Below are 478,285 nucleotides of genomic sequence, written 5' to 3' on the forward strand. Positions count from 1 at the left end.
TGAAGCCAACCTACAGAAACATTTATTTCTGGGTTCCATGGAAGACTTAAATAAAAATCTTTGGGAGCAGGCTCTAGAACCAGCATTTTAAATATATATATCAGATGATTCCAATCAACTCCAAAGTTTAAGAACCTCTACTCTACAATTTGAAAGCAAGGAAACAGCTAAAAGGAAACCATTATAAAATTGATGTCAAAAATAGAATTGATATCAAAAATAAAACACTGAAATTGTTTCCTACATATTTATATTTACTGAGACTGTACAAGGAATTTTAGACTGTTTATTTCCTCTTTCATATGTATATTAAATATATTGAAATTTAAAAATCAGTGTTAGGGATGTCAAGGATATGAATGTCTATTAATTTAAAAGCTTTCCAAAGTTGCTAATAAGTATATAATAGTAAAAAGTATTAAATTCATAATTTGTACAATCATTATTTTCTCATTTGAATCTTCAGTCTCACAAAGCTTTCTGAGTAGCAAGTTATTCTTTCACCATTGGATATGTTTAATAAGCACCACTTTGTTAAGAATTCCAACATGTACTTTTGTTATGGTTTCCATTGAGCCAACTCCTATGGGTGTTGAAGTTTGAAAATACAATTTATTCATGCAAATAAGCTAAACCTTTTGGGTTGAGGGTTCCCATTTATTCATAAGTGAACATTTCTATGATGTCTCATTTTAGTAAGAGAATTTTCTCATACTTTTTTTTTTTAGTGGAAACAAAGCACACCTTGTTTGCCAACTTTATATGCTTAAGTGGGAGTTGAGGACAAAGAATTGTCTTCTGAGCCATGAAAAGAGACAGCTTATGGTTACGTCTGCCATTGGATGAGAGCAGAAAGCAACAGTAGAACCAGTAGGAGAAGGACAGAGAGTGTTTGAGCAATGAAATTAATTCTTTGTTCCTACACCATAGATTCCACTGAGACAAGGGTCTAAAAGAAAAAAAAAGTCAAACATTAGGTGAGCTTTCAGTTCTCTCAAAATCTTTCAGGTATACTTAGTTTACAAATGTGTCCAAAATGATTGGATAATTTGTTTCCCAAAATCATAAGAATCCTTTTATAAATAAAATAATTCTTGGTTTTCAGCTAGATTTTAAGTTTATTTATTTATTTATTTTGAGAGAGAGCTGGGAGAGAATCCCAAGCAGGTGCCACACTATCCGTGCCAAGCCCAATGCAGGGCTCAAACCCACCAACCATGAGATCATGACCTGAGCTGAAGTCAAGAGTTGGATGCTTAACCCACTGAGCCACCTAGCACCCTGGTTTTCAGGTAGTTTTAAAGATCACATTTACAACTTAAGCAGACACTAACATCAATAAGATTGTGTTTCAAAACCTTAATTTGTGAGTTAAATATTTGGGACTCTAACAGCATTTTCACACAAAAACAATGCAATAATGTTGTTAGATGTTCAGATTTAATTTTTTTTTTGAACACCACAAAATTATAGTCAAATCATGATTTGTAAAAATAGAGCTTTGAAGTGAAAAACAGTAGGAAACAAAACAATACGCTATGATTCCAAAACATTAAACCAATTCAATAACATAGTTTTGAAAATCTTGTTTACTTTGAGTAACAGCTCCAAAGGAAAGCAGATTTGACTGTTGAAAGAGAAGGTAGGGTTTTTTCTAAAACACAGAAAAAATGGTGACGACATGAGCCTCATTCTCCTGAAACAGGGAAAAAGGTGATGGAGGGAAGAAATGCTGGGTAGAGCTAGAGCATGAGAGGCAAAATGGTCTCAAGTATGGGTCCCTAAGCAGCTATTGAATAGAAAGGATAGTCATTCATGGTTATGTTTGTAACTCAGGGGAACAGGTGTATTCAATTATTTTAAATGAATACAGACATATACATTCATTTAGAAAACAGATGAACAGAGGCAGTGTTTAAGCAAAGACAAAGCATGAATCCTCAATTCAGAGGGCTGGAAGAAATGGTGGGAAGAGAGAACTGGTGACGCTCACAGCCTTCTACCAATGGCTTTTCCTCTGAATTAATCTACTACTCAAGGCTTTACTGAACTCCGCTTTCTAAGGAGCTCTACCCTCTGTGTCTTTCAAAAAGTTCAGCACCAAGTGGACCCAATTTATTGTTGTACTGCATTTATTTCTTTAATTCACCAAATATTTATTGTATGCTCACTGTGTATTAGCTACCTTTAGCCTAGATATTAGACTATAAAGAATATTTTGTTCTAGTTGAATTTTAGTACTTTATATTTTACTATTTGTCTTTATTTTTTTATTCACTAAATTTGAATGGTTTGAGAGAATAGGCAGCTACTGTACCTGGGGATGGAGGACCAGGAGTATGAATAATCCAGGGAAGAAGGCCCAAATGAGGGTGTATTTGTCTGTATTCTTTGTATGTCAAGGACATCTCAGCGGCCCCCAATGTAGAATCCCCTTTACTTCCATTTAACCAAAAGAACAACTGTTGGAGGTGGAAAGCAGAATATTTTCTCACGGCTAAAATTCTCCATTTAAAGAAAAAATAATTTCAAAATTATTTGATCTAAACCTCACTACTAGGCTAATTTGCAGTATAAGAAGAAAAAATTAGAAAGCCATCCTGGAAAAAAGGCCTATAATTCTTCATCCATTCAAATTTTCAGAAACTGTCTAAAAGAAAAGTTTCCAGAACCTCTACTATTATTACTATTTACATTGAAGCATAAGAGAATTCATCATGTAGGTTCCTCAAATCTCTCTTCACTCTGAATATTCCACTGGGGGAGGCGGGGCAAGGAAATAGTTTCTTTTCCGTTGAAGAACGTTTATTAAAGGGGTTTTTAAATGTAAAGTAGCCTCCCCTTTCCATCCCATTCTCAAGAAACAAGAACAAAGGATAAGAGGGAGCATTGACAACATTCAAAGGCCAGTCTTAGGACTGCCTATGCCTGTGTTGAGTTATCTCAATCTCTATTTTACATCTTTCAAAAACTGTTATGAAAACCTGAGCTGAATAAGATGCCAATGATATCACTACCCAACCCTGTGTGTATTTCCCAAGTGCTTTTCTCCCCCTTTCCCTCTTGAAGTGATACTTCAAAACTGCTTGACCAGTGCTATAACATAATCTATTATCTTCATATATAAACTTGTTTGATGGTCTCTACACTTTTCAATTAATATGTCTTTGTCTTCTACTCTCCCTTGGCCCAAAAAACCTTGTCTACCATAGAGCCCGAGTTCATCCACTTATTTATCCAACAGTGATTGATTTTTTTTAAGCATTTCTTATGCCAATCACTTTTCTAAGCCCTAGGTCCAGGTTTCTGTTCTCATGGTGATTCCACATTAGTGAAGAGGCAGACCCTTATCAAAGAATAAATACACAAATATTCAGACCCACTAAAATATTGGTTATCCTGTAACTCAAATAATATTTTTCTGTACATTTTTTCCTCCAAGTTTTTTTCCAATGATCCTACTCTTTATTTTAATCTTACTGATTCTTACTGTTTTCAACTGTGCACTAAAAAAAAAAAAAATCTGATCCATTTATTTTAACTCTTTTAAGGCTTTACATTTCCTTAAATGGAAAGGACAAGGGAATGCCTAAATTTACATATTAGATCAAGCTGTATTGCCTGAGAAATCTAATCCAGATAGCTGGGCCCAAATAGTGACAGGATGGCTACAGTGTGGCCCCTATGGAATCAAATACCCTACAACTCAAATTCACAAAAAAACATCTTTTCTGATTCTGAGATTTTTCTTAATTATATTTTCTAGTGACTGAGTGTCCTATTCTGGGACACATCAGAATAAATCTTTTTGCTCCATTGTTCTTCCTGGCAAAGTGACTTTGGTATGGATTAAGTTAGACTAGCCACTTTTGAATTCAATAAGGATTATATGCATATAAAAACAACAATAGACTCCAGAGAATTCACTGTGGTAATAGAAAAGAAAATGATTTAATCAAAGATACTGGATCTAAAGCAGAAAATAGATAAGAAAATACATGGTAACTTTAAGAATGTATATATTTTTAATATAAGAAATTAAACCAATATCCTGAAAATATTTTAGAAATTGGATATTAGTTAATAATTTCCCTTAAATTAATTATCACTTAAAAATAAACTAATAACATTGGGGCACCTGGGTGGCACAGTTGGTTCAGTGCCTGACTCTTGATTTCTGATCAGGTTATGATCTGTGATCCATGGGATCAATCCCCATGTCGGGCTCTGCACTGACAGTGTGGAGCCTGCTTGGGATTTTCTCTCTGTCCCTCCTCCATTTGTACACACACCCTGTCTCTCAAAAAAAAATTAACATTAAAAAAATAAGTAACATTTAAAAACAACATAGAGAGCCACTTTAATAATACAAATTATTTTTACATTTGCTTATGCTGATACTTATTTCTACCTAATAAAATATTTCATGGAGAAGTTAAATACTTTGTATTGTAATTTAATAAAAGTAAAATTTTTGTGGCATTCATTGCTTTATTTAGTGTTGATTCATTTTTATTTGAATATATTTTTCCCAATTGTTAGGCATTTAAAGAATCATTTTGCCCTACATTTAACCACTTATGTGCAGCTAAGCATATTTTGAACATATACCCAGAAGAATACTATCTAGTTCACATGAACATGGGACAGAACTTGATATAATCCTATAGAGAAACAGAACCAAAGTAAGAAATGTCTAAAATAGATGGAAGAATATTTTCAAAAACCCAGTAAGAATGTGAAACAACACAGGGATATGTTGAGGGCTAGAAAATTATTTCAGATGCTATAGTAATGAACTCTGGAAAGCTGTCCATTTCCCAACACTGTAAAATTCACACATAACTACCTGAAGCATTGTCTAATTTTACTACATGCATCTAGATTAATCACTGATCACAATTTGTATCAACAATTCTGGTGAACTGAGATGAAACACTCACCACTCCTATTCATATATACATAACTTATTGTAAATATTTCTAAACATATAGATCAGCACAAATAAAAATTTAAAAATCCTCAAGAGTCAAAAAAGGGAAACTCAAAAGCAGAATACAAAGCAGAAATACTAAGAGCCGATGTCATGACTGAACAGGGAGAGGTGGGTGCCTTATCAAGACTTTAATGATTAAAGATCTGGAACTGAAAATCTCACATACATTCAAGACGCAAGAAGAGTGTCCTACTCTTTGATGAAGCAGCAAGAAAACTGCACCCACTGATCCAGGGAAGTGAGTAGAGTTTGTCTGCCTAGGAATCTAGATGACGGGGGGGGGGGGGGGGGGGGGGGGGGGGGGGGGGGAGTAGCTCAACTGTGACAAATCAAAACACCCGGCTGTGGCATATACCAGTATGGGATTTAAATTTATATTATTCACAGTGCAGGAGTCCCTCAAAATTGTACATAAACTAATGGAAACCAACAATTTTGTATAGAAACATATCTGAGCCAGATATGTTAAAAATTAACATATTAACATATTAATATTTACATATTATATTACATTAACATATAATTAACATATTAACATAGCCCTTAATTTAAAAAAAACAAAAACAAAAAAAAACCCTAGGGCACCTGGGTGGCTCAGTCAATTAAGCGGTCAACTTTGGCTCAGGTCTCACAGTTCATGAGTTTGAGCCCCGCATCCAGCTCTGTGCTGACAGCTCAGAGCCTGGAGTCTGCTTTGGAGTCTGTGTCTCCCTCTCTCTATGCCCCTCCCCCTTTCACACTCTGTGTCTCCCTCTTTCTCTCTCAAAAATAAACAGACATTAAAAACAAATTTAAAAAAACTCTGAAAATGATTTACAATTAAACAAATAATGATAAGCCCCCCCCCCCATGAGAACTGTTTAACCTAACAAAGAATAAGCAGGCACCACAAGCTAGAATCCTAAAATTTTGGAAAATGATTGTGAAGAAAAAAAGGAAGAAATAGAAACCAACAGGAGGACTTTATAAAAATAAATTAGCAAATTTGAAAAAGAACTAAAAAAGAAAAATATAGCTTTCAAATTTAAAAACTTAACAAAAACTTTTAGGAAGAAAAGAGAAATGGCCTTAGAGAATATTAATGGCTATAAATTATATGTGAAGAAATTTTCATGAATGAGCACAGAGTGTTAAGGTATGGAAAGGTTAAGAGACATGAAGGAATAAAATGAAGAAGTACACCACTGTTCTACTAGGAATTATAGATGGTTAACTGTAAGATAATAGCCGAGAATTTTCTGTATTTGAGGAAAGATATGAATACCATATAAAGAATCATCCCCAGCCACAAACCAGATAAATTCATACACAGATATTGTAACAAAGCTACAGAATACCAAAAATAATACAAAACCTTAAAAATCAATAAGAACAGACAGCATATAAAAAAGCAACGAAAATCAAAAACAATGAAAAAATAATTTCAAGTGTTGAAGGAAAATAACTAGCAAACTCAAATTCCATACTTACATAAACTATTATTTCAAGAGTAAAATAAATGCATTCCCAGGAAATGGCTTAAGGTCAGCACTCATAAAATATTTTGAGTAACAAAGTACATATTCCCTGCATTTTGGTGAAACCCTGGCTGTACATGTTTTAGCTATGATAACTCGTTTATTCTAGAAGTCACTAAACCAGAAGACATCATCAATGGAATATTGTTAAAGACCAAATTCATTGCTAGCATATCCTTATATATCAAAGGCTTGAAAATTTAATGGCACCAGAGAGGTGCCCTTTTGACAGCGAGTTAAATGGCCTGAAATGTAGAAACTGGGCACCGTCCTGATCATTTACCCTTTTTTGTTTTGTGAGCAACAGCATTGCCATTTCTCTTAACACCAACTTCACATGTGAAATCTGTATGTTCTCCTAGGTTTATCCTTCTAGTTCTTGAACTGTCATTAGATGCAGCCTGGTACATTCCAAAATATACATCCAGGGGCACCTGGGTGGCTCAGTCGGTTGGGACTCGACTCTTGTCATAATCTCACGGTTCATGAGATCGAGACGCGCATCGGGCTCTGTGCTGACAGCAAGGAGACTGCTTGGGATTCTCTCTTTCCCTCACTCTCTGCCCCTCCCCCACTCACACTCTCAAAATAAATAAACATTTTTTTAAATGCACAGCCATTTAGATATATACATATGTAAATGCCAAATTTGTTCAAATATTCCAGAATAATGTGAAAATTTTGTAAATTAGTGGCTAGACTTTATGCCATCTCTGTGCCCAGCACACTTAATAAATACAGGAAACCTGAGATAGAAGTAGTAGAAAAGATTGTTGGGATAATTGAAGTAAGTTCTTACCAAACTACTTATGATCATTTACAACATCTCCATATTGAAACAAGTGATTCCGTGAAGAAGACAGAAGAACATGGAATAGTAAGTAGTTTAGCAAGACTGTGCCTTTACCCAGCACAAAAACTTACGAGCTCCTAGAAAAAGAGCAACTATCAAGACAAATGTGCATAAATAATTTTTCTACCTCTTAAATTAGATAGAAATTTACAAATCAATTGTAGTCCTTTATATACCTGTGATGTTTTCTTATGTCCTGGACAGATGTGTCAAGATAATTAAAAATTCAGAGCTTCCGAGCAAGACAGTGATATATGACTATTATATTATTTCTGTTCTATTTAATTCTTGAAGCTAATATTAAGATGAGCATAAATTAGGAAACAATAAAGGAATGAAGTTAGTAGAAAAAAACACTAAACATATTCATGAAAGAAAGACACTGTATAATAGTGAATTAAAATTCTTTATCAAATATGTAGAAAATTAGATGAAGTTTTAAGTTCACAATACCTTATTGGTAGGCAATAATGAAATGCTGTTAAAAATGAGCATTATTCTAAGATATCCAAGTGGAAACATAACAAGAATAATCCTGGGCATGATCACTGTATTGGAGACCTGAGTTCAAATTTAAGTCCATAATTGAAGAAGAATATCAAAAGTAAAAATATAGAAGGAGCAACAAAATTAGTCATTTAAAGTTTGTGAAATAACCTTGTAAATAAAGAATAAACAAATTTCAAGATGTTAAAATAAGAAATAAAAGCATCGATTAAGAATTTAAAGTAAATATATGCCATTCCAAGAAACATTGTACACTGAGGTTCAAAAGAAGAGAAACATGTTTAAATTATAGAAAAGAGTAGTGGATGAGATGATGTAATGTTCTGTGGAAGAGAATGTTAAAATCTGCTCTTGAATTTTTTTAAAAAGACAGACATTTATCTTTTATGAAACTTTTAATACAATTCTGGCCGACATTGGAAAGACACATTTTTTAGTATTTCCCTAACTCTCACATATTTACAGATAAATATTGAAGCTGCATTTGGAAAGCTTATTGTAATAAATCTGAAGGTTTTCTGAAATATGGGCACAACATGACACTTTTTGCAGTGATAAGTTATTTTATGATTTTGTTATTATGCTCCAAATGGGCAATGGAAAACATGAAAAAAAATTATTTAGGAAAATAATATCTTCCCCAAATGGCTCCCTGTCAAAGTGGTGGCTGAGTATAGAGACTGACTAGATTAATCCTTCTGGTTTACTAGTTGTTTTGATGTTACATAGAAGGAGAAATGATGACTCTATCTTGGTATCCAAGAAAGCACTCATCCAGGGATGGAGTGATCTGTTCACATTCCTCACATCTCCTTCATATTAATAGGCACATTCTAGGTAGAGGACTTGATAATGTATTCTTTATATTGCTTTAGAACTTTTAATTCTAAATATATTGGAGATTTTTAATCTACTGCTATTTAACTTTTGAGTATAAATGTAAGGATACTTGGTTTTATAGGTTAGTTTTATAATTTGGTTGCTTGAATACTTTTTTAAACTGATTTATGGTCAGCACACTTCAAGTTTATTTGGATGCCGAATTTCTCCTTACAGATTCTATCAAAATCAACAAAGGAAAGCATTTCAAAAAGTATTCATCCAAAAACAATTGTATGTAGTCAGGAAATTTTACACTAATCTAGTTTTCTTTCCCAACGTCCTTGTGTTTTTCTTTACAAAAGCACTTTGGAGAGTAAGAGAAATTAAAAGAAAACAAAAAGGAGGGAAATTTCTATACAGTTTGAAAAATTATATGCAATTTTGCCTGATTTTCATGTAGCCCAGTGTCCAATACTTTTCTGGTTCTCTCTGCTTCCATTATGGTATGGACAGAAGTCGCAGTGTTTTCCCACCTGTTTCTTCTATACAGATAAAAGCATTCATACAAATATCTAACAGGTTGTGTTTTACTACTGAAAGAAATGTCTCTGGGGAGTAGGGAAGATGATTTATGTGCATGTACCTGACCTTATAAAAAATAATCTTTGTGTTCATCATAAAGATGAATTTATATTGCTATCAAATATTTGCTCCAGTTTCCTTTTGTATATCTCCAATATACCATTTACTTTATACATCTTTGATACATTAGAACACTTGGGAGTTTAGGGAAATCTATTGTGCTCCCCTCCCAATTTTTTTTTTAGTTGATAGTTTTTCTTCTTTTTTTAATGAAACATAAAAAACTGTTTGCAGAGTTTTAGCTAAAACACTGTAGTGACTGAAAATTCCCTTTCCTTTTATTTATTATGTAGAAAGTAAATGTTAAATATATTTATTATGTATCTATAAGGTAGAGTAAAAGTTATTGGGTTTCTTATACTGAAAGTTTTTCTTAATTTTTATTTAAATTCTAGTAAGTTAACACACAGTGCAATATTGGTTTCAGGAGTAGAATTCAGTGATTCATCACTTACATACAGCACCCAGTGCTCATCACAAGTGCTCTCCTCAGTACCCCTCACCCATCTATCCCATCCCCTACCCACTTCCCTCCATCAATCCTCAGTTTGTTTTCTAAGACTCTCTTTAGTTTGTTTCCCTTCCCACTTCCCTGCCCCCAGCATATGTTCATCTGTTTTGTTTCTTAAATTCCACATGAGTGAAATCATATGGTATTTGTCTTTCTCTGACTTATTTCACTTAGCACCACACACTCCAGCTCCATCCACATGGTTGCAAATGGCAAGGTTTCATTCTTTTTGATGGCTGGGTAATATATATATATACACACACACATACCTACATACACACACACACACACACACACACACACACACAAACACACACCATATCGTCTTTATCCATTCATCAGTTAATGAACATTTGGGCTCCCTCCATAGTTTGGCTATTATTGATAATGCTGCTGTAAACATCCGGGTGCATGTGCCTCTCCAAATCTGTATTTTTGTATCCTTTGGTGAAACTTCTTGTTTATATATAATGAAATTCAGATTTCTCCTAACAGGGGAAAAATAACTCTTCTACATTAAGCTTTTCCATTCATGTCCTAAAACCACATTTGTTACCTTGTAGAAATTAATTATACATTTATTTGATACGGATGCTGAAATTTAGTTTATAAATTTTATTTGATTTTCTTTTTGTCTTTGTCTAATAAGATCCTGGACTGTGGTGAGTGGCTTTCCATATACACATGAAGGATTAAATACACATCCTTCTTTTTTCCCAGAACGCCATCCATATTGTCAGTCTCTGAATACAGGTGGAAAATTGCCTTAATAGGGCTGGTATTTCTTATTAGAAAGTAGCCACAATGCAGAATAGAGAAACACTGAAGTTTTATGAAGCATGACCATGAAATAACAAAACTGCTGTCTTAAAGAAAGCTCATGTATTGGAATTTATATCCAAATGAGTGTTTTCCTTCACTGCAGTCATCTTAGATTTTAGAAATGCTTCCACTGTTGAAAATATTCTGGAACTATTTTTTAGAGCCAGTTATGCTCAAGGAAGCATTTCTCAACAAACACTGGGAAGGCATTGTGTTAATTATCATCAGTGCACATGTGGAGGCAGCCTTTCTGAGCTGTTTTCTTTCAATGAGTTTCTGACCTCAAGTATATTTTTATTCTAAATAGTCCTGTTTTTTCCCTAGACAAAAAAACATATATGTCATATAGGAGAAGGGTTCTGAGGCTGATGGGCCCATGAGGTCATATGTTGGGTAAAGAAAGTATTAAACTCTTTCCAGATATTAAAAACAAAAACACAGGAAACAGAAAGTTTCAGCCTGGATCCTTGAGTATGGGCTCATTGTTTTACTCCTTGTTATATCGTTTAGTTAGATACTTATTCCAGACAGGTGTATAAGGTCCCTACTAGAACCCTAAGGGTATATAAAACCTGCCCTGATGCCTCTTTTTATTGGGCTATAAAATTTACTGGAGCCTTTAGTACTCTGCATACCTAGTTGATATTCAGTTTCCATAGGGATGTATAAAATGGACCCTAAGAAGCCAGCCTATACCAGGCCCAGATGGGTTCACTAATGAACTTTGCCAGATACTTGAGGAAGAAATTGTACCAATCTTCTACAATTTCTTCTAGAAGATAGAAGTAGAGGGAATACTTCCTCATTCTATGAGACCACCAGTATTCAAATAACAAAACTAGACACACACAAGAAAGCTTTGGCAGAGATGCAAAAATCCTCAACAAGAGCCAGCCTGTAAACGATCCTGCCAGATGAAAACAGTAATGGAGCTTGGAGGGATGTTCTGCCTCCTATTAGAAACTGTTCATTTATTCAACCAACATTAACTGTTCAGAGCACTATTCGACATGGCCATGAGATCAAACTTGTTACCATCCTCATTCAGTCACTTATTAATTCAGTCATCCCACAAATACTTTTCAATGTATCAAGCAGTATACTTGGGATTGGGAAATATAGCAGGGAGCAAAATAGGCCCAATTACTGCCTTCATAGAACGTACATTCTTTTGGGGACACAGAAAATAAACAAGATCTACATGTAAAACGTAGACTTGTATACAGTAAAGATATACATGTAAAATGTGAAACATGTTAATGATATGCACAGAGGAGATGAGAATTTAACATGTATAGGAGGGTGGTATTTACACAGGTTGTTCAGAACCTCTTTGAGAAGGTGACTTCATGTAAATTCCTAACGGATGTGAAGGAAGGAATCTTGACGTTGTCTCCTGCAAAAGAGAAGCTGGATAGACACGACACAGTAACTAGTGAAGGATGAGAGAAGGGATGTGCTTAGAGATGAAGGTGAGGATCTGGGTGGTCACCAAATCATGCAGGGCCTTGTGGGAAGTGGTAAGGAACTTGGATCTTCTACCTTAGCTGATGGGAAGCCTCTAGAGGGTCTTCAACAGGAGAATGCCATAAAATGACAATTTAAAAAGCCCTTTCTAGGGGCACCTGGGTGGCTCAGTCAGTTGAGCGTCCTACTTAAGCTCAGGTCATGATCTCATGGTTCATGAATTTGAACCCCCATCGGGGTCTGGGTTGACAGATTGGAGACTGGAGCCTGCTTCAGATTCTGTGTCTCCCTCTCTCCCTGCCCCTCCCCACTCAACATGCTCTCTCCCTCACAAAAATAAATAAACATAAAAAAACTTTTTAAAAGTTCAATAAATAAATAAATAAATAAATAAATAAATAAATAAATAGGTCATTCTAGGGGCTCCTGGGTGGCTCAATCAGTTAAGCATCTGACTTCGGCTCAGGTCATAATCTCATGGCTCAGGAGTTCAGTCTCTGCATTGTGGTAAGCTTGAGCCCCACTTCAGATGAAGTTGAAGCTCCACTTGGAACCCGCACTCTCTCCACCTCTCTCTCTGCCCCTCGCTCACTCATGCTCTCTCTTTCAAAAATCAATCAATAAGTAAGTAGTTCATCTTAGTTTCAGTGCAGAAGGTCTATTTAGGTGCCAAGAGTACAGGCAAAGAGCAGCAGGAAGTTACTGCAGTATTCCAGGCAAACAAACTACCAGAGGTTAGTAGCTTTAATTAGGCTTGTGGGAGGATAATGGTGAGAAGTAAAAAGATTTGAGACCTAGTTTGTAAGTTGAAGCTGTTGATGGATTAGTTATGGGGAACAAGAGAGAAAAAAATAAATCAAGAATTAGCCTACATTTTTCTTTGAACAACTTGGTGAAGCCATTTATTGTGAGGGGAAAGACTCAAACAGGAACAGGTAAGGGAGGAGAAAACACATCTTATTCTTTACACAGAAGTTTTGACATTCGCATGGGACTTCCAAGAGACGTCAAATAGGCAGTGAGATACAGGAGGCAGGGGCAAAGGGGAAAAGGCTGGGGAAAAGCCTTTCCCAGAGGAAAAGGCTGGGACGAAGACACCAAGATGAGATTTGTATTAAGTAAACTCAATCGCAAATTAAAACCAACTTACTAAAAGTTGCTTAACTATGAGTGGCATTTATTATGTCACCTTATGTCAACTTATTAATTCTAGCTTTAGAGAGTACCAGGGTTGATTCTGCAGATAATTGCTAAAACACCTGGGTCAGCCTCTATGAGAGTCTCTTAGCATATGCCCCAGGTTGGCAGTTCTGGTGCAGCGATCCAAGTATCATGTCCCCACACAGCAACACAGAGAGCACAGTAGCTGAAAGAAGAAGTGTGGTGGAAAAGGACTTTTTGAAAAACATAGCTCTCTATTGTAATTGGAGAGCAAATCTTTCCTAGAAAATTACCAACAGACTTCCCTCAATGTCCTCCTGTCCAGAGCAATATCAAATGCCCATCCCTAAACCATTCCTTGCAAAAGGAAACTTGATAGGACAAGTATGAGTCATTTCCTCTGGCTGAGGTTCCAACATTAATGACAAAGCTAGACTGTATTGGGAAGCTAATCATCCATGTCTGCTGCATGAGGCACTGGCTTGTAGATGGTACTCAAAATCAGGACAGGATGGTGACACCAAAAAATATATCCACTGTTCAAAGTATCTTTACCTTCTCTCTGTAATATAACAAAATCATACATTCACCTAGAGTATCACCTACCAATTAATTGCTTTTAAAAGTGAAGGAAAATCAAAACCAAGAACTTAAGCTGGCAGTTATGAGGATTATTTCTTATCATAGATGAGAATAACACACATACACACAGACATACACACACTCACAGCATGATTCCCAGTTACTTCCAGTTTTTATAGTAGGGGGGAAAAGGTCTAGGTATTATGATTTTAGGTATATTTATTGCAGACTTAAATTCAGCAGATCTAATAGCCATTTTATCTTCATTAACCATGATTTTCTCATCTTTGAAATACCTCACAGCTTTTGCCCTCACTGTTCATGCAGGAAATTTTTTTTCTTTTTGATTCACATTTTTGACTTCAAAATATAGAATGAGTTAATGTACATGACTATGTCTTCCTGGCCGTGGTAATTGGTCTAAGGATGGGCACTAAATACAAGCAAGTTAATTATGAAACTCCTTCATATGAGTATAATGATTTCATGTGCACATACATTTTTATACTTGTAGGCTATTAACCTAGGCTTTCCTCTGTCTCTTAATTTAAAAATGGAATGCGAACAATGGCCTGCAATTTGTCCTATGTTTTTACAATGTTAAAATTAATCATTTGCCTATCAGCCAAGATAGAAATAAAAACTTTCTTGTGAAAAATGTACATATATTTCTGGGCTTATGGGTTCTAAATGTTATAAATTGGAACATGGACAGGAAAATTAGATAATATCACAAGGATTACGTCTACTGGCTCCTTAGTTTGCCTGTCTACAAGACACAGTTTTCTTGTTTACTAACTCCAATACTCTTTTTTAAAAGCTCACAACCATCATTTGACCTATCGAGTGACCCAGCTGGGGAAGGCGCTAGATGAAGTTATTTGAAATGCATTTGCTAAGTGACAGGAGCTAAATTAGACATTAGAATTTTTCATGAATAAAATGTGATCAATGTGTTTGAGTGTTTCACAGCCTAGCTGGAGACTGCATACAGTGTGTTAAGTACAATAAACAGAGGAACAGGACGTGTCTAGGATAAATGAGACCCAGAGAAAGAAAGATCTCTGAGGAAGAAGAGTTCAGATGTAAACATATTTGATGCAAGGACTGTGCTGGAAAGTTAATGAAATAAGGGAAAAAAAAAGGGGGGGGAGGGAGGAGGATTAATCATCCAAAAATGGGGAATAGACAGACCTATTGAAGTATCAGAAATGGGACAATCAGAACTATTAGAAGGAAAGTTTGGGAAATTCATAGGAGAATAAGCTGAATTCCAGAAAATCAGTTTTCGGGTTTGTGCACATTCGGTAGAGGGGTCACTGGATACTATTTGAACATGAGCTTATGTATGTGAATGTGTTGTGGCCTATGAATTTTGCCATTCACCTGCTGCCTCTGTGGAGGGTTAATAGGTATTACCTGTTCATTCGTTTACTGAGACCCTCCCGTATGCCAAGCACTATGGCAGGAACAAATCAAAGATGGAGGCCTTTGTCCTCAAATGGTCATAATCTCTGACACAGAGATAATAGGCAATGTGATAAAATATATTTGCCACAATGTTCCTATTATCGCAGTTTTTTTCTGATTTTAAAAACGAATCCAACTAACCCGTGGGCATTTAAATCACGACTCTCTAGTTGATACTGTCCTTCCATTTGTTCTGTTTGTTCTATTATAGAAAAAAAAAAACATTATTAGTTGATACCCACATGTGTTTTTAAGTACAAACTCTTATCTGGGTCTTCCATATCACACTGTATTGTGAGAAGTCCGAAATTCAGGTTCCTTCTTAAATTTAATTATCTGGTCCTTTCCTACAACAGTCTGTCTCCTATTGACATGTCACATTTCATTTTGTTCACATATCTTTGGTGGGTGTCTCCTTGATATTGATAACAGTGGCTGATGTAAGAGCTTATCTACTTTTGATTCTGAAAATGTAATAAAGGGGGGAAATACAAAGTAACAGCCAGATGTGCTAGTTATTCAAGCATGCCTCCGACTTCTGTGTCCACGTTGGGAGAATATGGTGTATATGCTGCAACACAGTCTCACTGCTGTCAAAGACAGACACTAGTGGCAAGGGATAGCACTTCTCTGACAAGTAATTCCTTTGAAGGAAAAAAATTACTGAAACAAAACAAGCTAAAAATGGTCTTATGTAAATCCTTTCTTTACTTTCAAGGTATCTTAATTTCATGAACGTGATCTCTCATACTATCTTCTTTTTTTACTTCAGAATAATGATGCTTTTATTTTTACTCAATAATCTATGAGTAGATATGTGAGAATTAGGAGAGATTTTACTTTTTGCTCTGTTTTAATTTTAACTGTATTTGGTCCATTTGAGATCTCAAATAATTACCAAAATTAAATAATTTGAGGGAAAATATAATTTTGAAAGGTGTCCTAGGAAGTTACATAATCCTTGCCTGACTCTGGGCAGACTTGTAATTTGTAAAGGCTTTCTAAAAGACGAATCTCACAACATCTTATAGAAACTTCCTTATATCTAACTCAAATCCTTTATACTCTATATTAACCATATGTGTTCTTTTTTCTTAGAAAGTTTGTATTAAAGAGGTGCCTGGGCGGCACAGTCAGTTAAGCATTTGACTCTTGACTTTGGCTCAGGTCACGATCTTGTGGTTCGTGAGTTCAAGCCCCACATCGGAATCTGTGCTGACAGCACAGAGCCTGCTTAGGTTCTCTCTCTCCCTCTCTCTCTACCCCTCACCTGCATGTGTGCTCTCTCTAAATGCATAAATAAACACTTAAAAAAAAGAAAATTTGTAGTAGAATATCATGTCTCTTTGGCCTATAGCCAATGCCAAAAGCATTACAATTAATGTAGACATTTAAAAATTGTGGATTCCTAGCTAATTAATTCTGTTTCCTTTGGATTTCACAGATGAAAATAAACTTAGATTTATAATTAAAATAAGAGAGGAATAAATCCTTTGGAATCATTTTAAGTAAGATTTTTCATCCTTTATCTAAAATCATATATCAGACATTTTCATGCAAGAAAATTCTAGAGAAATAATTTTGATTCCCAAATGTTATTAGAAAAACTCAGACATTCAGTTTTGCCTTTTCTGTGAACTCTTTCCTAGGTTAACAAGTTTTCTTGATCTCATCATTTTGGGGGCTGTTTATAAAATTAACAATTCCATGTAAGCACTGAATTTATTTATAGATTTTATAAAATCATGCTGAATTGTTTAATGGGTAAATATGTTTGTGCCAAGTTGATGTGGTTGTGTGTGGATTACTCTTTGAGAAAAAAAAGCTGATTTTTTTGTAGTGAGGGTTATTACATGAAGAGCCATTATTTCTTGAAACATTTATTTTGGGGCCTCGCATGTAGACTGCGGGCCATGGGCAAGTTGAGAGCCAGGCTTCTCACCAAGGTCACTGTCCTGCTCATACTATTTCCTTTTCTCAACTCAGTATCATCCTGGGAGGAAGATTAATTTATAGAAGAAAGAAAGGGGTAGCTCTTTCTTTACCTATGCCCGAAGAGCCACAAACAGCACCTGTCACATGGAAATCATTGTGAAGGGTTGGAATATTTAAGGGTTTTAGAGGTGGTTATACATGGACTTGAATCTTTTTTTTTTTTAATTTTTTTAATGTTTATTTATTTTTGAGACAATGCGAGAGACAGAGTGCAAGCAGCGGAGGGGCAGATAGAGGGAGACACAGAATCTGAAGCGGGCTCCAGGCTCTGAGCTGTCAGCACAGAGCCTGATGCGGGCTGAAACTCATGAACCGTAAGATCATGACCTGAGCCAAAGTCGGATGCCCAACTGACTGAGCCTCTCAGGCACCCCTGCATGGACTTGAATCTTAATTCTACCACCTAACTGTGTGTGGTTAGGCAAGGTGACTGATCTCTCCATCATACTGTCTTTTATATGCAATAATTTATTTTTTAAAGTTTATTTATTTATTTTGAGAGAGAGCATGAGTGGTGGCAGGGAGGTGGGCAGAGAGAGAAAGGGAGAGGGAGAATCCTAAGCAGGCTTCTCGCTGTCAGCAGAGAGCCCAATGCAGGGCTCAATCTTATGAACCATGAGATCATGACCTGAGCTGAAACCATTATTTAAAATAATGCTTGTTAAACAGTAGGTGGTGACATATTCATGGGTCCTGGAATCATGGGTCCTGGTTACAAACCCAGTGCTTTAAATGGAATATAAATAGAAAATACGTTACATCAAATCAGTGAAAGTTAATACTGCTTTAAGAAACATTTTACTTACATATCTGCAGTGAGTGGTGGTATAAATCTGTTTCTTACTGGTGAAGGAACTGGGCCATCCGTTACAATGCAAAAGGAAAACCTAAAAACTTATTCAAAATACAGAGCATAGACCAGCTATTCAGGAATACTGGAAAGAAGCAGTGCAGTGATATCTCCAATGTCTGTGACTGCCTTGGGTCTCCTAGGGAGTCTTGTCATTGCATTAAGTAAAGTAGCTGAGCTGTAGATGTCTATGTGCAAGGGATATATAGCAACTCACTATGTTCATCTATCTAGTTGGACACTTGGGGAAGAAAGCAAATAGATTAGTGCATCCTTATTTAATTCAGGAACTGTTTTTAGGTGCCTTTCCTCAAAATTCACCATGCTAATATTACTGCAGAGAAAATTATCTGTTTCCTCTATATACTGTGATCTTTGTTCTTTGACATTTTTTTTGGTGAGCAACAAGATGGCTACTCTATGCTAATAAAATCCTCATGCATCAACCCCAACTCATCCATTTCGATAGCTATATATCTAATGACTTAGAGCCTGCCTTAGATTTCTCTATTTCCCATAACAGCATATGAAACTGTCGGACCTAAATTATCCTAGACCCCAATCTGTGAAAGGACACATAATCATAGGAAAAAATATATTCCTTATCAGAACAAGCAGCTGTGCTCAAATATTGACTGAGCTGCATAATCACTTGGGCAGAGTATATCTTGCAAGGAAGCACAGTAATATTCAAATGCTTGTGTTTTTATTTTCTGTGGGTTTGGTATTTTCCCTTCAGAGTAATCATTTTCCACATTCTTGGTGAAATCGGGTTGATGCATCCAGTCTGCCATCCTTGAATATTTTAAGCCTTTGACATTAGGCCCTGTAATGCTAATTTGCATATTGCTTGCTGATGTGAGTGCCCAGTCAGAAATTCAGCTATTCCACTGGGACCCCATTTTTGTTTTTCTAGAAGCAGTTGCGCACCCATAACATTGAGCTTCTGGAAAGAAAAACTTTCAAACTAAATGGACTGTGCTCATTTATGATGATAAACTAATTCTTTAAAAAGCAAACACAAGAAAAAAGCACATTTGTTGAACCATATAAAATTGCTATTTGACTCATTTTGACCTGTAAAAATGGCAATTTCAAATAGCTCAATCTGGTACTCCTTTTTTTTCAATCTGATACTGCTCTTGGAGAAGACAATATCCTGTGTCCTTTTAAATATACAATTCTTTTTAAATATCCAGACTTTCTGAGTTCTGCCAGGTTAGATAGTCTGATGCTTTTCTTTATTCTTGTATTTAGCAAAGATTTTCCTAAATTCCTACTATATTCAGAGCACCAGGCATGTGGCAAAGACAAAAGATAAAGCCAACAGACTCTTAAGAATCATATAGTATGTTTTTCTGATAGTAGGCTGGTGGCAAAACAAAGGAAGTTAAGTGGGTTTTTTTCACCCATAAAGTGACACAAAACTTGATAATCCATCAAAATGTGTGGATTTTCTTAAATATTGCCTCAGTTTAGTATTACTGTCATCAAATGGCTTCCTATATTGCCCCTATATTTATTTCCTCCTGAGTAGATTTACTCTACGATCTACCTGCCAGTGTAATGTAGTCTTTCGCAGGTATTGTTCCCCAATCTTTACTATTAATGATCTTTTCTAAGAATCCAACCACCTAAAGAAGTCTCCTTCTGTCCTGAAGCATTAACAAAGCACCAAAGCAAGTGTTTAATGTTTAATTGCACCAGCTATGATCAATAAAATATTACAGTTGTTCACATGCTATTGTTCCTTTGTTTTTTGAGGAGAGACTAATGAGTGGATGGCTGTGTAGTTTGCCCCTTTCTAAGATATTCATTGAATGTTCTATCTGTTGTTATTTCTAGTCTTCCACATTTACTTTCAAAGTTGCATCCTTTTGTGTGTTTGGTTTTGAGTGGAGGGAATCCTTTGTTCTGTGTTACCATTTTTGAAACTGTCACTTCCACCCATCAATATACAATGTTGTAGGGCTTTTTTGTTCTACGGAGAACCCTCATCTTGTCTTCGGATTGGCCATCCCCTCTGTGACTGCTACACCGAGGAACCCCAGACGGTAGACTGAGTTCATCAGGCAGCACAGCTAAGCCAGGGATTCTCAACCCTTGGCTGCACACTGGAATCACCTGTGGGGTTTAAAAAATACTGACCCCCAGGTTCTGCCCCTGAGATTCTAATTAAATTGGTCCAAACTGAGGCGAGGAAGGCATCAATATTTTTTAAATCTCCCAGAGGAAGTCTAATGCACAGTGAAGTCTGAGAACCACTGACTGAAGCTGTAAAAAGAATTCCCAGGCATAGCTGTGTCTTTGGTCTCATTGAAGCTTGGCCCAAATTCTGGAATAGGTGAAAAAGCTAAGGTCTGTATCCACTTTTAGTAACGCATTTTGGTGATGAGCTGGCTACTGTTTATAAAGATTTTGCCATCAAATTCATCAAAGTGGAGTTTAGATCTCAAGAAAGGTGAGAAACAATACTCATAATAGCACTCAAGTCACTCTTTGGTATCCACTGCAAGATTATTCTACTCACATGACGATTTGGGCAGCTTTCTCCCGAGAGTAATTAACATCTGTGTAAAGATGTAATCACCTGGAGCAGCTACGTAAGCCAGAGCAATCTCAAGAGCTTTCGTTTCTGGAGGCAAAGAAATTGTATTACAGCAGCATTTTGCCAGCATATCTTAGAACATCAGTGTAATCAGTATTAGAATGAAGCATTGTAAGACTGAGTAACAGAGAGAGATTAATTTCTATTAAATATCTATTAAATATCTACATCTTTTGGTTCTCCAAAGTAGGTTAGGCTGGGAAAGAATAATGGAGGATTTTACCCGATCTCCTTTGCCTCTGTGCACAATTCCTCCAGTGGCTGCTGAGGCTCACCAGAAGAGAAAAAAGAGAGTAGGAAATAGCTCCAAACATGTAACTAATCCCTACATTAATTGCTGTTTGAATGAACTGTTTTGTTATTTTGATTCAGTTTTAATTTACACTGACAATGACATCTTTTCCTTCTGAAAGAGAGATTTACTGTGTAACATTATACACTTTTAAGGTCAAAAAATTGTCTGAAGTTTCTAAATGGAATTTACTATTGCCCATATGTCACTTTCATAATAATCCAGGTCTATCCCCATCCACTATTGTTACGGGAAGGTCTACATAATTTTACCTCTTTCTTTCCACATTCATATCATTTTAATAGAACTGAAAGATCTTTGCCAGATTTTGCTGTAACTTTTATGTTTTAGTGCTTCAGTGAATTAATTAAACTATAAAAATAAGCATTCATAGTAATTTTTAATGAATATAACATTTCTGTTCCATATCAAAGCCCAGCTGCTCTCAAGAAAACCCCTTGATCATTTCTGCAATTATGATTCTGGATTAGGAAAATGTTACTAAACACTAATTTTTGCGTCAGGCAAGGGTTGGCTCCCAGATTTTATAAGAGAATCTCTCAGAGATAATTTTTCTCTTTGTCTACAAGATATACTATATCGATACCAATTTAAGACGAATTGAGCATGAAATGGGAACTCTGCTAGGTTTCTGAAAGTCTGGGGTTTTATTGAACTTTGCTAATGCTGTGGGGAAGAGTTTAAACTTCCCTTGATGGTTACTTTTGATGCTATTAGTAAAGGGTGTTCTTAAAGGTCCTGAAAATTCAGAAAGACTGCAAAGGCACGGTTATCTGGTCAAGAGATACGTTTCTAAATACTACATCAAACAGCATATGTAAAAATGACCCCAAAGCACAGTATGATCTGAGGATTCTATAGAGTCCTACATCATATGCAACAATCCCATCTACCTGCTTTACTCCATCCACCCATGTCCAGTGAGGCAAAATACAGAAAAGGAGTCAACTAAATCAGAAATATAAAAAACAAAGATAAACTCATACAAGTGGCCTTGGAATAACAATGCTTAAAAGAAACTGAGAGAAACAAGGATTGGATTACTCACAAAATAGATATAGGCCTGGTCACAATATTAAGTACAAACGGCAAGTCCTATAAACCATTTGAGCTTGCATAAATCTCAGTGATTTTATCAGAAAGACACTGGGGTATACACACAATCCAAGGAAGCATTAAACGTTCACACCCCAAAGAGAGTAGGACACAATGCAACTGCAAAGATTTCTGTAGCAGGAATATGCTCTACAGGCTTCTAGAAGTCTCCTACAGGCCCAAGAGCTTAATTCCTTATATATCTCAATACAAATTCCAAATTGGCAGGAAAGTAATTTGATTTTCCTACTTGAGGTGAAGGGCCATTCCCATATTAATTACCACAGCAAGGAAAGCTGTTCGTGGAACAAAAACATGGCCCTTGGGAGTCATTCCTACAGACGGTGTGGGAAGTTCTCAACCAGAAACATCCACACAGATAACTCAGTAGGATTCTGTTATGACTGTTTTCAGAGAGCCTGAAAATAAAAAGGAGAGATAATCAAAATACAGGAACATTTATGTATTATGTTATTCTCAAAGTCTCAAGCCTTTCTATTTTGCCTAAATTACCTCATAGTCTTGACTGCTAAATATTATGTAATTGAACACTGAGAGAAGGTGGTAGCCTTGAAAAAAACAAAAACAAAAACCGGACCATGAACAATATTGAGAACGGACATCTGTTCCTTTTCTCTTGAGTGTCTGAGAGACCAAGAGAGGAGTGGGGCACTGAGATAAACCTCTTCTTTCACAGAGGCTGACTTGAACCCTACTGTCTCTTTCCACTTTTTTCTCCCTCTTTCTCTTTCCCTGTTTTGGAAAGAGAGATGGAGAAGAGAGTGGAATTGGGGTGAGTGGATGGGTGGGAACAAAGAAAAAGAGAAAGACAGTGAGGACAGAAGAGAGAATGAGGAAGAAGAAACACATAGTGAAGAGAGTCTTCCAGAGAACACTGTGTTCAAAACATGTATTTCCTCATTCAGTAACCTAATGGAAAGTTAGGGGGAGCAAGTGCCTCAAGGGGCAGTTTTAGACAATTGAGGCTGGCCCTTACTGTCACACCTCTGTCCCATTCCCAGTACCCCTACTGCCCAAAGTGACTTTACAAGAGCTCAAAACCTTCAGTCTACATTTAGTAAGAAAGGATCTAGTTGATTTAAATTTAAAACAACTTACAAATGGACTTATATCAAAGCTTTGATCAAAAATGTTGAGGGGCGCCTGGGTGGTCAGTGGGTTAAGCATCCAACTCTTGGTTTTGGCTCAGGTCATGATCTCATGGCTCTCACTGCCATTTTCTTGCTTTGTGATCTATGCTGATTTGTTTAATCTCTCTGAACTCCATGTCCTTCTCTGCAAAACTGGAGCAATAACATGAATTTTCTCATGTTACATAAATACAAATCAGCTCTTGGACAGAAAGCATTTAGCACATTGCCTGCCACATTGCCTGCTCAGAAACATGAAGTATAGCAACTTGTCATGCAGAGGTATATGCAAAATCCAATCAAATTTTGTACATACCTTGAATTTTAGCATTGCTAGAAATTTTTACTCTGTTACACTCATTACTTATCAAGGGATGGATAGAGTGAAGAGAGGGGGTTTTTAAAAAGGTCCTATTTTTGGCTATTAACATTGAAGTTCCACAGCTGGCAATACTCGGTGACTACACGGCAGAACATGGGGTATTATTGTTCTCCATTCTATCAACTAATCAATACATAAGCTATAAAATATTCAAAGAGGAAGGTCTGAGCCACCAAGTATTTTTGGAAATTCATACCTGCTGTTTTTCTTCCAACATCAGCATGATTCAAAAGCATTAGCATGCTCTTGGCTGTGATTGCCTGTGTTTTGGAACCTTCATTTGTAACACCTCCCTAGAAGGGCAGCAAGTAATTTGGAGGCAACACAATGGTGTGGTTGCTAAAGGCAGAGTCTTTTATGTATGTATAGCTTCACTTCCTGGGAATTATTTTGTTAAGTTTATTTATTTATTTTGAAAGACAGAGTTAGTATGAGCAGGGGAGGGGAGACAGAGAGGGAGAGAGAGAGAATTCCAAGCAGCCTCTGCGCTGTCAGCACAGAGCCTGACACGGGGTTTGATCCCACAAACCATGAGATCATGACCTGAGCCTCAATCTAGAGTGGGCACTTAACCAACTGAGCCACCCAGGAGCCCCTCTAGGAATTATTTTTAAAAAGTCTAGGTCTTTGACATGTTTTGGGGTTTTGGCTAAAAATGGGAGATTAATGGGGATGATCAAAAGCAGAATGACCATGGTATACCCCATTGGTGACAACCGTTCCAGTGACAAGTATAGCTCTTTTATGTATTGCCATTCTTCTTCTCATCACTCCAGCCTGGCAAAAATAGTTTAGACCAAATTAGTGTTTGTTGGACACATGTGTTTGACAGCAACTGGATTTAAGAAAATCCAATACTGAAACTTTGAAATTGTGCATTACAGAGATGAAAGGTGTATGTTGTCCAGGGTCCAGTGCAACACTTTGTCCACTATATTAGAGATTTTTCAGCAATCGTTCACTGTCAGTAGTTAATGTTTTCAATATGTTAGTGAGAAGGGGGGATGGGATCATCAGAGAAATGTAGAATCCGGTTAACATTCCTACAAAGGATTCATTAACTTCAACAAGATGTGATTTGAGAGAAAAGGTTCTAATCACCACACATTTTAAATAAGCACTTACACTACACAGGTGCCGGGGTTTTGATTATACAACTGGGTATTTCATACTGAGAAATGCTGATCTATTTTAAAAGTTGTCCTTGAGGTTAGTAGAAGCATACAAAATGATGACTGGAATGTAAAATAAATACAAGCATTACTGATATTAGATCAGATTATATTAAATTGGATTGGGGTATGCTAAAATATAGGGCAGGGTATATTTCAAAAGCAATTCAAAACTAATTCACCATTACTAAACTGGGATTCAGATGCAAGCAAAGTGGAAAGTTGAGTGCTTTTTTTTCTTTTTCAGGTAAGCAGTGGGAAGATTAAAAATTGTAAACTTACTCCATGGAAACAAAATCTCTCTCTTGCTTTTGAACATAAATGATATTTTAAAAAATCACTTTTTTGAACTGCCTTAACCACTTCTTCATTTTGAGTATATAAAACTCTCTTTCCTTAAAGGAAAAGCATACTTTGTCCATACATTTGAAGCTATCAAGGCTAAAGCTGAATTGCCTAATAATTCCTTAGTTACAAAACTCATCTGGGGTCAAAAGAGTCTAATCAGCATTTTATTTTTAAAACATTTTATCATCATCTTTTCATGAAACCAATATTGTTGTTGGCCTAAGTGATTTACCCTTTATATCAACATCAGTTGGTCAAAGGCCCATATACGTTCCAAGAAATGCTAGTTTAAATTCCCAAATATATCTTTACTTGAAAATAGTCAATAAATAGAAAATCACCTTAAATTGTCAACAGAAATTATTTCAAATAAATTAACTGAACAGTATCTTTCAAAGAATTCCAAAAAGTCAGACCTCTGGTGTAGTTACTCATGGGATCCTTTTTCTATAGGCAAAGTACCACCATCGTCTACACCTTAATTCATGTACTGTCCTGGTGAAAAATCACAGCAAGTTTAAGAGGCTCTAGGATAAACACTTCCCATTTAACCTTTGTAATAGCTAAAAGCTGTCAGTATGATACTCAGTTCTTCTATTTCACATGTTATATAATAGACTAAAATGGTGACATTTTAGTGATCCTTTACACATTCTAACGTTCATTTCAGTAAAAAAAAAATCCTCACTAATAAAGCCATTGGTAGGGTGACAGTAGAACATTCTGGAAATTCATCATTCACTCATGATTTAGAAGACATCTACTGCAGATCCTGATTAATTACATTAAAATAAATGGGATGTTTTAAGTGCATATTTTAACTCTAAGCCATTTTATAAATAAGAAGACAGAAAAATACGTTACTTCAAGAGGGAATGTGACTAGGATGGAGAAGAGTCAAAATGTTAGTCTGCTTCCCCTACGAGGCATTCGCTTGGTTGGAAAGAGTCTGTGCTATTAGTGACTATAGAGAGGCTGCAAGGAGTGAGCACAGCACCATTATCTGACTAATTGCCTTGTGAAGTGCTTTTAGAAAAGCTGGAACTGAGAGGCACTCCATAGTACCAATTTATGGTCTATTCTTAGTGCCAGTGATGCCCAAGAGAGCAGCACATTGTTAAGTCTGTTTTGCAGATGATAATATTTTTGACAAAGTGATTCAGATTTTAAAATACTCTTACTGAAAGGTGCCAAGTGATCATCTGCTTTTCATGAACACTCACGTGATGGACTTTCACCTTCACCTCAACTTTCTTCATCCAAATCAACTTTTGTTTTTGTTTTTGTTTTTGGCACTTCAGACTTAAAAGATGAACAGAGGGGCACCTGGGTGGCTCAGTCAAGCCTCCTATTCGGCTCGGGTCATGATCTCATGGTTTGTGGGTTCAAGCCCCACGTCGTAAGAGCCTGGATCTTGTTTCAGATTCTGTGTCTCCCTCTCTCTCTGTCTCTTTCCCACTCCCACTCCCTCTCTGTCTCTCAAAATGAATAAACGTTAAAAAAATAAAGTATTAAAATGAAATAAAATGTTAACAGAGTACACAGATTGATTTTAGGAGTTGGATTAACTGAGAGATTTTGCTTAGGTTAATTTCAAGTTTTATAATCTTATTTTAAGAGTGATCTCCAATCATCTTCATGGTAAAATAACTAAAGTATTTAAGGAAAAACTTGTACAGTGCATAGATGTGTTTGCATTTTTTTAAATTTTTAACGTTTATTTATTTATGAGAGAGAGGGAGAGAGGGAGGGAGAGAGGGAGGGAGAGAGGGAGAGAGAGAGAGCGCGCACAAGCACGCGTGGGAGGGGCAGATAGAGAGGGGGACAGAGGATCCCAAGCAGGCTCCCCACTGATAGCAGAGAGACCTATGAGGGGCTGGAACTCAGGAACCCTGAGATCATGACCTGAGCCGAAGTTGGACACTTAACCGACTAAGTTACACAGGTGTCCCTTGCAGAGTTTTTTAATGGACAGAAATATACCTTTTGTTTCTCCTTATAATCTTCAAAAAGATTAAAACAATTGTACAGTAAGTTTTACTATAATCTTTTGCTGATCAAGAAGAATGGCAGAATGGCACGGATAAAGTACACTTCTGGGAGGATGAAGCGCCTCAGTGTGGTATACCCCCCTCCCTGTCAGAAAAAGTCACCATGGCATGTGCTTACTGCTCATTTTTACCGTTTTCCTTTCTGAACTACTTATGTGCTTTTAGCTAAAACTTCTCTGGCAGGAGGAATAGCAATGCTATTTGTGACTGCAAGATGAAACATTCCTCCTTTGGCTTTTACTATCATTATCGTGTTTTTTATTATGAGTGAAATCTTGCTTAGGATGATGTTGTCACTTCATGTTGTCATTTCAGAGTTTTGCATTTCTTTTTTCAAATGAATGGTATTTGGCTTTTGAAGCTCAGGTTTGGTATCCAGGTAGCAAGTGAGATGTCCTGAACTCCTGCCCTGAGCACATTTCATTTATATTCCATGTCTATTCAAACTGTGAATTTAGTTTAGCATGACTAAACACATTACATTTGCTTAATGACTGTCTATTCTTTAAATCTCAAATTCATTGAGTCACTCTTTGGGGATCCTTCTATTGTTGTTAAAGTAGGCAAGAAGGGTAAAGTGAGGCAAAATGAGAAAAAAAAAATAGCCACCCCAAAATGATTGAACTCTTTCTTTGTTTGGAAAATGATTTCATGAAACCTAAAGTATGGGGCTTTAGAAATATATATATCAGTAATATGAAGATCAGTATGTAACTTTATTTTAAAATGAGTATCAGGATATTAAATTTCTGCTGCACCTTTTACCTCCCAAGGAGTGTCTTAAAAACTATAGACAGAGCACAGAAATCACTTTACCCACCACTGAAGTGGAACCCAGCGGTTGTTTATCTGAACACAATACTGCAAAATCATTTAAGAAAGGAACTGAATGAGAGGACAGCCTCCAAAAGAAACCGCAGGGGGGATTTAAGAAAAGCAGACTACAATCTCTCAGCCTGGAATCTGGCCAGGAAATTCAAGCCAAACACTCCACTCCATGGCAATTTTTCCCTTAAAAATTCTAGTGCCTTTGACTCCATGACTGGTGTCCTGACATTTTAGTGTTTCTATCACATGACGTCTCCTGAGATCTAGTTCCTTAATAATTACTGGTCCAGAACTGACCCTGAAAGAACAATTCCAATCGATGACTTTTAAATTTTCACTCTTCTAATGCACCTGGGTTCCGGCCTTCATGTGACCTTGCCAAATGCCACCAGTCCCAGGCAGTGTTAAAAATACTACAATGGCTATGTTATTTAAAACCCAAGATGGCAAAGTTGCAGGTTATAAGATTTTTCTAACTTCATGTAAATAATAAAAGTCATGCTCAAGACATCATTGCAAAATTTGAAAGATTTTGAGAGATTCAGGGAAGTATAAAACATGCTGGTAAAATAGATCTAATATGTGTCATTGAGGGGTTGTTGCATCCTTGTTTCTGATTACAAGAAAGTTCTATTTTAATTTACATTATGTTATAGATCTTCCCAAACTCCTAAATGATAGTGATAGTTCTACAGGTCAATTTATTTTAAAAATATGTATGTGTATTTCATTTTCCCCTGTGGAGAAACATTAGTTTTCATAATTTCTATGACCTACTCATATTTTAAGTTTTGGTGATGTAGCTTAACTTCTCCATTTGTAAGTGTGTTGGGCAATCCCTTTTCATTTTTTGTAATGCTATAGAAACTCTTCTATAAAGAAGAATGTAGGCTTTGAAGTCAGATTAGGAAGTCAGAGTAGAGGTATTTTTTTTTTTTATCTGCAGGATGTGAATCATCACTCCCTCTAAAAGAATTACTTTCTTTTGTTCCAATTTTAAATTAACAATTGCCAGCATCTTGAAAAGCATCAACTGTGTGTAAAAACTGCCATGAACAGAAACCATAATAAAAGAATTAACCTTCATCTTTAGGGTAATGATGCCACCAAGAATTCAATTTTCTATCCTTTCATTTATCTCTTTTTTTTTTTTTTACCTAATATTCTAATCAAGAAAGGGCAATCACGTGTATTTTATACATATGCCAAATGATAATGAAGAAAACATACTTACATCCACTGAATTTTTGTTTGATTTACAGTTGTTAGTGGCGAAAGTTACTAGTTATCTAAATTTCTTAAAGTAATATATTTGAACATTTAAAAGTAAGCTTTTATTGAAAATAAATTAGATTATAAATGTGGTGACAACTGTAATTTGTCTTAAAAAATTATAGCATGTAATTAACTCAGTTAATTCTTACTGACTTTTCCTTTGTGTTTAATCAATTCCATGATTTGGATAGAAAGCACTTAGAACATTATTGGAAAATATTGAGCTCTATACAAATTTTGTCATTTTATTGTAGGATTGTTTTCATTGGTTAGCATAACCAATTGTATTTCAGAAAACTTCCAGTTATATCTTATGTTTAAGCTGTTTTGTTTTGTTGATATGGGGCTAAAGATTTAGAAAGTTATGTTGCTCTTGGTTTGGGGTTTTTCAATAGTATAGTAGCAATTGTTAATACCTACAGGGTGAAAATGAACATAATCTAGATAGAGACATGGGAATTTTTTGAGTATCTAATATGTCCCCATCTCCTGTAAGTACCTTGTCTTATTTAATTTTACAACATTATGAGGAAAACATTATTTCCATATTTAGATTAAAACAATTGAGCAGAAAAGCATTGAGTAACTTACTCTAAGCCACACAGGTATAAAGTGATAGACTCTAGAACTCTTTCCCCTCAACAACGACACTGGTTTGGCAGGTAACACGCTCATATAATGTCAGACTTTCAAAGGAGAACTTACACAAAAACATGAAGCTTAACTCTGCATGTATAATACTTCCATGAAAAGAAAGGTGCCCTGGAACATAACTTGAAAACCCTGAGAGGCGGCATCTCACAAAGAGTCTGGTATCCTTGCAGTGAGTAGCTCTCTGCATCCTCCAGATAATAAGCCTCCTATAGAACTATGCTAATTTTGTTCACTCCCATAATACAAGATGAGGTTAGCAGAACACCCTGTGTCAAAGGTCACAGCCAACATCATGTGTTAGAAGCCAACTGTAGACTTTAGGAAGGGAGCATGAGTCAACTCACAGTATATCTGAACCCATTTAATAATCTTTTAATATGACAATATTCAGATTATGAAATTAATTAAACAAGTATTTATTAATAAGAAAAAATACCCCAAAGAAATAAAAAACATCGACTGTAAAATCACACAAACTGAGATTACCATCTTAGTTTCCCTTTTACTAGCCCTGGATGTAAGACAAATCATTTCAACCCAATGATCTGCAGTTTCTTTATAGAAAAAATAAGGCTCATAATAGTGTCTCCCTCATTGGGCTGTTGTACAATACATATTGAATCCAATAATATATGTAAAGTACAGGGTATTTGACACATGGGAAGCACTTCAGAAATGATGATTATTTTGTTCCTATACTAGCATCATTAATATATACCAGATAGCATATAAGATCCTTAAGAGCAAATAGACATGTGCCCTACACTGACAGAGAAGTAATGGACTAAAAAGATGCATAGTTAAATAAGCACTGACCATGCAGTTTATAATTACTATGCTGAAAGAGGATTAAAATCTTCAAGAGTTCCAAATGTTTTTACTTAGTTTAAAAAAATATTCCAAATTGAGGGGGTGCCTGGATGACTCAGTTAAGTGTCCGACTCTTGGTTTCATCTGTGGTCATGATCTCACGGTTCGTGGGTTAAAGGGCTCAGATCCCACATCTGCAAGGTCAGTGCAGAGCCTCCTTAGGATTCTCCCTCTCTCTGCCCCGCCTCCGAAAGGAAGGAAGGAAGGAAGGAAGGAAGGAAGGAAGAAAAAAGAAAGAAAGAGAGAAAGAAAGAAAGAAAGAAAGAAAGAAAGAAAGAAAGAAAGAAAGTTTTTTTTAAAAAATCCCAAATTGAGAACTAGTCTCACTAACAGTGTATACTTCATGAGGCTCTCAATCCATTCTCACATCCTAAAATTGTCCTTATCACCATGGAAATACCTTAGCACTCATGGTACCTACAGGAGTACTGCCATTTGGAGGGTGTTCAGTTTGCCTACTTTTTCTTCTCTCTAATTGGTTTGCTTTGATGGGTGATGGCGTATGCCTTTGGGGATGCCAAAAGATACATCTTAGTTTCTAACAAAAAGATGTGACTGAGTGAAAACAAAACAAAAAAACTGAAACCAAACAAATAAAAAACCAGAAGGGTTTTTTACTCAAGGTCCTCTTCTAGGGAAAACCAGAATTTTGAAATTGTCTGGAAACACTGATTTCCATGTCAGCTTGGAGAAGAAGTGATGGTATCTATTACTTTCAGATTTTCTATCTCAGGCAGGTCTACTTGTGACCATGTATGAAGATCACTTATATAAGGCATGAGAGTTAAAGTATCAGGTTCTGTATCATCAAGAGAATACTTGGTTAGGTCTGGCCAGTGCAGTAATTTGCCAACAGCTGGCCAAAGTTGCCAAGGCCAAAGGGTGGCTATTATGCACGGAGTGATTTCCATAATAAATTGTAATTGGAGTGTATTATGAGGCAAACAGGAAAGGCAGAAGTGGCAATGACCATGAATGAGCTCCAGGCAACAGATGCTCTTTTTGGAAAACTAGTCATGTTACTAAGAATGATGACATTGCAGGCTAGGATGTTTGGCTTTTCTGGTCTTTTGGCAGTCAGCAGGGATGAATATTTAGTGCCATCTTCTGAAAGTCCCTGAAATGACATCTGCCCAACCTGTCTTAGTTGCATTTTTTCCTTTGTTTTGTTATTTCTCTAAAATGTGCTTCGTAGGATCATCGGATATTCACAAAGAGATATTCTCAGAAAGCTTAAGAGATTTACTTCCTAAGTTTGATCCTAGTGCAGGATAAGAGGAGGATCCTTCAACAAAGTTCCCATTTTCTCCATGATGAGCCACGTGAAAGCATATAGCAAAACACGTTACCATCGTGATTAATGCCTCTGAATCACAGTTTAGTTTCAAATGCTTAAGATATTTTGCAGTACTTATTGACTTCAGTTACTATGCAGCTCCTGCTATTTTGTTGCTTTTTACATTTTTAAAGCCTCTGGGAGAAATTCAAAAAACCAAAAAGATTTGCATCCATACAGTATACTCTTAAGGTGCTCCTTCCCATTAACATTTCAGTTTGTGGAGTTTCAAATGTGTTCAGTCTGAAATTATTCACAGTTACCTTGTTGGCCATTTTTCAGCAAAAGGGCTGCTGCTGTTGACAGTCGTGGCAGCCAGCCAGGAGAAACTGGGCAGAGAGGAGATGCAAATTTCCCCTCAAAATTAGGTGAGGGGAAATTATGTGACTAAGTATAGCCGCTATTTAAATCCAACAGTAATTCAAGGCCCATCTCAAGTCCCTCCTCCTCCAAATGCTTCTTTAATTACTTCAGGCCATGATGACCTCCCTGTCCTCTGGATTTCTACAGCTCACAATTTACTCAGGTAGTTATGAAATTAAAATTAAGATGTGCTTTATAAGTTTATGTGTAAGTTAGTCATTTGACACATGAAACTATTGGGGGGCATGTTTTATGCGATTGTTGTATTTTTTTTTAAACCATCTTTATTGGGGCACATGGATTCCTCAGTCAGTTAAGCTTTCGACTTCAGCTCAGGTCATGATCTCCTTGTCCGTGAGTTTGAGCCCCACATCGGACTCTGCACGCTGGGTGCTTGGGATTCATTCCCTATCTCTCTCTGACCTTCCCCCACCTGCATGCTCACGTGTGTTCTCTCTCTCTCTCTTGCTCTCTCTCTCATAAATAAATAAATAAATAAATAAATAAATCTTAAAAAAAAAAACAGCTTTATTAACCCTAACAGGAAATTAATGGCATGGATCAGTCCCCAGAGCCACTAACCACCTTTTAGCTGTGACAGTACTGAGAGAATTTGAAGTCATAAGAAACTCTGTCCCAACATCTAGAGTTATCTTTCTCTTAAGTTAACAGATAATCTGAACTCAGAAGGTAGTGCAAGTTTAAGTTGATAATAGAGGGGAGAAACTAGATAATATTTATGCTTCTTTTTGTTATTGTATGTCAACTTTCTTCTCCTAGGAGGTGTCACAAAAAGGCTTGAGGAGCAGAAGGTGAATAGAAGATTTAAGGGTTCCGTTCTTGTTAGAAAAGTAATGAAAGATTTTCCATGCAAAAGCTCAACAAAGACAGAAAATAATTCTGGGAGTAGATGGCTTCAGAGATAGGGACTATATCTGGATGACAGGTCTAAGTAGTGACCACCTTCATTCATTCAGGATTCAACTAACAAATGCTTACTAGACATCAGGCACTGGTTTTAGCAGGTACTTGGCGATACTGCAATAAATTTGTCAACCAGGATCCCTGCCTTCAGGGAATTTACACAATACAATAAATAAACAAACAAACAAACTATAAGCAAACAGAGAATTTATAGTTCCAAAAAATAAATAAACCCACACATATGTAAAGAGTTATTACTGTAGTGAGGAAAAAAAAAAACCCACAAAGATATATGAGGAATAATGAGTAGTGAGTTGAGAATAGAAGGGCTGTTTATATAGGATGGTCAGAGGAAGTCTCTGAGTTGAGACTTAAAGAGTAACAACCATCCTGAAATAACTGGAGAGAGAGGGTTCCAAGCAGATGGCTCAGGCTATGCAAGGGTGCTGAGATGGAACTGACCTTGATTTGTTCTAGCAGACAGTATGAGGAGTTTAGTGCACAGAGAAGGAGACTGCAAAATAATAGGGGCAAAACATGTGCGATCCTAGAAACCATGAGAAGTGGTTAAATTTAATTCCAACCACGATGGGGAATCACTGAAATGTTTTAAGCAGAGAGACAATCTGACCAAATTTATATTTGACAAGAAAATGCAGGCTATGGGTAGAATACTGAACGTAGGTAGAAAAGAGTAAAGATAGTAAAGCATGTTATCGAAGGAAAAGATGAAGGTGTTTCGGACAACGATAGTGGCAATGGGAATGGTAAGAGGTGGTCGAATCTGGACCATTTTGTGGAGGTGTGACAGGTAAGTTTTCATAATATAGACATTAAGGGAAGGAAAAAAGTCACAGATGATTCCCAGGATCCCGGGCTCAGAACTAGGTTGGATGGATGCATTAGGTACTCCAAACGATTCCTGTGTCATCCTCTACTATTCACTCTGTTTCTCGTTCATTTTCTTCCCTAACAAATGCCCTCATGGACAAGTGCCCTAACGTCTTCTGTGCCCATTGTGTCTATCCCAAAAGGGTTTAATAAAAACTCCATTAATTTCTCTGCTACTTGAACAAGAAAGCATTCAAGAACAGTCCTCTTAAATAGGAAAAACATTGTAAAATTTGTAGTAACTTTTCGCTTTGCTCTCCCTATATTCATGCTTCCAAGGTTACTTTGAACATTATTACTCCATTTAAATTATTATTAAGTTTCTTTACTTATTTTAGGAGGGTGGGGAACAGCAGAGAGAGAGAGAGAGAGAGAGAGAGAGAGAGAGAATCCCAAGCAGGGTCTGCATTCCCAGTGTGGAGCTTGACTTGGGGCTCGAACTCACAAACCAGGAGATCATGACCTGAGCTGAAATCAGGAGTCAGATGCTTAACTGACTGAACCACCCAGGTGCTCCGAGAACATTATTACTCCATTTAGAAGCCTTGCGTCAAATTTTAAATCTGAGTTGTTCACTTTCATTAAATGTTTAACTTTCAAGACGATACCTCTTTTTGTTGCTTGTAACAATTTCTGTGGTAGCTGTTGTGAAATATAAGATGGTATTTTAAAGGCTTTATGGATTTTTAGGACTTTCCATGAGAAAACAAAACTCTATTCAACATTTGTGTATCATGTATTCCTGTATCAATATTTTAAACGCTAGTGGCTTTATCTTTACCATTTAGATAAAGATCCCTCTGATTTTCTTCTGTTTGTTTCGGGCTTCCAATTACTTATGCAAGGCCAGTCACTCTCTGGATTGTCGAAAACAGGAGGCAACCCTACTTTCAGTTTTCTCCTGACACCCAGAATACGTCTGCACATTTCATTATTGATGAGCACTAGCAAAGGCAACAAAGCAAATCATAGCTATTAATACGAAATTCATGCTTTACGTTCTTACTTGTTTCCTGGCATCATAACAAACACGTGTTTTATTTCACTTATTGAATGTACATATGTTATGAAGTAAGTAGCATAATTATCCCTGTTTTACTGATAAAGACTGAGACTTAGAAAGATTAATGGCTGTGTCTAAGATCACCTGCTGTCAATCAAAACTAAAATAAATACAAACGTAGAACTCAAACTCTTAACTGTATGGTACACTGCTTACTGACATAAGAGAGGGGGGAGCCTGGGTGCCTCAGTCAGTTAAACATCTGACTCTTGATTCCAGCTCAGGTCATGACCTCACATTTCTTGAGTTTGAGCCCCACATCGGACTCTGTGCTGGCAATGTGGAGCATTCTTGGGATTCATTCACTCATTCATTCATTCATTCATTCTCAATCTCTCTCTCTCTCTCAAAAATTAAATAAATAAATAAATAAATAATAAAATTTAGGAAAAGTGAATCCAGTTGTTATTTTGGTTATTTTATAATTTGTGAACTATAAATATATGTTCTGAAATTTTGAAATTCCACATACTTTTTTTAATGTTTTTTTTTTTTTTTAATGATTATTTTTGAGAGAGAGCAAGCAAAGGAGGGGCAGAGAGAGAGGGAGACACAGAACCTGAAGCAGGCTCCAGATTCTGAGCTGTTAGCACAGAGTCCGATGCAGGGCTTGAACTTGTGAATCATGAAATCTTGACCTGAAATTAAGTCGGACACTTAATGGACTGAGCCACCCAAGGGCCCTGAAATTCTGTGTGCTTTAACCTGTATCTCTTCTTTGTTTTTCTATCCATATCAATTCTATTTCATTAACTCCTTTTTCTACCTTTCTTTCATTTTCATATTTTCTTCCTAAACCAGATTTGGTGCCTTACTCCATAGCTACTTAAGCCTCAGCTCAGAAAAGGCATTCTCTATATATTTCATGACACTTCCCTCATTGTCACAATTATGCTCTCTTGGATTCACAATACTAAGCTCTGATAATATTCATGTTTTCTTAACTTGCTTTCCAGTGTCACTGAATGGAATACTGTGAGCTCCGTGGACTTTAAGGTCTGGTACCAGAGGTGTTACGGGTTTCTTTTTATTGCTAGATGAATACTACGGCATTCCTATTACCGTAGGTTAACGTTTTTTTATCCTGTTCTTTCAATATTTTTCTAGTACAATAGAAAAAGAGGTTGGAAAAATCAATAGAATTAGAATTGAAAAGAGACCGTGACAAGATGAAAATTGGACAGAAACAAATTGAATGGTTTTTTTTTCTTTTCAGTCTAAGTTCAAGATTAGACTAGATGTCTCTTGCTTCTCTCAGAAAATAAAAGGTGAGGAGTATCTCACGTGTATCCATATCACGTCCTGTCTTCACTGTGGCTGCCCTTCCACAGACTCCTCCATTTCATTCTGAACACGTTCTCCTCCCAAAATCGTGTCTCGTCATGTGTTCTTAACAGGGACCAAGTGGTCCATAATAACTTTTCCCAATGCTTTCTCTCATCAAGCTCATACTTTTTGCTGTTCCTCTCGACTTGAAACCATATTTGAACCCCCCACTTATCAAAGCCCACTGAACTATAGTCTTTATTCAATCTGGATTCTTACCAACTTCAGTGTCTCTTATAATGCCTCCAAGACACCCAGATCCTGACTTTTCTAGTCTTACCTATACTTTCTGTATTCCTATACTTTAGGCTAATAGAGTCCTGTTCTGCTGCCGGCTTTTATATTAATCTTGTGGATACTCCCCCTGCCCCGCCAGGATCCCATTCTAACCACTTTATCTTTTTATCTATATTTTAATTATTTATTTCAGTCTCTGAAGACCATTTTCTTCTAAAGTTAGATCTTCTAAATCTACTTTTTATTGAATACCCATCTAATTCCTGAGCCATCTTGCTCCTATGAGGATGTGTTCATTTTTCAAGCCTATTCAACTTTCCTTTAAGGGAAAGATGAAGGCATTTGGACAAGGATTATGGCTGCAAATATAGTGAGAGGTGGCCAGATTTGGGCCATTATGCCAATCACTGTTGAGAAGTTCTACCAGAATTTGATGGGGCTATTTCTTAGTAGTAGCCTAAAAAGTTACTTTAGGGTCTAATATAAACCTTAAATGAAATAATATCTTTTCACTAGAGGTTAAAAGAGATCACAGTCTTCAAGTAATCAAAACATTTAATATTTCCTGCATATTTTTTCATTCAGTAAGTATTTATTAAGTGCCTCTTAAGTGCCAGGTACTCCACGAGATATTACCAATTCTACTGAGCACAAAACAGACAGTTTCCCAGAGTTTACAGAAGAAAAATAATCTGTTTTATTATAAAGAAGTGTGATGAGTGATTTGGGAAATTACACAGAGGTATTGAATCTGCAGAGAAGCATTCCATTTAGTCAAGAGGCAATGACATTTTATCTGGGATTCAAAGAATGGTAAGATTTAACCCTATCCTAATGCTGAGGAGAGAAAGTTGAGGAGGACAGTACCCCTGACCTTGAAGAACTTATCATACAGCAGTATATATGATTTCTGAGAGATCTTACTAGAAACAGTTCGAATAAACTAAGAAAAACTTTTAGACCAATGGCTCTTAACTTTGCACTTAAAGTTCACCTAAGCTTCATTTAAGCAACAACAAAAATCTATGCCTAGTCACCCCAAATCTCTTGAATTAAAATTTCTGGGTATGGATCCTGGGAATTTCCATTTTATAAACTTTCCAGTACTTGTATAATAATGCTTGGGAATCATTGCCTAAGACTGAAACACAGGTTTTCCTGAAAATCCTCCATGTACCTAAGAGCCTGGAGGGTCAAGAGCTAAGAGGCCCAGACTCTTCATTTTTAAAAATCAGTCCAGGGGCGCCTGGGTGGCGCAGTCGGTTAAGCGTCCGACTTCAGCCAGGTCACGATCTCGCGGTCCGTGAGTTCGAGCCCCGCGTCAGGCTCTGGGCTGATGGCTCGGAGCCTGGAGCCTGTTTCCGATTCTGTGTCTCCCTCTCTCTCTGCCCCTCCCCCGTTCATGCTCTGTCTCTCTCTGTCCCAAAAATAAATAAAAAACGTTGAAAAAAAAAAATTAAAAATCAGTCCAGTTGATTCTGGTTCAAGAGTAGGCAGACTACACATGGACAAACAGCTCTAAAGTTTTACAACAGCTCATGTTAGCAAAATGACTATAGACTAGATACCGATTTAAGTTTTAGAAGTTTGGATCTAATCTACTGGATGGTGTCTTACTTTCTGGCCGTATCTAGTTCAAGCCATCTCCCACTCAAGCCTAACTGACCACTTAATACTTGATATACAAATGGCAAGCCACATCTCTTTTTTAATAAAAATACAAGTGTATGCAGAATTGTCAATATGTAAGGAAGGCAATTGGGCTTTCCCAATTCTCTTATTCGTTTTTGTAACACTTCTGAGATCTATGGGGTCGTCACCATTCTATAGCTCTTGCTTTCAAAAAGAGCTGAGAAAAAAAAATTATACTAACTCCTGACAGCTTTCTATAGACACACATTCAATCCTTCTGAGAAAAGCACAGCGTACTTTGTAGCTGCTTCCCATACCTCTTCCCAGACTATCCTTGCCCTGCAGCCACAATGTGATTTTCCTCCTGTGGTTTCTCCTCTCTATGATGAAGTCATTTTTTAAATGAGGCTCGCCATGCTCTATAGGATGTGTGCCAACCCTCCTTCAACTGCGTATCTCATCTTTCTTTGTTTTATTAAATATGCCACACACCTCCATGTAATAGGGCCCTTTCTTCCCACAGTCTCCTCTACCTGGAGATAGCCACGTCTGCTTACTTTCATGTCAGCCCAACTCAATACTCGTCCTTCACTTGTCAGCTCAGGAGTCACTTACTTAGAGAAGACAGTCAAGCTTAGTTTTTGTTTAACATTATTTTTATTCATTATTTATTTTCTTTATTTTATATCTACTTATTTTTAACACTATTTCTATCTCATGGAGTGTTTCCCAAAGTGTTATTACATACTCTTTCATGAGGTTATTTGCTTAATGTCTCCATAACTAGACTGATAGTAGAAACTGGGTGTTTTATCTTTTTATTCACCATATGGACTACACATAGTAGGTGTTTAATAAACATTTGTTGAAGAAGTAAATGAAGAGTTTACAATATTCTAAGACAGTCAGATTTGTGATTTCAGTTCACTATACTGGGCCACCATATATTTCATATTTGGCATGTGCTGGACCCAGTAATAAGCACCAGGAATGCCGAGATGAATTCACTGTTTGTGAGCTATACCACAATATGCACTTTCGGTTTTAGCCAACTTTTTTTTTGCCACTGAATGCTGCTGTATCACCGGTTTGTAAACGTGATAGCCCTCTCTCATTAAGTCATCTCGCCTGCTTATCTGCAATCAATTTAGACACATTCCATTATATTCCTTCTGTGTTTCCCATATAACATCTAGTTCATTCCCAAGGGGCCTGAATAAGGCATCCAATCAAACCCACTTCTAGAAAACAAACCAAAACTTCAGATTAATTCTTGATTTAGTATGTGAAAAAGCACTTCCTTCTAGGTAGTAAGGGCTAAGTAGCCTATAGGAGGCTAAGTAGCCTGTATCTTTTTCTCTTTATGTAAAAATAAGATTTGGGGCACCTGGGTAGCTCAGTTGGTTAAGCGTCCAACTTTGGCTCAGCTCATGATCTCACGGTTCGTGAGTTCAAGCCCTGCATCGAGCTCTGCGCTGACAGCTCTGTGCTGAAGCAGAGAGCCTGCTTCAGGTTCTGTGTCTCCCTCTTTCTTCCCTTCCTCTGCTCATGTTCTGTCTCTCTCTAGAAGAAATAAACATTATTTTTTTAAAAAATAATTAAAAAATAAGATTTTATCATATCAATTTTGTTTAAAAATAAATCTAGTATATTTTTGACAATTTCTAGGGAAAAAAGCAATTCAAATAGTTTCATCAAAAACAACTCTCATAATAAATACATTTTTTCTTAAGTCTAACCTAAAATCTACATTCAAATGTGATTACAATTCTTTTCAAATACTTGATACCATTTAGAATAGTGTTTAGAGTTCTTCTTCCCTTTAACCATTCTATATCATGCCTATATCTGGTGTAAATACTTCTTCTCTCCGAAAACTTTTTCCAAAATCTTCATATGAAATTTAAGCTAAAAAAAATTAAACATAAAGCTGTACTCTAAGCTTATTCTTCATAGAGCCAACTCCATTTTAAATGTTTATAATATTGTCCCTTCATTTTGAATAAGTAACCAACATTTTATTTGCTTTTCCTCTTTTTCATTTAACTATGTACATCAACTCACAACACATATTGTCTCTTTGGGAGTTTCTCTATCTGATTAATATAGTTTCTACCTCTATCACTTACTACCTTGCTAATGATTCAGAATATTTAAATTAAAATGATAAAACTGTATGTATTACAGAGACTTAGGCAACATAGATTATATTATTCTAGTTTTATACAGTCAGCAGACCTGTATCTAATGGACCAAAATAAATCTATTTAAATAAATTCAAAGTACGTAGTTTTCAGAAATACTCAGTTCTATATGAAGGCAGTTTGTTCAGAGGCTTAGATCAGTGATATAGTTATATTCTTATCCACCATGTTTATTCTTTATATCAATAACCAAATAGTCAAAATTATAAAACTGTGTGTATTACAGAGACTTAGGCAATATAGATTATATTAATATCATTCTAGTTTCATACAGCCAGCAGACCTATATCTAATGGACCAAAATAAATACCATAGCATCTATTTAAATAAATTCAAACTACATAGTTAATATCATGTTCATACTTACTGAATATATAATATTAGTGTTTATTTCTGCCAAAGTGAGGCTGGCCAGGATTAGCTATACTTTACAAATGAAAAGAGGTAAGGAGAAGTTAAATGACTTTGCCAAGGTCACATAGTGAGTTCACACCAGATCTAAGATGAAAACAAAGTGCAGTGAGCCATGATGCCTCCCTTCCCAGGAAATCATTTATCAAGCAGCTATCCCAAATCAAGATTAATTGGGTCAGATGATACCTCTTCTTTCACCAAAGCACATTCAACTAATATAGCTGAGATTTGTTATTTGTGTGTTACCATTCTAAACAGAGTGTGTAATGAAAACAAAAACCCCACAAAGTTAAAGACAGAAGTTGTTTTCCTCTAATTAGATCAAAAATTTTATATCCTTTCACTATGACATCTCTGTGAGGTAGGGCATTATAATGAATTTTCTGATACATTTTGTCCAGATAAAAGCTTAAAAGAATGGGCTCATGGCTCTTCAATGCTCTAATCTCATACTTGTTGTTTCTAGAATTAAAGCTGCCTCGAGTGTTTCCATAAGCATTATGTTTTCCGTTGGAGTCAAATTGTTCCTATTTAAACAGCTGTCCTCAGTTCTATTGCTGTCATATTGGTTGTAATTATATTTCAACTGCAAACCATTGTTGCATTTTTTATTTATAACTTGGCAAAGGAGAGCAACTTAAACTACATAGAGGTCAGTTTTTCAGAACTGAGAACAATTAAATTATTTGCTAAGTGCACTGGTGTCAGAAATATTATCCCATGGTATATTTATAATTTTAAAGGGGAAAAACTCAATTACAAAATCTATGATCACTAAGTGGGGAGCAGTGCTTTCTACAACTTAATTTGAAATGGATTTGTAAACTGAGTAAAAGTTGATTTTAATGATGTCATGGAGGAGGCAGTGATTATGTTAAGTTCCTCTATATGTTTAGGATTTAAGTATCTGCATTTGGTGTATTCACTTGGTAACAACTTAATAAATAACTCCCGATTAGTCATAATTTGATAGAATTATTAACTTTTATTAAAAGGAGGGCAGTATGTTGGATAGAAGCCACCACAGATCCAAATTTTACCACCCACTAGCTAAAATCACTTTGGACATTTGAAGAGACAAAAAACTGATCTCCCCAATTATCTACTCCCAGATATGGACAAAGAGCTTATTGTGTTCCTGTTAATTCTCTTACTTCCATAACCCACTTTTGAAGATACCTGCTGTGAGGATTTGTTGACTTGTTTAAAATCCCTGATGGGAATAGGGGAAGAGGATGATTCTGTAATATTTCACAAGACCTCCAAAAGTGATGTTAAAGAAGACAACCTCAGGACAGCTAACTGAAACCTGGGAACTACTCTATTTTATCAAATGCAGATATTCACATTTAAGGAAAGTACGATTTCAGATCAGGAGAAAAGAATATTAGAAATAATAGTATGCACATTTCACGCTTCTTTGTATTAGTCACTTGTTTTGTGCCAGGCACTATGCTACATGTTAAGAATACAGAAATAACTAAGCATAGCTCTATCCTCAAAGATCTCACAATCTAATAAAATAATCAGGCATGTAAGCAAATAATCACAATGGAGTAGTCTCTGAGGCATGTAAATAAACCAGCAAATATCCAATAGGGTAGTTTGAAAAACTAGTAAAAGTCTCACTGGAAAGATAATGGTTTAATTGTTTTGCAAAGTGTGTGTGTGTGTGTGTGTGTGTGTGTGTGTGTGTGTGTATTAACCACAGAACTGATAGATGGGGAGGTGTGACACAACATTGGGAAATATAAAAGAGCATGACACTGTGAGTAGGAGACTTCAACATGGTCAGAACACATTCAGTTTATAGCCAATGTCAGAAGAAGAGGTCAAAAATGTAAAGAGAGATTAGGTTGATAAAGACCCTACACACTCTGCTAAGGAATTTCAGGAAGCAGCTGTTGAAAATTTTTAACCAGAAAATTGACATGACTAGACTGTACTTTGATAAAATAACTCTGTCAACATGGTAATAAATGGATAGAAGGAGACACATTTGAAATTGGCAACTCGTGGCAGGGAGTCTATAGGAAGCCATGGCGATGGTCCAGGAAGAAGGGGAAGAGGTCAGTGGGGATGGTTAAAAAGGAATCTATTTGAAAGAAAATTGCTAGTGCTTATTAGAAGGGTAATGTAGCATGGATGGCTATGGATAATGGAGGAGGAGAAGACCAGGTTTATTCTATTAGTAGGAGGACCTCTTGGTTTTAGACAAAAGATACGGTTTTCAAAGTTTTTATAGCCATTAAATCCTTTATTTCAAGTGTTACAGATTTTGAGTGAAAGCCAAGTGCTGGAGAGGAAAAAAGTGCTGGAAACGGGTGTCATTTGGTTGGATAGGGCCGATGTAAATCCTATGAAGACCTAGAGAAAAACACCTGCCATTTGAAGGTCGGGGAGTCTAGAACTTTCCTGGAAGAAGATGCTCCTTATAGCTTTCATTATTTAGCTTCAATAAGCAAGACACAAGCCTGAGTTCTTTAATAGTTAAAACATTTCTTAAGAATAATTTAGAAACGATGCATGTTAATCCCAGTTCCACGAATTAGTAGGATTATGACCTTGTGAGAATCCCTTCCACTCTCTGAGGCTCAGTTTTATTATCCTTAAGACGGGAGAGTACCTCCTCATAGAATTGTTTTGGAGATGAAATGAAACCACAAAGGTAAGGTGCTTTATGTCCCTCTCAGCATATAATAAGCACTTTGTAAATGGTTACTATTTGCAAATTTTTATTGAAATGAGGATATGTATCAGTTAAATTGAGTTGCCATACCCCAAATTTATATTCCTTTGTATCTTGTTCACTTCTTTATTCATTCAGCAAGTAGTTTTTGAGCCCCTGTCCTTTATCAAACTGTATCTGGAGATACAGATTGCTGCCTACGGTCTAACTGTTGAATGGGGAGAGAAATGCAGTCAAAATAAAGGCAGCACAGCATGATCTCATGGTTCATAAATATACAGGCATAATATTTCGTTAATGTGAATTCTGTTAATATCCTTCGTAAAATAATTTAATTTGAGGGTGATTATTGAATACTATTGCAGAAATTTGAGTCCCAATTGAGTTGGCCAAAAGATAACCAGTTTGAATTACCATCAGCAATCCCAGATTTATACTGCAAAAGTCACAGAGGATATAAGTTACATAAATCAATGTATACAGTGATGATTAATATCATAATTATGCTATATGCAAACATAATTCAGGTGTCTACCTAACACACAATTTGCACCTGTATAGATGTAATGGTCAACAGTAGCCATCATGAGAGCTTTTTATCAATGATTCATCTGTCCTGTTGGTACTCTGTTCGCTGCTTTTAACTTTGTTAGGCAAAATGCCATTTGGGATTTTGTTTTGTTTTTAATTTTTGTTTTCTAGAAGTGAGGAAAGAACCTACAGCAATTTTTCCTATTAAAATCCGTCATGCCAGAGAAAGAGAAAATTGTTGGCTAGAGAAACCAGAAGCAAAATTTGCAAGTGAAATCAAACAAAACACTAACCAATTGTTATATGTATTAAAATGCTTTCATTTTCATAACCCATTCAAGAAGTAGGGGTTTCCTGTGATGCAAAGATACATTTATTTTTCTTTCAACATCGCTACAAATTGCTTTTGGGTAATATACTGCACCATAGGCTACTCACCCAGAGAGTTGATGCAAAACCTCATTCTGAGAAACAAAAGCAGTGTCAATTTATATGGCAAGAGAATGAATACTACATTCCAAGTTGATACAGGATCTGACACTTCAAATCTAAAATAAATTATTTGGAAGGCCCACTATCTTTTTTCCCCCTGACCTTGGTATTAACAGCATTTGTGACCTTGTATGCAAATGAAGTAAAACACCAAGGATGTTTTTCATCAGTATGAATTAGCAGTTTTTTAATGTATGTTTCTGTGATCATCCGTTTATTTCCCAAAGTGTAATTTCTATCTCCCTAAATCAATTTAACCAGCAGCATGTTGTGAATGTGACTCATTTCATCTGAGCCTGTGGTTAGCATTATGTTGCTGCGAAGAGACCACCTGACAGATCTTTCAGCCTAGAAGTTGTCCATTTCAATTAACAGGACACTCAGGACATTTCCCTGTCAGGACAATAAAAGTGCTCATTTGCCTCCTCTCTTGAAAGAGAAGAAAATATCGTGCACTGTTAATAGGAAGTCAACCTCCCTTTTTCTGTTTTCAGAACACAAAGTCTTAGCAGGAAGTGAATATAAATAAAGGAAAACAATTCAGTATGCTGGAACGTAGAGAAGCGTGATTTCTTTTTTCTCCACATTACAGCGTGTGCGCTAGGCATTCCTTTCCTAACTCTGTCACTCCTGTAGAAAAATAGATGGACAAAACCATGAATTTATATTGCTGATCTTGCCATAGCAATGGATCTGGGTTTTCTGTGCTTTGAAAAGGAAACACTTCGAAGAAAATGCATCATTCTAATGTTTAAATATTGTTTGCTACATGAATACTTTGTGTTTTTTTTAAGTTTATTTATTTATTTTGAAAGACAGTGTGTGTGTGTGAGGGGCAGAGATGGAGAGAGACAGAGAGAGAGAGAGAGAGAGAGAGACAGGGAGAGGGAGAGGGAGAGGGAGAGGGAGAGGGAGAGGGAGAGGGAGAGGGAGAGGGAGAGAATCCTAAGCAGGCTCCACACTCAGAACAGACCCTGATGCAGAGGTTCAATTTCACAGACCTTGAGATCATGACCTGGGCCAAAATCAAGAGTCAGATGTTTAACTGACTGAGCCACCCGGGCACCGTTATATGAATCCTTTGAAGAAACTTGTGGTGTTTAATTCTTAGGCCAGTGCTGAGCAAGGCTACTTAATGGGTGGTGAAAGTAAAAACGTACTGTGATGACAACTCTAAATAGCTTCATGAAGAATTGGTGCAGCTTTTCAATAATATTTTAATGAGATTAGAAATTCTGACATCATCTCAGACTTAGTCAGCATCGGTGCATGCTGGACATTTAATATAATTGCACATGTAGACCACAGCTTTTCTATTCTGGCTCAATTTCTCTATGGTCTAATCTTGATATATCTCTTTTTGTTAATAGTTTTTGTAAGCTTACCTCAAAAAGAAAACAAACTGAAGCAAAGCTTCTTTCAACTCGAAAAACATCCCTGCAAATGTATGCAGGCACTCTTTAGATAGACCGTTTTCTCTGGTTAAGCTTCAAAACCCATCTCTGCAGCAGGCTGCACATTTAGCTGGGAGACAACTGAGTTATAAAATTGGTCTTGGGCTACTGAGAAACAAAAATGCAGCTCCAGAGTGGAGATTCTATGATGAGGTGTAAAATAGGAACTTTTTCTTCTTATGGCGAGCTTCTCTAAATAACTGGCTGGCTGATTTTCCCTTAAATGGAGAACGGTCACTATCCAGATACTTCTCACTTGTCCTCCATGCAGTGGCCCTCAATGAAAACTGTGTATATGTATGTAGTGATGAGACGAGCCTAACATATGGCAAACACTTCCCTTCTGTAAAAATTCCGAGGATTATTTTAGAGATTTGGGAACTGAAAGAACGAGTACCTAGCCTTCCAAAAAATCATTTTAAAGACGAAAACTGCTGTTCCAAGAGGTGGATTTTCTCCAAATCAGAAAGTCAGCTAGTGATGGAAGCACAGCAGGCCATCACCTGACCCCTGGAAAGCATTTAACCTTTCGGTGTGCCGTGTAACTTGACAACAAGAATCAGGGACCGAGAACATATTGTATAGTGCCCAAACCTAGGATTCTTAAGGAAATAATTTAACATAACTCATGTTTTTATTCTATGTTTCAAAGAGCTGAATTTTGTCTAAGTAGCACAGTTATTCATTTCACATTTTTATTCTGCTGCCAAAATAAGTGCATTTCTTATATTTCAATGTCCCTTTTACTTTTTCAAAACATCTTCAGCTCATTTTCCTTTGTCACTGTTGCAGTCCTGTAAGGTAGCTATTCTTATTTCTGTTTTGTTCTTTGTTTTGTTTATTCTCCCCCACTGAGGACATGGAAAACAAGGGACACAATCTTACCAAGTTCAAAAACCAATTAACACTAACAGTATAATCATGAGAGCCAATGGATTTGCGGAAGGAAGAAAAGAGGAAACTTACTTTTACCAAATATGAGTGATTTGTGCTAAACTATTGAGAGGAACTTTACATGTTATTTCATTTGGTTCTCAGTAAAGTAGCATTATCTTGATTTCTTGAGTCTCTTACAGGGTTCAATTCAACGGAGGCCTTAAAACCATCTGGAAGCAAACTGGGATTCAAACTCAGGATTGTCAGTCCTAAACAAATGCTTGATTTTGTAAATTAGTTGTTCTCAAAGTGTGGTCTGAGGAACTTGCAGGCCCAATGACCATTTCAAGAGGTCTGTGAGATCAAAACTAGTTTCCTAGTAACTTCTTAATTAAATCTCATCACATCATCTGACAGTTTCACAAGGGAATTTTCCACAGGTTACAGGATATAACACAACAAACTGACTAAAGATGCAGACATGAGAGTCCAGCCATCTTGTATTAATTAGATATTTAAAAAGATATACAAATGTGTAAAACAGTGACCCTCTTCTTACTATTTTGTTTTGGAATATAGGGGTTTTTTTTAATAACATGTTATAGATTTATTGTTCATTGCTGTTGTTTTAATCAATTAATAATATTCCACATTTATTATTTTCAGTTTCTAATAGGTGATGTATCTGTAGTGGAACTTAGCATAGGAACAAGTTGGAATCCTCAATAATTTTTAAGAGTGTAAAGGAGGTGTAACACCAAAACATTTGAGAACCACTATGCCAGATGAAGCTTCTTCACAGAGTAGAGTTGGAAGCTACAATATACAGCAAAACAGCCCAGGACCTATCTTTCTAAAGATAGAAAATCTATGTGGGCATCAATCTTAGTACTGGAAATGACTTTTAGATAAACCTTGCTGCCATGTCGTTTTTAAATTTGACTTATCCTAGAAAGAAGTCCATAATTAGTTCTTTTCTTGGAGGTCATGAGTGATGAATTATCACTATAACCAGGAAATTAAATCTAATTTTTGACTTAGGTTCAGCAAAGGTCTCAAAGGCCAAGAAGGAAATGATAGGTGATAGAACCTGTACATTCCAGAGTGAGAGACTGCAATCTACATAGAACTTTTAAAGGCAGTTTTTAAAGTTGGTTTGACAACCTCTCTCCTACCTGGATGATGTAAAAGGGTAAAAGAGAAGCAAGGTTCTTGGAAACAGAAGAATTTCTTTAAACATACTTAAAATATTTATTTATTTATTTATTTATTTATTTATTTATTTATTGAGAGGGGGAGAGAGAGAGAGAGAGAGAGTGCACGAGCTGGGGAGGGGTGGAAAGAGAGGGAGGGAGAGAATCCCAAGCAGGCTCTGCACTGTAGCACAGAGCCCAATGTGGGGCTCAATCCATGAACCATGAGATCATGACCTGAGCAGAAATCAAGAGCTGGATGCTCAATGGACTGGTCCGCCACGATGCCCCTGAACATACTTCTCAGTATGCTTGGAGTCTTTATAGGGGAGGATAAAGAAATCTTCCCTCTCACACGAAAACCAGAGAATGGCACCTTAGGGAGGCCATCTGGAGATCCACATCTGTGACATATGGAGCCTCTGGGGCCCCACAGCTGATGCCTGACCTATAGCAGGAAAAGCCAAAAAGCAGGATATTGTGATGGGCTCAGCCCTCAAATGGAGGAGCTTGAAAAGGAGACTTCATGAAAGCAGTCTGGACTAACAGAAGTTGACAGGACCAAGTATGGTGAGCACGTCCTCTGGGACCAGATATTAATGCAGCAGCTTTCAGTAGTTGTTGTTAGTAACTTCTAAAAATTTTTATGACTGTATATTTTATAATTCATAACAATTAATTATCACTTATATTTTCATTCCTACAGAAAAGTAACAATAGTGTGAAAAACTTCCATATGCTCTGCCAAAATTCTGCAACAGTTTAATTTACTTTTAATGTTTATTTATTTTTGAGAGAGAGCTAGCAAGCAAGTATGAATGGGGGAGGGGCAGAGAGAGAGGAAGACAGAATCCAAAGCAGGCTCCAGGCTCTGAGCTGTCAGCACAGAGCCTGATGTGGAGCTCGAACTCACAGACTGCAAGATCATGACCTGAGCCAAGGTCAGATGCTTAACCAACTGAGCTACCCAGGTGCCCCAATTCTGCAATAGTTTATATTAAGTTGTGCCATTTGATTTATTATTCCCTTTCTCTTTCTCTGTTCCTATCAGTCTCTCTCCATGCTCATGCATACACAGAGGTTTGGGTTTATTTTGTTGTTGTTGTTGTTGTTGTTTTAAAGTTTATTTACTTTGATTGAGAGAGCACGAGCAGGGGAGGGGCAGAGAGAAGGAGAGAGCGAATCCCAAGCAGGCTCTGCGCTGTCAGAGGCTCCAGCTCACGAATGGTAGGTAAGATCATGACCTGAACCAAAACCAAGAGTCAGATGCTTAACAAACTTAGCCACCCAGGTGCCCGAGGTATTTTTGTTTTTTGTTTTTTAACCATTTGCCTATAGGTTGGAGACATCAGGCCTCTTTACTCCTAAATATTTCAGTGTGTATTTCCTAAGGATAGATATATTTTCTTATATGATCTTATACGACAACAGTATTAGTTATCAGGAAATTTCTTATTGATGCTAGAGTATTACCTAATCTATAGCTACAGTTGTTTCAAATTCCCCCAAGAAGATTACCTGGGAGGGCATCCTGACCGCACATAGGGTAAGGACTGATGATTTCCCAGAGACTGAGACAGGAAGGATGAAGGACAAACGGATGAAAATTCACAGGTCTCCAACCCAGTCTTGAGTGATTAGCAAGGACACTAGGAAGTTGGGGATGGGAACAGAAAGGACTTAACTCACCGAAGAACAATTCAAAGGCTCATTTTCTGGGTAAGGGGCTTCAAAGAGGTAACTGACTAGTAAATAGCAAGGCAAAATCAAGGATGGATGGGAGAGCACTTGCCCCAGGCTCCCCCATCCTTCTGTCTGATGTCAGAATCCACTGCAGAACGAGGGTTATTCCTTTCAGCAAGGAGAGACAATTCATACTCAGTAGCCAAGATTAGGTGTTGTATTATCATACAAAACCAGAATTTTGCTTGACGGTTTGTTAATGTAACCTGTACTGTCTCTACCATTCTAGAGCTCTGGAGGCATTTATTCATTTAATGATCATATATTTTTAAAGTTTGTTTGTTCAGAGAGAGAGAGAGAGAGAGAGAGAGAGAGAGAGAGAGAGGATGCACAGGGAAGGGGAAGAGTGAGAGGAAGAGAGAAAATCCCAAGCAGGCTCCACGCTGTCAGCACAGAGCCCAATGCAGGGTCTAACTCATGAACCATGAGATCATGACCTGAGCCAAAACCAAGAGTCGGACACTTAACCAACTGAGCCACCCAGGCGCCACTAATAATTAATGTTAGCTACATGTCTACATTGTAAAGTCTGCACAAGGAATAAATTCCTCAGCGTTGTCTTCAATATTCATTCCTTTAGTTATTTATTCATTCATGTATTCATTCAACAAATATTTATTGAGAAATGTAATGCACCATACTTTCTAGGTGCTAAGAAAACAATATTTGACTAAAACAGGAAAGATCCCTGCTTTCCTGCAAGTTATTTTCTGGGGTACATTCTGTTGTTCTTGTTGATCTTGACAATCATCTCTGCAAAGAGATGTTACAGTGATGTGTTGTTCTGTCGCATGCTATAGTTTTTATGCTGTAGTGATTAAGGAAGGATTTGGATCAGAGAATGAAGCTAACAGAATTTAGTCCAGCTTTGTTCCTTTGTAATGATGTATTGTCTTCTTGAAGTCCTGCTTGTTAGCTACATATTTTCTTTAGTAATAGCTCCAAGATAATAGGTACTTAATCCTGCATTTATTGTGACCTCTTTACAGTCAGTTGCAAGGCAGAATAAACTTATTTCTAATGCACTTATAAACTGTTTCCTTAGCCATATAGAACTCATATTCAAAAGCTAAAGCACACATGTGTATACACTAATTTTTGTGAACACCAAGTATGAGTGTTGATTTTTCTATCCAAGTTTCTATGCGTGGTTTTACCATTTAGACGGTACTGATTTGTCTGGAAGTATTTTGACATGATACATGTATTAGACACTCCGGTCTCAATTCAGGATAATTTTCCTTTGGAGGCCAAAAAAAAAGTGATCTGAGACATCATTACTTTTACTTCAATGAGAATCATGAGTCTAATCATCATGATTCCATTTTCTCTGAGTTGACTTTAAAAACTCGTAAACTCAAAGCCAAAATATAATGATATTTGCTTGTTAAATGTTATAGAAGCACCAGGAAGCCTGGAAATGAAGTTGAAATTCTACTGAAACTTAGAGTTTCTAATAGCCATTTTAAAAATCATTACAAACTAAGTTTAATAGCTTGCTTTTGGAATGTCATTTGGTTCACAAATCTAGAGAGAAGAATCAGAGAGGTACACTCTGTGGCAGACTTCTGGCTATTATTTTACATTATAGAATAAAAATGTAATTTTATTTCTCAGTCATAAATATATATATACACACATTATGCACATATACAAAACACACTTATAACATGGATAAGTTCATGTGTTTGTGCGCATATATGTACTAAATGCATATGTTCTGTGTTTTAGTCTGCAGCGTATGCATATGCACGTCTGCATGATAGCTTTGAAGTGGCAAAAAGTGATTTAAAAAAACTGAACCTAGAGGTGTTTGGTTTTTTTTTAATACTATATACTACCCGTATAAGTGACTTTTTGAGAAGGTTGGTCATGTTAATGCACACATACACTGTTGGAAATCTTATTTTGATTTTGCTAAAGAGAAGTCGCTTATGTCTATATACGAGGGTGCGGCTGCTTCAAAATGAGTCCTCCTTCTCAGTGTAGATATAAAATATCTGAAATATTTAAAAAGCCCCTTGAGGGGCACCTGGGTAAAAGTCGGTAAAGCATCCTCCTTGATTCTGGCTCAGGTTATGATCTCACAGTTGTGAGACTGAGCCCCACACCAGGCTCTGTGCTGAGCACGGAGCCTGCTTGAGATTCTCTCTTTCCCGCTGTCTCTACCCCTCCCCTGCTCAATCAATCTCTCTCTCTTTCTCTCTCTCTCAAATAAAACTTTAATAAAGAAGCCTTGAAATATAAATGCATTTGGCATAATATTAAAGAATTATATATTAAAGCTTGATTTGTTCACTTTATTCATCGTTTATTTTAGTTTCTTATGATTTTTGAGAAAATATTTTTTTAATTTTTTAATGTTTACTCATTTTTGAGAGACAGAGAGAGAAAGAGAGAGAGAGAGAGACTGAATCCAAAGCGGGTTCCAGGCTCTGAGCTGTCAGCACAGAGCCTGATGCAGGTGTGAACCCACAAACCATGAGATCATGACCTGAGCTGAAAGTTGGATGCCTAACCGACTGAGCCACCCAGGTGCCCCAAGAAAATACTACTTATAAAGTGTTTAGAATCATTTCCTTTTCTAACAGATTAACTGTAAGCAATTTATGCTTCTGTTTTAAGAAAGAAGGAAGTTATTAACCCATTGAGAATACGTAGTCTATCTGTTGTGTAAACATATTCTAAGTACACAGAGTTATTATCTTTTCCTGATCAAGGGAATTAGTGTACTGATTATAGAAATGAGGAAGTGAAGACTCAAAGAAGTAATTGCATTTTGTGGATGTGTAATGCATTTGTCTATTGATCACCAGACAAAATTGCCCATTCTCACCCATGTTTTAACCTGATAAGAAAAAAAAAAGACATATTATATAACACACTTGGAATAACTTGATTTGCCTGTTTGTTTTTAGCTATTAGACTGTATTTAAAACTCTTTGAAAATCCACACAGCATTAGATATTGATGTATTCTTTTAATAGATTTTAACATACACCTTGAAATTATTCACACAGCAATCTAACCTTAATATTTGGAAGATGCTTTGCTGTATTAAAGAAACTTATGTCTTTGCTACTCTGCTCTACTCTAAACATAAACAATCTTTCCCTGCTTCAGGCCATTGTGCTCTGAAGTTCTTACCTGCATCCTTACACAGCTGATTTTCTCACTTTACTCTGGTCTCTGCTCAAATCTCCTTTCAGAGCTGACTTTCTTGACCATTCTACCTAAAATAGCATCTTCTGTCTGCTTCTTGCCTAATTCTTTCAAGACTTACCTGTCTATATTTTTCCTTATAGCCACTGTTACAACCTGGAGTTATACTGAATCACTTTCTCATTGATTACATGAGAATAAGGAAATTGTGTGCTATATTCACCTCTCTGAACAGTGCCTATCATATCACAGGTTCTCAAAGAATAAAAAAATGTGTGTGTGTGTGTGTGTGTGTGTGTGTGTGTGTGTGTGTGTGTATCAAACCCCTGTTGAATGAATGTAGAAGGAAAGTTGAAAACCAAGAGATTTAGGTAAAAACCACACACATTTGAAGCCAATTTATGATTAAATAACATCACACCCAAAATGTCTGAAAGAATGGATTCTTTTTTTGTCAGAAGTAGTAAACACAATATGCTATAGATAATTTTAACTTGGAATGATAGAAATGAGTTATTTAAAAACATTAATAAGCTTTATTAAGATATCTTCTATTGCAACAGTTAAAGGTTTACCATCACACTAATTGTTTTGAATTTGCTTTAAATAAATAGAAACCAGTTTAACCATGAATTTGCATCAACCACTGGCCAAGTGTTAATGGTTATTCGCCTGCCTATGGGTAGATATATCTCCTAATACATTCCTGAGCATTTGAGCTTACCCATTTCTTAGTGTAGGCATAGTATGAATTGATAAAAGATTTCATTAGGATAAAGGATCAAAAGAGCTATATTGAATATCACCAAATCTCTAAGATGAGATAACTGTTTACTTATTCAAGCAATATTGTAGAAATACATGGTCACTTTTATCATCTCAAAGATATCTCCATAAAAACACGTGTTAGAAAACGTCAGAAAAATCGTGCACTGTTTGTTGACAAGCCATTTAAAATTTCCTTTCTGTAGAGCTGTCTTCTGCTAGCCTTGTCAGAACTTATCAGATGTTTCTTTATTCCAATAGAAAAACATACTGTTTTTTAAAAAAATTTAATATTTATTTATTTTTTGAGAGAGAGGGACATACTGTGAGCAGGGAAGGGGCAGAAGGAGAGGGAGACACAAAACCCCAAGCAAGTTCCACGCTCTGTGCTGTCAGCACAGAGCCAGACACAGGGCTTGAACCCACAAACCATGAAATCATGATCTGAGCCAAAGTCGGATGCTTAACCCACTGAGCCACCCAGGCGCCCTGAGAAAAACATACTTTTAAACATTATCTTCTCATATTCTTCTTCTGAAATTTTAAGTGTAAATGTGGCAATATAATGCATGTTCCTGGCCAGCTTAATGCTTTAGAGGTTCCAAATCCAAAAACATGAAGATAGATGACCCTGGATAGAGCTAAAATGCTATTCAGGTTTTTTTTTCCCCATAAAGAAAATTAGAGCATACATGTTCATTGCAGAGACTATAAGCATTATGGGAGTATACCCCATGTGTAGCCTGTGATCCTGTGTCCACAGCATGTTAGCACTACATCTGTCACACGGTACCCATTCAATATATCTTTGTTAGATCAAAAACAAAAAAAAAAAGTTGAGTTTGTATCAGTGACCTCCCTGCTCCCCTAAAAAGACGTATAACACACTGTTCACCATTTAGGTATGAATGATAAATGGCTAATTATACAGCCTTATTTTTGGTCTAAAATTTGCCGGTTTTTTTGAACATGGTATTGCAAAACAATGAAGTATATCAGCATGATAATTATGTAATTGGATGAAGATTTTATGCTTTTCCTCATGTAAAAACTACATTCTAACACTGACCTTCTGTCAAGAGCAACAGGGTAGATGAAATGGAATGAGAAACGGAAAATATATGTAGGGGTTCCTTCCATTCAGCAGGGAATAATAGCAGTTATAGATTTTCTAAAAGCGTTATTGCAAAGTCTTTTAAGTTAACAATAGTCACAAATATTTCTTCTTCCTCTATTCAGTGGTTGGGTCATTACTCTCTTATTCAGGAAGCTGTACAAGGGATACTTGGCTTTTCAAGTTCTGCATGGTAGTAGGAGTACTTTCTCATTCCTAGGTAATTTCCACTAATGCAGGTATCAATTACGCTTTCAAACTTTTCAATATTTCACCCATGTGTGTTATGGGTAGTGTAGATTGTTTTTGTTTTCCAGCCTTTGTTAATGCATTTGCAGATTGCACTGAAAGAGCCTGAGAAAATTACTCCGTACATCAGCATCAACAGTGCAAATTGTTTTTTAATCTATATACTGTACTATTGCACAGTAAACCAGTAAAGAAAAAAAAGTTAAGTGACTAACATTGGTTCTGGAAAGTTGTAGGGCAGGAGTAAATACACTTTTGAACACTTCTCAAAACTAAATACCAGAAAAGATAAATACAATAGAATATGAAACCAAACATACACTCCTCTTCCAACCATCCAGATTCAGAAACATTTGTGACTTCTGACTTGGTGATTAATTTAGCATCACTTGTGAAATTAGTGAAATTAAAATATTTTCCATGCATGTAATGTTATTCTCTAGCTAACGATCCTCAAATGAAGTTTTATTTATATAGATGTGTTAAGTGTGAACATAGGAGGTTACATGGTAATTGCAAGTTAATTGATTATAGCAGTAATAAATGTTCCTTTAAAACATTGTATGGTAACATTTTGCAAGTAAAGATAATTTTATAGCCAACTACGTTACCAAGATAATGTTCTTCTTTTTACACAACCATGTATATAGAACTGTTACCTTAACTGAATGTTACAATATTTTCTAACCACAGCACAGTATCAATTCCAATACATTTAAGTGCCATGGTGTTTAGTTTATATATCTGACTTGCTTCACTGTCTCTTCTTCATTTTCTTTTTCTCTCTTGGGTGCAGATTATCAATGCCATGTAGAATAAACTACAGGAAATTCTGCGACTTTAAATCAGACAACGTCTTTCTCTTCAGTGTCTTTCTTTCTTAACAGTGCAATTCACTGTTAACACTTTCATGAAAGAAACAAAAATGTTATACTTCATATACTTCTTAACACACCCTTTAAAATTTGCCATACAATATTGTGTACTATTTTAATTTAAAAAGTTTATCGCACAAATTTAAATAAAATATGACTTAAAAGAATACTACCAAATTCCTTTGATATATCGATCATCTCAGAAAATCAATTGATCTCTTCAGAAACCTGCATTTGCTCCTTGTCGCCTTCGTAATCTCATCCTCAGGTTATCTACAGTATGTCCCAGTCTACTTTCCCAGCCTCATTTCTCTCTCCTTCCATACTTAACCTTATTCTCCTGTCATACTAACTTAGTGTCAAGAATCCAAACATGCCCAGTGCTTTTTTCCCTTGCACAAATTTGTTCCTCCGTGACTGGTACCTCCAACTGAGATACTTCTTTATATCAAAACTCAGGCAAAGAATGGTCATCCTACAAATACCACACGCTATTAGGGCTTTGGCTATTGCACTGGGTTTTAGTTTGTATACATAGAGAACTCATCAGCTTTTCTCATTCAAGAGTTACGAGTGGATTCAACTATCCCTTCTCCACCATATCTTCTGGACTAAAAATTACTGAGAACAGAAATCCCTTGCAGTTTCTCATTTTTGTGTGTGGAACAGAGTTTGGCAAGTACTTTTCTCAAAGTATTCCACCAGGAAAATAGATTGATTATATATTATGAAGGAACGGCATCAATTGCTTTGGTGAGGCTTTCACAAATAAAAGAAACAAGAATTTAGTTGTTTAAACAGCTTTATGTTTAAATTACGTGAAGTAATGTGATACTATCAACTCTATATTGTCTTAGAAGTACCTACACTTTATTTAAATAATGACTAGATTTAGACGAGGCAGGTTGAATTTTCCTCTGGTGCATGTTGTCTCCAGTGGTGTTGCCTCAATTATTACCTCCAATGCACACTTACCTCCACAACTGACTGACTTTCTTTCTTTCTTTCTTTCTTTCTTTCTTTCTCTCGCTCTCTCTTCCTTTCTCTCTCTCTCTCTTTCTTTCTCCGTCTCTTTCTTCCTCTCTTCTTCCCTCCCTTTCTTCTTCCCTCCCTCCCTTCATTTCTCTTTCTTTATTCTATTTATCTACCCATCCATCCATCAATCAAATATATGGAACATATATATATATATATATATATATATATATATATATATATATATATGTATATATTCATTCTGAAAGTCTACATGGTGTGTGCATGTACATGTATATATTCTGTGTGTATATTTATGGGTGTGTATGTATACATATTCTGTATGTATATTTATGTACCCATAAACGCACCCACCAGAAAGAATAAAACATGCATAGTTAGGTACAGAATAAACACCTAAAATTTAAGATTTACCTAAAATCCACCAAAACCAGCTTCCTCAATAAAATTGAGATTCAAATAATCATCAAATAGTATCATTTGTGATGAAATTAACTATTAATGACACAATTGTTTCATTCTTCCCATATTAAAGTGTATTTTAACAAGTCTATAAGAACAATTTCCTTAGTTAAAATGGTATGTAAATGTTATTATGTACCTCTTGCAAATACTATTGATCAATTTTAAATCAGGTAAAATTTGAGATTTTAGATTATGCCTGATGCATTGATTGGGTCTTCCATGTTAACTTATTTTCATGGCATTTGCTTCTTTTTAATAAAGGAACATGAAGACCATGACATAGAAACAAACTCTGAGGGCAGTTTTCATGTGAATGTCAAGGTCCAGGATATCTATGAACCAATGTGTACTGTTGTATATATTTGTACACTCTATATTTACCAGCTAGAAATACAGAGATAAAGATGTCTTGAGAACAAGTTTAACATAAGAAAATTAAGAAAATTCAGGAGAATTTTTAATTTTGGGTTTGAATATCCCCAATTCACCAAGTCAAATGGGTTTTAACTTCCTGTTAAGGTGACAGTCCTTATTAGTAACCTATCATGTAACTTCCATACTAAACACATCACACAATTAACTCTGCCTTTTTTTTTCATAGAACCTATAAGAAAAGTAAATGGGTGCCTAATGGGAAAGAGGCTTAGGTTTGAGGGGTAGCAATTATCTACCTGGGAGAGAGAAACAGTGGTGGTATAGAATAAGATATAATATTATGTAGTCAGACATTTCTGACATGGGAAATGTCTAGAATGTTTGCCCATACATGGCAGAATGTCTTCTGTACCTCTTTTCCTTTCCATGAGGATCACGAATCTAATTATGTAAGCTTCATGTAAGCCTTTATGAAAATAGATCTGAATAAAAGATGTCATAGGAGATTATTTAAAATGTTTGTGCCTTATATAATAGCCAGACCCTGCCAAAATCAAGTACACAGAAAAACCAAAAAGCATACCTGGCATTAAGTGTGGCCGCCAAGTAAGTGCACCTCCACGATTCAACTGTACCACCAAATTGGCAAAGAGGACTTTTAGTGCAAGAATGCTGTGTAGACAAAGGAGACTGACTTGGGTTCTTCAAGAGTTCAGTTCAACAAACATTTGCTTCGAACCCCATATATGCCAGGAGATGTACTAAGTACTATGAACTGAAGGTTGGAAAGCTTCCAGTGACGTGGAGTTAACAACAACAAAACAGACTTTAAATCCATGTACAGTGCTGAGGTAGAGTTATGAACTGGGGTTTGACAGACAGGGACCCTTCTTCTACTTCTTTTTATCCCACACGCCTCCTAAAACAGTACTATAGAAACTCAACAGCAATTGTTGAGATTTGCTGGATTGTAGAGATGAAACCGTGGCTTCACTTGGGGCTGCCTCCAGGGTATTGACAATAAGACTGTGATTTGTAGTCAACTAGAAAAAGGTCTGCTTCCCACCAACCTCTGACAACCAAATTTACCATTCTCAATATAATTAGCATTCAAATGATTTCATTATATTGATATTTTAGTTCATGTCAGGATTATTAGCAAAATGAGAAATCCACATGTGGTAGATGGCACTACGTAGACTACATTAAAGTCTGTTAAAGTGAATTATGACATGATTATTTTCTGATTCTCTCTGTATCAAGGATATGAAAGTGATTATAATAAAATCAGTTTCTTTTCAAAAATGACACTTCTTTAAACTATAACTAAAGAGGTGATTACAACGCTAGGGGACTCTATGGCAGAAACACAACGATAGCACTGAGGAACACAGTAAAAGTTCACTTGCTGCTGTACGTAATTCCAGATGAATTTTAGTTTCAAATTGAAGGTGGGGCTTTTCAATTAAGTTTCCTATCAGGGAGCCCAAAACTGACCGTTACAATCCCTGCCTGGAGTCCTCCAAAGAAATTTGCCTATTCTAAGGAATTACTTCTAAGAAATTAATCTTGATCATATTCTTTTTGACAGTGAAAATTAGTTGCTATTCATGTTAGACAAGTGAAGGATCAAAGAGTAGAAGCTGAGAAAACAACTCACCCATGTTTTTGCCTCACTTTTTCGGCTGTTATCCTATCCATTATTATCATTTCATGGATGACATGAGAGTCTTTTTCAAACCCAGGTAAAACAGTATCAGTTTTTTTTAAATAAAATTTTATTGAACTGTCACCCAAATATCTAATGCTAGTTGTTTTCTCTAATGAAAACTTTAGTATGATTTAACTACACATTCCTCCTATAATTTGATGGCTATTCTTTTTTTTCTCAAATACATGTTTTCTTAAATCATCTTTTGAATTCTCTGAATAAATCATTAATTTAGGATTTTATAAGATTGTATCATGGTCATCTTAAGAAACGATAATTTTATCAGGGTTAAGTGGTTGGTTCTTACTTATGGCAAGGATCTTTTTTATATCCACCCCCTTTGGTCTTTTCTAGTTATCAATTTGTTTTTAATCTAGAATCTAATGGAGTCTAGAGTCTATTGTTCTGGACTATCACTTCATATATTCTCTTTCAGAATAGAAATGCCATTCCATTCTTTGAACTTCTTACCATTTACAGCTCCTTCACATCTAAGAACTAACTTAAAATGTTTTTTTTATTCAAAGTTTATTGTTGCCATTATTTTTTAACTTCTAGAGTTTTTGGAATTCGGGGGTTGTTCATTTAATGAGTTGAGAGTTTAGCTGTTTGAGCTATCATTGACTTTGGGGTTTCAAATCAGCACAACACATCTTTTAGCCGTCTCCCTGGTATTTTGCTCTTAACTTGAACATTCAAGTTTTGTAGGCTCTAATTAAGAAAAGACATATCTCTAGACTTCCATGGCCACACAGTTTTATTTCCTGCCTAATGTAATTTTAGGTCAATTATGCAGATGTTTAGAATTAAAAATTGTAAGACAAAGGTTTTATGCTTCTTATAAACATATCCTGAAGGTAATCTTACGATAGTAAATCTTCATATGTAGATGAAATTATTATGTTGATTTGAGAATCTTTTGTTTAATGTAGGAATTAGGATATTCAGGTAAAAGTTCTAGAAGTAGTAATTTTAAAAAGGTTACATGTGGAAAATTTTTTGAAAAAGCTTCTATTTTTAAGGCTTCTTATTTCTCTGAGACTAGGTATATTCAATTACTTTTAGAAACAGAATATACCGGGGCGCCTGGGTGGCGCAGTCGGTTAAGCGTCCGACTTCAGCCAGGTCACGATCTCGCGGTCCGTGAGTTCGAGCCCCGCGTCAGGCTCTGGGCTGATGGCTCGGAGCCTGGAGCCTGTTTCCGATTCTGTGTCTCCCTCTCTCTCTGCCCCTCCCCCGTTCATGCTCTGTCTCTCTCTGTCCCAAAAATAAATAAAAAACGTTGAAAAAAAAAAATTAAAAAAAAAAAAAAAGAAACAGAATATACCTCAATAAATTGGCTAATCTAATCTTTTCCTTGGGGTAAGTATGGTGTTATCCCATTTTACAGATGAAGTAATTAAGATCATTTATTTGAATTGCTTCAGAGGCTATACATCTAATAAGTAGTAAAGAAATAGCTGGAAAATAGATTTTCTACGTTCTCAAAGTCCATTCTAACACTACAGGGGCTTTGTTGCTAGGAAAAAACAGGATTCAGGTACAAACAAGGCTGAATCTAGTTAGACTTTGGGTCCACCACTTACTAACTGCAAAAAAGTTGTGAACCAAGTTCTTTCATATGTAAATAGTTTTAACAACTACTTCACCACATCCTTAGAAATCTGAAAGTAATAAAGTATACAATCTGCTAAATGCAGCTTACTAAACAGCGTTTGTTTGTTTGTTTATTTATTTTAAATCACACTGCTTCTCCAGAAATAGGCATGTAGCCTCCTACAGTGAATCTCTGAAGAGGGCAGTTTTTCTGTGAATGTCAAGGACCAGGATATTTATGAACCGGTGTATACTGTTGTTTCTATTTGTACACTTTATATTTACCAGCTCGAAAGACAGAGATAAAGATGATGTCTTGAGAACAAGTTTAACCTAAGAAATTGCTTGTTTCCTTTTTTATCTCTATGCTTGTTCCCCACGTGGATATTAGGTAAAGAGAGGAGACCAGAGACCCCTTCTTAGCTGTGGTTTTTCATGGCTGGCCCTGGACTTCCAGCTTGGTCCTGTCCCATGGTGTTGAACTAAACCCAGAACACAGTACAGCACTAAAGTTGAAACAATTAGCATAGAACTGTAATAATTTCATGTCATATCCCAACATCTTTGCTGGGTTTGAATTTGCAGCAAGCCAAGGCTTAAATAAATCAAATGTTCTCCTTCAACCTTAAATGTGTATATAGAATTGCTACTACACTCTCCCCACCCAACCTCAAAAACTGGGTAAGGTGAGTCAATTTATTTTCATTTCCTGTCACTTTACCAACACCCTCCGTTTCATGAGCAAATGTGAAGTTTTTATAGCTACCTTGGAGTCTTTTGTAAAGATAGTTGACTTCTGCTTTTTGTGAAACCAGCAAAAACGTAGCTTTTAATCTAAGTATCCAGTCTCCAATTGTTGCAATATTAGAATTTGTACAGAAATCTCTGAAAATAATCTAGTTCTGGGGCACCTGCGTGGCTCAGTCCGTTAAGCCTCTGACTTTGGCCTAGGTCATGGTCTCATCGTTCCAGAGTTTGAGCCCTCTGTCGGGCTTTGTGCTGACAGCTCAGAGCCTCCAGCCTATTTCAGACACGGTGTCTCCCTCTCTCTCTCTGCCCCTCCCCCACTTGCACTCTCTGTCTCTCTCTCAACAACAAATAAACATTAAAAATAGTTAGTTCTCTTATATTCTCTCTTGGGCCTTCCTCCTCTTTTCTACCCCATCCTTCCCACAGAGACACTACTTCTGCCATCACTGACACCCCAGCTTTTTCGTAGCAGTATACAATCAGTGGTCTTGATTTCAGTATAGATTGTAAGAAATATTCTGCTCTGGTCTGACAAAGCTCAGAAAGCGGCCCCTGCTCCCCTCTGCTGTGGATCAGACTCAAATGCCAAGCTTATTTCAGGTCATAGTTTCCCATCCCATTAAGGCTATTTGACTAGACCCTTCTTTTTAAAGAATAGTATGCCTTTTATCTCCATGATAGGTCTTTAGATCCTCTTACGGAAAATGCCTAGAGGAATAGGCTGATGAGAAGAAAGGAAGGTAGGAGACTCACAGAAGTCCAAGACCACCAACCATGCTTGATGGCCAAGAAGTCATTTTTGGCAGCCACCAATCAGCATCCCAGTTCCTTTTTTAACTTCAAAGTGTATTGTGCCCATCTCCATCCACTGGCAAATGTTTATTGAGCATCTAACTCATCTTAAGGGCCACTGTATTCCAGGGAAACACAAAAGCAAAGTATGCGGCATCAATTCAAAATCAGCATAGATGAAACCGGGGAAAATAATGAGATCACATATAAGTAAAAGCTAACGTATGTCTTCTAGAATGTAAATGCTCAACAAGCTTACAGAAAAGAAAACACATGAGGAAGCCAGTGTTAATTACCAAAGGCTTCATGGAGGTATAAGCAATTGTGCCTTTTGGGTCTTGTATGAAATAGCTGTTCATGGAATTACATATAGATCCTAAGAGTTACTTCAGCTTTCCTTTGTCTAAAATGGGCAGTCCCAATTCCATGACCTGTAGTAAGAGAACATTTATATAAACTCCTGCCATTTATAGCTTCTTCTGAATGTTCTCCATTTCTGTTTATTTGAGGACTCTAAAGGTGCAAGCAGGGGTGTGTATAGTCACTCTGGTAATAATAAAAAGAACAGATAAAGATCTCTACATCTGCATGCCTGTATCAATAGTACACATAAATGTCACTTCTTACATCAAAACCATAAATCACTTTCTGAATTCTCTCTTATTAACATCTCTTTCAATGGGATTTATTTTCCATTACTTGAGCCAATGCATTGCTCTTTGATTCATCTTTTCTACTTTTCCCCATTTCTCTTCATTTAAAACTCATATAAGGCTAGTCTCTTCTACGAAAATGTTCACAGTTGCCCATTTTGATAAACAGAACCACATCCAGAAATATTTAGATCTGGAAGGCACCTTGGTGAATCACCTTTTTCCACAGTCTCATTTCACAGCTGATAAAATTAGATTAAGTGAGTTGTCTAAGGTCACACATTAGATAGAGACAGAAGAAGACTTGGATTATGTGACACTAAATTTTACTTTTGTCAATATACAATTATCCATTCGGCAAACATTTATTCATGTGGCAGGCACTACTGTAGGGATTGGAAGCCAATAGGGGCACCCACAAGCATAATTCTGCTCCTGTATACTCGTAATTCTGCAGGTTTCACCTCCCTTAGGTGTGCTCTGACTTTCTGCTCGATCTTTTATTGTAGTAGTTTTATTTCTTCATGCTTTGATAGTGTCCTTATCTTCACTCGTTCCCAATTAACTTCCCCAAGCTTCTCATTTAATTAATTCCCATCCTCCTTTTCAAGATACAAACTGGCTCTCCTGACTTAGTGCCATTCTGCTTCATTATCAGCCCCCCATTCTAAAATAATTATTTTGAATATAATGGAAATGTTAAACATGGCTGAACCCAATATGTCATGATTGTAACTGACTGCCGCAAGTGCTTTAGTGGGTTCTGACTTGTCTAATAAAGTGTCACAACAGAAAAATGTGTAGAGCCTTTATCCCTTTTCCAATCTTTGTTGGTAAACATTTGCTTCTATCATAATGAGGACAGGTTTGTAAAATTAAGCCTCCTAAATGGCTGTCAATGGTTAGACACAAAAAAAGGAAAAATAGACACATTCCTTTGTCCTCAATACGAAGCAAAATATTTCATTCTCCCTTTCCTTTCAAGAAAAATCCATATTCTGTGTTACTGCCTTCCCACTATTCCAGCAGCACCATAGGTACTGATAGTGGCCGCATTTATTTAAAGAAAACAATTTTTTTGTTTATTGATGGATTACTTTTCTTTTATTGCCTAATACTCTCCATTTTCCAGATAAATGTCCTTTTCTTTTATTGTTATATACAGAATGAAACAATCTTGTGCTTAATGGACAAAATAACATAGCCACAGTTCAGTGAAATATTTTGTAAGGGTACTGAAAAAACGGCACTTTATTTTTATTTTTTTTAATAGTTTTATAATCTCTTTTTTTTGGTAATGATTATTTTGTTCTTTCATAAAAAAAAACTCTCATAAAAAGTTGCAAGGATAGTTTAAGTTCCCATATGACTTTTACCTAGATTAACCAATTGTTTAATTTTGTTCTGTATCATTCTCTCTCTCTCTCTCTCTCTCTCTCTCTCTCTGTGTGTGTGTGTGTGTGTGTGTGTGTGTATATATATATATATATATATATATATATATATATATATGATATTATATATTGTATTGTATTTGTGTGTTTATATACACCATCCATATCTTTTTCCTAACCATTCAGAATAAGTTGAAGACATGATATGTCTTATTCCAAGTGTTTTAGTGCATATTTCAGTATAATTCTGAAGAGAACATTTTCTTACACAGAACAGTTATCAAACACAGGCAATATACCAATGATGTAAGAACAGTGTCTAATTCATAGTACATATTCAAATTTCATCTAGTGTCACAGTAATGTTCTTAATAGCTAATTGTTTTTGTCCTATATAGGTCCAGGATCTAACCCAAAATTATGTGATACATCTATGTGTCATGCAATGCTTTATTTTTGTGTTTAAAATTTTACACTCAATCACTAATGACCTGGATAGTGTTTCTTTTTAAAGTAATCTCTGTTTGGTGACTGCTGTCCCAAGAATAAGAGTTTAAGCCAAAAGATGTGTAACAAAATCCCTTAGGATTAGTGATATCTGTGTTTAGGAAATGATACATCAACTTTGTAACTGTGTTCTAACCACAAGTTTTGGCATTTCAATAGGAAGGAGTCCAAGGAAAAGAACTCTGAGTTTATCTATAATTTGTAGTTTTGAGATTTAAAACAGGGAATAGAGATTTTGATGCCATCTCAGTCTACCTGGGGTGAAGGGGATGTTTACAAATGACCATGTTGCAAAGATTCATGATGTACACTTTAAAAAAAATTTAATGTTTATTTATTTTTGAGACAGATAGAACGCGAGCAGGGGTGGGGCAAAGAGAGAGGGAGACACAGAATTTGAAGCAGGCTCTGGGCTCTGATCTGTCAGCATAAAGCCCAAGGAGGGACTCAAACCCACGAACAGTGAGATCATGACCTGAGCGGAAGTCAGACTGAGCCACCCAGGCACCCCTTTAGTGCTCACTTTAAATCCAACCCTAAATAAATATTTATTTCAGTGATATGTTTCCATTAAACATATTAAAAGCTCCATTAAAATCAATATTTTCATCAAAATGAAATATTTGAGATATTTTAAACAAAGTTTGGATACTAACGTTAGTCATTTGTCATTCTTGAAACTGAGTCCTTCTTTAAAAAAAATTCAGCTATGCATTTTTAAATATTCAGCATTAAAATGAATACAAATAGTTCCCTCCTTCCACAAAACAACAAGTCAAGGATTTGTAATATTCATGCCTAAAGCATAGAGTGTTTTGCTTAATTCTATAAATAGAATCATGGTTAGCGCTGCAAGGTTCAGCAGTTTAATTTCTAGCTATTATCAAGCAAAAGTAATCCCTAAATTTCAGATAATTTCTTTTCTCTCCATGTCAGGTCTGCTTCTAAAACTGGATTAAAAATCATGAAAGAGTCATCAGATTTATTGACTGTGAATCCTCATACTGTTTTGTGAAAAATAGGTAAATCTCCCTAAAAAGATTCACATTTTTTTAAGTATCATATAAACACATAAAAGTACCAAGTCTCAATACCAGGAGGCTTTCTGAGTCAGACCTACTGATACCAATGACATTACTGAAAAGCCAGACAGTTGGCAGAAAGTGCAAAATCATCCTGTGCTATTTTCACATTTTTCCTCTAAAATAAAGAAAGATGTTTATACACGCAAGAGAAATTAGCTACGAGAAAAATACTGTGCACATCCATATTCACTGCATAGATTAAAAGTAAAATAGTTGTTTGTCCCCTACAGTAGAAAAGGCTTGCCCATTCATCCTTGTGATAGATCTGCATGTAAAACCAAAATGAAATCAAATCCCTGCAGATGGCTCGTAAGTCACAAAAACTGTTTAATCCTTTAACTGCATCCCTTTGGGAAGCCGGCCCCTGGGTAAGTCTCAATGTGTAATAAATATAATGTCAAATATTCTCTTAGATTTTTAGTAGAAAGCCTTCATTGACTCCAGCAGGGCCACCCACCCCCACAGCCCCCCGCTGCCACCTGTATTTCTTGTAAAGAGGTCTGTGTTACTCTGGTGCCTTAATATGTACACCCACAGAGTTTGGTTGTAGTTTTTGCTTTAATAAGAAAAGTGTCAGTAACCGAAACTATACATAGAAATCTTATCTAAAATTGATTGCGGCTCAAAGTCGTATTTTAAGAGTCAGCCAGGCAAATCTAAGCACATTTTTACAATGCTCTTTCTAATGGCTCTTACTAGAAAACAGTTGCATTTCAAGCAGGAATAAAATGAAAACAGACCTTGGAGGCTTAACCATTGAACAGATGCAGTAAATGCAGCTTTAGAAATACAGCTGTCACTTCAGATCTTTTATGCTGAGTACCTATATGAGCCAATTGCCAGAGCTGCTGGCATTATTACATTTCTGCAGTTCTGTTCAAAACAGACTCTGTAAGAACTTATAAAAACAGAGAAACATGCCTATTATGAACCTATTTTTAAATATTTCATTCTTTCTTGGTTTTCATTCTACTTAAATTTTTGAAGACTAAAACTGATCAGAACTTCTATAAAAAGGTACTTGTCTCTAGCACTGTGAAATCTTTCATTTGTGAGTTGCTAACGTCAAATCAAATCAGAAATTCTTGACATCTTTATTACATTAAAGCAATTCCTGATATTGACTCTTGGGAAGGATTTCATTTTCTTACTCTCTAAACTAGAAGTTGTACTTTTTTTTTTTTTTTTTTTTTTTTTTTTTTTTTAACACAGCGATGTGAGATTATTTTTCTCTTTACCCCTGTTGGGGGATATATATACATTTTTGTCAAATCTTTTTGAACAACACGGTTTGAACTGCATGGGTCCACTCAAATCTGTGATGTATTTTTTCCTCTTTATGATTTCCTTAACATTTTCTTTTCTCTAGCTTACTTTATTATATAACAAAAAAACATAATAAACAAAATATACATTAACTGGCTTTATGTTATCAGGAAGGGTTCTGGACAACAGGAGGCTGTTAGTAGTCAAATTTGGGGAGAGTCAAAAGTGACCTAAGGGTTTTTGATTACAAGGAGCGTCAGTGCCCCTAACCCCCACACTGTTTAAGAGTCAACTATGATGTCAATACTAAATATAGCACCATGTATTTAATTGACTAATAACTGTATGATTCTAAATAAATAATGTAATATTCTCTAACAATGTCTACCTAGATGAGTATTGTTTCATTTTCAAAGTAGAAAAGCTATACTGCAAGAAGCATCATCACAAAAATCAGTGTATCAATTACTAATAGAATCTTGATCTCTAGTTCTTCAAACCAACTTTAAAATCCCTAACAATCTCTGTCTTCTAATCTATATACTAAATGTACATATACGTGATGTTATATTGTATTTGGATATATATCTCTCAAGATTTTTTAGTAGAAATATTACATAATAAAATTAATCAGTCACATTAATGACAATCTGAAATGATTCTGAACTATGCAGTCAGCTAACCAGTGGGCATGTTGTTTTCCTTTATAGAAAAAAAGAATCTGAAAGAAAGAAGAAAATACCCCAGAATTCCTCGCAGAACAGTAAGTGCTTTCATGATATCATAACATGACTAGAGCCTCTATAAAATTCTACAAATTTCTTTTATAGAAATATTCGCCTTTCTATTTGGTAAGATAAGAGATTAATATAGCAAGCGAGTTTTAGAAGGAACCTTCTAAAACTCAATCCCAATTTACTGGAGGAAGCTGAAAATCAGTTATCCTATAATCCTCTTAAATAAGAGGCCAAGGTAATCCTTATGATACATCTATATGGCAGAACGTGTTTATGTTGATTCCATCCTGTCTTTTGACTAGCACTGTATCATTTTAATTCTAAAGAAGAAAAAAATTAAGTAAAATTTAAGCATCGTGCCTCACATTCTCTGTATGTGCTAGAAAAATATATTCATTTTGAACAAAATTTTAAGAAGAATCAAGATGTTTGTTTTGTTGTCTTTAAATTAGAATTATCAAAAAATAAAAAAAGGGCAACCATCCGTAGGCTTTAAATCTAAAGGCTTCTCATTAGTACATTTCTAATATTCTCACAACTTAACTATGACTTACATTTCCTTATACAGCTATTAACTGAGAGTAATAATTGTTTTCCTAAATATGTTCCTAAGTATGCTTTTTGTGGAGCAAAATTAAATTTTTATACCATTCTTTATGGTAGAATTTGTAACATTTTACCGATTTCCTAGATGCAAGCAATTACAAATTTTAAATATGTGAATATCAAAAATAATAAAGATGGAAAAGCAAAGTCCACATTGGTGAACCATGTTATCTCCCTTTTAATGCCATGGTTGTTTTCAAATGAGTTTGCAAACTCACTTCTAGGTTGAATTTTTAAATGACAGAATCATACATATTAGTTTTATATTCTTTATACAAGAAGCAGTTAATATTTATACCCCTCACAATTTCTTGGTCATCTTATAATTTCACTGTCAAGAGCCATCAACGGCTATTTTTTTGACCTATCTTTAAGTGATTGGGTCTATTATTCAGGTGTTACTTATAGAAGTTGTTTCGTTTGGATTGTACTTTTCATAACTATATTAAAATCGGATTTAGTATGGCATCCTTTGGAAAGAATTGATGTAAGTATTTAGGTCTTCTGCTCATTTGGGGCAATCCTAGAGAAAATGATATGCATGTTTCTGAGAAAGAAAACATGCAATTTCTTGGTGTGTTTGTGCTTTGTGGGAGTTTTCCTTTTAGCTTTTATGGTCTTTTATTTAACAACTACATACTAAATGACTCCTAAAACACTGTAAGGAAAAATTACTAACTCAAGCCCAAATTTAAAAATAGAGTTTATGCCTTAATGATTTTACAAATATTTTTGAAGAGAAATACTCTGAATTAAAACAATATTGTCAAAACACTAGAGGTGTCTTAATATAGGTCTTTTTCCAAAGAGTTCATGAATTAGGGATGTCAGTACATAAAATAAAGCATGATAGAAAGTGAAGACATTGGATAATGCAGTATTTTTCTTGTCTTTAATCTATAGAATATGTGTCTGTGTTGCAAGTCCGTGAATAATAAATGAGTTTTTACAATTTGTATTTAAATCAAGCCTTATAAATTAGCATAGGAAAGGCTTACAAACCTATAGTTTTGCCTCAAAGCTCATTGCTTAAGAACAATTTGGTAATTGATTAGAATATTACTAAAGATCTTTAGAGCACATTACACTTATATTTCACAGAAAAAATATGCTTAAAGATAAGAAAAATAAGAAAAGGACCTTTGGAAATTGTATCTTAAAATAATAACTTTTCACTATTACTGAACAAATGTTCGGTGGTACTTTCAAAAACTCTAAGGGTTGGTTCTCTGCAGACAGAATATACTGGATAGTGATGATGATGATGATGATGATAATAATAATAATAATAATAATAACAACAACAACAACAAAGAGGATACATTTAAAAAAAGCACTCAGATGCTCAGGCATTCTTCTTGGAAACTATTCACATTATCATAGATCTACTAAACCTCTTTAAATACTACTGGGAGTTGATGTTCTCACTCAAAGCATGATTATTATTAACAATCTCTCTTTGCTGGTACACCAAATAGAACAAGAGGTTTTCAGAAGACAAGTCTTAAGAGAAAATAGATTTTAACTAGAAAAGTGTTTCGTGATTCACTAGTAAATAAATATTATTTGCAAATGCCCCTACAACTTTCAATTAGTCAAACCATTCTCTATTTGAAATAACAAGTCCTTATAATCAAAGAGTATTGGGCTATGTGTGTGTATGTGTTTGCATGTAACAGCACGGAGTTAAGAGAAATTTCTCTCTAGTCCAGTATATTCATTTTACAGGCATTACCTTCTCTGCTATCCTCGTTTATAGAGGGCCAGAGAAGTCAATTCATTTATCTAAGCTCTCATATCTAGTGACAGAATCAAGAAAAATTCTGGCTTAATTAACCACCATTTTTTTTCCTGACAAATTAGCTGAAAGTACTTGTATAAAAACTGAGGGTCTTAGATTGGCTCAAGAAACCTGTTCTCAAAACTTAATTTTTTTCAACCAAAATGCTAATCAAATTCTATATTGTCTCTGTCTGACTAAAACTGTATTTTGATAAGCTCGTTAGAATGTTAATAGAAGAGAGAATTATACACAGAATTAGAGTCTGAGTTTGAGTCTTGGCTTCACCCATCTCCCTGTCTCTTAGTAAGGAGTACTGGAGCACAGAGGGAGATCGCTCAGCTAAAAAACAAAAACAAAAACAAAAAAACTACCAGATGATAATAATATATAACAATAATACACACATACAATCTATCATCAGCAATAGTTAAGCAATTACCTCAGTGATTCGTTGTTATCCTATCTAAATAATGGGGGGGAAATTGCCCAATCTACTTCCCAAGATTCCCTGAGATCACATTAGATATATGAGTATAGTGATGTTTAATTATAAATTTTAGTTATGTTATTATGGAAAACCTTAGATTACTATAAAAAGACTTCCTTTTGTATGAAGTTTTCCTTTACTGCTTTGGGAGTCCAATATATCATTTTACAAACGGTGTGTTGATGATGAAACCTAAGTCGTTGATTACTGTCTGCCCTAGACAATAATGGTCCTCCAGAAAAAATTTCCCTTTTCCTTGAATTTATAATCTAATCAGATGATGATGACATTTTACTTAGTTATCAAAAGAACACTTCCTATGTTATCACAGTTTTGTAGATTCATGAAAATGAAAAATGAAGGCTTTATAATGTCAGTCTAGTTAGTAAGCAGCAGAGTTAGCATTTGAACTCAGGTCTGTCTAACTCCCCCTTTCCCTAAACACATCACAAAGTGAAGTGACGGCAAAGCATATTGCATTTTCCTATATGAATGATGGCACAGTGAGAAGAGATGGAAGCAGAGAATAGATCTTTTTCAAATGTCATTGGTCTGCATAAAATACTGGGTGCACCGATGGTATCACTTTTCCTTATCACTTATCAATAAACATTAAATTGAATCATGTGCATTGATTCTTCAGATGCCAAAATTAAACCATGGTAGGAGAATTTAATTATTAAAGACAACTATCTTTAGATAGGAAGAGTAGAAGTAAAGTTGAAATGGATAATAGCCATAAGTATAAAAGGTCACCTACAGGCACAGAACTATGTTGATTTTGTTTGTAGAGTATTCCCACAAAATAGATGTTCCCAATTTGTGCTTCCTAGATATCTTATGCTTACTACATTATCTGGACCTATCTCCTTTAAAATCTTTGGTACTACTTTGGAAATTCATTCCCTTCTTTCTTCTTTCTTCTTTATTTAATAGTTGCCATTGAGTACCTACTGCATACATTTTCCCAAGTGTTGGTGTTATAGGAGTAAACAAAGCATAGCCTCTGTCATCAAGTAGCTTACATTTAGTATAATTACAAATACTGCAATGTTCACTACATGGAGAGAATAATAGTACTTTGACTTACAGTAATAGACTATCTTTTTAAGATATTCATCTGACTAACCATAATTAGAATCAGTATGTTTTTATTTAATAAATGATTGACAGTTTTTCACTCTCTCTGGGACATTGGGTAAGATAGGTTTCCTGCAGTCATTATTACCCATGATAAAAAGGTAAAACATATTTAATGACTTAGTTATATCCTAGGATACTAAAGAATGAGAACTCACCCTCTGTATTTGAATTCCAGCTTCACTACTTATTAGCTTTGGGACATAGGGCTATTTAGTAGCTAGACCTCTAGATGTTTTAATTCCTTCAATGACTGAGATAGTTAATTGAGTTAAAGATATGCAGTGACTTTGGTTATATAACAGTATTTTGTTGACAGTGGGCACTATATAAAGCTAGCTGTTATAATTACTGATAAAGTCTGTCCAGTAATTCTAGAAACAATCTTTAATTTGGATATTCGCATTGATATTTGCCTTTATTTTCTCCTGAAAACTGCGTCATCTTTCATGACTCTGAAATATAACTTATGAAAGATACAGTAGAAATGCTTTAAAATCAACAATATGTAAAGCCTTAAGTTAACAAAAGGTTAAAATGAATGATTCAGCTATTTAAATAATTTATGCTAATTTTGATCTGTTCTAACATTCTGATTTATTCACTTATTTGTCTGCACCAGGTCATTATTTTAGACTGCATTATTTATTTTTGTAATTAAGAATCTTGGCAGTGGATGAAAGAGCTATGTTCAAGTTCTCTTTCTGCCACATACTGGCTATATGACCTCAAGAAGACAATTTAACTTCTTCCTCAATGTCCTCATCTATAAAAATGAAGATAATGAATTATATTTTGTAGGTTTGAGAATTCCATACATCTTATGTGTTTATTACAGAAGTTAGTACAATAATATAAACAAATAGTAATTTGTTGTTATGTTTGCTATTAAAGATATCTACTTTGCAATATTAAAGAGACACTCTCTTAAAATTATAAAAAAAAAAAAAAAAAATAGGGGCCCCCTGGGTGGCTCAGTCGGTTAAGCGTCCAGCTCTTGGTTTTGACTCAGGTCACAATCTGGTGGTTTTGTGATTTTGAGCCCCGCATCTGCTGCCAGTGGGGAGCCTGCTTGGGATTCTCTCTCTTCCTCTCTCTCTCTCTACCCCTCCCTGACTTGTGCTGTCTCTGTCTCCCTCAAAATAAATAAACCTAAGAAAAATAAAATTTTTAAAAATACACAAGTCTGCAAAGAATAAAGAAAATGTGAAGGAAGAAAGAAGAGATGTGGAGGATGGTTTGAATACAGGATAAAATTTGGTTTTAATACAGTAGGATGTGGACATGCTCTAGGAGGGGTCCACCATGAGCCCTCTCCTTGAAGACCTCTTACTCTGTAAAGCAGATACTGAAACCACACAAGGTCAAGAACATGACTCCCCTTCAGGGAGGTCAAAAGACTTGAAACATTTCGACAGTCTTCATGGCCCTATTATAAGGAAAGCTGAATCGGTACACATTATGAGGTGAACGTTACCAAAAAAGGCTTTCTACCCTACCATGAAATTACTTCCTTTGGAGTACCAAATGGGGTTATTTTCTCCACAGAAAATAAACCTCACCAAACTGTAGGCTGAACAGGCTTCCAAAAATAAAATACATCCAACATATGTTATTACATAAACCATTTTAAAGTTAAGGATAGTTTTATGCCATTGCATGGCAAAATGATACACCCTCCTTCCAAAAAATTACATAAAAACATTCGTGTGATATTGGAAATCAAAATCACAAAATTTTTTTACCAAGAAAATCTCAGAAAACACAATTTCACATTCCGCTGGTTTCCCTATGATAAAGAATTGTTTATGAATTTTCTCTTCAGTTTTGTACATCAATTATTTTCTGTTAATTTTACATGTACCATTGTACTTGGCTTTGTTGTTTGAGTCATTCTTTTGCAAATGCCATAAAAATCTCTTTATAATACTGACACTGAGCACCAGTACTAATACCACTCCCTCTTAATGTCGAATCTTGTTCTGCCTCTAAAGATAAGTATATCCCAATCTTAGTAATCATCATTTCTATATCAGCAAAATGCGATTAGCGGTAAATATCTTCTCATTTTTCTCCTCTTTAAAATGTAATCCTGGGGCGCCTGGGTGGCTCAGTCGGCTAAGCGTCCGACTTCAGCTCAGGTCACAATCTCACAGTTCGTGGGTTCGAGCCCCGCGTCGGGCTCTGTGCTGATAGCTCAGAGCCTGGAGCCTGTTTCAGATTCTGTGTCTCCCTCTCTCTCTGACCCTCCCCCGTTCATGCTCTCTCTCTGTCTCAAAAATAAATAAACGTTAAAAAAAATTTTTTTAAATGTAATCCTTACATAAAGAGCAATTTTCTTTCCCAAAATACAAAAAATCTGGTTCAGCATATGTTCCATTGTATATCTGAGCAATTTATCTCATGTTATTATGGTTAATATAATTGCTTAACCCTGCTATTGTTTTTATCTTCCACTTCCAAAAGAATCCTGGCAAAGTCTATGTTAATGAATTGGCATGAAATGTTTCGTGAGGAAATAATGTCTCTAAGCAAATGCTCAACACGCATGACCCCCAACGTGATAATATCTGGATTTTCAGTAGTCTGAAGTGTCTTGCAAGAAATAATTCTTAGCAGCAGTTTTGCAAGTTGGTCAGAGTTTTCTGCTTATCCATTTTATGTTTGCATCTAGCATACACACAATATGCCATAACATCTCCTGGGAAGTTATTTCTTTTTAATTAGGAATGTAATGTTTGAAGTGTGAAAGATTTAGCCTTGGCTTTTCCTACTCTTTTGGACTTTAAAATATTTTTTTTCTATTTTTAAAGGAGATTTTCTTCATGCCCTCGATTTATGTCTTGGAGCATTTATCTATGTGGTAATACTAATAATAATGTTGTATTATAGAGTACACGCCTTTTCATTTATCTGAATTAGGCCTCAACATAATTCCAGAAAAAAATGAGTTTGCCTCATTGTGTAATTATTAATGTATCCATTATTCTCAATGAGGCTAAGATTTGGACAGTTATCAATATGGGTTACAAAGGTAGAGCAAAGTTTGTCACTGAGTCAGTGGAAATAATGGAGAAAACAGGTGGTCCCCAACCTACCAAAGAGTTACGTAACAAAATGCATTTTAAGCTGTTTTCCTTTCCATTTCATGAGATGGATATTTACCTAAAGTGGTTGCACAAACCCATGAAAATCCGCAGTCTACATTGAACCACAGTATTTGCAGGCTTGGGGATGGGAACTAGACAAGTGTGAGGAAGACAGGGGCACCATGTTTCTCCATTTTTGCTGATACTCAATTGATCCCGCCTAAAATGTGGACAATGAGTTAAAACTGGATTTCCACACTGACTTCTCTCTTTCTCACCTTGGCTTGTTACCTGATGTGCGTCTGCTCCTGATAGGATATTCTCTAGCTGCCTTTTCTTTAAAGTGGCGTTGGTTTCCAACGTCCCGGCCCCACTTTTCTCTTGATCAAAATGTGTCAGTGTGACTGGTATGAGGAAACCTCTCAGAAGAAAGGAAGCGAATCAAAGTATTTACACCAGCCATGCATTCTCCCTGCTCCCTCCACACCCTACCCACACAATTGTGAAACCAAACAAACAAGTGACAAAGGATCTTAGGCAGTGTGAGATCCTGAAGCGAATTTAAATCATATGGATGGAGAGAGTTGGGGACAGACACCGCAGGCTCCGGATGCAGCACCCCTGCGCTGCTCTTGAGGTGTTATGTTTCCTTCCAGGCCTCTACACAGGAGTCCAGAATTCCTTTATTTTAATACCTTCAAATTCTCCCAGGGGGTTTTTGCGGTTTGTGATTAAAGCTCCCTCAATGAAGTATAGTAAGCTAGAAATTGTGCTCTATTTCTCACGTTATGCAATGTACACAATTAAGTATCATTCACCTACCTTGTAATTTTTAAAATTTGTTTTAAATACCCCAAATATAAAAGCATCAATTCATGTAGTAAATATTTAAGTATCCCTTCCACATGAAGGAAATTCCTTTGTTTGTACCAGTAGTCAGTTCTGGCTGCTGTAATGAACTATATCGTAGGCTGGGTGGCTTATAAACAACAGAAATGGACTTCTCACAGCTCTGGAGGCTGGAAGTCTGAGATCGGGGTATCATTGTGGTTGTGTGCTGGTAGAAGCCCTCTTCCATGTTGCAGACTTCACCTCATATCCTCACGTGGTGGAAAGAAGGCGAGATATCTCTCGGGGTCCCTTTCATAAGGGCACTAATTCCACCCATGAGGGCTCCACTCTCATGACCTAATCACCTCCCAGAGACCCTCCACCTCCTCATACCATCACAAGGGTGTTAGGATTTCAGTGTGTGAGTTGGGTGGGGCGGGGGAGGGGATGCAAGCATTCAATCCATTACAACCATCTATTCCATTCGTCCTATTGGACAGCTCAGATCAAGGAAATCATCCACAATGTTTAACAGTCAATTTCTATTATAATTATGGTTGAAAATATATGGTTTCAATGATCCCCCCACTAGTGTTGATCAGACAAATGCTGTCCTCTTTCTGGGCTGGCATCAACAATTACGGAGATGGCATGGTGAGGCCAGGCCAGCCTATTTGCACCTTATTTTCCCAGACAGCTGGTTAGGTAGCCCCAACCAGCCCCTATCTCTGTCCTAAGATTACCACACAGCAGTGGCCACTATTGCCTGAACACTTACTTTCTCCGAGTGCTTTTTATGTAATTTCTCTGAGAAGTTTATATTCATAGTTCATAAATTGCAGAGATTCTGAGAGGCAAACTGACTTCCTTAACGTCACACAGCTTATAATTTTTGAGCCTGATGCAGACTCGGGTCTACACAAGGCTGAAACCTCTACTCTTAGACACACAAATTTCTTAGACTTATACCAGAATGATGTTTCAAGAGTTTCTCTTTGCATGAGAAGGAGAACTCCCGCAGTATGGTAGGCAAATCTCTTTATCCCAGACCCTGGCACAGAGTAGGTGCTCAATGCTAGTTGAACCAAAGTGATGACCTTCTTAACCCAGATCTATCATAGAGCTGGCTTTATCGAAAGTTCTCTTTTCTCTTACTTTTCCTCACTTAAAGCTAGATTTATCTACATCCTGAAAAACTCCATTACAATAAGCTTTTATTTTCAAGGGCTGTATCTTTAGCCTTATACAAATATATTATTTATTTTTCACTTTTTGTGAGAAAATACACATAGAATTTATTGTTTTAACCATTTATAAGTGTACAGTTCAGTGGCATTAAGTACATTCACACTGTTGTACAATCATTACGAACATCCACCCCCAGAACTTCTACATATTTCCAAACTGAAATTCCATACCCATTAAATAATAACCCCCCATTCCCTCTCTCCACAGCCCCTGGAAACCACCACTATCTTACTTTCTGTCTCTATGCATTTGACTGTTCTAGATACCTCATATAAGTGGGGTCATGGAGTATTTATCCTTCTGGGTCTGACTTATTTCACTCAGCATAATGTCTGTAAGGTTTCCCCATGTGTTAGCATCTGTCGGAATTGCCATCTTTTTAAGGCTCAATAATTCCTTTGTGGTATATACTGCATTCTGTTTATCCATTTACCTATAATTTATTGTATGATATAGTTGTCTTAAGTGGAATTTTTTTATGTGAATTCCCTAACTAAAGATGCAAAATACAGGAATGTAATGTTTGTGGCTTCTAGGACATCTCTTTTTTTATATCATAGACTCTAAAATTAATCACAGAAAACTAGCTCAGTATAGGCAATCAGCAAAAGACACAAATGAGTTTAAGGTAATTTAGGGTGTCTGAGTCATAAATATGCCACGTTTTAACTGCTCAGACTAGAATTAGCCTGTCTTCATTGGATTATCTGATGTTTTTATACACCAGCAGTTCTTAGAAGATTTATAAAGCTAGGGGTATCTTTATATTGACTTTTCTCTAAAAATAAATGAATAATAGGGAGGGGGTTATTGATTCAAAACAGAAATGCAAATTTATAACCTTCGACTTTTGTAATACTACCATTTAACTTCTCATCTGCCTTATGAAATATTATGGCCCAACACTTACTGGATAAATCAGTAAGCTCTTTCATATTTTCTTTTTTTTTTTTTTAATTTTTTTTAACGTTTATTTTTGAGACAGAGAGAGACAGGGCATGAACAGGGGAGGAGCAGAGAGAGAGGGAGACACAGAATCTGAAACAGGCTCCAGGCTCTGAGCTGTCAGCACAGAGCCCAATGCGGGGCTAGAACTCACGGCCCGTGAGATCATGACCTGAGCTGAAGTCGGACGCTTCACCGACCAAGCCACCCAGGCGCCCCGAGCTCTTTCATATTTTCAATAAGCATTCCTTAGATGCTTACTAATAATTCTAAAGCTAGCATTTACTGCATGTGAGATACACACAATACACATGTATTTATCCGTGTCTGTCTTCTCTCAGAAAAGCTTTATCACCATCCTACAGATAAGGAATCTGAGGATCAGAAAGATTAAATGACTTTCCCAGTTAATAAGTATCAGAGTTGGATTTTGAGATCAGAACTTCTTGGAGCAGGACTCTTGCTCTCTGACACCTCACACTACCCCCTGTATACCATGCATGGAGCTATATGTAGGGCAAAACACTGTCTCCACGACAAAGTAATTTCCATTACAGTAGAATGGATGGACATTCTAAATTAAATACAATAGTATGAAGATAAGAAATACTTGGAAGCCAGCAGGTAGACATGGCTGTTAAGTGTTAAGTGTTAAGACACTGCCTGAATAACTTAAAAAGGAAAGTGGATTCCATACGGACCTTATATGACTTACTTCCATGCTGGTTTTCTGCTTTCGTTGTTAAGGAATTAGTTAAGCACATGGTATATGGTAATGTAAGGGAGGAGGCTGTAATGAGATCATGAAGGTCAAAGTAAAGGGCTTGAAGTTTATCTGTAGCCCACGGAAAATCATTGTTTTAATGGTTTTCTTGCTGTTTTTTGCTGTTTAATCGCTCATTCTGTAGAAGCCTTGGTAATAGAATAATAGTAGCAATAAAAAAAGGTAAGTTTAAGAAAAATAATCCTTTTCTTAGCCTCTGTTAGTTGTTTTTTTTTTTTTTTAGCATTATAGAAACGAGTAAAGAAGTAAGTGTACGACCTTGCCTCTTATCCAGAACCATCACATCTCTTAGGTGATCCTCAAGAGTACGATCTATAACATTTTGTTGTTATTTTCTGACCTGTTGGGTGAGGCACTAAAACCTGCTTCCCAGGTCTATGTTGCTTCAAATTACTGTAGTGAGGAAATTTCACAGTGCTGTCATGCTTTTGGTTAATACAGTTTTGTGTTTTGCTTGGGAAAGACTATTCTGATAGTGTCCTATTGATTCAGATGTTTTCTGACAGTAGCTGCCTACCAGGTTTGCCTTCATTGACTTTTCAATGTTCTGTTACAAATAACTTGCATGTACAATTTGATACTGAAGGACAAAGAAGGTTCCCCACTGTGCATGAAGTCGGAGCAGCCCTGAGCGTGGGGTGGTGAGTGTTTATTATTCTAAAAATCACCCACTTGTCCAGGCTGCTGCCATAAAAGAGCTGTGTTTTCTCTGTTACTCTTTTTTCTTCTCCTCTTTGTTTCATTTTCCCAGACATTCCAGTGCACCTCTTATTCTTGAAAGGCTTAAACTTCATTCTTATAAATCCTCCATACTCACTGAAACTTCAAATATAAAATCACAGGTGTTTTCTTATTTTTTTGCACACCTGGAATCCAAAATAGCTTGAATTCAAAGTACTTGTTTTATTATAAATTTTAAAAGATACCGTTTGGGGCACTTGGGTGGCTCAGTCAGTTGAGCATCCAACTCTTGATTTTGGCTCCGGTCACAATCTCAGGATTGTTGGAATTGAGTGCCATGTGGGGCTCCATGCTGAGCATGGAGACTACTTGGGATTCTCTCCCTCTCCCCCTCTCCCCACTGGTGCTCTCTCTCTCTAAAAGATAAAAATATATAAATATTAAAAAATAAAAGATCTGTTTTGACTTTCCTAAAATTGCAAATGGTTAGAAATAGTAACGTTATAATAATAAAATAACTATAGTGTATTAAATCCCTACCTTCCTCAAGCTCTGTGCAGGTTTTACATGTCACCTATAATTCTGCCAACTCTACAAGGTACATGTCATTACTTCATTTTACAGATGCAGAAACTAAGACTCTGAGAGATTAGGTCACTTGCCCAAGACAATAATAATTCCATCTTTCTGATCATGCTTGACTTCTGGTTATCTAAAATGAGAGCATTATTGTTTGGGTTTGCAGAGCACTTCACAGTTTGTATAGCAGTTTTATATATGGCGCCGCTTCAACCTCACAAAAGTGGTATGGATACTTTGCAATTCATCTTACTTCTTGGGAGACCATTTATAGGCTCTAGATTCAGAAATGGATTATGGATTTTTTGTGTGTAAAACAGTTCCCTTTATTAAGGTGGCTAGAGAACTTGCCTGTTGATGCCCTTGAAGAATTTTTGAGATTATGCTTACCCAGGCAATACTTGCCTGAAGAAGAAGACATAGTAATGTTTTTGAAACCAAACTTCTATGCCCCAGAAAACTGAGTAGGAAATATATACATAGCTATTTCCTGCTGTCTGTTAGGATGCCATCTCATGGTGACTTTGTCCTTAAAGAAAGTCTGTACAGTCTGTTTCCATATCTCCATATAAACCAGAGCACCCTAGTAATTCAATATACCTGAATAAACATGGAGGGGGAGAGGCAAGTACAAAGAGACACAGAGAGAATATCTTACAGTATTACACAAAAAGTAGGTAACACGAAAATGGGCAGTCAGTATATTTCTGTCTAATATGTAGTAGTTCCAAAACCCAATGACATCAGAGTCTCTGAAGGAATGTGGGATGGGAAATAACAACTGGACAATGGGAACAACAAACAAAAAGGTTGGAAGATTAAACAGAGGAAAACCGAAAACAGATTAAGCAACACGTATACTACCCTCCAGCCCCATGGAAACACAAAACCGCCCTACTCACCATTCCAGAAAGTACAATGTTCTTTCAAACACCAGAAGTTTAGCTCAAGAGTTTGGCCCTAGTTTTTCTGACCTTACGTCTTCCTAAGCTGAGTTAGTTTCTCCCTGTCTTTTATATTCCCAGAGCATCTAGGACGTGGCTCTAGTGCAGCATCCATCTGATCTGCTAGTTTTGAGCAAAATCAGCCATCCTTATGGGAGCCTAGTCCTCTCCTCGATCCCACCATCCCAGAAAGCAATACAGCACTTTGAGCATAATGCTTAGCACACAGTACATGATTCTAGTCAGTCATTCAACAGTACCAGACCCTATGCCAGTACTGAGGGCTAGACTCAAAGAATGTTTGAAGCAAAGAAGAAAGGAATGAAGAAGGTAGGGGGGAGAGAAATGAAAGACTTAGGACAGGAAGAAAGGAAAGAAGGAAAGAAGGAAAGCAGGCCAAAGATAGAAGGAAAAAATGTAATGATTTACTCTCTCACATAGTATTTCATATAAACTTTTCTTTCAGTGAGGAAATCTATTTGAAAAAATAAATATTTCAGAGTGTTTCAGAACTCACAGTGGAAATGAGGGGATTGAGTTTTATATAAGACTAGAAGTTAAATCTTAGATAGTTTTTTCTCCACTAATTTGGAAGCTTATTTTTCTTATTACCAAAAGATTTCCATTTTCATACATGAAAAGACAAGATCTTTGTTCACTCCTTAGCTAACAAATTTTAGAAACAGACTTTTTAATATGTCTTTATAATGGAACAAAGAAGTCAGAAGGCAAGAGAATTTATCTCCCAATCTGCAAATTACTGCATTGAAATACTTCTAAATATGCAAAACCTACCGTGTGTGTGTGTGTGTGTGTGTGTGTGTGTGTGTGTGTGTGTGTTTTCTTTTTGGTCTCTGTGAGACTGATAATGCTAATTTACATCAGTGCCCCTAATACGAACTAATGATTCCCCATGTAAATACCACTTACTATCAATTCCACTGCTAATGTACTCTGAAGTTGTAGTTTCTTCCTTTTTATCCCCCAGCCCTTCCCTCATCAATCCTAAGAAAACCCCTGATTTTTCTATTGCTTCTAGAACTTTGAGGGGTTACATGCTTCCATTCTACTGCTTTTCAAACATTCTAATTAGAAATTCAGGGGTAGAGTGTGATCAGAGGAGGATTTTTGCTCTGCTTAATGACAGAAACTTGATGCCAATTGCCATAATTGTGGGCAGATAATGTATTAAATAAGGCTGATATTTTACCTTTCTTCCTATCTTGCTGCTACTTAAACACATATCCCAGTAACAATAATTAGCAGTCACTAAAGGCAAGAAGATAAACAGAAAAATAAATCTTGAGAAAAAGAATCAAGAATGATTTTTGAATATTTATTATAACACCTTAAAATTCGTTAAAATCCTTTCCCAGTATCTGAATCAGATCTGACACATGCCCCGCTATCTGTTAAAGTCTACAGGACAGTCACTCATGCAACGACAATGGAACATTTTAGTCTGTGTATTTACACACATAGAAGATGCTCTGTGAATTGGTTTGAATTTTCCTTCCTTTCAGTACCTTATGGTTTAATTGCTAATGAGCAGAAAATTGAAAAAGATGGAAAAAGGGAAGAGGGAAAGTTAGCGCTCTAGATAAAGGGTTGAAGAAATTATAAAAGAACAAAGTAATTATTCATGAGATAGAAAAGGAGATATTTCCCAAAAATGAATTACATTATGGATTGGAAGGAGCAGACCACACACATACACAACCACGTGCCTGCACGTATGATCCACACACAACAAACGGACCACATCATGCACGCACAAAGATGCGCACATGTGCAGACTCTAGCACACACACACCCTTCACACAAAAGCGCTTGTACATATGCTCACAAACACACACGGATACAGCAAAGTTATGCTCCCATTTAATTAGTTAGGCACACAGCATTTTATGAGAAGCATGGTATCCCCAAAGGATAGTAGTATATCTCGTGATAGCTTCCCTTGCTCCCAGCACCCCAGAGGAGGCTCATAACTGCCTCCTCTAATGACATGCAGTGAGACTTGTAAAGCTCATCTCTTTTTGCAGCACTGCATTTTTATATACCAGTGTACAGAATCATTCCAGAAAATCTTGAATTTATAATCTACGTGCTTCGGCTTAACAGTAAGTGTCGCATCTTTTGGTTCTCAAACCAAACTCAGTGATATCTAGGCCATGTCATCATCTAGAGAGAGCAGACAGTCAATGCCCAGGAGCCAAGAGCAATCCTGCATTTCTTTGCATTAAATGTTGTGGGTTCTACTTAGTCGAATACTGACTTCATACAATGGAAATAATAACTCTTAGCCAATAAAACCACATCTGGGATGTAAAAGACACTCAAAAATAGTAATGGAGAAGAGTGAGGCATATTGTAACCTCTTTGTTACAACTGATGATTTCCAGCTCATCTTGGTTTGGTTGGTTTACCTGACAAATCCACTGGCTTAGACTCTAAATAAGCAAATTGCATTTTCCAATTTGGTTATCTTCTAGTGTTCTCACATTAAAAAGGGCTACTGAGTCCACATTAATAGGTCTTTGAAATCTGAATAAAACCTTAAAACTTTCAAACATAGATCAGAAGTACACATTGCCTAAGTTCATTTATATATTTCCTTGATGTAGTCAATAGCATATGCTTTTTGATCATATATCCATACGCAAGAGAAAACTTTCTGCCATGAAAACCCACTTTGGTTGTTAAGATTCACCCCAGTTTATAAAAATAAACATTTCATTAAAGAACAGATTTTAAAATATTTGAGATGTTAAGAGCATAATGTTATATATTACAGATGTTGGTTAAAAGTAGTTTTATGTTAGGGGTGCCTGGGTGGCTCGGTCGGTTGAGCGTCTGACTTTGGCTCAGGTCATGATCTTGCAGTCTGTGAGTTCGAGCCCCGCGTCGGACTCTGTGCTGACAGCTTGGAACCTGGAGCCTGCTTGGGATTCTGTGTCTCCCTCTCTCTCTGCCCTTCCCCTGCTCATTTTCTGTCTCTCTCTCTTTCAAAAAGAAATAAAAATTTTTTAAAACAGTAGTTTATGTTATTTAAAATCCTATAGCTCATGCCTATCCTTTTTGTTCAGAGGTCCCCTCTACAAATATACTGTCCTTGCATGTATTGAATTCTTAAAGTTGACTTTAAATGCTGCTTCCTATATTAAGCAGAAAAATAGAGTCCTAGAACTCTGGGATTGGAATTCAGAGATATGTACTTCATTGCCATCTAGATATTAAAAATACTAGGAAATTACATTGATATAAAGCTATTTTTAACAGTAGGTTCTAGGTGGTTTTTTTCCAGGGTCAATTAAGCTTTAAGCTGGTTTGCCTGGAGTACTGAAGAGAACAATTTCTTATAAAGCTAAGATCATATAAAAACCATAGCTTTCCAAACAGTTTTATATGAACTTTGAAGCAAATACATAACAATATATGAACACAAGCAAGGCCACAGATGATTCTCTCTAGCAGTTAGTTTGGAAAGAGATCTCATAGATTTGTGGGGGGTTCCAGGTTAAAAAAAAATCCGTACCAACTTTACTTCATGTTCAGTGGTGGAAAAAGGCAGGATATCAGGATGTGGGCATCGGGTCCCAGACTTGAAACATTCACTTAAGCTTCCCCAATTTTTTATCTTAGTGTGCACCCACCCTAGGATCAAACTGCCCTTGGCCTCAAAAGGAGACTCAGAGAACATATCTGTTCAAGACTACACCCGCCAAGCAGGAACTGCTGTAGACTATGTTATGTACCTCCACATTTCAGGGTTGAGTGTAATCATTTGGCAGTATCCACTCAATACTTTTATTTACACAAGTGCACCCCCATGCAGCAAACCTAAAAGTGGAAGGCAGGAAGTACAGATCATGCGTAGAACTCCCGCCATGCTTTGGACTTCACTCTTATTCATGTGAGTTGTAGTCGTAAAAAGCCGGGCCAGAAATGACCTTTGATTATTTTATGAAACCCAAACATACTTGTCAAACCCAACCATGCAAAACGGCACAAATTAAGTCAACTTTCACTCTGGTTTCGTGCCAAATGGAATGAAGCCTCTGGTGGGCTGGACAGCTCTATTTCCTGCTTTCAATTTCGGAGAGTCCAATTAGTAAATCAAACTTTCAAAAGCTGTCTAAAATAATTAATTAGGTCATAATTACTCAGAAGCATATTTTATAGTGTACTCTAATCTAGTATCTGGTCTAAATGCTTGAAAAGGGTATCAATTTCATTATTAAAGAATTAATTATAATTGGGCCTAATCCTTCGGTGATAGAGGTTGAAAAAAAAATACTCTAGGGATAAACTGTTCACATATGTGAAGTAGATAAATTCTTCCAGAGCTCGAGAGCTAGTTGTGCTCTGGAATTATTTGCTGCTTATAATATTATTCCTTTTTTAAAACCTTGTAGACATTACTCAACAAATAAATGCCTCATAGGAAAAAAGGGCCCTCAGTCTAAATGTGTTTATCATGTTTGGACAACTGATTTTCCTCCTACTGTATCCCAAACATTTTCAGTAATCAGTACATTGATACCATAAAAGATGAAGAAAATGCATATGCTGTCAGCCACTATACTAAGTAGTTTTCCCACTTTATCTTATTTAGTCTAATAATAATTATGTGAAGAATGTATCATTTCTACAGATTGAGGAGCAGAGGTTCAGGGAGACTGAATGATTTTTGCAGAGTTAGTAAGGGCAGGATCTAGGAATTGAATTCAGGCCTATTTCATTCTAAACTTCACCCAATTTCTACTATTTCAGTGTTCGTCCCTGGTAGCATGTGTTTCTGAGGGTTCATGAGTACCAAGACACCATTTTAAAAAATGTTCTTATTTCATTTCAGTAATAGTGTGAAAATGTATGTATCTTACCATTTATGAATACAAAACAGCTACTTGGAAGTGATTATTTTAAAATGGAAGATATTTTGGGGCGCCTGGATGGCTCAGTTGCTTAAGTGTCCAACTTCAGCTCAGGTCATGATATCACGGCTTGTGGTTCCAGCCCCACCACTTGAAACACCATTTGAAACCAGAGCCTGCTTCACGTTCTGTGTCTCCCTCTCTCTCTGCCCCTCCCCTGCTCAAGCTCTGTCTCTCTGTCTCTGTCTCTGTCTCTCTCTCAAAAATAAACATTAATTTTTTTTTTTTTTTTTTTTTTTTTTTATTTATTTTTGGGACAGAGAGAGACAGAGCATGAATGGGGGAGGGGCAGAGAGAGAGGGAGACACAGAATCGGAAACAGGCTCCAGGCTCCGAGCCATCAGCCCAGAGCCTGACGCGGGGCTCGAACTCACAGACCGCGAGATCGTGACCTGGCTGAAGTCGGACGCTTAACCGACTGCGCCACCCAGGCGCCCCAACATTAATTTTTTTTTAATGGAAGACATTTTAAGAGAATACAACTTCAGTTGTTAAGTCATGATTTCTCAAACTGCCACTGCCCCCAACTCTACTGGAGAAATCATCAAAGATTTTTCTTTTTTGAAAGACACCTCATAGGCCTCATGCTTATGAAACTGTGTTCTGCATGGCCACAGACTATTCCTTGTGGATTCTTGAGTATTTTTAATTAATTCTTCAAATACCAGGTTGTATTTGTTTATTTCGATAGCATTAATGATGTTTATGACCTATATGTTACAACATCAACAGATGTACAGAAACATCTAGTCATGAATTCAAGTTTGGTTTGTATCAATGTACATTATGGGAAATGTTATATGACCAACCAACCATTAGAAGCCAACATAAGCATCTGAAACAAGAGCAGTTATTAAGTTAAATGATTCTTAGGGAAGTAATTATTGCTGTTTTATGGATTTAATATTACTATTACTTAATTTTAACCTGATTGCTAAGTTCTCTTTTATATATTATTTGCTCCTGGTTTACATACATTTTAATGAGTTCCATGAAGCCTGCTGTGATAATATCTTTGTCGCTTTAATATGCTAGTACAGTATGCTTTTGTTTGACAAATAGCTTTTTTCAACTGACATTTTAATGCCACATTCACAAGAAATCAAGCAGAAATGCTAAATACTATTTGTTTTGTCAGTGAGGTAGGGTTCTAAAGAGATTTCCATCAGAAAAGCTATATGAAAGAGATAATATACAAAAGATGGGAGAATATAGGTAATTATCTCACATCCTAATATTTACACAAGATAATATAACTTATTACTGATTGCAAATAGAAAAAATCTTCCTTGAAGACAACATACGTCATCCTTTAGAGACTAATTCTCAACTTTATTAAGATTCAACAATAGAAATCCTCTATGCAAATTTTCCTAAAATTTCTCATTGGTAGTGACAGCTTTTGGTGTGTATTGTGTTCCTAAGTTTTACTATTTTTAACGTAAAGGGTCTTAAGTTACATGAAGGACTAATTTCTCCCAGTCATCTTTTTCATGAGCTATGAAGGAAAACGCCAGGGTCGGGGCGGGGCGGGGGTGGGGGTGGGGGGAATGTTACTATGGTTTTAAGTTCCTAATCATTTATTTTTAATGTTTCTTCTAGGAATAGCAAATTAAAAAAAAAAAAAAAACTTCAGCTTATCAAAAATAGTAATAACACCTGAGATCAGTATAGCTTACCTGTACCTATCCATGCCAGAAATAAGGTAATATGAGTTTTTTCTATACCTTCCTGTCCATTTACGCCAAAGAGGATTGTAAAGCCAAAGGCATAGAGTCCAATAAATCAAAGACAGCTGATACTATAGTTTCATGGGTAAATTGTTGTAGTTGATTAATGTGTTTCTCAGAAGAAAGAGAACAGGGGTGGTTGGGGCTCACCTATAAAAGGCAATGAGTAACAGGAAACCAAGATCACAGGTAATATACCAGCTAAGGACTTCACAGCAGTTTAAAGCACAACATCTAAAAAATAATCTTAGGTCCATAAGTAGGCAAAATAATCAAAAGCATCTTTCAAGCACTGTTTCTTTTATTTTATTAGGCTTCACAAATTATATTATATACATAACTAAAGCCATAATGCTGACTTATACTTATTTATTTATTTATTTTAAATGTTTATTTTTGAGACAGAGGGAGACAGAGCGCGAGTGGGGGAGGGGCAGAGAGAGAGGGAGACACAGAATCTGAAACAGGCTCCAGGCCCTGCGCTGTCAGCACAGAGCCCAATGCGGGGCTCGAACCCACGAACCGTGAGATCATGACCTGGGCCGAAGTCGGACGCTTAACCGACTGAGCCACCCAGGCGCCCCAGACTTATACTTATTTAAAATGTATTCTTAAAAAATTAAGAAACTTCTCATTTTTCCACATATTCTTTTTATATATTTATACACCTTCCTATTTTTCCATGATTGTGTTTGAGTGTTGAGACTGATTTTTTTTCCTTTTTAATATTTTATTTATGGAACTATAACATTAATTTTAGTAGTAATTGAAAACTAACATCAAAGTATAAAAAAATTTAAAAATTCCTGTCATAAAGAATGATAGCCACTAAATACTACTTGTATGTAATTTGGCAGAAAAATGTACGAGTACGTCTGGAAATGAATACCTGATAAGTACAAACTCCAGATCAAGTAAGATGTCCAAATACTTTTCTGGACCTCCAATCTCCTGGCAAACTTAAGCATTGCGTAACTCTTCATGTTTTAGTTGGGTAAAAAGTGCTTGGGTAAAGGAAATTTTTGCTTCCATCTCTTTCCAAAAATATATATGCTCCTATTTTGAGATGCAAAATGGAAAAACATTGAATAGAATTAACTTAAGATCTCATTGTCCAACAGCTTCAATAAATAATAAGATAAATCCAAAGAGATGCTGAAATATATAACCTTGAACATAATGCTTTGCAAGGTTGTAAGAATTTTCCAAATGCCTTCCATTTTCATCCTCTTAAATTTTTCAAAAGCTACTTAAGATGTCAGAGATAAATAACCATGCTTCCATTATAAGGATTGGCTCTCTTTTCAAAACTGTTTGTTACCAATTCCTGCCATTTTATATAATGGACCTACCAACACACAGAATGAGTGACATACAAACTGACCAAGACAGACTTAGGGACCTCAAGTGGACATCCAGAGGCAAGAAGAGCAATTCATCTAGCTCTAGGATTTTTTGCCTTCAGGATGCTTTATGGGCCCCAAGAAGTTCTAAAGACACCCCTGAGAGATAATTGGCAGCTATTGACAATTTATGGGAAAGAAATGGATGGCTAACTAATGTGCCCAAGGCTAAAGAAAGTCAGATGACGGTTTTCTGCTCAAGTTTTCAGTGAAATTGATTATTGGCATTGCACTTTCTCTTTTAGGAAGGTGCCATCATTTGTTTCTGCAAATCTCTACTCGTGCTATACTTGTACTTGAGATTACACTTCTATTTTAAAATTCCTATTCCGTCACTAACAGCTTTTTGAACGTTTTTCTCCCTTTTTTCCCCCCAAGCGTGATTTTTATTCCAAAAAGTTAAACTAGAAAGTTGTATTAAAAACTGCTTGGTCATATTTAAATAAGGCAAAACTTGACATAAATAACAATTCCAAGTGGTAGAAAATTTTTCAAGCTCTATGTATATAAGAATAGCTAACTGAGAAAAAGGTTTCCTCCAAAGCACAGTCTGAAAGTGAGAAGAAAGCTTTGACTTTCAAAAGTGAGGATGCGTAGATAAAAGAGAACAAAGTAGCTTGAAACCCTGACCCTCCCTTTTTGAAGAAACTACTTCTGAACTCTAACTAGAAAAACAACATCAAAATACAGGGAATTCAGTCTATATTCGACTTCACGTTGGTGTTCTGAAACAATAGACTGTTCTTTAGAGCATCACTGCTAAAGCATGAGAAACCTTTGTGAATCAATACCAGTTTATTCTAACAATAATTTATTGATGAATTCACATTTTATTTACTATCCTCTAGGCCAGACACCATTATGAGCAATGAAGCTACAATAATAAATGATATGGACCTTGCCCTTAAGAAGTTCAGTCTAAGAGAGATGAAGAGGAGAAAGGAAAAAAGGGGGGAAAGCTAATAAATTTGTGCTGTGAGAGTACAGAGAAAGAAGTAAAGACTTTTATAGACACTACACATTTTAGATTGGAAAACTAGACCCTGAAGAATGAATGTCTGTTAAATACCTACTATATTTCTTTCCTGGGATGCCATGACAAATTATCACAAACTAGAATGGCTTCAAACAACTCTGTTCTCTCACAGATCTGGAGGCTAGAAATTCAAAATCGACCTGTTGAGTCATCCTCCCTGTGAACCCTCTGAGGGAAGGACCCTACCTTGCCTCTTCAGCTTCTCCAAGCCCCAGGCATTCCTTGCTTTGTGGCCACGTAACTTAAATCTTGGTCTCTGCCTGCACTTGGCTTCTTTCCCTCTATGTCTCCTTTCCTCTTCTATTAAGGATACCAGTCCTATTGGGATTACAGTCCACTCTACTCCAAAGTAGTCTCCCTTTGATTTAATTACATCTGTGAAGACCCTATTCCCAAATAAGGTTACATTCACAGGACTCAAGGGTTATGACCACAACATATCTTTTACCAGGAGACAGTTCGACACACAACACTATCAGCTAGGTGCTCACTAAAACACCAGATTCCTGCCCTCCTTTCATTTAAAAAATAATAATGGTTTAATTTAAAAACCAGCCGGGCGCCTGGGTTGCTCAGTCCGTTAAGCGTCCGACTTTAGCTCAGGTCATGATCTCACAGTCTGTGAGTTCGAGCACAGCGTTGGGCTCTGTGCTGACAGCTCAGAGACTGGAGCCTGCTTCAGATTCTGTGTCTCCCTCTCTCTCTGCCCCTCCCCCACTCTCACTCTGTCTCAAAAATAAATAAAAATATTAATTTTTTTTTTAATCAGACAATAAGGGGCACCTGGGTGGCTAAGTCAGTTAAGCAAACGACTTTGGCTCAGGTCATGATCTCACAGTTCCTGGGTTTGAGCCCCGCATTGGTCTGAGTGCCGACAGCTCAGAGCCTGGAGCCTGCTTCAGATTCTGTGTCTCCCTCTCTCTTCGCCCCTCCCTCGCTTGCACTCTCTCTCTCAAAAATAAATAAACATTAAAAAATTTTTAATAAAAATAATAAAGATAAAAATCAGACAATAAAATAATTCATGATGTTTTTTGCAGTTCACGGTTCTCTATATGGGCTTTTATAAATAAGTTCTCTGAATTTCATCATTATCTGTAGCATTTATTATTCTGTCTTTAAACATGAAAAGGATTATCTTCTCTGAACAAAGAAAATGATAGATTTAATCAGCAATTAAAGATGGGAATAAAAAAGAGCAATGGCCCTATAAAACACACTAATCATGGATATTGTGAAATCACTTTTCTGGTAATTTATTTAAATAGGTAAACTAATGAAATGGGATGATGAAACCTTGCCCACAGCTGAAGAAGGATATTAAATGATCTGGAATAATTTAAATGGCAATAATTTAAATGTAATAAAATTTGAAATTTTTAAAAAATAATAGGACACATAAGCAAGAATGTTTACTTAAGATTGACAAATTTTATCTGTAATACATGTATAATGTATTATGTTTAAAATGCATGGGGTGCCTGGGTGGCTCAGTAGGTTGGGCATCTGACTTTGGCTCAGGTCATGTTCTCACGGTTCGTGGCCCAAGCCCTGCATTGGGCTCTGAGCTGTCAGCTCAGAGCCCGGAGCCTGCTTCTGATTCTGTGTCTCCCTCTCTCTGACCCTCCCCCACTCACTCTCTGTCTCACTCTCTCTTTCCAAAATAAATAAACATTAAAAAAATTTTAATAAATAAAATAAATAATAAAATGAATGTACAGGCGCGCCTGGGCAGCTCAGTCTGTTAAGGATCTGACTTCGGCTCAGGTCATGATCTCGTGGCTCGTGAGTTCAAGCCCTGCATGGGGTTCATTGCTGAGAGCCCAGAGCTTGGAGCCTGCTTCGGGTTCTGTGTCTTCCTCTCTCCTCTGCTCACACTCTGTCTCTCTCTCTCAAAAATAAATAAATATTAATTTTTTTTATTTAAGAAAATTTTAAAATGCATGTACCTCCTGAAAATATACTGTTTTAGAATAGTTGAGTTTCCTATAGCTTCTAAGAATGCATACATGGTACCTAAAAATATTTTCAACTTTTTGCTTTAGTTGAATGTTATAAACTTATTGTATTCAGCAAATTCTAAACTACACAGTACAGAGCCATCTTCATGACATCAAGAAGCATATTATTACCGTAAGTGCTATATCTATATAAATATGGACCTTAAGTGATTTTACCAAGACCAGAATTGTGAGACAGGGTAGATATTTCAAGAAAATGGAGTGATTAATGCATTCATTCAACCAATATATATGGAAAGCCTGCTGTTAGGCCAAGCCCTGGCCAAGGCACTGGGAACACAGCAGTGAATAGTTCCAAATTCCTGCCCTCAAGGAGCTCAAATTTGGGGGTGGGGTGGGAGAGGGGCCACAAGATAAAATACATGATGACCTGTAAAATGTGCATTCCAGGTAAATATTTTTAGTATGAATTGGTGCAATAGCATACTTGGGATATTTATACTGTGAATAAGCTTTCAGTATAAGTAATGACAAGTAGTAAGATTTTAGTTGGCATATGTCTGATGCAATATTTAGGACACACTTATACTACAGAGTTTTTGGTTGTTGTTCATCCAAAATTCAAACTTAACTGGGTGTCTTGTATTTTTATTTCCTAAATGTAATGTGATAAGGATGGAGGCAGGGGGCAGAAGACAAACACACACTGAAGGAGTATGCCATTGGTGTTACGTGCTCTGCAGGAAAATGAAGTCCGGCTGGCAGAAGTGGGGGCACTACAACAGTAGCGGGTCACCAAGAGACATGCCAGGGAAGACGTCTCCAGGCAGGAGGCATCTGAGCGGAGACCTGAAGGAAGTGAAGGTGTGATCCGTGCCACCTACTGGGGGAAGGGCTTTCCTGGCTAAGGAAACAGCTAGTAAGAATTCCTAAAGCAGGAATATTGCACGGTTCCCAGGGAACCAAGAGAGTCCAGCGTGCTAAAATAGAGGGAGCAGAGGAAAGGCAAAATTGTATTGCCCTTCCAGAATTTGTCATGAGCCAGCATTAATTCTTTGACATTCCTCAAAATATAACCTTTATCTGTATGCCTGTCCATCTCTCTCTGCACCTTCTCGTCTTTCTGTTTCTGTCTTTATCTCTGCTGCCCTACAAATGCACGTGTGTGTGTATGTATCTTAGAGACTAAACACAAAGCATTCTCTGCTGCAAGAAAAAATAATTAGCAACTTAATCTGGGCCTTATTTACACTACATTGTCAATTTTGATCATTTTCTTATTTAACTAAAATGTTCTGTTTTCATTACAGTCATTACCTTCCATCTATAAATTATAATGTGTTCACATTCCATAAGTATGTTTGAGTTCCGCACATTTTGCCTTTGCAGCACAGACCAGACACAGGGAGTATTTTTATTTAATGAAACCTCTAATCAAACCCTGTGGATTCACTACCAATTGGTTAACCTTCAAAATAACCCCACATATCAGGACTCTAATGCCCAAATTTGTTGATCTCATTCTTTGTTTTCACCATCAGCTTCCATTTGACATTCTGTCACACGGTCTACTCCCCAGCTTTTGCCCCTGCAGTCCTTCTCTCCACGCAGCGGGGCTCGATGTGGCCCCAGCATGTGGATGCAGTCCTGCTCCCAGTTTTAAAAATGAGGAATTTAAATAGCTCTAGATCCAGGGGATGCTTGCACAGTGCTCAGGTTCCGTCTCCGTCCTTGTGACTAAATCTCCAGTTCGATATCTTCCCACAACCACAGCCCCTAGAAACCTGGATCCCTACCCCTCTCTTGTAATTGACTCTTTTTAAAACCCATTTATTCTCTGGTCTCTGGCCTGGTCACAGACCAGAGATCATTTTATTGGCTGATAAAAATTTCTGAATAAAATGTTCATGTATTAGTAATCATTCTTCATCTCCGTGTTTTGCTCACTCATGAGCTGGGGCATCCCAAGATCAACTTCTCAGACTCCTATTGATGAGATTTCATGTAGATTTGTGTCCTGCTATTGTCATGCTTCCTGATAGAAGTCATGGTTTGCCTGACAGACGAACTTTCTCTGAGCATGGGCATATGGATCAGCTCTTAGTGTGCACAACAGTCAACCGTGAATGTGATCCCAGATCCTGTCATCCCATCTGCCCTCATTGGATTTCGCAGGGCCAGGACACTTGGGCATTAGCTAAGCTCCACCCTTTCTCCCCGTAATGGGACTGGCTGGTATTTCCTCTTACTTCTTTTTTTTGAAAGAGTGAGAATAAAACCAAAATTACCACATACTTCACTCTGTATTCTCAAGTCAAAAATATCATAAAAGCATCCTACATCTCAAAGAGTTTTAATTAGAGGCACCATGCACCTATTGTTGCATACTTCCAAAACCAGCCATTAGAAAAGCCCTCTATTTGCAGCAACTTAACTAAAACATTTCTAAACTCTTTATTTTCAGGTACTCTTGCAGAAGAGATAACATGAGTTCCTCCCTCTCAATTCACTCAACCCCTGGCTTCCTAGGCAAAATCATCAAGGCTTCTGATTTGAGAGCAAATTCCTCTTTTTAGTCTGTGGACCCACTCTCCACCTTTGTTATACCTCTTTTGAGCTTTTCCCCTTATACTCTTTAGAACGTCTCCTCCTTTTTGTTCCGATCCAAGCAGGCTTTTCTGTCTGGCTCTGGCAGACACTTAGGTCTTTCTTCCCAGCAGGTGTCTATCTCGGAAGCCTGATGCAGTTTAACCAAAGGACCCTTTTAAGTAAATAAACAGCCATTTTTGACTAATTGTTCTTTTTGCTGTTGGGGAAGTGCTTCTGATGCTGTCATATTTACATTCTAGATAAAAAAAAAAAATTCTACTATTAGTTATGTGAACCTAACTCCAAGTCTCAGTGCTCTCATTTGCAAAAGGAGGATCTTGGCTATTTGATCTCCAAGGTCACCTATACCTCTGCAGTCTATGATGCGACTATTCATCACGTCTGGCAATTCCTCTCCTCTTTATAAAACTCAAGTCTATGGAATCAGACAAAGAGCATGAAAATGATGGCAGGCGTGATTTTGCTCTGTCCAGATATCTATCATCATAGTCATATACTCATTTTCTAAAAAACCTGAAGAGGAGGAAACTATGCAAATTAAATATAAATATATATTAAATACTTGTAAATTGTAAATTTTATCAGCTTTAAGAATAGAGAGAATATTACTAAAAGGTTCTAAAAAGAAATACAGTGACTTTTATATATTATTATCTTTAGGTGTCTGTTAATTCTTTACTACTCTATTTGGAAGAGAGTACATACATAGTTTCAAATTTTTCAAAATTTAAGTGTATCAAATGAAACAGAATTGTGATTCCTGCTCATCTGTTTTTGTTTTTCATAAAGGAGATTGCACGTGTCAGTCACTCAGTGTGAATCTGTTCGTAAGAAATGTTAAGTTTTAGGAATATTTGCATCATAAAACTCACACTCCAGGATTGGCTATAAATTAACAATGCTTAAAGAACTAATTTAAAAATGAAGATTTGGGGCACCTGGGTGGCTCAATCGGTTGAGCGTCCTACTCTTGATCTTGGGCTCAGGTCATGATCTCACAGTTTGTGAGTTCGAGCCCTGCATCAGGCTCTGTGCTGACAGGGTGGAGCCTGCTTGGGATTCTGTCTCTCCCTCTCTCTCTGCCCTCCCCCGCTTGCTCTCCCACTCAAAATAAATAAATAAACTTAAAGAGAAAAGAAAATGAAGTTTCAACCTGTTACATTATGAGGGAGATCCTAAATAATTAAAATTACTGGTTTGTAAAATGAATGGGGATGATGTCTTAATTTTCTATATAAATGTACATACTTCACCAGTAAGTTTGTCTTTATACCCTTATTGCTAGATCCACGCTGTTAATTCTTGAGTCATTCCTGAAAAAGTGTAGATGCTTTAGGCAAGCCTCAGCCCAGCAGTGCACTGGGTTTGGAATGTCTTTTCTATTATATGCCCAGCAAGTTTTAGCCCTGCCTTCATTCCTCAATTTCAGCCACTTTATTGACCTACCATGGAGCTTTTGCTTCAAACTCCTGCTGGACCTGAACTTCCTTGGATAAAGCATTGGCCCCACTTGGTTATTATCAGCCCCAATTCTAGAGAACAGTAAAGCTATTTATTCCCACAATATGGCCATGTTCCCTCCAGAAATGAGCTCCTCTGCCCAGACACATAGCATTGCCATGCAACTAATTTTGACCTTGAACTTCTCCTTGTCCTTCCACAAGTATGGCCAACTCATACCACTGGGTTCAACACCCACAGTAACCACACAGAAATTTGCCATTTTACATTGGACAACCCCATGGTTAGCTGGGTCTGCTTTCCAATTTCCAGGTTTTTTCTATATCTCTCTCTCCACTGCCTCTTATTGATGAAATGGCACTCTGACCCATTCTAACATTTCCATAGAGGAAGGGAAATTACGTAGTTGTTTGGGTCATTCATCATTGACTTGGGCATTCAATGTGAAAATATTTGTGATTATTTATGAATATCCCTCTTTTAAAATTAAATGATATTAGTGAAGTACTGAGGTGGTTGATCGTGCAGTCTTTGCAAAGACAAATATGAATTATTTAAATAAAGGCATAAACTTTGGCAAGAGCAGCATGTACTTTGTTTTCCTGTTTTTGTTTTTCCTACATTGTTAGGTGAAGGGGACTATAAAAAGCTGAATGAAAATTGAAAATAATGTAACATAAAAATAAGCATTGGGACATTCAATATTATCACATTAATCTTTCTGGCCCTTTAAGAAATAATGAGCTCGTTTTAAAAATTGTATGCTTTTTTCCCCTGGGTTAGTAATTTTTGCATCTAAATTTCAAAACATTAAAAAGTACTATCCACGTGTTTCTCTGGGTCATTTTCTGAAATATTTTTGAACAAGTTTATGTGTTGGTAGAAACAGAGGAACATTTTTAAGAACTAAATCTGAGCATGTATTCTTGGCTTTGAGAACTGTTGTTTCCCATGAAAGATTTTCTTCTAAGATCAGCAGAGCCATCAAATTAAGGCAGTCCGCTTTCTGGTACCTCCTGGCCACTGTCCACTTCAAACTTAACATCCTGGCCGTCATGTCGACCTCAGAGTCAGCAGAGCAGGGCGCTACTTCTGTTTCTTCACCTACCTCCTCTCTGTTCTCTGATCTCTCACATCTAATTCTCTCACGCCTAAATAGTAAGAACACTTGTGTCTTCTTTATTCAAGGGTCAATGTGAGGACTAAAGTAGACAATCTATGTAGATTACTTAGCTCAGTGCCTGACATATAGTAGGATCATAATAAAATTATTTAAAATAATACATAAATTATGTGTCTCTGAAGCAATTGAGGCAGACATTGATAATACAATGCTTAAATCTCTTCTAATTCTACCCATGCTTTCATTAAAAGCCTTTTAAATTTTCCACTATTTTTTTTCTAATACTGATAATTTGCCTTTTAAAGCTAGAACTCTTGGGGCACCTGGGTGGCTCAGTCAGTTAAAAATCTGACTTCGGCTCAGGTCATGATCTCACAGCTCGTGAGTTCAAGCTCAGTGTTGGGCTCTGTGCTGACAGCTCAGAGCCTGGAGCCTGCTTCAGATTCTGTGTCTCCCTCTGTCTCTTTGCTCCTCCCCCACTCGCTTGGTCTTGGTCTCTCTCTCTCTCTCTCCCTCTCTCAAAAATAAATTAAAAAACATTAAAAAAATTTAAAGCCAGAACTCTTGGCTACTTTTTGAAGTGAGAAAATATTCTGTAAGATTCTATTTTATGACAGGATCATTTCTTTCCCAGAAACATATCTATTCAGAATATATGTATTACTCCATATCCATCCTGCTTTAGATTTTCAAAAAGGACTTGAATACATTGGCCTGACCCTGAATGCTCAGGAATACTTAAACCACATGGTCTGACTTTATGAAGAGTCAATTATACTCAATGGCAACTGATGAATAAACCCAGCTATATTGGGGGGTAGAATTAAAAAGTCACGTCAATTCAAGTAAGAAGAAAGCACAAGATCCACCTAATAAATTCCTGTCTGACAGGAATTTAGACGAATTTAGACCACAACCCAGGTTCTCCAGTACATTTAGCCCTTCTGATGTTAAGAATACCCTCCAAAAGTTTAAAAATAAAGAATAAAAAAACATTCAACATGCAATGACAGTAAAATAAAATAAGACTAATATAGAAACATTGCCATAAGCTGTAAAGAACATGAAAAGGATATTACAACTGATTTCACTCTCTCCCTATAGTAGGGATTAATAGAGTAGTAATTTTTACTTTGATGTATAATCCCTATTAAAGACACAGAGTGACTTAAATGGCTCCTGTGATGTATGGAACATTAGATATATCAAAGCCCAGGCTATAAAAATCTTAGAATTTTATAAGACAATTGGTATGAATTTGGGGCATTATTTTGGGAGGAAGTAGAATAGGAAGTTTAACTTAGCTTAACTGAAATTCCCATTAATACACATTACCATCTCATTTAAATTATGATCTGTAGGTTGCTATTTGAATTAGCTACTTAGATGTTTTTATATATACACGTATCAAATGAAATGAATATAACAGAGTATGACAGTAGAAATGACATTTTCAGATATTTGAATTTCTCTGTTTTCTTTCTTAATTACAGAAATGTTCTCTATCAGTCGCAAGAACTGTGGAATACCTATGTTATATTATAAACATACAACTAAATAATATTACTTGGAAAGTCACAATAATTTCAAAGAACTATTTGCAGTTGACGTACACAACAATGAAATATACTAAAGTAATAAAAAAGACTTGGGTCTGAAGGTTGTACTGGGTGCTATTATCATTGAACAGATCCATAGACATGAAAAATGGGCCATCTGTCTTTTTTGCTGACTCAGTGAGAGTGTCTTAAAAACAAGATCAATACTTTCAGATGGCTACTGATTGTAATGGATGAAGAGAACCTTAAATTCACAGTATGGTATTTTGTATCCTTCATATTTTGAGTCATTGTTACAAAAGTAAAACCTTCACTTCTTCAAAAATAAATCTGCTCTTTCAAAGAAGTGAAGAATTTCAATGATACTCATTTTAAATTTAATGTTATATTATTGGGTCTTATAGGTAATGGCCTGAGGATTTAGTACATAGGCATTTATCCATTTATATAACATAATTATATTCAATAGAGCAAAAAAAAAAAAGGAAAATTATGCAAATTACTTCTATCTTTTTACATTGTATCAAACATCTGGATATCTTGGGACATCTGTGTGTTTGACAACCACCAACCTCAATATGATTAACTGAGCATCTCATTTTTTATCTAAATGATTTGGCACCAAGGAGAAGCAGATTTAATGATTATTAATTAACCTTCTGGTCCAAGGAGAGTTTGAAAATTTTGTATTGTAAAACATACAGAGAAGCTATTCACTACACTAAAACTGTGTTGCCTGAATCTTAATCTAAAAGCAATCACAATTAATGCTTGTGGATATACATAAAAATACATTTTCTTCTATCTTTAAGACAAACGAATCACAAAAAGATGATGGGTTTAATATTTAGGTTTTAAATCACAACTGAATATCAATATCACAAGTGATAACATCACAGTATCACAAGTGAAAATTAGATGAGAAAGATTCGCATATAAATGAGCAGTGACAATACCAGGCAATATGTAAGCTCTAAAATGCCAATATTTAAGCCCTATTATCTTGAAGGCACTAGAGTCTTACCAAGGCCACTCAAGCCTTCTGCTTGGTTGCCACAACTCCAGAGAGGCAAGCTAGCATCCACAAAGATGCTGTTTGACTAATCGAGTTGGTCACTTCCATCGTCAATACCTTGTCAAAATAGCTTAAGATGACACATAGGTCAGGCAATTTAAGAGTCTTGACAACAGACACAAAACTATAAAGTGCCAGTGGCCAAGATGTAGCTTACTAGTAAGAACGGATTGAAGGGGGCGTTCTAGATGGAGACAGAGGCGCAGAATGGTGTTGCGGCTCCGATGGTAAAGAGCTTTATACACAGGCAGTGAGGCAGCTGGGTGTGGTGGGAATGGATTATAATGAAACTGACAAAATTTGGGACTGAAAAGACTTAAAAAATAGAGAGAGGTTGGAAGAATTAGATATTATGCCAAAAACAATCGTATATGATCATGTGTCTGTGCATTTATGTGTGTGTGTGCAAACCTGTACACATAACCAATCACATTCTCCTCAACTCCCCCATTTCTTCTCCCTTTCCAGGGACATCCATATACTTACAAATATTTTAGAGCTTGTGTATAAAATCTACAAAAAAACGGGACGCCTGGGTGGCTCAGTTGGTTAAGCGACCGACTTCAGCTCAGGTCATGATCTCGCAGTTTGTGAGCCCTGCGTCGGGCTCTGTGCTGACAGCTCAGAGCCTGGAGCCTACTTCAGTTTCTATGTCTCCCCTTCTCTCTACCCCTCCCCTGCTCACGCTCTGTGTCTCTCTCTCTCAATAATAAGCGTTAAAAAAATTTTAATCTATAAAAAAAGCAAAAGTTTATTACTTCATTTGACCTATATAATACAATATGGACATTGTTATGTCTTACACATTCACTTTTTGTGAAAGTTACACATGAGACATACTCATGTGTATCTGGTCGTTGATCCTGATTTACCTCTTTATTCCATAGTTTCCTCTCCTTATCAAATTATCAGCTGCCTTCTAGAATTTATTTCTCTGATACAGCATATTCTTCATCAATTCAAGTACTTCTGCCAGCTTTCCTTGGGGACTCTAAGACCACGAATGACTGCTTTACCTTTGAAAGCAGTGTTTGTCATTATAAGCAACTTTTTTTCTTACATGATAGCTGACTAATTATGTGACTTTAAAACCTTAATTTCTCTGTATCTCAATTTTTTTTCTACAAAAGAGCAGTATATATATTGACATTAAAAACCTTCCTACCAAAACTTGTGGCCAAGATTAATAGTGTAGAGTTGGACCTCAAATGCTCATCTTTGGATTGTTGGTACAGATTCAACATAGATCCTGGGAGGAGATGTTGACTCCTCTGTAGATCCTACCTAAGAGAGGAAGTCATGTGGCCTTTTATCCACACGTGTGCTACCCACATATCTGGTTTATCAGTTTTCAACAATTCTTAAAAACCCAACTCCAGCTCAGCAGTCTGCAAGAAACAGCCTCAATCAGCATCACAGGATAGCAGCCTTCCAGGCATTGCAAGAAAATGTAATCATTCATTTGATATACATTTTTGTCCACCTACTATATTCCAGGCAGTACCTTAAGCACAGGAATATAACTACTAACAGACATGGTCCCTATATCAAGGGACTGGCAGAACAGAGAAGTCAGACCATAAATGACCAAAACCATAACACATAAATACACACCTCACAAGAAAACCATTTCTGTAGTAACAGAGAATAACTACTAGGGAATTCTAGGAAGGCAAGGAAAAAATAATCCACATATCAACACACACCTTATAATAAGTGCTCTGAAAGAAACAAATGGAGCAATAGTAAGGAATAACTAGTAGGGAATTATGAGATGACGATGGCTTGAATATATCTCTGCTACTCTTGCTGCCACTATCTCTAACTCAAGCACTGCCTACCCTTCATGTGCTGCTGGAGTCTTGGCAAGAAGAGCACATTCAAGGGATGCCTGGGTGGCTCAGTCGGTTGAGCGTCCAACTTAGGCTCAGGTCATGATCTCACAGTCTGTGAGTTCGAGCCCCGCGTCGGGCTCTGTACTGACAGCTCAGAGCCTGGAGCCTGCTTTGGATTCTGTGTCTCCCTCTCTCTGCCCCCTCCCACTCACTCTCTCTCTCAAAAATAAACATGCATAGAAGAAAGAAAGAAAGAAAGAAAGAAAGAAAGAAAGAAAGAAAGAAAGAAAGAAAGAAAAGAGAAAGAAAGCACATTCAAGAACTTGTGCTCCATGAATCAAGGAAGAAGCATATTCCAATAGGAGAGAGACCCAAAAGGAGTCTCCATTGAATGTAGCAGATTCTGGCGAAAGTCTGGCTTGTGGGGTGGATGGGCAAAGCCTGCCCACGAGAGTGGTCCTTGTTGGGTCCACCGGTCTCCCCAGTCCTTGAGCAACTTCCAGGGGAAGGAAGGATTTTTTCTTCAAGAAACAAAAAAAGCGAAAACCATAAAAGAAAACATTGTTAAAAATGATTCTAGTAAATTAAAAACTTGAATGAAGATAATTTTTTTAAAAAGTGAAAGGGCAAACCAAGATTAAAAATATGTATTTGAACAAAAAAATCAGGGAGCCTGGGCCGCTCAGTCGGTTAGGTGTCTGGCACTTGACTTTGGCTCAGGTCATGATCTCATGGTGTGTGGGTTCGAGACACACATCGGGCTCTGCACTGACAGTGTGGAGCCTGCTTGGGATTCTCTCCCTGTCTTCTTCTCTCTCTGCCCTTCCCCTGTTCGCTCACACTCTCTCTCTCAAAATAAATAAATAAACTTAAAAAAAAAATCAAACAGCCTAGAAGCAAAATGGGCAGAAAGGTAGGCATTTCTTTGAGGAAAAGAAAGTTAGAGTGCAATAATATATCCATACAGGTTAGAGCTCACTAAAAACTTCTGAAATATTGAGAGATTAACCAAAATTAATTTTACAATACCAAGGAGTTAATGAAGATGTGGAAAGGTAAGACTCACATACTTTAGTGGCTGAAGGATAAATTAGTACCACTGCAAAGGAGAAGACCTTTGAACACCTGGTAAATCTGAATATGCTCATGAGCTGGGACTCTGAAGTTTTACTGCTAGATGAATTTCCTCGTGACACTGGCCCACTTCTGTAAGGAATACATACAAGGACGCTCAGGTCTGCTCCCTCATTAAGAGTGAAACACCGCAACAACCTAATTATTCTTCAGCAGGGAAATGGATAAACTCTGTTCACACAGTAGGATAATGAGCCAAAATTAAAATAAACTATATTTACATATATCGACCTGAATAAATTACAATATCCATGGTGATTTTTCAAAAGCAAGTTGAAAAAAAAAGTATTAAATGATTTAAAGCTGTATAAATGCATTAATGTATAAAATGCATTTTTTTAAAAGTTTTATAAAACTTTAAACCTAAAAAATAACATTATATACATTGTTTTGTGGCACCTGGGTGGCTCAGTTGGTTAAAGCGTCTGATCAGCTCAGATCATGATCTTGCGATTCATGCGTTCGAGCCTCACATCGGGCTCTGTGCTGATAACTCAGAACCTGGAGTATGCTTCAGATTCTGTGTCTCCCTCTCTCTCTGCCCCTTCCCCCCCCCCACATCTATCTTAGAAATAAGCATTAAAAATTATATACATTGTTTATATAGATATCTGTATTTTTAAAAATATAAAATTATGTGTACAGATGTATACCAACTTCATGAAAGTGATTACAGCTGAGGAGAGGGGAAAGGGACATGAAAGGCTTTGGCTGCACATGTACCGTTTGATTTTGAGAGACAGAGAGCTCCTTGATGCAGACATGTTAACATGTCAGCATGTTTTTTACTGGTGGAATTGGACGCTCTTTGTAATATTTTTATATTAATGAAATCACAATTAGAGTGGGAGACTTCACAAACTGACGTATGTCATACCAAGAACAAAGAGGAGTGAGGTAGAACTGAAAGGTTGCACATTGTAGAGGTGAAGAAGAGTCAAGTGGCTTCCTGGTGTGCTTTGGGATCAGGTGTGGAATGATCTAGATGCTACCACTTAGCAGACCTGCAGCTTTGAGAGAGTTCTTTAACTTCTTCGGGTTTTTCCTCTATAAAGTGGAGATAATAATGGCATCTGCTTCACAGTATTATGGTGAAGCAAAATGTACTAAGATAGCATACATAAAACAATTGGCACTGTGCCCAGAGTAAACGTTCCATTAATGTTGGACACACAGTCCATTCATTCATCAAGATATTATTAAAATTTCCAGGCTAAAAACATAATGTCACAAAGACATTATGAGGGCAAATGGAAGGATAGGGTAATTTATTACCAAGCATGCATTAAACATCAACTGGGCTCCAGCATTTCACATCATTTACCTATAATCCTCCAAATAACCATGCAATGGCAACTCTTACCATCCTCTGTAAGGACACCCAGGCCCTAAGAGGTTCAGTGTTTGGTCTAAATCTCTAAGCATGTTAGAGTTGTGGGGTCCAGAATAAATATCCTATCTGACTCCTGAGTTTTTTTAATTTACATTGATATTCAGACTGGGCTCCCAGGGCTATGGCAGCTTTAAACTGTTTGAGAACTATTCTACACCCTTGTGCCTTTCTGAATACTAGATGTTTTCTAAGGTTCAAAGGAAAGCCGCTATGTACCTTGATAACAGTATAATACTTCAGTTATACTATAAAATATAATGCAAGTAACATGTAAGAAGAACAAAATTGCTTAGCCTTAAACATATGATGTTTTGTTGGTTTGTTTTACAATGTGTATTGTATAGGTAATTTGGAATAGGTACATAAGAATTTGGTATAGGTAAGTAAGTTGACCAGATGTTACTGTTTTCATCCGCACTGGAAACTGGCTCTCAAATGACTACTTTGTTCACTTATGATTTTAAGTAAAAGTCAAATGTGTACATTTGAGCCTAGAAAGGGGACTTTAAGCACTCTATCCAAATCCTTGGTAAGGTTTCAAGGAACGCTCTGGGACAACCCAGGAGATTACTTAGAAAAAAATTAGCAAATGAGATAAACTCTAAGAGTAAATTAATTAAGGAGAAAGTTGTGAGCCCCCAAATAAGACCACCTGGATTTGAATCCCAGGTCCTCACTTATTAGTTATCTGACATTGATAAATTACTTAACTGATGTAAAACTAGTCCCCTATAAACTACCTTATAGTGTTAACTATGAATATTAAATAAAATAATGCGTGTTAAGTACTTAGCAAAGTGCCTGGAACATAAAAAAAAAAAGAGATCAATAAAGTAATCTACAATCACCTTACCACCACCACCCTCATCATTATTGTTATTATGAAATTCATCACATGTGGGAATAAACCTAGCAGTTCCTGTCACAAGATCTGTGCCTGAGTGTGTGCATCAAACCTCCCAACGTTTTCCGACTTTTATGCCAAGACATCTTCTCTATATCAAGCAATAGAAATATAAAACGCTATTTGGTTAGATTAAAGGTAATGAGGAATGAAGTACCCCTCTCAAAACACAGTGCTGAGAAATGATTATTTTCAGCAGGTTAGAATAAATATTGAGCCGATGGTATTTTTGTTAGAATCTTTCCTTGATCCTCCATAGTTTAGTATCTGTTCTTCCGGATATTTTAGTGGTGAAAACATTCCTGGCCACAAAGAAATGTGAATTGTTCATTAAAAGAAGTGTGCTCATCACTGCCTTATAAAGATGATTCTGACAGCTTAGTTCTTTATGAACTATTTGCGAGGAGGCTTGCCCTGACTTTGGACAAGTTGGCCACTGAAGCAGAAAAATCACTGCCAGAGTTGTCAAATATCATCGGGGCAACGTGCCTTTCTGTGTGCCTCGCTGAGCAGCTTCCAATGACATCTGACGTGGGGTTTTCTCCCAAGGCCATGGCACGCGATGTGCAGCGGAATCCAAGCTGAAACACTAGCGCACGGCCGGGTTTTCTCTGTGGCCTCCAGGTACTCCACGTTCATTTATAAAATGCTTTCTTTCTACTTCAAATTAATCTTATATTCTCTCCCATCACCATCGTAATACTCTTTTGACTTTCTGTTCTGACAGGCTTGAAACAGCCTGATGGGACTGAAGTGAGGTATAAAAAATCCCAAGTTACAGTGGTCAGAAATAAATGAAAAAACCGACAACCAGGTCTGTAGAGTTATCGTCACAGCTATGTTAGCAAGCAATTCAGGCCTTTTCTTTCCTTTCTTTCTTTCTTTCTTTTTTTTTTTTTTTTTTTTGCCTCTAAAATATGTCTTTGTTTTTAATTAAGTTGTAATCTATCTCCAACACTTGTAACATTCCTGGTCATTCTCTCTCACCACAAATGCAAGTTCAGGGTCTGGTTTACGGCAAAGCTACTACTAAAACAGCAGAAGGAGAATTATCCCATTTAATCTGAATAGTACATTTATTTTTAATCCATCTAAGCAAATCAAAGGATGCTTTTTCTTCCTGCGCATACAGTTCAATGCCCAATTAGGTTCAAATATTTTCTTTAGATCGTTAGTCACATTGTGTGTTGTTGGTGACCCATCCACTTCCTAAGCATGTATGTGGAACTTCCTATGTGCCTGGCTTTTGGAACTCAGGCAAATGGGACAAAGTTCCTGTCCTCAAAGGATTCCTAGTCTGGTGGAAGAGGAGGATAAGAAAACAAAGGATGTGTAAGGTGTGTGTATCTCAGTGGCAGTAACAGGTAGTGGGCATAGAGGCAAGAGAAGAGAATAGGAGTTCAAGGAAGACTTCCTGAAGAAGATGAGGTCTGAGCTGGATAAAAGGGGTAAAACAATGACAATCACTGATAGGAAGTCAGAGTGGGATCACTTGTTAACCAAAAGGATCCAAGAAACACATAACTGAAATAGGGCAATTGAACAATTCATATGAAACTCTGTATTTAAATGGCACTTTCATATACTGTATTCACTTACTCATTCCTTCCTCCTTTTTTCTTAAATGTTTATTTATTTTACAGGGAGCATGAGCAAGAGAGGGGCAGAGAGGGAGCGAGAGAGACAATTCCAAGCAGGCTCAGTGCTGTCAGTGCAAAGTCTGATACAGGGCTCAAACCCACAAGCTGTGAGATCATGACCTGAGCCAAAGTCAAGAGTTGGGTGCTCAACCGAATGACCCACCCAGGTGCCCCTCATTCCTTCCTCCCTTTAAAAAAGCCCCTTGATATATACAAACCAGTACCTCTCGAATCTTTCAAGTCAGAGTTCATGCTCAGTGACTTGTTATTTGAATGAAAAAACTCAATGTTTATTGAGTGCACATTACTCACATGGGCCTCCATCTTTTATCTATAAAATTAGCAAAATAACCATACCTCTTTCTTAAGATTACTATGAAGAAAAAATGAGATAATAGTGTTAGGCTCAAAGTCAGTGTTAGATAAACCAGTTACTATTGCTACTAGCAATAACAGGTACTGTTTTAGCACAGATTTTGAGCAAAATGAAAGCTAGCTTTCACAACATTTATAGTGTAACTGAAGTGGAATGATAAAGGGGGGAGAGTAAAAGGAAAAAAGTTGAAAAAATTGCTGGCAGAGAGAAAGGCACAGATTACATAGTAATTCATAAGCCATGGTAAGAATTTAGAATTTTAAGCAAAAAAGGGAACATGATCTAACTTATGCTTTAAAAGATTTACTTACACACTGAATAGACTGAAGTAGGGCAAGAATGGAGAAAATGGACCAGTTAGAAGATTATTCAGATATAATAGTTGCTTTCGGCCAGAATGTGTGTGTGTCAGGGGCAAGGGTTGGTGGATACAGGGAGAAATGGTCAAAGTTTGGATATATTTTGAAAATTTACCAGGCAGAATTCTCTGATGGATTGGTTAGGTGTTATTCTAGAAAGAGAGCTTTCAGAATTTCAAGTAGGAGAAGATTAATAAGGAAGAAAATTGGTGGTAGAAATAAAAATTTCCACTATAGACATGTTAATACTACATAAGTGAATGAATATGATATGGTATTACAAAAAAATTAAGGAATTGGCTTGGGTTAGGACAGAATGGATAGAAATGAAAGGAAGAAAAATATTATTATGGTTTAAAGATCCAAAGTGAAAAGTGGAATACAATAAGGCTCATAATGGGATCTGAATGGGAAGGAGCACATGCAATAATAATGAGAATTAAAACTGGAAATAAATAACCAAGGCTTGAAATGCTGAGATGCATGTCTGAGCTACATTTACTAGCTGATTTGCAATAGTTAAGATTTTCCAAACAGGTTGATTTGAACTCAGGATGTTCGCATTTATCACATTATATTGAGTTAACTGTGTCTCTGCTTTGCTCTCCCTCTCACCTGTAAGCCCACCCTGTATTTTATTCGCCATCATTCCACCGTGGCCTAACACAATGCCTGGACATGGTCTGTATGTAGAAGTAAATTGAAAAGAAATGGCTTATGCCTAAATAGGAACTCTAATTAAAATTACAGATTCCCTGGGTCTACTCCAAATTCAAACCACTCGGGCTTGCAGAGCATTCGTGGTTACTGAGAAAGCTCCAGGTATCTGTCTTAGCACCACAAAGAATGGTAACACTCACTTCCCACAGTCTGGAAACAACTCTTAGTATCCAGTTACTACCTCATGTTGCTTCCTACCAGAGTCAAGAGCAACATTTCAGTGTTTCTTTTTCTTCCAAGTCAAAATGAACCCTGGTCTACTTGAAGAAAATACAGAGATGTAATTTTTCCTTCCCTGTACATATTCACTTATCTGTACTCTAATTCACTCAAAACTCAGAGAAAAATGCATCTGTATTGAAACATTTGTATGGCATTGATTGCTCCCCATGGGATTATCCCAACAACAACTGCACAACAACATTAAGGTGAAAATAATCTCTGTAGCTTGTCTTGCGTGGGCTAACACCCTAGTGAGATGGACAAAAAACCTAAGATGCATCTCTCTGTCTCTCTGAGACATGTCTTTTCAATAAGTGTTTATTTACTATACCTCCTGCTTGCTGTTAGTGAGTGATGTATTTCTTAAAGCTAGAAGAAATTCTGTCTTTTCCATTTGAAAACAATTTCTTTTTATTGTGGTCAAAGTATCCCATTAAAAAAGTTTTCAAGATATGAGAATAGATATTTAAAGTTGGTACAAACTGTTCAAAATCTGATAACAATGAATCAGACTAGAGGTGTAGAAGGCACCTCTTTGTTTTCTGCTGGCCCCACTTACAGCCAAGGGCACATCCTTCCAGAATCTCAACCACCGTTTTGTTTCTCACTCCTTCTCTCCTCCCTATTATTTTGTCTCCCATAATGGTTCCTCCACTTTCCTGGCTTAGCCATCAACTCAATGTTCCTTCTTAATTGGATATTTGAGGCCACCAGAGACCCCTCAGCAGTATTGGGGCTTATGAAATTCATATTTGCCAGGTGACAAGATGTTGGCCAGATGGAACAGTATACCTCCTCACAAGGATCTACCAATGTCTGGAGAGACAAGACACATAAACAAACTTAGCTAAGTATGATTCATGCTTCAATGGATGTTGCCCAGAGAAGGCATTAACTCTTTCTGAGGTGATCAAGAACATTTCACTAAAAATGTGATGTTTAGCTGAATCCTACAGGATGAGTAGAAATTTGCCAATGAAGGAAGGCATTGTAGGTGAAAAAAAGCATCATGTTAAGGGAGCAGAGGAATTCAATGATATGACCCATTTGGAGAAAAGAAGTTAGAAGTGACTGGAAAGAAGGGTACTGGAAGGTAAGCGGCTATATATTAAAGGATTTTGATCAGAGATCTGCCATCATCACACTGGAAGCAGTGTAGAAGATAAAATAATTTGGATACCAAATTCAAGTAAAAAGTCATATTTGCAATGATGTGGGGTGGAGTCAAGGGGATTAAGAGGCTGACACACAATTGAAAGACTCTTAAGAATGAAAATCCCCATCAGTTCATGACAAACCACAAGAGGGCATGATGAGGGAGGAGGAGGGGGAAGAGGTTAAGGATAATATCCAGATGTCACTCACCAAAATAGAGAATGAAAGAGTTACTGACTGGGTTTGAATTGGCGTGGAGAGGATGACCTACCTGATTTTGGAAGTGTTGAAGGATCCTGCAATATGAGTTGAGTTAGACACATGGGAGTTTTTAATGTAGGCAGAAAAATTGAAATCATAGGTGTGGATGCAATTACTCAAGGTAGAACATGTAGAGTGAGAAGGGACATGGGGTGAAGCAAAAATCACATCTGAGGCTATCCCAAGAACACAGGTTCGTTACTGCTATAGTCAAAATCCAAGAGCTCCTAATAAGCCTGTTCCCCCTAAAGTAATATAAGAGATATCAACCATACTTCTGGGAAATCTCAATTATATGTTCTCTGGTTTGCAAAATTAAAATATTTTCATCCTCTAATGACACATGACACTACCAGAATCATCCATTAGCCATTGACACCCTCTATCCATAAGGTTTAAACCTCAGAGATCTTAGAAAGCTGTTTTCAGAGAGGCCATAGAAACACATCGCTCCCCTTTCTTATGAAAACCCATAGGAGCTGATATCACTAGAATATACTATGCAGTCTTTGAAAGTCCCTTCAGAAAATCAAAACACTTATAAAATAAAGCTAAGATCTTGTCAAAGCTTTATCCAGCACTAATCAAGGAAGAAAGCAGTCCTTCTGACCTCTGAAAAATGACCTATTTGCCTTCTCCTCTAAGGAATAGTAGCAAAACTACCACAACTATCGATGTATATTTAATAATGATAAAAATTTTTAACTTTTAACAATCCTGCTTAGAGTAAAGCAGGACTTACAAAGTTACATTGCTAGTTATTTCCTAGACAAAACCCTGTCTTTCCTCACCTCCTTTAGAGTGAGACCAGAAGCATAGTCACTTTAGTGTGTGTGAATGTGTGTGTGTGTGTGTCCTTGTGTGCACACGCACACGTTTACCTGAATTCCAATAGACATCCCATGATCTTTTAAAATTTATTTGGTTTCACCAAAAAGCTTCTTCAGTTATGTTTTTACCGAACTCCTCTGGGCTGATATTTCCTCGTAGTTACCATTTAATGAGTTTCTATGCTGGGTCACACCATAGGAGCTTTGTGCTTTATATTTCATTTCTTCTTCCAATGAATGAAATGTTAAAATCCAGTTTAATACATAAATCTGAACTTATGAGAGGCTAAAATACTTGTTCTAGGTCGTACATCTACAAAGATGCACAGCCAGTGTCTGAAACTGTCTTTCTGACCTCACTTCTTCCAAACATTGTCATCTCCAAATGAACTGGGTAGATGGCGGTCCTTACTAATTCTAAGTTAAGTCTGTTAATTTCATAATTCAGCATTTAATAGCAACCTTTTTGTATTCCAGTAATAAAAAAAAAGGAACAGAAAAATTCAAAGTATTGGCCAGAAGAGCACAATAAAAATGAAATACCCAGCAATAGGGACTCAATTTATGTCCACTGGATCTGAACTTGTCTAGGTCAAACATTATTATTGATGTTATCTGATCTCAAAGGGTATGCTAGAACTTCAGGTTGTGAAGACGTGGTTTCAATTAAATATTTTTAAAATATATTCAGCAAGAAATTATTTTACGGAGAGTCTAATTTATCGCAAGTGAAAAACTTTCGAGGTTCTGGCTAGCAGGGACTCAGAATAATGTTCCTATCTTTGCACTCTTGGCCCACTGCCATCCCAGCCATGTGGTATTCTGCCGTGGCACAGGAAGAGAGAATCACATGCCAGCGGAGGCACCTGTCAGGACCTGTTGAGGGGCTCGATCTCCCTGTGAACTAACAGGGAAGCTCCCAAGACTGATCTGATTTAAGCGGAACACGCTCCCCACATCGTTGCCTTTCCACGTGTTGTTTCAGAACACGCGAACAGCACACTAAATAAATTGGTTAAAAAGCAACTTCAACTGGTTCTATGTATGACTATTGATTTTTTTTGTCCTTCAGAGCTTTTCTGTAGCCACTCAAGGACCAATAAGGAAATGATTTCAAAAAAATGTACTCAACAGTAATTTTCTACGTGTGAGCACAGGAAAGAGGGAAATAAAAGATGAATGTTCTACCTAAATGTTATCCATAGTAGCTTTATCCAATCTTGGCAATGACAAAACTCCACAGACTTTACCAAATAAAGGCAATGCCACCAGAAGGTGGATTTCTTTTTGTCTCACAGTCCATTCTGTTACTAATCCTGAAAAAAATAATAATAATTTCTCTGTGATGGCACTTAATCCCTCTTTCCAATAAAGAAATACATTAATTCAAACCATCTGATTTTTGCCACAAAAGAGAAGCTCTAGCACAATAATGAGGGTTTTTTTTTTCCAAATATTATTTACTCACTGCAATTGGTTGTTTTAAAACAAAGCAATTTGGAAGAAACATATGCTTGGGTAATGTTATCCTTTAGAGAGGAATAAAAATTACTAATTTAAGGCCATATAATTATTATGCATCTGGTTTGATACAAATGTACTCTTGAGATACAGGAGTGAAAAATTACTCAAACATCAGAAATATGGAAATCACAACTTCTTGGATAGTTAATATAGTCCTCTGTAAACACAAAGGAGGGGTTTCAAAATTTATGTAGATTGTCATTTCTAATAATGCAAAGTATTGATCAATATCTTTGATACATATCTCTTAAAAACTGAGAATTGTTTTTTATAAATGTGTCAACGTCAACAAAAAACCTTCATACACTTAATGTATCAGTTTTGCCCCGTGTGTTTAGATGCAAATGCCGTAGACACTGGTCTTTGATTAAGACAATGCCTTCCTGACTGGATTCAGTTGGAGGTGTATTTAGTTTGGCTTATTTGAGGTACCACTAAGCCTCTGTGGTCTTACTCTGTATCCTCCAAGTCAGAATCTCAGGGGGTTCATTTCCATTTAACATCTCAGTGATTCTTATGCCTGCTGAAATGTTAGAACCACAATAATTCCTACTGTGCCACAGAAATTTCCCAAGTTTTGTCAAAGTGTTAAATACTTTTCCTGGTTCTCCAACTTTGAGATAACAATATATTATCTATATGTGATAGAGATTTCATGTTAATTAATAACCAATACTTGAAGTGTATATTTAGTGTTAAGTGCTGTTTTAAGTAGTAATTCATTAATTTACTGAGTACTCCCAGTATGAGTACTGAGTATCAATTATTATGTTTGTTGCCATTCTAGAATGAGGAAAAGAGGCACAAAGAGGTTGAATGATTTGCCCAAGGTCACACAGCCAGCAAGTTGTAGAGCTAACTTTGGCCTCATGCAATGTGGCTTCCAAAGCTTCCTCTCAACTACCGGATTACACTATGTCTTAAATGTCTGTCACTGAAAACTGAACTGCTTCAAAGGTCATAAAAAAAGGGGAAAAATGCTCCCAACAAATTGCTTTTTTGTAGAAGGAAGAAGAGGAGAAGAAAAGAAAGGATATATAGCAATATAATCGGATATCCCAGTGAGTGAGTTGGCTAAAAGAGGTGATAAAAGGGCCTTTTGTAAGGTAGGACTTACTGGAAATACTGTATTTGAATAAATGCTAAATAACAAATCTGAATAAAATTAAAATAAATTTAATAGATATTGAATAAATATTTAAATGTGAATATACATTAAATATAAAATACATAAAATATAATAAACATAAATAAGTTAGAAATAAAATTAAAAGCCAGTCTTTCAAATACGTATCCAAGGAATAGAGCATTCCAGAAAGAGGAAATATGTTTCAATGTGTTCATGTTAGAACAACGTTCATCGTGAGTTCAAGAAACAAAAAGTCCAGTGGGGCTGCAACAGAGTAAACAGGCGTGATTCAACATGAACTCAAATCAGAGAGCCAAGCAGCAGCCAGATCATGGAGGATCAACAAGGAGGCCTAGCCCAGCAAGAATCCAGAATGCAGTGGTATAATGGTTGAACACACTCTGAGTTTGGAAACAAAGGGCTTGGTTTCACATTCTAGCTCTTCTGCTTCCTAATTGTTTAGCATTTGCTAAGTTATCTATGCTATCAGGCCTCAGTTTCCACATCTTTATGCAAAAGCCTACCTTGCAGTTTTTGAGTACTAATTCATATAATGCATGGGGTTAGCCAAGTGTCTGGCACTAACAAAAGTGACTATTTTAGGGCTTTTGAGAGAATGCAATTTAATCCAGTTTGACTGTTTTATATGGGAAAGAGTAATGAAAGATAAGTCTACAAATATAACTGGAACCGGAATAAATGGAACATAGAACACCAGACCATTTCATAAGCAGGAGAGAATCACTAAAAAAAAATTTTAGCAAGGAAGTGATGTATCAGTGCTAGACTCTAGACTAAAGATTGATACAGCAGTTGTTTGCAGAATATTTTGGATACTGGAGATACAGAAGTAGAAAAATCAGTTAACAAGCAATTTAATTTTTCCACAGTAGGGACCAAAGGGAGGGAATGGATTGCCAACATGACGGAGGTCAGATAGACAGGACTTTGTGACTAAGTAAATGAGAGCAGGCATCAAAGCCCGGGGCCTGAGAGAGTAACTGAAATAGAGATGGTGATCGAAGAATCCAGTTCGAGTCAGAAGAAAATGACTCACCTGCAGACATGCTGGTTTGAGATTCCAGCAGATATCCAGCCAGCAGTGGAAGTGCAGTAAACTAAAATAAGGGGAAAAGTTCTGGTTGGAAGTGAAGGTTGGAGTATCATCAACAGTCAGATGACAGTTAAAGCCCTGACTGGTGGTGGTACATTGTTGCCAAGAGAAAATGAAGATAAAAGAAGGAAGATAGGAGAAAAGGGTGTGGTCCCAACATCTGAATAGATCTGACTGACAGGACTAGAAGAATGAGAGTGGGAATAGCAGGGTAGGGAGTGGTCCATATGCTTCCAGTGCAGCCAGAAGAACATGATGAACAGACAACATATGTCCATCACAGTATGGAAATGCTACCTAAATAATGAATTTAAACACTTTCATTTGGTGGATGCCAAACAACTAAAAAATTATTGATCGTGCTTTTCACTCATAATGAAAAGGATGTAAAAATTCTTGGATCTGTGTCTTTTCTCTTGTATATATCCAATTTGTTTACAAGTCTTTGTAAGGAGGTATTTAAGTGTTCTATTTATAAAGTATAGAAAAACTCCCTGTGAAAGTTGTGAAATATCCAGACCACGAATAGCTTCCTACAAAATAGGTCCTGTTAACAGCATAAAAAACCTTTTCCTCTGACATAGTAGCTAAAGGCAGTAAAATTATTTACTCTTTAAATGACTGAAGTCCTATGGTAGCATTTAGGAGTATATATTAAAAGAGGCATTATCACAAAAGGTTGTCTTTTAACTGCTACACTTTCCTCTCTACCTTTAATCATAATAGAATCAAAGTAGAAACAAAATCAGGTAGTATGGATAAAAATGATATATATTGTTTTATTTTCTTAGCTATTCACTCTCATATCTCACTTTGTATTGTACAGACTAGAATTCCAGTTAATAGGAAAAAAGAAAAGTTTTTTTTTCCAACAAGCAGACTTACTTATATAGGTAAAATTATGAATGAGATTAAAAACAGCATGATACATATAAAATATTGAAATTTTAAGACCAAGTATATGTTAATAAACTTGCAGATGCCAATGAAACATCTAGAAAGCTATAACAGATCAAAATGAACAGAATCCTAATACAAGAAATAGTAGAGATGTTAGGTCAGTTTTTTCCAACGGGGGGAAAAAAGTGGGTTGACCTCTAATATTTCCTCTGTTTCTCTGTGATAAGGTACAATAAGGAATAATAACTAACTTGAGAAAAGGAGACAGCTTTCTCCAGTCCCATAGCAACCTAAGAATAAAAACTTCAAAAATCCATTTTTTTCTAAAATAAAAATTTTATGAGGATTTGATCATATTGTCCTGTTAATGTTGGAGAATCTGATCTCTTTAAACAGTGGGAAATCCATGTAAATCTAGAAAAGATTTTATTGTGAATTCATATATAGTACATGTATCCTTTCATCCTAAACCTAATTATTGATATCAGAAGTTTGCATCTTAGCTATATCACTGATAAAATAGATTTTTAATTTTATAAGCTTTAATACTTCATTTAGCAGTCTGATTTAACCACTGCTTTAAAAACAAAATTATCAATTTTCTAGGTGTAGCTTTAATTAAACAAGTATAGGCTTATGGGGCACCTGGGTAGCTCAGTGGTTAAACATCTGACAATCTCGGCTCAGGTCATGATCTTACAGTTTGTGAGTTCAAGCCCCATGTCAGGCTCTGCATCTGCGCTGACAGTGGGCCCTGCTTGGGATTCTGTCTGTCCCTCTCTCTGCACCTCCCCTGCTTGTATTCTCTCTGTCTCTAAATACATACATACATACACTTTAAAAAAAAATAAAATTAAAAAATAAAACAAAAAAATTTTTTAACCATGTATAAGCTTGTAAATAAAGCATAAATGGAGGTGCATAGAACAAATTGCTTATTACTGGTTACTAAGTAACAAAGGCTAATGGTTGTTGAACTCTTACCAAGTATCAGATCATGTACCTACTCACTACCTATATTACTTCCTTTACTGTTCACAATAATTTTATAATCAAGTACTGTTGTTACTTTATAGTCAATGAGTAAGTGATTTGCCTAAGGACATGCAACAATAAAGTAATGAAGTTGGACTATGTACCCATGGCTCTAACCCTACACAGTGCTCCTCACCTCTCATCCACACTGTGGGTAACTTTAATTTTATTTACTTTTTCAAAATATTCACTATACATAGTATAACAGTGAAATATGAAGAATGTTCTAAATCCAAATCATGTTGATTTAGAAAGTAAAAATTCTCATCTCACTGCAAAGAAAATCCTTATGTGTCTCCATGATCTAGAATAGTATTCCTAACAAAGTTTCAGACAGAACGCTGTGGAGCAAAAAAGGGAAATACATCAGAGGAATATATCAAAGAAAGGTATTCTTATACTACACTCACCCACCTCCGAAATCCAGGATTTCTCCTTTCTTTCTCATGCTTTATGTATCATTTCAAATACTCTTTCTTTTCCTGGAACATTCTTTCTGCCTCTACCCCTACTTCAGGGCTAAGTTTATCCTACAGGTCTCTACTCACATGTTACCTTCCCCAGGAAGCCTTCTTGTCCCCACTCTTTGTTAGGTGCCTTTCTTTTCTCTTCTTGCTAATGGCACTGGTGTCCTATCCTTCCTTTCACATCATAAGTCATCCTCCCTCCCTCTCTCCCTCTTTCACTCCCTCCCCCCACCAACCTCGCTCTCTCTCTCTCTCTCTCTCTCTCTCTCACACACACACTCTTTTTTTTTTTTTTTTTTTTTTTTTGAGAGAGAGAGAGCACATGTGAGCAGGGGAGAGAGGGAAAGGGGGAGAGAAGGAGAGGCGGGGGAAGAGAATCGTAAGCAGTCTCCATTCTCAGAGCAGAGCCGGACTTGGGACTAGATCCCACGACTGACCCTAGGATCGTGACCTGAGCCGAAATCAAGAGTCAGACCTCAAATGACTGAGACACCCAGGCACTCCCCACACACAGTATTCTAATTCTTTATTTATATGTTGCTCTCTTCTAGACTATTAGATCCTTTTAAGCAGAGACAATGAGTTTTTCATTTATCTTAATTTAGTAACAAATTGCAAAAATGAAAGACTTATTTTTATCTCCAATAACTACCATAATGCCTACCACAGACTCAACACTCAAAAAGTATTTGTTGAATGAACACATATTTTTCAAAGTACCTCATGGTTTGCAATATATTTTTTCATGTGTTACATCAGTTAATTTTTCAAGTAAGCCTCTATGGTGGGTGTAATGTTCTTATTTTCAAATAATGAGAAACCAAGACACCGAAAAGTTAGGAAACTTGGCCAAGGTCACGAATGCTGCAATAACAAAAGTGAGACCCAAACACCTATCTTTGGATTCTATGTCCAGTGTTGTTTCTTTTACCACTCAGATGAGAAAGTGGTCTCCTAGGAAAATGCAAGTGGTACATCTGGTATACCAAATTTCACACTCAAAACTTCTACTACATTGAAATGGTAGCATCCACAGAAATTTTTCAACTTTTCAAGTTAAATAGAATGAATGTTCTTTAATTCAGTAACTACTTAATGAAGAGCATATTGTATATGTATATAGTAAATAATAAACACAATCTTTGCCCTTAAGAGAACTTAAAGTTTAGTAGAAAGAATCAGAGAAACACACAAATAACTTTAACTCAGGACAAGAAAAATATGCTACGAGAGTCCGTAGTTCACGGGACAAATCTTTTTTAAATGATTAATTCCATGTGTCAAATGTGGTGCAATGTGCTAGATACATGTGGATTTTATTTTTTTATTGTCTTTGAGAGAGAGAGAGAGAGAGAGCGCGTGCATGAGCAAGAGTGGAGCAGAGGGAGAGGGAGAGAAAGACTCTCAAGCAACTCTACACCCAGCACAGAGCCCCATGCAGGGCTTGATCCCACTACCATGAGATTATGACTTGAGGTGAAATCAAGAGTCGGTTGCCCAAGTGACTGAACCACCCAAACACTTTGATATATGAGGATTTTAAAACAGGGAGTTGCAAGTTTACAAAGGCAAGAGACGTTATCCATGGGGCTGGATTAAAAACAGGCTCATGAAGCGGGATAATCTGAGAGGAAGCTTAAAGAGTTGGTTTCAAAGGACAAGGATAAGGGTGATCATTCTGGAAGACACTGAGACATTAAACAAAATGTGCAAGAAACATGGGAGCATGTTTTGGAAAGAACCAGACCAATTGGAGTGAGGAGGGGAAAAAAATGAGTAAGAATGTAATGTTAGGACCTTAAATGCCAGCCTAAGGAATTCATGAGTTGATAAGCAATGGGGAGCTATTTATTGAATTTTGAGCAGCAGATGGAATGACATTTTGGAGCTTATATTGGTAAAGATTTATCTACCAGGTGAATGGAGAATGCAGTAAGAAACTCAATTTCTCAAAGCAAAGGATGAGAAAGTATCATCATTTAATTACACCATTGTATTACAGAAAATATTTAGTTTATCTAAAATAAACACATTCTTTTAGTTTATCTTCCTAAAATAGATGGAACAATTTTAAAAGAATCCCTACTGATGAGTTTTCATACTAAACAAAATGCCTATTAGAAGGAGAGATTGCAACTCAGTACAGTTAAATTAGATTTGATACTTTTTGAAACTAAGCTCCCTTTGGTAGTTGTGGAGAACTTCTAGTACAGATTAAAAAGGAAGAAGAAGAACACGAAGCACACAGCAATTTTTCATAGTTATTACAGGTGACATCTAAACTGGCAGAGTGCAGACAAAGGAAAGGCATATAAATTAGATAAATAAAGGGGTTGCTTTAGACTCATCTACAAACGCCAACAGAAGTATATAAAGAGATAATGAACTCATCTAAGGGTAGCTGCTGCTGAATGAGTAAGCCCAAATATTTTTCAATGCCAAAATGTCAAGTCAATTTTGACTGCTGTTTTCAAAAGTAGTTATTTTTAGTGTATTTGCATTTCACATAAGTTAACTGAAATATTTTATGTATTAGGTGTCAAATTTAATCATGTCAATACTAAGCATATACTGCTAAATATAGTTTTAACAATTTACATCCCTGCATGCGTTAGGGGATCAACTTCAATGAATTAACTTGATGTTTTTATAAAATAGAAAAGGGTACTTGTTTAAGTTCTGTAACCATTGAATCTGGCACTTCTGGGCATTGACTCAACAGTTCTTCAATGATAGATATTTTATGCTAAAGAGATATGGCTTCAAAGTATGGTATTAGGTGACCAAACAACTCTCTGGGTTATAAGGTCTATTAGATGTTCTAGTAAGGAAAAATTTTATTGTGAATTAAATTTTGGAAATCTGCACATCTCTTTCATTTGGACACACATACTGCACATTAGGCAGCATAGATCAGACTTTCATATGCAAAAAATGAAATTTATTTAACTTTATCAACCCAGTGCTTTCCAAACTCAGATGACCATAAAATCTATTTTCCTTTAACATCTATTCATATTCCATACTACCTTTAGGAAATATTGCCAGAGAACGAGGAAGACAGCATTACCCACCAGGGAAATGGGAAGTTTTAATAAAAGATCTATTCACCACTAACCCCACTTCCCTCCCCCCGCAAAAAAAAAAAAAAAAAATTGTTACTAGAGTTCTGATCTGAAGGGGTGCTTCAAATTTAACACAGGGATTCCCATAGTTCTATTTAGTGCTGCCTCAAAATGGCAAATTATCTCTGATTATTTTGTCTCTCCATCTCTGCGGCCTCTGTTCAATGCTTTCTGTGTTCTGACTGTGTAACAGAGAACATAATATGTTTTGAAGATAAAAGGGTGAGCAAGCCCCGATGGTCTCACCATCACTAAACAAGCAGTGTAACTGAAGAAAGAGACAAGGAAAGAGCCTGACGGGTTTTTGCTAAGGGAGATACTTCACACTGTGGGAACACAGGTTACCAGCATTCATACTGCCTTGGTGGATTAAGGTAGTCATGTGAATAAGCTGAAATCTGAAGAATGAGTAAGCCAGAGAAAAGAAAGAGTTTTAGTCAAAGCCTTGATGTGGAAAAGCATTACTTGTAAGAAAAATGTAAATACGGTAATTCATCCAGTCTATACAGTATAGAGCCCAAAGGAAAATCTTTTCCTTATTGTTAGATTCCCTTCTCAGGAAAGTTCAGAAATACTGTCCAAACTCTGGTACCTGTAGGACAATCCAAAGGTGAGGGGAGATAGCATTGTTCCTTTAAGAAGCTCGACCCTCTGCTCCCTGATTAGGCGGTAGCTGTTATTTGGAAGTAAGGGGTAGATGCTAGAATCTCCCTCGTCCTCGGTGTTTTAAGCCCAGATCTACAGAGGGGCAACACAGCTAACCAACAACTCTGTCTACAGTGCTCTTCTTCTGGGGCTTTAGCCAACCCTGGAAAAATTCCCTCACGCAGCTTTCAACTCTAGGTCATGATTGCGATATTTAAATCAAGGCCAGAAACATTTCTTAACTCAGGCAGAATATAGCTATTTGAAGTATGTTCACAAACTTTAGATATGTTTGGATAATGCTGGCCAGGCCTGTATGGATCAGATTATTTCTTGACAAAATACTGATTTATCTTTAAGGAGGAGGTCCACTGGATTGTGAAATCAACGTGTATGTCACGCATAGGCAAAAGTAAAGAGTTACTAAAATTGGAAACATTAGCACCATTTACACAACCTCAATAACACTAAATTGGCATTCTAATAAAATGAAGGTTAAAATGTTTTAAAAATGAAAAACTGGAATATGATTTTGTGTGATGATTTTACATTTTTGAAAGGAAACATTCACAGAAAGATGTGAATCACTTATCATCCTGACCAGACCTCTCCTAGTCTTGACTCTTTAAAGTTGAAAATAGGGCAATTATTTTGTTATGCTTCATAAAATAGTAAATTATCTCCAATTACTGCAAATGCACAGTAGCAGCAAAATGCTTGTGTAGAACAACACACTCCCCATGGTCATCTTGGAATTTATTACAATATCATAAAATTATAACTCTGAAAAGAGTTTCAGAAGCATGTCTAGCTCATTTTCCTTGCGTCTGGGCAGGACTGGGTTGCAAATAATTCCAGACAAAGAGCTATCTAAAAAGAAGACCTAACAATTGTTCTTGTTGGCTACAGGGTTCAATTGCACTTACATAGAGACCAATACTTTTTCTCCCATATGGGCATATTTCCAAATGTTTCCTCATGTTCATATTCAGCTAAATTCTCAAAAAGTTACATTCTATCACCTCAACACAAGGGAATGAGCAACAGCAATAATAACGTAAATCTATCGATGACTTTGCCTCGTGAACTCCTGAAAACCCCTTTCATTTTTCTGCCTTGATATTTCTGTTTTCATCTAAAAGACAGGACTGCCTACACAAATTTTTAACCTCTAGATGAAATATCAAGGAAGTGTCTTAAGAGCAGTAATCTAGTCTCTGCACAGAAATATTTTGTTATTCCCACAGAAACCATCAAGTGAGCACAGCAGCCTCTCCTGACATTATAGAATATCAGTTAATTTTCAAAAGTTTATAATTATGAATTTTTGCTGGGAACGTGGGAGATGCCAGAGATCCTCTGTGAAGTTTTGTCACCGTCTACTGTGTTCCTTTTATTACCCAGCATGTTCTCTAGGTTCCCTTCAAGAGCCTGCCCCTTCCACAATTTAGGGCTGCTTTGAGCATTTCTAGACCCGTTCTGATACCATACATTAGTCTGCCAACCAAACATGTATTAAGTTCCTACAAAATTTCTCTCTTCCCCACATTCTGAAAATTTCAAAGGGCAGAACGGTAGACTCTAGTGGCCCGAACAGGGTAGCCTGAGACCTTTGAAGTTAAAAAGATCTGTTTGATAGCTAGCTCTCTCACTAAGTTGTTAGTTGACCTTGGAAATGTCATTTATCTTGTCTGGGTTCAGGGTCCTTGCCATTTAAATGGAAATAATAATGCCTACCTCGTGGGATAGAATAAGGGTTAAGATAATTTATGGGAAGCAAATAATAGATTGTTAAACAAATTGACCCTCAGTCCGTGTTTGCAGTCCTTGTTTCATTATTATTGATGTTCTTATTGCTAGTATTACCATGTCTACTGGGAATGCTGGAGCACAGAGACCCAAAAGGCCCAGCAGAGAAGTTTAGGATTGGTATTCGTGTTCACTGGGATAGGTGGCTGGGATTTTACGCTGGCAAGAATGTGTACAATGTGGAGTAAAAGTTGACTAGTAAGAAGACAGGGCATTTCTTTTACAGGGTGATGAGGTATTTCACAATGCATACAAAATCTCTGGTAAAGCAAAACATCTTCTTATTTATATGTCACTTTATAGATGAGAAACACAGTATTAATATAGCATGTCCAACATGATCAAAGTAGACTTCAAACCCAGGATTTCTGAGTCCAAAGTCAGTGCTTTATCCACTTGTACCAGAGTCTTTCCCCTCTTTTAGGACATCAGCCCTTTCTATATTCTTCTTCGACCAATCAACCTCTTAGTCATTGACAATTACAGCATAATTATTTGCTGTATTTTATCTCTATTAAATTTGAGCTACAAGAGGTCAAATAGAATCTCTTATTCAAGGCCTACACCTGAATCTGATTTCCACCTCTAAAAGACTGCATGCGCAAGTCTTTTCTCTTCCACTTCAGAGAGGAGCGTAGCCACGGTTTTTACTGTCCTCCCCTGAAACCCACAAGCACCTCTACCAACAGAGAAGCATCTATGTAGAGACTGGTCGATAATAGAGATTAATGAGGAAGCTGGGGTACAAACTGTAAAGCCTTTCAGATCTGGACGAAGAACAAGTTCTTGAGTTTAGGAGTTGTTTCTTGAGAGTCCTGTTACTGGAGAGAGATTAATCTATCAGCAACACACAAGACAGATTAGCAAGAGATGGAAGTTCTAGTGAAATCATTCACTAGCTAATTGAATTCCCTCTTCACTCCGTTTTGCTACGATTGAAATAATAAAAGCTCTGTTTACGTTTTTGATGCCTTGATATGCATTGAGAAATACAATGTTCTTAAGTAGGTTTTCCCTTTCGCTTTTCTCTGCTTTAATATAATACAGTCATTATCCGTGTGGGCCCACAGTGCTCTGTGTTAAATTCACCAACTGCTGTTCTGCACATTCCCTCAGCCAATTTATTTCAATTTCAGAAGGAGCAACCAACTCCACAGTGGATGACTCCTGACTGCAGTTCCACACCATCACTCCTCGGGAGTAAAGGCGTATCAAGCAAACAGCTTCCAAATGTGAGCACGAACGTGCTCTGTCCCCTGGCAGGAGCAGCAGCTCTGGGCTTGACAGACCCATTTCTGCACATGAGGTGGCTCATCTGCCTCCAGCACAGCCCATGAAAAAGCTATAGGGGCACCTGGGGGGCTCAGTCTATTAAGTGTCAGACTTCAGCCCGGTCATGATCTCGCGGTAGGTGGGTTCAAGCCTCACGTTGGGCTTTGTGCTGACAGCTCTGAGCCTGGTGCCTGCTTCAGATTCTGTGTCTCCCTCTCTCTATATACCTCCCCAACTCGCACTGTCTGTCTGTCTGTCTCTCTCTCTCTCTAATATAAATAAACATTTAAAAATTTTTTAAAAAAAGAAAGAAAAGCCATAGAAAATGTAAGGGAAAAGGAAATTGTGTGCACAGAGATTTTCAAACCAGTTGTTACCGCACGTTAACAGCTAGGTCAGATTTACAACATAGTTGGTGGTGACCAGATACCATAAATGCGTATGTTTACTTTTGGAAAATAAGAACTCTTAAGGCTTAACAGCTTGGTTTTAACAGCTTGAAACTTATAATTATCATGGTTAGGGGTTTACAGCCAAAGTGTTCAGAAATTTTCCACAAATGTCTATCATCAACTTAAAATAATTTCATTTACTAAATAAATTGGTACTGAGCTAGACACATGGGATTAAAAAAAAATCTGTAGCACAGAGCAGAAAAATGTTCCCCTTTGTCCATAGGACATCCCTGCTCTTGTCTCTTATTTTATCTATATGCTGATTCCATCAATAAGGCGACCTTTACAGAAATGACCTGGATTGTTATTTGACAAGATTCTTTATTCTTGAACAATATTATCACTTACCCCATTACCTTGCACTTAAATAGTACAATAGAATGAGCCAGGTCACTATTGAATATGTGTACTCGTGAATTACTGGTTATGCACTGCCACACTCCTGCTAAAACTATGTCTTTTAATATAGAAGTAGACATTTCTAGAAATGTATGTATAGCAATCCACTTACAAATTTGGGTTCTATATGATCATAGGGTTAAGCATTTTCCAAGTGTAATATTAAGCAATTTTTTCATTTAATGCAATTTGAATAGACAGGCCAGTTCATTCAATTCTACATACAATTTTCACAGGCTAGAACTGGCACAAAAACAAAAGGCACACTTTCTACTCTTGTTTAAAGCAGTAATCAAATTTACCATCTCTACTATGTAATAAAGCAACAACAGCACTGGTACAGAAATGAAGAAGAAAGAAAAAGGAACATTTGGTAAACATCAGAGTTGAGTCAAACACTGTCCGTGTGTTATCTCCTTTGGTTCCACAACACAAAAACAAAGTAGTTATTACCCGAGTTTCTGGGGTGTTAAGTAATTTACCAAATGTGTCCTGCTGGCTCTTTAGATGCTGTAGCTCCACAGGCTTCTGTCCTGAGCACTCTGCTTTTCGATGGTACATAATTTCCCTGGGTGCTCTGGTCTCTTTACATAATTTCAAATGCTATTATAGACTCTGATTACCCCCAGATCCATTATTTCCCGCTATAACCTTTCTTCTAAACCTCAGATCCATATACCCAGCTGCCTACTAGATAGCTCCCCTTCCTTGTCCCTAGACACTTTCTAGTCCAAATATCCACTACTGATTTCCCTGTTCTCTCTACTCTGTGCCCTAGATTCCCCAGTGGTTGCGGGTACCACCATCCAGCCAGGGTAGGAGAGGACTGGTCATTTACTTTTCTCAATTACCCCTAATATCCTTCTATAAATTTCACCCCCTTAGTGCCATCCAAGTGCAACTAAGGAATCTGTGCCTGTCCTCTCCATCTTCACTACCCTCTCCTTACTGCGTCTATCATCATGTCTTGTCTCAACTCCTAAGTTTCTCTTGCCTTCAGTTTTAACTCCATCAACTCTGTCTTCCACAACACTGCTGGGGAGATATATATACATCTATCTATATATACACATCTATCTATATCTATATATACATATCTATCTACATATAGATATATAGATATATACACATATATCTATCTATATGTAGATAGATATTGCAAATATGCCATTCCCCTTTTCAAAAACCTTAAGGGGTCTCCATCTCCAGCAGAAAACAGGCTGAACTCCCTAACAAGGCTCTCTATGACCTGGTTCATGCTTTCTTCCATGAAGCTTCATCTTTTTTCATCCTTGTCCCTCCCTTTGTTCTCCAGAAACACCAACTCCTTATATGTTTTCTCAAGTGATTTTTCTTTGGTCCCAATACCCCGTAAGCCTCGAAGCTTCTTCTTATCTACACCTTCACTTTTTCTGATTCCTCCTCACCGTTTAAGATTCAGGAAATGTCACTATCACCAGAAATCCCTCTCTGACACAGTCTTACAGAAATTAGAATGGTGAGTTTATATTTGGAACTTACTAAGTGTCTAGAGAGTTGAGTTGACATCATCGGTGTTTGAGCTTAGTGGGCAGAAATGTATACTTGCAAATGAACCTAAAAAGCCTAAGACTTGCTGAAACAAATGGAGAGGAACACTTAAAATCATTCCGGAAAATTCCCTTATTTCCTGAATTAACTTGTAAGTTTATTGTTGTTTTTTTTTTTTTCCTAAGCTAAATTACTTAAGTAGCTTTAGTCTCCCCTTGAGTAAGGGCAGAAACTAATCAGGCGTCCTCCAATGCACAGATGGGAAAAGTTATCATCTCCCTTCCTCTTCTCTTAATCCTCAGTATAACCAGATGTAGTGAAGATCCCCGCTGACTCCTAAAGCCTGCTGTGGAACAATAGAATCCAAGAGACTGGGCCAGCCAACCAAGCTGAACATTTGCATCCAAAGGCCTCCCCTGAAGCAAATGAATTCAGCTCCCAAATCCCTACCCATTCTGCTGCTTCTGGGAAATATTACCACGCAAAGAAATGGTTGGGCCTGTGTTTAGGGGACAAAAACATTTACCCAAATCAGAATGTTCTGATGTCTTATGTGGGGATGTGAATCCAGTCAATTCAGGCGAACAGAGCAATTAATTCATATACATAATTTTTTAAATACAAACTGCAAACTCTGAGAGGGAAAGCTGCTTAGTACAGCTTCGTGGTGCCCATGTTTCGTGAATTTCGACTTAGTAGAGTTTTACAGTCACAATGTATAACTTGTCCAAAATAACATGTCATCAGTAAAGCTGGACTCGCATGACATGTGCTTATGCAGTGTCTTCGAAGACACTTTCGTTCCCCGCACACCTTAGCCAAGTGAAAGAAAAGCACTGAAAAAAAGGACTCCGTATGAAAAATGAATGTTTATCAAAACATTATATGATGCTTCATGTGGTTAAATATGTGATTAAGGTTTAAGAGAACTTCCTAGAATGTTTTATTTTTACAGCTCGGAGGTGGTATAGGCATCATCTGATCCAGATTTCTTACTTTGCAGCTGAGAATCGAATGCATGTAGCAGTTCAGTGACTCACTGATGATTATGCCAGGGATGTGAGCCTTGCCTCCCAAGTCCCCTGACCTGGGAGGAAGTTCCACTGGACCTTGTAAACTTGTCCTTTTTTCAAAAAGCAACTACCTATGAATGTGAGCCAGTGTTCAGAGTAGTGAGGTATACTGTTTCAAATCTGCAGATATCATCTACATGTAGTCTTAAAATACCTTTCGTAGAATAGTGGGGCCTTAGTCCGTAATGTCACACTGTCCTTCGTGCACGGTCCAGGGCTGGGGTCTGTTCCTCTTCCCTGAAATTACCCCTAGTGTGTCTTTCCCTTCCTTTTCCTCTGGCAAACCCATTTCCCAATCCTGAGGACCCCACTGCTCACACCCACACTGCTCATTGCTCTACCTGACTCCCAGCGTGTGGGGGCGGGGTTTAGCTGCCAAGAGACATGCTTCAAACCCCCTCTTTTCCAGGCATTCCTGGAGTTGGTGTGTGAATGCTATTGGTCCGTAGAAGTGGGCAACTTCATAAGCTAATTGAAGGTGAAAGCATTTTCTCTTTGTTTGGGTTTCTCTAATGTCCTAGAATGAAATGGAGACTGCACTTTTAAGTAATATCAAATAAATCCAGAAAGAAAGTTTGACAGCTATTCGACATGGCTAGCTTCTTGCTGATTTCAGCAGCAGGGCCTCTGTAATGGCGTATTCAGTTTTATCCTTCTGCCTTCTTCCCACTCAGGACCACAGACAGTCATCCTCCACCTCCACCATCACCCACAAGCTATCCCAGTGCCCATCCCTAGCTACGTATGCCTTGGGGAAGGCATAAGGTCAGGTCAATGAGTCTGCTAGACTTGTGTATTGAGCCATCTGAGATGCTACTGGAAGGGAACTTTCCTACCAGCTGTTTTCAAAAAATAAATATCTGGAGCCCTGTCAGGTCTTGAATGTCCCACGGACAGACTTTGTATAGAGGAGAAGTCAAACCTTATATTTCCTTAATGATCAATAATCTGTCAAGGTACTGGATAATAAACAACATAGATCAGTAGATGCCTTTCAAGTCAACTACCATTTATTCCTAATACGTGACAGCCAGATTTCCCCAAAATTGAAAAGTCCTGTCCCCCTGATAAAGGGGAACTGAGAAAAGTTGCATTTAACCACACATTTTAATGAAACTGTTCCCCTCTTGTTGCCTTTCAGCACTTTTTGAAGTAGGTATCTTCTTTGTATCATGTTTCCTGGCAAGATTTCTAAGATCCTTCAAATTACACAACAGCACGTGTCCTAAGCATACCCTCTTTCTTCAAACTTATCATCACTCATATAATTAGATGTAAAAGACTGTAGAAATGATATGAAATTCCTGCAACAAAAGGTCAACAGATTTACACTCCAAATAAGTGTGTGTGAATTTTAACTGGTTATTAAAAGTTTCATATCAATTAAGCTGTTATTGAACTTGAACATATCTGATTCAGATTCCAAATGTGATATATAAAGCCAATTTTTCTGGTCACATATAAGTTCCATTTGTTTTATTGCCAGCAAATTCAGTCTGGTAAGTTTGCATGAGAGATATGGAAATAAAATATTGGAAGCATGACAATATTTAAGGTGATGCTCTGTTTCTATCAAGTCCTTAGTAAATAATAAATCCTTTGTTGTTTTCAGAAAGAAGATTCTGATCTTCCTCATATTGCCTAAGCCTCCGAGATATAACTCTATTAATCCAACTTGCTCAATTTTTTTTAAGTAAATGATGACACCTCTTAAGGTGATCATTAACATCCATCATTTTTAAAAGTAGTTTGATGGAAAATGACGAATTATGAGAGGTGAACCTGGTTTTACGAGGGAGTATTTTTCCCTTCCTTTTGGAGACAAGTTCTATAGCCGCCCACAGAAATGGGTATGTTTAATTCAGTTATGATGAAAAGAACGAACTATCTTTCAAAAGATTCAAATTCATTTGCCATCTATTCCACGTTTCTAACAGGTTCTAACACTAAGCAAGACAGAAACTTGTGGATTCCTAGGGAAAACCTGCCTGACATTCCCATCTATCTAAAAATGGGTCTTGTGTCGCCTGCCTCCGTACTGAGGGCTCATCACTGAGCCCTATTCTCTGAGCCACTCCATTGTTTCCAGAGTTACCCATCTCAAAGCCCCGGGGTGTGTGTGTGTGTGTGTGTGTGTGTGTGTGTGTGTGTGTGTGTGTGTGTAGGAAGTAACTGCTGAAAGCAAATAGCAAACGATAAATGTCCCATTAGTAAATTTGTAGAACTGATTATCAGACTCCTTGGCTGTCACTTCAGAAATCAGAACATAAGAGGATCAAAGAAGAAACAAAATAGGCAATGATGTTAAAAAATATAATAACACCTAGGGACTCCTGGGTGGTTCAGCCAGTTGGGCATCTGACTTTGGCTCAGGTCATTATCTCATGGTTCATGAGTTCAAGCCCCATGTCAGGCTCTGTGCTGACAGCTCAGAGCCTGGAGCCTGCTTTGGATTCTGTGTCTCCCTCACTTTCTGTCCTTCCCCCCACTTGCACTCTGTCTCTCTCTCTCAAAAATAAATAAACATTAAAAAAATAACACCTAATGCTTATTTCATTTGATCTTCTAGATGCTAACATCATCCCCCTTCTACAGATAAGGGAACTAAGCCTTGTAGGGATGGATTGATTTGTTCATGCCTACACTCCTAACCACAGCATACCAAGTGAACATTTTGTTCTCTTATACTTTAGAGACATATTTACTGCATAAATCCAGTTCCTGTGTGCATGTAATCTTACTATATATTTTTTCCTCTGCCTAAAATAAAATTGAAGCATTTTACAACTGACAGCAGATGTCTAAAGGTTTCATTTCCCATTTTTGGTGTTAGAACTCAAAGAGCTCAAACTCGTGATTCCTTATAAACCTGAAACAGACATACAGAACACTTTATAAAAGTTACTAAATAAAAGTACCAATTTCCATAATCAGAAAATTAACAACAACAAAAACACTGAATAGCTTTACTCTTCCCCTTAAGTGAAGAGGAGACTAATTAAGGACTCCTTTAAACACTGCTGGGAGAAATCTCTTTCTCCACCCGGTTTCTATTTTGTTGTTGCTCTTCTCATATTTTCAGCTAACATTTGTCACACACACGATGTTCCAGGCACACGACAAAAACCTGCATTTACGTACTAAATGCTTGCAACCACTCCATGAGGATTTCATGGACTAAGCCATGGTCAAGGTGTCAAATGAAACTCTTACAGACAGGAAACCAGGATTCACTCTCTAAAACTCACATTTTGACTCTACCTGAAACATAGCCAGAAGTATATACTGCGTTTCAAAATTATGTAGCCTACTTTAGGGAAAAATTCTCTAGCACCAGCCGGATGTAATGGCAATAGTCTAGATACCCGGTGTCATAATATACTCTCTGCAACATTTTCGTTGTATCATCTTGGACCCAATACCAAACCTCTCAGAACTTTTATTCCCTCACCCAAAAAGAAGATTATGATACCAAACCCAAAGATGTGAGGAAAAACTTAGACAAACTATAGATCCTAGAAATGAGAGAGCCGAATAAGAGTGTTTTCATCACCACCACCATCATCTTTATCACACGGTATATTCTCTGATTCTTTGGGGAGAAAGTGAGTAGGGAATGAATAGAAAATGAGACTGTTCCATGTGGGAGTTGTGTACATTCAATATATATGAATGAATATACAAGTATATATATATATATATATATATATATATATATATATATATATATATATATATATATATGTAAAGATAATTGAAAGAGAGGGAAAATACATTAGGTATCTTTTCTCCAACTCTATCCATGTGTGACTTTTATTTTTAACAAGGAATATATAGCATAAACATATACAACCCTGATTCTCATTATTTCTGATGAATACTAATCCATTCCATCTTTGGTGTGTGTCTTAGGGTTTAGCAGATCACTTTACCTCAGAAAATTAAATCATAAAACCTTCAAGAAAAATGAATGGGAAGTATTAAAAACTATGTAAGTGGAAAATAACATACCAGTTATTTTTTTCCTCTTCCTAATTCAGGACTCCATTCTTCCTTGACAGATATTTTAAGGCAATAACAATGTTTATAGTTCTTGGCTTATCTATACAAAATTTAAAATATGGACAACCTATCAGTCTCTCAACTGCTCTACTATCAATATCACTTTGCCAATAGGTTTGTGATGTTCCTGAAACAGGAACATGCACTCTTTATGGAAAAGGCAGTCCCTGGTTCCTTCCAGTCCCTATTCAAAATCCACCTCACCAAAGACACCTTTCCTAATTTCCCAGCAGGCAGTGAGTCCCCATCTCATTGCTCCCCATCCTGTGCACCCTACCTTTGTTTTCACCATGTGGCATCTGTCTGTTTAGGGTCCTTCTCACACCATTGGAATGTAACCTCCCCTCAGACCAGAGACTTCTTTTGCTTCACTATTCTATGGCATAGAGGAGTTTAGTGATTACTTATTAAAAGAGTTAGTAAAAACAAACAAAAAACAATTATCTTTTAGAAAAGCAAAGCCCTTATTAGGTTTCAGAGAGTGGCAAAAACTATATTATCATCAGTACCTTTAAAATATAGCTTTTATGTTTATTATGTGTGAATGTGTGTGTGTGTCTGTGTGACAGAGAGAGAGAGAGAGAGAGAGACAGAGACAGAGAAGGAGAAAGGCATTATTTAAAATGTCTTATAATATGCTGGAATTGTCACTTAAGAAACTCTAGCGCAATAGCCATTTTGGAGGATTTACATATGCAGTGTCAAATGATCTCATTTAGAGTGTCTATCTGGACACCTCAAAATGGTGTTGTTGGAAAGTATTTTTAGACCCACAATAAGATAGGGTCCCAGATGTCCTCAATTATTGAATAAGCTGGTAAAAGGGAAGTGGAGTGGAAAATACAGGAATAGGGACTTTGTGACCAAGACTATCGTTAGGGGAGGGCCCATCAATTACATGAATTCTGGGTTTATCAACCTTGTGGTTTTAGTAATGAATTCAGTAATGTACCCATCTAGGAAGTGGTCAGGGTAGAAGGTGGCCTTTGAAGGTCCTTCTGAGTCCAAACACTTCGGATTCATGATTCTTTCAGTATGTCCGACAACTCTGTCCTTCATTCCTATCACATGACTTATTTACGTATGGTTGCACATGGAAGCTTACAAATCACAGAATACTGGAGTGCAGAAGCTCCTTAGAGATGATCTACTCTAGGTAATGCTGTAACTACGCTCTGATAAATCCCAGCATTCTTCAAGAAAGACTTGGGGACTCTAGGCTGATTTCATCAGAGACAAGTAACACTGATGTGTTGCAGGAATATTAGTCTAATGAAAGAGAATCTCATGAATTGGGGTAAAGAAGAGAAGAAAGTAGAGGCAGCAAGCTAACTGTATACATATGGAGCTACTGTACTTTAGTTGAGTTTTTTGCTTTTCCTTCTGAGTTGAGGATCCTATTTTGTTTCCTTAGAAGTCACGTAGTTGAATCTTGCAGTAATTTGGAGTGTGGGTTTACTACAGTGGTTTTTGTTCCTACTAGACAATTAAAGGTTTCCTTGCACAAAAGGATTTTTCTTTTGGTCATTGTTTCTGCTTGGCATCGCTCCCCATGAGGATGGGATGACAGACCTGAACGTGGGTGGAACCAGCCAAAATGGAAAAGAGTTAGGGATGAAAGGCAGTACCAAAGAAGAAGCACAGAATTCAATGGCTACTTCATGTACAGGAAAATTTAAATGTCATTCCTGCATCTCAGTGCCTCGGGAACTAATAGCAACTTTGGTAGAAACAGGAAAGGTGAACAGGGTAGCCAGTTTTGAAAGGAAAGATTAGAAGCACAATTGAGAGAGTTGGAGGTTGAAGAGACAGCAGCTCATTTGGTATAAAGCTCAATGAACAGACCAGAATTCAGGAAAGAGGCCTCGCTCGAATTGGGGATTTGGTAGTCATCCGTGTCTGTAGATTACAGGCTTCAGATACCAGAAATTATCTGTTATTCTTGAATCTGGAAGTGCCGATCATGCTGGCAATTTTCTGCCACTCATTCCAATAAAAAGCCCATTCTGATTTCACTGGGACTCAGTAAATTGGCCCCAAATCTCATATACCACACTTTTCTTGTGGCAGGATTCTTCAAAAAAGATTTGGGGACTCCAAAATGCTTGATTAATTTAATTTTCACGTATATTTTAACTAGTTTTCCCACCATAACAAAACAGCACTCTCAAATGTATTATAAGCCAATGCGAACACATGGAAGACCAACAAATCTACCTCCACTTTAAAAGTTAAAAAAAAGTTGTATATATGTAAACTGAACAATTACATCTTCCTCTTCCTGAGCAATATGGAAGTGTGAAAAATAAATCATTTTCACCAATCAATGCAAGTAATTCAGGTTTACAAAGGCATATTTGAATTACTATAAAAGAAAAGGAGACCTGACAATTTCTCTTTGATTGTGGGATGTATAGCATCATCAAAATGACAAGATAAATGCTGAGGAACATTTTTCTGAGTTTGGAAGAATTGACTGAGTATTCAGCAGAAGCTAAATGAAATGTCAGGGTAACGATGAAGATTTTGCACTTTAGCACACTCTGATGATTGGTACCTAGCAAGATTTGATTGTGCCTTCACGAAAGTAGGCAATCGAAGCTTCAAAGACATCAGCTACACTAGAATGGTAGAATGTTCCTTTATTTTGCATTCGAGTTTTTTCAAAATATATACATTTTTAAGTTGTATGTTATTTGGGTGCTGTGTATGTCTCACTCATCATATTTCATCCCTTGAATCTACAGAGAGTTCTTCTGTTTCTTTCTAAGTATAAAATTAGTCTAAGCTTTTCTCAGATACTAATAAATAAGTAACAAGGTTTCACTGAGTATCTACCATGTGCCTACCCCAAGATTGGGCATTAGGGAAGTTAAAGAAATGACAATCTTCCAGGGAGGTAAGACTGGACATTCATAAAGTAATTATTCGACATTTCATTCTGTGATAAGGAAGAATAAGAAAGTTGGGTGGTAAAAATAGCCCTTTGGTTGACATGAGCATCTTGCTTTTGTGAGCATCTGGCTTTTGATTGAAAAAGGTACTTTTTCAAGGACATCAGCTTGATCTACACCCTGCCTTTACCTTCGGGGCTTCAAGAGACAGGAGCTGGTGGTGGCGAATGGATGCTTATTCTCCTGCAGAAGTAGAAAGGTTGAGGGATTCAGGTTTTTTGGAATGGTTGAATTTGTGAGAAAATAAGATTCTGGCAACAGTAATTAAAATAAGCTGTTAATTAAAAGCTTTTGCTATCTGAACTGGAGGAAGCAAATCAAAGTGGCAAGCTTTCACTCTAAGCCATGTCAGTTGCTCCAAAGCCCAGAACAGTAGCCTGAGACAACACGGCCTGGAAATTTCCCAAATGTCTGAAAGGAGTTGGGTTGAGTTCAAAGCCTGGAAAATAGTTCTATGTTTAGAATAATTATTTTTTATTTTATTTTTAAATTTAACATTTAGACAGAAAATCACTTAATTTTCCATTATTATAAAAATAAATATGCCATTCCAGTTAGTAGAGTAGACATTCATTCAGCTGCTATCAAGCTCTTATTAACAGCCAGACCTGCTAACTGCATTATCTTGGTTGAACTTCACACAATATTATGAGGTTGATATTTTATCTCACTTTTACACACACACACACTCACACACACATGCACACACAAAAGACACGGAGATCCATCAACTCACAAGAGGTGAGGGCTGAGATTAGAATCCAAACACGAAGATCCTAAAGTCATTTTGTCAACCACCACCCTATTTGCCAGTCTTGACCGGCAATAAACTTTGGGCATTACACATTAGTGCACTTGGGTGAGTCATTTCCTGATTGCAAACAAACCTCTATTCTCCCAAGTTCTGTGTGTGTGTGTGTGTGTTTTGTATTTACACATTACTATTACACTATTTTCCATAGCTTCTAATAACATATAATACCCTAATGATGACATTTTAATTAGTGAAGGCAGCAAGTATATCTCTGTGATTTTCATTTTTTAACATTAACCAATGCAGGTTTTGCTCAAATATTTCTTCTTGGTCAGTAACTTATTACTTTTGTTAAACCAAAAGAAAAATCTATTAAATGAAGTTACATCATGTAAAAGGTAAATCCCTTGTATTAAGGGGGGAAAATCATGTTTTTCATTAATTATAAGGCAACTGATCAATTTTAAATATGGGCTCTCTCTGCATATTAAAATTGATTTTCCTCTCCATTTTTAATTCTGCAGGTATTACTTATCTGGAAAACAAGAAAAACATCAATTATTTTCATTATTCCATGTACGCAAGGTCATTTCTGTAGGTCATGTCAAACACTTGTTCTCAAGTAGTGTCCTTTGCATCCAAAGGCAACAACAGTTAGGTGTACCGTTTATTGAATAACTGATACGTTTCAGGTATTGTACATGGAAGTTTTTTTTGTGTGTTTGGCAATTTATAGCATTAATATTCATGATCAACCCACAAAGTAGCTATCATTACCGACAATTATACAATAACAATGTGTTAAAACACTTCTCCTAAGTCATATTTATAAGTGACAAAAGCTGTTCCCAAAACCAAGCCTGTTTGACTCCTAACACTAAAAGTTTACTCTATCTCTGTCCTGTCACTAAGGTACTTCTGAAAATATTGCAAATTACACCCTCAGTGTAAAAATAAAATCTTAAGTCTATTTTTTAATTTGTACTTCATAAACATTTTAATGCATATTCTTTTATCTTGAATAAAAGTCACATTTAGCTGAAATTCTATAATTTACTTCTTTAAACATTCAATATCGTATTAACCTTTTGTGAGCACTGCTGACCTTTCCCAGCATATTGTATTTATGTATACGATCCTGCTTTTGTATTGACTATGGATATTTCTTCCTTTATCCCCTGCACAAATCTCTTTGCTGTCATGTTGTTAGCAGATATTTATTCCACTCTGCAGGCAGTAATGCATAAAAATATGATCATAGATATTCATGTCCTTTCTCAAGCCCCAACACATACTGATTTAACCATCACGTCATTCATAGATATTTATTTCACCACGACAAGAAGAGCAACATAAATAATTAATATTGATTTCCCTGATCTTGACTCTAACACATATAGCTTTCACCAGTACTGATTGATAGAGAAATACTTTACCTCTGAAGCCCTCTGACATTTAAATATTTTCCCTCCATCTCATAGCTCACTAAATATTACTGGGATACACAAAAAGAACTGCTAAAATAGCAGTAATTCAAACTAAAAGCTTGAGAAATGATGCATAACCAAAAAAATTTCCTGTAAAATTTTGAAAAGATAACACTAGAAACGTATATTCTCAGCATCAAATTTCTATTTTTAATTTCAGGGAAAGAGGTATAAACATTGCTCTTTAATAACACCTTGAATGATATTTTGCTGCGTTTCCCAAATGCAATAACACCAACAATTATTAATCCATTAGTGTTTATGACTTACTCTCAATTTATAAACACATCACTCTGACTTCCATTCACCTTCTCCTTTGACCCCAGTCCTGCAACTTTGGGCCAATTATTTAACCTTTCCAAACTATTCTATTCTCACCTCTAACATATAAAATCCATAGATTAAATGAGAATATGTGTGTGTTATAAAGCATATTTGTTAATATATGCATCAATACATACATATTATATGATATATATCAGCAAATATATATTATGGGATATGTTATATTTAGAGATATATATAAATATAGTATCTGGCATATATATAGTATATTCTCATAAATGTGAATTTCTTCCCTTCATTTTCATATGTTTACCTCAATATCACATACTATGTACTTATCTGTTAAATACATTGTATTCTGCAAGACTTCTACTCAGGGTAGGGCCAGGATAAGGCAAGTAAGGCACATGTCTCATGCACAAAATTTAAGATGGTGAAAAAAATCTGTAATCAAGTACATAATATTTTAATACAATGTTTTTATTTTTTTTAATGTTTTAAGTTTATTTTGAGAGAGAGAGAGAGAGAGAGAGAGAGAGAGAGAAATCCCAAGCAGGCTCTATACCAGCAATACTGAGCCCCATGCAGGGCTCAAATTCACAAACCATGAGATCATGACCTGAGCCGAAACCAACAGTCGGATACTGAATTGACTGAGCCACCCAGGCACTCCTAATGCAATGTTTTTAAAATCAGAATTCATCCAAAATTCCATGATGAGAAAAATACCAAAATATTAAATAAAGACAGGATTGGGGCACCTGGGTGGCTCATTTGCTTAAGCATCCAACTCTTGGTTTCGGCTCAGGTCATCATCTCACAGTTTGTGAGATGGAGCCCTGCATCAGGCTCTGGACTGACAGCACAGAGCCTGATTGGGGTTCTCTCTCTCCCTCTCTCTCTACCCCTCTTCTGCTCATGCTCTCTCTCTCTCAAAATAATAAACAAACATTTTGTTTAAAACTATGAATGAATGAAGGCAGGATCAGTATTACTGGTTTTTCCTTCACCACAGGCTCTGATATGGCTTGGCCACACATTGCTTTCACCAGAATCACCTAAACCTGTTTCATAGCTCACAGCCTCTCCACAGAAACAATACTCCACCCCTGCGTCCTTAGTCCTGGGCCTTATTCCAGGAGGTGGCTGACAGCCTCATTCTCAGTCTCAAAACCCATTTTGAGGCTGAAATGTTTAAGGCTTGAACTTGGAGATTGGAATAAAGGCTTAAGAGCTGAGCAGTTGAGAAAGCAAGAACGGAAATGTTTGGAGTCACAGAGATCTGGTGACAGGAGAGAGTTTCAGATCTAGAACTTGCCAGGCTAAAAAGGCTACAAACGATAGTCTCAATGGCCATTCTGCTTCAATTTCCTCACCCAAGAATGAATGATTTCTGACCATGACAATAAATACATATCCATGTTCCCACAATGTTTTGAGGAGGCATCAGATAAATTTCTGGTTCCTTTTAGGCCTGTAACAGGGTACTCCATAGTTAATTTTCTTTCTATTGGACTTTAAAAACAAACAAACAAACAAACAAAAAGACTTGATGATTAAGAATCCTTTAAGTACTCAGCATATACAGGTTATAGAGTTTATTTTAATAGTGCTTTTGGGAAATTATAGTGTTACATTCTATTTCTACAGTGTTTTCCTAATATTTCATGTTGCACTTGTTCCCAGTATTTAGATAGACCTCTCCCAAAACCAAATTATAGACCAGGTTACAGTGTTTGATGTTGCTTTCTTTTGACTGACTCTCTCACAAGACATCTCTCTTTGGTTTGCCGCAGGAGAAAGAACTGTATTACCAGTAGGCAACCCAGTCAGTAGAGTAACAAGACGGTTGTGCAGAATGAGTGGGTGACTGTGGGTTCTATCCCTCATTTACTAAATTATGCACAAAACCTATCTGCAGTTTGTGTTGCTATGTATGCAGCATTTCAGGTGGACCATGGGTTGGCAAGAAAAGACCATCTGAACCTACACAAAGTCCTGAATTTATTTAACAGGTGTGCCGAAATTAATAGAAATACAATGAGTGGCTCCCCACAGCAGGAACAGAGAGGCAGCATATGGCTTTCCTCTTGCCCCTGGCTTCCCTGAGGGGCACAGAGCTGCCAGAGACTCACTTCATCTGGGGAAGGCCCTGCTAGCATTAGAAAAACAGCCAAGGTCTTGCTATGCTACAGTCTTTCAGAACATGGGGCATACGGCACAGTCCAGGGGAACTTGGGCTAACAACCTATGTGCTTCCATTAAGGGAAAGCCTACAAACTGTAGACTCTACAGGTTCTTCTGCAAAGTCCCCAGGAAGCCTACATCTTCTCGTATAGAAAGCAGAGTTACGTTTCCCTTTATAACATAGCGTCCTCTAGAATTCTGGTATCTCCAAAAACCATTTTCTAACAGAACACCCTTTTAGATTTAGCATACTTTTACTAGCTGGTTTCAATATCCAGGTGGTCTGAAGATAACAGCAATTTAACTTTTCTGAAAGATACTTAGTTCTTTGCAAAGAAGTTACATGCAAAGTTAAGTTGCTATTGAATCCTATTGAATTCTTAGAGCCATTTATGAGTTTGAACTCAGGACTCCCTGACCTATAAAAGACCGTGCGCTTCATTACCAAGCATCAGAGTCACCTGGAATGCTTATCAAATGCAGAATTTCTGGATGTCTCCCCAGCTTTATTGCTAAGTCGTCATCTTTGAGGATAGGGGCCCTGAATTGTTATTTTTACCAACTCCCAGTTGACTTATGCATGCTAAAGTTTGGCCATCACCAATTTACATCCTGGTTGCATTTGCCCCCTCAGGATTTAAAATTCTGTGCTGTCTTGGAGGGAGAAGCCCATAAGTAAACATGCTGCCAGCACCACAGTCACAACTTCTCTTTGTCTCCCTCAAAAACAAAACAAAACAAAACAAAACAAAACAAAACTGCCTGGCCACTTGGCGTCAGAACGCTGTAGTCACAATGCCAACCTGAACTCAGCCTGCCTACATCAGGATGAACTGGCTGTCAAGGCCACACAGTCAAGGGAGGAAACTTCCTAAGGATTCATCTTAAAAGAAAGTAGGCCATCCTGTTCCCCTTGCCTTCTATCCTGAGTCTTGTTAAAACACAGACTATTTATATATCTGTGGAAACGAGCATGTATGCCATCTGTTTCCTTTCAGATATCAAAGTTCTATGTTTTTCATTGGGTAACAAATATTTCACCCCTCCTTATCACACTTTCTATACCTGCTTTATCTGATCAGATTCAATCTATATACTGATGACATGAATCTATTTTTATGCTTATTTTTTCCCTAATTTAGGCCCAAGGAATTTTGTCTTCTAATATTTTGTGACACTATGGAGTCCTTATTTCTTCCAAAATGCACTCCTTTGAAAATGTACACATAACATATATTTGTATCTTCACTGTTTATTTCTTACTTAAACACGAGATATTACATATGATATTAGATAAGCTAGAATGGATAATTTAACTAAAATAAGCTATTTTGTTTGCTTCCATTAATGCTATTGTGGTTATATAGGTTCACACACTTGAAAAAGATGAGGAACATATGCTAGTTTATTTATTTTGCATTTCATGGCACAAAACAACCAAAACCTATGTTCTAGTATTGTCAGTGAAAAAAAGATCATTGAGTACTTGGGATAAAGTCTGCAAATATTTAGATTAGTCATAATTATTTGGATACGGAGGGCCAGGTATTATTTAAAAACAACACATGTGAACCTAAAACTGCTCAAAAATAACGGTCTTATGTATGTAAATACATATTTAAATATATACATTGCAGAAATATTTTACTTGACATAATTAAGTTGGGTCTGGGATGTGATATTCATTGCCTCTACTGCTTTCATGACTTTTAGTAGTTTACTGATCCCGTATCTTCTGAAGAGTATCACAGGGACGTAAGAACACATCGCATTTGAATGCATAATTCATTAGGTTAAACAGCATATGTCATTGACTTGGGTTTCCTTCGTCAGGGTGCTCCCTGAAGTACATCAGGATCCAGCTTGGCTAGCAGCAGTTGGAGATACAGAATTAGCATATCGTTTCTCCAAGAATGCCCTTGAACGTGCCTGAGCAGCTGTCTTGTGTGAGGCCTGAGCAGAATTGCTGAGAGCCAGAGAGAAGACAGAGCCCGGGCGCCATGCAGTAATCCTGTGTGGCTCTAGTTTGGTATTTCGGGAAAAGGTCCTCGGGAAATGTCAGGATCACCACTGACTGACACCGAGACAGTGCAGGTCAGTGCTGCACCTGGAGACCCCGCAGCTCGCTCGTGCTGCAGCACACCTGTGCACAATTCCAGAGCGGCTCCTGTGGTGCCAGGTAAGCATCTTGCGCTCACTTCTAATAGTCAGAAGTTCCTACTGAAAAATAATTGAGAAGTTAAGGCCCTTCTCTGCTACTTGATATTTACATAATTTATCTTTTTATGAGAGGGCTTAAAAATGTGCACTTCCTAGAAGGTACGAAAGATGGAAATAAATACATGGCTGGCTGGGATAAGGAAACTAAAGCTGTGGCCAGAAAAAAGGAAAACAAATCAACCTTCATATAGACTAACCATGAGAGACTTAGCAATAAGACATTTTATTAATCTCACATGCCAGGAAACAGTCACTTACTAAGATAGATAGAATAGAGTGTTTCCATTTGGCAAAATGCTTGGAGGTGAAGAAAATTTTAATCAATCAAATGTGAACATTAGTAAAATGAGGAAAAATAAGACACTATAAGCATATCACAATTTCATAGGAACTTTCATTTGTCTTTTGAGCAGCAGTATAAAATGACTGTCACTGCTTTTAATCACTTGAGAACCAATTCTTTTCAGAGTTCCATCACTTATTGTGGGAGAGACCTGTATATGAGTCCAAGATTCAGGGTCCTGAAACAGAATACTTTATTTGATTTGCATTAGCCACAAGATGCCTGAGGAATATCACTTTTGCTTACAAAAAACAAAAGGCCTGTAGGTTACATTGCTAGGCCTCAAGTGCATTTTAAGACAGGAGGTCAAACTCAGGTTGTCCTTGGGCAATTAAGAAACTGAAATAACAGAACTTCAAACCCCAGATTGTTTTCATGTAACCCCGTGGGTTCGTGACTTTGAGAAAATCTTACATAAAAAAAAGATGGATGATTAGTGTAGAGAGTAATATATGGGGTGTTTTCTCTGATGATACTCCAAAAATGGATTCTCAAGAGCAGATCCTGTCAAGATCTTTTCATGTTGCTAGGGGAATTGTTACCATAGGAACAATGGTACTAGTAAGCATCACTTACCATAACAACACGTTACCTAAAAAGTACTTTAATTGAAACATCTTCAAAATTTTATATTGTCTTTTGCAGTATTTGTGTGTGAACAGTATAATTTAAGCCTTCTTTTAGGCAAGCATGTGTAAATTTGTCCACTGACAGATTTAAATCCTCACTTTGTTACATCGAAGTTTTGTCTTTCTTCAGCATATGATTAAAAAAAAAAAAGCTTCATTATGCTGAGCTCAACTGTCATTTTCATTGGGGACACTGAGTTGCAGCAGTGGTGAACGTTCAGCCCTGATGGACTGCCATCATCCAATGAAAAAATATTGGCACTGGTGCAGATTTAGGTCATATTTCACCCGTAACCCAGTCATTTTATCTTCAGTATTATTTTGAAAACACAAAATCAGAACAAGTAGCTACCCTCAAATTCCTTAAGACATGCTTTTTTTTTCCTGCCATTTCATTAAAAATCACAAACTCTGTTCAAATGGAAGAGAGCTCAGCCCAAGCTACTTTAGGAAATACTCCTTTACTTCCCCCTTTGAAATAATATTTAGTAAGACTACATTTACACGGGTACTCAGTTCAGGCCCATGGTTTATTGTTTAAAGAATATGCTAGCTCAGGTTATAGCTCTCTCTAAAACCAAAAGCCTGAAGTCTGAATTCAGGACTTAAAATATTAATGTATTGCCAGAAAACAAACTGGGAGAAGCATTCTCACATTGTGGTTGTGAATTTGTGCAATGTTAGTCTATTTCCTGAAATACTGTGAGTAGGGAGTTTTAGACAGGTGTTAGCGAAGATAAAGTTTTAGACAGGTGTTAGAAGCCCTTGACCACAATAGGCTTCTGCTAATGTGGCATCCATCATCACCTCTTTGACCCACATTTCCTCCCAAATTAGCTCATTTACCATAGATCAAATTACTTTTCAATTTTTATCAATAAAGTATGCTATTGCTGTGCTATGCAATATACTGTCAGAACGCCAAAGTTATAACCCCTGAATTCCAAAAGCTGAAAGCAGTGTCAATAACACAAGTTAATAAGGATTATGTAACCAACAACCTACATAACATATTGCCTTTATGATTTAGAGATTAGACACACAGGCCTCCTGAGGACACAGATCTCATTCTGACATTCCTTAGTGAGACACTTCTTTTTCCCATTGGCCAGAGGGCATGGCTTAACGATCTCCTCAGCCCACTTGGGATGAGGGAAGAGGGCTTCTGACTTTCTCTGGAAGGATACTCTCCAACAGCACCCAGATCCTAGACATCCATGGCCCAGATGGCACAATTCCCACTAACAAATGACTAAGTCAGATAGCACCAGGAACTGACCCTTTCAACCAGACTCTTGTACCTGGGTCAGTCATGACAACGGCTGACCCAGAACTGAGAACACCAGAATACCTCTTCACACCCTGGCTCATTTTGCTTTGAGAATATTGCCTCCCAAGGAATTAGCTGTGGGGTAAGCTTCCAATAAGCTTTCACTGTAAACTAGCAATGATTCTGCTTTACCTTTCCAAGATGGAAATGGCCTGTATCTACCTGTACCCCTCAAATAAAAAACTTTCCATCCCATTTAGTTGTAGCTGGAAGACACTTTCTGTATTTTTTATCATGCCAGTGTTCTCCATTATATTCAGCACTTGGTACTCTTAGCAATCCAGAGTATCAGAGTTTGACCTAACCGTGGACAATTTGCTCTTACAGCCATCATGGAAAAAGCAACAATGTTGTTATTAGCAACTCTCTAGGCCTCAGTCTCCATATATAGAAAATAAAGAGCATAACCTTACTCTATAGCATTGGAGTATTAATGAGGGTTAAACTAAATAATGCATATTAAGGTACATAGCATAGTTTCTGGAATATACTCTTGAATAGATGATAGCCTCTACCATTACATTATCTGCAGAACTGTTGAGAAGAAAATGGGCCTAATATCCCTAATTGTAAGCAGTTTTATTTGGGTTTATTTTGCAATTCATTTCTCTTCGTGACTCTCGCTCATGCGTCTTTTACTTTGAAATATAAAATTAATTCAAATGCCACATTGGTGTTTTTCAAACTTGCCCATGGGAAATGCTCATAGGAAACGCTCATAGGATAGCAAATATATTGGTTAAAAACATGACTGCTATAAGAGGCAATGAGAACATTTGTTCATAGTAATTCAAGAAGTGCAATGTGGAAGAATCATCAAGTCATAGAAATCTAAAACTGTCAAAGCTTAACAAGTTATCAATTCTGTTTGTCCACACTGTGCCCTTCAGGGTGTCATGCAGTCTTTGTTTCTTATGCCCCAAATGATGAAACTGCTTCTATTGATTCCCCTTGAAAAAGTCTCCAATCACCAATAAATACTACTGTCAAAGACCTCTCTGGACAGACCAAATTTTATAATCTTACCCATTCTGTTCTGTGATTTTTAGTTATGTCCCATAGTAGTCCCAAGCTTCGCAAGTCTGCCTTCAGACTCCCATATTCTGGATGGCAAACCTACCTTTTTTCCCCCATAATTTCCTAAAGATTTTCTCTTACTTTCCTGAGCAAAGAACCAATGCTAATTTACATCTTTTGTAACATGATTTTTGCAACCCCTACTATTTATCAGTGTATGGCTTTCTAATTCCTACTTTTCATTAGATTGCCTCAAAAGACAGTTTCACTTCATTTTGTCCTTTTCATTGTGTTGGCACCTCCTTATTTTACCTACTTTTTATAGCTCAATCTTATATCATTTTAGACCATCACAGATGCATACAAAAGAAGGACTCCGAACACAAATGTACACATACACCTCACGCTGTGTCAAAGCTCCTTTGGAGTAGAAACCATGAGATGTAAGTCTATTTGGTGACTAAAATCACATAGCTGAGAATTGTGTGCATAGTAGTTGCTTCATAAATGTTATGTTGAATTCTCTTCTCACATAGCAAGCTGAACTAAAAGCAGTAACTTTCCTGGTACTTGAAAGCAGAATAGTAAATTTTACGTATTTAGAAAGAAAATATAGACTGTTTTAGAAAAACTTAATTCAACAATCATCAGACAATTAAATGAGATTCAATTAAACTCAACTTATAGGCTGCTGTATAAAAGCTAGTCACAAAATTATAAGCAATAAAATCACCAGTGTTCCCATTGAATCCCCAGAAGTTATTTTAATCACTTCTGAAAAAAAAAGGATTTCTACAAGCCATGCCACAGAGGTTATCCTTTCATTGGTGTTTATTTCTCCATTTCAATTACCCTTTCTTTTTATTACTCTGTTTCCTACCTTCTTGTAATCATTTGTCATAATTAATGTACTTCAATGTCAAGTTCATTTTTCTTTAGCAAACCTCCCATGCCAACTTCCAGATGAGTATTTTAGACTTTTAACTATGCCTAGTTACAGATTCCCCCTATAAATTACATTGCATGGATTTCATCCTTTTTAATGCTCTGAAAAGACCTTATACTTTTTCTTCACATAGTCCATTACAAAGGTAATTATGCAATTATTTGTTTGTTTAATGTCTGAGTCTTCAGCTTTATAAATAGTAGACTCCATGAAGGTGTACTCTTTTGTTTTGTTCACTACTGTATTTTATCTTAACTCACTACCATATGTCTAGCACAGTGCCTTACATTTAATAGTTACATAGCAAATACTTATTGAACAAGTGAAGAAATGAACGAAGGGATGGATATAATTTTATTTTGATAAATTTCAACTCCCTTAAGCAAATGATGAACTTATTTATGTACATGTTTATTTTTTAGTACTCCTTGTATGGTTATGAATTACCCAGGAGTGTAAATACTAAGTTGCCTTTGGTTTGTCTATGTATAAAGGATAGCTAGTGCTATTTCCCACTAATATTGCCCTTAACAAGGAAATTGGTTAGAGACAAGCTATTGAATTTCTTGCTGACTCATTTCCCACCACTGGAACTTCATTCTCTTAATGGAGAAATGCACAGGGCAGGGAAATAGAAGCTGAAGTGAGTTAAATTGTACCTCAAAAAGAGAAAGTGGCTTGGCATGGAGAAAATAATAGTTTTTTTTTTCCATAATCATAATTAAACAACAGATCAATTAACTCAAGGATCAGGCATTTGGGTTGAACATCATTATAGCTGGTGATGTCCAGAGAATGAAACACTGATATAATTCCTTACATTTTAAATTTCTTAGGAGAGTTCTGTATTAAATAGGAAAATTCCAGTCAAAGTCACTATCTAGTAAACATGTATAGTATTTACTATGTAATTTGGTTCATGTCTTAATTTGTTTTTAATGATAATATCTACGCTGTATTTAATAAACTCTGTTCTTTTCCCAATAATTATTTCATCAATTTAGTAATTATTGATCCCACACTCTACAGATCTGAAAAATATGAAGACCTTATCTGCTCATTTCTATTCTTACCTCAAATGCTTTAGATGATAACAAATTCACATAGTATTATATAATATGCACTACATGCCTAATATGTTACCCAATTTTCTAAATCTATGTAGCTCTGACTTATTTTCATTAAAAATCTGTTTTTCTAACTTTATTTAGAATGTTAAATTTTTTAAAAACATGATTTAGTATATTTTACTTTGTTATACATACATTTTAAAGATCATAATCTCACATAACTCATCAAAAATACATGTTTATTTTTATTTTATTCATTCAGTGTTTTTAAACAAAATAATTGTGTTCATAACAAGAACCATTTAGCCATATTGAACCTAAGTTATTTAAGAATTAATAATGGCTACCAGGTACATGTGTTCACAATGTGAAAGATGCCATCACCCTTCCTAATGGTTTTTGTGTATTAAATTTACTCCTCATAGCAAAAACACAGTGAGATTGGCATCATTACTAACATATCTATTTTGCAGATCAGTGTAGAGAGGCACAAAGGTTTAAGTAACTTCCCCGCCATCACATAGCCAATGAAGCAAACAGTTGAATTCCAGAGCCCAAGCTTTAAATAATTATGCTATCTACAATGCCTCTCTTTTTACATATAGTAGTTCAGGTCCAATGGAAGAGAGGGAAAAGGAAAATGCAGAAAAAAAAACAAATAGGAAATAATCACAATGACAAAAACTACTTCAGACCTCGAAGAGCTTTTAATAATGAAAGAATTTACAGCCTAGTACATTCATCACCCTCCTAGTCCCAAACATATTCCCACAAACAGGCCACACATTTGCACACTCAGAACCAACACACTTTACACATACATCCCTATATACACTTTCAAGTACAAAGCAAGCTAAGAGGAAGTAAAGTCACCATTGTGTAGGAAACAGTTTATTACAAGGAACAGAACCAACATTTAGAGATTGTAAACTGTATACCAGGCCTTTTCCCTCCATTGTCTCATGTCATCTTCGTCACTTTATAGAAGTCACAAACAACTAAGGCTTAAGAAGTTCAGTAATTTGCTGAGGACTACAAAGATGATTCTGAAAGAGTTGGAATTTGAACCACATTGAGTCCAAGCCCTTGGCAACACCACACCACAGTGCAGAAAAGATGATGCCTTGGTTGCTGTGAAATGCTAATGTACCACAGGGACTTGTGACAGAACCCAGTAGCAGACACCAATAAACAAACGAACAAACAAACAAACTGTCTTCACCTTAGAAGTTTTGGGAAATGATAAACTTTAAGGTCTGGCCTTGTGGAGTGATGTGGTAGAGGAATAATCAGAGCCTGTTGAAACTCATCACAGAATTATTTTCTGGAAGGTTTTCGACTGACCTGGGGTTTTGAAGACATTGTGATAAATGTCTATAAGGTAAAGGTGGTAGAAAAGCTACATAGCATATATCTGCTTAAAAATACATACATCTCAAGAATGTAAATATCATTAATAAAATGAATCTCTATAATCATTACCAAAAATAACTATTTAAGCTGCCTATTACTTGTTCCCCTCCTTCATCTCGTAGCTAGTGTCATATTTATTCTCAAAAATTACCCTCTTTATTCCCCAAGTACCTGAAAACACACAGGCATTTGTCAAATATACTTTGAGTATTCCCCTATTTGTGGATTACCAGATTGCAAATTTCATGAAAATTAAAGACAAAGAAAGGAGCTGAAGTGTGTATTCTTTAACATCTACACCTGTTTTATCCTAAATTTAAACGAATTTTTCTTATATTTTTGTGAATGCTGTTTATCGTAATGCTCATTGCAAGGACTATAATACAAATTTGGACAATTTTAAGTAGGCTTTGTAAAGTTAAACCATGTTAAAATACCTTAAATTCAAGTTTGTCAACTAATAGCTTTGTTTATTAAAATATGTGGTTCAATGTCACAAACAGCTGTAATATTTAACTCAACAGTCTCATCACAATGATTAATGTCAACTGATGTAAAGAAACAGTTATACCTCATGAGTCATGAAAATCTATGAGATTAAAACTCCCAGGATTAATATTTCAAATTAAAGTTTTAGTACTTTTAAGTGAGGATGAGAGTCAAACTTAAAATATTTCAAGGATACATAAGGGAATCTTTGTTCGGCAAAGTAGCAATGAATTCCAATACTAACATATAATTGGTTTGAAATAGGAACTTTTGATGCCACATCTGGAGAGTAGAATAATATAAGCCACTACAGGTAGTAATTACTGAAGGTAATTGTAATGCAGCTCGAGTGGTAAACATTAATGGGAAAAAAAAGATTTCTAAGCAAATAAAATCTCAAGCATCAAAAAGACAAAAAGTTTGTGATAAATGGTTCATTTAGGCATGCAGTGCTGTGTGGGCAAAATTGGATTGCAATCATAGCCATTTCAAAAAAATGAAAACATTAGGAGAAAAGAAAATTGGGCAGAAATGGCATGGAAATTACAGCCTTTGATCCATTCTGAAGAACTTTTTTTTTGAAGCATCATCATGAGTGGGCAGCAAACTCTTTCTAATCTCTTGTTAAAACCTTCATGAAAGGCTGGAGACCCTGAGAGAAATAATCAATTCAGGACAGACAATGGAAATATATTTCAATGATAATCTTTTTTCCATAAAACTGTGAAAAATTAATTTTACTGTTAAATTGCTATCTGATTTTGCAATAGACACTTTTAATTTAAGGAGAAAGTCCTTCCTGAATCATCCTTGACCTGTCCAACCAGAAGATCAGTTAATAAGCACATGTTTCATGGTAATTAATAAAGAGATAACACAATTTCACATAAATAAAAAGTATTTTAATGATCCTGGTATTATATTCATGGGTCTAAGAATCAGTATCTGAATAACAATGCACACCTTAGAGCATAAGTGGGCCTCATTCTTTGAAAATAGATCTTTGGCTATTACAAATGATGCATTATAGTTTCCAAAGACATGCAGTGCTAGAGCCTTATTTGCAAAAACTTAAATTAGTTCCTACAGCTTTGAAACAATAATGATCATAGACTTGTTCAATCGCTACTAAAATGTCTATAATTTGATTCCTAGACACCAGTACTGAAATTACCCATTGGCTTTCTTTATTAAGTACTGGTAATTAGTAATTTCATAAGGGTTTTTTTGCCCTATTTTGTTAAGTCCACGTTTTTAAATTAGCTTCCCAATAATCATTTAAATTAGTTCTTACATATAAAAACATTTTAGGTTATTATCTTAGGGAGAATGTTACATCCTGATGTTAAAAAGGAGAATTATTTGTAAATAAGTATAAGAACATTACTTTACATTTCAGTAAATAGCAGCTTTAATCTTCTGAAAAGGCTGTTTAAATCAGATTTGTAATGCCTGAAGCAAAATCTTGGTTTATTTTCTTATTTTATGTGACTTGACTACATTCTGTTTTCATTAACATTTTCTATTTGACCTTTAGACTTATAGACCCATTGTAACCCAAAAAAACAAAAAAAATTATTATGAAAGAAGAATGTATCTATTTTTTTATGTCTTTGAAAGTGAGTATTGGTTTTATTGCTATTTTAAAATTATTGCTTGTAAGATAGTGGTGAGAAATTTTAAATAAAATGACTAAAATGTGTTTTCTTTTTCTGTCAAAGTTTTTTTAATTCAGCTATGGGTGAAACAGTTTCTTACTAAGACCTGTTAGTCATATATAATTTACATAAGCAAAATAACCCATTTTTATGGCTCCTAAGGCTTTCATGATAATTTTTTTCTAAATTATCTCTGAAGTAGCATAAAATAATTTTCTAAATAGACTCTCAAATCACTGCAATATGCATGTTGTTTTTAAATCTGAAAGAGATGAAAATCCTTGCCTTGGCCCTTGAAAAACCTGTAATCTAATGGAAAAGACAGACAAGTGGCAAATAAAAAATAGTATAGTGAGTGCTATAAGGGAGGTACTTACACATCATTGCTTCAGGGACCACTAAACTAGGTTATATTTCCTTATAATATACTGCTATAAGCACACTGAACTGCCCTTGTTAAAATACCTTATATCCTGTATGGCAATGACCTTTCAGATCTGTCTTCCTGTTAGACCAATAACTATATAAAGACCCATATCTTCTCTTTTGTTCACCACAGTATCTTTAGTGCCTAGTGCCATTTCTGACACATGTGTAATGTTAGATTCATATGTGCTACCCAAAGAAGATAGTTGGGTTGGAGCCACTTTGTTGAAGGGCATCGTATACCAAGCTAATAAGTCTGAACTTGATTCTGAAGACAGTCAGCCACTTATGGTTTTCAATCAGCAGTATTAGAGGTTTGGTTAGAAATTTTATAAATATCACCCTAATGGCAATAGAAGTTTGGTCTGGATAGCGACAAGACTAATGGGAAATCGACCAGGTATGGGCAATAATGCAGTCAAGAGATGATGAGCTGAGCCTAAGAGTATAAGAATAGAAAGGAACTGATAATTTGAGAGGTATTTAGGATAAAGAATCATCCTGAAAGAAAAAGGAATCGCTGATGTGTCTGGGGTTTCTGGCTGGCCTGGGAGCAGAAGTGGGGGAAAGAGAGCAGGAACACAGGGAGAGGCATAATGTTATCATTTGTACAAAAAGAATATGGAAGGTAAGTAGCTAAGAGAAGGAAGAAAATGATCTGGAGCTCAGGACAGAGGAATTTGGGGCTCATGAGTGGAGTTGAAGATTGAGGCGTATGTAGGAGACATATCCCAGGAAATGTGTAGAAGGGCTGAGAATGGAACTCTGTGTGCTCACGAAGAGAAGTGACTGAGGAAGAGAGAGCAGAAAGCTAGAAGAACAGCAGAGCATGATACCACAGAGGAAATGAGAGGGAAAAAAATCCTGGAAGGAGAAAAATGTCCACTGTGTCAGACGCTATGAAAAACTAAGTAAAATAAACTTTAGAAAATTTGCACCAGAAAAAAAAAGAAAATACTTAGCAAAGAAAATAGATTTTTGAAAATACCGAGTATGACATCTTAGATGATGTATGAGAAAAGATGTTATGGTCTAGGAAAAGGGCATGGATCCAGACTTCAATGAGTCAAGACGAGAAACCTAGGTGATGAAATAGATACATTAGGAAATCTGACCAGGAGGAGAGAGCTACACCGAGGACTCTACATGGGTTTTAAGATCAAGGAAGCTGAGTGATCTTGGTCTTGATTCTGCTTCATGGGGCGGTTTGGACAGTTTATAGAGCAGAGGGCAGGGAGGAAAAGTGAAGGAAAAGAGTTTGAAGAGAAAATAAGGAGAAGAGAAAGGAATAGTGTCCTGCAGCAGTGAAAAGGCAGAAAGGGGCAAAATGCAGACAGACATGGATGGGAAAGAAGTTAGAATTTTTATGAAATCAGAATAATTTCCTATCTTTGTAGAGCAGGAAGAAGTGGCTGAAAAATACAAAATGTCAAGGAAATTACTGCCTACTTGCCTCTATTTTTCTGAGAGAAAACAGATGAGAGTACTTGTCCATTATGTGAATAATATTATGTGAGGCATGATCTATTTTCACATAATCTCATATTGTCTAAGGATCTATCTATTATATCCATTTTGTGAGGAATGATAAAGAGGAATCTCTATTCTATGAGAGAGGAATTATCTGCAGAGGGTGAGGACACGATTTGGAAGACATTTTAGAAGTGAGCATAATAAACATTTGAAGAACAGGGTGGGAGGGGGAGCTGATGGGGGATAAGTGGACTGACTACATAGTAATTTTCGCCAAGAGCAAAAAGCTTTCCTTTTGGAGCTAAACTGTGGAAGTTAATTTACTGATGGTGGTTTATGAAAAGCAGGAAAAACATGTAAAATGAAGAAAGACACATTTAGACCTAGGAGAAAACTTAGATTTCATCCAGCCATTCTACTCCCCTCATTTATACACAAGATAACAGGAGACCCTACAGGTCAGGGCAGTTACCCAGAGCTCACTGGTGGCACCACATTCCAGCCCCTCCCTGTCACACCAGGAGTGTCACCTCTGCGGCTGCCTCTAGCCAAAGGCCTTCATCTACACCTTAGAAAACTCTACCAGAGGACACCTATTTTGCAAGATTGGCAGAGCACACAGAGCCTGGCAGCCATGTGCACAGGCTTTTAAATTGATCATTTTCTCTGAATCTCTATTGTCTATTTAGTTCTCCAGAACTGGACATGTTTGTGGCTTCAAGCACCCTAGTTATTAAGTATTTAGACACTTAATTTCACTGGTGAACTCTCATGACTTAGTTCTTAAAAGAAGACATACCTCAATACACGCTTGATGGGACTGTTTTACTCCAATAATTGTTTTGTGTTTAACAAATATAGGAATAATTTCGTGAACAGTTTATTTAAGCTTCTGGATGATAGGACATCACCTGCCTTTTTGAATACAAGATCTTAGGCCATATTTTCTCAGGAACTATTTAGCCTGAAATTGTCTGTTGAACAACTTCATTTAATTCATTTAATTTCTGGCATGAAATGGATGTCCCAAATTGAGTTACAGGTTGTGTGTTTTTGTTTTTCGTTTTTCCCCGTGATTATAAAATGCCTTTCCCCACCCCTACCCTTCCTGTAAGTACTTAGTGCACCCTATTTACTAAACGTTTTAAAGGGAGAAACAAAAAAAGAATGTTCCTGATTTTAGGTGAGTAAAATACCACATTTTATAAATAGGAAGTTCCAGTTTGCACTTCCCTTAAATCCAAAAGAAAAACTCAGGATTTTAGAAATAGTAAGGAAGCTCCAATAGATCAAAAGAGAGGAGCCTACAAAAAATTTTCACATAAGGGAGAGACAAGAATTTTGGTGGTTCAATATCATGGGATTGTTAATTATAAAAGAAAAATCTAGTTTGTTTTTTTTCTTCATGATTGAAGTAGCACTTACTTATAACTTCACCCAGCCTCATAACTCTCTTCATTTATATAAAGTTTAAGACTTGAAAGGCAAACTATTTTTGGACAATGAACCACCAACACGTGTTTCCCAAGTCTGGATCAAGGGCTCAACACAAAGCATGAATTACAGGGCAGCAAACTCACAAGGAACTCTGACTGGGGTGGGTCAGAAGAGTGTGGGGGAGGTGGAGCTAGATTCTAGCCCAGAGCCTGAGGATTAGCCAAATTACTTAACTTCCCAGGTTTCTCAGTTCTTCTCATCTGGAAAATGGAAATTATAAACTAGATAGTCCTTATGAACCCAACAATTAATAGAATGTCAATTCTCCTGGATTCAGACTTAACAATAAGCCTTTGTCTCTGGCTTGTTTCCATCCAAAATTATGGGTAGGAGAAACATCCAGTGAACAAGCAGGAAAATTCTGTTCTGTTTAATTGTAAGAAAACTGCAGCTACAACTTTTAATGGGTTATAGGCTACCCTAATGCATGTATGTTCTAGAATGGCTATGATTAAAAGCGCAATTTATGAACAATAGGGGCACATTAATTATGACTAGAAGGATAAACATAAGCAAAGAAGAGATTATATGTTTTATATACAAATTATCCTGCCATAGAGAAGGTTGATTCAAACTGTATAATATTGGTAATCCCTCTTTTACTGTAATGGTATTTTCAAATGCTTTTACCTCACTGGGTGGACTTCACAGATAAGCTCTCTGACACGAAAAATCATTCAGTTGTCATCAGTTTCCTAGGGAATTTGAAAGTTGAGAGATCTTTACTTAAAATGAGTCATTACAGTGGTGTTATTTCTCTCTCTGTGGTCTACCCATATACCCAGTTAGACAGCTGAGGTTCAGCAATGAGGTCCAGTTGAATGTTTACCAATTGAACATAAATGATGCACCGCCTATAAATTACCATGCCAATAATATTGTCTCTCTTTTACAGCATGAGAAAATGATGTTCAAAAGGATTACAGAAGTTATAAAGCCAAGCAGATTTTAATTGGCAAATCTGAGAATTGAGCCCTTGACTTTATACATCACAAGCCCAGTGAGGTCCTCACTGTATTATTATATGGTCTCTAATGACCTTCTACTAATTATTAGTATGAAGCTTGACCAAGATTTAGAAGATTGTGTTAGGTCTAACCTGATTCCTGGTTAAATGTCTATGGCCTTAGGTCAGGGTTAAAATATTCCAAGGGATATAACTAAGCCACAGAGGAACGAAGGTTTGAGAAATTGCCAAAAAAGAAAAAAAAAATCATTTATTCTGGATTATTTCAATGTTACCTTGAAATAATAGTTAACACTTCCTGAATGCATGCTATATTGTTCTAAGAACTTTACAAGAGAAATTTTACTTAATCCTCAAAATGATTTCTCCTTCTTTTAATAAATGAGAAATCTGAGAGATGGAGAAGTGAAATATCAGATCACATAGCTAGTGCGTTTTGGAGCTAGGCAAGCTAAGCCAGACTCCAGAGTCCTTGCTCTACACCACTCTAGGTATGTACGAGAGGAGAAAAGATCATAACATTTTATCTAATGAGTACCTATATAGTACGCTTTGGTAGAAACCAGGAAAAATTCTGTAGAGTGAAGCATTGAGAAAATATCGCTGTTGGAGCATGTGATGCCAAAATAGTGACCATGTAGTGACAATGGGGAGGGAATTTCAAATGCCTTAAAGAAGGGACACTAAGGCAAATACCTTCATAGCTTCACCTGGGAATTTGTGAAGACAAGTTCAAAAGGAAAAGCCTATGGATCTAAGCCCTTAGAATCAACAGGACAACCCAGGCTAAGGTTAACTTCTGTGCTACTGAAGTTACATTGTACAGTAAGAGGTACCCATTACTGAATGCATCTACCAAGAAACTTCCAAAAGAGCCAGGAAATTTCCTCTGCTCCCATGTAAAACAGCATATGGCCGTGGCACCACCATTCCACTCCTCTGAGGCAAGAAAAAGATAAATATTTGACTAAATTCAGATTAAAAACTGAAAGTAAATTCCTATCAGGTTAATGAAAAAATTAGATTGCTCTACTTGAAATATGTGACACCTTGTTAAAGGACATACTAAAGCACTATATCCATCGCCATGGAGAACCAAACAAATGTAAGAGAGATGGGAATAAAGCCAGATTGCTCATTTTCATACAAAGTATTAGTTTATCAAAAAGAAAATAGTAGAATGGGCTGCCAAGAGGGATCATATTGCCTCTGTTTCTGAATATCAGAAGTGATGCCATTCTTTATTAATTAAAAATTCAGAGGTCTAAATGTAGGAATTCACTATTTAATATAAAAATCCATATTCAGCTATAACTATTGTCTCTGAGGCATTAACAAACCAAATATGGTCAGATTTCTTTGTTGATGTTATATTCTCTTAAAATTCTTTTCTTCTCATCCAGCAGCAAATCAACTATACATATTTTTGTTTAAAATCTATGAATAGTTTAGTAGTGTCCTAGATTCACAGGGCGATGTCTCTAAATAATACAAATTGTGTTTTAAATGCACTTTATATTTGGAAAGAGCCTATCAGAGTTATGATTCCATTAATACACTCTTTTGAAAAATTAGAAACATCTAGTTTAGCTTTTAAAAAATGGGCATTAAAATGGAATAAACTTTTCTCTGGCAAAGTTTTATCGGTGACTCCATTTCGGAAGAAATAAAAACCCTTTTGAGTACCCCCCCATATGGGGTAGAACTAGTATTTTTAACTTCCATTCTATGGGAATTTGATAACAGTTACATAACTTAGGTATATGATTTGTTTGCCTTATTATCCATTGTTATATGTATGGAGATTACTAAATCATATTCTCAGTCTCTAACCAATATTTTAGATGGACCACCTATTAAAATTCATTTGAATCTAACAGTTGGTCATTATACACCTACATCAAGTATTACATGCCACATATATTACATACATGACCTCATACTAAGAACAACCTTGGACATGATGGGTACTATCATTGCTCCTTTTACAAATGACAAAGTAGAGACTCAATAGGGTCTTACAAAATGATATAGCAGAATTTGAGGCTAATTCAGATAGGTCTATCTGACTATAAAGCCCATAATCAATGCACGAGGCCATTTGGCCTCATTTTCACCAGGGAAGATCACTGAAAACTCACTTGATACACCATTTGCTCTGACGAGGTAAATACTGTGTATGTTTAATGCTTTGAGGTAGACAGCCTTCAGAGGCTATGTTTACCCCTAGCTGCATGAAAAATATAGGCTGTTTGGATTATTTAATTCATTTATTCATTTATTTAATACAAAAATAGTAAAAACTTAATACAACTTAAAGTCCTGGTTAGATGTAGTCAGTGGATTCATTCAGAAAAGGGTCCTCCTTGGCAAGCATTAGTGCCATTTGTCACAAGCAAACACTTCCAGGTCACCTTTCCCCTCACCGAGACAGGCACCAAGGGTCCAGACCTCCAGGACTGGCTCAGGCAGGAAAGAGAGACAGATGGATGGAGAGGAAGAAAAGGGAGTACTCTTGGAGAAAGGTGGAGAGAAGAGGAAGATGAAGAGTTCATATGGGATCACTGGCCCAATCGTGAGGCTCAGTCATCATTCCGTCTCTGTCATCTTTGTTCCCACTGCATTGAGGACGCTGTCCTTTCTACTGTCAGGCAAGCTTGTTCTACAAGATAAAGTGAACTGCTTCCAGTTTATTGCAAGGGAACATTTTAGCTGTGACCTTTAAAAGCACAATATTCTATAGGCATAACTATCATTCACCCTTTGCATCGATGCAGCTGGTTGGAGTTATGACCCAGGTCACGCTCCTTGGGCAATTAAAAACTGCAAAAGACAAACTGACATGAGGTGAGAAAATTGAAATAGCGACCTCAGACACCAGCTCGATCCCGCCACTATTTTAATACTGCCCGTTCGAAATAGTAGATGGCAAGAAATCCCCCACTTTCAACAAAACCCTAAACATTTTTAACTCTCTCTGTACACAGAATCCAACAAAAATAACTTATCCATTTGACCAAATATATTTGTACTTGTATTCAATGTTTTGCTGATGACATTATTCATTAAGTGCTTGCGGAATGTGAACACGTGTCAGGAGATAGACTGACAGTTGAAGACGCAAAGAAAAGCAGGATATTGTCCCCGTCAGGGAAAGATTTGCTCTTTAATTGCGGAGGCAAATAATCATAGGGCATTATACTAAAAACTGTACCTTTATTTTGCACCTAGAACTCCCCTAAATGATTTGAATATATTAACTCACCTAATTCTTTCAAAAACCTTTTAGGTAGTTGCTATTTTTGAAGAAGTGACTATTGTAGATGGACAGAAACTCAGTCTGGCAGTCTGGCTCCAGATTCCACACTTAAAGCCACTTTGCTATAAAACACAAAAAACAGAGATGACTGAGGGGATCCAGGAAAGACTTCTGAGAGACCATGTTAAAACTAAACTCTAAAAGATAGGTTGAATTTAGTCATAGAAAAGTCTTTCAAGTCAAAACATATAGCATGTCCTGAGGCATGACAGTTTGTTCAAGAAATATCAATAAAGGCTATGAAGATGGCACTTAACATGTGTGAGACAAATGAAGAAAGGCAGAGAAATTACATTAGGATCAGATGGGGAAGGGCCTTTTATGTTAATGCTGAGGAAGTTTAGATTTTTATCCCATGAACAACAGACATTAGTGATTTCCAAAACAGGTAAGGAGAGGTGAACATTAAGTTGAGGTACATCCGGGCTGGTGGATTCTGACCAAACACTGGAAAAAGAAAATGTGAAAATTAGATAGGTTTAGGGATTATGTAAACATATCATGTTCAGTATTTTGTTTCCTAAGACTTGTTCTGTCTGCTAACAAAAAAGTCACTGGGGATGGATGAGACAGAGAAAACAGAGAAGTCATAGAGGCTGGGAGAGTATTCAGAAAATCACTAGCATGTTTCATCAAATCCTAGATGCCATTCATTTTAAAGTACAAGAATTTAAGAAACAAAAATGCTTCCAATTAAACACCATCTATCATAAGATGCATTCCAATTTCACAGATGTTTCACAGTGCATCCTAGAATCTATGAAATATGGTATAATAACTCAAGCAACAGTAGATTTAATTACTGGTCTCAGTCACCCCTTTGTTTATTGTTGCACTATTTATGGTAGCTATGATATGGAAGCAACTGAAATGTCTGTCAATAGATAAAAAGATAAAGGAGATGTGGTTTATATACACACTGGAGTGTTACTCAGTTCTAAAAATAAAATCTTGTCATTTGCAATAACAAAGATGTCCACAATAACATCATGCTAAGTGTAATAAGTCAAACAGAGAAAGACAAATGATTCCACTTACATGTGGAACTTAGACAATAAAACAGAGACAGACTCCAATGCAGAAAACAAACTGGTGGTTGCCAGAAGGGAGGAGGATGGTAGGACAGGCAAAGTAGGTGAAAAGGATTGAGGGGTACAACTTCCAATTATAAAATAAATAAGTCCCAGGGATGAAAAGTATAGCACAGGAAATACAGTCAATAATATTGCAGTAACTTTGTACAGTAACAGACGGTAGCCATTTATCATGGTGTGCATTTCGTAATGTATAGAATCGTCAAATCATTATGTTATACACATGAAAATAATATATGTCAATTTTACTTCAGTTTTGAAATTATGGTATAACTCAAGCAAAAGTAGATTTCATTACTGGTCCCAATAACTGAGTAAATTAGAACACAAATTAATTGATCAAATACTTATTGAACATTGGTATATAGAAATATAATGATGTTGAGACTAAATGGCAGTAATGACTGAGGAAAAGAAATGATAATGGATGTAAGATATTTAGATCATAGAATTGTTTAGCTTTGTCATGTTACTAAATGCAGAAGGTAAGGGAGAGGGCTTTAAGCATAACCATTAAATATCTAAGATGGCAGACAAGGTAACACAGAAGCACAAAAAAGAAGATTGTGTTGGGTAATGACATCATGAGTTTGACTTGGCACATGCTGAGGTTGAAATAAAGTAGGACTAACAAGTAAGGATATCCAAAAGGTGGTTGGAATAAGTGCCCAGCCCCTGCTCAGGGAAGAGGAAAGAGCTAGAAATATGGATTGGGGAAGCATCCAGGTGACGTGGTCAATGAAACCATGGAAGCAGACGGAGCCACCTCCAAAAACAAGCCTGGCCAAGAGGTAATGTGAGCTTGAACAGGAGAAAGAATTAGGAACAAATAAAAGGAGATGCTTTCAAGACATACTCTGAAGATAAAATTTCTCAGTTTTGATATTGAGGATCCTTAAGGGTTGGGACAAAATTGGTTCCATTAAGTGACATGGGAAGCTATGAAGTACAGCAGTTTGGTTGGGGAGGAGTAAAAATTTCAATTCTCGATGTGCTGTGTTGAAAGTGCTTCCACGATATTCAAGTAAAAATGACCCAAGAGTGGTTTAAATTCATTAGTCTGTATTTCTGGAGATGGCTCAGATCTAGAGATAAAAATTCGAGAGTCATCTATTCATAGTAAAAGATGCTGCTGTGGTATAAAGAGTGCCAAGAGAAAAATATAAAAGGAGAGCAGAAATAATTCAACCACAGTCCCTTAAACTAAGTTATATTTAGGTGGAAAAAGTAGTTCTGTCTTATACTTAAATAATATTACTTAATAGGAGATTAAACAACTGATTCATTGAATCTTAAATGTGTGAGACATTTTACATCTGAAATTTGTAATACTTTTAAATAACTGCATGAGACATAATCAAATATTCATTTTACAAATGAGGAAAATCTGAGATTTGGTAACTTTCCCAGCATCACACAACTAGTAAGTGGCTGAGCGGGGATTTAAAGTCTTCGAAAGCAAGGCTCTTGCTTGAAAGCCCTGTGCTTTATAACATACTCCTGGCCTACACAAGGCCACCATCCCATAATTTCATACATTGCTCCTCTTCTTTATAGAGCCCATGAAACAAATCCAAGTGCTTACAGAGGACACACCCAAGTCATGTGTTTAGGAGACCTGAGCTGGATCTGTCCCTAGTAGTATCTGGAATTGTATGCTTTCGACACTGACACCCTTCTTTTGACTATGAAGATGCTTTCTTGACTCCTACAAAATAAAGGTTTTCTTAAAATATGGGATCCTCTATTTTCATTTTTCCCACTGTGACTGAAACATGGAAACAAAGAAATGTTTTTCTACCATAAGAAAACAGCAATAATTGTAATGGTAAGAGTGAAAGAAGCTTGAATTCAGTGCTGAGGATAATAGGGAAAATGTGAAGTCCCATCCCAAAAGGCGACCACCCCTCAAAGTCTTGCATTGCCAAATCTTCAGATTTTGTAAGGGAAGGTAGAAACTTAAAAGGAGAAGCTTTCATCTAGTATTTTAATAGAATTCCTTATTTTAAATTATTCAGCATAAAGGAAAACTGCCTGTAAGTAAAATGAATACAAAATGGTACCAATTTACTACTATACCATGCTTCCACAAGGCAACCGTTAGTACTGAAGACCTCACCCTGCCTTACAATCTCCACGTTTAATATTCCCAGTTCCTTCCAGTGTTCGTGTGGCTGGAGTTACAAAACTTTACTTTCCTTTGGAGAGAATCCATCCTGTCAGTGTTCCCTTTAAAATATGCCAAGTAGAGCTAAACCAACTTGCATCTTCTGTCTGGGACTGTTACTGGCTTCGTACTGAACAGTGTAGACTCATGCAATCTAGTGTTACATGAGCTTTTGAGGGATATTTACATCATTTCATTGTTGCCTAAAGGAGTTTTAGTCAATAAAAACCGTGGGTTTTTTCATATCATATGAGCTTCTAAGACAAACTTTACACATCTAATACTTGTGGAGTTGCAACCATTTGGTTTTAAAACTAAATGAAAGACTTTATATTTTCCTTATTAAACTTTATTTATTTGGGACCATTATTCTAAAATTTGGGTGGAGTTTCCAATCATCTACCTCTCTCCACTGTTCCAAGTATAAAAACCTGCAATTCACGCCAAGGGCTATTCTCAGACACAGTGAATATTCATGAGAAAATCTTGTCCACCAAGACGTTCGCCATTTCAAAAGATCCAAAGCAGAATTAGTCCCTAATTAGAATATTACATTATTCCTTAAGTACCCCCCACACACAATTTCCTACAAATCACCACAACTTTATTTACATTTGCCTGAATTACCCCTATACACTGAGAAATACCACACGCATTGGCACACCTGCTTACACATAGGGTAAGATTTCAGTGACCCCAGCTAATTGGCTTCTTTTGCCATTATCCAGAATTCTAGCTTGTAAATTATCTCCTATATTTGTGTTGATTAAAAAAATTCCTTGCTGGTAACTGCAAATATACACTTGATCATAAATTAAGTAACATGTTCTTCTTATTTCTCTGCTTGAAAGATGACTAATCCAGGAGTAGCAATTTCTCTGATTAGAGCCTTGTATGCCACGTGGTTTTCTTTCAGTAAACTCTGCAGGCTATAATATCAATGACAGCTCGTGCTTCCTAAGGTTTTGCTGTATACAAAAGCACTGGGCCATGCATTTTAGGTAAGTCATCCCCCACATTCCTGAGCACCAATGCTTAAAGAAGGACTTATTGTACATACTTAACAGCCAAGTACTAAGACATAAACAATTGAGTAGCCTTACACAGTCAGTAATTGTCTGTGTCTATTTGCCAGCTAATTCAGTCTGTACCAAAAACCTTGCTCTTAGCCATTGTTCTCATTCCTTGGCAGTCATCTGGACTTTCCTTTGATTTAGTCAAATAAATTACCAATTGGATGGTGACACCCACAATCACTAACAAGCCCAAATTCTGTGAAAGACCAAGGCTTATTTGGCAGGTGTGTATCAAACCTTAAAGTAGGAATGCCCTAGTAGTCTACTATTAGGTCTCTACTTATTAACTGTTTTAAGTCAAAGGGAGAACTTTTTCAAACATTTTTTTAAGTCCTTAACAATACATTAGTTTTGTGATTTCTTTCTTCACCTTCATTTCTTCAACCAGGTTGCTGGTAAAATATTGAAGGAGGGAGAAAGCTGGGCTATACCACTGGGGTGTGACTTTCTACCTTTTTTCCACCATTACACAGATTATGATGGTATATCCACCATTACTACATTCCAAATCCCCACGGCAGTCAATTCTGGAACTTCGTTTCCATATATAGCTAGAGATAGATACATAGATACACACACACACACACACACAGAGAGAGAGAGAGAGAGAGAGAGAGAGAGAGAGAAATGGAAATAAACCTGATGTTATCACAGGGACATCAAATCAGATAATAATTTTTAACATAAATAAATAAGAAATGTTGGTACTTTACCATTAGTGATGAATTACTGGTATAACAAGGGAGCGCTGTGAAGTAACTCTTAGTTTGGGAGCATTCAGGAAGAAGTTAGGGTGTCCTTTTCTCTTTTTTCTTTTTTTTTTTTTTTTTGCTTTTGTTTTGTTATGTTTTGTCCTTCTATTGTTCCACCAACTATGAATTCATCTAAATTAAACTGTCCTTTTAGTCTTCATTTTTCCATTTGTTTGCAAAAACATCACAAGAACTTGTGTATAAAATGCTTTACAACATTAAAGTACATGTATGAATATTCACAAATTGGTCACTTACATCAGGGTTAGCAGTCATAGACTAGATGAGAATCACAAAGGAACCATGTTTGTTAACCTGCTTTGGAGCACACCCAGTAAAACACAGTGTAAAGAGAAATCTTAGTAATTACATTTCTCATTGGCTTTAATCTCTGTTGAGCCCCTTCTTTTGTCTTTGGGAATTCAATGTTTAGCCATTTTTAACAATTCCAAATATTAGTTTCTCATGAGATGGGGCATGAGGTAACAGGCACTATTTGCTTTGGAAAGTACATGGATTAGATTTAAATTTTGATTTTAAATGAATCAAGAAATACTCAGTTTTGCATTTAATAAATGAAAAATGGCAAGTGCACAAAAGAAAATGGCAATATAGATGGAACACTGGTAGATACCTAAATTTATGTTGATGGAAATATACCCTTTTACTCACTGACAATTTTATAAAGTTAACAATAAATATCTACAGAAGTAAGCTTTTGGCCATTTGTTTTTTGTACCAGAGTTGGGCACACATTTTGATAAGAGGTAGGGGGTGAGGAGATATGCTGTATCTGGATCTTTGTGGAAGTACAAGAAAAACAGTAATAGTGGGGATTTTTCTTCATCATCCTCAAAATTTGGCTTAAGGACATCCCTTTGTGTTTAAAAATACTTTTCCTTAGATGAATATCATCTAAGCTAATCTAAAGGAATTTTTTTCTGGGTGATACATTTTCTGTATTTATCTTTGGAAACAATGTTTAACTTTTTTTTATGTCATTTATGGTTGAAAATGATAATTGAACACTTAGAAAAAACTGTTAATTATATAGCTTATATGGTATTTAAATAGCACATTTATTACATATTTGTAGCTTGAGAGGATTCTTCCCAAATAAAAACTTGTTTATCTTGGTGGGCTGGGCGTCATCCCAACTCAGATTTATAACAGTGTTGGAAAGGTTTTGTTCACTAAACTTACTCTAAAATTTCTAATGTTCGATATTCTTTAAGGAAAATGTGATTGATTTAATAGGATAGTTGTACTGTGAAGATTCTTCTATTAAAATATATTTCAGTGAGAATTTATCCTTTGAGCAGACAGCTAAGAAATTTATCTTGATTACAGTGGAAGATGGCAATTTAGGACAATTATTTATCCTTATAATAACTCAAGAGCTTTTATCATCAAGCACTTGCTATTTGAAGACCTGACTCCCATTCCTAAATAAGTGAATATTAATCAGCTTGTTTTTGATCCTTTTAACACAACAATCTTTGCTAGCCTATTCTATGGCTAATGAGTACATATTAAATGGAAACTGAATTATCAACCTTCTCAACTGTTTATAAAGATATATATTGAACATATACAATGGGAGGAGAACTAAAACACATTTACTTTTAAGCAATTAATAGGAACCTTTCTTTATGTACTTCAGGCTAAAGTCTAATTACTTAAGAAAAGTTCACCCACTGAATGAATCAAGTCTCCCTTACCTTTTCTCATTTTGACTGACTTCTTAAATAAAAACGTATCACTGTTTACAAGAAATCATTATTCTTTCTTTTCAAATGGAAATTCAAACCAAAAACAAAACTAAAAATTGGATATTATGCTAGATTCATCAACTTGGAGGTTTCAAGATTGATTATACAAAACATGGACCAGGACCTATAGAAAAATTTACTTTTATGGCATCAGGAACTTAAGGGCCCTAAGAGCTGCCTTTGCAAAACACCACTTTTAAAAAATTTATCTATCTATTTATTTATTTATTTATTTTGAGAGACAGGGAGAGAAGGGGGGGGAGAGAGAGAGAGACCAGACAGACAGACTGGGAGAGGGTCAGAGAGAAGGAGAGAGAGAGTATCCCAAGTAGGGTCTGCACTGTCAGCTCAGAGTCCAATGTGGGGCTCGAATCCATGAACCATGAGATCATGACTTGAGTCAAAACCAAGGGTAGGACATTCAACAGACTGAGCCACGCAGGTGCCTCGCAAAATACCATTTTGATACAACTTTTCAGAAAGCAACTTAGAATTTTTAAATATATACCAGTGGTCAGAGTCTATAAAAAATTCTACTGGCAGCTTTTAAAAAATTCAATTCTACCATAATGATTGTAATAGAATACATCCATAATAAACATGAACATGTAATACAATGCATAGAATAGAATTCAGTAACTGATTTTTTTCTTTAAATGCCCAAATAATTTAACAGTGAACTATGAAAAATAATATATAATAAAAAGATCTTTCAATGGTAAAGTGAAGGATTTAATTTTATAATTACCTCATTACCTAAAAATGTTGAATATATAATTCTCTACTTATGCTTTTTTTTTTTATTTTATTTAAATCCAGGTTAGTTAACATATAGTGTAATAACAGTTTTAGGGGTAGAACTTAGTAATTCATCACTTACATAAAACACCCAGTGCTGATCCCCAAAAGTGCCCTCCTTAGTACCCATCACCCATTTAGCCCATCCCCCTACTCACCTCCCCTCCAGCAACCCTCAGTTTGTTCTCTGTATTTGAGAGTCTCTTATGGTTTGCCTCCCTCTGTTTTTATCTTATCTTCCTTCCCTTCCCATACGTTTGCCTGTTGTTTCTTAAATTCCACATATGAGTAAAATCATATGGTACTTGTCTTTCCCTGACTGACTTATTTTGCTTAACATTCTAGTTCCATCCACATGGTTGCAAATGGCAAGATTTCATTCTTTTTGATCACCACATAGTATTCCACTGTATATATATACCACATCATCTTTATCCATTCATCAGTTGATGGATATTTGGGCTCTTTCCGTAAGTTGGCTATTGTTGATAGTACTGCCATAAACATTGGGGTGCATGTGCCCCTTTGAATCAGCATTTGTGTATCCTTCTAATAAATACCTAGTAGTACAATTACTGGATTGTAGGGTAGCTCTATTTTTAATTTTTTTGAAGAACCTCCATACTCTTTTCCAGAGTGGCTGCACCAGTTTGCATTCCCACCAACAGTGCAAAAGTGTTCCGCTTTCTCCACATTTTCACCAACATCTGTTGTTTCCTGAGTTGTTAATTTTAGCCATTCTGATAGGTGTGAGGTGTTATCTCATTGTGGTTTTGATTTGTATTTCCCTGAGAGTAAGTAATGTTGAGCATTACTGCCATCTGAACGTCTTCTTTGGAAAAGTGTCTATTCGTGCCTTCTACCCTTTTGTTCAGTGGATTATTTGTTTTTTGGGTGTTGAGTTTGATAAGTTCTTTATAGGTTTTAGATACTAGCCCTTTATCTGATATGTCATTTGCAAATATCTTCTCCCACTCTGTCGGTTGCCTTTTAGTTTTGCTGATTGTTTCCTTCACCATGCAGAAGCTTTTCATCTTGATGAGATCCCAAAAGTCCATTTTTGCTTTTGTTTCCCTTGCCTCCAAAGACATTCTAGTAACAAGTTGCTGAGGCCAAGGTCAAAGAGGTTGTTGCCTATTTTCTCCCCTAGAATTTTCATGGCTTCCAGTCTTATGTCTAGGCCTTTCATCCATTTTGAGTTTATTTTTGTGTATGGTGTAAGAAAGTGGTTCAGGTTCATTCTTCTGCATGTCGCTGTCCGGTTTTCCCAACACCATTTGCTGAAAAGACTGTCTTTTTTCCACTGGATATTCTTTCCTTCTTTTTCAAAGGTTAGTTGGCCATAACGTTTGTGGGTCCATTTCTGGGTTCTCTATTCTGTTCCATTGCTCTATGTGTCTTTTTTTGTGCCAGCACCATACTGTCTTAACGGTTACAGCTTTGTAATACAGCTTGAAGTTTGGAATTGTGCTGCCTACAGTTATGGTTTTCTTTTTCAGGATTTATTTGGCTATTTGGGGTCTTTTCTGGTTCCATACAAATTTTAGAATTGTTTGTTCCAGCTCTGTGAAGAATGCTAGTGTTATTTGGATAGGGATTGCATTGAATGTGTAGATTGCTTTGGGTAATATCAACATTTTCACAATATTTGTTTTTCCAATCCATGAACATGGAGTGTTTTCGCATTTCTTTGTGTCTTCTTCAATTTCTTTCTGAGCTTTCTATATAGTTTTCGGCATACACATCTTTTACCTCCTAGGTTAGGTTTACTCCTAGATTATTTTAAGTCTTTTGGTGCAATTGTGAATGATATTGATTCCTTGCTTTCTCTTTCTGCTGCTTCATTACTGCTGTATAGAAATGCAACTGATTTCTGTAAGTTGATTTTATAATCCATGAGTTTACTGAATTCATGGATCAGTTCTAGAGTTTTTTGGTGGAGTCTTTTGGGTTTTCCACATGGAGTATCATGTCATCTGCAAAGAGTGAAAGTTTGACTTCTTCCTTGCTGATTTGGATGCCTTTTATTTCTTTGTGCTGTCTGATTCCTGAGGCTAGGACTCCCAGTACTCTGTTGAACATCAGTGGTGAGAGGGGACATCCCTGTCATGTTCCTGACCTTAGGGAGAAAGTTCTATCATATTCTATGCAAGGAAGAACCAGCTCTATATTGATATAGTCACTACAAAGACTACATAGAAGACAAAGATGATATTCTAAAGAAGAATATTTTGGAGAGAAAAACATACAGTATTGAGTAGCCATCTAGGTCATCTCTTTAGACCAAAATTTCATTTTATTTTCTGTGATGCTCTAGTAATGCTTCAATAGCATTACAAGGAGCCCTAAATCCTGGCTCATAACATGTTCTTGTTCCAATTTTAGAAACACAATGGACATCAAAATAGGTATAAAAATACATCTCTTCCTGGGCCTTGTGAGGATCAAATGAGATAATGTACATGAAGGCACTACAGATACTGTACAAAAGTTAGCTGGATTCTAGGGGAAGGCTTTTCAAAGACCACAGTGGCACAGCAGAAAGGCACCTGGATTCAGTGTGGAAAATCTTAGATTTACTAGCTGGGTTCTCTTGAGAAAATCATTCAAATTTAATTCCTCTGAGGGCATCTTTTGGGACGAGCACTGGGTGTTGTATGGAAACCAATTTGACAATAAATTTCATATATTAAAAAAAAACAAATTTAATTCCTCTGAGTTTCACTTTTTTATATGTAAAACAAGTATAATTTCTACTACTGTTTTGTAAACCACCTCAAACACAATGAGCTCTCTAATGAAAGTGCTTTGTGAACAACGCAGCGCAACATTAATATATTGCTATTAGAGTGTTTAGTAAATATAATGGACTTGAAGGAATAGCATTTTTAACAAAATAAATACAACTGTTTGATTAAAACATCTCTTTAGAAAGGTTAGGCAATTGAAGTTAGTTCTTCATTGAGTTCTTATCAAATAATCATCTCAGTGTCTCTGTGGAGAGGGCAGAGAAATGGTGAGCAATTTCCTGGCCTTGAACACCTTATCATTTCAAGTATAAGTAAGGCATACTTTGAGTCTCTTAAAGATATAAAAGAAATCAACAAAAACCAAAAATTTATTCATGGTATGTGCCACTTTCGTTAAATCTGTCATCTAGCATTCATAATACTTAAGTATTGTGTACATTATGTACAAATTGTATGCATAATATTGTATACAAAACACTGTATTATGTCCTGACTTATGAGTGAGAGAGTGTGTGTGTTTCAGAGGGAGGAACAGAGTTGAAATGTATACTATAAAAATGTATATATATGTATGATTCCTTCTCCACCCTCAATGTGAAACTTATAAAATTTTGTAATATAAACAAGCATAAAACAAGTATCAAATGACTTTTTCAAGGATGTGTTATTGAAACTTACTGAGCCTAATACCGAGAAACTGGTCTTTATTTTTACAAAAAAATAAATATTAGAGGACTAAAATGTCAGGGACCATATATATTTAGCCATACTTCCCTAAAGTCCAATAAATGAGAATTAAAACAAGGAATTAAGAAGACATTATGCTAAGGTCTAAAACACACACACACACACACACACACACACACTGAACTCCTTAGTGTTCTAGTGATTCATTTATACATGTGAAGAGGCAGAGAGCTTAGGAGAAGCAAGGAGATCTAGGATAAAGCCTTATTTGAGTGACAGGTGTCAAATTACCTCACCGAGCCTCAGTTTTTTCATCTATAACTCATTAGGTTGTTTTAATGAATAAATGTAACAAAACTGTGTTAGGAAAACGTTTGGAACTCAAAATGTAAGCAATAGTATTAAGTCAAGAATCTTCCTTTTTAATAAACCCACCAAGTGATATTTCGATTTAGCAAAGATGGGACATCCTGCACTAAATTTCATTACTTTCTCTTTCCCACAGAAGACTGCTAGTTCTTATTGGTGAATCGTTAATATTTATGGAATAAAGACATCTTTTTCACATTTCAATTTTACTTTTAAATGTTTTCAACACAGTCACTAGGAAGACAAGGGACGGTATTTGTTACAGTTAAAAAAACGCATGATTTTCTAAACTGTCTTTAAATGAAAGCAATGTTTCAGACTAGAGCTTTATTCTCAGAAATATATGAGTTTGGGTATGTTATTTGAGGTTAACAAGGATGTGATTTTGAAGTCATAACTATTGTTTGTGAGTGTATATAAGATGAAAAGCTGATTATTTGCAGGTTTACCTAAATTAGCACATCTGGTTTCTAATATTGCTAGGCCTCAACAGTAATAAACAATCACATTTCTACACAGCTTTTTCACATGCTGTTGGGTCATTAGTCTCTTCATCTTTAAAGTTTTCAATATTCTTTTCAAGGCATCTTGAATACTTGAGCAGCAATTTTCCCTGTTTGCAGCAATCACCAGTTGAATGCTTTTGTGAATGGCAAATTAAATGGATTTTCAACAATGTCGATACTTTTAAATGAGAGTCCCAATGAAATTATGGATGAATCAAGGGACAGCAGGAAGTCGGTGATTTTTCTGCATTCGTAAATATCTTTCTAAAAAATGCCATCCTTAGAACTCTACAGCCATTAACCCATTAGTGCCAGTCTGTCCATCTGCCTCTTAGATAATTCCTATTCTTTTCTTAATGGCTCTAAAAATTCACACGCGAAAAGTTAAGTATCCAACAGTACTTATCAAATTGTATAAAGAACAGTAAGTATGCAACCAGTCACTTGAGGACTCATACAAAATATTTACATCCCTGACTTCTGGAAGGTCTAAAGTATAAATGCTATGAAAAAAATATCTTAAGGGTGCTTGAGTGGCTCAGTTAAGCATCCAACTTCGGCTCCGGTCATGATCTTAGGGTCCACGAGTTTGAGCCCTGGGCTCTGTGCTGACAGCTCAGAACCTGGAGCCTGCTTCGGATTCTGTGTCTCCCTCTCTCTGTGGCCCTACCCCACTCACGCTCTGTCTCTGTATCTCTAAATAAAGCAGCCACCTTTGGGATTCGCCATATATGCTTCTGAGAAGGAGTGTGGCATGAGGAGATAATTAATTATTTCTGAATTTAAAGAAATCTATTATTTCTGAGGCATTTTTACTGAATCATCATGCAAACCTATACCATTTTTCTTCACTTCTACAATAGAGAGAAAAAGCTTTCGGCACTGAAAAATTCAAAATGAATTTGAAAACGTGCCTCAGTAATTTCTAAATACAGATGTAGACATTTTAAATTTTGCAACATTTTCATTCACTGGAGTTTTACAATTGCTTATACAATGGTTCTAAATGCTTTGGACTAAATGTCCAAATTTCACATATTCTCAATTATTTTCAAACATAAAGTATATACATTGAGTAATCTACCTTATGGTATATTAGGACTTCATTTTTAAATGCTTTTAAAGTGATAAAACGTTTATTGAGAACAAAAGAATGAAATCATGGTGAAAAATTATGAAGACAATATCTGTGATGAGGTGAACTTTGATGTTTATTTAAAAGCAGGCCTTGGTAATTGGAAAAGTTAGATCTTTGGGGGGGGCTTTTTTGCTATTATTGTTGTTTTGGTTTTGTTTTGTTTTTTGCTTTCTTCTTAGACTTTTTTCTAGAGACTAGGATTAGTTATACATGGACAATCTACTATGAAAAATTGATAATGCTATGAATTAAATTTGATCTAAAAATATCATTCATACCATTTAGGATTTACCAATTTTCTAGTTAATTATAGTTCTTCATTCTCAATCAGTCTTGATTCTAGAACTTCCATGATGTATTCTGCACTTCTTTCCGTTATTATTTGTACAGAGTAAGACATTTTCTTTTAAGCCTAAGGCAGAAATACCTTCCCTTGAAAATAGTGTGATCATTTGTCAGCAATACAGTCTCAGATTCTAGATGCCTTTTTCACATTGGCATCATAGGTCAATGAATAGGTGTCAAGATTCTAGTACATGTAATGCAGATTACTAAGAGTTTTTGCCCTCAGAAAAAGAGTTTTACATTTAATAAGAGAAATGCTTAACAAATAAAATGAGGTATACTAAAAGGCATACAAATGCTTGGGATTTAAGGGGACTGATTAATTGCTTCTCTATCTTTTTCCTCTAATGTCCAGGACCCTATGAGAGGTAAACTGAGGAATTAAGCTACTACAGATCAAAACAGCTTTGGAAAGCATATTAATTGCATTGTGAGACTTAAATGTGTAACCTCAATGTAGCTCTTTGAGTTGAGCTTACAATTCAAATCTGCAATGCTCTCCGGAAGTGCAGAGTATAGCCCTCTGTGAATTCACTGCGTATCAAACAGCGTGCAATCTCTCTGTGGGCAAGCCCATGCATAGTAAGAACCTCAGATGCCCTAGGCCAAGCCTGCTCAATTTCTTCTCCCAAATTCATCAATCAAGGCAGGCATTCCTCTCCAGGGGAGGATGGAGGGAGGGAGCCAACAAGATGGAAGTCTCTCTCCCTTATTTTTTCCTGTAAGAAGTGCAGTGGAAATTCCCCCTTCACAAATCGGGAATATGCGAAGTGAAAGTAAGTGATCTTGTTCTAATGGAGACAACATGCATGGAGTTCAAAGGATGAAGAGTCCAGATGGCTGGATGATGGGGAAATAATTCAGAAAGGAGTTGGTGGCTGAGATAGGCTAAAAGAGGAATATAAGGGGCGCCTGGGTGGCGCAGTCGGTTAAGCGTCCGACTTCAGCCAGGTCACGATCTCGCAGTCCGTGAGTTCGAGCCCCGCGTCAGGCTCTGGGCTGATGGCTCGGAGCCTGGAGCCTGTTTCAGATTCTGTGTCTCCCTCTCTCTCTGCCCCTCCCCCGTTCATGCTCTGTCTCTCTCTGTCCCAAAAATAAATAATAAAAAAAAAAATAAAAAAAAAATAAAAAAAATAAAAGAGGAATATAAATTAGGCTAGATGAAAGAACAAGTCTCCCATGGAGAGTCTGGTAGAAAGTCCAGAAGAAAGAGCTAGAATTCCCAAGCATTAAAGAGGACCCCAGGTGACACTGAAGTGAATTTCTAATGAACTTAGAATGATTGAAGACTCTCTTTATTAATATTTAGAAGGCAAGGAATAGCCAGTCATCATGAGGTGTTTAAGATTAGCAAGCACATGTGGTGTATGTTTCAGTGGATGTGACATTCTACAGAAATAGTATATTATTAAAATAGGTGTGGTGTGGTTCAGGCTTAGCTGCTGGACAAAACAAAAACAAAAACAAAAACCTCAGTACCTGTGACACAGAGTAGAGGGGTAGAGAATGAGAAAATGAATAAATGTATACAGAAAATAAGAAAACAGAAGGCCACAGTGAAAGAAAGAATTTTGGAACGTGTAATATGGAAAATGGAGCAATGCCCAGAGATGAAACCCAAACTATAATTAGAAATTAAAATTTAACCAAAAAAAAAAAAAAAAGGACTTTCACGGAGGCTCATCAATAGACTGAAATCACTCCAGGATGCTAGCAGAATTCAGTATAAGCTGGTGGAGGAAGATGGACACCCATCCTAGAAATCGTTTGTGACGCTAATGAAGAATTAAATAACAGAAGTACAGAAAAGGCAAGTGGTCAAGTGCTCATGGTTAGTCATCTGGAAGTAGTACTGAGGAACCAGTTATATGCCCAGCTACTCTCCTGGCCTTAAAAGAAGAGGTTAGGAGACATGGGGGGGAAATCAGGCTTCAATGAATAAAAGGTAGAGTTTAGAAGAAAGATTTGAGGATTTGATACAAGGTGCGATAAAATACAGGTAGTCGGTAACATGCTATGCATGATACACTAATAAGGGAGTGGACCAGTATAAGTGACCTGGGAAAGAAGGGCAGTCTGAATAAGAAAAGGGATTTGCAAAGCATCAATAGCACAGATTAAGAAAACAATGGTTTGAGAAAGCAGCTCCAGAGACCCATGGACAGGGCAGGAGGTTGGCACCATTTAATCATTTTCAGCCCTTTGGAATGGTATTGCCAAGTCACTCTGGATGTTCAAAAATTCTATTTCTTCAACATCTTTATAATTAGGAACAGGAATTGGTGTCATCCGATTGGAGCTTGCTGCTAAAGATGTGAGAGTTTTTAGAGACAGATACATGGTCTTGCCAACACAATCTAATGTAGTCACGGTGCCATCCAGTGGTTAGTTTGATTACTTTTACAGGTACTTCCCATCACTCTTTAAGAATGTATTTTACTCTCTAGTGAATAGAGAGTAATAGAAACTTAGTGTCATCTAAGTTTCATCAAGGTTCTATGAAAAGCATTTTACTGTCTTTTCAAAAATCACATAGGAGGGATTTGATTTGCTATCCACTTCTAAACTAATGGAGTTATAGCCAGCTTGTTTTCTATATGTGTTATGCTCTGGAAAACATGATTTAGCCTGTCTTCTATCGAAATTAATGCAATAAGGAACCATGAAATAATGGGCCTTACACTGTATTCAATTTTAGTCCTAATGGAAACACAATGGAAAACAACATCTGCGACATAGGCCTGGTTGCTCGTAGGAAAGTAATGGATATTTTCTGCTGTGATTTTATTGGTGCTCTGGGTTTTATCCTTCATCATATGCTCATCAGTATAGTAATAATGTAATACATACTTTGACTTGACTTGTACATAGTCTCAGTTTTTGTAAGGTCACATGGGTAAATGTAGCTGGAAGACTTTTAATTTGGCTGTTGACAAAGTAGGATAAATCAAGATGCCATTAGAAGGAACCCTTCTCAAATTTTTTATGAAAGCACAGCTTTTAGATTTATTGCACACATCTTTAAAAAATATACTTTATAGTAAATTTCAGTAACATCACATTGGGACATTTGAACCTTTGGCAATGAAATTCTGCATTGCCACCAAAATTCATTATTTAAATCTCCATGGTAAATTAGCTTTATGAGGTGGCTACTTTAATTATTTTCCTATGAATCAAAGGCAAGAGTAGAGACAACTTCATCATCTTTATCACTGTTTATATGGGGAAGTACTAAACATTTTGCCCATGGAGAAACCTGTAAAGGCCTTTGGGTTTACCTCTTTATCAACAGGTATAAACACATCCAAACCACCCTAGAAAAATGGATGTTAACATCTAATATTGTTTCTAAACATCTAAAGGGATAGCCTCACTACAGTGGACTATGTCAAACTGATACAGTATTTCAAATCACTTCAATTTGAAAATGATTGGAGCCACTTATCATTTGATTCTTTTCACACTATTTGTCTTCAGACTTCTTCCGTTTGGTTCAGAAAACACAGAACTGATTTGGAGAAGATGGTATTGATGTAAATGATGGCACTGTCTGCAGATTTTCAAGGGTGTGGGAACAGGAGATCTAAGGCTACTTGGAGGGTGTGGCGAAACAGGTGTTGATGATCCTAACGGAAATGCCTTCCTGGTCATGAGTTACTACATTTGCTCTTAACTTGTGCAGTTAAATACCTCACACAATTTATCAGCGTTAAATGAATACTCCCTAAAAATTTTTACCTAACCTCTACCAGTCTACAATCTGCAACCAAGACAATACATTTTGGCTTCTTTTGCTCTTGCTGTTGAGTTTATAGTTTTCAAACTTTACATAGGGAAAATGTTAAACTTACAAAAACAAGTTTAAAGAATAGTGTGATGACCATGCACATACCCTTTGCTTCTACCAAATGATAACTTTTTTTTTTTATATTTGCTTTGTCTGTGTAACGATAAGCTTTTTATTTTTATTTTTATTTTTTTTTTTTTGGCTGAACCATATGGAAATAATATAGGCACTTCAGCCCTAAGTACAGTATGTATCTTAGGAATAAAAATAAGACTGCTCTTCTACATAAACACAACATCATTTTCAGGCACCCCAAAATTGAACATGGTGTAGTAATATTATCAAATATAATGTCTACGTGTAAATGTCACCTGTTGTCCAAAAACACCCTGGATAGCTCCATTGTAAAGGTACAATTCTACCTTTACAACTAATATCCTGTTCCCTTTTATACAATGGTTTTTGCATCTATGGGTTCTTGCCTGACTCACGTATTATATTAGCTATTGCAAAAAGGTGATTTTTCGACTTTTATTATTACGTTTTGAGACAGCCTTCTGCTGTGAAGATTTTACTCGTTTTATTTAAAAATATCACCCTGGGTTCATGGATTCTTTTTTTATTTAACATTTTATAACCCATTGCCATCATTTTTCTTTTTCATGCTCCCATTGTCCTAAATTTCGCCAGTGGGAGCCCCTGAAAGCCCAACTCCTGTGTCTTTTTGACATGTCCCAACAGATTTGGAGCATGTCTTTACTTTCTTACGTAATAAAGTAGGTCTGCCTTGTGCCTTCCCCATCCCAGACTTAGAAACAAGAAGTCCTGTTTTGTTGTTGTTGTTGTTGCTGTTCCTGTGGGTAATGGTACTTAGAAACCAAAATATATTTATTTTTACTGGGATATCATTCTTCTAGGCTCTTTCAGTGAACAGGGCTAGATTTTTTTTTTTTAAATAATGAATTCAAACTTTGCCTCTAAGTCAGACGCAACACCAAAGGCTTCTGCCTCACCTTTCTCCATTCCATACGCATACTTCACATCTTCCACTTTGAAAACACTGCTACCTACCATCAATATATTTACCATTTGCTCTATCACACAATACACAAAACAAAGTTTTAGGATTTCTGCACCAAGAACAGTACTAACAACAAACCTACTATGTCAAGTTCAATATTTTTAAATATTCTTTTATGTCCTTAGATTATGTACCACTGTGGGGTTTCACTTAACAATATATCCTGAAAACTCACTCCATATCAGTTTAGAGATATATGCTTTATTCATTTTTATAGGTTTACAGTACCCCATTTTATGGATATATCAGAATTTGTCCAGCTAATCTTCTATAATTTGGCATTTAGGGTTTTTTTTCAATATTATACCACAATGATTAAGTCTGTATATATATCATTTTGTATTTTTAAAGGTGTTTCTTGAGGGAAAATTTCTAGAAGTGGCATTGCAGTGGCAGAGATTACCAAAAAATGTATACTTTTATCAAATATTGCCAAATCCCCCTCCACAGATATTATGCCATCTTGGTCTTCCACCATTGTACTTCTTACAATAACCAAATGATTATTTCTCTCTGAAAATATTAACAATATTAACGGTTTTAAATAGTAAGAGTTGTTTGGAACAAATGTAAAGGTAAGAATTTCTTGTATACCCACTTCCTGATTCCAAACTCAAATTCAAATTATATAGGTGGTATGGCCCTCCTGGATGGCTCAGTCAGTTGAGCATCCAGCTCTTGAGGTCAGCTCAGATCATGATCCTGGGGTCATGGGATCCAGCTCCCACATTGGACTCTGCACTGAGCATGAAAACTTCTTGGGATTTTTGCTCTCTCTCTCTCTCTCTCCCTCTGCCCCTCTCCCCTACTCATGCTCTCTCCAATTAGTCAATTAATCAATAAATAGAATTTAAATTATAGAGATGGTAGATGCCACTGCAGAAACAAAGCCAGACTATAATATTAAACAAACCTGCTTAAGTGGTATTTTGAAGCTATAGTGGTTTATGATTGTTTTTCTCCTGGACTAATTAAAAATACAAAATAAAACAAATTCATACATTGGAAATTTAGAGTAGGAAGAAATCTCAGAGATTTACCAGTGAAGTACTGACAACATAAAGAAAACTGAATGTTTATCATTTTATTTCTTAGAATACGATGCGATTTCTTAGAATATGCTGCTCTCTCCTCAAAATACAATTTCCTCTCCATTTATTTCCCTAGGGTTCTCAACAGTCTCTATATCAACCCTAAATCTTTCTAAGTTTCTACTATTTCCATTCAAACAGGTCCTACGATCCCATAGTCTTATTTCTCAGTTCCCATTCTTAAGCCACTGAGTATGGAAGACTAACTCATGGGACTGGAGCCACTTAAGATACCCCTCATGCAACACCAATGGGCTTTTACCACCGTCCAGCATACCTCCTTCCCCAAGATCCAGTGTCTGAAAATCCCCTTCAATACCTTCTCTCCCAGCTGACGATCTTGATTTTTACTTTATGTGAACACCAAAAATATTTCACTTAGAGTTCCAGCCAATCCTATCTTCCTTTTCCTACATCTTTACTTCCACTTTTTTTTGTTTCTCTTCCTCCAAGCTGGCTACCCCCCCTTCCCGTTACTCCAAATCACCCCCCCCACACACACACACACACTCTTCCTCTGCAGTTGTGCTCCATAAATCATCTCTTTTTTAGCTTACAAATGTTTGAATTTTTTTTTCTAGTAACTTCTCTTTGTTTACACACATGCTTAGATCTCTCACATTCTAAAAACCACTTCTGGGGCACCTGGGTGACTCAGTTGGTTAAACGTCTGACTTTGACTCCGGTCATGATCTCACAGTTCATGAGTTCAAGCCCCATGTAGGGCTTTGTGCCGACAGCTCAGAACCTCGGGCTGCTTCAGATTCTGTGTCTCCCTCTCTCTCTGCCCCTCCCTCACTCACACTCTGTCTCTCTCAAAACTAAACAAACATTAAAGAAAATATTTTTAATAAAAAAATAAATAAATATAAAGACAGCTTCCTTTACCCTATTACCTTGAATTGGATTATTACTTTGTCTTATCCTTTCAACTATAAAATTCTGATAGTGACTGTATTAAAATCAAAGCCTCTGTTTACTCTCCTGTCAAGCCCTCATAATCTGGCTTCCATTTCATAAAAGTTGTTCTCTTAAAAGTTTCTAATGACCTCTAAACCAAATTCCAGTAGTCTCTTACTGGTCTCCATCCTCCTTAAGCTCACTGTGAGGATTGCCACTATTTATTGTGACCCTTTCTGTGATTTTCAGGAAATTTTGCTATCAGTTTTCCTCCCAAACATTCCTTCTCTCTCTTGACCTGTAGTATGTCCCAACTGCTAAAACTAGGTATTCCCTAAAAGTTCTTTCATAAACCCTAGTTGAGAAGTTCACCCGATGAAGAAGTTAGAGGACCTTAAATTAGAATGTGTCTCTTGGATTATGAAAATGGCATAATACACGTTGGAAAGCTCATTGCATAAAGCCTGAGAACAAACAGGTATATAGATAGGTTCAGGTTATTTGTTAACAAATAATAGCTAGATGACAGATATAGATAGGTTCAGATTATATGCCATGTAGTTCTAGGACTTTATTTCGTGGGTATTACACATCAGAATATTTATGGGTCAGTATGTCTTCAGCCAATACATATCAAAGCAACAGTTTTTAACTGACTAAAAGCAAAGATCTGAACTACAATTAAAAACATACGTATTTTAACTCTTAGCATTTCTGCTAAAAGATTTTTTAAATCTAATATCAAAGGGAACTGCACCATATTACTGCCCTTGGTGATGGCATTAATAATCGTCTATTACATACATTAGAAATCAGCCTTATTTCTCTTTTTTAAAGGCCTAACAATTGTGAATATTTAAGTATTTTCTACAAAAATAATAATGTTCAGGCTTCTATTAACATAGGTCAATTTGTAACCTGCTTTTGTAACATGTTTTTTATAGTAATCATTCAGAATAAAACCTGCTCTTTATAGTAATCATTCAAACTAAAACCTGGTCTTCATAGTAATCATTCGGAATAAAAACCAAACATATTATGGTCCTTTAGTCAAGAATTTAGGCAATATTTATCACACATCCACTGCCTGAGCTATAGCACGTATTTCCTGTGTGATAATTATATGCAAGCCACTAATCTGGGTGTTAGGGATTCAAGCCAGACAAAGTCTCAGCCCCTGTAGCATATACATTTGAATTAGACTGGCTTAGATGTTATGGTATATGTAGCCCATACCTGTCTCTTCCTGCACTGAGTGGTGCTGGACGGGTTGTGCCAGTGTTTAGTGAACACACTAAGATGGACAGCTACGATATTTGTCTTCTATAAGGAGAAACTGTTCATCTTAGTCAGTGGTGGTTCAAAACTAAGGGTGATCTTGCCTTAAGGAATTCGGGGCAATATGTGGCATTTTTGGTTGCCACAACTGGTCCATTACTCACATCTAAAATTCTGTGAAACATCCTACAATGCACGGAACAGCCTCCCAAACAAAGAGTTCTCCAGTCCACACTGGACAGTGCCAAGGCAGAGAAACCCTGCTGTAGACTAAGGAGCCCATGTGGCTTGGGTTTTCTCTTAGAAGAGGAACATGAACCACATGCTCCCACAGTCTCTCCTACCTCTGACCACAGAGATCTCCCTTCAAGCTCATTCCTCTAATCTTCTTTGTTCCGTGGGTAAACACACAATGTTCAGTTGAGATCCATCCGTACCTTCTATTTGTTTTCTGGGCTGTTCTCAAGGGTCAATCAATGCTTACTAAAGTTTTTGAGCAAGCACTAAGGTAGTAAGTTCTATGCCTGCTGGGCATAATTATAGGAAACAACTTCATTTTTTTTAATCTCATAACACGAAGCTCAGCACAATCCACAAATTACAACTCCTTTCCAGTGTGTTTGTGCCTTCAGCAGCTCACAGCAGGACAAAATCTCAGCCTCTGCCAGCCACCATTTTTTAGCCACCTTTCCTAAAATATCAGAAGCAACAAACCTCCCAGGGTGAGGCAACATTCTGCGGTTTTGCCTGCATGGATCAGTATTTTTCCCACACAGTGATTATGTTGCTATGAAATAGCCAATAATTATTTTTTATTTAAATCATGAGTACAAGGAGGAAGTTAGTCAGACTGTTACTCATTATCAATACTCTACTTCATACGGTAGGAAGCTCACAGGGGCCTTGGTTGGTAGTCCAAAATTCACTTGTATTTTTCCCTTTCATTTAAATGCTGTGTAAACTTTTCTGATTATAATTCTATTTCTATAACTATACGACAGGCTATGAACCATCACTTAACAACATTTGAGCTCCAGATGGAATTTATACCTTTACCACTGTGTAACATGAGACAACTCACTTAACTTTTCAAGGGTAGGATTTAGTAATGTATTGAGTAAATAGTCTGAGCTAGTATCTGACATGAAAATGAGGAGTCTTAAGTAAGTATTGCCAGTTTCTGGCCATGTGGCCATCGGCAAGCCTTCCCTCGCCCACCATTTAGAGATTAATTTGAGTCTTAAAGATTTTTTCCATTGCTACTGTCACCACCAAATTGTTGTCTTCAATGTGTCTTCTAGCTCTGCAGATACAACTCAGTATCACCCTAAACTGAATTGGAGAAAGGATATCCAGTATTCAGGATGTCTAAATTGACCAAAATTAAATAGGTTTTTAAACTCTATGTTTCAGCTTTTTTTCCCTAATAAAATAACTTTACTCTCTACCCAGGCACAGAAGCATAGGAATGGAAATTTATTTTGCACCCCACTGGCCCCAAACATTATCTTTTCTAACATGCACACTCTGTTTTAGATTCACTAGGAAAGATTAATAATTTAGAAACTGAATATTTCTCTTTAGACTAGTAAAGGTTGAACATTTTTTCTGAAGATTCTATCTCAGAATTTCTGTTCCTTCCTGACATAAAACTACATGGGCTCTTTCCTTACAGAGAAAGAACATCTTCACTAGCAAACAGAAATGTCACCAAGCATCAAAATATATTGAAAGCCAGGTCCCCTCTACTGTGAACTGCCATTTTGGTCAGTAACTACTGATCGTCAAGAGCACTAGTAACACTCAAGAGTGGACCTCAGACATCATTTCCTATTATTTGTGAATGACTAATTAACCGTGTTCCCAGTAAGTCAATCACCATTGCTTATGAAGAGTCATATATTTGAATGATAACTAGATACTGAGGGACTATCATAATAAAAATCAAATGCCACTTTATTTACTCTTCACCTATCCACTTGCATTTTTATCTAACCAGACTATTTTTCCAGGCAATCATGTTTTAATATGGTAAAGTCAATCGGGCATGTTTGAGGGTAGGTGCATGTTGGTATGATTCTAGTGTGATAGTTTACAAAACAACATCCCACTTTTCCAATGTCCCTTCTCTGCTAGATTTCTTTAGAGGACCCAGATAATAAATGGCCACACAACATCTTCTTAAACAAGTTTGCACTGCAGAAGGAATGATCTCATTCTTCAAGAAGCTTACATCTTTATTGGAGATAAATGACAAATGCATGTAAAAGAGAGAGAGAGAGAGAGAGAGAGAGAGAAATAAAAGAAAAAAGAAAAGAAAAGAAAAGAAAAGAAAGAAAGAAAGAAAGAAAGAAAGAAAGAAAGAAAGAAAGAATCACCTATCCAAAAAGTAAATACTACAAGCAGCTATATACCATTAGACAAAAGATGTCTAACAATAGTATATAATAAAAAACTGGTTAGAAAATATCAATGAATACATATCAGTTTTACCTAACCAAGTAAGTTATCATTTAATGATTAGATATTGCACAGCAAGTTAACTATCCATGCTTTTTTTTGAGGTATATCCTATATTTCCATTAATTTCCACTAGATAACGTGACAGATATTTTTTAAAATCTTCAAAAGTTTTGGTCGACAGAAATTTAGGTGCAACCCTTCAGCATGTCAGGAGGTGAAGTGTTTAATCTTTTGACATTTTTAGTGCTCAAAAGGGTTCGTTTTATTTTATAGTTTTTTACATATCATCTTTATTTGTTCAACAAACTCCTCTGTATCCTTTTCCCTGAAACTACAGGGCTTTTTTGAGGCTCAGGAATCCCCTCATATTCACATTTCCCAGAACTTTACTCTTTCTTTGCCTGTAATTTTCTAGAATCCCTTGGATTTTACACAAGTATAAAATACTTGTAACTGACATAGCATAAAATTCAGTCACGCTCACTTTATCAGTTGCGCACAAACTTCCTCATTACATACATGATACCCACGGTTAGTTTGCATTTTATTTTTATCTGTTGCACATAAGCCATTACTTTGTTAAAGAAAAAAAAAACATCCTGCAGAATGGTGGAGAGAGTGTAGGAGACTTTGGTTCTGAGTTCTACACAGTTTGGCACTTTCTTCCCTCAAATGTAGAACAAGAACATTGGAATTGTGTTCCTTTTCCCATAACTTATCTACTGTGACAGGGTTTTTATTCATGTGACCTTTAATTTCTTACTCTCTTCAGATCTAGAAAAGAAATGAAACTTTTAGAATTCTTTGAGAGAAAGGAAATAATTGTATTCGTGATGTCCATTTTAGTTAGTAAAAATGTCTCTGAGAGTCTGACTCCCCCAAAGATTAAATGAAATGTCCATTCAGTGGTAAAGTCGGAATTGGACCCTCAGCTCCTCACTTCCCACACCACGTACTAGCTGTGGGATACATTTCCTCCTGCCAGATTCCTCCTGAAAATGTAATTTGTCATCTTCTAAGTAGTAGACAATTAAGGCCTGAGATTCATTTTCACTGCAAATGAATAATTAGTGAATGTCAATTTCATGTTTTCTGAGTCCATGCAGAAGACAAAAAAATAGTCATGTTAAAACACTTAACAGGCCCTTTAGCTGTGATGACACATCAGTTCTTGGAGATGAGTATAAATATTAGTATTGTTTTCCTCCTTAAAAGATCATCGAATCTGGGTCTCACTTAAAAGTTTACTGAACATTTGTCTACTCTATTTATAGCTTTAGGAGTGTTTTGCTAATAGATTCAAAAAAAATACAGTCATCTCTTCTAAACATTGTGTTTGCATTTGGTTTATGCTTTTTTGTTGTTTCTTTTTTTCTCTACACCCCCTTACAGCACAAGGTGCCTCAAACCCCAAGCAGCTGCCATCTGGTTTGTTTTACATAACTCTCTAAGCCCATTCAAGTGGCACTATACCAGCAAAGAATAAAATATATATTTATATATATGTATATATTATATATAGTGGATGGAGCCCAGGAACTGCGCCCAAAATAACTTGTTAAAAGTCATTGAGCATAACAGAGGGAATCATAGGGAGGTCATAGCAGCAGCTGCTCTGGAACAGCTCCCTTTCTCGTCATGGTGCAGTAGGCATGGTTAAGAAAGCAATACTCACAGCACCTCCTCCTTCTCCTTTAGTTTTTATGCCTGTCTATCACTCGCATCTCACTAGCTGACAAGCACCTGGGATTCAATTCCTGCTGGATTTTAGAAAGTCACATTAATTTTGGTAATTTCCCTATTGTAGTAGTGAGACACCCCCCCCCCACCCAGTTTGGCGAGCAGCTTTAATATTTCATTGCATATTCATGTATTGCCTCATGTTATTTTTGGTGTCTAATGGAGACAGCAGCCGGGGCTTCATGAAAGCTTAGTAAGAGCCCTACAAATAGCTTTCTCACTGTTCTAGTAGATTGTTTTTTTTTTTCTTTTCCTAAGAGGGCGGACCAGAATTCTTTTCAACGAAGACATATTTGGTAGTGAACAAAAAAGAAACTTCCCCAGTCCACGAAGAATCTCCTTGATACGTGAGAATATGTAATTATGATTACCCCCAAGACAGCCTGCCCCTGTGCCTCTGTTCAGCTACTGGAAAGCACCAGCTAATCTTCACGTTTTGTCCCTTCCCCCTAATTCTTTTCCCTAATTCTTCTCATTTATATTATTTAAAGAATGTCATGTTTCATTAGTTCCACATTTCTTTCGGTGAGATATAGGACCCCAATGGGAAAGAAATCATCTTTTTTTTTAAATGTCCCACACATACAACACAGTTTACTCCTTCTGAATTGCAAATAATTTATTCATGGCATATTGATGTCTTGTAACTTTTATATTTACTGGGCTGTTCTTTAAAACAATTTTCTATTCCATTTCCCTTACTCATCCAGAGATTTATAAGAATGTATAGCATGCAATATAGTGAAAAGCCCAAAGTACCAGAAAATATTTTTAGAATAGAGACATTCTACAAATGACAGATTTTTTTCCATTTTAGGCCTTATGAAAAATGGATTTGAAACTTATAAAAAATGTATCTGGAACATCTGAGTGCAAGGTTTTTGATTGGATTTTAGAATTCAGATCTATGATTCAAAAGCAATTTCTTCTTCTCTGAAAGTGGCCACACCGAATTGATTTTTAAGGAGAAAGAAAGGGTATAATTTGGATTTTGAACCCTTTTCTAAGGATTCATATTGTTTTCACTTATGCTGACTTCCTTCATCCCTACTGCATCCTTATGGAGGAGGCAAGTATGTGTTAAAACAACTCTTTTACAAGAGTTGACCTTAGGCAAAGCTATAAATAAAGCTTCACTTTTCTTTGTCCTGTTTCACCTTTTTCATTCCACATTTCCTATTATAGACCCCATGTGGCTTTCTAGCGAACATTTTTTTTTTTTTTCTATCTTGAAAGGTCTTATTATCTTATAACGCCACTCAAAGAATTTCCTTTTTTTTTCCCACCACAAAAAATAAAGGAAGGAAATAATAAACCCAAATGAATTAATCAGTAATGGTAGACCTTCCAGTAAAAATCAGGTAAGTATGAGATAGATGTCCAGGAAAGAAAACTGGAAATTTTCCAAGTTTATGAAAATGCATAGAGGAGTAGGGAGAATTCTGTTTTGTCTCCTGAAAAACCAGAAGTCACTGACCCTATTTTTAAAATCTTGATCCTCAAACTCTGAATATTTTTCTTCACCCAGCTTTCTCTCTTCTGTGGTGGTTGCATCAACTTCCACTGAGTACAGCTAATGGAGAAAAAAATAAACACCTAATTGAATAAAAAAGATAAGTAGGTTGAAACTCAACCCAAAGTTTAGTCTGATTTGCCATGGCTAGCTTTCTAACTTTGGGGAGCAATTGGTCCTTTTTGAATGTTATTTTCCACCTCTAAAATTAGAAAGCTCAAGCATATTTTTTAAATGGTTCTGTAACAGGAGCACCTGGCTGGCTCAGTCAGTAGAAGGTGCAACTCTTGATCTCAGGTTGTAAATGTGAGCCCCATGTTGGATGTAGACATTACTGAAATGATTCTGCAACAGTCTTCATTTAAATTTGAACTGTACCCATCTGCTAACTGTGTGATCCTACCCAAGCTATTTATCATACTTTACTTTGTTCATCTATAAGATCATTGCAGTACCTACTTTGGAAGAAGTTATAGCAAATAAATGCTTAGTTAGCTTCTAGTGGTTTTTAGCTATTGTTTAATTCTAAGGGCTATGTTTTATTACAGATATATTAAACGGCATACTTGAAAAATGTGAACAACATAATTTTAAGTATTTGTAGAATAGCTGATGTTTATCAAGTGATTATGGGCCAAACATTAAGTCCTTCATTTGCAAATCTCATTTAAGTCCCTCAATAACATAATGTAGAAGGTATACTTATCCCTGGATTACCGATGAGAAAGCTAAAGCTTCGCTAAGCACACAGACACAAGTAAAAAAGTACTAGGAGGGGTTTTCCAAAGAGGCCACTGTACCATACTGCTTTCCATTCTAGAGTTTTCTGCCCTCGGTCTAGATGATTAATACCCAAATAAATGTTGCACTGGATCCTAATAAAGATCCACCTTTCCATCTCCTGAATCATTTTTATGATCCGTATGTGCTTTATATTCTTTACCAAACCTGCCAGTGAACTTCGAGACATTAAGTATATATTTTTTCAGCATGCACACCCAGAAAGTCAGAGTGTTTTCAAACCACAAGGTGTTACCCACCCACCTTTCCTCTGAACATCACATACGAAGGATCAAGTTTCTCAGGAAGCTCAGACTTGTTTAAATTCACCTAAAACCAGATAAAATTAATGTTGTAAGGCCCATGAGACCCCAGTAGAAGAAACTACATCAAAACGCACACACCTCTTCATTTCATGTGGGAGAAGCCAGAGTTAGCACCCCACTGTTTCCCACAGATGGTGCAAGTCATAACATGTGAAATTGATACATTTCAGCTCTCAGCCTCTCGGGGTGCAATACCAGCACACTGGGAAAAGTCTCTGTTTCCTTCTCCAGATTAATTCTCTTCTTTCCGAGAAATGACTTTCAGCTATTTTAGACAATATGCCCTTCATTTGGAAAACGATTTATATTCATTCACTCCCAGCCATCATTCAGGAACATCATGGATTGATAGATTCTAAAAGCCTAGCTTTTCATTAGTTCTGTTTGCAAGGCTAATTTTCACAGCCATTGATCATTTACTCCCAGTTGCTCCTTCTTTCCAGGACTTCGTGTCCCACAAAGATTCTTTTGATGCAGTGGTCCATTACATGTTTCTATCCACAGAGATGTGTCTATGCCCCTAATAATGACAGCAGGTACTTACCAGAGCAAACACGTTCATGTTCCTGGTGCTAATTATGCACAGAAGGTTCTACCTTTCACTTACCGATGAGAAACAGACTGAGTCTCAGAGCAGAGAAGATCAGGAGCTTAGTTGCTTATTTAACACATATATTATTGGCACCTAATTTACACTGAATATATGCAAACTCTTTGCTTTGTTTCTCAGGTGTCCTATTATTGTTTACACTTGCAGCTGTTATTATTGCTAAATTCAAATTAATCACAGGGTATCTCCACATAAGTCACTACTATCTTACCAAAAGCCAATGATAAAAATAGGGAATGACCTGATGATGGATCTGATAAAGCTACTTCTGATCTCTAGGCACACATACTACAGAGATTTTTCCCTTGTTAAACTTTACTCATCAAGCATATATGTATAAATATCTATTTTTCTGTTCATAGGCTCACACGTGAAATAGTGTTCTGAGTGGTAGATTCTAGTACATGAGGAGCCTGTGGAATAAAGAAGAGACAATTCCTAGCAGTGATGATTCCTACTAATAGAATATTTGCAATTACAATGTGACATCTGACATTTTAGTTGCTATGCAATTAACATTTTCTTCTTCTCTTCTACCTCCCGATACACATATACATGAGGATGTGTAGGTTTCATTATACCACGATGGTAAGGCAGAGATATCGGTTGAGATTTTAAGACGTTTAGAACATTTTCCAGACTCCAAAAAATGAGTGATAAGTGATTTCTTTTTTTGCTGTCAACAAATTTGTACTGGGCATTACGATGACCCAGGGACTTCACACATACATAAGATCTCCCCAATTAATCCTCACAGCAAACTGTGAGGTACTTGGTGATTTAGTATGGAAGATGGGACATATACTTGAATGACCACAAGTTAAGGGATAAAATGATGACTTCCATAAGCAAAATGATGTAATACCCTAAGTACAAAGTAATATATATGTGTGTGTGTGTGTGTATATATATATATATATATATATATATATATATACATATACACACACACACACACACCACACACACACATATGTAACAACAGCTGTATATATATAATAATAACTATACAGAAGGAAAAGTTTCATTCTACCTGAAGAAGTTAAAAAACAAATTCCTTAAAAGGCAACAACAGAGTCAGATCTGAGGGTGAAAAGGTATTTTCACTCCAAATCCTATCACTTGTTCTTTTTAGATGTGTATCACTAGCATTATTCTGATGTTAAATGAGCAAGAGAAAGGTGTAACTCTGGCAAAATAAGAAATGAAGGTGGGCATGCAAGAAAGAAAGGAAGGAATAGAAAGCCTGAAAATATATGAAGTACCTAGCAAGGACTATGCAGAAGAAGGAAGAAGAGTGTGTGTGTTCATGAAAAAGAGACTATGAAAGACAAAAAGAACCAAGATCTTTAATCCCAATGAATTAAAATAAAAGAGTGGGGAAACAGGAAAGTCACTGCTTTGCCGCTTCCTCAATACACCCACCACCTACCGCCATCAAGGCCACCTAGTTCATTGGGTGCCGGAGCAGATCTCACTAGCGTCAGAAGAGAATCTGACCACAGATCACATGTATAAAACATTCAAGGCTCAGGTGCTCATTCAAGAAATGCATAGGAGGGTGAAATCAGTGCTTCACCCGTCAATGGTCCAGAAGTTTACAATGTGAAGGCCTAGCATGTAAAGAAGAGGATGCAAACGAAGAAAAAACACCTGTATTGATGGTGACAAATATGACCTTTTCCCCATAGTCCAAGCTGAGTGATCTTACTTGAAGGTCAAGTATTTCGTGAAATCATTCTGGCTTGCTCAGGGGACCTGCCTGTTGACTGTGTCTCCACCACTCCTGGAAGGACATAGGGACTGCCCCAAACATCACCCCAGGGTCTAAGAACTGATTAATGTTGAGTGCATTTACCATCTATTCAAATATTAAGACTCATTGATCTCTGATACAGAGTTAGTGGCATTTTTCTCTCCTTCCTTCCTTTCTTATAATTTGATACCACTGTCTACGCTGTTCATAAATGCTTCTCTAGAATCAGGTGATTCCTTTCAAAACTGTGGATGTTCAAACTGGCAAATGATACCTAAACTAAGGTCAGCTCTTCTCAAGTGACCCTACATCTGGCTCCACATAACACGGGAGATTCCGAATGACTTCTTAATAGCCTGACAGAATCCCTGTAACTTTCAAACGAGCTTCAGGAAAAACACAGAGCATAACAAAGTAAGTCCAAGAAATGATTTTTTAAACATCCTTGTTATATCAAGGATTGTTCCATACCTCAGAGGCTACAACAATGCCACTACCAGACTCTCAGGAAATACACAATCTGAGAAAAGCAGGTGTAAACAATAAATACCATATGAGGCAGTAGTCACTAGGGGTACACAATACTAGGAAAATAAATTAACTAATTCTGACTGGGCTAGCTCAGAGGAGAAGGAAAGGGTTGACTTAGAACTTGAAACATTAAAAAGACAAGTCTAGAATTACGTAGAGGCAGAGTTTGCAGATGACAGTTTGCCAGAACTGGGGGAATTCGGGCTTCTATCAATATGGCGAATTACTTAATAGAGTAGAAATTTAGGGGTGTTTCATACCAAGAATTTATTTCAAATTCGCTTTATAATATTTTACCTTAAAGAATTTAAGTTACTTATTTCCATGTTTTCATTTACTATTAAGATCCATCAAAACAACATGACCAAAATATATCTTATTTTGTATAAATACATTAAAAATGGATGAAGCTAACTTTAAATATCTTTCTTATTCATTGCTTCAAATCTCAGAACATTTTTGCTTTTCGTATATATTTTGCTTTTGTTTTCTTTGTCCCTGCTTCTTAAGTATTTTTAAATCCTGGTATGCTCTGATAAATAATTGCCATAGAGCATATTAGAACTACAGAGCCTCAGATTAGTTTGAAAACTGGAATTCAAGTAAAAGTATAATTGGCTACAAAATTCACAGACTCTTACTATGGTAAAATCTAACTTCTGTTGAGCCCTGAATTTCAAGTCCCTGCTAAGCATTGAAACGTGTTTAAATTCATTTGGAATAGCAGTGTTTTATGCGGGGTGAGAAGCTGAAGCCTAAAGTATCTATAGTCTAACCCTTGAAAATAAGCCGACCATAAAATTCAGTAGGCTAATTTTTCCCATCTCAGTAAATCCAGCACAACATTCAAAGAGATCACTATTCTTAGTGTGAGATCTAGATGCAATAATCACTGAGTTAGAAGCCATGTAGTATTAAAAAATTGAGTTGTTTTTTGTGGTTTTTTTTCTCCTGAGTGGGGATGGTTGATGTTGCTTCTGTTTAATTATAAACTAATCTAGCAGTTCTCAAAGATAAACACGCATCCCAATTACCTGGAGGGCTTGTTAAACTAGACTGCAGAATTCTACCCTCGGTAGATCTGGAACGGGCCTGAGAAGTTTCATTTTCAAGTTACCCGTAATGCTGCCACTGCTACTGTTCCAAGGACCTCGTTTTGAAAATGACTCTGTGTGTACAGACACACACACACACACACACAACCATATTTTAAAGTCTTATTTATGAAGACTTTATTAAAAAAAAAAAAAGATAACTCTGCGTGTGCACATCATTCAACCAAACCACATTCCTTAATCTATCAGTATTTATGTATTTGGTGATACATGTAATCATTTTCATGCAAAACTTCTGTTTTGATGTGTAAAGCTGGCAAAACCAGTCCCCAGCTGCTGGGAATGCGTTAATGCTGAGGTCAAATTTGCCTACAGAACCCTGCCTACTTGGATTTAATGCCAGGAAGATAGATATAAAACTGGCATTTCAATAAGCTACTTTGCTAAACTTTAATAACACCACTTCTGTTAACCTCGGAGCCCTGATTAAAATACAAATAAGTGAGGAAATCCCCATTGTTAACTAAGCCCATTTTGCATATTTATTGCTATCCCTTTTAATTTGTAAGGGCATGTCAGATTGTGCAATGAAATCTGTCCTCTACTTGTTGGGTCTTTGATTTTGCCTTTTCCAAAAGGAAGAGAGTTAAGATGTAGACGCCTGATATAACCTTCCGGAGCACCTTATCTACATTTGTAGAAAATATGAAAATGTTTGAAAAAGTGTTTGCTGCCTCTTTTCCTTAACTTTCTAATCGTTTCCTACTCTTGTCTATAATCTGCTTTCAAGGTTTTTCACTTGATTTTTCACTCCACCAAAATGAAAATTACAGGTGTATTTATTTAAATATTTATTTAAAAAGAAATGCTGTATTGTCTTGTGTTAAGTACTGAGGACTCTCAAACGTTTAATTCAGTGTTATCCCTTGTATATCATATAACTCAAATAAAAAGAGATAACCCTGGAAAAGAGAATGCAATACAGATAAGCTGGGGTTGAGCAGTGTGAGAATACAGACGTTCAGAGAAACACAGAAACTATTTGACACCCAAGAAGATGACCACATAGTCATCAGGCTTTGGAACTGATTATGGGGAGGAAAAGGGATGCCCAAAGGAGGGTACGGAAAGACTGATAGGCAAGATTTTGATGTGACAGTTCAAAATGGACCAAATTTACAATTCCATCACATGATCAACCTTCTTGTGCAGTTCAACTTGGGAGGAGCTAGGGTAGAAAATATACAAATACAAAAATCAAATTTCCTACTTTTTCCTTTTATTTGATTATGGAAGGCTATAGAAGGCAAGGCTAAAACTATGTATCTCAGTTTAACTGCTTTATCTATGGATTTCTTACAGAGAAGTGCCTCCGGTGGCATGAATAATTTAGAACTGCTGGCATTGTTTATATCGGGAGGTTGTAAATCCTATTCATTCATTCATTTGACAAATATTTATTAAACAGCTTCTATGTGCCGAGTATTGGGTAAAGGAAATACAGTTGTGAACACATATGCTTTGCTCAACCTGGTGGTTAGACCACACCAATATAGAACTCATTGTGCTAACATGAGCGGACCTTAGACACAGAGGTACGTGGAACTGTGAATGGATCAAGGAGTACTAGTCCTAATTGTAATGTCTGCGTGCTCCTGCCAAACTGAACCCTAATTTAGAATTTAAATTCTATGCGGGGGGTGGGGTGGGATTGGGGGGGGGGGACCAGTTTAACCCATATTTATTTTCCTTTAGCAGCAACTACAAAGAAATGTGTCCCTTTAACCTCTGGGAAGGCTATTTTCCCTTCCAGAGGTGGGGGGCGGGGGTGGAGATTTAGATCAGAACTAATTGCTCTGTGATTACTATTTTCCCTCCCGTAGCTCCATACGGCCGGGATAACACGCATTGTACACACAACAGGAGCTAAGACAGTCAGTCAATTAGGGGAACAATTAGTTCCAGTTTCTATAATTCATTTGAGTTTGTAGATGAAATTGCCTGAAAATATTAAGAACATTAAAGATCAGTGATAAAACCTAAAGAAAGCAATTTATATTCCAGTTCTAGAGGCAGATGCTTAGTTGACACTGCTCTTCTGCAGACAGGTGACGCTAATGCAGTAATAATTATAGTTTGGCAGCAATTAATAAATAGACTGTCAAAACCAGTCAAATTGTGTTCATGGTTTTGGAAGGCTGCTGATTTTAGCTTTGACATGATGTGGCTGAAGTGTTCCTGAAAAGCTCAAAATTGTTAATTAGAGGATGCAATTCTGTAACTCCCCTTCCATGGGTCTTAGGTTGGAAATTTTTGGAAGCAAACATTCACTTGCAACCTGGTGTCTTCTTTGGGGTCTGTGTTTACTTGATAATTTATATGTAGAAGGATGTAATATGTAGGAATATTCTAAGATTTAGGAGACTGATGAACCTACAACCGAGTCAACTTGAAGAGAGAGAACTTGATGGGAGTTAGTTTTTGTTGCAATATCATAATGTAAAATTCAGGGGAGGGCTAGAAATCACAGTGGAGCAAGGGTAATAGCCTGGCTTTAAGTGAACTCAAAGTCCTACCTCATGCAGACAAATCTGCAAGTTTAAACCTAGTAAGAGACTAAGGGTTCTCTGGTCCAGGGAATAACAAAGCAGAAAGAAAGTAAGGAAAACGGTCAAGAACATTAATAATGAATTCAATTTCTTTTAAAGCAAGTGATAAGAAGAAATTTAAAGCCATAACTTTACCAAGTGTTAAGATCAGAGATTACCCTATCCTGACTTAATAATGATCAAAGCTACCTCAACCCAGAATATAAATCCCTGATCAGTTTCACACATCTGCTAGTTTGCCCAGACTTCAGCAAAGGAACAAATAAAATACTGATGTTATTTAACAGTGTGTATGCATAATATTTAAGACCCAAACACATTTTGAGAGTAATGACCTAGAATTACTCAAGTTTAATTCCTCAGAGAAAATTTCTATTTTTTAAAAGGTAGCACTGTTGGGGCGCCTGGGTGGCTCAGTCAGTTAAGTGTCCGACTCTTGGTTCGGCTCAGGTCACGATCCCATGGTTCGTGGGTTTGAGCCCCACGTTGGCCTCTGTGCTGACAGCATGGGGCCTGCTTGGGACTCTCTCTCTTCCTCTCTCTCTGCCCCTTCCCTGCTTGCTCGTGCTCTCTTCAAATAAACAAACATCAAAAAAAAAAAAAAAAAAAGTAGAACTGTTACTTTGATGAATAAATAATTTCTTGCTAAAAACTCTGATACAAATAAGACTGCTAAGAAATAACGAAGGCAAACAAACATCACTATCACCCCCCCAAAAAAACACAATACCAACAGAAAGTTTAAGTATTAAACTTCTAAACCAAAACAAGAAAAAATTCATCATATCTCACACAAGTTTTCCTAGCCTTTAAGTAAAAATCTTGTAGAAATTTGTGATAAAATTCCATTTTCTAATTTAATTCTAGGACTTAACCATGAGGAAACCAAATTAATACTCTCAGCTCCTTGTCTGTGGTGTTTAGTACTTATATCAACTTTTGCGCTCTAATTAATTTTACTAATCCTTTAGTTAATGAATAAGACGGGGGGCAGTGGGGGGAAGCATCAATTTCAAGAACAGAGGTAGAAAATTGTTAATTCAGAAGTGACCCACAGCTCCCAAAGCGTTCTTGTCAGCATTGCTTTGCGATCCTGTTAATATTTTATTTTGTTTTATTGTTCTTCATAGAGAAAAATGTTTCACAGTTAATCTCTACGGTACTTTTGTTTCTAAGCTCTCTAAAAGACATTGATCTGGCATTAGCCAAATATCTGACTATAAATTGATTTTATGCCATACACAGAAAACAAGTATTTTATTGATATAAATGGTTTCTTTATTTGTAGAATTACACTAAAAATTATTTTGAAACAGCATGATTCCTTTCTGGACAGTATTAGAATTTCATGCCTAAATCAAGTTGAACATTAGTTTTATAGGAGTTTTTTGTCTTCTGCAATAGCATAAATGTCTATGGTGAGAAGTGTCAAGGGAGTAGAGATGTAGTCAAAAGCTTTGAGAAAGAAGACGTAAATGTGAGATGACAGAATGGTCACGTGCAGAGAAATTGTTAAGGCTTTTCTCTGTTTTAGGCCTATTCATAAAGACAATACTTAAAGACTGAAGTCATTTTCTTTCAATCTGCGTGTTAAGAGCAGAACACTTGGGTCTAAATTATATATGCACGACAGTAAATGCACAGATATCATGGAGAACGGCCACTGTAAGAAAGGGGAAGTCTGCATGAAATTTTGAAACTACAAGCCTTGTACACTGACATTCTGTTATCAGCTGCCATTCTGACATCAAGTCCCAAGCATCCTGCATTGAATGTTTATTATAGTCTTTAACCAGCATGGCCAAGACAGAAGTCTCAAGGACAGGATAGATCCCCACGGTTGTTTATTGCCTCCATTCTTTTACCCTCTTCAAAGCCACGCCGTTCTTACCTCATCTAGAATGCTGTGTTCTCACTCAGAACTGTATTCAGGCTTTGATGATGGACTTCTATAAAGTGCCATCTCCATCGGCTGATTTCTACAGAGACTTTTCTTTTCTCCAACACGCTCTGCAAAACGCTGGCTTGCTTCTTTACTTGTTATCATGAATAACAGCATGATTTTGCATGCTGCCCTTTTTCAACACTGAATGCTCTATATCTGTCTTGTCTCTACCAGCTGCCTTCTCGCTCTTCCCTTGTCAGCATTTTGTGAAAGAAGAGATTCAGTAACAATGTGTGCCCAATATTGTGTAGGTTTTATATTCACTTTGGATTTGAAGCAGGCCTCCATATTTCACCACCGAAATGCTCAATCAACCCTCCAATTACCGATTCTCTCCAAAATTGAACTTAATCTATTCTAACATGGAAAACTTGGAAATGCATTCCTTTAGGTATGCTGTTATTATTTTCATCTTTGCAGCTGTAAACTTTCTAGTAAAGCTACATTTTCCCTCTTCTGTCTACTTCTAGCCTGGAAAATTCTGATTTTAAGCTGGCATTCTAAAAGTCTCTCTCATATTTCAGTTTGGCTTTTAATTTTACTCCATTTAAGAATGCTTTGCTAGCATTCCTGCCTTTTTTTTTTTTTTTTTAAACATAAAGCTTGCACACATTGTTTTCTTTTCAGGGATAGTTTTTCCCAGTGATTTTTGTCCTTGATCACAAAAGCCCCTGAGTGATTTCTATGAAAAAATATCCAGTAAACAAGCGGAATTTTATTAAGTCCTAACTCCTATTTTTATTCTATATTTCACCTTCTGTAATACAGGGTGACTTTTAGATGATTGAAATCAACACTCATATTTTATTCATGTTATCAGTACACTTTTATCTTAGGAAAAGTGTTAGTTCATCTGTAACATAATATCTAGTTATGAATTTGTAACAGTGTACCCTCACTCTGAAATGTCTCCTTAGCCAGTTGGATATTAATTGAGATTCTAGATATTGATATTAACCATCTTACGGAAAAGCAATTGTATATTAACAGCGTGGAAGAGAAAAACATTTGGCTAAATACAAATTTTCGCCTAATTCATCATAGTTTATAACCAGACTGATGAAAAAAACTTGACATTGTAGTCATCAATGATCTTGACCTGTACTACAGGGAACACTGCAAATCTTCCTGTATCTGTTGTTTTACAGTGAGGTTGAGATGATTTCTGCTTAACATTTAAAAGTCATGGTAATATGGTATCTTGAGATTGGAAGTCATTTAACACTTTCAAAGAAGTTGGGTACATTCAGCCCAAGTAGTTTAGATCACTTTTCAGTTTTCTTTTAGTATGTCATAAATATTAAATTTTGATCAATAAGTTTGGGAAAAAAGGCCTGAAGATCTTTGAATTGCCTATAGAATGACTTTATTTTGATGAAATTCTGAATATGAAATAAAAAGGCAATTTAGCTCCATATACTGCTGTCAGTAAGCCAGCATGCTGGCTCATGATGCAAATAAGCAAGTATTTACAGATCGCACTTCTCAATGCAAACTAACACACTGAACTCCTTGAACTCCTTCTCTGAAGATCTGACATGCACACTGTGCTATATTCAGCAGTCTTATTACTGAGCCAGCCACTCAGATGGAAATGTCATTAAAGCCAACTCTTGGCCAAAATGAAAGTTTACAAGTATCCACAGGTAATGAATTTTATCAAAGTCCTATTTTTCACAATGATGTTCACTTACATGTGGGATGGTGACTTGATGGTATTTTATAGGAAACCTGTTCATAAGTTCACTTTCTTAAAGCAGTATGATCTGGGTTTGTCAAGATGAAAGAAGACATGAAAAAAGTTCATCAACGTATCTCTAACTCTATCACACCTTGACTTGATGGAGAAACCAAAACAATCCATTGCTTATGAAGAGACCAAAGCAAAGGAGGAAAGCAGCAGTGAAAGAAAAGGAACCCACCAAGAACCACTTGGAGACTATGCTACTTAATGAACATAATAGGCTATCTGCCTCTCAAATACCCTTTCCAAACATTTGACTCCCTGGATTTACTTACTAGGTGCTCCCAAGCAGATCAAGGTGTAGTTGGTCACTGTCCCCTCATGCAAACTTTGATTAATCATGGGCACATGAGAAAATAGAATGTTTAATTTGAATACCATATACAAAATTAGAACCCTACCTTAACCTTTCAAATCTTCTAAATTAGATCAAACCAATCACCAAAACCAATTTTCTCCTATTTTAAATCCATTTGTTTGTATGTACCTAGCACCATAGGATGTAGGGCAATCATCTTCATTTCAATTCATACAATGTGGGGAAGATACAGCCCTATTCTAAATAGGAGAAAATATAATGAGTGTCTCTTAAACTTATTGATAACCATAAACTAGGGGGTCAAAGGTACACACAGGTAAAGGGTTTTAAGGGGTCAAGCTTGCACAGCATAGTAAAAACGCTAGCCAACAGAAAAAGTAAATTTTATTTTTGTTATTGTGGAAATCAGATTATAAAGTATTTGTATATCGTAGCTTTTGGCTGCAAGCAACAACAAGCACAACACAAAATGGATTAAACCATAAGGAAAAGGTATTATCTCCCATTGCAAGAAGTTCCAAGGCATGGTGGTGGTAGCTTTAGCTTCAGCAGCCCCACAGCATCATGAGGGTCTTGACTGCTGTCAACTTTTAGTATCATCATCTGTAAAGCACCAGCCTTCTGCGCTGGATTCTCCCATGATCATATGACTGCAAGCACTTCCAAGTACCACACACAAACACAACCACCACCAGCAGAAAAGAGATTGCTTTCTGTGTATATATAAGAGTTAGAAAAATTTCCTCAGAAATCACCCAACAGACTTCCTCTCCTATCACAATAGCCTGAACTGGATCACATGCCCTTCCTTGACTAGCCAACCACAGGCAAAAACAATGAGATTACCATGATTATATATGTATGTATATATATAGAGAGAGAGTAGGGGGGGACTAATAAAGTTCACCCATGAGTAGAGATAAGGAGCTGAAAAAAATAGGGCTTGTCTTAAATCAGAAAGACTGATTAGGTGAGCAATTGACACATGATTTTATTATTTCGTGAAATGTGTGTATTGTTCATTCAGGTTTCACGTGCCCAAGTTAATTTGTTGGCACACAACAGAAGACAGAATTTAAGAAGAAGAATAAGCCAAATCATCATATGAAGATATGTATACTTCATATCTGATATATACACATAGACATACATACATATATCTAGCATATAAACTTAGTCTTTGGGCCCCACTATAATCAGATAAGTTAAATCTCAATCATCTTCTATCTGGCGGTATCTTCTCTCTGTAGCCTCCTAGAATTATTTCTACTACAGCATGTAACACATTGGATTCTAACCATCTGTATGCATCCCCAAGCATACAGATGGTGAATGAACTACTTGAAATTTATCCAAAGCACCTAGCATCATCATGTCAGACACATTGCAGTCATCCAATATATTCATTCATTCAACATCTATCTATTCATTTATTAGTGAGGCAGAATTCCATAGACCCTGGAGCTAGCCTGTTTCATTCTAAATCCTTGCTCCAGCGCTTACTAGCTGTGGAACCTTTGGCATGTTTTCTCATCTATAATAGATAATAATATTGCCTGACTCACGGGGTTTATTTTGTGAGCATTAAATGAGCTTCTATGTTTAAAGCTCGTATAAAAATGTCTGGCTAATACTATGGGCTTATAAAGGGTTATTCTTTTTTTTTATTTATTAATACACTATTTCTAACTGTAGACTGCAGAATTTTTCATCATATTTACCACAATCTGAACTGTGGTATGGATCGATTTTAAAGCTTTGCTTCACTGTGTGACAAAACAATGACAGTTTGAGCACAGTTTGATAAAAGAGGGCTTTGAGTTGCAAGCTTAGATTTTCTCTCAAGCGCCTGCAGCTCAGAAACAGCAAGTGTTCAGAGCTGAGTTTCAGCAAAGCAATGAAAGATGGGAATTCCAAATTATCTATCTGTAGCTTCTATAGAAAACATTTTGGGAGCCAATTGGCTTGATCCAGCTAAGCTGTATCTCTTCATTCACTGCCAAAAGCATCTAGCATCTTACTATACAAAAGTTAAAGAGAGATAACTTCAATTAATATTGTATACAATGAGCATTGTTGCTGAAAACTATCTTAAATTGAGCCATGAAAGATCAATTTCCTCTGTAGGTTTTCCCATCTACCATTGTAGCAAAAAAAACTTAAGAGATTTTGACCCTTACTGTACAACTTCTAAAACATTGCAAAATACATTTGACATATTTATAATGCATTTTAAAGGCAATTTTGATAGCTTTTCTTCATTATGATTCTGACATGCTTAACAAAATCTTAGGAGGCCCCTTCCAGTCATCCAAGTTCTCAACTGAGTGGTGCTTTTTAAATAGATGGCTGCTTTTAAAACTACAACAATATTTTATTAATAGAGAAATGGGTACACAGTAAATAGATTAGAAAAACACTATTAAATTTGTGAATTCATTAAATGCTTTGAGACAATTCTGTCCTATCCCAATTTTCAAAATTTATTTCCCTACTGTAGGCGGGAAATTTTCAATTTTGTTTAAGACCCCTTGATTTTCTGTATCATTTTACAGTAATTCAGTACTTGGACTTTGAATTGGATATAATTTAGTTGTTTCCATTCTTTTCTTGTCTGTATTATAGGTCTGAAGGGGAAAATATCGCAGCAATAAATTTAATTTCCATTTGGCTCATGGATTTATTTTTATTTTAGTTAGTTCTTCTGAAATTCGTATTGCCTTCAATTGCTAAATATAATTGTGTTGATTGATCTTCCGGGAATGAGAAACTCAGTTTGTTAAAAATTTTATCAAGTTTATTGCTTTATAATACATTATTTGTAAATAATGCTAATGCTTTCTCTTTGTTCTGTAGGAAATGTATATTTTATGTATTCTAAGAAACCATTAATTACAAGATGTGTCGTTATTTTATATACTACCAAGAAAAAATGCTACAAAGTAAAGTACGCCGAAAATAGTTTCATATCCCTTGAATTTTTATTTTGTACTTATCGAAAAATCATTCAGACTTAGGTTTTATTTTGTGTCACTTTTGTGCATACAAATGAGGAAATTAAAAGCACAATAGATTGCTTAATATGTTCCTAAATTTCTAAACCTGTTCTCAAGTTAGAGTTAATGATGCCCATCTCTTTTTGTGCACCATTTACCTTTGTGCTACCAGTAGTGTTGGATAAAGCATTTCTTTAAATGCTGTTCCATTAATGCTTCCAGAATCTTCCAAGACACTTGACTCTCATTCTGCTAGTTTTAATTGTGTAAGGTTACAGTAGAAAGCTTTAAGACCACAACCACGATTCAGATTCCTTCCTCAAATGTCCTTTAAATGATTTGTTGACTGGAACATCAGTGGGGATAACAAGCAGATTGGGAGTGCACAAGCCTGGCCAATAGTGACATTAAGATGCCATAGATTATAAAGCAAATTCCCATTTCTGAGATGCAAAAATGTGAAAAAATACATTTAATTGAATGTTTTAAATACTCATCTGTCAGTTGGCCTCCACGGCATTTTTCTAGGCTTTAGATCACTCTGTATGATCGGTTCTATCACTCTCCGACATACATTTAATTATGACTGCAGGGCAGACTTAGAAACAGAACTTACCGACTCTGGCTATAAATTTAAATATTCCCCAAACTACCAAGCCTAGTGAACTACACAGTAGGTTTTACTTCTGATGATGCCTTCCTGATCACAAGGTGAAGCTACTCTGATTATTATATTAGTTTTTATAGTATACTATATGATAAACTCAGACCTGGAAACCAGGCCAAAGGAAGCAGGGTAACTGCACAAATGGCACTGAACAGCGGTCATGGTGTTTGGAAGCCTCGCTTCACCACTTATTACCTCTGTGACAATAAGCATGTTTCTTCTCTATGCCTCAGTTTTTTCCAGGTACTTCATAGCTTCAATTCCTAAAGGAGACAATCTTATGTGCCTCACTCACTTTTTCATGCCAAATAGTGTCATTGGCCTTAGGCCAGCACCTAAGTGAGCTGCCCTTGAGTCAAGTGCTCATCCCTCCATAAATCCACTGTGACTATGGCAGAAGGGGTGGCCATGAATTCTACCTAGACTCTTGCCCATCATTAGAGTCTGTGAGCAGGACAGTTTCACGGAAAAGGAGCTATGAATGGGTAAGGACTGGGGTTCATATCTTGAGTACATCTCCTACCCACCTCCCACTTCTGCGGGATCCAGGGTTAGATCTGTCTCTCCTCAGAGAAAACAAAGTTGAAAAAAGAAAAGAATGATTTTGAACAAGTTGGGCTAACTTGGAAATATACCTGAGTAGTAGTGACTTTTTTTGACATAGAACATTATTTTTCACACAATCAAAACTAGAGTGAGATGGGAGAATAATCAAATTCTTATTACAACCAGTATCCTTCCACCTTTAAGGAAGATGGACCTTGAGGAATGGCTTTTGCCTGTCCTGGGGCAACAAGAATGGAAGAAGATGAACACAAAAAAATCCAGAAAACCAAATTATACTTTAAAAGCAATAATTTACATTAAAAATATGAAAAAATAAACTTGATAAATCAAAGTTTTCCAACCTCTACTAAGAGTAGCTGGCCATTGAAAAAGTTTGATCTCTAGTTTTTAATACAAATGTTTGCTATTCTACGGTTTTCAGCGCCTCACATCTGTACCTTTCTCTGCTTATTTCCTTTGGATCCAAATTTCCTAATTCCTGGTCCTACTTGTTACTTCTTATTCATGCTTTTCCATCTGCTGCTTGGCCATCAGGGTCATGTTTCTAGTTGTGTCACTATGTCAAGAAGATGACCGTGATTTGCAATTTGCCACTATTGGTATCAAGAGATACCATAGCGGGGCATATTGGGTTTCCATAATGGTAGGAAAAGACAGCTAGGAGAAACTCAAGGGCTGCCTTGAGGTTGAGAATCGGGGTCTTATTCTCCTTTTCTCTGCCTTCACATAAAGCATAAGGTTCAGTAGATACTCCTGACATACATCAAGTGCCTGGTACATAGTAAATGAGACCTAACAATAAGTTTTTGTTCTCCCCTTTGAAGGGAAGAAACTAAGAAGAAAAGATAAGGAGAATAGGAGAGTTTTGATCAGAGGGAAGGAGAGAGAAAGAGAAATAGAGAAAGAAGGAAAACCAATAGGGCACTCAGTGGTTGCAGAGAAACAGGTTTACAAGAAGGGAGACAGAAGGCATATAGCACTTTGTACAGAGCCAGGAACTAGAGACTGTGGTGATGGTTCCTTGGGTGCACATTTATTACCAAGTCCATTAAGTTTCATACATTAAATATGTACAGCCCTTTGCAGGTCAGTCATGCTTCAATCTCAATAAACCAGTAAGTCAATAAATAAGTAGATTCCTAGGAAACGCGGCTGGTGAGCGTTCAGTATTTCCTTCCTGCTTGCGCTCTTCCAAAGACACTTTCATTATAAAAAATCTACACACCTTTTCAGTGTTCGTAGTGTGGTATTTTTAGGGTCGGGGAGAGATGCTGATTCTATACTCAAAGGTAGGCAGAGCCACTTATATTCAATGTGCAAAACTATTTATAAGAAATACTGCCTGAGAACCACACTCTAAAGCAAAGTCCTCCCTGTACCTCTTAGGAGGCTTTTGTGGCTAAATAGGTAAAATCTGGAGGCAACTAGATCTACTTTGGAAAGAAAAGAAGAAAAAGACCCAGGAGACTGTACTTTTTTATGGTTTATGAAGGTAGGTGGCCTGCTGTGTTTCCATTTGCTCCAAGGTCTGAAAACAACCTTTCATCTCTCGCCCTTTTACTGGGACTATCGCCAGAAGTCAGCTGTCATCGCCATGAGAGGGACTATATAACTTCCAGTTTCCCTCTTCCTTCCTTCAAGAGAAAGTATCTATTTAAACTAGAGAGAAGATATACCTTAAGTCTGACATTCAAACATCTGCAAACTTGTGGAAGATTTGTATAATGCTGCTAGACTTCACTTACTGCCTAAAAATCCTTGGGTGTGGAAAGAATTTAAATGAAACCTCAACATTAGTTCTCCCACCCCAAAAAAAAAAATCTTCCAGAGTGGGTGCCATAGGTCCATACGTCAGATTCCTAGGGAGCTGTTCTGGGTCTCATGTAGCTTGCTGGGGAATCCTTCCTGGGTAGGGAAACTGGGAACGCAGGTTTGGGCAAAGCGAGTTTCTGAAAAACTGAGGTGCAGTCACCACAGGCTTTAGCTGATCCTATAGGGCCCTTCAGAGATAAAATTGAGGCAGGGGCCAGGCCTCTATACCAGCATCCACTCATCAATTGGATGTGGGCTGTCCCTGGGGAAGTGGGTTTAACCTTGGGCGTGGCAGCTCCCTCCATTCAAGGGAAATCATTTAAGAGAGATCACTCAGCTCTGAGCTGTCTTTAGGCAGCACTCTCTGAAACTAAGGGCCTCATTTCTGAAAGGAAGGGAGAGATTCACATGGCATCCTCTTATGGTTCCCACCTACACCTACAGAAGGTCAAGGAAAATTCTGATGGAATAAAATTACTACATTCTGCCCTCCATCTCAAAAATGCACTCTAACATATTCCATGGTATCTGCTGGATTCTCTATGATAATTACTTCAATAGTTACTTTCATTTTGGGGCATTTCTGCCTTTGAATGCTTTTTTTTTTTTAAGTAATATTTTCAGCATCTCTTTTACCTTTTTAAATTTTTTTTAACATTTATCCATTTTTGAGAGTGAGAGAGACAGAGCATGAGCAGGGGAGGGTCAGAGAGAGAGGGAGACACAGAATCCGAAGCAGGCTCCAGGCTCTGAGCTGTTAGCACAGGGCCTGACACGGGGCTTGAACTCACGGACTGTGAGATCATCACCTGAGCTGAAGTAGGAAGCTTAAGCAACTGAGCCACCCAGACGCCCCTCTTTTACCTTTTTCTCCTATTTGCTTTTTAATTTTGCATGCGATTATTATAAAATACAATACTTAAATGGAAATAGTGCTTTCTCCAAAAATCGTTATGTTTATGCAGTATGGTAGACAATCTCACTATATAATCTGATAAACCTGTATCAATTTATAGACCTAGAGATAGGCATAATTAAAGTCCTACTAAGAAGAATATAAGGGACAAAGGGAAGTTGTCATGGGAACCAAAAATCCTGATTTTCCTCATTTTGTACCATAAAAGTATTAACCTCTATGATACCTTAATATTTTTTCTACATTGTATTTTAACCACTGGCCACTATGAATATTGTATTTGCTATATACATAGCTAAATCATCACTTCCTACAATTTAGCTTTTTACATTACATTTTAAAATAGTTTTTTTTTTTTAATCTGGCACTAGGCAGTTAAACTCTTCCTGCAAGAACCAGTTTTTCTTAAGAGCAAAATAGTGTTAAAGGTTTTTTTCCTCTGTGTAATTTAAAATAATTCAGATTTCTAATATATTGACAATGTAAACATACAGGAGAAAAAATGATTCTACCACAAATTTAACATTTTAAATTTATCTTTCCAACCTCTTTGATACTGAGTTTTTTATTTTGAAAAATTGGACATATTTCATATAATGTTTCATAATTTGCTTTTTTTCATCTAACACTTACAATGTATTTCCAGGTTTGTAAATATTTACCGTGAAGATAATTTTAACAACTTTATTTAACGGATTACCATAATTTTAAGTCTCTCTTTACATAGTTTCTGCTCTGTAATATGACAAATAAGTTACAATAAACATCTTTAAATTGTTTGTACACCCCAGATTAATTCTTTACTGTGAAATCCTAGAAAAAGAATGTGTACTTCTACAGCTCTAAATGTATTTTTCTAAATGTTTATTTTTGAGACAGAACACAAGTGGGAGAAGGGCAGAGAGAGAGAGAGAGAGAGAGAGAAAGAGACAGAACCCAAAGCAGGCTCCAAGCTGTCAGCACAGAGCACAAAACTAAGCTCGAAATCACAATCAGTGAAGTCATGACCTGAGCCAAAGTCTAATCCTTAACCAACTGAGCCACCCAGGCGCTTAACACTTTTATAGCTTTTTCTATGCTGTTAGTTTGGCCTCCATAAAGTATTTTTCTATTCTATGGGCTTTCCCAATTACTCACTTTTCTGAACCCTCACCTTCATATCTACATATACCCACATTTAGAAATGAATATATATTAGCTTATTGTTATTTTAAGTCTCAGGTTTTTGACTATTTGTGAAATTAAACGCTTATCAGGAGGATTTGTATTCCTTTCTTTGAGAACTGCTTCCTCCTGTCATTCGTACTGAACTTTCTCCTAGAGGGGAATTTATTTTTCTATCCAATATTATTTCTCTTGGCATATTTCAAGATGCCAAATTCCACTTTAACCAACTAAATGACTACACTCTAAAATTAAGTAACCCGTTTCCCATTGGCAGAAAAAGGACTTGTGTTTTCCATTTACTGGTAAACTAGTTCAAAAGAAAATCATAAATATCTTTCCAGTACCAATTTAATTGTTTAGTACTATGTAAGTGTTACTATTAGAGTAGTCTAGTGGAAGGAACCTTGAATCAGGCTAAATCTTTGTAGGACAAATCACTTAACCTCTCCACATCCCAACTGTTTATGTAAAATAAGACCAAGTTGCTCTTCAGGGTGTAATGAGAATTGAGAATATTATACGAATGACAGTATTTTGGCACCCAGTAGGTCAGTAAGTGGCATCTTTAGTTTTCAATAGCCCCATTAGTTTTATTGTATCTTCAGATGTCCTTTGTTATAGTGGTAAAGTATAAGCTTTTTATTCCCATAAATATGAATTGAAGAGTCATGTAAATGCTCTAAGTTTTTCTATTTATAAATAGCATTATCTCTCAAAATATGAAGGACTAAGAATATTAACAGTCTCTTTGTCAGTATATTAGATCCTTAATTGCCCATTATATTTTTGTATTTTATGAAAGACTTTCATTTCACAGTTAAGTAAAAGGAGCATTGTCTATAATCTTTTCTTGATTTAAAATAACTAGAAATAATACAGATAATATCATTGACAAATAACAGTGGCAAGTTTATAGCTTTTACCCTTTTTGATAAAAACACTTCTAAAGCATACCTCATATCTGAAGAGGATTGGAAATATTCATTGCTTCATTAAAAAAATATACTGAATATACTTCAAATCCAACTTCTATCAAACAAGTATTTTTTAAATAGTCTTTTAGATCATTCAACTCATATGTAGAGATGTTTTATATTCCATTATAAACTGGAGCAACATGAAAATATTCAACAACCTGAGTGGCAAAGGACCCAACCATCTGTGCACACAAAGGCTAGAAAGGAGTTTGGGGTGGCAGCTGACCAATCTAGATGACCAGCAACAATACCTCACAGAAGATGCAAAAATTGAACTGAAACCTAATTAGACAATATGCCTTAATGATGGCACTGTTGTATGTAGGCATGTGCATTTACTGCAATAATTTCTTTTAAATTCTACAGTAAACCATGATTCTTCAAATATCCTCAACTATCCTACAGAGATAAGAAATAATGCATATCATATCTGGTAATTCTCACAGCAGAGGACCAAATTTAGTTTTTGAATACATACATACTAATATTTCATACATATGTATGTGTTTGTGTATATAATTCTAGTCTTAGCTGACTCACATGAAATATAAAAGCTTTGTTATTATCAATATCAGTAGTTTCACCTAAGTTATGCAAACCAGACTCCAAATTTTAGCAGGGAGACACATCCTAAGCTAAACACAATCAGAAAATCAAGAAAACCTTCTAGAAAGTGACTTTGAGTTGGAGAAAAAACTACAGTTTTCCACCATCTGGAAAATTCTGGATTGCCAAGTATTACTAGGGAGGGTAAGAGGGGGGGACAGAAGGACCGATTGACTGATCTATTGATACAGTCCTAAACTCACTGAATAGATTACCTCACTGCATACTCAAAAACCTTCTGTCTTTGGTAGGATTATTCTCACTTTACAAATGAAGAAACTAAAGAACGGAGAAGATCTAAGCCCCTATCTGTCTAACTCTACCCTTTCATGTTATATTAGTAGCTACTAGTGGAAAATTAAAAGCTTTAAAAAAAAATAACATTGTAAAATGAAAACTGATTACCCGTGTGTATTTATTAGCCTCAGCCATCCCCTCCTTCCATGAAATCCAAAAATCTCTGGATTTTAAGATTATAATAATACATCCATACATCAGAGATTATTCTACTTACTGTTTATTTCCACTAAATACCTAAGTATGCATAATTAATTCACAAAAGATTCTAAATCTATAAAAATCCTTTATCTCTTTTCTGGTTATTTCCATTTCTTTGCAAAAGGGACTTATAGGTCCATCAACTTTCCTGCTGAGACTATGAAGTTACTTTGCCCAGACATGTTTGTATTTATCTATTTCTGCCCCAAATCCTGTTCCCTTTCTTACCAGCACTGCCTGAAATCTTAAGTCATACAGTAAAATTCATTATTAAAGCCCAGAATATGTTTAGGTTGGCGAATAGGGCTTCAATCCTGCCTCTTTAGAACGCCTTCTGCACTGCACATGTACTAAAAAAAATCCAGGTAAGATAGGTTTCAGTTTCTTTACATTTCAGAAGGCAGATAAATTAAGAGGTCAAATGTCCTATCAGAATGCATTCAGCCAAGAAATAGAACCAGAACTGAGGTCTTTTGTATTCGAGGCTAAGAGGTTTTCACTGGCTACCTTAGGGACTAATTGTTTGTTTGTTTTTTTTAATATTTTGGAGATAAACATTTAAAGTAATTGAATACATTAACTTAATAGAATAACTCAATAATCTAATCAAGATGAATCAACAGAAATGGTTTGACAGACAAGACATGTTTCATCATCATTTCCTTGATACATACAGTCAATCATGCCACATTTACAGTGGCTTCAAACATTTACCCAGCAAGACAACTGAATTATTGATCATAGTATTGTCTACAGTAAATGTCAAAAATAAATGACTGGGAGGAAAATGTACCATCAATAAATGAAATTCAAAAACTTCTCTAGGACACTCCTGATATCTTACAGTGTCCATGTTATACTAGTATTCTCTATAACCATTTTAAAAATAACTAATATTTTGAATGCATGCTATCATTTATCAACATTTTGAATATAAATATTTAATCTTTCTTTCCTTTTAGAAAATACAAAATGTTCAGAGTATAGAGCATATATGTTGTCAGCAACTGTTTCATACACAGTTCTGTAATGTACAGGTTAGAAGTTAAATCTGCACAATAAATAACTGGCAGTATAAACAACTAGTAGATTTGACAGCTCACATAGTATTGTTGGGACAGTGTTTTCAGTAAGTATGTCTGGTCTTACCTTCTAGGAAAGACTCTCCACCGTGGTTCCATAAATACTTTATGAACCAACATGAAGTAATATGCTAATGATACACTATTTACCCAGGGAGCAGGTGCACTCTCTAATGTGTTTCATCTCTGGTACACCTTTGATGTGGGATCAGTTAAGCCATTTTGAATTGTTCTTTGTTTTATTTATTTATTTATTTTGCTTCCCTCCCCTCTTAGATTCACCTGAACCTAAAATGGTGAGCGAGAGTCACCATGAGGCCCTGGCAGCCCCGCCAGTCACCACTGTTGCGACTGTCCTACCACATAATGCCACAGAGCCAGCCAGTCCTGGGGAAGGAAAGGAAGATGCCTTTTCGAAGCTGAAGGAGAAGTTTATGAATGAGTTGCATAAAATTCCACGTAAGTACTATATATGGTTGGTAGAGTAAAAATAAATGCTTAAAAAATGATCTTATGCACAGGGTGTGTGGGGGGGGGGGGTGCCAGGGGACAGAACTCCTCTTAACTTACATTTGATTTTTGTTAATTGTTGGCATGGTAGCATTCCAATAATAAAATGGAGTATTAGAAATGGAATATTCTTAAGTCTTTAAATATACTTTATACATGAAAGCCCAGTTTATAAAACATTTCTACCTTGTGTTTCATGCAGGTGGGGTCTTTTTTAAATGTCTATTTTTCTCTAGAATACTAACGTTTATGAGTTTACTGTTTATATTTTTAACTTGTATTTATGAAATTATTCCATTATAAAGATTATTCCCAAACAATGGCTAAAATGGACTTTCCAACATTGCAAGCTTGATTTCCTTTAATTTACTAATATATCAAAATCTTCTGCATGGTTTTTAAATTTTTCTTTGTTCTCATCAGGAAAACCTAAACAAAAAACAATAACCTGTAGTTAAGCTTATTTGTATGAGTGCAGCACTAAGTTCAAAACCAGTGGTGTTTAAATCTGAAACAGGTTTTTTTTTTCCTTCAGATGTGAACATTTATCATGAACTAGACATTTTTTTCAGATGCTGGGAAAACAGATTTTCCCACAAAGCTTATTCTAGTGAGGAAAAGAATAAATCCATCTAGATGCAAATATATATAGAAAGTCATGTGGTCATAAATAAGAGAAACTAAAGAAGAGTAGGTGGGATATGGAAGGGCATAGACGGTAAAACATTATTTTTTAGGATGAGCAGGGCTGGTTTCTTTTGCAAGGAACCCTGGAAGAAGTGGAGGGGGGGGAGTTATAAAATGTAGGAATTCTGGACAAAGGCCCTTAGGCAAAAATCTGCCTGAAACAGCAAGGAGCCCAGTGAGCCTTACATAGAGTGAATAAGGTGGAGGTGGGCAGACTGGGAATTCAGATTGTAGCACAGGCCGTATCATGTGAGCCTTGTCGATTATTCTATGTAACTTGGATCTCCTATGAGTGAAACAAAATGCCTCTGGAGGGTTTTGAGTAGAAGTGTCCCAGGATCTGACTCAAGTTTTTTAAAGATCATTCTAGCTACTGTGTTGGAAATGGGCTCTAGAAAGACAAGGACAGAAGATAAACAGGATGTTGCAATAATTCAGGTGAGAGATTTATCAATCCCTAAGAAAATTATTCTATAAGGACAATGAGAAACCAAGTGAAAAAAAAAACTACAAGGAATCAACTTCTTATCCATCAGTGACTAACAATTTATTGATCTGTCTACTGTTAACAAATTCAAGTTCATCCGAGAGACGCTCTCGGCATAGTTGCCAGTAATTACCATTCTCAACAGGAAGATCCATAACCTAGTGGAGGTGGAGATGGCCCAATAGATGAAGCCCTAGGATGAGAACCACAAGTTCTCTTTCCTGCTCTGCTACAAAGCTGATGGCTGATCCTGATACAACTTCAAGGTCGTAACTACAAGACACAAACCAAAATGCATGTATCATGGGGGCAAACTCTCACTTGAATATTTTACCAAAATGATTGCTTTAAGAGAGATGAGTTAGCAGAGAAAGAAATGAATAACATCAAATAAAATGCATACTCTGCCCGGTCTTGAACACCACCATCTCCTTCTTCAGAAGAGTAAACAATATGAGTGGTATGGCAATGTTATCAACTATAGGATTGAATATTCCCCATGTAGCCAAAAAACTCATTCTCTCCTCTCCTTTAGGCTTTGCCTAAATGTCATCCTCTTAGTGAAGGACTTTCTCAACCATTCTACTTAAAATGATAACCCATTCATCCCACCTCATCTTTGCCAGCAATTCCTGTCCTCACCCTTGCTTTCTCATCATAGCACAGCTTTGCAGATGGTGCTATTTATTATTTGTTTTTAAATTGCTCTGGCTCCCTCCAAAATAGCATAAGCTCTATGACAGCAAGGAATTGGGTCTGTTCTTTGTGGGGTTCGAGCGCAGGTGGTGCCTGATACACAGGAGGCACTCCGTATCTACTTGTTGAATGAATAAATGAATGAATGTCAGTTTAACTTATGTCCTGAACCACCCTAGTAGACTTTGAGGTCTTAAGATGCTGAAAAATCAAATCATCTTAAATATTTTTAATTTTTAATGCTAGGAATTATTCCAGTGCTTGACTGTGTCATTCACACTGAAAAAAGCAAGTTGTTTTCATCTTTATAGTGACACTTCCATCTTTTAGCCTTTCCTACTTAGAGCCAACCATTCTGTACTTTGTATTTCCCTCCCATTTAGCAATAAGAAAACAGGCAGCTGGAAAAAAGTTATGAAATGCTCCCTTCTTTCCTTTCTTTCCCTTGACTAACCTCATTTCTTCCCGAGCTATTGACCCACTCCCATGTCCCTTTCTTAGACACTGGGCAGGAGACCCAGGTGATCCATTGTTCCTCCATGGAGGTTTACTTTTGATCAGCAATCTAATAGAACTTCAAAGGATCTGGGTAACTCCTATGAAAATATCATGCTGCTAGATCTATACTTGATTTAATAGAAAGGAACAAGTCAACTACCTAAATCTTAAAATATTACGGTAAATTAGAGTTAGAAAAACTTATATAAGTACAGCCATGTAGTTTTATCAAAAATTCATAACTGCATATTTTACACCTTTATTTTAATCTACCACAGTTTTTACTGCCTGTGTAAAAAATTTCTAATGGGATGTATACACAGGGAGCAACACTAAGCAAAAATAAAACATATCCTGAAAATCAAATTCCTTTAGGAGCATATGTTATGTAAAGGTTATCACTTTTGACTTGGCATAATCTAGTGTGACACTAATGACAGGTAACAAATTAGAATATTAATTGATTTCAGTCTCTGAACTAAATCTTGGCTATCTGGCAGATGTGTTTTTTGCAAAATTGATAGCAAACAGCTTTAGTCTGTCACTTGAAATTCCCACTTGTGAGAAGAGAGGTGTCACAATGGCAAGGAGTTTGCATGTCATTAGTTGGGTAATCTGCACAGTCCAGCATGGAACATATTCAAACCAAATTGCCTGATGATATCATCCATAACACCATGGGGCTTAAAATTTAAAAAAAAAAAAGGAAAAGGAAATGGTACATGCTGAGCATTTTTATCTTTCAATTCATTCTGCACACTGTTATCTAAATGAAGCAGACAAGGTTTTTCAGAATGTTTCTTTATTTTGCAACTTTGATTGTAATATGACTGGGGTCATGGTTGGTTTGTAAAGCATGAACTCTGTGTCATCCAAATAGCTGTGATTAAGGTTTTGATATTCATGAGCTTCTTGAAGTAGAGTGCACCCTTCCTTGAGCACAGCAGAAAACCAAATATCCACAACCTGTCCCTTAGTGCAGAGTAAGAGTGGACGAAGGGTAATTGTGTAATTTATGCAGAAACACTACTGGATAAAACGTTGAATGGAGGGATGGAAAACACAAGCTCTGGACTCAGACTGCATGGGTTCAAATCTAAGCTCTACCACATACGCGTGCTGTGACCTGGAATGTTCATCTTTCTGGGAATCAGTTTCTTCCTGTGTAAAATGGGGATGAAAACACTATCTCCACCACAGGTTTGTTGGGTAAAGGGAGCAATGCATACAGAGCGCTTAGCAGAGTGTGTGGCACGGCGTAAACATTCTGTAAATGTTAGCTAATATTAAACCCAAGCTGTCATTTTAACAAATCTATTTCCATGTTAGAAAAGCCCACAGTTCATGTCAGGTAGAAACCCAAATTATGAAAATTCCAAAAACTTTGCAGCCAAATATGTGCACCTTGCATTCTCTAAACCCACTCCAGCGATGCCTGACCTAGGAAGATGAATTCTCTCATGGTGTTTCCTCTGCCCATTATCACCTCCAACTTTCCCTTTTTCTTTTTTAACTCCTGTAATTTCACTCACTCTTTCATTCCTTTTAGCCTATACATATGCTCAAGGTTCACATATCTGAAAGAGCCTAGCAAAATTTGGCACACAGTAAGTGCTCAAGGAATGTTCATTTTTCTTCTTTCATGCACTAAAATTTTCTTCTCCTTACCTTACCTCTCTGTCAAGTTACCATGCTGTCTTCTTCTTTCGTATCTACACCAAAATTTATTGAAAAGCCTAACCTTGATCCCGACATCTATTTCTTCACATCCCATCAATGACTCACCTCCTTCCATGCTGATTTCCATCCTGCAAGTGACGTTAAAATTGTTTTCACTTGAGTCACCAGGTACATCTTGATGCACGATTATGAAGGTTATGATCAACCTTCGTTCAGTCAGATATTTTTGTATCACTAGCACTATCAGCCATCATCATCTGTAATTCTTGATTTCCAGGTCCCTACCCTCATTTTCACGTCTTCCTTCTCCACCCACCCTTTCCATTCTTTCATTGACTGGTCCTCCTTTTTCATGGTCTTCCCTTCCCTAAAGTGGTACAGGATTGAGGATTACAATGTTAACCCAGTTCTGGGTTTTTTTTGTTTGTTTCTTTTGTTTTTTCAACATGCTCTCCCTGGGTGATCTCACTCACCTAGTCTTTCAAATAAGAGATCTCACTATTACCCTTGTCTCCCTTAATCTATTTCAGCTCCAATCCTATACCTGCAATTCATTTAAGTCCTGTTAATGCTGTTCATGAAAAACCTCTCAAAACCTGCCAGCACTCTCATGGTCCAGTGTCTTCTCTCATGTTTTTCTCTCTTCCTGGACTCCCTTTCCCCATTAACACTGACACATTCTTTTATCATCCAAGAACCAGTTCAGATGTTATCACTTGGATGAGAAATTTCCTCATTTCCTAAGGCAGAATTATGTGAGTCTTCCTCCAACCTTCCAAAGCACTTCATGAAAATCTTTATCTTGGTTATTTGGTTTTGTTTGGGGCCTGTCCTTCTCACTGAAATGTAAATTGCTCAGAGATAGGAACCATTTCTCACACAGGTTTGTATTCCCGATACCTTGAAAATATCTGACACCATGCCAAAAACTGTATAGATATTATCATATTACAAATCTTACTATATCAAACATTATGCCCAATGGTCTTTGTGTCATGCTTGGAGAGGCTGATCTAGGAAATAATAGTTTTCGAACCATTTTAAGCAAATGAAATATTATAAAAGCCTATATTTATAACATGAATTAAGCAAATCAAGCTGCTGTGGTGAGTTAAAAGTGTCTTCCTCGCTCACCCTCACATCGGCAGCAACAAAGACACCTAGATGTATGAAACACCTTTGAAAGCAGTGGCCTGGAAAAGGAGCAGTTAAAGCAATGTTATCCCTCATAGCAACAGCCAAAGACACCCGACAACCAGTAGTGATGTAGGTGGTTAAGTATGGCACAAACAAATCAGTGATGAAAAACGTAGTCCAGTAACTTTGTTTTCCCTCAAGCGACTGCAGGATGAACATAATATCATTGTCGTAGATCACGTAACTGCTTTATGTTAATGTCGTGAACGTAATGCTGATGCAAGAAGAATTTCAAGACTAAATGAAGAGAAAACCCTTAGGAACATACAGGAATCCATGGCATGTGAATAACACAATTACTGTAATGATTGTCAGTCTTTAGGGAGGACTTAATGTGGAAATATGTGCTGTGCATTCTGTAAAATCAACTTGCATTCTGCCTTGTGAAAACTCTACTAGGTGAGAAAAACTATCCTCATTTTACACATGAGAAAGCTCAGGCTTAGTAAGGTAAGTGGTTTGTCTAAGGAAGTTACACATGGTACAGATGGTCGGTACAGAACTATGTCAGGAAAAATCTTGCAATTTATGACTATGCCCTAACAGAACATCACCGACTGCAAACCATCCCCATCATTCCTCATCACAACTAAGACGTGAAACTATTAGGGTCTTTTGTGTCTGTGCAGATATATTGCTTGATATTTGTCTTTTGATAGGTTTTAATGTTTTGCTAGGTTTCAAAAGACTGAATACTTGGAACACAAATTTAATACTAATTAAGAGTTTCTCATTACATTATCTGGATTTGAAGCAGGTACTCATTCACCTTATGCTTCTGCAATTCTTTCACTGGCCCCACTTACTCAGACTGTCATGTTGATAACTCATGACTACCCAAGTACTAATCATTAGATTTTGTTTCGTTGTACCGATGAACTCTGTAGATGACTCAGCTTCAGTTCTCATCTGTTGACTCAATTCTTCCTCACACTTCAGAAAAGCACTAGCTAAAAGGTTAAATGTTATTATTCATTGTTAACTTCTAGTAAATTGAAATATCTCTAAGTAAAAAACCTTACAATAACGATGAGTGTTATTTTCAGGGCAAAGCAAGTCCTTCATTAATACTGAGGGGCTTCAACAATGCAATGGCTGAAGGAATCAATTGGGGCAAGAACACTGAGGTATAAGGGTTACAATTCATCACAGCACGATGTAGTAATCTGTGCTTATATTCAAAGGTTTTTCATTAAATTTTAGTTTATTTCATCATCTTTTTAAGTTTAATTCTGGTTCAAAATGTAGGAAATATCTGTGTGTGTGAATACAGACAGAGAAAAATATTTAAAAGCCCCCATTGCTAAAAACTTAATCCGATAGCACTGAGTCAGTTTGGTTCTCAGTAGAGTTGGCATGGCCTCCTGCAGAATATTCTGAATATTCATCGGGCCACATTTAGAGTGCTAAAAAATGGGCATACAGGAAAGCAACTGGCATTTAAAGGCCATGGGCCTACGAGCGTACAAATCTTGCAATGTGAGACAGTTTCACACAATGAAAACTATTCCCACATTCTGCACAATTTTCAAAATCTCCATAGGACACACGTATAGAAGGAAACCCTGTTTATAATTATCTAAGCCGAGAACAACTTGACATATAAACATAGCACAATGTGGTTTTGCAGGATTTTAATATAAACAGAATATTCTAGCTTTTAGTGTAACATTCACCCAGCTTCTGATCTTTTATTTTCTCCCGATTTTTCAAAATCTCCTCTCTTACTTCTCTAAATCCAAAATCCCTTTTAGCAGCTGCAAGCATGTGATTATTTCATTGCATCTTCCAGTATAGTTATACCTGAAGATCTTCATAGTGAAATAAATTCCATTATAAACTTTCATTTTTCGTTTTTACTTTCCTTATTTTCTTGATTTGTAAAAATTATATATGTAAACAATTTGTATTATTATTTATTCTTGGTGAGTAAAGGAACATTAGAAAATATTTGTTATAAACTGGGACATTGTGTATAATACTGATTTTAAAGTCTGCAGTAGGATTCCTTCAACAGCCTGTGTTCAATGTGGAAACATAACAAAGCATATGCTACTGATATTTCAGGAAAGTTGTTTAAATGTGTCCTTGAATTTCGTTTCCCTCTCGGGTGCCGATTATGCATAAAATTCCCCCAAGAAATTCATGCCTTTCAAATGAACTAGTGTTGAGGGATTTTACAAACTTCCAAAGCATAGGTAATACAAAGCGACAGTGAACACATAAAGCCACCAGGCGTATTAAGATCTCAGCTAAGTTTCTAAACCTTATTTAGCTATATTCTATTAGCATTTCAAAGACATTAAGTACATACACCTGAGGACAAGGGGAGTGGATATTTTGGACATACAATAAAAGTAACTCAGAAACTGCCTTGCTGAAATACTTTACAAATATACAAATATATTTTTAAATAGCTTTAAACGTCCACTCCTCAACTTATACCAGGTGCATGTCAAAACAGAGGAACATTTTCACGAGAGGAAGCCTGAATCCAAATGGAAATGTATAAAGAAAGCAACAGAAAGAGAGAATCTGAGAGACCCTGGCTTTCTCCTCACTCTTAACGATGATGTAGATCTTTTGTTGTGGGGCTGACAGATTTGTGCCAGTTTCTATTCAATCGGACAAAGAATTTAAAAGCAGAAACCAGAGGGGAGAACTATGATGTACTATTACGTATAGATCTTTAGCACTTGACTTTATTTTTTTGTTCTGATTCTCATGTATGAAAATACTATACTGAACGATTTAAATGTGGTATCTTCTGATCTCACATGCATCCCCAGTCTGCCTTTTAGGTGAACTTAGAGAAGTATAAACAATTTAAAAGACAGTGGCCCATTTACAGGTTTCCTCACCAAACACTTTGAATGAAACTGCTGTCCTGGTAGAATTTCAATCCATTTAAACTCTCTCCCTTTTTCTTTTCTCTTTCTAGCTGTTTGCACACATATGAGTTAAAAACAAAAGAAGGGGGGCAATGGTAAACTACAAATAACAGAAACATATTTGCCTTGGTAAATATGCCGTTTACCCAAAGTAGTGTGTGCCTGTCCATGGAAACTTAGAAAAGATCCAGGATCTCAGTGTAGTGAACCTCAACTGACTGACTTGTATTGCTCAATGCCCTGAAAGTAAATTTTATGGTAATAATTTCCTTTTCATAAGGATAAGATCGACTTCTATAAAAATCAGGAAACCATTACAGTGAATTAGAAACATTATTGTTATAATCATGTAAATATTACTCCCTAAATTCTTCAGTACAATTTAGCAGCCCTGAATGTTAACACTTTGTCCAGAATGCTATATAAATCACTCAGATTCTGGCCCAGTATTAGTTACTAACCCGAGTAGGGACAGCATTGTTTGCTATGACTAAAGGCCAAGGTGTGAGTTCTAGAGTTGGTCTGTCTGGGTAGGAAATCATGGTCCTGTCATTACTAGTGTCTGACCTTGGGCACATCATTTAATCTCTTTGTAAAATAAGAATAATAATAATAACCTCTGGGAAGGTACGAGCATAGTGGTATTAATATATAAAGTATTACATATATAAATAATATTCAAAATTCAAACTTCCAATATATATTTATATAGCACCTACTATGTATGAGGCTGTAGCACATAATTTTAAGGCCTTGTTTCTAGGCCTTGGTGGCATTATGGATTCCTAATTCTGCCAGAGGACCTCTAAATTAAAATACTTTAGCAAGACATCCATGACTTTTTATGAGACGATCTGATATGGCTTGTACACACATTCCCAGTTCACGGCCCACCCTTCACCCACACACATTTTCCTTCAGCTGCACAGAAATCCTTAGAGTTACTGAATTTATTATCCAGAGTGTTCCAAGCTTCCAGGTCTTGGTACAAATTCTCTCCTAAAATGTCTTGCTTATCTGGCTGGACTGCTTCCAGTTATCCTTCAGAACTCCACTGCATTTTAAAGGTCTTCCTGTCGCTTCCTAATCTATGAGTGAGCAATTCGCCTTTTGTAATAAGTCTTCATTTTATACGCGTTTAGAATTCTCACTTTGTATTTTACTTATCTGTGTTTTCTCTCTTAACACCAACCAGTCTACCTGAGACCAGAACACTGTCCTTTCATCTTTCTGTCTCCAACCTCAGCACGAAACTTGGTTCACAGTAGGTAGGATTATTCTCCTCTAGCTCAAAAGATCCTAGATAATCATACCATCAAGAAACAGGCTTCCACTCATAGATCCAGAAAGCAGATTGGTGGCTGCCAGTGGCAAGGAGTTGGTGGGGATGGGTAAATTGGAGGAAGCGGGCCAAAAAGTACCAACTTGCAGTTACAGGATAAGTCAGTCTCAGGGATGTGACATTCAGCACAGTGACTCCAGTCAATACCGTGTTGTATATTTGAAAGTTGCTAAGAAAGTAGATCTTAAAAGTTTTCATCACAAGGAAAAAATGTGTAACATGTGTGGGGATGGATGTTAACCAGATTTCACTGTAGTCATCATTTTGCAATACAAATACCAAGTCATTATTTTGTACACCTGCAACTAATGTTATATGTCAATTATACCTCCATGAAGGGAGGGAGGAACGATGGGAGGGAGGGAGGGAGGAACGGAGGGAGGGAGGAACAGAGGGAGGGAGGGAGGAACAGAGGGAGGGAGGGAGGGAGGGAGAGAAACAGAGAAAGGAAGAGGAGAAGGAAGGAAGGAAGGAAGGAAGGAAGGAAGGAAGGGAGGGAGGGAGGGAGGGAGGAAGGTGTCCTACTGGAAAGGAGTAATAGTAATACTCAGAGGTGAAATTTAACATTACCCAGGACTAAAGACGGGCTTACCTACAGAGCTATTTTGCTTTGCCTTCAACCACACAGCATCATACAACCATCTTTTCTCTTTCATCGTCTCCTTATTTTTCTCTTTCCTGAAACTTTCTGTAACTTTGTCATTTCCTGTTCTGTTTTCTATCCCTTTGGCCTGTGCTGAGTAAAACCATTCCCTGTTTTATTCTTTGGCCTGGTGGCAGCCCAGGCTCATTCACCACTAAGATAGAAGCAGCCACCAAACCGGTCCACAGGGTAAATGGTTCTCCCCATAGGCATTTTCATTCCAGTGGAGATCTGGGACTTACTTTCATCGTTTAGTTTTAAAAAGTAATATGCTGTATTGGAATGCCTAAGAAACAAGATGAACTCATTTCTTCTGACCATTGTTATACAACACAGCCCAGTTTCTTGTGCTTTCATTGAGAGTTCAAAGACAACTGAGCGTGTTGTGTTAACCGCAGCATTCCCAGTAATGGTTACTTCTGTAAGGCTTTTTTGGGTGAGTTTCTCTGTTTCACCCGATCAGCTACACAAAACATTGCAGTTTAGTTTTTCAGCTACTCTTGGTACCAGTAATGCCACAACTGTAGATATCATTTGAAGTGGTGCTTTACAAAGGCCTCCCAGCCATTTTCTGTCCACACCAACTGGCACTGTTCCATGTCACCTCACCTTTTTACAGCTGCTGGCAAACACCTACCTTTCTTCTCCATATTTGCTACTATGGCTCTAATGCAGTTTACCCGGCTGCCTTCCAGCAGAGATCTGTTTTTGCTATTTTGCACTAACTAGTCTTCAGCTCTAACACCAATGCCACTGATGTGAAAACCCAGGCACTTCCATAGAGTTTAAGCTTAATAATGTTTCTAAAAGTTGAACATGATTTTTCCCAGTGCTTCCATTGCAAGAAAACATGTAGACCATTCTCCAAAGTCAGTTCTTCTGCTTTTATCTTCCACTGAGGTTTGATGCAGCTTTTGCTCCTAGCTGGATTACATGGTTTGGCCTTTCACCCAGCAAGAGACAGTTGGACCTATACATAAAAGGCACCCAATACCCTTACTGATACTCTCTTCTCCCTTCGTTTCTGATACTTCACATTCTAATTATCTGCCTTTCTTTCTGAGTGTTCTCTTTCTCTTTGCCTCCTCCAAGCACTTACAAGTATGTACTTCCCAAGGATCTGCCTCTGGCATTCTTCTACCACTATGATTTCTTCATAATTTCAGAACTTCCAATCCTGTCTTTATGTAACTCATACTCAGAACTCAACCTCTACCTTTGATGCTTCTACTAATCTCCCCCTCTAATAACTTAAAGGAATTTAATTAATTTTATTAAGGAATGGTTTACACACAATAAGATGAACCCATCGTAGATGTACGGTTCTGCACACTTTGACAATATATGCAATGTAATCCTCACTCAAAAAAATTTCTCTACTCCCTTTCCAGCAATTTCTGCCCTGGTTCTAAATAGTGACTGATCTCCTACCACTATAAATTAGTTTTGACCGTTCTAGCATTTCCTAAAAACAGAACCATATACTGCATAGTCCTTTGTGTCTGGTTCTGGTTTCTTTCACTGAGCATAATATTTTTGAGATTCATCAACATTCTTGTATATATCAGCCATTCTTTTCCATTGTTCCAGTAGGATTCCATTGTAAGGATACCCACAATTTATTTACATGCTAATGGACATTTAGGCCATTTCCAGTGTGGGGCTCTTAAGAATAAATCTGCTATGAATACTCTCATGCAAGTCCTATAAGCAGGGATATATGTTTATGTTTCCTTTTCTCTTGGGGAGTACCTAAGTGTGGAATTACTGAGTAGTATAGTATTTACATTAGATTCTAAAAATTGTCAAACTTTTTCTAAAGTGGTTGTATTATTTACATCTCACCAGTGATGTATGAGAGTTCCAATTGTTCCACATCCTGGAAGTTTGTACTGTTTGGCCAATTATTGCCCCACTTGCACTACCTGGGCAAAGTTTTCTTAAAAGGACACCACAAGCATTAACTATAAAAGAAAAAGTTGATAAACCCAATTTCTTCAAGAATAAAGACTTCTGCTTTTTGAAAGTCACCATTAGTAAAAAGGCAAGTCACAAACTGGGAGAGAATATCCACAATACAGTAATAATACAATATTAAATAAAATATATTTAATGAATAAGGTGCTTCCAAAATATATTTGGAAAAAAAAAACTCTTACAAACCAATACAAAAATGAGCAAAAACTCTTAACACGCAATGTAAGAAGATACACCTGACCGATAAATTCATATAAAGATGTTCAACATTTTTAGACATTAGGGAAATGCTAATTAAAGCAACAATGAATTCCATTTTTGAAGGCTCTTTAAAAACCATACATCTATATACGGCATTTGCAATTGAAGTTAAGTACATCCAAAACTAAACTCATCTTTTCCCTCAGCAAAACATTTACATACACATATATATTCCTCTAATCTGAAACTTAAACCCCTAGCATCACCTTTAACCCTTGCCACTTTTCCCCCCATTGTCCAACTTGTTAACAAGTCCTACTACCTCATTCTCAGTCTCCTCTCTCCTTTACATTCCCACTGCTACTGCTGTATTTGGGTCCTCATCCATATTACAGTCATTAGAGCCTCCTAAGAGGTCTTCCCACAACAATTTTCCACTGTTAGCCAAACCACTGTACATACATTTTCCAGATGATTCTTCCTGAAGCCCTACTCTGAACACACAAGTCTCTTGCTCAGATACCTTTAGTAATTCTCCCTTAGCCAACTTTTGAATTCCCTCATTTGTTATCCAAGACCCTCTGTAGAATAGCCCCAACTACCTTTCCAAACTTATTTCGACTTCTCTCAACTGAACTATTCACTGTTCAACGGATAAATGCCTACATTTCCTGCCTTTATACCTTAGTCTATGGCATTCCTACATTTGAAATACCACTACTCCCATCTCTGCATATCCAAGCCTCCGTATCCTATAGGATTAAGGCTCAATTAACATGTTAGCTTTTCTATAATGCTCTTACTAAATACCCATATTATTCCTTTAATATGCTTATCTTCCACCATGTAGTAGTATTATGTTCATATCTTCCTTGCTGGACTTTAAGTTCTTAAAAGATAGCCTCATTTCTTTCCTTCTCTAGACCACACGCTACATGCCCTACAGAGAGTAGGTGTCAATAAATGTGTACAGCATGGATGAACAGCTGGTAGAGGAGTACCAAGTAGAGTAAGTTTTCATTTTCATAATCTAAGAGGAGAGATAAGATGTGCATAGAAACAGTAACAATAAAAGACGTAAGCATGCTGAAACCTCAGAGATGTGTAGGGGAGTCATCAAAAAGACTGCAAAAGTAATTAGGAATTCATTTGGAGAGGGCCATCAATATCAAATTAAGGAGCTTAGACTTTATTTAATAGTTAAAGAGGAGCCAGGAACCATTCAAGATATTTAAACACGGAAGTAACACAATTACAGTTTTGTTTCAGAAACATCAGTCTGGCGGCAGTGTGTGGGTAGGACAGATTGCAAGGGGAGGGCCTGGAAAGAGGCACAGGCAGAAAAGAGGTAATTGAAGGAGCACTGCAGTTAATGAAAGCCTCATCTGCTGTGGAAGGAAAGGCACGGATGTGACAGACTCTGCGAACATGCAGTTGCCAGGCACTGCAAGCGGATGTGAGGGTGTCAAGGCAAAAGAAAATAAGGACTAATTCTAGCGAAGCTGGGTACTGTGGCAGGGTCGTGCCCTATAGGGAATAAAAATGCCAAAGCGGGATCAGCATTGGAAATTGAGGTCTGCGAGTTGAGCACATGTAAATTTAGGTTGTGAAAGTGGGTAACTGTAATTATTAAGAAGGTATAATAGGAGGAAAAAGAGAAAGTGAATGACAAATTCTTAACATATAAAACTCATGGATGAATGAAGACACCGATGAACAAACAGATGAGCCCATAGAGTAGTGGGTCAAACGGAAGTGCAGAGTGTCATATAAGGGAAGTAAGAAGAATTTCTGAGAAACGGTAGCCAATCTGATCCGAAAGAAACTTATTAAACATACTCCTGTGAAGTCTGGGAGAAAAATGCCTCAGGCATTTAATCTGCCCTGATGATATTTTCAGTCCAGTGGAGGACAAGGAGCAGATCTCATCATCACCATCACTGCCAATAATTTGAGTAATGAGAACAGGCCCTCATCAATATATAATGGTTTGACCAATTATTACTCATAACAACCCTGTTGTTTTTTTATGAGAGTGTAAAGAATCCTTTACTAGGGCATAGTGAAGCATGTACATGTAAGCCAGGCACGAAGGAGGGAGAAATGGTATGGGAATAACAGAGAAGGAGTTAAAAGAAAGAGGTGGCCCTTCCACTAGGCCTTGAACCAGACGAGGATTTTCATAACCAAGAAAGTGACAGAAGGCCAATCCATAATGAATGAGAGGAGTTGTTCAATATGAGTTGTGAGTATCATCACAGAGTTTTATGGTTGACAGTTTGGTTGGTATAATTGGATTCTTAGATACATTGAATGATGTGATTGGAAGAAAAAGCACGTGACCTCATTTTTGAGGACACCTCATGCTTTGCTAAACTGGTCCTACCTTACTTACTCTATAAAACCTAAGGCTTTATGAAATTTAAGGAATAGGGTATGATCTGACTTTTTTTCCTTTTTTGACCATGAGAAAGAGTAATTAGAGATATAAGCATCCAGGTATGGCAAATGCTATAGATAGATCACAGAAGATTATGCCTGAGAAAAGGCCAGCACATTTAGATCTCTTTGTTGACCTTGGAAAATCTCATTTCATTAGAGAGCTAGAATCCAAAATCAGCTTGCTGGGTGTGAGGTGACAAGCTAGGAAGTGAGAAAGCAAAGTGAGAAAGTGAAAGCAGTACATGTGATCGGTTCACTCCCGAGAGAACAAACAGAATTCTAGCCCATGCACTTATCAGGATGATGAGAAATTGGATAAGTGTTGAGGCAGCGAATAGAATGAGAGAGAAGGAAACAGACTGTCTGTCGTTATCATAGGCAGAGCTAACTCTTTCCTGGCTGCTTCTTAACACCGCCACATGTCTACACCACTAGGCCTATCACTCACTAGTCCCTCACGTGTTTTGCAACAGAAGTTACTTGGGAGCCTGGAGTTGGTGATAGTCTACTAACAGCTAGAATGTTAGAAACTATAATCCACTCAAATGACTAATGCGCTTTGACTGTAAAGTACTGCTGAGGCCATACGCCAATATATTTGGATGATTTTTTCCTGCTTCCTTGATCAGAGTCTCCCTTGGACTTTCTACAGGTCTCATGCCTACGGCACTTGCCAGTTTTATTATTTTGTTCGAGCAATTTGCCTTATTCTTCCAGATTAGTCTAAATTCTTCAGGGGCAGAGATGGACATTGTCATATATATTGTTCCTAGAAAGTAGAGAGTAAATAATTACTTATTGAATTAATTTGAGACAATGTTTTACTATTATAAATACATACAAAAATGGCTTGTGGAGAGATATGTTAGTTTTCTAGTGCTGCATAAAAGGTTACAACAACACAGTACAACATAATAATGTCGACCAATACACAATAATCTCACAATTTACACGGATCAGGAATCTGGCATAGTTTAGCTGGCTCGGGGTCTCATAAGACTGTAGTCAACATGTCAATTGGAATGTAGAAGGAGGACTCAGAACCGTCTTCCAAACTCCTTCAGATTTGGGGGAGAAAGTCAGTTTCTTGTTGTAGGATTGAGACTTTCACTTCCTGGAGGTGACCTTTTCAAAGGCAATTTACAACACGGCTGTTTGTTTCATCAAAGAACATCTCTCTCCCAACTAAGGAAGGACTCATGTCCATTCTGAAGGGCTTTCACCTGATCAGGTCAGACCCACCCAGAATTATCTCCCTTTTGATTCAAAATTAACTGATTTGGAGCCTTAAATATATCCCTACACTCTTGCCATATAAAGTAACCTACCCACACTCAAGGAAAGAAGATTATAAAGGGGAGTGTATACCAGCAGTGGTAAGGGGAAGGTAGGGAGAAATCTTGGGAACCATCTTAGTGTTCTACTTACCACAGATTTGGAAAGGCAAAGAGCACAAGAATTTTTACTTAATGAGAAGCAATAGAGATTTTCTTTTCCCTAATGTCAATCTGGACTATGTACATTTATTTTTTTTTAATAAAACTAAGTGGTTTGACCTGGAAACCATCACTCTTACTGTCATTTTGTTCTTCATTTTGGTGGTATTTCATTATAACCACTAATATAGTATATTTTTGCAGCATTCACAGAAGCCAGTTATAGTGGTGAGATATTACAGCGCAGATTCTTTGGGATCTGAGCAATGTGAAAGAGTGTGAAAGCTAAAGCAGTTTGCTATTCATACCTCTCAGTCTAGCAAATCCTTCAAAGGTTCTGTTTTGGTAATGGCAATTAGTTCATTTCAACAGGTTTCAGAGTATCTATAAAAACACCATTGGATCCTGAGTTGGAGATGCTGTTCCAATTCTAAACTTCTGCTTTAAGAAATTGACGAAGAGGTAGAGTTTCTGTTTTTAGTATGAGCCCACATGTAGGAGTTAGAAGTCTATGAGCTACTGTGAGCTACTATGAGCTATACTCGATATGATTATTAGAAATTCTAAGTTTGACATATTCTTGTTTTAAAATAATTATGTGTTACATATTTAACACTCTCCTTTATAAGAAATATGCATATGAACAAAAATGTGAAGGAGATTACTTTATTCTTTAAAAAAAGGTGGGGAACAGGGGGTGGGTGGGAATTGTCCTGTATCAGTAAAGCCTTCCAAAAGACTTAAGGTTTAGATTCTTAACATACCTTACATTCCAAAAACTGTTTCAAACACACAGGAGGGGAGCCTCTTAGCCTTTCTGAAAGGGACATCTTTCTGGGGAAAAAGGAGTTTTCAAAAATATTCAGAATCTTATTATAAAAATAGAAGTTATTTTTAAAATCCTAGTAATGAAAATTTTATTTTAGCCATGAACTGCTAAGAGTGGAAACTCATTGTTTACTGGTTTTGAAACCAGTTTAATCCTAAACCATGTCAGCCAAATAATGAAGGTTTACACAGCCATCTCTATTACATGCATCACATTTCTACAAGGAGTTTGGTTTCTTCCTAGCACTGATTGTGAAAGAATGCTAAGAAAATCCTACGAGGAAAGACTATAGAAAAAAATTATTTGTTGAATGAGGAATTTTTCACACTGGCAACTTTTGAGTATGTTTTTCAAAACAAGAATTGTGTTTTTAAAAACCAGGGAAAAATAACTACATAGAAAATAAGTGGTGTTGGTAGAAAGAAAAAATAACGTATTCACATTAAGAAATTAGAAATATATTTTAAGATGTAGAAGTACATAGTAGGTGTTATGGGTTGAACTACTGAAAAAGATATGTTCAAAATCCTAATTCCAGGTACCCAGGAATGTGACTTTATTTGGAAATAAGATCTTTACAGATCTAATTAAGTTAAGATGATTTAAAGGAGTAGGGTAGCTCTCAACCATATATGACTTATGGCCTTAAGAGACACTGAGACAGACACATAGGGAGAAAGCCACATGGCAAAGAAAGCAGAGATTGGAATGATGTATCTACAAGGCAAGAAACAACAAAGACGACCCTGAACACTAGAAGCTAAAAGACAGACATAGAACAGATTAGAACAGATTCTTTCCCATAGCCTTTAGGGAGAACATGGCCCTGCCTACACCTTGATTTTGGGACTTCTAGGGAGAAAAGACTAAATGTTGTTTTAAGCCAACCAGTCTATGGTAATTTGTTTCAGCAGCCCTAGGAAGTTAATACAGTGGCCAAGTTGTATGAGAATCATCTGGGTTTTTGCGAATGAATGATAGACCACTTCCCATCTCTGTCCAAGTTCATTCCCAATCACCTCTCTTCCAGGAGAGAGTGTCACTTGACAAGAAGAAAGGTGCTAAGGGGTTAAGGAAGCCAGAGACTTCATCTACTTCATCCTCCCTCAGGCTATTTAAGTGTACTTTCAATCATGTGAGGAAGTAAGGTGTTGGCCAGATGCACTTTTGCCCAGAGGGACTCCCCCATGTGCTGAGCTTATTGGAAGCACTTTATGCACTGTAGTTTAATTGTCTTAACAGATACCACTTGCTGAATACGTTCCCAGGAATCTACAGGCACGGTGCATGATCTGACTTATTCCTTCCAACAACTCTATGAAGTAGATGCTAATACTACTCCCAGTTTACAGATGAGGAATTGACAGTTAGGGAGATTTAGTTACCAAGGCCAATCAACTATTAAGTAGCAGCAGAGGATTCAGATGGAAGCCTGAACGTCACAAATCCATCCAGACTCTAAATTCCCGCAAGATGCTTTCTCCTCCCAAAACATCCATAGTAAGACTGGGTGTTGTATTTAATTTTTAACTTGTATATGAGGGTGCTATAGACTGAATGTTAGTGTTCCCTCACAAGTCATATGCTAAAACCTAATCCCAATGGGATGGGATTTGGAGGTGGGACCTTTGGGAGGTGATTAGGTCATGAGGGTAGAGCCCTCATGAATGAGATAGTGTCCTTATAGAAGAGAATACTTGTTAGATGCTTCTGGTGTCTTTACTAAAAATATTTCAAAACAAAATCAGCGCAGCAAGAATGAATTTGAGAACCTTACTGAGGACCAAGGATGCTAAGGTTGGGAGATGCACTGCAGAAAATCTCATCTCTTTTCCCAGTTTCCAAACTCAAGGATCATAAAGCCTTAATACTGGCAAGCAGGAGGTCTCAAGCTAATGGTACCAGAGTAGCATAAGTTGTTGCTTAAAAGCAACATGATTGACCTTATTATTATTATTTTTGAGAGAGAGAGAGAGAGAAAGAGAGAGAGAGAGCACATAGTCAAGTGAGTGGGGGAGGAGTAGGCAGAGAGGGGGAGAGAGAATCCCAAGCACTGGCTGAGGGGATCAAATCTCACAACCTTGAGATCATGACCTGAGCCAAAGTCAAGTCAGAGGCTTAACTGGCTGAGCCACCCAGGTGCCCCTGCTTTTAATGAGTGACTTTAAATGAAATGTTAATTCTCAAAAGTTTACTCTCTGTGTTAAGTATTCTTATCTCAGAAATGGAAAGCAAAGTCAACAGAGCCATCAAGAGGATAGAGGAATGCCAACATTACAAATTGAGTTAGCACAGAAAAGGAAGAAGAAAGGGGAGGTGAAAAAAATGGGGGCAGGGGAGCAGTAAAATTACACTAAATAAAGCTTAAAAACCTAATATGTTTTATTACATAAAAGCATAATGCTATGTACTCTAACATAAAGTAAAATAATTAGTCATCCATTTAACCCGCTTTCAAAACAGACTCATGCTACATTTTGAAATGTGTTGGAACAATTGATCACTTAATTTAAATTACTGTCGGGGCACTTTCAAGTACTGTAGTGAAGGATTTCCCACCAATCACTATCTATGATCTCTGCTCTGCTTTCCAGGCCTAAAATTAACATGTCTTTGTGAATACTTTCATCACTACCACTGGCTCTGCCCAGGCTGCACCCTCATAATCTTCAGTTTACTAAAGTGGTTTTTTCTGTTGCTCCTCCAGAGCCTTCCACGTCATTTCCTGCAGGGCTTTTGCAGATACTTTTTTTTTCTCTCTTCATAGAGACTTTCTTTTTCCATGCACTTCTGCAGGAAACATCAATATTTTGTCATAAAACTAAAGAGATCTCTACTATATTAACCTATCATTGACCTCCCCCCACCAAGTTTTAACACATTTCAGTTTAGTACTTGGTGAGCTAGTAAAACTGGGCACCTAATTCTACTTTTGAACAGCGTTTTTTCTGAACCTTGATCTCCCTCTTTAGTTTCTTACGTGGTAAAAATGGCAAGAGCATTTTAAAAGTTGCTCCCAAACCTAATCTGATGAAGTAGGCACCAGTCTTAGCAAGTAAATGCAACTCCTGGAAATTGTCTCCGTGGAGTGGCAGCTATTATGGCTGCAAAATGCAGTATGAGCAATGAGTTTTTTCACCAAGGACTCTCAAGTTGCTATGTCTTTGTATAGAGGCCATGCTTAAAAAATATTACCTTGCTCTTTGCTTGAAAACTCAAATATAAATAAAAAACTTTTAACCTTGCTTTGACTTTTTAAGCAGAACATTTTTGTGCAGAATTTCACGAGAGGTGACGTTTATGGGAAGAAAAATATAACTGCAAAGAATTGTGGTAAAAAGAAGGGAAAAAATGGAAAATAATCTTTTGAAATCATTGTTAATTCTTACCATTATTAGGACAAGCTTTTGTGAGGAACAACTCAGCAGAAAACCTCAAACTAGTATCCAACTGCACCAAAAATGACGTTTTATATAAATTATGTAGAAGACTTCATAGAGAATAGATTCTAGAGATTGGGGGGACATATTAGAGGTCAATTTCCAAAAGATGAAGGTCCTTTTGAGGGTACTGGGTACAGTAGATATTTTAGGACATGGTAATTGTTTTGAGCATGAAAATGAGTGGTGAAATGAATGTGAAAAAATGATTAACACTCTAAATCTAGGGAAAGCTGAGAGAATGGGGAAGCAATGATAACTAGTAAGTTCAGAGTATGTATGTCATAGAGAGAAATGGAGATAAACTGTACCAGTGAGTAGAAACCAATTATCAATGGCCTTGCACACCAGGCCTCACAGGGGACCTCTGAAGTATTTTGAGCAGGGAAATAACCTGAGCAAAACTTAAGACAATTCCTCTGGGCATGTACTTCAGAATGCACTGGGAAAGAGACAGGCTAGAAGAAGGGAATCACTTAAGGAAGTGATCCAAATAATCTAGGCAAGAGGTATTAAGAGCCTAACTTGAGTAGGGGAAATAGGTATTCAAAGATGGAAACCTAAGTACAAGACATCATTCCCTTTTCCAACCTGGTACTTATTTTTGCCTCCATTCTTTTGTTCACATTGTCTGTCGTTCCCCCATCAGCTCTACATGTGTGGATTCTGTACGTCCTTCATGAGGCCATTCCAATTCTTCTATTCTTTCTCTGAGTTTCTACATTTTTTTCTACCTTTGCCTCAGAGCCAATTATCATTAATTCTATCTTGTATCATAATTATCTTTGTTCACCTCTTATTTCGGCTACTATTAGTTCCTAGGAGACTGAGATCACCTTCAAACAGCCTCCTGGCTAGAACAAGATTTCAGTATAAAGGTGACAGAGTGTTTGCTCATGTATAAAGTGATAGAACTCGCAGTGTATACTTGGTGGGTAGTCAAAGAATAAAAAGCAAGAGTTTCAAAGGTGGAGGGATATTTTTTTAACGTAAAATCTGAAATCTGATTCCACGTCTCTAAGAGGTAAGGGAAAGTGAAAATAATTGAATTTAGTGATTATTTTATCACATGTGACCTTCCAATGGACAGTTTTATAGAGAAGACATTATGACATCAGAGAGGGTGCTCCAGTGTCAAGGGCTATCAGGTATGTTTGTGTAGCTACATACCAAATGCATTCTCATTTCTTCCATTTACCAGCATATTTGGTTCACTGCTATTGAAAAGATATCTGAAGTTGCACACCAGCAACTCACGAGGTACAATTTATGAGGTAGGAATGATTTTCACATAGACTTTACAATATCGTTTTTAAACATTTTTGCATTGAACTAACATAATACTGCTGGGGTATATCAGGTATAATGCAAAGTAGCACAAACAAAATCAGTGATTCACAGCACTATGCTGTGAGGGAAACAATTTATGAGGCACTATTAAAGACAGTAAGGTTATTAATATCTCACTAGCAATTGGAAAAAAATGAAAACATATACTCCCTTCACACATGGTAAATTGTTTTGCTACCACCTACACATTGGCATTTGATCAGTCAATATTTAATGAGTGCCTGTTGTGTGCTAAACGACCTTCTAGAATACACAGCAGTGACAGTTGGGGTGGAGGTAGTTATAATACAATAGATTCTTGTAGCACATAGACATAGATACTCAAAAGCCTCACAGTTATACAAGAAAAAAAAAATTCAAAGAGTTGGAGAACATTTTCCAGAGCAGGAAATCACAAAAAGGACAGGAAACTATAGTAAAAACTATGAATTTGCACTGAAGGAGCACACAGCAGAAAAATGGTAAGGGCCATCTGGGAGGATGAAAACATTCCTCATGAAGAAATACATTTGGAATTAGGCTTTCAGAAAATGAAGGTCAGTGAAGCTCTTACTGGTTCAAAAAACTAGCAAAAGTTAGTCCAACTGGTTAAGTCAACTTTTTAAAGTTCACTGTGGTAGAACTAACCTCATTTGACCCAGTTAGTTTCACAGGTCCTTTTAATCCCACCCAGGAGGCCCCACATTGTAGCAAGTGCACTAGTCGCATAAAGATTGTTCCAAGACTAATAACATTTCTGAGAAAATACTCAAAGTTCAATCCTCCACTGGATGGGAGAGTTAACATTTTTTTATATCAAAAAAGTAGGATTAACTCTAACTGGGAGGAGACAGAGAGTACACAAGAGTAGATCACTTAAAAGAGAAGTGTGTTATAAAGAAACAAGGACCCGGAGCGCTTGGGTGGCTCAGTCAGTTAAGTGCCTGACTTCAGCTCAGGTCATGATCTCACAGTTCATGGGTTCGAGGCCCATGTTGGGCTCTGTGCTGACAGCCTAGAGCCTGGAGCCTGCTTCAGATTCTGTGTCTCCCTCTCTCTCTGTCCCTTCCCCGCTTGCACTCGGTCTCTGTCTTTCTCTTCCTCAAAAATAAATAAACATTAAAAAAAAGAGAAAGAAACAAGGGCCCAATCGAGGGGAAAGTTGGATTGGGCAGTTGATGGAGAACCTCCATTGCACCTGACATTCTTAAAAGAGGGAAAGAAAGCACTAAGAAAAATTATTTGAATAATAGTATGAAAGCCAAAGACCTCTCCTGCCTCTTTGTTTAGGTATGCAAATATGCAAAGCATGGACAAGCACTGAGTTTGTAAAAGGAAGAAGTAATACCAGTAATTATTAAACCCCAGGGTTAATGCAGGCTCAGATGATGCTGAGACAAACATCACTTAGTCAAAAGTTGAAGTCAACTGGAGACTTATGACAGATAGGAAATGAAAGTGAGCCCTGCAAAGGAGGTTGTTGATAGGATCAATTCTAACATGCAAATGATTATATTAAAAAAATCTAAGAACTCAGCAAGAATTCATGAAACCAATTCATTTTCTGTTTATGGATATATGAGATTCTTGACAGACTAAACTTATTTTATGTTTCTGTGTTTATTTTAGTTATTTTCCACCTCCCAAACATGTGACCTGGAGCTATATGACTTTTCTAGGCTTAGCTGTTGAAGAGCAACCACTATGTGACTTATTCCTGCTTTTCCTCACATGTTCCTCAAAGTCTTCCATCCCAAGAGTCCCAAGTAAATGGTGAGAAGACAAAGCCATTGAAAGGAAACAGATCCCTGGGGACATACACAATATAATGAGGGAGTTGTTGCTTAATCAGATAGTTGGAGAGAGACCAAAGGTAGTTTTTTTAGGCAAATGACCAGCACAACATTGAGCACCGATAAGTGGTGATTACCTCCAGGAAGGAGGTAGAAACTAGCATCCGATAATTTGAAGATATCTAGGCAGGTAATGTGGTAGTTAATAGCAGAAGTTCAACCACAGGGATAATCTCACCACTTTGGATAAATCAACAACAACAACAAAAAGACGAAATCTTCAGTCCTGGAAAAGACTTTTCATCCCAACAGCAGTTTAGAAGAATAAAATCCCATTGTAGAAATTGAACTAGAATGTTAAAAATTAAGATTTTGAAGCCCATACACTGGAGGTAGATCTCTAAATCACAATAAGGCTGACAGAAAGCTACAACTTCAAGCCACCAGACAAGAAACAGATTACACTCTGAACCTTCTGACAGTAATAATAATTATCATTAGTTAGTAATACCAGTAATTATTAAGTACTTTACCTGAATCTTATTTATTCCTCAAATAAACCTATATGATAGGCATTATCTTTATTTCCATAAGAAAGGCTAACTCCCTCAAATTTACACAGCTAGTATGTAGCCAGAAAAAAAACAGTTCTTAAAATGGTATCTTTTTTCACACGCTTAAGGGCCAAAGGATGATTCAGGCCAAGAGCTGAGCTTGTTGTAACAACACTCCTTCTCCAAATTCTTCCAGGACAGAAAAGGCCACTACTGAGTAGGTCTGGCTTCCAGGATAAGTTACTCCCAGTATAATAGAGTTTTTAGCTCCTGTTCTCACAAACCTTTTTTGTGAAAAATAAAACCTTCTTGTAATAAATAAAACCCCAGTATATAAATATATCCCCACATCTACTCCCATCAAGGGTTTCTCTGGAATATACACTTCAGTCGAAGCATTCTCAGATATACCAATTCCCTTGAGTCATTTAAAATATATTAAATTTGAGAGTAATTCTCATGCACAACTGTGGTGTATCTCTGCAGATGTTTTTATTGCTGCAATATAGGCAGTCCTAATAAAATAGGAGTGAAATGTTCAAGTCAGTGACTTAGGGTAATACAATTCTGGTCATTCTATTATAATAGCCCAGAGCTAGAAGAGTCTTCACACAATAAAATGATGATATATTCATCAATATTCTTTGGGTGTAATCTAACTCTCCCCTTATTTAAGTGATAAGTGAACCTCTGGGTTCTCAGAACTAACAAATACCCACCTACACCCTGGCTTCCACATATCTGTGTCCTAAAGCTCAAGTTTTATCATCAGTATTCCGTTTCTCTCTCTTTTCAACCTTTAGCTTCAATTTTTTTTAATTTTCACTTTCCTCTTAGGCAGGCATTCTTCATAAGGTAGCTTCATGGCAGCTCAAATCTAACACTCAACCAGTGTAGCAAAATCAGCATAAGTTGACTCCTTCATTCACTCAATACATGTGACTACATGTATCTACTGTGTACCAGACTTTTGCATTCATTCAACATATGTATGTTGAGTGCCTATTGTGTACCAGCACTGCTCTAAATGCAGAGAGATCATGAAGATGGGAAAATTTCTGCCCTTATATTGCCTTTTCTAGATCTAGAATTTGTTACAACAGTCACAAGTCTGAGTACTATTACAGGGGCTTAAATAATATGGCCATCTATGCATCAATCATTATGCCCTGGGGGAATGGAATGCTCTCATTCACCAGACTGAGACTCATATTCATGCTTAAAGAAGGGAAGATAAGATCAGTAATGCTCAAATCACCTTAAGAATGAGGAACCAGGTGGCTGTCGGTTGGACATGGCTCAGTCGGTTGGACATCCGACTTCAGCTCAGGTCAGGATCTCACTGCTCATGAGTTTGAGCCCCGCGTCAGGCTCTGTGCTGACAGCTCAGAGCCTGGAGCCTGTTTCAGATTCTGTGTCTCTCTCTGTGTCCCTCTCCTGCTCACACTCTCTTTCTCTCAAAAATAAATAAATGTTAAAAAAAAATTAGAAAAAAAAAAGTAAAGAAAAGAAAGAATGAGGAAGCAGTTGTTTTCTAAAAAGGAATTAGGTGCTTTTACCCAACAACAAATGTGAACCTGGGGGAAGAATTTTTAAATTAAAACTCCAAAATCCAAATTCAGGAAATATCCCCTGTAAACAAACAGAATTTGCTCAGACAGGAGTAAATTAAAATCATAGTCAAAGAAACTTCAAGAATCACCAGATCTAGATACACCCTCATTTGGTCAACGAGCACTGGTAGGAAAATGGTCTTCCAATAAAGACTGCATTGGATGTAGTTGCACTTCTATGAATAATAACTATCTGTAGTCCTTGTCTGAATATAAGGTTCATTTATGCACAGAATCTGAACATCCACCAAGTCAATAGCTCTGGGCTATGCGTATTTTCTTTCCATGGATGATGAAAGGTATGTTCAATCTTGTTTTACCCCAGGTGAGTAGAGCTCATGTTATTAGTGACTGAGGCCTCAGGCTTGACAATTTATAAAATTTACTTTGCTCCTTTTTGTCATGGAAGAAAAACCGCCCCCTCTGCTTTGGGAAAATTGATTCAAAATTTGTTGGTCTAATGACGATGCCAGCTCAGAAGGTAGTAACTGAGGTGTATTTTCTAATGAAGTTTTACCTTTGTTTTTTCCAACAGTGTTATGGTACTTGGATGTTTATTTTTTCTTAATGTGGTAGAAAGCCAAATGATAGATGATAGATATGGGTGTGTATGTATAAATATTTAAGAAGCAAAATTATTAGAGACCTTGGACATGGAAGTTAAGACTGTAGATTCTGTAACTAAATTGCTTAAGGTAACATCATGACTCGGACATTAACCTACTAAAAGGTTTTGAGCAAGAAACGTCTGAGACAATTTTTCATCAGAAAATGAGAATACTCACATAAGATTTTTGTGCATATTAAATACATTAATATATGTCAAGACTTAGAACAATGGCTGATAGGTAGGTAATATTCAATAATTTTAATCATCATCCTCATACTAAGGATGCCTTCTGCTGCATCCTTAATAGGATTCTCAACTGAAGCTGATCCAATTATCATTAGTACTGTTCACCAAGCATTTTTGATCATTCTTCTTTAGGTGCATAAGTCATAACTGTACCTCCTTACCCTCTTGTGGGTGCTACTGTGTGACCAGTTCTGGGAGGTTAGTTGTGACTAGAAATGGTATGCATCACTTCTGGGCTAGAGTATTTAATAGCTGATAAGAGACCATCCGGAACTCACTCTTCCTTCTGGAACTGAATCCAGCCCTTTTGGAGCTGTGTCTGCTCCATCAATCCAGATCTTTGAGTAACTACAACAACAGAAGCCCTGTTGACTCACAAAGACCTCCAGCATGAATGAGAAATAAGCCTTCGTTTTTAATTCTTGAGACTTTGGATTGTTTGTTACTGCTGCATAATCTAACTTATCCTGACTGATATAGGCAACTTACACAATGAAGCATTTAAGGGTCTCAGATAAAATTAAATCTTGGCATAGGCAGTTCCAGAACTAGTTTGCAGTTTAAGCCAGTAACTTTAAATAACTCTGAAGCAAGAAGCTGAGCTTCCCTTGTCCTTCACTGCATAACTGAAAGATATTTATGACAGCTCCAAACATCACATACATAACAATCCAATAAAGTAGTGGGATGGTGGGGAGAAAAGGCAAAAGGAGTCTTCTCCTTTCAGTACTATCTCTATATCTGGGAGGAAAAAAAATTCCCAATAATCTCCTATGGATTCCCCTTGTACAGTATCAGAAGTCCTGCCTTTTATGCCCAACATCAGACAAATCAGTGACAATGAGAAAAGAAATTATAAAACTGACTTAATCCAATCATCATTCATCCCATAGATCTGGAAAAAGGGCCTACTATTCTTGAGTGTACTAATGGCTGTGTGGTATCTGAACAGAAGCAGTGTTTTCTTAGTGAAAAGTGAAAAAGAATGGCTGTTTGTCTAAGCAACCAAGAGTATCTTTCACAAGAGTAATGGCCTTCTACAAGACTTCTTTTCTTCTTTAAAGTGAGATTCTCCCTGTATGTGCAACTGTTCCAGGAGAGGATTTTCAGTCTCCTGAGAAGACCCTGGAGTATACTGCTAAATCACTCTGCTTGTGCATTACAGTGGATAATGTGGATTTCTACATAGATTTGCTCAGCCATGTTATTAGACACCTAATAATTTAGTGTATACTTAAATATGTTAATAGAGAGAATGTGTTACATGAATTAATTAGCTAGATTATGATTATCCCACCTTTAAGTAGTTCTTGAATTAAAACCTATGCCTAGAATAAAAAATGAATAGTGGCTTACTTTGTTCTGAAGTGAAAGATGTAGCAAAAGAAGAGTTTACCAGGGACTGAGGATGATCTACTCTGTAACCCCCTTGTGGCTTTGAAAAATGACACAATTTGTGGTTCGAAAGCATGGCTTCCAATTAAAAGCTAAAAGCAAATGACCACCATGTCTTTCCATAACATGCAGAAGACAAGAGAAACAGCAAAACAAATACCACCTTCTGGCACACATTTCCCTTAGTACTATTTGCAATTCCAATTTTTATTAGCACAGGTGTATCTAATTGTCTCTGAATATTAGAAAACAAACCCATTCAGTATTGAAAATAGGAGCCCAAAAAGGAATCTCAGACTTTGTTGGTCTGCAGAATCCCAAAAACTCATTTGAATATATCCAGGATCTTTAAAAAATAAAAATTCTTTGTTATTGTGCTTGCTTGCTTTTAGAATGGCATTTAAGTTATCAAACCATCACCTTCTCAAACGCAATGACTTCTAAGTTGTTTGTGCTAAAATTACAAGAATTCTACTGAATATTTTGATCAAATATAGTGATAGAAATGTGTTTTTCTCATGCTATGCTTCCAGGATCTTTAAAAAAACAGGTTGAGTCAATAAATCCAAAACTTTTTTCTTTTTCTTTTTTTTTTTTTTTTTTTTTTTTTTTTTTTTACGGACAGAGCAACACTAGTATTAAGAGTATGTGGTTTTTCAAAAGTTTATTAACAGTAAGAATCCTTCCAAAAAGTTAATGCTAATTAATTACTCTGCCTGATGCCAAAGCAAAACGCTGCCAACTCAAACTTATCAATCCTTATTTCTCATTTATCCTACACTTGAATTGTATTCTGAGTAGCAATATTTGGAACACTTTGTACACAATATGAGGATATTGTATTTTTCCCTGTATATATCCATGAATCACCTTTAAATTAACTTAAGAAGTCTCAAAGCTTGTTACCATAAACTAGTACTCTCTTCAGTGGAGACCATTTTACTAACAAAAATAGCTTCCAGTAATTTGCTAGGAGAATTTCTGTGTGGCCATGGCCAAGATAAATGACCTTGAAGATTTAGAGCAATGAAGATAATTTTGTAAAATTTTATATCAACATATATTTAGCCACATGTATCAACATTGAATTTTACCTGAAACTAAAGAAAATGTATCAAAGATGACAATAACTCTTTCAACATTGTAGACAAAGGTATATTAAGTGGGATGCAGAAAAATAGCCAATCCTTATCCTTCTAAAACTGTAGATTAGCATGTTTGATAGCTGGAAGCTTGGTTTTGATGATTCACAGTCATGTATTGAGGTTAACTGACATGCTTGTCTCGTGGCTAATACTAACTAAATATATTTACCATCTTGCCAGTGGTTACTGCAATGAGGTCACATTTCTGGTGCAAAACAAACAAAACCTAGGAATCTATCATTGTCACCCCACTAGAACAATATCATTAAAGTGAACCAAAAAAGAAAGGAAAGCATCTCAGCTTTAACCTCAAATACTTTTAGAAATAGATATTTGTAGCCATATCCCTTCTCATACACTGGGTTATGGCCTTGGAAGTGAAAATCCCTTGCTGTACATAGTGGGTCAAAAAGGTAGGAAGCAAACTGACTCAAATGATTTAAGATGCATCTCAGTGATATTTGCATTTTTTCTTCTGACACTTACCATTTTAATTCCCTAAGGGCAAAACTCCTAAAAGGAGAAAAAAGACCAACTTCTTTGATGAAGCCAATTAAGCAGTTAATGTAAAAAGAGATTATTTTGTTTTGCTATAAAAATGAACAAGATATCTCATTCTCAGCAGACAAGCAACTTAAAGTACACAGTTGTTTTTTTTTTTTTTTACATATCCCTACAGATTGCACATTTAAGAACACTAAAGAATAATGATTCTGATTTATTTGGTTTCAAAATGATTGTGACGGTGTTAGAAGGCAGAGTTTCATGTTTGTTTTCTCTGATTTAACATCTTTAATTTCAAACAGTCCAAATGAAATAAGAATGCCAACGACAAGACATGGAGTGGGGGGAGGCTGCCTCAAAGTGTCACTAATTTTTTTAATGTTTGTTTATTCTATAGACCGAGACAGAGTGCCAGTGGGGGAAGGGCAGAGGAAGAGAGGGACACAGAATCTCTAGAAGGCTCCAGGCTCTGAGCTGTCAGCACAGAGCCCAATGTGGGGCTCAAACTCATGGACTATGAGATCATGACCTGAGCCTAAGTCAGATGCTTAAGGGACTGAGCTACCCAGGCACCCCCAAAGTGTCACTTTTGTAAACTGTGATGGTCCTTCCAAGGATACAGGGTATGACTGCTATACTTCATAGAATACATATAGCATGGATTTCAGGGCATGTGGGATGTCTCCGGGTAATTTGGAAGACAAATCACATATGGTACACTTACTACTCTGCTGTGATTTTGACACCAAGTCATTTTGACTCTAACCAATGAAATTCAAAGAACTGGTAGGATTTTGCTATGATGTGTACTGTAATTCTCTTATCAATAAAAAGTTAAATCTAAAAACTTCACAAGAAGACGCTTATGTAAAAAGCATAAAGAAATGAACAGGAATAAAAAACAGCTGGTTTCATGTAGAGGTTACCTCTTGGGAAGAGAGAACACAATGCAATCAGAGGTGGCCAGAGATGGCCAGAGGTGGCCTTGACAGTTACTTATAATCTTTGAGCTCTTCAGTTTAGTGGGTGGTAAATGGACATCACACTTTATTCCTTTTGCTTGACTTAAGTTTTAATAATAATCTTCAAAAGAATTAATCAAGTCCATGTGGTGAAATGTGAAAATTAATAACAAAAAAACTGAGTACAAAATTGTATGAGTTGTGAAGCCAACTCCAAACATGTGTACACAGATGGGGACAAGAGGGAAAAACATGAAGTGACTTGTTAAAGTGGTAAAATTATGAGACATTTGTGCAGAAATTAATGAGAGGTGATTTGAAGGTTTTGTGATCAAGAAAGGGAAAATATAACCTGGGGAAAATTGAAGCTTCTTTCACATGAAACTAAGGAAATTTCCATAGAAATCAATTTAAATATCCAGTATGCAGTTTACCCTTAAACAACATGGGAGTTAGGGGCACCAACACCCCGCCCAACTCCTACACAGTTGAAAACCTACCATAGCTTTTGACTTACCAGAAACATAATCACTAATGGCTTTCTGTTGGCTGGAAGCCATACTGATAACATAAACAGCCAATTAACATACTGTGTACATGCATAATATACTATATTCTTACAATCAAGTAAGTAGAAAAAATGCTAAGAAAATCATCAGGAAGAGAAAACACATTTACAGTACCATAAAAAAAATCCATATATAAGTGACCCCACACAGTTCAAACTGGTGTTGTTCATGGCTCAACTTTATAACTAGTTTGAACCTGGGCTTTCTCTTCCTCTTCTCTGTACTCACCAAATCATTTTACATTTTCCAATTAAAGAAAAACACTCCTTTGGTATGCACATCTAGACTTTATGTTTATAGTGATATAAGAAAATATAATTCCGAGCTCTAAATTTAAAATAAGGTGAAAACACATTCACAGTTTTAGACATTACAAACAATAACTGACATCATACTGAATTTCCTGTTTATTGCATATTCTGAATTTGGTACAGCCTAACATCTATAGGCTTAGAGCTTAAATTAGGCATGTAAAATAAGACAATGATGAAAGAAATTTCTCACCTCTGTCATAGCTATGCCATTAAAAAGCTCAGCTTTTTCTAAAGGGACTTGATTATGTGGAGACACCACAAGACAATGGGCAAAGACACCTCAGAAGAATTTAGAAATACCTATTTTTCCTACCAGTATTTGAAGCCAGAAAGAACCAAACTTGCTGAACCTAATTTGCAAGATTTTCCTTTGTCTTAATTTCACTGTTCCTTATTCCCCATGGCCTTGGAAAATTTCAAATACAGCACTGTTTTGATAAAACTCAGAAGAACCTCTAATTTATCTACTGTTGTTCTGTTGAATTTATTTTGATCAATTTCAGTCAAGCTCTCTTGGTTGCTTTGAAATTGAAAAGTACTCTGAATATCTTGTCATGATTGGTTAAAGTAAATAAGCAGTTAGAGAAAAAGGCTATTTCATTGAACTTCAAAGAAGACTTCAAAGACTTTGCTGTTGTTCTTTGGCCCTTGATGATAATGCAGGCAGTCATAAAATAATAGAAATATTCTGTCTGAAAAGACACTTTTATTGGTGGCATACTTCACATTCATGCACACCAAAAAACAAGATGCTTCCTCAGAGAACCATAAATACAAGTTCCATTTTGATATAGTGCCATTCTAATAAGAAATTCAGATCTATGGAATCAAAGTTATTATAGTAACCAGTATTTTCAAATCTGTCCTAATACCCACAAAGTGACATCAACTTCTTATGCTTCATGAACTCTGGGCCAGTTAAAATGAACTGTAAAATAACATTCTTTTCTGGTAATCCCATCTTTCTCAACTAAAATTCTGCCTTGTGCCTAGGATAATGCCCAGCAGTGAGGATCTTACCTTTCCCAGCTCTGAACTTTCGTGGCTGAGGTCTTGCGGCTCAATCTCATTTTGTTCTTCTGCACCTGCACTCCCCACTCAGTAATCGAATCTATTCAACAGCTGAAATTCAGAACACTTCCATTTCTATATGAGTGTTAGAATACTGTCGTAAGGAAAATTTTAATATTCTGTTCATATAGAAAAGTCTGTTTTTCCACAGACCTATGTCTCAAGCCATTCTGTTAGAGAAGGATAATTCTATTAAAATAATCTGGCCATATTATGAGACTAAAGGATGGAGACTTATCTGGAACTCATTGAAAACTGCTAAGCATGGCTCATGGGTCACCTCACTTCTGGGACCTGAGCCACCTCTGGCATTCCTCCAGTCTAACCCCAACCAGACCTGACATTGTTTTGGGGGGTTACAAAGGCCAGAGTGCTCCACATTCTCATACTACCATGCAGGTTCCTCAAACAGCATGAGTATACTTTAAAGCCAAAGACTTAAAACCCAGTAAAGACACCGTAAGTGATGGCCAGGCATGAAAAACAAAACTGCCTGCTAATCTTCATTGCCTATAAGACTTAACCATTTATGCCACATCTGCTCTTTTTAAAACTGTTTCAATATGCATTAAGTTCTCAAGAGATTTCTACCTACCTCTCTGCCTCCACTATTTTCAATCTCTTTTGCTACACTCTGTTTATTTCCTTTCACTCTTCCTTCTCAGAAAATAGAGAACATGTTCTTAAATGTCATCTAAGTCTAAGACTTAAGTATCTTCTTTATTTTATGCCAGATTAACTTCAGATTGTCTACATTCTTTCCAACTCGTAGAGGTTACATTGGGTCAATTTTCTTTTACTTTAAATTTTAGAGAGGCAAATAGAACACAATCTTTAGAGGAAACCCAGAAGGTTTCACACACTTTTATTCTTTGGGTCTAATCATTTAAAATACGTTACCAAGAAATACTTTTATCTTGCCATTTGGGACAACATGGATGGTCTTAGAGTAATGAGGCCGAGCAAACTAAGTGGGACAGAGAGACAAATAGCATATGATTTCATTTATATGTGGAATCTAAAAAAACAAATGGACAAACGAATGGACTCACAGATACAGGAAACCAATTGTTGGTTACCAGAAGACAGATAGGTTGGATGGGGAAGAGGATTAAGAGATACAAACTTCCAGGTAATAAGTCATGCAGATGTAACGTAAGCATACGGAATATTATCGATAATATTGTAACATCTTTCTATGATAACAGATGGTGACTAGACTTATCATGGGGATCATTTTGTAATATATAAAAATATTGAATCTCTCCGCTGTACACCTGGAATGAATGGGATATTGTATGTCAATTGTATTTCAATAATACTTTTAGAACAAAAAAATATTAAATTTTAGAAAAGAATTTGATATCTATTTCTTATTATCTAAAATGGGAAAAGAATTGGCCTTTTTTAACCCCATGTATGTGCCAGGTATTCAGATGTATCATCTCATGTAATTCTCACAGTTATTATTCTGGTGTTATTCCCACTTTTCATGTAGAGACATCAAGGCTCAAAGAAAGCAAAGACCCACTGAATTTTAAACTCTGGGTTGATCCCAAACCTCTCATACCTTGTAGTACACCAGGATGAATTAAACTAATACATCACATTATAATTGATTCGCTAGGATTTTACTGTTTTCAGTATTTAATTTCACATTTATTAAAGTTCACACATAAGCACTTAATTTAAAGGCTCTATGAGGTCAATGAATCCAAATCAACTGTGATCTTGAAAGGCTAATCCTTCATGTGTTGGTTTATAACAATGACAAAATAATCATGTTTCAGCCATTTGAGAAACTTATTTTCCATTACTATATATTGATTATGATTCTGATCAGTTGTATTAAAAAGACTTCTCTTTATACTTTGCTTCCCCCCCAAGGAGTCTGTTTTATAGCATATTTGGACTCTTGCCTAGAAAATTACAAAAGCACTCAAAATAAACTATTTATTCCATCTTTCTGAAGAAAAAGAAGTTTCTCCTATCTAACTCCAACCTCATGACTCTTCTCTGGTGTTTTTCCAGCCGTAGGTGTTAGCATCTGCTGTTGTAGAATCTTTGATTTTGATTGGTAGGGGCTGGGATTAGGATTAGAACCAAGACTGTTTTTTACCTTAACTATTCTATCATCCTACCACATGTCCAACTCCACAGATCACTGGTACTTTATGGAAGAATGTTTGTCTTAATTATTCATCTTAATAATTTTCACCTTCATAGTTGACATTGTACCTGAAATTCTCATTCATATAACCCTTAAATAGAGCAATTGACACCCTTCTCATAATGTAGGAACATGAAGACGTCAACTGTTTTCTCTGCCACCTTTGAGAACGGCTGCACCTAGCGTGCTTCAGCTCTTCTGCAAACGTGCTGCACCCCTCATACTGTTTGCCACCTCTCCTCCCCATTTCACTATTTAGATGGCTGCTCAGAGAGAATCAGAAAAAATGCCAAAGAACAAAATAGCTCCAAACAGCTTCCCCAGACTCCATTCTCTGTTCTTCCTCTCTTTACTCCCCCACATACCAAGTAGGCATAAAGCAGGGAACAGAGGAGGTGGAGTAAGCGGAAAAAAGAAAACCAAGGCATGAGCCAGCACCTTGTGCTTCAAGGACTGAAGTGAAGCTTGAAACACAGTATTGAAGGAGGGAGCTGAGCTAGGTTAACTTAAACACAGGGTTACTTACTGCCTCTTTTGCAATGCCCAAAGAATGCTTTCTGAAGGTTCATGCCATTTGTCTCAAATGTATGGTAGGACTTCAAAGAGCACTGACTAAAGAAATGATTTAGAGCAATCGATTGCCACTTATATGTCAATGTGCTGTCCTGAGGTCTGCTGTAAGCTTTTCAAAAGTAGATAATATTCTCCATTTCTTGGTTGTTTTTTTCTCAAGACCCTTCTTCTGATCTATTTTATGTTAAGTGCTTCTATTTTTTTTCCCTTTCTGTCCATCAATAAAGTAAACATTTTTTTTCAGAGAGAATAGTGCGACCCTCAGTCACAAAGATTACTCTCATCAGCCTAGTAAATTCTCCTTTTTTTACCCTTTCACTTAAAAGCAGTAAGATGATCTTCAAACAGAAAATTTTACATTGCTTGAAAGGCATTTGCCTGAATATGTTAAGTAATGAATCCACTATCATTTTTCAAGGAATCTTAAGAGGCCACTGGTATAGCAAGATAATTATATTTCTTACAGGCAGTATCTGGATCTAGTGATTCTCTAAGGATATAAACATAATATTTGTACAGTAACCTGGTTCTTGACTTTGATGGTTACATGAAAGTAAAGTACTTAAGAAAAACAAAACAAACAAAAAAAACCCCACAGCTATTGCTTCTTGTAAGTTTCATAGTTTTAATCTTTAAAGAAAATTATCTTACTTTTTATTAAATCATATTAAAATGTAAATGTCAGTTAATGTTACAATTCTAGTCAAAACTACCACAAGAGACCTATAGGCTCCTACCCTGTTTTCTTGAAAATTATGGGCAGAAACAGCAGAAAATTAATCAATGTATCAAATGAATATGGCATTGGAAGGATTTAAAGAGTAAAGGACGGAAATTGTGATCCTAGGTAAATTTAAATTTTTTCATTGATGGATTTGAAACAGCAATAATCAGAGCTTGGATAAATAGAAAGAATTGATGGTTGAAAGAACTGAGTTTGAGATTGCGCCATGATTTTTTTCCTAGAATCTTTGGACAGTCATATTATTTCTGGTACCTTAAATTGCCATTTATGAATAAAGATAATATTACTTAAATGAAATAATCTCAAATTCTTTTGTAAATTATTCAGTGGAAACATATTACATAAAATCAAAATTGGTTCCTAATAAAAAAAAATGATTCTAACTTTAAAATGTAAATAATTATTGAACAAAAAATACTGAATTCAAGTTAGTTTTTCCAGCCACTTAAAATATTTGGCCAATTTTGAAGAAAAAAGCAGCATCCAAGAGCATGTTCTTTTATTTTTTACTTTTTTTTTTTTTTTTTTTAACATTTATTCACTTCTGAAAGGCAGAGAAAGCGCGCGCGCGAATGGGGGAGGGGCAGAGAGAGAGAGACACACACACAGAAAAAGAAGCAGGCTCCAGTCTCCGAGCTATCAGCACAGAGCCTGACATGGGGCTCAAACTCAGGGACCAGGAGATCATGACCTGAGCCGAAGTCGGCCACTTAACCAACTGAGCCACCCAGGCGCCCCCAGCATATTCTTGTTAATGTGTAAGCCCCACAGAATTGACTGCAATCAAGCAAGACCTACCATTTTGCCAGTGGAAAGTAAAATTGTTGCCACTAATACCTTTACTGCTGTGTTAAAACATTTACCTCAAGCAGTGTAGGCTGGGCTGACTAATTATTGAAAATACAAAGCAGTGCATGTTATGTTTATCTCCATTTGGACCAATTTAATATTCTAATGCTGCTTACATTTTTTTGAATAAAAAACAATTATTTGGCCACTGTATTTTAAAGAACTATTATTTATTCTCCCCAAAAGTTTCTTTTATGTATCCATGAATAGCTTGAACACTACCAAAATACTTTGCCTTTCAGGTTTTTGACAGCAATCTTTATTTGAAACTGTTACCCTGACATTCTGCTATATCATTAGGGCAAAGCATGTTATGTTGGGAGTTATATTATACATATAAAATTGCTTGTATTTCATCTTTCATCTACATAACTTTTAGAGTTTGTTTTTTCAGTCAAGTTTTAAGCATTTTCAAATTATGAAATTTAATAGGACTTGCTGGCAAATAATAACTGGCATTTATTATTTTTTAAGTTTGTTTTTTAGAAAGGATGAGGCACAGAAACAGAGACAAAGAGAATCCCAAGTAGGCTTCATGCTGTCAGCATGGAGCCTGATGCAGGGCCCAAACTCACGAACCTTGAGATCATGATCTGAACTGAAATCAAGAGTTCAATGCCTAACCGACGAAGCCACCCAGATGCTCTGGCATTTTTTTTTTTTTTTACCTTTTATTTATTTTTTCAAATTTTTATTTCAATTCTGGTTAGTTGACATTCAGTGGAATATTGATTTCAGGAGAATTCCGTGATTCATCACTTACATATAACACCCAGTGCTCATCATAACAAGTGCCCTCCTTAATGCCCACCATCCATTTAGCCAATTCCCTGTCCACCTCCCCTCCAACAACCCTCAATTTGTCCTCTATGGAATAACTGACAGTTAAAAACCCTCCTTCAGGTTACCCACCATACTAAGTACTTTGCATGTTACAAATTTACATGTCACAAATCACTACAGAGTTTATATCGTTGTCTCATCTCTCCACTCACCTCTCATATCATAGATATTTAAACTGAGGTTCAGAAAATTTAAATAACTTGGATCAGATTTATTCAGCAATTTGAGGGGCAGAACTTGGAGTCAAGTCCGTGATCTTTCTTATTGCCCGTTGATGACATTGCCCAATATTGCCCGTTGATGACATGATTATTATCAATCATGTTTGACAAATGATTTTCACTGATTTGGTGTTAACAATCCAAAATTATTTCAGTTAGGCGCACCTGGGTGGCTCGGCCATTTAAGTGTACAACTCATGATTTTGGCTCGGGTCATGATCTAACAGTCTGTGAGATTGAGCCCCGCATCCAGCTCTGCACTGCCAGTGTGGAGCCTGCTTGGGATTGTTTCTCTCCTTCTCTCTCTGCCTCTCTCTCTCTCTCTCTCTCTCTCTCAAAATAAATAAGCTTAAAACAATTATTTCAGTTAAAAGAAACATGATAGTCCTATACAAATATGTTCACCAAACTAAACTCTTCTTAGCAATAATGTAATTCGTGAATATTTGCTCAATTTTCAGTGTGGATACAAAAGAATGCCAGGATGTATGGAAATAGCATGAAAATTGAAGACCTAAGTCTGATCCCAACTCTAATGAGAATCACATTATGGGAGCACATCTCAGATCCTCAGTGTTCTAATTTATAAAATGTAGATACTGGCACCTACCACCTTAGCTCCTCCGCAATGTGGTTTTTAGGGTCAAATGGGCTGAGGAAATGTGAAAGGGACTCATAAAGTGAAAGAACTAAATAAATGAGAAATTGTATTAGTGAATACTTCAGATGCTAGATAGAAAAAAGAAAAGCAATATAGCATTACTAACATAATTTTTAAAAGACTCTTTCTAGGAGATATACAACATAAAAATTAGGAAAAAGAACTGACAGAAAAAAAAAATGAACTTTATTGCTTTTTCCGTAATGTTCTAGAAGAAAAAATAAGGAATACCTGCACAAATTTTCTAAATGATCTGGAAAAAAATGATTTATCTCTACAGTTTTCTCAGGATTTGATCTGTGATATGGTATTTAAAAAAAAGTATACCCTTTAGTTTGAACAAGGAATCCAATAGAGCCATATCCTCACTATGTGTAATATTTGAAGAGGACTTTCTCTCCCTCTATTTCTTTCACTTATTCAAGAAGCACTTGTTTATGACCTCCCATGTACCAAACCCAACCGATACTCCATGGAAGGTCAAGGAAAGGAAGACAACAGTATTCCTCTTCAGGTAGTTCCTCCATCGTGAAGAGGCAAATTACAAAGCTATAGAAAACAAGGATCAACGTATAAAATACAAGTCATAAGGCATAAATCAATGTGGATGAGAGATAATGTTAAGGGCCCGTGTATGGTATTACTCATGTAGACATTTGGAGGAAGTCTATTAAGGAATCTTTTAAGGGAAAAAAATGACTAAGTTTGACAGGGAAAAGAGAATAAGGAAAATTACACATTCTTAGTGGAGATCTGGGAGAATTTACAAAAACAAGCAAGATTCACACATGGCCTTGAGGTCATATGTTCCCAGTGCAGTGCTTGAAGCACCAACTCTAAACAGAAGAGAGATACAATTTAAAAGGGGGAAAAAAGTCACTATATAGGAGATTGACAGGCATAGGGAAGTCCCTTCAAAAGCAAGAACAGAAAATAAATCAACAATCATAGGAATTGTAGAAAAATAAAGATAAAAATTCACATCCAAGAACCAGGAAATAAAAAAGGAAGAAATGATGCTACAAATTGCCATAGAGGCAAATACACTGAGAGAAACAGACAAAACAACCATCGGAGAGGAAAATTAATAAGTTTGGTCTGTAGCAGCAGGAATCCATTGGATAATCAAGGCAAAATGTCCTGTGGCTAGCTAGACAAGCAAGGGGCTTTGTTTGCTCTGTTGTCTACCTGTCACTCTGTATAGTAATGAAATTAATGAGCCTGACTCTTCCCTTTTATGACTGGAAAGACTCAAACATCCTGCTCTTCCTCGTTCATGCACAGCAACCACACAGTTCTCCTGTCAGTATAATCAAATTGCACCAAGTTACAGGGAATTCTAAAAACCTGTCACTTGCCCCTAAAATAATAAACAAAGTCCAGGGGAGAAAAATCTTTCCAAAACAGGAGGTAATAAGGCTAAGTGGTATTTTTCTTTGTTTCTTTTAGTGCTGGCCTGAAGTTGTACAATAACATAAGGAAGCAGGGAATAGATCTGCCGGTTTCACTGATATTCTTTTATCATAATTGGATTTAATGATAATATGAGATTGCTTGGAAAAGAAACAAGTAGAGACTCAAATATTGAATTATCCAAAAGTTACTGACAGGTACCATATTCAATTCTTGGAATAAAAATTTTTTTTTTTCCTGGGCATCTTTGTCAAAGAAAAAAACTGTTTAAAGACAATGTTAACAATGTTAACAAAGGGAGGACAGTGTTAATTCAAAGCCTCAAAATAAAACCAAATACTAATTGAGTCAGGATCCAAAAGATTTTTACTTTGGAGCCTTTTAATACAAAAGAAGAAAGCTTCCAGTACGTGAAGAAAAACCTGAGACATCTTTTTTAGTTTTGAACTTGGAAATCAGAACTCAAGAAAGACATGCTACAAATTTGATAGGATAAATGGATTTCCCTTTAAGCACGAAATTGTGTTGTCCACAGCATGATTGAAAACTGTTACAAACTTCCAAAGGCTTCCGAACTGATTAGCCCATGAATCGCCCACGCCTCTGCCAACTTACCTGGCACCCCTTCCTGTTTACCAATGCACTTCTCCCTGGAGCCTGCAGACAGCAAGCTCCTGGGCTCTCTGTGGAGCCTTATCTAAATCCTCTGGAAGTCATGCTGGGGCTTATCTCTGCCTGAAGACTCCACATCATTTTCCATATCAAATTTCAGACATTCCAATATTGTGACAATATGGATGACTTTGCCTTATCGTTGAAAGCAGACTATTATTGTAGACATTTTCTAAAATTAATTATTTGATTAATACCTGTGCAGATAAAAGGGCCTTCAGTCAACTAACTTTTGTTATCAAGACTAATCATTGCATTCAACAAGAAACATCAATAACCTTACTGAGTTATTCAGCAGGGGCTGTGAATCTGTTCCGTAGCACAGTACATACTGAAATCAGATAAAAAGAGGCTCTGGTAAACATTTATCAATGTATAGGTTGTGATTTTGTGCTTTCCAACGCAGTATCTTTTACTGAAGGTGTTGTTTGTTTTTTTTAATGTATTAACAGTTTTTAAAAGTTTGCGGGCAAAAAGAGGCACATTTCCCATTTTACTAAGTTCTAATGTTTTTAAAAATAATTCTAAACAAGTGTTCATTCGACAAGTAGAGTAAGATTGCTGTGACTACGTAACGGAATCAGAGTCAAGCAAAAGACCCCATTTAATTTGGCATTTAACATGCTGTCCAGTGTTGTTCACGAGTTGCTTCATGTATGTTAATCAAACCTGCCCAGCTGGACTGTAAACTGTTTAAGCAAATTACTTCAAACTTGTTCATTATCTCTTCAATGTCCTGAGCATGAATATGTTAAATAGACACTCAATGAATGAATGAAGGAATGAATGAGCAAGCTTCTCTCTTACATTACCACGTAAATAATCCATCTGCCTTAAAAAGCCACAGGTAGCTAACTCAATTCGATGGCTTGGATCATTTTTGCAACCTATTTACACAGACTTATCTTCCAGTTTGCTTTTTGTCAGGGGCACATATTGAAAAGCTAAACAGAACCGTGTAAGAGGAGAAAGGGCAATGTGTTAAGAAGGCTATTTAGGGGAGGCTACATGTGTTTACTACAAGGAATTGTATTTTTATTTACTATGATAGAAAAAAATCTCACGTAGACTCTTTCCTGAGCTCTCTTATTGAGAGCTTTGTTTAACAAGGAAGTCACTGGGTAAGAAGTTAGAGTAAAAGGAATCTTAAAAACCAAAGGATGAAATCCTGCCATTTGCAACAACGTGGGTGGAACTGGGGGGTATTATGCTAAGTGAAATAAGTCAGTCAGAGAAAGACCGACACCATATGTTTTCACTCATATGTGGACGTTGAGAAACTTAACTGAAGACCATTGGGGAAGGGAAAGAAAAAAAATAATTACAGAGAGGGAGGGAGGCAAACCATAAGATAGACTCTTAATACAGAGAACGAACTGAGGGTGGAAGGGAATGGGGGTTGGGGGGGGCAACAGGGAAAACTGGTGATGGGCATTGAGGAGGGCACTTGTTGGGATGAGCACTGGGTGTTGTATGTAAGTGATGAATCATGGGAATCTACTCCCGAAACCAAGAGCACACTGTATATACTGTATGTTAGCTAACTTGACAATAAATCATATAAATAAATAAATAAATAAATAAATAAATAAATAAATAAACAAACCAAAGGAAAGAGGAGAAGGAAAGATTAAGGAAGAAAAGGAGGGAGGGGGACAGATGGACAGACAAGATGGGAGGGAGTCAGGAAGCAAAGAAGGGAGGAAAAGAACCGAAGTCCCCAAAATGCTATGTCCACTGTGTAGCCAGCAAGGTTTGGGAGCTTAGCTCCAAGCTCAGTGATGCTTGGAGCTTTCACTGAACTCTAGGACCCTTTACCTTATCTTTACCTAACCTGCCACCTACAGAGCCCACCTACTCTGCTGAATTCTGTATTTAAGCCTGGAATGTCTCTTTCTAGTTTTTTTCCTAGGAGTTAGTCTTCTCCAGCTCCTAAAGAAAGAGACCTACCTTCTCTGTGTTCTCTGTTCTACCACCATCCCTAGCACAGTCTATGCACACAGTGGACTGCCAAGACAAAAAAGAAAAAGAAAAGAAAAAAAAAAGGTTAAATGACCAAATGGAGGGATAAGTTTTTTTAATTCCTTAATCTTTGTGCATTTGATCCTGATGATCTGAAAAAGGAGCTTTTAATTTGGAATCCAAAGGTCATTTAGACTGGGAACTATAATCTCCACAAAGGTACCACACACTCCCAGCTGTGTGCAAATTTAAACACACATCACGCACACGTATATGTTTTCCCATCGAGACTATATAGATTCGGTTAAATTTAAAAGAGGCATATAATTCAATGGAGACTTCGAACTCTACCCTCAAGACTGAGGAAAAAGTAGGTTTGCTTAATACCCGGCCGCGAAGAATACATCATCTTTGAGGCTGTCTCACTGTATAATGAGGAATTCTTCATTCACACCTTTGAATGGTCAGTTTGTTCTTAAGCCATATTCTGGACGACTTCGTACAGGGTTTCAAATCTTACGTTTAATGTGCTGTCTCCAGAGATGGTTAATGAATGTATTAATCCACATAGTTCCAGTGCTTTTTCTTTTTTAAGTTCTATTTGCATTCTGTAATTTAGAAAAAGCTTTAAAATCCGAGGCTTATTTCGGCTTTTTGCCGATTTTTGAAAAGTTATCCTTGTACGTTTAAAATTATTCACAAACAGGGGCACCTGGGTGGGTCAGTCGGTTAAGTGTCTAAATTGGGCCCAGGTCATGATCTCACAGTCTGCGGGTTCGAGCCCCACATCGGGCTCTGTGCTGACAGCTCAGAGCCTGGAGCCTGCTTTGGATTCTGCGTCTTCCTCTCACCCTCTCTCTCTCTCCTGCTCTCTCGCTCTCTCTCTCTCTCTCAGAAATAAAATTGTTCATAAACAGTCTAAAAGCAAAGCTTTGAAACAGATTATTTTTCTTACTGTTCAACAGTAAATTATCTTAATATTCAATCCTGCATCTTGCATCAATGTCTGATACTCTAGAAAGATGGATTGTTTGGAGTAAACCTGGAAGTTGGCAAAAAGCTTCAGTGAATGTAAGAACGAAGAAATATGTAAGTTATTCATAAGATGAATTACACAGGCATTAGTGCAGTGATGAGGCCCTCATGACAAAACAGATACGTCAAAGGTAGAACATGTCTGAAGTTCTTGCTGAATTTTTGTAGTGGCCATGGCAACGGTATTACCTGTATCATCTTGAAGCTCTCAGCTGAAATAACTAGCACTGTGGTAAACGTACAAGCTTACATTTCTCAAGGAGAAAATGCAGCTCATCTTGTGAAAGAGATACGGATTTTAGATGGTTTCTTAATATGATGAATGGGAATGGAATGAATAGATCATGCAGAGCTGCCATTGAAAGTGAAATCAAGGCAGAAATACAAAAAACAAACAAAAACAAAAACCAGTGAGGTTTGCCCTAGATGTTATCAAAAAACCCAGTGAGTAAATCCACCAGAAGGTTGCCAACCTACGAGACGGCAGTAGCTGACTAACTGGGACTGTGGGAGGAGAGAATCAGATCTAAGAACACAAGACTGAGGAGCCGACCTAAGGAAAACACATATAAGAGAGTGCTGTACCTCACTGACCATCCACTCTACTTGTACTTGAGCTCAAGAGCATGGCTTCGTGGGTTTCTTTCAAGCCACCTAACATTTACAGAGCACTAAGCTGATAGGACTGAGTTTGGCATTGTAGAGAATGCAAAACAAAACAAAACAACCATCTATTTAGAAGTGAGAGCTCAGAATCAGGAAATCTAGAGTAGGACTTCTCTTGGTCATAGAGCATTTTGTGTTAATTTTACAAAGCTTCTCTCCTTAACTGTTCATTCTTAGGACTGAGGTACATGAGTCTGATGAGCAGACTTTGGATTTGGAGGCATAAACTAGATAGCCAAGGCTACTATTCAGTAACAGTAAGATTTTTCCTCTCATAAAAGTACCCTCTGCAATACCCTTGTTCTCTGTGACAGTGTCATCTTTTATTTCACAATGTTCTATGAAAGATCAGGAAGTCTGGAGTGTCTACCTTAAAAAAAAAAAGTTGAGAGCCCCTTAAGTAAATAATTTTTACAAATTTGTTTAGTGCCAAAACCCCCTAGCGGGGAAAATGATGTTTTTCAATCTGAGAATAACATTTTTATTGTAGAAAGACTCTTTACCTAGTTGCTTTCATCAATAAATGTCCCCCTAGAGCGCTAAATTTGTACACAACAGCACATCAAGCCACGTAGCTTCTATCTGAAAACACCATATTATGCTCTAAGTACCAAGTTTGGCAAATATAAGAATTTTACTTCTTTTAAAAAAGTAAATAAGACCTAGTTTTTATCACATAGGAAATAAATAGAAAGCTTCATACTTGGGACTGTATTATAGCCCTGTAAAAAATGCCAGGCAAGTAGATGTTCAATAAATATGTGTTTGATTCAAAACTGTTTTAGGGGTGCCTGGGTGGCTCAGTCAGTTAAGTGTCCGACCTAGGCTCAGGTCATGATCTCGTGGTTTGTGAGTTTGAGCCCCGCGTCAGGCTCTGTACTGTCAGTTGAGAGCCTGGAGCCTACTTCGGATTCTGTGTCTCCCTCTCTCTCTGCCCCTCCCCCACTCATGCTCTCTCAAAAAATTAATAAACATTAAAACAAACTTTTTTTTAATACTTACTTTTTTAGACTGCTTAACTTATGCCAACTTCTCATGAAAGAATGACCTCTCTTGATAAGGGGAAATGGTTGCTTGGGTTTTTGTCTCCCCCAAAAGAAGACCTGCTAATGCAAATTTACTTCTAAGTGGTTCTAAATTATTTTTATTGTGTTTTCATTAAATACCAGGACTTCAGTTCATAAATAATCCACAAAGAGCTGAGTTTTGAGTTACTAAGAAGTGAATTTCAGGTGTAGAAAGGGGGCATATTAAAATACCTTTGATATCTTTGTATAGATTTGGATTCTTTTTTATTTTTAAATAATGTGCTTTTTTTTACTAGCCTAATACAAACCAACCAATGTATTCCACCACATAGTATTTCTTATTGGGTTGGAGGGGAAATTTTAGAAAATATACTTAGTATCTTTATTTAAAAATCTGTCAACACTGGCACTTTTGCTGAACCTTGAGATACAGAAATCACTTAAATGACTGAAGAAGAATAACAACATTTCAAGAAAGGAGGAATATACTTGAGAAAGATACAGGGGTAGAACTGAACAAAGAACAATGGGTGACTCAGTCACATGGGGGTAACATCAGGCCGCTACTTTACAAGTAGAAATAGATGTAAAAGAAGCATAAAGCATACTGAAGAAATGGCACCACTTTCCACGCAATCAGACTTGGGATAAAATTTTCCACATGGTTCCCATGTCAAGAGGTCGGCAATAATTGAAGCACTCAGAGGACCCATAGAGCTAGCTTGGGGAACTGGTTTGAGAAGACGACAGATTCATCTAGAGGAAACAGTCTAGAGGCAGTGGGAAACACAGTCCCAGCATATACAAGAGGGGACAGAATGGAATAACTGATGTAAAAGTTTAAGACATGGGAAAGAATGGGCTCAACAGTGAGTCCATGTGAAGGTGATCAAGGGGCTAAGAACTCTGAATAACAACTCCATTTAAAGACATGGGAATGGGAAAGGAAAGGGGGAAAATGTCAGACCCATGCAAGAAGGTAAGGGCAATAGAAACAAAAGCAGAAGGACATTTCAAAAAGGAATTTATGATCAAGATCTCATACCACAGACAATGTTGCTTGCGTTTGGCCACAAGAAAGCCATTGCTTATCTTGGGTACAATGTTAGTGTCATGAGAATGGTTGCAGAAGAGACAAAGGGGGTAAATCAGAAGATCACAGAAAATATAGCAATAGTCCACAGTAATATTCCAATTGTATGATCATCTGTGTGCCGCATACCACCGATCTCTTGAGGTCTGCTTTGTATCTCGAGTTTTCTATCCCTGCTATGATGAATTCCACAGATGTAAAACTACACACATTTCTTATTTTCTAGTTCTGGAGGTCAGAAGTCCAAAATAGGTTTCACCAAGCTAAAATCAAACTGTCAGAAGTGATGATTCCTTTTCTAATCCCCAACTTTGACATAGAATTAACAAATAACATTGTCTAAATTTAAAATGTACATTGGAATGACTTGATAAACATATTTTGAAATAATTACAATAGGGCTCATCAATATAGCTATTACCTCACATGATTAAGCATGTGTGGTAAGAACACAAGATTTACTCTTTCAGCAAATTTCAACTACACAATACATTATTGTTAACTGTAGTCACTGTGCTATACATGACATCCCCAAAACTTATTCATCTTCTGATTAAAAGTTTGTACCCTTTGACTTACATCTTCCCATTTATCCCAACCCCCAGTCCCTGATAACCACCATTCTACTCTCTTTCCTGGAGTTCTCCACTTTTATGTTTTGCATTTAATCATGATCATACAGGGCTTGTCTGTACAACTTCTATCACTGACTTATCTCACTCAGCATAATGCCCTGAGGAGCCATCCATGTTGCCACAAATTGCAGGATTTCTTTCTTTTTATGGCCAAAGAATACTCCAATTGTGTATGTGTGTATGTATATGTACATGTGTATGTGTGTGTGTGTGTGTGTGTGTGTATAACATACATATATATTACATTTTCTTTATCCCTTCATCCATTAATGGACCCTTAGGTTGTTGTTGTTTTTTTTAGATATATTTATTTTGAGAGAGTGAGAGAGAGCACAAGCACAAGTGGGGGAGGGGCAGAGAACAAGGAAGAGAGAGAATCCCAAGCGGGCTCCGTGATGTCAGCACAGAGCCCAATGTAGGGCTCCATCCCACAAACAGTGAGAACATGACCTGAGCCAACATCAAGAGTTGGTCTCTTAACCGACTGAGCCACCCAGGATCAGTTTCTTCATCTTGGCTATTATGAACAATAATACTACAGTGAACATAAAGGTGCATATACCACTTCAAAATAGTAATTTTTTATTTCCTTGAGATATATACCTAGAATGGGATTGCTAGATCATATGGTAGTTGTATTTTTTTTTATTTTTTTAGGAATCTCCATACTCTTTTCCATAATGGTTGTATGAATAGATTCCTTCTTAAAACTGTATGGGAGAATGCATTTCCTTGTCTTTTCCAGCTTCTAGAGGACACTCCTTGGTTCATGGTCCCTTCCTCCATCGTCAAAAGCACAGAATCTTCCACTTTCTGATTCTGAAATTCCTATCTGCCTCTTTGACTTATAAGGACTCTAGTAATGACATCAGTTCTATCTGGATGTAACCCAGAGTAATCTCCCCATCTCAAGATCCTAAATCATCTATGTGAAGTCATTTTGCCATTGTAAGGTAACATATTCACAGGTCCCAGAGAATATCATGTGGACATTTCAGAAGAACCATAATTCTTCCTATCACAAAGTCTAAGTTAAAACACCAGAAGCAGTTTAAAATTGACTTTGACTTAATTCTTATGCATCAGTTTACCTTTGGGTTAAATAATGTGCGATTAATTCATTAACTGGAAAATGAAAATCACATTTCTAATGGAAAACTTCTACACTAGTCTATTATTTTCTGCTGAAAGGTCTTTAAGTTAAATGTTAAAATTCTTGTTATGAAATTCCATTTAATGATAGTTGGGTAGCAATAATAATAAGCTAATAGCTTTCTGCCAATAGCAGTATTTTTCTGAGCCCATTTTTTGTTGAAGCTATACTTTATTATGGAAATCACACTTGGCAGCATCTTATGCTGTCATTTATTTTCACTTTTTTAATATAAAATGTTTTATTAAAAAGGTTTCAAAGCTAAAGATTTTTCCTTTGTATACATTTAAGATATGTACATTTTTTTTTACCTACTAAAGATATTTTGAACTTTTCAAACTATTGGACCTACTAATGTAAAGATATTTTGAATTTCTCAAACTATTAGATCTATATTTTTTCCTCTTTATACAGTTTTTCCTGTATACAATTAAAGGGATAATGAATAAACCTGCTATGAATATTGAGATAACATATAAAGTTGTAGCAGTTGCTAGCCCATATTTAGTTTTCAATTTTTAGCCTAATATAAAATACATTTCATGAGATTTTTTTCACTAATATTCAAACATTTCTATAAATACTACTAATGAATAATCCTATAGATGGTGTTTCTTACTAAACTTCCCAAATTCCAAATATTTGGCTGTTCTCCACAGGAGCATTTAAGGTGGTAATTCAATTCAAATAACTGAATTTAATTATAAATGGTGGTTTATATTCCAAGTATCTATTCAGTCAGGTTTTCATATGGGTACACAAAATGATACCCTTCAGGTTTTTAAATTCTATCTCAAGGTGCTGGTAACTTGTGAGACAAATCCTGTTGATTTCATATATTCAATATAGAATATTCCAAGTTAAAATTAAGCTACTCAGAAGATCCAACCTAGAGTATGGACTTTAAGAAATAAAAATCACAAAATAAGATTTTCTCAGTGGTTATAATTTACCTTCAGGTTGCAGTATGTAAGATTTCCTCCTATAATCCTATGTTCCTATTTCTTTAATTCCTTTTGATTAAATAATGCCCCCATGCTTTCACTGTCTATTTTCTTTTTGTGAAGTTGTCAAGTGATCTCTGTAATTTAAGAGACTTTTATGTAGCTCTCTGAGAGACTATCATACAAGTCCGACTAGAAGAATAATTTACGAGGCTCAAAATGAAGGGTCATTATTAATACTGTCTTGCCTGCAATGAATATGTAGACTCTTTCGTTCATGCATGGCAGGGTTTTAACTAGATCAAAAGAGGCAGAAGGTTTAATTTTTTTTTTAATTTTTTTTTTATTTTTTAATATATGAAATTTACTGTCAAATTGGTTTCCATACAACACCCAGTGCTCATCCCAAAAGGTGCCCTCCTCAATACCCATCACCCACCCTGCCCTCCCTCCCACCCCCCATTAACCCTCAGTTTGTTCTCAGTTTTTAACAGTCTCTTATGCTTTGGCTCTCTCCCACTCTAACCTCTTTTTTTTTTTTTTTTTTCCTTCCCCTCCCCCATGGGTTTCTGTTATGTTTCTCAGGATCCACATAAGAGTGAAACCATATGGTATCTGTCTTTCTCTGTATGGCTTATTTCACTTAGCATCACACTCTCCAGTTCCATCCATGTTGCTACAAAAGGCCATATTTCATTTTTTCTCATTGCCATGTAGTATTCCATTGTGTATATAAACCACAATTTCTTTATCCATTCATCAGTTGATGGACATTTAGGCTCTTTCCATAATTTGGCTATTGTTGAGAGTGCCGCTATAAACATTGGGGTACAGGTGCCCCTATGCATCAGTACTCCTGTATCCCTTGGATAAATTCCTAGCAGTGCTATTGCTGGGTCATAGGGTAGGTCTATTTTTAATTTTCTGAGGAACCTCCACACTGCTTTCCAGAGCGGCTGCACCAATTTGCATTCCCACCAACAGTGCAAGAGGGTTCCTGTTTCTCCACATCCTCTCCAGCATCTATAGTCTCCTGATTTCTTCATTTTGGCCACTCTGACTGGCGTGAGGTGGTATCTGAGTGTGGTTTTGATTTGTATTTCCCTGATAAGGAGCGACGTTGAACATCTTTTCATGTGCCTGTTGGCCATCCGGATGTCTTCTTTAGAGAAGTGTCTATTCATGTTTTCTGCCCATTTCTTCACTGGGTTATTTGTTTTTCGGGTGTGGAGTTTGATGAGCTCTTTATAGATTTTGGATACTAGCCCTTTGTCCGATGTGTCATTTGCAAATATCTTTTCCCATTCTGTTGGTTGCCTTTTAGTTTTGTTGGTTGTTTCCTTTGCTGTGCAGAAGTATCTTCATAAGGTCCCAGTAATTCACTTTTGCTTTTAATTCCCTTGCCTTTGGGGATGTGCCGAGTAAGAGATTGCTACGGCTGAGGTCAGAGAGGTCTTTTCCTGCTTTCTCCTCTAAGGTTTTGATGGTTTCCTGTCTCACATTCAGGTCCTTTATCCATTTTGAGTTTATTTTTGTGAATGGTGTGAGAAAGTGGTCTAGTTTCAACCTTCTGCATGTTGCTGTCCAGTTCTCCCAGCACCATTTGTTAAAGAGACTGTCTTTTTTCCATTGGATGTTCTTTCCTGCTTTGTCAAAGATGAGTTGGCCATACGTTTGTGGGTCTAGTTCTGGGGTTTCTATTCTATTCCATTGGTCTATGTGTCTGTTTTTATGCCAATACCATGCTGTCTTGATGATGACAGCTTTGTAGTAGAGGCTAAAGTCTGGGATTGTGAGAGGCAGAAGGTTTTAAATGAGGTGTTATGAATGATATCATTGGTTACATAAGTTTCATTTACATTTTTAAAAATATGATTGTTTAATGAGATTACAGAACATAAAACATGTCATTTGGTGTTGGCTTATACATAACTTTCAAATATTTCTTTGGCTAAAAACACAATTTCAGAAGTTGTGCTTTTATATAGGCTAACATTTATCAGCCAATCGTAAGCTAGAATAATAATATGCATGGTAAGTATTCTACATTATAAAGCTAAACACAGGAGGACAGCTAAGAGTGGGTTTTCTCAGTTTTTTGAAGAGGTTAATTTTTAAGTGCTTTTACTTTATCAAAGCATTCCTGACTTGTATTCAGCAATCACTGATACTAATGATGTTTATGTAGGTGGAAGAAAATAGTACTTCTTCTTACCATTTCAATGTCCAGTGTCTTTTCTTAATTACAACAGGCAAATCTAATTATTTCTTCTGATCAATCTCAATAATTGAATAATTCCTTTCCAGGCAAAATGAAATCTTAAACATTTCCACAAGAGTTTGTTTTTTTTAATATATGCACACAGTATACGATATGCCAAATAAGAAAATGGATTGACTTTTAGTAGATGGACAATTGTAATAGAAAAATGTTTATGTGTTTGAGTATACTTATTTATATATGCTTTATTATTTTAAAAAAAGCCTTTAAACCTGAAGCCTCTCTTCTTACCTAAAAATCACCTCTTCTTCCTCTCGATTCTCCCCGGTATAGCCACTGAACTCTACGTTTTTCAATGTGTATTTATTAGTGTGCGTATTTTATGTCCCACATATACTCTGAGTGTTCTGTGTTACCCATAATATTTAGCCCCATGCCTTAAAAATAGCCAATGAGTTCCTGCTATATGCTGGATGCCACTCTAAATTTTTTAGTATATTAACTCCCTTAATTTTCAAAGGAGATGAAATGGGTACCACTGCTATCTTCACTTTATCGTGAAGGAAACTAACTTAGAACAGTTACACCATCTAGCCAGAGTCACACAGCCTGAAAGTGGCCAAGCCCGAATCAGTGCCTGGTTTTAGAGCTGTTGAACACATACACTCTGCCCTGCCTCTGGAGACCTTGAACAGGCCAATGTCCTACTTTTAGAGTAGGTAACTTGCAGAGCACCAAGTACTTCTTCCTAACCTTTATTATCATTATGTTATTTATTTTCTCTGGTTATTTGATTGACGTCTGTCCCTCCCATTATGCCCAAAACATATTCATAGAACCTCTAGTATGTAATAGATGAGTAACAGCAGCTAATATGTATTAAGAATTTACCATGTGCCATGAAATACATCTTATTTTAATCTTCAAAAAGTCTATGATACCTACCAATTTACCTCTGCTTTAGAGGTGAGAAGACGGAGGGCAAAGGGAAGTTAGGTAACTTGCTCAAGGTCACACAGCTAATAAATGGTGGAACCAGTATTTAAACTCAAAGGCCAAACTCCAGAGCTGTGCTCTGAATGAAGGAAGGAATGGATTCATGGAACTCTAACTTGGAGGAAAGAATATTGAACCTGTGGGGAAGGGTGAATTGGAAACAATAGAAACCATCATCCTGCCAGAGGAAACACGGGTAACATAGCACAGAACAGTGTGCCTGGAGCACTCAATAGATGCAAATTAATCAGTGAATATCTTTGTAGCCCATGAGTTAAAAGACTTTGCATATGTAATGTTTATTACTAATGCTCTCTGCCTATTTTCCTCTTTCAGTGCCACCGTGGGCCTTAATTGCCATAGCCATAGTCGCCGTCCTTTTAGTCCTGACCTGCTGCTTTTGTATCTGTAAGAAATGTTTGTTCAAAAAGAAAAACAAGAAGAAGGGAAAAGAAAAGGGAGGCAAGAATGCCATTAACATGAAAGATGTGAAAGACTTAGGGAAGACCATGAAAGATCAGGTAATGTATTCTTCCACATTACTTCTTAGATGACTGCATTGACAGTTAATAAATGGTTTATTGTTTTATGCCAGATAAGCATAGATATCAACAAATTCTGGACAGATGTCACTGCTGTAGAAATGCTTTGCAATCCTTTCAGTCACCACTGAACATCCCAAAGTGCAATGAAAACATTTGGTAGGGTTTTCCAGTCTCTTAAGCATATGAACCAGAAAAGGGCATCCATGACCATCAGGGCTATCTTGACAGGTCCAGCATACTGGAATGATGCCTGAATATTTTGACTACATCTGTTCAGCCAGTCTTAATTGCATTTAGAGTTAGAGAAACAGAATAAAGGGTATCTGAATGTTCCCCCTCTTGGGCAAGGCGCCCTTCTAACATCACTGTTCATAATCTCTGTTAAGTAACTGAGACTTATGGCTACTGATCATACTTGATGAAAATTACCATTTCTACATATCCATATATCTCAATAATTAATGCTCAGGAATAGTGAATTAACCAGGTAAAGGGAGAGAACTATTAGCTAGTCCTAAAGAACAAGGTATAATTTTAAGGCAAAATTCTTGTTTCATTAAGTTAGGGACAATTAAACCATAACACAGATTATAAAATCCATCCAGCTGGGTTATCTTCCCAAGCCTTTGGATGTTCTTTACAGTGTTGTCTACATTTACTAAATTAACTGGATGATTTGGTTCAGAATAAAGTTTACTATTAATAATTAAAATTAAAGGCCTCTTCATTATTTTTTGGAATCATATTCATAGTGTTTATCTCTAAAACAAACACTTAATTCATATTAAAAATGTAAATGTAGAGCTTTTTCATAGAAATAACATTCTCAATTACCTTTGTTTTCCTTCAAATAATTGAAAAGTTCTATTTATTCCCAAATAGCAACAGATATTGACAGTTTTTAAAATTCTTTATAGTATTAATTACTATTAATTGAACTCTTATATAGGTGAATCTCATTAAGAACAATTTAGTCAAGGAGGGCATTTCTAGTACATTTGAGTTTCCTACTTAAACATACACTCAGGGCATCAACCCCACTCCCCACCTTGAGTTTTAAACACTTTTTTTCAAAGACTGTAATGTCTATTGACAATTTCGCAAAGGCTCTTTTGCACTCACTGAACTTGTGTTTGGTTTCAGAGCTATAGAATCGATGGAGCACCTGTACTCCTGCTCAGAGAGCTTTGTCCTGAGCACAAAACAACAAGATTTACATTTTTCTGAATGTTTCTAATCACAGCCACAGAAGTCCATGCACCCACATTCAACCACAGAGGTCTAATAAAGATTTTTCTCTGTAGTTCATTTGCTACATAGAAACTGAAATTTGAAAACATGTCTTGCTTTATTTCAACATTTTCTATAACAAGCAGAACTTGATAGAGATTTCTTTAAACAATGTATTGTGAGATTAGCATAGAAACAGTGTGCTATACAGACATGGACTGAATAATGTGTAGGTGAATTTCAGCTGTGTCTATGAAACAACACGAAAATACAGCCCTATCATTTTCACAACTACAAGTCAAATGTCATTTTCCCAAATCCTAGAATTAACAAAAGCACCAAATAATGTTAAATTGTAACTGTAGCATTTTTTTATCACATAAGAAATTTGTATTTTTCTTTGTGGAATTTGTTATGTATGATGTAAGATTGTAATTTATAGTATAGTAGTGGTGTTTATTACCCCTGTTATGACCTGGATAAATGACCAAGATCTCAAAATGCTAAATACAGAAAATTGATAGTGGTTCATTTTTCATGGGTCACCCATTCCTTTGGATGGAAGGGGAAGAGAAAAAAGTAAAAAAGGAATACTAGTAGGAAGTCAGTGATAGTTTATAATAATCTACTATTACAACAAAGTAGTCAAGATTTCAACCACTCAAAAAGATCTCATCCTTTCAAGGGATTACTTTGTCCATACAGGTTTTTGGAGCTCTTATTTTATGAATAACTAAGTGTACAGAATGAAATACAATTTGGACAGATAAAAAGAGACCCAGTTGTGTAACAGTAGCTTAAGGTTCTTTTTAAGACAGGCAACAGTAGTTAATAATGCGTTCTATTTTTTAGGAGGAAGGATGATGAAGCAAAATAGAATGTACAGTTTTAGGATGTATGTCAAATGTCAGTCATCCAAATTCAAAATAGTATAAACAGGAAACTTAAAGAAAAATTTAACAAAAAAAAAACTTAAGAAAATTATTCTTAAATAATTACATTTTCAGAATATTTTAAACGTAATATTTATGTGAAAATGGGAAAAACAAGTACAGTCTATGACTCTCATTTACAAACAGAACAGATGCAAGAAGCATTTTATATAGGATTTTTTAAGATACATGGGCTCCAGGGCCACCAGTAAGTTTTTTACCATTTCAATCTGTGTAGGAATGAACAGAAATTCAAATTTCCATGCTCATGGCTATCCGTCTCCATGTTAAAATTTCACAACCAACTACGAATCTTTAAATCCCGCAATGACAACAAACTAACTGGTAATAATGTGTTTATACAGAGTGAGACTTTTTTTTTTTTTTTTTTTTTTTTAATTCCTTAAAGCTTGACAACACTGAAAATGCAGAGAGGCAATACCAACTTGCAAAGTCATAGGTCTGGAATGGTCATTTCTCCATGGTTTTCACTAATGTGTGTGGATATTTTAATTTTTATTTCTTCCTTCTATGTCCTCCTTATCTGTGTTATGTCTCATGACTGTTCTGGACTGTCCCTTGCGGTAGGTTTCCTCTGCTCTTTAGAAACCCCTAGTCAACGCTCGGATACATTTAGTGGCCTGGCCGCTGGGGCTCCACGGCTCAGGGTGTACCATTCTGACACACATCAAGAGGCTGAACTAAATTGATTTCTTTTTCTTAAGATAAAGGGTTCTCATTTCAACCATTCCTAACTGATTAAATACAACAGTATTAGAAAGCTCAAGTTTTTAACTGATGGGCATGGAAAGAAAATCCAGTCCCTTGTGCTACTTTTTAAGTGTGCCTTATCAAATCCAAATCTGAACAATTTAACTTAGAATAACTTCTCTTTCTAATGATTTGTAAATTAAGCACTTTTTGAATGTCGAAGCAAGCCAGAAGCATGTACACCAAATCTTTGAAATTTTAAATAAGATCTGATATTCCTAAGATACCTTTCACTACTGTAATTTAGCAAACCATCAAAACTGCTGGGTTTACAAGCTTTTTCCTCTGCATTTTGTTGGGGGTAGGGAGTGGAGGGGTATTGCTCTTGAGATATTATAATAGCTACTGATTTAATAAATCTGAGTTTAATGTGATGGTACAGAAGATGTCCTGCTTGAGCTCAGCCCTCAGGACAAGAATAGACTTAATCATTTCGGTGATGAACAGTGACACGGAGAAATTATCAAAAATTTAGCCCTATTTCATGCAGAATAATCGCAGAGATGGTCCTGCACCTTTTATTAGGGCAAAAACCACTTAGGAAGAAGGAGATTTAATATCTCCGCTATCTCAAATTGCACTCGGCTGAAACATGATATGTAAATTGTCAGTTCTGAAAGAGACTTTTGAGAAAGTATTTTAATCCATGAGTTTTTTGATAATCATAGAGTAACGTGTAGATTTTTCAGACAGAAATATGCATTAAATAGTTTGCTATTCTTTTTAAAAACTAAAAATCTTACAAGGAGGCAATTTACCTAAGCTGTCATTTTCTAGGCACATTGATTAGAGTGTTAAAGACTTAACATGCAGCCAAGGTTTTGAAAGGGCCTCAGTTCCTCTAATTAAACTCAGTAGTCTTTTCTGGTCACTTTGCTACTATGTTCCCTTTAATGACTTTTCCCCCACCCAAGTTGAAAGATTAAGTTTTTAAGTAATTACATTAATTGTTTCCTGCCTTTGACTATCAGTAAGTACATCAACATTTTACCAGTCAGGAAAACATCTAAGTATGAACTTTCCAAATGAAATGATGTAGGGCTAACCAGATTTGTGAAAGTTTCTACCCAGACATAATAACAGTAATATTCAATTTTCTCAGCTCATTGTAGGCTCCTGAAAATTTTCCAGAAGCACAGAGTAGGGGAGGCACCTCTAACTACAGCTCAACTCTATATGATCCTCCCACCCAAATGAGTTCTACTGATATGATGCCACCACATCTCCACTTTTTTTTTTTTTTTTTTTTTTAGGATCGAATTGGAGTTAGTGAAAAGAGCCAAAATGGACAATCTTATCAATTCAGTGCCTTTTTGAAGCAGAGAGCCTCTGTATAAGTGGATGAGTTAATAGTAAAGCTTTCTCTTAACAGAGAAGAAAGATCATACAATCTGGAAGGTGGGGAGAGGTTGGGTAATGGAGCTGTAGTTTGACGACTCATGCCTTTCTGAAATCTGGGTATGCTTCTGGAATTTGAGTTCTACGAGGATTCTCCGATCTAAATCGATAACAAGAGTTAAGATTCCTTTACCTTGTCATAGATATAAAGCAATCTATCACACACACACAGCAACGAAAATGCCATAACCAAACACTAGGGAAGAATATTTACTATATATATAGTAAATATATGTGTGTGTGTGGGTGGGTGGGTGTGTATGTATATATATATATATTTATATATATATATATATACACATATATTTATATATACATATATATATATATATACACACCCACCCACAGAAAAGTTGAAACCAGTAAAATACAGAGTTTCTAGAAATTAGTAAGAGCAGAACAAAATGCTAGCAAATTTAGCGAAGGATATATACAAGTAGTCCCCAGAAGAAAAAATACAAACGGTTAAAGATTTTAAAAATTTTCAACCTCACTAGTAGTCAGGGAAATGTAATTTTATCACCTTTCAATTCTGAATAACTATGTGAAGTTTTTTAAATTATTTTTTTCTAATTCTGTAAGGCAAGAAGAATCCATATCCCTAAAAAAAAAAAAAAGTCCTAATATTTACCTCTATAACTTCTTTTTTTTCAGCACAACTATTGTGCTTAATGGGAAAATACACATTTTCAAAAGAGAGGAGCATCTGAATGTATTTTATCAAATAATGAGCTTTCTAGTATTTCAATTTACATTACACTTCAGTTTTAGGTTATCAAGAATATTCAGTTGGTCCAAACTGGGTTTTGAGAGTTCAGTACCATGATTTTTGCTCACTAATGCAAAATAAATGTTTATACTGATTTCAGTTTGACAAAATGGCAAACATAACTGCTTTCATTTTTTTTAATATAAAACAGACCCATAAATCAATTTAATTCAGCCTAGCTTTCTGTGGAGCTGTTATAAAAATGAAATGGTAAACTGAAACCAGACATGGCATAGATTTTTCTCTAAACATGCATTTGCTGGTGGCATGTTATCTCCACTGTTTCCATAAGCATTAGAAACGTACACGTGAAACATAGGAAATTAAAAGTCTTGGAGAATCACTTACTCGGCTACCTTTCTCATAGGAAAAAAGGCAAGAAAAGGCCACGCATTTCATACAAGTACTCCACTGCATGTAACGATGATGTTTTACATGATGCTTCGATCTCTTTAAACTACATGAATGTGAAACCTGGCCTGGTTAATAGCATGTTTATCATACCTCTGAAAGAAGCAGTTTTATCAAAGCCAAACATGATACCAAGTTGACATTTTCTTTGCAACGACTTTACATTTTTTGCTTGCAATATTCTGAGGGGCTTCTTCCATTGCTTCCATGTTGCTTGCTGGTTGGGGGAAAAAAATTCCGTGCACAAGTGGAATTTTAAAAGTTATCTAAGCAGCAAATGTGAATGTGTGTCAGACAAACGGATTTCCAGCATCTTTGTGCTTTTGCTTCTAACAGCTTGGAAGTATAACCGCAGGCCCAGGTGAATATGGGTTTCCATGAATTCACTTGAGCTCACATATAATCCATTCCCTACTCATAGGCTCTGAAGGATGATGATGCTGAAACCGGACTGACTGATGGGGAAGAAAAAGAAGAACCCAAAGAAGAGGAGAAATTGGGGAAACTTCAATATTCACTGGATTACGATTTCCAGAATAACCAGGTATGGGGTGGGGGGCGGGGGGAGGAAATGACTTCTAATTCCATTACATTTTCTGAAATTACCAAGTAGAAATTGAAGCAAGATACTTCCTAAAACATTTCGTTTGCTGCGAGGGGAAAATGCAATTATCAAAGCTATGGATGAAATCGAAGTACAGGCAGTCCCCTACTTGCTAATTTAACTTCTGGTAATTAGAATTCACAGTATTCAACCGATTACATCTGCTTATGGCACTTACAGCAGGCAAGCAGAATACAAATGAACTTGGGAGTAGTCAGTCTGATTCTGACAGCTCCCAGCCACAGTGTCACCTCCACTGGCCCCTCAGCCTGAGCTTGAACAATGTCTCCTAGAATGTATGGAATTTAGATCCAAACAGGGTGAGGAACTATTGAAATAAACCACCATTCAACCAAAGCTTTCAAACAAAATGTAGGGGTACCTGGGTGGCTCAGTCAGTTAAGCATCCAGCTCTCGATTCCAGCTCAGGTCATGATCTCACTCACAGTTGGGAGATCAAGCCCCACATTGGGCTCCATGCTGGGCGTGGAATCTGCTTACAATTCTCTCTCTCCCTCTACCCCACCCCCTCCTCTCTCAAAAAATAACAATAAAACAAAATGTAACTGTGTGATAAGGAATCCAAGATGAAAAACTAATTGCCTTCCATGAATTTCAAAGGCACAAATGCCTTATATAATATGATACCAGGTAAAATTCCTAGCATGCATAAGCTAACCGTTCTCGAAAAGTAGAAAGACCAGCAACTTCGTTTCTAGTGCCTGTGACTTCTGCCCAAAAATTGACAAGGAACTGTAGACAGTAATATAACAATCATGCCTGCTTCAATTTCTCAAAAAGCCACGAAGTGCCACCTAGATAAATGATAGTATTAGGTACCTTTTAGTAACCGTGTTATAGAGGTAGCTCAAAGATAAAGGTTAAAAATCCCTACATTTAAAAAAAAAAAAAAAAAAAAAAAAAACCTTCTAGGACACATGAAATTGACCATGTCTCTTTATCTTCTGAATTGTTAAATTCAAAAGCTAGATAAGAATTAGTGGAGTCAGCGGAATTAGAGATCAGGCTGTTAAGAATCTTCAGGACAGTGTCCACATCTGACAAGCAGAATTTTAACTGTCTCTGTTGTTTTGCTTCTCTCATCTTTTTAGAGGAAAAAAAAGTGATGATATAAATACATTTACTACTAACACAGCTTGTGTTATTTCCAGTTTCATGAGGAATGAATAAATAGAACAAAACCAATGCTCAATTTTGAGCACCGAAGTCCAAAGTCAGTAACACTATGAGAGCTCTACACAGTTGCAAGAATTCTAGGAATATTTATTTATTTATTTATTTATTTATTTATTTATTTATTTATTTTTAGAAATCGACAATTTAAATAATGTCTTCACTTTCCAAATTTCTAGAGAGTTCTTCATGAAGAATGTATTGATATGCTCTATCATACTAAAAACGTTTATTTGATCAGCTTCATTACAGCCATGGCTAGTCATTTCATAATACATTCTAGAAAGCTGCATTTTGGTTACAGATACAAGTTTATAGGTATGGATTTATACACATCTATAGGCATACTATAGTTAATAGTTAATTAAAATAGGGAATTTATAGTTAATTATAGTTAAAATAGGGTATTTGTGGTCATGTTTATCCCAGCTACCAAAATTTGATCATCAGGAGTTGGTTGAGAGTAAAACTTCCTATTATTTACATATTCTGGCAAAGATGAAGGTCAATACATGTTATCTTAACATGTAACATTTTTTTCCAGAAATTTAACCTTCCTTTATATGTGTATCCAGTATGTTTTAATACTTTATTCTACTTTCATATTACCCAGTAGAAATCTAGTGGTATCTCATCCTGGTTAGTCATAATTTTGAAACTTCTAAGTCAGCTTAAATTCTTTAAGTATCATTTTATAAAGTATTTTTAAGAAAATAGCATTTTTCTTACTCATATATAATGAGTGCTTTTATTGTTCCCTTTCTAGCAAACATCAAATTGTTAAAAAGGTATTTCATTCTGAGGTCTAGGAGAGTCTACCTGATGAAATATTTTTTAATTAGCATGCGTTGATTTTTTTTCCAAATGTTCTCAGCTAATCTAATTTATAAAATGAATCCTATGAGTCATGAAATATAGTGTGAGGAATTTTATATATTAAGCTATAATCAAATATACATGTTTGCTTACAAAAACTAAAACACAACTGTAAAGTACTCTAAATGAGAGGCTTTCATGGCAGAGAGAAATGTGATATTTATCTTCCAAGCAGAAGAGAGGGGGGTTGGAAGAAGTAACTCCACCCCTTGTCAACAAAATTTCCAAAACTCTTTAGAATGTAAGTCACCTAGGTTTAAAGAGTTTAGGTTATAGGACAACTGCATTCCTTCCCAAAAGAAAATTCCTTTCAAAAAGTGAGGAGAAGGGGTACCTGAGTGGCTCAGTCAGTTAAGCATCTGACTCCTGATTTTGGCTCAAGTCATGATCTCACGGTTCGTAGGATTGAGCCCGGCATCGGGCTCTGTGCTGCCAGTGCAGAGCCTGCTTGAGATTCCATTTCCCTCTTTCTCTGTCCCTCCCTGGCTCACTCGCTCTCTAAATAAATAAACTTCAAAATTTTTTTACAAAGTGAGGAGAAAACAGAATCTTGCTTATTCACATTGCTATCTAAAGGCAAATTCCAAATACCAATTGGCAAACCAAGAGACAAACCATTTGCTTTACTCATCATGTCTTTATAACCTGATGTCTATTTTAGCTGTTCTTTGACCATCTGTTTATGTTTTGCATATGTACAATCCAGCACTCTTATTGCTACTGTTGTATGATGCTGTCACAAATATATTGAGCACTAAAACGGAAACAACAATCATCCAGAGTATGGGTCCCAGTTAAAAACTGAGCCAACTAGCCAAAGTGTCCTTACCAACACAGTGGGTCAATTTTACAGAAAATGAATGTGACTTTTTTTTTTAAAGGAAGTGAATTGGCTAAAAAGTCAGACTCAAATTTTCAGGCCTGATGTGTAAAGCCATAATGTAATTGCATTTATGGACAAGGGTCTATTTTTGTTTTCCATGTGGGTCTAAACCAGTCTGTTGATACAAAATGTCTGATGACAACACCTCTAGAATCATCCGCTCACACCTTTTATTCTCTTTGCAAAAACATGAACAATGCCAGCTACACTCCCATTCATAGTAATACAAGAATTTATCACTGAAAAAAAGACATGGAGAAATCTCTGCATTTGAAAAAAAAACAGAAACTTGGTCACTTAAAACATTAAAAATCATATCTGTAATCTTGCTTTCGTTTATGTGAAGCTGAGATTATATTCTTTGACTCCATGTCCTATATTTAAACAGAATAAATCATTTTACTGTAAATTAAAATAAAAAGTAGGCAGCATACAAATAAAGGTCAAATATGATAGAAACTTGCACATCTTATTTTTATCTCAAAATGCTACTCAATTTCTAAGAAATTTCTACTGCGCTGGTCTGAAGCTTTGAGTTTAGTATAAAAATTTCCTACTTCATAATTACAGACTTGTTATTGTTTAACAATTTATTTCCATTTACAAATCATGCCCTGGAAAAAAAATAATAATGCACAAGGGCTTTTAGACTGGAAAGTTATTTGATTGCAACCCTTTTGCAAATATGAATTCCATATTTAACTGTAATCAGCAACCTTTTAAAAGCCTCTTTTGTGTTTGAAACCAGGCTTCCCAGAGTCTGCATCTGTCATAATTGGGTTTCTGAAGTCTATATGGCTTGCTTCACTTGCCTTCTGGGTTTAGATTCATAAGAGAAATAAATAAAAGTTTATTAAAAGCAAAGAGGAAGAGGGAGAGAGATCACAATATGCAATATCGTGAACAATCTTTTCTAAAATGTCCACCAATGTTTGTGTTTGCTTTATTCTGTCTCTCTTTCCAGCTGCTGGTAGGGATTATCCAGGCTGCTGAGCTGCCTGCCTTAGACATGGGAGGCACGTCTGACCCCTATGTTAAAGTGTTTCTGCTGCCCGATAAAAAGAAGAAATTTGAGACAAAAGTCCACCGAAAGACCCTTAATCCTGTCTTCAACGAGCAATTTACTTTCAAGGTACTTTTTTTCGTACTTACTAATAACTTTTCCTCTGTGGTTTTAAGAACCATCTCATCCTGACACATACATAGAAATGCACATGACCACTTATTCAGAGGTTCAAGGATGAGTCTATTCAGAATATTTAAAATTCTTATCTTCATTCCAGTGAGGATTCTGCACTGTGTTTAGATTTGGTTAAAGTAGGATTCAGCTTGGCCATCTCAGAACAGAATACAGACTGGAGTATAATGGGGATGTCAATCACAACCAAAAAAAGGAAAATCAACATCAAGTGAGCCAATAGACTTGAACATTTCCCCCTCTCTTGAATAAAGACAAAAGAACAATGAAATTGTTATTTTCCTAAGTCTCTAAGTTCCCAAAATTAAGTTACAATCACAGAATAAAGTAAGCTGTGTTCCACTGTTTAAATGATACAAATAGGTTTTACCCTCATTGCAGAATTCTGTGTGTACAGGGGCAATCTAAGCACTTAAAGACCATTCTGAACCTATCACTAACAAGAATACAAACCTATTGTTTTTCTGCATTTCTAGCATTTGCCTTTAACTCTAGGCTCTTCCCTAGCGCTCTGAATCTTGCTGAGACACCTCAGTTGACAATAATAAAGAGAGATTCTGGCCATAAAATAACTGACAGGAAAACATACCCTGCAGGCCTCAGGCATCTCTACATATACAGCTCTGTAGCTCATGTCTTAAAGTCACGCATAAAAGCACTTCTTTGGTAACTATCTTTAATATGTGAAAAAATTGTAAAATGCATTACTTAAAATAATACATTTCTGAAAAATGAAAGGTCTGTGAGTTTGCCAGCAGGTAGATTCAACATCACTCATCTATCAGCCAGCCTTAGCGATAGCATGTGCCTCATGCAAGCAAATACTATGGTGCGAAATAAAATGGATGCAACTAAGGGCAGGAGTCATTTTCTCGAGCCTTGTTTCCAGTTTTGTAAGAGAGCAATGTCTTTGTATTCACTCTGAAATTTCAGATTTTGTGACAAAAATCTCCAAAGTATTGTCAGTAATCTTATCTAAAACCTACACTTTTTCATACCCAGATAGTTCATGTAGAGTAGTAATAAAAAGATTCTGGAACTACTCAGCCTATGAGTAGCTCATCACTATGGTCAATATACCACAAAGCATAGAATGAAGATAAAACTAATAAAATATTGCAAGTGGTAATGACAATCATTCTGTTTGGCTATGTATTAATTTTCATTTAGGTCAGGAGTTACTGACCACAATTTAAGATTTCTTAAATTATTTGAAATACTATGGTGTCTGAGTTATCTGTGTATTATTTCAAAAAAATGTATTTCTAAAATTTTATTAGTAATTTCCGTGGCTTCAAAAGGTTTAATTACTGAAATTTTTAACTGCCTATAAAATTTCATCAGGTTCTATTTTATTTCAAGAATGCGGACAAAGCCAAAGTGTAATATATTTTGATACACTTAGAACTATGCTGTTGTTTCCAGAGAACTGGTTAATTTCTCCGGGAGACATTGTAGATTATGCATCTTGAAATGCCAACAGGCAAGATGATGGAAGAACCGAAGCATAATAGTTTAAAGAGAATAGGCTTTAAAACTGAGTTCAAATCCACTTCACATGAACGTGACATGCCCTGACCTAAATGCTTCTTTTCCTCCAAACTCCCACCTGAAGGAGTTACTAATCATTCAAATAATAAGTACGTAAGTGCCGACTGTACCTAACATGTATTCATTCAGCCTTCACTGCTCTGTGAAGTAGGTCTTAGTATTAACACTGTTTGATAGGCGAAATGTGTGAGGTGTATTTGCTTGCTCCAGGCCCTTCAGCCGGAAAGTGGGAAAACCCAGGCCTGGGTCTGTCTGACCCCAAGCCTAGGTTTTTTTTTTTTTTTTTTTGTTATTTCAGTAGAATCACAAAAAAATCCAGAGTGATTTCAGAAATAAGACGAAATATTTACCCCTACTCTAAAATTCATTTCTTCCTTTGAAATTCAGCTGTTTTGCAGGGTTTTTTGTTTTCTTCTAAAATGGAAAAAGCATGGTTCCTCCATTTTAGTCAAAGTATTTTAATCAGATGCTAAATAGATGACAAATAAGTGAGAAAAAAACCAAACTTTTGATAAACTAAAATTTCCTATACGTATATGGTCAAATACGCTTCCTTCTCCTTCCCTTAATATGCAAAGCTCATTGAGAAATGTTTGATGGAGCTCAGACAACCATTTGTACTGACAAAAATTGATCAAACCTTCAATACAAGTCCAAACAATTTCTTAATTAGGCATTTCTACCCAGTTACTGAAGTGTAGCTTCCTTAGAATGCACTACTTCCCCTGAATATTAAAAATGTCACCAGTAAAAATCCCAGCCCACAGCATCTGTCCCAGATATATCTGAACAGCTGGAGAACCCATCAGCTCTTGGCCTTTTGCCACCATTCATCCTAACAAGTGTCATACCTAAGAATGAACCTCAAGATCTTTATAATGCATGTCTGATATTCAGAACATCAATTTTCTAGTCAGTTCTTATCTATCTGTAAATTGTTTTAGGGAGCGAGGCAACTTGTGAATTTCATTTAAATCCTTTCTGACTCCTAGCATATCTTTTTCATAAATCACTGCTCCATTAAATTGGAGCATCCAAATGGCTTGAAAGACTTAGTGGGACTTCGGAAGCAAGTTTTCCACCCTAAGTTATACTCTTACAATATAAATGATCATAACAATAACACAATATCCTACAAGTAAAACCTACATGGTCAAGTGCAATACATCTTAGTTTATTCTTGTATTAAACAAATTCCCACCGGAAGGAGGTACTAATCATTCAAACGATACATATTTAAGTGCCTACTGTGTGCCAACACTGCGAAATCTTGAAGTGTTTATAGCATGACTAATAGTCACCAATCAATATCAATAATACTAATTATTAGTCAATCAATAATACTAATAGCTTTTAGAACTTTAGGATAAAGCAATAACTGACTATGGTAAGTCCCTCATTTCTCCCAGTTTAAGCCTCAAGCAGTGATTCAAATGAATTCATTTTTAAAAGGCACCATTACCTCCCTGTTTTGCTTATCCAACATATATATTACAATTAAACACTATAAAAAGTAACATTTTAAATTTGTGACCAGATTTTTATCCTCATCTCTTTTTATTAAGGTGCCATACTCAGAACTGGGTGGCAAAACCTTGGTGATGGCTGTATATGATTTCGACCGTTTCTCCAAGCATGACATCATTGGGGAATTTAAAGTCCCCATGAACACAGTGGATTTCGGTCACATAACTGAGGAGTGGCGTGACCTGCAAAGTGCGGAGAAGGAAGAGGTAAGGAAAACATTAGCATTTCTAATCAGACAAGCTGTGCTCGCCAGTTGCTGTTGACATAATAACCTATTGAGAGATGCTCTCTACAAAGGATAACGTGGGCCTCCAGCTGCTGACAGCTGGTAAAATAGGGTTAAGGGATTGCACAACCTCATTACAAAGTATATTGGTCTTCTGGGTCTCATTTGAAAGAAAAGAGAAAGATTCGTGCACCATGTCTATAGATAATTCCCTGGACAGACACACATACTCACTATCTGTTTCTGAAAAGCTCCCAAAATGCCAGACACGTACACATCTACTTTTTTAAAAGGACAGTGAAAAATCATCTCATTCTTTGTATTTTTCTGCAATAATTTTGCATTTTCTACATAGGTTATGTAGCTATTGAACAGAAATAAAATAGCACTTTTCCCTTGATTATTTCTGCATATCACAGACCGTTCATTGTTTCTTCTACAGATATCAGAGCATGATGGGTGGAACATCAAATATAATTCACAAAGGCTGATATTAAATCCATTTTTTAAATAAGTCACATTATTATAGTACTCTTCACATTGTTTTTTCCCCGGTTTTAATAGTACAGCACAGGACTTTTCTGTGATTTAAAAGGAAGTTCAATATCTTTAGTGCATTTAAACTACATAATAATCAATTCTATTTGATTATGCTATGCCTGCCTGGCACTGGCGTTTTTCTGTGCAAATGTCTCAACAGGCCAATATCACAAAGGCAAACAACTCTAGCTTCTCTGAATTCCTAAGGCAGGTCAATTTCTAGCTATTTTTTGGATCCTGACAATCCCTTGGGTTTATAATCACTCATGGGATTGCCAACAGCCTCCATCATTCAGGATCCCTAGGCTTCTGTAAGGCGTGATCACTTTGGGGCCACCCAGGAGATCAAAAAGAGTGGCCCAAGTCTTCAACACATTCAATCAAGCCTATCACCTTGGAATCCTCACAGCCGATGGTTTTCTCTGACCAGTGAAACTTAGTGAGGTTTTAGAACAGATTTGTTGATTGTTGTTTTGAAACTGAATCTTACTAGTGCTCTAAATTTGTCTGTAAAAAAGGAATAAAAATTATCCGAGTTAAGCTCTCCTTTCCTTTTGGAAAGAATATACATAACTTAACCAAATGCGTTAGTCAAACTTAGACTCTTGGATACTGAAACAGATTTAGCCCCACCGTGGATACTCAAAACCCATCCGAGGATAATATTGAGTTTTTACATTTTGTTATTTTTGTAAGTAGTTCTTCTTTATGAGTGAATATCAATGTTAAATCCAACATCTGTCTGAAAATAATATGATCATGTTTCTAATTTTTTAACAAAGTAATGAGCTGTTTCATTGAATTTTTATGTTTTATTAAAATGTTTTCCTTTGTAAATTCCTTGCAACTGGGGTGCAAAGTGGGACCATGACAAACATTTATTAACTGAAAGGTTTTATTAGTTGACTGGTTAATCGTTAGCTTGTTAGTTGAGTATCAAAATATGACCCACTCATGCTTCACAATGGCTACCTGCCCAGAGTGCATGGTTCATACTTCTCACCTTCATCTGGTAACTATAAAGTGGTATGGGATTCATACCTCACTGGGTTTCTGAAAAGTCTGCAAGTATTTGTGCCTGAGTTAAGAAAATGTAAGCCATCAAGCACTTTTTCCTTTCTCAAAAATTCTTTGAATGTGGGCAGAGTTTGAATGTCAACAGTAAGCTGATAGGTTTGACTCTGGAATCTAAGAGTAGATAGACTATCCAAGAAGAATCACATTTTTTTTTTTCTTCTCACCCCCTTACTTGCCCTCTCCTATCTCTGTCTTCTATTTCTTTCCTCTTCTTCCAGGTCTTCTCTCCCTATCTCAAACCTTTGTAGCCCAACTCATTCAAAAATACTATTTGAGGGGCGCCTGGGTGGCTCAGTCGGTTAAGCGTCCGACTTCACTCAGGTCACGATCTCGCGGTCTGTGAGTTCGAGCCCCGCGTCGGGCTCTGGGCTGATGGCTCAGAGCCTGGAGCCTGCTTCCAGTTCTGTGTCTCCCCCTCTCTCTGCCCCTCCCCCGTTCATCCTCTGTCTCTCTCTCTGTCTCAAAAATAAACGTTTAAAAAAAAATACTATTTGAGTATTTACCGTAAATTGCTACATTTCTGGGACTGTGTAGGTACTCAAGAAAGTAAAAAGGGTAGACACTGCTTCTGCTTTCATTGCATACAGTGCAGTCTAATTCTCCTTCTTCACACCAATCTTTGCCTGGCTTACTGTCACTGAGACTGGTTTCTGGAAAAAGTCCCGTCTTTAAGATCAAACACTCCTGGGTTTCATTTCCGACAAGTCCATTCACTAGCTCAGAGAACTTGGTCACATCACTTAAGCTCTCTAAAATTCAGGTTTTTTTCTTCTTTAGAAAGTGGTTTAACATTATCTACCCTTTGTCTTACAGACTGACTAGGATAGAGTGTAAAATACCTAATACAGAGCCTGGTATGTGATAAATGTTCAATAAGCAAGAGATCTCCCATTCTTTCTTCTTGGCCAATCTTGTTTGGGTTCTCTTTCACTTCATGCTTTTACCTCCCTCTTTGTTCTAGCCTTTTCCCTATATCCAAATCTACTTCTCTCTTCTTTTCCTCACCACCATTCTATTTACTGAATGTCCCTGGAGTTTTTAATGGGAAGTAACTCTATAACTACCTTCTTAAACTCTAGAGCCATTCCTCTTGGATACCTACTTGGGAATAGTAATTTTCAGTTTTCAGTTGAGTGGCTCTTTCCTTTTATCATGATATAAACAGCCTCATAAAACAGGTGTCTAGTTTACATCCTATCTCTGGATGACTAGAACCAGGTATAAACTGTCTCATAATAAATGAAGTAAGATCCAATTACATTTTTCATCTGAAGAATTACTTATTCTCACTGATATAGGCTCTAGTTTTTCATGCTACTGTCCATTAACTGCAGGAAATTATAGTTGTGTAAATAAATTGAAGTCTCAGATTGACTTTGCTTCTCACAATTTTAAAGATATTGTTTTTCCATTTTACATGAACAATTCCGTTCATGATTTTTATTTCCTTTTCATCTAACAGTGTAATATTTAATGTCATAAGGAATGAAAGACATAAAGGAAAGTGGAAAAAAGGAATTCAAGACATAGCTTTGGAATCTAGAAACTGAAATCATGGTCGTCTGTTCACTTGGTTGACACTTGGATTTAAATAGGTTAAATCCCACCCACTGAGATCCAACATTGTGATTTTGATCGAATGGGGTAGGGCGTTGTCACCCAAAAGTTGAACAATATAAAAGTCATAAGATGATTAAGCAATTATGTAAGTTAAAAATTATGTTATTTTAGTGATCAACTAAATGTGCAAGCAGTTTAGAAGGAAGAAAGGGAAGAAGCCTTATCTGAAAGTTACTAAGCGCATGTTGAAAACGTAAGGTGTGTGAAAGAGATAAGCTATGGCAGGAAGAGCCCTAACAAGTGCAGAGCTCCCACTGTTAGATTCTAGCCCCTGAGGAAACATCTCTGGATGACTTTCCATTCCAACTTGTTAACTTTCTCTAACACAATCATAGCCACCTCCTAACAGAGGAAGATGGAATTTGACTTTACAGGCTACTAGACTTTTGTGTTCCGTTTGTTTCTTTAAATCAGAAATGTATATCCTCTGAGTTGAGAGATGGTAACATATAAAACTTTTCCTTATTTTCCCTTTTTGATATAGGGCCTCAAAAATCAGCTTTTGGCAAAAGGTTTTCAATTACCCATTTGCAAAATGTTTCTAATATGTATAACCCCAGGCTATGTTTTCAAGATAGTCTTTTCTTTTAACTTACTTATTTTGAGGGGGGGAGAGAGGGGGGGGGAGGGGGGGGGAGGGGGGGGGAGAGGGGGGGGAGAGAGGGGGGGAGAGGGGGGGGAGAGAGGGGGGGAGGGGGGAGAGAGGGGGGAGGGGGGGAGAGAGGGGGGGAGAGAGGGGGGGAGAGAGGAAGGGAGAGAGGGGGAGAGAGAGGGGGAGAGAGAGAGGGGGAGAGAGAGGGGGGGAGAGAGAGAGGGGGAGAGAGAGGGGGAGAGAGAGGGGGAGAGAGAGGGGGAGAGAGAGGGGGAGAGAGAGGGGGAGAGAGAGGGGGAGAGAGAGGGGGAGAGAGAGGGGGAGAGAGAGGGGGAGAGAGAGGGGGAGAAAGAGGGGGAGAGAGAGGGGGAGAGAGGGAGAGACAGCGCACAAGAGGGAGAGGGGCAGAGAGAGAAAAGGAGAGAGAGAGTCCCAGGCAGGGTTCGTGCTGTCAGTGCAGAGCCCAACTCAGGGCTCCATTTCACCAGCCATGAGATCGTGACCTGAACCAAAATCAAGAGTTGGACACTTAACTGACTGAGCCACCCAGGTGCCCTGAGATTGTCTTATTTTTAATTATTCAATAAAACATTTATGCCAGCCACAAGTCAAACCTGAAACTAACCTTCACACTTTTAGAATAGTCCATTAATTTTATACATCTGCTTAATTACTTCAAATGTTAAAATCAATGGCTAGAATTCCATTTTTTTTAATTTTATGATTTTATAAATTGGCTCAGTTCTGCACCCTAGCACCAGGTACATCTTTAAATCACTTAGACCTTTTTTATTTTAGCATTTTGTTCTAATTTTTAATGTATTTTAACCCCCATGGCTTCCACTACTTTTTATCTCTAAAGACAGCATATACTATATAAGAAATATATACTACCAGAAAACAACTAAATCTTTTTTTTGACTTTTGAGTAAGTCTGTCTTATGACTTTACCAGTACTGTTTTTGTCTCCATTAGAGAATAAGTCTATCATTTCTGCTTTGTGTAGAATTTGTTAACGAGTGATTTTTAAATGAGATTCTGTAATCCAGTGCAAATGGAAAAAAAATTGATTGCTGAATTAAAGCAAGTCGGGACATAATTTAATTAGTACCCAAGCAGAAAGGAAGAGAAACTACTTTAGTGCCTTAATAGAAAATCAATTTTGCAACAAAATTTCACATTTTTAAGCCTAATTAGGAAAACATTTACTTCACAGAAAAGCATTTGGAGAATACATATTCATTCAAATGGCAAAAGTTTTTCAGCCTCCACTGGTCAATTACTTGATACGTCTTTGGAATGGGTTAAAGTCTTTACTCCTTAGGACATCTTTGATGTCCAAAGATCATAAAAGAACTGATGCTTTTTCTAAGTATACTTAGCAGTCAGATGGTAACTCGTGCCCTCCGAGAATCTCTGCGCAACAAATCAATGCCCCAAATGGAAACCCTCACAAAAGGTTAACTGGTGGTATTTTAAACACAGATGCCAATAAGAACCCTTCCTGTCGTTCACAATCTCTCACATTAGAGAAATCCAACAAAGACACTTATATCGATCCACAACATTCCAGGAAGTTCCACTTATTTCTATTTGTTTACTTGTTCATTGTCTGTCTTCCCCGGCTAGACTGTAAGCTTCAAGTGCAGCAGCAGCCATATTTATTGTTCCCCGCCATGAAACCAAGTTTAATCACAGGAGGCAAGCACACAGTAGGTGTGCAAAAATATTTTTTAAAAATATTTTTGATTGAAGAAATGGGGCAAGGTGTGTATTAAACTGTGGGGGGTTTCAAAATTCCCCCTTTAAAGTCTATGTTAATAATTGTAATTGTGTTGTTATTTTATAAATGAGGTCTTAGGCATTCTCAAAGTCTATCAACAAAACATCCTCGTATTAAATGATGAAAATCGTTTAATATCTTTTGGGGCATTTTGGTCTGTTGCTTTTAAAAAAAGGAAGTATAGATGCTTATCAAAATCACTGTTATTACTGTTTGTTAATGGACATGAAAGTGGTGATAGTTGTTTTTGTTGTTGTTAAAGCTTATTCAGTATCTCATTCTTCTCTGTAACTTCTGCTTTTCAATTTTTTATTTAAATTCTTAGTTAACATACAGTGTAATATTGTCTTCAGGAATAGAATTGGTCTTTCTCTGATTAACATTTCCCTTAGCATAATACTTTCTGGCTCTATCCGCACTGTTGCAAATGACAAGATTTTGTTCTTGTTGGTGGCTGAATAATATTCTATTATATGTATGTACATACATGTATGTACATACACTACATCTTCTTTAGCCGTTCATCAGTAGTCATTTGGGCTCTTTCCATAGTTTGGCTATTGTTGATAATGCTGCTATAAACATGGGGGTGCATGTACCCCCTTTGAATCTGTATTTTTGTATCCTTTGGGTAAATACCTAGCAGCACAATTGCTGGATCATAGGGTAGTTCCATTTTTAGTTTTTTGAGAAACCTCCTTACTGTTCTCCAGAACAGCTGCACCAGTTTGCATTCCCACCAACAGTGCAAGTGGGTTCCCCTTTCTCCACATCTTCACCAACACCTGTTGTTTCTTGTGCTGTTAATTTTAGCTATTCTGACAGGTGTAAGATGATATCACAGTTTTGATTTCTTTTTTCCTGATGAGTAATGTTAGCATCTTTTCATGTGTTTTTCTCTGTAACCTTCTCACCTGGTTTCCATGACACACAGAGAGCTTGCAGTTTAGCTTAGTCTAACTTCATCTAAAGTTAGGATTTAGTTCAAGCTATAAGGTAAGTCTCTGTTTGCAACATGGAAATTTACCCAGAAGGAGATGGAAAAGAATCAGCTTCAAGGAGAATTCCAAGAATATGAACAAGTACCTATGTTTATCATAGAGTATTTATTGCTAGTCAGGTTTATAAGTAATAGATATGATAGAGTGGTACTTAGTTGTCTTATAATACATTAAGACCATGATACAATTTAGTGCAGTTAGTATATATATGTTCATTTTATGGGACTTGGAACATAATAATTCCATTTAAACTAGTACAGAAATAGAGTTGCCTTTGATTTTTGGTATGTTTTTGGGTGTAGCTATGGTTTACTTGATTTTGAATCTTTGGTCAAAATTCCCATCACCAATTATAACTGTATTGTTATGCAGTGTAAGTATTGCCTGTTTCATGATGTGGTTTCTAAGAACATCATAGGAAAAAAGCAAACAAATAACTTGAAATATCCCTCTAGTGTGTAGGGTATAATTTGGCTGCCTTTCTAGTTAAAAAGACTTTTCATGCGCAAATGGATGAAACCAAATTCTCACTTCACTGAGTTCCTAAATGAAAATTTAATATCATTTTACTTTCATTGTAAATTCTCTAGAAAACTAAATTTAGAGTCTAAAGAATTAAATTAGGGGAGAGAGACTCTGGTTATTTTCACAATACCCTTTCATGACCTTCCATTGTCACATACTTTAACCTACTGAGTTACCCCTCTCCTTCACAGCTCTAACCACCCAGAGGCCTGTGTTCCCAACCGAAATTCACCTTCATTAACACGTACTTTAACTTCTCTTCTGAAGCGATAAACACAAATAATAAAAGCTTTCTTTTACTGAGTGTCTGCTGAGTGCCAACAAAAATAATTTTCACAACACTCCTCAGCATTGGCATTATTAGGAGTGAGAAACCTGAAGGCCAGGAAAGTCTAATTTGTCAAAGTTCATACAACGAAGGCCAGAGCTAAAATTCAAACACAGGTCTGAAACCCACACTCTATTTAACCATGCCATCTTCGTTAAACAATCTTTCCCAGTCTTTTCAGCCTCAAAATGGAGATTAAAACAATTTAAATGCAAAATCAAAAAACAAACAAACAAAAAAAAAACCCAATTGATGCAAACTAGTTTTTCTCAACTTTAGCTTATTTTTTTCAAAATCTTAACATTTGATCAGTTTGCTTTGACAACTTGCAACTGGTTAAAGTCTGCATATATATTTTCCCTCTCAAATATCATAATACATTACAAATATATGTAACATACCAAAAAAACAACTATGGCATTTTGTTTCTTCTTAATATTTAATAAATAGTCAGCATGAATTCCTACCCAAGATAGAAAGCCCTAAAATGCCAAGGTACTCATTAACACAAACAGGTTGTTATTCACTCATGAGTACTGATGAATTTAATGAAGGCAGAGGGATTTTGCTTTCCATTAAAAAAAACTTCTTCATTAAACAGAATATAAATTCCCATCCATTCATTTAAAATATACTGAATAATTGTGAAATTAGTATATAAAAGTATATCATAAAGTATATAAAACAGAAAATTAAGACTCACACTTGGAAAGTGGCAATAATAGCAACAGAAATTTACAGTGCAAAATAACAAAAGCTTCAGGAAGAACCAAGTAAGAAGTAGAAATTTCAAATGTACCAAATGTTTTATTAAAGCAAGAAGAAAAGGCATAGAGAGGGAGGCTCCACTGAAGGCTTGAAAAAAGTGAACCGTCTTTCAAGAGAATTTGAATAGACAAAGAAACAGAAGGCCTTCAAGAAATTAAAAGATCAGCAAGGGGCACCTGAATGGCTCAGTCAGTTAAGCATCCAACTCTTGATTTCGGTTCAGGTCATGAGTTCATGGTTGGTGGGACTGATCCCCATGTTGGACTCTGGGCTGACAGCACAGAGCTTGCTGCGGACCTCTCTCCCTCTCTCTCTCATGCACATGCATGCATATGCACACCCACGCTCTCTCAAAATAAATAAACTGTAAATTTTATTTTTTTTTCAACGTTTTTTATTTATTTTGGGGACAGAGAGAGACAGAGCATGAACGGGGGAGGGTCAGAGAGAGAGGGAGACACAGAATCGGAAACAGGCTCCAGGCTCCGAGCCATCAGCCCAGAGCCTGACGCGGGGCTCAAACTCACGGACCGCGAGATCGTGACCTGGCTGAAGTTGGACGCTTAACCGACTGCGCCACCCAGGCGCCCCTAAACTGTAAATTTTAAATAATTGTGAAAGAGATCAGCAAGAGCAAGTTTGCAGAGCTGAGACTGCCAATAACAAGCTTAGCTAAGAGTGGAGGGAGGGCTTAAACACATACCCTGATATTGAATAAATAAGACTGAATGAAGTATTTTAGTGACAGTTTGTCTCTTAAATATCAGACTGATGAATTGAGACCCAGGACACTAAGTGAAGCTTGTTAGAAATTGTTCTTCCCTAGGACAAGAGTTGGAATATGAAAGCCAGATCCACATCTGTGCCAAATACTCTACTAACTGCTTTTCTCACATGAGCTCATGTAATTCTTGGGGCAGTCCTATGGGATAACTCTTCATATCCCTATTTCACATGTTATAAAATATGATTGGCCCAGTTTCACCCAGAAAATAAGCAAAAAAGCCAAGATTTAGACCCAGGTCTGCCTGAATCACAAACCCATTTTCTGTCTACTCTGCCATATTGCCACTCAGCTAACTAAAGCTCCACGAGCACAGGGATACTATATCTCCTTTACCTTCTCATCTACAGGGCCTTCCACTTTGCCTAGAATCTCCAAAGTGCTTGAGTGACTATTAAATATTTTCAAGTGAATTGAACAAATTAGAATGAAATGAGAATTTTCTGTATCAAACATACATTATGAGTTTTACCACCTTCAAGGAAGTCATCTTTGAAGGTACTCCATTATCCCTGTGTACTGCTTATATGGTACACCCAAAATATTTTGAATTCTATTTCCTCTCTCCATAAGTTTCAGTGTACAATGCATTCTTTCCTCCTCAACAGTGGCTTCTTGTCTTCACAAGTTCAATTTTATTGAAATTGCCATAATCTATTTAGAGTCAAGCAGGAGTTGATGATCAAATGGAGTAAAATACTTTTACTTACTGTGCTAATTAATATAATAGGGTCTATGTTCTTGCAAGACTTATTTTTTTAATTTTTATTTTGAGACAGAGAGCAAGTCGGGTGGGACAGAGAGGTGGGTGGGGCAAAAGATCTGAAACAGGCTCTGTGCTAACAGCAGAGAGCCCAATGTGGACTTGAACCCACAACCATGAGATCATGACCTGAGCTGAAGTCCATCCAGGCACCCCTGTTCTTGTAAGATTTATATTCTGACTCTGAACAAAATGTTATCAGCATTAGCCTCATTGTATGGTCTCTCAAATGGATCACTGTGGGAAAAAAATATTGGGGGATAAAGTTCTAACACATCTAATACTAAGGAATCTAACTGTTTTAATAGAAAATGATGTAGGGGGTAGTTTTTCTCTTAACTCAAAGAATATAAGTTTTCAGCTGAATTTTGAATAAAACAGAGCAAAGTGGGTTGGAAGCACAGGTTTTTGAATATAGATTGGTAGAGCAGCAAATGAGGAGTGGGGGTTGAAATAGGAATAAACAAAACAAAAAGATGAGAAAAATGACATAGATAAGAGCAGTCTTGCCTACATCAAGTTTATTATTCAAATAGTGAAGAGAGTTTTGAGTGGGAAGCCATGTGATCAATGCAGGGGAAGGTCTTGTTCTGTTGCGTCCTCTGTCTTCCACACATTTGGATCTCTTACAATGTAATCCTTTCTGGGGAGTTCATCATATGTTTCGGAACACTTTTTTTTTTTTTATTATCTTGTTTGTGAATTCTTCAATGTTTTTACCTTCTGTCTTACTCCTACCTCACTTTGAGCAGGCCAAGTGTTTTTATTGTGAAAGCTCTAATCCATTACAATCTGTTACTCTGCAATTAGATGAAATGTCAGCAATTGAGTACTATGTGTACTACGGAATAAAGGAGAAGAATGAGAACTTGCTGAAAAACAAGAGCTTAAATAATTAAGAGATGAAAGAGAAGGAGCATGCACGTACACACACACTTGTTCCTAGAGATTTTTATGAATTTTATGAGTAAGAGTCTTTAAATTATTCTAAGTTAATTTCATTCATTCTTTGTTTTTACGAATACAATGGTGAAGAAGACAGGCCCATTCAGCTTAGTCAGTTATAATTTAGTGGTGAAACAGCCCCATTAGGGGAGATTAAAGCTCTGGTTCTGGACTCAACCTATGTGGACCCAACCATGACTCTACTTACGACTGGTATGTCCTTGGGCTTATTGCTTAACCCTTCTGTAAAATGGGATATTACCCACCTGCATGAGTTATGATACATTCTAAAGGAGATACTTCACATGAAATAGAACAATTCTTGGCACCTAATAAACTCTCAGTAAATGTTATTCTTATTATTGGGAACATGGATCAGTACCCTTATCTCCTCACCAGCAGAAAAAGCATCACTCTGACCAGTAGACCTAGATCCTTCATTCTGTAAAGAGACATGGACAGACCACAGGTTGAGAAGGCATTGTCATGCATGGTTTTGATAAAAGGGAAGAGGACTGAGCTTAAACCACATGTATGAGAGACTGTGGGGCATGAAAAGAAGTCACAAATGACAACGCAGGGTGAGGCTCACCATGAAAGAGGGGAAGGTGATACTAACACGATGTGGCCCCAGTGACTATGTACTTCTCTATGCTCTGACACCACAAAAAAGAATTCAAAGTTCAGGCGATCCTACAAGCCAAAAAATCTGACAATAATTAGTGCTTGCATGGATGTAGAGAATTGAAACCCTCCAACATTTCGAGTGACAAAGTGAAATGGGGTTGCTACTTTGGAAAACAGTTCAACGGTTTCCCAAAATGTTAAATGGATAGTTATCATATGACCTAATAATTCAACTCCTGGGTATATACTCAAGAAAAATAGAGACACATGTACACACACGAACACACACACAGATACACACGTGTGTAAATATACACACAAACTGTATGAGAATGTTCATAGCAGTATTTTTCTAAATTTCCAAAAAGTAGGAAGAACTCAAAATTCCATCAGCTCATAAATAAAACATGCTATATCCACATAACAGAGTATTATTCAGTCACATAAAAAAAGGGATACAGTACTGATACTTGCTATAGCATCGATGAACCAGAATAGGCAAATCCACAGACAGAAAGCAGATTAACAGTTGTGTAAGGCTGGAGGCGGGGGGAGGTGAGGGGGCGGAAGAATGACAGCTAATGGTTAGGAGTTCCTTTGTGGGGTGATGAAAATATTCTAAAATTAGGTAGTGGTGATGGTCACACAATTCTGCATACATTAAAGTCCACTGAATCATGCACTTTAAGAGGGTGAATTTTAGGGGCATCTGGGTGGCTCTGTTGGTTAACCAATTCTGGCTCAGGTCATGATCTTGCAGTCCATGAGTTCAAGCCCCATGTCGGGCTCTGTACTGACAGCTCAGAGCCTGGAGCCTGCTTCAGATTCTGTGTTCCCTCTCTCTCTGCCTTTCCCCTGCTTGTGCTGTCTCTTTCTCTTGCTCTCTCTCAAAAATAAACATTTAAAAAAAAAGAGGGTGAATTTTATGTTATGTGAATTGTATCTCAGGAAAGTGGTTCTTTAGAAAGAGTTAAGTACTGAAACCCTCAATATGGAAGCATGATGTTTAATGCTGATCAGGGCCTCATTTGAAACAGCACTCAGGTATGCTGGGAGTTCTTTCTTGATACCTTTGGAGAAGTTTACAGAGGTTTTCTCAAAATATTCTAGTTTCTCTTTAAACCACAGCATTTGTCTTCCAGATCGTGCTTGTCACCACATGCCTCTTGAAAGAAGGTCAATATTAAGACCCCTTTGGATAGTGAAGAACCCAGGCCTACACCTAGGCCATGTGGCTAGCCAGAGAACTCAGGCTTCAAAACACCAGTTTCACTGATTCCAAAGCCGTTTTCTACTGGTCTATGCCCCTCAGGGTAGGAAGTATTAGGCTTAATTCTCCTGACATAAAAACACTGTCTGCAATATGAAGGCTAATTCTTTTCGAGTCTGTCTTCATATCATAGCTTCTCAGATGTCCCCAGTTATTTACTTGGGGTTGTTTCCAATTTTGAATTACTATGAACAGAGCTGTCATAAAGGTACTTGTACAACTTACTATGGACACCTGTTTTCATTTCACCCAAGCACTGCTCATATGTGAGTGTATGTATCATGCTTTTTTAAACTAAAGTGGCCAGGATGCCACATTAAATCATCTATACAGGAAAGCATTACAGTATTTCCCATCTGAGATTCAGTAATATTTTCTTCTCATCCTCACGAGCCTCCTTGATGATGCTTAGCTCACTTTGATCATTGACCTCAGCATTGTATTATCTATGCTGAACCACGCAGTTGGCACCCTCATCACACACATCCCTATTCTCCAAGTGTCCCTGCTTGGCCACACAATGCTATTACGTGAAAAGATGCCTTGTTTACCCATTTTGTTGACCACATAGGTTGAGTATGAGCTCCTTGGAAGTAAGGAAAGTAGTTCATACTTTTGCAGATCGCAGGAGTTAGCCCTCCGGAGAAAGTTTGTCATGGAGCAAATAAGGACATAACTCAGATTCCAAATCCCATAAACTCTGAGCCTCATTTCTTTGTATGTGAATGTTGTTGAAAAGTGTAAAAGAAATTATTTACTTTTATGTTTGAAATTTTTTCCCAATGATTTTAATAACTGTATAGTCGTGCAACCATTAAAACAACCTAACTTTAGAGTATTTCCCCAAAAAGAAACTTCACGTCCATTTGCAGTCACTCCCATTCTCACCTCTCATCCTGAGACCACTGTTAACCTGTTCCGTCTTTATGGATTTTCCCATTCTAAACATAGCATATCAGTGTTAATCCTATAATATGTGGCCTTAAAAAGTCTAATACCAAATAAATTCCTAAAATAAATAGACACTGAGTAATGAATCACTTTGTTTTGTTGGGGGTAAGTCCATTGTTTGCAATACCATGTAGCAGTTTCAGGAGTATTTTTCCTGTCACTGCAGGGCCAGTGACAGTCACAGTATCTCAGAGATGCTCCTGTCCACCCTTTCCAGATTTCAAGTGCCTGAGGGCAAGTGGAATGGCACCCTAAGCTTTTGGAAAAGCTGATGGAAGAATTGTTTGTTGGTCTACTTCAAACCAAACAACTCCTGTCACTTGCTGTCTCCTGCCAGCTTTATCTTCTCTCTTCTCTGTTCTTTCTCTCTTCACAAGAAGAACTCAGGGAACAAATAAATAATTTAGCTTACTTTTTTATCCCACTTTTAATGTCCTTCGAGTCGCTAATAAGGTGAAATTATTTTCTCTCTGACATGGCCAGGGATGCATGTCAGAGTCTCTCTCCTGGGTTCCAGGAGCTGGCAAACTTCTAGCTTGGAAAACACAGGCAAGCCTGGAGCATTAGGGCCTGTCAAATCCAGCTGTGGGCAAACCACCTACATATACCTTTGAAACGCTTCGAGGGCAGTGTTCTTAGCAGTGATGCCTTTCATCCTACAATGAGCCTTGCTTTCAACATCCCTTCCAAAAGTAACTTCTAAATCAGTATTTCTTTTCATGTGGAGCGTCGTTTATATTCAAGAATAATTTTCCGGACTTCAGGTAGCACGAGAGGGTAGGGATGAGCATCTGGGAGTGAAGCACCAGGCCCTGCAGACAATGCTGCTAGAAGGGAAGAAATGTGTTCTGAAAATACTTCTCGCAAAGGCTTCTCCTTCTCTATGCTTCAGACACTGTGGAATGTGGCTAGAGGTTGTGTTTACCAAAAGTTAACCAACTGCTCTTTGGTTTAAGATGTTATTTTTACAGAAGCACATCAATATTCTGACACGGTACTCCCCTGAAGTTTTGTTTTCTGCTCGTGTCTTAAAGACAGAGGGAAAAAAATGTCTTTCTGGAACCAGCATGTCAGGAATAGTCTGTTCTTAATTGTATTCCAGTGTCAAAAGGCAAAAATAGAGATTAGAATTCAAAATAGGTCAAGAGTCTGGAGTTTTCTGTTTTGATTTTAGAACACATTTTTGAACAGCCTCAGTCATCAATAGGAAATCCAGACAGCCTTTGAAATACTTGCCTAATATAAAACCAACAGCAGTGTTTAACTTAGATTCCGAGGAGAGATAGATGCTTCTGTTTGAGGTCATTAACTTTCCAAGTACTCTCATATTGATATTTTGTTTATAGTGAGGCCATGTTTGAAAATGACATCAAGGCTGTGAAACCTGAGTGTCACCGTAGGTTTGCCTGATTTTAGGGGGAATAAGTTATTCACGTTTCTATTTGGTAGACTATATTGTCAAAGCTCTGTTACCTGGAAAAATCAGATAGAGTAAAACTTCTCTTTAACGGTGTTGAAATTCAAATCTATTGAGATTACGAGCCAGGCACTGTGCTAAGTATGGTAACTAATGGATGGCTGAAACTCAGACTTTTGGAGTCAGACACTCCAAAAACTCCTCCATCATGCTAGAAGGTCTCGGAGAAAGAGGTTCTAGGGCCTGTGCTAGGGATATTTTAATCCGCCAACACACAGACACACTGCACATGCCCTAGACTTTGTTTCCCAGTCTCTCTTCTCCCAGCTCCCAGGCCACTCCCATGCTGTGCAAAGGGAGGGTCACCATGGCCTGCCTCAATTCGACACCCTCCTTATTCCCAAGTCTCTGAGCTCCTCCCAAGCTTTCTGGGTCAGTCTTTTCTGTGGCATAGATCTGTGAAAGAGCCCACAGGAGATTCACATGTTTCTGTTCCCGAGTCTCTCTACCTCCATCCTCCGATTTGTTCCATTCCATTATACTACAAGTTCCTGGAAATAGGAAATCACTGCTTCCCAGTCTTTCACTGCCTTTTATTATAGTGGGTATGATGATGAACTTGGAGCAGGACTTCCTACCTTGCCATCATGTCTAAAACACCAAAGGTTAAGGAAACATTTTAATGTTCTCCAAACAATGTTTAATTCGATGTACTTGGATATGAGATTTTTTTTTCAAAACAGGATATCTTTGTATGCTTAGAGTTCTCTAAGGCCCTGTGCTTCATAAAGCAGTAGGAGAGGCTCCTTATTAATACCCTATGGGGAAGAGCAGATACAGAGCTCTGCAGAATTATGCAATTCTTTTGTCATTACTAAAATCATTTCTAAAGAGCAGTTGGCCAAAAATGGACCATTCCCCTATAAAGTACTGCAATTTGAAATGTGGCCCTGACTATCCTCCTGGATTTCCTTTTCAAAATCCAAGTCTTGTAAGAAAAAGAGAGAGGAGGACAGAAAAAGCCTGAGCTACCTCTCACAAAACCAGATCATGACTAAACGTATGGCATCTAGGACCCGATTCATTCTTTCTTAAAATCCAAATGTTGACTATTTCAAAAAAATCATTGTAGCATTCTCACCTAGGGATTGTTATGTCATCTTTATAGGAATTCCTGTGACCAGCCTCATGTACAACTTAGCCAAATTTGTAAGTACTTTTTATGTCAGGTCTGAATTTAAGGAGTAGCTGTAGTGCCCTTCTCAGCCATGACTTTCAAAGCCCTGTATCAGGTGCTGCCAATGGTGGATTCTTGCCACCACACCCCTAAACCCAACCTTTTCCACCTGTGTTCCCTCTTTAGAAATCTCATTTGGAGATTCTAATTGTTAATCAATTTCTGTGGGAGGAAAAATCGCTTACAAATTCAACTTAAATGTGAAATAATTAAGTACATTAGCTCAGTGAAATCTCACAAACTATGGTATAGATATTTAACTAGGTATGCAAATGAAGACACTGAGGCTCACAGAGGCAAAGACAATTGTCCAAAATCACCTAACAACAAAATAGTGACCATTTAAATCAGTGGTTTGACTTGTTCCTAAGTCCACATTAATTACTGTTTATTCTATTTTTAAATTCTCTTAGAGCAAGGACTCCACATCAAATTCCTAGTATTGGGAGTCAGGAACAGTTAGAGGAAAGTACAAGACCCCTGGTAATGAACTCCTAAGACATGCAGAATGTGACTCTGCTGGCCTTTTCTGTTTTAAAAAATGGATTGAAATTTTTCCTGAAGCAGCAATCAGGATCAGAAAGGTACCTCAAGAGGGACATGCAGGGGCGTAACAAACATGCAGGGGCTCCTGGGTGGCTCAGTCGGTTAAGCTTCTAACCCTTGGTTTCAACTCAGGTCACAAGCTCATGTTTCTGGAGTTTTAGCCCCACATTGGGCTCTGCGTTGACAGTCCAGAACCTGCTTGAGATTCTCTGTCTCCCTCTCTCTCTGTCCCTCCCCTGGCTCTCTCCCTCTCTCAAAAAATAAACTGAAAAAAATTTAAGTAACATATATGCAAGTTTGAGTTCTGGTTCTTCCTCTCCTGCTGTGGTAAACAAAAGGAAATTGTTTCTCTCAGTGACTGTTACTCCAAATACAACAGGGCTAAACCTGAAAACAGACAAGAGCTGAGACACAGCTAAAATTTTAACATGGCTGATTTAGGCCACAACTGCTGTCTGGAGCATTTGGTTTGAGTCTGAGAGAAGTATTTACCAGGATGTGTTGTACAAGTCACCAGGGGAAGATTCCATGGTAGAACCCCGTACACAATCTCAAGGATCAAACTTCCTTTCAGACCTTCCTGTTCTACACATAATGAATACAGTGCCTTGGGCTAGAATTTAAGTAACTGGAAGCAAAAAGCAGCTCATCATGAATGATTTCTACAGGAAGACAATGCTTGAGACACAGAGTGATCTCCTCTGAGTGGAGCAGAGAGCCACTTGCCCAGCTATTAGTTAGAGTGCCAGGACCCAAAGCGGGAAGCAGAGGCTGGGAGCAGAACCGGAAGAATACAGTCCGTTGTCTGTCTCCAGCCCACATGCTGACCCGCCATCTTGCACCACCACTCCACCCTCAGCCCCCCAACATTCTCCAAGGCTTCAGGCTGCCTCCTTTCTGGAGAAAATTGTATGCACTTGACTTCAGAACTAAGAACGGAAATGGTCCATATCCTAAATGCAAGCTCTGGCAAACCTAAACCAAACTGCTGTAAATGTTAAGCTGAAGTCTCTCAAAGAGTTTAAGACCTAAGTTATTCAAACCCATTCTGAGACTGTGACAGTTAAAGACTAATCTATCCCCAAACAGAAACTGCTACTGGCATCATCTATGCCTCACCCTTCCGATTAAAAAACTCTGAGATTAGTGTCTTACTTAAAAGCCTGCGTCTGTTTGGATTATCTTTCATGTCGCATTTACTTCAACTTGTATTAGTTCACATTCACCCCCCAAAATGTAGATCATTAAACAAGTGATAAGTTTAAGATTTACATGATCTCTGTTCTTATGAGTGTCACAGTGAATATTATTACTATTGCCTCACATTTGCATGACCCTTTCGCATGTGCTAGAGGCCACTGGGACTCAAGCCCTGTGCCTCTGAAGCCAATTCCCCACTCCCTCAAGTCTCAGGCTGTGGCACCTGCAGTAGTCACCAATCTGATTTGGGCGCTCATAAAAGAACTAGAATCTCTTTCAGAATGAGACAACTGAGTAATTCACGTCCATTTAAAAATATCCATCTGAGGCAGCTTCGAATGACCTTCTGAAGCGGCTGAAATCCAAATAAAAAGAAAGATGCTGAAACATGGCATGGAAATGAAAAAAGACCCTCCTGACAGTGCTGAATGTTGAAACACGTATCTACAAGAGCCTACCTCTCTGGAGGGTTTTGAAAAATAAGAATTGGGACATGGGTTTGTAATCCAGCTTCAAGGTAAGGGAATAGACAAGGTGATCTCTCATGGGATCTAGCAGCCCGGTGATTCATCAAAGAAGGTGTTTGAAAAGCAAAGCCATAAAAGAAACAGCTATAGCATCAATCTAAATCAAGGCTTACATGGACTTTCTCTTTTTTTCAAACTTCTAATCTCTCACTGCATTTTCATAAGACCTATCACAGTAGGACATACCCTCTACAATTACTTTGACAAACAACAGTATTGGTACTCAGGTTTTTAGTCTCTTTCAAAGTAAATCAATTTTTGACAATAAAAAATAGCCAAAACTGATCCCCAAAGCTCTGGACGGCAGTGATAGATTTGGGGAGTTGATTTAGCAAAGTGGGTTTCCATACATCAGCCCCTGGCTAACTTTCTTGGGCAAGTGCCCATAAGCAGCACTGCCCCAGTGGAAAATCAGACCAATACAGTAAAAATAAGAGTCATGTCACAGTGACTTTCCTACCAGGTACCTTGTAAAGAAAGCCACCAGGTAAAGAAAATGTTTTTCTTTTTTATACTTAATGAGGGTTACTTGCATTGAAAAGAATTCTGTCCTGAGATGGGAGGTTTCACACTGTAAAGAGTTCTTGCAAACAGAAGCATTAACAAGCTCAGACTCCGGCCATCATATCCAAACTACATAGATATTCATATTCATTGATGCCACCCTACTCTAACTGATTTCAACACAGCAAAATGTGCCCAGCGTTCAACAGTAAGAAAATGGTTATTTATACCTACCACTTAGTAGGATATTAGATGGTCATTAGCCATAATTATATGGAAAAAATGCAAAATCTAACATTTTACATATACACATATGCCTTTGTTGTGATTTTTAAAAATATTTGCATATGGATAGAGAGAATTTGAGAATTTTGTATCAGGATGCTAAGGAAATTTTTGTTCCCATTTTTAACATACATATCATAAATGCACCCATGCAACACATTTGACATAACAAATGACCATTCTTTCAAAATTCAATCTAGTATGTTCTGATTTCAAAACAGGTTTTTAAGTGCTCTACCGTGAGTTGTAAGAAAATGGGGATAAACTCACATAAGGCTTCCTATATTCCCTTCTCTGCTCCTAATACTCCGACACCAGCTGTAATACATGTACAGTGAATGGGTTTCCATTTTAACTTCTGTTCAGCTGATGAGATTTTCTTCCCCCCCCCCAAGTTAGTGTGCCCCAGAAATTTCCCCAGAAATTATTCCAGAAAAACATTTAGTATTTGCCCTTATGAAATTAGGAAATAGGAAGGTCAAAATCGATCAACATTTTTTTTAAGTTTATTTATTTTGAGAGAGACAAAGACAGTGAATTCTCAAAGAAGAATTCTAAGCAGGTTCTGTGCTGTCAGTGCAGAATCCAATGGTATGGTATGGTTTGAACTCACGAACTGTGAGATCACTACCTAAACTGAAACCAAGAGTCGAATGCTTAACCAACTGAGCCACCCAGGCGCCCCTCAAGTAGATCAACATTTAAAAATGAGACCTGGAGTACCCCTACAGTACCATACAGCTCAGACCCCATTGCAGCATTGCATAGGTCCTGTATCACACAAGGGAAGAAATATGGCAAGGCTAAGAAAAGCTGTGTGGCTGAAATAAAATCTTGACTGGCAAGGAGAAGTTTCTGTGGTGAATCTTGCAATGCCTCACACAAAGGAATGGGGCAAAGTAAAAAGAAAATGGGGCTTGTATCTTGTATTAAACCAGCAGCAAATATATTGTTAAAAGGCTTTCAACACCTTTGAGGTACCATCACACAATCATATTGACTAAAATACTTCTTTGAAGCATGTTAAAACACATTTTTTTTCAGAAAGAGAGAGAGAGAGAGAGAGACGCACGCAAGCAGGAGAGGGGCAGAGTGGGGGGTGGGGCAAAGGATCTGAAATGGGCTCTGTCGTGACAGCACAGAGCCGTATGTGGGGCTCAAACTCACAAACCGTGAGATCATGACCTGAGCCAAAGTCGGATGCTCGACCACCTGTGCCACCCAGGCGTCCCAGAACACACATTTTAAATGCCAGCTAAGTACTAATATAAGTCACCATCAAGTTCCCTTCTCCTGGCCACCACAGGAAACTCTGGTGGTTGGCAGGTTTGCTCTGGTGGTTGGCAGGTTTGCTCCACTGCAATAAAATCCAGTAACCTTTGGATATTCTGCCATAACATCTGAATCCTGCTTAAATATCAGGGGAGCATGGGACCTGGGGGAAGCCAAACTATTCACTCATTTCCAGAAGACTTATAGCCTATTTCTGACAGCTAAGGAGACTTGACTTCCTGCTGTCCTACCAGAAGCTCGGGGGGTGAGACTTCCCAGGACTTACTATGTCACTTTCTAAATCACAGCTTCAGGGTGTGACACAGAATACTCTCTTGGTGGGAAAAAGCTGTGTTCTTGATAGATGCAGTAAAACAGATCATCAGATACTGAACAGAAAAAAACACTGTTATGCACTTAATTTCATACCAAAAACAGAAAACACAGAACTTATTTTTGAGCTTGCTATCATCTCTCAAGTTCAGGTCTATTTGTAAATGCCAGCTTTGAGTAATTAAAAAGCCTATATAAAATCATTTCCATGAAACCTACAGCTTATGAAAAGCAGAGAAAGTATTGTCCATTGTGTGTAAAGCTTACGGTTTCCTCATTTCCTTCAGATTTAGTGTGGCTGCTGAAGACTCAGAGAAGGGTCTTTGTACTTGGGTAGACCTGGGTTCAAAGTGCCTCTGCCACTCATGAACTGTGCCAACAGAAATCATCTAGGCTCTCCTGCTTAAATTTCCTTATGCATCAGATAGAGAATACAAAACCTCACCGCAATGTCAACTGCACCTCAATTAAAAAAAGAAACTCATCACAGGCTATTGTAATAAGATGCAGTAACGTGAGAACAGCCAGAACTAGTAACCGTGCAATGAATACCAGCGTCCTTTTCTCCTTTTCCTTCATTTACACTCTTGGGCAATTATATTTTACACAATAACTGTGTGTTAAATTTCCTACTACCACTTTAAAATACAAAGATGATAGGGGCACCTGGGTGGCCCAGTTAGTTGAGTGTCCGACTCTTGATTTTTTCTCAGACCATGATCCCACAGTCATGGGATCGAGCCCTACACTGAGCATACAGCCTGCTTGAGATTCTCTCTCCTTCTACCCCACTCCCCCACTAGTATTCTCTCTTTCTCTAAAATTAAAGAAAAAAAAGAGGATATTTATTGATAAAGGAAAAACAAACAAAGCTTAAAAATCATGTGCCATAAGACATTTCCTGATAGTGTAGTCCAACAAAACAGGAGAAAGCTTTTCTTGCCATTCATAGACAATCAATTTTAGCATCATTATTGAAAAACTCAACTACTTGGGCTTTTCACAATGCCTGGCAGTCCAGACCCCTTTCGATCACATTATGTTTCCTCTTCATGGTGTAGGTTGGGCTATTGAGTCTGAGAGGCCTGTGACAAGCTATAGTTAATAAGTTTTCCATGGTGTCAAAAGTAATAATATTAACACGCCATTGTGAGTTAAATTAATTTTGTTTTGTGCACTAGCCTGCATAAACATGAATGACGTTTTGGAATATGATCAGGCAGGAGCCGAGGAAGAGCCAAGTGGCAAGGCAGAATGAGACACGCTCACAAGAGCCCAGCAGCCAGCTGCATGCATTTGGGGACACAGGAAGAGAAGCGCAGGATATCCTTACAGCACATGTAGGGGTGGGGGTTGCTTTATTTCATTTTGTCCCTTTAAAAAAAGTCCTGAAGAGAGAATTTGTCTTTAGAGAAACTAGAGATGTTTGACATCCTGGCTCTCTTATTTGGAAATGAAAGAGCATCTCTTTGCTAATCTCTGATTTCAAGTGTCTTCAACCCACAGATTTTTTTTTTTCTCTGCCCGCAAGAGGTAGCTGATTGGTAATAGCTTTTAAATGGATGACCGTCAAGTGGCTTTTTAAAGTCCTAATGGTTGTGTTTATTTCAGAGACTTCTTCAGATTCCCCCACACAGACCCTGCCAATGGCACCGATAAATGTTATCTGTACACGGTTAAGAGACACATGCTGAAACTAGAAAGAAAATATCTTAAGATGATTCAGTGATCAGATGACCAAAGTGGCTGGTATAATAGCTTGTCTTTTTTCTGTTTCAGCTGTAATATTTCAGCTAGTGCAACCAGAAATCAAATCATGAGGGAAATGAAGATTTCCCTATCAAGATGGTTCTTATAGGTAGGAGCTATATAACCATTTGTACATTACACAGAACTATTATGTGTTACATAGAATGTCGTATGGACAGAACTATGTAATAGTTTGAGACTGCGTACCTGCTCAGACCCTAAGGTGGACAATTTAGGCTATATCCTGTAGTAATAAGCCTCTACATTTCTTTCATGTATCTGTTAGCACTTTGTTTTCTGTCTGTTCAGCAGTACTATTGCTATGCCATCCAATTTTTAAATTTGTATGTACAAGTTCCTCTATTTTATTAAAGTTAAGAGCACTGCATTCCTGGCTGTACCTATTGTTCGATATCTGCAGCCATCTCATACGATATGGAAGCACTGTGACCCATCATTTTATACAAAGGAAAAGTGAAGGGACTCCCCCCAAATCATGACTGTTAAGCTATAGAGTCTCTATTTTAACTCAGGTCAATCTGACTCCAAAGCCTATGCTCTAGGTGACACATAACCCCAAAGACCCTTACCTTGTTCCTTCCCAGCCATCAATCCATTATATCTACCAATTGCCTAAATACGTAACTACATGTTCTGTACCTTTCACATTTAACTATAAATGAAATTATATCAGCAACGGAAATGGCTCCTTTGTGGAAGATTTTTTTCATTACTCTGATGCAATTCAGCAAATGTACACCTATCATTCTATGCTGAACTCCAGTGTTATCAAGAGAAATTTAGCCATGTTTCTCCCCTCAAGGAGTTCATAGGTGACAAGGAAGGGATGTTGCTGTCTGGCAGTGAGGAGTTCACATGGGATGATATGTAAGTGAATTAAAAGTGGGCTATAAAGGATGACTAGGAATTCAATAAGTTGTGAATAAGAACTTCCAAAGAGAGGAAGCTGGGTGATCATTTGGAACATTTCAAGAACAAGATGCCTAGATCCAGCTAGGATCTAGTACATGTGAGAGGAAGATATTGGGAGTTGGGGGAGAAGGGGAATGAGACAGAAAAATAAATAAGGATAATAGTATTTTAGAGCCTTGAATGTGGGAGTTAACATTTTATTCTCACAGTTGGGAACCAGAAGGATATTAAAGCTGCCACTGGATGGATCAGTTGTGTGGTTTAGAAAGCTAATTCTTTGGCAGTGCAAAGATAAATTGGAGTCCTGGCCTCCATTCAGGATGTTGTTCTAAAGTGTATAAAACTATACAGCAGTGAAGAAAACTCCAAAGAGTTTTTAAAAAACAGATTTACAGAACTTTGTTTTGAATTAGGCAAGGGGCAGAGAACCATTGAAAATGGTCCCAATGCTAACTTGGCTGACTGAGAAATGAACAAACAGGATAATAAATGAAATTACAGGAAGAGACGCACTAATTTTAAGGAAAAACAGTATGTTCTATTTTGGACATGTTGATTAAAAGAGTACATTTCAACTTAAGATATTTACTCCTCCCCCCCACCAATAACTTAGTTCTTTATATATGATATTTAATGTCTCCAAAATAGTACGAGACCCCATAATCAACTAACATTGGTAAAGAGGCCATGGAATAAGAAATTAAGCAGTCTATTGCTCATAAAGTCAAAAGCTATATACTTTCTTCCCCATCCAAAAAAAAAAAAAATGTCCAAAGGAAAAAATGTTCTGAAGAACAGGAAATGAACTTCACTCTTACAGTTTAGGCTGGTACAGTTTCAGGCATCCTCAGGAACTTCCCAATTTCCATTTCACTCTTCCCAGTTAAGCAGCCAGGTGTAATAAACCACTGCAACCACTCCCTCTTTACTGTGCTGATCCAAGCTCAGGACCACTGAAGAGTCAAGGGGGAAGCAAAATCCAAACTATGTTTTACCCAATGGTGGGATTCAGTGGACTTCAACTTTGTTAGACCCACCCTGTGAGAAGATCCTGTGCCCCCCTGGAGAAGGAGAACCTAGGGAAGGGTCCAAGTCTGGTGAGATACACATCTTCACACAGACATCTTCCCAGGCCCCATTCCTGGCTGTCTGTGTGCTCTTCAATGTATCCAAGAACAATTGAGTGAGAGCGCTGACTATATGAACATTCACATGACATTATCCTTCCATTAACAGATACTCCTATTTTTGTCGTATTAATTATGTGCTAGGCACTACACCTGGCACTAGCAAAGCAGTGAGCACACAAAGATGGATAAAGTATCAATTTTAAAAAATCATTCTTAATTGCTTATGGATAAAAATATTACTAAGAAGAATACTAAACCAGCAGGCATTATGCATTTACCATGTTCTAGGCACTGCTCACCTCACTGAATTCTCACAACTAGTTGAGATCAGCACTATCATTTTCCCCGCTTTATAGAGTTGGAAACAGAAACTCGGGGACACGGAACAGTTTGCCTGAGGTCACCCAGCTAGTCAGTGGCAAACCAGGGGCTCAAATCTAGGTCTGACTAAAGACTTCAGCTCTAACCTCTACTACCTACATGCAGCCCAGCAGGTGCCTCCATCACTGTATCCACTGACCTTTGGCCACATGAGAACCGAGAAGATAGCATTTATCCCTTGTTTAGAGAAGGTGGATTGCTTTTTTTATTTTGCTAATTCACTGCCTAAAATAATCCCTTTCTTGCATTTGTCCCCTCTTTTGCAGAGAGCCTATCCTTTCACTTTTTTTTTCCTCATTTGACCTCCCTAAATTCCTATGAGGAGAGAGGAATAAATTTTATTATCCTTTCTGAATCAAGGCAATGTAATACATCTCCTTTTAGTCCAGCGTATTTAGTTCAGGCAACCTCGGAAATGTAAAGGGAAATTGGGGAGCTTGTGTTTGGACATGCTTCTGCTCCTCTGAGAAACACTTTCATCTCAACAGTCTGCAGATACCTGTGCGAGACCTTGAGACCGTCATTCAGGAATTGTAGTCTGCCGATTCCTGCACATTCAGGAAGACACGAAAGCAATTGCAAATTGCTTAACAGACGATGCATAATATTAGAGATGAAGAATCTGGCTGTGAACACTCACACCAGGGAAATCCTGCCATGTGTTTTTTTTTTTCTCCAGTTCAGCACCTTATGCTAGCATTATCTTACTGGCATACAGTTAAACACTTTTGAATAATGATCCAATATAAAAGGAAAATTAACATTTCAGAACTTTTGCCACATGGAAGAACAAACATGGACTTTTGTGCTTCAGAGACCTGCATTCTGGGTTCTAAAAACCATGTTACCTTAAAGAAGTGACTCCACAGGGCTGAGCCTCAACTTGTTCATTTGCCAGAGAGAATGATAACCTGTATTTCATGGCAGGTGAAGATCTGAAATCCATAAATGAGGGCTTGTAATTAACAACATTTATTGAGTACTAAGTGTCAGGTTCTGTTGCATATACTGCACACATACCAAGCCTTTAATCCTCACAACAGTCGTTTGATTTAGGGGGTACTATTTATTATCATTCTCACTTTCCTGATGAGGATACAAAAATCCCACAAAAGAACATTCCCAGATCATACAGCTGGAAAATGATAAGCCAAGATTTGAACTCAGCAGCAACTGTCTCCATAATAGTTTAAGAACTTAACATCTTTTAGGAATACACACTTAGACTGCAGTCCATTTTCCTTTCTTGACATACCTTACTTGTAAGAATAGGAAATTTTCCCAATCACCCCAGGAAAAACTGCCCCAACTTATTTCTGTAGCTGTTCAAGTTTACCCTCACACACAATTGAGGAGTATTTTTTTTTTGCTTCTTGTTATTTTTATTTTAATTTCAGCTGGTTAACGTACAGTCTTGTATTGGTCTCAGGTGTACAATATAATGATTCAACACTTTACATATCACCCTGTGCTGATCACGACAAGTTCTCTCTTTAATCCCCATCACCTATTTTATCCATCCCTTCACTCACCTCCCCTCTGGTAACCATCAGCTTGTTCTCTATAGCTAAGAGTCTGTTTCTTGGTTTGTCTCTCCCTGTTTATTCCCTTCACTTGTTTATTTTGTTTCTTAAAGTCCACATACAAGTGAAATCATATGGTGTTTGTCTTTCTCTGACTTATTTTGCTTAGCATTATACTCTCTAGCTCCATCCATATATTTGAAAATGGCAAGTTTCATTCTTTTTTATGGCTCAGTAGTATTCTATTTTGTGTGTGTGTGTGTATACACGTGTGTGTGTGTGTGTGTGTGTTTGTGTGTGTGTGTGTACCACCTCTTTTTATCCATTCAATCAATAAACACTTGGAAGAGTATTCTTAATCTATAATGGAAATACCTTCCTTCACAAAATTCTCCTACCTAACTCTGTACCATCCTCCCCTATAAGCAACATTGTTAGTTCATTTCTCTACCTTTAATTCATTCTGGATAAATTTTGAAGTAATGGTTTTACAATATTATATACAGTCTCTGCTTTTTCCCTGTGATTTTCCCAACACAACTCCTCTATTGTAACTTCTCACAGAAATAATCATATGTATGTAGGATTCACCCTCTCCAGCCAAATGTTCTCAAATATTCAAGGACTAAGTCTACCTAAATAAAAAATTCTGTTATCTGAAAAAAAGGCTTTAAGTATAATTAACATACCATGTTATATTAATTTCAGGTGTACATGATTAAACAATTCTATCCATTTCTCAGTGCTCCTCACGGGAAGTGTACTCTTAATCCCCTTTATTTCACCCATACCCCTACCCACCCTCTGGCAACTTCCAGTTTGCTCTCTGTATTTGAGTATATTTGAGTATTTTTGTCTTTTTCTTTGTTCATTTGTTTTGTTTCGTTAATTCCACATATGAATGAAATCATATGATTTCACTTAGCATTATACCCTCTAGGTCCATCCACACCGCAAATACCAAGATGTCATTCTTGTTCATAACTGAGTATTACTCCATCACACACATACACACATCTATCCCACATCCTTACCCATTTATCTATGGATGGACACTTGGACTGCTTCTGTGTCTTGGCTATTGAAGATAATGCTACAATACACATAGTAGTACATTTATCTTTTGAAATTAGTGGTTTCACTTTCTTTGGGTAAATACCTAATAGTGGAATTACTAGATCACACAGTAATTCTATTTTTGGTGGTGTTGTTGTTTATTGGTTTCCACAGTGGCTGCATCAATTTGCATTCCCAGGAACAGTGTACAAGGGTTTCTTTTTCTCCACATCTTCACCAACACTTTTTATTTCAGACAACACAATTTCATACAATTCTTTTCAGTCTCAAATTCAAAATGCTATCTGTTAGATTTCACATATTCTTTTTCCTAATTGGATGATTTGGGGAAGTCAGCTGAAATTTGTGTGATTTGCCAAGGATCCATTTTCATTTCAAAGCAATGGAAATAAGGATTACCTCAGGCTCTTAATTTGTCCCTTTGTACAATTTATTGAAGAACAATGGTTACTACTTTACTGACGTAGATTTCATGGAAATCTACAGACTCTTTTAAGGTACAGTGTTGGTAAACATGCTTTTACGTGACTTCACATTTGAAAAAGTCCTTTAAAAAATTAGTACTTATTTCCATTAACAGGATATACTATAATAATAGATAAAAACTACCGATAAAAAATCCTGATAAAATGTTAAAGTCCTCTGGTGAAATGGACCAGAAATGTATGGTCAGTTTTCTCATTTCTATTTCCTAGAAACATAGTAAATGTCTTTCATAAAAATATGATGCTCAAAAGGTGAAAGCCAGAATGCCAATACAAATAAAGGGGGAAATTATCATAGTTTAAAATGACTTAACAATTGCATAACACGCTTTAAAACATTCATTTAGTAATCATCGCTTATACAAATCTGATGTATTTTACGTAACTAAAAAATTTCTGAAATCTCAGCAGGGTCACTCCAATTTTTGGTCTGAATACATGCAAAATACAGCAACTAAGATGTACCTATGTGTTTTCTTTGTCTCAGAGAGTGGCTTCCATTCAAATCTATATCATAGCTCACTTGCCGATAAACTATTTTTGCACTGTGTGATTTAGTGACATCCACATTTCCATCCAAGGGACGAATGAATTCTCTAATGATATTCTGATTTTCTTAACAATGAACACCACTGAACTTTCCCCTAGGCAAACCAGATGGAAACTAAATTGTTTCTGTAAAATGAACAATTTGTGAAACCTTGGCAAATTGAATTCCAAATATGCTTAGAGATGATCTTGACTTCCTCTGTAACTCTGCCACAACATGCAACGTGTTTAAGGCCTACATGAGAAATACACTAATTAGCTGCATAACCTTTAAGCAGAAATGAATGAGAACAGAATATCACCAACGAAGAGATAGAAGTCAAAGACTCTGAAAACAAGTAATCTGCAGGTGAGACAGCTTCACTAAGAAACTAGGAGATTAATGTGGACGTTGTCAGGTGTTCACTTACCACCTTTGCATTCATCACTTTGACCTGTTTTCTGAAGGAGGTAACCAAGGTTAAGTGAACTTCACATTGCTTCAAGTCAGTCATATATATTCAAGATGAAAAATTTCAAATTCCTAGACTATGCCGATAGATATATGCTGTTCCACAGATCTCATCTATACCCAAAATCTATAGGGACTGTGCATGAGAAGGATTGTTTCTATTACCCACAATCTGATTTCACAGTGAAACTACCAAGCAGGTGCAACATGCTTGTAGCACAAAAAAAAAAAAAAAAAAAAAAAAAAGAAAGAAAGAAAAAAACTTCATCCCAAGTACAGAATTCTTAAATTTTTTTTTCAACGTTTTTTATTTATTTTTGGGACAGAGAGAGACAGAGCATGAACGGGAGAGGGGCAGAGAGAGAGGGAGACACAGTGAAACTACCAAGCAGGTGCAACATGCTTGTAGCACAAAAAAAAAAAAAAAAAAAAAAAAAAAAAAAAAAAAAGAAAGAAAGAAAAAAAAAAACTTCATCCCAAGTACAGAATTCTTAAATTTTTTTTTCAACGTTTTTTATTTATTTTTGGGACAGAGAGAGACAGAGCATGAACGGGAGAGGGGCAGAGAGAGAGGGAGACACAGAATCGGAAACAGGCTCCAGGCTCCGAGCCATCAGCCCAGAGCCTGATGCGGGGCTCGAACTCACAGACCGTGAGATCGTGACCTGGCTGAAGTCGGACGCTTAACCGACTGCGCCACCCAGGCGCCCCACCAAGTACAGAATTCTTACAACTCCCATGACATTCCATCTACAGAGGGTCATTATTCCCCTAAAAAGGACTAAAATGGCCAGAGTCATAACTGACTTTTATACCTATTCAGAAATTCAAATATTCCACCTCAGCTATTAGGTCATCAAGTAATGAGGATTCTTTTGCATCTCTACAAGATCCAGCTATTTGATGTCTAAAAAAGATAATAATGAAGCAAAGAAGTAGGGGAAACTTTTTAAAAATGATTATTCTAATGATACTAAGCTAGCAAGAAAAATATTAATACCTTTCAGTTAAATCTTTTATACCCTTGATCTCATTTTATTCTTACCATATGTCATAAAAGGTAGCTGAGTTATTATATATAAAACAAGTTACAATTTCTCTCCAACCATCAAACTAAAGAAATTTCCAGTGTTACTCATGTATCATTTTTAAAGCCTACTCAATCTTCCCAACTTGTAATTGTTTTCTCTTTGTCTCTTTTACATTTTTACCCTGCCAAGTTATTTTCCCAATGATCTTCATCCATTGTCTTCGGTATGCCTACTCTCCCAGGAAGTTTGATCCCCAAAATCCTACTTCCACTTTTTGCTTTTAATCAGAAATCCAAATGATACCTTAACTCTAAAGAAAGTTTATCAGCTATGTGCTAGACATAGGGTTTTTTTCTCTATCACTAGTGCATACAACATAGCCTTTCACTTCCACTCCCCCTCAGTCTTGACCAACTAATTCCAAACTTTTTCTACTCTAGCACAAAAATTAAGAATTGCCATTTTTCTCTTTCCTGTGCCCTTCTACAGTAAGACACCATCTTTCTCGACCTGTAACTTTATACTGACCTTTAGCCATATGGCAAACGCAGTGTTAGTCAAAACAGATTAAAATCCAGACCTTACTTAATGAAAGAGGCAGACAGAAGCAGCAGACATCTAGAGTATAATATTACAAGTCTATACTGAGTTTGCAAAGGTTGATCGTGGAAACACAAAGAGGGAAGAAGGGCCAAACTCTGAGTGTAGTCAGGGAAAGACTCCTAAAGAGATAACAGTTGAGAAGTAAGTAGGAATGCAGTAGAAAAACAAAGGGAGGAAGGTTATACTGGGCAAAGGAACCAATATGTTCAAAGACTGAAGGCACAGTAACAGGGCAGTCAAGAACATGCAAGTATAGTTCTTCTCTATTTCTTGCAACCCCAAATGAAATTGTTTTCATGTAGCAACATCTCTGCTGTATACATCTACTTTGATACTACTTTGTACAGTACTTTTTTAATTTTCCTTTTTAGGTCTATGGCCTTTATCTTGTATTCTGGCGTCATTTTCATGGATGCCCTTTGTATTTTCAAACATCTTTTCAAATGAGACCACCATTTCCAAGAGTCTATCTAAAGGGTGGTTGTGTTTAACCTGGATTCTTGCATTTCTGCCATCTCAATTCTCTTTGCTCATCAAGATTACGAGAGCCAGGTGCATTCACAAAGCTGGTCTTTTCTAAATTTTCTCCTTTTCACTACACATTCACACCCACCTCTAACCCATGTTTTCCCTTTCCAAGAACCCATTCCCCCACTCTAGGTGGTACCCTTCCCCCTATAGATGAGTATCAATACCCCCCCCCCACACACACACACACAACCAATCCCTTCTGAGCGTTAACTTCCCTCTTGCCTTATTGTAGACATTGAGAATAAATTTTCCCCCTTTCAGTCAATAATAGTTTCCCACATCTCCCCCAAAAGTACCCAAAAGCAACTTTCAGGGGCAACCTACCCCAAAACACGTACCTTCCCTTCTTGCTAACCTCCTCGTGCTACCTTGTTCTTATCTAAGACTTTTTATCTTCAGGCATTTTTCTCTCATATGATTTTCTGACACACATGTAAAGGACATCTCTAGCTGTTCCCACCACCACCAGAATGCATCTCTGCCCTGGATAACAAGTAACTGGAAGATAGAGTGCCCACGTTCCTCTCAATGGGCTTCCTACTTTACACTTTTCTATTTCCCTATCCTAATGTCAAATCTCCCAGCTGCCATTAGTGAAGCTTCAATAGATCACAGTATTTTTTTTTCCCCTAATCAGGCTGTCATAACCTGTATCTCCCGTTTCAATCCTGAAGAGAACCAAGAGCGTTTTAGCTTGCTCAGGGAAATCACCACAGTGCCTTGTGCTTTCCCCTCTGACACAGTCTACAAGATATATCCATCTTCTCTGCCATCTGAGGTTCACATCAATTCTTTATTTCTGTGAACTTGAATGACTGCAAATATGTCTCCTGGGTTCTTCCCCGTTGAACTAGTAATTAAGGTCCCACCCTCATGGCGTCTCACCAGGCAGGTCTCATCCCTTATGAAGTGAATCCACACAAAAACCTTTCAAAATCCTCCCACTGCTTTTCCTCACCGTTCCCAAGTTGTTTTATTTTCCTTATCTTCTCTCTTCCTTCTGCCCTCTTTATAATGGAAAATGAAATAGATGAACATTTTCTTCTTTACCCTCTTCCTTGGATTTTTTTCTCTCTATTCTATTCCTTTCTCTGGTTTTTTCCCCTACCCAATTCATCAGCTTTTCTTCGCGGTCTTCTCTTTTTTCCAAGGCTTCCATTTGCTATGGACAGACCCACAACCAGCTGAAGCCAGAGTGGAGAAGCTGGGTTGGCCCCCTCTGACCTCCCTAACCTTGCTTTTAAGTAGCTTTTCTCCCCTCACCAGTTTCTCTGACTCACCTGTCTATACCACGCTCTTTTTATCACCTTCCTTTGGTTCTCTCCCAGATTTCATGTTCGCCCCCCTCTCACATGTAGGTCTTATGTAATCCTCACAGAAAGATACGGCAAGTGTTACTTTTCTAATTCAACAGTAAGGGAAGAATTTGCTTAGAGCACCCCCTTGAGCTGGTTAGTGGCACAGCTTGGGTCTGTTCAGCATTCACCTTCTCCTCTTTTACCCCTTTATGAGGAAGAGAAGTAAAACCTTCCTGCACCAATGATGTGAATTGGTGAGGCACCGCCCTTTCTTCCAGATTTCTTCTTAGTCACCAACATCCTGTAACTAAAAAGGGGAAAGTATTCTTTGGATAAAACAACACCCTGGCTACTGAGCTTTGTCTGTCAAGATCCTATTCCCCCATAGTATCCTCTCAAGTTAGTTAGGATACACAAGTAAACGTAACTACAAGTGACAGAAGGTCAGGATACCAAGTCTTTGCAGTTTTGCTTAGTATACTAGTAAAAATCTAATGCTGCAATATTAACATAAGCCTACGTAGAAATCATTCAAATGTGTATCTCTGCCCCTGGAGGTAACACTTCTCAGGGTCAAAAGTGCCAAACAATGCCTCCCACGGATTACCTGGCATTTTTTTGTTTTGTTTTTTTATGAATGTTCCAAGATCAATGACCCACCTTCTAGATAAAAGGAAACACTGTAAATAATTAAGTGCACAGATCAAATTTGCATTTTTATTTAGAAATATGTTGCCCATATTTCAAAATTACTTGGTGTCTACATTTTACTATAGAAGATTAAAATAGTTATTTGAATTATCAGAACTAGTGTTAACAGTCCACTTTACCCAAGAGCCTCAAAGTCCCTTTAAGACAAGAATGGAATATTTAAAATTGGGCCTGGCCCCCGCCCTCCCTAAAAAAAAAGAAAAAAAAAATCAAGGACATGTAGTTAACATAGGGAGAACATTAAAGAAACAAGGCAACTTGGTAAAGGTCTGTCTTTGGATACCTTCCCAACTATTTTCCATTATTTCCCTTCTTCACGTGTCCTCCTACAATTGGTCATTTACCTGGATTCTCATTATGCCCTCCTCTAACTAAAGCAGCATCTCAACTTATAGACAACCACAATCGTCTCTTATAGACAACCACAATTGTGAGGAAGATCATGAATTCCATTTTTGGCACTTGAGTCAAAGATGTGTGTGAAATAGTCTCATGTGGAAATGACAAGTAGGCAGCTGGATATAGGAGTCTGGAGCTCAGACAAAATATCTTGTGCCCATCTCCACTCACTTAGATAAATCTTCCATAACCAAAAAAACTATCAAAATTTAATACCATAATGGATTGTTATATCATCCACTAGGGGGCAAAACGGCATTTCATATCACTTTAAAGGGCTTCTAGAGATCTGAAGCTTGAGCAAAAGGGAACGAATGATGATATTTCAGGCACCACAGCGTATGACAGCATGAAGGATCTTTTGACAAGGACATTTCTGATACTCCCTTTCCATTCTCCGTTCTGTTCACACTCCCTTACCCTACACACAAAATTCACATATAAAATTAACCACAAGTTCCTCTACCTTCTCCATAGTGGTTCTTCCTAAAACATGTTTCTATAATGGCATTTACCATTTTATGTTGAACTTTTATTTTATGCCTATTCTCCCTAGCACAGAGTAAGTTTAAGGGCAAGGACAAGTTTTAATCAGCGCTTTTTTCCCCAGCACCTTGCACCATGACTGACATACTGAAAATATAAAATAAGGGCTTGGTAAACTGAATTAAGATTAAGACTAAGTGTTGCTCATTTTCTACAAACCACAGAAAGTAGAATAGATTACTAATCCTACTTCTAAATAGATTCTGACAAGCAGTGAGTAGTCTGTGACAGAGTGGGACCTTCAGTAAACATGTATTCATTCTTGGGCTCAATAAATATGTACTAACCATCTTCTATGTGCCAAGAAGTATGCATATGGATGAAAGGACACTATGCAAAGATGATCAAATTCATGGGACTGGGATACAATGCAAAAAATGTGATTATAATTATTGTACATGATTATAATATGTGATTATTATAGTCAGTACTTCAAAGGAAACATTGGGGGGGCTACTAAAGAATATATAAGAAGAGCCTTATTTAGTCTGGTGAATCAAGGTTTCTCTAAATGAATTTTGAAATGAGGTCTGAAAGATGAATAAAAGTTAACTAAGCAAAAGGGAAACTAACAAGAGGACAGAGTGTGTCAAGAAAAAGGAACAGTTTATGTGATGGTTTTGAGAATATTCTAACTGATGGCAAAGATGTGGGTCTTTATCTCGGGAGAGACATGATACCTACCTGAGGGTTTTGAGATCCGTTATTTATAAGGTGATTCTGCTCACTCTACTTCAGGAATAAATTTAAGGAAACCAACTAAGACTACTGGAAAAATCTAGATGACCAATTATTGGATTAGAGTGATGAATATTCTCATATTGGAATATGAGATTTATTGGGTAGGAATGAAAACAAGTGAACCCACCTGAGAGATTTCTAACAGATAAAAATCTGAACTCTAAGGAAATCCATGGTAATGCCCATTTTTCTGGACTGAGCAACTAGCTGGATGCAGGTACCAATTACTGAAATAGAGTGAGAAAGATTTGTGAGGAAGATCATGAATTCCATTTTTGGCACTTGAGTCAAAGATGTGTGTGAAATGTTCTCATGTGGAAATGACAAGTAGGCAGCTGGATATAGGAGTCTGGAGCTCAGACAAAATATCTCAAGTCAAGATACAAACTTGGCACTTGACAATCACTTCTACATTGTTACTAAAGCCATAGACTGTGGTAATACATGCATATTTCGTTTCACTGCACTTCACTTTATCGAGATTCCTACAAATTGAAGGTTGTGAAGCAAGTCTATCAATGCCATTTTTCCAACAGCATTTGCTCACTTCGTATCTCTGTCACATTTTGGTAATTCTTGTAATATTTTGAACTTTTTCATTGTATTTGTTATGGTGACCCTGTGGTCAGTGATTACAGTTTGCAGAGAACTCAGGTGATGGTCAGCATTTTTAGTAGTAAAGAATTTAATTAAGGTATAAAAAAGAATTTCATTAAGGTACATACATTTTTAGGCATGTTGCTGCACACTGAATCGACTACAGTATAGTATATACTTTTAGATGCACTGGGAAACCAAAAAATTCATTTGATTCACTTTATTTGTGCTATCTGCTTTATTGTGGCAGTCTGGAACTGAACTTGCAAGATCTCCAGGGTATGCCTCTATTAGTTTATGAAGAAAAGAAATGGGCTAAGACCAAAGCTTGAGAAAGACCAAGACCAAATATGAGTTGCCAGAGGGCAGATAAACCAATCAATAAGGCACTGTATTACAGAACCCAAGGAAGAGAGGGATGTCAACAAATCTGCCTAGACCTCAGGTTACAAAAATATTTATGGCTACAATGAAGATCATTTGAAACCTTAGCAGAAGCCATCTCAATAAAATGGAGAGTAAAATCAGTGGAACATGAATAAATAGGGACAGTGATTATCACCAATTCATTCAAGAAGTTTGGCTCTGAAAAGGAGCAGAGGGATGTGGTACTACCTAGAAAAGAGGGCAGTTAAAATAGGATTTTTGTTAAAATGTAGTATATGAGTGTTTGCTATTGTATGTGTCAGGCACTCTTGTAACTACTTTGCCTTATATTTTATGATGTTTATTTTGCCCATTGGATTTTTTCATGCTGTATTGTGTCCCAGTGTCTGGAACAGTGCCTGACATCTAGGAGATGTCCAATAAATATCCGTTGCATGAGCAACTAGTAAATGCCCACCTCAGTTCACTGCTCTGCAGTGTACTGTGCTGTTACTTATTTTTAATAGGCATTTTGATTTTCTACTTTAATCATTCTTGTTTTGACATCAGAATATCTATGTTTCCATTATTTTTAATAAGACTACACATGTGTTTCTTAGTCGCAATAAATTAAAAGGAAATTTTGAAGATCTAAATCATAAAGCTGATATCTGTCTTTGATTACATGAATTTTAAACTTAGAGAAGAGTAATTTGGTTTAAGCAGTTACAGGACTTTGTAGGTGCATCCTTGTGTCTAGAACATTTTTGCCCTCTTCTTCACATGGTTCACACCAAATCTTCCTGTTGACCTTTCTATCTCAGCTCAGGCACTCAGTAGGACATTTACTTATCAGTCCCGCCCGCACCCCCCCCCCCCCGCCCTGCATTATGTACTAGCTCTGATTGAAAGGGGAGAGCTAGGAGATTTGTTTTAAAGCTATATTTGCAAGGGAAGCACATTAGTTTTACAAAGAATATGCACTTGGCATGGCCCAAGAAACTGTGATTATTAGGGATAAAGATCTCCAATTAAAGTCCTCCCCTCCTTAGTTCTGTTACTAGACCCTAGAGGGTTTCAACCTTCTCCTCTTTGCTCCCATGGCATTGGTGCAGTTGAACTGTATTATTATTCTCCATCTACATCTGTCACTCCAGTGACAGAAGGTCACTACATTTGCAAGTTCATAAAGTCCTCCTACTCATCTAAGTATCCATGGAGACTAGACTAGAAGAGTCTATAGTGCAACCTATTTTTTTTTTAAATAAGGAACGAAGGAGTAATTGAATGAATACAGAATTAATAGGTTATATATAGTATCTTCATAAAATAAGTATTCAAAGACACAACATACAGTCTCATTCACCTGAGCAATTTACTGTGTATTTGTACACTAGGCCAGATTTAGTCTTTTCAGCCTGGATACATCCATAGCAACATTTCATACTGTGACCATCTGGACCATTAGATGTAAATACTGATTTGGCAGATACTTCAGTGATATGAGTATAGTTGTGGGAATAAAATGAATTTGAAAGCTACCACCACCCAAAGGATATATTTAAAGCAACTCTTATTAAGATGAAAAACTTGACATTATCCTTTTTTAACTGGAGAATGTCCTAGTATTTTCATAAATGAGGAATATGCAAATAATCTGAATTTTCATTTCAAAAATTTTAGGCTGCCATTTTTTATTTGTCACCTTTAAACAGACTCCCAACCTCAGAGAAAAACCCTCAACTCAGAGAAGCTATCACCAACTTGACACACAGAAAAATCTTAAGATTAACATAAATAGAATATGTCCTTGTAAAATGTCACAGCATTAAGTCAATTCAGGTACCTTTTTAAAACTCATTCTAAAGTACAGCATTTCCAACAAGCTCATGAACTTAGCTCCACTTGCAAAGGTCACTAAAGTGAACCCTTCTTTTTATACATACAATGATGGATGGTGCTACAGAAGCCATCAAATAAATATTCATTTTAAATCAAGCTTTTTATTTATCCATTGTAGATGACCTCTGTTCTAATATCTATATGTAATGCTTTTCAAAAAGTAAAGGCATTGCTGTAGTTGTCTATTAAATCATTAATTTGTGTCTACTCTATTCAGTGGCTGCTTTAAAAAAAAAATGGAATTGTCAAGCTTCTCAGAACAAAGGTTCTTTCTGATTGTCAGCTCCGTATTCTAAAAGAGCAGGTTAATTTCTCTGAATCTCACAGTTGGAACTTTCTCACACTAACTGGCAGTTTCCACCTAGTGATCAAGGCAACTGACTAAAATAAATTATACATAAAGCTGAAATTCCTAATAGTAATAAGGCCCCTTCGTGAGATAATCACACCAGCAAAAGCACTCATCTGTCGGCTGCAACTCTATAGGATTTCAAAATTATCTTATAAAAACTACATTTCCAGAAATGTTTTCATTTCTAGTTTTATGAAAGACCTAACATGGCAATGTCTATGGCAGCAGGCACAAAGAAGGAGCTCCAAATATAGTCATTAGTTGACTCTTTGATTAAACTGGATATACTGTTGATAAAGCACTAGTGTCTGTGCTGTTTATGCAGCAAAAAGTTTGGTGAGGCTCTCATTTCAAAACTATCAACAGTTATTTATACTACCTAATAAGGTAGATCGTGAGGGCTTATCAAGTACAATCCCTGTCCTTCTGGGGTTTAAGATGAGGGAAACTGACATATGAAATGGGGAGGAAAATCATCTCTAGGCACTATGCTGCTGGCCTTAAAGTGATCACTAGCAGAAATGTATACAGGCTAGAATAGTAAAAACGTACTTTGTTAAAAAGATGCAGACTTGGACTAAGGCCTGAAGGTCAGGGGTAATTTTATTAGGCAAACAGCCCTAAAGATGTTGCAGATGGATTTCCTGACTGCAAAAAACTTGGTGGTAAAAAGTAATAGAAGAAATGTAGTCATTGTTTTGGTGTACTGCCCCTCCACCCACCCCCCCACACACACACCACAATCTTGTACCATCTTTATGGACAAGTTATTTACTCCACTGGCTGCCCAGAGCATTGATGGCTGATGGCTCATAACTGGGTCCCTCCTTCTCAGCATCGCCCTCAGCAGAAAAGACCCCCTGGTCCAAGATGTGGGGACTGTCCACAATGAATGACTGGTGGATTCAGGATCATAAAAATTTCACCCCTTTTAAGAATTCATAATGTATCTGAAGTGCTATCCCAGCTCCAGAGCTCCCCATAGGATTGGCTGAGGCCTTTGATAGGACTGCATCATAGCCCAACATTTCCACCTGTGCAGCTCTGCTTCCTGCACTTGCACACACGTGTTGACCCAAAGGACACACCTCAATAAATCTCCTGCCTTCAAATCTCTGAGTCTGTTTCCCTGGAGAACTTGACCTGTAGCAATAAAGGATAATGTGGGGAGCAATCTGACTGTATTTGATGGAAGGGACTCTAAGTTTATTCATACAAGAGGCATATATGGACCTTGACTCTGTGCCAGCCACTATTCTAGGGCTTAGAACATAGCCATGAGAAGAACAATTCTCTTGTAAACCTATTCTAGTGGGGAAAACCTAAACAAACATAAAGGAACTTTAAGGGATATATGGTAGGATGAAAAAGAAGCAGGGCAAGAGGACAAGTAGTGTGTATATTTAGGACCAGATAGGACCTTATATAGGATGGCCATATAAAAATTCTAAAGAAGTGACACAGGATCAGAAAGCTGAATAAACTAATAGAACAACCCATGATAGTATCTGGGGGAAGAATATAGCAGATAGAAAGAACAGTAAGGCCAAAGGCCCTGAGGTAGAAGTGTGCCTGGCATATGTTGAGAAGAGAAAGATCAGGAGCACTGTAGGAAGCAGAGGGTCAGACCACATGGGCCTTCTTGTCTGAGGAATATGGAGGATTCTAGGTGAAATGAGAAGACATGAAAGGGCTCTAAATAGGGACAGTCTCATGATTAGATTTCCATTTTAAAAGGATCCCTTTGCCTCATAGGTGAGAAAGACTCTAGGAAGGAGCAAGAGTGGAAGCAGAAAGGCTATTAGGAGGCTATCAGAGAGGTGTAGGCCAGGAATGAGAACTTGGACCTAAGGTTATAAATCGTAACAGTTTGCCTGGGACTGAGGTTTTTCAGGGTATACAGGAATTTTAAGGCTAAAACCAAGAGTCTTTTGCAAATCAATGCTTTTGGTCTCCCTACCTGTACTAGAGTGAAGGCCTTTAAGTAGGGAAAAGAGGTCAGATTCAAAATAGATTCTGAAGGTTGAGCAAATAGTGAAGTAGAAGGAGAAGGTTTGGATAGTTAGTGCAGAGACAAAGTACAGAGTTTCTTGAAAGTCAGGAAAATGACATTGGTAAATAGTTTTTGGAGAAACTATGACTAATGAGATCTTTCATCAGACTGTTGCAGAAAAAACATGACTGAAGTGTTCAGAACTTGATCTCAAACAGTAGAGTTAGAAGTAATGGAGGTGGTGATAGTGATGGTGACAATGACAAATATCAGAGATGGAGGGTCATATTGGAGGTAGAGGTGATGAGGGTAGAGGTCGTGTTGATCACGATGGGGAAAAATTAAGTAAAATTTAAAAATCCAATTTGAGGAGCACCTGGGTGGATCAATCAGTTAAACATCCAACTCTTGGTTCCAGCTCAGGTCATGATCTCACAGTTCGTGGGTTCGAGCCCCATGCCAGGCTCTGTGCTGACAGAGCAGAGCCTGCTTGGGATTCTCTCTCCCTCTCACTGCCCCTCCCTTGCATTCACGTGTGCTCGCGCGCGCGCTCTCTCTCTCTCTCTCTCCCTCTCTCTTTCTCTCAAAATAAACATTTTTTAATCCAATTTGAGCGACATTGACAAAGACAGAAATTTCAAGACTTATGGGCTGAAAGACTAAAGGAAAACAGAAGGAACATTGGTCACTGGAAACCAATTACTTAGAGACCCTAACAGAAAGGGGTATTGGAAATAATAGTCAAGGGGAGGATTTGGTAATGAACACATTTAGTTAGAATGAATTTAAAGTGAGAGTGGAGTATCTAAGTGGGTGGTCGGTCGGAGCATTAGTTTGTCATTCCAGATGCCAGTCTGACAATAAAGAAAACTCATTATTTTGAGTCAAAGGACCTTGGTTCAGTTCTGCACTGAGATGCCCATGTAACCATATGTAACCTCTGGGTCTCAAACTCTTCATGAATAAAAGAGGCATAACAGTACCTACTGTTGTTGAGAAAAGACACAGAAATGTCAAGGACAAATAAGCATCTGAGATGTAGGTTTGGGGATCATCTTTCTCTGGAAGTTTTCCAAGAACCACTTTTGTTTCTCATCACCAGAACCCCAATAAAGAAAACTTTTTTTTTTTTTTAAGTGTAGAAAGTCTTGGTTTCTCAAACTTTAAAGTGATACATAATGAGGCTTACCATCAAAGGAGGCTATTGCTGGGGCACCTGGGAGACTCAGTCAGTTGAAACTTTTGGTTTCAGCTCAGATCATGGTCTCATGGTTCATGCCTTCAAGACCCACATCAGTCTCTGTACTGACAGTACAGAGCTTGCTTGGGATTCTCTCTCTCCCTCTCTCTCTGCTCTTCCCCTGCTTGTTCTCTCTCTCTTCTCAAAATAAATAAATAAAACTTAAAAAAAAAATTTTTAAAGGAGCATATTGCTACCCAACCATCTTTCTTGCAAACTGACATGTGAAAACTATTAAGTAAGGGAGGTTGACATACAACTGTCCACATACAACTATCAGATCATTCCAGTTCTTCTGTGTAAGTGACCAGAGATAAAGCCTTCATAGGCTAGAACAAGAATCTAGGAACAGAAGTGCATCTCCATCTAATCACAGAAGTTCAGGGAAAGGTTTTATGGAGGAGAAGAAAATACTTGTTTTCCTACAAGTCATACTGGTACTAGACCATCAACCTAAGATTCTAAAGTAACAGCACATGCTTACAACGTAAGCCTCAGACATAAGCCTGTTTCAGCCATGGCCAAATAGAACACACCTTCGGAAGAGGTCAGCTCCATGCAGAGCTCTGACAGCTATGTCCTTAGCGGGGTGGCATCAGAGCATCTCTAGGGTGCATATCCTGGCTCTTCTTGCTTCACATGAACTTAGGGTTCCCACCTCATCCACAACATATGAAAAACACATTGTGATCCTATTTAGAAATGCCTTAAACCAAGGGTCAAACCAGCATGTAACAGAAGTTACCCCAATTCTCAAATTTCGTTTTAGAGAATTATTAAAGCTACTTAAATGTTTATTTATTTACTTAGAGAGAGGGAGAGGGATAGAGAGCAGGGGAGGGGCAAAAAGAGAAGAAGAGAGACAATCCCAGGCAGGCTCTACCCTATCAGTGCAGAGCCTGATGCAGGGCTCAAACCCATGAACCTCAAGATCATGACCTGAGCTGAAACCAAGAGTTGGATGCTCAATCGACTAAGTCACCCAGGTGCCTCTAAAGTTGCTTTTTAAGGAATTAGAAAAAGCATATACTTATACTCAAATAGTTACAACTCAAAAAATGTAACTAATAAGATAAAGGTTCATATGAATTGGATGCCTTCTTCACCTTTTTCAAGAAAATGATGCCATAAGGAATACAAATTCCCAAATAATGACTAGCCTTCAAGTGGCCTACAGATCCAGAAGGAAGAAGATTTTCATATACTAAAAAGTAACTTCAATTGATTAAACATGTATTTTTAAATTACTAATTTGTCATACCAGTTATAATTTTATAGCATGTGAAATCTCATACGTTCAAGTTCCTAAATTAAGGATTAAATGTAAATCCTTAAGTGGTGCTAAATAAGCATTTTTCCATATTTCCTTTCTCCCAAAACATCCATCTTTATTCACCACCCCCCCCAAACATTCATTCTTCTTCCACTCCATAACTTTACAATTACAGGTAACTACATACTTCTCCTACCTGAGGCATGGGAGGTTCAAACTCTGTAACCACTCCCTTTCAAACTAGACATTATGCAAAATCTTAAAAATTCCCTATGTTTCACAAGATTGAATAATAAAGAAGTATTAGAACAAAGATAAGTTGTGATGTTTCTTGAAACAACTGAGATGCCATAAATTGTATCTTTAGACTGGACTATAAAAGAGGTGCTGTTTAAGAGAGAACAGTCATATCTAAAGCGCCTAACTAGAACGGTTAGAGTCACCTGGTTCTGCAAGACAGTGAGTGCCCCAGGGAGGGTACTGTGGCAAAAAGATAGAATCCTGCAAAATGAATCCTCCTAATGAGTATTTTTGAACAGCAATTTTGTTCATTTATATTTCTCTTCTAAGGTTCAGATGAATCTGTCCACACCCTGTATTAATTTCTAGGGTATTGATTCCCATTCTGTATTTTCAGACTATGAAATGGAATTTATTCTACCAGATTCTCTTCATGTGTAAATTAATTCCTAGAGAATAAGTAGGCACCTCGGGTGAATTTAGCACATTACAAGTTACTATTATCTACATTAGTGGAAGGGAGATATGACCTAGGTAATTCAAAACAGCGATATTATCCAAAATTTCCATTTATTTACTTTTTTGAGAATGCAAGGAAAGTGATATTTCAGACAAGGACCAGTCTTCAAGGAGTTTGCAGTCATATGGGAAAATTAAGACATGTGCATAATAAACAAAGAGTCCTTAGTGACATAAGAAATGGATAAGATGCTATGAGGACTCAAGGAATCAATTGGGATTATAAACTCATATTATGTTTCCAATAAAGCATTACTTAAGCACAAACTCCTCTCTCTCTCTCTCTCTCTCTCTCTCTCTCTCTCTCTCTCTCTCTCATACACATAACATTATTTTTCACCTATAGATAAATCAGAACAGGTAGATTCCCTTTCCTTTTTAAAATATGGCTATATGGCCAGTAAAAGGAATTACATTTCCTGAGGTTGTTAAATTACATCTAGGCAGTTATTTCTACACTGGAGACTTGGGCTGATTTAGCACATAAAGTTATCAATAAGGCCAAATACAGTCATAATAAGAACATAACATGAGAAGGCCTTCTGTACCTTATTCTTACATTGAGTCCAACTGCAGATGTCGGATACAACCATCATCTGTGGAATCAGAATTCACTTTTTTTTGGGGGGGGGGGGCAGGAAGGTATTCTAAGAAATAAACCTTAATTTGCCATAATACCTAATTTCCTGTGTCAGTAGTTTAGGGCACCTGGGTGGCTCAGTTAGTTGTCTGACTCTTGATTTTGGTTCAGGTGATGATCTCACAGTTTGCGGGATCAAGCCCCACATGGGGCTCTGCACTGATAGTGCTGAGCCTGCTTGGGATTCTCTCTCTCCCCGCCCCTTCCCTGCTCACTTTATTGCTCTCAAAATAAACTTAAAAATATAGTTTAGATCCTTCAGTCTCCCGCCCATTCTCATACTTACACATGTGAATGCAAGAATTCTACTCATGCTGAACAATATCATGGCTCTGAATTAGTTATCCTAAGAAGGTACTAAGGGCTGCGAACCCATAGGAGTTCTTTCTGAGAAAAAGTAAAACTTCTAAATATCATCATTTTAAACTGAATCAAATGTTCAGAAATGTCAGAGTACAGGACTGGTGACTGTTCCTTAGGCCTAAAGTAGGAAAGCAATGAAATAACCTGAGGGGCTAGGAGGTGCTTTGTATGACTGTACATTTCAAATTTCCAACCTACTGCTTAGATTTGTACAAGTAAGGGGAGAATAAGGGAATAGTCAGATCTCACTTGAAATGAGTAAAACTGAATGGGCAAAACCTTCTACTTGTTGCCCTTCCGCTCCTAGGAATTCTGAATTTCTCATTAACGATTCAGTCCAAGGGCTCCTGGCTGGCTCACTTGGTAAATCATGTTGACTCTTGCTCTCAAGATTGGGTGTAGAGCTTACTTGTAAATAAAAATTCCAAATTAAAAAAATTCTTTAAAAAAGTCAGTCTAACAGTAATACAAGTCCTCTTCCCAAAAATCTAAATATAAAGTAGTAGACATAATCCTATTTGAAAGGTAAAAAGACAAAAATTTAGGCAGATTTATTCTGCTAAAGGAGTGCTAGGCTCTTTTCAAAGCCATTTAATAAAGTTATGAAATTGTGCCAAAAGCATTGTGGTGCTATTCAGAGTGGAATTTCTAAAAATGTCATCTCGGTCTCATTTCCTGAACTGTTGAATTATGGATATATTTTGATGAATGATAAAGTATAGATGAGCTATTTAAAACTGAAATGGGTTACAATCACTCTTCAGATCTTAGTGAATGAAAGACCACTGGGTACATGCCAATGAACCCGAGCACTTTCAAATTCTAATTGTCCTAATCTTCCTCCTGAGGAATTTGCAATGTATGTGTACAAACTATATTCACCTTCATTCACAGAGTCACATATTCTCTTATTGGTTTTCACAGCAAGAGAAACTGGGTGATATCTGCTTCTCCCTTCGCTATGTACCTACTGCTGGCAAGCTGACTGTGGTCATTCTGGAGGCAAAGAACCTGAAGAAGATGGATGTGGGTGGCTTATCTGGTAAGGCTGTGATGTTTACTGATTTGCTTGTTTTTAATGCTGTTTCATCATGGGTACCAGATGCATGGCATATATACTGTGGATCCTCTGTCCTTACTGATTACCATTTCCTTCCCATGGAGGCTGGAAGTGGTCTCAGAATTTATCCCAAGACAGTGCTCCAGAAGCCACTCTCACTTTATTGCAATTGGCATAAAAGATGAAGTCTATTTTCCAGTTTCATGGTCAGAGTATCAGTCATCAGTTCTACAGCACTGAATGCCTCCCCCTTCCCTCCTTTTTTTTTTTTTTTTTTTTGCTTCTCTTAAAAGGCAATGCCTATGACCATTTTTTGTGGTAGTTGTTTTTTTTTTTTTGACCAAAATTTACCTGTAACATAAAAATAATGTCTTCACCAAGACTTATTTATGAGAGGGGCACCTGGGTGGCTCAGTCGGTTAAGCAGCCAGCTTCAGCTCAGGTCATGATCTCATGGTTTGACAGTTCCAGCCCTGCATCGAGCTCTGTGCTGACAGCTCAGAGCCTGGAGTCTGCTTCCAATTCTGTCTCCCTTCTCTCTGCCCCTCCCCTGCTCACATGCTCTCTCTCTCTCAAAAATAACCAAAAAAAATTTTAAAGCCTTATTTATGAGGTATTTGATAGCCTAACATAGTTTTTAGTGATACTGTTTTATTAAAGATGCATTGTTTCAAATATAAGTAAGCAATAAAACCTATTTGAGGGTGAATCCCCATGGTAACACATTTATTTCTACAGTTTATGTTGGGGATGGAAGAGACCTTTGGATTTGAAGTTCTATATAACCCAAACTTATTTTTTCTTAAAAAAAAAAAAAACAAAAAACAACTAAGTATACTCTTCCTCAAAAGCAAAGCCAACTGACGGATTTACACAACAGGATTTTTTTTTTAATTTTCTGTTCTGTGTAACTGTATTTTTAACTTTATAGTAAATTATTAAAGTAGGAGAAGTTTTCTTTATATGCCATAAGGTCATCATAAATGGACTATGGCTGTCATTGTTTGTGACTGTGGGGTTAGAACCAACATTACTGGTTATTCAGTGTTATCTCTAATGAAAATATTGCAAACTTCAAAAGGTCGTCCCAATGCAGCATGGTCATTTTATATTCTAAAGCATAACAGCTCAAAAATGCTAACACTGAGTTTCCACTTACTGAACTACTAATTTGTCAACCAAATTCTCCTGGTATTTAAGTTTATTTCTCTTCATAAGTAAGTTGCCTGAGAAAGCTGCACTAATTCATACCACAAAGGCTCCACTGCAAAACCTACTACTTTCAGGGGCTCCTGTGTGGCTCAGTCGGTTAAGCATCTGACTTCAGCTCAGGTCATGATCTCACGGTCCCTGAGTTTGAGCCCCGCATCAGGCTCTGTGCTGACAGCTCAGAACCTGGAGCCTGCTTCAGATTCTGTGTCTCCTTCTCTCTCTGACCCTCTCCCATTCATGCTCTGTCTCTATCTCAAAAATAAATAAACATTAAAAAAAAAAAACCTACTGCTCTCATTGCTTAAAGAATAATAGAGCAAATTTAAAGCAGTTTCCTCTAAAAATGTTTAAAAAATCTCATGTGCCTAAGATGGAAAAATATATGCATGTATATATATGCATATGTCTATACACGCATACCTTTTTTGGCTCTGTCCTTTGATATGGCCCAGAAACAAAGACTGACCCACTGGTAATGAGCACCCTTCACACCAGATACGGCTTGAAAATATGAAAATACGGTTTCTAATTAAAAGAACCTGGTATTTATTAAGGAAATGGTAGTTCCAGGTATGGTGCAGGAAATATACAAGCCTAGAATATCTCATCTCACCAGAAAGCAAGGAAGGTCTGAGAGAATACAGGGGTCATGTCAAAAGACTTGGAAGCCACCCCTAAGACACTTCCACTGGCCAAAGATGTAGTCATTCGGGCACCAGTAACCTAATAAGTGTAGGGTATTCAAACCTAAACCAAAAGAGCATTTAATGTACAGAGAAATGTTTAGCTTCAAGAACAGTTCACTCCCAGGTAACTACTTAGTATCCTGAGGTAGAACTTCCAACACCTTTGACCTTTCTTTCCTTTGGGTCAATGGCCGAATCCCATGCTAGGTGGCTTCCTTGTATCCTCCCTCACATGCTCCTTTTCCAACTCCCATGCCGACCATCTCCTCATCACCTGTATCCTGCACTCCTCCAATCTCCCAATCCATCACATTCCCTTTCACAGAGTTCCAGAAGCGACTTAACCATGAAACCAATAAAACTTTAGTGTCCCTCATTTGTTCTGTCTCCTTCCAAGATCCTAAAAAGGAGTTCCCATGATCCCGGATATTTCACTCACAATTTGTCACAGTCTGGGTCTCCGACTTCTCTGCCACCATCCATCTCTTTTTGTTTAGCATCATCTGAGTGGCTACAAGCATTTCTGAGAGTTAGTGAAGAACAGAAGTTGGGTCTGGCAGAATATATTTATGTAGCTTGTAATCACTTCCATGTGTAATTGGGTTATTGGTGGCTGCTGAGGAAAGAAAGGGCTGCTGGGAGGACTCCTAACCACTGCACCAACTCAGCACTGTGACATGAAAGGGGCAAGGCCAGAGTTCATATCTAATTTAGCATTCATCATTTTCTCTGTACTTCTTTATGTTCTTTTTATTTTTCGAATGCCAAACTACATTTGTTAGAAATGGCCAATTACTTGAATCCAAGTAGGCTGTTTTGCCAGGGTCTAAAATTATAGTAGCTTCAGGACCCACACACCCTGGGTCTACCCCTACATTTGCATTACCTGGAACTGTTTTGTCTAATTATTAAATATTAAATAAGGATATTTCAAAACTCTGAATCTCAAGGGCTCCATCTGCCTGTGAAATTAAGTCAATCACTCAGATCTACATAACATAGGTCCTTCCAGACTACGTCTCACCGTATTTCTATAATTTAACCAAATTGACCAGCACACAGTTCTTCAAATAGACCATGTAATTTGCTACTTCCACTCTTTGCTTAAGTCATTTCCTTCACCTGTAATTCTTCCCCCCAATAATGCCTACCTAAATGCTATCCATTCCTCAGGCCAACCTTAAGTCTTATGTTCTCATCGGTTGAACAAATATATGGTGTTTCCCTAACTTTTGTGTTAGGCATTGTTTTTAGACTAGATTTGTATCAGTGGACAAAACAGCCAAAGGACCCTGCCCTGGTACAGCTTACATTTTAATTTCGGGAGACAGGAAACCAATAAATAAGCATGTAGTATGCCAATAGGTGCTAAGTGCTATGGAAAAAGCAAAGCAGGGAAATAAATAATGAGGAGTGGTTGTAAATGGGGTGCTCAGAGAAAGCCTGATAAGCAGGTAACATTTCAGCAACAACCTGGAAGAGGTGAGGAGGTGAGCCGTGGGGTGTCTGGGAGAGAGAACATTTTGGGTGCAGGGACTTCATGATGCCTTTTCTGATCCATTCCAATAGAACACATCTTTCCCTTTTTTAAATGCCAACAGCAGTTTGTTTACACCCTTCAAACATCACGCTTCTCTCTCACTAGACTGTGCTCTGTATTTATATCTCCCACAATGCCCTCACTGACTGGTAGCACTGAGCATAGCTGCTGAATGAATCATGAATTATTTACCAAGGAGCTATGGCCTGAAAAAACAAGTCTTGCATTTCAAATTTGTTTAACCTACTTACCACTAAAATAACTGTAAGCACTTGGATGGTCTGTCTCAAAGTAATTTGACCTATGTCCGAGGAGACCAAAATTATATAATGAGATCATTCCAGGTAACTCAAATGTTTAACTACATTTGCTGGAAATGGCTTGTTAATTGGAACCAAAGTGAGTTGTTTTACCAGGGTTTGAATCCCATTCTACCACCACTGGCACTTTGACACTGGGTAAGTTCTTTAGCTTTCTGAGCCTCAGTTGCATTATCTATAAAGTGGGAGTAATAAGATCTTTCTTATAAAGGTGCTGTGAGAAATAAAGCGTAGTATCTGGCACACACAAGTGCTCACGAAATATTCTAATTATTTCTATTAGTAACTTTATGAAATCCTGGGCTAAAGATGCAAAATGTGAAAGCAACCATTTAATAGTTTAACCAATTATTTGATTGAATGGGGAAAAAGAAAGGTTTCTTTGTTTAATAGGATTGGCTGGTCATTTAAGGCAAAATGATAGTAGACCCATGTTTTGCACAGAGCAGTGAATTAAGACAAGGTATTGAATTAAATAAGAAATATTAGGGAAAAAAAGGAAAAAAACTTTAAACAAGTTTTCTTCCTATTCTACTACATGGTTTCTTTCTTACTGTAGAAATTCAAAATGCACTGCATAAAGATTTTGCCTCTGTCACATACCCACATAGCAATTCATGCAAATCCCAACCCTTCTTACAGTGACAAACTTGACTGGACCATTCACATGTCTACAGCAGATCTTTACACTTGCATATTTAATATTCCAATTCTGAAGTATTTGTGAGCAACACCTAGAGTTTCTGAATCTAGCTATTTGTACTGAAATCTTGAATCTTGTAGGCTGCAAGACTATCCTTCAGGATTAAGTTGGTAAAGTAAAAAATGAATTGGGCTTTTTGCCCTGTACTTGTAGGGGGGAAAAAAAGAAAAAAAAAAATCTAGCCTTCTGCCTAGTAACTGCTTCTCAATATCTTCACAGCCTTTTATACATCTGTGTGCTTGGAGTAAATTTCTCTTCAAATAAATGTTATCTCTTTGTGAAAACTGAGGAAGAATTTCAACAGTCTGGTTAGGTTGCTTAGTCCGGTTAGGCTCCTATAATAATACTGGGTATAGGTTAGGCTGCTATAATAACCTGGGTATCTTCAATGGAAATTTGTTTCTCATAGTTCAAGATCAAGGCACCAGCTGATTCAGTGTGTGGTGACAATCTACTTCCTGGTGGCTGTCTTAGTTTTGGGTCTTCACATGACAGAAGGAGCAAGGGAGCTTTCTGGGATCTCTTTTATAGGGCAATAATCCCATTCATGAAGGCCCCACTCTCACAACCCAATCACTTCCCAAAGGTCCTACCTCCAAATACCATCACATCAGGGATTCGGTTTCAACATAGGAATTTTAGGGTGGACACTAACATTCAGTCTGCAAAGAGGTCAAAGAAATTGAAAGCATTAGAAATGTTGAAGATTCTCAAAGGCATAGGGTTGTATGTCTTATATTTCTGAGCTGTGTATTTTTACCTGTGCAGACTCTCAAGGAGTAAATACTTTCTCCTACCACAATCTCTTGTCCCTGTTTATATTACAACAACTGCTTTTCTCACTTGTTTTTTGTTTGTGTGTATCCATGTAAGTGCACGCGTGTGTGTGTGTGTGTGTGTGTGTGTGTGTGTGTGTGTGAGTGAGTGTTGTGGGGGGGAGCTCTCAAACCAGAAATTTAAGACTTCTAAGTACAGCTTTAATGAGTAATTTCAAGACTAAGTTCATTTGGACTTTATAGCACCAGTTAGAATTTTGAAGTTTTTCTAACCTAAGGATATAGCTATTTGAAGAAAACACCAAACTTGTGAATCAGCAAGATGGCTTTTAAATTTCCATTAGGTCGAAATTTTTCATCTTAAATCTGATAATTTTTTTTTAACTCTTAAGTCATTATAACATAGTTACAGAACACTGTCTAGTTTAGAAATCCTTTTCTAACTTGGTTTTCTCATGTGGTTTTCAAGATGGACCTGTGAGGTAGTTTCTGAAGGTAATATTCTCAGAAAATTGAGGCTTACAGACATTAGATAATGTCCATAAATCATCTCGCTCCACGTCTGACACATAGGAGGTGTTCAATACTGGCAACTGCTTTTGTTGTTACTGACATTCAAAGTCACCTGACTTGTAGACGGCATAGCTGGGACTGAAGCCCAGATTCTGATTCTCAATACAAAAATGTCTCAAAGACCATTCCATTTCCCTCTTTCCCTGCAGCTAGCACATAGTCCCTTTTGAAATTTTTCTAAATGGTTTGTACTGCTGAGAACCACGGAAAATAGCTAAAAGTCAGAAGTTTGTCTCTCCTGTCTCCTTGATTGGGTCGTATTCACCTCAATTGTGAGGGGAACAACAAAAGCACATAAAGCATGGCAACAAGAAGGTGCTGGGAAAATAGAGATGAAGGACCAGAGTCATAAGCGCCTATTCCAGCAGTCTCCTAAACGTCCAGGAATTGAGAGGTGGCCCTGAGATGGGATCAAGTCAGGGACATCCTGACAGATAGCTGGAGGAAATGTAGTTGAAAGTGTTCTCCCTGGTCATCTTTCTCCCTTTCACTTTCCACCCAGACCCCACCCCCCAGTCTTCTTCCTGGTCATCCTCAGTCCTGTCCTATTACTATGGAATTCATACTGTGAAAAGCAAAGGGTAGGGCTATAGGAGAGATCCCCCAAAGCATCTAAGTCCCCAAGAGAAAGGGCAAGGAAATTCACAAATTGCAGCAACTACTTACGGGAGAGGAGGAAGAAAGGGAACTCGGTGGCAGAGGAGTCACTGCCCATTTGTGGGAGGCTGCCAGTGTGTGGTTGAGCCACTGAGACCTAGGCCATAAGATTTACTCTGCCAGCCCCACCCAGCCCTTCATACCTATATAAACACTGTTCTTCAAGATACAATTTTGAAATTGTTCATACATTTGTCTTCTTACAGATACTGTTCTAAAAATATAATTTGGAAAATAGAGCCAATCTAAGTATTTGAAGTCACCTAGGAAAAAGCAACTCACCCAACCTTGGGAACCACTAGATTCCACATAGAAACCACACATGAGCAGAGGCAGATCATTCTTTCAGGCACAGGCAGGTAGGTAGATAGAGTATCACATCACATAAAGACATCATATTCTACCTATATGAGAATCACCCCATTGTTCATGTTAAAATTTAAGATTTCAGGGACTACCTCAGACCAAACTATAACTGAACATCAAGGGGGTGGGAACATGGAAGCTGTATTCAAGTCCCCCCCCACCATGTTATTCTTATGCCTCTTAAATTTGAAAACAATACTTTATACAAAGTATAAAGAGAGTGTTAGTTGAAGCCAGGGAGGAAAACATATTGCGGTATAAAAATGTATTAAATCAACATGTTGTATACTTAAACTTATAAAATGTTGTATGTCAATTGTATCACAATAAAAATTTTTTTAAAGAAAACTTTACTTTAGGAGCTTAAATGCTACATCATAATTTTAGCTGAGGTCCAGGTCACCCAAATTCCAAGTTGGAATTTTTTTCTTGTCAGTGATGTAGAATCTATCCTTTGCCTCAGAGAATGGAATTTCCTTAAATGAGATCTATTTATTTCATCAGCCTAGTATCCTCTTTCTTGAGAAATACCTTGTCCACATGCTTAAATTGTCTTTTTCAGTCTCTCCTACTGAAAGACAAAAGCAGTAGATTGTTCCTGTATACATTTATGACACCACCCTTATCTGTCCTTCCATGCGTACTAAAAGCATGACAGAGAAAACCACTCCAACTTCAAGTTATTTGAGCTAAAAGTCACTAGGCTGGGAGCTAAGCCAACAAATAAAGTGGCAAAAACTTATTTTAGCCAATTAGATGAGGATATACAAATTAATTGGCCATGATATCAGGGTCAAGAAACAATACGCAAATAAATAGGCATTTTGAGCTAACGGGACAGGAATATGCATAAACTGGCTGCGATGTCAGAAGTCTTCATCATAATTTTAGGCTTGGATGTTGTGATACAAATTTCCATGACACTTCAAAACACTCAGTTATAATGTTGATAAAACAATCTAAATCTCTAATATGTGAACAAGTTGATCTGAAAAAAAAAGACAATGACAAATCTTTAAGCTCGATATTAGAAACTGAGTTATTAAAAGGGGCTATGTTAAAGTTTAATGCAAGTTAAGACCCAAGCACAGTAACCACAGGATGGACAGAGATGCTATGCCTGAAGGAATAATAGTGGCTTCAATGAAATAAGAGCAGACGTGGGGTGTAGGCTAGATTTGAAATCAGGAAGCAAGTGTATTAGTTCAGAACATTTAGCACAAAAACGCCTAAAGAAGTCCTTTAGCCAGCAGGTACATATCCAATCATTCAACAAATAGCATTTGCATACCCACTGTGCGCCAGGCAGCACGCCAGTCCTTGGATACATAAGTAAAAATAACAGCAGACACTTGCATAGCACAATGTGAGCCAGACACGGGTCTCCACACTTTATATATGTTAACTGATTTAATCCCATTACAACCCTAGGAGGTAGACACTATTTTTATCGCTATTTTTTTTAGATGGAACTGGAGAGGTAAATAACTTTCCCAAGGTCACAGAATTCGTTTTTGGCAGAGTTACAATGGCAACCCAAGCAGTCTTCAGACTCCATGAATAAAACAGGACTTCTAAGTCCTTATCCTTTCTCACTAGGCTTAACCTGGAGAACAGATGGCTAAGTACACGTTACAGTTCCAGAGATGGCCAAAAATTCTACCTGATTCCATAATTCCTTTAAACCCAAACTAAAATTCCATCATGGAAGCCACTAATATAAATTAGTGTGTTGACTGTTTAGTTTTTGGTTAGACAGCAAAGACAAGATCAATGACTCCCTATGATCAGACAACAAATATTAATAGATTTCCATGCTGAAGGACAGTCTCCATTTCTTTGGTATGTTACTTTAGTGATGGAGTCTTTGCTCACTAAAGAGGATGATATGCCAAACTGTAGTTTCAACTGTATAACTGGCAGAAGTGGAGGGATGTTGCTAAAACATCGTGGAAGAAAGTCCAAATCTAAGGATTTGTATGGCTATCGGGTGGTAGAGAAAGACTAAAAAATGTTATCTACTACTCAATTTTATCAAGGGTTGATTCTGGAAGACAGTGTGTACTATTACTGGGAAAAGGGGGCAACAGGATTTTATAACACAAAAGCTTATTACCCTTTGTCAAATGCATTGGAGCTCTGTGAGTCAAAAATCACATTTAAATAACACTGAAGAAATTAGAACTGCACCTGACAACTTACCAGGAAAATAGAGCTTGGCTTAAAAATGTTAACAATAGAAATCCACAGATGGAGAAGTGGAAATAGTAAGTTCCAAAGAGGTTTGTACTAAGACATTTTTACGTATCACCTTGAAACTCTCCGTTTTGAAAGTAACAGAAATGTTTCCAGTCATTGAAATCCAAGCTCAGAGGATAAATGAAAAGATCTTGCTAGGCTGAGTAAGCCAAAATAGGATAGATGAGCTTCAGTGTGGGCAAGCTTAGAAATAATGCAGTGAAAGGAAAGGAAAAAAAAAATCAAATTAGTATAAAATAAGATCAATTATAAACCAAGAAAAAGGTCACATAGAACCATCCACTGAAGACATTCACCAAACACACAGCTAAAACCAACCAGGCTTGGTGCTGTCGTGGAATTATTATAAATACAAGAGGGGGGAAATGCCCTTTGTCACAGACTAAAGCTCACACATGTGTGGAGTACATATAGTTATAGCCGCCCACCTCAAGAAAGATGGGTAGTGTTAGATGACCAACTGCCAGAAGAAGTGGCTAAAACAGAGGGATGAAGGGGCTGTGAGGACAGGCTTAGAATATTGGGACTTTGTAGTCTAGGAAAGGAAAGCTGAGCAGACATATGACTAAAGTCTGAATATCATGACAGAGCTAGGGTAATACCTACCTTTTATCCCATCCCACAATGCTAGAATTAGGAAGGGATCTTGATGTTTCAAAGAGAATACATAAAAGGAAGGCCATTCAGAATGATCTCATCTTTCAACTAAAAATGCTTTGTCAAATTTTCTTTGCAGTTGGATAGTAAAAACTTGCTACTCTAGAAGATGGAATAGGTTGAGATAAATGTGTAAACCTGTTTTGAGTTATAGGCTTAAAAAGGGGACATCTCTAAACCTTTATTTTGTGTTGTGTTATAGGACCCCCATACCTTTCCATGGGTAACCGTCAGAAACAGGTCTCGCAGCTGCATATCCCCATAATCCAACCCAGAATGACTATATTCACGTCCTTGAATTGACCATTCTATCTTCTGCTCTCCATTCACTATGCAAGGAACAAATAGGGAAGGTTAGATTTTCTAATAGGTAATTGTGTTGACAAGACTAGAGTCCCATAATATTCCTGGTTTTTAAAACTACATTTGCTAAGCTTCAAGAGATTTTATTATCCATACCTGGTAGAGTTTTTCTAATAAGGGTATTAAAAACATGTAGCAAACGTCTGCCATATTTCTCTTTTATGAGGCTACAAGATTCCCTTTAGGCTACAACAGGTGACAAAAATGGAAAATACTATTGAGTCTTAAACAGGGGCAACAATGCTCAGAGAAATTAACATTGAAAACATCATTAAAAAAATTATACTTGATTTTTTTGGAAGTAGAGGTGACTATAATATATCATATGTACGTCATCCCATAATCTCGTATTCCTGATCTCCACTATAAACCTATCACTCTGCTTTCTCCGTCTTCAGTCCTTCCACCTGCTGTATCATGAGCTACTTGGAGAGCAGAGATGGTTTCCACCTACATTATGTTAGGGGAAGAGACCTCACTGTCCCCTGTCTGAACAACCCGTTATGAACCTGTCAATTCTGCCAGTCTAACTGGTTATTATGTCTTCATCTTCTAACTGATCTGACTTATTTTTTTTTCGCTAATGAAATCCTCTTGGCATCACATAGCTATTTCTAGTATGCAAACTAAGAAACAAAATCAGAAATAATAAAATATAATTATTGAATTTATCTTAACTGTCATTTTCACATTTTTATTCCTTCCTTCCCTCACCCCCTTCAGTAGTAAAAAAAAAAAAAAAAAGGGGGGGGGACTCACAATGAAACAGACTATCTCCAGGGGATAAAGGAAAGGAAAGGAGAACCAGAAATGCCAGAAATGTACACGTTACAGTTATTTCTCAATGACAGTCATAAAGACATTTTGCAGTGAAGACAAAAATGGTCCACTAGTCACATCTTTTGCCCAGCATGAACAGATAAGGCAATGATTCATCATCTTACTTGTTCACTGCTTTATAGACTAACTTTTTATGAAAGAAATCAAAGACCATAGTAGCTGGTTGCCTTTTTGAATTGCTAATGACCTTACTTTTGGTATATATCGTTCTTAGTGATCCCTGGAAAACTAGGAGGCTTTGAATTTTTTCTTCTACAAATAAATGATTTTAAGAGTTTACTTAGGAAATTAACTTTTTAACTTAAAATATGAATGAAATATTATTTTATATCCTTAGTAACCACTTTTACCCAAAACCAAAGCAACACAATTGATGGACTTAAACACACAGATTTCAAACTAACCTCAGCCAACAATCTGATAGTGTAATTAAGTGTCCCCCATGAACCAAAAAGATCTGAATGCAGATTTAGTGACTGTACAGTTGCGGAGTACTTAAACACAGGGAACTGTGAGATTTCATAGCTTTCAATACTACAACTACCATCTGTTCATAATATTACACCTTTCATATCCTAATTAAGGAAACAAATGGTTTCACAAATAGTACTCTTACAATATTTCCCTATATTTTTCATTTTAAAATTATAGAAAAGTGTTAGTAGTTAAAATAACCTATAGTCCTACCACTTCCTTTAATATGTGAGGTAAAATTAAGTCCCCCAACTAGTCCTTCTAATCCCTTCCCATTCACAGAGTTAATTGCCTCAAGGAAACAGTTTGAAATTTCATCTATAGATTTTTCTTTTCTGCTTTATATAAACCATACTCACATAAATATGTGCATTTTGAAAAAAATGGAATAATATCAAACATATTCTGTACTATTTTTTCACCCAACAACATACAACACAGATCCTTCCAGACGACTACACTACGTAGAGACTGCACTACGTAGAGATGTGCCATTACTTCTACTAGGTGCTTAGCACCCCTTGGTTTGGATGTATTATTATATATTTAATAATCCTCTTATAAACACAATTCTAAGAGGAAAGCTACTTAATTTCAAAGGACTTAAACTAAATAGAAGAATGATGTATTCCTGGATAGGAATATAATATGATAATGATGTCAGTTCCTCCCAAGTTATTATTAAATGCCATAAATGGAAGTAAGACAACTACCTGCTTTCTTTTTGGAAGAAAGCAGATAAGGCATTAATATCCCTGTAATACAAAGAAGTCCTAGAGCTTCAAAAAGAGGGGGGAAATCGGGGGAAATTTCCCATTTTTTTAATGTTCCTGAAATTTTCGTGTTGCTGCTTCTATTACTGGCTCCTGTTGCCACAAGCTAAAATATTACATTTATACAGTCTCATCATGCCTCCAAATAAGAAAGGATTTTAAAGTAAGATGCAATTACCCTCAGTTCAAAACCTAAAAATGCGTTGCTTAAAAAGACAACCTCGATTGATTGCAAAGAGCACAAAAAGTAAATCAGGTCATTAGCTTGTAGATTTTCAGATTTTCATCAGCTATATTTGCAGGAGTTTGAATCCATTAAAATACTCAATCCAGTGGCATTATTTTGATACTAAGTTGAAAGTATTAGAGTCACTAAAGTCAAAATAAAAATGTATACCTTTACAAAAGTCAAAGCCAACATTTAAGAGAATTTCTCGACTTTGTAAAACTACTTAAAATTTGAGAGCTGTATATAAAAGTTGCAATTCCAAGTGTATATTTAGAAAATAATCTTTAAAAATACTCCTGAATTTTGTAGTACCTTCTTTGCATGCAGTGAAAACATGATAAATGAAACTAACCTAAAGAGTTTATTATATTACAATGAAGCAGTAGTTTACTATAATTAGAAATCTATTTTAATCTTAACTGAAAGATGTGTTCATGTTTTATAGGAGAATTTCACTAAAATTTTTAAAAAATAGTCTAGTGGCAGAGATTTTAAAAGAGGCAGCGAATGCTTATGAATTATGCAAGTCTGAACTTTCATTTTAATAACTTCATTAAAATATAAAAACCTTAAAAGCCTCCCAACAGGAATTTAACTTTACAGAAATGCTTTATACATGCCCTGACCTTGCCAAAAGGCATGCCTAAGGCATGATTTAACCGTTATTACAGGGCAAAGCCTAATAATAAATACCTATCTGAAAATGCCAGTATTTGTCCTTGGCTGCTTGGCCTCCAGTAGAGTTGCAACTCGGCCATAAACAGACCCTCTCCTGTGAGAACAGCAGGATGCAGCAGCCAGGGAACAGCAACTAGAGTTGGAAAACCTAACCTTTCTGATCCTTGTCTGTTCATCTACACAATTGGGGTATCAAGGACAGCAACGCTGTTGCCTAAGCAAATGAAGTAATATCAGATGGAAACTAAGTTGACAGCACTGTACCAATGATTATTTCTAAGCCAAAAGACAGTTCTGGGTTAACTATTTTCCTCACCATATCCTGGTTCCTAGAAAATATGTTTCTACATGGCTAAATGTTCCATGTGTTTAAAGAATGCATCCCCATTATTTGGATGGCAGTCATCTGCTTAGGCTAACTTAACCTAGGAGAACATCCTAAGGCTAACCAGAAAACTCTGCTTCTCCTTTCTGTTATTTGGCCACAAGACCCAGCTTATTTTATAAGAAATAAAACCAACAGTATATTTCTCAGGTAGTATATTGCTACCACCTTCAATTCCTTAAGTCATTTATTGGAATATTCTAAGATAACAGAATTGTCTTCCAAGTGGTTCTTCATAACCAGCCCAAGACAAACACAGCTAATTGGGCCAACAAATAGGAATAAAGAGGAAGAACAAGGCCTCAGACATCCTAATTATCAAGTTAATGCTTGGTTGCTAGACAAGCTCTCCTTCTTTCTAAAATGAAACATCAGAAGATGCAAACCGCTGTTGCTATGCTGATTTGACTGCAACTGGCAGGGCCTGGCCCCAAAGCAACCCCCACCCCCAGCCCCACTGGTCTTTCCAAATAATGGCGACCTGGCTAATGAATACCCTACTTGAATACAATAGGAGTCTGCATTCATCATCCACTGTTGCTGCTTAATTCAATGATGAGGATTCCAATTTTCTCTTGCTCTATAAATTCTCAAATCTCCACAAATAATACCAACACCAGAAACAAGAGAAGTAACCATGTGCACTCCCAAACCCTTGCAGTCCTTGGACTCTCTCTTCAGCTTGTTTTCCTCCAGCTGAAATTTCCCTTTCTGTTTCAAACACATCCCCAGACTATGCCCAGCCTGGCATGTTAAAAAATGGAAAACTGGTTGGATTATCCATCTACTCTTCAGTCTTCACCTTAAATCAAGTGAGTTGCTCCAATACCCAATATGAAAAGCAGCTCATTTAAAATCCTCTCAAAGAACTAGGTGAGAAATGCAAAAAAAAAAAAAAAAAAAAAAAAAAACCACACACACACAAAAAAAAACAAAAACAATGAACAAACTACAACAACAACAAACTGTTGTGTATTGTGTATTGTCCTACACATGGAGGATCCCTCTATGCTACTCTGGCTTGCTAGTTAAGTAAGTGCTAACTATGTCCACACTGGTAGTGTTGAACTGGGCCTCTCTCAAACCAGCCACCCTGACCCAAGGTTACTTAAACCAATTGCTTAGGAAACATTTTCTGTGAAACTACGAACCTGAAGACTATCTACGTTCCAGACTCCAGGGATCAAAATGTCAGAGCTTTACAGGATGCTAAGACAGATATGAGTATGAAACTAGGACATATATTCCAGCCTGACTCTCAAGTTGAAAAAACTCTCCATAAACATATTGCAACCAGGGCTACTTCTATTTTTTTTTAAATAAAAGGGATCTTCAGTTATCCTGCAATAAAATCCAACAAAACAAAATTAAAGTATTTTGGAAGTTTAGCTCAAAACTAAAGAAAATACTATCCTCAAACCAAATTCTATCAATCTATGTATATTTAAAATCAATTTGCCCACACACAATTATAACATAGACTTTGATTCTTATAACTGCCACTTGAATTTTTTAAAAATCTAAATTAGTTCAGCCATCTTTCATGTTGTAAGAGTAACTAATAATTCAAATTACTAGAACGTACTATTTACTTGTAAGCAAACTACAGGAATAGGATATATATATAGAGAGAGAGAGAGATAGATATAGATATAGATATAGATATAGATATAGATATAGATATAGATATATCTTGAGTGGGTCAATGAGCAAAAAGACATTTCTTTGTATTTCTGTTCCACTACTATGGTGTGGGTGGTTCTTGTCATTGCCCAACTTCCCATTTAAATTTCAAAATGATTTCATCAGAAATGTGAAACAGCAGTGAAATCTTATTACCAACTGAGATTATTCATTTCAAAGATGACACTCTGGCAACAGAGCTTCTATACCCGACGCTGAGAAGCCTGGAATATCGAACTCGTTTCTGGAAACACACTTAAGAGGACAGACATTGGCTTTCTGAAGCAAATCCTGAGAGAAATCAGGGTCACGCAGATGGCAGATACAGTGTCACTTGAGGGACTGTTCAAAGAATTGGAGCTGGTAAGGCTACCGAAGAGAAGATTTAGAAGACACAATAGCTGACTGCCAACTTGTGGAGGAAGAAGTGAACTCACTCTTGTTAACTGCAGAGATCTGAACTGCGATTATTGGGAATAAGCAATGGAGATCCATAATGGGTTCTTTCAATTTCAGTGCCTAAGCAGAGGCTAGCAGCGGGCTTAGCAGATGTACTAGGTTGGGATGGTGCCCTACTGAGCCCATAGGTTATACGATCAACTTGATAAATACCTGGAATCTCCCAAGACTGTCTCATTCTAGGTGAGAACTGAAACACTAAAAGATCACGCCCAGCTTGAAGCTAATATGAGTACAGGGGAGAGCACAAAGCCACAGTCATCCCCCTATGAGCCATTATTTTATTCTTATTCCTTTAAAAAAAATAAGGGTGAAAGACTACTCACGATGATAAATAGCTCTCATCTAGTCAATGCTTTAGTTTTTATTTAATCCTAATCATAATCCCATGAGGCCAATATTATCCCCAAATGCAAATGAGAAAACGAAGCCTTGGAAAAGTTAAGGGACTTGATCAAGGTCACAGAGTGGATAAATGGCAGGTCTCCGCTGCTCACTCCAGCTGTGTCTGTTACCTAAGCCTATCTGCTTATCCACTACATTCCACTGTCTAGACTGTGCACACTGTAATTTCAATTGGCCATAATCCCCAAACCATAGAAACCTCAACCCTAGAAGATAATAAATGCTTTTAAGCTGCAGAATGATCGTCCGTTGACTCACAATTAATACCCTCTATAGATTATTTTGACAAAGTAACAATATCCAACTGTGCATGCAAATGCCAACACATGAAATCCCTGTGACTTCGCAGATAAACAGCAAATGCCCTAATGAGCAAAAAAAGAAAAAAAAACTGCTCTTTATTCATTTTCGTCAGTGTTTCTTATTTCTGCTGAAAAATAATGCCCAGAAGGAATCAGTGTTCTTTTCAACAAGTTAAAAAAAAAATGGTTAGTGTTTACACGTTTACATAATACAAAAAAGACCGGCCAGGCAACAGTGAGCTGTGGCTTCCCAGTGGGAAGACAATCCTATGCAGCCAGTGAGTTCCTGGGCAGTTTTAATTTACTTTTAATCATTTCAGAAGTTGTGCCTCAGAGGTATGAGCTGAAAAGCTTCACAGCATCTTGCCTTTCATTTTTTCCTTGCCCTTCCTTTTTCTGTTTGGCAGAAAGTAGCAAGCAAACAAACACCTATGTGGAAGCAATTTAAGTATTTGCTTGTCTAGGAATCTTCCCCAGATATCCTAGCCCCATCCTCATTACTCTGTGTTTCTTTACACTGTCCACATATTTCACTTGTTCACCAACTTGTCTTCCTTTGATTGTGTCCTATAAATGCCTTTTCTCATAAGACTGGGTTCTTTAATCATCAGGGTTGCCAGGCACTCCTTTTTCTGTGTTCCCGTGGCACACTGAAGTTATCCCTTGCCATCATTTATCACACACTGTAGGTATCTGTGGCTCATTTCTCTGTGAATTCCTTTTGCCAGAGATCTGATATCAGAGATCATTTTTGTAGGGCCATCACCTAGCATTGCCTAACACACAGTAGGCCCCCATAGGGGTTGAAATTAAATGTAAACGCACTTTTCATTTATCCCTCATGTTGAGCTTATCATATGAACTGAAGTAAATTGAATTGAATTAAAACAAAGTGAACTGAATATATTAAGGCATTAGTATGTTACAATAAAGTTATCCAGATTATATTTATAGACAAATTGATTAACACACTCTGGCTATGATGTTGTGTGAGTCTAATGATCAATACCTCCTAGCATTACCTATTATGTTACCACAGAAAGGGCAGTAATCTTTAAAATGAAGCCTACGGACACCTGGCTGGCTCAGTCAGTGGAGCATATGACTCTTGATCTTGGGGTTGTAAATTCAAGCCCCATGTTGTATGTAGAGATTACTTAAAAATAAAATCTTTAAAAAATAAAAAATAAAGGGGGCACCTGGGTGGCTTAGTCAGTTAAGCATCCAGCTTCAGCTTAGGTCACGAACTCATTGTTTGTGAGCTCGAGCCCTTCATTGGGCTCTGTACTGTCAGCACAGAGCCCACTTTGGATCCTCTGTCCCCCTCTCTCTCTGCCCCTCCCTTACTTGCTCAGGTGTGCTCACTCGCTCTCTCAAAAATAAAAACATCGTAAAAATAAATAAAAAATAAAATAAAATAAAATAAAATAAAATAAAATAAAATAAAATGAAGCCTAAAATAGATCATCAATTTTACCTTAAATCATGACTGACCCAGAGCTCACTCTAGAAGTCCGAGAGATGCCAGCTCTGCCATGGTCTTATTTTTCACTTGTGTGAAATAAATGTGCATTATCAAGTTTTCAAGCCACAGTTGTTGTTTTCCAGGAATCACTCTAAGTAAACAACATGCTCATTTCATGAGGAATTAGTTTGGTTACAATTAAATAATATAATCCATACATCCGTATAATTTGTGTCACATAAACTGCAATATATAGCAAAACACAGAGCAAATAAAGCAGAGAGAGCCCCTCAGCTACACCAGCCTCCACTGTGCTGCTCCCATGTCTCCCTCCGGAACCCAAGTGTATGAATCATGCCCAAACGAGGACAGCACTTTGGCGCTGTACCTCAAATCTTAGTAAATCTCTAGTTATTTTTGTTCTTCTAAAAGTAAATAGAAGTTCTAATATTTTCTTCTCCATGGGGAGCATCTAACTCCATACTGGAGACCACAAAGAACTAAAGTTTTCTAGTTTGTAAATCAAAATCTGCCAGGCAGCCTGTATTTTCCTTGGTCTTACCTCAGATTGAAACAATGTGATATAATTTTCTATTTTCCTTCCTTTAAAAAAAGTCAATTCTTCATTAACCCAGAAAAACATGGCACATTGTAGTTTACCAAGGTGGTGTGTGATCTTTATGTAAAAATGGTATGTTCCAATAAATGCTACAACTGTTCATAAATTCCAGAAATAACACCATAATTTAAAATCATACATGTAAAGAGAGTGTAAAGCCAGGTTGGCCAGGTCTCACAGTGTCACACAAAGAATAAGAATGGCTGGATGTTTAGCCTGTAAAAGAGAAGACTGTGGGTGGCAAAAGAGCTGTTACAAGTATTTCAAGAACTGTCCTAGGGACAGAAGTATGAAGTCATGTGCTCACCAAGTATGTATCAAACACCTACCTGCTAAGTATCCTAGTCAGCTAGGAGCTGGAGATAGAAAGATGAATAACATGTGATGCCTGCCTTCAAGGAAGCTCAGAGCCAGGTCAGGGAGAGCCACTTAGAAATACCGTATGTGATTTAGATTGAGAGTTCACAACTTTTTTTTTCTGTAGAGGATCAGAGAGTAAATATTTTAGGCTTTGCAGGCCTCAAGGTCTCTTACAACTATTAAATCCTGTCCTTGTAACATGCAAACAGCCATGGACACTACATAAAGAATAAATGTGGCTGTTCTGATAAAACTTTATTTGTGGACACTGACATTTGAATTTCATATAGTTTCACATCTCATAGATTATTCTTTTGATTCCCCCCTCAACCTTTAAAAATCTAAAAACCTTGTCCCATGCCCACATAAACATGAAGCAGCCAGGTTTTGTCTGCAGTCAGTAATCCGCTGACGTCTGATAAAGACTGATAGCAATTTGCTGGAACTCAGAGGCAGGGTAGGTAACCCCAGCTGGGGGGCGGGGAGGGGGGTTGGGGGAAGGATCACGGAGGCTTGCTGGAGAAATAACCCAGTAAAGGAGTATACAGCTCAAGAGGGCAGGCCGAAGAACAATATAAACAAAGGCACAGCTTTTTGAAGCAGACTGGGGAGTACAGATGGCCCACAAGCAACATAGTTACAGTGATAAAGGGTGAGCAAGGATGTCACAGAGACAGGTGGGGCCAGATCAAGGAAACTGAACTTTATGCTCTGGATGCGGGAAGTAGCCATTAAGAGGTTTAAGCAGGGAGTTCTCATTGGAATGGTCCAGGGGTACAGGTCTCCAGAATGGCAATTCTAGTCCCGGCTGTGGAGTCAGTCTGACGTGTGTTAGGATCCCAGTTCTGCCACACATCAAGCATATGACCTCCAACCAATGTCTTGTCCTATCTAGAGTTCAGTCCCCCTCATCTGAAAACCAAAGACAGTCCCTTACTGAGCATTTGTTTTTCTTCATTATTGCACTGTTTGCTTCCCTTATTGCACACAGTGTCACACCAGTAATGAGTTTCATCACTGACTTGTCGTTTGATGCCCCTTCTAGCTTGCAGGAACCTAGCCTCACCTATGTACATCAAGCGCCTAGCATGGAGTCTGATGGAGCAGGCACTCCAAAGTAGTTAAGGAAGAAATGAAAAAAATAAAGCCAACATTCTCCCACTTTATCATTCTATCAGTGTCCATACTTGCTTATTTTGCTAAGATAAATACACTGCATCATTATTTCAAACGAGGATCAAAAGCATGGAGAGAAAAAATGATCTCTATGAAACTATCTATAATAACTTTATTTTCCTGAAAGCGTTACAATTACTTTATATTTTGGTACATGGCTTTTTTCCCCTTCTTCCAGTGATGTATTTCCCTCAAGAAATTTTTCTTAGGGCGCCTGGGTGGTTCAGTCGATTAAGCATTCCACTTCAGCTCAGGTCATGATCTAGCAGTTCACAAGTTCAAGCCCCACATCAGGCTCTGTGCTGACAGCTCAGAATCTGTAGCCTGCTTCGGATTCTATGTCTCCCTCGCTCTCTGCCCCTCCCCTGCTCATACTCTGTCTCTCTCTCTCTCCCAAAAATAAATAAAACACTTTTTAAAGAGAAATTTTCTTTCTCAAAATAGGCAATTTCTGGTTTATATTGCACTAAACTTAAAGTGAAGCAAAATCTTCCCAATGAAAAATTCATCAGGCTAACTTTATAACTTAAATTGAGACCTAGGATTTCATGGGCCATTTCATGAATGGCCCACAAATGACTGTGTTCTTTTCTGTGTAAATTGCCAAAAGACCTTCATATTTTACTATCTAATATCACATCACATTATAAATTGTGCAAATATGAATTATCTCATCACAAGATTTCTAGGACTCTTGTTCCAGGGCAAACCAGAAAGCAACAAAATCCATGTTGATTTTTAGCTCAAATTGCTCCTTATTGTTCAATTTCATTCATTCATTTTAATACATGTCTAGTGAACACCTATGTGATGCATTCTTAAATCTTTCCTTTTGGAGAGATTCATGTAGCATGTTTTTTACACACTTAAGTCTAGCCTGCCTCGTTTCCGTAGTGTAGTGATTATCATGTTCGCCTCACACTTAAGTCTAAATAGCTTAAGTCTTACCCATTTTTCTTATGATGTGTATGGGTAACGATGGCCTCCATGGAGAAAGCCTATCAATGCCAAGGATAGAATAAAAATAGAGCAATTCGTAAGACTATATTTAAATCATGAATTTTAAATAGTAACTTCAGTTTTCGTCATCCTTCTAGTTTCCAAGAAATCCTATCTGCCTCCTGAAATCTAACCTCATTTACTTATGACAGAATTGCTTTTGAGAGTTCAGATGTTAGCCACATTACCATTGTTGTATAAACAACTTAGTTCCTGTTCTCCCTTTGGGTTTTACAATCTTTTAAGACTGATTATAAATTGAGAATATCCAGGATGCTAAAATGATATACAATTTACTCAACACACCAAATATGTTATTTAGAAAAGCCCTGTCATTTTCTAAGGAGTGCTTATAATTACGTTCCAACACATATTTTGTCACCACTCCAGTCTCAAAATTAAACAGGAGATAGTGTACATGAGAAAACAGTTTAATTATATTTCTGAAAAAGTTCTTTCCAGGAAAGCTCTATGCAAAGGTGAGGAGATCCCCTGGGATTTTTTAAATTTTAATTTGCAATTACTAATTTGTTCAAAGAAGAGGGGATATATTTATTTAGGACCACAAATATATAGTATATGAATAAATGTATATTGTACAAGTATTCAAATATGTTTATGATATATGTATTCTCTGATATGTATTCTGGATTTTATCCAAAATCCTGAGGATGGCTTTGCATTTTAGTGAAATCCACACAGTACATACAAGATTTAGAGACATAACATTCAAGCAAGCACATAGTACATAAAGATAGCTGTTGAATCCATTAGGAACAATTCTAATCTAGTGTTTGTTACCCCTTCCCCTTTTTTCCTTGATATGTTTATGTGTTCATCAATTTAAGAGGTAGAGCACACCTACTATGTACTAGGCTGTTCTGGAGGCTAAAGATACAGCAGTGAATAAAATAGGCAGTCCTCCAACATGGACTGATATTCTGGAGGGGCATAAAGACACTCAACAAGGTGAGTAAAATATAAAGTGTGTTACATAGTAAGTGTCTAGGACAAAAATGAAGCAGGACATTTATGAAGAGTGGTCAGATTCTGGATATATTTTGGAGAACCAACAGGATTTGCCTCTGACAATGAAAGAGATCAGGGAGCCAAAGATGGGCACATCAGTTTTGGCATGAGCAATAGCAAGAACACAGTCGCTCAACACTGGGTGGGGAAATCTGCAATATGCCAGGTTTGGGGAGAATGGATAGTATGGGCTACCTTTGGAACATCCTTAATTTATGATACCAATTAGGAAAGCAAATGGAAATACCCAGTTCATAGTTAACTAAGCTTAAAACTTTATTTTATTCAACTTTTTACCTAACATGGAAAATTGCCTTTTTTTCTTCATCTAAGCCATGATGAGGTATATGTGTTCATCATACCGAGTACATTTGAAAGCTGTTGACTAAGGTACCTTTCTCACTTTTTTTCTTTCCTTCTCTCATTTAGTCTTCATGTTATTTAATCCTTAACTACGTAAAACACAGGACATAAACCATGCAATTTACTCTCATCCTCACTTTTAATCCTCACCTTAGATTTGTATTCCTTCTTTATGCTATACATCATACAAAAAATACTTGTCTCCTCAGATTATCACACTCCTATTTCCTCTCTTACAAACCTTTCCTTCAACTAACCAGAAGATACTCAAGGCTTAATACCTTTACAGAATCGTTCTAATCCAACCCCAATTTACTGATATCTGTCTTTCTCCAGGACAGGTCTAGAAATATCCCACGTATGACATAGTTTATAAAATCTTCTACTGCTCTAGAATTTGACACATAAATTACAAACTCTCAACACTCCAAAAGAAAAATAGTCTATTGAAAATCATTCTTTTGGTTCTTCCTACTCAAGCTGGATTTCATATCCTATTTGCAGAATATAGAGAAATGAATTTGTAAAGAAAAAAATTTTTAATCAATTGATGATTATTAGTTTAGTGGCCTCATAGACTTCTACATTAAAAGCAAGTCTGAATAACAGCAATCCTTCTCAAATCTTATCCTCCCCAAAAAACCAAACCAAACAAAACAAAACAAACCAAGAGGAGAGAAAACTCCCAGACTCATTTTACAAGCATCATCCCGGAAAATGACACTGGTAGAAAAGAAAACCACAGGCCATTAGCCCTGATGAATATAATGTAAAAGTTCTCAATAAAATACTAGCAAACCAAATTCAGCAGCACATTAAAAGGATTATTGACCATGATCAAGTGGGATTTATCCCTGGAATGCAAGGGTGGTTCAACATACACAAAATCAGTATGATACATCACATTAATAGAATGAAAGAAAATCATATGACCATTTCAATAGACACAGAAAAAGCTTTTAACAAAATTCAACATCTGTTCATGGTAAAAACTCCACAAATTAGGCACAGAAGGAACATATCTCAACATAATAAATTCAAGCCCAAAAGGTAACATCATATTCAATAGTAAAAGGATAAAAGCTTTTCCTCTAAGATCAGAAATAAGAGTGCCCACTCTTACCATTCCTATTCAAACTAGTATTGGAAGTCCTAGCTAGCATAATCAAGCAAGAAATAAAAAGTATCAGAATTGGAAAGGAAGTAAAATTCTATTTGCAGAGGACATGATTTCATATATAGAAAATCCTAAGGACAACCAAGAAACTGTTAGATCTAATTAATAAATTAAAGTTGAAGAATACAAAATTAACATACAAGAATCAGTAGCATTTCTATATGCTAACCCTAAGTTTTCTGAAAAAGAAATCAATTCCACTTATAATACCATCAAAAACAAAGTACTTAAGAATAAACCTAACTAAGGAAGTAAAAGAGCTCTACTCTGAAAACTACAAGACACTGATGAAAGAAATCAAAGAGGACAAATAAATGAAAAGCCATCCCATGTTCACGGATTGGAAGAATATTGTTAAAATTTCAATACCACCAAGAACTGTCCATAGATTTGATGAAATAGGTATCAAAATTCCAATGGCATTTTTTAAATAGAAATAGAAAAAAAACACTCAACATTTATATGGAACCACAAAAGACCCCAAATAGCTAAGGAAATTCAGAGAAAGAACAAAGGAGGAGGCATCACTCTACCTGATTTCAAGCTACACTATAAATCTATAATCATCAAAACAATATGGTACTGGCATTAAAAACAGACAAATAGACTAACCCAAATAAACCCAAATATATATGGTCAACTAATATTTGACAAGGGAGCCAAAAATATTCTATGAAGAAAAGACAGTTTCCAATAAATGGTGCTGGGATAATTGGATATTCGCATGTAAAGAATGAAACTGGACTGAGGTCTTACACCATTTGCAAAAATTAACTCAAAATAGATTAAAGACTTAAGCATAAACCTGAAACCATGAAACTCCTAGAACAAAACATAGGGATAAAGCTCCTTGACTTGAGTCTTGGTAACAGTTTTTTAGATAGGACACCTAAAGCACCACCAACAAAATAAATAAAAAATAAGTGATCTACATCAAACTAAAAAGCTTCTGTACAGTGAAAGAAACCATCAATGAAGTAAAAAGACAATCTACAGAATAAAAAAAAAAAAAACCTTTTTGCAAACAGTATATCTGATAAGGTGTTAATATCCAAAACACAAGAAGAACTCATACAACTATCAAGAAACCATAACCCAAAATTTTAAGAAGTGGGCAAAGGATCTGAATAGACATTTCTCCAACGATATACACAAAGCCAAAATGTACATGAAAAGATGCTCAACATCACTAGTCATTAGGGAAATTCAAATTAAAACCACAATGAGGTATCACCTCATGCCTTTTAGAAAAGCCATCATAAAAAAGAGATAACATGTTGGTGTACACATGGTAAAAAGGGAATCTTTGTATGCTATTGGTGGAATTGTAAACTATCACAGCCCCTATGGAGTACAGTATGGAGGACCCTCAAAAACTTAAAAATAGAACTACCATATGATCTAGGAATTCCACTTCTGGAAATATATCCAAAGGAAATGAAAACATTAACTCAAAAAGATATTTGCACCTGCATGCTTACAGCAGCATTATTTACAATAACCAAGACATCAAAACAACCTAAATGTCCATGTATGGATGAATGGATAAAGTTGTTAGACACATACGTGCACATGCATGAATACACACACACACACACACACACACACACACACACACACACACACACGGAATATTATACAGCCATAAAAATGAGGAAATCTCACCATGTGCAACAACATAGATGGGGCTTGAAAGCATTATGCTAAGTGAAGTAAGAGAAAGATATTATCTCACTTATACATGAAATCTTAATAACAACAGCAAAAACACCACCACCACCACCAGCAAAACTCCTAGAAAAAGAGATCAGACTTGTTATAGGGGCTGGGGAATTGGAGGAGTGTTGTTAAATGGTACAGACTTCCAGTTATAAAATAGGTGAGTACTAGTGGTATTATATACAATATGATGACTGTAGCTAATACTGGTACATGATATGTAGAAAAGTTGAGAGTAAATCCTCTCACAACAAGAATACTTTCTTTTCTTCTTTCCTTTGTATCTATAGGAAAAGATAAATGTGAGCTGAATCTATTATAGTAATCATTTCACAATTTATGTAAATCAAACCATCCTGCTGCATACCTTAAACTTATATAGTGTTATGTCATTTACTTTTCAAGAAAACTGGAGGGGAAAAAAGGCAAGTCTCAGTTCTGATTAGTCAGTTATTTTCATGCCATTCTAAAGAACCACTTTTGAAGGTCAAAAGCACAATTTACTAACCCCAGTGAGTATAAAAAACAAAACATGACTTAGAGTTGGGCAAATGCCTTTAATGAGATGCTAGCATTAAATTATGAACTCATGCCAAGAACAAAAGCATAAATATTGGAATCCAGATCAACAGTGACTAACCCAAGAAACATGCTGGATTGCCCACAGGCTGATCCAAACTAAATGCCTCACTTGGGGAATTATTAAATATCGTAACTAAAAATGGTTATTAGATGAATGTACTGCCCAAATTGGGAAAGCTCTTACATCATCAATTACTTGCATACAGACCCTAAGAGATTTGTGGAAGTCATGAGAGTGACTTCCTAACTTAATACAAAAATGGATATGTTTGTCATACTCAATGGTGAAAAAGTGAGAACTTCCTGTAAGGTCAAGAACAAGACAAGGATGTCCATGCTCACCACTTTTAGTCAACATAGTACTGGAAGTCCTAGCCACAACAGTAAGACAACAAAGAAATAAAAGGCCCGCAAAATGGTAAGAAAGAAGTAAAACTCTGACTATATGCAGATGACATGATATTATATATAGAAAATCCTAAAGAACCCACCAAAAAATTACTAGAACTGGTAGGTGAATTCAGTAGTCACAGGATTCAAAGATCAATGTAAATCTGTTGCATTCCTATACACTAATAATGAAGTAGCAGAAAGTTAAATTAAGAAAACATTCCCACTTATAACTGCACCAAAAACAATAAAATATCAGGGAATAAACCTAACCAAGGAGGTAAAAGACCTCTACTCCGAAAACTATAAAACTCAAGTTGATGAGTTGATGAAAGAAACTCAAGATGACACAAAGAAAGGAAAAGACATTCCATGCTCATGGATTGGAAGAACAAATATTGTTAGAATGTCTATAGTATGCAAAGCAACCTACAGATTTAATGCAATCCCTAACAAAACACCTATAGCATTTTTTAATGTTTATTTGAGAGAGAGAGAGAGGGAAAGGGAGAGACAGAGAGACAGTGTACAAGTGGGGGAAGGGCAGAGAGGGAGAGACACGCAGAATCCAAAGCAGGTTCCAAGCTCTGAGCTGTCAGCATAGAGCCCAACATGGGGCTTGAACCCACAAACTGTGAGATCGTGACCTGAGCCAAAGTCAGACGCTTAACTGACTGAGCCACCCAAGTGCCCCAACCTACAGAATTTTTGACAGAACTAGAACAAACAATCCTAAAATTTGTGTGGAACCACAAAAGACTTCAAATAGCCAAAGCAATCTTGAAAAACTAAACTGGAGGTATCACAATTCTAGATTAAGTTACAGTACAAAGCAGTAGTAATTAAGACAGTATGGTACTGGCATACAAATGGATACATAGATCCATGGAATAGAACAGAAAACCTGGAAATAATCACAATTATATGGTCAATTAATCTTTAACAAAGGAGGAAAGAATATACAATGGGAAAAAGACAATCTCTTCAAGAAATGGTGCTGGGAAAACTGGACAGCAAAATGCAAAAGAATGAAACTGGACCACTTTCTTACACCATACACCAAAATAAACTCAAAATGGATTAAACACTAAAAGTGATACCTGAAACCATAAAGATCCTTGAACACAGCACAGGCAGTAATCTCTCAGACATCAGCCATAACAACATTTTTCTAAATAGGTCTCCTGAGGCAAGCGAAATAAAAGCACAAATAAACTATAGGGACCACATAAAAATAAAAAGCCTCTACACAGTGAAGGAAACAATCAGCTAAATGACAACCTACAGAATGGGAGAAGATATTTGCAAATGACCTATCCAATAAAGGGTTAGTATCCAATATATATATATAAAGAACTGATACAACTCAATACCCCCAAACAGATAATCCAATTAAAAATGGGCAGAGGACATGAACAGACATTTCTCCAAAGAAGACATACAGATGGCCAACAGACACATGAAAAGATGTTCAACCTCACTCATCAGAACAATGCAAATCAAAACCAGCTCACATCTGGAAGAACGGCTAACATCAACATAAGAAACAAGAGATGTTGGCGAAGACGTGGAGAAAAAGGAATCCCAGTTTGGTGGGAATGCAAACTGGTGCAGCCACTATGGAAAACAGAATGGACTTTCCTCAAAAAATTAAAAATAGAAATATCCTATGACTCAAAAATCACACTACTGGGTATTTACCCAAAAAGTATGCAAACACTAATTCAAAGGATAAATGCACTATGTTTACTGCAGCATTATTTACAATAGCCAAACTATGGAAGCAGCCCCAATGTCCATTGATAGATGAATGGATAAAGAAGTGGTGTGTATGTATGTATGTATGTATGTACACACATACACACACAAGGGAATATTATTCAGCCATAAAGAATGAAATGTTGCTATTTGCAAAAAACATGGATACAGCTAAACAATACAATGCTAAGTGATATAAGTTAGTCACCAAAAGATAAATACCATATAATGTCACTCATGTGTAATTAAGAAACAAAACAAGCAATCAAAGGGAAAAGAGAGAAACAGACTCTTAATTTAGAGAAAAAACTGATGGTTACCAGAGGAGAGGTGAGTGGGGAGATGGAGAAAATAAGGGATGAGTATTAAGGAGTACACTTTTCATGATAAAAAAAAAAATAAAATAAAATCTTTTAAAAAGTAGACTGGGGATTAAAAAATAGTAACTTAGAAACTCAAGAGTGCACCATTTTATGACTCTGTCAAGAAGCATAAAAACCACAATGTCTATATAAGATATTATAAAAATGAATTGCCTTTCCATTTCTGAATTTGCATTGTTGGACACAAAATACTGTTTTCTATCCAACTTTTACATGTAACTTCTTCAAACTCCAATCCCAAAACTAGTGAAGATTTATTAAGGCATAAGGTTAAGGGGGAACAGGAGTATGTTTGAAGACAGGGCCTGTGTCAAAGTGTTTCTTTTCAAAATGGGAGATCAGGGATCTGTTACCTTCTAACTCCCTCCATGGGAATTTCCTCCAGAGAAAAGAAATGCATTTACTTCTAATGGCCCTATGTCTCTGACAACTTACATCCTCATTTTCAGTTCTGAGACTATGGTTTAGTAAATGGACCTCAGACCCAATAAATATATCAGTGGAGAATTTTCTAGCAAGTAAATCAAAATTCAGGCAAGAGAATGGGATATGCTTGAAGTAACAAACCGCTTATTTAATTTGGTTAGCACAGCCACCAGGAAAGGAACCTCTGTTGTTTTGTAAAACCTGTTGAAAATATTTCTGGGTAATGACATGTACATTTTCAAGGAATAAAGAAAACTGGCCTTTTGAAGGCTACTCAAGGGTGCCAACTATGGTACCATTTCCAAGGAGTCTTCTAAGGACCCTGAAATACTTAAGGGTTTTGTTAATCATCTTAAAATCTCAAAAAGCAGTCTAAACTACACAATAATACACTAAATCCACATAAAGCTTCCTGGTGTTTTGTAGAAAGTCTTAGCCCCAGTGTTTGGATTGGTTGAAATATTTCCAAGCTCGGTAGCAATCCCCTGGAAACCCAGGGGTTCAAACAAACCTCTCTGCTACTGTGTCTTTTGCCTCTAAATATAGTAATCACAGATGTTGGTGTACTGAATAATCATCTAATAGAACTCGAACCCTGACAAACAGGTTTACTAATACTAAGATTACCTAAAACAATAAAAAACATAACAGGGGGCACCTGGGTGGCTCAGTCGGTTAAGCGTCCGACTTCGGCTCAGGTCACGATCTCGCGGTCCGTGAGTTCGAGCCCCGCGTCGGGCTCTGGGCTGATGGCTCAGAGCCTGGAGCCTGCTTCCGATTCTGTGTCTCCCTCTCTCTCTGCCCCTCCCCCGTTCATGCTCTGTCTCTCTCTGTCTCAAAAATAAATAAAATGTTAAAAAAAAAATTTAAAAAAAACAAACAAACATAACAGTAGCTATTGAGGGTTTACTATCTTCCATTCTCTGTGCTTAACATTTTATATGAAGTATAGCATCTTATAGTCACAACAAAGCTGAGATAGGTATTATTTACCCCATTGAAAAGCTAGGAAAATAAGACTGAGGAAGCTAAATATCTTGTCAAGTTCACACCAGCGAATAAATGAGTGAACCAGTAATCTAAACCATGCCTTCTACCTCCACTTGGATCATGGTTTTTTTGTGGGCTATGTTTATTTTATTTTGGGGAGAGAAAGCACAAGTAGGGGAGGGGCAGAGAGAGAGGGAGACAGAGGACCCAAAGCAGGCTCTGCACTGACAGCAGGTAGACCAATGTGGGGCTCAAACTCACAAACCACAAGATCATGACCTGAGCCAAAGTCAGACGCCTAACCTACTGAGCCACCCAGGTGGCCTTGGATCACGTTTTCTGATGTGTGAGTCTAAACCGCCTTTCCAGAAACAATTTGACTTCTTTGGAAAACTTTCAGAATTGACCCATTTTACCTAAAAAATTCCATTTGCTAGGAAGATTAAAAATTTAACTCTAATCTTGGCCTGTCTCTCAACATTCCTTCAACTCCCCTTAAAAAAGGAAGATATAACAGCACCTGTCATTTAGATCTTTGGAGAAAATATTAACAGCAGGAACTAATTAGCATACCCTGAAAGACAGAGCTAGGAGTTCAGAAAGACTCTTTGGCAAAGATAAAGTTTGAAATGTGTTCCTAGAGCTTATCTATCCACATTTATTCCTTATTCAGTCCACCAACCAGCAAATGTCTATCACTCCTTTGTCTGTGCCAGGGGCCAAGCAAATGCTCTCCTAAAAGTGAAGGCAGCTTGTTTTACAGAACTGGAAGAAGTTTTCCTTGCAACTCCCCAAATGCAACTTTGCAAAAAAGAGGTTCTCCCCTCAAACCCACTGTCTCCTAGAAACACCTACTTGTGCCTTCTTCCTTCTTGAAACCCCAGATATCCTGGTCCTGCTTGAGCAATCCCCTATGTAGAATCCCAAAGTTAGAGAAGTGTACCACGTGTCCCAGAGTGCCAAACCCACAAAATATTTGCACCAATGTGTAGTTATGCCCTGTGGTCTGGCAGAACAGAAAAAACAGCTACCTTATCCAGAGCTTGCTATGAACTAGCACTGTTCTCAACATTGGACAATCTTTGCCTCGTTTTATTCCTAGGACAAGTCTAGGAAATTTACACTATCGTTATCAACATTTCACAGCTAAGATAACTATGGCTTAAAGACCTAAGGAATCTAAAGTCCATGCCCTTAGCTATTGCACCATACTTTTTAGTTCTTGAAAAATTGAAGATCAATGGCCCGTATTAGGTTACAATACTGTTATTCTGAATTCTCTGATTTCTACTTTAAAACACAGTCGATTTTTTTATATAGCATTCGAGATGCATTTCTTTCGCTCTCCCCAAAGGAACCTATCTCTTTGTTCAAAGGTAAAACTGTATACCTCAACTTTGTAAAACCCTGTAGTTGAGACTGTCTCAAGTTCCCATCAAATCAGATAATTCCAATGAGATCTCCTTGAAGAACATAAATGGACCACCATGGCTACAAAGTGCAGAACAACAAAAGCCAAGGTCCAGGTAACAGAGCTTCATTGAAATTCGGGAGCATATCTACAAACTTATTTCTCATCTTAGCACACAGCATGACAGGGGGTTTGAAGGATTTGAATTCTGAATTTCTGTTAGAATAACATCTGCCAAGAACAAGTCCTGAATGTACTACTTGTCCCCGTAGAGAAAAATGAGGAGCTTATCATGCAGGTCTTTGTCAAGATAATGCCTACACCTGTTGTCAGGCTAAAGCTTTAGATGCTTCTGGATGGAATGCCAGGTTGGCTGTGTGCAGGTTAGGCAGCGTGGCTGAGCTACAAATTACTTGGAAGCAAGCTGATTTTAAGTTGCCATGGCAAAGAAAACGCAGACAATGAAAAGCTTTTACATTAATATTTCCCATATCTTGTTAGGCTAGGATTGTCCGGCTGAGGGGAGCCTTTTTTTGTACTTCTGACATGAACAGATCAAATAATAAACACTAATTACAGATTAGTATAAGGATTTCTGGCTTCATCTCAGGGGTGCATATATCTGACTAGGTAATTACCTCTGACAGATAGGCTCCTTATCCTCAGTTCTCCTGTAAGAACCTATTTTATCGCCTGCTGATGAGACCACAGGGGAGAAAGGTCATGAGGCAGGTTTATAAGACCATTATAGTCGATGTGTTGAGGTGTCTAGGTACCCACCCCTGGTGAAAAATGTTTTGTAGGGAAATGAACCAGTGGCTCTCAGTCATGGGAATTTGTTACTTCAGGGAAGTGACTGAGTGGTAATAGATGGTCGGTTCGCAGATTGAAGTGGAAGGCATTTCTTGAAAATAAGATGCCTTTACCCAGAGTGCTCTAAAAGTTACTCCCAGTACAAAGAGCAAGCTAAATTCTTTATCATACTTACATTCTCCTCCACCCACTCATTCAGGCTCAAGTTTCTTTACAATTGTAGATAATGTTCAGAAAGTACTCTAACCTCAAGGAATTTTCAGAAATACACAAACATGTGCTTTACTCCCTCTTACATTCTCTGGAGAAATTCGTCCTTTTCTGACACCCTAATGGACTTTGCCAGTGGTGATTCTCTCCCCTTATTATTTATTCAGACAGTTAAGAATCTATAGAAGCACCCAGAAGATTAATCAGAGAAGTAGAAGGCTCCTAAATAAACCCTCCCCAAATTGAGGATGTACACATGTGCTACTCTTCCAGAAATGATCCAGCTTAATAAAATGATATGGTTTCAACACTTTTCCTCTTAGCCCTATTGTGAGAATAGGGATTCAGAGGGGAAAAGTAGGTTTGAGACTATGGCAATTACCTGTACTCCCAACACCAAATAGAAATTCCTGGGTTTTGATCAAGTATGAATGTCTCAGTGCAGTCCCCTTTTTGAATTACTTAAATTCAGATATCGCAGAAATGCAAGCATTTCTAGACTGTTTATAAAACCTAAGATTTTCTCAAGGTGCCTGGGTGGCTCAAATCGGTTAAGCACCAGCTCTTGATTTCGGCTCAGGTCATGATCTCATGGTTTGTGAGTTCAGGCCCCGCATCAGGCTTTTCCTTGACAGTGCAGAACCTGCTTGAAATTCTGTCTCCCTCTCTCTCTCTCAAAAAACAAACATTATAAAAAGAAAAAAGAAAAAACTAAGATTTTCTCTCAAGTAGTCTGTGGTATTTGGTATTATACACAGTATAGGTACTATACACATAGAGGATTTTCTATGAATCCTCTAAGGGAAATCTACGTATACTTAATACATCTGTTGGAGCACTTATTCCTAGCCTTGTAGAGGCCTTAATGTGCTTTGTAGTACAGATATACATATTCCCACTTTCTAACCATGCTTTTATCCTGTTCACTTAAGTACAATAGCAAAATAAATTCATATGGGACAGACAGCTATTCAAGATACCTTTATTTTTTTAATGTGCTTCTTAAAAAAGCAAAACAAGAAAATCCTTCTGCTTTTCTAACTATGCTTTATGAAAATTTTGCTGTTGTTCCTCACAGAATTGACAAGATTTAGACAAAACACATAGTGGAATGATCAGAATTTAATTACGTTTACTTGGTATTGCAACAGCTTTCAAATTCTTTCCTCTTATGAAGGAGTGAATCCCTAGATTACAGACACATGAAAATAAAACTTAACCACAAAGAAGAATTTTTACACTGTACTTCTCATTTCTTAATCATGTAAAGCACCTGTGCCCTTCTAAAAAGGCACAAATCCCTCTTTATCTTTATTATTTTGATGAGTTCACGAGATGAATTCACCTCTAGAGCACTCTAAAAATGAAATTGTGATAAATGGCCCCAGGAATATAACCTCTTCTGGATGATACCTGTGATTTGGAAATTCTCTGGGGAAACTAGAATCATGTAGAACTTATTTGTGTCCTAGTCATTCAACTAGAGTATTTACTCTCCTCTGAAGGTTCTTAATATTAAGGGTAGGCTGAGAGGTGATCATCTTAGTCTAGAAGATTTTTCATAACTTGGGAAAATTGAGTTTTAGAAGCAAATTCTCCATATGCATGTTTTTGTATTTCATTGAATGCTGAAGTGTACAAATCAACACAGCAACAGAAGAAAAGTTCCTAGCTTTGAAAATACCCAGCCGATTTAAAGTATTATTTACCCTAATCACCTCTTAAACATAGGCTCATTGCATTTGCTAATATACAAGTTTGTGTAAAAGTCTTTATAGCATGTATTTCATAAAGTATAAACCAACATTTATATGATTAGATTTGTTGACAAAACTCTCTGACAGCCTCTTCCATATCCAGTTCTTTAACTCATCGGTAGCAAAGACTAATTGAACAGTTTTCTAAGTGGCCTTGCATTGCCGGACCACATGGGTTACAGACAAAAATGCTATGGCATGGAGATGAAGGACTATTTTAACAAACGTTTTTGACACGCTCTCCTGGGAGATCTGGAGCACTGTATACTCAGAGCCAGGATGATGATTTAATAGTTCCAACATTTCAAGTTTTGAATAGAAACATATCAGCAAACAAGAATGAAAGTTGATGCAGTATTGTTGGCAGATGTGAGAAAACATCACATATTATATGATATGTTTAATTGGGCTTCTCCTGAATTACATAGACCTTACATTCCCAATCTGTTTATACATAGCTGTTTAATACCTAGATCTTTGAGTTATTGTTTGATTGTTTGCTCTTTCCTGGTAATGGTTATTCCCACCAACCAATTTATAAGAAACAGCTGATGGGGGGGGGGGGGGGGGGGGGACGTCTCGGATTTCAGCGTGGAATAAGCCGGTATCAAGAATCTTTTCCCCCAAACTCTACAGAGATGAGGACTATACAATCAGTTATTAGAAAGGAATTCTCAGGATTGTTCGTGTTTTTTATGTTTTCTATCTATTTGTGCCTGTTCAATCAAGGTTTATGTATATTCATTGATTTTTTCAAGTCTGATTAACTTTAAAAAAACATAACTTGAATCTTTATGCTCATTCCCCCAGAAACGTCACCCACACAATTAAAGTCATGATACTTAAATTACAGATGTCAGAGTGCCAGGATTTACAATTCAAAAAGGCATCTGAGCAAAATTAAAAGCTAGACTATATATGCAGGCTATTATGGGTTTTAGAATAAATTGGTATATTAGGCCAAAGTTATCAATTTGAGGGGGGCAATCAACTGTAGGTATGCAGTTGATTACCTATTTTTCTTAATTCAGGAAACTAGGTTACATACAAAATACATAAATATGTTGTATATAGTGACTAAAGGAAATAAAGGCATGAATAGAATGTGCCTTTAGTGGCTTAGGTGAGAAAATACATGGTGATTCATAACTCTCCCAAGATTGCTTCTTTTCCACTTTTTGTCACTTAGCTGGATAAAGTGGTCTATCATTAAATGAACAAGCTGGAAAACTTCTTCGGTCAAAAGGAAAACAAACTTTGTTATGGAAACTCAGGCTAGCTCAAGATAAAAGATGGTGCAGGCGAAGGTCACTGCCATGGTCTTTGATCTTGTTCTTGTGCTGTCACAGCTACTTTAAATCAGCACTGGCATCTCTGGGCCTTGAATTAACCTGTGAGAGTTGTCCAGTCCATCACCCTATCAGATGAAATTGCTTTAAGCCATTCCCAAAGAAAGATACTACATCCCTCTCCAGAAAAGAGAGTGATTCTTAACATATGAACTATTATTTTATAGAGAGTAGCTATTTAGAAATGTTAAATTTCCAACCAAAGAAGTTCACAAACAGAAGATTCCTCTGGCAATAGCCACACTTTCCCCCAAACAAGTCTTTGGAACTTTTTTCTTTCCATTGTATTTATTTGTTTTCTATTGCATAGACTATCTTCCATGACCACTGTCGTTTTATTTAAAATATTGATAACTACCCTACATGCCTAGGATTCTCCAGGCTAAATAAAGATATTTAGGTCTTTAAACATCTTCTACAACCATCATCTCTAACCTCATAATGATTTACAAAAACTCTCAGTGCCCTTTCCAGAAGTTAATCATTACTGGGCATCCCTGCCTGGGGTCTCCCTGCCTCCCTGGGTCTGCAGGTGCCTCTGCAGCCTCCCTCCCCCACCCCCATCCCTGACTCTCCAGCTTTCCCTACACTTCTACCTTCCTTCTCCTGCTGTCTGGTACACACCCTGTGTTTCTACAGTTCTGCACACTTTTCACCCTTCCTGCTTGCTCTCACGACTTCAACTTAACACGTGTCAAAGACATTCTACGGGAAGAATAACTATTGCAGCATTTCACAAAGTCATTCTGAACACATTTGACACCAAGAAGGCCACCCAGTCACCTGCCTGTAGGGGATAAAGGAAATAAGCTTGAGATCAGAGACATACATGTGACTGCAAATCACCATCACAGATAATATCTTAAACAGTCTTTATCCTATCAATTTATCTTCATCTTCAGCACTTCGGTGACCTCCACCCTCTTACCCACCGTATAATCTTTTAATATTTTAGGTAACTGGTAGCCTCCATAAGAGAAATATCTTTGACATAATCATACATATTGGCTTGAAGAGACAGCCACTATTGCACCATAACTAGAACCATAACCATGGGCAAGTCACATAGCTTGTCCAGACAGCAATCTCTCAAATGAAAAAATTAAACTATTTGACATCTGAGGACTCTTCTATCTTTCAATCAATGATTCTATTACTTTGTTATTAAATAAGGTTTAGAAAGTTGGCCTATGAAATGACTGTAAAGAATAAAAATTGCAGTGAAATAGCTTCACATATATAAGCTCATATATGAAGCTATTTAAAGGTCAGCTGTGCAGACATTTTTGACATATTTCTAGCCAGTTATAATCACAACTTTCTTATTTCTATTCTTTTTATGTGCATTTGGTTAAGGATGATGAGCAAAATTCTCTTTTTATATACATTGTATTGGGGATGCCAATTAAGATTTAGTTTATCTTAAAAGTTATTTATAATGTCAATACATTTATTATTATTTATTTTTATTATTTTTTAATATGAAATTTATTATCAAATTGGTTTCCATGCAACACCTAGTGCTCATCCCAACAGGTCCCTGTCTTGGAAATTTTTATAATATCTAATTATGTATAGATCCAGATTATTTATGCTTCACAAATAAATAACTGTTGGGAATTAGAATGGTTTGATACATGATATTAAGTGGATATATATTAACTCTTTCCTTAAAAAGTTGTTTTTATGATAATATCATATAACCATGTTATCAATCAATTAGGTGATATAGTCAATCCAAAATCTTTGACATCTCACAAAGATCATTAAGTTCTCATAAACAAAGCCATGTTATTACATTAAAATAAAAGAGCCTCTACACCCTGTGCATTTTCTTTTATATATTATACAAATATTTAAGCATGTATACATGTAGCTCTAGGGGACTAGAGACAGAACTGGGTCAGAAAACATCTGCAGTGCTCTTGTAATAATTTTCCATTTCCTCAGTACCATCTTTTAATACTAGAGCCTTTACTGTATCCTTTTTCTCTTCAATATATATACATACACTTTGTCTTCTTTCAAAAACAAAAGAAATACAAAAGGCAAAATACAAAACACTACTGGCTCTAGGGAAGGAAGTATAGGCTTGAAACAGTATAAATTTTACAGTGGTGGAAATTTCTAAGAAGCATTTCCATGTTCTATTCACAGGAAATTTTATGGAAGAAACGAGTATGTTAAATCCCAATTTCCAGGACTAGATGTGCTATGAAAATTATTTAAGGACATGATATACACATACATGATTTCAGCCCTCTTTTGCTAAGCTGTGATACACTTCAATCCTGCCATTTACCAAACCCCAATGGAACTCATCTTTGAATACCATTAAGGATGTGTATCCACAATGCCAATGGCCATCCCATAATGTTTAGAGAAACATGCTTCATAAGGAGATTTATCCTACTTGCCATTATTCTCCAGTACCCCATCTACTTGCAACAGAATTGTATGTAATCATGTTATTCTCTTTCACATTAGCAAGCCCTGAAAAGAAATAAAACTGGGAAATGGCAGTTCTCAGACTCAAGGCACTCTTAATAGATGATGGACGATTGTACTAATCAAATCTTTTAGTAACACAAATGTCAACCACAGATTTTACAGAAGGACAGTGAATCTAGATCACGTTGTAGAAACTCCAGTATGAGGAGTCTATACTTTTCCCACTATCGTGTCCTTTGATAGGCCTCATAAGCCCTCAATTATAAGACAGCCAATGAAAGCTAAGAACATGTTTAGTTAACTAGAGTAATTTAAGATCCTGCATTTGCTAAGTCCTTGATATGAATCAGGCACGGTAGCCCATCTAATCCTCACAGTAACCCTGGAGATAGGTACTGTTACCATCTTGCAGAGGAGGAAACTGAAACTTTAAGGGCTTAGGTAACTGTCCATGATTCAGAGGTGGAGTTGGGACTCAGGTCTGTCTGGTTCCTGAATCACTGAGCTACACTGCGCCCTAGCAGCCCTACTTACACTCGGGTTTCCTGTGCTATCACACCATAGAATACTGCCACTCCATCTTAGTAATGCTGGCAGTTACTAAGTTACTAAAATACTTAGCTCCACGTCCAAGTTCTTGAAGTTGAATTCAAACTCTTCAACGTGCTTCACTCTTGCCACCCTGTGCAAATTATGTCATTAGCAGCACAGCAATAGTTGTTACTTTCAAGATCAGTCACAGTCACTGGGCCCAGTGGTTCAACAGTGGTTTTCAATCAGCAGAGTGCATTAAAATCTCCTGGATTACTTGGTTAAAACGCAGGTACCCAGACTCACCCCAGTGATTCTGACTTAGTATTTCTTGGACAGGGACTCAAGTATCTGCATATTGATAACTCCCTGTTATTCTGATGCAAAGTTCTGAAGAATTGCCCTTTCTGAAACATTAGCTTAGGGGCACCTGGATGGCTCAGTAGGTTAAGTGTCCAACTTCAGCTCAGGTCATGATCTCACGGTTCGGTTCGTGGGTTTGAGCCCCACGTCAGGCTCACTGCTGTCAGCACAGAGCCTGCGTTGGATCCTCCGTCCCCCTCTCTCTCTTCACACTGCCTCTACTGGTTCTCTCTCAAAATAAATAAACTTAAAAAAATAAAAAATAAAAAGCAAGCACTAGCACTAGCTTAACAAAAACCAAAAGGCAACAGGAGTTTTTGAAACCAACAGTTCAAGCAGCTTTCAAAAATTGCTTCCCAGTTCTGAAATGCACACATCTGGGGATGCTGGAATGTTATTGCTTAAGATTTTTGAAACAAACCCCCAGGAATGAAAAAAACATAACTAAAGAATGACACAGTTCATAGCTCATTAACTCCAAAACATGTATTAAAAATGGCCAAGAGCTAAAGTGGCCTGTTTTCATTGTTTTCTGAATGTGGCAAAGAGGTGGCCACGAGCAAAGACTGGACGACACTATCCTTTGTAATCATTGTAATAGAATCTTCAGTTGATCCCCCAACAGATATGGTAAACAAAATTACATGTGATTATACCCCTTAGGAAATCAAAAGAAAAATGTGACTTTTATTCATGATGTCTGATTTGTCATGATCAGAAACCAAGGAATTTTAAAACAGCAAGGAGTGCAAACCTGCATATGAGGTTTGAGAGACAATGGGCAGAATGCCAGGGGTCACGACTGACAATGAGGCCATCAATACAGCAATTTTGTAAGCTACATGGAAAATATCAATTACTGAGAACTCTCCAATTTGTATACATTTTAAATTCGTATTCCTAATAGGCTATATCCACACCACATGAACATGTATCACCACAAAAACAATGTTTTTTGAAGAATGAGTGGGTACTAGTAGATATAGGAGATATGACACCCTATTAATCATTTGTTTCTGCAAATGAGGAATAGTTTACATACTGTCTTGAGAGAGTGTGTCTGTAGCTACCATGTTTTCAATCTTTAAGATATAGGTTTGAAATACCCTAAATAGGCAAGCTTCCATGGGAATATACTTTGGACAATTTTTAAAACATAATTACCAACGATTTTCTAAGAAATGTTTTCATTTTCTAGTGTACCTACAAAAACCACATCATTTGTTTTGCCATTGTGAAAACCTGCATGTAATAGGAAAAACAAGTAATGTTGTAGACACTTACTATAAATTATAATATCAGCTGTACAAAGATTATGAAGAACATAGCAAATACAGATTATTGACATGTAAGTGAGACTATACACTGGCTTACAGCAAATGATAACAGGAAAATGAAGGTTACTTCTTTACTCCCCACTTGTAATATATAATTTACTTGGTGTAGAAGGGACAAAGAAAGAGTACAGAATTATTAAGTCAATGCCAAGTTTAAAAAGACAAATGCATACATATAATATGTACACAGGTGATTCAGTTTAATCCAGATTCATCTAGTCCAGTTACAGAGATCTGAGATCTCATCCAACCATGTCTGGATAGACAATCCTGAAAGTATTTCTTTAGACTTCTGTCAGCCTCCCTCCATCTTCCCCACCTCATCCGCTCGGATTTCCCCTTTGAAAAAGAACAAAGACTGAGCAACTCCACCAATATTCACCCCTCTGCCAAGCCCTAACATCTCTATGCTGTTCCATTCTGGGAAAGTGAGAACAAGAAATGACTGCCATTTCAACGTATACCTGGTCTCTGGCTAACTTGAAAGACACAGCACAGACGCATGGAAGAGATAATACATTATTTGGCTGCAATCTGCTCTAATGCTTTAGCATCTGGTCACATGTATTATTTAAAATCAGACAAATATATAAACTGTTCACGTAGCCCAGAGAGCTGGGTGATAAGTACCTGGTAAATGCTAGAGGTATATAGCTAGGTATTAACTTGAATTGCAGTAGACCGGTAGATAGGAATATAATTTAGGATCTCACTGAAGCAGTTGTCAAAATGGAAATAATATTGCTTTTACTGGAAAGGAAAAATTGAAAACAGTGAAAATGCAGCTAGAAAAAAATTACAGGAAGAAGCTCAAACAGTGTGTCAGGTTTAACCTGTGCAGGCAATTGATAAACACTGATAAAGATAGATTGCTATAGCAGTATATAAAACAGTCCACAGGATGATTCAGTATCCAAATATGAACGCACTTAAACTCCTAAAGATTAATACCAATCAGAAGTTTATGACACATAACCTACCCTTTATTCTCACGTCTCATCTTAGAGGTTGACGCATTTCAAAATTCATGCATTTAAGGATGCCTGACTATGGAGATAGGAACTGATCTATTTGGCTTATTTTATGAACAAGGAAAACTTGTTTCAGCCCACATCACTAACTGGAAGTACCTAGCTAAAATCATCAAAGAAGAGTTCCATGGCATCATTTCAAAAAACAGATGATAGGTTTTCCCTCTTGCCATTCAAATGCTAAAATATCTAGACCATAAATTTAATCTTACCAATGGCATATCTACACTACAGTTGTTTTGCTTGTCGTTAGTATTTACTCATTAAATGGGTTAGCCCATCTACATAAAATTACTTCTACAACTATCAAAATTAACATCAAATAAATGAATCATCTGAAATTTCATGTCTGAAAAAATTTTATACACCACACAATTTTATATCATTTTTTAATGACAAGTGATTTTTAAAGGACCTTATACATAATAGGCATTAAGCACATTTGTCAAATGAAAGGAAAGAAACAGGTAGAGGAAGAAGAAACTTATAGAAGCTTATAGAAAAAACATCATTCAATCATGTCCACACTACAAAAATTCTTTTGAATGATTTAGTTGTAGATTAGCAAAATAGCTCAACATTTATAGACCTTACTAGTAATCTTTGATTAATGAAGATATTTCTTCTAGTTTATGCATGGTATATACTTTATTCCATACAAAGAGTATAATGAAAGGACAAAATGTACAGGACTATCAAGGGGAAGAAAAACAAGTGGATGCATATCATATCAAAAGTAATTTCTAGGGGCACCTGGGTGGCTCAATTAAGTGTCCGACTTCGGCTCAGGTCATGATCTCCAGTTTGTGGGTTTGAGCCCTGCATCTGGCTCTTTGCTGACAGCTCGGAGCCTAGAGCCTGCTTCAGATTTTGTGTTTCTTTCTCTCTCTCTCTCTCTCTCTCTCTCTCTCTCTCTCTCTCTCTCTCTCCCTCATGCTCTGCCTCGCTCTCTCTCAAAAATAAACATAAAAGTAATTTCTAGTAAACAATGTCTTCATACCACACTCAGTACAGAAAAAAAATATATATCCAGATTTTCCTACATTAATCCTTATAATATAGTTAGGGATACTTATTCTTATAATCCACGAGAAAGTCATGACTATTTTTATTATATTATGGCTGCCAAATACTCAGTAATAGTTAGCACACTAAATTAGTTACTATACCTAGGCATTAATTTTTTGGTTCATCCTCAGATATGAAATTATAACCATGTCTAAACCAAATGTTTTAATACTTTAGAAACTGAGGTGTTTCTTATGTTGACCATTTTATAGGTTTCAAAGAGTATGTGAACAGATTTCCAGGCAACAGTAAGTGATCCTTAGGAGGGCTAGTTATCATTAGAGATCATCCACACAGGATGACTGGCTGGTATGGTTCCTGCCCTAAATTGATGCATGTATTCAAGTGAAATACAAAGTTAGGAGAATATACTTGATAATTTTGTAGCATATTTAAATATTAAAATATTGAAATAGTAAATCCTAGTCCAGTCTTTCTCAACTCTGTTAGTACATCAGAGTCACCTTAGATTTTTTTTCTATTTTTGAGGGCATGAGAGAGAGAGGGGGGCCCATGAGAGAGCACATGCGCACAAGTGGGTGAGGGGCAGAGAGAGAGAGAGAGAGAATGGCAGACGGGGGGGGGGGGGGGGGGGGGGGGGGGGGAGACAGGATCTGAAGCAGGCTCTGCTGACAGCATGAACCCAATGCAGGGCTCAAACTCACAAACCATAAAGAAGATCATGACTTAAGCTGAAGTGGGATGGATGCTCAACTGACTTCACCACCCAGGTGCCCCAGGAAATGTTTAAAATACAGATGCTCAGGCTCAATCTCGAGGCACAGGAAACAATTATTTTTTAACGTTTCCCAAGTGGCACTAATCTAGTACAAAACCGGGTTAAATTAAGTCGTTCTTTTTCTGATTAAGAGTAAAGAAATAGAGGGGCACCTGGGTGGCTCAGTCGGTTAAACGTCTGACTTCGACTCAGGTCATGATCTCATGGTTTGTGGGTTTGAGTCCCGAATTGGGCTCTGTGCTAACAGCTCAGAGCCTGGGGCCTGCTTCAGATTCTGTATCTCCCTCTCTCCCTCTGCTTCTTCCCCACTCACAGTCTCTCCAGCTCTTAAAAATAAAGAAACATTTAAAAAAAAGGAAAGAAAGAAATTGAGCTCAAACAATAGAAGTTTCATTAGATAATCAGGCTAAGGGGCCCAATCACAGGCTAAATGGAGAAAAAGGCTCTGAAGAAGACACACACACAATCACCTTGAGGGTGGATGTGAGGGTAGACTTAGCTCTGGAGAACAAAGACATTTGAAAACTTGGGAGAAACGGTTTCAAAAACAAGAAAAGTGAGTGCCAGGGCCTGCAATGAGACAAAACCTTGTACTTTGAGGAATGCCTAGCAGGCTGGCCTGGCCAGATCTTGGAGCACTAGTAGGCAAGGGAAGGGAGTTAGGTCTGAGAGGCAGGCAGAAGTCAGCTCTTGTAGGGGCTTCAAGGCATATAGAGGACTTTGTATTCCAGTTGCACTGGGAAGTGAGCTATAAAAGGTTTTTAAATAAGAGGACAACGAGGAGATCTGCCAGCGCTTTGGAACGTTGTTACTCTGGTTGTTGTGTAGAAGATGGCCAGGGGCAGGGAATCAAAATGGAGGCAGGATCCTCACCTCAGCGAGAAGACGACGGTGGCTTGATACAGGGAAGATTCCAACTGCTCCTCTAAATGTCACAAATAATGGGTTCTCTTCATCAAGCCTTAAAGAAGGGGGCATGGGGTATGGGATTCATAAAAGGAACAATCCTGATAGATTTTTTTCTAAGTATATGTGATGTTCTAATCCCAACAACTTCCAACCTAGGAAAAAGTTTACGTAATGCTTTCTACAATCAACTTTAAATTCTGTATTACTATGTAGAATTGAAATTGGTGAGGTTTTGTGTTTTTCAGAACATTTTGAATTCAGTCCTGTAACTGAATGAGGTTATATTGTGTTCATGTTACCAACATTAGATTCTGAATTGCTGTTTAAAGCTAAAAGTTGACCTTCTAATTGAGTGAATTTCTAAAGACAAAGTATCTTTCTTGTTACTATCAGTTATATTCCATTTGTCCTTTATAACACTTCAAACAGAACGATTAGTGTGCAAGGTCAGTCTGGCCCACAGAACAAGGGAACACTGGGGTAGGAGGGCCCTTGCTACCACACAGCCTGAGCTCCTCTCAACTACAGGGAAACCTGTGCCAACACTATTGAGGGAACTTCACTCTTTAGGTCAATAGAATACCAAGGACTATGCTAAATTCCTATCAATTGCTAGCTTTTATTTAATAATTTATTTGGCCTTTAAGCAAGTATTGTGTTTTAAGATTTTTTGTAGAATCCTTTTATTTATGAGAGGGACAAAGAGCACACACGCACGAGGTGGGGAGGGGCAGAAACAGAGGGGGACAGAGGATCTGAAGCAAACTCCGTGCTGACAGCAGACAGTCTGATGTGTGGCTCGAGCTCACAAACCGAACTGTAAGATCACGACCTGAGCAGAAGTTGGACACTTAACCGACTGAGCCACCCAGGCACCCCTTAAAAACAATCTTATGAATTATTATGTTGAATTCTTCTCTTATCCTGGCTTTGTACATTCAGCTAACTTTATTTTCCTTTGTTTACTTTTGGCATGTGTCCCAGTGCCCATTTTGGTAGAAAACATGTAATAGGAAATCAGTAAATGTCTGCTGATCAAATAAACATTTATAGAATATGGTCCCTGTACTGAAGCAAAAAATACAATAGATTTTAAGACATGATTAATCTTAACTAATATAAATCAACATATATAAAATGTTGTCAACAATAGATACATATCAAACATTTGCAGACAGGACTTGAGGCGAGTTTTCTGGGAGAACTCATTACTATTTAAAAAAAGAAAAGATGTGGTATATGGAATGTCATCATGTTTTAGAAATGGAAGAGTTTTATGAGAAGGAAAACTTGGTAGTGGGAGCAAGAAACAATTTTTTTCTGTTCAACAGTGATTAACAATATTTTTGTCACAGCTTTTCTAGCTGTTCCCTCCCCAAACTTCTATTCAACATCACTGTCCAGCTCAAAATGGTACAAATAACCAGTATCATGAAAATCAATCATAGAATTTCAATTTCTGCATACTTAGTACATGTCAGCAACATTAATACATAGTCCAGTATTGTGCCTGGTCTCCTATGAGATTCTTCAATCTTAGAATCCTATTATTTCCAAGATATTTTTTTTTTCTTAAGGGATCAGGATTGAGAAAGAATGAGAAGGAATACTACTCTTTTCTTTGGTCTTTCCAAGTCTTAAAAGGATTATTGATATTGTTATTTAAGTGCAGATGGTTGAAAGACCTAACAAGCCATCAGTGGTGACTTGAATAATGTTTCCCTCTTTAAACTTCAACCACTGTTTTCAGCAGATAATGTCAAAGAAAATAATATTGTGACAAAAAATGAGGTCAAAAATCAGATGTGATGTTCCTAGTATTTAGAAGTTAAATATAATTTCCTCTAGAAGTCAATTAAACTATTCAATACATTTCCAAGAAGGACAAAAACTTCTTTGGCTTTATTTATACTAGAAACAGTTGACAAGTTGACATTATTACATTTATCTCATCTGCCAGAACATATCAGGGGAGAAGGCAAATTAAGTCTTATCATGATGATTGCTGATGGGTTTTAAGGCATTTTTTTCATGGATAAATGAGGAAAGAGACTAAAATCCTCACATAGTAGCTATTACAGAGTAAAGAAGCAGCTCGCAGACTTGGGCATGCTTCAGAATCATCTGAAGGTCTGGGAAAATGGAGATTGCTGATCCCACTCACAGAGGTCTGGGGTGGTGCTCAAGAATTTGCATTTCAAAAAAAAAATAAATAAATAAATAAATAAATAAAAAAAAGAATTTGCATTTCTCCCAAGTCCCCGCGGCAGGGTGTGGGGCGGGGGGCTGCTGGTGTGGATGGTATTGAGAACCATTGGAATTGGAATTGGAATACCATTGGTATTGGAATTAAGGATGCATTTCTATCTCCTACTTTTCCTGAGGAATAGAACTTAACATAAATCCATTTATCCACAAGAATAACATCTTTTAAGCACCGCTTCCATAGATCTTTAACCACAAAGGTTTATAGGCCTTTCATTTGCAGCTCTGCTGGACAGACCAAATGGACTTAAATAAAAACAAAGACTATCTGAGCATCTTTTGCTCTAAAGCCAAGATGACTAGGACATACCCAATCCCACCCTTTCTCCTATTCTTGGATCTCTGCTTTTCCTCCAAATACCTTATTGGTACCCTCCACATGGAGTCCAAGCTCCCCACTCACACCTCTATGTCTAACTTACCCTGTAGGTTTACATAGTGTGACTACATAGAAAGAAGGGGCACAGGGAGGGGAGGCAGATTACGGAGCCGAGCCACAATTTCTCCATCAAAACAAAGATAATAATATCTACTTCTCCCAGCTATCGTTGATGAATAAATGAGAGGACAGGTATACAGAATCGAGTATAATGCCCAGCACATGGGAAGCCTGCTATCCTGCCTACAGAACCAATTTCCTTTCCATCCTCCTAGAACTTCCTGCCTCTACAGGTTATTTTATTAATCTCCCTGCCACTGTACTTTGTGACACTCTGCCCTCTCCTGAATATTCTGGAGTGTACCAAGAAGAAGGTAAGAGAAAGAAGAAGCCAGGCAGAGTCGCCAGTTTTTCGGAAGGCAGAGAAAAACAAGACACACAGAGAGATGGCTACTTGCAGTAAAGTCAAGGACCAGCAATCAGAGCTATAAAATTTTCTGGCCAGTTTAGATTACCTTTGGCTAAACAGACTTAGGTACAGGTGACCAGGCCATCTGACAGAATTCAACAGATGCAACCATACAATGCTTAAGCATAAGCTTCAGACCAATGGCACATTGCTGAGATGTAGGCGTTGGCTTTCTTCACCTTTTTCAACTCATGGTTGTTTCTGTGTTATTACCAAATCCATAGGACAAACCAGTGCCTTCGGTTTCCATGAAGTCCATGCATGAACCTAACAGAACCAAGCCTGTAATCCAAAAGTGGAACAAATACCTGTCTTATATTTTCATTCACCCTTTTAGACAATCTAATAATAACGTATGGATTCAAGTAATCAGCCCAGCAAGTTAGAAAAGCACTATAGTGGCAGTTAGGGACATGTCACCTGGGTGCCAGTTTTAATAAGCAATGTGACCTTGAATAAGAAACCTTCAGTTTCTTGTGTCTATTATCTCATCTGTAAGACATTACTCCAGCTGGGTAATCCACTTCTCATTATGATGCACAATTTATCAAAATGCTTCAAAGAGTGAAAATGTCAAACAGGGCAAATGTAATACTGGTGGTTAAGTTGAAATAACTGTATTAAGTAGAATCAAGTCAATTATCAGCTCTTATATACACACACCATATTATCAAGAATGTGCCAGAATATTCCCATAATGCTTTCACTTAGCATTCATGAAGCTAGTAATATAAATGCCCCTCATGATACAGCCTTTCACAAAAATCCAGGCTTCCCACTTTGGAATAAATGTCTTTGAGTGCTTTTGTTGTCTTGCAGATTTCTATGATAAGAAATTTATTTTTTGATTTGTTTCACTCATCAATAGGAGATAACCACTTGGAAAAAACAGTAACAAATCTCAAACCTTTCAAGAAAAAATATTAAGAAGTTAGAGGGTCCCTGGGGTTTACTCATAGCACTGGTATATAGCCACAACACTGTTTGCCAAGTAAGTGCCTTAGCACTTTCAGAACTGTAGAGCCCTTCACAGAACCTTCTGACGCTGGAGTTGACCCTCCAGCTTGAGTCGATCTACACTCCATCTCTCGAAAGCTCAGATAAGAATTTCTCCCGAGAAAAGTTACCATAATGCTACATACAAACCCTGTGGGACTAGCTCCTCTCTTGCCTGAAATGTAGGCGCCTTTCTAGCGCTGCAGTACCGCGCTTGGCCAGTAGGTGCTGCCATCTAAACACGTGTGATTTTGCAGTCTGAACACAGGTTCAAGGTTTCAAGCTCTGGGAGATAAAAAAGCTGGGTTTCAAGTTTGATAAAGTCTTTTCTACACTGGTTATCTAGGATTGATCAATTCTGAAGGCTCTAATTTCTGTTCTTCAAGCTAACTTAAAACAGGGCAGGCTGAAAAATACCCCTCTTAGATGGGCAGCCTGAGAAGCAGGTTTTCACAGGTGTTTGCGCTGCAAACCTAAATAGCCCCCTAAGTTCAATCACATCAATGCCAGAGGCAGAAAAAAACTGCAACAAAAGATGAAAAGAGAGCAAGCTCAGTAAAGCTTATGGCTCCCCAAGAGCTGTTTTGATGTGGAAATCTCTGTGAAAGCTCATTAAGTCCTCAGTATGTGAGGCAGGACTTAGGGAAAAGTCAAAATGAAGATAATAAGACACCATATCCACCCATACTGACATATTTGTGAAGCATTCAGAATACACCAAAGAAATTTCACGTGACTTCCCAGCATATGAAAGGCCCGAATTAGCTCCTCTAGTTAAACCAAAGTCCAGATGAACAGTTACATACTTGGGAGGCAGGTACCTTGGTTATAACACTCACCACAAACAAAACTAGTTAAAAAGCAACTCAAAGCATGAGAGTCCCCAGGACAGAAAGCCAGCTAGGTCCTTCTTCATGAGCAAAAAGCAGTTGCCATACACCACGAATATCCAAGACATCAGAATAAATAATAATAAAAGACATTAAATTGATAGACATATATAAGAAAATCCAGTAAGGTTCTTTTTCCCAGTACTTTCACTCATTGGAAACTATTCATAAGAAAAGGTTTATCCTCAGGCTTCAACCAGAAACTGAATGGAATCAGACCCAGTATTAGGGTCCTCCAGAAAAACAGAACCAACAGGATGTATATGTGTATAAAAAAAAAAAAAAAAAGAAGAATTTTCAACAATTGACTCACGAAATTGTAGAGGTTGGCAGGGTAAGTGGAGAGGCTGGAGGCCCAGGAGGCACTGACGTTGCCACTACCATCCAGAGGCAATCTGCTGGCAGCATTTTCTCTTCCTCAGTGGTGGTCAGTCTTTTCCTAATAAGGCCTTCAATTGGATTCACCCCACCTCATTTTAACTTAATTAACTACTTAAAGACCCCGCCTCCAAATACAGTCACATTCTGGGGTACTGGGCCTTAGGATTTCAACATATGAACTGGGGAGACAACAGTTCAGCCCCCTACAGACGTGAATGGGTACTCTAATGATCTAGAGACTTAAAAAGAGCAAGAGACATGGGCAGGGGTTGGTAAAAACCTGTGTTTCTTGGAGCAGTGATTCTCAGTGTGTGGTTCCTGGCCCAGCAACATCAACAACACCTGGGTAATTGTAAGAAATGCCAAATTCCCAGGCCCCACCCAAGATCTGCTACACCTGTGAGCAGGGCGCAGCAATTTCTTTTTAAATTTTTATTATTGAAGAATAGTTAATAGTGTTATATTAGTTTTGGTCTACAATATAGTGGTTTGATAGTTCTATACATTACTCAATGCTCACTATGACAGTGTAGTTACCACCTGTCACCATAAAATGTGATTACAATATTATTTATATTCCCTAAGCTTTACTTTTCATCTCCGTGATCTATTTACTGGAACTTTGTACCTATTAATCCCTTCACCTGTTTCACCTATCTTCCCACCACCCCCACTCCCCCAGAAAGCACCAGTTTTTTCTCTGTATTGATAGGTCTGTTTCTGTCCTGTTTGTTTGCTTTCTAGATTCCACATACAAGTGAAATCATACGGTACTTTTTTTTCTCTGTCACTTAGCATAATATCCTTAGCATAATAATATCTAATGGTCCATCCATGTTGTCACAAATGGCAAGATCTCATTCCTTTTTATAGCTGAGTATTCCATTGTGTATATACATACATCTTTATTTATCTATCCATGGACACTTGGGTTTCTTCCATATCTGGGCTATGGTACATAATGCCATAATAAACATAGTAGTACATATATCTTTTCAAATTAGTGTTTTGTTTTCTTTGTGTAAATACTCAGTAGTGGAATTCCTGGATCATATGGTATTTCTAGTTGTAGTTTTTTGAGAAGCCTCCATACTGTCTTCCACAGTAGTTGCACCAATTTGCATTCCTACCAACAGTGTGTAAGGGTTCCCTTTTCTCCACATCCTCACTAACACTTATTATTTCTTGTCTTTTTGATACTAGCTATTCGGAGTATCTCATTGTGGTTTTGATTTGCGTTTCCCTGATGATTAGTGATGTTGAGCATCTTTTTTTTTCAACGTTTTTTGTTTTTTTTATTTTTTTTTTTTTTATTTTTTTTTTTTTTTATTTATTTTTGGGACAGAGAGAGAGACAGAGCATGAACGGGGGAGGGGCAGAGAGAGAGAGGGAGACACAGAATCGGAAACAGGCTCCAGGCTCTGAGCCATCAGCCCAGAGCCTGACGCGGGGCTCGAACTCACGGACCGCGAGATCGTGACCTGGCTGAAGTCGGACGCTTAACCGACTGCGCCACCCAGGCGCCCCGAGCATCTTTTCATGTATCTGTTGGCCATTTGTACATCTTCTTTAGGAAAATGTCAACTCAGGTTTTCTGCTCATATATTTTTAATTTCATTTTAGAGAGAGAGTGCACACACAAGTGGGGTAGAGGGGCAGAAAGAGAGAAGAAGAAGGAATTTTAAGCAGATTCTCTTAAGATAATCTTTTTTTTTTTTTTAACGTTTTATTTATTTTTTGAGACAGGGAGAGACAGAGCATGAACAGGGGAGGGTCAGAGAGAGGGAGACACAGAATCTGAAACAGGCTCCAGGCTGTCAGCACAGAGCCCGACGCGGGGCTCGAACCCACGGACCGCGAGATCATGACCTGAGCCGAAGTCGGCCACTTAACCGAGCCACCCAGGCGCCCCTCTCTTAAGATAATCTTAAGCAGGCTCCACACTAAGTGCAGCGCTCTATCCCACAATCTTGGGATCATGACCTGAGCCTAAATTGAGTCAGGCGTTCAACTGACTGAGCTACCCAGGCGTCCCTCTGTTCATTTTAAATCAGATTATTTGTTTTTTGACTTTTAAGTTTTATAAGTTCTTTATATATTTTGGATATTAACCCCTTAGTGGATATATCATTTGCAAATATCTTCTCCTGTTCACTGGTTGCCTTTCCATTTTGTTAGTTTCCTTTTCCGTGCAAAAGCTATTTATTTTGGTGTAGTCCCAATATGTCTCCTGAGGCAAGGGAAACAAAAGCAAAAATAAACTATTGGGACTACACCAAAATAAAAAGCTTTTGCCCAGCAATTTGTTTTTAACAAGTCCTTCAGCAATTCCAAAGAAGTCTAAAGTTGAGATCTTAGAAGTTGCTTTACTACAAGAATAATGTCACCTAAGAAACTTTCCAACAAACGTGGGATTATATATTGTTTGATCTGTGTGGTTTCTTTAAAAATATTAGGCTGAGTCATATTTTATAAATGGGCCTTGGAATCCATTTTACTGTTATAAATTTGAAGTGAAGCCAGAGTTCCAAGGATAAGCATGATAACAACACCGCAAAGGAACTTGGCCTCTGGGTACAGATTTCACAGGGTAAAAGCAAACCTATGAGTAACCAATAAAGCTTATTTATCAAATACAGACCAGTCTAATTGCTGTCTGTCTGCCTGGATGCCTCAATTATTTTATGCAATTCCCATGAATGGCAGACTAAATTACAATGATTTGACTTAATAAAATTCATTCTACTCTCTTTAAAAAAAAAAACAAACTAGAAATAGAATTGTTAAGTGGTCATATTTTAGCAATTGTCAAATTTATACTATGCTACACCTAGCCCCAAAACACATCCTAGACCCTCACACCATTAGCCTTTGCCAATATGCTGGCCGGTAAACTTTTGGCCATATTGTCACCATGCCCTTTGAGAATCTACACTACAGCATTAGGAATAAAAAGACTGAATTCACCTGTGAGGTATTTTCAAGCCTTGGTGGTGGTCAGATCTATAGGCAAGGATACACATGCCAGTTTATCTGGAGAAGTCAGCTTCATCTGAGATATATCTGCTGCATGGTGGTCAGGTACATGCCACTAGAGGTAGAGCTTATGTCCAGTAAGCTTTCCTCACTGCCTAGCACAGTGCTCAGAATATAAGGTGCTAAATCACATCGCACAATACAACTAGATCCAACAATCATAATTCTTTTTTTTTTCATTTTAAGTGTTCTCCATGCCAACATGGGGCTTGAATTCATGACCCCAAGATTAAGAGCCACATGCTCTACTGACTGAACCAGCCAGGCTCCCTGCAATACTCATAATTCTTTATGTAATTTATGTGGCAAGAATTTTCCAGGTCTTCAGAAAAAAAAAAATATAATTTGTGGAGCCTAAATTTTTATATTGGCTCTCAAGGAAAAGATTGTCAAGTAGACCTTTTGATTGGACTTAGATCTACATGTACCCTCTTTATGACATTCTATCCCAGAATGACAACTATGAACTTAATATATTTGGGCAGGACCTATATGAGTAAGCTTAAGGACCACTTGCAAGTTGCAGTATTTAACTGTGTCCAGAAAGAATAGAGAGCATTTTCACACTGAGCAATTACATCAGCAGGTCATTGAGAAGTTGATGTTCATCTGGTACCACAAGAAAAAGGGCAGTCTTATGGCTGGAAGCTAGTGTTCTAGACAAATCGTCAGGTACTATAATCTGTATTCTTTTTTTATTCCTCTGAGACTCACTCTTCTCTGGGTTTACCACTAGAACTTTCCCTGGAGTGATTTGTTACCTGTGACTAATCACACTGTGTGGGCCTCTTATTAATGGTAATAAGAAGTGAAATTAACCTAAACTTAGCATCAGGAACTATCTTGAAAGGAAAACAGGTTCATAAGAGTAGGCTCTTATGGTTTTGAGAAGAACAGAGGCCATCCCAGAATGGTAAGGGCCCTGACGATGTGAGGGGTAGTATACCATCACCACTCATGACTTTTGAGCACCAGGTGGTGGTATAACCACCTCTGCCCTACTTTCCCTCCCACAGCACAGTCACCTGGCTGCCTCCCAGTAGCTGAGAAGCCATGAGAGAAAGAAAAGATTGAATCTTGCAATGGTCATGCCCCTTTGCTGCTCCATTGGGATGGCTCTAATTCTCACACTGCAGAAATGCCAATACTAAGTTCTGAGAAGATCCGGGGTTCTCTTAGGTACCACTGCCATCTCAGTTCTTGGCCTCGCATGTGGACAGGGTTTATCTATAGCACAGGCTGTGCCTCTGAGGTACATCAAAACTCCTTTGATGCCCCTTCCTGAAATCAGAAGAGGATCAGATTTCCTATGTTTCCTTCACTTCTCTTGTACGTGGCCCATCAGAGATTTTAGTTTCAGAGTAGAGGTGTTTGTCTTTCAGCCAGTATACTCAGGGAAAGCGTCCATTGCTGCTTCTTTTCCTCCATCTCTGGCCACACTGCCACCTCATAGAGACCTCTTCTTCCCAGATACCTCCTCCTACAAACAATAATCTTCACTCCTTTAACCCTGTTCATACCACCTTCTAACACTGGCCACTACTAAAAGATGTTGCTTCCAGAACAGGTTGAATGGAGAACCTCACATGCTTAGGTAATATTCCAACTCACCTGGAATCAGTTTGGCCTGGGTATTTATTATACTTGAATTTTAAGCAAATGTACGTCAGGGCAGTTGTGGGGAAGCTGCTCTGAACAGGAGATGGCAGTAGCGGCCAAGGTATTTGGGCACCCTTTTCCCAGTCCTTCTAAGAAAGGGCACTTCCTGTCTGTTTGTTAACTGTCACTTCTGGGCATAGTTTTGTCTCATCAAAGCCAGGGTGGCTAAATAATGTGTCTGAAGTCCCAGACCTTGTGGAGTCCCACAACCATCGAAGAACTAAATATTGCTCAAATTGAAGACTAAACAACCAAACAAGCTGTTATTAAGTCTCACTTCAAAGGAAAGGAGGAGCCCTCCAGAAAGCACAGACACTCCTACTTAGATTGGCATTAGTGAGATACTTGTAAAGGAAGCAAGGATCTGAGATCTAGTGTACATTCCTACTCAGATTTTGAGCAAGTTATTTAACAGAAGTGACTCAGCTCACGTCCATATGTGGATTGAAAGGGTAAAGAAGTCTTCCTCATAAATTTTACTAAGGGTCAAATAAGATAATAGCCAGGAAAACCTTGTAAATTATGACATGCAAGGGAGGCATTTTTGTTGGTTTGTTCCTGTTTGTGTGTGTGTGGGGGGGGGGGGGGGGGGTTGGGGGTTGTTTGTTTGTTTGTTTGTTTTTGGTCCAGGAAATATGTCCAGAAGCAATTTGACCCTGAGTTCTACTATTTAGCTGATATTTATAATTTCCCAGAGAGTTATGGCACACAAATTACTTTGTAATAGCTCTACATGCTTTGCTTCATCCTAAGTCTACAGTTATGCTCTCACCCAGGCTCCTGTCATCTGTTATCTTGATTTATGAAAGCTTCTGTTCTCTGATCTCCTCATTTCTTACCTCTGCCTCCTTTAAAACTTATAAAATGTGGCTGCAAGGTCAAATTTCTCATCATGACAGTATTACATCCTCAGGTATCATCATTACTGTCTTAATAAAGCAGGCAGTTAGTTCCACAATAGTCTGTTTAATCCACTAGATAATTGCTCAGCCTTCACTATATAATCCCCATCCTGTCCCTCGCTAGGATTTCAGAACCACTGTGTTGTGGTTTGAAACATCTATTAATTTGGCACATGTATTAATTAAAATTTTATTTCTAGTCAAATATGTGATGGATTAAGTGCTGTATATAAATAAGAAAAACATAACTAATCTTAAGCAGTTTTACTCAGAGTGAAAACAATATAACCAGAAAGTTTTCTGATAACTTCCATACACTTACAGACTTTGCAAAAGTTAAAAAAAAAAAAAAAAAAAAAAAGCCTAAAACTTAAAGTATTACAGAATTAGTTAAGTATTATGGTAGATTTATGAAGCATGCAACCACATGAAATTTTTCATGTAGCTAATAAGACAAAGATATATTACTTCATTTTACTTCACTTGTGCCCCAGAGTGAATTATAGCCACAGTAAAATTAGACCTAACTGGGCCCTGGTACCCGAATGGCCAAGAGGTATAGAAATTTCCAGCACCGCTTTACTAGCAAGTGGGATATAACAAGACCATACTCTAAAGCCAGTCCTCAGTTTTATTATTTATTTTGCTGCCTTGATCATTTTTCTGCACTCATTTGGCTTGAAGGCACAGACATTCCCTGTTGATTATCTCTACTTGGCAGTGGGTTCTGCTACACATTTTGATTCCTAATATGGTAGCAGGAGAGGGTTTTGTATGAGTTCCAGCGAGTTTCTCTGGGCTTGTGGAATGCAGTGAGGAAAGAATCCTACAGAGATGAAAACATGAACATTTGCATTGATAAAGAGAAAACTAAAATAAAGAAAAAAGGGGATGTTTCTCTAAAAAAAAAATTCCCTTTTTTTTTTTTACTCTGCCCACTTTCATGTCTAATAATGTCTTACGGTTGGGAGATTGGAGGAATTGATGTTGTGCTCTTTAATTGCTTATATTTTCATGACCATTTCAAAAGCCATTTTGAAATGTCTGAGTGGTTTTACAAAAGCAACGCTAAAATAAACTTTCCATCATCAACAAAGTTTAAATCCTTGAAGCACCCAATTACACTACTCTGTAAATTAGCCACATAATGATGAAATCTGAGAAAGTATCACATCCCCACCAGAGGGTAATAGCTAAAGTTGTCTATTCAGGGTACAGATTATACCATTCCTCTTAATTTCTGTAGCAATATGAACTCATGCTAAAGAATCCGTGTATTGGTCTCAGAATTTAATACAGTTTTTTCTCTAAAAGTCATAATTCACAGAATTATTCGTTTGGTAAAAATTCTTTAAACAATACACCCCAGATGATGAATTCTCCTTTAATAATGGGCTCATTTTCCCTAAATGTATTTATTTATTAAAGGCTCTGTACTTTAATAAGCCACATTTGCACTGGTGTTAAAATGCCATTATTTCCATCATCATTAACATCCATTTAATGTTTAACTTTTATATAATTAAGAATTACATTTGGAAGCTATTGCCTCTAAATTGGCTATATCAACATTTGACGTTGTGTCTATATAGGCTTATCTGCTACCTATTAAAAAACAAACAAACAAACAAACCAAACAAACCCTGGGGCACCTGGGTGCTTCCGTGGGTTAGGCATCAGACTTCAGCTCAGGTCATGATCTTGCAGTTCATGAGTTCAAGCCCCGTGTCGGGCTCGGTGCTGACAGCTCAGAGCCTGGAGCCTGCTTCCGATTCTGTGTCTCCCCCTCTCTCTGCCCCTTCCCTGCTCACTCTGTGTGTTTCTCTGTCTCTCAATAATAAATAAATGTTAAAAAAAAATTTTTTAATAAAAAAATTTTTAAAAGCCCTAAAGAGAGACTCATCTTGAAATCCAAGAAATTTAATATGCCAGTGTAGATACTTTGAAAATATGTTTTTTATAATGTTCGAACATTTTCTTTTTCTGGACAACTAATTCTAAGAAGCCCTTCTGTAAACAAAGGTTCTGATGAGTTATCAATAACCACAAACACAATGTGTTTAGGGAGAAGGAAAAAAGGGAAAATAAGGGCAAACCTATGCCCTTTAGTAAAAGTTCTTTAAGTCCTACACAGAATTTCCACTTAGATCTCAATAGCCAGAATCTAGTCTTGACTGCCTTACTTACTAAATAACTTGCTGGGAAACGTAGTCTTTTATTCTGGGTGACAATGTGCCCACTTAAAAATTGTGATGATGGAGCACCTAGGGAGGTGGCTCAGTTGGTTAAGCGTCCAACTCTTGATTTGGGCTCTGGTCATAATCTTACAGTTTGTGGTATCAAGCCCCAAGTAGGGCTCTGTGCTGACAGCATGGAGTCTGCTTAGGATTCTCTCTTCCCATCTCTCTCTGCCCTTCTCCCGCTCGGGCACATGCTCTCTCTCCCTCTCAAAATAAATAAACATTAAAAAACAAATCACGGTGCCAAAACCAAAGAAGTTTGGATTAGGCAATACACTATCTCCATCTTAGTCAGGTTCACAGGTTCCTTGACTCTCTGTCATTGCCAGGGTCATAAAAGGACTTAGCTTCCCCGTGCATATTCATATTTATTTATTTAAATTAGAAGAAGTGTTTTTGTTTCACTGATGTAATTATCTATAATTTATATAAAATGTGAAACTGCAAGTAGAAAAATAAATTTAAACAACCTTAAAATTCACCACCCAGAAATAACTTGGGTTAGTTTTTTGGTACATAGTTCCATTAAATCACAATGCCTATCATTATGTACATATGTGTACCTATATACTTTCCATAATAATGTTGGCATACACAGAGAATACTAATTTTTAATCTGCTTTTGTAATATTGTGAACATCTTCCTGCATCAATAAATTCTCAATGTTGTTTTAAATGGTTTTTTTAACTTATTTTTGAGAGAGAGAGAGAGAGAGAGCACAAGCAGGGGAGGGGCAGAGAGAGGGAGACACAGAATCCAAAGCAGGCTCCAGGCTCTGAGCTGTCAGCACAGAGCCTGACACAGGGCTCAAACTCGTGAATGCAAGATCGTGACCTGAGTTGAAGTCAGACACTCAACTGACTGAGCCACCTAGGTGCCCCTCAATGTTGTTTTAAAAGGCTATAGATGACTGCATTATATGATGGTACCATAATTGATTAAACTAATGTCCAACTGATGAGCATTTTGGTCATTTCAAGTTTTACTGTACTATGAAACACACCACAATTAACATCTCTGTTGCCAAATCTTCACGCTTATCCTCAATTACCTCCACAGAAGGTAGATTTTCTGATCAAGGAATATACAAGTCTTAAAGCTTTGGTATGCCAAATTCCCCTCCAGAAAAGCTGTTAACATTTTACCTTGTTACTCTCTCATCTAAGTACATGAAAATCCTTTGACCGATAATGAACATTATATAATTTTAAGTCTTTGCCCAATTTGATAGACCAAAACACGGAGTCCTATTTTTATTTGTATTTCTTTGATTACTATTGAAGTTGAATATTTACCTCTGCCTTAGATTTAGCCTTCTTTATTATTGTGAAAATATAAGGCAAGAGAGAAAAAGGTTCGATGGACTCAAATTTGTAAATACTAACTTCAGACTTGATGGAACAAGTCCCCGGTAGTTAGAGAAGTCATGTATGCTAACTCATGAATAGCAACATAAAAGAACAGGTTATCCTTCCATTCCATGTGGCACTCAATGAAGATGCCACCTGACCACTTCAAGTAGGGTGCCCCAATTTGTTCCTCCATTGCTTAAGAAAGATGCCACCATGCTCTTGGTTTGAGTTGTGTTGAGTCTGAAGGACAATGCTTCATGTGTAATTTATCAGTTTTGCCCTATCCCAGTTGTTCCTTTGAGGTGACTGTCAAGCTCTTGTCACAGCAGAGTGGCAAGTAAAGATATTCAGAGGGGCTCAATTTTAATTCAGGTAGTCAGTGAACCACAAGCTCTGTCTGCTCAACCACTTTCATCTCAAACAGGAATCTCCAGTCTAAATTTGTAAGTGGGTGGAAAACAACTTTGTGCCTTTAAATATCTGATGATGTGTCACATTTTAGTGTATGTGAAGTCAGGGTGATGTACAAAAAGTACCGGATCACAACATGCCAGTCAAACAGTTGCTTGTATCATTTCCTGATGTTTGCTGAGTAGAGAACTTCAAATACCTTAGGCACATGCTATCTGTGAAAGGGATTAATACCTTTTCTTGCTTGTGTATTGTATACATTACTCTGGAATAGCTTACCTCTGCAGCTTTTTAATCCTTTCCTTGTACCAAAAGCCAATTCATAAATTAAAAGTTAATGTAAGAGAAGTTTGAACACTGTAGGATAAACCCCAATGAGCCTGTAAGAACAAAACTTCATATAAATTCATGCTTAAATACTAAGGTATAACTCAAAATAGAAGGAATAAAAACAAACTTCATCTTCTACCAGCAAAATCAAAAATTAAACATTGCACCACAATTATACATTTTTCTCTACAAGCCTAACAATTCTTTTCCATATATGTAAGGAAGGCAAATACACATTTTCGTTTACAATTTAGGCTGGCCTTGTACACATGGAGCACACCCCAGTGAGAATTCAGTGGGCAATAATATGGAACACTACAAACCCAGAGGACTTTAAGACTCCATTGGGGTTTGCTAAGACTCCACTGTCTTGCTAGTCTCTTTTTCTCCTCTATGGCAGAAGCTATTTAGAGTCAAGCATCATTAAATCAAAATGCAAAGGGGGGAGAAATGAATGTGGGTTAATTGCATTTTGCATGCCACCGCGCCACAGTTGGTATAAAGTATTATTGCGGTATAAGATTGCATTGTGCATTCCAGGAGGACAAGTAACTTGGTGAGGCTAGAGGACGGTGGTGTACCAGGAAGTAGCCATGGATGAGGATTCTGAGTGTGTGTGTGTGTGTGTGTGTTTGCAGGGTGAGGTCGCATATAAAACCTCACACTTCATGCTAAGAAGTTGGAACTTTGTCCTCAAGCGGGAATCTCCCGGAAGAATTGCAGCTACTCTCCAGGAAGGTCCCATTAAATGCAATTTGGCACACTCTGTGTGATCCTCTCCCCTTTACTATACAAAGAAGCCCTATACTTGCAATCTTGGTAAAGATGTACAACCTGATTCCTTATCAGCAGAACTGCAGGGTAACAAAGGGAACATTATGATGTTACATACCCCATTATGATAACAAAGGGAACATTATGATGGGAGCAACTGTAATTGAACAGAAGACCTCTTCCTGCCATCCATGGCCTGGAAATAAAAGGCATATAATTCGTATGAATAAAGGGCAGATAGGCACCAACTCTAAAGCAAAGAATTTTTTGTAAGAGGAGTGGAAAGAAGGCAGAGGCCTGGGAAGTCCACAAGAATCATGGAAAGCTTCTCTGAGGAGGTGATGTTTGCTACACCAGCCAGACTTGAGCCATAACCCACAGGATCGAGTAGCAGTAGGACTCCAGAGAACCATTTCTTCCGTGGGGAGAAATGAGGCAAAATAGACAAGTCTCTAATCTCATGGTCCACCATAGAAAACACAAGGGCCTCTGTTTTTTTCAGGCCTTGTTAGGGTCCCTGCACCCAAAAAGTCAATGGCCTTTAATCTCCATTTCATGTACATATTTATGTAGAATAGTTTAAAATTCATTTTTGAAGCTATAAAAGCAATATTTGTTCACAACAAAGACCAGAAGTATACATACAGTCTCTTTCTCCACCCCCGTGCCCTACCCTTCCATCCAGAGATAACCACTGTTTCAAGTACACCCTTCCAGAAATATTTCATGCATATATATGCATAGATTCTATACTATGTATAAATACCATACTATTTTACTTTCTTCTGTAACTATACCATAATGATAGCTCTATAATGTTGATATAGGAGGCACCTGACAGAGGCAATCTGTTCGAAAAAGTTTCTTGAAGCTCTACTGTAATACAGTTAATATTAGAATATGAATTGTCTATATTAAAGAAAGGAGAGTGCTGGAAAGCAGGGAACACTAAAGCCCCACCAAACAATCCCTTGGCTTTAGGAATCTTTGCATAAGAGCGCACAAATAGTTGCCTACCATTCCATTGTGAGACTGGATCATAATTCTTTAATCATTCCCCAGTAGCAGCATATAGATCCTGTATAGGGTTTTTGCCTTCATAAACAACACTATTTTGAACCTCTCTGAATACTTAGGCAAGGGAACCTATAACAAAAATGCCTCCAAGTAGAATTCCTGAGTGGAAGGGAGTGATAAAATGCTGCCAAATTTTTCTCCCAAGAAGTTGTTCCAATTTACAGTCAATGGGAGAGACAACTTGTATAATCTAGGATTTCCTTGCAGAAACTGTGGAGCTATGCTGCCACAGAACTAGTTCTGCAAGTTTAAGACTCCAGATCAAATTACCTATTTGTAACTAGGATTCCAGCCATGCGTGCAAGTTCAGTGCTCTCTGAGCTTTTGATGTCCCCAGACAGTTTGCATTAGTAGTGCAGCTAAGCTGGGGAGTGGCATGGCCCATCCACATGAAGTCGCATTTTTGTTTCAGCTTTCTGGAGTGTAAATAGTGATTAGAGGGTTTCCATGGCAGAACTAGGGAAAATTCTATAAGCAATGCAAACTAACAAGAAAGAGGGAGCCATGAAGGCCAAATGTGAGCCACTGCTGTCAGGATCGCAGACAGAAAGAAACAAGGCAGAGACAAGTTCAGGAAACTGAATAAGGAACGGTGTGACAGTCACGTGACCATTTTGGTCTCACAAAAGAGAAGATAAAGATAGATATTTGCCTGAAACCTGCCCTGCTCCCCAAGTGAGGCAATGGCAGCAAGGCTGAATGGCTGTAACAGAAAGTTCAGCTCCTGTGCTGTTTTCACTTCAGGTTCAAATGCTTCACAGAAACATGTAACTTCATTGTCATTACCTTTTCAAAAAAATTTTTTTTAATGTTTATTTTTGAGATAGAGAGAGACAGCATGAGTGGGGGAGGGGCAGAGAGAGAGGGAGACACAGAATCCGAAGCAGGCTTGAGGCTCCAAGCTGTCAGCACAGAGCTCAACGCAGGACTTGAACCCATGAACCATGAGATTATGACCTGAGCGCCCCTTCATTACCATTTTGATGTGTGCGTGTGTATATCCTCTTCTAAATAGAGTTTGGGTTAATATTCACGCTAATATTCATCTGTGGTAAAATAACAGATGATCATTATATTTTCAAGAATATAAAAAATAAGACCTAAAAAAATGACAGCATTAGTAATTCAATTTCAGCTTTTGTCAAATATCTTTTTAAAATACAGTTAATATACTAAGCCTTCTCAGACATAATTTGTTATTGATTAAAATCTAAAAGTGAAATGAAAAAGACTGAAAACGATTTTTTTTTGCTAAGAGAATGAGTTACACCTTCAGTGAGATACAAAAAGAATAGTTCCTCTGCTTATCAGTAACAGACCCCCTATAGTCATGAATAACAAAAATACAACAAAAATCCTAAAATGTACATACATATATGTGTGTGTGTATTCTTTGTTCTTCAAGTTTCCTATGCTATTATACAACAGTAATATGTTTTAACTTAACCTAAACTGCAAAGCATAGATCATCAAAAGTCTCTGTTTAGTATAATTTGAGACAGCACCAGAACAATAGAACAACAAACATTTCCATTTAGTCTTTCCTTCTTCTACAGTTTGTCATGGCTACCTGTGTTTTCCCCCTAATCATGTTTTCTTAAATTTTACTTTTATCTAGGATTAAGTATTTGAGCATTTGGGTTTTTTGTTTGTGTATGTGTTGTTGCTGTTTTCTTCCAACGACCTACAAAGTGTTTCTAAAAGGATTTTCAAGGAAATGAGAATTGTCATGTCATAGTAAGTCCTGTTGCTCAGATCTCCTGAATAGTCCCCTTTCTCCACCTCTGCCTCCTTTTCCGCGGCCAGACCGGGTTTATGTCCTTCCACCTTCTCCAGTGATGGCAACAGCCTCCTGAAACTGGGTCCCCTAGGCTCCTGCCTTGACCTTCTTCCTTCCACTCTACACACTACTGCTGATGGCATCCACCTAAAGCAAAAATCTCCTGTGTAAACCTTTAATTGGCTTTAATCAGCTTCTCACTGACTTCATGATGAAATCCAAATTCCTTAGGATGTTCTACAAGCCCCTTCACGACAAGGTCCAGGCCTGCCTCTCCAAATGCCATCACTTACCCATTCCTCATTTACCCTATGCACCACACATGAGCGCTTTTGTGACCGTCATCCCTCAGCATCCGACCTGGAGAACTTCTAATTCTTCCACTAAAATGATGCTTCTCAAGGCTTCATGTCCACATGACTCTCCTGAGGGTCTTGTTAAAGTGGAGATTCTGTCTCCACAGGTCTAGGATGGGGCCTGAGGTTCCATACTTCTACCGAGTTCCCAGGTAATGCTGAGGCTGTTCTAAATGCACATTGACTAGCCTCAAAAACGTTACTCTGTCAGCCCTCCCTCTGTGAAAAAGCCCTTCCCTACAAAGCTGATGTGTACAAAACTTCCTCTTTCCAAAATTTTTTTAAATGTTTATTTGTTTTTGAGAGAGAGAGCAAAAGTAGGGAAGGGGCAGAGAGAGAGGGAAACAGAGGATCTGAAGCAAGCTCCGTGCTGACAGCAGAGAGCCTGACGCAGGGCTCAAACCCACAAACCATGAGACCATGACCTGAGCCAACGTCGGAAGCTCAACCAACTGAACCATCCAGGCACCCCACTCTTTCCTAATTTTATAACTTGTCTTCTTTTTTTAAAGAAGATTGTCTTCTTTTTTTTAAAGTCTATTTATTTATTTTGAGTGAGCAAGAGAGCACGCACAAGCTGGGGTGGGGCAGAGAGGGAGGGAGAGAGAGAATTCCAGGCAGGCTCTGAGCTGTCAGCACAGAGTACAACGCAGGGCTCAATCCCATGAATAGCGAGACCATTACCTGAGCTGAAATCAAGAGTCAGCCACTTAACTGACCGAGCCACCCTCCACATTGTCTTTTGTCTCACATTCTACTATAATGTTTTAGTCACATGTCTGCCCTTCTAACCTCCTGTGGATCATCTAAAGGCTGGAATGGTGACTCTCACTTCCTTGTATTCCCAACGTTAACATTGGAACCAAATGTTTTGGCATTTTGTGAAAGTATTTTCGAATAGGAATTAACAAAGATTTTACAAGCAGCACCCGATTGGCCATACAACAAGGTATTGTTAAAGATGTCTTTGCTGGATTGGAAGGTTAACTACTTAGGTCTCAAATTCATGCACTTTTTTTATGTTACTACTATTGTCTCCAGTGAGATGGAGAAGGGGAGGCATAGGACTACTTGATTTCCATTCTTTTAACCAGCATGTGAGTCTAGAGGCTGACTGAGACTTTAAAGAGCCCAGACCTGTTGGACGGTACAAGAAATTGATGATCCTTTTGGCCTTGTGGGTGAGATCTCCACCCCCATCACCACTCTCCCACTCCCCTACTCCTGCTGCATAGCACAGCTCTACCTGTTTCCAAACACTTGGCCTTGCACAGAAGAATGAAGGAAAGCAAAGGCATGATGAACAGTCTCCAGAGCATCTGGGCAAGAAGTGGCACATCAGAGACATCTGCAGGTCTGAGTAGAGAGAATTGGTAGAAACAAACAACAACTGCCCAAGGTTTCTTCCATCGTGTCACAAACAGGACAGGATGGGCCAGCAGTAACCATCCCAGCCATAGTAAACCAATGGCCCTGGTTGAAGGTATATCAGGGGGACAAAGATAACAATTGCAGCACAGTGGTTCTCCGAGCTGCATGTACATTAGAGTCACCTGGGAAGTGATATTTATAAAACATGAACACCTGGGACGGCCCTACCCCACATCAACTAATTCAGAATCTCTGGGGGCAAGACAGTAGTTTTTTTTAAACTCTCCAGTGATTGTAATGTGAAGCCAGAATTGACAACTACTGATAGGGGTATCACCTCATTGGATGCTTGAAGTCCTCTCTGCGTGCCTCAAAAGTAAATGTCTAGCCTCAGCTTAAGTACCCAACAAGTGGCCTCCAAGTCTTATATCCATGCTAGGTCACATAAAACTAGCCCAGGGCATTTTGCCTTTTTCCGCATGCAGCATGCATTAATGATTCTATAACAGAATTTCTTTATGTGCACCCATATCTCTCATCACACAGTTTCTATCAATAAATTGGTACACTGATGGGCACTTGGGTGGCTCAGTCAGTTAAGCGTCCAACATCAGCTCAAGTCAGGATCTCGCAGTTTGTGAGTTCGAACCCCGCGTCGGGCTCTTTGCTGTCAGCACAGAGCCCACTTCAGATCCTCTGTTCCCCTCTCTCTTCCCCTCCCCTGCTCACACTTTCTCTCTCTCAAAAATAAACATTTTTTTAAAAAAAGGAAAATAAATTGGCATGTTCAGAGAGAATGTGACCTATAGAAAGAAGCTGAATTCATTTGGAAAAGAACATTCCAAATCAACTTGATACCTTTTCTTCATAATAAATCTTAATAATGTACCTTGCCTTCCTTCTTCTCCTTCCTATACCCTCTCCCACAAGTACATCAGTCAGACTGCTGAGCTCACAGCATCAGGTGGGAGGTCAGGTAGGGTTACACTGGCTGGATCTGAAGGTACAAGTCAGAAGTTTCAGGATAATGGGATTCACTTGTATTTAGGAGCACAGACTCTTCCAGTACTAGTTTTCATACTGCCAGATGGGCAGGGCATGGCACTAGATACATGGCAGGAACTTTATAAATTTTAGTTGAATTTGAATCAGCGCCTCTCAAGTTTTTTTAATGAAATATTTCAGGCCTTATAAGTGTAATATAATGAATATTCGTAAAGAATACTAAGTATAATATACAGAATACACACAAGAATTCAAGTGTAACATATAATCATAATACCTTGTGTGCCCTTCCCTATCATGTCATGTGAGTCCCAAGCCTATTTTCATGTTTTATGTTCATCATTCCTATGTTTGTTTTCAGTACATACACAGTTTTGGTTTCGTTTTAAGTTATGTGAATAGTATTACACTCTATGTATTTTATGTGTTTACAAACTTTATGTAAATATTGTGTATCCTTATGCAACTTGTCTCTCCATATTACATTCTTGAGATGTATCCATGCTGATTAATGTAAACTTGTTACTTTTTAATTGCTCTATGGCATTCCATGGTAGGAATATACCCCAACTGATGTTAACAGCTTTTTGTTGATATTTAGGTGGTTTCCAATTTCCTGCTGTCATAAACAATGCAACAATTAGCATTCCTATACATATCTCCTTATGCAAATGTGGAAGAGTATCCCCAGGATATTTACACGGGTGTGGGGTTGCTGGGATGTAGGGAATGCACATCTTCAGCTTTTCTGGACATTCCCTAATAAATGCCCCGGAAGAAGATGAGCGTTCCTATTGCTGACATTGTTATCAACATTGATGTTAACTTTTATATGTTTAGCCCATTTTAATTGGGGCGTTTTCCCCTAAAATTCCTGCAGAGGGCAGCATATCCCGGTATTACTTCTTAGGATGCATTCCAGTTTATGGGTCCCTTCTTTCTTGACTCCTTGAAATCCCTTGACCTACTCCTCAACCCACTCTTACTTCAGTCAACTCCCTGGCAGTATTTTACAAGGACAGACAAATATAACACTATTTGAAAGTTGAAAGCTCCCTCCCGCTTTTGATTCCACATTGCTGGCACATTTCTGTCCTCTGACAGGATGGGAGGGAAAGAAAGACAAGCCAGTCAGTCTTGAATTAAAATACTTTTTCCAGTTCAAAGTAGCATAAGAGAGGATGTGAGTAGACAGCAAAGTCTTCCACCATCCTGAAGCCGTGGTATGTAACCTAATTGGGAGGCACTGCACACTGTCAGAAAGTGCTTATGTAAATTGGAGAGATACTGAGAAGTAGGGAAAGGTATTGCAAAGCAGTGGAGGCTTTGTTTTTCTTCTAGAATAGAAGATATTTACTCCTTTGCCTTCTTAGTTACATTGTTCCTGGCTCCCGAAGGAAGAAAAACAGTGTTCAGTTTCTCAACACCTCCTCAAATTTCTCTTTTTTTGCACTGAGTTGAAGTCCTGCCCCATCCAGAGTTCCATGGTGGGAAGGCAGCCTTCAAAGATGAATTCCTTTCAACAAAGCAGATGTGAAATTGAGTTGTGCTTAAGGATTTAAAATGGCTGCTTTAGGAGGAAATTTATTGTTAGTATTTTCAAAGTGGCCCTATAAGCACCACTCTGCTAGAAGTACTTTTTCCTTCTCAAAACAAGGTTTTAAGATTTCAATACTTTTAAATGAATGAATTAATTAATTAACAGTAAAATTTTACTGCTGCCCTTGAGACAGAAAGTAGACAAATATAATTTGCTTTTGATTACTTTGTTGAGTTATTAAATCTTTTCCCTTTCCAATATCATAGATCAAATTTTCTCCAAATAGAATCTGTTGAATACTCTTTCAGCAAGACTTTTTAACTTTTATTTATTTTTATTTATTTGTTAAGTAAGTTCTACACCCAATGTGGGGCTTGAACTCATGACCCCAAGATCAAAAGTCTCATGCTCTACTGACTGAGCCAGCCAGGCACCCCATCAGCAAGACTTTAATAGATGTTCTGGGGAGCAAAATACATTTCAGTGGAAATGCTGGGCTAAAGCATGTTTTTAAAAGAAAATCAGGTTTGTCTAATACAAAATGTCTTAGAGTCATTTATATGTTGACGTGTATTATAAATGTATAAGGCGAGACTTTTAGTGATTCTGTGTTTCTAACTGAATTGACCATACTTCTCCTTTTTGTGGAACACCTTGACAGGATAGGAGTTAAAAAGACACACTCTGAAAGTGCTAAGATGGGTATTATAAGGTTGGCTACACCCTGATCATTGAGCCCAGAAATTCACAAGACCCATTTATATGGCATCCTTGACTGTAGTTCTTTGATGACAGAATGTCTGTCGTGACATGCTGGTTGGTATACACATTGCTCTTGTGCTATTATTGTGGACATATTTGAGGCCAAGCTAATTTTTATTCCCTTGTCTGTGACTTTTTCTCCTGCTTCAATGCCTGAAGAATGTCTGTATTCTTGAATTTCAATTATTCCATCAGGAATATGTGTGTAGTGTTGAGCACTCTGTTATTAGTATCTCCTAGAACATGGTATACTCTTTCAATCTATAAATGTGGTTATTCTTTGTCTTTAGTGAAATTTCCTCATATGACATTTGTGAATACTTTTCCTGTTTCATGTATTGGATTCTCTTCTTCAGGGACACCAATTTTATTGATGTCATGTGCTTTGGAACTCAAATCTATTATTTTCTAATTCCTCTGCTGCCCTTCTGTTTACAAGCCTTTCTTCTACCTCAGTAATTTTATTTGCAGCCATGTTTATTTTGTTCCTTGCTATGTCACCTTACTTATTTGTCCTATAATACTGTTTGTCTTCAACTTCCTTAATTCTGGAACCTTCTTGTTGTTCTATCATCTCATCTTTGAGCTCACATTTTTCTGAGTTCATGTTCTCATTAACTTGATTCATAGCACAAAGCACTTCTGAGGAATTTTGTTTTGTTCTTTGGGTTATGTTTTCTTTAAGAGTGGGGGTTTTATCATTCTTTTGCATGCTATGTTCCTTTCTTTTAAGGGTTGACTGGTTTTGTTTGTTTTTTTAGGGAGCGTTGCCTTAGCGTATCTGGATATTTGCCACTGCCCCCCACCCCACCCCATCTTGTTCATACCTGAACAGCTCTACCCAAACCTTCTCTTTGTTCTGATCTAGTGTTGATGAATTCTACTTGACTCCATTTTCATTGACTCTAACTTGTTTTCCTCCTGAGCTATGGTTTGAGAACACGGTACAGAGTACAATCTACTTTACTGTACATTGATGGAGGGGGTAGAAAAGGAAAGGGGAAAGCTCTATGGAATCTATATGACATGTGTCTGACATAGAACTCCTGGGTACTGCTCTCTCCTCTGGGATTTGATAGGTGTTTTGAACTATGTTTTAACCCCTCCCTTTAATCAGGACTCATATCTAGTCCAAAAGGTTTTTTTTTGGGGGGGGAGGGGGGTTCCAATCATTCAACCAATTTTTACTGAGTACTGATTCTTTAGTAGGTACTATTCTAATCAAGACACTGGAAATATAGCTGTGTGAACAAATTATATATATACCATTTCTCATGAGTTTGTATTCATTGTGGTATCTTTACTGGTACAATGTAGCATTCAAAAGAAGCACCTATTTCTGCCTAATAGATGCTATTTCTGCCTAATAGATGCCATTTCTCATGAGTTTGTATTCATTGTGGTATCTTTACTGGTACAATGTAGCATTCAAAAGAAGCACCTATTTCTGCCTAATAGCCATTCCAACTTCTCCTCAGTCAAAAGACAGGGGAGGGGGCGAATAAGGGTAATCATTCAGTTTAATTCAGTCTAGATTTGAGGGCAATAATGAAGTCTTAAGATTCATCAATTCAGCAGTAAAGCTTCAGAGGGGCAAGGAGGGAAGTCAGGGTCAGAAGCTGTATTCTGTCACTCCAGACTCTTTTCTTTCCTTGGCCAACATTTTGTATGTGTATGTACATGCTCACGTTTTGTTTGGGTGTCCACAATATTAAGTTGCACTCCTTGCCTTATTTGGTTGGGGGGAGGAAGCCAGTGTTTCTTGTTGGCATTCACTTTTTTAGTTGTAAGACAGAGAAGATCCTATGAATCTGCTTTCACTCCATCACCTTTAGCTAAAGGCCTCAATTAGTCCTTTTAACTCTAACTAAACATCCTACCTATGGTATGCAAATAGGGACTTTGAAAATTAATCAAGTACTTTAACACACACATAAGAAAGCAGAAAGCTGAAGTGGTTTTGTTGGCTTGTGTGCTGGGTTCTCTTCACTGAAAAACATTCCAAGGACTACTTCTAAGAAGTCATTTAGTCTTATCCCTGGACACTGAAAAGTGGACTCCCTCATATCTAAAGAAAGAAATTTTTCAGAAGAGTTCTTCAATTTCATGATACTTTATACTCACAATTGCTTTTGCACAGTCCCATAAGAATTTGCTCTCTCTTGAATACGTCAAACACCTATTCAGATAGTGGCAGGTAGAGACAAATGTGAGAATCAATGCCTATCCCCAGATTTCTACCAAGTTATGGGCTTCCAGGTTAGCATTAGAAATGCCAACTCCTAGATCTTTTGCCTAACCTAAGGAGTAAAAGAAATAAGCAAAAACTTGGGTCTTTTATTACGTACAGTAAAAGACTACGTATTACCTACAAAAGTCTCCCAAACAAACCACACTTAATTTAGATTATGACAAGGATATTTGATAAATACTGTACTTATAAGGGAATTTTAATGGCACTAGATTGCATCTTCTTGTGTTACTACCATGCCTTTAATGTGATTTCCCCCAACCAGAATTGTAATCTTTCATGCCTTGAAAGCTGGTTACCGTGGAGATGATTATCAGTATTATTATGACCTATTTAGAGGAATTTCTGCAGTGCCAGAAAACAAATAACCATTGAGAATGCCTTACAAACAAATGATGCTCTTTCCTGAAAGTACCTTTACAAACAAATGCCATAGATGTAGAGTGTGTGTGTGTGTGTGTGTGTGTGTGTGTGGTATAGATTTGCTCATAATTAGCATTTGCAAAGGATTTTGTGAACCAGCAGTTGTCTTTGAGCACTCCAAGGGTAAAAATGTTATACAGACAACAGCAGGTTTAAGCATATAGACAGCTTTCCTCTTCCAACAATTGCAAGTGCAAGGCCAAGGTTATGTTGACTTCTCGGCAGTGATAACATAGCTTCCATCTGCACAGTTTCTTTTTCTTGCTCAGCCTCTTCTTTTTGAGGATTTTCTAGGGGTGCTGGAGTTTAGTTGACAGGTGGTTGTGCAGATTGATTTTTACAAAACAACTGATTGGCCATTAATAGTTCCTAAATATACTGTGACTATTTGATAGTTATTTTGACTTCCTCAGAATTATGCCACAAAGTCTACACTCTGACCTCTATTTGGTCTCCCATTTTTCTGTGAAACTTGTGTTGGTGACTGTATGCAAATATGGATTTTTAAGTTTTTAAGTTTCAGTGTTTTTCATTAATTATTATGCTGTCCGTTGCTGTTTCAGCGGTTGTCTTTTGTTTTGCTTTGTTTTGGCTTGGCTTTGTGGAGAAATTTTTGGTACTACTTTAATATGTACCTGTAAAAATTCCAATGATAAATACTAAACCCTTATTATGATCAAAGAATCAGCAAAACAATAAAAGCCAAGCATTACCCAAAATAGGACAATCAGACCTGATTTCCTCCTTCTAACCCAACAGAATTACGTTTTATGTCATTTTCACATTTGTTGTTAGGTTTTCAAGTGAACTCCCTTTTCTACTTTCATTGCTCGCTCACTGTAACTTCCTCCAAGGTAACAGAAATTGTCCATATCTTCCACCATGTTCTCATATTATCCAGCAAAATGCTGGACATATAATAATAGTTTAACAAACCTTACGCGTCATATAATTTATCCTCCAAGAACTTTCAAAACCTCTTGAGCCATGCTTTCCAACTCAGTGTTCATCTGTTCATGTTCACAATGGCCTTCCAGAAAAATTATGTAGGAATCTCCTTCTTTAAAACCATATATAGTGACTATGCTGTCCACAGAGCATCTTGAGTCAAGATCAGTTAACTCATTTGGGCTCTATTTTCAATTTCAGTGTCACAGACCCAACCTTATGCCTGAAATCACATTGTTTTAAACTAAGGGCAAATATCAAATTCATATGAGTTACCTCACTAAACTCTTTACACTGGTCTGACTGCCACACTGAAAAGCCACTGTAAGAAAATGTTCTGTCATTTGACTAAATATGTTATATTTATGCTGGATGATCTGTTATATTTGTATTTATGCTGAATGATATGTTATATTTATATTTATGCTGGATGATACATATTTATTTTTCAACATTTTTGGGAGGGAAATGCACTGATATTTTAATTAATTTCTAGCTCAATCTCTTAACTCCAAAGAGTCTAGTACAATATATCCAAATTGATCTTCCAAATGTTGACTTTTCTCCATCTAAGAGAGGTGTACAGAAAAGGATCTACCTAAAAGGCATTAATGTCGCTTACTGGCATATGGCCTTTAACTCACGTATACAGTTTCCTGAAAGAGACACTGAAAATACAGAGAGCTTTTTTCCCCCCATTTAATTCAGAGCCCATAAATGGTAGTTTTTCTTAGAACTTAATGTCTGCCCTCTTACTCATTTAGTCAATAAGATGTTTAACTGTCCTTTTAAAACAGCCTTCAGATGAAGTAATAAGTTGTGAGTTGTTTGAAGTATATTCACGTCCAACACTGTTTGGAATTAACCCTTCTGAAACTAGACTTGAAATCTTAATTATCCAGGATATTTCCAACAAGATTCAAAATCAGACCTCTGGCTCTGTACAACAATTCCACTAAACTAATTCACTCTGAATTCTCTTGGATGGATTTTTCAAGGCAAATCATGAGCTTGCTTTCGAATATTCCTCTGTGTCTAATCTTCACTCCTAGAGATGACAGTACTTAGAATTTAGTACTAGCAACCCTTCTCACTCTGAAGCTAAACTGGGAAGAATGAGAACAGAATGTTCTAACCTCATCCATACCACAGGCGGTTATTCAAGGGAAAAAAACATATTTCATAGCCTTTTCCTAGATAAACTCGCTTTACAAATAGGGCACAATCTTCTGAAGAATGATGTGGGCTAGCTTTTCTCCAAAAAGTTTCCATGGCTTTACTCCCTCTGCTCTAAGAAAACCCATGTCCTTAACTGCTGGCAATCCAATGCAAACCATTTTATTAACTGACTACAATTCTAACAGCTGGTAATTTTTATAAAGGTCTATTCAGTCTAGAGCAGTGCCTCTTAGAGTGTTTCTGACGAGAAACTCAGGGAAAGGGTTTGAGGTAAGTGAGCTGTTCTCACTGAGTCCTGTTTACCATTTTTTTTGTGGGTTATAGTCATCCTTTATGAAAATTATAAAAGGTGAAGCTGCTTTAAAATGGAGAGTCAAAGTGTTTCCATGAGGAGGTGCTGTTAGAGCTGAGCTTCATGAAGGAGGTGTGGAATAGGGGCACCTGGGTGGCTCGGTTGGTTAAGCACCTGACTCTTGGTTACAGCTCAGGTCATGATCCCACGGTTTGTGGGTATGAGCCCTGCTTTGGGGTCTGCATGGACAGCGAGGAGCATGCTTGGGATTCTCTCTTCCCCCTCTCTCTCTGCACCCCCTTTCTCTCTCAACATAATTAAACATTAAAGATTTTTTAATAAAATAAAAACAAAAGAGGTGTGGAGCAGGGGCATGCAGAGGAGGCTTCCTAGGCATGAAGCCCGAAGGGGAGGAGGGCACACAGCATGTTCAATGTGCCGAAAGGGCAGGGTGGCTGGAGCAGAGGCAGCATGGGGGAGTACCCTGAGAGATGAAACTGCAGAGGTAGGTATGAGACACCATTCAGGGTCTAATAGTCTGGTTAAGAAACAGGAACGTTTAAATTTTATATAATTCCTGGACTGAAAACAATATAATCAGCCCTCCTTGTACAGTGAATATAGTCTAACACTGTATATAGTCTTGTACATAGTCTAACATTGGTAACGTTTGTGAATGTTGGATTAAGATGAATGTTTGAAGTCATAGGACTTCTAGTACACCTAATATTATGTGATCATGAGTCAATCACTCTCAGGTTCCTCAGCTGTAAAAGAGACTTGCCTCTCAGGGTGGTCATGAAGAATAAACTGAAGACAGTAAATGGTACAGTGCCTGCTAAGAGCTATTTAAAAATTGGAAAGAATACGCAGTACAGAAAAAAGCAAACAAAGAACAAAAAACAGAAACAAAATCATAAATACAAAGAACAGACTGATGGTTGCCAGGGGCGAGGGGGCCGGGGGGAAGGGTGAAAAAGGTGAAGGGGATTAAGAGGTATAAGCCTTGGGGCACTTGGCCGGCTGAGTTAGTAGACCGTGTGACTCTTGATCTCAGGATCAGGAGTTCAAGTGCCACAATGGGTGCAGGGATCACTTAAACAAAAAGAGGTACAAACTTCCAGTTATGAAATAAGTAAGTCATGGGGATGAAAAGTATAGCACAGGGAATATAGTCAATAATATTGCAATAACATTGTATGCTAACAAATGGTAACTACACTTACTGTGGTGAACATTAGCAAATATATAGAATTGTCAAATCAGTATACTGTACACCTGAAACTAACATAACATTGTGTACCAACTACACTTCAATTAAAAAAAAAAAAAAAAGAATGTGCAACACAGCCGTTTGATGTGGGCAAGAAGGGACCCTTCTTCTAGACCCTTCTAGAACCCAGAGTGTAGAGAGCCCCAGGTTGGTCCTCCCATAGCTACACTTCCAAGGGATGAAGAGTCCACAAGAGCAAGAGGACATATTCATCTGGAGGCTGCACCTAACTGTGCATTCTAGACCAGGCCCTGGGCACCTGAGACCCAGGGTTCCCTGTCAAAATGACCCCAAGTTGATTCATGTCTGAAGATTGTTTTCCCCAAGTCTGACCACCTAAAGGCTGGTACATACCCCATAGCCAAAGAGTGGCTAAGGAGCAGGTTTGGGGGACTGGTGAATAAAGCCTGGACATGCAGGCTGGGCATCCTCATGTGTGGGTGTGAATCATACGGTGCACATTGTTGCTGCAGAAGAGGGGCACAGGGCAGGCCCGGGAGCGTACTCTCCCACCCTGCCAGCTTCTGTTGCAGAACCCCAAGAGTCTGAGAATTCTCAATTTAAATCTGGGTTTCTTGGTCATTTATGAATATCTATTTGTTAAAATATCAGAATAGAAAATACATATTTTTAAGTTTGTATTTTCATTATAACTCTTAACAATTTGGGCATAGAGTATTTAGACTTGCATTTGTAGTCTGAACCTGGGCTCTACAAATGTTACAGGCAGGTCTAATCCTACAAGTTATATAATTCTGTATAATATCATACAGAATTCCATTTCATTTAAACCATCTTAAAATGTATGGATTGCCTATTTATGAAAATCACATTAGGTTAACCATGAAATTCCATTATCTGCAGGAAGACTGGAAAAGGCCCAAGGGAAAAACAAGTTCAAAGAAAGTCCATCTAGTGACCTCTTTCCCTCTCTATGTAAGCATTAATGCTATGCAAATATTGGATTTATGTTTTATGAAATGGTACATCTATACGTGGAGGTGAAGGAGAAGAAGGCATGGGAGCTGATGATTTTTATTATTAACAAAAGGTCAGTTCTCTCTGTGTGACATTTATTTGGGCTCCTCAAAGGTAGAGTCTTGAATTAGGAATTAAGCATTTCCAACCGAGTGAAGGGTGTTTGTCTGCTCTGAAGTCCTCTTACTGTCACTGCTCTGCCAATCATTTAGCAAGAAAACAGACACTGTTTTATGTCATCTTTCCTACTACAAAAATACATGGGTTATTTAAACTTAACTCAGAAATGTATGTCTTTTCTTCCCAACCCAACTGTAAGCTCTCTGAAGAACAAACTGGCTTCTATAGTTTTCTGTATCCCCTCACTCTCTTCCCTAAGGACTGTTCAATAGATATTTATACTTTCCTGATTCATTTGGTCATTTAGCAAATATTTACTGGATTCCTACTGTGTGTTGGGCTCTGTGTCTGCATGGGATACAGGATAGAACAGGATGTTGGCTGAAAGAAAAATACCTGGCACATTATAGGCACTCAGTACGTGAGTAACTGAGTGAATGAATGAATGAACGAATGAATGAATGAATGAATGCATTCTGTACCCCAGAGCTAAGGAATAATACCAAGAAAAATGGAATAACCATTTATCTTAGGCCAAAAGTCATCAAGGTGAAAGATGTCAGTCTATGGAATATCTGTGGTTCAAGGAAATGGAAAACTGGGAAAACCAAGATGAGTCCTATTCTTTGTCCCTCTGGGCCATCTCTGTGGCCATGTAGTATATGCCTCTGAAATCCTGCAGAGACTTAAAGCCTTTCATTGCAACCAAATCTTCTATATAAAGAATTTAACCAACTCTAATACCCCAACTCTCACTTTTCCCAGATTTAGGGAGGAAGTATCTTAGGTGATGTCAGTGTGAGTTTTTACTGAGATTTGAAATACTGACATGTGGTGACTGACTTTAATCACAAATTTGCTTCATAAAAAGCAGTAAAAGCACCACAGAATTATATTACCTCATGACATTTTCCTATACGTGATACACTATTGAAGTCATAGCTTATTTTTCTTTTCTTTTTACAATAATGTATGAAAACCACATTACCAAGGTAGAAGTTGATCTCTCCTGTAAAGCTCCCTATCTTCTTAATGTGCAGAGCACCAGCTGATTTCAAGTAGCTTCACTACTTTATGAAAGAGACTCATATTTGGCCATCAATAAACCAAAATGAAATCCTTTCATGAAGGAAAAGGGAAACCAACATTCAAAGAGAGAAATTTAATAACAAGACAACCAGGGTGTTCAAAGGTTTTCTTTGAAAGGACATGCATTATTCATACCATAAAATCTCAAACCAAAGGTGGGATGTATGAGTTATCAATAATATTACGAGTCTTAAAATTATCATCTCTTTGTCTAAAGGGAGAATGAAAGCAGCATCATTCACCCTCCTCTAGGACCACAAGCTCATCAATGTCACTGAAAGGCAGGAATGAGGACATCAAGAGGAAAGAAACCCTCCTGAAAACATTAATGTATTTTCTTTTTCAAGCAGAGAAAGAAGCATTGAGACATTTCCAGCTAAGGCACAGAAGGGCCGTTCCATCACTCGCTGGGAAATATACCCAGACATTTGGCAAGTTCTAGAAACAGTTCAAAATGAAGACATGGAGAGAGATTCCTCTACTCCATCTGGAAACATTTCCAAATCTCTCCTTCAATTATTGTAAAGCAGTCTTGGTCCATAAACTTTCTTTCTTTTTTTTAATGTTTATTTATTTTTGAGAGAGAGAGAGAGAGAGAGAGACAGAGACAGAGACAGAGACAGAGTGTGATCAGGGGGAGGGTCAAAGACAGAAGGAGACACAGAATCCAAAGCAAGCTCCAGGCTCTGAGCTGTCAGCACAGAGCCCAACTCAGGACTCGAACCCATGAACCATGAAAACATGACCTGAGCTGAAATTAGACATTTAACCGACTGAGTCACCTAGACGCCTCAGTCCATAAACTTTCTAATGCTCAGATGGCAAAATGTCTAGAAGACACATAGACATTATCTTTTATTTTTTTATGTTTATTTTTGAGAGAGAGAGACAGAGCACGAGCAGGGGAGGGACACAGAGAGAGGCAGACACAGAATCAGAAGCAGGTTCCAGGCTCTGAGCTGTCAGCAGCACAGAGCCCGACGCGGGGCTCGAACTCACAAGCCGTGAGATCATGACCTGAGCTGATGTCAGATGTTTAACCGACTAAGCCGCCCAGGCGCCCCATAAGACACATAGACATTTTAAAGCATATATGTGCAAGAGATAGGGAGTTAATGAGAGTAAAACTGATTCTGGCTAAACTAACCTGAGAACTAAGTGAGCCTGAGGTAACCCCACTGCATTGAGCTAACTCTATTTAGTCATATTATATATAAGATATTTTCACATTGTTTTCACTTTCTACTCATGCTGAAGTGCTGGGAAACTACCTCTATGTGGAGAAGGAGTAACATCCACTTGTCATATTATGTGTGCTTAAAAGTCCTAGCAATGTTGCCAAATAACAATGTCACCGATGCTGCCTTGTCAAGTACAAATGTCTAATACTGTAAGAAGGAATGAAGGAGGGAGGGAAGGAGAGGGAAGGAAGGAAGGAAGGAAGGAAGGAAGGAAGGAAGGGAGGGAGGGAGGGAGGAAGGACGATAGATGTCATGTGTGACCTTTCATCTGGCATAAATAAGAGACAAAGTCCAAATCTCCAGAAAAGAAAAAAAGTCAAGTTGAATTTGCCGTTTGCAATTTTGTTTGCTTTACTGAATCCTTTGACTGTTTTTGTTCATCAGTTCGTACAAACAGTTTATACTTGGTCATTCCACTAAACTCTTTGTAGTCATCCAGAAAGAATCAAACATAATTACTACTGCTCCTGCTCTCATGTGTTTGCCCTTCCCAGAAAGTACAGGGAAAAGAAGGGTGAATTACAGATGAAGAACTTCACCTCAAAAACCAAAGAGAAAAGACTCAGATTTTGCAAATACAATATACTCCTTCCTCTACTAAATGCAGAGCTCAAACCCTCACTCTGCTCTTTTACATGTCCATATACATGCCACATCGGTGAAATCTATCTTCATTGTACCCTCATTCCCCACTTTTGGTGCACACACACCTATATTTTTAATCAAGAGGCTGGCAGTCGTGTACATCCATTTGGCAATGTTAGAAATGCTGGCTGGGATTCAGTGGCTTCCTCCATCATGACCAAAAATTTTTTCCATTTAATTCACAATATAATAGAGTTTTGCATTTATGTTTTTGTCTCCTCAAAGCACTTTGCCACCATTAATGAACTAATCAGCCTATGCTATTTTATGGTCTGTCTCATGAAAATGAAGCTGATTTCCTCTGTGGCAGTCACTTATCTAATGTTGTTTTCGTCTAGCAAACACTGCACTTAACTAATGTAAATTCATTTTTAAATTGTGTGCGCACATAGAAAATTTTCCCAGAATTTATTTTTAATTCTACATCCTTACATAACATTACAGGGAGCATTTTAAACTAGAAGGCACATAAGCTCCTCAGCGTAGTCTTCTCTAAGTACTTGCAAATTACTTATAAAAACCCCCTCAAGTAACTGCCACTGACGGAAATTGCTCTGTGAACCCTATTACTATTTAATTATTCGTATACTATTAAATGATTGGCTTACCGATAAAATAGGCTTACTCAATAAGCGTACAAGGAAAAGCTGCAGTTGGCAAAGAAACTCTCCTAATTCTGCACGGTTTAACTCTGCTGTCTCTGTTATAGCTGGACCACTTGCACAAGTGCTCCATGGCTCATTCCTAGGAATTTGACCTCAAGTGGGAAGGAAATGTCTCTCTACAAAGAAGCGTAGGCACACTTCCAAATTTAGACAGAGATGGGATCCTAGAGATCCTAGGTTGAACAATCATTGGTTGGTCGCCTCCCAACTTCTACTTCCCACTCTTTTGGTAAGAGCCTTCTAATTCCTGTCTGAGGAACCACCATATTCTTCCATTTTTAGCATTGTGCTTAGAATAGAGTTGAGCCTACCCCCAACTCAAGGAAAGGACTTCTGGCCCTCCTGATTGGTTTGGGGATGGATACGTGACACAGGACTAAGCCAACACAGCCCATCACATTCTCTTTGCCACGGGGATTAACAGAGTAGACATTTCATCTTTGTTAGATGAGTGAGGTTGGACTTTTCCTGGGAATTCTGATGTAGACTCTCTTTTCCCTCGGATGGTATAGTGCGATGATGTGAGACTTAATAGCTAGTAAAGTCATTCACATCCTTACGAGAAGAGCCCAGGATGTCTTGGGGAGGCCACCATGTGGAATCTGAGGATAACTTCACCAAAAACAGGATAGTGATATAGGCAACCCAGGATCTTGCTGATATTATTGAATCTGTTAGATAGGGAACAGGCTGTAACAAAAAGACTCCACAATACAGTGGCTCAAAAACATAGAATTTTTGTTTGAAATTCTTCACCTTCCACATGTGCATATGTGGGTGAATGGCCAACACTGGTAGGCAGTTCTGGGGCTGTGGCTCTTTTAGGAATGCAGGATCTTCCTCACTTGCCGTTCTGTCCCCCTAGAGTATTGTTTTCACGTTGCAAGGTAAAAGCTGCTTCACTGCCCTCCCATCACATCCGTGTTTCAATTGCAAGAAAAAGAATGGAAGAATGGAGGATGTGAAGCTTATATTAAGGCACAGCTTATCAACTTTAGCTCTACTGACATCTGGGAACTGATAATTCTTTACTGTTGAGGGCTGTCCTATACGTTATAGGATGTGTAATAAAATCCCCGGCCTCTACCCACTCAATGCCCGTATCACCTCACCTCCAAATTATGGCCATCAAAAATGTCTCCAGACATTTCCAAATATCTGAGGGATAAAACAGCCCCCCATTGAGAACCACCATCTTAAGGATACGCTGTGGAGTTTACACTCACCACATCTATTTACTTCCAATAGCCAGAAGTCAGGTATTTGGTCATACTGAGTTGCAAGAGAGTTTGGGAGAAATATTTCCAACTGGATGAGCTGGTGCCCAGGTAAAACTTCAGGAATTCTATTGCTAACAAGTAAGGGGAAATGGATTTTAGGGGACAATTAACAATCTTTGCCACCCAGCCCTACTTCTGGACTTTTCCATCACATAAGTCAATAAGTTACCTTTACAATTTACACCAGTTTGAAATGGGTTTTAAGTCACTTTAAATTCAGAACCCTAAGTGATACAAGCATTACTTTCCTCATCCAATATCTAAGTTGAAATTTGGTGATTATCCAGAGAAAAAAAGGATAAAAGGAATAATGCTCCAAGTTACTCAGAAGCCAGGTACTGGTTCGGAGGGATTGAACAAAACAGCTGAAATGAGACTACTTCTTATTAAGAGAAGTCTTTGGCTAAAGTGGAAAGGCCATAGTCACAAGGGCCCATGGTCACTGTGGTAGTTAGGAAAGAAGAGAGTATAATTACACAAAATTTTCCAAATGAAAACTGCAGGCATCTTGCATTATCTGGCTTTGAACTGCTGCTCTCTAGTTCTCATTGTAAATACAAAAAGCCTTCAGTGGCTCTTTGATATCTCACACAAAAGGATCATTGCTTACAGCCAGCTGTTTTGCAATTATATTTCCATGAAGTTGGCATAATTTGACATTAGGACTGCCTAAGGGAAGAAGGGGGTGACGATGCGCCAGGGTGTTGAAGTGGGGTACAGAATAGTAATGGAAGGAGCTCCTGTGTTACACGTCTCCCCAATGTGCGTCTTGAAGCCAACAGTTCTGAATTCAAAACACATTTTCCCACAAGAATATTGTTTTCGTGTTATTCACTTACCACAGAAGTTCTCCGATACTGGAAAAGAAAGAAATTAGTATTTTGCAAAACTACAAAAGAAAATGCCGCAGGGCAGAGAAAGGTTTGTCTGAAGGTTCTGACCGAGAAAATCATCAGTAAAATCTTCAGGGAAGAGGTGATTTTTAAACCAAACTTAAGATGGGAAGAGAAAGAAAGGGCATTTCAGGCTAAAGGACAGCCAGTTCAAAGACATGGCATTTTAAATTCTCTGTGAGGAATAGTGAGTATTGACCATGAGTACAGCATAGAGTTTTTGGAAATAATAAGTTAGGATGGGGCTGTGAAGGTCATGACAGAGTTTGGATTTTTTTAGTTGCCAAGCCATGAAAGATTTTTAACAGGGGAATGGTGTGATCAAATATACTTTTAACAATTATATGAATAGTGTGAAAATCAGGGCAAGATTACAAGAGACATTGGATTTCTGATCTTGAGATGTGACAACAAATTGGAAAAAGGGAACCAAACAGAGAGACAATGTGAGGTAAATTGGCAGGATATGGTAACTAACTGTTCATACGGAGTAGAGAAAAAGGAATCAGAGACAGCCACAAATTCTCTAACTTTTTGGTCCACGAGTCTGGAATCACAGTACAAGAACAGGCTTAGAGGGAAGGTAATGAGCCCAGCAGGTGTCTGTCTGAAGGATAAGAGAAGAGCTGAGGTGGTTATGGCCGTATAGTACAGCATATAGGCTGCAATTAACATTTCTGCAAAGCTTGTCCACCGTGTCCTCATAATTGAAAGAAAGCCACTTGTGGAATTTTATACTTGTTTCCAAAGTCTTCCTCCAAGACTACTCTATATCCTTTTGGGGGAACATACCTCTACATGCTAAAACTATGCCAGTGACACCAGTGTTGGTGAAGACATTGCATTCCAGTGCCAGAATCTGTGGCCAGAAACCTCGCTTAAAAAGAGGTAGCAAAAATACTGGAAGCATAAGATTGCACTGTAGGATGTCTGAGATGAGCCGTCTAGAGAAAAATCCTATTTAATGTGTGTTACAATAATATCAAATGTGATTAAACTCATAAAATATGTTCTCAAAAGTCTTGGGGGTAAATGGAAAGAAAAGAGGGAAAAAAAGAAGGATCAGCTCATGCTCAGAGAGGAAAAACAGCGGGAACAGGGGAAAGTTTAATGGGAAGTATGCTGTCTTAGTCTGCTCAAACTGCTGAAACAGAAAGGGCACCAAGTCAGAATACCATAGGTTGGGTCGCTGAAACAACAAACATTTATTTCTCACAGTTTTGGAGGCTGGAAGTCTGAGAATAGGGTCAAGCATGGCCAAGTTCTTGGTGGGGGCTCATTTCCTAGTTTACAACTCTCTTCTCATTGTATCCTCATATGGCACTTAGTCCATAAAAAGTGCCTTAACAATGTCAACTAAGTTGGTATTGAGAATTATCTGCAAGAGAAAGAACTTCTAGGGTTTCCTTTGTAAAAAAATTTTTTAACATTTATTAATTTTTGAGAGACAGAGCATGAGCAGGGGAGGGGCAGAGAGAGAGAGAGAGAGGAGACACAGAATCTCTGATCTGTCAGCACAGAGCCCGACATGGGGCTGGAACTCACAGACTGTGAGATCATGACCTGAGCTGAAGTTGGACACTTAACTGACTGAGCCACCCAGGTGCCTCTGGGGTTTCCTTTTGATTGCCATACCCAACCTGCCCATTTCTACCCCCTCAATAGATAAATTCATCAAAGCAACCAAGCCCTGGTACAGTATGGTGGATGGTAGAGAAGGACAGTAGTTGGAACAGCAGTAAAACAGGGGCATTTATGTGTCGTCATCATCATCTTTCTTAACTCCTTGACCAGAAAAGGATGGGAGATTCAGTATATCCAGGGTGTAGCAGACGGAGGTGAGTAGGGTGGGATGCAACGCCTAAAGGACTCCTACCAATTAATGTAAATAGTCTTGCACTCAAAATTAATGCCCAAATAGGGACAAAAAGAAGAAAAAGATTGGCACCAGGCCATAGGCTGTTGACCCAATGAATTATTCAGAAGTGGCTGCCCCACTGGCAGAGCTGCAAATTCAGAGTTGTTCATGAGCTGGAAAGGACAAAATGATCACAAAACCAATCAAAGAAGATCCATACCCTGAAAATGGCTACTGAGACCATCCTGGGATGCTCTGCCCACCTTTCATACAGCGGAGTCAGTGCTTCCAAGTCTCCACTGTCTTGGTGGTGAGGTTCAATAAACAACTTAGCAGACTGTATCATTGTAGGTTTAACACAAGGATTTCCTATCCCTCACTCTGGATAGGACAGATCGAAAAAAGGAAAGAAGGAGTTCTAAGTCTCGGTGGAAATCAGAAAGAAGAAATAGGACTATAAAATTCTCCCATGGTAGAAAGGAGTTAACAGAAAAACTACCGGAGGAGGTGTAGATTCGCCCCCCCCCCGCCCAGGTAATACCTGTAAGTATTACTCTGTCCCCAACAAGAGCAACGAATCTCAAAGCTGTGGGCTTTCTTTTCCCTATTTCCTCATTTTCAGCAGCATAAGGAAAGTTAAGATACTTCATACGCCCAAGTGTATCGACATTAGCTGACCTCACTACCTGGAAAGAAAGCTCCATAAATCACAGTTTTGACTCACACTATCCTAGAGCCTCCATAAATAGTTTCCACTGACAACTCTCAAGTTTAACTTTTCCGCTCTGTGTAATTTGATCTATTGACTTCAGGAGTAGGAGGAAACTGCATGGGATGTTGTATTAGTTCCCCCATCTCACACCTCAAGATGAGGTGGTCGTGAAAGAAACTCTCCTTGTGCTTTCACCACACATGTGATTAAATTCTAATAGACCAGTTGCTCAGAGTGGGTATGCTTCCTTCGAGAAATAAATCTGGCACGTGGGGCCAGATTCTGGCTTACTTCTGCAGCAAGTAGGGTGATGGTCGACACCAAGTTAGCAAGGCTGGCGAAGAGTCTGACACCTAAATACTGACGTAGATGTCAGCCCTTCCACAAAACTATAATAAGAATTAAGAGGCGTTGGGCACATAGTTGAAGCACTTTCCACACAGAGACTCAATTTAATGTTCACAACTCTATGAACCAGGTACCATCATTCCCACCACTTCACATTGAACAAAATATGACACCAAGAGGCTAAATAACTTGTCCAAGACCATACAGCCAGTAGCAAGGCCAAGATTCAAGTCAGTCTGGCTCCAGAGTTTGTACCTGTAAACATGACACTGAATTGTCTCTCCAACACATCACAAAGCAGCACATTCTAAGTTGGAAGACCCCGGTTTGAGTTCTCAGCGGGCAAAAAAATCAGCCTTCAGGAGCCCCAGTCTCTTTACTGGGATTGTTGTAAGGCTTAAAGGAGATGACATAATTTTTAAATATACATGCATAATCTTAAAGTGCTTTACAAACATAAATGAAAATTATCATATTAAACTTTGTGATGTATCTTACTTTAAAAATCATTCTCAGCTAGTATTTCATCCATTTTCAACCAAATTTACCATGGATTCTAAAACAGTTGTACCTAAATAAGCAATCTTCTGATTATATGCTCTAGGTTAACCTTTTTTTTTTTTTTTTTAATGAAAAAGACTTAAACTTTTTGAAGGCTTTTGCTTTGAACAACAGAGTAATCCTTTTTAGGTGCTTGGAAAAAATATGAATTTTCCCCCAAGAGATCACTTCTTAGACCTATTTAAATTTGAGTCTCATCCTCAAACCTTCCTAGATAAACAATAGAATCCTCTCTACAACTTTGGTTGTTGTGTTAGTCTTTTACCGCTGCCATGATAAACCACAACAAACTTCATTTAAAAAGTGACATATGGTTATTATCTTATAATTCTATAAGTTACAGGCCTGACACAGACCTCACTGGGATAAACCCAAAATGTCAGTAGGGTTGCATTCCTTTCTGGAGGTTCCAGGCAAGAACCCATTTCCTGGCCTTTTCCAGCTTCTAGAGGCCACCTGCATTCCATAGCTTATGACCCCTCCTCCATCTGCAAAGCGAGCTATGTCACACACCTCTGACCCTTGAATCTCTTTCTGACCACAACCAGGAAAGGTTCTCTGCTTTTAAGGACTCGTGTGATTAGATTGGGCCCTCCTAGATAATCTAGGATAATCTTCTCATCTCAAGATCCTTAGCATTAACCACATTTGCCAAGTCCCTTTTGCCATCTGAGGTAAATGTTCCCAGGCTCTGAGGATCAGGATGTGGCCATCTTTTGCAGGATGGCCTGCCTATCATAATGGGTGAATTTTAACAAAATAAAACCCCAGTTTCGTATATTAAAAAAACTTGTCAACATGTAAAAGTTTGAAAGTGATTTCATTACAGTGTCCTGAAAAACCTCTAAGTTGTAACAGCTATTATGACAGAAAAGAGATAGAGTTCAGTTAGGCTGACTTCTGATGAAAAGAAAGCCTGACAAGTGGCGAGTGAAGGGTAGCAATGCCACACCGATAACAAAATCAAATGACAGACCTCCAAATTATCCAAAACGAGGTGATGAATCTGCACTCATTGTACCTGCAGTTTATTATTACGAATGAAAAACCTTCTTTCTGATCCCAGTCTATCATTTTCCAGAACTGCAAGCTGACAGTCACATATTATTAGAGACTAAATCGACATAAGAGACTTTCCTTTCTACCAAAGTTAGAAAAGTAAAGAGGCCCTACCAGTTTTTCAAAGATAAATTAAACAAGTGAAGTGTCCCAAGTCCTGCATGTGTTTCAGTGGTAACAGGGATTATCTAAACGGTGTCGAAGGAAGGTTTGCATTATTGGTGAAAGATGGTCATGAGTTCCATGAGTGCTTGTTTTGGGGGACAAAATAAAGCGGTGCAGCCACAGAGATATGAAGTCCCTGAGGACAGTAGCCCAGTTTTGTAGCTTGCATATTTTTCCATGCCATTTCCATGTTTACAAAAACCTAATGGACATTTGGATGTCACACATGGTGTCCAGCAGTTGTACTCAAAAAAAGCAATAGCAACAGCAGTGAATCTCCTTGCAGCTTATTTTATCATTTCCATAAAACCATGTCCTGTTGTGTCATGACCAGAACTTCTAAGCCACCAAGAAACTCCGAATCACAAGGATTTGCTTTGTGGAACAGCCCCTAAAACAGAACAAATTTAATTATAAATAACAGTCCTACTCTGCAGGACAGGTGATCCTTACTGCAAAAAAATATGTGCATCCTTAAAGTATGGGTGTGACTCATAGTTAGGTGACTCATGGCCTTCCCTTTAGAAGACTCATTCATAGTTAGGGAGACAGGAGCAAGGTCTAGATCCCAGAAGTGACTAATGAGCTAATCAAGAGATTAGGGCCATCTCCAAAGGGACCAGAATTCAGGACAGGATTTTCGTGCGAGGAAAGAATCAGAGGACACTTAAGAAATCAAGCCAATCAAGGAGTGAATGGCAATGGAGAAGACTGGAGAAAATGGAGCTGCAATCGAAGACTTCACATGGCTGAACCAAGAAGATCATCAAACGTGTCCACCTTGAATACATAAGGCATCAGACTTAGTCAAGATTTATCCAGGCACAAAAGGTGATAAAGAAGATCTCTAACAACCTATGGAACGTGAGAAAATATTTGCAAACTATATATTAGATAAGGGCTAATATCCAAAATATTTAAGGAACTCATACATCTTAATAGCAAAATAATAATTATCTGATTAGAAATGGACACAGAACATAAATGAACGTTTTTCAAGAGAAGACATGCAAATGGCCAACAGGTACGTGAAAAGATGCTCAACTTTATTAATCATCAGGGAGATGCAAATGAAAGCCATACTGAGAGATCACCTCAAACCTCTTAGAAACGCTATTACCAAAAAGATAAAAGATAATAAGTGCTCGCTAGGATGTGGAGAAAAGGGAACCTTTGTGCCCTGTTGGTGGGAATGGAAACTGGTACAGCCACTATGGAAATAGCATGGAGATTCCTTAAAAAAATTAAAAATTGAACTACCATAAGATCCAGCAATCCCATTTCTGGACATACACTTGAGGAAAATGATATCACTGTCTCAAAGAAAAACCTACATACCCACATTCACCGCAACATTGTTCACAATAGCCAAGATGTGGAAACAACCTAAGTGTCCACTGATGGATGAATAAAGAAGATATAGCATGAATATATACAATATATACATTTATATAAAGAAAATGTTTTAAATATTACCAATTCTAATTATTTTTTTCTTTTTTTGAGAGAGAGAGAGAGAGAGATTGAGAGAGAGAGAGAACCCACATGCAGAGAAGGCACGTGGGGAGACAGAATCTTAAGCAGGCTCCATGCTCAGCACAGAGCCCAATGCGGGGCCCACAACCCTGGGATCATGACTTGAGCTGAAACCAAGAGTTGGATGCTCAACCGACTGAGCCACCCAGGCACCCCATTAATTCTAAGTATTATTAACATTATTCTAAATAATATCCTAAAATAAAAATATTATAAATATAAATATATAAAATTATTTAGCCATAAAAAAAGAAGGAAATCCTGCCATTTGCAACCACATTGATGGACCTTGAGGGCATTATGCTAACTGAAAAAAGTCAGACAGCAAGACAAATCCTGCATTACCTCACTTATATATGGAACCTATTTTTTTTTTTTAATCAAAACCTATAGGACACAGAGAGTGGAATGGTGGTTGCCAAGCTACGGGGTGAGGGAAATGAGGACATGTTGGTCAAAGGCTACAAATTTATAAGATGAGTAAGTTCTGGAGATCTAGTATACAGCATGGTAACTACAGCTGGCAATGCTGTATTGTATAGCTGAAAAATTCTAAAGAGAGTAGAATTTAAATGTTCTCACTACAAAAAATAAAGATATCGTAATTATGTGAGGTGACAGATGCGTTAACTAACCTTATTGTGGTGATCACTTCACAACACGTAAGTATATGAAATCGTCACATTGCACATCTTAAACTTACACGGTGTCATGTGTCAATTACATCTCAATAAAGCTGGACGGGATGGTGCGGGGATGGAGATAAGACCTCTGAGTTACCGCCAGCCTTGATTTTGATTAAGATGGAAATTCTATCCGCAAAGTAAGTTGCTTTGGTACCTGTATCAGGATTGATCTGCACAGGCAAAGGCTAACTCTACCCGTTGATGGCGGCCCCAAACCTGTTCCGCTTCTAGCCCTCTGCCCTTCCTTGTAAGTATCATGACATTATGGAATATCTCTGAATCACTGTCAGAATTGGCAGCTTCTGCTTAGGAAAGTGACAGGTCAGCAGTGACCTCTCTGACCTCCCAGCTACCTCTCTCCCCCTTGCTTTCTTCTTGTTCCACAAACATGCAGAAGGATGTGCACCTCGGAGCCTTTGTGTTTCTGCTCCTGCTGGCTGATGCAAGCTTCCACCACACTCCGTCAAGTGACTTGTTCCTTCCTGTCATTTGATTCTCAGCTCAAACCTGCCCTCCACAATGAGGACTCTGCTGAGCACCCTTTCCAAATTACCTTGTTCTCCCTAAGGCACTAATCACATCACACGAGAACTTGTCTCTGAATCTGAAATTATCTTGTTGCGTTTTTAATTTGCTTACTCAAACGGCAGATGCAGAGGAATTTTCTTGTCATGTACTGTGCTAAATGAATAAATACATAGTCATTGAGCATCTCCTGAGAAAAGCTATACCTTAGTTGGGTTGATAGAGTTTCAACACACGAACATTAAGAGGCATAAACACTGATTTATGGGTATTTAGCGTTTGGGTATTTAGTCAGTGCCAAAAAGCAACTGCAGACTTGACCATCTCTGTAAATGTAAAGGGGCTTTGGGTGGAGGAACCAGGGAACTTCAAAACCACACAAGGTGTCTAAACCAAAAATCCATATTGGCTGTGAACAGCAAGATGGATTATCAGTGAAAAAAAAAAAGCCTCCTCCTTCATTTACAAGTATTTGCACTAGACCATTTAATTAACCAGCTATTTAGTTGAGGGAGTTGGGTCCTCATCTCTAGGTGTGTTTTTTAATGAGATTCTTCATTATGGAGCACCTGGATAGCTCAGTCTGTTAAGCACCCAACTCTTGATCTGAATTCAAGCCCTGCATTGGGCTCTGCATGAAACCTACTTAAAATGAAATAGGGGTGCCTGGGTGGCTCAGTTTGTTAAGCAGCCGACTTCAGCTCAGGTCATGATCTCACAGCTCGTGGGTTTGAGCCCCACATCCGGCTCTGTGCTGACAGCTCAGAGCCTGGAGCCTGCTTGGGATTCTGTGTCTCCCTCTCTCTGCCCCTCCCCCACTCTCTGTCTGTGTCTCAAAAATAAACATTAAAAAAATTTTTTAATAAAAATTTACATATATATGATATATATAGATATATATGTATGTATATATATTCTTCATTATGATGAAAAATCTTCATTACAAACCGCTTGAGTGGATGTAGCACTCAAACCAAAACCAAACACCCCAAGCCACACATATCCAAGTAACGTAGGCATTTAGGACAGTGGGAGGTGACCACACTAAGAGTACGAAGATCCAGATCACAAGGCCTACGTAAATCCCACTTATTCATTCAGCAAAAATCGAACAGCGCCAGGCACCGTTTAGTAAATACTGAGAGAATACCGCAAAGTTCTGTCCTTCGGGAGTTCCGTTCTACTGGGGGACAGGAGGAGGAAGATGAAAGCAACTTGTTCTGGCCCCACTGGCCCCGCTAGAAAAGTCGTCTTCACACGGCCCACGGGTCTGGCCGGCTCACGCGGCCACCACCGCAGCCACAGCCTGCGGCCGCACTAGTGCCAGCGTCTCCAACTCTCGCGTTGTTTGGGACCCGCTGCGTGGGACCAGGGGCGCCGCCGCACGGACCTGCTGCGCAAGATCACCTGCCGCCAGATCACCGCCTCGAGGTGAAGGCGGAGGATGGAAGAGATGCGCCTGCTCCTGGGAAGGCTGAGAATGAAGAAAATGGGGAGCCGGAGGTCTTCAATAAGGTAGATGGAGAAAAGGCAGAAGACAAGAAGAGGAGGAGGAAGAGGAAGACGATGGTAAGGAAGAGGATAGAGACGAAGATGAGGAGGCTGAGGCGGCTCCAGGCAAACAGGCAACTGAAGATGGGGAGAGATGGGGCGCCTGGGTGGCTCGGTCGGTTGAGCGACTGACTTTGGCTCAGGTCGATCTCACGGTCCGTGAGTTCGAGCCCCGCGTCGGGCTCTGTGCTGACAGCTCAGAGCCTGGAGCCCGCTTCAGATTCTGTGTCTCCCTCTCTCTCTGACCCTCCCCCGTTCATGCTCTGTCTCTTAAACATTAAAAAAAAAAAAAAAAAAAAAAAAAAAAAAAAAATTGAAGATGGGGAGAGAGATGATGTTGACACCAAGAAGCAGAAAGCTGACGAGGATGACCAGACACCATAACAGGAAAAGCTGAACTTTAAAACAAACAAAAAGGCCGCCATGACCATTCATCCTCCACGCCCAGTCTCAGAATCTAAACGTGGTCACCTTCAAAACGAAAGTCCTTCCCACCCACTGGCAGCGCCCCCACAGTGACACGTGCTCCCCCCACACAATCCAAACCACAACCTGAATCTGCAGCAGGAAAGGATGGCCAGAATTTCCCAGGCGCTGCTTTTTCTTAAACATACTTTAGAAAGGAAAATGTGTTTATAATCTTTATTTACATTTTATATTTTTGCTCATATTGTTGGGGTCAGTCGTTTTTAATCTTGGATGAACAAGCTAGTCTTGGGAGCAGTCTCTGTCCTACTTGTGGTGTGACCATGTTCATTACATCTCAAAGGAGAGTAAAAAAAAAACTTGTAAAACACACGCGCGCGCGCACACACACACACACACACACACAATCTTACTCCAGTAACATTTTTTTGTGTATGTACTTAGCTGTACTTTAAACAGCTGTTTGTATGAGACGGTTAAAGAGGTCAAAGATAAAAGGTGTCTTTTTTTTTTTTTTTTTTTGTCTGAAGTTTCTGTGGTTTGGGCCTGTTTGATGTATGTGTAAACACTGTTGTCCAATAATAAACCATAATTTTATTGTGCTGAAAAAACTGCAGACCAGAAAAGGTTGTTATCTAAAAATATGTGGGCATTAAACTAGATAATCTGTAAAGTTTCACTCAAATCTCCACAGATACTGAAAGGCGGGGGCAAAGGGGGTGGGGGGGGAGATATTTTATAAGGCTTAGCACTGATTGTTTTAGGGCAGTAAAAATGTGGATGATTTTAATTTTTTTCTTCTTTTTGTTTATCATTAGGTTCTGAATTTTGTTCTATAATGAATATGCATTACATATGAACTGGAAAAATATTTAAGAAAACAGTAGAGAGATTTTACTATCAAACTTGGATGTTGGTTCTTAGTAACCTGAATGTATGTCCTTCATCCATTAGTAATGAGAACTGTAAATGGGAATCGTCTTATCCCTCCAGTGATTTGCTTATTACTTTACCTTTACCTAATGAGACTTTGGGGAAAATGATAAGGGAATTCTGCTCCTCTTCTCATTACTTCTGTGTGTACTGGCTTATTCTCTACCTGGGGATGATTGGGCACAAGTCCTGAATCAATAGATGGCTCTCTCTCTTTCTCTCCCTCCCTCTCCACCCACACCCTACCCATCACTACACTTAGGCATCATACACACACACACACATACACACACACACACACAGAGGTGGCCTCTTCTCTCCCTTTTACCTTCAAATCTCAGCTTATTTTTTAAAACATTTTTTAATGTTTATTTTTGAGAGAGAGAGAAACAGAGCGCAAGCGGGAGAGGGGCAGAGAGAGGGAGACACAGAATCCCAAGCAGGCTCCAGGCTCTGAGCGCCCCTAACATTTAAACTGAGATTTGGGGGCGCCTGGGTGGCTCAGTCAGTTGAGTGTCCAACTTCGGCTCAGGTCATGATCTCCCTCCCGGTTCATGGGTCCGAGCCCCGCGTCAGGCTCTGTGCTGACAGCTTGCTCTCCCACTCTCAAAAATAAATAAATGTTAAAAAAAATTAAATGTTACCTCCACAGAGAGGCCTTACCTGAGCAATCAAAATATAAGAATTCTGTTGCTACCTTAGACTCACCATACTATCCCTGGTATTCTCAATCATATCTCTATTCTGCTCTTTATTTCCAGAGCACTCTTGTTAACTCTTTCATATGTATTTCACTTCTTTACAAGCCTCCTGTTTCCCCCACAAGTTTGAATTTCCATCATGAAAACAGCAATGATCTGTTTTGTTCACTCCCATCTCCATAGGGCGTAACTAATATTGAGTAAATGAATAAATGAATGAATGAAATGGCTCCTTTGTCCTTTCTCTGTCAAGAATTCTATTCCCAAGCAGTAGTATGCTGCAACCAGTACTTTGCCAGCTCAAAGAGCCAATTGTTAATATTTCAGGGATTTAGTAAGCTAGTTGTTAAACTACTTAGTAGCTTGCAATTAGCCATGCTGAGAGTATTTCTACCATGGACGTTGGCGAATGTTACATGTTAAGACTTTATTTTTTTCCCAAAGATGCTTTATTGGCATACTACAGCTCTTGTCCCCTAAATCCACCTATAAATATTGAGATATCATGAAAATAAACCTGGAGAATAGGTTACTTAAAATCTTTCAATAGAGAATGTTTTTTTTTTTTTAATATCAAATATTTACTATACAATGATTTTCTTGTTGGGAATACTTGAGATTTTTAATAAGCTAAACTATAATCTAAAAACGTGTCTCTGATCTCCTGAAGTTTTTGTTTCTGTTTTTCAGATCCTTATGTGAAGATTCACCTGATGCAGAATGGCAAAAGGCTGAAGAAGAAAAAGACAACAATTAAAAAGAACACACTTAACCCCTACTACAATGAGTCATTCAGCTTTGAGGTACCCTTTGAACAAATCCAGGTAATGTCAAACATAATTTGTCTTCCCATTCAATTTTATTTCTTCAGATCACATAAAGACACAGACCTTGTGAATTATCAGTGCTCATGCCTTCATTAGAATTGCCATTCTTATTCCCATACACATTTGATAATCAAGCTACATCCAGAAGGAAATGATAAAATATACAGCACAGGATGTGCTGATTCATCAGCTAAAAACAGCTGGCATTCTGTTTGGCAGAAATAAAATAGGAAAAAAAAATCAACAGAATGACTCTGCTGATTCAAAAAGTGCATCCATAAAGGTTAAAAGGCCAAGAGAAAAAAGTGCTTTCACTATTTATTGCCAAGCCATAATATGTAATTGTCCTTATCACAGCTTTATAGCAAAAAAAAAAAAAAAAGAGAGATAAAAGAAATATTTTGGTTGATGCTAAATATGCAGCATCTTTAATCTTTCATTTTTAAAGAGTGATTTACAATAGAAAAAATAACTAAGTCATATTTTGTTTAAATTCAGCTTCCTATTTCTGAGTTGGAATGGATGGACATTTTTGTAAAGATAAAACCTTCACTTGCCAGATAATAATTGTTATGATAAGGAGTATTCTATTAAAGGAACCTGTGGATAACATGTTCAAAACAGGATGCTACAAGTAGCCACAATAGTATATGATCTCATTACTTAGCAATTTTTAAGTATATTTAGGTTTTCTTACCTCATATCCATAGTGAGACTATTGAAATTCAAAGTTCACATCCAATAAATATCAGCTATTTCTTGGGAATCTTTAATGGATATCAGAGAGTCAAATGTCTTAAAGCAACACTATTTTTGCATTTTATTGAATAATTGATGTGGGCCTATCTTTTCAGTCATATAGAAACTTGCCCATAACATGAAGGAGAAGTAACGAGTAGGCATCAAAACTACAACATGGAAATGTCTAAAGGTCCAGAATGTAAAAAATCAGCAAATATTCTTTAGTTGCATATTTTTCCTTTTTTAAGTTTATTTATTTATTTTGAGAGAGAGAGACAGACAGACTGCGAGCATGGGAGGGGAAGAGAGAGAGGGAGAGAGAGAGAATCCCAAGCAAGTTGTGCCCCATCACTGCAGAGCCCTGTGCGGGGTTTGAACTCACAAACTGTGAGATCGTGACCTAAGCTGAAACCAAGAGTTGGAGGCTTAACTGACTGAGCCACCCAGGTGCCCTGCATATTTTTACTTTTAATCTAAAATATAATTTAGAATATATATATATATACATATATATATGTAATAAATCACACCTTTATTCCATGAAGAAAACTAATATCATAGCTACATGTATTGTAGTGCCTAATTTAAGCACTTTATGCATAACCTTATTGCATCTTTATAATAACCTTATGAGAGAGGTTATTACCCCAATTTTATATATGAGGAAACCGAGGCTTAGAATTTCCTCATGTGTAAAACAGGAATAATAGAGTCCACATCCAAGTGAGCTTATGCATATAAAAGCACTTGGAAGGGCACCAAGCACATAGGAACATTCAAAATGGTTGCCATCATCATTATTATTCACAATGTTAATTTTGTCTTTTTTTTCATATTAACATTTTATTACAAAATAGATCTAACAGGGGCACCTGGGTGGCTCAGTGGTTGGGCAACAGACTTCGGCTCAGGTCATGATCTCACAATTTGTGAGTTCGAGCCCCGCATCAGGCTCTGTGCTGACAGCTCGGAGCCTGGAGCCTGCTTCAGATTCTGTGTCTCCCTGTCTCTCTTTGCCTCTCCCCCACTCGCACTCTGTCTGTCTCTCAAAAATGAATAAACGTTAAAAAAATAAAAAAAAGAAAAAAAAGAAAATGGATCTAACAATAAGATTAAAACAATATATAAATCAGTGCCTTCTACTAGAAGTATCTGTGAGGACAGACATGTTTTATCACTGGTGGGGTCCAATACAGTAGTCACCAGCCTCAAGTGGGTGATGAGCACCTCAGCCACCAGTGTGATAAAGGAACCTTATTCATAATTTAAATAGCCATATGTGGCCAGTCACTACTGTATTGTATAGGGCAGTTATTTAAAAATCACCAGGAATCCCACCATCTTCACATCAGGTCATGGTCTTTCTCTAACTGTTCTCATATGCAAATTGCACATACTTAAATTAATTACTTTCAACAGTTGTTGAAACAGTTACATAACAACAGTTGTAACAGTTGTTACATAAGTAAATGACATTCCAGAGGACACTGATTCCCTGGCCCCAGTCACTTGTTTACCAGCCTGAACCAGTGAAGCTACTGCTTTGGGCCCACTGGCAAATCCCTAAAATATCCAATTTTCTCCAATTTATTTTGCAATATTTGTTCAGTGAACCCTTTTTTGAGTTCTAAGAACTCATTCCTATGGAAGCTAACACCTCATGGAGTTTTGGGTTTTTTATTCTACAAAACAATATAAAGCAGGGTATTGAGATGAAAAATCCTATTGTAAACTTTCTTGGAGCTACAATTCTACACCTTTAACAAAAATAAATGGGTTTTTTCTTCAACTATAAATTGCAGCAGATGCAAATATATTAAAAATGAAGCACATTACGAACAAGACATATGCTGGGTTTCTGGGGCAGCATTTTAGAGGAGATAACATTCTGTCAGGACAGAGAGAACCTGAGCCCATCACTGACAACATTAGGCATGGAAATAATGAGCACATCTTTGACTGCATCCCTCCTCCTCCGCTTCTTGGCAGTTTGCTCTAGTCTTCACATTTTCCTAGAGAAACAATTGAGCATTTTCCATACCAAACTAGGGGTCTAGGTTTCCTTTCTTCCCAGGTTACAAGATTATCTGCTTTCTATTTGTCTCTATCCCTATGAAATATATTGTGAGCAAAATATGCTGATTTTCAAAAGCACATGTAAATGTTATAGTCCCTCCCCTAAAAATGTATAAATAAACTATCTATGCAGCTGGACAAATTAATCCAAGGCCTTCATAAGGATGTTTTGTCTTGAGTGCTATTACTCAGTACATTCCTAGGTGAAATCGTCAAAGCCCACTCCAGCCATTCACTCCAACCTCCACAAACCCCGTTGCCTTGGTGCCTGACATCCCTAATGCTCCTACCCCACCCCCATTCCCTGCAGTATGATTTCATCCTGACGAATTTGCTTGGGCAAAGTTCTGAGAACTTTTCTGAGAACCAAACTGATTCTGTTCCCAACACCATCCAATGGATAGATGATTCCCTTGATAAGGTAATCAGTCCGAGGCCACACAAGGGAAGATGGAGTTTGTTTCCTTTATTGCCAGTGTGTTGCATTTTACATTCTAAATTCCATTTTCAAAAGCGGCCGTTGTCTCTGATGTGAAGCTGTACATGGGTGCCGCCTCTTAGCACATTGGTACAATAATGCGGTGCTCAGACCACAAAGTCCGCTAAAGGGCCATAACTCAGCAGGAGCCCCATCCTGCCCTGGCTTCCATCATTACATTTTCTGTTCCTTTTAACTCTGGCCATCAAATGCTATGCATTCTACTTTATTCTAAGCCCTTTATCTCTACACTCAGTTTCTAGAGTCGAGCCATCACATATTTTGACTAAGCAAATCCATTACTTGGGAAGCAGAACTAAAATGTGCTTTGAAAAAGTGTGTCTTTCATATCATAATGGCATGGGTTTGCTTTCGTCAATTCAGGCGGTTCAAAAGTGTAAGTTATTAAATAAACTCTCACGATGTAATGGAATCACTGAAGTAAATCTTGTGTGGCCTGAAAGGTTATTTCCATTTGAGATCAGTGCTGGATACACAACAGTCACTCCGTAAATGTTCATTGAGAAAAAGCTTCAATGGGAAACTTATTTTTAGTTGTGACTTTTTAAAGCCTTTCACTCTATTATCACATTTAATGCTCGCAATAATCATGTGACTATTGTACCGAATACCAACGCCAGAACTCTTGCTGATGAGGTGATTGAAACGAATGAACCCAGAGGTGGACACAGTTTACAAAGACAACAACGGCACCAAGGGCACAGCACAGACTGTGGAGAACAAACCACCCATTCCTTATATGACCCCAGGCAGGGAGCATGACATCACCTTACCTAAATAATGGCAGTATCAATCGGATCTGTTGTGAGAAGTGAGTAGTTCATGTAAAAGACTCAGAATTGTGCCAAATACCTAACAAAAATTAGCATTCATTTCAGTATTTTGAAGACACTGAAGAAGGTGATGATGATGATATAGTGATGGCGAGATACGGATCAGACGCAGGTTTTCGTATTCAAGTAATTTTCAGTCTTGTTTGGTGTTTTGAGATCAGTTCTTACCTCCAATTGCTGAGATCTGAAGGAAGCTTTGCAATAGGGCTTTATCTACAGGGCTGGATGATTCATGTTTATTCTGCATCCTCTTTCAGAAAGTGCAAGTGGTGGTAACTGTTTTGGACTATGACAAGATTGGCAAGAACGATGCCATCGGCAAAGTCTTTGTGGGCTACAATAGCACCGGGGCGGAGCTGCGACACTGGTCAGACATGCTGGCCAACCCCAGGCGCCCCATCGCCCAGTGGCACACCCTGCAGGTCGAGGAGGAGGTTGACGCCATGCTGGCGGTCAAGAAGTAAAGGAAAGAAGCCTTTCTGCATCTGCCCACATAGTGCTCTTTAGCCAGTATCTGTAAATACCTCAGTAATATGGGTCCTTTCATTTTTCCAGCCATGCATTCCTGACAATTCAGTGGTACTTCAAATCCTGTTTTAATTTGCACAAATTTAAACGTAGAGAGCCCCTAAGCCCTTCGTCATGCCACTGCCCTCCAGATCCACTCTTCTTTTAAGCAATATGATGTGTAGATAGAGCATGACTGAAATTATTTATTGTATCACACCGTTGTATATACCAGTATGCTAAAGATTTATTTCTAGTTTGTGTATTTGTATGTTGTAAGCGTTTCCTAATCTGTGTATATCTAGATGTTTTTAATAAGATGTTCTATTTTAAATTATGTAAATCGACTGAGATATAGGAGAGCTGATAATATATTATATGGTAAATATAGTATTGTCTGCATTCCAGCAAAAATATCAACTTGTAAGGCACTCGTACAGTGAAACTGACATCTTAAAGGACAACTTAAACCTGAGCTTTCTATTGAATCATTTGAGTACCAAGATACACTTACACCACATATTTGCTGGGTGAATCCAATTTTGTAGAATTTCTTCACAGGCAAATTAGTATGATCTGAGCAGCGTCCAGACTGACCTCCAGGAAGCATAGCCACAAACCAGAATAGCATCTGTCTGTACATAGCTACAAAGCCGAAACAAGGGCTTCACTCTCACATTCGAGGAAGCAACTGAACAGGAGCCAATGACTTCATATTACTGCATACAGAGTAACAATATGACGGCATTCCGTGAGTGTGTGTGTGTGTGCGTGTGCATGCGTGTGTGTGTGTGCATTTGTCTGGGGATGGGGTGGGTGGGAAGAAGCTGAGGGGAGAAGTCAGCATTTCTGAATTATTGCCTGACGATTTAAAAAGAAAAAAAAGTAGCTCTCCGTTATCACCTTTATACAAAATGTGCATCCTGTGGTGAATTCTGTTCCAGATTTCATACCTATAATAATTCCAAAAGGTTTGCACATTAGACTTTGTAACAAAATATTTTATTACACAAAACCATATTAGAAGGAATGCAGAATATTTTTAACACAGCAATCTGTGCTTATTACACAAAATTACTTTGTGGTAAACAGACAGTATTGTGATCCCGTCAAAAGATGAAAAAAAAAAAAAAACAATTAGCCATAGTTCTGAATGCACTTCAATTAAGCCAAAACAGACAGCTAGTGATCTTTTTATATGCTCTTTTTACTTAAATAAGTTTTAATTTGTCCTTTAAAAACAAAAAAGGTGAAACAATACCAAGAACAAGTTCCAGCAAACTGAAGCAACCTCTTATGTATACTAGACGCTTGACTTAGGAGGAGTTTTTAACTGTTTCCAATGTCATTATGTAGTAAATGGCACTATTACGAAGCTACTAGTCATTCCATAAGAGTCTTCAAGGACTGCTCTGTGTAGCACTGTGACTGCCGTGTGTGCTTAGACACGTAGTTTCCTCAGTGGACAGCACTCAGTTTATTCCGTAGTGATGTTGTAACAATACTGCCATTCCCTCCTACTGCACTGCCCAAGGTGTGTGTAACACAAACAGTTCTCATTACAAAGGACCAATTCAGAACTGAAAAGCTATGCATAGGACAAGAGAGACACACAGAATGGGGTGGAACACACAGCATTTTGTCAAGCACTGTGCAATATTCCATACTTTCCCCCACTATGGTGGACAACCAGTTCGTGGAGAGGCAGCCCGTTAGCTCACGCTGCAGCCGCTCCCTCCTGTGACCCACTGTAACTCCCAGGCCACGACAGCAGTGGTGCCTGGAAGTGGAAGCTTGTCTTCGCAAATACCAAAACAAGATGGAGGAAAACCAAGCATGAGCCTCATGTTCAGACGTTAGGATACCATGCCACGTTTTTTAAAACCTACAGAGAATTCAAAAAGGGCTCATGGGAGGCTTCACACGTGGGGCTGGTTGTTTCCTGATAAAAGTAGAATTCCCGTCATTCTTCTTTTCCCATCAAAGAAGAGGCAAGCCCTTGGCCGTTCTGCCCAGTCACAGCAAACTCGTTAGAACTGGGACAGACACAAAGGACAAAGGAGAATAGCATCTCCCTCTTCTGTGGATGGGCCATACTTTTTTTCAAACGTAGGTAATAGAAGATGCACATGTCATGATGTGAGATTAAATATCAGTTTGAACGGAAGAGTCAAATGGGAATCTGTCCAGTTTAAAAGACCAAACCCTACCAAAGAGAGGGAGTTGATGGACTTTAAAAAATCCCTTCCATACCAGAAACTGACATTTAATTTCACTCTATTCAGCTTTAAGTTGTTCACACTGAAACAACACTTTAAAGCAAGCAGGTTCAGCTGCCGGATATACATTATTTCTTGCATTAAAGTACTACTAATGCATTCTCTTGCAACACTGCCAGACATGGGACTGTCACCATAGAATGAGTTGGTACTATGCCATCTTTCACAAGTCAGTGACCGAACCTGCTTTGAGACCAAGATTCATCCTCAGATATGCCACATGTACCTTTCTGACAAAGCTGTGTAAAGTATTAGAAGCTGATGCTCTAGAAAGATCCTAGTTGCCTTTGTGTATATTTACTGCCTGCTTGAGTGTTTCTATGTGTGGGTTTTCTCTGTATCTTGTAGAAATGTTGGGGTGTTTTCTTCTGCCATATGGCTCGTGGCCCGCGAGCCAACTACTTTAGCTGTATTTACCTTCATTTTTGATGAGGTGGTTTAAATTTTGTTTCACTTTGTGTAGTGACCCCACAGTAGTTTTCTGATTGTTGTTAAAAATGACTTAACATATTACATGGATACTCAATAAAAATGTTTTATTTCCTGTTGATGTTGCCGCCTTTCAACTCTTCTCCTTACTTGACTCTGGCCTGTGGACTTCGGGGGCTGTTGGAAGCAGAGGCAGCTGAGAAAAGCCTACAGTGAATGCCTGTCTCGGAGTCATGCCTGCGAGTATAGAATGGGTGAAGGGACAATGCCCAGATGGCATGGCCATCACGTCCCAGCGTTCCTCATTCTCAACACGTGTTTCTCTCTTCCTGTTTATGATCGATTCATCCGGCACACTTTCAGGCTTTCTGCTTTGCTTAAAATGTGTCCTCTAGGGTTTGCATTCTACAGCTTAAGTCACACAGCCTCTCCAAAATGGGACTGAAAATAAGATTTTTTAAATTCCATTTTCAGAGGACGGCATGACACATGAAATACCCCGCCTACCGCAATTACTAGATAAAACAAGTAAACATCCTTCCTCCACTACATTGAACATTTATTAGTGCCTACCATATACCATGTTTTTACTGGATGACGGAGATGCAACAAATAATGTAATAAGGTACCCCTGGCCCCAGGGAGCCGCTCCACAGTCTCAGAGACCTGTGAACACACTGTCACAGTACACAATGATGTCTGAGTCTCTGAGAACCTTCTCTAGACCATAGTAGACACCACGGGGTGCCACCCTGATCCCCCTTCAGCACTGAGGCACTCAGCCCGAAGCTACTGGAAGCTTGCCTGATGGCAGCTCACGGAGATTCCCTCTGCCCTCTACTGAGGAAGCTGCCTAACTAAGGTCACGCGTCCTCCCTGGCCACATTCCGTGGGCCCATGCAGGCTCTCTCGGAAGCGATATCTCAGTTTCCAGCCCCGAGGGTTTGTTGAGAAGGGCTATTGCAACTGCTGTGCGCTTCACTTTCTCCCTCACCTCACGCCACCCTCCTCCCTCCTTTACAGATGTTATTCCCAAGAGCACTCCACCATAAAACCCCTTCGGCACAGAATCTGTACACTGAGAATCCCAGCCTAGGACACATTGTTCAGGGGAGGAGAGATCAAGAAAAGTTTGAGAGGTACGTCCTAAGGGAACTGGTAGGAGTTATCCAAGTCAGAGAGTAGGCAAGACTGTGGCAAAATTTATCTCATTATCAAAGCTGGCTACACCATACTCCCTTCAGCCAGCTTGTGTTAGCCACTGGCAAACAGGGATAGGGACTGAGGCAAAACAGCCAGACAGTCAGGGGAAAGACCATTTCATTATATACACTCCAAGGAAGAAGTTGACAGAGTTCTAAATGTAAGTTGAGAAAAGGAAATTTAACGCCTGCTTAGAATTAGGTGCAAAAACAAAGCAAAACATAAAAAGAAATCAGCGTTATAAATATAATTATTTGGTTGTCAAGAGTGAGCATTTTGCTTCTTCTTACATAGCCCTCAAAATCAGGTACAAAACCATTTAAAGAATATTTCTTTTTTAAATCTTTTAATGTTTATTCATTTTTGAGAGAGAGAGAGAGAGAGAGAGAGAGGGCGTACGCGGGGGAGAGGCAGAGAGAGAGACGGAGACATAGAATCTGAAGCAGGCTCCAGGCTCTGGACTGTCAGCACAGAGCCCAATGTGGGGCTCAAATCCATGAACCGTGAGATCATAACCTGAGCCAAAGCCAGATGTTCAACCAACTGAGTCACTTAGGGAGCACCTGTAAAGAATATTTCTTAAATGAACTACAAAAACAAAACTATCACCTCATCCTTTTGTCAATGTTTGTTTTCCCAAAAGATTTTTAGGTTTAAGACACATACACTTAGGGGGTGACTGGGTGACTCGGTTGAGCGTCTGACTTCGTCTCAGGTCATGGTCTTGTGGTTCATGAGTTGGAGCCCTGTGTTGGGCTCATGCTGACAGCTCAGAGCCTGGAGCCTGCTTCGGATTCTGTGTGTCTCCCTCTCTCTCTCTGCCCCTCCCCCCCCCCCACACTCTGTCTCTCTCTCTTTCTCTCTCTCTCAAAAATAAATGAACATTAAAAAAATTGTTTTTAAAAAGACACATACACTTAGGATATTTATTAGGTGTTTTAGTCAGGACAACTAAACTATTCCAGGTATTTTAAAGAGGGAATTTAAGAAAATGGCCACATAAAAAGGGCTGAGAAGGCAAAGTACAGTCAGTGGGTTAACCCAGAGGTTAATAGATGCCATGTGTGATTTGTATGCTAGGACTGCCCTAACGAATACCACAGACCTGGTGGCCAAAGCAACAAAAATTTATTCTCTTACAGTTCTGGAAGTCAGAAGTCCTCGATCAAGGTGTTGGCAGAGTTGATTTCTTCTGACGCCTCTCTCTTTGGCTTGTTGATGGCCATCTGGTCCCATTGTGTTCATGTGGTCTTCCCTCTACGTGTGTCTGCAATCCAACCACCCCTCTCTATGAGAACGTGAATCATACTGAATTAGGGTCCACCCTCATCACCTCATTTTAACTTAATGACCTCTTTCAGAACCCTATCTCCAAAAAATCAGATTCTGAGGTATTGGGGGTTAGGACTTGAACATACGAATTCAGAGGGTGGGGCACAATTCAGCCCATAAATACCACCAAAGGCAGGGGAAACAAAATGGAGAAGATAGTGTTACCGTAGAACCAGAACTCTAAAGGCGGGGCTAGAATGCAGGGAAGGTACCATGGGGCCCCTTTTTTCCTGGACCACCAAAGAGTATCAGGTGCTGGTGCTGGGACCAACAAAGACACTCCATGCTGGAGGTTCTGGAACTGATCCAGTAGCAGCCTACTGTGGTTAGTGGAAAGCCAACAGAAGCTAGAAACAGAAACAGGATCTTTTCTCTTTTCCTCCTACCTTTTAGTTCAACCAGTGCTTCTCACTGGGAAAACCTAAAGAAGGTTTAGGGAATAGTCTGCTGGGTCTTAGAGCACCCCCTCTCCCTCACCAAGTACATAGCAGAGCACAGAGAGGTGGAAATGAGGATGGAAAACAAGGAGGCGAATGACCAATACGTTAAAAGTCTTCATCCCTTCATGCTGCTGTAACAACAGTACCATAGATGGTGGTTTAAGCAACACATATTTATCTCTCACAGTTCTGAAGGATGGGAAGTCCAAGACCAAAGCACCAGCAGACTCAGCATCTGTTGGGAGGCCATCTTCTTGCTGTGTCTCACCATGGGGTTGCTCTCTGGGGTCTCTTTGATCAGGGCACTAATCCCATTCATGAGGCCTCCACCCTCATGACCTAATACAATCTCAATGGTGGTTACGATTTCCACATAAGAATTTGGGGTAGGGGAACACACACATTCAGTCCATAACATTAGGAAACCTTTTAGCAGCTGCATAGACTTTATAAATACTCTTGTTTCTTCCCTGGAGAATTCAGGTGTTCCTATCTGAACCGCACAACCCATCCCACCCTTGATGAAACAGAAGTATAGGACTCACATTCTTATTCTATTTATGCGGAGAGTTTATTATTACAGATTTGAAAATTCCAATCATGATTGCCATTATCCCCACCCTGCAAAACATCTTTATTACAAATGCACAAGACTCTTTGATGTTTAGCAAGTGATTTAAGCTGCACACAAATTTTTACTGTAAAACAGTCAGTGACTTTGGAATAAGAAGGTAAAAGAGCAGGAGAATAAAAATGAGATATAGCCTGATTCTAAATGTACAAAGAGATTTTCCAAAGCATACAGAGTAATAATTATGTAGGAGGAACCATCAAGAGGGAGCAGTAATAAAAACACCATGCAAACCTTCTGATGATTTGTGTGATCTAAGTTCCGAGGTTGGCTGTAAGTTACTTGCATTTTTTAAATCCGCATTTCAGACACATTGATTATTTTACCCTCCCCCACCAATATACATTCCTAAAGATCCCACACTCATCCCTTTCCTTTGACAGTAATAACCATCCTTCCAGCAAAGCCTTTTGCTCTGTGCAAAATGTACTTGCTGCTGCCTGGGTGCACACAGGTTGAAAAGAATTTTGTACCAAACGAGCCACTTCCCTCTTGGCTGCCCACTTTACCTCTGTCACTTTCTTACAGCCTCTGGACTGGGAAGGCAGCAAAGCATTGACATCCTATATAGGCAGGATTGTTTGAGTTGTCTGTGGAAGGAACCCAATTTAAATTGGATTAAAGAAGAAAGGGAAAGAAGAAATGGGGAGAGGAAGAGAGAAAGAGACAGAGGCAGGGAGAGGAACTATTGGATCACCTAACCAGGAAAGTATGATTACATGAGGGAACAGCTAGATGAAGGGCCGCACACAATGTTATCATTCCCATTCATTCTCCCTGTCCTTGTCCCTGTCCCTCTCTGTCTCCTCCCTACCCCAACTCTACTGTCCTCAGTACTGACTTCATTATCAAGCTCCAGGGTCACCATGTGGCAGCACAGATGGCCCCTAGCAGCTCCAAGCTTATATTCTTCCAGCTTAGCATGCTCGCAGAGAGTGCTACTTTCACAGTCATATCATCAAAATTCTCAGACCTGACATACATGGACCACATGCCCTCCTTAAAATGATCATTGGGTCCAGATGACGCCATGTTCGCTTTGGCCAAACCTAGGTTATGTCTGCAACCCTACAGCCACAGAGATGGCATAAGGACAGTTCCTCAAAGGCAAACCAAAATGCTATTACCAAGAAAGAAAAGTGGATACTAGGCAGACAAAACCAACAGGTGTCTACTCTTTGGCATCTGGTATACCTCCACCCGAAGAGGAGGGACACTGAAGGCACAAACTCAGGCCACAGCAACAGCCTGGTCATTCTTCCCTTTGACCAAAAATACTATTGGATAGAACTTTAAAAGTATGCAGACTTTTCAATCACCTGAAAACATCTATTCACCTTCCAATTTATTGTCAAGAAAATAATCAGCTGCTATGAATTAGGTAGCCTTTTTTTGAAGACATTGAGACATTAACATGATTTTAAATTCTTGAATTCATAAAATCTTACAGAAACTTGGCAGGAATGAAGGGAAATAGGAAAAAATAACTCTACACACCCTGTTGTTTTTACATATTGGTCCATAGCCATTCACCTTTTAAATAGTTTTACTCATTAGCGTACAAACAATTTGGTATCAATTTCTTTCACTTAAATGTGAAAAACAAGCCTTGTCTCTTGTTGCCACATAGTCTTTACAACTTTTTTAAAAAAATTTTTAATGTTTATTTATTTTTGAGAGAGAGAGAGAAAGAACACAAATAGGGGAGGGGCAGAGAGAGGAGGAGACACAGAATCTGAAGCAGACTCCAGGCTCTGGACTGACAGCCCAGAGCCAGATGCAGAGCTCGAACTCACGAACTGAGAGATCATGACCTGAGCCGAAGTTGGAAGTTTGACCAACTAAGCCACCCAGGTGCCCCTTCACGACTTTTATTTTTAATAGCCATTTGACTTTTTTCCAAGTAGATAAACTAAAACCAACTCAACCAGTTCCTAATTTCAGATATGTAAGTTGTTACTAATTTATTTCTTACCTAAATAACATTGCAATGGATACTTTCATGGGATTTTACTCATTTTTCTATTACTCTATCAATATCTATTATTGAATAGATCTTATTATCTATTTATTTTCTTAGGATAAGTTTCCAGAATTTTCCAATTTGGTTTCTTGGAAGATTCCACCAAAATGTACTATCATTGGTGTTAGGTGTTCCAGTTTTCCCACAGTGCCCCCAGCTGTGGACCTTGTGCTTTTAATGTCTGACAGCTGTGGAGGGTCATGCGCCTCGGTCAGGACAGGTCCAGAGCTGGAATATGAATCTCTCCATTCGGGGACCACTGTCCTCTTCACTACTCCAAGCAGCTTCGTTAAAAAACCAATGGCATGAGAAAACCATTGGTGGAGAGTCTGAGGAGAGAGGGTGGCAGGAGAGAACATTAAGGAAGAGAATGACTCAGGAAAAGGAGGGTTCAGATGTGACTCCTTCCTCTCCCTCAGCTTCACGTTGCATCCAGTAGTCAGCACTGTGGAATTTCTTAGCTCCCTCCCTGCTCTCTACTCTCACCATCACGTGTCTCATTCAGACTTGCATCGTATCTCCCCTTCAGGGTCAAGGAGCCCCCACAACGACTCTCCCTAGGTGTACCGAGGGAGAGCCCTCACTGTTGAGAGCACCAGCTTGACAGCAGGCAGCCTGGGCTCCAGTCCTGGTTCGTTCCCTAGCTGCATAACCCTGGACAAGTCCTTTAATTTTGCAAATTAAAAATAATGGATATTAAAATCTGGCATTAAATGAGCACTTAATAAATGGTAGTCATTATTTTTTTAGTCTAGCCTGGATTTGGCAAACTTTACCTGTAAAGAGACAGATTGCAATTATTTGGGATTTTGTGGGTAATGTGTTCTCTGCTGCATCTTTTTTGTCCATGCTTCCTTCCTTTCTTTCCAACCCTTTAAAGATGTAAAAGCCATTTGTAGCTCACAGGCTATGCAAATATAAGCAGCTGTAATCTACTGACTGGATTCAAGTTATGTCACTGTTCTTCAAAACCTCTCATGTTTTCTCTTCTTTACAGATCAATGTTTAAAATCTTCAGTGTCGTATCAACGCTGCCCCCAGACACGAACCACCTCCCTCCCTCTCCTTCAAGCCCTGGCCCAGATTCTGGCTACACAATTCTCTGAACCAGTCCACGGGTTCCATACATGCATGCCTTCACATAGGCTGTCCCCTCCACCTGAAATTTCCTGACAAAATCCTACAGGTTGGTGAGCAAGGTGGGAAGGAAGGGTGTGAAGAGACTCAGGTAATTTGGGGAAGGAGAGATATGCCACTTATTTCCAAATGCACTGCACCGTTGCTCTCTCTGTGAAGCACAACTTAAGGCGTCAGGCTGAGTTCATTATTGCTATGTCCTTCTAGCCCACACATGGTTCCTCCTTTCCCCAAAGGCTTCTGACGCTTAGGCAGACGATGGTGCTCTTTAAAGTAACAATGCCTGAAAGATTCCCCACTTTCCTTGAACATCTGGTAGAATTTTTTTTTAATTCAGGAGAAAATGAACATATTTCAAAATATTAAAGTAATGCTTCCTCCAGCAAATGTGAGATACTAAGATGATTTATAAATTATAAGGAGTTGGAAGATAGGTGCCTAATTTCCTGTCGGTGTCACAGTTACCTCACTTTCTCACATTTTCCCAAAATATGTGCTGCTGGGCTTTTCACAGCCAGGACTCAGCCCCGGTGACTCAAATTAGGCAGACCTAGGACAGGAATTTATGGGCCGAGTGACTCATTAACTTTGCACTGCCTCCAGCCAAGATGCTCACGTGCATGCCATGGCCAGGATCAAGCCATAGGCACCCCCAAAACCCACCATAACCTCAGCCTCACCTAGACCTGCATTTTTATCCTGAAAATATCCTCCTACTTCACTGAGAGTTCCTTAGGAAGAGGTATATCCTGTCGACATATTTATTCCATCCTTACTGTGAAGGAAGTGCTAATTAATCGGGACTCTGTGAGGGAGACTGAACTGGGATCACATTATGAACTGAAATTTGTTTCCCCAAAAGTCATATGTTAAAGTGATAATGTCCAGCACTTCAGAATGTAACTATTTTTGGAGATAGGGCTTTGAAAGTGGTGGTTAAGTTAAAATGAGTCCCTTAGGATGGGCCATAATCCAATCTGACTGGTGTCCTTATTTTAAAAAGGAGATTAGGATACATGAGGGCACACCAGGGGTGTGTGCACACAGAGGGAAGGCAATGTGCAGAGACAGCAAGGGGACGGCCATCTGCAAGCCAAGGAGAGAGCCCTCAGAGGAGATGAGCTCTGCTGGCACCTTGATCTTGGACTAGTTCCCAGAACTGTGAGAAAATAAATGTGTGCTCTTTAAGCCACCGGATCAGTGGCATTGTGTTACAGAAGCCCTGGCTGCCCATCCCTTTGGCCCTTGACAGAATTCAAAATGCTTCAACTCAAGCGAAACCAGCCCTCCCAGGGCTATAGATCAAACGTCTCTGGCCCTCTCTCTTACTTGAAACAGAATATGCTCTCTCTTTCCAAGCTCTATCCCAACACAGACACTTCCTATTCCTCTCCTCTTGCCAGTTGGGGCAGTATAGTGCCCCATTTGCCCAATCCTGGATTGATGGCTATTCTATAAAACTCTGGATTCTGGACACAGGGAGGGTAGGAGGTTTAGACAAGGTGTGTGTCTTTCCTTTGTCTCCGATGCATGCTATATTAGGGCTCTCCAGAGAAACAGAACCAATAGGATGTGTGCGTGTGTGCGTGTGTGTGTGTGTGCGCGCGTGTATGTACAGGGAGAGAGAGATTTATTTTAGGGAAATGGCTCACATGATGGTGGAGACTCAGGAGAGAGTTGCAGTTCAAGTCCAAAGGCAATCTGCTGGCAGAATTCTTTCTTGCTCAGTAGAGGTCGGTCCTTGTTTTATTAACAACTGATTGGATAAGGTCCATCTACATTATGGCTCATCTGCTTTACTCAAAATCCATGGATTTAATTGTTAATTTCATCCAAAAAACACCTTCAAAGAAATATCCAGAGTAATGGTTGACCAAATATCTGAGCTCTGTGACCCAGAAACTTGACACATACAATTAAGCACATGTCTTGCTTGTACTAGGCTGCTTTGCCCTGTCCTCACCATACTGGTTAGAAGGGCAATGTCCAAAATAATAGTTACTAGTCACATGGGGCTACTGAGCATTTGAAATGGGTCTAGCCCAAGTTGAGATGTGCTGTACATGTAAAATACACATCAGGTTTCAAAGACTAGGTATAAAAAAAGAATATGAATGTCTCGATAGTTTTTTATATTGATTTCATATAAAGAGATGATCATTTAGGGGGTATATTGAGTACATTCATTTCCTACGGCTGCCATACAAATTAAACTTATTGGCTGAAAACAACACAAATTTATTATCTTACTTTTCTATAGTTCCAAGTCTCACACAGGTCTCTTTAAACTAAAATGACATTTCGGCAGAGCTGTGTTTCTTGTGGAGATTCCAGGTGCGAGTCCCCATCCTTGCCTCTTCTAGCTGATGGGGGTTGCCCACATTCCCTGGCTGGTGGCCCCCTTGCTCCATCCTCAGTGTCAGGAGTATCTCCTCTCTTGCCCTTCATCCTTCTGAGCCATCTTTCTGACCACAGCCAGGAAAACTCCATGTTCAAGGACTCACGATTAACTTGGGCACTTCCTGGATAATTCAGAATACTCTTCTCATATCAGGGCCCCGAACCTTAATCGTTTCTGCAAACCCCTTTTGCTATGTATGGAACATTCACATTTGAGGGACCTCAAACATCTTTTGGGCCATTATTCTGCCTTTCCCATTGTGCCATATAAATATTAAAATTATTAATTTCATTTTTTAAAACTTTTCTTAAGGTGGCTACTAAAGTATTTTTAATTACATATATGTAGCTCTCCTTGATGGCTCACATTACATTTTTATTGGAAATTGAGAAATACAAAGATCAAGAGACTTATCAGAAGGTATTAATCAAGTCAATAATGATGCTACGAATTTTGAAGTGCCTCAGTCCTCAGACCTCCTCCCTTTCCACACTCATCTTGGGTGATCTCATATGGTCTAATGATTTTAACGTTATTTATGTGCTGATGACTCCAAAATTTTTATCTCCAGCCTAATGGAGTAGGTCTAATGGAATAGGTCTCCAACTGAGCCCTTGCTCTTACCAATCCCATTCTTCATCACTACCTGCTGCCCATACAGTTTTCCCCCATCTCAGTAAGACCCAAGACCTCAAAGTCTTGGTTACTCTTTTTGCTTCCTGGCCCACATCCAATATATCAGCAAGTTCTATTACATACATACACATATGTCAGTCCAATTTATCAGTCACCTCTACCTTTTTTTTTAAGTTTACTTACTTACATTTTATTTATTTATTTATTTATTTATTTAGAGGGGTGGGGTAGAGAGAGAGGGAGAGAGAGAATCCCAAGCAGACTCCACACTGTCAGCACGCCCCAGTGCGGGCCTCGAACTCACCAACCATGAGATCGTGACCTGAGCCAAAATCAAAAGTCAGATGCTTAACCAACTGAGCCAACCCAGGCTCCCCTGCTCTACCTTTGAAATACATCCAGTATCTAATTATTCGCAACAGCTCCCCAACCTGGTCCAAACCACCATTATCTTTCACCATGGTTAATATAGCAACCTCATATCTGGTCTTTATGCTTTGATCCTTCTCCCTTTGGCTTTATTTTTAATAGAGAAACCAAAGTGATCCTATTAATACATGCAGCTCATGTCATTCCTCACCTTAAAATTCTCCAATGGTTCTCCATCTCACTCAAAGTAGAGTTGAATCCTTACCATGTTCTACGAGGTCTTCCATGGTCTGGCCTCCAGCCATCACTTTGACCTCATCATCCACCACTCTCTCCTTGACTTACGCCATTCATTCATACCTTCCTCCTTGCTATTCCTCAGACATGCCAAAGATGCTCCCACCTCAGGGCCTTTGCACCTGCTGCACCTGCTGTCCCTTCCCTCTACTTCAACAGTTGCTCCCCAGGGAGCCTATATCTTATTCCTTCATTTTCTTTAGGTCCTTACTTAAATATCAACTTTTAGCATCTCCATGCCATCATCCTCTATTCCCCTTCCCTGCTTTATTTTTCTCCATAAAAATACACCATCTGGCATACGAAATATACTGGGTGCTTCTCTTCAAAAAAATGTATCCATAAGGACTAAGCCTGTCATCTGCTTCGTTCATTCCTGTATCTCCAGCATCTAAAACAGTGCCTGGCACACAGTATTTACTCAATAAATACTGGTCGGTAAATATAAAACTAATTGACCCTAAAAGAATTAGTAATGTTAGGTGGAATAATTAAGAATAAGCTAGATAAGCATGTATTCAATATTATTTTTTCAAAACTGCATTATTCAGTTCTAGCAGATTTTTAAAGGCATCTTTCAAGACTTCTGAACCATGCTAGCCAATTTTCAGATGAGAATCTTATCCTTCAAAGAGCTAGTGGTTTCAAACCCTAGTTGCCCTTTTGCCATTCAAAATCGTTTTTTCTTACACGGATAATTATTTAAATCTAGCCTTTAGAACTGGCAGAAGAAAAAATACAGATAATTGATGTTACAATAAATGGAAAAGCAGCAAAAACTGCCAATATTTTCAGTTCATTTAGCCCCTAATCAAGTGTCAAACAAAACATCCTTCCTGACTGACAGTTTCAGTTAGCAAACCAAGGGGCCAGCTTCTCTCAGGATCCTATCACATCATCAGTCTCAGAAAGCAAACGAATTGCTTACCACTCATGCAGAATGGGAACAGGAGCATTATTTTTCATTACTATATAACTCTATTTCCCTATTGGCTAATATTTTTGAAGCTGTTGATCTCAACTTTCAAGCTGCATTTTTTTCCCTCAACCCCATACAGAAAGCAGTGGTTTGACTTTGAAGTAAATGTTTCCTTTGCTTTATTTTTCTTAACGTCACATTGCCCTTGATGTTATTATCTATATGCAACACTGTTATGTTTCAAGGAAACTTCCAAACCACCAACAGTCTTTGTCTTCTTTCCAGAAAACCTTGAGGTAATGTCTACATACTTTGTCAAGTCTTTACCAGTCTAATGACCCATAAAGACATAAAAAGTACAAGTTGTTCTGCTAAATTGTTTTAAAATTTCCCAAAAATTGGACCTGAGAGCATCACAAAGTTGAAAAGAAATGTCATAATTCATAAGTTAAGGGTAGTGGTAACTTTTACCCTACCCCATATTAAATACTTAGTCACCATAGTATACAGATAAACCAATGGAAGAGAGTAGAAAAGTCCATGTAGAGACCAAAATATATATAAGAATTTAGTATACGAAAAACCACTTTGGTAGATACTTTTAATAGAATGTTTCATGATTGTCCAATCATGGACAAAATATTTTTTATATTTATATTTATCATTTTTTATATTTTTATATTTATCATTAGGTATATATATTTATCATTAAATATTTTTTTAATTTTTAATTTAATTCCAGTATATTTAACATACAATGTTATATTAGTTTCAAATATACAATATAGTGATTCAACAATTCTATACACCACTCAGTGTTCTCCATAGTAAGTATACTCTTAATCCTCTGTATCTATTTCACTCATTCCCGCACCTACCTCTTCTCTGGTAACCATCAGTTTGTTCTCTATAAGTTTGTTTGTCTCTTTTTTTCTTTGTTTGCTTGTTTGATTGATTTCTTAAATTTCACATATGGGTGAAATCATATGGTATTTGTCTTTCTTTGATTGACTTATTTCATTTAGCATTATACTCTCTAGATCTAACCACGTTGTTTCAAATGGTAAGATTTCATTCTTTTTTAATTTTTTTTAATGTTTTATTTATTTTTAAGGGAGGGATACAGTACGAGTGGGGGAGGGGCAGAGATCGAGGGAGACACAGAATCCGAAGCAGGCTCCAGGCTCTGAGCTGTCAGCACGGAGTCCAATGTGGGACTTGAATCCAGGAGCTGTGAGATCATGACCTGAGCCGAAGTCAGATGCTCAACTGACTGAGCCACCCAGGTGCCCCAGATTTCATTCCTTTTTACGTCTGAGTAACATGCCATTGTATATATATACCACCTCTTCTGTATCCATTTATCTATCCATGGACACTTGTGCTGCTTCCAATATCTTGGCTTTTGTAAATAATGCTGCTATAAACATACAGGTGCATGTGTCCCTTTAAGTTAGTGTTTTTGTATTCTTTGGGTAAATACCCAGTAATAAGATTCCTGGATGGTAGGGTAGTTCTATTTTTAATTTTTTGAGGAACCTCCACACCATTGTCACAGTAGCTGTACTAATTCATATTCCCACCAACACTGCAAGAAGGTTCCTTTTTCTCTATAGCCTCACTAATACTTGTTGTTTCTTGTGTTTTTGATTTTGGCCATTCTGACAGGTGTGAAGTTTTGTCTTGCATAGTGGTTTTGATTTGCACTTCTCTGATGATGAGTGATAGTGAGCATCTTTTCATGTATCTGTTGGTCATCTGTATGTCTTCTTTGGTGGAAAACACACTATTTCAATCCTACATCAGGTAGGAAAGCTCTAGCTGCAAATAACAAAATAACAAAAACTAACAAGACTTAAAATAAAAGGATGTTGAGTTTCATAGAGCATGAAGTCTAAAAGGAGGTAGTCTCAGGATTGGTTCAGTACTTAAGGATGTTTTTAAGTACTTGGACTCGCTTTATCTTTCCTCTTCACCATCCTTAGTGGGTTGGCTTTTTGTCCTTGGGCTTGTTGCCTCACTATCCAAGATAGCTGTCATAACTCAAGACATCAAGGACTCATATACCAAAGTAAAAGTAGCCCAGGCCCTCCCTTAGTGTCTCTCTCCTTTTATCAGGGAGTTAAATTGTCTTTCTAGAAGCCTCCCAGATTTTCTCCTCTGTCTCATGGCAAGGCTAGGCCCAGAATCATTCCTTGTTGCAGGGGATGCAGGTTAAGCCAGTATCTGACTTTTAGTCTGCATTTGGGAAGTGGGCAAGGGAAGTGGGGGTTGGAAATGGCTATTGGGTAGCCAATCAGACTCTTAATAATGCATATCAAATACATGCTTCTGGCAATTATGAGAGTAAATGCCACTGGGCTAGCCCTCCCTAGATAAACAACCATAAAGCAAGAAAAAATATGTGAAATTTCGTACTGTTTTCAGATGTTGGATAACGGAATAAACAGGACTGAGCTCACTGAGAAACAAATAAGGTGGACCATATGACCATCCTAGCTTTCTTCCGGGAGAAAGTTTCAGACCATAGCAGAAGGATGGGAAGTCCACACAAAGTCTGGTGGTCTTACTGAATTGAGGAAATAGAGATTGAAGCTCACAGCTATTAACATGGCTGGAATCTGTGGGATAGGGTGCCAAAAAAAGGGAGATGTGCAGACAAGGAACTCCAAAACTCTGCCTAGGAGTCTTCTAAAATCTTTGGCCACAGAGTAAAGTGTGTGTGTGCAAAATGAAGACTCCATGAGTCTGGGCCAAAAAGACCCTCAGGGAAAGAACGACCACCAGGATGCTGTGAGCCAAACAACAACCAAAGCCTGTCAGAGTAAAAAGATCTGTTCAACACCCTGGGAATTTGGTGGAGACTCCCAGAAAGGCTATGCTCAAGGTGTGGCTAATGTAGCCCTAGGGTAAATGTTACTCTAGACCTGCTCCAACAAAGCTGAAATACAAACCTGAAAAGAATCATGAAAAGATTCACAAGCACATTAACTGCCTGCTGAACAAAACTCACAAGTAAGGGATAAAAAAATCCAGATGTTCAATTGTGTAGCACCCATCACATTCATATACAAGTAAATATCATTAAAACATATATGAAGAAAAAACATGACCCATAACCAAGAGAAAATCAGGCAGTAAAAACAAAAACAAAAACAAATCTATCTAATTAAAATATTTGAAGGCAAAATGGAAAATATAAATGTGCTAGAAGAAAATACAGGTGGAAAATTTTAAGCTTTACACTGAAAGTTAAAAAGTACCCATAAAATGCTAAATTTGACTTCCTACAAATTTAATTTTTTTTAATTAAATTAAATTAATTTTTGAAAGCGAGAGAGAGAGTGTGTGTGATCAGGGGAAGGGCAGAGAGAGAGGGAGGCACAGAATCCAAAGCAGGCTCCAGGCTCTGAGCTATCAGCACAGAGTCCAACATGGGGCTCAAATTCATGGACTGCAAGGTCATGACCTGGGCTGAAGTCAGACGTTTAACCAACTGAGCCACCCAGGCACCCCTGACTTCCTACAAATTTAAAACAACTGTGAATCAATGACAACAGAACATTTTGTGAAATGAGTCAAGAAAAAAATCAGCAAACTGGAGCGAATTTAGTTTCTGTGAAAATGGCTAAAGTTACTAATATATAAATCCTTTCTGAGATTTATAAGAAAAAGTGATGCAAAGTTTAAAAACGCAATGCCTATAAAAAATACTGATGATTGGGGATTTGTGGCGGTTCATGGGGGTTCTCACGGTTCGTGAGTTGAAGCCTGCCATCGGGCTCTGTGCTGCTGGCTCAGAGCCTAGATCCTGTTTCAGATTCTTTGTCTCCCTCTCTCTCTCTGCCCCTCTGCTGCTCGCATTCTGTCTCTCTCTGTCTCAAAGTTAAATAAACACTAAAAAAAAATACTGTTGGTTGGAGATTAAAGAGTACACTTATCGTGATGAAAAAATTAAAAATAACGTAAAATAAAATAAACTACAATAAAATATTGGTGGTCAATAAACATAAGTGTTCAGCTTCATTAATAATAAGATAAATGCACATAAATACCAAAAACTTATTTCACATAATACAAAAAGTATAATGTGCTGTTAAGGGTAAAGGGAAACTTTTAAATACCACAAATGAGGAGAGAGGTATTGATCCATTCTGAAGGGTAATTTGGAGTTTGGTAACAGCTAAAAACTGTTTATAACGTCCAACCCTGCAATTCTACTTCTAGGATTATAGTCCAAGAAAATAACATTTTAAGAGCCCAGGAAATTTACAGCAAGCAGTTGATTCTGAGTACAAAATGGCAGCAGACATTTGAGCACTCGCTGACCCCGCCACTCTGGCAGTGCGTATACAAGCTAACCAGACAAAACGTCTGTATGTGAAAACGAAGTGACCCATCCCACTAAACCCTGTCACAGTTAAGGGCTCCTTGGGCCTTAACTGAGCATAACACTGAGAGAAGGGAGCCATTAAAGAGCCTGTCAGCTCTGTGCAGGACCATGAAGAACAATGCTGGATAGAAAGGCCTGCTTTGGAGCAGCTGAAGTCAGTAGCTGGGCTCCTAGATCGATTTGTGTCACATGAAATACACTTGTGAATCCGCCCAGAAATATTCATGTGGGACAACCATTTAGCAAGGGGTTCAAGGAGGCAAGAGCAGATGGAAGCCAGACCCAAGGGATTTGAGTTTTCTAGTTCACATTCGCCAAGAAGTGAGATGTAGGAACAAAACCTACCTTCTCTATTATAACCTCTATTGAGCCTAGTCCCATAAAAAAACAAAAAACAAAACAAAAAAACATACTTCCGGTGTTCAGTCCAGAACTGCTAGAAAGTTTCAACTCTCTTTTGGTTTCTAAATTCCTTTTCCATATTTTTTTGTATAATGTCCTCTGTAGGACATTCCATTGTTTTTACTGACTATACTAAAAAAAAAAAAAAAAAAAAAAAAATCTACTCTTAGTTTTTAGAGATGGGGATAATGGGTATATTATTTTTCTTAGTTTTTTATATTACTACCTTTTGAAATTTAAAAGTAAAAAAAGAACCTATCCATTAGGAAGAAAAAGTGAAAATCACTCAGATGCAATCTTTCCACTACTACTTAAATGCTCTTTTTATATTTCTATCTTGTATTAAAGTTATTCTTGACATAATACTTATGTCCACTGGACTACATTCTAAATACAAGCCCAGAAAAAAGAACACATTCTCTAAACTGAACTTCTCCAGAGCAGGGACTTTTTCTTTTTATCCATTTTTTTTTATTCAACAAAAGCAATTATTAAGTGCTTCAAAGTGCCAGGCACTAGGTTTCACACTGAGTTTATAACCTAGGCAAATATAATTTGCTCCAAAAAGAATTTTAGGTGAAGAGATTCTGCATTTTTCCTTTATATCCAGGGGTCTCACAAATGCCAGGAATAAAGGGCACACTGGATAAATGTTGATTTAGTTAATTGCTAACTGCCTTGGGTCCCAGGACTTTTATTTCAGCCTCCCCAAATCCCAAGGCATTATTTATTCAATCATCCTTCTTCCATTCAATGGTTTAATATCACCTATACGTTTGCAGATACTCTGTTCTGTAAGACAGTTCAATGAAAACCACACTAACAACTCTGCAAAATAGGAAGGTGGTTGGTGGGAGGGGGCAGAGTGGAGGGATCCTAGATGTGTCTGTAAGTCACTGCCTTCTCTTCAGTAAGAGCTGTTACTGCTCTGTTTATGACCCCTGTAGGAGCTTAATACATGGAGATCTTTAATGAAAGAGTTAATGAAGGAGTATGTGCTATTAAAAAACAATATAGAACAAGAAGATAGAAATGCTGGTTCTTTAAAAAACAAACAAATGTGTGTGTGTGTGTGTGTGTGTGTGTGTAGGTGGGGAAATTTCCACTGATTTTGCTATTGCCCAAAACATTTTTGGAATTCCTTTTGGTAATAGTATTCATAAAAATATCCTAGGGAGAGGTTTAACTAAAGCTTTTGGATACAGCTGAGATAGGAAGAATTTCCTTTGGTCAATCACAAGATAAAATTCTACTCAACATTTCTCAAATTGGGATCCCTTTTATAATAGTCTTAAAAATAAACCATCAAAAGAATTCTGCAGCCAGAAAGTTTAGAAGTTGTTTCAACCTATACTCCCCTTGGAGATTTACAAAGCATATTTCTATCATATTATCAGCTGTTGTGCTTAACTATGAATTCCCGAACTAAGTTGACTCAAGTCTTTAAAAAAAAAAATGCCTATTAATATCTCTTAGAATGCACATTGGAAAATCTTTTTTTTTTTAAATAGAGATATCATTGACAAATAACAAGAAAAGCCTCTTTTAAAGTAACACATGACATTCTTGTGTAATTTAAAATCTTCTTTGGAGCACCTGGGAGGCTCAGTTGGTTAGGCATCCAACCTTTGATTTCAGCTCAAGTTGTGACCTCACGACTTCATGGGTTTGAGCCCCTCATCGGCCTCTGTGCTGGTAGTGCAGAGCCTGTTTGTGATTCTCTCTCTTGCCCTTCCCCCACTTGCACTCTCCTCTCTCTCTCTCTCGCTCTCTCTCTCTCTCTCTCTCGAAATAAATAAATAAACTTTAAAAAAATAATGATTTTTTTTTTCTAAAAACACATGAACAGGGGCACGTGACTGGCTCAGTCCATAGAGCATGAGACTCTTGATCTCGGGGTTGTGAGTTCAAGCCCCACATTGGGTGTAGAGATTATTTAAAAATAAAATATTTTAAAAAATTAAAAATAACTAAATAAAAGCACTTGGACATATGTTAGAAAAACATACTTATTTTTAAATCAGTTACTGCAGCAAACATTGCAAGTTGTATTTCTCATATCCCTTTTCCCCTCTGCCTTTAAAAAACAGAACAAATTTTTGTTAAATGTGGCAATGTGCTCAACTAAAAAATACTCACCTAATCTGCATCCCTTTGTGGCCTTGTGACAAAGTTATAGCAAATGAGATCTAGGTTTGGTTTCTAGGAAAGCCGTTAAAGAGGGATACTGCTGGTGTTCCCATGAAGCCTTCTGCCTCTGTCCCTTTATCCCAGCTGGAACACAGCCCAGACACCAGAGGTGCAGCCAGCACAGTAACCAGGAACCTAAAGCTCTGCTCTAACAGAGAGATGAAGAGGCCTGGGTCACCGATGGCATTATTTGGTTGCCATGGGCTCCTGAACTATGCTTGTTTCAGAAAAATTAACTTCTTTCTTTGTTTAAGCCATTGTCTGTCTGTTTTCTATTAATTTCCTTTCTTTTAACATTCCTCACTGAGAATCACAATTATGATCACATTTTGCATAATTTTTATCTTGCAATGAGTTGATTGTGTTTCAGACTTAGAATTCTTGGACTTTCATTGTAATTCACTTCAAACCCTTCTTGGTAGGAGGTATAGTATATATAAACCAATAAAAATGTACGTATTTATAACTACTGCAAGCTCTACAATGCTCTGTAGGTCAGCACTGAGACATACAAATACAAGTTGTTTCTGGGGTGCCAGTCTGGCTCAGTTGGTGGAGCACATACCTCTTGATCTCAAGGTCCTGAGTTCAAGCCCCACCTTGGACATAGAGCCTACTTGAAAAAAAGAAAAAATATATACAAGTGCTTTGTTAAGATTTTCCAAAACCTGAATATTGACCAAGGAATCTAAAACCGTTAGTTGGCTTAATTTTGTAGCAATCGCCTCCTATCAATTCTGTTTGTCAGTATAGTTCTATTAATAATTTAAGTAAAAGAAAATAAATTCTGTGGTGAGAATTTTATTTCAGCCTCTGTAAAACTATACATGCCCTTACATATTATTGTCTTGGGTTGGGGTGCCAGGATCCAGATACATATCTTTAACTTCTACTTTGCTCTCTTCACATGAAGAAAATCTGACTCCCCCCAGTTCCCCCATCACAGCTGGTCCTGGGAATGCTGGGAAATGGGCAGCACTAAAATATGTGAGAAAATGAAGGGGATATAAATTGCTGAGTATTATCATCATCTTGATGGCAGTGCCTTTTTCTCTTCTTTAGACACAGATTTAGTGACTGAGAAGAAAGATACAATTGAACTCTGTAAGTCTAGGCAAGAATGGAAGGGTAATAACCCAAACCACTCTTAAGGTTCTATTGAAGATGGACTGCTTGGCCGTTATTGCAAATTGCCCTGCAATTTTTAAAGGCAACTATAAAGATTTGAAATTTTTATCTGTGGGAAACTGATGACACAGAAGCCAGGCTCATTCAGGAAGTTTCACCTGATGGAAAAAGAGTCAAGGAAATCAAGTTCTGTTCTGGAAATTTCCATGCATATTAGTTCTTCATAACTACAAATGGAATTCTATTGAGTGCTGAAGCTGTCACTTAAGGACCTTCTAAATTACATGCCATAAAAATAAAGATGCCAAAAAGGAATGATATTTAATATGTGGTAAGAGTTACTTGAGAGAAAGTACAGAGGGGTGCCTGGGAGGCTCAGTCAGTTAAGTGTCTGACTGGGTTTTGGCTCAGGTCATGATCTCATGGTTTGTGAGATCAAGCCCTGAGTCAGACTCTGTGCTGGAAGTGTGGAGTTTGCTTGGGATTCTCTCTCTCCCTCTCTCTCTCCGTCCCTCCCCTGCTTGAGATCTCTTTCAAAATAAGTAAATGAACATTTAAAAAAAAGAGAGAGAAACTACAAAGAAGATGCTTCTCAGTTTTGCATGCAAAAAGACTCTCCATTAGGTAAGGAATTAACGAATCCAAAAGAGATCCTGAACAACTGTTACACTTACAAACTTCAGTGAGGGACTAACGTTGTTAGCACTGAGATTCACACTGAGAATACAAAAAGCATTTACATGGCAAAACCATGTAACCTTTAAAAGTTTACAATTGAATAGTAAATATAGGACATTTATTAAAGCAAAATAAATAATGATACATAGACTAAATATGCTACATTCAAGTGACACAGCCAAACGGACTACGGAAATGCAGGGAAATAAACAGAGCGCCATGGGTAAGGGCTTTGTAAACAGGCAGAATGGGCTTGCATCCCTTTCCATCACCCTCCACCGATGGGACTCTAGGCATGTTAAATAACCCATCTATGCTTCAGTCTCCTCATCTGTAAAGTAGGGTTAATAATTGTAACTACTGCACAAAGTTGTTTTAAGAATTAAATATGTATGTAAAATCCTTGGTATAGTCAGGCAAGAGTAAGTGCCCAATAAATATTACCCATCATAATTAATTAATGAAAGAATGATAACTGAAAACTAAGTCTGTAGCTGAGCTGGAAGTCTGTCCAAAATGTTATGAAAGCAGGGACCAACATGAGTAAATACAGGGAAACAAGCATGCATAGGACATGCTTTGAACTTGATAAATTTGAATGCAGCTGAGCAATGGTTCTTCACTTTTAAAAATTAACAAAAAAGCCAAAGACATGAGCAGAAATTCAAAGTTAGCAAATAGTAAACAAACACATAGGAACATATTCAGTCTTACTAGGAATCAAAAAATGCAAACTAAAACACAATGAAAGGGAAATTGACACAAGATGGTGGATTAAGCACACAAATCTAATTACTCTTAACCCCAAATCCCCAAAATGACAGGAATGATACAAAGAAAATAGAACAAAATGCCATCAGCAGACTAAAAATGTTGTGAAATTCTTGAACTATAAAAATCACAGTGCGCAGGATTGATGGAGGAAACCCAAAAGAGTGTGAAAAAAAAAAAATCACTGCAGTGATGCTAGCCATTCTGGAGTTTATCCAAGTTCACAGGTAATTAAAACATGAAGGGATGTTCATGGGATGACTAATAGGAGGATTATTGGGTAGCTGCTATAACAGACACCCCCTGAAACCTCACCGGTTTGACACAAAAGAAGTTGATGTCTTTTGCTCACATCACATGCCACGGGCAGCCGGGATGGGCGTGGGAGTTGCTGGGAAGGAAGTTGCTGCATTCTATCATTTGGACTGATGGAAGCTCTACCATCTTCAAACTACAGCTTTGGTATTTCCCTGGGATAAGAAGGAAGGTGGATGCAGCCACACCCTTGGACTGGAGGCAAGTGGGGTGCCCGTCCTGCGTCATGCATATGGTCCCTGTGCTTTGGAGCATCTTCCTTGAAAATTTCTAAGTCTGGTGCCTGGAAATGCCTGCAGACAGCTGTGTCATCCATAAGACATGCTTCAAGTCTGGACCTGCTCCAATTGGGGTCATGGTCACCAAAAGTCCCTTTTCCAAGCTCCCCGCATTGATGGGAGAATGGCAGGGGCTACCTGAATATTTTTCTCTCCTTTTCCCCTCTTTCTCTGGGAGCCCAATTACATATGGTTTATATTGCTTGATATTTTCCTACAGAATGTGAGGCTTTTATTATTTTTTTAAGGCTTCTTGCTGTCTATGCTTTCTTTTGGATAGTTTCTGTTATTGTCGTGAAGTACACTGACTGATCTTCTCTGGTGTTTAATCTGCTGTTAATCCCACCTGGTCTATTTTTCATTTCAGACACGGTATTTTTTCATCTTTAAAACTTCCTTTTGGATACATATATTCCACTTCTCTTTCCCACATGCTCATATTTTCTTCCACCTTATTGGACATATAGAATATATTTATAATAGTTGATTCAATGTTACTTTCTGCTAGTCCCATCCTCTCAAATTTGTTATATTCCTTTGAATAAAGTTGGATATTTTTTTCTGGCATACAGATAAGTTATTTGGTGTCAGATAAATGTTTTCAAGCTTACTTTTAAGGCTTGTTAGGGTAGGTCCAGAGCAGCCATTGGTCAAGGGCTAATTTAGTCCCAGTACTAAGACAATACTCTTTGGAGGTGTCTACACAATGTGTTGTATGTTATGAAGTCTTTCCACAATGGCTGATGAAAACATGAACTATTCCCAGACTTACCTGAGTTCCAATAATTGTTCTACCTTCTTCTTTCTGATGGTTGCTCTTCTGGTCTCAGAGACTTTTCCTCTCACACAGATCAGTACTCAGCCACAACCTCGGGAAGACAGCTCTGAGCTCGCTTGCTTGTTCTCCCGCCCTCCTGCCTAAATCGCTCCCTTGCCCTTCTCCCCCAGGTGTATTCTCTGACCTACAAACTGTTGACACCTTGGCCTCCTCAAACTCAATCTCTACAATTAACTGAGACTGCCGGGTTCTGTTTGGGTTCCCCCTCCTTGTGCCGCAGCCTGGAAATTGGCTCTCGGCAGTGAGCTGGTATAGTCAGAGAGCCCATCTTGTTTGTTTTCCTTCTCTAGCAATGTATCTCTTGCTGCTTATTATCCAGTGTCTGAAAACTGCTGTTTTTATATCTTGTCCAGATTTTTACTTAGAGCGAGAAGGTAAATCTTGTCCCTTCATTCCTTCTGGTACAGAAAGCTCCTGATGTAACTTTAATTTGCATTTCTCTGATGCTAGGTGCTTGATCAAGGAGCATGTATATTTCAAAATTATGAGAGATACTACTTGCTCTCTCAAAAAAGGTGTTAAAAATTTATATCCCACCAAGAGTTTGGGAGAATACCTATTCTCCTGCATTCATACCAATACTAATGATTGCCAATCTTAAAACATTGGATATGGATAGACAGTAATCAAAATAGGAAACACAGATGCCTTTAAACATATGAAAATATGTTTAATCCTGGATAGAATATAGAAACCCAAAGCACAAATCTGGGAAAAAAAAAAACAATTTAGTAGAAATAGAGACCATGCAAAAACAGAAAACATCAAACAATGTGTTATTAATCAGAGAAGATATTGCATTCATATAACAAAAACAGGATGCTGATTTTTAAAAGAGATTTTTCGGGGCGCCTGCCTGGCTCAGTCAGTAGAGCATGTGCTCTTGATCTTGGGGTTGTAAGTTCAAGCCCCACGCTGGGCGTAGAGACTACTTAAAATAAAATCTTAAAATAAAATAAAATAGATTTTCAGAGAACAAAAAAAAAATGCTCTCATAAGTTAAAAATGTGATCACAAAATTAAAAAAAAATAGAAGGGTTGAGGAAATTTCCCATAAACAGCATACTCACACACACACACACACACACACACACATATATATATATATATATATACATATATATATATATAGACAGAGATCTGGGAAATAAGAGAAAATTTATAAAAAATACAAGAGCCAATCTAGGAAACCCAGTGCCGGAGTAGTACAAGTTCCAGAAACAGAGAAACAAAGAGGAGGAAATTATCGGCAAAATAATTGAGGGACATTCCCCCAAACTGAGACGTTGGATTGAAAGGGGCCACTGAGTGCTCCCTTGGTACAGGGGATGAAGATAAGCCTAGAATCGTTGTTGTAAAATTTTTAAAACACTGTAGTAAAGAAATGATTCTGTCAGTTTTGAGAGGGAAGGCAAGGGGAGAAGGAGGAGGGGGAGAAGGGAAGGGGAAGAAGTCCATGTAACTCCGGACATCTCAGGAGCTACACTAAAAGCTAGAAGACAATGGAGAAAGGGCTTCAAATGATATCCAACCTAGAGTTCAATACTCAACCAAGCTATCAAACAAGTGTGAAAGTGGAATATGGGCATTTTCAGACATTCACGATTTCAAAGAAATAAAAAATCAATCTCCCACTAACCCATTAGTAAGTGAAACTGATTAATGTGTTCCACCAAAATGAGGAAGTAAACCAAGAAAGAGAAAAACATGGGATTTAGGGAAACTGGACATACAACACAAAAGGGAATCAAATGGAATCTTTAGGAGAAAAGTGAAGGAAGATCCCAAGATGGTAGTTATATCACCAGTATTCAGAGCCATCAGAACAGTGTTACTCAAAAGACTGACACACTGAGGACTGTAATTAGCAAGATCCTCTTGCCTTTTTGCCAACCTTATAATCTGAGGACTGAATGCCCAAATAAAGGCTGGCCCAGTTTCTCATATGCACTTGGCTTATATGAACCATGTGCTGATGCTTTTTTTCTCCACTCCACACCTTGACTTGAATCAGTTGAGAATACTCATTTCTTTCCAGAGAAATGTTTTGGCATGATGTATTCCTGAAAATTTGAGGTAGGCCATGGTAAACTTAAAACAGAAAATACAATGAAGTCTCTTCCTTTCATCCTATTCCTACTGGACCTCCATTACCTGGTCCATCTATACTCTCACCAGACGCCCCAACTGTGGTAAGTCTTGCTTGCCAAGATTCACCTTCTAACTGTGCCTCCTGACTTCCCCAAAAGGGGTTTCTAAAAACTTTCAGGAAAGTTGAGGACAGGCTATGATCCAGTGACTCTGCAAGTTATGTTTTCTGTTTCATCTAGCAGTGGCCATATTGCCTTTTCCTTTCACAGTGAGGTTTGTGCTTGCTACTCAGTTTTTCAAAATTAAGCCATGTATTATTGAAGGATACATGTATAGGTGATAATGCTATAAAGAGAAACACCATAATGAATATAAAACTAGCGTAACAGGTCCTGTAGAAGGGTAAAAAGGAGGGACCGAGAGCTCTTTCTAAAGTGTTGGCAATGTTTTGATCTAGTTAGTATGTTTACAACTTTCCATTTTATAATTATTCTTTGAAATACACATAAGCATTTTATACACTTTTATATGTGTGATGCACTTCATAATAAAAAGAAAACATGTAGTGATATAATAGTGTTCATAAGTGGAAAAGTAGGCCATAAAATTGAATGCATGCTGTGATTACAACTATGTGCATTACATGACTGGGGGAAAGAATGGAAGGCCGTTATATCCAAATGAGAGTGGTGAATTATGGTTGAAAGATTACACGTGATTTTCTCAAAAACCCAACACTTCCCAAGTGACTTCAAGTGCATTATCTCATTTAGTCCTCACCATTCTGTGAGACAAAGATTTTCACAATCCTCACATTACAAATGGAGAAGCAGAGACTCACACAGTCTAACAAACTTGCCCGTTTCTCACAGTCAAGGAATGCTGGACCTGGGACTCAACCCTCCATTACCATACATCCTCTCTGTGCCACTCATTTCTCTCACCTTGGTCTGGTAACAACCTCACAAAGCCTCAATATTTTCATCTTTAAAGTAATAATGATGATGATGGGGTTTTATTCCAAGAGTTGTCAGGATTAAATAAAGTACATACAGCACTTACATACAACCTAGCATGTTGTAAGTACTCAATAACTATTACACATCAGTAATAGTAATGTTAATATTGAGGATTAATTAGATAGTTGAGTTTGATACTACTTAACTAGGTGTTAGACATATAAGAATGAATATGAGCTCACTGTCCAATAGGAAGAGACAATTAAACAAATTCAAGAACCTATAGAAATGATGGAGGGCTATGTATACATATGATGCTATGGGAATGGAGAAGAGACACGTGGATTGGGCCTAGCCAAGTGAAGCAATGGCAGAAAGTTTCCCTGGGGAAATGCCACATACTCTGAGACATACAGTTGAATTGGAGTCTGTGTCCATGCTATGCCCTCAACCCTCACCTGAGAAAGGAAAAATGATAATACTGGAGTTGAGGTAAGGATGTTACTATCCCAGAGATTAATATTGCATGTTAAAATGGTCTACAGTGACTGTTAAATCAAAGGGATAAAGGCAAAAGTTCACTGGTTTTGGCAATTAGAACTAGTTTCAGAAAAACTTGAGTATATACCAGGAATCACTTAATACCAATGCATTGTTCATTTTGTTGTAGGTGATATGGTGGTTATATTTTTTTAATGCCTTTCTGTTAGAAATGCAAAATTCAATTTGCAAAATTACCTTAACTTGCACGATTGGCCTACAAGGGAAATGGAATGGGAATGGGGGTGATGATTATAAAAGAAAGTATCATAAGAAAGAAATTACCAGGAATTCAATGAGAATAATCTTATTTCTTTTATATATATATTTGGAATTTCCCATAATAAAAATTTCTAATTAAAAAAAGTCACCAGTGACCTTGAAGGAATCTGTTTCAGATAAATGTAGGGAGAAGACAGATGGCAAAGGGTCAAAGAGTAGATGGCTGATGAGACATGAAGGCAATGAGTATAGCTTGACTCAAGAATTTTGGCCAAAGCTCAGTAGAGGTTCAAGTTGAGAAAATGAAGATAAGAAAGAGATAAATACAGGGCGCCTGTGTGGTTCAGTCTGTTAAGTGTCCGATTCTTGATTTCAGCTCAGGTCATGATCTCTCAGCTCCTGAGATCAAGCCCTGTGTCAGGCTCTGCTCTGTCAGCGTGGAGCCTGTTTAGGATTCTTTCTCTCCCTCTCTCTCTGCCCCTCCCCCATTCATGCTCTCTCTCTTTCTCAAAATAAGTTAATTAATTAACTAATTAATTAATTAAAATGATAGATACATAGATATACACAGAAATAAACATGGTTTGGCTATAAGGGAAATCTAAATACATTTGTAGGTCTAAAGGAAGAAGCCAGTGGAAGGAGAAAGATTGAAAAGTAAAAGAGAAGAGGTAGTAGATTAAAATCCTTGGGGCACCTGGGTGGCTCAGTGGATTAAGCATCTGACTCTTGATTTCAGCTCAGGTAGTGATCTCCTGGCTCATGAGCTGGAGCCCTGTGTTGGGCTTTGCACTAACAGCATGGACCCTGCTTGGGATTCTCTCTCTCCTTTCTCTCTGCCCCTCCCCTGCTCGTATGTGCACACATGCTCTCTCTTTTTCTCAAAAATAAATAAATAAAATAAAACAAAACAAAACAAAATAAAATAAAAATAAAAATAAAAAACAAAATCCCAGATAGCAGGGATGAGTCCTAAGAGGAGAGATGAATCAGCCATCAATAAGAAAGCAAAAGAAACTGCTTTCAAACTCATGTCAGATGGGGCAAAATCTATACCTCTCCTGCCAGCCCATGCCCTGCCCCACTCATTTCAGAAAGATGGCAGCCATCACCACTAATGGCTGGCATGGAGCTTTCTGACACAATTCCTGACACTGAAGGGCATAGGCTACCAACAGAAAGGAGGAAAACATGAGTGAAGAAACGTACAAATTACAGGGAGACAGCTATTCAGAGTGAAAAATCTGATACTGAAAAAAATTCGACATCAGGGTCAATCATATTATTCACCCACAGCCCTGCTGCTCCACCAGTAAATCCCATTAGATTCCAGTAAACAGCCTATCCAAGTCTCAGGTCTCCAATTCAGGAAAGACAGGAGGTCTGGCCCCGGTGGAAGTTGGCAATCTAAGGGTTATTATGGGCCTGAGCCTGAGGTAAAGGTAAGGGTGTAGAAGGGAGCTGTGACCATTTCCCAGAAGTTCCAAGACCCAGATTCAACAGGCCCTGAATCTCAAGGGTCAGTCCAAACCTGGGGCAACATTCTTGGTTCAAAATGGCAACAGGCTGCTTAAAAGGCTACTCACTCACAGAACCCACGTAATTATCCGATATCAAATTTAATGATGCAAGAATTTTGGCTCACCATTCCTCTGTAACTCAATTTCCTTAAATTGGCCCATGGTGGGAGAAAATCATTCCAAAATAATTGTCATATGAAAAAGAAATTATTTCAATGAGACAAATAATTCCTCTCCTCCATGCAAACCAAAGAAATATCACCCACCTTTTTCCCCTACATCCATCCAAAAAGGTATCTGAATCAGCAGCCCTTTGAGAGGACAATAACCTTCAATTGTTTAGGAACTAGGATTCCACCAGAACAAATCATTTTCTTCACAATGCCAGCTGAGGAATAGAGAACTATTTGTTGCACTGTTCAGTTGCTTTAATAGGGCATCATTAAAATTCCCTCTTCCATTCACTACTTGAGATGCAAAGCCACGGAAATGGTCCACTAGGTGTGAGTACAGATACTCTAATTAGCGACATTGTAACCAGGGTTTCTGCCCACTGATATGCAAAATCATGTGAATTGCATGAATAGTGAAATAAGAGTGGCAAGTCTTTCAGATCTGCCTTCTGAGCTGAATTAGTACTCTATTTCTAATTAGAGCCACAAAGATTTCCTATATAAAATTTCACATTTCTAACTCTGCATCCATCTGTTATGGACTTCTTGGAGTCGCCTTACCCATAGTCCTCCCAACAATATTCACTCCTGTGTGGGTTTTTTTTTTTCCTTCCTGGGACAAAATCCATTTCGCCTCACCAGGAATTCTCAATGACAATACCCGGAGAGCAGAGTTATTCTCAGATAACAGCTTGCCCAGTGCCAGGCTTCATTTGTCTTTCCCCATGGGTCATTTATCACACGGAGGTGACCTGTTGAGGTAAGTCCTAACTGAAAGCCTGTATGTTCAACCTGGATGCCAGCACTGAGCAAAGGGAGTTATTCTGCACCCTGCATACAGGTACACCAGTACAGGACTGGATTAAGTCCCACCAGCCAGCAACACTACATACCCTAACACTGTCTTTGGAGAAAGACTCTTCCAATTCTTGGAGAAGAATAATCATACAGTATTGCAATTTACATATGCCATCTAAGATTTCCACCATGCTGAATGCTTTGCTCCTGTAGTAGCTTCAACAACCTAAATATCAGAACCCAGCATGAGAAGGTTAGGTTCCTAAATTTAGGCGTGTTTCTGCTTCCATTTCCTTATCCTTCTTCCACCCCAGTGGATTTGGCTTTATGTGCAGAATCCACTTATAAATACCTCGTTCAACAAACACAAGTGCATGTTATGCACCAGGCATAGTGGTAGGCATCGAAATCACTGGAGGAAGACAGCATTTTGATTTTGAGAGAGAATTATACATCACAATGATACAAACCTCAAATGTTGATTTCCAACACTGAGAGTGGATCTATGCGTAAAATTTGGAATTACTCAAGGTACAGAGCAGAACGTAAATGGTGGCCAAAGTGACAATGTAACAACATAGATGACAATGCTGGGGAGTGGAAGGAAAGGAATAGTGCTGAGGGGAAGTGTTGAGGAATCAAGAGATACTTTCTAGAGACTGTGGAAGAATAAATAAAGGTATAAGCACATGAAAGCTACTGGGGTAACTGTAGTAGACATAACTGATGCCAGCCTGATTGTCACCTCCCCTCCTATCTCCTGCTTCCTTCTGCCTTTTGCTTGTTTGCAGAGCTGGATTGTATTCATTTGTCCACATTATCTTTGGAATCATGTGCTGAGGAACCACTGGGGTAAATCGTGATTCATCTAAATCATGGTAACTCACACTCCTTATCAGTCCTTAGGAGTGGGAACGTGGCTGGCTCAAGCCAGAGACCTGAGGAGAAATCTACACTGGTCTTCTGGGAGAGATATAAAGGAGGAAATAGCCTCTCATATTCTTTGTGACATTATCTGAACTGATTAACCCTATAGCCTACCTGTCTTGGAACTTCTTATTGTGAGAAAATACATTTTCCTTACTACTCACATATTTGGAATTGATTTTTTTTTTCTTACCAGAAGTGAAAGCAACCTAACATACAATAATCCATTGAGGAATTTAACATGACGATTTAACCGTACTGGGTAGAAGGAAAGAAGAAAGAAGGGAATGTAAGTGAAGTAAGTTCCCATGTATAAAAGCAGAAGGTCAATATATTTTATATATGATTGTATTACATATATATATATATACGTATTTTATATATATATACATATATATGTATGCATATATATATATGTGTGTGTGTATATATATTTATTATATATATAATATTTTAAAAAGAAAAGTAGCAGGATATCCTATTTAGAGAGATGGAGGTAGTCATCAGAAGACACAAGTTAAAAACGGGACTGGAGCTGAGGAGGGGAGGGCCAAGTAAATGTTCCTTTTCATTATAAGTCCTTTTGGACTATTTTATTTTGAAACCACGTACATGTGTTATTTTTGATAAAAGCTTTAAAATTTACATACAGAAGAAAATGAATTCAAGACTAGAAATTAATTTCATCCTCTGGAGCCACTAGAGAGAAAATAAGATTCTTTCTCGGAGACAAATCAGCAAGTTTACAGGAGCACCAGGAAGATGTCCAGGGGCCCCAGCGCTTTGCTTCTGCGATCAGGGTGGGAGTGTGCCCTTTGTGCAGATGTGGATTAGGCTTTAGGCAGTGCAAGTGTTTGAAATAGGAGGAGATAAGGGAGCTTGGAGGGCAAAGAGAGAGAAAACTCCCCCAGCTACAGTGCAACCAGTTTTCCTCTCCCTCCAAATGATGCAAATGACACAGACTCTTAGATTGCATTGTGTTGAAATAGATAGCAGGTAATATAAGTCGGACAGCTAAGCATGCTGGATTTCTCCCCCTGAAGTAAGGCACCAATTGTCTCCAAGCTGATTTCACGAGAAAATTGCCTTGGTTATCTTGACAGTCTCCTCAGGGACGTGAACAAAGATCACATTTCAAACTGCATCTCCCACACCTCTTTGACACAGCTGACTAAAAGGTACTAATGACCTAACTTGAGCCACCAGCATCGTTTTATATCAGCTAAGGACTTTCCTCTCCAACAAATCCCAAACTTCCCAAGCTGCAATTTTGTTCCCAGGGGATCAGAGTTACTGAAACAAGTTCTAGGACGGCGACAATCCTCTAACTTCCAGAGTCCAAGAGAAGTACACATTGTTTTCCAACCTATTCATTTCATGTTCCATTGAACTCATGGTCAATAGGCCATTTCTTTTAAGCTGTTTTTTAGTAATACGAGCCATACACATAGGTTTAAGTTCAGCTAAAATAAATCCTAACTTAGAATCTAGCAAAGGTTTCTAAAAACTAACCTATTACAAACATCAAATATGCACTGACCTAGACATGCGTATTTCTAGGAATATGTGCTACAGAAATAAAGCCTACAAGGTTGTACATTGCAGCATTATTTGTTACGGAAAAATAAAATAAGATAAAAAAACCTGCTAAGAGTCAAACAGCAGGAGATTGAATAAATAATGACATATCCACACTGCATAGTATTATATACTTTTAAACAAAAATAAGATAAAAACTAAACAGAACTTCATGAATTTTCATAGAAAAAAATGTCCATGATACACTGTTAGATGAAAAAAGCAAGTTGCAGAAAGATGTGCACAATATAATTCCATTTTTACAAAGTAAGTGTGTGTGTGTGCATGTGTGTGTGCGTGTGTGTGTGTTTGTGTTTTCATGTAACTGGAAAAAGATACGAAAACGTATACATAAAACTGCTCATGGTGATCACCTGGGGTCATAGAATTAGAAGGGAGTAGAGTTTTACTTTATACACTAGCGAATATTTTGCATTGTTATATTGACTATGCAATACAAAACAAAATTTGTTGGAAGTGTGGAAAAGGTTATCAAATCTTTCTGAGGACCATACCTAATATCACAATTTAATGAAAATCTGTCCAATTTTTCAAAATCCTCAGAAAATATTTTGCAACCTTCTTTTGTAACTTTTCATAATAATAGTTTCCATTTATTGAAAGGCTAACATGTACCTGAAATGGTACATGTTACTTATACAGTTACTCATACAGTTACTTAGCTTAATCTTTCAGTAACAGCACAGGGTTTATTAAGTCCGTTCTACAGATGAGATGAAATGATTTAAACAAGATCACATAAATCCAACAAGCAGCCTAGTCAGGATCCCAAAGCAGATCTAACTGGAAAGCTTGCGTTCTTCATAGGACTGCACCCTGTCTGTTAAACACAAGCCTCTAAGTTAAATCACTTGCTTTACTAAAAATTTAATTACTCTTATAAATGGAAATAGCATATGCTACGGGAGTCCAAAAATTTAGCGCACAGAATTGTTAGAAAAGAGCTAAAGGAAATCTATCTCAACAGTTCCCTCCCCTTCTACTCATTACGCTAGTCTCCTAAAGAAAACTGTCATTCACAAACCACCATGTCCTCTGGTATCCCAGGCCATACTCTCCCAGCCTTATCTGCTACCTTTAACCAATTTTTCAAAAACTCTCCCAGTAGAGTCTCTCCAAATTCTCTAGATTTCTCCAGACGTGAAATCTGAAGAGATACCTTCAATGTTGATTACTTCACAGCTCCGAAAAGCTAGACACCTACTCATACATCCCAATAGCCTGAAGGCACATTGTTGTTTTGTATGTTAACAAAAACAAAAATAGTATGGACTCATGGTCATTTGATTAACACCTTTTTAGCTTTTCTCACATGTAGTTTGTCATTCTTAGCCCTGAATTTGTAATATTTGTTAGTAACTCTGTGGGAGGGATAATGGTCAACAATTTTGAGAGGGAAATGTTCATTACAGCCAAAGAGGAAAACTCAGTAGGATTTAGACAATGCAAAGCATAGTAAATAAGAATGGGAAAATACAACAGACACTGGAGAGGCAGTAGCTTGGTCGTCTATCGTGTACCCTGAGACATGACTGGATTTATTACTGATGCTATATTCTCACACAGCTTCAGTGACCAGAAATGCCTTTCATCCTCTCTCTGGCTGGTGCAAAGATCATATTCCCCAGGGACCTAGCACGTTATAATACTGATTCATTATTTATTCCAGCCCCAGGACATTTCAAATGAGTGTTTCAAACCACTGCTGGTTATTATATTGGATTTAACTTGCCTGATGCATTTATTGAAACCACAGGAAACACTGAAATGCAGTGGTCTCCATAGTTCTTTGAAAGCCGCATCTTTATTTGACTTTCTTTCACGAATCTCAAAACCTAGCACAGTCTTTTCTGTAATAATTAATCAAAATAGATACATTTGCTGACTGAATTAATAAATGAATGTGTTAGTAATGACTAATGACTTTAAAGTTCTATGGAATTAATTCTTTTTCCTAATGAGTATACCAAACCTTTCCCAAGTTTGTGTCAAAATAACCATGAGGATAGGAGCATCTGGTATTGCCTGGCATATTGAGGCATTCAATAAGTATTTGCTGAGGAATGACAAGCCAAATCACCACAGCAAGTTATTCTCATTATTTTTCCTGATGACATTATACAAGTGCCGTGGATCCGAAATTGGAACTTATGTCTGTTCTCTTTTTTTACTTACCGTTAATTTCTCTGCCCGGATTTACTGCTCTGCTACCTGAGTCATAATAGTATCTATATATCCTACAAATAAAAAGATACTACCCACCAGAGAGAAAATTCAATAGGCTGCTTCTAAGACAATTTCAGAAAACAAACCTTCAGAACCAGTAAAAGGAAAGGAGACAAAATAATCCCCCCCCCAAAAAAAGCATTACCAAAGTACACTTATAGTTAACTGGAAAGGATTCTTTAAACCATCAGAGGAAATCTCACCTTTGAATGTTTTTGAATTGGAAAATGACTCAGGTGATAGCATATAATGAAGCAATTACATTACAATGAGATTTAAAAGCCACGGGTATTAACTGGTACCTGGTTTCGCAATTTTCTTACTCATATTTGGAAGCATTTGCTTATGGAATTCAAGAAGGCACATATTATGAATCTGTCTTTCCTAAAAGGTACTGAATACATCAATGGCTGTGCAAAGCCTATGTGTATGGAAGGACCTGGGAGGGAGGTCACAGGTCTGGGCACAGGTGAGAGGTACTCCTCTTCATTTACTTTTTAGCTCCATACTATTGCTGTAGTGGTTTTTCTATTATGGAAAGCTAGAACAAATCACTCCCATATGTGAAACTCGCCAATGGCTCCCCACTGCCCTCAAGTTAACCTCTTTAATATGATGTCTATCCCCTTTCAGGATCTGGCACAAAATTCTAATCTGGAACCTCCATGGGAATACATATTCACAAGGGGAAAAGAAGACATAACTATCTATCTATCTATTTATCTATCTATCTATCATCTCTATCTGATAGCCCAACAAAATCAGGCATTTTAGGTATGTTTGCTCTCTTCAATAGGGGTTGTTGAACTGAAGAAACTGAGGGATTTACTTGTGTTTGCTTTCTTACTCTCAAGGTTAATTTCTATCACTCACTTAATAGTCCAAAAGCCTCTGCAACCAATAAGCTGTCGTGTTGTCAGCACAGAGCCTGATGTGGGGATAATCTCATGAACCGTGAGATCATGACCTGAGCCAAAATCGAGTCAGATGCTTAACTGACAGTCACCCTTAACCTTTCTAATTATATCAGCCTGCATCCATTTTCTACATAAAACACTCAATGACTCCTCATTTCAACATGAATCAACTCCAAACTCCTCACTGTGGCCTGTAACACACTTCAGTAGCCTAGCCTCTGCCTTCCTCTTCCATCTCATCCTCCCTGCCTCCTGTCCACCACAGTCCAATCCCCTGGCCTTGTTTCTATCAAAAATTCTGAGCTGAGCCCCTACACCCTCAAAATGGTCAAATGGTTGCTTTCTTCCCAACATTCAGACCTCCATTTGGATGTCATTCCTCAGATAAATCTTTCCTGACCAGTATAGGTCAATCTCTAGTACTTTACCCTATTTTCTTTCTTTCATGGCTCGACTTTTATTATCTGCTTCCTCTCACTAAAGTGGGAGCTCCTTGAGGGCAGGAACTTATCTGGTTTGTTCTCTGCTCTATCCTCATGGATTGTAAGAGCTCTTGGCACAAACTACAAATGAATAATAAATATTTGCCAATTAACTAAGTACCACACACACACACACACACACACACACAAAAGGATCTACTTCCCCACATACCAGATGCTAGCATTCTACAACTTATCTTTTTGAAAGGAATATTTCAGACCCCTGTGAATAAAATTTGTGTCCCAAAGAAATGAAATGGCTCGCCATAAGCAGACACAAGAAGTCGTTCATTTTTCATGCTCCTTGGATTAAGATCTAAAAGTCTGATTTCAACATCCCGAGATCTTCAAACTAAAACTGATGAGTTATTTCCCCTTTCCTGTCAACTGATAAACAGAAACCTCTGGTCAATTCTTGCTATCATTTACTCAATCTTTGATTTTTGGAAGTGTTTGCCTCATCTTAGTGCAGTCACAGCTCCACTCTGTGGAAAAACAGGGAAAACAGGCAATGTAACACAGGTAATGTTACCTATGTGACCACTAAGAAAACTTGGGAAGCTGTACAGAGATTACAGTCTGCAAGAAGATGCACAAACTATCAAAATGATGACGAGTCTTTTATTCTTATTTGTACTGGATATGGTAATCTCTAAAAATTGAATATGAATCCCAGGCCTATAAATGTTGATGATTTACTTGCTCTCTTTCCCATATTCCCACTTTCCTATCTCTATTTCCATAGCAGGCTTGAAACTATTCAGCAACTTTCTCTTTTTAGTAGCACATCTCTGACAGTAGACACAGCGACATGGATAAAAATCACAAACACAAAGTTCATTTCAGTCAGACCCAGAGATGAGACAATTAAAAGCAAATGATCTCTTAGGTCTCGCTTCAGAGGGGTGCAGCCCTGGAGACTAGCAGAGGCAGCACTGCCTTTTCTTAAAAGGAAGAGAATATTTTTCACTTTGCTTCAGAATATAAGACCCTTCTTGAAGCTGCCAATAGTTACGACTAACAGTGAATCAAGACCTAATCAATGTCCAACTGGTTCGGCTTCTAAGAGATCCGGTGCAGACAGGAGTTAATGATCTCTCCCAGAAAAGCCCAGAAATATTTTAACATTTCTTTGCATTTAATACATGGCAGTTTGGGGTCTCCAAGATATCAAGGCACAGCCTGGTTTCTAGTAACACAGCAACACTCGACACAAGAGTTACACCCTCTCCACCACCTTACCATCTAAGAATTTAAAACCACTTGGACCCAGTTTCAACATCTGATTGATGGACACAGTATTCATCTTCCCTTCTCCATCTGCATTGAGTTGAATTTGAGCTCCCCTTCATACTGGGCTTTGCACTGAAGTAACTCATTAGAAAGCTTCAACTCTTAGTGAAATTAGAAACTAGACAACATTTATCTTTGGTGACCCAAGATAACCCTTCATCTCTACCCTCCCCATGTTCCTGCCCCTCTTTACCTCTCAAGTTCTTTCCTTATCAAAACAGCCTCTAATGAAGAGCTCCGAATTCCTCAGCACTAAAATAACTCTCTGCTAGAAGCTTCAAGGATGACTTTTCTCAAGGAGCTAAGGGAACAAATAGGAATTAAAGCTTTGAATTACACTATATTTTCAAGAGTAAGAGAACAAGCATAAAGGATAGATTAGAACAAAAAGGAAAAGTTTCATACAGGAGCCAGTGACTGAATTTTGTTCTCAAGGATGAAAAAGAATCGGTTCAGCAGTCAAGGTTAAAAGACATTTTTAAGCAATGGGATCAAAATGAACAAGGTAAGGTAGAGTGAAAGCATCGTATTAGTAACATGGTTTCTAATTTACCTGTCTCTCCCCTCCAGAAGATCCTGACCATCAGGATTACAAACTCTGCTTATAACTATCAGTGTTCAGTTTTAGAACATAGATATGTACTGAGAATATTATTGATGGCTATTCACTGTGTGGGATATAATAATGAGACAGACAAAGCTCAAGCACAAAGCAATTCACAATATAACAGGTTTAGATAGAAATGTACACATATCACATAAGAGAGTGAAGACTGACTAAGAGGGAGAGAGAATGTAGCATGAAATGGATAAAAAGCCAGCTCGCCATAAAGTTAGTCGGCCACTAGCTTCCAAATTGGAAGTAATAGTGCATAGGTTATTTTAAAATCCTACCGAGTAGTAAGGTCAATGTTACGAAGTCCTGCCTGAGGTAGAGGAGACTGGTGTAGGTAGAAGTGGCTGCCTTCTGTCCCGCCCTAATGTTTCCAATTTGTTGAATAAACCCAACTCACAAAGATCAGGTTATCCCAGCCTACGACAGATGCTCAAGGGATTTACATTTTCCACATTCACTAACTTATCACAGAATTCCTAATCACAGGAGAATTCAACCATAGCTTAAATCATGAGTGTTCTCAGAGAAAAGGGTGACCACTTCCTTGTTTGCTCTGACTACAAAACCAACCTTCCTTGAAAAAAAGATGAAATCTCAATGTCTCTCTGATCCCTCAAATCTTGCCTCTGTGTCTGAGGGCTGCATATCTCTGTTATCTGGTTGCCTTGGACACATCACCTCTGAGCCTGACCTCGATGCGGGGCTACATATAACGATCACTCAAAATGAAATTCAGGCAATCTCACAGTCTGGGGAGAGTTGTGTCCATATAGCCGCCCACAACTGTCCCTGCTGAGGCCAGCCTTCACTCAGCCAATAGCATGTAGGCCAATTAGAGCAGGGAGATGTTGCTGCCACAAATAGCCATCCACCTGTGGTGAGATCATGGTCCTCTGTGTTGAGTTTGGGCTCACTAGGAAGCCTCCAATCTCTTTGGCCAGACGTCCAGCTGATTGTTTTGGATGATGTGAATTAGGTAAATATTTTCTTAAGGCTGAACATTTTTAACAGTCTGACTGAATGCTCTTCAAAGCCTGAGACGTTGGGTCAAATGCAATTTTCCTTTAAAGAAAAGAGGCTTACTTACCCTTTCTCTTTTTTCCTTTTAAAGCATTTTGGGCAATACTGAAGAGCAACTGCTTTTTTTTTTCTTGTTTGCTTTCTTGAGTGTAGAAGTGTGGAAGACCCATGTTAAGATGGGCTTCTGTCTTGGGAAAGCATCTCAAGTCCAATTACATGCCTTCAGATTCCCACCGATGTAATGACATGAACTCTCATGTAAAATGAATGCACAAACGAGATAAAAGCAACCTCAGTAAACACTGAGATTTCTATTACAAGAAAAAAAATATGAATGGAGTAGCCTATAGTTTCAAATCACAGAAGCATAGATTCAAAAAGACTTCAAAGACCATCTACTCTAATCTCTCATTTTATGATTCGGGGCATTCATTCTCATTCATTTTATTATTCATTCACCCATTCATTTAAACTGGACAAGATTCATCCCAGGCTAGCATTCACCCCACTGATCCTCCAAGGGGATCTCAAGAGCATCATCACCTGGGACGTTTTAACAATGAAAATTGTTGAGACCCATCAAAGATCTACTGCATCAGAAATGGTGGATATAGCCCAGCAATCAGTGTATCTTAACAAGTCTACCAAGTTATCCTGGTGCACACAGAAGTCTGAGAATCGCTTCCTACACTCTATAAGTGGAATGCATTAGTCAGGTCTATTTATTTTAACTGGATTAAACAAAAAAGTGGAATCTGTTCATCCATGCAACTAAAAAGTTCAGAAAAATCTATGAAAAACACCACATTTTGCTTTTCTTCAGTGGCTGCAAATGTCCTTCTCCATCAACTACATATTCCCCAGTTAGGGCTGCCCATACCATAGTGCCAAGCTTCCCGTCAAGCTTGATTTCCCACTGCTCTCCAACAGGCACCTGGGCCAAAACCCTCTACCTTGACCATAGCTTACCCATTCCCCCATTCTCATTTCCTCCACGAAGCTCCCCTGGACTGAAACACTTCCACGCCTTCAGCCTATCAAAAATCCTGCCCCAGCTTTAAGAGCAAGTTCAAGCTTTACCACTTCCCTGAAAAATCCTTTGACTGCTCCAACCCTGTTTTATAAACTTTTTTGTGAATTCCTACAACTTTCAATGTCTGACACATACCATACAGCCCTTAACTACGTTTCTTAAGGCAGGGACCATTTTTGTTGTAAAGAAACCATTCATGCTCATTTAAATAAATGGAGATAGTTGTAAGTTTTCAGAGGGGTTTCATGTAGCCCAATTACAGGGTAATAAGCTAAACTTCAACAGTTTTGAAAGGTCACAAATATTAGACAAGAACATTTATTCCTCAAGTTTCAATACGTGTGGCCTCTCTCCCTACCTCAATCAATTCTGATTAATTATCTGATTGGTGAATTTGAGAGAAGAAACAACACGTGCTGAGTGTAGTTCCTTCCTCTTTTCTTTTTGGGGAACTTCTACAGGGACCATTCCAAGACAGGAGCTCATGGAGGGAAAAATGGAGTCAAGGCGCTGGGCAGCACTGCAGTTTTTTAACTCTGCCTTTGACTAGGTGGGTAAGTTTATTTTAGAGGTGAAGATAGTGAGTTACTTGTTACTGCAGGGTAAAAGTTGTTCTCCAAACAGTTTAATCAGTAATAAAAGTGACACTTTTATCTCTATCTGCCTGATTTATTTGTCCCTTAATTGGTTTTAACTCAACAGAAAAAGAAAGGGGTATTACTATTGGTCATCCTAAAATTTAAATAATAGGCAGTTTTCTTTCTTTCTTTCTTTCTTTTTCTTTCTTTCTTTCTTTCTTTCTTCTGTGGAGCTGCCTATTTATCACCCTGCTCTAAACCCATTCCAATTCCTCTTATTCCGAAAATAAACTTCTTTCTAACTTGGGTATCTGGCTCTTCATTAACTTGGGCATTTATGTGGAACTGAGTGTTACTATTAGTGGTAAAGACTGCTAATTTCCCCCCAAATGTATTTCCCTCTTCTTGTTTAGTAACAGAATAACCACATTTTAGCTGGGCACATGGAAGCTAAGAATAAAGAACACATTTTGCAAGTAGATAGAGTCATATGATTAAGTTCTGTCCAATGGGATTTAAGTGAAAGAGCTGTGCACAATTTCTGGAGGATATCTTAAAAGAGGAGGTATCCTCACTGCTCTTCCCTTCCGATTTCTTCCTTCCTGCTAGTTGAAACACAGTTCTAATGTCTGGAACTGGAGCAGCTATTTTGGACCATGAGGGAGAAGCAGTGCTATGCTAGGCCTGGTTCATACAGGTTCAGGACAGCAGATTGCTAAACTTTGTGGAATTTTGAAAACTGATTATTAAAATATTGATAGCTCGAAACTGGCCATGGTGAGAATATCTCCACCATAGAAATCAGGCAATGCTACAAATCAAGCCAGAGTCAATTTACCAGCATAGCACTGGATAGAGGTACACACTGAAGATGACAAAGCAATAAGACAGAAGCCTGAGCCCTTGATAGCAATGAAATAGCTTGCCATATAAGCCCTGGACTGCCTATGTTTATGTGAGAGAAACAAAATGGGTTTCTATCTTGTTTAGGTATCATAACTTTTGCTTTCTACCCCTCAAAGCCAAATTTAATCCTAACTAAGATCCATTAGAGGCATTGGGCCTAACTTAACATAACCTGATCATAGTTTATGGGTCCTTGGCACAAAGGGGAAGAGGGTGTGGGTTCCATGGTAAAACCCTGGCTACTATAACTAAACCCATCCTTTTAGGAGGGGCTGTGGGTTTACATTTGAAAAAAAAAAAAAGGATTTGAGCGGAGCAGTCATCCTAAACTGTACTATAGTTGACTATAGTGTATATATAGTATAGTAATATTATACATATTATACATAATATAGTATAGTTGACTATACTTCCATTTAATATATTAGTACACAGATAGATCTGTTATTTAACATCATTTAGTGTCTATTTCCTTTAAGCCTAGTTGTCTGGGGGCACCTGGGTGGCTTAGTCAGTTAAGTGTCTAATTCTTGATTTCGGTTCAGGTCATGATCTTATGGTTCATGGGTTCGAGCCCCGCGTTAGACTCCACCCTGATGGTGCAGAGCTGGCTTGGGACTCTCTCTCTCTCTCTCTCTCTCAAAAATAAATTTAAAAAACTTAAGTCTATTTGTCTCAATTATTTTCTAAAAATATTTTAGAGCCATTATTTATATGCATTCTCCCTATAAGTGATATGTTTTCCCCTATGCCCCCAGTGCAGTAGACTATACAACACTCCGTCAGCCCAAGAGCTCTACGGTACTACCCTGAGTTAAGTGTCTTATTTATTCCAATGCGGTCTCTCTCCATTTGTTTTATGCTCTGTCAACCAGTTCTGATCAATAATGCCTGACAAAAACTGTTCAAAAGATAATGCTATACCTGCCAAAAGAAATGAGAAAGAGTATCACAGGAAACTATGAATGCCTGTTTTATTGTAGCTCTAGGCACCTGCAAGGAAACAGAAAGTGAAGTTCCTTAGGCAATAAGAGATTCATAGATGTGCTTTAACTTTATGAAAAGCCTCATAAATGTTACTGTATCCAGGGTAGATTGAGCAACAATCACATAAGTAAGTAGCTAGAGAAAGATATAATTGAGACGTATCTACTCAGAGGAACATTTCCAGTGGACTTTGCTATAAGGGTCTTTTATAATGCTGATTCAGTCAGAGTGCCAAAATTCAAGACCACAACTGCACCACTAAGTGTGATATGCATCTACTTAAAATGTGTATGTGTATGTTTCATTTGTGGGTGATACCATATCTCTAACTACATTATAAATTCCGGAAGGACATGGAGAGTAAAAGATAAATGAGACAAGATCCTTGACCTATTACAGAAAACAGACAAGCAAAGACAATACTATAGGATGGTGTGAAAGTGCTGTGAGAGAGATAAGCAGAGTGCTCTTGCTGGTTGACCCTCCAATATCAACTCTATTCCATGTGATTAGTCTAATCCACCCATGAGAACCCTCCCTTTACTGGTCATTGGTTTAAAAATAGACATAGGATCCAATCTTGGTCACCAAGACATGGAAATAAGTGGAAATTTTTCTCACTCCTAAAAAAAGAGACACAAAAAAGAGATGCTCTCTCCCTTCCTCTGGATTTAGGGGCCAACCACCTGTGGGTTTACTGTAAGGCACTAGGCACTATTTCAGCAGGTGAAAAAAAAAGGCTTAGAAAGACAAAAAAGCAAGGTATCTGAGTAGAGAGATTCAAGTACCATAGGAAGAAGTAACAGCTACTCTTCTCATAGCCAGGAGGTAAGCCTTTTAAGAAACCAGCTGCTCTGTATGATAATGATTTATAGAAGTCTCATCTTATCCCTACTGTCTACCCCCCTATAGGGCAAGGACCTTGTCAGAAACAAGGCCTCAGCCACAGTGACTTGTGCTGCCCAATCAGCTGCTGTAAGAAAAAGTTCAAGAGCAAAAACTCCAACAAATCTTTTTCAAGGAGGTAGATTGGGTACTTGATGGGGAGAAAAACAAAATCACCAGAAAGAATTTTGGAGGAAATAAAACGATTCCAGGATCCCCTCCTCAAATTCTTCCTCCCTTAAGCCATTCACAGAAGCCTGCTTTCTTCCGTTGTATCTCAAGAACCTATTTCTTGGGGCACCTGGGTGGCTCAGTCAGTTGGGCATCTGACTTCAGCTCAGGTCATGATCTCGTGGTTCATGACTTCAAGCCCCTCACCAGGCTCACTTCTGTTGGCATGAAGACCACTTGCTTCAAATCCTCTGTCCCCCTCTCTCTCTGCTCCTCCCCCACTCATTCTCTCTCTCTCTCTCTCTCTCTCTCTCTCTCTCTCTCTCTCTCCATCTCTCTCTCTCTCTCTCGCCCAAAATAAATAAGCTTAAAAAAACAAATTAAAAGAACCTATTTCTCATTTCAGAATTAATTCTAAATCCTGGGGCACCTGAGTGGCTCAGTCAGTTAAGCATCAGATTCTGGATTTTAGCTCAGGTCATGACCTCACAGTCGTGGGATCAAGCCCCTCATTGGGCTCCGTGCTAAGCATGGAGCCTGCTTAAGATTCTCTCTCCCTCTCTCTCTTCCCCTGTCTCCCACTCACTCTTTCTCTCTCTCTCAAAATAAATAAACATTTTAAGAAAAGAAGAAAAAATAAAGAATTCCAAATCCTGTCACTTCAGAATCCTGTCATTCTTCATTTCACTGGTCATGTAAAGTTCTTACCCTCACTGTATACCAAAATAACAAGGAGAATTTTTTAAAAACTACCAAACCCAGGTTCCACTTCCAGACTGATTGAATCTAATATGAAGCCAGGGCTGAGAGCCACAATACCATTGTAAATAAACTGTTGTCAGGTGCTAAATATAAAGAATTATTGAGGAAGGCTCAGAGCTAAGAACAAAATTCTATCTCACATTCCATGTCTGGGGTCAGATGTAGGGGTCAGACTCACTCAGGAATTGGAGACAGTCAATATTTCAACAGACCCACTTCTTTGATGAAAGAGAAAGAATGGAAGAAAGACAGGGGTTACCTCAGGGGGGCAGAATGCATCTTGCAGGGTGGCAACTATCCCTCCCATCGCCCTTTTGTACTCAGGTTTGAAATCAACCTGGGCTGGCCTGGGTGGCTCAGTCCCTTTGGTGTCCAGCTTCAGCTCAGGTAATGATCTCACAGGTCATGAGTTTGAGCCCCGCATCGGGCTCTGTGCTGACAGCTCAGAGCCTGGAGCCTGCTTCAGATTCTTTGTCTCCCTGTCTCTCTGGTCCTCCCCCACCCGCACTCTATCTGTCTGTCTCTCTCTCTGAAAAATAAATAAACACTTAAAAAAAACACAGAAATTTCTAAAAAAAGAAAGAAACAAAGGAAGGAAGAAAGAAAGAAAGAAATCAACCTCCTCCATGCAACAAGACTGAGATAGAAATGTTGCTTCCCACCCCTATGGCTAAGTTGAGGATTGGAGGTTGGCTCTGGTCCAGGAGCTGGCAAATCACTGGTCAGGTATAGCATTTGATCCCCGGGAGACTGGAAAGAAGAGCAGGAGAGAGACGCTGAAGCTGACAGGAAGTGCTGGAAGGCAGGCTACCTGCTACTTTTTGGAGTAGCGAGAATACAAGGCTTTCACACGGCTCTGACAGACTCTAAGGAAGGGAGCTGGGTTTAAGCCATTATGCTTTTGCACAAAGCTATAGGCCCCATGGTGTAAAGGAGAATATTGCACCTGACAGAGATCTCCACCTGGAGCTTGTCCAGGGGTAGCCCGTAGAGCCCAACGAAGAACCAGCACATGTGCCCACGAAAGGAACGGCATTCAAACTTCTTCCACACAGAGTCAAGCAAGGACAGTTAGCGTTGGCCAGAGAAGCAGCCACAGCCTCCAGAGAGAAGAGGTGAGTACAAGATACCCTCACTAGAAGTAGGCAGGTAAGAGGACTCAGGGTCGACTGCAGTTCCTACATCAGAGGGCAAGCACAGGAAAGGGGGCTGGGATGGGAAAGAACAGACCAAGACCCCCATGCCACCCTCCAGCACTTAAGATTATTGGTCTTTCTGGAGGTGGGCAAAAGAAAGAGAAGTCCTTTGAATAGAAAATCAGTTTCGCTTAAAGTTTTATTTATTTATTTTTGAGAGAGAGAGAGCAAGAGCAAGAGAGCAGGGAAGGGGCAGAGAGAGAGGGAGAGAATCCCGAGTAGGTTCCACGCTGTTAGCGTAGAGCCCCATGTGGGTACTCTATCTTGTGACCGTGAGATCTTGACCTGAGCTGAAACCAAGAGTTGGATACTCAACTGACTGAGCCACCCAGGTGCCCAAAAACTCACTTTGAAACTAAAATGAACACTCCTGGATCTTGAGATTTCAAGGACACTGGTTTTATAAACTGGAAGTGACACAAGTTATGGAATTGGGCTGAGACACCATTAAGGGAGCTCACTATCCAACAGGCAAAGGGTTTTGACCGAAGAGTTAGTAGCAATTATGGGAGAAGAACCCTAACGCAAGGAAAGGCTCTCCTCACAAACTGGTGACATGTGTTAATGTTTATAGTCCTTAAATATGAGTTGAAGTGTGGCCTATCTTAAGTAACACACTTATGTTTCCAAGAGGTTCTTATGGAGACAACGGTGGAGAGAAGGGTGGTGGAATGAGGTGGATGCAGTGTTTGAGGGTGACATTAACTCTTCATCAAGAGCCAGACATGCCTCAAGATAATAGGTAAATAAATAGTTCAAAAGAGGAGCCTCCTAGTACCCAACCAACCAGATGGTGCTCCCCACGTGAAATTCTTCTGTCACAAAGGTTGTTGGCTGTGTGTGTGAGTTTGATGGTCATCCTCATAATGATGTGAGTGGAGTGAAAAACATTTAAAAAATAGCTAAATAAAAAATTAACGTGGATAGACAGTCAGAGAGACTCTGATGATAGTTCTGAGTCAAATTCTTGCCATTTTCCCCACCTTTCCTGTAATGAAATAAGACTCCAGGGGAAGTTCCAGGATGTAGCAAACCCAGGGTCAGTGCCTTACAGTGCCACCCTGATAACTACAGATTGTTAACTCCAGACCGAGAACTACAAAGTTGCCTCATTTCGCTTACCAATTGTGTTGAATACAACTAAAATATTACAACCAATAATTCCTATCTCAAGACTAGAACCAAATTAATTTTGCACATTTGTAGTTTGCTACGCCACAACCACCTATTCCAGAGGCCTCTGTTCCCAGGTCAGCAGACAAGGAGGGACTCCAAGAGGAGCCATTTCCATAGCCAGAGGTAACTGTGATGTGAGGTGTTTTTGAAGGCCCTTTCCCATCCCTCTGGGCCCAAACTTTCTTTCCTGTGGGTCTGCAAAGTAGTGCCTGAAATTTTCAGCATTCCTGTCATTCCCTAAAGGCTCAGGCAGCTCTCTAAACATTCTTGCCCACAAGCACCTGAGGAATGGGCCCCCGAGTTCTTGCGTGGGAAGCCAGCAGGAAGTTAAGAGCATAGCGCAGCAAGAGTATTTGGGAGAATGACAGCAAGTCCTAAAGGAAACACAGAAAAAAGTGGAGGGTGCAAGATAAGGAGCTTGGTCTACGTGAGCAGCTGCAGCGGATGGTTGCATCACTCAAGCATGGCTAAGTGACCTACCTTGAAATGGAATGTGGGCCAGGGGAAGCTGGCACCACGCTTTGGAACCTGGAAAGCGACCCAGGGCTGTAGTACAAATCCTTAATAAAGAGTTTTAGCTAGTATCCCTTGCGGGAACCCTGGGAAAAAATGTTCTCACTGAGGCCCTAAGTGGATCTCAGAAGCCCTGTTCAGAAAAGCCCAGTCATTGAAAACTGAGACGTGCTGCAATGGCAAGAACCCTCTCCCTTTCCTTTCTCTTCCTCTTGCCCTCCCTCTCCTCCTACTCCTCCCCCCCCCCCCCCCCCCCCCCCCACCTCCTCCTCCTCCCTCTCTCTTTCCCACACACAGTCTGGGAGTTTACTTGGGTAAATTTTTTGGAGAACTGGGTTGCTACATCTGCAATGTATTCATTTAAACCTCAGACAGGCCACTAGAGGGCAGTGTCATCATTAATCACGAAAACTCTCCTGGCTTCCTCCGGCTTCAGTATTTCAGGCAGGCCCATCTGCACATCCTGTGACAGGATGTTTCGGAACTTTTCCTTCAGTTCCCACTGTAAATAAACAACCCCGGGGTGGACACATCCAGATGCACATCACAGCACAGCATGAATTGCCCAGGCCAAAGTTTCTGGTATATCTGTAACAGTCTTGCTGAATTTTGTGGCACACTTCAAATCCAGAGCTTAACCTTGCTTTTTGTCCTTCTAAATCTCTTCCTGAATTTTGGAATTTCTCTCGTATGCTATCCTCAAGAGCAAAAGGAAATTTCTTTTCAAGGAAACGAAGAGTTAAATAATCCGGCACAACTTGTTTATACAAGATTCTGTTTTGTTTCCATATTCCAGTTGCAAGTGTCTGGCTAGCTCAAAAGCAGGGTTGCCCAACTGGTCCAAAGCTATTAGGAGATTAGTCATGTGTGCAAACACAGGGACCAAGAGCCACATGTTTCTCTCTACTAGAGGCACCGAGAGCGTAAACTGGGCCCACTAAATTCAGTCCTAGTTAGGTATGCCAAAGAAAGGAAAGTTGCCAGAAGTTTGGGGCCCTTTTTTTTTTTGGCATTATTCCCTTCCTGTGAGTTCAATTAGTGCTCCTAGGTATAGACCTTGCATCCTTTGCATGAGGACAACCTAGTATCTGACTTTTCTGAAACTAGTATTTTAAGAACCCATATAAGCAAACCTACTGACTGAAGACCTGGGTGTGATTATAAATCATCAGGTAAAGGATAGAACATGGGCATTGACATTGCTGCCCCAACACTGGTGCTATACTTTTCCAAACAACTGATATCTGCTGACATCAAGCTCGTCCTCAGTTTATCAGCAGAGGCAGATAAGGTGAGGGAAACATTTACAGCCAGAGCGATTTCTGGAATTTTCCTACAGTGCTGAAATACCATCCAGAGTTCAAGTGGGCCACATTTGGACAAAGATTGCTATGTTATTTTTTCTATCTTTTGTATTTTCCCTGCTATATAATGACATTAACACTCTTTACACAAGGTCAGTACTATTTACCTAAGACTTTCCCAAAGGTTTCTTTTCTTTCCTATCCTCTCTTCTCAAAAGGAGACTGAGTACATGCTGTATTTTTGAGGGGAAAAATAAAATAGAGGAAAAGCATATAGAAATTAGTCAGGTGGGGACTGTAACTCAGCAAATCCACATTTACTGAGGAGAAGACGGAGCTGAAAATTAGTTTCAAGGTTTAAAGATTATGTTTCAACAGAGGCTTCCAGATTTGGGCCAACATCGTGTTTCACAGCAGGTGAGGAGAGAAAAAAGTACAGAAAAACAAACAAAGATAGAAGAAAATGCTATGAAAGACAACTCCTGAGTAAAACCTGAGCAGGTGGAATGTTGACAGAGGGCGGGGGTGGACTCAAGAGTCTCGAAGATGGCACCCGTGGCCTTCACCTACTCACAACCCCAAGAACATTACCAAGAAGGCATCACACAGCCTTTTCTTTTACAGTCACCTTCTTTACAGGACTGTGCCCCAGGAAATCAGGGAACAAGCGCCTCTTTGCTTCCAGCTTCCCTTTACAAATCCAAGATTTTGGCATGCTGGGACAAATAAAAACAGATAGGTAGGAAAGGATAAACAGTGGATGAGATCCCAGCTGTAACCGCCTAAATAGAATTGCTTTAAAGCACAACAACTTGGCTTTAGTCTGTATTATTCTGAATGTATAATCAATGTGGCCCCTCTTTTTCCAGGAAAGGAACTTTGTTTTGCTTTTTTTTCTTCTACACTTTCACCCAGAATGAATAGCTTCCTCATTAGGCAGTGTTCACATGCCCTCAGAAAATGTGTTTGGAAGAGAGACTCCCTGGAATCACAGATTAAAATGCCAGCAGAGTTGAGTATGTTCTTCTCTACTCTGAGCTGGTTAAATGAGAACTCATGTCATTCTCCATGCAGGGAACTTCTCAGGTAAGACTATTAAAGCCATGGAACCATCCACTTAGTGTGGTTATTAAAATCCTATGGCACTTTATTAGTGGCACACACTAAATAGTGTGTGAATTGGCAGCCAGAATATCCTTTCCCATCCCAGACTCTGTATTTCCTGGATTTATAGAATCAGATCAAATAGGAAAGATTTAGGCCTTCACCCCCATTTTGAAGATACTAATTGAGCACCTACACAATGTGTTCATACTGGAGTACAATAAAGAACAAGATCTAGCAGTCTTTGCTTTCACAGTAGAGTCTAGAGTATGGGAATATAAAATGGTATACCTGCTGTGGAAAAGAGTTACCACATGACCCTCCATTCCTAGGTATATCCAAGACAATTAAAAACATATGATCACACAAAAACTTGTACATAAATGTTCACAGCAGCATTATTCAATAGCCCAAAAGGGAAAACAACCCAAATGTCCACAAACTGATAAAAGGATAAACAAAAGGTGGTATATGCATACAATGGAATATTATTCAGCCATAAAAAGGAATGGAGTACTGACACATGCTGTAACATGTGTTATAGCTTACCTTATGCTAAGTGAAAGAAACCAGACACAAAAAGACAAATACTGTATGATTCCAATTATATGATATGCCTAGAACAGGCAAATACATAGGGATAGAAATTAGAAGTTGTCAGTGGGTGGGGAAAGGGAAGATTGGGGAGTGGCTATCAGTGGGTATGTGGTTTACCGTTCTGAATTTATACAGTGGGGATGGCTGCATGACCTTGTGAATATAAAAACCACTGAATTGTATACTCTAAAAAGGTGAATTGTGGGGTGTCTCGGTGGCTTAGTTGGTTAAGCTTCTGACTCTTGATTTTGGCTCGGGTCATGATCAAACAGTGTGTGAGTCTGAGCCCCACATCCGGCTCTGCGCTGACAGAGTGGAGCCTGCTTGGGATTCTCTGTCTCCCGGTCTCTCTGTTCTTCCCCCGCTTGTGTGCTCTCTCAAAAAAATTAAATAAACTTTAAAATAAAAAAATAAAAGGGTGAATTTTATGGCATGTGAATTATACCTCAAAAAAATGAGGTTAATTATAATGTCATGTGACGAGTGCCTCATTAGAACAGAGTGCTGTTTGACATATTTGGAGTAGAGCTGGAGAAGGAGTTGGGAAAGGCTTTCTGAGAGAAGTGGCTCTCAAGCAGAGACCAAAAAAGACAAATAGGAGTAAGAGGGACAAAGGAGCAGGAATGATCAATACCAAACAGTGGAACATGCCCAGGGCTGGGCATGCGGTTCTGCTGGGCTGAAGGAGGGCTGGCAGTGGGGAGGGGAGAGGCCAGGGATATAGGGGCTAAGAAGCCCTGCTAAAGAATTTGGACTTGATCCTAATTATAAGAGAAAACCTTGGAAGAGTTAAAGCTCAGGAGCAGTGAGATCTGGTCTGCTCTTCAGAAAGGTGGTTCCAAGTGCAGTGTAAAGTACAGACTGCAGGGGAAGCAAGGCTAGTGGCTGGGAGATTAGTTAGTTGGGAGGTTACTGCACTAATACAAATCAGAACTGACCGGACAGGGAAAACTGGAAAGGTACTGGGGAAGTTTTTCCAAGCTCGCTGTAATGCCCTGCCAACCCTTCCCACCATCAGAAAGCAAGAAGATGGTTTTGTAAGGAGGTAGTGCTGAGACTGAGCAGGCCCTATACCTGCTTTTGCTCCAAACTTTATATGCAATCCCCTTTAGACTTGGTTTCCTTTTTCAGAGCACCATGACCATAAAGATCCTTGCCATTTGCAATGGAAAGCTGGTCTGCTCATAGACTATGAAAATGAGTCAGAAACACTTGGGTTCAAATGCCCGCTCTGCCATTTTCAAGCTATGTGACTTTTGGTAAGCCATTTAATTTCTGATCTCAATTTTCTTCAAATGTGAAATAAGATCATCTATATCTCACGGTTTTTACTGAGGGCTACTTGTGACTACATATGTAGAAAAAAAGTCTTGGAGCAGGCCTGTCCTGTAGCGGATGCTCAATGAATGCGGTTCGGTACCATTCAAGCCCTCTCAGATGGTAACTCTGTAGTTGAAGTCACAGTCCTACTTTGATGCAATCATGACACTGAAGGCTAAAAAGTATGCCTTGGGCCTGGTGCTGTGAATATTTTAGCAGGCTAGGAAAGACTGTTCCACTATCGGCCTAGAAGCAGGTGTTTGCCAAGATGACAAACATAAGTCATTTGCATCCATGGCTCCTTAAATACCACTTCAAAATCAAATATATTTAAATTAATTCCTAAAAAGAAAGATCTGAGGGCTCCTCAGACAAGTCATCAAATAAGGGCTTGTTTACGCTCAAACAGAAAGGCCGAAGTTCCAGGTAAAGGCTCTCCTTTCTGGCGCTCAACATAACTCCAGGGCAGCAGACCATATAAATAGTTTGAGGCACTGGACAAATGGAATGCTGTCTGGAATGATAATGTGGAAAGAGAAAAACAGTTCATGTAAACACAGCAGGCGATTTAATTTAAAGAAACACATTTAACAAGCCACCTAGAGCTTTCTAGGCACAAGTGTCTGGTTAGGTTTTTATGCAGAAAGGAACACATTTAAAGAACAGGCAAGAGTAGAAAGTATCACAAAATGTCTTAAAACCTTACTTAAGGAGCTTATTGTTATCAGCACTAAAACCAAGGTCTTTACTCTCCTCCTTTACCAGGGTGCAGGCTCGAGGGATAAAATGTAATTTTAATACTGATGTAAACTAGTAAACAATCCCCTTAACTTTTGGAAAGTTTCTCTCTCTCTCTCTCTCTCTCTCTCTCTCTCTCTCACACACACACACACACACACACAATCTTCCATATATTTGAAATGTTTCTCTCTCATCCTCTTCCTGTACTATGAAAATTTATCTCCAAAGAAACAACAATCTCCCAAACTATGTCTATTTCTCCGTTGACCACTGTAATGGGTTTCAGAAAGCACAAGGTGGCAGAAACACATTAGAAATGCAACTGGAATAAGTGTGGGTGTCATGGAAACTGCAGCAACCATCAAGGTATTTTTTAGGAAAATAAAAGAGAGATTTCCATTATAAGAACAAATATGCTCAATAAAGTTTGGGAAATATGACTGTAAAAAGAAGAAAGGGAATTTTATCCCCCAGAGGTACGCACAGATGTTTAATTCTTCTTCCTATTGTCTCCATAGTTGTGATTATACTAGATATGCAGTTTTATGTCTTCCTTTTAAAACTTTACCAAGGTAAGCACTTTCAAACCTTATTTATTCATATATCTCCCTGTTTCAAAAAAAGAGTTAAGGCATCTTCATGTGTCCATATTTTTATAAACCCTTTAAAAAGATAACTTATTAGAGGGGCACCTGAGTGGTTCAGTTGGTTAAGTGTCCAACTTCGGCTCAGATCATGATCTCATGTTCATGAGTTTGAGCCCCACATCAGGCTCTCTGCTGTCAGTGCAGAACCCACTTTGGATCCTGTGTCTCCCTCTCTCTCTGCCCCTCTCCCACTCATATGTTCTCTCTCTCAAAAATAAATTAAAAATAAAAAAATAAAAAAAGATAATTTATTAGATGGTGGCTTGTCTAATCTAGCCATTTTCCTATTAGCAACAATACTTTAAGTGAAATATTATCAATAATGTCTCAACCAGTAAATTTAAATTTTTAAGATGCTATTTCCAAAAACAAAGCCAGTTATCTGAGAGAATCAGAACTGAACAAATATAATGGTAACCATTTCTTTTTTTCTAAAACAGAAAATGAAATGATGGTATCCTCTCTGTCCAAACAGCATTTATTTGAAGACCTTTGTAACTCCAGTAAGCAAGCACAGAATGTATTATCTCCTGAACTGGCCTGTATGTAATTGGATCTTTTCTTATTTTTCAAACCTGTATCTATAGTATATAACATGTATTACATGCGTGTGTGTATAACTGTATATTTATGTATTTTATATTTATAAAATATTGTGTAACAAAGTGTTTTCTTAAGTACTTAAGTTATTGCTGAAGCAGCCAAAACTCATTTATGTTTTTAATGTTTTTCATTTTTGAGAGAGAGAGAGACAGCATGAGCAGGGGAGGGGCAGAGAGAGAGGGAGACACAGAATCCAAAGCAGGCTCCAGGCTCTGAGCTGTCAGCACAGAGCTCGATGCAGGGATCAAACCCATGAAGCCCTGAGATCATGACCTGAGCCAAAGTTGGACATCCAACTGACTGAGCCACCCAGGCGCCCCAAGTTATTTATACTTTTAGAAGATTGACACTAATTAGATTTGCTCCTGGAAAATTAACCAAAGCCAAAATTGATTGCTGCTTTAGAATCATTCATCTGAATTCTGAAAATAACTATATATAATCCTTTGGTCTAGTCACCCACTATTACTCCCCCCTATTCAGTCAAGTGAAGCCTTCACCAACATCAGACAACTAAGTAGGAGGTGAGGTACTTAGAACTCTGTAGCAACTGGGAAAATTCCTTATGTTTCAGTACCTTAATTCATGCCTTTAATACACAGGTCAAACTGAGAAATTAGAAATAATGTGGTGACTCCCCCCCTCCCCCCCACTTAAAAAAAATTTTTTTTAAGTTTATTTGTTATTTATTTTGAGAGAGAGAGATAGAGAGCAAGCAGGGGAGGGGCAGAGAAAGAGGGAGACAGAGAATCCCAAGCAGGCTCTGCACTGTCAGCACAGAATCTGATGCAGGCCTCAATCTCACAAACCGTGAGATTATGACCTGAGCCGAAACCAAGAGTTGGACACTTAACTGACTGAGCCACCCAGGAGCCCCGACTCTTTCCTCTTTTTAAATGAAAACATAATTTGCTCTGTAAATGAGCAAATTGCTGCCTTCCAAGGGAGGGAAAATTCAATTGTCAGGAACAAATGTTATTACATTCAAGAAACTCCTGAACGATGAGTCCTGGTTTTCTAGTTTGTAAGAACTTACGAGAAAATCACATGCAATTCTCTGAAAAGATCAATCCCATTCATGACTCGTCCAGCGCCAGTCAGAACTCCAAACTAAAGTTCTCACTCGATGACTTCACTTGCTCCTTCCCAGCCTCCTCCTTTCCCAAGTAGCTTTGAAGAAGTTTCTCATTTTATTCAAAGACTCTCAGTCCATTCACAGAAGGGTTTTCTTTACCTCTGAGCACCAAGGTTAAGTCTTCAGGATCCAATAAATTGCAAGTTGGAAACAATTGAAAGGGGAAAATGTCAGCTTAAAGAAATTAATTATTAGTGCAGGAACTTACTGCACTTTCTCAACATTTCTTCTCGTTAGGCCTCTATAAGGGACGCAAGAGTCTAGATGATCTGAATATAACCTCAGTGTCAGAAACTTTTTCTGTCTCCCTGATTGGTTAGGTTTCCCAACGATTGGGGTTATCCATTTCCAGAGCCCTGGCGAAGATTAAAAAGCAAGAGAACTGTATTAAGTAACAAGCTTGTCTATGGAGTATCCACATTTTAAAAGCCTAGAGATTCTGGTTTGGGAAAGCTAAAAAAGTAAACACCAACTATGATGACTGGAGAAGTTAATCTTTCCTTTGCTCACTCTTATACCCATACTTCTAATAAAAATAATTTAGACTTTTGCCCTTGGAACTATTTCTTACAGAAACTGCTTACCATGATACAAGAATAACTTCCCCTATTTTTTGTTTATTTGTTTTTCCTCTATTTCTATTCTTTCCCACATAGATTAAACCAAAATAAGATTAGCCAGAACTAATTTGATTCCAATCCAAGCCACACACCCTATGTATTCCATTCCAAATCAAGTTTAATTTACTGACTTCCTTGGGTCCCAACTGAATGACCTACTGGAATTCATGAAAGAGGTCACAGAATATTATTGCAGGCCAAAAAAAGAATGTGAAAAACACAAACATGCCTGGAAACAGATTGGCCCAAAGACATGACTTGGTTAAGATGTTTTTTTGTGGAATTCAAATGATAAAAGATCAAGTCTTCCAACAGGAAAAGCAGCTAACATAGATGCATTTGCATTTATACATCATTCATTCATTCAGCAAATATTTATTGAGTACCTATTATACAATCAGCCCACACATACTCATGGACCTTACAATAGTAGAGAAGACTTCAAGAAAACATCTGCTTTTTCTGGTGTCCAGTTTTTTCTTTCTTTCTTTCTTTCTTTCTTTCTTTCTTTCTTTCTTTCTTTCCGTTTATTTATTTTTGAGAGACAGAAAGACAGAGTGCGAGTCAGGGAGGGGCAGAGAGAAAGGGAGACACAGAATCGTAAGCAGGCTCCAGGCTTTGAGCTGTACACACAGAGCCCATCACGGGGCTTGAACTCATGGACCATGAGATCATGACCTGAGCCAAAGTCAGATGCTTAACTAACTGAGCCACCCAGGTGCCCTTGGTGACAATTTCTGCCCTGAACTGTATGTGTGAAATCTGTGGACATAAGCTTTACCTTTTTTTTTTTTAGAAAAAATTTTTATAGTTTATTTATCTTGAGAGACAGAAAAAGAGCGCATGAAAGCAGGCAAGGGACAGAGAGAGAGGGAGAGAGAATCCCAAGCAGGCGTGGCACTATCAGCACAGAGCCGAGCATGGGGCTCAATCTCATGAACTGTGACATCATGACCTGAACCGACCTCAAGAGTCAGATGCTTAACTGATGGAGACACCCAGGCACCCCATAAGCTTTACTTTTAATCTTTTATCTTTTGATAATTTAGAAGCTGAATTAAAAACCTCCCTTTTGATTATGGCAGCCAATAGCTTTTGGATTCTTTTAATCCAAAGGATTTTAGACTTTTTTTTTTAAACCTTTTGAAGTCAAGATTGACCTCTAAAGGATAAAGCCAATTTCATTTGATAACAATATAAGAGCTAATAACATAGTAACTTTAGGTGGTTTTATACTAGTGATAAATCACTAATACTGTTATAGCTCATGTTACAAACTTCTATATTTTTAACTGAGAATTCCTTTTTTTCTTTTAATTTTTTTAATGTTTATTTATTTTTGAGAGCGTGAAAGAGAGACAGAGCATGAGCAGGGGAGAGGCAGAGAGACAGGGAGACACATGTCCGAAGCAGGCTCCAGGCTCTGAGCTGTCAGCACAGAGCCCAATGCGGGGCTTGAACTCACAGACTGTGAGATCATGACCTGAGCTGAAGTTAGGCGCTTAACCGACTGAGCCACCCAGGCGCCCCAGAGAATTCCTCTTTATGATTTAGAAGATTCCTTCTTAGTTTTAAATCTTTGTTTTGCTTTAACAACATAGCATCTGCCCCATTTGGCTTAAAAACAAAAATTAAATAGGTGATAACGCAGGCTATAGACAGATTAGACTTCCATAAATAGAACAAAAATGTTCACTTCTTGGTTGAAGCATAATATTTTGGCAAACAGGAAATCAGAAAAACTAGTTTAGTTCTCATTTCAGCATTATTTAGCTAATTAACTTTGGGCAGGTCCCTCAAGTTATATGCCACAATTTTGCACACTATTAAATGGGTATAAAAATTGTCCTTTAAGTTTTATAAGCAGTACAAAATCATTCAAAAATATTTACATGGTAGCTGGTGCTACTGGTAGATGAATTCTGAAAAGGTACAGGGAAAAAAAAAGTCCATTTCCAGTTTCATTTCTTGTAATGTCTTAAAAGACAAGGTACATTTTTTGAGGTTTCTTGTTTAATATCTAGAATACTGTGTTCACATTCAGTGAATTCTTTAAATTCCTTTTCCTGACATCCATTTGGACCGTGAATCCAAAATTATGCAGGCATTTTCCCTATTACATGAAAAGACTGATTGGTTTGCATAAGTTACACAGTAAGTTCGTAGCAGGAGCAAAGGTCAGAATCTCTGATCAATATCCTAAGCACGCCAGGACCATTAGGCTACACCTCTGCTAACAGGAAGACTGTGACACCCTGTCTAATATCAACAGAATTCTCTAAGCTGAGCCTTATTTTGGCCATTGGTTCCTTTCAGTTCACATACGAAATCTTTTTACCAGATCTGCTTCTTTCTCTTTCTCTATTCATGCCTAACAAGCAAAGAAACAGATAAAAGGAAACCTGTAAGTGCAGAGGTAAAGAATGTGAATAATCCACAA

The 478,285-nt window shown here is 37.6% G+C and overlaps 1 protein-coding gene across 1 annotated transcript; it reads left to right on the plus strand.

The window, feature by feature from the left end:
- Positions 1-68,782: 68,782 nt before the first annotated feature.
- Positions 68,783-419,881, plus strand: SYT1 (synaptotagmin 1). Its single transcript, XM_042947239.1, has 9 exons — positions 68,783-68,828; positions 209,196-209,378; positions 262,197-262,381; positions 268,338-268,460; positions 272,438-272,605; positions 275,788-275,955; positions 321,418-321,535; positions 414,303-414,436; positions 418,846-419,881. Exons 2-9 carry the CDS (start codon positions 209,213-209,215, stop codon positions 419,050-419,052), a joined length of 1,269 nt encoding a protein of 422 aa, XP_042803173.1. The 5' UTR covers positions 68,783-68,828; positions 209,196-209,212; the 3' UTR covers positions 419,053-419,881.
- Positions 419,882-478,285: the final 58,404 nt, after the last annotated feature.

Source organism: Panthera leo, chromosome B4 (genome assembly GCF_018350215.1).
Source record: "Panthera leo isolate Ple1 chromosome B4, P.leo_Ple1_pat1.1, whole genome shotgun sequence".
In the NCBI taxonomy this organism is placed as follows: domain Eukaryota; kingdom Metazoa; phylum Chordata; class Mammalia; order Carnivora; family Felidae; genus Panthera; species Panthera leo.

Bases quoted from the DNA above. Each gene is read 5' to 3' on its own strand.
- SYT1 (XM_042947239.1), top strand. From the start codon at position 209,213: ATGGTGAGCGAGAGTCACCATGAGGCCCTGGCAGCCCCGCCAGTCACC. The intron at 262,382-268,337 runs GTAATGTATTCT...CCCTACTCATAG, and splicing joins GGAAGACCATGAAAGATCAG to GCTCTGAAGGATGATGATGC. The intron at 321,536-414,302 runs GTAAGGCTGTGA...TCTGTTTTTCAG, and splicing joins GGATGTGGGTGGCTTATCTG to ATCCTTATGTGAAGATTCAC.